Source organism: Patagioenas fasciata, chromosome 2 (assembly GCF_037038585.1).
Source record: "Patagioenas fasciata isolate bPatFas1 chromosome 2, bPatFas1.hap1, whole genome shotgun sequence".
Lineage (NCBI taxonomy): Eukaryota > Metazoa > Chordata > Aves > Columbiformes > Columbidae > Patagioenas > Patagioenas fasciata.
Window position 1 is genome coordinate 89,197,066 of NC_092521.1, and position 576,716 is coordinate 89,773,781.

Here is a 576,716-nt window from a genome sequence, read left to right on the forward strand (position 1 = left end):
ACATCCTGTCCAGACAGCAAATACAATGGGAAAACAAGACCACTATAAAAGACGCAGAGGCTCAGAAATACCAAAGTCTAATGTGTCCATGAACAAACACAGCTGACCTGTACTGGCCTGACAAGAAAGTGTTGTTATATATATAGCTCTCTCTGCTCCAGGGTCCACCAGTGATTATCATTCAGTCTGATCTATGATTGTTTACAATACAAGTGAACCTGCTTATTTGGGTGGCTGACCTTGGAAGGCATCCAGCCATGACAGCTAGAGAAGCAGATTTAGGAGGTCATTAAAACCCTTTACACCTTCGCCAATTTGACGAATGAGCCCTCGCAGATGCCCCCATGAATAAAACTTGACATATCCTGTCTAGAAATAATACCCACCGTGTTTGTTTACCAAAAACTGATGGACATCCTTGTCAGATTCAAGACTAAACAATTTCATATGTGTCAGTTCCAGTAATTAACTTCACAGTCTCTTGTCTATTTTATTTAATTTAACATTTCTAAAATAATATAGGTAATCAAAGTTGCTGGTTTTAGACCTGGGCAGATTTAAAATAAAGAATAATATATTCAAATGTGGGGTTTTTTTTCCCTCTAGGTTGCCTTAGCATTTCAATGGCAACTGACTTCCCACCTCAAGATAGCCCCAGTAGTTATACCTAAATTCCATAAGTAAAAATGCAGTGATTTAGATTCACTGAAAGTAAGAGTCATATGAAAAAAAAATACATCTTTAAACCCCACTATATTTCATCTAGAACCACAGGTATGCTAATGCATCAGTTACTCCAAAAAGTCAAAGAAAGATTAAGTCAAAGTTGTTTGTGACCCATATCTGTGCATGCTTGTATTGTGAAGTTTGGATTTCTTGGAACCAGGAAACTTCTTCCTGGGTTTTGGCAGTTAAATGCAAAAAACCTTGTGGTCTCACAAAGAAAGGTTTGTGGTGGAATATGCACATCTCAATATATATTTCTTCTTCAAAGTACTGAGCTAAAAATTTGTTGTACAGCAGACAAGTAGGGAAGCAAACTGTACAGCAACAGTCCAAGCTTAGGGTTTTTAATGTCTTTCTTTGGATGAAAGAATATTCCCAGGCAATCTTCTTTCCTTTGAAAATGGTCAGGGATTCCCTTTCAACTGGGGCAGAAATACCCAGAGCTTTGCAAAGCATTAAAAAATAGTTGATGAAGCTGAGCTTAAAATGGGCATCAGGGCTAAGTCCGAAGGACATTTCTGGTTAAGAAATGTGTATTTCCAGGGAGCTGCCTGGTTCAGAAGAAAAAGTGCTAGGAAATGAATTTGGATTGACAGCATTACTGATTTATCTTCATTTTCTAGTACAATAAATAAAAGTTTGGAATCAGTCTTGCCATGATAAACTTATCTGCATGAACATTGCTAACCAGTATTTTACTAATACAGCTGGAGGACTATCGAATAAAACACAATATTTTGCCTTTAAGATATTTTTCATCCTGGAGCACTTTAAAACTCATATGCTATTAATATTTCTACAGCCTCCCTGCTCTTGGGCACGCTCAGCAGATTGAACCGCCATCACCCAGTAGGGATGCAGAGTTACACACACTTCATACGTACCAGAAGACCTACGGACAACAACAGAGGCAAGGAAAGTCTTGCTTGGTGAGAAGTTCAAACACTCTTATGTTACTGATCTCTTTAATGCTCATCCAGGTTAGAGATTTTTGGTGGGACAATTGGACTGCTTGTATTGGGTCACTAAAATGCTGATGTCCAAACAGTTACTAAAGGCAGCAAGGATATGAAAGAACAATTCACATCACTATTGCACCAGAACAAAACTATTACTTCAGCGAGAAGAAGCCATACTATCTCAGCATAGACAGTGGTGAGCTGATCTCCCTTTTTGTGTAAAAGTGAGAACAAGAGGATAAGTCCATGTGAGTCTGACATCATATCTGCATGAGCATTGTCACCAAAGGCATTTGCATTTAGACAAGAAGCACTGGAGCCTGTGAATCCCTGAGCAATCCCTGCAGGGCACACGTGTCTTCAGTTCCTACATCTGACAGTAGGAAGCAAGGATGGATGGATGTCACATACTGCTTGTGGTATTTATTCAGACCATTAAAAACCACACCAGAATTGTGGATGAGATGGGAGCAGAGCAGCCTTCTTGTTCCTTCCAATGAGTCAGTGCTGTTCAAGGGGAAACAGCATGGTTAGAACATGGGCATCATGAATTTCAAAGCACCTTAGGAAAGCCCACACATAGTGAATTGTTAACAGCATAACCTGGTCAAAACATGGATCTTCACAATCCTAGCAGAGTTGAACCTGGCATTTAGGGCAGCCACAAGGTAAAGGAGATGGGGAGGTATGCAGGAGCCCTGGCAGAGGGTGTGAACCACACTTGTGATACGGAGGTCTCCTTCTCACTCTCTTCCCTGTAAAAACTTCAGTTCCTGTTTTGGGACAGGCTATGAAAAACACTGAGCTGCCCAAACCTGCTGGCTGAATATCCCACAGGAGAGAAACAGGGACATACTTGTGAAAATCCCATTCAATGGTCTTTTGTGCATTTAGATGCTTAAATTTCTTTACAGAGCTGGCTCTCAGGTGATTAAGCCACCTTCTACAGGCAGTTAAATATTCAAAATGAAACAGTTTATTAGGCATCAGCACTGTGCTCTGAACATGTTCATTAACCAAAGCGTCGCTGGTTTCACACAACCAGCTATTAAGGGCTATGGAAATGTACTTCTTGGCTGGGAGCGGAGCGTCATAGTCCAAAGGTTCGGCCATAAGTCTGGGACTAAGCTGTGGGTTTGGTCTCTGGTTTGGCTCTGGCTGCAGTGCAAATCTGGGCAAGTCATTTCATCCCCATGTGCTTCCTTGTTGGAATCCATAGTTCCTAATGTAACACAAATAATAGTAGAGAACCAGTTATAGTAGTTACTTTTAAATTATAGACAAGTTATTAAGAGATTTTTTAAACCATGCTTCTGTTTTTCTTCTCATATTTCTAAAAATAATTTGTAATAGCGTAAGAGTTACAAAAATGAAGAAATAAAAGAATTAAAATATTTGAAGTGCTTTGAGGTAAAATACTCATTTAAAGAGTATCTCAGTATTTTTACTGGCTTTTGGACCAGAAGTGAAGAAAATCAAAACACACAAGAATTACTGTATGCAAAAAATAAGAACAGTACATAGGAAGGTGTGTGGGAGATATCCTGCATATGTAACGATTACTTGGCAAAATGAATTTCTGCTGAGCTGAGTTTCTTAGTAAAAATTACTCATTGTCTTGCAGCTGGGATAACTACCACTATTATGAACATGCAAGCATATAGAACAGATGATTCTGAGGTAACTGAAGCAAAAAATTTCTGTGGGGCATTGCAGTCTTAATAGGCCATATTTACATTCAATGTGTCTACTTGCAAGAGAAAACAAAGTCACCGGGGTCAATTAAGTGGTCAATTAAGTAAATAAGATTGCTTGGAGTCAGCATTCTGCCACTCTTCCTCAGGCAATGTGTGTTACTAAGACTTGTAAATGGTCCTTAGGAACAAATGAGAGCCACCATGGAATCATGAAGTAGGAAACATGGGAGATTCTGACTGTCACTGAATAATAATAAACAAATAAATTCCCCAAATTATATTGTTTACCTTACTCACACTGAGTGGCAAGCAGGATTTTCAGATTTTGAGAAAATGAGCCAAGGGGTGATTTGTCTTATTTCAAAGACATTGTCAGTTCTGCATCATCAAAACACAATGATTACATGAAAGTTGCTCCACTCACAACAGCAAGGCACCCATAAGTTATTTTGCAAGTGTCAGAAAAGAACAAATATGTCATTATGAGGATGTGCATTTTCCCATATTATGCCTTTACTGGGGCAGTTACTTCAATGTGTGTGAATGTGTAGAACCTTTGATGGAAAATCTAATAGGAATTTCAATCTGAAAAGGGAAAGAAAAAAAAAGAAAAGCAAAACATATAGAAAAATAGGAAAAAAACAGAAACAGAGTAAGGAAACAAAACAGGAAAAGAAACACAAAAAGAGCAAAAAAAAGGAACAGAAAAAGAGAAAATGTTTAAAATATGAAAAAAAACATAAAAATGAGAAAAATTGAGAAAAAGAGGAAAAAATACACTTTCTTAGATGAGACCAGTAGGTGGGAGTGTTGACTTTATCACACAGTGCACTCACAAACCTTAATATGAACTTTTCTGTGAAAGGGTAATTCCCAAGAAATGAGCAAATTCATCTTATCTGTGTTTTGCTACTTTTAAAGATATTGTCCTTTGTGTCACATACCAAAGCGAGCCCTCTTTCAGAAGTGCTGCATTGTCCATATATTGCTTTTGGCACAATGTCTTGTTTGGGAGATAAAAGGAAAATCTCTGATTTGCTAGGGTTTTGTAAAGCCAACTTAGATACTCACCATTCCCATAAGTGATGGGGAAACTACTGTTCACCCTGGCAAATATCCTTTCTTTACAAGCAATCAAAATGCTGTCAGAAAGGGGAAAAACATAAAAACACCTGTATTTACACAGAGGAAGCAGGGGAGGAAAAAATGAGAGCTTTAATAGTATGTTCATATTGGTTTTGAGGTTTAGGTATATTCTTGGAAGCTTAGGTCCATTTCAAATGGGGTAATAGAACAAATGTGAGGAAGAAACTTGCAAAGGACAGCTATTTGTATGCCAGAATGGGAAAGTGAGGCTGAGAAATCTGTAATGTCAGTATCTCTAGCTTACCTTTCTTTTGGTCAAGAAGACATCTAGCATCAAGGTTTGCCACGGTGGCCATTAGTTTGGTGTACCTCTGCATTTGGGATGGCCAGGTTTAGGCAGCTGTGAGCTGCAGTACGTTTGCGTGGAAGTTGAACCATGCCCACTGTGACTCTGAAAGTTGTCATTTAGCCATTACCCCACAGTTGCAAAGCACAGCATCCCTGACCATATCCCAATTCTGTCCCCTGGCCAGGGCAACAACAAGCCTTAAAAGCTTCAGTGGGGACCTACACCTACATCTCTGTCTATGGCACAGGAGCCCCATTTCTGCTCAGGCCTGTCTGAACAGCATCACGGGCTTGCCAGGCTCCAGTCCTACCTCTCAATGTCTACTGGCTGGACCTTGGACCTTTGCTGTAGGAACTTGTCTTCTGAATGGACGTCTCAAATCCATGTTGTAGAGTGTTTCCAGCCCCGTGTCTGGCCCTGCCTACTACTGCTTCTGACTGGAACCCCTGCATGGACCCAGGATCTCATTCATCACCTTGCTTTGTCTGGGACTGTTGATGGACCCTGTTTTCAACAGACACCTCTGCTGATCAAATTCAGATGCTGCGCCTAATGAAAAAGGACCCACATGTTGCTGGCGTCAGCAATGAGGGCCTGGAGCAGTATCAGAGATTAAGCTCCTAGCAGTACTGTGCCCAGGCCAGGCATGAAACTGGCCAAAGCCCGCTGAGGCAGTGTGCCCACCTGCAGCTATTACCTCTTTGGGTGCCATATACTCTGCTCCAAGGATGAGTCTCACATGGCTGGCTGGTGAAAAACTGAGGGTATAGTCCCTTCTTTAACTGCTGAATTCCTGCTTGTCTACAAATTTTAGCACTGGCCAAGCTCCTGTCCACCCAAAATTAGATTGTATTGCAAGACTGATCTGTTTTCTGGGAAGGCAAGGGGCAGAAATATGTCTAGCTTGCCATGAAGGACTGCGAGGAAGGTATGTGGGAAAGTATGCAGGATCAAACTTGTATTCGGATGGCACGAGATGAAAGGATATAGGCAATGAGATCAAATAATTCCAACAGTATGCAAAACATAGAAAGGATATACAATCTGAAACTCGAAATATCACCTCAAACAAAGTCACAGTAGAGGTTTGGCTGTGTTTTTTGCTTAAACATATATTTTTTGTGGTTGCTCAGCAGTACAGAGGAGACCTATTCAAGATACTAGTGCCACAAACAACAAGAACTGAAACAAAATGTAAGATGGTAATTTACACTTCTGAGAGAGAGTAGAATTCTAACACAACTCTTTCTATAGAGGTCTTCTCTTAGGCACTAGCTAAATTCCCATTATATCCAGATCTGCACAAATCTATCACATGCTGTGGCATACCTTGAAGCTCAACAACAAAAGGATGTTTCCCTCTGGAAGATGGGAAGAACTTCTTTTAATACCTACAAAAAGCATGTCCCACCAACCCAGCATCTCTGGGCCAAGAGGGATACAGGTGTCACACCAAAGTATGAGGAGAGAGAACCCTTCTTCCTGCCACAAAAAGAGTTCAGATGTTAACTCTGCGTTGGGTCTGCTTCTGAGAGTGCAGAACCTACAGTTTGCCACGATGGCAGTAATGAACCTGTGAATCTTTTTGTCTCCTGTTTGCTGAGTGGGACAAGTTCTTCCTTGGCAACTGTGCTTTGCAGTCTTGTCTTTCTCTGGAGTGGCTGATGGATACGGTACCTGTCAGAAGCAGAGAATAAGCAGAACTCCTGAAGAGCAGAAAGAGGCATATCCTGGCTACTTTGCAATTTCAGTCTCATGTCTAATGTCGCTCTGCCAGAAATCTTGAAATAACAAGATTTGGAGCATAACATTTCCATTTGCACTAAATGCATAAAAAGAAATAAATACCAAGATTTGCAGAGCAGGAAGAGGACAAGAGTAGCATGCTGACGTGAGAAGTTCTGTGAGCAATGAACCATGGTGGCACTTCCGTACAATAAACAACAGGAGTCTTCAAAGGACTACCTTCTTCCTCTGGAAGCCTCCCACTAGTAAGGGAAATCCAGCTTCTTTTTGAAATCTAACCCCTCTACCCCTTCAAAGAAGCAGACTTCAGCATTTCCACTTGCATTCACTGGTGCCAGGATTCCTGAAGAGCCTGTGCATTGAATGCCCATCGCCTACTGCAATTCCAAGGAAGCTGGGGGCTGGTAACACCTCTGCACACCATCAAAGAGCTAAGCTTCATTCCTTCAAGCCTTGGCAAGGGAGTTACAGGAGCAGAAATCAACCCATATCCTCTGTATTGAACAGTTTAGACCTTTGCTACAAATCACTTGAGAGAAAACATTGCTTATTCCATGGTCAGCCTTTTAGATAAAACATAAAGTAACGACATTTCAGTATGTAGGAAAGACTATTGTTTTGAAAAGGAAATGGAGCTGGTACTTCTTCTTGCCTATCTTTCCTTAAGCATTTGTGTAGGCCCAAGTCTATTTATTTCTTGAATGTGTGGGGTACTTTTAAACTGTATCTAAGTTATGTCCATCTTCAAAAGTCATTTAGGACTCCAAGACCAGTAGCCTTGCAGCTGCTGGCCACACAGGGAGCTATTTTAGTGAAGAATCACAGAATTTTATATTGAACATATGCTCCGAATTAATTTATGCCATTCAGAAAATGCTTATACAAAATCTGTCTGTCTAGCTTTATGCTACACTGATCATCACAACATCTCTGTACTTCCCAGCTAACCTGCTTCACAGAAAAACGACTGCTGGAGGCTTCAGATGGAGATCACCTATTCAATCCAGCTGGACCATCTGTTTTTCCCTAGTCTTCTTTCCAGAGCAGTTTACTTTGACTCATAAAAAAAATTATTAATCCAAAATTTCATGGCTGCATCTGCAATATTATCATTTCATTTTGCCATACCATTCACTATAATGTTTTTCAAACTGTATGTAGATGAAAAATTGGAGAATCGTAAGAGCTAGAAAATGTTTCTTAATAGGCAATGCATATTGTGAGACAAAAAAAAATCTACTTATGAAGGTTTTAAGTTTGACACATTGTTTTGTAATGAAATTCTGAGTCAAACAGAATATATTGTCTCAGTAATACTCACAAGCGTGAATAGAAAGGGTTATGCACAGCAACATGTGGTTTTTAAATTAAGGATAAATTATGTTTCTGCACATATATCAAGAGTTATTTTGTAGCATATATAGAAGCTGCTACATATTTCTTCCAAATGTAATGGATACTAGACTACTAATGGCTAACTACACTGTGAGTTTGATTTTTAACAGAAGTCTTTATTTTTGCTTTTTTTTTCAGTCTCAGCTGTAATCTTGAAAATCGAGTCTCTGTCTTATTCTCTGAGCACTCTTAAAAATGAAATCACTAGTCAGACATTATTTACCCATATTGCAAACTACAGATATGTAATTTCTCATAGATCAGCAACCCACAACCCTCAGTGATCCTCTGAGGCTCCACAGCAGCTTGACCAAATAGCTACTAAACTGATATTCTTTAAATATTTAATGTGTTCTCCGTTAGCTTTGAAGACTGGGCATTCTTGGCAGTTCCTTGTAATTAAAGACAAGTCTTGCTTTTGGAGCAAAAGTGTAATTATAGTTGTGTCAAATATCTGTCAAAATTACTCGTAAAGATTGGTAGCCTAGCACAGAAGACTCACTAATAAAAAAACTACCATTGGAGAGTAGTTTTCAGTGGTTGACTGCCAAAAGTACTGAGTGGGTTTTCACAGGGATCATGACTGATAGATAGTCCTAATTCCCTATCCCAATAGTGAACAGGCTACAGAACAAGGTAGGTGCCTCATTTGTTTCATGGGAGGAAGAGTGTGGGCATGAGGACAAATCAGTTGCTTGCATAGAAGGAGATATCAGTCCAAGAAGGAAGGGAAGATAGTCTGGAGATGAAAATCAGGGAATGGAAGAATATTACCTACTTGTTACTATTCAGTGTTAGCAGTGAAGGAGATAAATACCTGGATTGCATCCAGCTTTACACCCAGCTAATTAACCAACTGGTATGCTGCTGTCAGGATGCAAACATGTACCCAGCCTATCAACTTTCACAAGTGACAGAAATTTCTAAGTTTCCAAACCCTTAGCTTTGCTACACCACGGCTTCCAGCTCTTCTCCTATATGACTTTATAATACTACTCAGAACACTGAAGTGTTAGCATTCTCTCAGTGCTTAAAATTCCAGCTGCCTTGCAGCTATGTTTTCAAATTGCTCTTTGTTTCCACATGGAAAAAAGCAAAGAGTAAATGTAGGATATTCTGTTTGAATCACAAGCCTCAGTCCTGAAGGAACCGGTGATAATTCCAGGGGGTTTATGTAAAATATGACCTAATACTGATTTTAGAATTAAGTCCACACTGAAGGAAGCACTAGGTGTTGCTTATGGCATCCTCAATCTGCTATGGTAGCAGTTTTAACAGAGAAGTTTTCAGAGAAGCATATTCAGTAGAGGACATGTATCGGCATGAGCAGTGCAGAACAAGTCTTTAAACATTTTGTTCACTTGCTTGTTGCTAAGTAGGTGGAACTGTCATGAATGAATGGCTCCATGAATAAAGTATCCCATTAACTTCTGAGCAGGCTTTGCATCAGGCATATTTTGCCTTACAGCCAAGTTAGATGTTTAATGATTGTCACGTAGCAAGTCTGTCTCAGTTTCTGAGCAAGGTAACTGGAAATATGATTTCGAGAGCTGACTGGACCCAGGTAAGAGGCTGAATTCTGATGGCTACTTAAAAAGCCAAATTCATTATTGCCATATTTCTGCTGTGTCAGTTTGACTGGAAGCTACATTTGGAACTAATACAGTGTGTATTTCAATATCTGCTTTGATCTGTTTTCGTGTTCTTCTCTGTGGGGATCTACTCAAAATGCCTCTCAGGTCTCACTCCTGAGTCAGCATACAAGCAATTAAGCCAGCACAGTGGTGTCTGGCAAAAGTTACTTGAAAATAATTAGTAACTTTCTTGACTGGAAGTATTGAGTCAGACTAATATCCCAAATAATTTTTTGATTCATCCTGCATGCTTCGTATGTACTGTGCTCTTTGGTTAGTGCGTGGCCTTGCAGACCCTGCCCACAAAGCCAGGAGCTCTGCAAGCTGAATCCCAGTTTTTATGTGTTTCAGCAGAAGGAAGGATAAGAAGTGGAAACTAATTCTGGGCCAATTCGTATTTGAACTGGATATCCAGCCATCTCAAAAATTAAGCCAAATATAATGCAGAAGGGCAGTCTTTTACCCAACAAAAATACAGCCAGCCAGCCAGCCACACCTACATGTGGCTGAAGCTAGATAGGCCCCTCCAGTCTCACTAATGTTCTAATTAAAAAAAAAAAAAAAAATGCAGTGCTTAAATTCCATTTAGGTTTGTAGAATTGGAGGCCAAAAGGGACTAGATCATATGGTGTAACCTGTAAGTCACAGGTTGTTAAATTTTACTCAGTTGCCCTGTTGAGCTCAATAACTTTTATTTGACTAAAACACAGTTTATGTTTTGGCTTCCAGTAAGGCAAGCAATCTTTATTTGAATGATAGAGCTGCAGAAAACTACTATTTTTGTTTATGTGATTAAATGCATATGTTGGTACATGTATGTTCTATTTTTAGCATCTGAGAATTAGGTTTTAGTGTGGAGGATATGGTCCCACAAGAGAGCAAGAATGTAACCTGTCATCCAGCTGGCAAGACTCACAACATAATCCGTATCTTGCTGAGGAGATGAGTACGGGAAAGCAGAGGGAGAGGAATGCACACAAACACACACCAATCCTCGTTCAAATCTGTCTCATGCATGCAATCTCCTTTCAAGGTTTCCATGAAAAGAAAAAAAAAAATAAATAAACCAGGTCTTGTCATTAATTCCCTAATTTGCACAAATACCTCAGATGTGTAATGTTTTCCAAACCACAGTTTAAAGGCTCACAAAATTAACACAGCAATATAAACCATTTCTATTATAACTGAAAAGAAGACGTGACTGGTGTTAAAATGAGATTCAAAACCATCAGATTGAAAGAGTGAATCACACACATTGTGTAAGTTGGTTTGAATGCTTTGTCTTCTATTAACACAATAAATTAATTATGTTATTTAATAAATTAGTTAAAAATAAATTATACGTGCTGATATCCAGATTCAAAAGTACAAACAACATTTTTTTGACAAGTCAATTGAGTGCTCTTAAAAAAGGAAAAACAAAGACTCTCCTTTTAAAAGAAGTGGGATGGCTTATGCCTCATATCTTATGCTTTAAATCTGTTTAGAATTCCAGCTATAATTTGGTATGTTACCAATACCCCACCTAGGATAACTTTCATAGTATTTTCAGAAAACACCACAAACCATGCAGAACCTCCACGCACAGAGTTGTGAATCAATGCAGCTGAACAGCCACTGGAGAGCAGTCTTCAAGCTACAGTTAAATATGCTGAAGTATTTCAGCCATATATCAACCAGATTTTAACTCGCACTGTATTGCAGTTGCTCATATTTATGTATCTTCTGTTGGTCTGGCCAGGTATTGTTTTCTAGCTTCCCTACAGCTTGGATAGACAAAAAATATACTCCAGAACTTCTGGAGGAAATATTTTAGAGGTCTATCCAGTAAAGGCTTGATAGAAAGCCATTTAGCTTAATTAATGTCTTTCTATTGACTGGAATAGTTTGCTTTTCACCTCATGGTCCACAGGCTTCCTATTTAAATTACTAGACTGAATTTTAGGCTGATGAAATGAGGTGACTATATTTATTCCCTTTTATTCAGCCTGCCGAGCAGTGTTTTGGTTACTGTAGTTTTGTTGATCATTTCTCTGATGAACTTGAGACAGGATCTGATTCAAAGCCCATGGAGTTCAGAAAGTGATAAATCTAGACCACTGTGTTTGCTACACCAGGTGTGATGTGGAGTCCAGGCTTGCAACTCTTTCCTGATCATGTACAGCCACCAAAACCCAAAGAGCAAGCCTGACTGTGCCAGCTGCATTGAGGACTGAGACACCTGGAGAATGAATCTGAAGGAAGGTCCCTTGCTCTCTTATAATGAAAAAGATGATGCACATAACCTCATTACTTATAGTCAATAATATAATTTGCAGTTTTTAAATGAGGTCTCTGTTTCCATGGGTGGAATTTGCACCTGTCAGAAATTTGCCAAAATAAAACATGGTAAAAATGTGGGTGTAAAATCCTTTTTGGAAACATGGAGATGCTCAAAATATCTAAATATCCTTTTTCTGTAGGGATTCTATCCTCTGCACTGTGCATTGCTGGCCATCCCATCCTAGTACCTGTTAAGTTTGTTTGGATATCAGGATAAAGCCTTTACTAGAAAAATAATGTAGGCTAATAGTAGAAGTCAAACAGCTTAGAAATATAATAACAATTTGGTTTAAAGTTCCAGGAGTCTCCTACGGGCTTTGTCAGACCTCTGTGGTTTCTGTTTAAAATTACAGTAGATTTTTTCCAATGGAGCTTAGCAGCCGAATGTGCTAGCCCTGCGTGCAGAGTGGGAGGTTTCTCACATTTCCACCTTGCAGTCAAAAAGTTTTCTGGCGGCAAGAAGTGCTAATTTAACAAATTTCTTTCCAGTGCTGTTTTGCCAGCAGGCAACCAGAAACATCCCCAGGTATTCAAAGCAGAGGTGATGTTGCAAATGGAAAAATGCAAACTTTATCCCAAGCAGCTTAAGGCCAGTCCAGAGACTCTATCCTGGGAGCCCCTGCCTGATTCTGCACAAAGCTAGCATCTGACCTGATATAGGTTTGCATTTAAATGAATGTTGGCTCAGTTGCTATCAGGGAGAATAAAGCTTATGTACCATTTTGAATGAGGTCCCTGCATGTGTGACACAGAAAATCCACCTTGATTAATCAGATTTCTCCTGTATATCTGCTTTGTTTCCCTTCTTTCTGTCCCACAGTTCTTATTCTTCCTGATGGCCAAAAGAGTGCTCATCCCTAAGTGGTGACAGGAACTTTCTGTGAGTCTGATGAAATATCTTCCCCTGTTTGACTCGGTGAGTTTAATATCCTGGTGTGAAAGGTCAAGCATGATTACAAAAGCATGCCCGTCTACCTAAGCCATAGGGATTTCCGTACAACTGCTGTTTGCCTTGCGAAAGAAACAGCTCTTCAGAAACATCCTCAAGAGAAAGGAAAATAGGCTGGATGGTGAGCAGGGTGGGATTCAAATAGATTAACCACTAGAATTAAGCAGATGCTTCTGCTAACAATCTGGCTTAGCCACCCCAATGGCTAATTTGATCCAGAAAGCAGAGACACTACCTCATAAGTCTCTAACCCATGAGTCAGTGAAAGCATCTGACAAAGATGATCAAGTAATTATAGTCTCCAAAATTGTCAGACTTGTTGGTAGGGTCAGTGGTGGGACAGGCTTAGCTGATGCTCTCACTTCCTTCTACACAGGGGCCAATTGTGTCACCAAGGCCACAGTCAAACACTTCAGCATGATGGCTCAAGCACTGCCAAACAAACCTTTCATCACAGTTAACCAAGAAAAAATGTTGGTTTCCATAGTCACGTAGAGACTCTAAAACACAAATAAGAATCCTGAACATTTTGGACCAGATTCTCTGCTGGTCCTCTGCTTTTGGAGAGCTTAATGGGGGCAAGCAGCTCCACTAATGAAAAGTGGTAACAATCTCAGTTACACTCAGGGAGGTTACAGGCATAGCACTGAAGTCTACAATACAGAAAATGTGTTGTAAAGAGAGTTGTGGTGAGCAGATCTGGTCTCTGGAGCCTACAAAAGCCAGAAATGAGGGTATCAGAAATGTCACTGTTAATCTGCCCTTCAACACAAACAAACAAACAAACAAACAAACAAAAACCCCAATACATCCTCATGCCTTGTGGCAATAGCCTTGAGAGTAAGAGCTGGTTAAAACCAGTCACTGACCTTAAAAATAGGTATTTGGGAATTTTTTTCCCTGAGGCTGCAGCTTACCAGTGGCCTTTGTTACATCAGCACATGGTTGGCCTTTAAAATGCAATGTGGGTCATTCTGAGGGAGTGCTGGAGAATTTGCTCTTTTGGCACTGTTTCAAGTGAGCAACAGATACTTTTATCTGGATTGTAAAGGCATTGCTCTCCCCAGCGGTTTGCCAGCTGGTGCTTGAGGCTAACTCAGATCTGGTGCTGCTGGAGGACCTTGGATCACTGCTGGGGGAAGTGATGGGTGAGAAAAAGCTGTGGGAAGCAGGGTCCTGGCTTCCTTCACTTAGAAGCTCTGTTAAGGCTGAGGTACTTACTCTTGGTCCCTGCTCCTGGTTATAAGCCTCATTGGTCTGGATACTGGCTCTGCCTTGCAGGCTTGACTTCCTGGCTTGACCTCTCCTCTGCCTCACCATGACAGACTTGTCTGGTGAACTAGACCTTGGTTACTGCCACAGGACCTGCTCTGTTTTCTGGTTTTTTGGGTGCTGTAGTACTGCACCCTTTGGCAGTGAGGCTGCTGCCTGGTCAGCCTGGCTCTCACCCAGAGCTCCCAGCCTCACCCCTGCTGCTTCCTGAAACTGGGGTTGTCACCACTGTTTGTTCAGCCGTCAATTTCGTTGCTGAAAAAACAGTGTGGTGTCACGCAACAGCAAAGTGGCAAAATGGGTGAGGCAAGAATAATCTATGGGACTCAGTCTCCTACTCTCTCATTGTAGTTCTGCTACCTATATGTAATCCCATCCTCCCAAAATAAACACAGTGCTCTAAGAGCAGAATAAAACTTTGGTTTCAGTAGGATTAACTACTGCCATTTCTGAGAGTTTGTCTGGCACTCGAAGTCAGTGGGATTCCTTGGTATTGACTCTGGGAGGTGACCTGCTTAGTGGATGAGGGAAAGGCTGTGGATGGTATGTACTTAGACTTCAGTAAAGCCTTTGACACTGTTTCCCACAGCATTCCCCTGGAGAAGCTGGCATCTCATGGCCTGGATGGGTGTACTCTTTCTGGGTGAAGAACTGGCTGGATGGCCGGGCCTGAAATGTTGTGGGGAATGAGGTGAAATCCAGCTGGCAGCCAGTCATGAGTGGTGTTCCCCAGGGCTCAGCACTGGGGCCAGTTCTGTTTAATCTCTTTATCACTGATCAGGATGAGGGGATTGAGTACACCCTCACTAAGTTTGCAGATGGTGCCAAATGGGGTGGGAGCGTTGATCTGCTGGAGGGCAGCAAGGCCATACAGAGGGATCTGGATGGGCTGGATCATTGGGCTGAGGCCAATTGTATGAGGTTTAACAAGGCCAAGTGCTGGGTCCTGCACTTCGATCACAACAACCCCAGGCAGCGCTACAGGCTCAGGGAAGAGTGGCTGGAAAGCTGCCTGGTGGAAGAGGACTTGGTGGTGTTGATTGACAGCTGGCTGAACATGAGCCAGCAACGTGCTCAGGTGGCCAAGAAGGCCAACAGCATCCTGGCTTGTATCAGGAGCAGTGTGGTCGGTAGGACTAGGGAAGTGATCGTCCCACTGTACTCAGCACTGGGGAGGCCTCATCTCGAATCCTGTGTTCAGTTTTGGGCCCCTCACTACAAGAAAGACACTGAGGTGCTGGAGAGAGTTCAGAGGAGAGCAATGAGGCTGATGAGGGGCCTGGAATACAAGTCTGATCAGGAGCGGCTGAGAGAACTGGGGCTGTTTAGCCTGGAGAAAAGGAGGTTGAGGGGAGACCTTCTTGCTCTCTACAACTATCTGAAAGGAGGTTGTAGCATGGAGGGTCTCTTCTCTCGAGTAACAAGTGATAGGATGAGAGGAAAAGGCTTCAAGTTGCAATAGGGGACATTCAGATTGGACATTAGGAAAAAATTCTTCACGAAAGGGAGTGTCAGGCATTGGAACAGTCTGCCTAGGGAAGTGGTGGAGTCACCATTCCTGGAGGTGTTTAAAAGATGTGTAGATGAAGGCTCTTATGGACATGGTTTAGTGCTAGATTTAGGTTATGATTGGACTTGATCTTCGGGGTCTCTTCCAGCCAAAAGGATTCTATGATTATATGGTTCTAAGATCCCACTCCTATCAAAATACTATAGGGTTGGAGGCAACCTTGAAGCACCAAGTAGAATGCCACTCATCCAGAGTAGAGTCAACAGAGCAGGACATTTCTGATGAGTATTCATATAGTCTATTATGACCTAAGTAAATGATGGAGCTGCCACAAACTGCTTATGCAAATCCGTTCCAGTGCTGTAGATACTTAACACTAAAAATATTCTTCCTGTGTTTAAATCTACTATATCTTGCCCTATCCATAAGGAGCACAGACAATAGATTGTTCCCAAACTCTTTGTAGCAGCCTTTTATGTATTTGGAGACTGTCCTGCCTCTTCCTTTCTGGACATTATCATCTCTTATGCTAAAGGACCCTGCTTTTTTCCCCTCTCTTTCCTTCCATGTCATATTTTCTAGAATTCTGGTAATTTCCATGGCTCTCCTCCAGCCTCTCAATGGCCAGCACCAAACACAGTGCCCCAGTTGAGATCCTAACACTAAATAATACATTCATGTACTTGTGGATTATACACCTATCACTGCTTACTACAGGGCAACAATAAACGGTGGCAGATGTCTTCTGTTAAGCCCTCACCCAGCCCTCGCCACCAAGGAAAGGCAATAGGAGGAAAAGGGAGAGAGACTTGCAAGTTGGGAAAAGTTAAAAATGCTTTACTAATGCTACTAATAAAGAGAGAAAATAATACAAAATATACAAAACCAATCTTGAATTTCCCGGGACAGCGCAGCGGTGGCTGTGGCAGAGATGGCGCTGCTCCAGCAGCTGCAGGGCAGGCACCCGGAAGTCCTGGGCTGGATTCCGCAGCAAACAGAAACTGGATTCAGGGATGCAGAGTCTGGAACCAGGCCTCAGATCGTAGACATGACAAGCAGGATCCTCTTCAGATGCCAGCCATGGTCGAAGAGAGAGAGACCCTTGTGATATCCCACTTTTATAGGGTGTATGATGTGTATGGGATGGAATACTTAGTTTGTCAATTTTACTCACCTGCTCTGTTTGCCCCTCCTTCCAAATACGCCCCTCTCACTTACCGTTATCAGCTCTGGAGCGAAATGTGTCTGAAAAACATGCAGCCAAAATCAGAAAAGTGCAGTTACTTAGAAGAACTTAGATGAAAGGAAAATTCACTAAAAGAGAAACTGGTCTTGTTTTTAACAAAACCAGGACAACATCTGTGTCTGTGTTGCATTTGCCCTTTCCAGCAACAATACCCTGTTGTTATTCCTGTTATTCCATTCTAAGTTTTATACTTTCTACATCAGTGTTCCCTATCCTGTATTTTTGAAATCGATGAGTCTCCCACAAATGCAGTATTTGCATTCGTCCCTGTTTAATTAATCTGATTTTTCCTGCAGATCATTTATTTATTTTATCAAGACCATAATTTGAGGTAAGTTTCATTTCTCATACATCTTACTTGCATTCCCCCTCAGCTTCACAGATTGCACATTCTAGACTGTTAAAGATAACACCACCTCATACAGACCTTACCATGGTCCCTGGGTATTTGACAATATTTGTCCTTCCATTTTGACAGAGAATGAATGCTATCTGTAGCAGTATGGTTTTTAAATTTATTTCACACCCATTTTATATTAGACTCATTCAGACCTGTTTTCTTTGATTTGCTTATTTCAGAGTCAATGTTGACAGCCTTGAGAACATTCAGCTTATAGACACAGTACTCAACAGTAGATGAGCTAGTAGCTAGTCAAAGAACGTAACACGACAGTTACTGGTTTTCCTTCAATCCACAGGTCCATTCAGTTGCCAAATAAAGAAATTAAATCAGATCTTGACAAATCCCAAGATTTAGTCAAAAATCCATGTGCATTCTTTTTCTCCCCTTTTGATGCTTGTCACACATTATCACTTCTGACTATGCGGTCCTAAACTCCATGTAACTGAGTTAAACTGGGTAGTCAATTATTCTTTGGTCTTTTCTTCCTCCTTTTCAGCGTATGTCATGTTTGCCTTCATCTGCTTTTGAGCACCAACGCATAAGCCACGTGTCCCCTTAGACCACCATAAAGAGCTATGAGAGTAAAATAGTCACTTCTTGAAGTGTTCTAGTGTGAAACTGAGTTCTTCAGATTCAACCAATCTGAAAACACAAAGCAAATCAAATGCCTGTCTAACCTGTTCTTCCTCTGCTTGGGGCCAGATTTTCTTCCTTTGCTATTGATCTTAATTGTGTGCATCACTTTTTAGCAAATACTGCTATGTTGTCTTTCAATGTCATCTGTAAATAGACCTACGCTTCCACTGATGAGTTTACTAACCCTGTTTTTCCTCTTACTAATGCACTGACATTTCACTAGCAAGGGTTGCTAGGAATAGCATCTCATTACTGCCTTGGCCTTTCTGATGTTGCTCCTGTGTGCTGTTGAAAATTCGTCCTTAGAATTCTGACACAGTTTCTACATCCTCTATCATTTTGTTCTGTGTTTGGGATCAATGGAATCTAACTGAATTGATTGCTTACTCTGCTTCCTGACCATCTTCTGCACCTGTAAAGTTTGCAGTTGCACCTTTAATATAACTTCTTTAACACTACATAATTTCTTTTTGAATTTTCTCTTTTCCTTGGATCAGTCTTCCAGGAAATCTTACCTAACAACCCCTTGGACAACTGAAATCTGTCCTCCTGAAATCCTGTTTGCTTTTACTGTGGTGTTCCCTCTTTCCAGTCCTAAGTAAATGTGAATTCTGTCATTTGCCCATCACTGGCACCCAAATTTCACTTTGACCACCTCCACTATGTTCCTCTCTTTGTTGGTTTGAAGCCAGCACTCCTTTGTGACAAACCAAAAGAAGGGCCACGGGGCCTGACTGTCAGCACCTAGTAAACAGTTAATGCAGGCAATAGGGGCAATAAAGAAGTAATTTTATGTACCACTCTTCCAAGTTTGTCACAATTCATGACAGAATGCTTTATGCCAGGTACACAAGACTGTGTAACAGCTTTTACCCACCTGAAATACACGTTAAAAATAACATCATTAATTCTTACCTTACCACTTAGCCACAAATCAAGTGCAAAAGACTATGTAAAGTGTGCGAATAGTATATATCTAGCCAACCACAAAAAACACAGTTCCAGCAATGTTAAAAGTCCCCTCTGGTCCATATATTGGGTTTCTCTTATGTTCCACTACTGATTTGTTCTATGACTGTAGAGACAACTTGGAAAAGCAAGCACTGATATTTTGACCCACCTTGTAAGAGAATAATCCAGACTAGGGGACAGTGATATTTTTTTTATTTCTCCGCTAAAATTTTTTACAACCTAATTCTTTCACTGCTCTCTGCTATAGCCCTGAGTTCAGTGACAAGGTACAGACATTCCCTTACTGCTTCTTTTCAGTTAATTCTTCGAATAGCTGATTCTTGCTTCATGTGAACTCTCTTAACAGACACCATATCACACTGTAATTGCATTCTTTTCCCAAGCTGGCCTTTTTTATAGTGTGAGAAATGCAGGGGCAGTGTTTTATTTGTCCTCTCCTCTCCTCTCCTCTCCTCTCCTCTCCTCTCCTCTCCTCTCCTCTCCTCTCCTCTCCTCTCCTCTCCTCTCCTCTCCTCTCCTCTCCTCTCCTCTCCCATCAAAGTCTTTTGGACAAGATTTACATAAAGGTTTGGGTGTGTATCAGACTATATTTGTGTAAGGCCAGAAGAAAGAGCAGAACCCTTGTACTATCTTTTGATGGCTTTCCAGAGAAACAGTCTTTGATGTCCTCATTAGTGTCAGTGAGTGGACTAAATTGTTTCAACAGGGGTACAAACTCTACTTTTTTCAAATTTACTCCCCATAAAGAAAATGTCAGCAATAAAGAGATGAGTCTTGGCATACATCAGGGCTGCAGATGGAGATATAAAAGTGCAACTGTGTATGTGCAGTGTAAGCAGCAGCATTTGTGAAAAAGCTGGCCTTCCAGTAGTTAATAGTTTCTCTTTCTTTAGGTAGACTTTCAAAGCTTATCACATCACAACTTCTAGTTCATTCTCTGATACTCTCTCCAGGGAAAATGAAGCCAAATCCAGCCAGCCACAATTTTATGTTTAGGTTCCTCACTCCAGTCAGGCTCAGTGATTTCTTGGTATTTTTTTTTTTCCAAACATATTAATTATTTTGACAGCATTTATTCTTTAAGGCACGTATTGCTGCGACCCTGCTGAAAGCACAGGATATGATGACTCTCATAGGGAGAGTAACATTTGGGATTCAGATTCACTGTTCAGGACTTCTCTAAAATACCCAGAGATGCTTGTCAGCTGTAGAAAAATTAGGCTTTTATAGTTTTTGAAACTTCAGCCACTGGACTTCTTCTCAAATAGCTGCCAACATCTCCCCTAAAGGTCTCATGATTCCTTGTACATACTGAAACAATAATGTTGGCTAAAAATGTTTCTAATCCGTCGTGCACAGAGATTTCTCCTTCTCCTTCCAGTTAGGAACCTGTTTCTTCTCTCAGGTGTTTTAATTCCATTGGCTCCAGTCCAGTTAACACCAGCTTGCAAAGCTGTAAGGGACAATCATCATGTACCCAAACACATGGCTGGGCCTGATGCTTTGTGTACTCATGGCTCTTTATGCCCTTCTGGGAATGAAAAGGGACATTTATTTGGTGTTTCTTACAGAAACAATGCCCATAACTAGGTACCTCTAGTTCTGGCTGAGATACAAAGGAGCAATTGTTAATTGTTTCCGTGTGCTTGAGGAACACATTGCACGGAGGGCTGGCTTGCTTGCAGACCACAAGCAGCGAGGTACGAGACTGTCACTGCCATGCTCTTTTTTAACAAACAATATTTCTTCTTTGACTTAAGGCTTGGCTTGGATCCCTGGCTGCTCTGCCCAAGCCCCAAGGGTACCCACAGGCCTGGCTGTTCCTGCCTGCCCCTGGGCTCCCCCTACTCTCCTGACAGCCTAGGACCCCATGTCAGCCCCCACCAGGGCCAAGAGCCCCTGCTCCAGTGATGCTGCAAAAGGGCTGGCCTCCAGCTCCCCACAGCCCTGACCAGGTGCCTGAGGCTGTCGAATGTGGCCCATGGCTGCTGCAAGGAACCTCTTGACCACACAGAAAATGCCATCCAGGCTGAGAGGAGGAGGCCTGTCCCAGACTTCCCTTGCGAAACACTGAACATGGGCAGGCTTCTTCCCTTCTGCTAGGCTGGAGAGCAGCCTTATTAGTGGTCCAGAAGCCTGCACAAACCTCTGACAACATCCCCAAATTTTTGTGCTAATGCTGTTCTTGTACCAAGCACAGGAGGGATAGAGATCTGTGTGCCTGGTTATGGTCCTATTCCAGTCCTGAATAGAACTTCCAGGTGCAAACCTTTAGGATGAAAACAAATGGTGGCACAATGCTTAGCTTGGATGCTGCTTTTCCATCAGTTTTACTGGAGGGTAGTATCATTTCACTGTAGTGTTAGAGACACATGTGAGACAGGAATGTGGCATGGGCACTGCCTTTGCCTTCGAAACACCATGCTGTGCAGGCAGCTGTAGAAATCACATTGTGACAGCACCAAGAGGAACTGGACCTGTGCCTTTCAAAGGATGCATCTTTGCCAAGAAGTTAGCAGATCTGGCCAATCTTACCCATCCCTTCAAAAGTTAGCAGGCGAGCATTTGCAAAGAGGAAAAGGAGGCTGCAAGTACTTTGTGGGTTGGGCACAGGCCATGAATGCTGAGCACAAAGAGCTCCAGCTGGGAACCAGTACTGCCAGGAATTTCCCCCCCACCCCCCGCTTTGTAATGCTGAGTTGCAGCACTGTCTCAGCTTCTCAGCCTTTGCCACTAGAAGCTCTTATTGGGAAGAAGCATGACAGCCTATGGGAAGGTATCCAAAATGCAACATTTTTTACAAGCGTAAGCACCACCTGAGAGGCAAGGGATGCCAAAATGCTGCTTATCGCCAGGCCCTGGCCTTGAGGCTCACTGTCCAGAACTATCCCCTGAATCATCCTGTTTCTACTCCACCTGCCCATCATCATGGCTGTGGGTCACTCCACATGCCCTCAAATATTCAAGCCAACAGTCAGAAAAACAATTACGAGACTTGCCCCCCATTTACCATCCTGTCTCTGCCCACTCTCCACTTCTCTTTATTTCCCCATGAGATCCAGTGCTCTTTCCCACGTGACTGCTTACTCTCACCCCAACATCTGTGCCCTCTTTCACATTGTGATGGATCTCCCCTGGACTCGCCATTCCCTCCTTGGATACATCCCTCTCCACAGCTCCTTAGCTCTGTGAAGTCAACGAACACAATCATTTTCTGCCATTACTTTAAAACAATGAAGTAGGAAAAGAGAAATAAACTCTTTCTGTAGTATCTTCTAGGCCTACCACAGTCCCCTCTTTCCTGCCTGTATAAACTATAACCTCCTCAGCAAGGAAAGTGTGCTCAGATGCACTATTTGTCTTCCTCTGGCTCCCCTTCTGCAGCCTCCAAACCAGCCCTCGTGGGGTTTAGAACACTCCCTAGATGCCATTGTGGACGTCACAGCCAGGGACAGGATCAAAGGTATTTGGTAGCTGAAGGTAAGCAAAGAGCAACATATTCTGGACAGAGTTCTTCTTTGATCACTGGACACTGCGTTGATGGAGTTCACAGCAGCCTGATGCAGAAGTTGCTTAAACTATTGGATGTGGATCATTCACAAGAGCCTCAGACAGACACAAATGATCAGTTTTTCCCTTTGTTGCACTGAGTGATGCAGAGAAAGAGGGCTCAGCTCACTCCAGTGATAACTTGTAACCCCTGTACAGAACAGGATATACTGGTATCACATCAACTTTTCCTGCAGCAAAATATATCAAAGTAATGTGGAAAAAGTATTTCTAGCATGGGTGACACTGTTAATGAAATAATACCAGGGATGTCATTGTCCCACAGTGAAAAACGTAAGTGTTTCCAATCAGTAATTTATACTTCTGAAGTTACTGCTTCTGTCTCTCTCTCATTATTGCTGTTGTTACTGTTTGCTCATATTTCTTCACTGTTCTGTTATACTGGTCGTATCCCCACCCACAGGTTTTGCCTTTGTTTTCTGATTCTCCTCCCCATCCCACCAGGGGTGGGGGAGAGGTAAAGTGAGGGAGCAGCAGGTGGCTTTAGCTGCTGTTGGGAGTGGCTGGGGCTAAACTACGGTATCCCTTAACATTTAAGATGGTGTTTTTTGTAATCTAACACAATTTAGTTTTTTCCTGGTATTACTCCTTTCCTCCTTACTCTCAGCAACATTTATTTTCTCTTTAATTTTCCCTCTGTGCTTCCTCCTTGTCATTTTCATTATTTCCCAATTTGACCAGTTTGAATTCAATCAGCTGTGCTCTCTATCCTCCTTTCCCTGCGATACATATTTTTATCCACTACCACCGAAAGAATTTCTGCATGTCTCTCCTATCTCTTTCTCCCTAGTTCTTGGGGTGGCAGCTTTCCAGTTAATGCCACACATGCTGTTCTTTTTATCTCCTCAGAGGCTGTCAGCCTGTTTATTTGCTGGGCATAAAACTTTTTACTGGACACCCATGCTCACACAAGCATCTCCTCTTACAGGGATTCCAGGGGGCTGGAGGTGCAGATGTGCATCAGTCTGCTGTCTCCTCTTCACATGAGGGCCCTGCCAGTTTTAGAGGCCAGAGCCAGGTCCAAACAGACATGTGAAAAAGTGACTATGTTATGGGCAGACATAGCTGTATGTCAGGCAGCACATGCAATGGTACAGGTGCTGGAGGCAGCATGAAGACACCAGTGCAGGTTGACACTCACAGTGAATATTAATCCTGGGGTCCCTGGGGGCTGCTGGTCCAGTTTTCAGCTGTAGTCTGTCATAAATTGCTGTCGACAGCAGAGCAACATAGCTAAAATCTAGTACCTGTGCCACAACTGAGCCTTCAGTCTCTCCCATAAATGTACCTTGGAAGACTTCAGTGACAGAATGGTCTTTGTGCATTAAATCTGGAATGTGCCTCAGTGCATGCCAGGAGCAGACCTCGCAGGATTATGGTAGCTGGCTAGTGGTGTCTGCAGCTACCACTGCCAGACTTAAAAATGGAACAGAAATTTAAACAGCTTAAATGCTTGCTTTTTTTTTTTTTTTTCCCTTCAGTCAGCTGGAACCTGAACTGGGCTACATCCTGTCTGGCTTCATCTGCCTGTTTCTAGTATTAGTATTGACCAAAAATACAAGTATGAACCCTGCTAAAGTGTTCTCAGCACAGTCTGACTGAGATGCTCCCCTTGCAAAAGCAACACAGATTGCAGAGTCTTTTTGTTCTGGATCACTCGGGAGTGCACATGCTGAGTAGGAAGGAAAGCTATTGCTCTGAACAGGGGACAAGCCCAAGGTGCCTCTCACCTGAGAGTACAACCACAGGACAAGGTGGTCATTCAACTGATGTACTTAGTTAATCAGGCAAGTTATGAAAGGTGTGAACTGGCTTTCCCTGTCAGCTTTTGGCAATAACAGTCAAGGAAAATGCTACATTTGAAAAATAGTTCTTGTGGGATATTGGACAACTGGGGTAGGAAAAATCCTGTTTGGAGAAAGTGGCCAGAAAAAGCCTCTTAGCTGCACGTGGTGGCCACAGTGATGAGGGCTCTTCTTCTAGCCCAGCTTCAGGACTTCTATTGTCAGCCCTGTTCACTGCTTTCTAGAGCAGAACACATAAAGAGACTAGCTTTACCTTGGAGTACATTCAATGGACTGCCAGCAAAAGCTAGAAATGACAAGCTTATCTGGCCACATAAAGGACAATTTTAAATGTTGTAACTCATGCATTGCTTTATGCAGCTCTGATCTAGCAGGAGAGGGAACGATCTATATAAAAAAGCAAGCAAAGAAAACTTGCTCCTAACTCTCTCTAATCTCAAATCCTAAATTCTTAAATTAAAAAAAAAAAAAAAGAAAACTTTTGTGCCTTATTTCTGGTGTACAGAGTCCTGAAACTGCCAGAATTTTATGAGCTTTTTGTCTCCAGTGTAATTTTAAAACTATGAGAGCAGCATTCATATTAATTCTGGCATCCCTTCTCTTCTGAATCTCAGATTATACACTCATACAGCAATCACTAGTGGAGCAAAATCAGTTTGCAGTAGTAGTAGTCAACATTGCCAGCCTTATAAAACTGCATGTGCCCAGGAAAAGGCTTCAGAAACAAGATGCAGAAATAGTATGACTGGTATGAATCTTGCAACAGAGTAATAGTGATATAATGCAGTTTATTCATTCCATCACAATGTGGCTGCAATAAGGAGATTTAAACTGTGAGCATGGGGAAGAGTGAGCAAAGAGTCATTCAGAATTTCAGACAATTCCACTTGAAAGGCAGTATGCTCCCAACACTCCACATTCTGTTTGTTTAAATTAATTATGGGCTTTCAATGACACCAGGTAATGTTTGACCACATGCCATGACAAGCCATAATAACAGTAAAATTATAGTCATACAATTATCTGCCTGTGCAGAGGTCCCACCATCCAAGCACACAATGAGGAAACTCCAGTGTGAGGGCCTTCAGGGATTAACAGTAAAATATGGGCAGGACCCTTCTTCCTTGCAAATTGTGGCCTTTCAGTACTTGAAAGGGGCCTATAAGAAAGATGGAGGCACACATTTCAGCAGGTCCTGTTGCGATAGGACAGAGGGTGATGGCTTTAAACTAAAAGAGGGGAGATTCAGGTTAGATATGAGGAAGCAATTTTTTTTTTTTTTTTTACAGTGAGAGTGGTAAAGCACTGGCCCAGGTTGCCCAGAGAGGTGGTAAATGCCCCATCCCTGGAGACATCCCAGGTCGGGCTGGACAGGGCTCTGAGCAACCTCATCTAGTTGAAGATGTCTCTGCTCATTGCAGGGGCGTTGGACTGATGACCTTTGAAGGTCCCTTCCAACCCAAACCATTCTATGATTCCATGACAGAATGACATGCTGTCTCAGCAAGAGGGTGTTGATCCAGTGCTTCACCAGAAGATTGGATATTTCCGGAAGCCTTTGGGTCGTTTACAAACAAGCCTTTCCACAAGTAGGGAAGCTCAGGAGGACCAGCTTGGTGCAGCTTTGTCTCCCCCATGGCTGGAGGTTCCCGTGCCTCACAAGCAGCGTGTTTTGACCCGGAGCTGCCTCCCACAGCTGGGGCACTCCCGAGGTTGCTTTCTGATGTCCCGCACAGCCGGTAAGGTAGTGATGGGCCTAGGGGCTACGGGGGTCCACGGACCCCACCAGCTGTCGGCGCGTTAATTCCCGCTACTCGGTGCTTCCAGCGCCCCCGCCCACTCCTCCACGCCACAGGGGGCGCTGAGCCCTCCGCGCCGCCCGGTGAGGGGAGGGTCCGTGGCCCGCTCTGCTCTTCTCGCGTGGCGCCGCGGCTGCCGCATCCGCCTCCCCGACACGCGGTTCGGAAGTCGGCGTCTCCGCTGCTCCGCGGCGGCGGCATCCTCCGCGCAGGCCACGCCCCGCCGCTGCCCGCCCTCAGCCAACCACCACGCCCACCTTCGGCCCCGGCGCGCCGGCGCTTCCAGGCGGAGAGCCGCGTCGCCTGTACCTTTAAGACAGTGCCGGGGCTTCTGATTGGCTGCGGAGCCGAGGAGGGCGGGGCGAGGCGAGGGGAGGGCTGCCTGAAGCGGAGCGCGAACCGGGACTCCTTGGCGCGTGTGCGCCTGCGCGGGGCTGGGCCGGAGGCGGCCGTGGCAGCGCGGCGGGACTGCACCTGTGGCCGCCGCGGGGCGGGGCGGGATCGCCCTCGGGCAGCGAGCGCGGAAATGCCGCGGCGGCCAAAGCAACAGAGGTAGCGCTCGGGGCGGCAGGCGTGCTCCTCTCTGTGCCCGCCCCCAGCGCCGTGCGCCTGCCCCCGGCGGCCGCGCCTCCACCTCGGGCTGTTTCCGCACCTGGGCCGCGCCCGCCGCCGGCAGGATGGCACAAGAGGGGGCGTGTGCCTGCACCGCTGCAGCGGGAGACGGCGGCGACGGGATGGACGGCAGGAAGGTGGCTCTCATCACCGGCATCACCGGGCAGGTACGGGTGGGGCTCCCTTCTGTCCTGGGCTTTCCGCGCGTGGGGAGCCGCGTATCGTGGGGCTCTCGGAGGGGGCGGGCACCCGCCGTGTGGCACCCGTGGGCAGCTGTGACCGAGGCCGTGCGTGGGAGCAGTGGCGGCGGAGGGCTTGGTGTGGGGCTGCCGGGCGCGTTCGCCGGCAGCGGCGACCCCTCCCGGGCCACCGGTGCCACATCCTCTCCGGTACGTTTCCAGCCTCTGAAGCACCTTGTACCGGGGCGGCTGCCCGTGTCCCCTTGTGGTCCGTGCTGCCGGCTGCGCGGTGTGGGGCGGCTCCGTCTGACAGCCCCTGGCTTGTTCAGGGACAGACAGACCCTCCCGAGGTAGAAGGCTTCTCTGGCCTCCCCCACGCGTGGGTAGGGCTGGGGATTAGAGGTGTATGTGTAGGAGGGGGGCGCATCCCTCTTTCTTCTCAGCTTTGGACTCTTTTGTAGTAACTGTTACCAGGAATTCCTAAGAAGTCATTGTAACCTGTACTGAGATGAGGTGTGAAGTAAGCATCAGTGACAAAGGAACCATGCCTGTAAAGAGCAGAACAACGAGCCAGTGTTGGGACTTTTCATCCTGATGGTCTGAAGTGGTGAAGGCAGTAATGCAGTGATACCACTGCAGGTGTGAGGCAACCTGCAGTTGGGTTTTGTCTGAGCAGGCTTGTCACTCAGAGGAGTTCTTTGTCACCTGTCTCCTTGGCATACCGGGCAGTCACGCATTTACAATCAGTACCTGCTTTATACCCCAATCTGAATGGATAAGAAAAGCATCTCCCCAGGCCACTTGTTTTGTATTCATGTGCATTCATTGCAGTCTCATATTTTTTGGCTATGTTGCTTGTAGGGATAATGATGCTCTCAGAGTCCTGATGCTTTGATCAGAAGGTGCAGGAGAAAGGTTTCATGGAAAGAAAATTCAGTTTCCCTTGGAACAACTTCCATACTGTGAAAAAGGATGTGCCAGTGGTGAGTTTTAACCTGGTGAGACCTGCAGCAGTGCTGATGTATGCAGTTTGTAGCTTTTGCTGATATGGTCCCAACAGGTGGTTTGAATATTTGGCTGGATTGTTTGTCCATGCAGAGATCTGCATTGTTGTGTCTTTGCTGGTGAGCAGGTGCTGAATGAAAGCTGCCATGGATATACGTACTCGTATTTCAGGAATACTTTACTTTGCAATGTAGATGTTGCCCACTACTTGGAAAAAGGCTGCTCTGCTCGTGCATTGCCTACCTGTTGGAAGGTGCTGAATGACTTTTGCTTGGAGGGTGTATTTTCTGTGATTGGTATAACCTCTTAAGTAGGTAAAATTGCACAGTAAGCATTCATGCTTAGAATCCCAGTTGAACAGCTTTTTTCCTTTATGGCTTGCATTTAATCAGTGGCATCTTCATGCATGGAAGAACTTCTTCCCTTTCAACTGTGACTTGTCCTGCTAGGCTTGCAGATCCACTTGTGAGGTGCTGGTGTGGATTGTTTAAAAATCTATGAGGACTGTGGAAAAGTACGTGTTGAAACAAACAGGTTGTTCTTTTCCCCCAAGATAATGTTAGTCAATGTTTGGTTTTGTGTATTTTGTTTTGTTTTAGTAGAAGAGCTACCTGAGCTTTTGTGAGAGAGTAAATCCAGGGACAATATAGTGTTATAGCAGCTTTCATCCATTATCCAAGAGAACCTGGATTATGCTTTGAATGCTCACCTGCTGTTTGTGTTTTACCTTTTTATGTCTGTTCTCGGGTGTTCTTACAAGACACTTTGGCGCCCTCATTTCTGAGGGTTTAGCAACAGTCTGCCAATAGTGTGTTAAGGAAACCCTTCTGAGTGGCTGTTTGACAAGGACATATAACTATGTCTGAGAAGAGGAAAATCTAATAATTTGTGTGTACTAACATTTCTGCTTGATGTTTATTTGTAGCAAGAGCACAGTCAGAGCTTTCCCAAAGACTACTTTGGTGCTGTGTGAACAGTCTTCCAGTTTGTTGACAGAAGCACGTTTTTCTTCATCAGGGATAGTAAGTTAGAGGCCTGTGACTACAACACCATGATTCCGTCAGTATTATGTTCTCTATGTTATTTTTCTCTGTTTTCAAAGCAGCTATTCTGTCTTAATTTAACCTTTGTCAGGCATTAGTGTTGGAACATGTGGAGAACCAGAACTAGTGAAGACCTGGGATACCTGAAAGTCAGGCAGTGAGGCTGGGTGCCTTAGTGACAAGACTGTATAAACTCTTGATTTAGGATGGAAGTTTTATGTTGAGGGTGGCCTCTTTTGGTATCCTGTAGTCCTCCATCATTTTGAGATCTGCCACTAGGAATACTCATCTCACTTTTCTTAGATGAACTTAGACAGTGTCACCATAGTACTTGTTCCTTGCCCCTCTTTCACTCCCTTACTTTATTTCAATATAATAGCTTTCATTTTATTTGGAAAGGCCTCATCCAGAAATGGGAGACCTGGATTCTGTTTCTTATCTGAGAACAGGCACACTCGCATGTCCCACCTCCTGAGTGAAAGTCCTATTACTATGTGTCTTTAAATTTAATTACCATGTGTAAAATGTACACGTATGAGGAAGTGGAAGCTGGAGCTCAGACTTCTTCTTTCTCAGGTAGTTACTTTAATTACTGGCCCAAAGAGAGTTTGTCTATTTCACATTCTTCCTCGCAACTGGTGCTCTTTTGAGGTGGGAGATAAAGGCTTGGATCCCTTCAGAACAGAATCAGGTGGTAAAATACCCTTATTTAAACTGGGCCCCTTCTGCCACAGCAATTTTCTTTTAAAAGCAAGTTGGCACAGTTGCGTTGTATAAGGAACATACTTTTGTTTGTGTGTGGCCAGTGTACTCTGAGAGTATTTGCTGAACTAGGGCACTGTGGTTCCTGGTTCCTGGAACAAGGGTAGATGGGAGATTATTGAGCTAACTGGGCCATGACAATCCTAGGCAAATGTAGAGTTGTGCTTTTGTCTTTGGAATATTCTTGGGCCAAACAGGTTGCTGCTTGAACTGTACCAGTCCTTCCTGAGTTGAAACGATGCCACAGCAAGTGTGCTTAATCCTAGTGTTGAAACTAGACAACTCATTTTATTTTTCAGAACTTCTGTATAGCTGTGAACATCTTGATTGTCCATCTTTTCACCTGACAAAAGATGGGATTTTGTTTCTGCTATGATGGAGAAAGTTGAGTTCAGGTAGGGCTATATTTCACCAATGGGGCAATTGACTGACAATGCAATTTTCAAATTAAATATACCATGGATAGACATGGCACAGCTGTAACTTCTGATTTATGGACTTCCAATGGGATTCATAAGACTTTACTGGATGGCACAAGAGGATGGGCTGTCTGCACAAGTTCTTCTCTATAATGAGTGACTGGAGGCTTGTGCCATGTGCCACCTTACTGCACCAGTTAAAACCAGTTCACATGGCTTGCTTATCTTCTAGATATGATATGTTAAAATAACAGGTATCTGTGCAGGTGGATGTGTTACTGATAGGAAGGTGGTTTTGTGATCTTTGGCCAAATAACAGAAGTTTGCGATGCGCCTGTTGAAGCCACAAAGGAAAACCAATTCTGTAATTGTATGATCATGACTCGGGTGACATTCTGGCTGCAAGTGCTGGACCTTAGTTTCTATGAAATCAAAGCAGGTAAATGAAACTCTACAAATTCTGCATTTATGTGTGGGGTTAGAGGGAAATCAATGTTGTTCTACCACTTGCATTACTGATAAGAGACTCCAAGCATGTAGCCAATGGTGTTTGTATGTTTCTTCTGCAGTACTGAGGTTTCCCTTATCTCCCTTCTCACACCACAGCAGTGGGATGAACCACACTTCACTGTTTTGCTGAAGTGAGTTCCAGAGTGAGGCAATTGATGTGACTGGGTGGATAAAACATTTCTGAAGTGTCATGTAGGTATTGGTTTGCTGGTAGGGTACTTGTGAGTAATGCATAGCACTTTTTTTCTTCATTTAAGGAAAAGTATTTCAAATGAAACAGGTCTGTTTTGTATGTTAAAATGAAAATATCTTTTTTACAAAACCTTGACTCTTACTGGGAGAGTGTTTTGACAATGCAAAACAGATGTTCTGGACCTTTCAAACTTTACCTTGAAGAATTACCCTGTAAAAAGGGGAATTTTGAATCAGATACCTGTATAACTAACAAATTTATTTTTAGCTATACAGATATGTCTTGTCTCTTATTTGGGGAAGATACTAAAGCAGTGCTTTGACAGCATTGTTTTCTAGGCATTGTGACTAAATGTCAGTTTAAGTTCCATTTGAAAGTCTGTCTACACTTCAGTCAATCTGATTGTCTTTTTGTATGCGGATGCCTGTAAGAGTATTTAGGTGCTTGACTTCTTGGAGAAATACCAAGAAGTATGCTGAGTAACTACGAGGTTATATGTTGATGTTTCTACTTTTCCCCCCTCAGTCACTGAATTACCAGCAGTGAATAATGTTTGTTTTGTGTCTGGTGCTGTCCTGCTTTACTTGGAGAAAAAGCAAGGTAAGAGTTTGTAGACCAACATCATTCAACAAGCTCTTATAAAGCTCTGTTTTAAATTAAATGATGCACTAGAACTCAAGTGTCAATACATGGCCAGAGGCTATTGAGAACTGTAGATGAAGAAAGCAGTTGTGTTTCTGCCTTGTGAGAGCTCTTACTGCAGCAATACAAGAACCAGCTTCTGCTTTCTTACCTGCAGTTCTGTCAAATTCAGCTGCTATTTGGGAAAACTTAAGGTAGCAGCCTCAGGAATTCAACCAAACCCTAAGGTCATTTAAATAATGATGACAGGTGAGTGTGCTTGCAGAAATGCAAAAACATTCTTTTTGATGTAGGTAGAATATGAGGCCTGCCTCTGTGTTCCTTGTATCGGAAGTTCAATCAGTTGCTTATGGCCTTTGCTATTCCTGTAACCCACCAGACCCCTACACATGTGTAGTGTAAGTTTTATGCAGGTGTTACAGGTCATAGTTTGAGAAAGACTAACTGTCTTGAGAAGGGGGGTGAAAGATACTGAGAAAACAAGATTTACTGTTGAGAATGAAACCAGGCAAGACAGACCTTGTGGGGCAAAGTACCAGTAAGGAGAACATGACTCATTGTTTAACATAACAAAAAAAAAAAAAAAAAGCTGGTATGGAGTGTGACTATGAAACTATCTGATACTCTGTGGCTAAAAGAACTTTGTTTCTTGGAGAAGAGTTGAAAGAGAATTTTTTCTAAAAAATTGTTTAACTGTTTCCTTTACAAGTATTGTGACCAAGTGTTGAGGTGGGAACCTTTGTAACTGAGGAGTGGGTGTATACCTGGAAGGCAGATGTAGAGAAACATTTGTAGCCTGTTGTACCAGAGAGAGGACATCAGTTTGCCAGGTGAAGGATAAAATCCAAAGGATTGCTTTTCTGCATAGGAATAGGAGGATATTTTTTGCTGAAACTGGCTAAACTAACTATTAGCATTGCTGTCTTTTCATTAAAACAAATGTTGTCTTGGTTTCTGGCTAAAGCTAAATATTAGTATTGCTGCCTTTTCATTTAAACAAATATTGGTTGAAACCAGATACTCTATTTTAATTGCTGTCTGTGAATAAACAAGAGTTGTATTGAGTGAGAATTTCAGATGCATTGAACATCCCTATCTCAGTTTGAGGATGCAGAGGACTAATTAGGAACAGTAATGTTCCTGCATACTAGTTCTAGGAACTAATTAGGGACACTGCTTTGGGCACAAATTGAAACTTTGTTTAAACTTGAGAGGGTGTGTGTTGGTTGTTGTGTAGTGGGTTTGTTTGTTTGGGTGGTTATGTTTTAAATGATGAGGGTGGTCAAGCACTGGAACAGCCTGGCTGGAGAAGTTGTGGAGTGTCTGTCCCTGAAGGTATTCAGAACCAAACTGGACATGGCACTGAGTATCCTGCTCTAGTTGACTCTGGCTTGAGCAGGTCTCTTGGACTGGGTGATCCACAGAGGTCCCTTCCATCATAAACTTGTATGATTCTGTGAGTCCTCCACAGTATCAGAAGGTGAACACCTGCAATTTGTGACAAGATGGTATAAACAGCTTGTTGAAAACTCTGCAGCAAATGAATAGTGGCTGTGGCATGAAACTCAAGCTTCCCTAAAATATAATTCCAGGTCTTTCCATTTACAGGTTATATATAAGTGTTGCCATCAAGTTTCATCCAAAACTCTTGAGAAAAAGGTATTTTACTGAAACGTAGTATAACAAATACTGAAACGGGTGACTAGAATATTTTCTAAAAAGAGGTCATACTTTCATAAAGATGCCTGAATTTTGGTGGTCTTGACTCCAGCTTTGATGGGAGGAGGGTTACCAGATAGTCTTATTTAGCTAGTGTATTGACCTCTTACCAAAGAAATCTGTAATTACATGGTCTAATGCTTTACTCTTTCATCTGTATTTCACACTATACAATGATACATGCAGACTGGCAGGGCTGTTGTCTTCTCCAAGAACTGGGAGTCCAGGATATTGCCTACTCTCTGTTCCTGCCTGGAGGAACCCAGCTGTATTCCAATGTCTTTATTGCCAGAATAGTGCAGTTAGTGGTGGTATTCAAGCATAAGTGAGCTAGGAGACATTAATGGTAAAAAGTATGGCTGATGCACAATTAATTAATATGTGCTTTGGTGTATTAACTTCTCTTTTTTCTTTGTCTTTGCACAGCTTTGCTCAGTGTTTCTGACTGCCAGTGAAGTCTATTCTCTAGTTGCTCACTAGAGAAGGAAGTTCTGGTAGCCTTGCTCAGCTAGCAGGTATTAATTAACTCAAGGACCAGTGCAGGCAATCTGATTCCTTGTGTTTGAACAGGATATGTACAGGATGTGGATCAAAAAACATTGTAAAGATCAAGTGCGTTCTAAGGTACTGTATACTGTGATGTGTACTTGCTGCAAAAGTCAATAAAATACTGACAGTGTTCTGGGAAACATAAAACAATGAAGTTCACGTTAATGGTGCTAAGATATGAAACAGATAGAAGTATGGTGCTTAGTTTGGGTTTGCGAAACTGATTTCCTCCACGCAACATTTATCATGAAAATTTCTGATGCTGTGGGGGGCTATTGCTGCAGCTGCCCTGGCTGACAAGGAGAGAAGAGTATCCTATTGCCAGCAGCATGCCACTTGCATAGTCTTTGTGGTGTGCTTTTTTTTTTTTTTCTCTTAATTGGTGACTGTCAGTGTAGACAGAACCTGTATTTCTCTGTTTCCTAAGTTTTGAAAGAGTTGAAGCATCCTCTTCTCTATGTACCTACAGCAAATCCAAACTGAAGAGAGAGCTCCTATGAAAAGCTTTTTCTTGTGACTTCATCCTCTCCCAGTAAGTCTTGCTCTTTTTTTTTGTCCTCTGATTGTCTCTTTCAGGTTCTTTTGGCTGTTGAGCTTTCCACACCAGCAAGTGAGTTTCTTAGAAAATAGATAGCTATGCAGAAGGACAAGGAAAATGGAGTACTTAAACCTGCTGATGACCTGTGTGAAGAACACATCAAAGCTTACCACTCTGATCGCTGTAATGCAAGGAAGCTGAATAAAATGTTTTTCAGTGCAGTTATGATATTGGTATTCATCCTAGTGGTGCTTTCTGTTGCTCACACCTTATTTCTCTGAAGGGTGCTGGGACTGATTTTCTTTGCGCTTACCTATGCTTTCATTTAGTCTGGGAGGCAGGAAGGACTTTGACAATTTCTAGCAACTTTATCCCAGCTTTTTCAGACTTAGCACAACTCAGGCTTATTTTGGAAAGTATGGTTTCCTTGAAGCACTAGGTGAACAATGACACAAAAGCAGCATGGTAGATGTGGTAGATGTATAATTTCCCTTCTCGCCAGTGTGTGCTCTCGTATTCTAAATCTCTTCTTGCTACTTTTCTTTTTTAGGTAAATGAGCAAAATAAAATATTTTTTTTTAATATACTTGTCACTCCTTGCTTCTTTCATATGAATTCACTGTTGTTGTGTTGGTTTTTTTTTTCCCTGAACCTTAGCTAAGAAGTTCCTTTGGGTCATACATATATGAACCAGGGGATGTAGTTATGTCCAAAATTTTAAGTTAGGCAAACTATAGGAGGTGGGGTGAAAGAGTGGAATTCTCTCCAGATTCCTCTAACTGTTACTGGAAAGCCTATTTAGCTTGTTATATTTCTAGGGTGTGCACAGGCTTTACAATCTAAATGTATAATGAAGCTTTTGTAAAGCCCGCCAAACAAGTTGATGTAAACTAGTTTATCTGTTATCACCTATGCTTTTTATATGTGTCATTAGGCAACTGAACTTCCCCATATGCCGTGTAAATGTTGCAACAATTCTTCTTTTCATGTATTCACAAATACTCACAAAGTAGTTTACCTAAGGCAGGCTTCCTTCTTCAGATGTATTTCCTGTTAAAGGTGTATTTCCTGTTAAAGTGTTGTGTTTTTTTTTTTAATGTGGGAGACATGAATTTTGCTTTGTAACTCAAATCTCATCTGACAGCAAGCAAATGAAGTTTAAGGAAATATCTGTTGATTTTATGATCTAGTTGCAGTTAATTCAGCAGTAAGTAACGTTGAGCAGCATTTGATACTGTGCCCTGAGACAACTCTATTGCATTGAATAATGGTACAGCTTCAATTGTGCCGTCAAATCAGACAGTTAGAAGTTGACAATACCGCAACATGTTTGTAGTGATGTTTAGTTAAGTACAGTGATCCAACAGGTATGACAGCCACAAAATTGTACTTGCCTTGTATGTGAGATGCCACAAAATTGTACTTGCCTTGTATGTGAGATGCCACTAGCTTGTGCTGCATTCGCTGTGTTTGAACACCTTTGAAGTAATAGGAAGAAAATATTCCTCTGGAAAAAGTCTGACTATCAAATATAGTAAGATACAGTTGAATTTTATGAAGGGTTTCTGTAGGGCTTTGCTTTAGTTGTTGTTTGACCCATTTATTACTGCTTGGGAATTCTCCTCAAAGGAGAATTCCTACAGCCTGTGGTGAAATTTAATGCAGACGGAAAAAAAAATGCCATGTTGAATGTTTAGTTGGGTGCTTTTCCTGTAACGAGAATTTACCTTGTCTCTGCATATCTGACACCTGCATAGCGATTAAATATGTGCCTCTTGGCTTTTTCCATTCTTCTAGGCTTCTGAGGAGATAATATTCTTTATCTATATTGCATACAAATCTCTAAAGCTCTGCCTTTAAGGATAGTGCTGAAGCTTGTGGCTAAGATATGCTGTCAGATCTACTGTTACTGGTCCTGTGTATTCATAGGCACTTCGAGGTACGATGTCACCGCACTGCAATGGAAGCCTTAAATCAATCCTGCCCCATCATGTAGCAACTTGAAAAGAGTAGAAAATTCTCTTATTAGTATCCTATAATGTCTGAACCCATGCCAGAAGTAGCTTGAACATATTTACCATTATATGAATGGAAGTAAGCTTTTTCCAAGGTGTGTAGAATGTTGTATATGTTTAGAAGGCAAAACAATCTGAAGCCAGGCAGGAAATACTCCTGACTGTTTTTGTGCATACTGTGTTTCTGATTTTCATGCTTCTAGTTTGCTATGCTGCAATCCATTCTGGCTGCTACTATAGTCTCTAACTACCTTTCTGCTGGTACTGTTTGGGAACTGGGATACAACACCTGACTGTTTAGGCTGCTGCTTGTGAAACTGCAGGCATGCAGTTATGGATGATGGTTTTGGTTGCTTGCTTGCTTTTTTTTTTTTTTTTTTTTTTTGTAGTCCTAACATTTTTTTCATGCATGCAGATCTCTTTAGATGCATTAGCAATGGCTGGCTTCTCCAGTGATACTGGTGGCATACCCCTAGCTTTCTCTTGATTGTGATTTCTCTTTTTAGAAAGATAAAGAACAGCCACCCTATCTTTGGCTGCTGGTTGGTGTTCTTGTCGCCTTTAGCACTGATGTCGCTCTCTAACAGCATAAGCATTACTATGGAGCAGGTTTGGTTTTGAAATGCTGAAATTTCTGGCTATGCTTTCTGGACTTCATACAACTGAATAATTGTGGTTTCCATGTCAGTGCAACTTTTCCCATGATTACACAGTAGTAGTCTGTCAGTGTATCCCTGCCAAAGTTAGCATGCTGTTTGCCTCTGAAATTAAAATGCCATTAAAATCCTACAAGATCTATAATATAAAAGGGACAGAGGTTTTCAGACCTGCATACAAAATATTATATTTTTTCATGCTTTAGGAGGTTTGTCCATGCCAGTGGCTTTGTGAGGTGTCTGTGTTTCATGAGAATGCTTCAGACAAAACTCAGAAGCAGCATTCTTGGTGCTGAATTGGCTGTTACTGGTCAAGTGGTGCTTTCCTGAAGCCCAAGCCTGGTCTGTACTGGCAGTACTTTATAGAATCTTTGTTTACAACTTGTGGGTTCCTCCCCCAAAATGCTTGCAGTGATGCTGGGCAGGGCAAGAGCCTTTTCAGAATCTGTCTGGCCTTGGAACAGCAGCAGTGTAGGTTGTAGGTCTGCAGGCTCAGTGGCATACATCCTTTTATTTTTGAAAGTGAAACAAAGTTGGAGAATTATTCTTGAAGATGTGAAAGCAACGAAGTCATATAGACTAAGAATTAAACTTCAATTTATGCCCTTGCCAGCCTGTTTTAGGGAAATAGTTGTACCTTCAACTGACCTGAGACTGAAAATACGTAACTGTGTGTTTTTGCTTCATGTATTTGATTTCTTAAAATTTTGAAGGTCACCTGATTTGTGTTAAATGTTCTTATATTCTTATTACAGCTCTTTCTAGTTGAATATATAGTGCAACTGTTTCAGTCCTTTTTTTGCATTATACAATTAGAAGATATTTTTGCTAATTTGTGTTCTTCATTATTTAAGAAGAAAACAGGAATCCTAATACTGACCAAAATGATACTTGTTGCATTTCTGTTCCTAACAGTTGGTAGTTTCCTTGAACTTCATACTCCCACAGTTATTGTGCATCGTTATTTAGTTGTGTTATAAAAAAACACCTTTGTGGTAGTGTATTACTATGCTGCAATTTTTTTTTTTATTTGTGAAGTATAGATAGAATTTACATTATCTGTTGCTTTTCTTGTTTAACCAGAATGAGAGATCGGACTTGTTTCAAATGGTAACATAACTTGGATGTGGAAACACTGACTGCTAATTCTTTTTCCAGTACAATTTAGCTCTGTCACACACAAGCTGCAAGTTTCAATCATATGCTAGGATCTCACATGTATCTATTTTCTTGTTTGATTGAAGGGAAGTATAGCACAGACTTGTCTTAAAGGCTGTGGCTCTTCTCAATTTGCCTACTAATGTTCCCTAGGTAATAATGCTATATTGATTTTGATAAACTGAATGAACTGTAAAGTAATGGTTTAAGTTTTTGCTGGTACATGTTTTTAGTTAACGTGAAGGTATGCAAAGCGGGAAGTATGAGAGAGCACACATGCATTTGGATTTTACAACTTCCCCATAATTTAATGTTGTAACTAGTACTTGCAGTGGTGGACACAGCTTACTCTTGACACTGAGTAGGTTGAGTTTCTCTTGCAAATACTTGCTGTGACTTCAAAATGTGATGGTGAACTTTCACTAATTAATTGAAGTCCTTTCACTTCCTTTGTGTGAGCCCATGTTACTGTGGATGCCTTCTGTTATCTCAGGTGGGAACCTTCTTGCTTAACTGTGTCTACACCTGGGAGGTTGTCTAGGCAGCTGTTTAGGTGAGTGAGAACCCTCTCCCTGATGAAGAAATTGCAGGCCAACTTGAAAAACTGCAGGTGCCTGCCTTAGGATAAGAAGGCTGGTCTTATGAGTTGCACGGCTATACAGACGTCTGCTCTGCTGACTGTGAAAGGTCCTTAGGGTGGCTATCTGATGGTTGTGGTTGTGTTGTCCTGAGTAGCACTTCATCTTGCAATGAGGAAACATTTATCTGGAGCACTCTAGGATAAGCAAAGGTGACAGGATTAGATTACTGGTGTTGTTTTTTCTTCCTAGTAAGAAGAGCTTATTGTATGGTAAATATATGTATCTGCAATTAAAAAGACTGAGTGCTTTTACAGGTCTTGCTGCTGTGAGACTGCTGCTTTGGAGCTGATCTGAAGAGGAACGGTGCTCCCATATCACTACCTGCCTCCTGAGCACCCTCCAAGCACCACTGCAGTGGCCTTGTCACCTCTGTCTCAATCCCCAACCCTCTGGTCTTTCTGTTTGAGGGACCAGTTGGTGTGTTTGATTTCTGCCTTGCTTGGCCTCAGTGATGTCTTACATTGCTCTAGATCACATGTGTACTGTGACTTTGGTGTTAAACTGTGCTTCCAGCCAAAAATGTGATGGGTTTACTTCTGAAACTCTCCAGAGAGTTCAGGTATTTTTGTCTATTGGTTCACTGAAACTGTGGCATTTCAGTGTAAGCTTAAGATATTCATGATCCCCTCGTAAAACTTCCTATAATTGCTTACAAATGTTGGCACCTACTGTATGGCTTGTGTGTTGAATGACAGGATGGGGCCAGTTTATAGCCATGGATGGTAGGAAAAGGGAAAGGGTGGCCAAAAATCAATTAAAGAGAGATTCTTTTGAAGGAAGCACAAGCCCACACTCCTAATGAAGGTCTAAAATCTTGTGAGTAATTTGGTGTTCACCAGTTTGATCCTGAGTAGTTCTTGAGTTTCAGTGGGGGTGGTTTTTATATATATATATTTTTTTTAACTGCTTTCTCTGAGAGAATTTCAACATATGAGAATGGCTTTGGTTTCCTTGCTTAAAGAATCTGAAATGGCGCCTTTTCGAACATAAATCTCTTAAAGCCATTCTGTGTTTAAGCAAAGGGTGGCCAAGTTGCAAAGATCTGTAGCTGTGAAATGCATATTAGCATGCAGTTTCTTTCGTATACCTCTAATTTTTAAAGAATGTATGCCAAAACAGAAAAATCTCACACTCTTATTTCTCAGTTTCTAGCACTCTACCAAGTTTCTATCCTGGGGTGTTTACCAAACTGTCTTTTAAGCTGTGCTCCTATTTGACAATGATTATATACAAAAACAACTTGCAAATTCTGGATCTTACTATTTGGAGATTATGTATTAAAATATAGTTGACTCTTGCGTTTTACCCCGTGAAAACAAACCGTGCTCCCTATGGATACAGGCGCGACATGCTTGCTTCTGCTGAAGGCCGTTTTTACAGCTGGGTGTTAAAGTCATGAAAATCAAACTGCTGACACAGCCTTAACCATAGTGCCACAAGTAGTGCTTCTTTGGTTTTGTGTGACAGTTTCATTGGTACTATTAATAGCTGGCTCCTTACAGGTGTTCATGTATAATAACTCTTTTAAGACAACACTTGGTAAGTTTTCAAATGAATCACGTTAATTCCAGGACTAATTTTTGCTGAGAGACCTTTTGACTCTCTTTCCTTTTGAGGTTTTTTGTCATAAAAATCCATATGTTGAAAATGTTCATTGCTTTGAATTCTTCAAGTGCAGCTTTGTGCTGGGGAGGAAAGCAGATAGACTGGCTTGCCTGTGGTAGTGGGCAGCCTTACTTGACCTGGTATTTCTGTAGTAAGTCTCCTTGGAAAAAAAAATACCAATATCTTTCTGTTTTGCTGGTCTTCCATTGCTGCTTTCCTGGCAGGACAGCACAGGAGGTGTAGCTGCAGCATTACCTTCTTCAAGGGAACAGCAGACATGTCAGAACTGTGAAGAAAAACCTGTGTGCTTCTGTTTCAGACCCCGGCAAGGAGAACTGAATATAGCAGTAAAGGCTTTCCTCAGCTGCTGCTGAGTGTGTATGTGGACATGCTTTTAGCAGAGCAGATGACAGAAGGCAGCTTTCCTCTTGTAGGGCTTTTTGTTGTTCCCCCTTGGGTCTGGTGTATGTGGTGGGGTTAGGCAGGACAAAGGAATCACTGTATAGAAAATGAATCTGGAACAGTTTAGGTGGCTATAGTCACTCCTCAGACAGCTTGGTGAAACACTCTCTATGGAATGAACTGTAAAAGCTTTTTTTTTTTTTTTCTTGTATGGTTATTGTGGAGCCCCTTTTTAAAGCAGCTGAGCATTGGCACATTGCCCCTACCAGGTAGTGCCGGTTAATGCAATAATACACCAGGACATAATTATCTCGACCTCTGGAGAAACTGAACTGAGAGTAACTTGTTTCAAAAGTGAGCAATTTTCTGTGTGTGGCTCCTGGCATCTATAAAGCAAACAAGTCTTTGTTCAACTCCAGTTACAACTGTTGAAACATGGCTAGCAGACATGGTATGGTACAAATCCTTCTATGCTTATCTTCCTCCCTGGTCTGTACCTGAGCTTATTGACATCTGAAAAATGCATGTGAGGCTTATTTGCAGATGATAATGCTTTAATATAGATTTTAAAGATGCATCAGATACTGTAGCATGCACGTGTATAATTGCACTTTAAAAGAGTTTAGGTAATGAAGTATTTGATCCAGATTTAGCTGAAGGCTGTTATTAGGTTTTAAAGATATTTTGTAGGAGGAATGGCTTAATTAGCACGGAGACCAGCCTTGCAGAACTAACACTTCTAGCATACTGCTATCTTTGTTAATACATTTAGCCACACTTAGTTCATTAATTACACGGTAAAAAGGCTGAGTAATCCAATGGAAAATGTTGTTGGGGAGGTGGGGGGAAACCAGAGAATGAGAAGGGGAGAAATCCTAAAGGTATAGTTTCTGGTTCTATCTTCTGGTTCAGGTTGTTCCAGGTTGTTGCTGTCAAGCTGAGCAAAGCCAAAATCCTCTGCTACTGAGAGACAGATGTCACAGAAGCACCCCAAAAGTCAATTTAGGCAGACAAATAGCTCCAAATAGACTTTATTCTAGCCAGAAAAGTATAGCAAATAAACTGACTAGAAACAGGGTTTATACAAATTATTTAGCATTCTGACAGCTCAAAACACAGATTCTGATACCAGTTGAGGAGACTGAGGTACATCCACATCAGAATAATGAGGATCCACAGTGTGCGTGCGTTCACTCACAAGAAACAAAACCAGAGGGTACCCAGAAGAAATAATGGCTTGCCTGGATTAGGCAAGGGTTCTCACTCCAGGATACATCCAGCAGAAAAAAACAACTACACAGGAGGCAAGGTGCTCTCAATCATAGGAAATCTCCTTAGACAGTGTCTCAGTCTAAGGGGAGGGAGCTGTAGTTCACAATACCACTTCTCTGAGAAGACCACTCAAAGAGGGTCTTTGGTGGGGATCCCATTTTAAAGCCTGGTCAGATCTGGCTGTAGGCATTACAACATGGTCCAGAAGCTTCTCTGGGTACCTCCTTTGTTGAGGATCCTGTCAATCGACTGAGGGTCCCACCTCTCCTGCCCCCCAGCCTAGTGGAGGTGAAGTCACCCTGCCCACAAGTGTGGGGAGAACATGACTGTCAGCACCACCCTAGGTGTGTATGTGGGGACAGGGACAGTGGGACACAAAAGGTGTTAAAGAGCCATTAGATGCCCTATTGAAGGCTCCGGATCTCATCTGGGGTGTGCGACTGCCACAACAGAATATGCAAGAGGGTGTCTAGAGACAGGGAGAGGAAGATCACGTTTAATGCTGGAGGTTGCTATTAAATGAAGAGCTAGGAAAAGATGAGGACTACTGAAAATTGATTGAGCTGAAAACCTACTTTGAGGGTTTTTTGGTTGGTGTTAGATGTGGATGACCTGGCTGGCCACACAGGTACTAGTGCTGGGGAAAATAGTAGAAATATATAGCTGGCAATGGCAATGGAGATTAAAGGTGAGATGGTGCCCTTCAGTGGAAGCAGGCATGAGTGAAACTGCATCTGTTCATGAACAGGAAGTATTTTTCAAGGAAGCTTGCTTATGGGTCGTGTTTTGCTTCTTAGGAAGACCGTTGCCAGAATCACTGTCATTGAGCAGCTGTAGCTGCCACAGTTTCCTCCCTCCCTGTCCAACCTTTCAGGAAAAACTGATGGTTAACTTTAGAGCTGATGTCAACCCCTCAGCTTCCCAGTAAGAGTAGGAAGGGAGAAAACCTCCTCAACGAGCAGTCTTCTCTCCAGATATAGAGTTATGAAGTATGTGTCTTTCTAAACAGAATTTTACTGTGTCACAGCTGCTGTGCTATGTGGTGATGTAGTACTGGGTAATGAGCGAAGTAATTGATGATACTTCTATCCATCCTACTCTGGGACTTGAAATTGCCAGTTTATTCCCAGACTTGAGTTTTTTGCATACTTGAAAAAAGCCACATTGTTGGCCAACAGTTTTGTTCTTTTCTATTATGATTTAGTGTTTTCCAGATATTCAGAGATTTACTTACTACTTCCATGCATGTTCCATGCATGAGGAACTGTGGAACCGTTGCATCAAAGGTTAGTTTCAGGAGCTGATAAGGTTTCTATTCAAGCAGAAAATTTATCTTGAAATAATATATCAAATCATTCACTGAATGTTACCTTTTGAAAATTTTGTATGTATCTCATTCATCTGGACAAAAAATAGGTTGTTGCAGAAGGAATGTATTGCTTTGGTGTCGTGGCAGCAAGTTTTAAATATCTTGGACCCTGATGAAGAATAGAAGTATGTGTTTATTTTTTGGCAAAAAATATATTCGCTTTGGTTCTTCTGGAAAATACATGTTCTAGCTATGTTGTCTTGACAAAGAGACAAAACTTAGTTTCCTTTATTCTTACATATGCCTGGAGTATTTTCAGTTTTCTTATGTGTTTGATTTCTTCAAGTTTTGCAGTGCTGGTATATGGACTTTCAGACTCATCAGACGAACAGAGCTGTTTTTCTGGTGAGCCTCATTGAGAAGAGTTTGCTTATGGTTAACTGGTGTGACAACTGAGGATAAGAAAATAAAATACTTCATAATATGGCAGATCTAGAGATGTGTGATATTTGTTAAAACTTATGGGTTAAAGTTAGTTATTGCTACCACAAATGATATTAATTTCTTATCATCTTTCATTAAATCTTCAACTGCTGACATCTGAATTTATTATTCAGGGAGGAAAGCTGTGGGTGAGTTTAATGCCAGTTATCTTTGACCACACAACATAGTGTTGATGCAGAGTATCAAGGATCTTCTGTAGGGTTCTGCCACTGCTCCCGTGGGTGAGCTTGGCAGCACTATTTGCTACGCTTCCAGAAACTGCCTGTTGTAAGACTGTTCTGCCATCATGCCACCATGCTAGGCTTTTACAGTTGATTCTAGAATTTCTTATACTGTCTGTCTGCTCCATACCGTTTCAGTCCAGATGAGCCAACTATAAGAGAAAAGCAAGTGTGAGGGGGGAGAGATTATGTTTTATGGTGTTGTGTAATCTTCACACTACTTTGAGGTGGGGTGAGTGGTTTGGAGCATGGTCTCAAGATCTTTTTTGGGATAAGGGATTTTGTCTGGGCTATACTCATAAACTTGCAAAAAAAAAAAAAAAAAAATCTGTTCTTGGAGTCAAATAGGGACTTCATGGTGTTGCCTTGTAGCCACATGCCTTCTTGTATGGGATGGAGAGAGCATAGGGCAGCCCTTTGTGTTGGAAGCGTGGCTTCACACTGAGGGTTTTGAACCTCTCACCAGAGGTTAATGGTTTCTTTGTGGGCTTTTCAAAGATGTTTGGTACATGAAGACCAAAGTTTCTTTAGCTTTGACGTCTTCAGAACATGTTGTAGTTGAGGTCCCTGGTGGTCTTGCCTTTTGCCCTTGGAAAATGAGGAATGCATCATTAACAACATATCTCAGTCTCACATGTGATTTGCACAGTATAGGAAGTTGGTGGCAGAGACGGGGACTGTTTGTTGGAGAAGGATACCTTTATGCATTTCACACCCAAGTCTTATGTAGCTATTGCTTTTTTTCAGAGTTTGCACTTTCCTGTATGGAAAAACACAGTTAAGAAAAGTTACAGTCATTTTTATTCCAACACTAATTTATTTTAAAGCAACTTGTCCTTTAGCACAAGCTTTTTTTTCTACGAAACTTACATAGAAGTAATTGTTTTCTTTCTCATTCTTTTTGAGTATTTTTACAGTGTGCCAGATAAATTTGTTGCCCCATGCTAAAAAGTGGTAGAGATGATACTTTTACTCCATTTAAATGCACATTTTGCTGCTTCTTGTGACCTGAGGTATTAGAGCATGAGGTGTCATAACAGCTGTGGCTGTTGGTGAGGCAAGTGTGGCAGCACTTTTTTTCTTAGGAACTGAATGTGGTGGATTGACCCTGGCTGGACACCAGATGCCCACCAAATTTGCTCTATTGCTCCCCCTCCTCATCTGAAGAGGGGAGAGAAAATATAGTGACAGGCTTATGGGTCAAGATAAGGACAGAGAGATCACTCAGCAATTATGATCACAGGAAAAACAGACTGGACTTGGGGAAATTAGTTTATTACCAATCAAATCAGAGTAAAGTAATAAAAACTGAATCTTAAAACACCTTCCCCCTCGCCTCTCCTTTCTTCCTGGGCTCAGCTTCACTCCTGATTTTTGTCTACCTCCTTCCCCTTCCTGCCCCCAAGTGGCACAGGGGGGATGCGGAATGGGGGTTGCTGTCAGTTCATTACATGTCTCTGCTGCTCCTTCCTCCTCAGGGGGTGGACTCCTCACACTCTTCCCCAGCTTCAGTTTGGGGTCCCCACAGATGGGAGACAGTCCCCTGTGAACTTCTCCAATGCAAGTCCTTCCTAAGGGCTGCAGTTTTACAGGAACTGCTCCAGTGTAGATCCCTTTCACAGGGTGCAGTTCTTCGGGAATGTACTGTTCCAGCATGGGTCCCTTGTGGGGTCACAAGTCTTACCAGAAAACCTGCTCCAGTGTGGGCTCCTTTCTCCACAGGTCCTGCCACGACCCTGATCTAGTGTGGGCTTTCCATGAGGGTCATAGCTTCCTTTGGGCATATGCCTGCTCTGGCACAGGGTCCTCCATGGGCTGCAGGTCGATCTCTGCTCCACTGCGGACCTCCATGGGCTGCATGGGGACAACTGGCCTTACCATGGTCTGTACCATGGGCTGCAGGGGAACCTTTGCTCCAGCACCTGGGGTGATTCCTTCCCGCCTGCTTCAATGACCTTGCTGTCTACAGAGCTGTTCTGCTCACATATTCTCACTCCTCTATTTCCTGCTGTTGTTCTGAAGCAATTTTCCCCCACCCCTAGTCTTAAATATGTTATCATGGAGGCTCTACCACTGTTGTTGCTTGGCCTGGCCTTGGCCAGCAGCAGCAGGCCCTTCTTGGAGCTGGCTTGCATTTGCTCTATTGGACACAGGGGAAGCTTCTAACAGCTTCTTACACAAGCCAGTCCTGAAGCCCCCCTGCTACTGAAACCTTGCCATGCAAGCACAATACACTGGGGTTAAACAGGAAACTTAAGCAATGGGTTGTATGGAATATTTGGAATACAGAAGGATTCCAGGCATGTTTTCACATGCTGGTTTGCCAAGGTTTCTTAGTTTTTACTTGCAGTGTGTCCTATAGTCTGGATTTCTCGTGGATAAATAATTCAGTTCTAAGAGCTTTGCCATTGCTACTGATGTGCAGCAAAGCGCAAGAAGTGGTTTTGTGATTACTGTTGTTTTTTCACAACCTTAGCTTCATTGCAGAGAACTTTCTTCAAGGAATTAAAGAAGCTCTTGACCATGGAGAAATGCTGGCTTCCTTACTATTCAGGAAACTGATGAAGGTACAAGTATAATTGTATTTGGCTTTGTTTTTCTGCATGTGAAGAAGATGAAATTTTGGTCTTCTAGAGGAGATTACCCTGCAGAATGCTAATTCTGATGTTGAAAGAGTGGAGTTTTATGCTAGGAGTTAGTGTTTTGTTGCCATTTGAATTTGACAGTATGAGAACATTTTGTTTGTTATTAATTTCAAAAACAAACCCCTCAAATTCTGTATGGCTTGTCACTGTGGAGTCATATATGTCTCTATCATGTGGATAGCCTATATGTTTAAATTCATAGTTTAAAAAAACATTTTGATTTGACATGACTGACTGAAGCTATCTAATGCTCTGTTTTGACTGAAGTTTAAAATGGAGCAGAAGTCTTTCCATCAGAAATCTGTCTGAGGTTGTGACAATTTTTTTTTCTTGCTAAGCAATGACTCACTGCTATTTTTAAAGGACTCAGAAAATGAAACAGACATTGTCACAATTCAAATACAGAGGGTCTGTGAGCACCATATGTGCTACAGTGGTACCTTCCTTCTCTTATGTGTGGGTGTATTATGGCAAATACAGTCTTTGTGCTGTAGTACAGTGACTGTCATCTTGTGTATTGGGGTTCTTAGTAGTAACCTTTTGAGTTTTGAACATAAGTATGTTGGAAATGTTGTATTTTTCCCAAGCGTTTTAAATGTGGGCTACTGTTGTTAAGGAACTTCATATTTTTGAGACTGCAAGATTACTCATTCTTAAATATCAGAAACATGGAGAACAGCAAGTCTTCAGTTTTGATGTTATTAAGCCTGAAAGTTACTCTCTAAAATGTTTGTTTCAATAGAAACCCTGAGCATGTTCAATAAATATTTCAAAGCTGCTGGTATGTAATTATTGAAAGAACAAAAATCCTGTACAAAATAATATATGTATATACTATGTTGTGGTCAGTAGAAGAGCAGAAAAGCACTGAAATTCTTTATCTGTTTCTAGAAGTTGAGGACCCTCTTTTCTGACATCTTCCAGCTGAGGTGAAAAAGAAAGGGAGAGAAAGAGCAAGGATTTCTTCCTCAGTAAGGTGGATATTGTATCTAGCTAAGGATCTTCCTCTCAGCTTGCATATTCATTTATTTTTCTCATCTTCTCAGCAATGAGGCAGGCATTAAATGTATCTTGATGCACACTTTCATTTCACTCATTTTCTGTGAAAAGAAATCATAGCCTCTGTCAAACCCCTCTTTAAGGTATCTGGAGAGCCCTGTTCAGGGAGACAGTCATGGTTTGTGGGAGTGATCTGAGGGGTCTTTCTCCCTTACATGTTATCTCCTGGTAACTGTTTCTCAGGATGCTGTAGCCCATGCTGTTATTGGGTTGAAAATACAATATTTTGTGCCAGAGCACTATGATAGGACAAGTGCCCATTGCAAAAGTTTGTCTGAAACTTTTCCTGCCAAAAGTGGATGGAGCTGTGCTGCTCTATTTTGGCTACTGGCCTAATGCAAACTGGGAGGCTGGAGGGAGCCCACAGGGATCTGCCTCGACTTAAGCATGAGGCATGGACTTGGACATACTTGTAGGTGATGCCAACTTCCAGTTGAAGTGTTGAGCTGTCAGCTTAGTAACAAAATAAAATCTTACACCAAATTTAACCTAGAAAAGTATGTGGTGGCCATTGGTTATTTCGCTGTAACTGTGTGCAGATGAAGGCAGGGATTTGAACCCCTCCTGCCAATTGCTGAAAGTTGATAAATGTGAACTAGAAAACTCATACACTAATCAAAAAGGTGTCAGTCAAAACTGTTTTGTTTTAAATGAGCACAGATTTTAGCCACACAAATATTTGAGGGCCCTGAACTGCTACAGGCATTTCTACCCTAAATGAAATGAGGTGTGTGCACAGGTGTTGAATCAGTTTTGATACTGTTCAGAAATTTCTTTTAGATTTATAATGTTGAATCAAGTGACTGCAGTGTGTTGAATGTGTGTAAGACTTTGTTTAACCACAGAAAATGCCCTTGCTCTAAATCTTGATTCTCAGTTTGACTGAGATTGAAAACTCCCCACTAAACTAATAAACTTGAGCAGCTTTTTCATAGGAAATGATCTCAGTGCTTTAATTGTAATTAAGATGACATCTTAAATACCAAAATGTGTGTGTATATATATATATATATGAAGATTACTGATTTTTTTTTTTCTTTCAGTAGGAATCAAAATTCTAGATATTTAGACTTAGAGCAAACTTTTTTTTTCTGTGGGGAGGGAGCTTCACATAAAGGCTTTCATAAATTAGATCTTAAGTGATTCTAACACATACGGTGTACAAACTGAGCTGTATGTTAGTGCTGCCTCAACAATGTTTTTTACCTTATGAATGTCATAGGAGTCTTCTCAAAAGCCAATAAATTGAGTCTGCCTTATGAACCATGTGAAAACATGGTTAAGAACTAAAAAGGCATAAGAAGAATATAACAGGTTAAGTAATCTGCTGACATCAGGTAATATCTTTAGGGTAATGGAAAACTGGCTATTTTCAGTTTTGTTCTCATTTGAAAGGTTAGTGATTTTCAAAATCAGTTAAATGTGTGAGCATGGTAACTCGCACCAGATACGTGGTGCTCCAAGTACAAGGACTCTAGCAGAAGAGCTGCATGATCAATAAGTTAACGAAGAGAGAAACGGGAGGATTTTTTTTGCTTTGACAGAGAAACAACTCTGGTTTTATTAAAAACAACCCCAAAACTTTTAACCATCTCTGGTGGATGTTTCTGCCAGCTGTTACTGAAGCTGGTGTGCCCCTGACTCATTAGGCTGTGCAGCTGAGGCTGCTGTGCTTGCCGGAAAGCAGGGCATTTACGATCGAGTTCCTGTTATTGACTGGCTCTGGAGAAAATGCCAAATTCCACCAAACATAATACAGTAGGTTCACTGTGGGAGACTTCTGTGAACACTGTTTCTACATTTTTAGGCTGGGATTTTTATTTTCTATTTCTAGGGTTATGTTCTTGACATTATTTTTCCAGACTCTTTAGCAAGTTTTGTAAGTAATCAAGAAAATTACCAACCTTGACAAAATGTCTTAATGGGCCTGGGTAGTGTGGAACAAGAAAAGCATTTGCAAGTCTTTTTGTAGTTGCATTATGAGATATGTGAGCTCTTTTTTTTCTTTCTTTTTTTTTTTTTTTTTTGGTTTTTAAAATACACTGAAGATGTGTGTGTCAGCCAACTGGCTTATTTGGGCTTGGTTTTGGTAATACTGGTGTAATTTTAAAAAGATGATCTGCAGTATAATCAAAACACAGTAGAAGAGCAAATTACATTTGCTGCAGCTTTGTAACATTAATTTACCACAGTTCATAAGAATAATTTAAACATGAATTCATGGATGAGCAAAACCACACTTATTTTAATTTTAAAGATAAAACCTGTGGCTTTTTAGAAAGTGGTGATGGCTTCCTTCATTTGAATACTTTCCCACAGTATGGCATTAATATGAATTTACTGTAGTTTTTTTTTTTTTTTTTCCTGTATTGGGTGCTTTGTAGCTCAATCACCAGAAGATGTTTAGTTTAATTTTTCTTTGAGTACTACTTTGAAATCCCTTAGAGCTGGAATTTTTCCTGAGTGATCTAATTATGTGTTTCATTCAAAGCCTTTCCATATGAGAACAGTTGATAGTTGTAATGAGCTAGGGGTCCTGTTATGGGCAAAGGTGGCTCTGTTTATGGACATACTTTCTTCCAAATACAAATGCCAACATGTCCTTCTGTTCTGCCCGTACCTTACTTTTTCCTTATCCACACAGTGGATATTTGGGAGGTAAACTGGAATATCTGTTCCTTAAAACTGGGCTGTATATTGACCTGAATCACAGTTGCAGTCGTGCAGTTAGGGGCCTTGGGTATTAAGTTGTATGCTTAATCTTCTTGGGTTTTGTTGTTATTTCGGTATTCGTCGGTCCTCTACAAAATTAGTTAATTTTCCAACTTGCACATCATGAAAAATGCTGGCTATTAAATATGGGTTGTAGACTACCTTTGGTATTACTTTTCCTAGCCAGGAGAATGTTGTTATTCTTTTTTAAGAGTGTTAATATATATATGAGTTTTTTTGGTTGTGGTGTTATTTTTTTTAGTATTATGAATTAATACTTGTTTGCATGTTTACTGCATGATAATATTTTCCTGTACCTGGGGCCAACCAGGACTCAGTTAAAATAAACTAAGCACTAACAGTTGGAAACCTTTTTGCTTAGGTTGAACTCTCCTGAGGGAGAAGAATTAAGATATGATTTCCAGCTCTGGAGCTGGGCTACAACCAAAAACAACAGAAAAGAAAGGTACCAGCTCTTGGGCAATCACCAGTGGTTTTAAGTGTGATGGGCAGGGGCTTCTTCCATGTCTTGCTTCCTTCTCTGCTACTTTTAAAGGTGTTCAGAGTGGAAATCTTCCTGCCATCAAGTGAAAGATCTCTTTAGTCATGTTTTAGAGACTAGAAAACTTGTTTTACTTCCAGATTTTCTATTTAAAGTTGCTCTTAGCTTTGAAAGAACTTGTTATTCAATTTAACAAGTTTAATAATATTTTCTTCACTTGAATTTAAATGTGCACCTGCTGAAGAAGCTGTTGTTATGAGAGATTTCAATAGTGTCATCCTGGATGTATGGCCAGCAGCTTCCTCCAGTTTGGGGATTTCCTAGTCTTTCAAAGATATAGCAATCATGTACTGCTTTAATTTTTGCAAACTTTAGTCTATGGTAGTGCAAGTAAATTTTAAGGGCTTTAATTATGTAGAAACACTTCAGTACATATGTTTAAGTTGTGTTAAAATCCAGGTTAAAAAACCCCTACAAATGTATCTGCCTTGGATAAAATGTGAAATCTAGAACATGGGTTTTTTAATTCTTCAGATTTTTTTTTTTTTATTAGCTATAAGGTATGTGCACTTCGGGGGTGGGGGTAGGGTGCGAAATTAAGGCAGTAAATGGTTAGCTTTATCCTCTGTTGTACAGGTCAGTTACTCCACCTTAAGCAGCCTCTGCATTTTGTTTTCCTGCTGTCCATGGCTTGCACTCTAATGAGAGGTGTGTCCTACAGCCAGCAGCCTGCAAGAATTAAAGCAAATTAGTTACTCTAGCAGGGTCATCTTTGAAGCTGAATCCCCACACCAGAGCTGTTACGAATATCTCTACATACACTAAACAACATTGTCTCCTGACTTTTTCCTGCCATGTTGTTTTGTTTTGTTTTCCTCAGAAATAGTCAATGCTCACCCCTCCCTCAAGTAAGAGGCAAACAAAACTTAGTGTAGAAAATGTCACCTTGAGCTGTTTAAGCTTGGCTAGCTTATCTGTAATTAAAGAGAAGTCTCTTAATGGCAGGTGTCTGGTACTCTCAATGATAGTCTTGTTCACAGTCTGCTGTATATATTTGGAAAACATTAAAGTGAAACAAATTAGGGGTTCAACCACCTGTTCAGTCCTATGGGAGGAAGGCTGTAGGTCCAGGTGGCTGGGTAACACTTTCCTCAAAAAAAAAAAAGAGAGATTAAGTCATTATAATTAAATATTTATGATGATAGTAGGTATTTTAGGGTAAAAGTTTTAGTATAAATGTACACATCTTTAAGAAAATATTTGTAGTGTCTTTTTGCTTTTTTCAGAACGCTTTTATTAAATAAAAATTCTTTGATTTGAGGAAGTAGCTCTGCGAAGATGTTGACTAAATGACTTAGATTACTGAGACTGGGGATGTACAACACCTGAAGCAGACAGTATACAGATCAGTGTACTAGAGTTATGAAATCATTAGAAACATAATAGCAGAACTACCAAAATATTAGTTACTTAATTCCCCTGGGAAAAAATGATGGAATTCCAGGTTGTCATTTAATCCAATGACCTTGGAAATGGTAACGGTTTTCTTAATCTTGCAATTTTGATAAAGCAGAGGAACTTCCTATGGACAATTTGTAAAACATCCTAGAGAATGTCATCAGTGCTAGAAAGCTGTTTTAAAAAGTTCATAAAAACTAATTTCGAGTTTGACTCTTAATCAGAAGCTGGAGTTTTAACAGTTGCAAAGGTGTACATTTCATTTAAATAATTCTTAGTTTAGAAACATACTTGTGTAAACTTTTCTGTTGTCTGAAAGGAATTCCAGACCCATTTAAAAAAAGAGACCTTCCAATTTTACTTGAATGTGTTGCGTTCCTCATAAAAGATTGGTGCAACAGAACAAGGGAATACTGATAAATACAGAAAAATATTGTTGTGTAAAGCTTGTGACAGGACTGTAATAGTAATTTTGTTTCCTGCAGTGAGGTTTCTTGCTTTGCATGACAGAACCTTTTCCAAAATTTGATTTGGGTCACAATTGTTCGTCAAACCAACTCATAACCTTTAATCTAGAGCTTGGAAAGAAAGAATTGAGGGCTTTGTCCTTATCTCTTGTTATTTGCTTTGACAATAAGACTTCTGAATAGTTTTAGTAAGACAAAACATAAAATGGTAATAAAATAGCAGAATGCGTTTAACTTGTTTGGTATATTATAAAGACTTGTAAATTAAAGCTAGGTGGCTCCAACTTTAAAAAGGGATTTGTTTTCTCTGGAAGTGCTATTATAGGTGTCTAGACAGATTTTCTGTTGAGTTGTTAGCAGAACCATGAACTATAACAGTGAAATAAGTAGATGCCAGCATGGTACAAGGAATATGATTTCACTCAAAACTTCTGTACAGAAACAGATGGGAGCATATAGGCAGGTGTTAATAGAAAAACTTTTAATTAACTTCTAGGTGCAAACTCAAGAATATAACATGGTGGATTTTTACAGTATGATCAAGCATCAAGTGAACAATCTGTTCATTGCCTTGCTATTAACTGTTACTTTTTCAGCCTTACCTGGGAATGAATGTCCCTGCTATGCTGGTTACTGTTCGCTGCCTGGTTTCCATTATTTTTGCTCTCAGTAGTGACAGGATAGTGCAATACAATGCAGACTGTTGTCAATAGATTTATTTAATCTAGAAGTCTTGCAGAATTCTAAATTACAAACTCTTAATTAGCAAAGCATGGGACAGGATCCTAATGAGGTAGTATAGGTAATACTTAAACTGATTCAAATAATGTATCTTTAATTATTTTTCCTGATTTAAATTTGATCCTATAAGTCAAGAATTCAACTGACCTTGGTTACTGCTTTGAGGAGTCATACAATATAAAAACTTGAACCTCATTGCATAGGTTGAACTAAGTTTTGTATTTATTTCAATAATACCAAACTACTGTCACTGTCTTGTGTTGAAATAATGTCTTGAAGGGAGTTACTGACAACACTTAACAAAATACAGCATTGGAGGATGAAGAGTTTTGAAAAGCAGAGGGTAGTTTTCAAGAGAAGGCTCACTTAAGTGTGTTAAAAGGAAAGCAACTTGCAGGATGAAATACGAAATAGACTTCTACAATTTTACGTTTTCTTGCAGGTTTTTTTTTGTATCAAGAAAAGATCTCTTTTGTGCTTGTCCCTTAAGGTTTTTAAAAAGTTGTGTATTTTCAATATAACGGGATGAGAAATTGAGTGATGTGGCATTATTCAGATCCCCACATCTTTTTTCATTTTACTTTGTCCCAGAGGTCCATTTTCAGCTTGGAAACACTTTGTACTGAATTTAAAACAGAGTGAAGGTACTATTTTCGGTTTCACAGACACTGAAAGACTCCAGTTATGCCAAAAAATTGGTGGGGGATGGAGGCTACCTTCAGAAGTCCTAGAGCATAAGAAGTCTTTAATTGTGTGTTTTTCTTTTCTCTTGCGTGTGTCTGTATGCAGGGGACTTATGGAAAGAGAGCTCTGTCCCTTACTAGTGAGTGTGAGTCCTAAAAGGATCTAAACTACCAAGAGCAGTGATCACCATGAACTACTCTATAGCCTTATTCACAACTCTTCTTTACTTTGACAATTGTACCGCTATGCATCATCACTTTGGTTCGTGAATGTACACGTAATATACTGGACTCCGGAATTTTGTCACAGTTAAAGTACAGGTAATGTGAAGCTTTTATTAGTAAAGACCCATCACAAAACAGTTTAACCTTTCTCTTTTACTGCCTCAAGGAGAAATTAACCATTCTGAACATCTTCAAGTTCATCCTGCTGAACTCAGTAATTTGTTTTGCTGCTCTATGAGGGAACGCACTTTCTGCCTCAGACTTCCACAAAAGTGGGAGATCTCCTTGGCTCTAAACATGTTTTGACTTGTTAGGAGTTATTTTCTCCTGGTAACTGAGCATTTACCAGTTTTTGAGGTAACAGATACTCTGTAATTAAAACAGCTAAAGTGGTATTTTCTTTTTCAAGTGTTTGGAGAGACATGCGGTCTTTGAATGAAAGCACTTAGAATAAATTAATCATAATGAAATATTCTCTGTGCTGAGAAGGAAAACCTGATGTGATTACAAAAAGAACCCCTTTTTTTCTTAACCCTTCTAAAATAGATCTTGATCCTCAGTACTCTTACAGTTACCTTTCATATGCTTACAGTTACAGGCCTTTAAATAAAAAACATAGCTTCTGAATTTGAGCTCAGTGGTGGATATGAAGATCTTTATGGTTGTTACAAATACTGTTCCTGTTATGTTTAAAATGTATACTCAGCACCCATTACTTGGTTTTGTAGCATGTCCATTTTAGTATGCCTCTTCCTACATGCCTGAGAAATTCCTGTGAACTATGGGAATTTAGAGCCTGCTAGAACACGGAACGTCCAGCAAATTGAATTGGCTGAATGTCATTAGGAAGGATGGGACATTTGCAATCCACACAGTCTGCAAGGTCAATTTACTCACAGATCTATACAGACTGACGTTACAATTACATATTACAGAGGATCTACACAGAAGGAATGCATCATTATATATTGAGGAGATGCAGCACTGTGGTAAGATTTTTTTTTTTTTTTGGTGGTAGTCTAAAAAGATGAGCTCGTAGGCATGCTTGAGACTAGTTTTTCCATTTAGCCTTTAAATGCTATTGTAGTGTGTTCATCTCTAAGTTATTCCAAGAAGTGCCCGCTTTAAATCACAGAAACATCTATTACAGCATCTCATTAGTCTGTGGTTACAATGCACTAGGACTTGGGTTAAAACTGGAGAGCTTTTAAATGTGAATCAAACTTGATTAAACCACAAAGAATGGTATGGGTGGTAGCATCAGCTGTATTTTTATGCTGAAATGTTTTTACTTGTGTTGTGATATAGCTTGTATGAAGTCTGCGAACTGGAATTTGGTGGTTCCCATCTGATGAAGTGGAGGCATCTTTGTAGGCATCTAAAATTGTAAGATACAGCTAGCCATTTACTTCTTGTCTGCTCAATGAAACTTGCAATTTGATCCTTGTCTCTGACCAAAGTACCTCTGAAACAAGTATTCACATGATCATCAAAGTTATTTTGCTTGTATTAGTTGCTCTGATTAAACAAGTAAATATTGTGTTTCGTGGTTGTCTATAAAGGCCATACACAAAAGTGTTGATATAGCCATAGTGGGTTGTATAGCTTTGAAACTTAGTCCTTCAATGGAAAGTTTATTGGAGAGAGTTATTCATTATTAAACTTCTTTAGGAGTAAACTAAACTTATGCTATTTGTATATTCTGAGACAGGGAAAAATCATCTTGCTGCCCTCTGATTAGGGTACCCACCTGAGCTGTTATGGGTGATAGTTTGTATTCTTACTTCAGATCATTTATGTACACTTCAATAATTCCATCTCTTGTATAGCAGCTGTGATGCTCCATCCAGACTAGCAGGTACTTGTGGCTTTGGTTGTCACTTAGTAAGGGTCAGACTTTCAGTCTTTGAAAGCTGCTTTGATTTGTTAGACTGTTATCTGTCAGACTTGGGATGTTGCCCTTTATGAAATGCAAGACCAAAGATTTGGGGGGTGAGTGGACACCCAAAACAAACCGATGTGCTCAACAAAGCAACAGTATTTTTTCCCAGTGGAAGTTCTCTCTAGTATGTTCCCATGTAAAGTTTGATTTAGCTGGAGTTTTCCTTGTAAAAACCCCTCTGCTTTATCAGAAAACCCCTAGTTAGCTCAAGAGTAGAGCTGTTTCTAGGCCAAGTAATAATCCCTGTAGTATTAGAGAGACACCGTGATAGATACTGCTTTTTCATAGAAGTAGTCAAAATTATCTCCCTCTTCTAAAATCTCAGAGGTTTTTCTCCCTGAATACCATAACTGCTTAAACTAAATTACCGTCCCAAGGCCTGAAGCTTTGGACAACTTCAGTTAAGAGAACTTTTTTCCTATGCAGTTCTCTGCCAGTAAGTGCTCCATATTCTTACCTTATATGGCTCCTATTAAATACAGGAAGAGACAAGACAGCCTTTTGAACTGAATTTTCTAAACCGTTTAGTTTCAAGTTGTGGTTTTTTGTTTGTTTGTTTGGTTTTTTGTTTTTTGTTTTCAGTTAAAAGCTTCTGAAGTTGGACTGTAAAAATGTCTGTATTTTGAAAAATATGATACATGAGCAAGAATGCAAACTCTGGCAAGTACGGGGATAAAACAGAATAATTATAATATGCATTCTGTATTGGGAGGCGTGATGGCTGTGAGGGTGCATTTTGTCTTTTGTATTTTCTCGTCTTTCTTTTTAGCTGGTTTAGCAGCAAAGAATACCTTAGACCTTATGCAATTCTGTCAATCAGATACATATCTGTGGCCAGAATTACATTAGTCTGAGTGGTATTTTTCATTCTTACCATTAAGATCCTCTTAAATTGCTATTTTTAACAATCCAGGAGCTGTTAGCAGGTTAGTTGTGCTGCATCTTGAAGATACTCATCTGGTAAACATATTGTTTAAGTGCTTTAGCAGTGTAACAGATACTACAGAATGTTGAACTCAAGCATGGTCTTAAATAGTAAAAGGACTAGTTTAAATGCCATATATAGTTTCAAAAACAGTTAAGGTGCTTTAATAGGAATTACGTATTTGACAGGTCCCTTGTGGGCAGATTGCTAAAATGTTTCCTACCATTCATATTTATAAGACATCTTGTCTCTATTTCGAGCTTTGTTTTATCAGATTTATTACAGCAGTTTCATCTTCATAAAAATCTTTTGTATATAAATGTGCTTGATGAGCTGCTCTTAAATGCACTGACTTGGGGCTATACCTCAGCTCCCTTGCTCAGCACTTACACATTGGTTGTATTTGGATAATCTGCAAAAAGGAAAACTTGTTTCTAGATTGCTGTATTCCTTACTTTAGAATAAAACTACTTTTCAGTGTTAATACACTTAATTGAAAATAAATATGTATGCCAGCCCAACTGGCTTCTCTCAAATTGTACTTGTAAAGTAGAAATTAAAAAATTCTTTTTTTTTTCCTTTAACTTCACATGAATTCAGTAGATATGTTAAAACAAAAAATAACAGTGAGATATTAAAATATTAAAGGTGCTGGTCGAAGCCACGACAATAAAGTTTCCTCTGGAAGTTGATCTGTGGTCATTTCACCATCTAGCACTGTTAGATTATTTTCTAGTTGATGGAGAAATCTGTACATTGCTTTTGTCCAATTATTTATGTTACTTTTCTGAAGCATGCATGTGAAGAAATGATGCTGCTATGTCATTCTTCCTTCTGTGCTTTTAAAAGAAAAAACAAAAACAAACCAACAAAAACCCAACCAACCAAAACAATACTAAATATACAAACACAGCTTCCCCCTGCTTCCCTGAGTTTAATGATTTGGTTGATCATAATGTTGGTCGGATTGCTTAATTTAGTGAATGCCGTTATCAACTAGTTTTTCGTTGTCATGTGAATATGCAGTTCAGGACAGTTTCAGACTATAGGTTTCCTGTTTTGTTCATTTCTGGGGGGAAAAAAAAAAAAGAAAAAATCTAAAATCTTCTGATAAGGTCAATAGGTTTTATTTGTTAACCTCATGTTGTTCATGCCCCTCCGCAGCAACAGCAGAGCCAGGATTAAAAAAGTACGGCCATATGAGTTGTTGGGTTTCAGGTAGTCCCTTTGCAGTGCATACTTTTTTCTGTATTTAACTCTTCAATGCTGAGTGTTTGTGTTTCTCAACCCAAGTGCAAATGCAAACCAATATTAACACTTCAGCCTCGAAGAACCCCTGACAGAGGGTTCATATCCAGAATTGTTGTTGTATGCAAGTAGTGTTGCAAAGAATTGTCCATCTTGAAATTGTCTTTGTAAAATTATAATTTTCCACCAAATGGGTTTAAGAAAACCTTAGTTGTGGAACAAAAGTAATAGCTTTAAGTAATGTGTACAAAAAAGTTAACACCACACAATAAATTAAGCAGGGTAAATATTTATGTAACCATGAACAGCAAAAGCCTACAGTATAGGATTATGTGTCATTTTTACATGAAACAGGTCATTAAATTTACTATGCTGTTGCAGTTAAGGGGGAGATAAATAGTTCGTTTGTATTTACAGGTTTGGTTTCATGAATAAAACTACTGTATGAGTTTAAAAAATGTTAGATAAAAGAAGTTTCTGACATGTGCTTTAATTGAGATTGAAAAAGCATTGCTCTCTTTTTAAATTGGATGTCTAGACAGGGGGGATGCATTTCCTTTTACTGAGGAGACCTGAATATTCTCTAAATCTAGATTAGAGACTTTACAGGCAGATGAGATGCGAATCAGCTGTTTTAGGAAAGCTAACAGGCATTCTTGTGTTGCCTGATTGCTTCTGTGCAGAGGCCCTGTGTGTATGAGCCCTTTCCTTCCTGAGCAATAGTATTATTTGAGTTACAGATTTAAAAACTACTTTCTTGCTTTGCCTGAAAGCACCCTTCACACTGCCTGCCTGTGGCTTTATTATGTGAGGCATGGATATGTTTTTCAAGAAGCTGTTTAAACCTAATCCTGGTTTTGGGTGATGGTTATGTAGATGGATGAGTATATTATGTTAATTAAATCTTGTTTTGAGATTCAGAAGCTGGCTGCTGAAAGGTTTTTACTTGAGGGCAGTCTACCAACATATCAGGATATTTTTTTTCTCTATTGTTATTGAATATTCCTCACTCCTTTTGACACAAACCCTATTCAATGCATTTCATACCATTGTTTCAATAGTTAACTGAAAAGATGGGGGAGTGCTTTGAAAAATAGTCTAATGTTCTAATGCTTTAATTTTTCTAAACATACCTTCTATCAATGTTCATTGTTTTTTTTTTTTTTTTTATTATTATTATTTTAGGAGCAAGACCAGTGCAGAATGCCATGCTAATATATTGTAGTGTTTACTTAAATTAACATGCATTGCCATTTTTGAAACGTTCTTGGGTTGTTTAGATTTAGTATTGAGTATCAGCACAAAGCTCTTAAAGCTTTCTGCTTGCATGAGAAATCAGCAGATTCAGGTTTAACTTAAACATTAAAATCCAAGTTTACTAATTCTTGTAATGCTATTTGCAATTTGCGAAACTTGGATCTGTAGAAACATCTCTACTTGTTCACTGCTTAAATTGTATGTGATCCTGTTTGTACAAATCTTTGATCGATGGTACCATGGCTATTTAAATTTATTAAATGTGAAATGACTATGTTAGTATTGACTGTAGTCTTTACTCTCAAATCTTTATAAGCAGGTAGAGCTGTTTCATGAAAATGCAGCAGATGGATACCTGCCTTGAAGATTTGTTATTGTTGTGATTAATTCTTCTTCTTTGCATCTTTAGAATATAGAGTGTCTCATCACTACGCAAATTATTTTGCTTTATTGCTTTGTCTCTCATACTATGTAAATCCAAGAAGCCAAAGAAAGGTGGGCTCTTTTTTTTTGCCCTTTAGCTAGTTTGCATTTTACCAAGTTCCCACAGGGTGTCCTGTCTTCCAAGCCAAGTGATTCTGGAGATGTAAAATGTCTGTGACTCCAGAACTCTTGAGGGAAGATAACTGCAAAGTTGATATTAAGAAAACTATAGTTTGTGGGTGTGTTTTGTTTTTGTTTTTGGTTTTTGGGTTTTTGGGTTTTTTTTTGGTTTGTTTGTTTGTTTGTTTTTTAATTTGTAGTTGTGTGGATGTTGCTGTGGATGATTAGCATGAAGAAATGGTGCATCAGTTAGTGAATGTGTCAATGGCAATGATCATGGTGCATATATTTAAAACAGCAATGATTCAGAATGCTGATGATAACTGTCATGATACAGATTGAAAATGTAGAAGCACATGTTTTCTAGCCTTAGAAAAAGCAATTCTGTAATAATTTTGTAGTTAAAGCCTTAATTCACAAACACACTACAGATGGTTTCCTCCTATTGAAACAGGGCATAAAGTGATTAAATAGCTTGGTGTATTTTGTCCTGAGTAGTTTAATCCCAGATCTAGATATCTGTATCGTGGGATTATATGAATAGTCCAAATTGGCTGTTTTAAGTGAGGTTATGTTGCAAATAGAGACATTTTGAATAATTCCATGGCTGTAAATTGAGCTTATGTGAAAAGCTTTTGGAAGCTCTGGTGTTGGGGCTGGATGAGATTTTTCAACTGAAGATGGCTGGGACTGCCCTCAAGTGCACTCAAAGACCTTCCCTGTTTTGTTTTGTGTGTGGTTGGTTTGTTTTTGTGTGTGTGGTGGTGTTGTTTGTTTGTGGTTTTTTTTTTTTTTTAAACTGCTGTTCACTTAACAGCTTTCAAACCACCATTTGAGAAAATCTTTTTTAGATTGAGTTGGTTATTCTGTTTTCTTCATTTGTATGCTTTAAGCTAATGTGTATTGCAGCTTCCAATTATGTATCTTCTTGCCAGGACCAACCCTACTTCATTTTTACTGCAAAAGTGGGGAAGCCTGAAACTTTAAAGGTTGTAGGAAGTTTTTTGGTAACGGAGGGAAGGAAGTAGGTTAAATGAAGATGGTGGTAGGAAATGAGTGGAAGCCTCTATATTTGTCCTGTGGTTATCTACATTCCACCTTTCTCAAGACTATTAAGGAACCAGAATCAAGATTAGGACTTGTGGTTTCATGACTTCAGTATAGGATAGAGTGAGAAACAATTAAGGCAGTAAATAAATCTTGTTTTTACTTTCCATCAGCCGTATGGGTGTTCTAGTGAAGTATCTGGTGTGCCTTATCCCAACAATACTACTTATTAGTACTTTCCTAATGCCTGTGAAAAGACTATAAAGCTGGTTAAGGCTTTGTAAATCTCCACTACTTTGAAACCTTTGTGGCAAATGGAAAGAACATGACTTATTGATACTGTGTTGACATTGTCTATATTATTTGTTTGTCCAGATGTGGTGTGTGCTGCATCCTGCCAGGATCTTGTCTGATGGGTTTTGCTGTGTTTTGAGGCTCAGAACTAATTTTAAAGTGCTTGTAGTTAACATATTGGTATTTCTTTATACCTTATATGTAATTATGTTACAGAAGAAATTGTTGAACAGTGTGGGTGCTATATAGTGGTAAACAAGGATCTAAAATGTCTTCAAGTGTGAGACGTGTTTGGTTTCTTATGCTTTACTAACTCTTAGAATAGCTGGCTCTCCAAGGTGTCAGAAGGGGCAACAATGAAAAACTATAATTATTTCGAAAAGGATCTCTTCAAGTAATGGTCATAGTGGAGTAGTGAGAAGATTACATTGCCACTGTTCACACAATGCTTGCTTTATATAGAAACCAGCTTCGTGTTTTGGTACTGTCTTAGAGTTTAGGAGTGGAAATAAATCACTGTAGAATAAAATAGGTTGTTACATGAGGGCTGACCCACAGTAGCTAATGCTGTGCCTGCCCTGCCAATAACTGTTAGTTATCCCCTGTGTGCAGACTTTAGAGAGCTGGTAAGCATGTATTCTATGGATTCACTAGTGCCTAGGGATCCTCTGCAGTAGCAATGCTTTCCTTTTAATCTGAGGCCTTAGAAGACCCATATTTATTATATTCTGGCTGTGCTTCACTTTTTGTTAAATTGCATTCACCTAACTATTTAACAGCAAACCTAGGATTATAGGACTTTATTTTGAAGGTAGTGCATGAAAGTGTATGAAAACTATTGCAAGTAAAAATATTTTACAGTGAGTCTTCAGAAAATGCAAGAATGTTTCTTCTTGAACTTATTTTGAGGAAGAATTTATTGATCTTGCTGAATTTTTTTTCCATCTGATAGCATGACCACAACTGTCTCATCCATAAGGAGTTTTATATGCACAGCCTGAACGTGGTTTTTAAGAACTTGCATAGCAGGTTGCTTTGTGAGAAGCTATTGATTTGAATAACCAAGTGCTTAAAAAAATGTAATTGACATTAGCATTTGGCTGATCTTATGTAGCTTAACTTCCAGAATTCATGGTTTCCTTGCTTCATGAGCATGATGTATTTGAAGTTATGTGCTTTCTGTTTGCTTGCCTGAATTTGAACAGACTCAGCAAATCACAGCCCCATTAGCCTCTAGCATGTAGCTCTGTAATGCAACAAATGTGCCACGAGGTGGCTCACCAATATAGTGCCTCAGGCAGTTCTAAAAATTTTTTGGTTGACTTCACACCACAGTATTTCACGATAGTTTAACACTAATGTGAAAACACTTGTTATGCATAGTGCTGCAACCTGCTATCAGGTTTCGAGGAATACTTCACTGCGTCACTGTGTGCCCTGTGTTGCATAAGCATAGAGACACCAAGGTGTTCTCTACATGTTCTGTGTGCTATTACAGCAGATTTGTGTTTCAGTCACACTTTTTTGGAATTGATTCATCTGAAGTCAATTTGTCACTTACTTTTGAAGTTTTAATTGAAACTTTGTTCTTAAGACCTTCAAAGTAGGGGTTGGTTTAATGTTTGTAGGGAGAGAAAATGGAAATAGTACTTTAATGAAATGTGAACCTCTTTCCAAAATGTTGAAGTACAAATGACCATGCAGCTGCAGAAAGAAACATGATACTTGGGATCCTAATCTTCTTAATATGCCTGGGATGAAAAACTAGCTATAAAAGTGTCACCTTGTTTGAAATAAAAATGGGAAATTCTCAGAGAACAAGATGATCTTTCAGCCCACACAATTTCCAGTTTGACCAAGTGAAACTTATTTTTCCTTCTGGCTTGGATACCAATAGGAATGCTAGAACAAAAATTGCAATGGTGCCTGAGTTAGAATGGATGCAAGTTTATATCCTGTTGATAGCAGCTAATGCTTCCTAATGATGCTGGCATGGGGAGGTAGGTTTGCCACTGAGATAAGGAAGAGAGAATGCTGCAGATTCAGGAAAAACTGGATGTTTCCAGTATTAAGATGCATGTCTTATGGGTCTTCTGAAAATACAGAGTTGGCTGAGGAGTCCTGGGTTCTGTTACCTCACTCACTTCTCCATGTTGTCATGTCATCCTGTCAACACATAAGTAGTAACTATATCTGACTGTCAACCAACTGCTGATCTTTCTGGGACTGGGAATGCTGGCCAGAACAAGTCTGGCTGAAAGATACAGGTGTCATACAATTACCCCCTAATTCTTGAACTATTCTAGTTTGTTGTTTAGGCTTCAGAGCTGGTAGAAAATGAAACTAATGTTCTTCCTGTAGCTGTGGCAAATGACCAGTGTAATGAAGTGATTATATCTTATACTGACTGCCATATTAGGGGCTAAAACCTGTGCGATTAAAATCAGGAAGAAAAAAGGAACAGCAAAGGTATCTTAGATACTGAAAGTGCTGTGCTGTGATTCTAATATAACACGATGATGGACATGTTTCAGCAATCACATTGACATGACATGCTTTGAAGTAGTCAGAAACAAGTGCTTACTAATCTGTTTTAACTTCTGGAGTTTATCCAGCAGTAGTGAGAACTATTTTTGAACAGAAGTCTTTCTGCTGTAGTCAGAACTTAAGTAAGATGAAGATCACCCAATTCTTCTAGTTTAATTTTGCATCTGGAAATAAATAATTTTCAAACTATGGAAAGATTTAAAAGTTCTGGGAGATGCACAGCAGGTGGCAGAGCTCATGTAGCCCTGTACTAGCTTGCTGGCAGGTAGCTGCAGGACATTTAGCCCAGCAGCCCAGGGTTGTTCAGGACAGCCCTCCCTTGCAGAGCATGCTATGGTAGTCCTTCCTCCCACCAGTAAGGTTTTCTCCAGGGCAGTGCCTGTTTTTAAAGAATGGTTGTAGTGCCTCAGCCAAATGCAGGCTCTTACAAATTGCTCTGGCACTCTTGCTATTTGAATGCCCAAGAAACAGTGATTGGCCTGGGAACTGGAAGCTGACAGTAGTTTTATAGAACTGCAGCCCTTGGGGTAGAACTTGTTTGGTTAAATGTGGATGCTTGTCTGCCCTTCTAATGGGCTGTTAACACTGATCTCAAATAGCAGGTCCAGGATGCTTAGTGCTCCCTCTCTAAGCAGAGACAAAACCTGAATAAAGGAAATTTGATGAATACCAAATTGTACTACAACTGCTTGCTCATAGCTTTCTTCTGACATCTTCCTTTCTAAAATAGCAGTGTGTTCAGATTTGTTTGTTTTTTCTTTTGTGTTTGTGTTTTCTTTCACAGCCCTGTGCTCTTGAATCTCCTTTGCGTAGCATACCAACTGAAGGATCTTTGCTGGAAGCAGGACTGTTGTAAAGGAGAGGGGAAATGCTGTGTCTAGACTAAACCACAGCTCTTCCTCCTCTGACGTGGCCAGTTCTACCCAACCCAAGCCTTTAATGGAGGGTCTTGCAAGATGGTTAAAGGCTTAGGCTATTTTAGATGCTAACTCAGGATGCAGGCAAGGAAAGTCAGGTATTGTACTTGCCGTGATGTAACCCTATTTGTCCCACAGATGGGTGGGTCTTGTGTTACTTGCCCAGGATAGAGCAAAGTACAGGCTCTAATGGGGTTAAAGGGAAGCAGCCTCATGAACATAAATTTTCAAGCTTGGCCAGAAGATTCAGCTGAAACATATGAAAGGAAAATGGTTTTATATTTAAGTCTGATATGGTAGAAAGTGTTTCCTTCCCCACCCCTCCGATGTGAAATCTGTTCAGCTGAAAGTTGCTTGGCAATAATAATGGTTACACATCTGACAAGCCACAAATTGCTGTTTCTTCCTATTACAATACATAACAGTGAATTTTAGTACAGCTTTGCTGTATGTAATTGAAACTTAAAAGTCATTCTTCTCTTTTATACCCTTCCCTCCATTTTTCTTGTCTTGGTTAGCAGCCACTATGGCCCCTGCGCATACAGTCCTTGAACAGACCCCTGCTAGTCAGGTTACTTGAAATTCATCACAGGGCTGGATGAAAATGTTAATGATCTTAATGTACCTGTTTAATTCATCGATTTGCAGTGTATCAATATACTCCTTAATCACTGCTTGAAGACTTTAGGATTCAGAACAGATTTGGTCTTTGATACCAATAAGGAGACCAATTTTTTTTTAAGTGAACCAGTTTTTTTGAGAAAAAGTGTCAGAAACAAAACCTAAAATTTCAAATAACAAATAGTTTCAAGATATCTGACATATAAGCATACCAGAATATTCTGCTGAAGGCCACTGCTATCTCCAGGCAAAAGGCAATGTTGTTGTGGTGGCATTTTATATTGTACCTGCACCCTTTCCCTTACCAGGTAATATGCAAGCATCTACAGTGTTGCAGATTGAATGACCCAAAATTGGAGGCAGATACAACCCCTTATTAACTTGTTACTGGGGTAGACAGAAAATAATATTCCAATGACAAATTATGACTGAAAATATTTGTGCCATTTCAGGAGAAAGGCCCTGGATCAGTGAGAACAGAGTGTCTGTCTACTCTGGTGCCTTCATTCATTGTGCTTTAATTGCACGTGAAAACATGCTTTTATTGTCACATTTAAGCAAGATCTCTATCTATTTTTAGGATTTTTTTCTATATGTATGTCTGTAAAAGTTTGGGCATCTGCATACGTGCACTCTTTAGCTGTTTTTCTTCTGTGAAGGAAAAGCTTGAATGTATAGGGGCCAGGTGGTGGTAGGGTTTATATGGTGTGCCTAGTTTGTACACTAGTTCCTGGAATGAGAAAGGAAATGCTTGAAGTCTTCTGGCAATGTTATTTTAAAATTACTTCAGCTTTTTGCTTAACCTCAGAGCCTCATACTTGTGTTCTGTGTTATAACAGAAAAATTGCCTTGTTTTCTATTTTTTTAAGAGAAAATAGAAAATTCATCTCCTTTACAGATGCTGCTTAATCATGCTTTCCTCCTTGTTATGGAAACTCGAAATCTTTCACCTCTGGTGAAATCCCTTTTTTCTTTTTTCTTAGATTGAAGACCAAGAAAGGTGTCAGGACTGGCTAGAATCTGCTTTCTTCTAAAACTGAAACTTGTCCTATTTGGGTTTTAGTCTACTCTGTTAGATTTGACTTTTTTGTTGATCCTAATTAGCTTTCATATGTTCAAAGTCATGTAAGTGTGGTAAGTATATTCTGTTGCAGCTTCTACTCTGTCAGCTACAGGAGAACAAGACTTTTGGAAAAAAAAGGAAAAAAAAAAAAAAAGAGAGAGAAAGGAAAAACCGGTGTTGAAATGAGCCAGTATTAAAATGATGAGACTTGAAGCTGCGGAAAAAGCTGGAGTGAGGGAGAGAACAGGGATTCCCCTTCCCCTCCTACAAGGAAACATTCACTGTTTATTTAGTACTGAAGTTGTTTCTGATTTTGGGTAAGCAAGCTAACTGTAGTGTCCTGGTAGGAAAACCTAGCTGACTCTCATGTGTTCCTATTGTTTTGTATAACATTAACCTGTATCACCACTTCCATCACTGCTAAAAGTAGCAGATGTTTTTAGTTGTCGTGTGTTCCTGGGAGAGGTGGGGAGAAGAATCTAAAAGATGAGGCATATCACCTGGAGTACAAAGTCTCCTTATAAAGTAGTTTGTTTCCGTGTTCCCTGAGAAGTACTTATCACTGTATAAATATTTATGATGTATGATCTGAAATAACAGAGAGTTATATTGTGTTATAGCATCTTTTTCTGGCTAAAATGGTAGTCCACTGAAATAGTGCTCTTCTGCTTGTATGCATTGAAAAAGAAAATACAGAAGAGTGTTTGTGTCTGAAGGATCAGGTGGTTCTGCCTGGTCTCTAAAGACCTTGCTTCAAAATAATGATGCTATAGACATGAAGCAGTTAATCTTACAGGCAAAAAATGTTTTGCTTTACTGTTCCTCATTTTAAGGTACCCCAAAATATTAAAATATATGTGAAGTACAGATTCCTGTGCCAAGAACTAGAAGTTTTGGCCAGGGTGGGTTAGTTGTTTTTGTCTTGGTGGTGTTTTATTTTATTTTATTTTAAGGAAATGTTTAACATCGGATAACTTTTACTCCTTTTTCTTGTATGGAAAACCAATAGCCTGTAGTTATCTATTTCATTAAGTTTTGAGTCAGGCTCTGGGCAATAGCTGATGCCCTTACACATCTTGCATGTGACATTCCATTCACAAGTACTGTGGATCTTGGAGATTCTTTGTGCTATTACATTCTAGGATGAGAGGGTAAACAGTCTAACCTGGTTTTGGAGTAAATGATGAAAAATGATATAATTTTCTTCGACAGTTTACCTTTAAACCTGTAATCCTACTTGACTGAGTTTGAGTGAAAAAAACCCAAATCCTACTGATATCAGAGGATTGGCAGTTTACAACTTCTTCTTTTGATGTCAATGTGGACTTTTTGCTAGGATGGCTTTTTTTGTGTGCTTGAGACACGAAACAATATCAGATGGTCATTAATTTTGATGCGTCTACCTGAACTATTCCACTACAAAGAATTCTCATATATACCTAGAAAAGATGTGGCATCAAAAGGGCTTTAACAGGGATTGTGGCTGGTTCTCTAATTATTATATTTGTTTTATCAGAAGGCTGGTTAATACAACCAAATAGGATAGCTGTAGCTCATGCTGGAGTTTAAATCTCACTTTCTAAATTATACTTGAACATAAGTTATTATCTTTGGTCTGCCTTCTTGAAGGGCAGAGGAAGAGAAGAATGATCCTTTGTATACCTATATAGGTAATTATATATAAATGTCTTAAAATGCTGACAAAATGTTTTATAAGAACATCAGCTATCTGCCTGTAGTTTAATGGCTGGCTCTTCATCTCTTTTTAGTTTATGTTAGGAAAATTGAAGTGCTGAATGGTTCTGTAAAAGCAAGTATACTGTTTCTGTTGAAGGAGACAAGAAAAAACAAATCCTCTAATGCAATAATTAAGATGATATAACATGCAAATTATGTTGATAATAATATTGTGGCTAATAGGAAAGAAAAAGGAAGAACAGATATTATGATTTTTGCCTACTTAAAAAAGCACAAATCTTCATGTATACTAGATAAAAGTAACATGAAAAGGTAAATTTGATAGATGGTATTTGTATGGCCAACAAAGCAATCCCTGCAAACTTCTTTAACATTGTGGATTTTTTTTGTTGTGAAAAATTGATAACTTTATCAATTTAAAAAAAAAAAAGGGCAATTTCAAATTAATCTGTTAATAAGAGTAATTATGCTAAATAATGGTTGTGGCTTATATTTGATCCCTGTAACATTTTAGTTAGCAGGGTAATGATTAATTTGTTATAAGTCAGAAATACACTGTTCTGACCTGTGTGGGCCAGCCTGCTGATCAAGAGAATGATTCTAGTGCAAACATCAGAGGAGTACAGGCTTATTGTATACCACCAGTAAAAAACAAGGGCTTGAACTGTAGTAGAGTATTTTTTTTCCTGCCTGATATCGCTTTGGCATCCATGTTCGTCAGGCAGTAGCACATGCCGTTAGCACTTTGCACACTCCTTCGCATACTCTGTGTGATGCATGTACTCATGCATGGAGGAAATCACGGAAGGTCTGTCCTCACATGTGGCTGGTAAGGATGGGAAGTGGCTGCCACCATCTCTCTCCGAGAGCAGAAATGGGGGCTTGTTGCCTCTGGTGCCTGTGCACGGTTTGGCACCATGTGAGGAAGCTACTGTTGCGGCTGCAGCTCAAAGCAGTTCCTGAGCTGCAATAGCAGTACCTGAGGAAGCCAACATGAGGACCACCTGGGCTGCTGAGCAGAGGGATTTGTCAGCTGGGTGTTTGCAGGGAGGGCTTGGATTTCAGGTTTGCGAGAATAAGGAAAGTAACGGTGGCAACTGTGACAGCAGTGGAGGAGATCAAAAGGCTGATCCTGCAAACAAGTGGATGTACTTTCTCCTACCACAGTCTCCTGATGCACTTGGATGTCCCTAAAGAGCTCAAAGAAAATTAAGACCCCAAGCTGGGAAATGCTGCTGAAAATAGTGATGTTCAGACAGGATTTGATCTAAAATTAGCAGTTGCCTATGCTTGGTAAACTTGAAGAGCGAGAGGTCACATCTTGACCCTGGTAGTAGGCTGTAGTCCTGGGAACACCAAAGGTTCTTTGGGAGTAATCAGTGTGAAAAGGGCAGCCAGACTCAGGAGTAAGAATGGGTGAGAGTTGATTGATGGACCGTAATTTGAGAAAGAGATGGAGAGAACAGGCAAATTAATTTTAAACCCAAAGGAATTATGAAGCAGAAGACTGTAGACTGGAAGTGGTAGTCCTGGAAAAGATTGGTCTGGAATACTTATGAACTATTAAAAAAAGTTCTTGCTTACCAGAAACAAAGACAAATTGATGTAGACTTAGAGTAATTAGAATCCTAGAGACTTTCCATAAGGTTCAGGGGTGTTGAAGGCTAGAATAAAAGGGTCAAGATTGTTGTGCCTAATAGACAAGTTTTAAACTTGGAAACCAGAGTACAGTTTGGGGATGATACTCAACTGCACATTGGGCTGCTCAGGTGTAGTCCTCATCAGTAATCTTTCTCAAGGCAGTCCTTCAGTCCTGGAATGTCTTCTGGTGGTCACACACTGTAAAGCCTGTTAACCCAAATTTCTGAGACATGACCTTATCTTCAAAATGTTGCATAATCTTCACCTCCTCACAATTCATGCCTTAGCATGGCATGCAATGTTTGAATAAATTCAGATTCAACTGAAAGTACGTACTTAAGTTCTTTGAAGAAAGTTTTCAAAAAATGGCAAAAAGATTATAAAGAGTTCTGGGATGTGTTACTGATCTAGCTATAATTTTAAATATCCCACATTCATGAAACACATTCTGACTAGGGAAGGGTAGGAGTTAGAGGTTTGAGTGACTATAAAGTTCTCACAGGAACACTTGGTGGACATTCATGAGGACTGGAGAAGTTCTGTAATGACCTTCCGTAGGAATGAGAAGTAGTTATCTACTTTTCCTTAGCTGAAGCTACAGGGAAAGGATTTATTTTCTAATGCAGTACTAGAGAATGGTGTAATGTTGGGTGAGGTTTTCTGCTGCTGTTGATGAAACTTGTGGGGACCTGACTGAAGCTGTGAACAAGGTATAAGAGTTACATGGATGCTTTGGAAATAAGGATATTTTCCATGCAATTGGGTAGACAGACACCATAGCAGATTTTTTTTTTTTTTTCCAAAATATATTTTGTTTGATCTGTATTCTCCAAAATAAGCTGGGAAGTGATTCATTCAACATTGCCTGACACAGGGCCACAGCAATGTCCCTTCCAGACTTGTTCATCATGCAACGGCCTGCTATTTGAGGCAAGTTCAATCTCTGACCCATGTGGCTTCTTTCATTCCTTTCATGCAGCAACATGACTTCAGCTTCTTTAGAGTAGTCCTCTTTAATTTAGAAACAGAAATTCAAGGCGGCTTTCCCTAACATTCAGGTTTTCTAAGGACAGTCCTCTCCCAGAATTTCTTTAAAATTGCAGCCCATCTTCTGCTGATTTCTAAATTTCTAGCCAAGATTAGCCAGCCTCTGCTTTTTTGCTTTTTTTTTTTTTTTCCTTCTCTCTCTTTCTTTTTTGAGAAGTGGGTCAGATCCCCTGGTGCTCCTCTGGGTGTCTTGACTGTGTGCATTAATAGGTAGTGCTGATTTGAGTTTTATGTTGCTGGACTTCAGCCCATTCCTTTTTGAAGGGCCAACTCTTGAGCTGTGTGTGTATGTGTTGTAATTTTTCCTCCAGCCTGGGAGAGAAACTCCACTTGCATTATGACTTACAGGAAAGGGTCAACAGCATAGGATAAACTTATCTGCTTCCATCCCTCCCAAGTACCCATTCAGACTTTAAGGTGACTGTGTTTACCATGATGTCTGTCTTTGCCCATTGGTGCTGGATGAGAATTAGCAACTTCTTTCATAGTATCTTGAGTAGACCTGTTGCTGGGGCAGAAGTTTCTTGTTTCCTAATTTACATTCACAAACATGTCTGATTACTGAATGAGGTGGGGTGGGAGGGAAGGAAAACCAAAATACTTGCTTGTGGTCATAAACTCAAACAACCCTGCTTTATGTCTCTGTTTGCTGGTGTGTTTGGGCAGTGGTTCTCTCCTCCCTTCCTCCTGAACTGAGTCATTCCTAAGGCTTGTCACCTCACTGTGTGCCACACTGGAAACTGCCTCCTGAAAGGATGAGATGGAAAGTGTAACCTGCAGTAGAATTAAATGCTGTCAAGTAGCAAAGCTAGTTGTGTTTTTTCTAGAGTGTAATTACTGTAAACCTACTAAGTAAAGTTGAGAACGGTCCAGATTATTTTAGGAAGTCTCTTTACCTGTCAATTTTTTGTAAGGATTTGCTGTCTTATTTTCCTGAAGTCTCTACTGAACTACAAAATCTGATACTAACAGCTATGAGTCACTGAACAGTTGGTTGTTTCTGTTTTGGAGCATATGTGTAGGTTCTTAAACTCTGGTCACTTAAAAAAAGTGTGAAGTGTTTCATCCTTTGTATTTGGTATAGTAGACTTCTACAAATAAATGCTTTTAAGATGTTACTCACCTGCTGATGTAGTTGGGAATAGTAGTTCAGAAAATACTGTTCCCTGAAGACTCTTGTTACTGAATATGAATCTTTGTTTTGGTTGACTAGATGGGTGTTTCCTTATCTCCAACACCTCCAACTTAGTGAAAATTTAACTAATAATATTTATATTAGTCTTTTATCAAAATGTGGGATCAGCTTCAGAAACAATCCCTCTCTTTGCAAAACACGTTCTTTTATGTAGAGATAAAAAAAATTAATTTGGTACACATGTTTCTTTAGTAAGACTTAAGTTTCCTTATTAAATCTAACTTTTGGCCTTGTAAGGCATAGATACATTTAAATTTGCATGTAAAGCTGTGTCTACAATCTTCACTTACTCTTCTGGGAGCTATTTTCTGGAAGCTGACAATTATATATATATATTTTTAGTGTTCTTAGCAAACACCTTCAAAGCAGTCTGATAGTTTAGTTTAAATTTAATCATGATAAACGAGTAGTTCAGCAGATTAAGAGTTATGCCAGTGCTGGCTTCCTCTTCTGGTAGTCAAACAATGGCTACTGTGTGGGTTGTAGGTTTCTTTCTCCTCTCTTTTTATTGAAATTCCATTGGGGAGATACAGTTTATGCCATTCATAGAATAGTTAGAATGCTTGCTTAGGATCAGCAATGTGGAAGTAATTTGGAAGTTTATGTTCTCAAGGAGTTCAATAGTAAACTCATTGGAAGAAAAACTTTCTCCCTTCACCTTCCTCTTTACAGGATAGCCTGGCTTATTTCAACTAGTGAATGTTTTAATATTTAATACATCTCCATTAACTTCTAAGTGCAGAAAGCTTTACTCTGAAAATAACATTTTGAAACTGGCTGCAAAGCAAGCTTTAAGAAAAATAATCACTTTTGTGAAACCTTTTGAGTGGAAGTGGGCGTAAATTTATAGGAAGCCTCCTACCTGGATATAAACAGGTACTGTTCGTTGCTAATAAATAATTATGATAAGAAATTAATAAACTAATCAACTTTTCTGAACTCTGAAGTTTTTCAAGACATACCAAGCTTTGTCTGAAGGGAAGAAAAATCTAGAGGAAAAAGATTGGATAGTGTAAACACCTCCAGTATGTGAACCTTGGTGTTTTAAGGAGTCCCAGGAAAAAAAAAAAGGTAGGGAGGAATCAACTTTCTCCATAGTGAAACCTGAAGTTCCTTTGTAATGTCATTTGGTGCATGCGCGTTAGATAAATCAGTGCAATAGCCTGATATTCAGCTTCTGAAATAATTTATGGCAGGCCCTGTACAGTGTCTGAAACCAAAGAAAAAGTGGCAACTCTTCGCCACTGAAGCCTCAGAAGTTAAAATTGAAGGATAAAAATGTATTTTTGATTTAGCAGTCATTTGACCAGTTCAGGCTATTCACTCTTCCAACAATTAGCAAATGCCTTTCATTCTCTGTTTTGTTCTCAGGAGAATTTTTTGAGCACCCCTTCACTGGAAAACCATTTCCTTCTAGTATTTGTTTCTGCTGCAGTGCCTTTACATTTAAGCATAACTGTATCCTTCCCATCTAGTCCAGTAAGAAAGCCGAAATCTAGTAAAGTTTTAGCTTCCTCCCAGCTGTTGCTAGCTTTTCTTATTTTTACCCTCTGTTTTTCTTACTTGTCTTAACTTACCAAGTATCAGACTTGACATTGCCTTCCTATTTTTGTAACTTTCAAGTGCAGAGGAGGATCAGAGAACTGGTGTTTTCATGTTTGGCCTCACAGAGGACATGGAAGAAGGAGACTGAACTTATTCTGTGGTGCATGGTGTAAAAAAAGTACATATCTTTTTTCCCTCGCTATCCTGAGGACTTGATTTTGCATAGTCCCTGCATACACATACAATCTCAATTCCTCTTTCAGGATCTTCATTAGAATCTTTAGGACACATTGGCATACTTTATTTAGGACATCTGAACTCCAGTTTGTATGGTAACAATTTTTTCTCAGCAGTGAGTTCCTGTCATTTTTTCTTATTCCTTCCTTAGGATAGAAGGCAGGTTCTTTTTTTAGATTAGAAGCTGTCAAGCTCATATGATTATATGACCTAATATCATGGCAACTAATGACCAGAGAAAATAAAAGATACATTATTCTGTGGGTTATTGAGGGCTTTGGGCAATATCTTTTGTTGGTTGATTTTAAGATGCTTGGAGAAGATAGTCACTAATGTGAATTTGATGTTTACTTGCAACATACTTGAAAAAAATCCTATGCCATAAAATGTAGGTTCTGAATAATATATTTAGGGGACGAGTTACATCCCACCAAGATTGTCTAGGAAATCCATCTGTTGACTTCAGTGTTTATGGAACAGGACCCAATCTGACATAGGTTTTTTGATATCAAAATGAGCCTTTGTTTCAGCAAAGTAAGTCATAAAAGCAAAGTAGTAACTTAAGGCATGCTGTGTCTGAATCTCACTCATCAAGTAAAGTAAGTACCTTCCAACAATTTGGAAAATGAGAATCTTGACTGTATGTCTTGACTCACTTATATTTGCATTCAGAGGGGTATTAGAAAAACCTGTTTTAAGAAGGGGTAGGGGAAAATAAATGGTGGCTCAATTTCAGGTAGAACCAACCCCAAGTCAGTTGATCAAATTTTGAGTATTCCTATATTAGTGTTTTAACTTGTTCAGCCTGGAACTTATTAAGAATAAGAAAATCAACCATTTCTATTAATTTAATGTTCCTTAAATCTTCAGACTTTCATTCTGTAGTGAACTGCTTTCAGAACTCAGTATTTTTCTTCAGTTCTTTGCTATATCTTGTTCTCTAGGCTGCTATTAATGATGGCCAAGGGCAGATTTGTAAATGATGTTAACTTCCAAAGGACTTGTTTGATACCATAGGAATAATTGCTGCATCAGGGTATTATGCATGCTACACTGGCATGTGGCTAAGTCATAGAGCAAGTGATTCAATCACTTTTTTGAAAACACTGCACAAAGAAAGCAACTCTTGCCTAACAGGTAAACCTTATAGCATATGTTTCTAATAAAACCATTAACTTTTTTGCTCGCAACAAAACAATTGCTTTCATAGGTCCTTTTTATAAGAATCCTTTGCTTCCTAATAAGATATCAAACACTAAACAGGATTAGTTTGACATGTTTGTTGGAAAGCTTTTCTTAGGCTTTGTTTGAATTGTATTTTTCTGTTGTCTCCCTGTCTTTCTATTTGTCTCTACTCTGCCCTCGTGAGGCCACATCTGGAGTACTGCATCCATTTCTGGGATCCCCAGTTTAAGAAGTATAAGGAATTACTGGAAGGAGTCCAGCACAGGGCTACAAAGGTGATAAGAGGTCTGGAGTCTCTTCTTGTGAGGAGAAACTGCGAGAACTGGGTCTCTTCAGCCTGGAGAAGAGAAGGCTGAGAGGGGGCTCTTATTAATGCTTAGAAATATCTGAAGGTTGGATGTCAAGAAGGTGGGACCAGACTCCTTTCAGTGGTGCCCAATGATAGGATGAGGGACAACAGGCACAGACTGTAGCACAGGAGGTTCCATCTAAACATGAGGAGAAACTTTATTCTGAGGGTGCCAGAGCACTGGAACAGGCTGCCCAGAACGGGTGTGGAGTCTCCTTCTCTGGAGACATTCAAGGCCCACCTGGACACATTCCTGTGTGATCTGCTCTGGGTGAACCTGCTTTAGCAGGTGGGTTGGAATAGATGATCTCCAGGGGTCCCTTCCAACTCTAACCATTCTGTGATTCTGTGACTTTATTTAGGGTTAGGGGCCAAAAAAAGAGTCTGCAATGCAAATCTAATGATCAATAAACAGAATGTTGGTGGTTTGTGTTTGTTTGGTTTAGCATTGTAAAAATGACAGCTGAGTCAAACTGCTTATTTACTAGAGCTCAAAATAATTTTGCTCTGTTAAGCTTGAAGAGAGCAATTGGTATGATATGTACTCCATTAAAACCTCATTTTTCTTAAGGACAGATTGTCCAGTAAGTGGTATGTTAAATGAAAAACCACTGGTATTCCATAGGGTTTTCTTAATTGAAAACAAAAAAACTCAACAAAACCCCACCCAGTTACTACAACACCATCTCAACACCAGCCACCCATGACCACCACAACACCACCACCACCACTGCGACCACCACCAGCACACCAACAATGCCACAACATAACAACAATGAAAAAAAAACCCAAAATAAAAACAAAACCCCAACATGACCACTACAGACCAACACAACAGCAAAAAACACTAACCACCAAACCCAAACACCACAACAACACAACCCAACAACATGACAACACAGTAACAACAGACATGGTAACACAACAACACAGCACCACAACACAACATCACAATAATGCAAACCACCACCAACAAAATAACACAAAAACCCAACATCACAACAGTACAACAACAACAAAAAAAATACAAAGCCAACAAAACAACACAACAAAAAAACCACCACCATCACAAACCCACCAGAAAACAACAAAACACCACCACAGTAAAACAACGAAAGAACAACAAAGCACCACCAACAAAACAGCAATGTAACACTACTACCACAACAAAAAAAACCACAAAACACCACAATAACACAAACCCAACAGAACAACAATAAACAGCAACAAGCCATCAAGATAAAAACAGAACAACAATAAGACGACAACAACAAATAATAAACCACTAACAAAACCCCAAACAATAACAAAGCTTACCTTTTCCCGTGAGACACTAATCTATGCTGTCGGTCCGGGTTCAGGTAGGTTGAATTACAGTCAGTCTTCTGTTGGAACTGAGAAAATATGATTGAGTTGTTTACCAGGAACATGCAGAAGGAGTTGTGGACTCCTTGTTGCAAGCTGTCCACCCAACTTTTAATTACTGTCAGGGACAAGCTGAAGTTAATCTGTCCTTGGAACTGATCCAGCATTATCATTTCCTTTTTTGCCAAGTTAGCAAAGAGGTTTTGCACCAGGTTAGACCTCCCTCACTCCCTCAGTTTTCCTGTCTTGTACCATAATTGGAGCAGAATGGTATAGAGGTTTTCAGATCTCTTTTGTTGAACAAGTTTGATTTCTTTGTATTGATATACAAGCCAGCAGAGCTGAGCATTTAGGAAAGATATAAGCTTGCAGCAATGATAGTAAGTTTTCCTGTAGAAAATATTTCAGTTGGGGTGGGGGATGATGGAGTTAGTCCTCTTTCTCCAACAGCAGTTGCATTTTTTTATATTTGCAGGTATGAGAAGATGTCTACAAAAGAGTAGCTTAGCTAATGTAGTTTTTTAAAATTATTTTTATTTAAGTGTTAATTTACCGTTAAACCTTGACTTGCACATTGTTTTTCTGTAATTTCTAACTGAATGAATTATATTGTGCCAAAACCAAAGGCGTTACATCAAGTTCTAAGTGAACATTTTCAGTTTTAAGGACACATTAGTGAAGAATTGCTCTTTCTTATTGTCTAGTGATACATTTTCCAGCCCAGGCTCTGCCACTGGTGAAGGAAAGATGCTTAAAAAAAAAAAAAACAACAACCAAAAAAACAAAACAACAACAACAAAAACCCAAAAAACCAAAAAAAAAAAAAAAAAACAACAAACCCAACCAAACAAAAAAAACACAACAGCAAAACAAATGCCATTCACATGAAATAAGATATAGCTGCTCAATTAGCTGTAGATGAATCATCATTTTGGTGCGTTATTCCATTAATACCGAGTATAAAGATAGGAACTAACTGTAGCACAGTATGGGGGTGACTGGTTAAATTGGGATCTTGAAGAAAGTTTCTCTGCTTTCAAAATGGAGTGATGTGGCCTTCATATGCATCTTTTAAATGAGAACACCTACTTTTTAATGCAGTGGATTATCTGGGAAGCATTTTGGGGGTCTGTGATCTGACATTGGTTCTGAAGTCTGTCATGCTCTCCATGGCATGAGAGATAATCTTGTGTCAAGTCTATTCAAGTTTTAAAATAGAGTAAGGACTTCATATGCCTAGATGAAAGCCTGGCAGGAAGGTACCTGCAGCCTCTGCTATAGACGTGTTAAACTGTGCTGTGCTCTGCGTTTCCATCCCTGGATCTTGGTGATGTCCAGGTTAACCAAGGTTGTGTGCTCTGCCGTTCAGCTGCAAGTTGCAAGAAGTGGTGCTGGTATTTTAATTTTAGACTTTTTCAGAGGTGGAACCCTAGGTCTGTAGAAATAATTCAGCTTACCATAATACTGAAGAATCCAGTGTTATCCTAGAATTGCATTATATTTTGAAACATGAAGTTGATTGCTTTGTTCTGATTGGAGTATTGACATTCTGGGACTAAGTTTTGAAGTCTTTGGTCTGCCTGTTTAAGGCTAGGGGAAGAAGGAAGTAATGTCTTCAGGCTAACTAATATTGCTGGTGAGCATTGAAAAATTACTGGTTTTCAGACTGAAGGATTGTACTTGCGCTACACTTCATGGTTCTTAACTAGTTTGTGTGGCTTGGGGGTAAAAGCCTTTCTGTATGCTATTAAAAAACAAAACACAGGTTCCTATAACTTTTTCGTTCCACTGGTCTCTTTTCAGGTTGTGCTTTTCATAAGTATGAAGACATGTAACATTCAGAGACCCTACTGATTTATACCCTTCTGGAATACTGCAGTGTTTTAACTGTTTTTATTTGTTTAACAGCAACTGGGAAGGACAAAATACTTTTCTCGCACTTACATTCAGTTTGAAATGAAATGATAATTCAAAGACTAATAGTAACATACAAGCCCCTTCCTTCAAGCAACTAGGAGTATTCTTGATTAAACATTGCAGTAAATATTGAAAATGTGTTTAGCAGAGTTATATCGTGTATAGAATTTTCTGTAATAGTGATTGTGTTTGTGCATTTGTAGTTCATAGACTGGTAAAAACTTGGTTGTGGTTCTAGAGTTTGCGAGGCATAACTGAATTTAAAGCAGCTTGGATCATTTTCTTTCCCAAAACAGGAAATGTGTGGCTGGGCTTATATAGCCTTTTTCTTATTAAAGCCCTGCAAAGCATTTCCACGGGTCTGAAATTTTAAGGGGAGTTCAGGATAGTTATGTAAAAGATAATACATTCTAAACTTTCTCCCTCTATATTCTATTTTTCTTGTAAATTATGCAATGTAGTGAAAGTAAAATGGAACTCAATAGTTCGTACCATAACATTTTTTCCCCATAATTCACTAAAAAGTATTACATAACACTCTTTCTCTGTGAACACAAAATATGACACTACAAAGCTTGGTGAATGAGAACGATTCTAAGAATATGGCATCCCTGTTCTGCATCTAGCATACTCAAATTCTCTATTCCCAGTCCCGTTTTGGTAATAACATGTAGCATTTTTATGTGTGATATACTAGGCCCTTAACAAGTTTTACTGGCATAAGAAGTGTAGCATACAATGGCATATACAGCAGTAGAGCTATATAAATTCTTGCATGTTTATTTTAACCAAGTATTCCCAAGTCATGGATATTGACAATTTGCTCATAAGAGAGTTCAAAAAAAAGCTGCTTCTCTTAAGAAAGGGTGATGAAAACCCTCCAGAAATGTTGCAATAATCCTGTACAGGCTTGAACTACAGATGGAGAAAAGAGGTGGGAGGATTCGTTTAGACAGCAAGCTAAGTTTTTTAGCCCAGTTATTGTGTGTCTGATGATATCAAGAGGAAATAATTTCATGAAGGTGAAGGCCAGAGAAAGAAGTGATGAGATGCAATAGAAAGTCTTGCCAGCTGTTCTACAATGTACTCAAGGGTTGCTGACAGGGAAGCTGAAGGTTTCTTTCCGAGCCTTTTGGCTGATTTAGTACTGCTCCCTGACTCGGTTACCCCATAGGTCTGTCTTTGTTTCCACGCTCTATCTATAAAATATTATTAGTGTCAGTAAAATCATCTGTTAAAATTGAATTAATCAAAAATGCTCACACAAAACACTGTCAAGGGTCAGTTAGCTGAATAATCCTTGAATGAGCCATGGAGGGTGAATCCAATAGAGGCTGATAAGGTTTATATTACCTTAATAGCCTTTTCATTTTTTAGTGAAGCTTTTCTTCTGGATTTCAGCAAATCTATTAAATTCAAAATATATTGGTGCAGCCACTATACTGTTTTTAGCAATCTTAACATAGTGTGTTCCTTCTGATTTTCTGATTCTGTAAGAACATATCTGAATGTACCACTTATTATTATTTCTGCATTTAAAAAAACCAAAACAAAACAAAAAACCCAAACTTTCCTTCTTTCCCACTTCTAACAAAATTTCCCTAAGAGCTTCTGCTGGGACATGTGCTTGTATACATGTGCTAATCAGTCTTCATTCCTGAAACCTGTTTTCAGGAATGTTTGCATATACTGCTATAATATTTGAGCGTGTTTTATAAGCAAAGTTATGCATAATTTTTAATCTTATGCTTATGGCAAAAAGGAAGGCTTAAAACCAAATTTAAGTTGCTTGGGTAAGATCAAACACAGATCATGCCAGAGGCAAAAGTTGAGGCCCCATAGGGCTGTTCTTTGTGTGTTTTAAACTCAATGAACAGTGTAACTAAATCTTTACCTCTTTTTACAACATCTTCAGAGGTTTAGGTCTCTTCTGGAGAATGACACAAAAATTATGGAAATGACTTTACAATTTGGACTTTATCTGCATGGCATCAGCAAGAGTAATTTGTTATACTCAGCCTTGCTATGCATTAGAAATGGAAGAAAGAGGATTCCTTTTGGTATCTTGCACTACTAGTCTAGCCAGTTACATTGCAGATGCATTTTTATTAGGATTTCCCTCAAGCTGATAAATAAACATAGGCCAAAAGAGGTAAAGAACTGTCTTACAACAATGTTATTTACCTTGTTATTAACTTGTAAGACTTAAGGAAAGCATGATTACTTGTAGATTGTAAAACAGAGTGCACAAGTTACTAGTATACTGTTCATTTTTCGTTTAGACAGCTGAGACTGCCAGTCCCTGTGCTCCATCTTGGTTCCTGACCACCTTCCACAAAATGTCATTAGGACCAATGAGTTTCATCATGGTGAATTTCTGCCTATTTGATGTCAACTTAAATATAAAGGAAGTGACCATTTACAAATTACTAGCATTCAAGAAAGGGGGAAGGAAGCAGCATGACACTAATGCAGTCATTGGGATTCTGCATCAATGAACCATAAAATAACTAAGCTGTCAAGTGATATATTCCAGTGAGGAATATATCCATGTGTTTTTGTGTGTCTTTGAATGAAAACTGAATTGTTATAAATCAGAAGTGCATTTGACCCCATGCATGAAGTGTTTGTGCACAAATGATCCCTGATGCTGTTCAAGAGCTATTGCTCTGCCCAGCTATTGCGTTTATGTAAACAAACTACTAAGAAAACTTCTTATGCAAGATAACGTGAAATGCTTTTTACTGACTACATGCAAGCTTATTACATGTACCATGTGTCTATAAGCATCAGTGCACGGAAAAAAACACAGCTTGGCATCCTTGTAGAATGCAATGCAGTAAGAATGAGTAAATAGATATCTGCTACCAGTGTTTTTGGGGAAATACTTTCAATTTTTAGAAAAGTAGCAGAATAAAATTAAAATATGACAATAGTTGTGGGAAAACATAACATTCACTGTCTGAATAGAGCTGCACAACTCCTCTCACTGCAACTGGCTATTTTACCTTTCCTACATGTCAGCAGGAGAGTAGCAAGCTCAACCTTTGCTGGTCCCATCCCAGTAATTCTGGAGAAATTCTTCTGTTGTACTTCAGCAGGATGAGCATCCCTCCTTGCCCACCTGTCCTTGTAGTTGTACATTCCTGTGCTGGTTTGACTGAAAATGGGTTAATTTTCTTCATGGAATTAGAAACCTTTATTTTTCACATTATTGGACTTAGTTTGAGAACAAGAGATAACACTCCAGCACAGAGTTAATGTTTTTAATTGCTCTGGTCTGAGAGCCAAGGACACTCTGAGCACTCTGCCCACAGGTGTGAGGTAGTGAGGAAGTGGGGCATAGATGGGGCAGAGCTTGATTGACATCCAGACTAATCAATGAGAGTATTCCATCCCGTTAGCATCATGCTTCAGATTTAAGAGTGGGAGCTTCCGGTTTGCTCTTCCGTTATTTTTTTCGCTCTTTTTTGTTGGAGCTGGGGCAGTTTTTGGTGCGGGACATTTAGTCCAACTTTTGCCATTTTGCAGAGGCCTCTGAGCCTTTCTGCCTTTTTCCTCTTTTTTCACTGTTGGGGACCGGGTGCTGCTTTCCTGGGACTGACTTCTCAGTGTGTTCATGGGGAATTGCTTTCAGTATATTTTATTTCTATTTTATATATATATATATATACACACACACACTAGCAGTGTATTAGTATTTTGTTATCTTATTAAACTGTGTTTATCTTAGCTCAAGTTTCTCCCTTCCCTTTTGATTTTCTCCCCTGTTGGTGGGAATGGGGGAGGGAGTGAGTGAGCACCTATCATGGTTGTATTGCTAGCTTGGGTTAAACCACAACAACCCCTTCCCTGGGATCCCTGCTTTTTACCTTCTGATGCAATCTGTAGTCACAGAAGTATGCGTGTAATACCTGGAAATATTTTCTTTCAAGTTTGTACATCCCTTCATGTAATCCAATGTATTGAATAAAATAGAAATGTCTGGGAAAAAAAAGCAGAATATTCTCCCTGTGGAACTAGAACTATTATCTTCTTTAGAAACAAGCAAACTTTCTAAAAGATCTAGAAAAGTTCATATTGCCATCACAGGTCATCCAGACACGCACAGAGTGCTTGAATTGCAACATGTGGCTGACTGCTGTGTAGACATCCAGCCAAAAGGGGCAGTTTTGCACTTGCTTGCATCCTTCTAGCCTGTCAGTTTGCCAAGGTGTTTTTGGAGAAACAAAGCAATATTGACAAACAAGATGTGCAAACCTGAAGCCACAATTTTTAATTGGAATTCTGCTATGGAAGCAGCATGTGTGTAGCTGGAGGACTGCCTGCATCTACAGATGGTCTGTACACAGCAAATGGCATAGATGACTGTAGTACCAATCACAACCCTGAGTGAATGAGATGTAGTGCTGTGCCTCAGGCAGCACGACTGGCCTCTGAGATGGAGGGAAGGGGTGTAACTGTGACGCCTTGGATCCTGAAGGTGGAGTTTTAGCATCATCTCACAGCAATTTGTTGTAGGCTTCTTTCTGGGTTGCAATAAATCAAATAACTTCCTTCAAAATGCCTGTTGGTGCATTTAAGCAGAGTTCTCTGTGAGGTTAGAGTAGAATAGTTAAGCTAACTGTCTGGTGGCATACACCTACTGGTTGTCAGCATGTTCACCAGTACAAAAAACATTGACTAAAACCCTTGAGACATTGTTCAGTGTATTTCCAGATGCTCTAAACAAATGCAATCAGCCCCTGAAGACTGAGGATGCTTATCTAAAGGGTACCGTATATTATAATTTGATCAGGGCACAGGTCATATAATCAGGTTCCTAAGTAACAGTCCTATTATGATGCCTCTTCAAGCTTTCTAAATAATGGATAACCCTCAAAGGGAATAATGAGAGGAAAATGTGTGATGCCCCTTCTCTTGTAATGAGGCAAAAGGAAATGACAAATGGCTTGCCAGGTAGCTTAGTTGATACAGCGATAAAGAACTCTTTGAGGGCTGCTCAAATTCATTTTCCATGTGTGATGTAGCTCAGTATGGAAACTTCCTTCTTCTGTCTATGTCGAGCATATTGTAGTGATTCAATGCATAAATAAGGTTTGTAAGGTATATGGTGCAAGTTCTTGACTTATATCTGTTGTACTTATATGCTAGAGGTGTTGGCTTAGCCCACGCAAAAGCCAGATGACAGGTGAACCTGCAAATATGAAGCATGAAGACTATTCCGAATAGTCAGCTGCATGGTGAAGTTAATCTGTGATTCTTAATAGCGTTAAAAGGAGGACCCATGTACTTCATTTTAGGAACTGCTTTTTGTATACGCATATCTGATAATCCTCTCCTTGGGGGCTTAGTGTATTGCTCAAAGAAAACGGCTGTTTTGAATCCCCATGTTTCTGAAAATGAAATTGCTGTTATATTTACATTTGATGTTTAACAAAACCAAGAGTTCTCTTCCTGTGCCTGCTATGGAAGTTTGAAGTGTTTCTTAAAAAAGATAGGATGTTGTAATTTTTAAGTGGTAGTGATGTTTGTAATAAAAACTAGATACTATTTTCTTCAAATTTGCCTTTTTGCAAAAACTGCTGTTTGTTCAGTTGAAAGAGTACCCTCACGTCCCTTGGCAATTAAAGATTTTATAAATTTGAAATGACTAGGATTGTGAGACTGTGGTGTTTGGCTTTGGTAGGCTGTTATTAAGGTAACCAGGAATAAATGTAACAGAACAGTTTGCAAAGTGAGAGAGACAGGGAGGTTTCCATAGTATTTCCTGCGGTTCCAAGGGCACAAATCGATTCAAACGAACTGCAAAGAAACCTTGAGATTAGAGGAAATTACTATTAATACAGACAAAAATGACTAGAATGTGTCCTATGTACTCAGTTTCACCACAGCTTGTAAAGTTGGTTAAATTTAACTGGCTTCAGGTTTTATGCAACAGCAAATGAAAGAAGTTAAAGTAAGAAATGTTTGTGACAAGCTCTTTAAAGTAATTTGTTTTGATGTTTTTAAAGGCTTCTTTGTGAAAGTTTTAAATAGTTCTTCTGTTTTCAGAGATCAATGCAAAACTGCATAATTCATTGGAACAGAACTGATGTGGAAATATTTAAGCTATATGGTTGCTTTACCTTGATCTGTCTCTGTCCTAATCTTAATTAGGAAGCTGTTTATGAAAGCTAGCTAGCTGAAAGAATTCTTTTGATAACTGCGCTTGAGGGTAATACAAGGGGTTATTGCTAACTCAAACTGCAGGTGATTATTAATACTGTATGAATTGAAGGAATGGGTATTTTTCTGTCGGTTTTGTAGTAGTCGTCTATTCCAAATCCTGTTCCTGACAGATAGGATAAGCAAATGTGATTACTTGCCTTCCCTTTCTAGTTACCCTTAGACAAGAACCTTGGCAATCGATGAAACCGGGTGGATTTTTTTTTTCCCCTTTCAAAGCTGACGAGGGAAAGCTGTGAAGTTTGGTACACAAGGCATTGTACGGTATCTGTAAATATAAGGATGACCTTCTGCAACCTTCTCTGAAAAAACATTGCATCCTTTTGCTATCACCTAGATAATCCTTATCCTGCTTGGCTTCTTGCCACCAGGAAGCTCAGTCCATGTGGCATTGGAGCACTTGATTAGCAAGAGCAGCCACGTGGAACAGAGGTATTTGGTCCAATATCCGATTTCAGTCGATATATACTTAAATGTTTTGAACATGAGTGCATTTATTATGTACTTAAGCATCTTCACTAACAGTTGGTTTTGCTTACAGAGGAAGGTAGACACTGTCTGAATTAATAGTTCTGTTAATTCAATCAGGTTTTACCAAAGAGTCCATGCATTTAATTTATTTACAGTTATACTATAGAACATACATTGTGTATTTAAAAAAATAAATCCCAGATTGTAAAAAAAACCCATCCAAAAAAACCCACAAAACCCCCGCACTTTTGAAGCATATTTACTCTCGCTTAAAAATATGCAACAAAATGTAAAGCTGTTTCTTGGCATAAGAAAAACGTATTGCAAAACGTGGATTTCTGGCAAGAGTTATCTTTGGAAAAGTTTGGTAAAAGCATTGTATTAAAATCTTTGTAGACTGTGTGTCTTTGACTTTGCTAGCTGTTCCTCTAGATTTTTTTTTTTTTTTTGTGAGGACAGTGTTTTAGAAGGCATAGGAAGAACTCATCTGAAGTTTCCTATCATTTTGCTCTTTTTCAGCAAATTGACTTGTAGCTTTATGCATTTAGGACTCTAAAAACATAACATGCTTCTGTTACATGTGTGTAGATTGGGCATTAGGGAACAACTCTGAAGAGCTGTCCTGTTGTATTTCTCTCCTGTTACTCTTCTGTTAGTTTCTCCCAAACAAAAGATGATATAAATAGCCAAGTAAAGACAGTCATTTAAAATGTAACATTTTTGTCCAAGTATTGATATTCTTTCACAAGAGTTTAGCTTTGGGATTTCTGTGGGGGTTTTCTTACTTATTTTGAAACTTCAATTGGATATTTCCTTTCATATTTCATCGCAAAGTATCAGGAAGCTTATTGCTGTGATAGGGTTTTGGTGTTGTGGTTTGTGGGTTTTTCTGTTTGCTTCCTTTTTTTATAATTGGATCCCTGAAAAATCTATTTGTGCTTCAGTAAATGCCAGACCAGTAGAAACTGGGCTCCCACCATGCTGTCTGGGAGAGGCAATACCTGAGAGTAGTGATCTAGATCTTCAAAAATCTGTGAAATAAAGTGGTTTCTCTTATGGCTTGCAGACAATATCATTACAGGATAAGTGCTTTTCTTCCACCCAGGCAAATATTGCAAGACTGAGAGCTGATAAAGCTTTGATATACCAATCAAGCATTCTTGACTGCATTTTCAAATTTCTAACCATGCAAACATTTTTAAAAATAAAAGTTGTCTTACCGCATGTTGCTTCTCAACTCCAGTTGGAACAGCTTGCTTTCTGGTTGTGTGTTTCTTTGTAAACAAATAGTATTTCGGACTAAATTGCTACGTCAGTATGTAAATTTGAGTACAAAAGAATTAATTAAAAACCTTTTTCCCTGTCTACACTCATTTACCTCCCCTTCATTAGACTTTAGTCTCATGCAAGCAAGATAGCAAGTGTGATGTTTATTTTGCTTTCTCTCAAGTAACTGACTTTACACCCTGTTAGGAAACAACATCTTGGGCTAAACCTAAAGTAACAAACTTAGACAGTGCATAGCAGGGTAGGAAGTGCTGAACATGAGTGTGAGTGGCTGGCACTACAATGATTGAAAGCAGCTTTAACCTCATCAGCAGTTCTATATGGAAGTGAGGTGGGTCCATTATTTCTGGTAGGATGTGTGTTGAGCTATGGTCATAAGTTCAGCTGGCCACCCCAGTTACAGTACTGGTCATCTTACTGCTTTTGTTTTGGGTTTCCTCTGTAGGATGTTAAAGGTAAAGATGGCATGCTAAGATTTCATATTTTCTTCCTGGTGTCACTTTACACAATTACTAATATGTCTTACACATAACAGGCACTGTATTTTTCCAAAACCATTTCTGGGCTTTAAGGTTTTTTACTGTGACAACTCTGAACTTTCAAATTTTGAGGTCAAAATTGCTCTTTCGCGAGAGTGTCCTGCAGCTTAGTCCTCTGCAACCAGGTTCTGAATGTTTGAGTTTGCACTGCCTAGTATTTGGGGTTAGTTTGCATTTGTTGCAGATTGAGGGGTTTCCCCCTGAGTGAGTTGCAGTGGTGTTAGTTCGTTGATGTGTTGGTCTGAGTACTCAAGGATGGGCATGTCTAAAATGCTCACAGATGCTGATGATTGGAGCTGCTGTTATTATTTTGGAAAGGTGAAAGGACGCCTGATACCAATAGCTTTTTGAAAGCAGGAGGAAACAGGGATGGGCAAAACAATCATCTTGTGGGTTTTAAAACTGTTATGGATTTCCCATTACAAACACTGTAAGTAGAGGTTTTAGTTTTCTTGTGGACTGTTGTCCATAGCATTTCCATTTCCTTGTTTATAGAGACATTCCTCTGACCCCTGTGGTTTCATCAGTAAAAAAGAAAAATATAGCTAAGTCTCTCTCAAATTCAGAGTTCACAACTGGTTTGTTTTATATTAGTATACTTCAGACATTCATATTTGAAGAAAAAAGTCATGTATTATAGGTTACAACATCAATTCAGAAAAAGATTGTTCTTTAAAATCTTCAAAAACTCTCTACTGATACATTTCCTCCTTACAAAAACAGTTCTTTGGACACATCTGAAAACCAGTAGTTATTTTGAGTGTCCGAATGTTTGAGCACAAATCCTGAGAGTTTAAGGGCATTATTTTTTTTTTTTTTTTTTCTGTAAAATCGAGCACCTGATTGTCATCACTGGGAAATTTGTGGTAAGCATAGTTGGAATTAACACAGTAAGTGTCACAGGTTCCTGCAATCAGGAAAAACCCTTAGTAAACTCAGTTTGATGATGTCACTTGTTTTTCCCAAGCTGAGATTTTTTTTTTTTTTTGGGGGGGGGGGCAGGGATAGAGGGGGTGTTGTGTGTGTAATAGACACAAGCTGTTTTATTATTTTAGAATATCATGTGTTTTAGGCTTAAGATTTTTCTAATTTTAAGTATCAACACTAAAAAAATCAGCAGCATTGCATGGACATACCTTGCTGTTTTTGACTAAAATTAAGCAAAAGCTCCTAACTGGTTGCCTCTCCTAATGGTAAGGAGCAAATTTGAATTATGCGCGTTTATTCTATTTCTGTTGGTTTAGAGATTTGTCCTTTAGCTGAAGTGTCTGTGCTGATGTTCACAGAATAGCTTTAAATATTGATGATGAGAATTATGTTGTTTTGGGAGAACATAACTGGAGGAAGAAAAACTTGTTGCTCTTGTCCATAACTGCAGTTGCAGCTCTTAATATAACTTAATAGTTTACCACTGGAATAGTGTGCGAGGTCAGATGGAGCACAGATTAGGAAATAACAGGGTGATTCACTTTTCCAAAGCAACTGCTCTTTTACTTTTAAAAAAGCTCTTAATTGCAAAAAAGAACTGTGTAATGTAATTAGAAAGTTGTTGTTGTTGCTAATGATAACTTTTCCTCCTGATTGTTTTCTGTTGTACTACAGTTAAAGCATTACAAAACCCCTTCAAATAAGTGGGTAATGTTTTAAAACAAAGAAAGATATATATATTATTTTTTTACGTTTATTGCCTTTTGACTTTTGACTGCAGGAACAAAAGGACACTTGTTTTCCTATTCTAACTTGGCCAGAATACAAATCAAAATAGCAAAATAACCAGTGCATTTGGAGGGTGGCAGCTTTAATAAATCAGTAAAATACTTCAGAGTTCATAATTCTTCCTTTTCTCAGTATGGAGAATTTTTTATGGACAATTTAATGCTTTACCTCAAGTATTGCCTTGAAGACTTGAGACAAAGTGCAGCACTGTTCTGTTTATAGTAGCTGCAAAAAATTACTGATTTCCTCTGTAAATCACTGGAAATGATTAGAAGTATGCATTTTTCAGCAAAAATAACATTACACTGTATTATTCTCTTGAATTTTTTTTTTTTGAAGGAAGGAAGGTTATTTTGCAGTGCTACAAACAAATGAATAGTTGTTATTATTAATTGTTATTAAAATCAGAGTGGCATGTGTACCCAGCTCCAAAGGATCTGTCACCGTACTCCAGCTTAGTGTGTTACTGAAATAGCGTTAGCTTGTAGCTATGCAAAAGCTTAATATTTGATGAATCAACAGCTTATTGTGCAAGGCTACTAGTGGCACTAGTTCTGCTTATTTTAACAGTATTTTAATGGATGTATAGATTATTCATTCAAGCAAGGCTAAAGGAAAATAGTGATAATGTGCTGTTGGTGATGTTAATGCAGAAAGATCCCTTTAGAAATGAAAAACATGTCCGATGGCTGAATGTGTTCCTCTTCTCTCCACACACCATCCCCCAAACAGGTTAGTTGTACCGATCGAAATTTAACTTCAGCAGAGTGCACAGCTATAGTTTGTAGTTCAAAAGGAATTCAGAACTGCTGTGAATTACCTTGATAATTGACACCATCTATAAACTTCCGTGAACTCATATTTGTGGTATTGTTCCTAAGGACATGGCACTAGCTTTACTTGATTTTGAATGTTCTAAGTATAATCAGCTTTGGTCTTCCATGTAATATTTGGAGAATTATGGCACTTTTTTCCAAAGGAATAGTGAAGTCTGAAAACTTGGTATTTGTGACACACAAGAATACAGAGCAGAACTATTAGCATGTAGCAAATGGACAGACATTTCATCATACACACCAATCATAAAAATATAGAAAACCAACGCCTCCCTCAAACAGGGTATCTGATGGTGGATGTTTTGCATTTTTATGTTCTCAGGTTTTATTGCTAACCCATTTCTGAATGGGCAGGTAGGAGGAGTATGGGACATGGCACAGTAGTCAGACCATCTCTGCTGCTTTGTTATTTGATGAAGTGGTGGCTTTTGAGGGACCGTGTTTCTTGTGGCTAGGAGTCAGCTTTGGCATTCTGATTGATATTAGCAGCTCCATTGTTTCAGAAATTAGAGAGCTGGGCTGTTGGTGGACAGTTTCTTTAGTGATCTTGCAACAGAATTTCTCACCGTCCTTTGCAAGGCTTTGGGATTTCCTGACATTGCGTGTTTATAGGGAATTTCATTTTTACCACCATGCTTTGGGGTAGTTTCTTCTGAAATGTTTGTTTTCCCCTGTAATGGAAGCACTTTCTGCTCTGTGTTAGTCTTCATACAATCACATCACTTGTGTTAGGTCTACAATTACGTTCCGTCTCCTGGAGTTCTAGAAATAGTAGTAAAAAGAACCCTATTCCTTCTCCGCTTGGTCTCTTTTTCCCTTGTTTTTTCATCCAGTACTTTCTTCTACTCCTCTTTATTAACAGAAAGAAGCTGTGGCGAGGAGGGAGTCCTTTAGATTATGAATGCTCAGGTGGGACATAATCTAGTTCTTGAATCTAGGACCTCTGTGGAAGGATGTTGGAACTGGCCGTATCATAGGAAGAGGATGAAGACGTCCTGCATTTGTGGTTGCTTTTATAGCCTTCTCTGCATGTGTCAATATAAATCCAAAACTAGTCCATTGCAAATGGAATTTCCTTGTGTAGAACAGTTCAAAATAAATGAGATTTGGATTATTAGACAGTCTATTTCACTGGTTTTGGTTTTCTGTGTAAATCATCTGATTCTTTGTTTATGGATCAAGTCAAACTTGATTTTTTCTTTTTGTTCTAGGTGTTTGTGGCAATGTACTGACTAGCTCTTGCTTGTGTCTCAATTTCACTCTGTTGGAAAAGGTTTTCTTTGATAGTGTGTCAGAGCTTATTTAAGTTCTTGACATTAACTACTATATTAAATATAAAATATTGCATCCTAAAGTTGTCTCACTCTAGTTTATGAGGTTGTTTTCTTTTGTCTGGGAATTTTACAGACATATTGTAAGGCAGCTGCAGTTGGAAACCTGCTGCTGTGTCTTGGAAGCCAGCTGAAGTATCATTCTTCCTATGTGCTTTCAGAGTACTTTTTGGCTGAAGATAGCATGGTGATTCTTCAAGTCTGATATATCAGCATGTGCTGATGAGGAACTGTTTTAACTGAGGTGGCTTATTTAATCATTCTTGTTAAACTTTTTACTGTTGAAGCTGATCTGACATATCTATGCAGAGCCAGGTCTCATTGCAATCCTACTTAAAGGCAGTTTATAGGCTATTTTCTTTCAATACTAGTGTTTTGGCCACAGACAAAGGGACCTACTTCTGTCTTGTGAGGTTTTGTTGATTTGTTATAACCTGAATAGCAGCATCTGGGTGCTGTACCCTAGCTAAAATAAGGTCTCAAATGTGACAGCTCTTCTAAAGTAGCATATTTCACAGTGGAGGGAACACAGTAACCAAGCACTCTAATCTTTATAGACTGTGGTTTTTCAGCTTGCTTTTGTGGTTGACTTTGGGGAGTAGGGCACCTGTAACTACCTCAATGATCAGACTGGGCTCTGGGCATAGTAATGCCTACCTGGTCGCATGTGCTCACCACCACCTAAGCTAGTATTGGTTGTTTTTCAGTATTAAGGAGAACATGATTTAGACTGATAGTCTTCGAGTACAGCACTCAGTGAAATGGGATCGAGGTGACTCTAAACATTTCTTATGAAAGGGGAGACCCTGCCTCCCAATCTCCAGTTTTGTGGATGGGACCAACTCATGCACTTCGTGCTGGTCCATTCCTACTCAGATGCAAACCAAGAATGATTTGGATATGGTTGGCAGCAAAATCTACTAACCCTAACAAAAACTGAGATTTGTTGCTAATCACCCAGTTCCTCTAATATTCCTTTCCTGATTCAATGATTCCTGAATCGTGAAAGCTCTGTTTATAGCATAAATGGAAATCAATAGCTTTGATAATAGAATTTATATTCGTAATGCAATCTCCTATGGATAAATGTTTAAATCACATAATAGCACTTAATATTCTTTACTACTTGACCTAATTAGATAGAGATGGAAACTGTACTATCCTTGCAAGCTGCAAACTCTTTGACACTCTGATTGCTGTTCTGATTGCTGTTTGCATTGACAGCTGCTGCACTGAAAAGGAAGGGAAACGTGAAACCTGGAGGCCGTTTGTGATACAGTATCACAGTGCAGGACAGCATGAATCTGCATTGTGTGTGATTACCAGACAGTAAATCAGCTATGCTGTGTTAGAGCCAGAAACCAGTAGCTTTTGCACTTGCTGCCTGTTTCCCACTCATTGTAAAGCCCTGCCCTATCACTTGATAGACCTGGAAAGGAAGTGCAGAGGAAGCGAGTGCCACTGCTGGTTTGAAATGTTCCAGGGCGACTGGAAAGTTTGAGCAAAGGCCTGGGTGAGAAGAACAAGACCTTATTGACAGGGTTCAATCCCAGTCAAGTCTGTTTCGCATCAACTTCATAAGTAACCACAGCCTTTCTTTTTTTCATCTCCTTTACACTCTGTGGGTCTCCCATATTTATTTATTTATTGATTTTTGTGGACTGAGCAACCAGGGACAATTGGGAAGTTTTCTTTCCTCTGATCCATCTCTGCTAAATCCTGGAGGAATTACAAATGAAAATGATGACCACTACCTTAAAGGTAGTTGTCATCCTCGGCTTTGCCCCCATGTTTCTCCAGAGCTTACATTGCATATTCTTTGAATTTCTGCTTTTGATAGTCTTGTTCTTTTCATTTGACGTGAAGAAATACATACCGTTCCAGTGATCCCATAGCACACGTGGTTTGTCGTGTTCCACATCATCTGGTGTCATGGACCGATGGCTGTTGCATTATGGCACTGTAAAGTTATGTGAAAACACACTTATACATGTAGTGGGAGAAGTATGTAAGCTAAGACTTTCTTTCTTGGTTTCAAGCTCTTCTAGGCTGTGTAAGACTTTATGAAATATCCATACCCTGAAGTCATGAATTTTTTTTCTAATGCTGCAGTTTTAAACATCCAGCAACATGTCCCTCGTACGCTCACACCGTGTCATTTTGCACAGACTTGCGCATGATTTTGCCATCAATGCAGTAAGTGGTCTCCACTGGCAGTCCTGCTGCTCTAGGGCCTCCTAGTGCGTTCTGATTTTTTTCTCCTTAGGCTGTCTGAGACAAGAAAAGCTCATTTGATCTGAGTTGAGAGAGGTTTTTCTTTGGAGAAACATTCTTTTAAAAACAGGACCGAAGAGACGTCTGTTTAGTTTTGCACTTATGTGTTCTCTGGCCATGATCACAGCAGAGGAGAACCACATAACAGAGGTGTCATCTCATATTTTTATGGTCTTTCTGTAGCAAGTCAATTGACTCTGGTAAAGTACTCTGCCATATTAAAGGAACAACCAGTTCAAAAATATCAGTTAAAATATGCAGACTCTTTGGGCATTGATAATATTCACTGAATTCATAACTGAGCATAATTCTGGAGGGGTAAATTTTGTTCTGTTTGTGATTGTGTGTACACACTTATAAGGATAATATAACTTATTGTATTTGATAATCCTGTCAATAGTGATGCTTGGAAAATCATCTAACTTCAGAAAAACATGTACTAGTCTGTATTTTGAAGTATTGGCTTTTTGAGAGCTTAATCATTGAAGTTTTATTAGGGTTGAAAAGGAAGGAAGGAAAAAAACACCACACACACACACAAACAAGCAAACAAAAAAAATTAAACTCTCAATCCTCAAGGATATATAACATGTAAAAATGGCTCATATTTTGTAGTATAAATATAGGGATGTTTTTGAAAACTCAATTGGTCAGGCAGGCAGAATTACTGCTGGCTTCGGAAGGCTAGTGGAAGGACTGCACGTGCAAGGGAGATGTGAGTGTGACACAGTGCTACAGAGGCACATTGGTTTGCAGAGTATGCCAAGCTTGCACCAGTTTTTCTAGAATGTTTTTCCTTCCCTGTCTCCAAAATAGTTCAGATTCAATAACTGTGGTTAGGATATTTTGGAATGAGGTCCCGAGGCACTTTATAATGGAACTTGGGAAGAAATTCAAGAGACGATAGTTCTCAACCAGAATTTGTAAGCAAGTTATATTAAAATATACTGCTTCTCAATCTAAAATCAACTAAAAAGCATCTATAGTATTTTTAGGTCAGTGTACAAATCTGGAGAAATCAAAGTATATGCTTGTTACCTGGTAAGCTCACTGCAAATTTTTCTTCTTCCCTTTTTGAGACCTTAACCAGTTCAAATCTCCCAGGCCCCTTCACTGTGTTTCTAACACATTTTCCTATATCTTACTCTTCCCAGGATGGATCGTACTTGGCTGAGTTCCTGCTGGAAAAAGGCTATGAGGTGAGTGACTTGGTGACTGGCTGCAGGCTGATGGAGCCATTTGGATGCTGCAGCTCCGGCTTCCTCTGCTTCTGTCCTTCTCTGTGTATGTTTTCCACTCCAGCCCTAGATAACAAATCAAAACTTCAGAGAGGAATGTGCAACATGGCCTGTAATCGTGCCAGCTTATTGTACTATTTATCATCTAACGTCCACTGGTGGATTCCCTCTTCTCCTCAGGGTATAGCTCCGTTGCATGTTTCCCGCCAACTCAGATAAGCAGTGACCTGTGTGAGCCAAAACTGTAAGGAATTAGGGAATAATTTATGATGCAATGTACCACATAGAGGAATAAGATTCTCTTGTTTGTTCTCTTTCCCCTTCTCTCTCTCCACACTAAAGGCTCCTTTATTTTGGCAGTTATACTTCAGCAATGAAAACCTTGCATTTTGCTTTCTCTGTTTGAAAAAACAAAACAAAACAAAAACAAAAAACAAACAAACAGAAGGGCCCAACACAAAACCTCAAACCCCAAAATATACCCCTTCTCTTGGATTAATTATATTCTTTTCATTTACCTTTTCATTAAAATAAAGGGAGTCTGATTCCTTACTTCTTGCTGCATAATTTTCCCTGGCATTTTCATGTTTTTGCGGCCCGGCAAAACAACAATCACATTATTATGGTATGATTTGGTGGTTTTGAACTGTTTTGGGCATATATGTGAAAATGTTTGCCTTCTCAGTCATGAAAGATGCTTCCAAAATGTGTGATAATGGAAGGAAAGGGGCGGTCAAATTAATCTTCCCACACTGTAGTATTTTCTGGGTTTTTAGTGAAAGCTAATGCTTGTTCTAATATTGGATTTTATCACTTCTGTTGTAATACTGCTTCATAGGTTAGTGAGAAGTCTTTTCTCAGCCAGTCTGTGCTTTCCATGCTTTTGCACATGGTTAATCTTGTCTTGCTTATTCCATCCTTTCTCCTGCTTTGTTGATTGATCTACTTATTGGTGTTGTTTTCTGAGTGTTGTAAATGGATTATTTTTACTATTTCTCCATTCCATTTGGGGAAGAGAGATATCATTGTGTTAGCTTCTGCTACTATTAAGGCAAAAACACATGCTCTCTCCCAGTCCACAATGAAAGTGGGAACTGCTAACCGCATTTAAAATGAAATATAGCCATTTCCACAATAGAAAGGTTGCAATAATTGGGTAGAGGGTTTTTTATTCTGTTCCTCAACTCTCCACCTATTAGTTGAAATTCTTTCCTATGTTCCCAGTTAGAAACCTGTCTCTGAATAACTGAACACAGGGCTACACAAGATAACTCATTGCCTTCCTAACTAAGGTGTTTCATTGTACTTTTTAAAAAAAATTTCAATCTATTTAAAGATCAAGCCCTATTGTGAAAAATCCACTGATCTTACATTCTTAACTAGATTAACCAGTCTGCACACATTTTGGCTTGTCACAAAGTTTGCATTTCACCTGTCCCCTGCAGACAAAGGTACCTTTCATCAAGTTTTTTATGGTAACATTGCTGTCATGGATTAAGCATTTGGCAGGTTTTCTTTCTCTTGTGTGTGCACACCAGAAAAAAAGAGTGGGAGAAAGAAAAGGAAAAAAAATAAATAAATAAAAAGAAGCTGGGTTTGCATGTTTTGTTGTTATTGCTGGATGCTGGATTTGTTTGTTTGCTGAAACTTTTTGAAGGCCTGGGGTGAGTGCATTTATCACACCTCATTAGTCAAATGGTATCACAGCCATTCAGCTGACACAAAGGTCTTGCAAGCACCATCTTTCATCAAGCTTCAAGCTGGCAAGATTCAACTTATTGGTCAATCATTTGTGTGAACTTGAATTTCAGCATGACTTCATTCAGAGATAGATAATTGAGAGCTCAAGAAGTCTCTCATCAGGATGCTAAGCTAAAATATCTAATTATGCTAGAAGAGTTGCAGAGCACTTCAGTTAGCTTCCTTAGGATAATCTGATGCTTTAAAACTGCAAAAACTAATTTTTCCTCTGCAAAACAGATGTTCATTTGAGTACTCAAAAATATTTCCAGCATCTTTTCAAAAGTGGTTATGGAAGTCTCTTTTTGTGAAGTGTTTCTCTGTAAACCTTATGCCCGTTTCATTTATCCTCACATTCTCTAAGTAATTATTTTTACAGGGCTTTTAATGCATAACTTTGAGAATTTATCTTCATAAAATCATTATTTGATGGAAATTTCTTTTGGAAGGCAATGTTTCTCAGTTCCCCATTGATCCTCAAAATGCAAATATTTTATTCAGCTTTGGAGAGTTTAGCCTTTGGATTTTCAAACAAAGTACATGGTAAGCCTGTTGTGTGACTGGGATGGAGGGAAATTATTGTCATAAATTTGACTTGGAAGTTGGGAAGATGAAGCTATTCAACTATTATTAGAGATCTTGCCACCAAATTTTCATTCTTAAAGCAGCAAACTGGTCTCACTGTGGTTGTCCATACCTTTTTACTCAGTTAAGTTTCAGACTTAAGATGGAACTAGAAGTGATTTCTGTGTCAATATCTATAGCTTGTGATATGTGTAAATGAAAAATCCCCAAACAAAACCAAACCAAAACAGAACCCCAAACCCTCTCTTTTCCTGCTGATATATTCTTGCAGGTAGCAGTGAACATGAAGTGAGAGTGAAGGGATGGCCCAACCCAAGCAAGTGTAGAACGCATTAAAGTGTAAAGCATCACTTCCAGATATAAAGGGCAGGGAGAAGTAGAGGACAGTCAAGTGCTGAAGCTTGGTTTCACTTGTGCAATCACAACTTCTGTATCTGGCAACCTAAGCTAACGTGAATTTTGGCAGAATGCATGGGGATATCTTACATGAGGAGGAAACGGGATCAGTGTTGGAACAATTTCTCTAATGTACTAGACACAAATAGACTTTTCTTTAACGTTAGTCAGAACTAGTGGGGTTTTTTTCAACACCTTTTTTATTGCGGCTGGTTAAAGGAAATTCTCAACCTGTGTTTCAGCCTTAGGTTTGCTTGCGTGTCTCATAACTCACCAGAGAACACTGACTCATGAAGTCCACAAAACAGCACTGACTGTTCTGGCTGTTCTTCCAACACTCCAAAAAGTGAATAACAGCTGTTTTCTAAAATATCTTTGGGCTTTGCAGCTCCTACCGCTCCTTTCCCCATCTTGTCTTTTCCTTCCCATCTCTCCTCTCACTCTTTCCTTTCTCTAGCCCAGTCTCCTGCTGCTGCTTTTTCCATGCCCATCATTTCTGGCTCCGGAAAGACTTATCTGCAACCAGGGAGAAGGGGTTATCTTGGGATTTACATATTACTTCTCCAACTCCAGTAATACTGGCAAGTCTCACTCACTAGGAGATGATGCTCTAGGGCAATTCAGTGTTTTCTGTGTTGTATGTGATACTTGGACTCCTAGTGGTGTCAACAAGGGAGAAGGTGAAACCACTCGAGGGTACTAAAATAAATAAGACAACATCAGAGCTCATCTCCAAGGTATTCTGTTACGATTTGGATAAATGTCTTCTTTTAGGAACAGAGACAAGCTCTAATCTGACATAAGGGTTAGGCCCATGTATCTGAAAACAGTGACAATGATAATGAACGCTTTCCTCTTAACGTTTACCACTTTCATCTTGTGTTTTTCCTTGTTCAATCTCCAGGTGCATGGCATTGTTCGTCGGTCTAGTTCTTTTAATACAGGCCGGATTGAACATCTCTATAAGAACCCACAGGCTCACATTGAAGGAAGTAAGACTTTTCTTCTATATTTATCTTTTTTTTTTCCTTTAGTTTGTGGTATATGTTTGGTGGAGAAAGGTCACCAGGACCAAAAAGCCAATCTCAGTTTCCTCAACCTAAATGTTGTTAATATGTAGTTATTTTTAAGCTCTGCTTGACTTAGGGTTAGTTATTTAAAACCAACAAACAAAAAACCTTGATAGATAACCTTGCCTTTTTTTCTGCTTGTGTTAGCTAGCTGCTCTGTCTCATAAAGAAAAGTGATAATTTTTCTCTGAAAATGTGACGCAAAGTATAGATACTCTTGTGTGTGAGTGAGTTACCAAGAGGGGAAAATATGGAAGGGGTCCAGGAAGGTGCTTTCTGTTGTGTAGAAATGCTGACACAGTTTACATGTAGCTAGGCAGTAGCCATTAGAAAGTGGCTGGACCTGTAAAAAGCTCTGTGAGGCTGAAAACACTGAGATATCAGAATAGTGAAGTGTGGGGTTTTTTTTGAGGCAGTTATCTTAAGCACTCCACTTCTGTTTCCTTATGAGCTTCTTAGTGCCTGATGGAGGTGAAGGTTTGAGGACAGCCTGTATGACAGCACGAATTAGACATGATCAGTTCTTACTGATGACAGAATGAATGTTTGGATCTTCTGAATTTCTGGACCCAAGGAAACTACCACCTGTTTTTCCTGAAGGAAAGGCATTGCTCTTGGAAATTTGCGGTGTTCTCTGTTATTGATGATAATTTGGAAAGCTGAAATTATTACCTTTAGTGTACACCTTGCAAAAATTGTTGGAGTATTTTGCCTTAAAGAAGGTTAACTAGTCACTTAATGAGAAGTTCCAGTTCAGCAGAAGGACTGAATGTTTTGACAACCATATAGTTTTCTATACTATGCGTATTGTGTGAAGTTGTACAAACTGACGCTGTCCTAAATAGTCTGATTTAAGGTATTGTTAACACTAAATAACTCCATGCCTTAAATAAATTTCATGTTTTTCGAAGTCTGCTTGCCACTATTGTTAAACAGAGCCTAATTTTATCCAATTGTAGTGTATAATGCAACTTTTAGATCTCATTTGATCTTTGCCTGTAATTAAAAAAAAAAATTCTGACATGACTTCAGTGGTATTTGATGTGAGTAGTTGCTGCTTTCTGTACATTGCTCCTTAAAATATCTGGTTGAGAGAGGGGTTAAATTGAATAAAATATCTTCATGAAGAATATTGAAACCTGTGCTTCTGTCAAGGACAATATAAGAACTGTGATTTCCTTGAGTTACGTTCATGGCTCACAAGGTGAAATGAAGCAAAAGAATTCAAACAGGAAACTATGTGTTGTGAGGACCACCTTGTGAATATGAAAAATTATATGAGAAGACAATGTAGATTGCAATAAATATGTGTATGAACATATAAGGAAAGGAATGGAAGATAGGAACAAGAAAACAGACCTGAAATATTTTCCCCACTTGTAATCTCATTTTCCTTTAACTGAGGAATGCAACCATATGAATGGGAGGAGAAGGAAGAATTGGACCAGGAATCTCAGGAAAGGCTGCTCCATGGAAACTGTTTGGAAACAATGAGTTTCCAGGCAGTACTGAAGGAAGCAAAGAAGCAATAGTGGTCGATGTGAGCAAACCTTAATTTTCTCTTTGCCCTGTGTGTTCTTCCCATGAGTAAGTGATTACATGTTGCAAGATGATGATCTTCATAGACAGTGAACCTTTTTTAAAAAAAAGTGTAGTGAGAACAAGAAAGAAAACAAGGTGTTTCCTGAAGAAAGCCTTCCATCTATTGCTTGCTAATGAGGTTTTTAGTTTGCATGATATTACTAAAGCACAAAGATTTTCATGTTTAATCTCTGTTTATAAAACTTTGCACCAAACAAGCCCCATTTCTAGTGACCATTTCTATTACTCTTGAAAGACCTTTTCTTCATGGGTCATCAAATGGACAACACTTCATGCCCTTCTCATGTTCAAAAAAATTATTTGGGCAAGAAGCTTTGAAGTCTTGATGGTAGACCAAAATGGCATTCCCTTTTGGGAGCTTTAAACTTAAGATACTCATGGGAGGGTATCTCTGCCCAGCTCAGCCCAGCCCACCTTCCCCTGGGAAGCTCTGAGCCTGATGTCTTGGCTTGGGGATAGTGGCAGAACTGAATGTCTTTGGTGTAGAAAGAAGGATCCTGGCTATGGCACCTCTTTCCTGCTCATCTGCTTCTTAGGCTGGAGAGGAACCAGCTGCTCTTTCAGACCCTACAACCCCTACAGAGTTGCTGCCACCTGGTCCTACTCTTGTAACAGTGTCCTCTGCTCCATCCTCTCTGAAAGGCTGGCTCAGCTGGCAGGGAGATTTTGTTTAACTCACAGCCAAGGTAAGCAGAGGAAGAAGAGGGCCTCCTGTTTCCCTGGAGAAGCATTCTTTTCCAGTACAGAAATACCCTTTGAGTTCTTTCCCACTCCCACCAGCCCACAGAGTTGTCCTGAAAAAGGTGGTAAATGCCATCAAAGAAACTGGTTATATGGTGCTTGCTTGTGGTCTCTATTTAGTGTTGCAAGGAAAAGGCAGCAGTTTTGAGGGTGGTCTGGACATCAGCAGTTTCGAGGATTGCAGCTTAACACCAATATCTAAATATTTTTATCCTATAGCTGTTTGGGATCTTGTACTTGCTGTGGCCCACACTAGTTGCATGAACTGCGTTTCATTTGGGAAGCAGGACGGTTGCATTCCCCACAAGTGAAAATGTGGTGGTGTTCTGACACAGCCTGTATAGAACTGGTGGCAGGAATTAAGGCAGCCCGCACCATGGATACTTGATGTATATGCACAAAAAGTGTGATAACCTGCTTGCCATAGCTCACATTAAATTGCAGTTTTCTTTTGGAAAAAAAAAAAACAAAAACAAACAAAACCCACATCAATTACGATTCCCTTATCTGTTAGCCACAGCTTCAACTGGGTCTCTTCAGAGCTGTCCTTTTCAAGCACTGTGGATGTAAAAGCACATTTCAAGAAGATACTGTGACCTGCGGGGCTATACCACTTTATCACCCTGAAGAGCTTCAAGTACCTGTTGAATAGGAATGTGAAAGTTGAACACCTGAGAACTGTGTGATCATCTGTTGCTTCCATGCTGCCCTAAACTGTTCAAACAAACAAACAAATACAGAGCAACTCAAACAAAAACAAAGTCCAGATATCTCTACAGTGTTTAAAAAAATGTGGTGTGTATTCATATGGTAGTCTCTTGTAATAAACCTTGTATTTCTTGGCTTCAGAATTCGAAAAAAGGAAAAGCTATTTGGTTTTATCTGTAGATAATACAGCCCTCCCCCAAAGTGGTAACCATTGTCAAATGGGAAGACTGCTAAACTCTACTGAAATAGGAATTTCTTCTTTTCCTGGAGATAGGACAATATAAACATAAATTTATTAAGGTCAAAATCATCAAATTAGAGTCTATATAGATATGGCAAGTAAATGTAAACAGCTATTTCATCAATAATTATAACAAGATTATTCTTTTTATTGAATAGATATGTAAATAGCAGTGTGTTGGTGTGACTTTTTTTTTTTTTTAAGTAAGGGGAAAATGAAACCTGTTTTATCACAATTAATTTCACTTCTGGCATGACTTCTTGACAAGTCAGGGTCTGAAACCAAAGACAAGTTGATAAGCTATTGCAGCCTGCTCTTTTAATTTTGACAGGAGCTCATCTCATGCTCTTACCTAGATTTTCATGCGGAAATTAGAAAGTAAATCAGTCAGGAAAAGACAAGTAACAGCTGCGTGTCTGATGTATCTAACCACATCTGAGATTTTGGTGTGTAACTGTCAATGAAGCATGCTTCATTGTCAGTTACAGTGTTCTCTGAAATTCCTTTCCAGTGTGTATCTATATATTTCAAATGAAAAACATTACAGTACAATAGACTGCATGTATTAATAATGTTACCTAAATGTTCATCTTGTAGATACCTTAGGGATTTTTGTTGTGTTGTGAAATTACTCTGAGGAGCTTAAACATGGAACATTTTGGGAAGGAGGAGAAAGCTATCAATGTATGCTGAAGAAGTTATTAGAAACCTTTGTGTGTGAAAGATTGGAAGCCTAAACTAAAATAAAACAATTTTTGTGGCTGAAATTCTGATGTTGATCTAATTTATACAATGTGGGTTACTGAAATGCAAACTATCAAACAAATTACATAAATGTTTCTAAGTAGATCAGGTTATTGATAAGAGAATCAGAAATTCTCCTGCAGGGAAATATATTTTGTGCTTAAAGCAAGGTGGGGAGAGGTGGGGAGGAAGAAAAGAAAAACAACAAAACCCAACAACAACACACAAGCAAAACCTTGTTCAACCAGTGATGTCTTAACTTTTTCCAATAAATATTAACTTAGATTTTAAGCTTGGAATAGGATTCGGACCAGGAATGCCACATTGTTCTGGAACTAAAATATATTAACTCTGTGTTCTTCAACTCTGAAGACATGAAGCTGCACTATGGTGATCTCACGGACAGCACCTGCCTGGTGAAGATCATTAATGAAGTCAAACCCACTGAGATATACAACCTGGGAGCACAGAGCCATGTCAAGGTGAGTAGCTTCTAGCACAGAGAATTGTGAATGTGCATTGGTGGTGGTCTTCTGCTTGGATTGTTTCAGACTGCAGCAGTTATAGCTGTTTTAAGAACTGCTAATTTTGACAGGTAAACACCGCCTTAAATCAAGATAGTTGTATTTGCTGTGGTGCAGAATTACTGCATGAGTCTTGCTACTGAATATTTACTCAGATGTCAGAATAATGAGGTTAAATTGTCATTATCAACAGAACTTGCTGGTTTAGAAATCTGCTTTTTCTACCATGTGAAACAACTTTTGCTGCACTTTGCTGCTGATCAGTCCTATTGGCAGAGTTATACAGTGTTGTTGAGCCAAATGGTGCTTAAACCCACATTACCCTGTTTGCATTATAACCAGTATACGTATTTAAGAGCATCACTTCCAGAAAGGCTTCACCTATACCAGTTTTCATGCAGGTGATATTCTTTGAAGGATTGACTTAAAAATAGAGAAAACAGCTTTGCTACTACCTACAGTATTGTAACATTTCTGGAGTTTTTGGTTGGAAAAATCGTTGTAGAAACTGAAACAAAAAGGACTTGTTGAAGATGAGTAGCTTCACCCTGGCAAGTACTGCTGCATCATAAGCAAAGAATATAGATAGCAGAGCAAATAACTTTAATTCATGTTTTACATTTTTTATGTTATATTGCTCTACAATGGAAAAGCTTGTTTTGCTAACAGGTGAGCTCTATTTGCTTGTAAAAACTTCATTCATACTTCATTTTGTGATTATAAACTGAAACTGATGGCCAAGTAGCAAATTGTCATTGAAAGAAATTGTTTGTCAGCCGTATGCTTTGCCCTTTTTTTGTAGAATGTGAAAGTATTCTTAAGTGGTAATATTCTTTGGGCTCTCTTGAAGAGAGAACGGAAGGAGCATTTAAGTCTCGTGAAAGTCAGCCTTTCTGCAAAAAGCAATGTGTTGCTCCCATCAACCCTTAAGCCTTAGCAAGAGGAAATAATGTAGAAAGACTGCAGTTATTGCCAAGAAAACCAGCAGAATATAGAGATGAAAGGAGAATAATCTTTCCTTTAAATTGGTTTTGTGATTGAATTATCCAGTTTGCTCTGTGCTAACCGTGGGGCTGGTTGGGTTTATTAGCTCAGGTACAGCAGTATAGGAACAAGGCTACATGAGTCCAAGGGCAGCTTAAGTGATGGTGTGCAGAGTGAAACCTGAGCCAGCAAACCTTGCTGAGTATTTACAGTCCACAGTTAGATATTCTAGCATTGCATTTGTTGGACTAGTGCCTTGGATAACAATCTCCAGTGAAATTACTTGTGTCCCTTGGGTGGTGTTAGCATGGTACTAACAGAGTAGTCCCAAACTATCCCCTTGTGGCTGCTGTAGCTGCCAACAGCTCAAGTTACAGTGCTGGGAAGGTGTGAAAGGGGACAATGGTGATGCTGCTATAGGATCTTACATGACGCTGCCATGGGCTCTGGGAAAGCTCAAGTATCTTGCTGCATGAACATTTTGAGCCAATTCAGATCTGGACCCAAGTCTTGGCCTTTGGATATCTAATGTGTTGCAGCACAATTAGGAGACATCAAAATGGCTCTTAAATGCCAGGCTGAATGCAGCAGGCCAATATTTAGGCAATGTTAAGAAATCCTACTAGAAGTCTAGATGGACTTCTGCTTATTATGCTTCCTAGCATCTCCAGTAATACTTCTGTTGTTGTAGTTGAGGAGAGAACTTAGGCACCCCAAGTCTGTTGACTGAGGTGTTCGGGGGACTTGACTGCAGGATTTATAGGACTTAAAAGCTGTCCAACAGTGCTTGCCATTTTAAAACAGTTCCCAGTGTTAGAAGAGGGAGTAGAACTAGGCCACCTGTTAGGGGTGAATGTCTTTACCAGACACCTGAACAACTCTTACCATTAAACTCTAGTTATATAAACTTACTGGTTTTGCCTGTGTGCCTCATGTTTGGGGAAGGAGGGAGAAAGACTTCTAATCTTAGCTTGCTTCACATTCTGGTGACTTTGAACAAGTTACATCTTTGGTATTTTTTGGTGGTGTTTGTATTGGCTTGTGTTTGTGCAGAAGAAAGTTTTCTATCACTCTTGCTTCCAGTTAGTTTATGTGAGCTGTGCTGAAATGAAGGAAAATAAAATAATAGGAAGTTGGTCTGGTTTCCTGTAGGAAACCAATGGAGATGAAATTGGTTCTTGGAATGAACCCACAGTAGTCTGGGAAATACTGTCAGAGAAGACGTTTTTCTGAATCATAAATAGTGAGGGCTATGACTCATAAAGTAGGTCACTGAGAGGCTGATCTGATCTTGTACATGGGAGAAAGTGAGAGAAGACTGAAACTTGCTCCTTATTAAAAACAGTACACTTAACAGAATTATATCATCGGTAGGAACAAATTATCCAGTGTGCGTTCCTGTCTGTTTTGGTGAGAAATGGGGATTAGCTTTCAGCACTGTAGCTTCTCCATTGAATGTTCAGAAAATAGTAGCACATTCACTTCATAGTTACTAAGTAAACAGTTTAGCCTCATGTTTTCTAACCAGTCTTTAAACGACCTGCTTTGGCTTTTGATGCTTTAGGAATCTGATGTGATGACCATGATTTGTTTTTGTTTAATTAGGTTTCATGGGAGTGATTATTTACAATATATTGATTCTAAATAGTAATAATCTATTGTGTACAGGTAGCATGCAGATGGATTAATCTGAATTATGTTAACCATAGCTATATACTTATATCCCTCTGTCTGTTGGATGTCTTGAAAATCAGTTATCCAAATAGTAAGTTGACCAAAATTCTATAAATGTCTCTTCTTTCACAGTGTTTCAGCAGATGCGCACACAAAGATATGAACCTGGAACTATTTTTTTTCTGAAGTGATCTCATCAGTATTTGATGGTGCTGTAAGATTTTTTGTTGTTGTTGTTTGAGTTGTATTGAACTGAGTTGAATTTTTTTTTTTTAGATTTCTGAAGCAAAAAGGCAGTGTAACCTTAGTAAACTTGCTTACAGCACTTGAAACTTCTGTTGCGCTAAGCAGTTAAATGTAGGACTGAAAAAATGGCTCCAGTTTTATGGCTATTGTCGTGTTATTAAATGGCCAAGTCAAATTTGGCCATGGTGCAGATAGCCACAGTTGCTCAGTTTACTACTTTAAATTGTATTGGGTAGTAGAAGGTTATTTTGTCTACTTACTATTGGCATTTGTTGTCAGAAATTTTATAGCAAATGTGTTTTATGAGATACAAAAATAATGGGTTGACTTTTCTGTGTTCCTTTCATATGTAACATGGATGTATTATTGTACAGTAAGATCTTACTTGCATGTAACTACATTTTAAAAAGCCAGTAAATGCTTGCTATCTTTTTTCACCTTGCCAGATGTGTACAGGTTTGGTGTGTGATGGGGGTTTTTGTTTGTTTATTTGGGTTTGTTTGTTTGTTCTTTAGTTTAGGGGATATTAAGGTTCTATTTAGTTTCAGTTCCTTGCAGACATATGGGTACTTGGAGTCATGCAAGAATTCATTTTAAGAAGCAAGCACTACACTCTTAGCTGAAAGGTGAAATGTAAAAATCAGCATATAAACCCTCACCTGAGTAAGGATCTCTTTACACTTGTCTATTGAATTCAGCTTTATCTCTAGATCCTCCCTTTTACCTTCTTTTTGTGCTCTCCAACGAGAAGGCCTCAGTCTTGCAAGGCCTTTAGTCTCCTCTTTCCCCATGCTGGCAAAATTAAATAACTTACTCATTTCTGATTATTCTGTGTCTTTATCTGTATCAAATACTTACTCCTAATGGTTGTGAACCAAACATGTGGTGAACTACTAATTGATTTCAACCACATGCCTGTTGATGTGATTGTGTTTTCATGCTGCATGGAGGGTGAAGTGGCAGCAGGGACGATTTAAAAAAAAAAAAAAAAAAGATAGTGACAGGGTCTTCAGAGCCCAGAGAAAAAAATTACAACTTATTTAAAAACCTGTGCTCACCTGTATCTCTGCTGCACCCTGAAGTAGTTATAGCTTGCATACTGGGTGGTGAGAAAGTGGTATTGTTGTGGGGAGGGGAAACTTGAAAAAGTTTACATCGTATAATTTTATAGAGCCACAGAATGGCTGAAGGTTGGAAGGGACCTCTGGAGACTGTCTAGTTCAACCCCCTTACTCAAAGTAGAGTCAGGTAGAGCAGGTTGCAAAGGACCATGTCCAGTCAAGTTTTGAGTAGGATGGAAACTCCACAAACTCTCTGAGCACCCTTTTCCCTCACCTGTGCAGTTCCATCACTATCGCAGTAAAAAGCGAACACCCACCACCACTAAACTTTTGTATTTTTAACTGCCATTTCCTGTATTTCAATTTGTGCCCATTGTCTCACCTCCTATCACTCAATACCACTAAGAGTCTGTCTCAATCACCTTTACTCTTCCAGCCACCCGTCAGCTATTTTTATACACATCAGTCAGATCCCCCTCTGAGTGTTCTTTCAGGCTAAGCAAATCCAGCTCTCTAAGCCTCTCCTCATATGAGAGATGTTCCAGTCTTTCAGCTCTTTGTGGCCCTTTGAGTATAGGATTGGTTCCCTTGACCTTCTGGTGACACATTATAATGCAGCTAAAGATGATCTTGGCTTTCTTAGCTGGCTCATGGTTAACTTGGTGTCTAACAGGACACCCAGGCCTTTTTCTGCCAAGGCTCCTTCCCAGCTCATCAGCCCCCAGCATGTCTTGGTGTATGGGGTCATTCATTTGGAGCTCTATGATTTCATACTTCTATTTGTTGAACTTGTACCTGTGGTTACTGTGGGGGGAGATGGTGCTGTGCAACTTAAAGGTGAGGAAGGCAGTGTTTGGGACATGGGCATGCAAGCTGGTATCCTTCTGTTTAGGACATGAGTGAATCAAATAACTAAAAGTATCTATTGCTGACTTTCTCCTGTTACAGGGGCAGTGCCCTTCCCTCATCCCATTTCTATCCATGCAGTTAGTATAGCAGAAAGTCTTCTATGAGAAAGTCTGTGTAGGCAAGAGTAGTGTCAGTATGAGGTGGTCTCATATGAAGAAAATGCTTCCAGTGCATGTATCCAGTAAGTACTTGACTATGAGGAAAGTCAAGGCACAAGCTTAAATAACTTGTCTCAGAAGTAAGTCAGAACTGAGAACTGAAATCTCCTGATAGTTGAGTTCCAGGTTCCTTTCAAGGTCCATCATCATGGTATTCAATAACCAGGTTGGGATGCACCCTCCTTACAGAACAGCTCTCTCTCAGGATCCTTACCTTGAAAAACTTTAATTTGGTTTGGCTTATCTTTGACCACCTCAATAACATTGAAGTAAATAGCTTCTAGTGATTGTTGCCATTGCCTGTTGGGTAGATTAGTTCTGAAAATAGTTATTTTGTGCTGGAGACATGTTTTGGTGTTGTAGTTCATGTGTTAGACAGGAAGGTTCCCCACTAGTTTGTAGAGCGGATTTTTTTACCACACATAAATACCAATCAGTAATCTTAATGATGCTACTTATATGCTTTTGTGCTAGCTGCGTACTTACCCATTTTGGTTCTGATCCTGCCATGCTTCCTCATGGCAAAAATAGTTTTTTCTTAATTTGATACAATCTTGCTTATATGAAACTGCAGGCTAAATAATTCAAGGAATTAATTAAGAAGTTTTCCCACTGTTTCATTAGTGACAACGCTTAGAATTGTGCATTAGAGCTTGCATAATATATATTATGTACTGTACCTTGTGGTTCTTGTAATTCCATATGCATTGTGGTGCTGTTATATTATGGCACAGGTTTTAAGCTTGTTATGAATGGAACAAAACCTCACAACTGAGAAAATTAATGGATTTTTTTGTGTGTGTGTTTAAAACAAGCAGTTTGACTGTTCAGTGTAAGAAGATCTAGTTTAATTAATTGTAAAGAATATTAGCAGCACTGTTGTAGAGATGTAGTAAGACGTATTCACAGGCAAAAATAAGCCTAACAGACCTTAATTTTATGGAGTTAAAGAATTTTATAATTATGTTTTATAGAATATTTTATTGTCTCAAGATTATATCAAACTACTTCTAATTTAGCATGCATGGTAGTTCCTTTTATTACCCAAAAAGTGATTTTTCCATAACTGATTTGTGCTAGAGTAAGACTATAAATATAGAACCTACTGCTCCGAGGTACCTCTGGTTAGTGTGGAATCCCTGCATGGGCCTGTGGTACCATTTACTGTGGTGTGCTTGGGTACCTGTCTGTCTCCTGTCATCAGTTTACTGGTGGTGGAAGCTTGTAACACCAGCCTCATGAACATACTTTCAGTAGAAAACTGTCATGCAATCCAGCAAATTATGTATTTACTCAGTGTTTTACACAATGGGGTCTTGGTCCTTAGTGCCCAGGGCAATTAGGGTCTCTGTTGTAATTACAAAGGAGTAAAAAATTAACTGGGCTACTTTCTGTCCTTCAGAATGCTTTACTGCTTTTGCTCATGCTGTTATCATCCAGAGTATGATCCTGTAAGGTACTGAACAGTCTTAATGTAACTTGGCAGACCCTTTAGCTGCTTTAACTTCAGACTTTTGGAGTTGCTCGGATGCTTTCCTGGGTTTTGTGCAGGATGCTGTGTCCTTGTGGGATGGAGTGCACCAGAGGGCAGAATAAGCCTCTCAAGTATTTCTTTCAAATGCTTGTATGTGTTGTTCTGCTGTGTGTGGCTTAAACTCTTTAAGTAAACTACCGAAAGCCCAATTGCTTAAAAGGAATTAGTGAATTATTCTTGGCATTATTCTGGGCATTTTTTTTTTTAACATAATTAAACAGTTTTTGTGTGTGGCTTAGAAAGAAAGGTAATTCCAGTAATAGCTAGCAATTGGAATTTCATATGTCTCTTCACTTGGTCCACTAAATATTTATGGCAACTTTACACGATCTATGTAATTGCAGCTTGTATTGTCAGACTAAATAGATTTAAAACCAAGTGTTACTAAGGAAGTGCAACTATTAATTTTATTAAGCAGATTAACTTTAATAGCTAAATATATGTACTATGGCTGCCATGTTATGAATACATAAAAAGAACAATGCAATAATGCACTCAGCGGTACAAGTATGTATTAGCAAATACAGGCTTTAACAAATTGCTGCCCAAACCAAGTACTATTTATGTCAATACCAATGAGAAAATGAAAGTATTATGTTTATGGGTGTGTTCTAACAGCAAAGAAGATCTCTCATGACTTCTGCTGCAGGCTGGTATTGCCTCTGTGCCCTCCTATTCCACCTGTCTCAATTTCTTTTTACCTGCTGCCTCCCTCTCTCAACAAAGCCTCTTCTTTTCTCCATACCCTTATTCTGAAGTAGGGTATTTTTTCTCCCTCTGTAGAAAAATACGCAAGAGTTTGTATGCTTTTTGGTATTTATAGTTTGTGTGAAAGACTTGCTATATATTTGCTTTTTTAAATATTTCCTTTTGTTGTTGTTTTTTGTTTGTGGTTTTGTTTGGTTTTGTCATGGATCATTTTCAGGGTAAATGCTGAAGCACATTTCTACTACTATTTTACATTAAGCATAGCAACAGAGTTAAAAAAAAAAAAAAAAAATGAAGTATTTGAGTACTTAATCGGGGATGTGAAAAGGACCAGACTGAGCCCTGAAATAGGACTTTTCCATATGGCTTGGTAATTAAAGAGCAGAATGTACACTGTTGTGAATCTGTAACAGAAGATTATAGATTCCTTTTTGAGTTTTTTGCAGCTTTGGTGGGTGTCTCGTGCATGATGTTTTACAAATGCAAGTTAGGGTCTTTTCTTAGCTGCTGTTCCTGTGTTGTCTGGTTGCATACAGAGCAGGCTGAATGCTGTGATGAATGAAGTGGTGTTTATCTTTGTGACCCTGATGACGGATAAAGTACCACCTCCTTCATCTCATGCTTTGTGTGTGGTTTCTGCTTTAAGGCTCTGTAATTTGACTTCCTAACTGACTTCTGAATCTTAGGTCTGGTGTAGTGAAGAGGGACGGCTGGTGAATCTGTGTTTGTTGAGTGCCATGGCCCCAGTTAGGTCTGGATAGCTGCTGAAATCAAGCCCTCAATGAGCTCTACTACATAATTAAATTACAAATTTTTATATACCTGCTTTAAAGAAAAATTTAGAACTGGCCTCTTGTTTGAGGTTATAAATGAAAGAAAGTTGTTAAATTGGAGTCCCATTTAAGAGGAGAGAGTAGTTTGTCATGTATTTTCTTTTTATTTTCAACAACCAAATCTCTGCTGTAATTGTAGCTATACATACTATAGGTATATATGTGTAGCTATACATAAGTGTAGCTATATATAAGCTACATATAGTGTAGCTATATATAAGTGAAAATGTAATTACTGAAGTGATTTCTGCCTCTGAGTGTGAATGGGGAGGAATAATCAAAAACTTCTACGATAGTGTGGCTTTCTTTTTTTTCCTAACAGCTGCTGCAGGGGAAGAGAAAGCTGGGGGAAAGGGAAGGCAAAACCAGTTGTGGCATTCACGGTGTTGTGTTTTTTCTGTCAAATAGATGGCAGCAGAGTGTTGTACACAATGGAGCAGCTCCATCCTGTAGTGGGAATGAGTGGGGAATGACACTTCAAGCTGACTTGTATCAGCTGCAGCCTTGAACAACTTGTTGTTCGGCATAAAATAGGAAAGAAAGCTACTATTGATAATGTGGGCGCATAGAGGATGAAGAAGGGTATGAGATGCTGTAAAGTACTGAATTTCTGGAATAGTCCCAGGTGGCAAAACTTAATCTTCTAAGGTATGTCATCCACTCATGCAACATGATTGAAATCAGCTAACATAATATGCATGTCAAAATAAAGAGACAGAAAGAAAAAGAAAGTATTCACAAGTTTCAACTGAAAGTGATATACAGCTGCCTTGGGGTACTGTAGGAGTCGGCCAGATTGTCTATTTTTCAGTTAAGTGAGTTAGAGAAAGGAAATGTCAGTCTTCAGTCAGGCAAGCATTCTTTGGTAAGGTTTGCTCAAATGTCAACGTTTTTAGAAAAAGACCTGCAGTCTGTTCTGCTCTTATCCCCAGGTTTAGATTTGCTATTAAAGTGAGTCAAGCTGCAAATCTGTCTCTAGAAGTGTTTGATTAATAAAAGTAGCACAGCATTTGACTTAGTATTTATTAAGTACAAAATTAATGACTGCAAAATAGCTTCAGTCATCTAGGCATTAACATATTTTGTTGTATGCTCATCTGCATCTAAAATTTTGTAGTAGGACTATCCCAAAATAAAAGGTAGAATTGAAGGCTTTGATGTCCATGATTGCTCAAGCCCTGGGATTTTAAGATATCACAGTAGGAGGATATAAAAGAAGTTAAGAAATTATTATGGAGTGACTAGAGTAGTCTAGAAATTATGTCAAGGCAGAAAAAGTCAATACGGGGTGCTGTCTTAAAGTTACAAAACATTCCGATTACAGCTCTGAATGCAACCAACCTGGCTGAACATTAGCTTTCCTGTTTATATTTCTGATGGACCTCATTAGGGTTTTACTTTCCATAAAGAAATGTTTTTTAACCCAGTTGCCCAAAGAATTGTTACAACAGTGTGGTGATACCTGGCAGGTTTCTATTTTGATAACAATTTGTTTCTCAAATAATGTTTCTTTCTCTCAAATTTGATATTTTAGTAATATTTTAGTTATTGACCCTGTTCAGCAGGCTAGTAAGAAAACCAAACCGCTATGTAACTTTTTTCTTACAGGTTTAAGTAAAAGTGTATTTGATTCACTTTGAAGTGTTGCAACTGGTGCTAGCTGCTACAATTTACTGAGCTCAGAGAGTAATGCAGGTCTGTGGGAGTGTAGGTATTTTTCAGCAGCAGTTATCTTACACTATAGAAAGTGCTAATATAATAGCTCTGAGTTCTGAAGCTTTTTCGTTGTGGTTAAATTGCTGTTCATGTTGCTGGATGAGTGGTTCTACACGTGTTTTGGTATGTTTTTTATTATTTTTTAGTGTCTTAAAATAAAAGTGACAATCTTAAGAAAAATATTGATATAACAATTATATGCAATTTTTGCTGTTTGAACACTGGTAAGATATTGCTGTTAAGTGAAGGAAATGCCTGTGATTTGTTGGATGAGTAATAATATGAAGCTATCTTAATCCATTTTTTATGTTGCTAAGTATTAAATTCATTTGCTATATCATGTTTTAAGATTTTTCTTGTGCCTCTGAAGATGCTTCCAGGGAATTAAATTATTGGAAGAAATAACATGGTTGTGTTTTTATATTTTTAGAAACCATTTACTAAGTTGCTGTTTGAAACACTAGAAATGGAATCTATGAAAAAAAAAATCTCTGAATACACAGTAATACATGCATTGCATTAATTATTGCGATAATTAAGTTGGCAGAACAAATGCTAACTTTAAAATAAGCAGTTCCGAAACTCTCTCTGTAATTCTTCTTGAGGCCAAGTGCTACAGACTCCTATTTAAGCCAAACCTCACCGAAATAAATATTTGCAAGGGGGTTGGTGGGAAGGGATAGTTGTTGTTGTCTCTTGCTTCTTTTTCATTGAGGTAAGGATGTTAGCTTGAATGACATCATTTAATTTTCTCAGTTTTGAAATGGTGTATTTGCATAACAAAGCAGTATTTTTTTCCCCCTTTAGGATTATTAGGACTGTTGGGTTGTATGTGTGTGTGCATGTTTCTAGTCTTCTTGCTGAGTAATGCTAGATTTGTTCTTTGTTCTGTGTAAGTTTGGCTTTGTGGTTTATGCAGCTTTAAAAATGTATGTGTATCCTCTTGACTTCCCTCATCTGTGGAAGAAATGCACTGTGCTTCTTAAAGTTACTTGGTATGTTTTACAGGCATGCAAAACAAGAGAAAATATTTTCTACCATAAAAATGGTTTTGCTTATTTTCTTAGAGTGTAAAACAGTATAGAGATAACTTAAAGCACACAAAACATTTCCGCCAAAGAACTGTTACAGTGAGACGTGCACAATTAAGCTCACAGAACCTATGATTTAGAATGGCTGTGTGGTCAGGAGTGAGAGAACACATTTGTATCAGCAGGGATTAATTCCACTGTTAAAATAGTCCGTGGACACAAGTTTCTATTTTTCCCTGAACACTTAGAAATTGAAGGTGAAACAATTTGAGTTGCAGAACTGTAATGAGTTTTGGTTTGGTTTGGTTTGGTCTTTTTGCTACTGTTTAGCAAGTATAAAAAAACATTTGTGGATGTTAGGAATAGACATAGTTGTTCAATTTAGCTGTGTTGAAGAAGGTCTTGGTTAGATATAAGTTGTCATTTTGGGATGTTTAGAATCACTTGATGTTGTGTTCATTTTTCTGTTTATAACAGTGGTCTTGAGGTAATGTGTATAAAATATTGCGTCTTAACCTAGTATCTCCTGTGAATGAGATGAGTGTTTACTTTGTAAACAATGTACATCTGTTATTTATTGATATTCTATCTGAATTAGTAATCAGATCGGTTTAAATAGTGTTACCAAAGTTCAATCTTGTTGTGATGCTGCTGTACTATATTTTAGCAGGCAGAAAACAGTTGTTCAGGAAATTTCTCCGTTCTCTTCAGAGATGATGAAGAGCTGTAACTTAGAGAGAGAACATCTCTATCGATGTTTGTGTCTCAACATGCAACTGGTTTTGCAGAGAAGTTAGGTATGTTTTACATAAGAGCAGATTGTTGGTTTTTTTCTCCGCTCTCCCCCCCCCCCCCTTTTTTTTTTTTTTAATTCAGTACAGTCTGTCATTGCATGAGGAACTCCTCAACTTCTATTTCTTTTTTTCATTGCTCTTTTTTGGAGCAGAGCTGTATCAAACATCTTTGGCAATAGGCTCAAACCCCCAAAGTGTAGTTACAGCAACAGGAGGATCAGACTGCTGGTTTACCTTCCTATACAGCTATTCATACTAGCTTTCAATTGCCTTATTTTTTCATTAAGTATTTACTGATTATATTGGCTTGCATAATCACATTGTGAATGCCTGAACTGCATTTTTCCTGTAACTATGTAATGCTGAGAAATACCATTTTAATTTTAGCCAGACATTATTGCATAATGTTGCTTCACAGTGATGCAATTTCACTGGCATAGCATCAGAACAAAGGATACAGCATCACACAAGGATGTAAAAACAAATTAAAGGATGCTAGAAGTTTGAAGCGTTACTTTTAATATGCTTAATGTTCTTGAATTTTTTTAACATTTGTGTGCATGTTTGTGTAACAAGCTGTGAGTTCTGTGGAGCTTTCTTAATTTTATATTGGTGTAATATTTTTCCTTTGACTTATTTCTAAAACTGCACTGTGGCAAAGAACATCCTCCAGAAATGATGTATTTTAATTACAAGGCATATGCAACCTATGTATTTAGTTAGCTGGGCAGTAAAATTAAATTGCAAAGCTCTAAAAAATGCTCCTGAAAACATTGTATATATTCAGCACACCTAAGTCTATGGGACTAGTAAAAGATTCAGTTAGTTTACTAAAACTACGTTATCTAAAATGCCAATTCCACTGAAAAAATAGAGACTAAAAATTGTGTTGAGTAAAGGATAATGTAAGATGCAAATTATTTATGATACTGATCTATTCTATACTGTAAACACTTTCATGTATAAACTTCATAGAAACAGTCCTTCCACATTTTATCTGAAATAAAATGGCATATAATTCTTCCTGCAGATTTCAAAACGTATGACTTAGTTGAAACAACATGGTATGTAAATAGCTGATAAATGAGAATTCTTTTCAATCGTGCTACATAAGAAATTCTGTAAAATCTTTCAGGTTTTTCTTTTCACATACTTGATTTTCCTGAAGCTGGTTGCAATAATTTTAATGAAAGAAAATGGGACTGATTGACTTGTCATGAAGCCTAATCTGAATGCCACTCAGGTTGCTGGAAGGGATTCTCTACAGAGCTTGGGAGTACTTAAGGCTCACAGGTTTTTGTAAGTGTTCTGTGTCTAATACTTAATCTTTGTTCATATATCAGCATTTTGAGGTGTTGTGCGTTTTTTCTCTTGTCACATTTAGATGTATCAGAGTATCATTACTGAATGTTGCAAATTCCAGTGAGTGATTGCATTTAATAGTGTTACTTTGTTACTGGGTTATTTTTATTAAATAGCTTACAGTGATGAGAAATATGTATTAGAAAGTTGGACTGTAAACGTGGGATGCTAGCTAAGATTTAAAAGAATGCCATACAAGTCAGACCAAAACTTTGAGTAGTTTTTGGAGAATTGCGTACTGTTAACCTTGTTTAAATTGTATAAGTAGTTTATTACTTGTAATTTGTTACCTTACATTTGTGGTTAAGGTACTGAACTAGAATTCCTCTATAAATATTAGTGTAGGGTATTCTTTATTTATACTAAGTAAATCAAAGCAAATGACTTGAACTTTCTCTCGAGTGCTTCAACTTAAAATAAATAATTGGAAATCTGATGATTAGCATCAAGTCATATTGAAGTCAAAATTTCACAATAATGACATGCAGCTGATCAATAGGAGTAATTTATGATAGTGTCAGTGTAGATTTAGTAATCTAAGAACAGTAATATTGTTGCAATTTAATGGTTGAAAAATACATGTAACACTATCTAGCATGAAAACCTGTTCTCATTCACAGGGCAATTTTTCCATTGATTCTGTGGTTTCCTTAATAAAGCTGAAATATTTTTAATCCAAGAATGGTTTGCTTTAAAGCAAAACAAAAGAGTAAGGGAGCGGGGAAGCAAAATACAGTTTAATATAGTGAGACCCATGGACAAAACAGAATTGCCTGCGATATATTATCCTTTCTGTCAGCAAGTATAGATTAAAGTTGACTTTGCTTCTGTAAGCAAATGTTAACATTTTTACAGGAGGAGTATCTTTCTTAATGACATGTTACATACGCATATTTACTGTTAGATGTTAACATGTTCACGAACTGCACTGTTAACAAAGTGAAACGTGGCTTTCTAATACTGTAAATAATTTGAAGATTTGAAGGTCACAAGAAAAATATATTGAACACATAATTATGTTTCAAGGCAAGGAAGCAATCGAACCTTAATTAAACGTAGCTTAAATTTTAATTTATGGTTGGATTTTTTTAAGTAGACAGGCACTTTTGGTTTTATGTGGGGTGTGGAAGGATGAACATTTTGTCTTTAATATTTGAAGAAGAATTCTTTCCATAATGTAATTAAATTTTGTTATGAGTAAAAACTTCACAAGTAATTTTTAAACTTTTTGAAGTGGCTTTCATTCACTATGCTGACAAGCTTGTAAAGATCCTAAGGTGCACATGGGTGTGTGGAAACCTGGCCGTCACTAGACCTTTGCTTAGCTGCCATTGGATTTATTTGTGTATTGATCTCCATCTGTTATATTGAATATACTTTCAAATACCTCCAGAACTGAGACAGCTACTTTAGCTATCTTCTAGGTGGGCTCTTCTGTGGTTATAAAGTCTCTTCTGGATGACAGTATCATACTGTAATGTTAGAACATAATTTAAATGAAGCAGTTAAGTGGAAATATATCTTTGTTTCACTCCTACTCATACACTGTTAGAGACCCCACTTCAGACTAAGCTTTCTAATGTGTTTTCCTCTTGGCTTTAATTGGACTGCTGTTTGCCTAACCTTTGTGGTGTCTGTAGATTCTTGATCTTTATGAATTAGTGTGTTTTTTTTTTCCTTAGCTTTCAGTCTATATAAAGCAACCTGTACAACCTGATTAGACTTGCTTAAAATCAGACACTGTATGCTTGCAAAATAAAATCTGCTCATTTAAGATGTCATTTTTGTCAGTATGTTATAAAATTGTAGTTTAAAATGTTTGCTCTTAATGCAAGTGGATGCATCTTAAAAATGAAGCACAGATGTGCTTATTTGTAAGCATAACCTATGAATAAGGAGAAACTTAAGTGTATAAATTCTTTTTTTTTTTTTTTTCCCTAACAGTCTGTAGTGGCCTGCCCACACTTTGTTTCCTTTACTGAAATGGTTATTAGTACATATATTACTGTATTTGCCCATTCTGTCATGTAACACTTAGAACTAGTTTTAAAAAACTGTACTTTGGAAATTGTGATTGAAAATTAGAGGGCAATGGGAAGATAGTTACTTTGTCAATGACTGTGATTTAAAGCATCTTTGTAAAATGATAGTTTCCACAGGGTTCTAATTACTGTATTTCTTAACATAGAAGCATATTGTAATTATTTTTAAAATACTGTGTTTAAAGTGAGAAATTGCTTGCCTGACAGGCAATGAAATCTGGAGGCTGTACTGTCTGCACTGTTTTTTTTAACTATTTATGAGATGTATTTTATCTCCTAACTTTCGTGTTCTTTTCCCTGGTTTGTTTCTTTATAGCACTACATGGGAAACTTATACAAAAGACATATGAAATGATGGAGATAAGATAGCAGAAAAGAGTGCTCTGTTAAACATTTATTAAATTTTTATTCTTAGATACCACATTTTATGCATGTTGAATTGCATTGTTATAACAGTTAGTTGCATTGTGTGGCACAGATGCATTACCTGGAGTGTCATCAAAGCTATTTTCCATATATTAATAATGCTAAAGATTTCAAGTATTTGTCATGTCATGTGCTAGATGTAGTGATAATGGTATAAGTGTAGCAGGTTGAATGTTCCATTACTTATCAAAAGTTATGAAATTAAAGTATAAAAGCCAGACTGAATAAATTAGTCTGTTTCATCTTTTTTTCCTTTTCTGTCACTTTTTGATTTAAGGTTTCTTTTTTTTTCCAATCTTTCTTTTTTTTTTTTTTTTCGAAGGGCTGGTAAGCATTGGGAGTATGTGAAAATATTACACAATATTACTACTGTGGAACTGATTAAAAAGGTTTTGACTAGAACCATCTGCTCCCATCTCCTAATCTTCAAGTTGCTTTTGAAAAATAGGCCAAACCTTATCCCAGGGGGGGCTAGTGGATACAACTATCTGCAAGAATAATAAGATGTAAAAACACAAAATATACAGATACTGAAAGCTCGGTAATCTGTAGCAGCCTACTATTGCTTCTGGGTAGTCTAGCAGGTCTCACTTCCTTAGTGGGAATGGTACACATGGGAGGGAAGCTACCTATTAGTTTGCATGTTCAACAGTATATGGTGAAATTTGGAAAAGAACATAATCATCTGCCACGTGGACGTGTTTCCACTTCGAGAGAGAAACTGGTTTTCCACACAGTCCCTCCCCTCAGACCAAGTTAAGAAAATGTTCCATCATGTCACATTTAGAAGTAAAAGTGGGTGTCTGGTTCTCAACTTTTTTTTTTTTTCTTTTTAATGATGAATAAACAAATACCCTGCAAACATCAAAATAAATCTCAGTGTAGGGCTGATGCTTTTTGCATGGTGGTTTCATGCTCAGCAGCATCCTGCTATACCTTTTCCTTGATATGGCTGATCACTAAATAATTCTGTTACCAACAAGGTGATATGAAAGGTAAAAGGAAACTCCTCAGGGCTAATGCCTTGTGTCTTTTCAAATCCAAAACTCTATTTTAACTGCTGCATATATGTAGTGTTCTCCAAAGTTTCAATTTCTGTCTTTGCTGTTTGGCATCCTTCTAAATTAGTTGTGGGGGCCAGTGAGAAATACTGGTCCTTATATATGTATAGGGAAAAAAAAAAAAAAAAAACACCCAACACAAAAAACCACAAAAAAACCCAAACAAACCAACAAACCAAACCACCAAAACCAAACAAACCAATAACCAAACAAAACAGACAAATATAAATAGCACTATCCTGAAGCTTTATCTGTCTAGGCCAAATCGGCATCCAAATAAAGACTGTTGGTAGAAGTAGGATGGCTAGAAGATGATGGAGGATGGAGAATACTTTTTCAGGGTATTTGTCCTCTGTCAGACTGTTTAAAAAAAAAAAAGAAAAAAGTGTCAGAAAATTCTGCAGCATTTTACAGGCACAGGCTTTGGCATGCTGATTTCTGACCATAGCTCGTAATAACTACACAACAACAGAGTATGCAAAAGGCAAAACTGGCATAATTTTCACCAATAAGGATGGCTGTACTAAGCTTGTCTTCACCTTGAGCTAGATCTTCCTTTTTGTACCAAGTCAACTCAGAGAATATTTCTCTTTTTACTAATGGCATATCTGGGCTTCATCCCTGATGCTGGAGGCATGGACCTCACCTTGAAGAAGCTCCACAGCAGCTGTGTGTCTGTAAACCATCAGTGCAGAGGTACAGTTCTTACCAGGAGTCAGATCCTAGGCTATGGTATTTGTTCTTGGAAGACAAACATTTTCCAGGCAACTTTAAGAACCAAAATTTTAATTAAATTAAATTTTTTAAATAAATTTGTACATCTCTGTTAAACCTAAATAAAAGGTAGCTGTAGGCTAGTGTAGTCCCCTGGACAGGAAAGTCCAATTGTTTGCATGTAGGTGTTCACATGGAAGGAAAGCCAGAAAGCTGCTGATAGTGATGCATTAAGTAAAATCATAGAATCATAGAGTGGTTTGGGTTGCAAGGAACCTTTGAAAGTTATCAAATTCAACTCCAGATTTTTTTTATACTATAGTTACCACAGAGGAATATTGTTTTTAGCACATATTGTTAGTGTTATAGAAGATGATGGAATTATTTTTCTGTATGTTTCTTGAGTGATGTTCAGAAAAGAAAGATCAGAAGCAGGCAAAAACTTGTGTGTAACACATCTGGTGTTGGTACCAAAGTCAACTGTTGTTTCAGTGCCTTCTACAGCTTGTAACACAGCCTGTTTACTGTAATACTGCTCCTCTTGATTTTGGCTTTATATTTAATACAAACTGTAACAACCAAGAGTAGGACAAGGGATAACAGGTTCAAACTGGAACATAAGAGGTTCCACTTGAATTTGAGAAGAAACTTCTCAGTGAGAGTGCCAGAACACTGGAACAGGCTGCCCAGGGGGGTTGTGGAGTCTCCTACTCTGGAGACATTCAAAACCCGCCTGGACACATTCCTGTGTAACCTCATCTAGGTGTTCCTGCTCAGGCAGAGGAATTGGACTAGATGATCTTCCGAGGTCCCTTCCAATCCCTAACATTCTATGATTCTGTGAAATCAAAAAAGAAACAGCAGCCTCCTGTGGAGTGGTACAGGATTACTGTTTTTATCTTGTTGTGTGGTGGTGGCATTGTTAGGGTTTTGTTGTTGTTGTTCTGTATTTCTTTTTAAGAAGAATTTACGTGTAAAGTTTTATATATTTCTCAGTTTTGCTTTTTGTTTTTAAATAATTTTAAAATTTGTAAGTGGGAAGGTCTACTGCAGAGGTGTAAAACTCTTTTTTACTGGGGGCTGCTTCAGTCTCGCAGTTGCCTTCAAAGGGCCAAGTGTAATGTAGGAGTAGTTACACTTACATGTACAGTCCTGAAATTACATTCGGCCCCTTCAAGGCAACCGCGAGGCTGTTGCAACCCCTGGTGAAAATGAGTTTGACACCCATGGTCTGCTGCATAATTCCTGGCTAAATACCGCTGGATTTAGAGTAGCTTTGCCCCATAGTGCAGAATTCTTCATTCTCTAGCTATGAAAATAATTTATTAAAAAAAAAAAAATTAAAAATTGCAATATGTGTCTCAGACAGCTGAAAACAAAGTTGGGTGTAAATTGTTTATTTGCTCTTAGGCTGTTTTACCACCTACAAACCACCATCCTGCTTCACCTGTGAAGATCTTCACTGAGCAGCTGACAGTGGATACAAAGTGACTTTCTACCCTTTACCCATAAATCAGGAGTGCCTTCATGCATAAAAATCATTAAAAGCAGAACCTTCTAATCTACTTTTTTCAAATTCCAAAATTCCAATTCCAATTTTCAAAATTCAAAATCCAAAAAACTTTTTTCAAGCCCTTCCTTCACAGACCCATGCCTTTGAGGCATGTTCCAGCACATCTGTAGCTAAGATGTTGCTGTTCTGTGAGCAAGCTCATTTTGAAGCAAACTTCTGCAGTAAAGGGTATCCATCTGCATTTTAAGAAATGGCTTTTTTTTTCCATAGTGAAAAGCAGCAGTTTAACTGCATCAAGAAGGCAGGATGGGGTGCTGGTTGTAACTTTGAACTGTGCTGCTAATATGGGTATGAAGGTCCATGTAGCAAGGACTGTAGATCCTCCGTGCTGCTGCCTTTCTTGTAAGATCTGTCTTTGTGGCATCCTGCTTGTATTTTGTAAGAACCTTTCATTTTGTACATGAAGTGAAGAAAACAACAACTTGCATTTATGGTTTCCTACCTCAAAGCATGAGCTGCAGTGCAGAGGTTTAAAGATGGGCTGATCTCAGAAGTGCGTATGCTTCCCCACCAGAATGTATGTGTGTATTTAGTCATAGTATGTATTGCGTGGGTCACTTTATAAATTATACTTGCATATTCTAATGACAAGGTTATGTTTATAAAACTGGTCTGGAAAAATAAATGCTTTAGGATTTTTCAAGTGTTGTGTTCTGTGGGAATAATTCAGACTTTGCAATGTGAAAACTGTTTTTACTGTGTCAGGCACCATTATTAGCACGGTCCAGTCATTACAGGGTTGTACCCCAAGCTCATGGAGATCGCTGTTTTTTTGGGTTTGTTTTTTTTGTGTGTGTGTTTTTTGTTTGGTTGTTTTTTTGTTTGTTGGTTTGTTGTGTTTTGTTTTTTTTTTTTTGGTGGTTGGTTGGTTGGTTTGCTTTGTGTGTGTGTGTGGTTTTTGTTGTTCTTTCTTTTTTTTTTTTTTTAAAGTTTCACCTTTTATGTTCACTTTTTCATTTTTGCCTAGGATAAGCATGTACTTCTCCATTGGTGTTACAAATGCATCTGGTATTCTGTGATATAGCATTTGATGTACCTGACTAGATCAAGTGCTCTGCTTGGTGTGTTCTGATCATAGCCAGAGCCTCATCCCTTGATAGGAGGAGAGAAGGATGGTTTCTCACCCCTTCTCCCACCCCAGTGTCAGTAGGAGAACTATTCTATTCTTTAGACTAGAAAATAAGACATTAGTTGTTTTATCAGGCAGTGACATTGTTTTGTTTAGCGTACCAATAGTAATTGTTAATTCAGGCAGTTGAGATGACAGGGACTCTTCTCAGAAGCACAGACATAAAAAATAACACTTTCAGCTGTGAACATCCCCAATGCAGAGGAGGGACGAGCTTGTGTAAGGCCTCTGGGCTGAGGCCTGATATTTCTATTGCTCCTCGGAGTAATGGACTAACTTATACGCTCTTTAGAAAGAGCTATGGGTTCGTGTTTTAATTATTGCTTCTCTGTGGATCATACTTATCAAAACCACAAATTACTACTGCTAAAGCTTTGTTGGTCATTGTTTTTTTGTAGCGTTGATATTGTAGATTTCAGGAGCTTATACGTTGCACTCTAGTTGGTCTAATTAACTGTTTTAGGAAGTGGGAAGCCTCTGTAACACAGTTTATCATAATTAAACTCAGATTTTTTTTAACATATTTTTATTTCAAATTTGATATAAGTGACAGTAGAGAATTTTAAAACTAAACTGTTATTTTGATATAACTTTATTTTAATAACTAAAAAAAAAAATCCTAACTTGTGCTTCATGATATCCGGTTAGATAAACTGTCCATTTTCAGAAGGGAACATTGTGCTGTAATTATACATTGTTGTAATGTAGCTAAGGCTGCAATGTTGTTATTCAAAAATGAAATTAAAATGTGCATTCTGAACTATGTGACACTGCCCCTTCTTAAGTGAACAAAGCATTTGACATCTATAAAAACATAAATGCCAAGTTTTGACTGTGGAAATGAAGCAATTCTAATAAATGTTAAAGTATTTTTAAATATTAGGCATAAAAATTAGGTGTAAAAGTATGGTATTTGGGACCTCCTGTGACCCTGTTGACTTCCTACAGTTAAATAACAGTAGATATATTAGATGCCCTAGGTAATTTCATCAGTATGCATTAAAAGTAGATAGTAACTACTAAACATTTTCTTGGTCTTCTGTACAATAAAACAGGAAACAATTTGGTTGGCGACATAGAGGTGGAATGCAGTACAAAAATGAAATAAGATAAAACTCCCTGTGGAGAAGCAGTCTGCATGTTACACCCTGAAGGGATGAATGCTGATACTGTGCACGAAAGGCTTCTTTAGAGAGTCTTGGAATTTCTAAATATTTATTATGGCAATATATAATGGCTGAATTACATAATGTGTTGCTGTTTCCTGCTTTCTATATCCTGAAAATACTTGATAATTCGACCTTAAGTTTAAATACTATTTGTAGTTTCATTAGAGTTTTGCAGATAGGAACCTTGGAGCAATCAACACTATTGAAAAAAATACTTAGAAGCAAAAAAGAGATTAGTAGGGAACATATTCTGATAGCTAAAATATCAGGCTAAAAGTAGCTGCCCTGATTTTTAACTCTTTCCTCACCATTGAGTGTTGGAAAATGAGAGCAAGCTAAGATTCTAATACTCAGGATGATGGAATGCTCACTTGCTAAAACCTTTGCAGTTCATGGTATAAAGTCTTTTATGATTTATTTAGCTGATTTCTGGTGTATACAAATAGACTGAAAATTATTTTCTTTGGTTCTTGTGTTTGAAATATGCAAGCAATTGTTATTCATCTGCAAAAGCTTATTCACACTCTATGTTTTTTCTCTTAAATTGTCTTGGAGAATTGTCTTGGAGTGTTCCTTGTTATTCATCAGTAACAATGGCATAGTACCATACAGATACTGAGCTGTTAACAAAATTCCAAATCAAGTGCTCACTTGAACAACGTGTAGGCAGCTCTTGGGTTATGAGAACCTGATGTGTTATGCTGGTCTTACCTAAATCTTAAGATGTTTACTTAAAGCTTAAAATGCATTAGAGACGGTTGAATCATCAGCAAAGAAAAGAGAAGGGAAAAAAAACCAACCAAAAAACCCCAGGGTTTTCATGTATCAATGGGAGATCTTCTTTTAGTTTAGGAAAAAAAAAAACAAAAAACAACCAACCAACCAACCAAACAAAAACATAAAAAAACCCACAAAACAAAAGAACAAACAACTGACAATTGTTCCCAGAGTTGAAAAAACTGATATTTACCAAAGATATGGACTTGAAAATAAATATTTTGGATGTATTGTGTGTATATGTCTAAGAGCAGCTACTTCGTACTCCAAAATTCAAGTTCTAAAAAGGCTGCTTTTTTTCCAATCTCAAGAGTCCAGTCTGTGCTGTACTGAGGTGTAAGCAGTGGTTCTGAAGTTCCTGGAGACTTTCACCATCTTATTCCAGATGGACGTGGGAAGATACACTTGAGGCAGAAGCTCTGCCAGGACTTCCCAACCTCTGCACTCACTACTGATCTGGCAAAGAACAAATGGAACTTTAACAAGACCTGACTTGGTTTCCTGGTGTGCCACTGCCACCAAAACACCCTTTGTCATCCTAATGAAAGCTCTACAACCGCTAGAGCAGAAACTGTGTTAGAAACCTTCTCTCTCAGCCCATCTAGCCTAGTATTTTTCTAAGTAGGTGGTGTCTGCTGCTGCTGCTTTGGGATGCAGAAGCAGAGAATGGTGTGACTGCAGCCAGGGGTCGGGAATAGGTGGCTGCCCAATGCCATGACCGAATTCAACAAATGAACACAAGAAGAGATGCATAAATCCTGCAAGAGGACTGACCAAGCAGGGTAAGGGACTCTGGTTTCCATTTTCCTAAGCTGTGGAAGAGTTGGTGTGGCATCAAGATTTCACAGATGAATCCACGCATTTTTATTAATTTTTGGGAAGAGCGGTAGCTAGTTGGAAAGTCTGGGGCTAGAAATACATTTGAATATACTTCTTGGTGGTAGGATTCATGTCCTTATTTTGGCTAGTAACAAGACTCTTATTGCTCAAAGGATCAGTAGAACAGTTTGGCACTTGGTAGCTCATTGCCTGGAGCTCTCAGGAAGAAATTTCAAACTGTTCTTAAATCTGAAGACATTTTAGTTAAGCAATAGGGAGCTAAATTGCAGTCCTGAAGAGTTATAGTACTGTTTGGATGGTGCTTTGGGATTGTGGGTTTGGTTTCTTTTGGTGGGGGGGGAGATAGGGGGAGAAGTGGTTTTTAGTTTGTTTGGTTTGTAATTCTTCTTTGGTGGTTTTTTCTGGGGGGGTTTGTTAGTTTGTTTTGGTTTGGGTTTGTTTTGGATTTGTTTTGTTTGTTTGTTTGCTTGCTTGTTTTCTGTTTGGTTTGTATTGTTGTTTGTTTGTTTGCTTGCTCATTTTTTTTAAGCAGCAAAACACAGCTTAAAAAATACTGCAAAAAGTCAGAGCTCCTGATTTACTCAATTTTCCCCTGTTCTAGTTATTCTTAGGAAAGTGGACTGCCTGTTCACTGTTCTGGTGACAATTCTGTCCTTTTTAAGGACTTCTAGAACAAAGTAGTTGTTTTCGTCTATCTCCATGAATGAGGAGGAGTTTATTGCAGACTTTTTCCCTGGCTTGACACTAAGGTAAAGGTCTATGAACATAGCAGGCAAAACATTCTTTTAGTAACTTACCTGAGATGGTTTCAATAAAATAGATTTTTTCAGTTGCTGGAAAGCTAAAAAAAGGAGAGAGGGTTTGTTATGACTGGACATTATCAGTCTCTTGAGATTTTTTTTTTTTTTTGCAGTAACCAATAATGAGCATCACAACTTTTCTTGCATACCTGACTTGTTACTGAGTCATGTGTTTTACTGGACCTGAAGAGACTTTGACAGTATCCGGCCATTAGTTGATGTACAAGAAACCATCATGTGTTGCTATTACTAAGGTGGTCTGGAAAATCTAGCCCTGGATGTCTGATATAAAACCCAATCATTTCTTAAAATTGCAGTGACATCAGTCTACTAGGTGAAAACTTTACTGTGGTACCCTTTGGCATCATACTGGGACAATGGTTCCCACGGTTTCTGTACCAACAGGCCACTGTTTACCCTTTGACTTTTTCATGGAAGACTATGCATTTCCGCTGAGGTTTTAATTAAAAACATTTAAATGAGATATGGTCCTGTAGACCATCAGCTTTGAGCTTGTAATCAGCAGAGACTTATAAGCCAGGGTGTGGAAAGCAGTGTGCTGAGGAATTAATTTAATATATCTGAGAGGCTCTATTTGATAAGCAGCAGCAGCAACTACTTTGTCCCTTAGCCTCATTTCTTGAAGATGTAGTTAAGACCTTTTTGCACTGCACTGCTGATCCCTCCTTTAACTGTAACACACAGATGTTGCAGAGTTATCTGAAACGATAAAGCGTTAAAATGTTTTTCACCAGCAATTGTGAAAGCTTCATTTAGAAATTTGTAAATATTTTCCTTTGTCTTTAATCAAATGTAGTGACCTGTTATAATGTCTTAAGAAGATGTAAATTAGAGTACCAATTAATTATTATTATATTAATTAAAACTGAAGTTCCTCTCCTAAGCTTTCTATATTGGTAGAAGCTATTGGTACAGTTCACTCAGCTGAAAAATCAAAACAAAACAGTGGTTACAATTCAAGAAGCAAGCTGGTATGAAGAAAACACTTCTATGGGAGTAGAGGAGTGCATACACCTTCCTTTCATTAGAAAAATGCATCTTATGGTCTTCTGATAGTGGTCAGATTACGTCAGGTTACATAGTTTTTTCTCTTGAAGTAAGCAGTAAGCTTGTAATACTACTAATGATCCACACCGCAATTTACTTAAATGTTTGGCTCTTTGAGTAAAACCACAACAGATGCATGGAAAAAGTAAAAACCAATGAGCCAATCAAGCCCCAACCCCCAAACAAACACTCACCTCCCTCTCCTCCTGTATTATATATATGGGAAGAGGGAGTAGAGAGCACCTCTGTGTATGTAAAGAGACATGTAGGAAATTTAAAACAACTTTGTACTTGTGATTTAAAAACAAAACATCACTTTGAAATGTACTGATGAGTTCATTCATGAAAAATACTGCCAAGAGAATTAGGAGGGTGTCTGGCAGGTATTTTGCATGATGGCAGATGAACAAGAACATATAAGCTTCTTAACAGGACAAAATGATATTGAGGCATCAGCCAAAACTGTTGTGTTTAAACAAGTATGATTTTACTACTAATACACCAGATGGAATGCTGCATTAAAACTGCCTTTATTTAGTGTGCAAAGTAAAAGTTATAGATGTTCAAAGATACCATAGAGAGATTTCCATTTTAGCATCTGCAAAAGAGTAAATTTGCCATATCGCAAAGTGTGTTTCTTGATGCTGCTTGGAAGCACCTTTCATTCTGTATCAGTCATACCAGCACAATTAACATTCATCAGATTAGGTAAATACAAGTGTTCTACCAGATATTATCTGTTCACTGTATGGATGAGTGAGTTTTGCATTCCCTTGCATTTCTTTGCTTTTCCCTTAAACAGTAACTTTTGTTAGCAATAGTTTTCTTCCTTTTCCATTCCTTTTGTTTCAGGGGCAGGTGGTGTGGAAAAGGGGAAAGGGCTGTCACTAAAGTTCACGCATCACTGAGATAAAATGGGAACATTAGGATGCATATTTAGCTGGTGGTAAAATGTGTGGGACAAGGTGGATTTTACACTGTGGGATCCATAGGCTCTTCCCTCTAAGATGGGTAAAAGGCAGCAATACCACATCTGCAGAACAGATGCAGCCAAGAGGTAGCTCATGCCTCTCTTGAGGCAGTGTGCACAGCACTGCTCTTCTGCAAACTATCATAGATAAAACCCTTATTTTTGTCAAATTGAGGTGATATTCTACTCACTGTAACGTTAGAAGGAACTAATGTTTTACAAAGATCTGCTAAACTCTTAACAGATGCTATGTGCACAGTCTAACTCAATCCTCTACTACTGGAACACCTTTTTTCCATATATCATAGCTTCTTTAAAAAGGATTATCTATGTTCACAGGTATATGAGAAATGTTTTATTTGTTGCCAAAAATTCTAATAATTAAATTTTAATCTGTTGAAGTATGTTTTTCCTCAGTCTTCTGTACAAAAACACCAGTTGAGTTTCCCCTGATTCTCACAAGCAGCTGAGACCACTCAGGAAAAGGTGTGTCCTTGACAGATTTTGAAAGCTTTTATTGAGATGAAAAAATTAACTGTGATCACAGGTCTGCTCCTAATTAAACTTTATAAAGCAACTTGTATTACAAGTAAAATATATATATTTTTTTTTTTAATGAATGTTCATTTGACTGGTTTAGCATATCATACATTTCTGCTGACTTCCATTAGTTTGCTGGGGTTGTTATTTGTGTTTTCTGGTTATACATTTAGTCCTACAAGTGTACTGTAAGATATCATACAGTCTTAGAATCCTGACAAAGGATTCTAGACCGAGAAACAATGGAGATAGACATGTGCTTCTTTTGACAGTTACAGCTGGTAAGTAATGAAATTCTTTAACAAAAGTAGATTTCTTGAGATCTTCAGTTTTAGAATAGGTCCATGACTGAAAAATATGTTGCCTATTTTTAAATTTCTTTTCAAGGATGAAAGTGATAGAATTGAATAGAAAACTGTACTAAAACCTGTGACATGGACTGATCAGCTGCTTCTGTTTTCTGATCACTTACATAAGTTAGCCTTTAAAAATTGTTATGATATGGACAGTCACATGCAGTTCAGTGTTATGAATCTGATTAAAAGAGGGCAAACTCTGAAAATCACAACAGTACAAATTTGCGGGGATGGGGGAAATCATAACTATAACTGATTAAAACTTTATAGGCTTTTATTAGAAACATATTTCTAATTAGTTTTGAGGATCTGTCCACCATGAGCTGGAATTTTAAGAAAATTTTAAGAGAAGGCGTAAAACCTGGAGTATCTGATAGTATGTAACTCTTCCTGGAAATAAACATAATGGTGTTCTTAAACCAGGTAAGAGCAGTCTCAGCAGTACATATGTATAATATGTGTATTCTGTAATGATTTTGTCATTTGATTATTTCTTTGAGGACATACATGTTTGGGTTTTTTTATTTATTTTTTTTTTTTTTACTAGAGACAGTGCAAAATTTCTGTGTGGTGTAGGCTGAAATTAATTTTGTCACCACACATGGGTATGGGAGATGGCTGCATCTTCTCCTGGAGCCAGGAAAAGCTGCTGCCTCATCCAGACCTCTCACTTTGGGCCTGTAGCAGCCCACTTGGCTCTGCAACCAGCTGACATAACGTGACCTATGGGCATGAATACCCTCACGTGGGGTTTTTCTGCTGTTTTCCAGCAATCTGCAACTCTAGACTACTACCGCCTGTGCTTAAAGCTAGCCCCGACTCTACCCCACTGGGATACCACAGAGACAGAATGTAGCTGGAGATGTTTGGAGAGAGGCCTCCCAGGAGCCCAGGGGTGCGGCAGAGATGTTCTTGTGAATCCCGCACTCACGTGCCATGTGTGTAAATTAACAGCAGTGGCTGTAGATGGGAGTTGTGTTCATTTTCTCTGTGCACTGAAAGCCTAATATAAACGTTGCAGTATAAAACCACAACTGTCAGCTATATGTTGCAAGATCAGGAAGCTTCTGATAGTAAACAGAAAGAGAGCAAATAAAATTTTGGGAAGGCTCGTATAAAAGGTGACCAATGTACTGTTCAGTTTTTCACCTAGCTGAGGTAGTTGAGTGTTCCCTTGCCAGCTTCTTTCCTTGTCTTTTGGAAGATCTGTGTGAAATGAGGGGAAGTTGATTCAACTTGGTAGTCAGAGAGGAGCAAAGTGAAAATTTTGTTCATCTACTTTTTTTTTTTTTTCCAGATATTTCAATCTGTTTTCATTTGCAAAACCCTGATGGAATGATCTTGAAAGAGTTATGCCTGTTTTTCTTGGCATTTTGTGATCTTACTCCATGCAGTGTGAAGGACCTGCTGCTTATCCCAAAAATTATGAAATTGAATGCAGATTGATCTTGGATGTGCTCCAGTGTCATTCCTTAAACTTTACATTTTATGAGCTCTCGCCTTTCTCTTCTGATTTCCCTCCCCTCTCTCTCACCATGCTCCTTTGCAATGACCTTTGTAGGGCCAGGGATTTCACTTTCTCACATGTTTTTACATGCAGTGAATATATAGCTCCATTTAGAACTAGAAAGACTAACATGTTTCGAAATAGCAGTTCCAAAGTACTTTTTGCACTGTGTTACCAACTAGTCTGCCTCCTGACCCAGCTAGGGTATCAGTATATTATTCCTGGTTTTTTTAAGAAGTGTGGCTTCCTGTGATGACCACAACACTGTTTGATTTAGGATCCTTCTAATTAACAAGCATGTGCTTACATAAGAGAGTGTATGCAAATAAACATGTGACAGTTTATTAAAAAAATATGTATTTTTAATGCAATTTAATTGTGTCTTACCATGGGAATTTCTTCTGATTTGAAGTATGAATTCCAGAGCAGCTGAACTTTCATTCTGGCTGAGACCACCATGAGATAAGTTTAATTCCACAAAGGCTACCTTGCCTTGGACAAGAATTACTTTTTTTTTTAATCAGTCTGTCGAGATCTTCTAAATCTTCAGAGTTTTCTTTTCAAATGGAGTAAATGCTATGAGATAGTTGATGATCTCATCTATTCCGAATACCTTTAATCTAGTTTAGTGATATGAGTTGCCTATTGATCTTAAAAATAATAATAACAATACAATAAAACAACCATAAATGTAGCTCCTATGCAGCAATTATAAGATCAAAGAACTTTGGCTTTGTGTTAATTCGTATAGAACATTTTATCTTATTTAAGTAGGTGAAAACATCTTGATGGCTGTGACTGGTTGTAGCTGTCCTCTTGACTTCTCCATGATGCCTTTTCACAGGAGATAAAGTCATGAGATCAGGTATTTGATGCTCAGTTTTCCCCAGAAGTATTTCTTTGGTTGCCGGTGTTCTTAAAATATTCTAGGCAAAACATCCAGCTAAAAAGGTGAAAGGACTTATTTTGTTACTGAGCACAATTATTGAATCCATGCTTTCTTGCATAATATTCTGTAGTATATTATGAACCATGCATCCAAGTGTAGCTGCTTTAAGAACTTGCCAAAGCTGTGCCCAATTATTTTGCAAGGTATGAAGATTTTTTTTTCATCTGTTAAAATGACATTTTTTTGAGGATTGCATTGTCTTATTTACAGGATTCCGTCTTTGTAACTACTTTTTTTTTTTTTTTTTAATCTTTAACACTTTAAAGAGCCTATTTGAGGTAATATTAAATATTATTTCTGGTCTGTTTAAATCTCAGTTTTCTGTTGAATGAAGTCAGTACTCCACAGTTAATTTAAGTATTTTTGTATTTTTTTTTATTTCCACAAATAAAAATATTATATTTTTCTGTGAGTCTCGCACTCTGAATCTTGATCCCATTATAGAAAACCACTCGAAAGTGATTCAAACAGCAGTGGGAAATACTACCTAAAATTGTTGGAGTAAGTAACCTTTTAGAGAGGGAAGTCAATCTAAGAATTACAGTAGACAACTGGAAAGGTTACGGATTTGATCACACGAGTTAGCATGTTTACGAAGCTGCTTAATGCTTACAGGTCTTGCAGAGCAGGATTCTGGATTATGTTTCCATGATAAATTTACAGAATTAGTAAACCAGATTAAGGAAATTTTAAGGTAGCTATTTCAAAGACAAGGAAGGTTTTTCTTATAACTTAAGCTGCTCTGCAAACCTGCTTACATTGCACATTTTTAGAGCCTTACATGCAGCAGGACCTCTGTAGCTGTGTGCGTGGCTTCTCTGCTGCGTCTTTCAGAGGCTTCTTGGACAGGGATAATCCTCCCCACTCCTTTGACAGGGGGCTTCAGGCTCAACTGAAGCTGAAAACTCCCTGGGGCTCTTCTGGAAACTTATGGCTGAGGTAAAGGAGACAGAGCAACCACAGGATTCTTCATGATTCAAGGATAACCGAAGTGTAGTAAATTTTTGGTAACTTAAAATACTTTATTGTAATTCTAAAAATTCTTTTGTATTCTGCTGTGGTTAATTTTCTTCCGTATTGTAAACTAATGCAATGAATTTGGGACAGGGGCTGCTTTTGTTTTCTAATTAGGAATGACCGTCATCATTAAATATTGCTTGTCTCCCATGATGAGACTTAAAATTCTCAGGTGAAAGATCCTTTGCCATCCAGGGACAGAATGGTGAAGTATTGCCATCTCTCTTTCCATTTACATTTTCCAACTCTGATTTTTCTTGTCCCCTGAATCAAGTAGTCTGACAGCCTATGCTCTGGAAAAAAAGTAATTATTATCATTGCTAGAGACTAATAAACCAAGAGTTTTAAAACCAGTGACAGACTGCCAGCACCTCATCTTGTATTGAGACAAAAGTGATCTGTTATGTCACTGTCCAAGTTCAATGTTTGTGTTTAAAATAAATGAAACAGATTATTAAAAGGAAAAAAAAGATCATTTTCTTTTGTGAAGTTATATAAGGTGATCAAAAGCAACACTAAATCACGTAGTCCATCCTCTTTCTGCCCTGCCCCTCTTCTCTGATCATAGGAGAAATATATCAACACACAAAAAAATCCTAGAGAAATGGAAAATTAGGTATTAACATACAGACATTTATCTTTGGATCCCATTTGTAAATTGCAGATCATTTTTTAAGTTGCAGGGTATGTTCCACCTGGTGTTATCTTCCATGCATCAATGATGTCTAAATTTGTTCATTATGTGCGTTTGTAACTATATTTGTAACATCTGGCTGACCAAAATGCTATTTTTGAACCTACAGACAAAGGTGGTGAGCATGATAGTTATTTATCAGTTGCCTTTTTAAACCTCTCAGAACTGTCTGTACTTCTCCAAAAGCTTTTCTATTATTTTTTTTTTTCCCTTTTGCTCAGAGCACATTTGACACACAAACAAAAGTGACTTTTGTCTTGCAATGGAAACAGGCCAAGCTGTTTGACATTCTGACAGGTGGGATATTATTTAGTGCTGCTGAAATTTGGGTTGTATGGGGTGCTTTGTTCCTCCTAGATTGTGTTTTGACTTGCTTGTTTCTGACAGCCCTTGTAGCATTAACCTTCTTTATCGGACTTGGAACATGCCTGGAAGAACTAGCCTTATAAATGGCATTGAGGGCTTTTTCCTACATGACCAACTTGTTTCTGAATCTGATTGTACAACAGGAGTTAAAAAGTTTTCCTTTTGTATTTTTTTTTCCCATAGTAAACTACCCGTTATATTTAGGAGTACATGCTTTTGTTTTTGTTTTTTGTTTTGTGGAATATACCATCATAAATAAAATACTTGAATTCTGTTTTCTTCAGCAACATTCTTCAGCCTCTAAAACTACAGTCTGACAGTGAGGAAAGGAGTCTAAATTATACAACTTCAGAATCTGTTTACTAAGTATTTGGAGTTTTCTTTTGTTGGGGTCAGACAGTTGATTTTGGGTTTGGTACTGTCAGAGAGCACATTTGTTATCTCTGAGCAGGAGTATCCAAGCAGGAAACAAACTATGATGTCACCTTTTTAACAGTATGAGTATTGTTGGCCACCAGGAGCTTGAGCAAGTATTGTCATTATTTTTATTCATTGTGTGGTTCTTTAGACTGCTGGTCTTGCTGTACTGAATTCTCTGTTGTGTACTATGATTGAAAAGACATTTCAGAGGAGAAGTCTTCTGTGAGTCAGGAATTCCAAAAGGAAGAGACCAGGTTACTTAGTTTTCCCTGAGCACTGAGGCAGCTGCTTCTCCATTGGACCCCAGTACAGCCAAAAATCCTGCTTCTGTGAGATCACCGATTGAGGTACCTTTAAGCTTGCCCAGGGGTCTGGCATGTTGTACAGATTGCAACCCCTGCCTGCATGTCATGTGGCAACAGCAAGTCTGTCTAGAAGTGCTCTAGGAGCTTCTGGTGAACCTCGATTTCATGTGAATTCAAATTTATACATCCATACTAGGGCTGGGCTCTTGCCTTCCTTTTTTTGACATTGCATTAAGCACCATCCCCATTTTTTTTAATAGCTTCAAGTTTTCAGGCAGGTAAAACACATGGCATAAAGTGATGGATTACCTGGATAATTTTGGTATTTTGGAACCTGCAAAGTAATATGGGGTAGAAAGGGATAAAAATTAAGATCTAGTTTTCTGTTAAAATTAACAAACCATGAAGTTTTAGTTCAGTGCTGTAGTGAGGTGTTAATGATCTACTCAGGATGCTTTGTGTTCAGGTTATGTTAGGCTATGTTGTAATGTTATAAACATGAGAAGTAGGTTTAAAGAAAAAAAAGTGCTCAAATAAAGTAGCATAATGGGCAGTGAGGGACCATCTGAGGAGCTGGGTGGATATTGAACTCCTAGGCTATAGAAGACTTCTGGGAAATGTTAGCTGCTTCTGTTTCTTAACTTATGAACAGAAAGAAGGTAAAGCTTAAAATGTGACAGCAAGAACCCAGTTATCAGTGAGTTAAGTACAAGTCCTGAGTAGGTAAGGCAAACCAGAAACTTACTGGTTTGCAATATGGGAAGCAGACACTAATATAGAAACAGGAAACCTGGTCTCTCCTGAATCTATGAATGTCAAGACCGAATACTGTTTTGATAATGTTGATACTGTGGATTTAATTCAAGGTTTGTAATTAATTGGTGTATCTGCAACATGAAATAAATTAATACATTGTTGAGTTAGTAAGGAATTGGAAAGAGGTCCCGGGCCAGGCAGGTCACTGAGTTCAAAAGAAATTAGCAGTGATTGGATGGTTGATTTCTTAAACCTAACATGGTGTCCAGACTCTTTATTTGAATTGCCATTGACAAATTTAGCTTCTGTGAAATTGCCTGTTCCTTTTATAATCTATTTTTACTGTTGTTTCACATAGCTGTTGCATAGCTGGTTTTCAACAATTGCAGCCTAGGATGTGTCTCACATCACTTTTCTGATACTTTGTTTTAGGATGGTCACTCTGTAAACCATTTAATAAATCCTGTTTATCTGTGATTTCAGACTAAATGTAGATAGGTATATTAGTTATGGAATTTCTGTTGATACGTTCCTGAATATCTTCCAATATATGGGCCTTAGCAATGTGTATGTGTTGATATTATCTTCTCAAGGTAAATTTAAAAAGTATTGACAAAGATTAACACCCAGAAGTTGACTACGAAGTTTCTCAGAACTGTGTAGCTTTGTGACTTGTTCAAAGTAATTTCTGTAATCTGTTAAAAGTAACTCCAGCTTTTAAATTTAATGGTATTGCAATGCCTGAAAAGTACTTCACCTAGATTTGAAATCTAACTTAATGTTTAAAACATGGGATTTGTTTTGCTGCTCCTCTGCTGAACACTCATGTGCTCTTAACACTCTGCTGTTAGCACTTGCTGTTGTTAAAGTCCACAAAACAGGAGGTGGTCCTCTCTTCATTATCTTCACCTTCACATATGTTCTTTTGTATCTCCTCCTTACAAAGATGGAAGCAGATGAATGATGAATTACCATGTAATAAGCCAGTGCTTGAACTTAAAATGCATTTCTTAACTGCTGTGTACTGCCCTTTTATGATTTTAAAGTGCTTAAACTGGCAGGACATGGAATGAGCTGGAAATAAGTAACTGGTGACCTGCAAAAACATGATGTAGCAGAAGTTTGAACCTAGTTTATGCCATTTTTAACTTGCCTTTTTGTTTGTTTATGTGCTGTGTAAACTGGACAAAGATCTCAACATATTGCTGCTGCATCAATTGGCACAGAAATCTTTTCTGGCTTTCATTGAAATAGATTAAATACAAGAAACAACTGCTTTTAATCTGCAGTGAAAAATAGAATCAAGTGGGGAAAAATTGACCACTGAAAGTGAATTTGAAACAAAATTGTTACACTTTAAGTATTGTAATGAAGCAGCTGGGATGTCTGGTTGCTCTTCCATGCAATTTATACTAAGGGTATAGTACATATGCTATACAGTTATATATGTGGTATGTATGTTAGCAATTAAAAGAACATTTGAAGTTACCATACTAATATGATGATCACTGAGAGGAAAGACAAACATACAAGATGATCACATAAATCTGAAAAAAATAAATTATTTCCCTATGTCTGCAAATGTGTCTAAATGATTCAGCACAATGTGTATAATGCTGATAAATAAGAAGCCGGAATTAAAAAGCATGAGAAATAGAAATTTAGGTTTCATATTTACAAACACGCAAAAGTTCACAGTTCTGTTGAATGCAGGAAAAGACGCTGACTTAAAGCTGGAGTAGCATATTAAAACCAGATTAGAAAGCTTTCCGTAAAAACAATTAGGATATGTCCTCTAACATTTGTTTTACAAATTATTTCAATGAGAACTATGTACATATTTAATTTATGGCAGCATATTTTGGGCATGAAAGTTGACTTGGAAACATCATCATAACAACGGACTGGGTGAAGATACCTGTCGAGAAGAAACTTTTTTTTTGTATGTTAGTTTAACAGTTGTATTGAAAAGAAGAAAATTACAAGTAATCAAAATGTAATAAACTGCAAACACTATGAAATACTATTATGAGGTAAGAGAACAATGAAAAATGTAGCATCTTAGTCCGTCATGCCCCCGTGGCAAGTTTCCTGTTAATTTTATACTGGTGAATTTCTCCAAGGTGAGATCCCAGATATTGTTTACTGTGCATGTAACACTTCTTAAATGTAACCGGATTCTCTTCTCAGCGGAGGACTTTCTAAAGAATATGTAACATTGTCTCTGTACTTCCCAAAAATATCAATGCAAGGATGAGAGTGACCCTGTTATTTTCATGACATTTTCATAAGACAACTATGGAAAAAGTCTGACGTTTCAAAACTTTTTGTCAACATTGTAGAAGCAGAGGTATTCAGCCATACAGACATTTACAATATTGACTAAGACCACTGTGTGACTTAACAAAATAATTACAATTCTAAATCCTGGACAATAGAATAGCTAGAATTGAATCAGAATCTGTATTATGGCCTTTCTGATTTAAGTAGTCTGAAATGAACTTCAGCAGTGATAACATCAAGCAGTTAGCGCTGGATAATAACTTCTTGAAATATCGAGTCTGAAATATCTTTGGGCATTTGAAGTGAAATGTTCCCACTTGTATAGATTTCAGTAAAAAAACTGGAATCCCACTCAATTAGTTAAATAGAATAGCTCTAGTAGGGTGATGATTACTTTCAAAATTAGCCCTAAATCTTTCAGATGCTTAAATTCTTTAGAAAACTCATCGTAAGTGTATTTCCTTGCAGTTCCATTGCAACGGTTGCGTGATAATTTTATGGAGTGGGGAGTAGCCCTCTTCTTTTGTTCTGATCTTCTAACTTGAGAGTGCATCAGAAGATGCATGTCAGGTACCTAAGCTCCATACATATTCAATGAAGAAGGTAAAATACTTGCTAGGGAATTAGAGGGAATTTGGGTTGTTCAAATTTAGAAGACTGAGGTGGTGCCATCTAGATGGCAGAACTGCCATCTTACTGGAGAACTTCAGTCTACCCCTGCTGATGTCCTTCCCCTAATTTTTGTCTGAGAGCATGTGAACCATTTCTTGGTATGCAGCATGGTTTTGACTACATTTGGCTGTGGGTTTTACTTTCTTTGGAGCTGTTGATTTATTTCTGTTTATCAAGTAAACGGATCAATTTCCAAAAGAAGATGTAACTTTGGAAAGCTTAATTATGAATATCCTAATACTAATGAGGAATAGGAAAGGATTGAGAAAACACCAACTTTTCGATCAACTTGATCTTTTTCCTTGACACTTGCCTGAAAATGCAGTTGTCACATTTTATTGCCTACCTTTGTTTCCCTTGTTTGTGAATAACAAATGACAATATAGTGTGATAAAGTACAGTAATCTTCATGGTAAATCCCCTGACTTGTTCTGTTCAAGCAAAGGTCAAAAAGAGAGGTATGCTTTCAAAACCTTGGAATTTCAGACTCAAATATTTTTATGTTAGAAATCAATACTCGTAATTAATTAGAATTTGTTTGTTTGTTTTGTGTGTGTTTTGTCTTGTTCTCTTTTTTTTTTTTTGCATTAGGCTTTTTCACTCTGGAACAGTCCAGTTATTCATAGAGAGAGGCAACTACTTACTACCATCCATGGTTTGCAGTCCATAGGGCTTTAGGACAAAATACAGGAATCACTTTGAGTGCTTGATTCTTTCTTTATCACTGGTTTTAATGAAATCTTTTGAAAGAAGTTGACTTGATCCTCAAAATGACCTCATTAATTATTCCTATTAAGTAAGAATCTCTATGAAAAGCAGCGATTTACTCACAATTTGAAAAATAGATGAGATTATTATTTTCCTTCTCTATTAGTCTAGTAATACTAGTCCACTAGTAATGTACTAATCTAGTCTACCCTGCCACTTCTTCAGCAGGATTTTGGACAAATGTGAATCCAGACCTTGAACTTTCTCATGAAAAGTTCTTAGGTTTTGCAGCATGGTTTTTGGCAAGATTCTTACCTGCTTGAAGATCCTGGTTTCTGTTGCTGTTGGATAAAAGAATATATATCCTTTGATAATAGCAGCTTAAAAAAGGAATTTTGTTTCATACCAAACCCCTGAAATGTTAGCTATTTCTCTATATTTTTCTTAGAATGTTTCTTTTTCCTTGGGTGGTTTGCCTTGTCATTAAATTGTGGAGCTTAAACCAATGGAGAAACAAAGTCTGAATAGAAAACAAACCAATCAGGAAAAGTTAAAACCACGTGGTGGCCTATTGCTTCTGAGCATAAAATATACCTTTCAAACTATTCCCAATAGAATTTGAGGAAAACATTTTAGAAATGATGACTAGAAACGCATTTTAATGTAATATTTTAAGTGACTGACTTTTTACCGAGTCTGCCCCTGTAAATGTGATAGATCAGTTCTGAAACACCTGCACTGAAGTGAACGAGCAATACCTTTCAACACCTTAAACCACTGGCCAGGTTCTACATCTCAGGCAGTGAATGTAAGTAAAGGTCGTGATGTCATCACTCTGCTGTGAGGATGCCTGGATTAAAATGTCCTGCCATCCAGGGAGGGGGAAACAAGGAAAGAGGAAGATGGGGGGGGGAATCTGTCATCCCTGAGGTAAGATTTTGAACAGTGCAAATACGGTCGTCATAGCCAGACATGACAACATGCAGCAAGATTGTTAAATGAAATCAGACTTACAATGCACAGTGGACCAAGTGACAATAAAGTAATTGTTGTACACCGGGAGACTAAGAAATGGATTTCTAATGCTTAATACCTACAAAAATTCCCTGTGAGAGAGGCGTGCATAAAGGCAACATTATGTACTAGATTTTGTTTGCCAGTGTGCCAGAATGGAGGTTGTTTTGCTCTCTGCATCCTTTTTGGCTTTGTGTATCAATTGAATTTCCCTGATAGCCCTTTGGTAACCTTCTTCCCAAATCCTGACTAGGGCAAATTTTTAGTTTTGCAGTTACTGACTAAGAATTGAATGTCTTTCTCTGGTACTACATGCAACAAGGATTTGCTTTTCCTGTATATGTCTGTAGGTGGAGGCTTGCATAGGTTGAGGTCACAGAAAGTCTTGACCTTTAAAGGAGGCAGATTGGGAAGGGCAAGAAGTTGTTGTCAGGTAATTACTGAATTTTAAAGTTGTTCTTAATATGCAGAGAAAACAGAGAACAAGGTTTCATTGATTTGTTTGTTTTCTCCAAATTATATGACACTTGGGTTTATGTTTTTGTAATGTAGGTACTATGGTTATACTATGTAATACATAATAACAACAAAGACTTTCTGTTGGTTGCCCTAGAAGTATTTGTTTTACCTAGTTAGATTCTAAACCATTTAAGTCATGTTTATGAACTGTGTAACAAACTCGATATTTGGTGATATGGAGGTACATGTGTGCACACTAGGTAATCATGCATATATTCTGAAAATCAAAATATACTTTGTTTGAAACTTGTTAAATAGTATAATTAGATTAGTTATTAATTTAATTCATACTGGTACTACTGAAGTCATAACTTTAAAAATTATTTTCCATTCCTCATTACACAAACTAGTTAAGCCTTTGGCATCCCATACTGAAAATGCGGAATGCAATAAATTAAATAAGGGAATAAACACTGAAGGATTAGATATAAACTAAAATTTAATACCCGTTTAATAATTGCATTAAGATATTTTATATTTAAAATGAGTCTTTGCTCAGTAGTTATGGCCTTCCTATCATTGTATAATGTCACTTGGGTTAGGTAGCAAAGATCATGAATGGCTTGAGAGAACACATTTTGTTGGTTTTACTAAGTCTATGTGTCATTCTTGTGCATAGGGTCACTTTCTGATTTCACCTACTTCAGCATAATTCCAGAGTGATCAAATTAAATTAATTTTGCTGGACAAGCAGAAAGAAATGCTGGAAATGATGCTTGTGTCTTTCAAGCCTGGCATTGGGCATCCACACATTTGAAACTCTGGGCCTTTATGGAAGTTTACATTTCCCGAGGAAGCTTACAAAAATATATTTTTATTTCTCCAAGGAATCCCTCAGTAAGCAATTTTTTTACTTTCCACTAAGAATCATGGTTCCCTTTAGTATCACTTTTGGAAAGACTAAAAATTTTTGGATGATGCCTTTAATATGCAGTATGTTTCTCAAGTTGTTTTGCTTTCTTCTGTGGAAATGCCTAATTCTTTCACCATATCACACAGTAATTTTTAAAACAGTAGTCAGATACACAGGCTACTCTGAATTAATTGTTATTGACTATACCCACGACTGTTCACAGCAAAGAAATTCCCTATTCTATAAAACAATTCACATAAACTGAAATGCAATAGGCAAATTTGAATCATTGATTTAATGTTGTTGGTAGTTATATTTTTAATGTATCTAAAACAATAGGGATGTATTTAAAACAACAGGGCTGATATTTTGCATAACCCTTCCTTGACTGTCGGAAAAAAGAGACTGGCAGATAGTAAAAAATCTCATGCATTTATACCAGCATAAGCTTTATATTTCAGTTTTGGTAATAACTCTCTGACTCAAAGAAAATAAGTGAATAAATGTAAAGACTGAATGCTCTACTTACTGCTCTGCATTTGATTAGAAAGGTTTGTTAGTTTACACTTGTAAAAAAAAAAAAATTCCATATTTTAAAAGTAAGTGTGCTTTTAAAACCTGAATGCATAAATGCATAAATAGCTGCCAGACTGCTGGTATTGCTTTTTTGCAAATTTTCCATTAAAAAAAAAATCTATATGTATTCCTCTCCCTATCTTTTAAATTCATATTTTATAACCATTTCACTACTCCTATGGTAGATATGTAAGTCACTACATGTCTTTTGGGGTGTGAAAAAAGGAGGATGGCTTTGAAAATATGCTATTACTGAGCTTCTGCAGAGTTATTCTCACCCTGATATGACAATGTTTCTCTGGCTATAAGAATTAAAACACAGATTTCAAATTGAACAGAGCAAACTGTAGAGCAGAGAGCCAGGAGATGTATGTTTTTATATGGATTCTGGCCAATATCAATTAAATAGGGGCAGTGATCTGAGGTGTGACTTTGGTATCAGCTTTGTTACACATTCGAACTTCTTCTGAATTTCTTTTTTTTTTTTTTTTTTACATCCTTGGAATTTTTCCAAATGTAACAAACACAAGCCATTCATACTCTCTGTGGCATGCCTTGCCAGTAACGGAGGCATGTATCAGAATTAAAAGGCTGGTATAAGGCTGATTTCTTCCCCCTCCTGCTTTAAACAGGATTCTGTCTGGATTTCTCTTGGAAAGGGAGGAGAACTGTCTTTCATGCTTTGGATGTAATAGTGGTAATCCATGTTAGTGTTTGCTGGAAAAGCATCTCCTTGCAGTGAAGTAAAGTAAGTTTTAAACTGCACAGGAATTAGAGGTCACTGTAAAGTGGCAGCATAGTACCGTTGTATTGGGCAAATATTTTCTTTTCTTGACTGAAAATGATGATTTCAGGGCTGTGACTCATTTATTTGCATGTATTTTTCCAACGGGAAATTCTGCTATCTTAACTGAGATAATGACTCATCTTTTCATTGAAATTACAGGATTCCAGTTTTTTACAGGAATTTAATAAAAATTGCAGGATTTTAATTGCTGTAGAAGACCAACGGTAGTAGAATGTAGACAGGGATATTCTTTTTTCACTCATTTTAAGTTTTGTGAAAGATGTTCTATTCTTTTCCACGCTGCTACTTCCTATCTAGTAGTAATTGTTTGGGGAAGTTTAAATCAAGTACTGTATGGATGATAAAAGGACAAGGCAAAAGAACCTTTGTATTGTGGTGGCATGTTACAAAACCTTGGGAAGAACAGACCCAGATTTGTAAAAATAATCATATTTCCATGGAAGTTAGGTGTGTGAGTACCCTGGAGAATCTAGAATCTAGACTTGAATAATGAAGTAGGTAATTATGATAGGCTTTAACATCATTAATACTCTTCAGTCTTTTTTTCTGATGAGTAATAAAAGTTAGTAAGTTTGAGGGGTTTTTTTCCCTTGCTACTTGGCACCCGTTATTCCTGTGGAAACTGGCTTAAAACAATTGCTTTGGTAGCATTTTCAGGTCAGATTGAATTGAATGAGTTGGACATAATGTTGATGAGACTCAGAGTCCTGAAGTTTCAAAGAAATTTCCGACAGGTGCATGTTGTCAGAGGACCAAAAGTGCTGATATTCCTCAGGCTGCAGAGGCAATATTCATTATCTTAGAACTGACCTGGCATCATTGCAAGTAGTGTTTCTTTTATGTTTTATAGGTACTTATTTCTCCTTTTCTTTGTAGCTTACTTTGCATATTTCTCCGGTTCTTGCAAAGACATGAAATAAAATTTATCTCAATTACAGAGATACTCTGTCTTTAAAGATATTCAGAACATAGCTGGACAAAGCTGTGGTTGCCCCAACAGAAATTGGTCCTGCTTTCACAGTATTACAGGTCTTTTCCAACTTGTGTTATTCTGCAATGTAAAATTACGGATGCAGTGGAATTTTAATACATGAACGTGAACATACCCTTTGTTCTACATGAAGGATTAAGAGTGTATAAAGACCTTAATCATTAATTACTTAAGAAGTAGCAAGAGTGTGGGCAGTGGGTTTACTTTATATAGGGTATGCAAATGAATCAAATATACTTGAAGTGAAAGCGCAGAGCCACGAAGGTGATTAAGGGAGTGGAACGTCTCCCGTATGAGGAAAGGCTGAGAGAGCTGGGTCTTTTTAGTTTGGAGAAGAGGAGACTGAGGGGTGACCTTATTCATGTTTACAAATACATAAAGGGTGAGTGTCACGAGGATAGAGTCAGGCTCTCCTCGGTGACAACCAACAGTAGGACAAGGGGTAATGGGTTCAAACTGGAACACAAGAGGTTCCGCTTAAATTTGAGAAGAAACTTCTTCTCAGTAAGGATGACAGAACATGAATAGGCTGCCCAGGGAGGTTGTGGAGTCTCCTTCTCTGCAGACATTTGAAACCTGCCTGGACACATTCCTGTGTAGCATCATCTAAGTGTTCCTGCTCCAGCAGGGGGATTGGACTAGGTGATCTTTTGAGGTCCCTCCCAATCCCTAACATACTGTGATTCTGTCAGGTGAGGTCATGGTTCTGCTGATATCCTATTTTTTTCTAATTTGGCCAAAAAATAGAAAAAAATTGTATGACATTTGGTGCATAAAATGGAACTTAAAGTAGGTCAAAATTGGAAACAAAGTTTGAAGTCAGGAAGTTATGCATAATAATGATATCTTGACAGAGAATGCTACGTATGCAGTTCATTTAGTGATAGAATGAGTACATTCAGTTTATTTTTTGTCTGTTTGGTGAATTGAATGAGCTTTCTGTTGCTCCTTTTGCATTGCAGGCTACCTTTTCTGTAAGATCAGGAAGAGACACCTAGAAGAGATCATTTTTTCAAAGTGAGATTTACAGATGTTTCATTTTACGGATATTTTAATTATATGTACTCATATCTTTGAGACTGCATCTTTCACACAGTCTGGTTGATTCTATGTGTTCATTAAGAGCATACAATATTTTTTCTTGAAGTCTTAATTCCGTAAATCCCTGTGGGCATCCTAACAGTTATGTCACAATGCTGACACATAATTTGCTAAGTGTCTCTGGGTAGGTCTTTATAGCTTTTACACAATCTCTGCACGCTGTTCTTAAAACAAATGGTTTCTAATTCCATCTGAATATGTGTAAAGGTGGAACATAGTTTCATGTCATAAAGGTGTTGTGAGAAAATGGACTGAAATCCTTCTTCTATCAAGTTTGGACTTTGTTTACTACCTATTTCTTCTGTAATCATTGCAATCATTCTTGTCTGAATAAACAGGTAAATAGCTTGTCTTTGGCTGTTGGAAAAGAAAGATGGGATTGGTGGTAGGGAGGCTTGTTTTGCAAGATGATGTGTAGAGGGCAGGTTTCACATCCAAGCATAGTATTGTCACTAATGAAAACTTGTAACTTAAAAACTGGCAGCTGAAAGATATGCACTCCACTAACATAATGGAAAACCTGCTTCATAACATGCCTTACTCTTTTTTTTTTGGGTAACATAATATAGGCTGAGAACTATCAAAATAGATTTTTGCTTAAATATTTTGCCTCTTTGAGAGATGAAATTTTGCATGCTACATAGGTTTATCCCTCAAAATTTATTAAATACTGAGACAAGACAATATTGAGAGATTAAATTTCTGCTTAACTTTTTTCCGTGCAGTCTTTGTGTTAGTAGGAGTTTCTTTGAGAAGAGGACACACATTGCTGTTGTGTAGGTTGTGGGGTTTTCATGTGGTTTTGTTTGTTTGTTTTTAATCTCCTCCGCTGGCATAGCAATTGGAGAATTATTTGCAGTCCTCTAGTCTGAGCTATTCTCTATTTTTTTAAATAATAATCTGAGTATTTGTATTTTCTGTTTAAGGAAGAGTAGGCATATGTTGGGTAACTTTCCTGCAGCACACTCAACTCCCGGACACTGAATCAGTTTGATAGCAAAATGACCAGCTGTCCAAGAAAAAAAAAAAATCTCACAAGAGAGCTGTCCAATAGGAAAAATCACATAAAGCTGGTCAAGTGCATTGCTGGTCATCTGACTAGTACTCTGTGTTGTGGGACTACCTTTTAAATTTGTGAGTAGCCTCTACTTTGTTCTACTGTTTGTGTTCCCAGGCTGTATTTTTCACAGAATATAATCCTTAAAGATACAAATACATGCCTAGTGTGCTTCCTTTAAAGGGCCTGGACAACTCTCTGCCGTTGATTTGCAAGTTACATACCAAAATATTCCCCCAAACCATAATGTGCTGTGACTAATCAAATGCTAAGTCAAATCCAATGTCTTGCTGAAAATAGGCCTTTAAACTGTGACCTCCTGAAGGGAGATTTCATTTGGGACTACTAGCACTGGTTTAGGTATTATCACGTTTGCATTTGTAAGAAGAAATGGAAATTGTCTTCTGGTTTGGTCCTGCAATAACTATGATATTTTATGTTAAAAGCTGAAATTTTCATGATCAAAAATGGTTTGGTGTGAGTGCTTCAGGAGACTACAGGCATAACCAGCCCACAGGGCCTAGAGAACACAGTTCGTACAGAAAAGTTTGGTTTTAACATCAGTAGGTATCTCTGCCCTCCCTTTGTGTCTCTACAAGTGAACACCAGGCTGGGCTAGGACCTTAATGTCCATTCTCCTGCTCAGTCTTCACTCTAGCTCAGGTACACAAGTGCTTGCTGCATGACAGCAGTAATTTTCTTCCCTGAGTAAGAGAGTTTGGTGGTTGTCCTTCCCATCTGGTCATCCCACTTCAGCAGTTCTAAGAACAGCACAGCATCCTGCCTGCTAATATGGGCTTGTCCTATAAGCAGCTGAAGAGGCTCTTCAGTATTTGCTATACAGTAAGGTATAAAATATCTTGTTGGACCTTGTTCCCAGTTTGCCAAACACATCTATGCCTGATCTAGAATTTAAAATCTAATTTAAAACAAGTAACAGGTGACAGTTGACAAGAAGTTAGAGAGTACGGCATAGAGGCTTGAAGCGTAAGTCTGAACCAGAGCTTTTCATTCAAGCATAATACAACCTCATAAAGTACCTACAGAAAAATATACTTTTATGTGGGTAAGTTGTGTCACTGCAATGAAAGAAACCAATTACTTGTCTGTCTCATTCCTACTGCAAACTCTGGGATGGCTGCACTGAATTTGTCCACTGCTCTGACCTATTCCTTATTATGGGTAAAGATAGTGGTTGTGATTTTTATTTCTTTGTCTTATGAAAAAAAAAAAAAAATAGGACTAGCTGGAGGAGGGTTAGAGAATTCACTCTGGCAAATTTTGTTGTGAAGTCTGAGTCATGCCCAAGCATTGGGGATCGTCATGTCATTGGGTTTGTGATGGGCCAGTGTGCTGGGGGCAGGTCTGCAGCAACTACAGCTTTCAGGATACCTTTGCTGCAAAACAGAGATGGTGCTGCTTTCTTAAAGCTGACGGAATGAACACAAGCACAGGAAACAGCAGAAATGTGATATCATGGACTTCTGCTTTGTGCTACCAAGCTTTCTGTCTATCAAAGTCTGCTATCAAGGTTCTTTGTCCAAGGATTTTTGATGCAAATGTTAATTTATAACTTCAGTGCATTTTTGGTTTTTTTCAATCCATACCAGCTCAATTTGAGCTTGTGTATCCAGGCTACAGCAATATTTCAGTTTTCCTCTGACAACGTGCTTTCAGAGCTTATCTAAGCTTGTTTCTAAATGGGAAGTTTCTCTAGACCCTGAAGCCCTTAGAAACCAGAAGGACATGTGTCTCAGATTTGTGTTGTAGCCCTATAAACACATACCACTTTTTCACTGTGTATTTCTGAAACAGATCACATTCTTCCAAAACAAGATAGTGTAGTCGAAAAATTGGACTTCACTGAGTGTTGCAAATGCTATACCTATAGCATATATACTCTAGTAGGTACATTCTATGTAAAAACAGCTTCTAAAAGGCTAAATCAATGAAATGGACACCAACACTAGCTTTTCAGCAGCCATGTGGGCCACATCTATGTGTGGGTAACACAGAAGAAAGTTCACCAGAAGTTCCTCAGCCTTTTTTTATCCCTATCCCTTTTCCTCTAGGAGACCTCCTGCTTCTGCTGGCTAAAGGCAAAGTTTCAAGTCCTTAATTTAAACCATGGGCATTTACAGTGAATTATTTAATGTATTGGTGAATAAGAGTTTTGAGTGAGATTCTGAAAATGGTGTTATTTATTTCTTGTTTCAATTTGGTTTGAGGGTTGTTTTTTGTCCTAGTAGACCTTAATATTCTTCTTATCCTTTGCATGGGACTGTAGTTTCTTCTTGATGTCCTTAGCCAAATTGTCTTTTTGCCCTCTGTAGATAACAGGAGCATTTAGAACCTTGTGGTAATGCAGGCTGTACAGTGAGACCTCTTGTTACTTTGCAATATAACATGGATTCTATTAATTGTCTGGCTTTAATAATAATAATAATCCATTTAATGGGGATTTGATTTGCCTAAAAAAACAGTTTCAGGTTAGGCCTGTACACAACCCTGTCCCTTCAATTTCCATTCTGTTGCAAAAGAGACCATTTTCTGGTTTTGCCACACTGTGTTTTTAATGAAGACAGTTAAGAAAATTTGAAATGTAAAATGATTGGCCGTTTTCTTGGTAAGAACAGAATAAAACAAAACCAGTAATTGTTCTGAATGTTAGAACAATATGCTTGTAATTAAACTATAGGGAGGACTATTACTCTTCATTTACACATTTACTTAGCTTTCCTGAAAAATTAACATGCTTTATACTAAACCAGTTCTGGTTAGCTACTTATTGTGAAGAGGTTACTTAGAAGGATTTTTCTTTTAAAGAGTTCCTAATTGACTTTTCAGAATTCTACCTGTATTGTTGTATTCCCCATCTAGTAATCTTCTGACCTGTTTGCAAATGTGCTAAGTGTAGATATTTAGAAATTATTTGTTTCTTTGTTGAATTAAATGCAGAGAGAAATATGACTTTTGATCACTTTGATTAAGCAGTGGTATGGCAAAATGCTAAGAAAAAATAAATAACTTTTTAAAAGTATTTCTCATAAACTTGTATCTGCAGAGTTATTAAATTTTCTGAAATAGTTCCTCCTGATTTTGCATTAATGTTATCTCTGTAGAATACTCAGTCTTAGCACCAGAAAATCTAGTGTTAAGTTGTAAGGCTTTGTAGGAGCATACATTTGGAGAAGCTTTTATATTTTTGTCTTGGAATATGTCTTATTCCACATGTAGGTCAGCACGCATGTTGATTCAAAGCCAGCTGAATAACTAAGTTACAGCAGTAGCATGGTTCCTTTGGGGTCAAGCAACAATTGCTAGGTAATTTATTTCTCCAGTTTTCAAAGGGGTTGGGTGCTAGAACTATAGAGACACCAAGACCAGAAAACTGTAAGGACAATATTCAGGGTGTGCCAGTGTATATCTCCAGTACAGCAAACTTTCAGCCTTGTTATGTAGGTAATCATTTATTTGGGAGAGTTTGGAATATGCTTACTTCCAATTGAAATGGAATTTTACATTATTGTATTGGATGGATAGAACCCTTATATAAATTTGTGTGTGTAAGAACTGTTTAAACAATTCAAGTGACATGCTAAGAGAAAAATATATCTTTATTAGCAGGATTTTTTTTATAAAAGTACAGCTTGTGGACCTTTCTAATGTAAGATTTGTGAAAAGAGGAGTAGGTTTTTTGTATGTCTGCACAACATCTGTATTTAATTATAAATTGTATTTCCAAAAGTGATTAGCTGAAATTTGGGAAATTAATCCCTCAAAAAACCACTTTTTAAATTTGAATTAGTTTTTGTTAATTAAAAAAAAATAAAATAAGCCCATGTGTTTCTTCCTTGTGCTTAGTCCAGACATGCTTGTTCCAATACAGACCTTTTAATGCTACCACTGGTAATGTTTTCAATTGCAGAAAACACTTTTATAAAATGTTCCAGTAAGACATACTTTTTAGCAGAGTTTTCTGGTTTTATTTCCCATATGTACAGGATATTGCTTTGACATATCAAAGAATTGGTTCTGCTGCAAGCAGAAAGAAGGAACACGTAGTAAAAGTAACGGGGAACAGGTGGGTAAAAAACAACAACGGGAGGAGGCTGTGCAAGATATTCAGGTTGCTTCCACCAAACAAGTCTTACATTCATTCCTGAAAGTCTCAGCCCTGGCTCTTTTGCTAGCTTTTACCAATATGGCCTGCTTATCAAAGCACTTTATCAGTGGGGAAGGGATGTGGGTTAACCACTTCACTCAGCTCAAACTTCCCAGCGAGCAGTCTGTCACCCAACAGCTGTTTTTCAATACATACACTATGTGCTGCAGCGCTGATTCAGAGCTCATGACAAGAACGGCATTGTATTATGGGGCTTGTTTGAGTTTTGGGTTAGTTTCCTATAAGCTTTAAGGGAAAAGAACCCAAATGCAGCTGCAAGGTTCTGCTTTTTTTTTTAAAAAAAAAAAAAAAAGCAAAAAAAGAAAAAAAATATTTTCCCCATCACAGTTAAGTGTATGAGCATGTGTATATGTTTAAAATATGCAACAGCCAAAATGTGGATTTCAGAGCACCGGTATGGGGATTTTTGCTTGCTGGTAAACCCCTAGCCCTTGCCATCTCCCCCTTCTGGAAAGTGTCATTGCATCTGTTTCAAGTGCCAGTATAGGAGACCAGATCAATCACTAACTCTGTGAGTGATATATCTCTAATAAAGATACAGAGTGTGAATGTGTGTGCCTATATTTCTATTTATTTCCATTCTATTTTTCCTCTGTGTGTATACAGAAAATAAAAATAGGTTCAAAGGCAGACTGAGTTTGAACAGTTTTTGAAGGGCAGGTTCAGGGCACATTTAGAGTGGGGAAACTAATTTGCTGGTTCCTTCAGTGTTTGCTTTCTAACTTATATATCTAGCCTTCATGGGCATGAATCTAGCCCTTTGTAAATGCATAGATTTAGTGCAGTTTTGGGAGAAGCAGTGGAGAGAAGGTTTAATACCACACCTGCTCTTCAGAATCCAAGTGCGACAGTAGAACTGCTGAGCTTCCTGTAAGCTGCTCCTGGGCCTGGAGACCCCAGAAAACAGAGGCGGGGATCAGCAGAGCAAACCCAAACCCAAGCAGCTGTGAACCTCTGAGGTGGCAGGGTAGACTAACAGACCACCCAGCAGTTAAGAGGATCTAGGGTGAATTAAAAAACACAGGAGTGGCAAGGGTTTTTTTCAGTTCTTTGCTAGATGGAGGTGTGTGGAATGGAACTGGGCATTGGATATTTATTAATCACCTCTTGTATTAGACACAGGTTAATACAGAAGGATGGATTATTTCCAAGCAAAGTTCGTGTAACTTGCTGAAAATACTTTCTTCGTTCTCAGTGAGTGCCCGCCGTGCCTGGAGTCTTCACTAGAGTAAGGACTGAGGTGTTGCCTTGGCCCCTGCTGCTCCGCTCCCCTTTCCTCCCCGTTCTTACCTTGTACACTCACTTCAGGCTCATAGATGTGCTGTAAAATTTTCAAGCTGCACCAGTCCTCTGGAGATTATTAATTGCAGAAGGATTGTGGCAGGAGGGGAATGCTGTTCTGCCAGGACAAATCCCACCAGAGCAATGATGAGGCCAGGCTTGGCTCCAGCGTCTCTCTGAAGCTCCTTAGGCTTTTATGTCTCTCAGCCAGGTGAAATACGCTGACAAACTGCTGATTTTTGGCAGGCTACAGCATAAGGCTTCACCTTGCAGACCACAGGCATCCCAAGAGGAGATTATCCGTGCATGACTGTGAGCGTTTTGAATCTCACGATGCTGCAGTCTTCTGAATGCCTTCTGTTCAGTCGTCTTGATGGCAAAGCTAAATCTCAGGTTGTGGTTCACAGTTCATCCTGGAACAGTTTTATGATGACTTTCCAAAACTACCTTTCTATGTGAGGATTGTTTGTCATCAGAAGGCTTTTCCTGGGGATAGAGTAAGGGGAGGGAGTGTTAAATATTCAATTTGCCTAGAATGTCAGCATTTGCATGGGATACAAGTGAAGTCTAGAAACAATTTACTTTGGTTACTTTGACAGAAATGTGAAAAATCCTAATAATGAGTTATTTATCAGTTTTTCCACTTGTGCAAATGAGTTCTGTGTTTTCATTCCTTCCCTTAAAGAGTGTAAATTAATAAGAAATGTGGAAGAGTGGAGAACTTTAATTGTAGTATGGATTATTTTCCTTATAGGTGTAACAAGTAACATTCTTTGAATATCTTGGAGGCAGAAGACTTTCAAAAAACCTTCGAAAATACTTATCATACATTCATCCAAGGAATTTATCAGAACTATTTGATGTGATTCTTTATAAACCTTGTATTCTATGAAATGTGGAAGAATGTGCAAATATGCTTGAAACAGTGATTGAGGCTATTGGTGACTAAATCTGGACAGGTTGTATTTACACAGCTACAGTGGAAATATTTTGCTACAGTTTTACCCAGGATGCAGTGCTCTAAAACCCGTACCCGGAAAAGGGCCCAGACATCTCTAACTATTGTAATACCACTTACCAGAAAGATGTCACTTCTGCTGGCAAAATGCTGCTTAGCGACTTCCTAAAACATTGCTTCAGTACAGATTATTTTACTCAGTGTGACTTCTCAAAGTGTTTGTGGAATACATGCTCCCAACATCGCCCACCCAGCAACTGGTGAGGCATAACTACTGCAGTAGAAATGATTAAACAACCTTTGCAAGGAAATGGTCTAAGAAGTAGTAATATTCGATGAGTTTGTCTGATGCACATGTAACTAACTCTAGCTACTGATTTTAATAAAAACTTAGTTTAAGCTAGATATACATATAATACAATTAAAATCGACACGTATCCTGAACTTTGAACCATAAAGGAAAATATCCCAGTTGGTCACTAGATGAGGAGTCTGGGTGGCCCAGATGGGATTAAGACAGGATCATCTTCAGGTGAGTGACCAGAGTCTGTCCTCCTTACAGTGAGTCCCAGGCAGGAAATTGGAAGCAAGTGGGGCAATGAAGAAAGATGATAAACCAGGATTCACCACAGGAGCCAAACTTGGTTTTTAAGTTAGTTGTTTGACTCAAAACTCTTGTTTGATAATATGAAGAAACAGTGGGTGACTGGCATTGATGGAGATTGAGCAGGATTTTTTCTTCTGAGGGTCAGGCTGGCATAACCCCATCAGAAATTTCAGAGGAATAGAGACTGTCAAATATGCAAATGTGCTTTTAAATAACTATACCTTAAATAATGAGGGCAAGTCCCAGTGATCAGGTGACTTGAGTATTTAGATGGCCATGTGACAGCCTTGGGAAATAAGTGTTGTGATAGCAGGTTGGTGTGCCTTGAGCCATGGCGACTGCAAAACAATTCAGCAATGCAACTTGGTGAACCCTGATTTTTAGCTAAGTGACCTTTGGATCCAGAAAATAATCTCTTCTGCCTCCCTGTCCTGATTGTAAATAGAGGATTTGATTATGGGGTATAGATGTAACTCATTTATGTCTGATAATGGGTACATATTAAACATGAACAAACCATAGTCTTCCATGTTTTAGTGGTGTGTTAAGCTGTCATGTCATCCTTTATGATGATGGAGAGATATGCTTGGACATTGCATCAAGACTCCTGGGGTTTTGTTAACACCTTATTAACTTAGGAGCTGTCCAGAAAAGGTTGATACATTTTTCAGAAAGGAAATGTTATAATTTAATTTTGCCCTGCTGATTTTTGCTATTGGCTGATTGTGGGAGATGGAGGTTGAACTGAACCTTTTTATACCCCAGAACATGCCATTAAATCAAAACATAGCACTTTCATCTTGAGTTTTGCAGGACAAATACATAAAGTGGTATATTTCCTAATGCATAACCACTTGTAATTTATTATAAAACAGGAATTATTTTAGCTGGAAAAACATTGCCCTCCAGTGTAAAGAAAGTGTTAATTTTTTTTTTTTTCTTTTTAAATTCAGATAGAGACAAAATTTGCTTTCATATTCTGTCAAATGTCAAAGGTGAGATTTTAATGTTGCTGAAGGAAGTTGAGATTGGATGTAGAATTTCCTTTGTATGTGGAGCAATGATCAAGCAATGATTTGTCCAGGCCTATTGTTTCAAGATTTATTGTTAACTTAAGAAACAAAGTGTTACGAAGTGCCCTTTGGAGAATCTCATCCATTTTATCATTCCTGCAGATATGAAAGAAATTCTTTATTCAGCAAGATCCTCTTTGAAAGGATAATGATACAAGTTTTGCCACCTTCCCTTTAGGAAGTGGTCTCCAAACAGTCAAAGAAAAACAGAAGAAGATTTTTGCTGCTGTGACTAAATGCAGGTCTTGTTTCAAGTATTTGGCTTGCTTCGATATCTATCCTCTCCTCACCCAAACTGTAAAGGTTTACCTGGACTGCAGGACAAAAATAACACCTAATTCCTTGCCAACCACTGCAGCTTTCTTTTAGGTGCTTGCTGCCAGTTAAAGATAGAGCTCTTCTGGAAGTGGACACTCTGAGGCTTGATCACCTCTGCTCCTTTCACATTGTCTTCAACCACAGCACCTTTCCCTGCTACAGTCCATCTTTTGGTCGTTGCTGCTATTTTGGTTCTTATTAAATATAGTTGTTGGTTGATTCTTCCTGTTATTCTCAAAGCCATTGTTTTCTAACTTGGTTAATTTTAGTTTTGATTTACCAAGAATGTCATGACTAGACTGTGTTGTGCTTCTGTGAGCTAAAGATGTGTTGCATGTTCTTTCATTCTTGTCATCAGATACTACCAAATGCAGAGTGTAAAATAAACAGAACCACCTCTGCATTTAAAATACCCCCAGAAAATATATGTTCAAGGTAAAGGTGAGCCATTAGAGTACTTCTTGATCTTGGTTTTGGTGTTTCATAATACTTGAGCTCTCTATTTGTGCTTGTTGTCCAACCATGTCCCACAATTTCTGAGGCTTCTGAGAGAGGCAAAGGTTTCTCTGCACTCTACAGAATCTCAAATTCTGAAATGCAGGACGTCTTGTTTCGCTCCTATTTTATTTTTTTTCTTGTCTGTGCTCCTTTCAACTTTCCTTTCCTCCTTTGCCTTTTGTCTTTGCCACCAGCTTCTTCCCTTTCAGGTTTTGTTGTTGTTCCTTCCTTCTTGGTGCAGTCTGCACCATCCTTGTGTGTTATCTCCCTTTCCCAAGCTCTGGGATCACTGTTCAACATTTCCCAACACCATTAGGCTAATTCTCACACTTTTGATCAGTGCTTCCCTCCTTGCTTTTCTCACATGCTTTGGTCAAAGCTGGAAGGAAAGTGTGAGGAGATCAGACAGTCCAGAGACAACAAGCATGATGTGAGAGCAGCGTCCTGGGACATGGTCAGGAAAATGGCTTAATAACAGGATGTCCCATGAAATGCAGACCACTCGAGAAGTATGACAGCTTTTAGAAGATCGTAACATCTATAGTTGCTTCTTATATGCACACAGTTTCAATAGCTTTTACTTTAATTGTCTGAATATGGGTTTGATATTTGACAGGTATTTCAGACAGCTGTTTGCAAATATGTTAAGAAAGGGGGAAAATCTCTGTCATCTCTACTAACTTATTTTGGTTTTAGCTACTGTAAGTTCCTTTTTTTTTTTTGCTCATCGATTTCCAATAAGCTTCTAAATGTGTACAATATCTAGAGGCATCTTTATTCATTGTTCATTTGCTGGTATTTGCATTATTTGCATTATTTGTTTAATTAAATATGTATTTTGCTTCTGTAAGTGCATTATTTATCTGATAAATCCTGTTGGTTTATTTGGAACCTTTACAGCCTTAAGGGCAAACACGTATTTTGGCATGGCAATAGTTTAGAAAATATGTATTATTTACCCATCAGAAAGTAATGGACCCTGAGGAGCCATTATGGTCCAGCTTGTAAATCCTTCTCAGTTTGCATATTATTGACCCAATAGACAGCAACAACTCCTGGGACCTGTTGTGGTCTATCCATATTCATTTGGTTGCCATAAATGTATGTAAAGTCTGCTTGCTGAAAATCCTTACAAATGCTTGATTGAAAAAGATATATACAAAGTTATATTTATAAATGAAATTGCTGGGTCAGTTTTAATTTCCCTCTTTCCTCCTCTCCCATAAATACCTACAGACACTTTTAAGGAAAATTGTTTGGTTTGGAATTACACAAACACCCAGAAGAGCTTTATCCTAGTAATTATTTCTTTAAAAGCCTCACTTATGTAATATAATATGCTGTCTGACTTTCAATGAATTTTTCAAAAATGTTTTATGCCAAGTTTTGGGCTAACAGCAGATTTTTGCAGCTGAATAATAAACATTAAACACATGAGTGTGATGATGATGGAAACATTGACACCTTCAAGGCTAGTTGAACAAATAATTTTCATGTAATGAGACTTTTGCTTTTTAGAGGTAGATGGTTTGAAGTTTTATTCAGACCATTTCTTTAAAACCAAAATGTCTTCATATATCATGAGAGTATCACATGTGATCCAAAAAAGCTGTTACCTTCACCAGAACTATCAGCCTCTGGCACCCAAGAAAAAGCTAGCAGTAGTCCCATGTGTTATTACCTGGTGTGCGTCTGTGTCTATGTCTATGAGTTTTTTACACTTGTTTCTGCAACATGGTGGAAGAGGATAAATAAGGATTATGGCCCTTCTGGTGTGCAGTTGTTCCTAACTCTGTGCCACAACAGTTTTCCTGTGCAGCTTATTACTGTTTGGAAGACTGGCTAGGGAATTTGTCTTAAAAGTGTAACAAACGCAACCAATAAAAACGAAAAAGGCTCTGTTTTTTTTGAGATGCATGGAGTGTGAGCCTTGTTCTGGCCAATTATGAAGAGATGAATTTCTGCTTTAACTAGGTCCATTGATGTTCATCTTGGAAACAGTGTGTACCATTTGTTAAGGAGCTTACTTAGCTCTGAGCTTGGATATGCTGAGTACCTTGGAGAAAATAAAGTAGTGAGCACCAGCAAGAATAGGGCCCAGCTGGACAGGATGGTCCAAGTGGCAGTGAACGAACACGCCTGCTTCTCTCAAACAGTTGTAAGCCAGTTCTGAGCAATGTCTGCTCAAAGTTTTAAGCCAGCCAGAATTTGTGGTCTTCTTAAAGACTCAGGGGGAGGATGGTGTGGAAGTCATCCTTTGAAACCCTAAGTGTTTTATGAAGTAATAATAATAATAAAGTATGGAAACACTGAATCCAGGAATTGTTAAACACCAACGGGAAACTTGATTGTGTGCATTAACTGGGATTTTTTTTTTTTTTTTAAGGCAATGAGCTGCTTTTGAGCTTACCCTTGTACCCAAATTTGAATGTGCATATAAATAGATTTACATATTTATTTAAAGAACGTGTGTGTTTATGTGTGTGTGCATGCATATTTTAAACTAATTATGTCATTATTAAAGATTTCTGTACATTGTTACTTATGTGCCTCTTGCAGTTTTAAAGCAATTTGTCTGGAACTGTATCATGATATGCATTCTCCTGAGCTTCAGTGGTCAAATAATATGTACTCACAGAGGAGTGAAATGGGAGTACAGCAAAACAGTCTATATGTTCTATTTTAATTTAAAATTTGTGGTCAGATATTCAATCCTTGCTGCAAAGCAGAATCTGGTTTTATTGCGTGTTTAAACAAATGACATATTTTTTAATGGAAAATAATAATCGCTTTGTGATGGTTTATTAAGCTTAAAGAGAGAAATTTGCAAATCCTTAGAAGACCTGAAGTCTGGCTAGTCTCTCTAGTTGTGAAGTCTGGCTTGAAGAAGAAAATGTCAGTTATTAGAACCAGTCATTTTTCTTCCCTCAAACCACTGCTATCATCTCTGGCCAACACATTAAATTGTCGGTCAGTAATTATATCTCTTGCTGCAGAGTATAATAATCAATGTTTGTTAATCCCTGTTACACATACATAAATCAGTTTTTAAAAAGGGTAGAGGACACTTATTTGCAGTCTGTTTATTTTAAAGTTCTTAACAGGTAATCCACAAGAAGACGACTCCTGCCAAAGCTGAAGAAGTCTATTGCTTTTTCTGTAGACTTTGCTTATCATTAATAGAAAGCAGCATGTGTAAATCCTGCAAACTCATTTCCTTATTTAAAGTGGGCATCCTTCCTTTACTGAGATATGCTTCCTCTTTTAATACAGGAGTGAGGATGAAGCCTTTGTAAGTCCTTAAAGGCACATCCCTTCCAAATGACCTTTTGTCCTGTGCTAGTAAGTTGCATTGTTTAGTCGACTCCCTGTGCAGTGCAGCTACATGAGGTGTCTTTGGAAACGCAGAAAAAAATTAGTCTTTGCTAATTAAATTTGGAAACATGTCATATTTTCTGATTATAAAGCATAAATGAAAGCTCAGTAGAGTGTGTTATGCCTTTTGGTAGTCTGTTGGGGAGCTGAATTCCAGGGAGTAACTGAACAGGGTTTAGTCATGCAGTTCTCGAAGGGCAGTCACTGTATTTGGGCACAACTTTGCCCCATAGATTTCCAAGTCCTTCATAAAAATAAAATACTATATTTAATTGCCTTTTATCCATATGACCAAGAATTGTTCAAATATAATTAACTAAATACAAAATTATAGATCTATACCTTTTCTGTATATAAGCTCCAACATATAGTCAGGTAATAGTGCCGCGTTTCTTTGGAAAGTTCAAATGTAGCTTCCAGTACCTATTTGCATAGGTTTACTTTTTGTTTATTGCTTTTTATTGGATTTGAGTTTAACAGAAAATTGTTCTTTCTATGAACTGTTTGTGCTTGATTTTCCTGACAGTGTCACAAATCAGTTGCTGTAGAAGAGGTATTAATCTCACAGACACTGGATTTATAGCATTATTAAATTAATTGGACAGAAATTAGGTTGTGGGCAGTTTCTCTTCAATGACAGATACAGTATTTCACTAATCAGAAATGAAGGGAAAATGAAATATGAAGAAATCCATGAACCATTGCCAAAATCTTAAAGCAAATTTTTGCTGTTACATACTTTGTAAATTATAACAAGAGGCTATGTTAATCGATCCCTCATGGTTTTATTGTGACATCAAGCAACTAAAAAGGTAATGGTATTTTCTTTACTGGCTATTCATTATACTCTATAATTTTCAAAAGCCTTTCTTTGTTGTTTCCTCCCTCTCTGTCTCCCATTTCCCCTCCCAGGGAACAGCCAGGATTACACTGTGGTCATCTACGGTCCTTCCTTGTCTTCTCTCCCTTTAATAACTGTGTGCTTAATGGAAAGCCTGGTGTTTTAGCTGGAGAATCCCACACTCCCCCAGTTCCACATCAGCAAGTTTGTTAGCTCCATTTGGCCATTTTCCACAAATTTGCCAGACTGTTACTGGTGGTTTTGGTTGTCAATTTGTTGTGGTTTGGTGTGGGGGAGTTTGTTTGGTTTCGATTTTCATATTTTGTTTGTTTGGTTTTTTAGGTTTTCACCCTCTCTTTATCCTGCAGAGCATATCTGTAGGCAATTGGTAAATGCTTTTTTAAAAAAGCTTTTAAAAGGGTCTCTCCTAAACTGAGCCAGCCAACATTGCTGTCTATACTCATGCCAGGTCATGTGGAGTTGACTGGGACTCCCAGAGCTGTGCGATGATGATCCTTTCTGTCCCAGATTTGTTGGGATGCATGCATATGCTTATCATGAGTGATACCATCAGTTTCTAGTGGGACTGTTCACACCTGTGAAACATTGGAGGGGTGGTAATGCGAATTGGTAAATACTTTACCCCCTCCTGACTTGAGCCCAGGGAGGGGTTCTCAATAGGTATCTTGTGAGTTACTGCAGAGAGGGACCTTGCTGTAGATGCTTAAACAGAGGAAGAGCTTAACCACCTCCTTCTGCTGCTTATTTTAGTGACTATATAGTTTTAACATTTAACAACCTGGCTGAAATATTCTACTTTTCTGTTTAAAGCCTGGCGCTTAAGCTACTTGCCCCAGAAATGCAAAACCTGCATGCTAAAGCTTCCTTCAAACCCCCACATTGCCCATCCTTCACAGGAAATACTCTACCTGTGGGGGTACACCAGGATGGCATCTGCTCTCCAGTGTATGGTATCTAGCAGCCAAGCATTCAGGATGTTTTTCACAGAGATAAAGGCACTACAGGTGAGATGTGTGAGGTATAAAAAAGAAAAAAATGAAATACAAGATGGTTTCAACTTGCAGTGGAAAGAGAAGCTGGAAGAAAATAATTTTCTCATATTCTTTGGGGAATATTGAGGACCCAGTGTGACTGGTGATGAGATGTTATACCAACTGCAATCACCTGGAATGGTGTCATTAAATGCAAAACACTTGATCTGTTGCTTTTAGTGACTTCCCTAAAATTGCAGTGGAAGTCCATGGCACAGTTGAGTCCTGATGCTGACCTTCCAGGACTATGCTGAAAAACTTAATTATGAAAATGGAAAAACGCATGGATGACTCCATGGAATTTGTGCAAGTTTTTCTGAGCCCTAGTGAAAGAGGATGCAGTTTTGAAATAGGACTTGCTATAGCATCAATACAGCAAAGTGTTTGCTGGACTGGTTTTGTGGCCAACCTGTATGTGATAAAATATGTGTCAACCTTCTTGGATGACAATGGTGGACCTTTTAGAACAGCCATCTTATGCATGCATGATTTGGAAGGGTGTTCGGTGTGATAAAGTTGTGAGCGAGATCTTGATTGCAGGTAGTGCAAATTTGCTGTTTGCAGAAGCAAGGAAGTTTCTTTAACAAGTTTGAGTGTTTGTTCTGGAGTTATTAACATGATAGCAGCAGAGGAAATTCATGTGCCTTCTGTCCTTTCTTCGCCCCTAAGAAAGATGTTGAGACAGCTATCTTATTAGATCCTGTCTGACTAATGAATGTACCTGTACAAGGCAAAGCCCAACTGGCTAATGACCTTAACACTTTTGATGTCTTTGCTCTAGTGGAAAAGGAGAAAAGGAAAAAAGGGGAGGGGAAGATTTTTTTGTTGTTGTTCTCATTTCTTAGGATTATGATATGGGGTCCTTAAGGAAAATGTTCTTTAGCATTCCTTTAAGAGGAACTTGTGTCTTCTGTGTTTCAGGGGATTTTTAAAATATATTTTAATATATTTTAATCAAACAAGTTGCTATGATTTCTGAAACTGTATTGCAATAATTTTAACTTTTAGATTTAAAGTAGAAAATATTTTTAGTTTTCCTTTCTGATTACAGAAGCAAAAAGCCAACTCAGACTAGCTGCTAGCTTGCATGACTTAGGACTGTAGTATTATGACTTAGTGCTTTACTCACTGTAGGCAGTTTGTTCAGTATGCAACAAACTAAGACATGAACTGATACTGTATTTGGATGTTATGTTGTCTATATGTGTAAAAGTAATATCAGTTTGTGCAACTATTCAACATTACCATATGCACTTATCTGTAAGCACACAAAGGTTTTGAAGGGACTACCCACAAACTTAAAGAAAATTCATAAGTATTTTCAGAATATATATCCTTAAAAATGTTATTTGAGCTTGTGCAGTTAAGACTGCTGGTGGTTGCAGCATAAACTTCAGTTTTTAGAGGCTTGTTCTATGATTGGAAGAAGTGTTGCTTGGCTCTTGGTATGATTTACTTCAGTGAATCAGAAAACAATAAAGCTTTTCCATTCAAATCAGGACAGGAGTGAGTAGTTGTTCTTGCTGATGATTAAAGAATATGATCCCTGCTGTAGAGTGTATACAGAATTGCACCCATACACTGGACTTGAACTTGACCTAGAACTACAAAAATCAGTACTTTTTGTTTTAAGTGATTTTAAATCATTTTGGAGTTCTTGTGAACTGAATTAGCATAATGCTCTGGGATGCAAAAGTGCAGCCAACCGACTGTCTTAGCTCATAGAGGCCATGCAGTCTACTGGCAAAACAGATTTATAAAAAATGATGCAGTTATGTAATAATGTATTTATTTTCTAAATGCATTGTGATGTCTCTGGAGAATACATTCCCTTTGATATGTGACAGTAAATATTGTAATGATTCATTTAATCATGTACAGGCTTGGAGAGGTGGTTTTTTTTTTTTTTTGTGAAGAAATACATACTTGTACTGATGGTTAAGTTATACATTTGTTTAAAAAATATGAACCAAAAAAAGCCCACCAAACCTCTTCTAATACATCTTTTAGGACAGGAAAGAAACCTTTAATAAAAACGCAGTTTGAAATAATAAGACTGATAATACATTTTAATTGTACTTTGTTTTGTCATGTTAAAAAGAAGGTAAGGTAGCACCAGCTTCCCAAATCTTTTATTGTGCTTCAGCCTTCTTAGAAATGCTAAGGCCATTGCTTCCTCCCTCCTGTTCTTGAGGCCCTACCCCAAACCTGAAAGTCAAACCCCTGCATTCTCACCTCACCTACACCCTTGGAATTAAGAAGTCACGGGTGTTTTTTTCTGTTTATACTTGGAGCTTCAGAATGCCCAAAAAAACCCCTTATCCTGTGAAGAACATCAGGCACATTTTGAAAGTGACTGGAGATGTAATTTGTAATTAAGCTCGGTTTTGATATGCACAACAGGACAAGAGTAATTCCTGGGACTGAGAGCTTAATGTAAAATGTAGCCTGGATATTGTTTATCTATCATTTGACTGAAATCAGTTGTAGGCTTTGAAATAAGGGTATGTTACACTTGGAATAAGAGAAAAATACCAAAATTAGCTACCTACTTTATGTAATGAAAATGTAGCATGAACATCTGAGCTTAAATCAGGAGTAAATAAAATTAATCTGCTATTCTATTTCTGACCAGCCGTATATTTGAGCTGAATAAATGTGATTATTTTCAATGGAAGTGAATGGTTGTTTTGCTCGCACTTAATTGGGGGGGGGGAGGGGAGATGATGGGGGAGAGGCAAGGAGTGGTGTGGAACTTGTTATTTTGAAATTATGTAGCTCTCAGTTTCTTTGAAGTTGACTTTTTAAACTTTACGTACAAGTGGCCTGCAGTGGGGTTTGATGAAATAGCTTTTTTTATTTCATTATTGATTGAAGACTGGCAGCACTAGACAACCAACGTTCCTTTTAATAGTTGTTCCTTAAACAAAAGAGGACAGTGGTTGGAAGTATCATGTACAGGTTATCTTTCTCGTGTAGCAATTTGTGTTAAGGTTCTCATGGCTCCTAAAGACTGTTTTCTGCAATTCTGAATTATCAGTAAGTTGTGAATGAAGCACTGGAAGAAGATTTTTCCATACTTTCTTTGTCCCTGCATGTGAAATAGTGAGGACCAGACACAATTAATGTATTGAAAGTTATTTGAGCTTCTCTTTGAAAGACTGCACCGTGCTGCTTTCCTCTTCACCCCATGACATACTTTGAGCCTTTCTAAACATGAAAGACTCAACTGAGAGAGCTAGGCAGGAGCTAGAAAACCTTCCAGCTTTTATGCTGGTCATCATTTTCTCTCTATTGCAGCTGCTTTTCATCAAAAGAGGGCTACAGATAAGAGGTTGTAATCCAAGTTTTCTTCCAAGGGTTTCTGGGTTAGTAGGTGTGGGCCACTCAGCAACAGCAGACAAATCTACTTCTTGGGAGCTGGCTTCCTGTGAGCTGTTGTTGGTTTGTTGAAGGATACCTGTAGCCCTTTTGTCTGGTTTTGATTGTAAAGAATTGCATTTCATGGTTGAGGTGCTGTTTGCAAACATAAGAGCTAGTCTTCCACATGACAGATGATGGTCTGAATCCTAAATTGTAAAACATATGATTTATGATAAAACTGGGCAGCAGATTGTAACTAGAAGTAGATCAGAACTGGAAATAAAGTACACTATAGTTGACTTCTAATGCTCTGGTATTTTGAGTAACATGTAAAATAGATGTTTCCAGCAACTTCTTGCTTTGTAGTGAACCCAAACAACTATCAGAGTCAAACTTGGATATATGTAGTTTCTATACTTCCCTTAATGAATGTGAGTCCTCCCTAAGGAGAAAGGGTTTTGTTGTGTTTTGTTGTTGTTGTTGATTGATTGTTTTTGTTTTTGGTTTTTTTTTAATAAGTAATAAGGGTAATTTTGAAAGTTTATTCCTTAATCTAATATACTTCTGATCTGGTCAGCATCTTATATTTTTAAAGTGAGAGAATGCAAAGCAGAAAGAAAGGAAGAGGAAATCCTGTTTATGGGTAGGGTGGAGTTTCAATCCTTCTTTGGCTGGCTTCTGTCAAGTTAAATAAGGAGGAAAAATAGAAGTGAAAAGGAGTAGTAGTAAACTATTTATCCCTTTGTCATTCCTGTTATTTTCAGTGCCGAAGGAAGGAAAATGTTATATACTTTCAGCTAGAGAAGCAATTATCCTGCCTTCGACAGAAAAAAAAAAAATTAATGGCTCTTGCGCTATCCTTAACTGTATCAACTGATTTGATAACTATCCTCAAAAGTTAAATGTTTAGACTTACAGGTTTGCTACTGCTAATAGCATGAGAAAGCAGGCTATGCTCAGTTATGACTGCAAAATCTTTATAAAAAAAGGAGTGAAATGAAAGAATAGAGAGCATGACTTTTTGAAAATATTTGACAAAAAAAAAGAGGAAGTGAGGTTTACAAGGTTGATAGTAGGAATAGATTGAATTGCTTAAATGTTTGAACTAAGATTATTTAGAAGGGATATTAAAGAGAAGATCTTAAATGTCAAAGGTACAGCTTCTAAATCACATTTCTGTATGTTTTTATTAGCATGTTGCCCATTACAGATGCCTCGGTCTTTTTGTCACTGTTGCTTTGTGCCATTGCTTTAACCGGATGGTTATTTCTGTGTGCTAAAGGAGAAGAAACTACATTCTGCTGAAACTCTTTAGAGCAGTGGTTATAAATAGACTTGGAAATAGTAACAAGCTGGGTCCACTGCCTCTGTAATGGCCCTTTCCAAATACTTTGAAACAAATGATTCATCAAATAAGGAACGCTAAAAGAAATCTGCCAATTTGTAGAATTTGACTCCTCCTAATCAGAGCAAGGCAACAGGATGTTGAGTTCCTGCCCTGCACCTGATTAAAGCCAAATGCACTAGGAACAGCTGGGAATAAGAGGAAGCGCCAAGCTCTTCTCAGTTGGGGGTAGGACAGCAAAAGAATTTTTTTAAATCCCTTCCACCTTTGTTGTTCTGTTTTCCTGACTCCTTGACAGATAAGCACTTATTTCCTCTGGTATTTGGACCCCTTAGAAATGACATACGATGTACAGAACATAGGAAAAAGCTACATGTGTATGTGCCTGGCCTAAGCGGAGTCAATTTTGGTCATGATGTTATTCGACATTCCTCATCACCATAATACAGCCAAATTGCTAACTTTACAGACTCTGGTCACACAGGTGCCAAATTCTCCAAGTTCTGCCCACCCACCTTCAGCAAGTCATAAGCTGCAGGAGCAGCGTGGAGACTGAGATGCATTTTCCATCTGGCTTGCCATGGTAGCTTTCACTGCTGCATGCTCATGCAGAGCCCCTCAATGAACATGCTTCCCTTTCTTTTTTTTTTACGGAAACACAGAAAAAAATGTGAAACCTTTGCTGATGCTTTCTTCCTGTGTTCTAGAAACCATAAAAACCATAGTTTTTTTAAAGCTTTGGAGTACACACATGCCCTCAAATAAGTGTTAAGCGGTTATTTGTCCCCATGCAGTTGTAGAATGTGTAGTAGATTACAGCCAAGCCTACAAAAATAAGTGTCTTGTAGCATATGCTGTAGATACAGTAACCGTTATACAGTGTTTTATTGCTTAAAATACAAGAATTACTTCAGCATCAGAACCCTTCCAAGAATCTTAAGACAAAGCTCCTTCTTTAACATTTCTCGAAGTAAGCTGTTACGTGATTATCCCCGTGATACCAGCTTCTTGCATTCAGATCACAAAGCTGCTCTGTGCATGCATGGTTTCCTTTCTGTGTACCTCATGTCAATAGCACAGGCTGTTTGCTCATTGTAGTCCCTGGGTCTGATCCAACAAGTGACGAGGTGGGGAGAAGACTGCTCTTGGTTTTCCGAAACTTTATATCAGGTCTCCTGCCACTAGCACTGGGTATGATGGCATCCACCACTTGGCTCCTTTCTCTCTCAGCGTCAGTGCTGCCAGGGATCAGAGTAACAGCCATCACTTTAATGCTTCAGAAAAGCAGGCAATTCATAAAAAAAAAAAATTTGAAAGAAAATCTATTTCTTTTTAAAGATGTCCCCAAAATTGTTTTCTCACATCTTGAAATAAAGGACAATGTGGCTAAGGAAGTCTTAGTCTGCATCCACTTTTCCTCTCTCCTCTCTTTACTGAAGCTAGCTATGCTCTCTGGTTTTTTATCTTCAAATTTCCAAGTTAATGTTGGTACCATTTTCTGAGAATTGATGTTAACCATGTGACTAACACATGAGTATTGGGGCTGTCACCGGCTTACTGTGGCACTGTGAGAAGAGCCACAGCCAAATTTTATGACTTCCAGGGCTGTATATTTAAGATCTTAATATGTCAACCCAAACAGTGTGTCTTTACACCAAGTAAAGAAAAGTGATACTTATATAAACAGTTGGAAAGCCGAGAGGCTCTCTGGATCTTGAGAGAACAAAAGGATTCTTCCATAAGCTTGCACTATAAAATAGAAACCTGGGGTACTTTATGTTCCTCTTTTGTCTTTTCTGGGGGATGCAGGATTTTGGCTGGTGCTAGGATTACTTTCATACAGTGGTTCAAGGGAAGAACAGTGAGCAGGTGTCTGTCCTGGACCTCTGCATTGCCTTCTCATCTGAGCAACCGGAGGGCTTGGCCCCTTGGGAGAGGTGAGGTGGCGTCTTTGAGCAAACAGGCATTGCTTGAGGAAAACGGGTATGCTTCAGTGTTTAGCAGGTATCACTCTGTTGTTTGTCGCTTTAAGCACATATTAGAAAGCGACAAATTAGTCTGTTTTTCCTTTGATTGTGTATGGTGTAGCTTGCCTATTAATTAGTAATGTACTTTCCGAATATAGCTTAGGAAACTCTTTATAAAATATTGTTCACACTATATACAACAATGCAATGAGTTGTATTTATACAGGCTAAGTTAAAACACTGGAGCAATTGAACTCCTACTCATCACATAATGTGTTTTTCCTGTCTTGTAGTGCTCAAAAGTATCGAGAGATGCACTTATTTTCTCTGAGCTAATGGAACTTGCCTGCTGCAATTTTGGAACACAGAATCATTATGTATTCTTAGATGTATCTATATTTAAAGTCCAAAGCAGATGTTGGATGTTGAGACCACTGTGGAAACTTGTATGTCAAGTCTGATTTCTACCCCTTCACCCCTCTTCTGTTCATTTGTGGAAAGAGAGCTCTTTCAGAAGACAATGCTCTAATAGTTAAAAGTTAATTGTTCTTCATTGAACTTGTATTTATGAAGAATGATGTGCAAAATGAGTGAATAGGTTTATTAAAATTTTCCATTATATGATGTAATTTAAATAGTTCAGTAGATATTCTATGTTTTTCAATGTATATTATGGTTTGAAAACAGTACTGTTATCAACAAATTTGTTTTCTTGTTTAACTTGGGAAAAATGGACGGATGATACTATTTAAAAATCCTCAAAATAATTATTAGATTCAGATAAGTTCTTTGACTTATGCAGCTCTCAGAACATGACAAATGGATGTGTTTGACAGATGCTAGTATGTGTATATTCAAATATAAGTTTTTGTGTGTGTCTGCACATTCTCCTTGGAGTTTATTCTACCATGTACCCCAAAGGTGTTGTGCTGTTGCTTTCAGTAAATTAGAATCAAGACCCTCTATGTATAACCATATTTACAGAACAATAACTTTAATGGGTTTTGGCCACATTATAGACATTAAAAAATGTACTTACTTTGTGTTCTCCAGATCTTTTCATGCCAAAGACATAAAGCCAACGAGGAGAAAACAATTTTTTTATTATTTCACTCCTACAATGCTTGATCCCAAAATGAGCCAAAGGAGTGGTTTTTGTGACTTATTTTCCTTTTTTCCAACAAACCCAGATGGCTGTCTCTGTTATTGGGGGTCTTTTAACTTCCATTAACTCAGAAAATAAGTGTATATTGTGATACTTTCAAACTTTTTTTTACTTTTTTTTTCTTTTTTTTTTTTACCTTTTGAGGGGCTTGTAAGTTACTAAACTGTTATAATGAAGTTTATCAAAAGTGTGTCCTGAGATATGGTTGCAATTAAGCTAATACAAATGAAAGGAGGAACTGATCAGCACAAGTATAAGGTGTCTTGTGCTTGGGAAAACCTTTAATTTGATTTCAAATTACTGTTAACTCTCTGATTAAGTGGTTTCATGTTGTGAAAAAGACATTTCCAGTGTGTTGCTCTCTTCAGATGGAATTGGAACAGACACAGCAGAATTGACCTGAACTCTAGTAAAACTTTACTTAAGCAGGATTTGGAGCAGATTTGCTGAACATTTTGGTCTTATAAGGCATTGTGACAAATTTAATGAATTTCGGGAGCTCCACTTCTGTTCATCTACTTTTTCTTCCTGCCCTTAGACAGAGGGCTTTTATGATGCCACTCAGGAGATAAATGCAGGACCATAACTTTGCAACACAAACCTGGGAGGCAGGCTCATTTTATCTGCTTATTCTAGGAGATTTTTCCTCCCACACACACTTTCACTTTGGATCAATCCAAGTGAGGTCCCTAATTTGATAAAGATGCTGACACAGGTGAACTGTCTTCATCATTGCAGCTTAATCTGGCAAATCAGCTCCAGAGGTTTGAAAGCACATCCGCTTGTGAGGGGGTGATTAGTTGGTGCCAGCAGAGCCAGAAAGAGAGGTTAGCCTGATGCAGCTGTCTATGCTGGCATCTTATTCCTGTCCACTTGGCCTTTTTTGGGAGGCACAGCAGGGTCTTAGCTGTGTCTCACAGCTTTTGTGTGACACGGCAGCCAGGAAAGCTCCAGTGCCTACTATAATGTGCCTTTGACTTCTACCCAAGGTCTACTCCATGCGAGGGGTCACATCCACTTGGAAATTGGACTTCCCAACTGCAGCTGTGTACATCACTGCTGCTGTGTTGTATATTCTTAGGGTCCTGAGCTCAAGGTCCTTTTTCTGAGATTTTCCAAGTACCAGTATAACCCCCTGTTTTTAATGCAGGGTCACAGTGCAGGAACTGCATTTTAAATGGATCTGCTCTGTACACAAATCTAAAAGACAAAGAAGTTTCCCAACACAACATCTAATTTAAAAAACACAAGAAAACACTACTTCCAGTTAGCTAGTGTCCCTTATGGAAACCCAAGAGGAACAACACTAGTAGTTTCTTTAACCAGACCTTCCAATTCCCCATACCCACAACCAGAAAGCCTTTTTGTTTGGGTTGTTTTTTTTTTTTAACTGGAGAAGTGAGTGCTGAGGAATCATTAGCTATCTATCAGATGGTTTTCTGATGTCATCAGAACTACTACTTATTAGAAATAAGGCAGAATTCTAACCTAATACTGTGACTTTTCATATTTCTTCTCACATATTATGTTTTTATCTCTTTCTTTATAATCTTGTTATCAGACTTCCAGATAGGTTTGCCGCTCATAAATCTGGTGTTTTGTTCATTAGTAACTTGCTATAATCTTTTAGTCGCTTTACAGTTTGCAAATAGAAGTGATTGCAGTTTCTAAGTTTTAAGAAAAAAAGTTTTAATCAAGTTACTTTAACACCTCTTTTAACTGTATTTCACCTTGGGTTGATAAAGGTAAGTATGCTGGTGTAAGATACAGTGTCTAGTCTAGGAAAAGGCACTGGGGCACTCTGATGTGATATGAGGCATACAGGGCAACGCAAATACAGAGATCCCCAAGGGAAGTGATCAGTTCTACAGAGCCTGATGAGCATCTGCTCTGGGTGCCTGAGAAGCTTAGTTGTCCTGTGGAATACAGTCTGCGTTGCTTCTGTGATGCGGTACTTGCTTGCCCATCCTCCTGGTGTGCTGAGGAGTGCTGTGCAATGACTCAGCCACCTCCTCTTCTCCTCCTCCTCCTCCCACCAGTACACCCACCACCACTGCCAAAAACCTCACCAGCTGTATGCAGCCTGGCGACGCTGGTAGGTCCAACACCACTGTGGCATACAGCAGGGTTCTGCTGCTCTGTCCAAGATGGTGAGTATGGTTGGACTTTGTCTCAGGCTTGGCAATGCCCAGTGACCCTGGTTTTGGGAGTATAAAGTAGGCATACCCTAGGGTGGCTCTGTGAGGAGCCGGTTAGGGTCAAAGTGATGTGATAGCCAGGCTACATCCTCTGCAGAAATGGTCATTTCTGTCTCTGAAAGCAGCATGATCACATAAAGGGGAGGGCAAAGTTTTGTATGCTGGACAGCAGAAACTGGGGAAGGATTTACAGGTTGCAGTAGGTGCTGAACAATACATGTGACATGACAGAAAGACAGTGAAGGTGGTACAGTGACAGGAGACTAATGAGTAGAAATAAGGACTCAGTAATATTGCCTATATAAACAATAGAAGAACACCTCAAGTCTTCCACATTTCAGAATATATTGAGAATAGGAAACGACTCAGAGAAAAAAGTGATTTTTAGGACTGGAAAACAACCTTCCCAGTAAATGACATTAGGAGACCACTAGAGTTACCTCATTAAAGTGAATCTGAAGGAGCTATTTGATCCTGTTCCACACAGGGAATAAAATGTTTGGTATTACAGGGTGTTTAACCTTGCAGGCAATTATGCAGAGATCCAGTGCTGAAAACTGAAGTTAAACAAATTCAAACTAGAGAAGAGGTGCAAATTTTTGAAAGTGAGGACAATTAGCATTTGAGCGGCTTACCAAAGGATGTGGAAGATTCTCCATTACTTGCAGTCCTTAAATCAAGATTGGATGCTTGCCTAAGAGATATAAATAACTACTCGCTATTTATACAGCTTGATTTAAGAATCACTGAGTGAAGTCATATGGCTTTTGTTATGCACGACTGGAAAAAGGAGAATTGTATGTAGTATTAGCTATATGTGTGTACTTGTTACTAATGAAGACAGTAATTACAACAACAAAAAAATGTTCCTTCTCCTTTAGTAACCATGTTTTCACTGAATTGATGTATATATCAGTCAGAATAGCTGATGCTTCTTTCAGTGTTCTCACTTGCAGACTCAAATAATAACAGCTATGTTTTTTCATGTCTTATTCTATATTAAATTAAGCAGTTATTGATGTTTCTGGTTTTACTTCCAGATTCTTACACTAGCATGCTACATACTAAAGCATTTCAATTATGTTTAACAAAAGAATACTGCCTTATTTTGAAATTAAAATAAAAATATCTCCAAATTTCATATGGCAAATCAAAACATAAACCTGACCCTGTATTTCTGTAGATTATCTAGAAAGCTTGAATTAACTGTGCTGTGTATATTGTAGTGTCTTAACCTACAAGTTTCACATGCGTACATCTACATAAAGAGAAAAAACACATCTTAAGATGTTTCAACTGAAAGGACAAGGTAGAGAACACCTGTTTGTTTGTTGTTTGGTTTGTTGTTTGTTTTTTTTTCCCAAGCAATGATGACAGAAACCAAATTCTTCAGAAACTGTAAAAACAGAAAACCTACAGATGTCTTACTGATTTTAAAACCCCATTCTAATAATCCCAGAATTACAAGAAGAACTTCAAAAGAAAAGAGCTAGCCTTGCATTTTAGTTATAGACAAAGTAAATCCATTTGAAATTTATTAAAAACTAGTTTATTTAAAAAAAAAACAACAAACCTAACTTATTTAAAGACAGGCTTTCCAAAAGTACTTTGCCAAGCCTTAGTTGCCTTCAGCCATCTGTAGTGGGTGCAGTGTACATCCTCTTGCTGTATTTCAGCAGCAGGTTGGTGGGAAAACCTTGGTGACAATGACACTAATGCAATCAGTGCAATTGTTTTTTCCCTTTCAACTTATTTTGGCAATCTTGCAAGAGGAGGAGAGCAGATCTAAATCAGCTACTGTAGCAGTGAGTGTGCTGAATGCGCTTGAATATCCTCTCTATGTTATGTCTTCTGTAAGGTAATAATCAGGCAGATAATAAAAAGATTATTAGGATCATGCCCAGCTTTTGATGTGCTTTGTTTTTTTTCCAAAAGGACTCCATTAGGAGTGGTGGACATAATGAAAGTTCGCAGAAACTACAGACGGGCAGTGGAACTCCAGAAGGGAGGAGAAGACACTCGCTTTGGCACCCGCCTGTTGTTTACAGGGTCTGTAAGGCAGGCAGTGCTGCTGGACAGATGATTTGAACCAGTGCCTGTTCAACTCACCACCAAACACTTCAGCTAATTCATCACAGGGCTCTTGAGCGCTTCAGTTGTACTAACTTGAAAGGTTAAGGCAGTAAATAGTTTATTGCCACTGAGGCCTGTTGAACATTGATCACTGTTGAATTCCCTGTGTTTAGATGTAACTTCTTTTGAAATATGCTCTGTAGGTTTAGTCTGAGGGAAGGATAGTTGCCGTGAGGGTTTAAAATTTGAAAGCAGACACTTCTACAGCCAGAATGCAATAGGCTGCCATGATGGACTAGTGTGAAGCAGTACAGTGTTATTTTTTTTAATTCTCAGGACTTGAATGAAGCTAAAGGAAAGACTGCTTTGTGAGGTGTGGATGGGTAAAGTCATGTGGAATGTGCTGCTTTCATGCCTATTAATAAAAGCCTTGCTATAGTTCTGTTTCCAACCTCTCTGATGTTTATGCTGCAATTTTGAGCAGCTGATGGTTCTTCTTAGCCTAGTGTTGAGGAGTTACTTAATCAACATGGAAATAAGGTTTTTTTCAGTGTATGCATTGATATGGTGAGGTTATGCGCATTCCAGAAAGTACTCCAGCTCTCATGTAGCTGTATGTGTTTTCCATAGCACACTTATTTACGTACTGGATTCTTACCACTGTGACGCTCTGTGTTTCTGAAACATGGTTGGCAGTATCCCGTCAATGCATAGTGCTGGTTGTGTGCCCAACCAGCTCTGTGAACACCCAGGTCTGCCAAAACATGATCTAATGGCTCCAGGCTCTGGATCCAGATTTACTAATTTCTCTAACTGGGGAGAGAATAATGGGTTTGTGAGGGCAGATTGCAGTAGTAGTTTAGAAGTTATGGAACCACCCCAAATCTGTGTGTTTATGCTTTTTTGATCATATGTGATAGTATGATACCATATGTGAACATACTACGTTTTTGGTGATCATGTTCCTTGTCCTTAAAAAGGTGAAGTCTGACAAATGTAGAGCCTGACCCAACCAGCAGCTCCATCAGGATGAAAACCTGTGTCTATAGGGAACTTCTCAACTTTGCTGAATCTGTGTCTACACAATAGCTCTGATTAAGCTGAAGTTATTTATATTTACATCATTTATTATTTTTATTTCAGTAAAAGCCTGCTGATACAAACACAAAGAATAAGACACACGAGAAACTTCAGAGGAATTTGAGCCCGATGATTTATTGTTCTGTAGCATATTATATATGAATGTAAACTTTTAAAGAGAACTTACAGTCTGGGCAGCATGGTGAATAGGTCTGGAGCTAGTTATCAGAGATAATATCTGCAGTCTTGTTGCAAAAATAAAAATGATACTTCAGAATGCAAAGGGAGCGGAAATGTATTTTTATACATCATAAACGGATTTTTTTAATAAGTTCCGATAACTACTTTTGTCAAAATATACTGAAATGTCATAAATAAATGCCAAACTCCAATTTTAAATAGATGCATATTTTTATAACAGTTTTGAAGGAAAAATAAATAAAAAAAAAAAAAGAAAAAGTAGTAATCAAATCACAAAAATCAAATTCCTGTACTTACAGGTTTCTATTAAGTGCAAGACCAAAGCAGTAAAGTGAGAGGGAAAGGAACCTGGTGAGCAGTCATTCAGTTTCTCTGTATGTGGCCTTACTCTTTACTGAGAAAACAGTACCTCAGACTTGCCAGCTGTGAGATTTTTAGTTCATCTCTTCCACAGAGTACATCACATTTTTTCCTCTTTTAGACAGAGCTGTGAAGAGATGATGGATGAACTGTAGACTCATTGTGTTAGAAATACCTATTTCATTTTACAAGCTCAGCCCCTCTTTGACAAGGCTGTCATCCCATCTTACAACAATAGAAGTAACATCATAGAGTCATAGTTCAGCTCCAGTGAAAGACTTCATTCAAGGATTTGATGAATATCAAAAAGAAGTGTGAGAAAAACAGTGTGACAGCTAAAAACTTTGTTATCCTCTCTTCCACTGTCTTGAACTGTAAATTTTCCTTTATGTTTAAGGTTAGGTGAGAATTCCCAGTGCAGGCAGCATAATTTTCAGCTGAGAGAGATTTCGAGGACGAATGTGCAAATTTTGAAGAGACAAGGCATTAATCTGAACTCAAGCTGGTACTGTGTAAGATGTGTGTTTTAGAGCAAGTGTTGCATCTCATCTGTTCTTAAAATAGCTTCAGTTTTACCATTTCCAGTGGGTTTGAAGAAAATAATAAATATTTGTAACAGGCTTCTGAGATGCAGTGCGTGTTTCTCTATTGTATTCTGGGAAGTCTTTCCATACAATTTTATGAGCATACTACTTTTTTGGATACTGAATATCATACAAATACATTAATGAATGGATTTTGTATTTAGAATTTTGTGGAAAGCTATCATTTCAAAGTGTTAGTGGTAGTTAAATATTGATGGGAACTAAAGTCTTGGGGATATACAAGACTGCTAGGATCAGATAGCTATATACTTTTGACGTAATATCTAATTAGATCTCATACCTGCGTATGATAAGTTCCTGTAATAAGATGATGCAGTGTTACTGTCTACTGGCAGAGAGTGAATATTATCAGTGCAGTAAAGTGAATCAAGTATCTATGTGTTCTTTCACTGGAGGAAGAAAATGCATTATTTATTTCCTCATTCTACAGGGTAAAATTCCCCTGTAAATATGTTGTTAGGCTGATACATCACTATACTTTACAAATGTAATAGCTCTTTTCTCCATATATTTGGCAAGCTTATAGCATGAAAAAATGTGTCTGCATCTGCATTTCCATACAATGAAGATGTAAGTAGATACCAATTAGTTTGAATTAGATACATGTTAGCTGAGTCTCTTTAACTCAAACTAAGGATTATTTGTATAGCCAGTAAAGCTTGAGAATTATAAATGGTTTGATTCTTAATCTTTTTAATAAAACACTTCCTAGCATTATCCACTTAATTTTTAGGAAGAGTTCAGCCTTTTACAAGAGAATGCAGAGAATATAAAACTTTTGTACTCTTTAATGATATCTTTTAACACTACAAGCAGAAAAAAATAGTGTAGTTACTGTATGCAGGTAGTATTATCAAACAGCGTTGGAGGTCTAAGGATAACACAGTTTATCTGAATTTTCTGAGTAACACCCTTTGCAGAATGAGGTTTAATAGCATTTTGTTTGTTTCATTTATTAATCCTGTGACTATATTAACTGAAAGCTACTGACAAGTTTGATTTATGTACATATTTGGCCTTTTTTGACTTTCATATTTAATGGCTTTTCTCTATCTGTGTTTTTGTTTGTCTATCATACTGATCTGAGATGTGATGTTTTTTTGCTCATGCTCTTAATTAGGAAAAAATAAGAACTCTTAACAGTTTGAACTTAAGCTATTCCCTATTGTAAACTATCAGTCTTCTGTTTTTCATAATCAGAAATATACCTCTTTCCCTTTCCTTTTCCTCCCACTCAACAAAGAGCAAAATAGACAGTACTCAAGGGTGTGGTATCATAAGATAATTGCAGCCCTGAGGGATCTGAGACACTTGGGTGCATTTCATACCTTATAGCTGTCCAAGGATGAGATTTTCACACGAAGGCTCCACCCCACCATATTTTATTTCTTATTACATAAATCAGTCTGTGTGCTTAGGGATAATTTATCATTTCCCTAATATTCACCAGGGTACAAGCAGTACTATTCTAATTCCATTCAACCTCCTTATTTCTCCCTCCCTCTGCTGTTCAAATGATAATAATAATAATAAAAAAGTTGGCAAGATGCTAAAATTATATAATGGCAGTTCTGTATTTAATGCAGAAATCGTACGTTATCCTAAAAACCCTTCACCCTTGAGTACTCTTTGTACTTCTGAGAACATGATATATGGCTGAATAGTGCACTTAACAACCATGACTTCATTTAAATCTTCCAGTTTCTGACAAAGGGATTACTGCCTAGAATCTAACTGGTATTAAAAATACATATTTTCAGATGCAACGGCAGTTAACATCAGCTTAAATTTTTGTGTGGAGAGAGCACTCCTGCAACATGAGAGGTGTGAAAATCTACAGAAATGGAAACATTTGCTGAGGTTTTGCTTTCATGCCAAAACTTTTTTATTTTTCACAAATTATAGAATTCTTCATCAACATTGACTACTTACATTTCTCAACCTTCCCAGCACAGGTACTTCAGAATATACTAGTGATGCAGAATCAAAAATTCACAAATGTTTCCAAACTCCCATATGACACTTCAGCAATTTCCTCTACTTCTCTGGCTAACAGGCAGCACCAGAATGCTTCTCCCCATGTTTTTGTGGTTCCTTGACAGAATTTCATGTATTCCAGGTGATGATGCTCAGAGCCCCAAAGCAGCTTGGGGTCAGCACTCTGGAAATTAACTAAAAGTCCTACTGCAGCCACAAGACATAGCGTTCTTAGCTTATGTCAGTGTTGTGTGCAATCACATATCTTAACTTGCGGTGTTTTTTCACCCAGCCGTACTTCACAGCTATTCAACACATCTCCCTCATGGACAATCACTGCTCATAATGACCTGTGCAGCAGGACTCTCTCAGTGGTGTGTAGAAGTTCTAAAGATTACCCTTTTTCATACTCACATTTGCAGGCAAGTTAGTATTGTGACCTCTTCTTCGGCTTAATACAATGTGATAAAACTTGTGGGCAGAACTTGATTTTTTTTTTTCTTTTTTGGTGCCTGATGGACAAGCTCTGGAAACACAATTTCCTTAGTTTCAGTCAAATTCTTGTGAATACAGCTTGTTTGGAAGGACATGGAAACTGAGTATGCTGCGTTACAGAAGTTTGCAGACGTGTAAAGAAAATGTGTTTGGAAGGAAAGACAGTTTGAAAAAATCCTGAGATAGACTTACATGCCTTCTTCAATCTGTGAGATAAATGCACCCTGTTGGCATGTGCTTATGATCCTGCCATTTCTTGACTGAGATATCTGTGAGTCATTCAGAAAAGAAAAAGCGTGATTGAAAAGTGCTAATTGAAGTAAAATATTTGCATACAATAGAGACTTGGCGTTTGCCTGAGCTATATATCTTTTAAAAATAACATGCAGCCATACACAGTTTTACAGACTTCACCTTATTTGTGAAATTTGATGTTCCCACTGATTGTGTCCAATGATTTGTTCAATGCGTTTTGGCAACTTGGTCTTGTCTTCCAAGTTGCTTTTCCAACGTGGCTTATCCTGAGGCTGCAAAATTCACTTTGAAAGCTGATGGAGCTTTTTATATACCAGTCAAGTCTTACTCAAATCTGTTCAGAGGTGGGGTTTACTGGCACACTGAATGCCACACTCTGGTATAGACGAAGAGGAGCACTGTCTTGTAGGTGTCAATATGGTCTCTTGTCCCTTCTAGCACTGCAAGAGACAAGAATTTCAATGCTGTGTTAGGCTACAGTCAGCTGGCCGGAACTAATATAGTATTTCTTCATGGGGGCAACAGAGGAAACTCCCAGACTTGTTGGTTTTGTGTGACTGTTTGACTACCATGTCCCTATTTCCTGAATGGTTTATCTTAATTTTCAAGTGAAAAGCAGCTATTATACCTAGCCCTTTTCTCTGTGTCCAAACACAAGAGATAGGGGAAAAACAAGGATGAGGTTAGTGTTGTGGGTTACAGTAGGCAAATCAATTGTAATGTTCTGCTTTGATTTATGATCACCATGCCTCATGAGTGCCAAACATGCCTTTTAAAATTAATGCCTATGCATTGTTTTCTAAGAACTGTAGTCAAGAGGCTTTAGTAGTTAATAATAAATACAAGAATAAAGACAAAGGGGGTGCCAGGAGAAAATCTAGCAGGCTGATTTATTTCCTCTGCTAGTTCAGAAAGGGAAAATATAATAAAATAGCTTAACCAGTGGGTCTCATCCCTTTAAACTCTCTGCCCCTTGGCCTTTTCCCCCTTAGCCCCACATACCTGTCAAGACACATGTTTTTTTCTAATTCATCCCACAGGTTTCTTTCTAGCTAGCCACCCACATGTCTCTGAGGCAGTTGAGTTGATTAAGTAGGACATTTTATGTGGGGGATCACCTTGGAATTCAGAGTACCCACTGTCACAGAAAACAGCAGTGTTCTCTCTGAAAGGATGCAACTGGAGAAGACGTAAGGTTCATGCTTTCTGAAGTATTATAACCACATTAAAATCTGAGTGCTAGCAATGGTGAAAATCGTGCATTCCACTCCTGCAGCTTCCTACACAGGATGAAGAATTATGACAGTCCACTTCGAGGTATACGATTCTTGCTGTCCCCAACTTGCCTGAAATAGAATGTTAAAATTAGGTGTTACTACCGTGAGTTTACTGAAAGCTTTTTGTCGGTTTATTACATCATTCCCAACAAAGCCATCATCAGCTACCATATTTGTGAGTGCTATTAATACTCTGATTTTAAAATTAATCATATGTAGTGTTTGTACATGCACTACAGGTAAGGGTATTAGTGTTCGTCTACTAGGGTTCACCTACTTTGGCATTTCAAGGTGGGGTGGGGTTTTTTTGGTGTGTTGGTTGTAATTTTAATAAATATAAAGGATTCAGTGGTTTTCTTTCAGGGCAAGTACAAACCTCAGCCTATTTTATTTAAAGAATCTTATTAGATGTCAGCTGTTCTCAAGAACAAGTAAAAGGGAAAGAATGCTGCTAGTTTTGTGGAGGAAAAAGAAAAAAAAAACCAAAACAGAGATTTATTTTGGAATTGTCGTTGTTATAAGATTTTGGAGTGAAATTTCACAGAAGATGACCTTATGCAGTGTAAGAAAAGAAAATTATTTGTGCTGTTTGAAAAAACTGAAAAAGACCCCAAACCTGGTGACTTATTTCTTAATGTGCTATTGAATGTTTATTCATTTTCTCAGTCATTCCTGCTAGAGTACTGGAGCAGGAACTGGGAAGGTGGTGACTGTGGGAGTCTTTTGTCAGTACACACACATCCACTCGAACTTGCCCCATGCAATTAGCCATCCCAATTTAATTCTTAACGCACACACAGTAAAAATGAACAAAGGCCTCAGAAATTAATTATGTAGTCTGAGGTATGCTGTAAACATTCTAGCTAAAGAGAAACTGATGTAGATTGTGGTTGCTTTATGACAAACCCGAAAATAGAATTAGGTCTGTGGAGGTGTAACATTGTACTAATCACTTTTAGTACCTGTGGCGAATGAGGGGAGAATTTGGACTTACAAAGAAGAGTGAGCGGACCAGGAGTAGTTCTGAAGGGATGGCATTTGCTTAAAAGATGGCAGCTTTTATAGTACTTTCCTCTAAGGAAAGTACTTTCCTCTTTGTGAAGAAAGTGACTTTAGTATTTTAAGAATAAACTGAGTGCATGAATGGGGCCAGATGTTTGCCTGCTGAGGTAGAATACTTTCATCTCCTTTGCTACACTGGTGCAAGTGTTGGACTCGGAGCTCTGCACCTCCCTGGGTACTTCAGGGCAGAGGCTGTTCCCTAGACAGTTGTGCCCAAGACAATAAGTCATGATTTTTTCTTTGTGTGTGCATACACATGCTTATTTATTTCCTTAAATCTTCATGTTCTCATTTGTCTCTCTGAAGTTCTATCTGATGTGAAATCTCAGCCACAACTGAAGCACCACACTTTAACAAGCTGCAATGTGTGGTCAGAGCTGAGATGCCTGTCCACTCTAAGGCTGTGATGAGTGAAGTGCTTTGATTTTAGAGTAGCTGACAGCAAAAGAGAGCTAAGATAAATTGCTTTATCTTGCATTTACTGTGGTTTAAGAGTGCTGCCAGATAGAGTTACCTCAGCTCCACAGAGAAATATTAACCTGCTTTCTTGCAGTGACTTGGCTGTGTCTGTACCTTTAGTTTTCAAATTGAGTGGCCGAGTCAGGCATATTTATGGGCAGTCTGTCTAATTGAGTTTATGGTCTCATTAATAAGTGATACATTCACTTTATTTTTTTTTTTTTTCCTTGTAATATCCCTGTGAAGTTTAGAAACTCTTTCAGCCACCAGTTAGCTGCGAGGAAGGGCATAGCAATTAATTCTTGTTGTTGGGAGGAGGGGAAATCGCTTTTAATTTTAGACTATGAAAAATTAGAGATTTCCATACAGTGAGAGGTAAAAGCTTTTGTTAAACACTAAAGAAAATGTTTGTTTGTTTGTTTGTTTGTTTTATGAAGCATGTGTGATATCTCTACAGATGCTTCATTCAGAGTGTGCCCAGCTTGGTTTCAATGACTTACAGGACTTCCTCAGCAGTCACCGTTTTTTCTCATCTATTTATCATGATAGCTGTGCTACATCAGTTACTGTGTTAATATAGCACAGAAAGCCAAACCCAAAATAATGGAAATATAACTTGGAGAACTGGTCATACAATTATCAGTAGCTAATGTGCAGGGAGGGGAAGGTAAAGTAACAAAACAAATATTTTTCATTAAAAAATTTACAATTTAATAGTAAGTTTTAAATTTCTACTTTAATTTGAAAAATTTGAGAAATTATTTTACAGATGTTCTGCATTTGTTCAGTGCATCTTATTTCCAGCCTAAATTCCCTTATAAGGAAAAAAGATCCGTATTCAAATCTGCCAGAAATCCTTATATGAAGTATTACTGAAAGTTTATTTCCTCACAGAGGGAGGAGCATTTTTGGTACTTCAGAGGTACCAGAGAAACAGGTGTTTGAACTGCTTCTAAGCTTTCTAAAACAATGTCATTTGGCATGAGGAATTGCAGTCTGGAATGTAATCTTAAGTGATAAATAATAAATGATGAAAATATATGATTTTGCTCTGATTGAAAAAGTAAGACTTCTGGCAGGGCACATAAACCTAGGGAGTTTTTACCTTGTGCATCAGTAGGAGTTACAAGAGTCAGACAAGGTAGTAATTTGCAAAGCACTGGAGTAATTCTAGCTTCTAGGCAACATAAGAGTTGTATCAACATTTGGGAGGGTCCGTTGTGCTAAGTCGTGTTTTGCAGTCTTGTTGGATAGGAAGAAAAAGAGAGTAGATACTATTTGTTGTCAGTAAAGCTGTGCAACAGTAGATTATTGCTTTAATTCAATATATGTCTTGTCATCCATTGAAAGTCTATCAAAATCATGAGGTGTTGAAAATATGGGGGTTTTGTCAGTTTTGTTTATTTTTTCTTTCTTTTTGCTTGTGATGAGATTTTTATCACTTCTGTGCAAATCATCTTTCTACATGTTCTGAAAGAATCAAGGAAGCAAGGGTGAAACTTTTTAAAAAGGCATTGGAAGTAAAAAAAAAATATATACATATATAGTAACATAGTTGTCACGTTAGAATTTTAAATAACCTCTATGTGTTAAATTAATTTCTTCCGATGCAAAAGTGAATAAAAATGCTGCTATTTTTTCCAAAGTGACTGCATTCCCTGCATGCATTTTATTCATAGCTCTCTATTCCCCTGGTGCACATAAAGCAAAATGAATTGGCTATCTTTTTACATCTCCTTTTGAATGTTCTCTACTGACTCTGCAAGTTGCCCCTTTTTGTCTTTCTACTAAATAGCTTTTAAAGCTTCTGGCACAGCTGGACTTCAGTGTGTAAGAGACTTTTAAGGTATTATGGTGTCACTAGCCACTGAAGCTACAAAATTTGAAACATCGTAGCCCATCCTGACTTTGCTGCCTGCGCCTTGGGCTTAAAAAGTTGGGTAAAGATGTATATTGTTGAAACTATCCCTCAACAAAATTGCACTGAAAAGGAATAAAGAATTAGTGCTCCTTTCCTAAAAGCTTCTTTTCTAATCTCTGTAATTTGAAACTAAAGACTTTGAACAGTGGGATGGAGATTGTTCTGCAAGATAAATCCCTTGCATCATATAACCCTGACAACTCCCTAGTTCCATCAAATTAATAACAAATGGATGAGAAGATAAGCAAAACTAATGGTGAGGTTACATTTTTGTGACAAAGGTTTATGGCCATACTGAGTCTCACGTTCTGTGATATCCCTTCGGCTTTTCCTCCTCCACTTTGGTATTTTTTTTTACTCTCAGATCTGAGCATTCCTCTATCTCAAGCTCTTTTGTGGAGGAGATATGATGAATAACAAGTTAGCCTATGTGCCTCCAAAAAGTTGCCGTGAACAACTCTCTACTCCCCCAGTAAAAAACACTGATTTTCTATGCGATCAGGCCTCATTCTTGCACACTATACATCCACTTTCTGCTCATTGGATGGTGCTATGTGTCCAAATACAGAAACACACTGCTGTAATCCCATCTCCCTGTCTTTTTAAAATTGTGCAATAATTTAGTTTGGGAGTAATCTCTGAATGTCATCTGGACCAACTCTTTCCATAAAACAGAGCCAACTTACAGCAGGCGACTCAGGGCTATGTCTGGTTGAGTTTTGACTATCTCCAAGGGTGGAGATGGCACAGCGTCTCTGCACAACCTGTTTCATTTTTAGACTACCCATGTTGTGAACCTTTTTTCCTAATATAAAAGTGTGGTTTTACACATTTCAACTTGTGTCCATTGCCTTTTGACCTGTCTCTGGGCAAATCTCTTTTAAGCAATTGTGTTAAAGAATAAACAATTTATAAAACATCTTTATTCAGAGATCTATTCCAAAACAGACCTTTCAACCGATAGTCAGTAACCAAGACAATTATATGGGATGTAGGAGACTTTGTTTTATTCAAATGGACTCAAAGGGAATGGATATTACAATTTAAGGATTGTGGTATCAAAATTTAAAAAAATAATGGTGGTTCTTCTATACCTTGTAACTGGTCAAGCATCTACCAGTGGGCTGCTCTGACGGCAAAGGTGAACGTGATGACCTTGTGAGCTGGATTTATAACTGCAGTTTGCCAGGGAATTCTGAGGAGCTGCATGTTAAAGAAACTGAATAATGAATCCAGCTATCAATCCCTACTAGTCTGATAAATATAAAACGTTAACTACTGAGCGAGTATTTCTCCATGCTTATTTTCTACTTCGTGTTGAATTTTATCTTTCTCTTTTTTCCCCAGCAAAAATCAAGTGCTACTAGTAGTTTTTACTTATAAAATGGAAAAAAAGAAACCTGTTTGAATAATGCCAAGCTATTTCTCTTTAAATATTAGTTCAGAGAGTTTGCATTGAGAATTTGAAATTAATTAAGAGGAGAGTTACAAGGAAAACTTACTCAAGCCAAACCATCAAAAGCTACCATAAGGATATACATTGTGGAATATGTTAGGAGCTGCTTGCCCCTAATCCTTGAGTATTCCAGCTACTCAAAGAGAGCTGCTGCCACTAAGAAAGACTCTGCTGCAGAGTAGTTCAGCTTCAAGATGGCTGGGGACTTCAGGCAGTCTAGCAGCACTCCTGTTGCATCTCAACTACTTCCATGGGCAGCCTGTTCAATGTCTGACAACCCTTTCTGTGAAGAAGTTTTTTCAAAACATCCAATCTAAATCTCTCCTGATGCAAATTGAGGCTATCTCCTCTCATCCAATAATTTGCTACTTGAGAGAAGAGACCAAAATCCTCCACACTACAACGTCTTTTCAGATAGCTGTAGAGAACAAGGTCTCCCTTCAGCCTCCTTTTCTCCAGGCTAAGCAGCCCAGGTTCCCTCAACCTCTCCTCATAACACTTGTGCTCTAGACCCTTCGCCAGATTTGCTGCATGTTTTTGCTCTTCTTGTTATCCTGAGTATTTTTTTTTTCAAACTTGTAATTATACATTTTTTGTGAGACTTCTGCTTCATCCCACCCATTTTTTTCCCACACGCTTTTCCCAGAGTTTCATATACTTGAAGAAATTAACAATGGGGAGCCATGAATAAAGCCAACTCTGCTTCAGCTCTCATTTGTGCTCATTTTGAGGGTGCAAAGGCATGTGTATGTGTTTGAGGCAGTGAGCAATCTTACATTCAAGCTCTTCTTTTTTCTGTGTAATGAAAAGCACTTTGGAGTTACTTGTATAAGACTGAACTGGTCCCTGAAGCAGAGTCTGTTGTGGTTAATGGCAGGTCATAGAACATGGATATCATGAAGGATCGTTTAAAGTCGCTAAACAGCCAATAGCTTATTTTTGCACTTTGGTTTGGATCTTCTTGCTCAATGGTGAAGGTGAAATACTGGTCCACTGATGTCAAAACCAAATTTCTAACCCCTTCAAGAAGTCTCTCTGGTCACTCAGCCTGCAGTCCAGAGTGTGATAGAGCTGAAGTGGAATTCAAGCACTGGGACCTCTCCATAAGCACTGGCAGAGAAACGGGTCTTTTATCAGCTGCACTACTTATTCCTTTGCATCACAACTAACTTGAAAATCCAAGTTATACAAGCTCTCTTGCTACAGCAGTATTATGAATGTCTTGGGTTAACATGAATTGTAGGAAAAAGTGTTGACTTCTGCTTCCACTTACAAAACCTTTTCTTGCTAACTCTCTACTTGTAATTATGTTGTCAAATTACTCTAATTTTATACAGGTTACTTTATTTTTTCTGTATTATTGAGAGAACAGGAAGATAAATAGAAAAGAAGATAAATCTACAAAAAGCATGTTCCTTTTTTTCCAAAATTCCAGTTGTTATTTTTTCACTCAATTTCTGTTCAGCTAAAAATCTGAATAGGGCTTTAGGATATCAAGAGTGTTGCTTAATAATAAACAGTTCAGAGGTATTGCATTGATTATTTTTCTATACAACAAAAAAAAATTTAGTTGTTTGGGGGATTTTGGTATTTTTCAGCTACTTCTTTTATTGGGTGAGAGGGCAATGAGTTAATCGTTTGTTGCAAGTTAAGGAATTGAGGGGAAAAGGAATCATCTTATTATCCTAGAAGGTTACCTGACTTTTTTGTAGATATTTAGGTTCTTATCTGTCCCCTTGATAACTCGCCACACCTCTAAATTCCTTGTATTTGCTAAAATCTCTAGGATTTTTCCCCCAGTGTGTTAGGACTTTATAGGAATGCTTGGCCCATAGTCTGTATTAGATTTAGCAACTGGAATGTTATGCTTTAAATGCCTGTTCCTAGGGGTTGAGTAGTTTGTTTACTGAGATAAGTGATCCCAGTGGTTTTTATTGGCAGATGAAGGCACATTGAATATTCAAAGCAAACAGAATTGATTTTAAAGAATACAAAAAGCAACCGCTGTGAAACTTGTGAGGTGTGAAACATTTCTGAGCAGATTTTCCACTTGATTTTATTCTTACGTGTAAACCTTTCTCAATACGTAGAGACCTGATACATATCTTGTACTCTGATAAATCTAAAGAATCTATTGTAGCTTTTTTCAGTAGAGCAAAGATGCTTATTTAGATATTATAGTTAGGTTAGCCACCTTTGCTTTTACAGAGAAAGAATAACAATTTTCTTTTATATTATCCTATTTCCTCCTGGGGCTTCACGTAAGCTTCACTCGTATAACATCAACCTTCCAGAAATCCCATCTTCTGAAACTGAGAAGGCTGTAAGAAGGAGATGAAATTTCAAATCATTATTTATATTCCTCCAGTAGAGCGTTGAAGCATATTCTGCCAGCACGTTATTTTTGATTGAAACGTAATAGTTAATGTGATTGCAGTCCATCTATTGGATTGTTCTAAATTATGAAACAGAGAAGTATCTCACAAAGCCAAACCTATGTGTGTGCTAAATTGATATGTATTTCCAGAATATCACCACTGTTGACAATGCATTGGTCAGAAACAAGTACTTTTAAGTCAGTAAGCTTGTATATAGTACTCACAGACATGATAGGAATGTGTTCTTGTGGAGGGTAAGACCCATATGTTTTCATTTAGATAGTTTTCAGTAAGCTTTTAAATCTTGTTAAAGACCTTGCTAAGCTTGGTTTTGAATGATCAGTTAGGAAACATCATATTTAAAACATTGCTTTGTTAAATTCAAATCTCTTGTAGAGATTGAATCTGGCAACTATAAAGAAAGAAAGAAATAGGGAGGTAAGAGTTCAAATTCAAAAAGTAGAAATCACTTCACAAAACTTGTTGTCGTTCTTGGAACCACGTGAAAGAATAGACATAACATATTTCAGTATTTTCATGTTGTAACATTCCTGGAATTGTAGGACACAACTAGTAAAATCATGCTTTTGTCAAGAAAGTTTTATCATCTTTTGGGTAAACCTTGCTGTGGAAATATATACTTGCCCAAGAATATATTTGCAATATACTATATTGGGGATGAATCCAGCCATAAATATTTTCAGCATATAAAAGTCCCATGGACCTAAGGATTCGTTTTTAATATTCTTTAAGGCAATTCTGCAAGGTCTTCAGGGATGAAAACCTGGAACTTAAGTACATTTAACCAAGGATTCATGTGTCTCCATGTTATTCTGTCCACTGCTAACAATACACTACTGTCATTACTTATTGAATTGAATAAATAGACACATGTTAAACATGTGCATTCACAGTATCTCCAGAGATCAACTATGTCAACTCCAAAAGCATGCTGTCCCCATTGTACATGGGAAGGGAGTGCCAGGGCGCTCAGAATAACATATTCCAAGTACACAATGTCTGCTTTGTTGGTATGTCGTGCTTTCCCTTTGTCACAAAGTCTGTCCAAAAGAGTAAAGAAGTATTGGGTCCATGCCTTCAATACGCTTTGAGAAAACTTTCAGGTTTAAAGTTTCTACCAGGCAAAGAAGCTTCTTTTCCCTACTCCAGTCATTACAAAAACTCCTGGTGTTGTCTTCAAAAAAAGTTGTTAGTTGTGTATCTTGCTTTATGCAGTTGACAGTAACTGATAGTTTGGAATTTTTGAGGTTAGAACAGAGCATCTATCTTAGGTAACTAAGTTAAAAAACTGATGTATATAGTTTCTACAAAGCACAATCAAGGCCATCACCTCTAAGCTTTCTGTTCTTACCACTGTCTTTATTGGTGTACAGGGATATGAGCTTCCTAATTCACTCATTTAAGATAGTTGTCCTAAATTAGGCTGTTTGAAAGCTCTCATATGTTGATATTACCTAAGCTCTTTTTTTCCACTGGGTAAATGTTTAATCATTCAGAAAGTGTGGCGTGTTTTCAGCCTTCCTACACCTGCCTTTATGATCATTTCCATGAAATTTTTACCCACTCAAGTAGTCCCACTGGGACTAGCATTTATTGAATCTGATTTGATAGTTGGTTTTTATAACTCAGATCCTGGTCTCTTTTGTGTTCTGCAGGCATGTCAGTTCTCTCCTGCACATCCCACTTAATGATGTCTGTGCATTTTTTTTTTTTTTTGTTTCAGTCTTCGTGCCAATCTTGCACAAAATCCCATGTATAAGGAGAGGGAAATAATGTGGTAAGGGATAACTCGGCAGCTTTTCCTACTCTGTCCTGCTTCATTTGTAACTACTTAATCAATCCAGTATTTTATTAAACTCCTTTATGTTGTTAACTTTGAAGTAGAATCAAATTAAAATCCAGTGTGCTTTTATCTGTATTTGACATGTTACTGTCCCTACACTGGACAGATTGTCTTAACAGTCCTGTGTTTTTGGTGTTGAAGGTTTTAGTGGATAAAATAATTTTTTTGTTTTTGTGAAGGCCATGCTAGTCTAACATACACTCAAAAATGAAGTGAATTTAACGGTCTGAGTCCTGTCCCTGGTGAGCAATAGTCCGCATTACAAAACCACCAAACAGGCGCAAAGCTGGCAGTTTCTGCTCAGGGACACTCGGACCCAGCCAGCATGGAGGCAGAATTACCTCACACCCCAGGGAGTGATTTTTCTAGGTGAAGATTGAGGTCATTTGTAAGGCAATAGGGAAAAGCATAACTTGTGAAACTGGTCATCACATCAGCAAAGGAGAGCAAACACCAGCACTGCTGCCACAGGCTTATTGCTCACTCTCCTTAAGAGGTTTCATAATATGGGATCACTGATTTGAGACCACCTCAGTTACATGTGCCATTTGCCCTTGTAGTAGAACATGTAAGCAAAGATTTGCAATTTGGGCTGATGTTTTTAACAAGTTATATGTTAGAAAAAATACTTTAATACAGGTAAATTCCTTGTTCTGCTACAATTAGTAAGTGTTTTCCCTTTATTTAGAGAGCTAGGATGTTACTGTGAATATGTGAAGATGGTAGCCATATGGCAATTCTACTAATTTATGTCCATTAGTGCATTATTGACTGTATCACCTATTCATTAAGATGGTTTCCCAAGAGTTACTCTGACAGAAAAGCTGAGAGACCTTAAGTGGCTGTCATCTTTGTGTCAAATGGATTAAAACAAAAAAAAATGCTCAGCACTTCTCGGTAGATCAGTGCTCAATTTCAGCTGGGTCATACCAGGTTAACAAGCCAAAGTATCTGGTTTCTTTTTTTTTTTTTTCATTTTGGTTAAAAAAAACCCTAAAAAGTGAAGTTTGTTTTTGTTCATACCATTAGCTATTTCAGATCAAAACTATGTGAGAACATTTTTCTTTTGGAGCACAGTAACACAATTTAGATTATTTCATACCTGTTTTGAATTAACCACAAGTGCAAATTCAAATTAATCTAATTATTTTTATTTCATCTGCTGTGTAAATAAGCCTTAAACCTCTAGTGATTACTGCATAGGGAAGGTGGCTTAACAGGAGAAATGAATACAGGGCTATCTGTCTGAATCTGCAGAGAGCCTGAAAAAACACCTGGTGACAGGTTTCCCACTGATTTTGCTGTGACAACTCAGCTTATCCAGCTATGGTCATTTACTCTCCAATCTGTTACTAGTCACCCTGTCACTGAATATTAATGAAGGGGGGTTCATAGATTTGTACTATCTGACTTCCGTAGCATCTCACTCACCTCAAGCCTAGATTGTATAGAAAGACTGTAACATTGCCATCACTCTAGTGCTTGTTCCTGAAAGTCAATCGTCAGTCAGAGGGAACACTGGTAGAGTAATTCTTCCTTGCCTCGGGGTGATGAAGGAAGATGCTCTAAAGATCCATTCTAATTTCCTTTTTGAGGATGTTGACAGGATATTTTTTTTAAAAAAAACTGGCATACAGAAACAAAACCCTGGGTTGAAGAAAGCACAGAGAAGAATGGAAGACAGCAAGCAAGATTGTCTCTGTGATGGGGATTGGTGGGAGAAAGTTCTTCATACTCCAGGACCTCTGTTGATACATCTAAACAACCAGTCCATATCCATCAAGCAAGCAGAGTGAACTCTTTTCTGGGCACTTCATTTCCTCCTAACAGATTGGGGTGGTCACAACACATCTCTTACCTCCAGTTTACTTTTCACAGTTTTTATTTTTCTTCTGCAACTGCAAGGAATAGAATTAATTTATTTTTTTTTATACACTCTGAAAGCTTATACTCAAGCATGTCTTGTGGCCTATGCCACAATCAAGTTCATCATAAAGATAACTGAGAACTACTGGACCAGGGAGAGAAAAAGGAGTCTTGGCCCATCAGCACCAATGACTTTATCTTCATACTTTGACAGATATGTCAGTTGTAGACATGTCAGATGGCTGGTTTATTTTAGATACCTCCACCCTTTGGTCTCCCACTTCATCATCTTCCTAACCTCTGTGCAGAAGCCACATCTCTGATGCACCTTAGTCAGGTGGGGTTGGGAGTCTCATTTGAGAGCAGGTCATTCTAATCTTCTCTCTGCTTCGATGTATGTTTAAATGCAAAACTTTGGACTGTGTTTAAAGTCTGTGAGTTTTTTTAAGAAATTTTAATGTACTCATGCTGTCCTTCTAACCTATTTTTTAAAATATATTTTGGATAACTTTAACCAAATTCAAGTGTGTTAAAGATATTAAGCCGAAGAGATTATTGTGAAAACTGGCAACTGTGGAGATGAGAGAGACCCTGATACTGCTCCTGCTGTGGGGAGGCGTACCCCTTACTTCACATGGGAAAATAATCCTGAGAGATCAGTGAACAACCAGTCTTTTGGTTCTGCTATTTATGGAACAACTTCTTTATTCTTAGAAATCTCTGGAGGGTACTTTTGTAAACTAAGCATCTATGCTGTGTGGAAGTGTCTAGCTAGTCTGTGACAAGTGATGTATTACTTTGGTTGTACATGATTGCGGCATTTTCTGATTGTCCTAGTAAAACTGATGTTGTTTTATTACTTTCTCTCCCCAAGATTTCTTTTGACCTAGCAGAATATACTGCTGATGTTGATGGGGTTGGCACTTTACGCCTCCTAGATGCTATTAAGACCTGTGGCCTTATCAACTCTGTGAAGTTCTACCAAGCCTCCACCAGTGAACTTTTTGGAAAAGTGCAAGAAATCCCACAAAAGGAGACCACCCCTTTTTACCCAAGATCGCCTTATGGTGAGAATTGCTGATGTGTGTGCATAGTGTCTGTTCTCCATGATCATGTCTCAGGGCTGAAGTCATTTGGGTGTGAGATTAGAATGACGATAGAGCTAAAGTGACTAGACATGTCGAGAGACATACCTTTATGAATTACTATATAAAAAAGTATTTGCTGCCATTGCCCCAGGGGTTGGAAATTAGCATCTCACTGCTCAAGATGGTGCTCATTCAGCTCAAAGGTAAAGAGCTCTTGTAGAGAGAGGAGAGGAATGGTGGCTCTTCCTTCACAAAGGGATGTGAGATACCACTGAAGTGATAAGGTTTCATATTTTTTCTTGCCTAAATGAAAAAGTCCCAAGAGCTCACTTCTTCCTTCATGAACTCACATGAAATTTGAAACACTTATTAAAGCAATGTGCATGGAGGACTTTGGTGATAAAGTTTCAAATCAATTTGAGTGCTAAGGCACTAGATTTTCACTTATATTCCTCCAAAGTGTTTTTTTGTTTTTTGTTTTTTGGGTTTTTTTATTAGCAAAGGTCACTACAGTGGCATATTTCACACACTCTGACTGTGTTAATTATATTGTAAAAGAAAAAGTGTTATGCTTGAGTACCCATAAGATAACAAGTGGGAAGGTGTCCTAATATTTCCTGGTCAGTTAGGAGGCTGCAGAGAAAAGGAGAATTTTACCATTCAGCTGCTTTTTATTGAGCTGGTTATTTTTTCCATATGAAATGTGACACATATAAGGGTATGAATAAAATGCACTCCACTGTTGAAATGTGGACTTCACCTTGTGTACGTGAGACATGTTTATGTGTGTCTGTCTGAGCTATGTATGAGCAGAGGAGATATACATAATGCTTTAAAATTGTTTTTGTAGGAGCAGCAAAACTGTATGCCTACTGGATTGTGGTGAACTTCAGAGAGGCCTACAATCTCTTTGCAGTGAACGGCATCCTCTTCAATCACGAAAGCCCCAGGAGAGGTTAGGAAATCCATGTGAAACTTCCCAAATTTGTGTACACGTGACCAAAAAAATGAAACAATGCATCCACAGGTTCATTTAAACTTGCCAAAATTGTGTAGGGAGAATGTAATGACTTGTAGCCTGCTCACGGCATTTATTGCAGCCTTTCTGGCAGCCTCAGAGTCCTCAAAACAGCGGCTTTCCCTTTCAAGCATCATGTTCCATTTTGTAGCCACCTGATGCTAAAGGGAGGCTTGTGTATCTGATTTTGTGTACCAGTTCTCACAAGAGACTGCAATAACATCGCAACATACCTTAGTTTTCTTTCCCTCTTGACAATAAGTAAGTTAAGGCTAACATGGTAAAAAAAACCAAACAACAACAAACCAACCAACCAACCAACCAAAAAAACAACACAGAACCAAAAAAGGCAGATTCTCTAAACATTTAGTTGGGCAACTGCATAGCAGATGCAATTTCAGGTGTGACTTTTATGCAAGATTTCTATTTGCGTATAATGTCACATTAAGAGGCAGAAATAATAGACTGTCTAAATTCATGAGACTAATGAGTGGTATAGCCTGGTATATTTTGAAAAATTTGTAGATTATGGCACATACCTTCTGACAAGATGGCTTTTAACGTATGGCTTTAAAATACCTCTCCATGTAATCCTTAATATCAGTGCAGCTTAAATTCCACTTAATCATCCCTTTTCCTCTTCCAGTACTTTTTGAAGAATTAGTACTGGTATTTAATTCGAGTAAGAGTCCATGGTTGACTAAAAGTAGTCTCTTATACAATCACACTTTTCCTCTGCCCTTAAATTACTGTCACTGTAAAAAACACTCTAAAATTAAACTTTAAATTAACACAGAAAACTGGATTCTTAGTGCAGAAGCCTTTTACTGTGATCTGTTTCTAAATGAAAAAGAAATTCCAGTTTTACAGGGATGCAGTTGTATAAATTATAGCCTGACAAAAAAAAAATAGTAATTTTAATCATACTTACAAATATAAAATAGGCCATAATTGCAACTCAGCTTAAAAAAAAATAAAAAGGAGGAAAAGAGGAGTCAGTGTTAATGGGATTTAAATATTGATTTTAGTCTTCAGGAGTCACAGCTGAAAACCCTCATAGTGCAGTGGGCAGGCAGCATTTACAGTAATTGATGCATCAAATACTTGGTGGAAAAAGTCGGTGCATTGCTTCACTGAAGCAGATGGCAGTGCAAGTTCAAAATTAAAATAAATCAGATTCAGTAGATTTTTTTTTTTTTTGGAAGACCTAGTACTTCGCTTTCTTTTAAACAGTTCACCATGATATACTCTTGTTGTATTGATGTCCAAATTGCTTTCAGTTATCGTTATGCAATTAAAACATTCTGACCAACATAAAGAATGGGGGAAATATTCAATGACAAATATTAGCTTGACATGATTTGTAGTAACACTAAGGAGCAACAAGATTAGATGAAAATTATAGGAAAACATTTACCATTTGTGCTGCTTCTCAATAGGCTTGTGCTCTTTTGAAGGGGCAAAACTTCAGTGTTTGTTGCTGTTTTGATCCCTCTGGCATTTATTCCACCATGGACACTGCTGCAATGGAGCTTCCAGTCTGAAGTCTCTTCAACACACTCAGTGTTCCTGTAGATAACCCAAACCTGTGCTTTGAAAGTCTCAGGCTGTACTTTTGGTTGTGTGTATGTGCTGGGTGCAGTTTAACCTCCTTATGCTATGAACAGGAATCTAGTCTTAGAAGTGGTTTTGGTTGTCTCCATTCACCTTAGTGAGACTACATGCTGTGAGAGCAACTGTAACTTCAGCCCAGTGCATAGTTCTTTTATGGGAGAAAGTGTGACAATTTATATGACAAGACAATGGAAGAAAAGTAGTTTTGAGGTTGTTTCTTAATAGTAATTCATTACTTTCCTAGTATTTCTGAAGAGTGCAAAAGTGCTTTGGGAGGAAAAGAGGAATTCTATTTCCTATGCAGAGATGATAACATACATGGAAGTTTTAAAATGCATTATGGTTTGATTCAGAGATTGTGAATACCTGAATGAACTAGTACATATTTTATTCCTTTGCATACTGAGCCCTCAGTATAGGAAAGACATGGTCCTGTTGGGGCAGGTCCAGAGGAGGCCACAAAAATTATCAGAGGGCTGGAGCACCTCTGCTATGAGGACAGGCTGAGACAGTTGGGGTTGTTCAGCCTGGAGAAGAGAAGGCTCTGAGGAGACCTTACTGTGACCTTTCAGTACTTAAAAGGGGCCTATAAGAAATATGGGGACAGACTTTTTAGCAAGGCCTGTTGTGACAGTACAAAGCATAATGATTTTAAACTAAAAGAGGGGAGAGTCAGTTTAGGCATGAGGAAGAATTTTTTCATTATGAGGATAGTAAAACACTGGCCCAGGTTGCCCAGAGAAGTGGTAGATGCCCCATCTCTGGAGACATTCAAGGACAGGCTGGGATGGGGCTCTGAGCAACCTGATCTAATTGAAGATGTCCCTGCTCACTGCAGGGGTGTTGGACTAGATGACCTTTGAAGGTCCATTCCAACCCAAACTATTATGTGATTATATAGTTATTCCAATTTGTTTAGTGTTATGCTGAATTGGTCAAATACAACATCCCATTGATGATGATACTAAGTGCATCTTGTCCATACAAAACATAATGTCCCAGAATCGGTGCAGAGCAAATGGCTGTGGCAGTGCTACTTACTGAGATGCAGAGTGGATCTGTCCAGACAGACAGTGCATGTTTTTTCCCTGTATCTGAAGTGTTAATCATACTTCTGAAAATTTCTGTAAGCTTCCTACAGTGAATGTATTTCTAGAGAAAGGCTGTGAAGAGACAAATGCTAGTATTTCTTGTAAGCAGGGATGCATGAGATATGTTGCACTGTAAGGCAATGCTAAGGATGAACAGAATGCATTTCTGGTACCTGGCAGTCTGTGTTGTGGACTGATCAAATACAGAAGTATTTGTATTTGGACTACCAGTACTCATGGTGAAGGATGATGAACTGCAGTTGTCTGCCAAGTGGCTGTTAGCAGCTGGTCACCAAGGCTGAATTGAACAGACAGTTGTAAACAGTTTGCTTCGTGATCTTTCTTCATACAGTGTTCAGATATTATACTGCTAGGGAAGTGATACATGAGTCTAGTGAAAACAAGAACTGCCTAATCTCAAAAGCTAGTTCACTGAGAAGGGAATTTGGTAATATACACCTCTTATTTCAGAATACCAATTCATCTCCTTAGCCTTCCTGGTTTTAACTCAGAAAAGAGCCCCAGTAGTTAATCTCATGTAACCTGTATAATAATAGGGAAGTCTACACAGAGTTCATAAGGGTAAAGAGTGCTTAAGTCTAATATGAGAGGTTTCCTATTTCTCAAAACTACCAAGGGCTGAGAGAAGTGCTGGCTTTGAGAAACTCATTTGACTTTCTACTTTTGTCTTGCTCTGTAAGAGAAAGACTGTAACTGGAGTAATTCTTGAGATGTGACACTGTACTGTAAATCTGAACACTTAAGTTTGCTGTGTGGGCTTGCTTTTAAGTCTGATGTTTCATGTTCTTACAGCCATAGTGACATACGGAAAAAAAAAAACAACACTGATAAATTCCAGGTTGGTTGAATCCACTGTCTGAGACTTATATCTTAATTTGGCAGTAGTACAGCATTATTAAATTGCACAAATACTCAGGTGGATACTCAAGAGATATGTGTATGTAAGAGAGAATATTATCTAAAATCTCATATGAGTGGTTATGTTTGACTAATCTTAATAAAATATACATCTACTTTGAGCCTTTCTATAGTGCTTTCTACTTTTTTCTTTATATTATACCTAATACTTTTCATTTCTTAGTCACTTTTATAGTTTTATAAGAAGGAATAGCCACTTTTTAACCAGTACATACTTTGCAGCTCACATAAATCAACACAGCTGCAGTGGAGTGAATAGGGTCACTTTGATTTATGCCAGCTGAGGCTCTGACGTACTACTTCTAGTAATAGTCTGGTAATGTATGATAAGCATAATTTGCTTGTTTTGGGGAAAATATCTATATTAGCAGTATACCTTGCTAAAGCTGGTTTCTTCAGTTACTTTCATCACTTTTTATCCAGGTATAGTTCAAGTGTTCCCTGATTTATATAAAAGCCAAAGGAGAATGTGATCTTGCAGTTCTGAAGTTTATTGTCTAAATATGACACTATCTGAAAAGCAAAATGCTCTCTACAGTGGAAGTAAGCTACAAGGTGGCCTCTGCTTCCAAAAAATAACAAACAAATGAAAAACCTAAAAAAAACTTTCCCAGAATTGCTGCTGCTTCTTTTTTCTTTCTTTTTTTCTCTCTTCTTTTTTCTTTCTTCTTTTTTCTTTATTTTCTTTTTCTTTTCTTTTTCTTTTTCTTTTTCTTTTTCTTTTTCTTTTTCTTTTTCTTTTTCTTTTTCTTTTTCTTTTTCTTTTTCTTTTTCTTTTTCTTTTTCTTTTTCTTTTTCTTTTTCTTTTCTCTTTTTCTTTTTCTTTTCTTTCTCTTTTTCTTTTTCTTTTTCTTCCTTTTTCTTTTTCTTTTCTTGTCAACATTATGGGAGGTGGTGGCCAGAAGTAAGTTTCTGGTGGTGGTTAAATGTGGCTCCCAGTATTACCAGTGTGGAAATGTTTGGCCTATAGCAATATTGGAAAAGTATTTCAGTTCAGTAAGAGAAGCGTTTTGACAGGGGAAGAGTGAGGCAATTAGTAAGTCTGGTTTTCAGGAGAGCTGGGGCTTGATCTAAGGCTTTTTTTACACCTTTGGAAAGATTCCTGTTCTTTTGTTGGGCTCTGGATTTCACTGATACCTTCTTTTCTTAGTGAGAGAGCAAACTACTAGTTGACAGTGTCATTTGTTTCTTCTCAGACAAGCCCTTGCTTTTTTTTTCTTCTCAGTTCTGTGTAAGTTTTCTCAGGTTTACAAGATGTGTCTTTGGATGTCTGAAATAACTTTCTGATTTGGTTAACCACTTCATTGCTTGCCTCATCTGATCTTTATCTGCCAAGATGTACAAACATGTACAGCATGTTTCCTGACACAATGCAACAGAAGTTTTGTTTTTGCTTTTGTTGGTGGTTGTTTTTTTTTGTTCGGTTTTGTTGTTTACTTTTTGTTGGTGGTTGGTTGGTTGGTTGGGTTTTTTTGTTTGTTTTTGTTTTGTTTTGTTTTGTGGTGGTGTTTTTATTTTTCTTCCCCCTAAGTAATAAATACTTTGCCTCCATATGACATCATTGTGTAGATCATTCAGTAGAGAATTTTTGTTTCTCTGATACCAGCCCTGGTAAAGCAGTTGTCATCAGGCCATTGCTGTGTAGCCAGAGGGAAAGGATACAACTGCTCATTTCTATGATCTCTTTCAGCTGGGGAGGAAATGGCTAGGTGTTAGATTGCAGGCTGAAGGTTGTCAAAGTACATGTAATAAGATTAAAATGAAAAGACATCATGATTTAAAGAGAATGGGGAGTGTTCTTTGCTTTAATTGTGCTTCTGGATCACAGTTTTGCCAGGAGGGAGAGGGTAAGGGGATCTCCCACTCACTGTAAATAAGCTTGGGTATCTTTTGAGTTTGTTTTTTGTTGTTACCTTTTTTTTTTTTCTTTTTCAACAAGCTTTCAGTCTTTTGCCTCTATTTCGTAGAAAGAGCAGAAGCAGATGGTGACATCTGCTACCGACTTTCACAAGAAATCCCTACAATCCCTACTGTAACAGCTGCTCTTATGCATCTCCCATAAAGAGATGTAACCAACATCTGCCAGATTTCCCTTTCTAATTTTTTTGGTTGAGGAGACTAATTGCTAGTCTCCTTACACATGTTCTGTGCAAGAAGAGCTTGGTCAACCTAATACCATTACTAAGAGCTTTTGCTAATGCTCGTACTATAAGTTTAGGCCTGTGAAAGACATGAATGTGTAAAGTTTTCAGTGCAGAGCTATATCCCTTTCACTTAATACGAAATTTCCCAGCCTAGGAGTACATTTGAATAGCAGAAGGCAGCAGAGTGTTGTTTGTGTTTTGCTGACTCCTTGCTGGATGAGAAGAACAGGGGCTGGCTAGTATCATCAGGGATCATCTGCCTAGCATATTGAAAACTTGATGGCAAGGTACCATGGCCAATGTAAAGGACTCAGACAGTTGTGTCCTATACAGCAGCCAAGATCATTTCATGCTTTTTAGTTTGCATGTTTCAACAGAGAAAGCATGCAGTGTCCTGAAGACATGCATTCTTACTGGCTTTTTCTCCCTGCTGTGAGACTCATCCTGCTAAGTGATCCATGCAGGTGTTTTCTTATCTACACTTGCAAATGTCAGTGGGGATAAATGTGGGCTTTAGAGTCTACTTGTACAGATAGATTTGCGGTAATATTGACTGTAATAACAGAGAATTGCTGGGTAATACCTCTTTGCTATTTTACCTGAGTACACATTTTCCTATGAAAAAGGCCTGACCTTAAAAAATAAGTGAATTAAGTTAATTCTACTGATGTTGAACCTGACTAGATAGTACTGATCAAAGCACATCACAATATACAGAGATTTTTGTCAGATTTTTATGCTGCTAACAAGTTATCTTAATCTTGAGTTCTGGTGTCACTTTCCTAGTACTAGCCAATAATACTGATAGATGAGGGTCGTGCCATCACACCAAAATAAGAGTGGGCTTGTGTTTTAGAAGCAGTGCTAGACTTCTGAAATAAGAACTGAAGGCTGAGAACATTCCTACATGCCCTTAGCTGTGGGCATCCAAGCACTCCGGGAACCATGGAACTTGTCACATATGGGAACGAAACAATCATATTCATAAACATCATTATATAGATATTTTTCTCAAGTGAGTCACTGACGAATGAAGATGCTGTGTTGAACACTCTAATTACTCAAATATTTTTGACTCAATCTTTGCAACAATAGTTTGCGGGAATCCTTACCGTCTCTTAGTATTATTTTTTTTTTCAATCTCAAAGGGAGGCCCAATTCTATACTTTTCTATCTGATGCACTTTTCTGGGGTCTATCACCAGTTTATTTAAATCGTTATGGATAGAGCTCGTACAAAAAACTAAGTAATTTCTTGCCTATGGGCTTAGATTTTTGGAACAGCTGCATTTGCAAACCAAATCTCTCCTTGAGCGAATTATTATCTTATCAGATGTATCTTCTTGTCATTAAATCATGTGCTCCTTGGTGGCTTATACCATTTTGAGAAGAAAGTAGGTTACAGTTTTTGCTATTTTCCATGATCAATTTCAACTTTTTAATTAAAAAAAAAAAAAAGAAAAAAAAGAAAAGCAGAACATCCACATGATTTACAAAATGTCAAAACTACTAAATTTAGAAGTTTTATTAGTTATATTATTATAATTTCTCAAGTTATACTAGCAGATATCAGTGTTAGTTTTTTAAACAAAGAATTTGCAGACTTTTTTTCTCTAATGAAGTATCGGCCCAACACTTTGAAATAAAATGTTATGGAAGATATGGAAGTCAGCACTGGGAAATTGAGTGATCAGAGCATGTATTTTACCTGTAGTGTTCTTGTGACTTGGTTAATGCACAAATTTGTAGTAAGTTTTTTAGTAATAGTGTGGTTTAAGTGCCTATTTCCCTATTTTTTCCCTTTGTTACATTTATTTATCCCTGGTCAAAACACAGTGGAAAATTTGACCGTTCTGCTTTTTTGTATTAATATAAATGACAACAGGGAATGAAATACAGGTAAGAATGGGGAGGTTTATATCTTGCGTTTTACAAACTCGCTTAAAGTGAATGTGGAGTTTGCAGAAGATCAGAAGAATACAACTGCCATAGTCATTTCAGCCAGAAGTCCATTTAACCCAAGTATTCCATGGCCTTGCTGGATCATCAGAGGAGAGTATAGGAGATGGTATACATACAGAGTAGTCATCTCAGATCCCAGGAGCTGATATATAAGAGACCATGCAGAGCTGGGGAAGACCATGCAGAGCTGGGGAAGAACACCACCTTTGACTGCATGATGAAGTTATAGCCCAGGTGTACCCAGAGTCTAAGACATACTGCAGGACACAATTTCACCAGATGTGGAGAGTCAACCACAGTCAACTGCTTCTGTAACTTTTTATTTTGTTACTAGAGGCTTTTTTCTTGCAGTTACATCTACATGAGTATTTCATTCTATTGTGATTCACTCAAATTTCCTCCTGCATTTTTTCCTCAAATTTAAATGATGTCATTGTCTTTATGAAAAAAAATCACACAAAGGTCACATCGTTATTTCAAGAGGTAAGTTGCATAAACAAATCTATCTTACATTGTTAATAATTGATAAGTAGTGGATGTTTAGTATTTTACTAACTGTTATTCTGCTAATTATTTCCTAAACTTCTGTAGACGTATTTCTTACTATCATTGTTCACGTAAAGTCTCTCAAATATATAGGTTTCTCATGGGATATACTATTGTAATTCTGCTTTGTCTGCTTCCTAATATGTAACCAGCGTTAGTGATGCCAGTGTTCCCCTGGGAGTATGAAGTAACAACCATTATAAATTGCTTATGGCTCATCTTAAGAGTGCTGGGTGTCACTGCAGAGCTGTTACTAAGCACATGAGACTCTGTAGACCTTATTCTGCAACTTTTAAATTTTGTGCAGCACTTTCTGCCGGGTGGAGAGACTTGAAAGCAGGTTCATACACACAACTTGGATGAATACTACACTTGTGCATTGCTGATAGACACAGCACTTACCAGGAACAAGCATGCTGCAACGGTGCAGTGACTGCCACACTTACCAGGCCCACCTTAGTATCTGAAACATTTTCTCAGCAGTGTGCATCCTGTTTTTCTTAGAATAGCTCTTACAAAGGGTGACAATTCCCTCTCATTGGAACTCTTCTTAATTTTTCTCGCATATTTAAAAAAAATATTTTTAAGGCAGATCCATTAAAAGTGCATGTTGCTCAGAGAAAGTAATTTGAAATTAACCCATTCAATCATTTAAGATATGAGGAACTGAACAAGAGGGGCTCTAATTCACCATAAAGCTGTTCCACCATTAGTGACTTAAAAAATATTGCAGAAGAAGATGTCCGTTTATTATTCCTTAATAAAGTCTTTTGGGCTCATTGAAAGCAGATAAATGTGATGTAATCAGATGTCACCTCTTATAGGATTCATTAGGATTTATAGTGGTGTCAGAGGAAGGTAGGTTACTTTATCCGAGGTCAGAGAGAAGGTTAGGACCAGAGCGTTTGGTCAGAGCTTGATTTGAACTTATGAACAATTACTTTTTTCTGCCTTGATTGCACTAAGTCCTTACTGAAAGTTCCAAGAAAGATGTGTCCAGAATATGAAGCAAAAGTGCACTGACAAACACTGCACATATAGTTATTTTTACTTTAGACCATTAAATGCATTATGTGCCTTTTGAGGGTGCATTAAAGCCCTATATGTGTAAACATAACTCGTGTCACTTTGAAATAGCTGCAAATCCCAATAGTGGGACAGACTGCTGATTACTGTCAGTCTTGTTCATCTAACTGCAAGTATTTTTTGAGCAGATTTTGACCTCTATTATGAAGACGTACAGTTGTATAAAATGTCAGTTACATGTTTCTCACACTGTTAATGAAATGAGTGCACACCTTGCCAACCATGATAAAATATTTCCTTTTCAAGGATTTACCTTTCATAGACACTTAAAATATAATTATATGTTCTACTTAATTGCTAGGCACCAATTGGCAAGTGGAAGCTATGTCCAAAAGCATGAGTATTGTCAGTTTATAAGTATTTATGGTAATTAAACCTGATGTCACATGCTATTTAGATGTTGCAATATCAGCTGCATATTTTGATCTGCATTGTATCTTATCCCCATAGAATGATAGTTGTTAAAACAAAGTTGTCACAGTTAGCAGGTTTCCCACGAAACCCCTCAGGCTTACTCTTCGGTATGGGAAAACAAATTAAACGGAAGCCAACAGACAGAATACAATATCATGTTTTCTCTATCTTAATTTTTGCCCTAGGACATGTGAGTTTGAGAGCCACTGCTAGAGAAATGCTGCAGGAATGTTGATTTTTTTTTTTTATTTTTGATGGTGAGTGTTTGATTTCATGACATGTGAATAGATTTAGAAGTAGTGAAATAATTATCCAGCAAAGAAACTCAGATTTCCAGTTGGCATACTTCTAAATAAATCATTTATATATATATTAAACAAACAAACAAACAAACAAACAAAAAAGAAAACAAAAAAAACCGAACCAAAACAAACAAACAAAAAAACCAAACCAACCAACCAAAAAAAACCCCACCAACATTAAAAGAGATTGAAAATGTTTATTTGTTGCTTAATTATATATTAATAGATGGACTGAGAATATTTGCCAGAAACTTTAAATCCTGTAGTAATCCCAGCTCTAGGCAGAATGACTCTGGAAAATTCAAAGCTCATTTTGGACTTAAAAGAAATCTAGATGACATGAGAAAAGCATCAGTAACACAGAGGAACATTTGACTTTACATTTGTTTAAATTTTTTTTTAAACTATTGCTTTTAAGTTCTAAGTCTTCTTTGTGCATGCTGTTTTGACACCTTTTTCTTCTCAGCCCATATTCTGAGTTACTGGTTGACATGTGCATCTATTTAGGGATGCTTCAGTTGCCCAGTGTGCTTTTTATTCTCATACTGAGTTTCTATTTGCTGCAGACTATAAAAAAGAAGACAAGATTTTTTCTTACCTTTATTGTACTTTGAGACATTGTGCACCTTCAAAGATCAGAAATGGTCCTTAGACTTCCCAAATTTTATATAATTCTTGAAAACTGAGTAAATTGAAAGTAAGCCCTGGTCTTAAGCACTTTGTTGGTTAGGGATAGTACCAATGATATACTTCATTTTAAGCTTTTGTGCTGAAGTGCCATCAAATCTTGGGCAAAGCCAATCCTGTGATCTTACCAAGCATTTGAGTTTGCAAATACTCCTTCTTTCCACACTGTTTGCTTGCATAAATATTCCATGCATCTGTCATTGAAAACCAGGCTAGTAATTGTTAATTTTAAAACATTTTTCAGCAGGAGTGTGACTTCCTTTTCTCAAATTCTTGCATTAATTTTAGATGTCTGCTAGGTATATTGTAGGAAAAGTAAGGGATGGCAGAATTCTTCTGTCTCTTCTTTAGTAGGGGAATGGGGCAGACTAGTGCTAGTAGTGTGATTTGCTGTCATGCTCTTTTGGGGTAGTCATTGAGGTATTATGGACAAACCTATGCTTTCTGTAAGACTGAACACTAGGCAATGTATGAACTTCTTCTTTTCTATAGTAGCAGAATAGTGTACCACTCTCTGTCCTGGGACATAACCTGTCCAGATATGCTGTGATTTCCAGGTAGTGATTTGAATCATCTAACTTCTGGTGAAAAATTGTATGTGTTTATCATGCAACTGGGATAGGAGGTGGCTCCACAGGTCTCCTTTACATTTGATATGTCCTCACTAAAATGCTGGTGTTCCTACATAGAATCACAAAATAATTTTGGTTGGAAGAGACTCTCAGGATCGTTGAGTCCAACCATACGCTAACTGTAGCACTAAACCATGTTCCTAAGAGCCTCATCTACACGTCTCTTAAACACCTCCAGGGATGATGACTCCTCATCAACCTCGTTGTCCTCCTCTGAACTCTCTCCAGCACATCAATATTTTCTTGTAGTGAGAGGCCCAAAACTGAACACAGTATTTGAGGTGGAGCCTCACGAGCACTGAGTACAGTGTCATGATCACTTCTCTAGTCTTGCTGGCCAAACTGTTCCTGATACAAGCCAGGATGCTGTTGGCCTTTTTGGCCACCTGGGCACACTACTGGTTCATATTCACACAGCTGTCAATCAACTTCCCCCTCTTGCCCACGGCCTCTGGGTCCTTTTCCACCAGGCAGCTTTCCAGCCACTCCTCCATGAGCCTGTAGCACTGGCTGGCGTTGTTGTGACCCAAGTGCAATACCCAGCACTTGGCCTTGTTAAACCTCATAGAATTGGCCTCAGATCAATGATCCAGCTGGTCCAGACCCCTCTGTATGGCCTTCCTACCCTTCAGCAGATCAACACTCCCACCCAATTTGGTGTCATCTACAAACTTACTAAGGCTGCAATCAATCCCCTCATCCAGATCATTGATAAAGAAGTTAAAAAGAACTGGCTCCAATACTGAGCCCTGGTGAACAGCACTTGTGACCGTCCATCAACTGGGTTTGGCTCCATTCACCACAACTCTTTGGGTTCTTTATCCATTGCAGAGTTCATCCATCCAGGCCATGAGCTGCAGCTTCTCCAGAAGAATGCTGTGGGATACAGTGTCAAAGGCTTTACTGAAGTCTAAGCACATTTAGTAGAGTGTCTCTGCCTTCACACAGTCTTTATGACATTAGCTTCATGGTTTCTATTTGCAGTCTTCCTCAAGTTTCAGATACTCTGTTTTCTAAGGCATTTTAACATTCTCATAGTCTCAAATCTGTTTCTTTAAATCATACACAATGGACATCATGTCTTCAGGTGAGGATGCTGCTGTGAATGAGTCCATTAACTAGTAAAATGAGCATGTGGTACAAATAATAGGAATTTTTCTTTAAATCTGTTTGAGTTTCACACACACACCAAAAAAAAAAAAAAGTTTCACACATATACAACTCTTAATTTTTTTGCGTATCTGATGATCCCTACAGACCATGCAAGAAGGTCATTTAAGGAAAACAGAACAAGATTGGTGTAACAGTAACCAGGCTGGGAATTTGAAAGCTTGATTTGATGTGACAACAGTAGGCAAATACTACCTTTGCTGCCTAGTTCTGAAAGTGCTGGTGTTACTAAAGAATTGGAAACAGTTTCTGTTGTGCTGGTGAATCCAAGAGCTATTGCCAAATAGTGTCAGAAAACTAACTGTTAAGTAACAGGTCATGGTTAAATTTTTACTTGTGTTCTCATAATGATACTTTTCTTGAGAAAAGTATCATAATCTTAAACTGCACTTCAAGGAAAAATAAGCTCTTTGTTTTGAAATCATGGGTTGAAGCAATTCTGGGTTTGAGTTCATTAGTGGGCTGCAGTTATTGCACAACTTTGGTCTACTTGTGACTAAGTTAAGTGTCTGCTGTCACTTTGGTTCTACAGGTTTCTTGTGGGTTTGGTGGTGTGGTGACATCACCTGGTTTACCGTCACATTTATAGACAGTGATAACCAGGCATCAACACCCATGAAGAAAGCGACAGAGTCATCAGGGAATGTTCATTCATTTTTTCCAAAATTATGCATGTGTATGAGTACCTGGATAATACTTGAAAATGTCTGCCCGTACATGAAAGTCTGATGAAATAACTAGTATATTCAGAAAAAAATTGCTTTAAAAGCAGAATTTGTCCAAATTGATCATGCATATGAGGAGTCATTCAAACTTAATGTTGTTTCTACAGATTAAAATCAGGTAGCTTAATATTTAATACAAAAGGCTTAGTATTGAATTAAAAAAAAACCTCTAAAATGTAACACATTTGAAAATATGCTTTTCCTCTGGAGTACTAAGAAAGGAAAAGTTAAAGTATTAATCCTCAATGGATTAAGGGAAATACCTCATATTATTCTGTAGCCTATCATCTGGAAAGAAAGGCTTATGCAGCCACACGATGCACAGCAAGCTCTTTTTGAGTGTTATTGCCGTGATCCTACAAATACATACAGAGTCATCTTGATGCTTACAGGCTCTGACTCTGTTTGGTTCTACTGATTTTAAAAAGGAAGTTATTACTGGTAAGTGAATAATAGCTCAGTTGCCTTGACCAGATTTTCAAACCTGCTGTTAAATGACATGAGCATTCAGATTTGTCAAAGTACTGAGACACTGATGTATTGAAAGGCTGGGTGCTCTACAGAAGTGTTTTAAGATAGAAGCATAGTGTTAAGAAATAGTTCTGAGACGACATGATAATTCCCTACTTCTAAAAGCAGAACTAGCCAACTCTGTAATGATGTAGGCAGCAGCTACCTGAAAATGTTTGTTTAGCCTCATTAGTTTTTTAGTCTAAAATAATGTTTCACAGTATCACGGTATCACAGTGTGTTTGGGATTGGAAGGGATCTCGAAAAATCATCTAGTCCAATCCCCCTGCTGGAGCAAGAATGCCTAGGTGAGGTCACACAGGGATGTGTCCAGGCGGGCTTTGAATGTCTCCAGGGAAGGAGACTCCACAACCTCCCTGGGCAGCCTGGTCCAGTGCTCTGTCACCCTCACTGAGAAGAAGTTCTTTCTCAAATTTAAGTGGAACCTCTTGTGTTCCAGCTTGATCCCATTACCCCTTGTCCTATCATTGTTTGCCACTGAGAAGAGCCTGGCTCCATCCTCGTGGAATCACCCTTCATATATTTATAAACATTAAAAAGGTCATCCCTCAGTCTCCTCTTCTCCAAACTAAAGAGCCCCAGCTCCCTCAGCCTTTCTTCATAAGGGAGGTGCTCCACTCCCTTAATCATCTTTGTTGCCCTACGCTGGACCCTCTCCAGCAGTTCCCTGTCCTTCTGGAACTGAGGGGCCCAGAACTGGACACAATATTCCAGATGGGGTCTCACCAGGGCGGAGTAGAGGGGAAGGAGGACCTCTCTCCATCTACTGACCACCTCCCTTGTAATACACCCGGGGATGCCATTAGCCTTCCTGGCCACAAGGGCACAGTGCTGGCTCATGGTCATCCTTCTGAATTTAATATAATTCATTTTAAAATGGAAGAAAAAATATTTTCTGTAGTACAACAACATGGTCTTGTGATGCTTGACAAATAACAATAGTTGAATAAACAAGTAAAACATCATGAAGAACCAGTAAATGGTTTGGTTCAGATCTGTTTTTTCTTTGACCCTGACTCAGGTCAGTTCAGTTTGATCAGATCAATAGTTATTTATCTGCCTTGGTATTTCTGAGTCAGTTCAAACTGAAAAATATGAAATTTTGAAATGTAAAGTTAAAAGTGAACTTCCTGTGGGAAATTCTCTGTTGAGCAATTATTCTCATCCAATAATCAGGTATTTTCTTCTTGATTCAGTTCTGGATCAGGTTCATGTCATCTCCAGACAGCAACTATGTACCACACAGCTGCTGGCTCACTCCCCCTTTCCCTCCCCCCAGTGCAGCAGGAAAAAGAATCGGGGGAAAAAAAGGTAAAACACATGGGCTGTCAGAAAAGAATATACAATTCAGTTGTTCACCACCCGGAAAACTGATGCCCAGCCTACTCCCAAGCATTAATATCCTCCCCTGGCCAGCTCCCCCAGTTTCTATACAGAGAATGATGTCATATGCTATCGAATATCCATTTGACTAGTTTGAGTTAGTTGTCCTGGCTCTGTCCGCTCCCATCTTCCTGTGAAACTTAACTGTATCCCAGCCAAACCAAGGACAGTTCAACAAAGACTTCAGTTCAGGTAACAGTTGTGGTTCAGTTCCCATTTTCAAAAGCAAAACAAGATTAGTTAAAACAATTTCCAGTTCATTTTGACTCTGGGAAAAGTGAAATTTAAAAAGTAACAGCTTTTTCGTAATTCAATGGTGCTTAGTTAAATTGTTCACTTCACTCTGGGTAAGCTGCCTTATTTGGTTGCAATATACCTCCTGACGGACATGTGCACGTACAGTGCTGCAGTGTTTGACTAATAGGTAGTGCCAAGGAATATAAGGGATAAGGGTTCAATAAGAAAGATTTTACTGGGATTAAAATTAATTGTGGGAATAAATGGTATTGATTTGGTATTGGGCTGAAGCAATTTGGAGAGAGCTCGTGTTTGTGTCTACATCCAGTAAAGATCGAGGAGATGTGGATATTTAAAAAAAAAAAAAAAAAAAATAAAAAATGGAAGGGAAGGAACAGGGTCAATATAAAATCTCAGTTTTGAACCTGCATTTTTGTAACCTTGCCATCGTATAAAATGGATAAAGAGAGTACTTTGTCATGAATAAAATACCGTTTACTGGGTTCCATTGAAACTCTTGAGAATAACTTCAGAATTTAACTTCATTTTAGTAAGTCAATATACGTATAGTGTTAGCTACTTTTAAATCTCTCAGCAAATATTTTAGTCACATTTAAGCTTATTGATGCTGCATAGATACTCAGAATGTGATTGTTTTTTCTTTTTCAGCAACTTGTTTTGGGGTTGTTTTTTTTTAGTTTTGCTTGTTTGTTTGGTTTGGTTTGTTTTAATTGGTGGGTGAGATATTAGGGGACACAAGTGGTTTCTTTAGCAGCCTGTTCTGGCTTATGCAGAAACCTGATTAAGAAGCTTGCACTTTTTTTTTTTTTTCTGCTATGCTATATTATAACTATTTTAAAATAAACACATGGGTTGAGGGTTTAAAGATTTAATATCATTTTATCCATGTGTACTTACAAAGCATGGATGGATATTGACTGGTGTTAACTGATGTGTCACACTTCAGTTTCATTAGGCATCTGCACTGCTATGACAGCAGCTCAAAAGATGAAGTTGCAGAGAGTTGTCAAAGTTCCATTTTGCAGAGCAGTACCATGACCACTGGTAGTGCTGTGCATGGCCATATGAAGAACAAAAACAGAGTGGGCTGAGTCGTGCCACAGGGACTACAAAAGAACACAACAGTCCCTTCAGTTTGAAACTTTTCTTTGACCGCCCCCCCATGAAAGATACCAGTCCTCCATGTAAATTCATATCCCTGTCCTTCGGGCTCAATTCTGCCCATTTCTGACTCTGTGGGCTTTAACACGTCTGTCTCTGAGGAGGAAAGCCTCTGTTTCCTCAGGAGAGGAAAACTTCACAAGGTCAGTTACTCTCAGCTCATTGTTCCTTTAGGTTTCCTCCATAGAAGACCAGGTTAAATCTACTCCTATTTACCTATCACATGATATGAGGCAACTCTGCAGCTGCTTAAATTTGAACTGGAATAGTTGTGGAAAAGATGAGGACTCTTTCTCAGATGAAATAACATGTGTGTTAAAGAAAATCATAAATAAGCTGATTTTTTTTTTTTTTTTTTAGTAGATCCATCTTGTATCATAACAATTGCCAAAGTGTTTACTCACAGGCGCAAAATACTTAGAGAGTCTCCTTAATCTCCAATTATTGTTGCCCTCTTGTCTTAACCTCTCTTGAAGTGTTTTATAAACAATTCAAAGAATAAATGAAGTATTAGAAACAGTTATTATAGAGCAGGCAAAGTTATTTGCTTTCCTTGAGTGAAGGGATATAATTTATAAAGGACTGATTACACTCATCTGTTTTCTGGGTAGCCTGTAAGTTTACTTTACCATGGCAAGGCAGAATAACAGAGAAATTGTGTCATGGGAGCCAAGTAAGATATTGTCGCAGTAGGAAATCCAATTGCCTTGTTTTACAGCCATTTGTCTTGTCCGTTGTTTCTGTCAGATGATCATTTGAGTCAAAAGCATTTAAAGAGATTTTCTTCCTTTACAGTAATGAGAACAACAGAGACTTTTATGCTGCAGGACGTTCCTACTAGGTCTTTCCTCCTCTAACATGGCTACCTGCCAGTCCTTGTTATTATTAAAAGTTGCTTCACTTAGTACATTTTATGAAGTGGCTCTGCCTGGCTTTGTGGCTGTCATTGAGGTTATGAGTCAAGAAGGAGAGCAGGAGTTGGGAGCTCTGATTCAGTGGAGCTCAGCAGCAGAGAGAAGTTTAAACTGAGAATGTTAATGGTTAACTTTTAACTTCAAACCTACTTTTCGAGCTATGAATTTGCATCGAAAGAAAAATAACTTGGAAATCACGATTGATCTCTTTGCCTTACTGATTTTAACACCTTGATCCTGCCTTGCCTTTTGTTTTCAAAGCTCAGCACTGGCAAAACTCCCTTGCCAACCACGAGAGTTACCTGAGTGCAGGGGTTGGGATCAAGATTATTTGACTCCAGCTGTCAGAGAGAAGGGCCATTTCTAGGAGGGAGTATCTTAAGGATTTCAGAAGCTGCCTCTGTACATGTAGACAGTTCCCACCTCTGCTGTGCATTTTGGTTAAGCAGGGATGAAATGAGACGTAAGGGTCCTGGAATCATCAAAATAATGGAGCCTGTTGGCTCCAGCCCAGCTGGAGCTGGGAAAGAGATGCCTTTTCCTCCTCTCTTACATGGCTTTTTGTCTCTCTTTTCCGATCTCCCTGTGAGGCAGATGGAGTGTAGGCAATAGAGCAGCAGGGAAGAAGAGAGGGTGACAGCGGCTGTCTATTCCAAGTCAGAGGACAATTTCATAGCGTTCCTTTGCAATTAGAAGAACATTTGTCAACCATGACATCTGCCAACCTCAGTTCTGCAGCCCCTGGAGAAGCTTATCTTACTGAAGTGCCTTTGTTTTCCCAAGCAGATACAAGGGAAGGCACTGTCACTTGCAAGATCAGTGTTTGAGTGAAGAAATAGGGCAGGATGTTGTTCTAGACACATAGATAATTACATCTTGATTTCTGGTACTTCTGGCAGAAGCAAAGAGGATGGGGGAGATATGTTAATAACATGCAGTTGGTGTCAGCATGATGTGATTCCAACTCCTACAGTAACTCTGTTACCTACAGTAATTTTCTTGCAGGTCTAACACCCTTTTGGAAATATCTCTTAGCAGTTCAAAGACACTTCTGAAGTATTCCTTAGCTTTTTCAATCATAATTTTCAAAGAGTCAGTAAAATCTGCGGGTAAACATTGGTACTTTATCACTGAAAGGGTTGTGGCCCTTACTCGAACAGTGTGGTTAGAGGAGATCTGAGTTTGAGAGCTGATTCTTCACCTGCTGCATTCAGAGCCCATGGGGGTGCTCTGAGGAACAAATGTAGATTTGGCTCCAGCTCAAGGGAGATCTGTTGTCATGAGATGACATATGAGGGTTATGCATACAAGTACCAAACCCTCGCACTCCCATACTGTGCAGCATTTCACAGCCGGGAGATAAACAGACTATAGCTGTTTTAAAATAACAGCTATGTTTTTTTGTGTTTATCTCTCTTTGCTGGGCTATTAAGTCCCTTTTGTTTATTCCTGCCTTGACTTATCATACAGGCACATGTGTCCTATAAATCAGGTAATATACTTTCTGCCAGATATCACTTGTACCTGAAACATTGGGCACTGTAAACTTTCTTTTAAAACTCTCATGAATAATTGCCAAAAGGTGGTAGCCACAGTATCCCCAACAAAAGCATATTATGAATGGTCCTCTTTTTAAGCCTAGAATTCCTTTAAACATGCCTGTTGGGTTTTGAGTACCTGCAGTTAAATGGTGTTGCTTTTGGCAGGGCTTGGTGAGCAAATGAGGCATAATCTCTCTGATCTCAGTAGTCTGGTCAGCCAGCCATGACATTCTCAGTGTCTTTTCTTTCTACACCCTGTCTGAACAGAGCCATAGCCCAGGCAGCTCTCAGTGGGGTTGCCAAAGATTACCATGTGCAGTGAAGCAGCAGATGGCAGGATAGTGGAAAATATGCAGTCCCAGTCCCTGGGTTCACGTGGGGTTCAGGGTTAAATTTCAGTGATTTCCCTCCCTGCTCCTCAAGCCTCTCGATAAACTGCCCTTTGAGAGACAAACTCTTCAGTGTACATTCGGAAGCTATTTAAAATTCATTTTTTTCCAGTTTTGAAAGTGGGTTCTAGACTGCAGCAGGAAATTTAAGAAGGCTTTGTTCTGTGGCCACAGAAGTTACAGTCTTCCTCATCATCCAAGGATATTAGTGTGGGCCTAAGACATGAAGTAAATATGAATACATAGTGAAAACGGTGAAGTCGAGGGAGGAATACTGCAAACTTGGTTAGCTCAAAAATTGTGTAATGATTGGTAGAAGGGTGCCTCCACAAACTTAGGTCAAACTTGTGCCTACGTGTTCTGATATAATTGTTGTTTGCACTTGTGTATTTTCCCTCCACAGGCTCACCATTCTTTATTTTCCTTTTAGAGGATGAAGAGTTCTCATCCGAATGACTAGATGTTCAGTCTCTGGGGTCAGAGGGCAAGAAAGGAGTGCTTTGACAGCAGACTTGTTTTGACCCCCTTTCAAGGCCACTCTTCAAGCTTCCACTGAGAATGATTTAATCCCTTTCTGACTTTTCCAGGACACTTCTCTCTCATTTTTTCACAAATATCAAAATACTTAACATTATAAAATTCCTGTAAAACTTTGGCATTTTATCCCCATTTTGAGGTGAAAAACTAAGGCATGAAAAATATAAGTTTGCATCACTTGATTGATTGGTTGATGTTCAGAATAAAATTCCAATCTGTTTGAATTTGGGTGCTTGATAGTCAAGCACACAAGGAAATACACAGCAGTGACTAAATCTCACAAGACAGAAGTCTCTGCTCTCAGAGTGAGTCTATCCTCTGCAAAGGTGGCAACAGAAGTCTCTGCTCTCAGAGTGAGTCTATCCTCTGCAAAGGTGGCAATCCTATTACAAAAAAAAAAAAACAACTATATGTATTTAATCTAGAGGTATTTCATGAATCTGTATCTTTGTGCATTCAAAAACAACACTGGCACACATAATCCAGTCTTTAAATGCTAGGATTTACAGCTTTCTTCCTGAACATGTACAGAGTGTATTTGCATGTGTTTCTGAAAGCATACACAGCTACCCATGGAAGTATTAAAGTTATGTGAAAAGTCCCACTGAAAACACAAAGACAGGAAATTCAGAATTGGGTTAACTTTCTGTCCTGGTTTCACCCCATTGTGCTCAAGTATCATAGGCATCTCAGAACAGCAGGTGATCTGACTGCCTCTTCTGTTCCTAGAGGAAGTGTAAACTAACTTAAATGGCAAATACCACAAAAATCGAGTAACAATGAATTTCAGGAGTTCAAAAAGGAAGAAGTGTTCTTAAAATACTGATATTAAAAACCAGTAGTGAATATGATAAGTTGAATGGTGGTAAATGGACATTTTATCTGAATGCTCTTGTTTTTGCCATTTAATCACTTTCTAAATGTTTTGTTTCACATTTTCTTTTGCAAAATTTTTGTGGCAATTGGATGTGTTAATGCTTGAATGTTTAAGTTTGGACTGTTCTTTATAAACTTAAGTAATCTGACTTCAGTGAAACTGCACCAATTTATCTTGCCAGAAAACTGAGTTCTCTGGGTTTATAGCTGCATATTTATTTTTATTTAGTTTAAGTATTAATTACACTAGAGAAACATTATTCCCACATGGAAAGAATGCAAAAGTGGGATTCAGTTTCAGTGGCAATGTTAGAAAAAGGGAATATTCATTGAAATGTATGTACATTTCAAAAAGCTGCTATAATTTTACTGTTTTCCTGTGTTCAAGAGATTTTCTCAGTAAATAGAGTGTCCATTTCTTTGCTTGGTGCTTTTTTCATTTTAAAGTGAAATTAGTACCGTGCCCAATGTTTGTCCTAGAGGGGGGTTCACTCTCAGCAGTGACTTTTATGCAATCTCCTGATGTATCATTTCTGCCTGTGGGAGAGCTGCCGCTCTGCCTGATGGCATTTCCAGTTCAGGCTTTGGGTGTGGAAGCTGTAGCACCCTTGCTTAACTTCAGGGTCCCCTGAGAGCAATCACAGCCTGCTCTGAAATAAGGACATAACTTTTTATGGGAAGTTTAAGCAACCAGCAGTAACTACAGCTAGGTGAAATAATGTTTTTATTGGCTCTGAGAATAAAATAGGTCAACACAGCTAGGCCAAACGTGTCCAAGTCTTTCAGGAGCAGAGGGACGTGCTGTCTTTGTTGGCTTGTGCTCTTCCTGGTGTATTGTCAGCTTGTCTCTTTCCCTCCTACTCTCTTCTTAAACTGTTAGGGCTGGGAGTTTACTTTAGGGTTGGGTTCCCCCCACCCCAGCCCTCGGCTCTGGGCATAGTTACTTTGAAGCTTGTTTAAAGGGGGTTTGTTGTTCAAATACTACATTGGAGGGGTGTTGCTTTGGTTTTATCCAAGATAATGACTTCCTGTGATGTCCTGTTCTGTCCCCAGCAGCCCCACTTGTCCCAGTGCAGAAACAGAGCTGTGGAACTGGGGACAGCTGGGGCAGGCAGAGTGTGCTGAGCACCATGAACTGATCTCACACACTGGCTTGACTGGACACCGCAGAACATACTGTGAAGATTTTTTTTTTTACTCTTCTGTCATAGCCATGTGCTTACTCGATTAATCTGTTATGAGTCTGAAGGGATATCTGTAGCTGGAACAATTCATCCTTATACTGGCGATTGCAGACTTGCAATCGATGATTTGTACACTGAATTGTTGGGATCATCGCTGGTATTGGACATATACTTCTCACCACATCCTAGCTGAGAATCTAATTAGTCTTAGCACAGAAGATGGAAGGAAGTGTAGCACCTTGCATTTTATGTGCCCTGCTCAAGTACTAGAAAAACCTGTGCTTCCTGTATTTGCAGAAGCAGAGAATTCTTTTCATCCTTCCCTCCTTGCTCTCATATTCCCCATGTTGTTATTTCTCAATGAGGTCTTTGCCCATGGTTCTTTCCAGCTCCCTGGAAATAAAGTTCAGCTGTGTTTCAGGACCTCCTCTTGGTGGCTTCTGTAGCAAAGGGTGGTTTATGAAAACTGAAATACATTTACCAAATGATGTATTGAGGGCTTTCTAAAGGGTGCCTTGAGGACTACCACTGTCACAAAACTAACTGGAAGAAAGTCCTAAGAGAAAAATAGTTGAGCAACACAACTCAAAAGGTAGATACATGGATTTGGAAACATCTTGAGTTACACTGTGTAAGTGTCAAACTCATCTAGAACTGCTTATTAGTTTGTGTGGGAGGCGAATTTTCAAATTTGGCTATAGCTAGACTATTTTTCTCTCTCCAAGAAAATACATCAGCACTGACTCAGCAAAGTTGTATGCCACTCTGATTGGTTTTAAGGCTAGCTTTTTTTTCACAGTCTCTTTTGCCTTCAGCAGAAGTAAATAAAAATTCATTTTACCACTGACTCGAAGTGAAATGACACATTTTATACTCAGAAATTTGCACATGAAAAGTTAGCACAGAAAGATGTGGAAGACCTGTGCAAAACTTTGATTATACAGTGACTCACCACAAGCTGATGTCCCAGCCACCTGGAGAGGCTAAGAAACCGACAAGACTTAGTCCCTCAGAGGTCAGAAGGTCCCAGAAACTGTATTAGTCAGTCATGTGTCACCAGGTAAGATTAAAAGCCTTGCCCGCTTCATCTCAAGGGAGTGCTAGGGTAACAGCTCAATGTCTCAGCTTGAACCATCAAACAGCACCTCTTTTTTGATGTGCTACTGGTTGCTGAGAGGATGGAGGAGGGGAAAGACAGGGAGAAAGGAAAGAGGTGTTAAATTTAAGGGCACAGATATCTGAACTTTGATAGTTACTTGACAAGGTAAGTTAAAATCTGGGTTTTGTGCAAGTTTCTTTAGACGACATTATATTTCCATTTTGTACAAGTTCTGGATTTTCCTTTTGGTTGCATACATTTCTAGCTATTGTAGCACCAGTTCAGCAAACCGTGTACTTCACCCCAATTGTTTACACATGCTTAAACAATATGAAGAGTCTGTGCTGATGAGCAAACACACTCATACTTACCCATAGCTCCTACATGCAAGGGCTTGTCTGATTCTGTGACAGCTCAAATGAGAGGTTTAATTCAATAACATTAGTTGTACTATTTAAAAAACACAGCTTAAATGAGTGTTAACAAATCAGAGTGGCTAAAGACATTTACCTTTGTTTTAAAATTTAGTGTATATGAACTGTGATTAAGAAATCAAAGCGAATACTTTAGAGCAAAAGGTTAAGTTTTCTGTAAGCGAAACACTGCTCTGTTTATGGAAGTGCCAATAACAGCATAAACTTGGGAACAGGAATAACACTTTTACATATTGTTTTCAGTATTAATGTTTGGTTTTTCCTTTATAAGAATCTTTGATGCCTCACCTTTTCCTGTTCAGTGTACAGTTCCTGAGGGGAAAATATTTTAATTTAAGAAAAATTATGCAGAGGAAATATACTAAAATAGCACGTTTTGCCCAGCAGTTATTGCTGATGTGTCACCCTATACTTTTAACAAGCCCATATGATAGATCTTATGTGCATAATTAGTCCTGAATAAGGGGATTTAGAATGTGAATTCTAATAACTTTGTGTTACACATTACACATGCAGATTATCTGCTGATTAAAAGTAATTTTTTCACAGTCACTTTGGAGAACTGCTGCTGTGTAGTCATAGAAATCATCCTGTCATTGTTCTTTGGGAGCTGGAAACCTGTATCTGTTTGTATGCAAAACATTTGTGAAGAGTTTAAAGCCGTGATGACAGATCCTGGTGGAGGATTAGCTCCACTGAATCACAGGGGAGCACGGCTCACCGTCCTGTGACAACGTTACCCCTCATTCTCATCTTCTGGTGGTGGCTGGTACGTCTGTCACCCTACTTCCATGCATATCTTCTATGGGGCTTATTAGTTGTCCCTCCTTGTAGGCTTTGTGCTATCTTTCCAACCACCAAGAAAAATAAAATTCTCCATACTTTGTGTGTTGCCTCCCAACTTCTGCACCCTGTTGTTCCTCAAAATATTCTCTCACTCTTATTTTCCCCTCAGATTATAAAGATCATTAATTTCTGTTCCCTCCATGACTAGTTCATGTGACCTCCTGCTGCCCTCAGCTCTCCAAATGTTCTCAGTGTGCAAGTCGATGTGGGGGGCAGAGGTATTCTTGGGTTGAAGAGCATCAGTTTCCTCCAGTGTGCTGCCCTGCTACTGCTGATGCTTCCTACCTCTACACACCTTCACCTTTCTGCCTCAATCTCCTTATTTTTAAAATACAAGTAGTGGCATATTTTCCATTACCAAAGAAATTCCATCAAAAAGTGTGATGCAAATGGAAAATGAGTGCAAGCAGACTTAGCACATTTTACTTTGGGGATTGGAAAGTTGAAAATGTGTGTCAGTATATTATAAAAAGAAGTAATTCAATTGATATGCCTATTAATGACTTTGTTAATAATATATTTAAAGGAATTAGTATCACTCCATTTTATTGAGATCACATATTTTAAAGTAATACCAGATGATGAACACTTTATAAAGAAGGACAATTTTATCCTCATGTTATTGGACCATTGCTTTCAGTCTGTGATCTGTGGAGTTTACAGTTATGTGATTGTTTCCCAGGCGCTGATGAAGAATAACCTTTAGAAACAACCCTATTATCAGTAGCTTTATCTTTCCCGTTTAGACTTCTCACAGGTGTGTTGGAAAATCGTTTGGGGTATGTAAATTGAAAATGTTTGAAAAACATTGCAAATGTATTAAAAATCTGAAAAGCCCATTACCTTAAGGTACTTTTACCATTTCAAAGGACAGAGAAAGAGATTGGAAATATGATGAAGCAAAGTATTTCCAGCTATGCTATACAGGATTAAGATGTAAGGATTAAAGTGCTATATCTCATGTTTCAGGAAATAAAATGTTTTATTGCTTAGGTAAGGAAGATGTTTCCCATGCAGTGAATGACTTTAAAATGAGTGGCTCAGGAATAGTATTTATTTTGCAAAAATCTGATTGTGGACTTTCTGGCAAGTTCATCCAAATGTATCTGTACTTGCTGTGTAAAATTTGCAGGGTATTATTAAGAGCTGCGAAGGAAAAAATCATTTTTAATAGTGAAGTTTCTATTTTGTATATTTTTTGTTGTAAGAAGAATGATTTCTTATTCTAAATTGAATGTGGATTCACAATTAAAATACATGAGTGTTTAACATATGATAAGTAGCTGCTTTACTAGTTTTACCAAAACGCAGTATTGTATCAGTTATTTTGATCAAGATACACTTTAAAATTCCATTTAAACCCAAACTATGGAAGGTTAATTTCAAGACCTGTAACTTGATTTTTCATGTGGTTTACACTGACATAACTCCACTGACTTCAGAATAATTGTTATTGATTTTCATCAGTATAAGCTAAAGGAGACATTGGACTTTTTTTTGTAGAAAAACTGGATGTTGCTTTGTTTTTTCCTTTAGTTTCAGCTTGTTACAAAAATGTAAAGCTTCTCACAGAATGGAAATTAAGAGCAGTGTGGATTTTCAGGCAATCAAAACATTTTAAGTATCTCATTAAATGTAACATTTACAACACATAGATGTTAAAAGAAATATGTTCCTTTGGGTTAGTAGAAGCACTGGGTACACAAAGTGTTTGACCATGCTAGACTTCCACTAGAATCTATGCCAGAACTGTAGAAACTTGGAGAAAAGAAAAAAAATTAAAAAATAAAAACAAAGTCCACACACCAAAAAAAAAAACAAAAAAACCCAAAAAAACCAAAGCAAACAAACAACAACAAAAAAACCCAACAAACCAAAAACCAAAACAAACAAACAAACAAATGCACCGAAACCACACATAACAACAAATGCTTTTTCTTGGCCACCATGATTAGAAACAGAAACCTTTTTATTGTATTTTATTCAAAACACAGAAAAATGTGTTAGGGCAACTTGATAGACTGTGCTAGGACTGCATCTCAGCTGATAGATAAGTATTGCTGTTAAATACTATTCAGATTGACTGTTATTCTATGATGTTACTAGGATTAATTATGGATTTTGTTATGCATGAAACAATTAGTGATATATAGGGATAACAGTATTCCTAACACCTCAATTTTGTCATGTGTTGAGTTTTGTATGTAGCCTTGAGAGCTTGGACAATGAGGGTTCTTCAAAATAAATAGTTACTATAACAATGGCTCTTAAAGCTACTTCATCTGTTTCTCTGCCTCTTATAAACCACAGATTCTAGAGAAAAACACCTACTTCAAACGGCCAGCTTCCTGATGAGACACCAAGAGTGAAACCACAGTGCTCATAAAAGGCATGGGGTACTGAGACAGAGACACAGATCCTTTTTTTTTTTATTGTCAGCATATCCAGCTTTGGAAATTTTGGTGCATTTAGACCCTGCTTCCTAAAGCAATAGTTTTAAATATGCGTTAATCAGAGATGTATCCAGCTTTCAAAACTATATCTTTGCCAGAAGTAGGCAGCATACTTCTCCGAGGGATGAGCTGTGTGAGCTGTTTTCCACTCTCAGCCAGGCAGTGCAGCAAGCAACAGCCTTGGGCTAGAGAACTGAAGCTGTTGCATTATATCTGTCCTATTTCTTTTTATTGTAGTATTGTTCCTGTAGTGGTTTGCTGACAAGTCATATGTTTTACACATCAGGTCTGCTGGAAGAGGAATCCTTGCTTAAAATCATATCTAGGATAAATTGGGTTTGTAAATCAGACCTTATGGTTCTTGTTGGAATGCTAATGATCTCAGAGGGAGTGCTTGGGTTTTGAAAACAAACCTAAGCTAATGCCCAGGATTCCTGAATCAGCTGTTAATATCATGAAAACTCATGTTTAAGGCACGTTTTAAAATGCAAAAACTTGTCGGGCACTTCTCAACCAAGGCTGTTTGAAACTGCTGAAATGTGCAGCCTCATCAAAGCATGCTTTGCAATATCTGTCCAGATCGTTACAATTGCAGTACAGCAACTCCAGTACTGTCAGTAGCAATGCAAACCAGAGCATCATGTGGCCCATCATGGTTTGGTTGTATTTGCTGCACAGGTAACTGCAAGGCAGTTAGCCCAGCATGTTTGTCCCTACCAAAGGAGCAAGAATGACTCTCCTCTTGGTTACTGTAGGATAGTAATCTCCCAGAACAGTGCCACCCTTGCACATTTTGAATAAATATTGAAATAAGGAATCCATATATAGTGTTTTGAACACTCCACATTGGTCCTAGGTGTGAGAAGGGTGGTATGATTTACAAAACCTCTCTGAACTGAGGAAGCAGTACAAAGACAGGAGACAAATGTGGAGCTCTGACCTCTCTCCCTCCAACCTAAGCTAGTTTCTTTTGCTAACACCAACACATTGCCATGTGAGTTAGTAATGTTAGTAGCATAATAATGTAGGCTTTATTCAGCTGTGATAGATGGTGGTATTTTGGCTGCTGCATCATCTTGATCCAATGAAAATCAACATAAAGGGTGAAGTGATTAACACACCAGCAGCTCTGTTGATGCTCCTCCTGGTACCAACTGACCATTCTGCGGAGGAAAACGCTCATGTAGATTCAACATTGTTGTGTCTTCAATATCTCCTGAAGAAGGAAGCTAACCATATCAATGTCTCAAAAGGTACTTTGTATTCAGTAATATGAAGATATCTGTAGCACTCCACACAGACCCTTAGATAGAATAATTCCTGAGGAAAGAGACATTACGTCTGCCGAGTTTCAGGCCAAAGTAAGATTTTATAGCCCAATTGCAAACCCCTAGGACAAGCTTTTATAATGGAAATGCTGACATAGCCTTAACTATTTTGTATGACTCCAGTGGGCATCAGCTTAATTCTAGTTATGATGTACGTTTAATGGCATGGGGTCAAACACACAGTGTAATGGGATATTTTAAGATACTGTATGTTTGAAGAGAATCAGTATTTAAATAGTATTTATGAACCGTATCATTTAAATGCCTTTGAAATGTGCCATTAAGTCCTTGGTTGCACAAAAAAAAAATCCTAATCACATTTCTTAGAGTGAACAGTAGCATAGTTTTCTTTCACAGCTTTACTGCAGAGGTACTTCCAACAAGGTGGTTGGTATTATATTGCTGAACCCTTACTGGAATATTGCTGGGAAATCAAGGTTTTTATTTTCATTGTAGTACTCTTTAATTCTTAATTTCTGCCTTTTGAGGTATGTTCTGATTTTGCTTGGAGAAGATCTTTGAAGATAGTTTCTCTCATGTTACCAGTGACTCTGCAAAAGACTGCAGTTACTAATATTTTCTGTGTTGTGCTAGATGAACCAGTTTTTTCCTGTGCAGTATCTTCCATGCATTTCAGGTTAAGTTGATAGCATAGAAGTTCCCTCTTTCTTTGCCCCCCTCCTTCCCTCTCTCTCTCTTTCTAATATATGCTGAGGAAGCAGTTACTCAAAAATGGAAGCTGACGTTCATTAGTCATATAGATTGATGGTAAAACTTGCTTTAATGCAGATGATGACTAGAACTCTCATTGCTTTCACTGCAAATGGGAATACAGCATTGAAAGCAGCCAGTTTTGCTTATTGGTCAGTTGCAGTTTGGTACATAAAGCTGAGGGAAAAGCTCCACCTTCAACTGTTATGTACTGAATAATAATGCTAATTGAAATTATTTCAGTGCAGAAGGTTAGGAAGTTTCAGAGCTACTCGTAATCAGTTAGTGTAATAGTCTGAATATTTTTCTGGTTAATTAGTAATAATCTGTGTGAAGATCTCAAAGCACTTTGATAGCATAAAAAATGGAAACAATCTTTGGAGAAGTACCCATCCGACTAAGCCCAAGACATTGTCACTGTTTTCTGTTAAGGCGAAATTCCACTCTCACTGCAAGCCTGTCCAGCCAGGAAAAGGGAACCACAGGACTTTGCTTTCAGAAATTGCAATAGCAGCATCACAGTATCAGTCTTGTAATGTGCGCTGGTTTATCTTTGGGATAATAATATTTATCCTGTTGAGTACACAAGGTGCAGTCTGGAGTAGGGCCTGGGCTTCCAGCTGGCAATTGACTCATTTGTCCAATTTTTTATTAATATTTCCATTAAAAATACCTTGCAGTATTTTTTCATTACTGAAATTTTGCAAATCACACTGTTTTGTAAGTTTTCTTTATATATGAACACTTTTTCAGGGAATACAGAAATTATACAGTTTACATCCTTTGAAAAACAAGTGCAAACTTATATTCTAAATGGCTAATAATTGGAATTGAAATTGGTTGACAGAAAATTTAAATACTATCTAATCCTGTGATAAGATCTGAATTATTGCATTGCTTCATTCTGTATGGTTCTTATAGGTAAAATTAGTAGACTGGAAAGGACACTTCATATTATTTAATAATTTTGCAGCAGCCTATCATTTGTTTGACAGGAAGCAGAAAATATTGAGATGCATATCTCAAGAGTGGAGTTCCATAATGAAAATGCTACCTACTACTGTACATTGAATGTACAGGCTGCGCTACTTAGGACGCCTGAAATCTGCTAAGGGTATTTTACAAGTGCAGTCCTTTCCACTAACTTTCCTGCTTTCCATTTTGATAAGGTATCATCTGTCACCAATCTATCATACTTATTTAGCTATTAAAAAGGCATGTAATTTAAATTTTTGTGGCCCATTAGTCTGCAAATGTCATTAGGCTTGTTTAGCCTGAGCTCATGGTCTAAATAAAAATCTTCATGCTTTTGAGGAGACTATTGACCATGTTTTAGAAACACAGCCTTAATAAGCTAAAAATCAAGGTAGGAAAATAACTAGAAACAAATATTATTTAAAACAACTCTACAGGGAGCAGAAGTGGGTACACAAATGTTATAAATCAATACGGTGAAAAAACCACAGAACTATGATGAAATAATGTACAGCGTACAACTGGTAAAGTTTAAATCACAATTTCATGATCTCATTGAACTTGGGGGACAAAGAATCCCCAAAATCTAGAAAAGAAGAATGCATTTAACCATTACAATATTTGGATAGTTTCAAGATATTTTTATTTATAAATGAATTTATTTAGATGTATGCATTCCTAAAAAGAAAAAAAAAAAAAAAGAAAAAGGCAACAAAAAGTTCAGGGTGGTCCAAGATGTCTGTCTTCTTTATGTAACCCTTTGCATTTTGTGTTTAAGAACTGACATTCCAAATTATTTTCTTTGGCTTTATGCCTGGACTGAATACTGAGGCAGCAAATTAGGAATGCTTAAGAAGTCCCACAAAGAAAGATGTTTGCTGTGAAAGTGCAGCTAACGTGACACTTGCACAGGAACCTTCTTAGTCTCTTTAAATGTTAAAAGATGGAGTGGTTCTAGGTGGTGTGGGGGAAATGAATAAAAACTGAAAATACCATGTACTGAGCTACACAAAGTGTTTCTTGTGACCAGTTATCTGCCACTGTGACTATGCTGATACTACCTTTTCTTTCTGTTCCAGGAGCTAACTTTGTTACTCGAAAAATTAGCCGATCGGTAGCAAAGATTCACCTCGGACAGCTGGATTGTTTCAGCCTGGGCAATCTGGATGCTAAGAGAGACTGGGGACATGCCAGGGACTACGTTGAGGTAAGCTATAGACCATGTTCCTTTTTTAAATTCGTCTTCATGGTGGGGAAAAATGCTTATTGCTGTAACTTCAGGTCAGGGTCCACGGAGAGCCATCTCAGGATGTTTTTGCCTATTGAGGCCTGTTAATTTTATCTTGCTCTTGATTTCAGACTAGGGAATTTAGTAACATAGCAGTCTACACCAGGCATGACCTGAACAGAAAAATAAATCTTTGGGTTTACATTCCTTGACTAAATTCCTTGGGGGAGGGGGCTGAATATAAAGTGGATCTGTTTTTGAGTATTTCTCCTATTGTTTTGATAAATTTTATGACCAATACTAAGATTGAAGCAAGATGCAATATGACATGAAGTCAAAGATCCTGCTGGAGGTTGGTGGCCTTTATTAAAATGGGTCAAGAATTATGTATATGTTAATGATCCAAAGGTCTATCTGATTATACGTTGGAAAGAAGCATCACAACATAGTTGTGATGGTAGGTATTCCAAAGAATGTGTCTTCATCTAGTGTTCGAAATCTTTTTGTAGTCAGGATTTGTTTCTAATTTTATTCTATGAATCTACTTAAGCAGACAAACAAACAATACCCCTGTATTGTATTACAAGGAGACATGAATGACCATGTAGGAAATATTGTCTTTTCCCCAGGAGACTTTTGTCCCCATTTTGGTGCTTAAAGATTTCCTGTGGTCATTGGACTATTTCTGTCTTTTAATAATTCCTTGCTGGGAAACCGGATTTGGCTCCACATTCATTGATGCAGTTTAAAAAGATGATGACTGTTTGTTTTGGTTTTCTATATTACAAAGTAAGAAGTATTTCAGTAGGAAAAAGTCTGATTTGAGATTTTTATTGTAAGTTGGGATTTAAAAGGTAAAATAGAAGCTGAACTCTCAAATCTTGTTTACAGTTAAAAAGAAACAGCAAGAAAACAAAATCATAACACTGCAATATAAACTTCTGTTCTGGATGATAAAAAGTAAAAAAGTAAACAGCTATATCGCATTAGCATTGAAAGCATTACAGCAAGTAAGCAAAGGAGGTGATTTCTCATAGCTGGCTATAAGTAAAGTTGACTTTTGGTTCTGTGGTGCATTTGCATGTAAGGTGGTAAGGGCACCATGGATGTCATGACTATGCCTGTATGACCATTGTTTTATATTTGTGGCTACGACGTTAGTGGAAACACTTAAGCCAGTAAACCATCCCAATCATCTTTTTTAATGGATGAAACTATAGTCAAGAGTGTTGATAAAGTCAGTTACCCAGTCTCAACTGAAAGGAAGTAAAAGATAAGCCAAACGGAATGATCAGTTACATGAATGTAATGAGCATAATTGGCTAACATGCATTGGATATTCCATAAATACTTCAGCTATCTTGTTCCGAGACAACTTGCACGAGATCATAAATAATGGGATGAATTCTGATGTCTTTTTCCAGAAGTTAAATCCAGAATAACCTTCTTGTGCCTGGTGGGTCAGACCCTTATCCAGTGTTCAAACCTTTAAAAACAAAAAGGAAATGAGAACAGATCTTTCCAGAAGAATGACTGGATTTCAAGGCCTTTGGCCTCCAGAAGGAATGTAGTTGTCCAAGGTCTACAGCACAAACACATGTTTGTTGTGTAAGTAGCATTCCAGACCTTTCAGTTTTGGGCCTGTCCCAAATCTTCTGGAAAGAATTCTTCACTAAAATATAGTTCGTCTTGAGTATTTCTCATCCTTGAGAGGTACCCTGTCACATAATGAGAGAGTCATTATCAATTCCCTAATTCCCTGAATATCATGGAACTGTGGTTACAGGCAGCCTTCTAATGGCTAAAAAATAGAGTAAGTTTAAACTGGAAATAAACAATTATTTGAGGCTTTAATGGGCTGGAAAGTAGGGCTTAGAGATTTAACAGTGTTCAAATAAATACATAGTACGTTAGAAAGCATGATCGTATTTACAAGCATTTGGGGAGCTTCCTTAAGCATATGGCTGAACACATAAGGATATGTCTTATCCTCTCCATATGTACTTTTAAATCCCATCGATGTTAATACAAGTAACACATGTGCATATAGACTACACCGTGTACTGTGTTTTCTTTCTCCTTATTTCCTTATTAGGGATAATAATAAAACCATAAATACGTTTCTTTCTGTTGTTTTATAAAACATTATGGTCAATTCCTGATCTCTTACAAGTTGGTGACCAAACTCCCATTGACTTTGTGGAGAGATCATATCTCGTGCATATTGAGTGGAGGATGTTTGGTGGTTACAAAGTACAAGCAGAAGTCAGGACTGTTGAGCTTTGATCACATGTGTTCATCCAACTGCCACAATGATTTTGGGAAAATGCTTCTGTACACAGTAAAACATGGAAATGCATGCACACTGAAGGACGTAGGTGCCCACCAAGTGATGGGTTGCCATCGTGCTCAGTGTTAGCTGTGTGTTGAGACCAGCTTTAGTAGCAGATGATTCAGAAGTTTGATGTTTGAACATAGGTTCATATCAGAGGAGAGCAGTTGGAGTATGTGTTTGATTAAGTTTTTGAGCTCAGACTTGAACTGCCACCTTCAGGAAGTGAAAATTTGGTACAGCGGCATTATGCTGGGGAATGAAAACTGGGAAGTCTAACTCACTAGAAAGAAAGGTTTCCATTCAGCGTTTGCAGAGAACAAAAGAGAAATACTTAGGCTGTGAACATTTTTTGGGCGGAGGATTATTACTTTTATCCTAAAATTATATTAGTAACTTTTAACATTTTTTCAGAATTTGCTGCTGCCTCTTACTCCCCCTTTCTTCGTTTTTGCTGCACTATTATCTAGCACAAGCCTTATGAGATGGTATTAGAGGTGACTGTAAATGCCACTGAGTTGGAAGAGGAAAAACAATATATCAACGCTATTGATATATGAATCTTCTGTGTGCTATTTTGTTTTGTGATGGTACTATATGCCTTTTATTTGTTGCAGGAAGTTCTAGTAAACCATCTGCTAGGTATTTGCAAATATTAGTACAATATCAGGCCTTAACAGTCTGACTCATTTCTATGCCATTTATAAAACATCATACATCATACAAATTTCCTCAGACACTCATGCGAGAGTCTTATTTCAAGTAAGTGTAAAGTCTCAGAAACATTTAACTTGAACAATTAAAAAGATGTGCATTAATCCATCACTAGTGTTTTGTACTTTTTTGTTTGGTTGGTTGGGATTTTTTGTCTTTGTTTGTTTGTTGTTGTTGTTGTTTGGTTTTTGTCTTTGTTTTTTCATCTTTGTTTTTTCATTTCCTGCATGTTAAATATTGCAAATAAAGTCACGAAGGTACACATGCAACTGAAACCTTCAAGTAGTGCTCTTGAGGAAGTAATTGACACATTTATTTGTAAAATTATAAGGAAATAGCTAACAAATAGGACATAGTCATGTTGAAAAGTGGCTCTGGCTAGAGAGCAAGTTTGCTTTTATTAAGGTTCATCAGCTAAGGCTTTTTCCTCCTTTCCTTCAGTCTCCTTTTTACCACCCACTGGTGCTCAGGTTGCCTCTGCAATTGCACTGCCCGCACCTCAGTGTTGTGTAGAGAGCAGAAATATGAGGAAGGGAACTGCTGCTCCACTGAAGTTTTAACTGTGTCTGCTCAACAAATCACCAGTGTATTGGCATAATATATCCTTGTTAATTCTTGTGAAACACCATAGATGCAGCACTGAAGAATGCTGTGAAAAAGCCTGTCAATGTATACCTTACGAAAGAAAAGTCCAAAGTAACAGTTTTAACAGCCTTTAAGAGTCCATACAGATCAGAAATATTTTCTTTTGCCTACAACAGAAATCCAGTTAATTCAAGCAATAGTTACAGAGGACACATGATTGGTTCAAATTCAATTAATTCATGAATTCATGGTGAAATCAGGAACCATTTGATATTCTACATGTATGGCAATTCGCTTCCATTAATTTATATTTAATTTTTTTTTTTTAGAAGAGAACAGTTTATAAATAATAGAGTAAGTTATTGTACAGTCCAACCAAACACATTAAGAAACTGTTTAAAGAGATGTTCCATCTTTTTTTTTTTTTTTAACGGTACTGATGCTGATTCGTACTTTGTGAAAAAAAAATGCACAAGAAAATACACAGTCATTTTTATTGTCTTAAAACATTTTACACATGTTTAAATTGAGACAATAAAATCTAATCTACAGTAATATCTTCTGCATTTAAATCTCCAGTCAGCATCACCTGGTCTTTTATTCCTGATTCTTCTATTTACCACTTTTATAGGTAGCACCTGACCCTCAGAGACAGCTGCTACCATTTCTGTTGTGAGAAATCCCTTCTTCTATGTTGGTGTATATGTTTAACTATGAAAACTCCTGCCGGACAGAAATATTTAAAATTATACTTTACTCTTGTGCATAAGAAAAGTATTCAGCCAGCAAGACTGTTCGTCAAGAAATCTCTAGTTTTGCTTTGTTGTTTTCTTGACGTGTGAAGGATGTCTCATATTTTGAAATATATTTTACCTTAGTCTGATGAGACTTGAATTTTTTTCTGACACATCCTTTTATCAGCCCAGTGGAATACTTGCTTTTGAGAGTCTTGCTTTGTTTGAGGATTGTTGCTTATAAAAGGAAGGTCAGTTATATCTGTATGTGTAACTATCAATACCTTATATCAGTTCTGAGATGGACTCATGAACTTAAAGGCATGCTTTTAAATGAGGATTACCCTTTTGTTATGGACTGAAGAGAAGAATGTTTTTTTCCTTCTTACTGCTTATTTTCACTTAGTGTAATTTCTAACAGAAGTTAAGAAATAATTTTAACCTCTCAGTACTGGACTTTGAGAATTAAGTTCAAGTTTTCTGAGCCATTCAGGTGCTCAAGAGTATTTTATGTATTTCAAAATGACAACCTTTTTATTCCATCAGGTTGCTTGAGCTGCCATAATTATTTGCTCCATTAAGCCAAATTGATTTTAAAATTATATCCAACCTGCTCTGATACGGCGATCAACTGAACTGATTATCCCATTGCTTAGACTTCTTGAGTATTAGAAATAGTTGCAATTCATACCAGAGTAATGCACGGTCATCTTAATTTCACTTAGATAATGTCTGCATTAAAAAGAAGCAAAATGAAGTTCTTTGTGGCTTTTGGTTATAAATCTCCTGTAATGCTCAAGTTTGTTAATAATGTGACTCTAACCAACTTCAGCATAAGTGGGAAAATTCAAGCATGCTTTAAACACATGCACTCACACACTCCCGACCTGTGTATATGTGTGTGTGTGAATGTATATATGTTTCTGTAGATGTATGGATTGTTTTGTGGAAAATAGTTTTGATTTCAAGTATTTTAAGAGGTGTACTATGTACTATTTTTTCTCCAAATTTGGCATGATTGCTAGTAAGAGATTGAAAAAGAAACAACATGTTACAGTAGACATAAATGTTCTCCATATTTAAAACATAAAAATTCAGAAAGAAAAGGTTTTAATTACAATGTGTAGGTGTTTTGTCTAATGCACATCATATGATACGGATTTCCAGCAGCAGTACCTACTTTAAATGTTGCTGTCAGAACTTTTCCTTTCAGAAAACTATCCTGATCTATTTCAGAACTACAGCACCATTTCTTCCTTTTAATTTTCTTGCAGACATTTTTTTGTGAGTGGAATATAACTGTAAAAAAGATTTTTTGTCTTATTTACATAAATTTTCCTTTAGCTTTTTTTTTTTCACCACCTTTGTGTTTGACCTATCAGTGTTTTTAGTCTTTACAAAGCCAAAAAAGTGCTTCCCTCAGCAAAACCATCTGGTTTAGTTTCCTGTGCCTCAACAATGATATGTCTATTATTATCAAGGCCACCCCAGTGGTTTTCTAAGTAGTCGTGTTACAGTGGTGGTCTTACAATTCAATTGGAGTGATGGAAAGGTTAGAATAAGGCTTCTTTGAAGTATAAGGTTTCCAGATTGATAAATTATGTATTGTTGTTTTACTTTTGAGACTGATCTATTATGCCATTGAAGCTTGAATACAGTATCTATTCAAATGACACAACTACAAGAGTCCTCCTGACAAATTCTTCTTTAGCAGTGTGTTCTTCTCATGGAATACCAAATTCAGACACTTTTCAGAAGTAACTTTAAATGCATGCTGTTTTCTTATTGTTTTGGTTTTCCACTCTGTCATGGTGTAGAAGAACAAGTAAAATTGTGACAGAATCCATGTATTGGAGCTATACATATACTTGTGATGGGATCAAAAGTAAACATATGGGTGCCAACAGAGAGACTATAAAACGCAGTATATATACTGTCATTGCAGTATCATGTCAGTGCATGCTGCAGGACAATGTTTACTCATTAGCAAGTGGCAAAATAACACCAGGGTGAAAACAAACCAGACTTTAAAAAAAAAAAAAATTATCTGTTCCACCTTCCAGTCAGTCTTGTGGTGGTTTTGACTCGGGGCAGTTGCAGATGAGACTGTGGGAAAGAGATGAATCTCACGAGGGAGATGGGATTGCCTGGACCCAGGTAGCAAGGACACCAGACAGCCCGCTTAAGGCTGCAGCTGCACCTGGAGGGAAACCACTGCCACATCATGGGAGGGAGCGTGTTCACCGTAAATCATCACCAAATTTAACAGAAAGGTTTCACAAGTCTCTCTTGAGTTTATGTAAACCATGATTTTTTTTTTTTTTTTTCCCATTTTAGCCCACACAAAGCTTATGAATTGGGCAAGTTCAGGGCAAATCTGATGGAAATGTTCACATAAACATTCTCTGGCCCTCTGAATGCAAAATTTCAAATACTCACTGTACAACAAGGAAACCGTTGAGTAGATGGAAAAAAATACTGAGGTTCATGGTGGAATTAATACATATGAAATGTATTATTTAATCAGCTGAATAATTTCAACTGACATTTTTCCTTCCTTTCTTTGCTCTTTTCCCCATCACAAGTATCATGAGTAGAGAAAAAAAATACATGAAACAACAACAAAAACATAAATAAACAATCAAACAAAACCACAACAGGTGTGTCTACCTTTGAACTCAGAAATTTTTTTATTCAGTCAGATGATATTTGGCAACGTTTTAAAGAACAGCAAGCAGCGTCTTTTATTGGTAAACGTTAGGCAACATTAATAACAGGTACTGCTACAAGCCCCAGCTGTAATAACCCAGATAGTTTCTCTTTATTAAATAATCTATGATGTACAGATTTATTTGAATCTTGGAGTAATGCACCACATTCTGAGAAAGCTGCATAACATAATTGGTTTTAATTTTAATAAGGGGAAAAATCCCTTAAAATAGATCATTAAAATTTAATGAGGACATTTTTAAAACCCATAATCATTCAATTTACACTGGAAGTCAAAAACAGTTAAGGGTGTTGTTATGTCTGTGTGGTAACATCCTCACTATACAGTAATTGTTTTCATTTGAAATGAAGCCAGTAAAACATTGTAGGCAGTGCATTCCCAGAACCAAAGATTATAGCCCTCCAACAATTTCAGGTCATTCCACTGAAAGAAGAGATATTTCAGAAGATAAATTAAAATGTCAAGGCTCATTTTTATTGTACTCTAACTGTTAATATTCTGTGTATTATTAAGAAGACTGGTTATCAGCAGAGTGACTGTTCTTTCCTGATCAAGGTATGGAAAAAAGCACTGGTTTTTGATTGTTTGAGTGGGAAACATTCCCCAAACCCACAGGGTGCACTTAATATGCCACTTTTAGTTGTAGAAGAAATACTTGAATTTTAGCTGTAGGTGTTTTTGGATGAAGCCTTGACCTAACAACCAACATAAATGGTCCAAAGATAGAGCAGCTGAACTTTCCAGTTGGCCGCCTTTGGCCGACATTAAGCTTTCCCTTGGGATGGTTGACTTGGTTACCAGGTTAAGTATGTAAAGAAAGATTATTGCTGTCATGTGCTCAACTCCTCTTTCTCTTCCCCTCAAAATCCATGTGATTTCTGCAAAAAGAGCAATTGTTTTCTCAGGAGTATGAGGAGCATTACATTTGCAAGGTAGGTGAGCAATGTTGGTGTTTTCTTATCCCCCATCCGCAGTCAGCTCAGCTGAGGGTGGATCTGCCTGCAGCTATGGAAGAGGCGAATGGAGTGAACAATGGATCCCTGCCATCATCCTGTGCCTGCAGCTTACATGAGGGCTGTGCAAAACAGCTGGTGGTTCCCTCAGACCCCTCCAGTGCCACCTCCTCTGTGCAGGCCAAGAGTGAGTGCTGCAGGGGAGCCCAGCAGCTGTCCTTACCCACAGGCTCTGCTGATGCATAGGGCAACTCCTTATGCTAGAAAGCTTGGTGGTCATTTTATTGTTGCTACTGAAGTAAGGATTTTGGTGGAGTTTAAGTGAGTGGGCCCATGTATCTGCTTTCTACATTTTCTGTTGTGCAGTGGGATTAAAGAATGTCTGCTATTGGATTTGAGGAAGCAAAATCAGGGGATCGCTAACTATTCATATGAAATGTTGCCTGTATGCAAGGACAAATTGCTAGGTTTTTTTCTTTTTGTAGAGTTGAATGCCGTTTACGCACATTTTTGCTTAGTCTAGCCTCTCCTGTTCAACAACATGAGAATAACAGGGCAAAGTCAACCTTTTGACACCTTAAAGAGCCGTGACCTCCAGCTAGGAGCCCCTGCTGTGAGCCGTTCCCCAAACTACTGGGTCCTGAGGAGTGCTGGGAATGTTGAGCCAACTTCTCATTGCACCAATGGTACTTACATTTGGGTTGTTCTTCTATTAAAAGAATAGGCACTATTATGAAAATATTTATTCTCTAACTTTGCTCTTAATAACAAGCTTTGTACTTTTTAGAAGCTGTTATTTCTAGTGCCAGTTGTGTGCTATCATTTCTTGATCTGCAAATTTTTTGTTGTTGTTGTTGTTGTGTTTTGTTTGTTTGATTGTTTGTTTGTTTTTTAAATATCAGAAGAGGGTTTTTTTTCTTCCAAGTGTACTTTACAGATTTTGTGAAGCAGCGGCAAATTGCATTGTTAGAGCATTAACAAGTGAGATGTTGCTCTATACTATAACTGTTTATCAAGGCAACCCTGATGCTATAATACCAGACACAGGTTTCTTTTGACATAATGAAAACTTGGTACAAATCCTACAATCTTGCTGCAGTCTGCCTTATTTTACAAGAAAAAGTAATGATTTGTGTTACTAATGGAGTATTTTTTTCCTTATGCAATACAGACATTTTCCCCATCACCATTAATTTATTATGCTGCATTTATTTCCAGACAAACCTTCCTTTTTCATGTCTGGTGGGAATTTCTCTCTTCCTCTGAGGTGTTTTAAATTCATCAAGCATCAGGTTTTGAATATATCATATTCATTTTAAAGGAGAAATAATTGACAAGGGAAAAATATTTTAAGTATACCCTTTCCATTTTATTGCCAGTATTATTACTGATGTCCAAGGTAGATATATATTAAAAATACTACCATTGTAGAACTGTTCATCTTCCAAATTAAAAGAGGATTTCAGATTATTGGAAAGGTATCAGAAGGCATGAGATGGGATGGTCTGTAGGCTATGTGACAGATGTACCTTTCCTCCTGTATTTGGCACTGGTTGGGCCGCACTTCAAATCCTATGTTCAGTTTTGGGCCCCTCATCATAAAATAGGCATTGAGGTGCTGTAGAGAGTGCAGAGGAGGGCAACAAAGCTGGTGAGGGGTCTGGAGCACAAGGCTGATGAGGAGCGGCTGAGGGAACTGGGACTGTTTAGCCTGGAGAAAAGGAGGTTGATGGGAGACCTTTTAGCACTCTACAACTATCTGATAGGAGATTGTAGCATGGACGGTGTTGGTCTCTTCTCCCGAGTAGGAAGTGATAGGACAAGAGGAAATGTCCTCACGTTGCACCAGGAGAGGTTCAGATTGGATATTAGGAAAAACTTCACCGAAAGGATTGTCAGGCACTGGAACAGGCTGCCCAGGAAAGTGGTTGAATCACTATCCCTGGAGGTGTTTAAAAGCCATGTAGATGAGGTTGTTAGTATCATGTTTTAGTGACAGTGTTAGGTTGATGGTTGGATTCAATGATCTTGAGGGTCTCTTCCAACCAAAATTATTCTATGATTCTAAGATGTGGTAGGTCTGTCTCCTAACAAGGGAAAGCCCGAGAGGTGCTTGGCTGCTGCTGAGCACTGTACCTCTCACAACCATCACCTCCTGGTTGTCAGCAGCCTTGCTTTCAGATGCCAGTGCCAAGAGGAGGTTGTGTTTTAAGCACCACATTCAAGCTGCACCCAAGGAAGTCACCATTGCTCCTATTTGTACATGTTCCATGTATATGTTTATTGGATGTCTTATTTCAGCCCATAATACCTTGTAAACTACTTCCAGTGACTTCCATGCCATAACTGTGGCATGCATTGCTGGAATGTGGCTTTTTGAATGAGTTGTACTGGCAGCAGAAATGATACTGCTTTGAAAGGAAGAACCTGCCTTGGGGCAGGACCCAGCTGTGCTCTGCTTTCCAGGGATGCCAAGGTGGAACACAAAGGAGCTTGTCTTCTGAGGAGCCTTTCCAGGATAGCTGTGCTATCTGGTGCATCATCTCTAGGAGATTTTGTTTTTCTTTCTAAAGTATTTGAAGACCAGGTGAGTAACAATTTAGAACTGATGTTGTTTAGAGGGTTGTGCAAATTCTTATGGTCTGAGCACACTTAATGTAAAACTTCATATAATGTATAGCATTTTAATGGAATCTTACAAATATGGGTGCTAAGAAGACATTTTTTAAAATACTCTATTTGACCAGATAGCAATGAATGCTGAGAGCACATGCATGAAGTGCACAAGCCCCCAGGGGGCTGTTCTTTCCCTCCTTGCCCTCCTGGGAAGTCTGAGGGTGGACCATGCTGCTGGAATTTATCTGGAGTTAAACCTTGTTCTAATAATATGATTATTGACTTTGGTGGGACTTGACTTCACCCATTGCATCTTACATTTATGCATGGAGAGGTGGAGGGTGGCAGAAGAGAAAGAGGCTCTGTGCCCACATAGAGTTACTCAGTACACCTGTGATAGGGACAGCCAAAATTTGACTCTAAAAATGACCTCAGGAGACATTAAAATTGCATTTAATGTGTTACCAATATAAACAGGAAGTGTAATAAAGAGTTTTCACCTAGCCCGCTCTGTGTCAGTTTTCAGCCTCAAGTATGAGAAAATGATGAAATTGGTGCACAACTGCCCACTCCTTCTAATTAAGTAAATTGGACTTTTTTTAGAGAAGGTTTTTTTGTTGCTGATTTTCACAAGGTCACATCTAAATAAGGTCAGTGTAAAACCAGCAGGCACGTGTGTAAAAGTGTAGTTGGAAGAAGAACAAGCTTGAGTAAAAAGTTCACCCAAAATGAAAGTAAATTAATCATCATTGTTACTACATTCATTTAGGGGTGATTACAGAAAATAATGTTAAATAATAGCAGAATTATGCATATTTGACATTTGCCTTTAAAATGCACTATGTGGTAAAGAGAAACAAGCCTCAGTTCCCTTGGTTTAATTTATTCATATGAGGTTTGTTAACAAATTGTGTAATTAAATTGCATGCTGATGGTAGGCACATAGTTGCACTGATTTATAGCAGCCTGATCCTTTAAATACGATGTATCACAAATATTTCAAGTAATGGAGAAACTTCCAAATTCTGAAAACACTATCTTAACAATGTCTTAAATAGTCTTTTATGTTCTGGAGTTGTTTGTAAAACAGTTGACTCCTAACTAAGGTGATAGTTTTATTAGTTGTATCATAAAGTTATCCTTTTTGCCTAGATAAAAGGTTTCACTGGGATGCTGGTTCATACAAAGTTTCTTTCACTGAAACAGCCTACTTATTTATCACTGCAAATTCTGGTTGGGTTGGTATTAGAAAGTTCTGCGGATGCATACAGTGTTATCCCACTTTCCTTGGAAGGAAAAAAATCACACAAACTTTTATATTTCGTGAAGGCAGATAAAGACTAGAAAATAAAACTGCCTGTAAACAAGAGTAAAATGGTGGTGTTCAGGCTCAGGATAAAAGCTAGCATCTGGAATCCCACCCACAATCAACTCTGTAGCAGCTAGAAGCAGCACCGTGTGGCAGAGAAAAAACAAATTTATACACAAGAGGAGCACAGCTGATGGTGATATGCTGCATCCTCATATGGGGAGATTGTGGGGGCAATACAGGATGAGGATTAAGACCCTGGTTGATAAGTGTATGCTATGTTCTCATCCTTTGCTTAATTCTGTCTGTGAAAGAAGCCTGAAATTCTCCAACCTGAGTGATGCACTAAAAAAACAAACAAACAAACAAACAAAACACAGCAAAAAACCCCAAAAAACAGCAACAACAAAAACATAGAAAATAGCAAATATTTGTGTTAGATTTTGATGATTTGTTTTCTTACAGAGTGAAGAGAGGTGAGGGAAAGATGTGTTTAGTAGAAAACTTTGACTTGAGAATTGTCCTTAACACTAGTTTGACTTCTATTCCTGAAACTAAGAGGGACAGATTTCCTAGGATCTCATCTATTGGCCTTTGAATATTCTGCATTTCTGCAGAATTAGTGATTTTGTATTGTGCACAGGAAGCCAGCTCAACCTGCCCACCCAAATAGGGAACAATATAGGATCCCTGTATAGCCTACCGGCACAAATAGGCCTACCACTGCTAAAATAAATGCAACTTTTTTCCTGATGATAAAGCTAGTCAACGTGATATGGATTATACTGAGAACACCCAGGTAATTTCTTCTCAATTAGAAGAAAATCCAAGTCATTTTAAGTCAGATGGTGATTTCAATCCTACTGCCTTGCCTGCATGTGCACATATGGCTTATCCTTCTGTCTTATGTTACAGGGAATAACAGGAGGGCAAAGATTTGTCATCCCAAGGCTTTGTGTGGGGACTATCGAGGTAGCATCTGAGGTGTTACTGAAGTGGTAATAGCAGTGGGTGTCAACTCTTCTACAAAAACATCCTTTCTGCTCGAGGTTCGATAGGCAGTGGAGCCTGATAGGTGTCAACAAATAAAAACTGCCAGTTTGTTTAGACTAAAAATTTTTTGCTTCTCAGTTGCTGAGCTTCACTCTTCTCCTTTGATAGAGTCATAAATCCTCTAGTTCCTATAGTTAGAATGGGGGGGGAAAAAACCAACAAAATCTGAAAAGAAAGTACAAGGGAAGGAGAAATCAGGGTTTTTGATTTTTTTTTTTTTTCTACAAAAGCTGTTAAAGGAAAATGATAAAAGTACTTGTTTTCATTAGGATTTTTAAGATATTGAGTTTCTTTGCATGTTCACGCAATAGGAATTAATTGGAAGTAGCTACAGTAGTATTGAGAATAAACTTGCCAAGTCATATGTCCAACAGAATTTGAATTAAAACAGAACCTAAGAGAGTAAGCCTGCCCACAGAAACAATAAAGCTTTATACCTTCAGCAGATTGGATTTGTTATGCAGTGGCTTCTATTATTGTGATGTTTGTTGCTTTATTTAGATTAACAGTTTGGCTCCGGTTATCTTTGTTCTCACTGTCCAGAAGACTTGGCACGCAGTATGCTGTGCACAGTACAGTTAGAGAGGGAGACCTGCAAAAGGACATCCACCCAAGGCAAGTTGGCAGACAATAGCAGAACATCCTTTTCATTGAAAGCAGCTCATCAGGAAAGCATTGGTCCTGCTTCTCTGTATTTAGCTGAATGCAGATGAGAGGCATGATTAACACTAATGAGTGACCAGGGATTTATTGTTTACTTAGAGATAAGGCATAAGCTTCCTTTGTTGGCACTTTCTGCCAAATAGTTTGATCCTAGTTCACTAAGCCTTTTATTATTTGTTGTTTTTTTGGGTGTTTCTTTTTTTTTTGGTAGTGGCAGTTGTTGTTGCTTTAAGTGATTTCTTTCACCAAAATCTTATCATCACTTGGGCTTTTTTTGTTTTAATTTTATTGCAAATGGTCTGAGCTGTTTGTCATTTGGGCCACAGTACTCTGGAGGTCCTTTACGTGCATCACTTGCTCTGCATCCAACAGTGCTTTTTCTGTTCAGCGCTTGCCCTCCTCCCCAAAGCTGAAATAAATCAAAGTAGGTCGAGACTCAGTCGCAATAAATCAAGATCTGTCCAAAACTGGAGCCTGCCCAGTCAAAATGTCATAGCTCGGCTTTCACTGAGGATTAATTAAAGGCCTGATATAAAGCCCAGATGTGCTTCAGGAGAGTAGCAAACTGCCTGGTGGTGGCTATACTAAAAACCAAGTCTCCACATGAATCTGCCCACCCAAGAACATGGAGGAGGAGAAGGCTGAGGAAAAGAGAAGAAGGGAGGGGAGGACAGGGGAGGGGAGGAAAGAAGTAAACTGAATCAAGCACGATTTTATAGCATCTATGGTGGCAGAAAACAAGACAAGCTCTATGCTAAAGCACCTCTGAAAAAAATACAAAGCAGGCGTGTGTGTATTTCTAACAGCAGCAGAGAACGTAATTGTTAAAATGTTCAACATTAATCGGGAACGGAATAAAACTAACATAGAGAGTGAACTTTTGCACTTTTTATGGTCAAAAAATATATATATATGTGGTATGCCCAGTGACTGAGTTTTCTCAGTGCCTGTTTTACATTAAATTCCTGAAAGTCATCTTGACTAAAATAGTTTAGCTGAAGATTCCTGAGGCTCTGATAGGGACAGATATGGAAACACACATGTGTCTAAATTCAGAATATTTGAATATAAATACGTAAAAACAATTAAATTGCATGCTTCCTGCGTTATGTATGTCCTTTGTAAAAATCCAATTTCAGTTCCAGAGATACAGTGATTTAATTGAACAGTGTGCATAGAAAACATTTTAAATTTTCGGTGTCCTTTAAAGAAGTGATGGGCACTGAAAGAGTGTTGCAGTTCAGTTGTGGGACGTGGTATATGGCTACGATGACTCTCTTTTGTGGGTGTGGAAGTACAATTGAAATTAAATAATTTGCCTGAATAAGGTTAATCCAAAATTTACTGTCATAATTGGTTTCAGTTTCTTTGAATTTGTCATGTGTAAGTAATGAGTATGCATATATGCTCTGATGAGATGCGGTGTTAAAATTTCATAGACCAGGATGAGTGGTTCTGGGATGGCAGGCTCTTCAGTCTGTTATGGTGACAGATGTGTGGTGAATCACTACATATATTGCAGTCAGTTGTGATACTCTGAATATTCCTAGCCATGGGATGCCTCTGCTCAGAATAAATGAGGGCCACCTTGCAAAGCAGGCAGAAAAGGAGAAAATAAGGAGCTGGACAAGAGAGATAGACTAATGTCTTATTTCTGCAAAATGTGAGCCATGAGCATAACAGTTCTTCTGCTGAGGCCCCAAGAAGGTCTGCTGAAAGCTGGGGTTTGAGGGAGGTTTAGTGGCAGACTTCACAGTTCTGCTGCTTCTGTGCCTTGTCCTTGTTGCACATGGTAGGTGTGTGTTTGCGTCACCTTGGAAAAGTGCAACCGTGACAAGCCCTGGCTGTAGCACGGATGTCAGATGGCTAGCAAGTAATAAATTTTGCTCTTCAGCAGTCCGTCCTTCTGAGCAGTGAGGAGAAACCCAGTGATCATGATGCCTTTCCTCTGCAGATTCACTGTGCCTCAAGGAAACTTGCAACACTGGTTGTGTTAAGTCGTCTCGTGCATGGTCCTGTCTCTGAAGGAATCTTTCAACATTATTCTAGTCACCTTCAAGCTCTCTGGTAATATCTCAAGTCTTTTGGCACAGCCTCTTTGTGTTTTCTGCACAGTCTTGACAGTCTTTTCTGCACAGTCTTCCTCATCAGACTTTACCTACACTGTCCTCCCTCATGCCCTGCTTCTTCCAATAGCAGTTCCTTCTTTTTATTTCTTTTTTCTCCCTTGGCCCCAGATGAATGTTGCTTCATATCTTTGATGTGTTCTCCATACCTGTTTTAGATGGCAAATTCTTCATGATTTCACTGCTGTTGCTGCTATTATTGCTACTAGTTACAGGTGCTAAAAGAATAAACACAACAGGACTTTTTTAACTAGTGACTTCTCTGATGCCAGAGAGAGCTGAAGAGAAAGTCCCTGTCATGTTGCAGTGGCTGTTGGTGTCAGGGAGCAGCAGGAACAGGGCTGCATCAGGATTGGGACAGGCTGTGTGCTGACAGTGACCCCAGCACAGGTGGTACCCTCACCAACCAAGGCACAGTCCTGCAGCATCTGAGCTGGATGGGCAGAGCTGGGTGTGGGTGACAAGGTCCCATCAAGAGCTCCACCCAAAGTGAGGTGATGAATCGGGTCTGGAGTCCATCCAGGTGGTCCAGTCAGGAGCAAAAGAAGGGGTTGGAGATGATTCAGGTGAACCAATGAGTGAGCCAGGACAGCAGGGGACAGGGTGGGACCAAAGGATGCCTACAGCACAGGTCAGGCAAGAGAATTGGGTGTCTGGGCCTGGATTGAAATAAAGCCCCTGTACGCATGTGTAGAGTGAACCCTCTGTACAAGAAGGGAGGAGACTTCTTGTGGAGCACTAGTGCAGTGAAAGAAAAGAGCCACCATCAAAGCACATTTATTTTAGCTAAACAATAATAAAAAGTAACTGGAGGTAGAATGGGAAAAGTCTGGAATTTCATTTTAATCAAAATGGGGGGCTTACCCCCTCAGAATATTGGAAGATGGAGAGCAAGACCTGTGCAAGCGTTTCCTCTGGAAGCATGGAGTCAGCGTGCCTTGCATGTCTGCAGGGCTGCCCGCTTCTGGGAACAATAGGTGACTTTCAGGTGTCCAGCGTGGCCCTGCACTCCAGCTCCTCTCTCCTTTCTGGGTCTGTTGTGGAGTCACATTTGGGAATTCAGGGAAAAGCCTGGACCAGAGACTACCCAAAGAAAGATACTTACTGGTTGCACAGGAAGGTAGGTGTTGTGATACTACTACTGCAGAACTTTGCAAGAGAGAAACACATATTAAGAAGCTCCACTGTGGTCTTTCTTTATGGCTGTATCATTTTCAGTCTGTAACTTCCTATTAAAATTTCACCGAGTTTAAATTTAGCAAAGCCCATCGAAGTCTGAGAACCTCTTAATATTTTTGTTTGTAACAAATTTTAAAAAGTTCAGCCTTTGAACCAGGATTAGAAAGCACTGAGAAGGCTGTGCTAAATTTAAAAATCTGCTTTAGTTTTAAATGCCTTTGCAAGCTGTTACTTCTGAACATGAACTATGCCTTTGCTCTGCGTGTGTGTAAAGGAAAGGAAAAAAAAAAAAAAAATTTAAAAGGCCAAGTGGTTAAAATTTAACAATTAGCTACTGTACATGCTCTGGAGCTTACCCAGCTTTCCCCATTACCCGTGTTTTCTCTGTCTCCTGGGTGGTCCCTAGCATCCCTATCTGTTCTCCTAAGACCCCATCCCCCTTCTCCCCCTGTCTGTCCTCCCTGTAAAGGGGGCCCTCTCATCCCAGTCACCGTCCTTCCTGCTGGGAAGGCTCAGACCACTTTGGGAGCCAGCCAGGGATGTTCTTTATTTCATACTTGCAAAACTAAAGAGAGCTGAGTAGTACAGAAGACAAGATGACAGATTTCTAGTGTGAGAAATAATGCTGGATCTTGAACCTTCCAGAACTGGGTCCAGACAAACTGCACAAGGAGTGTGTCCTGGCTTTCAGGGATGTGATGTGTCCTTAGCACTTTTGGAAACAAATCTTTCCTTCCTTCCTTGGAGCACTGGTTATTCAACTGATGGAAGTCAGTGGATCCAATTCAGGACAACGGTATTATGCTAATTTAGGATGGCCACATAGCTCTCTAGGGTAAGGTGGACACAGAACCATTAACCTATGGGTGGACTTTTCTCAATATCCTTTTTGGATGGTAGAAAGTTTGTTAGCCTGGACAGTGTGTCTCTGTGAGACAGAAAGACAAGCAAGTTGTGTGTACTGTGCAGCAGGTTTGTCTTCATGGCGTGTCTCTGAAAACGAGTGGAGCTTTAGGTCAAGCTGCATCTACTGTAGAGATCTGCCTCACTTAAATCAGCATAATTATAGTAGTACAGTACTTCTTCCCCTCTTCCCCACAGCCTAGAGGCAGATAGGTCTGTACAAAGGTATGGTAGCAGATCTTGTCCTGGATATACACAGAACAGACTTCTTGGGAGACACATTATTGACGTTGGTCTATTTTTGTAGCCACCGAGGAAGTATTATGCAGTGCTGGAAGCAGAAAAAAAATTCTCCTCAGTCTCTCTTTAGGGTCTTGATAACATTGTACCCGATAGTTCCTGTTGACTTGAAAACCCACGGAAAGGCATTGCCTGAGTTTTCTTGTCAGTAAGTATAATAATAATAATGATGTGATTTTTGGAAAGCATAAGTAATGCCTAGAGTATGGCAATTGCTTGGTGTAGTAACTCATATTGATCTTGAAACAAGTCTCAGTCAGTTCAGTAACAGTTTTTGAAGACTATTTTTTTGTCTTAGATTCAGAAATTTATTGTGTAAAATTCATCAACTCACAAGCGTCATCAATATAGGCACAATGGGACCTTAATTTGAAAATGAATGTATTAAAAAATGTATCTAAGGTGAAAATATCTCAGAATACTATTTCCCCATTTCCTTCCTATAGAACACAACAATGTTGGTGTAAAATGCTTGTAACTGTAGTAATTAAGGAATTAACGGCTTACAGGACTCAGCATATTGTGATCAGTCACTTAGCCTATGATGTCTCTGGACTTTTCACTAGGTAAGATATTATACTGTATTTGCTTAATGCAATTATAGAATAATCCTTGGTCCAGTTCCCTGGAACAATACAAACAACCTTTTCTTCTCTCCATGTGTTCCTGGTTTACAGCCTAACTTGGAAAGGAGCTCTTTTTGTGAACTTTTGTTTCCCTTCACACTGAGGTCCAATTCCAACATATTTCTTCTTTTTATTTTGTTTTGAAAATGTTCCTGCTCCATTTGCCCAATGTACATTTTGTTGAAATCCCATCTTAGAGTTTTATCTAACTGGATAAAGATAGGAAGAAATATTAATTTCATTACATAAAGGTGTTGATAGTGTCGTGTTTGTTTTCCCCATTTTGCTTTTAATCTCTTCATGCAGGTAGAAGATTTCATTTTATCTTCAGTTTCAAGTTACTTACCTTTTTGTTGGAATTTGGACAAAACCAAACCCCTGCATCTGACCAGCTCTGTCTTCAGATAAGATCAGGCTGGATCAGTTCTTTGCATTTAGTTCCTATCTTCTGCTTAAGAAGATGGGATAAATTTTTAGTTAACATGTTAGGATATAACTCTGAGTCTAGCACCTCATGATTTTCTCTTCCTTTGTAGTCTATTAAACTGTGGAAGAAAGGGAGAAGGGGATTGTCTGAAGCTATTTTTTGAACTTAAATTTGAACTTGAATATATTTTCAAATTTTTATATTTAAAAAGTATTACTCCTATGAAGCACAAGGATTCTGCTAATATTTTTATGGGCTGGATGTATTTTGAAAAAGCAAAGTAATTGGAAAATGTTGGATGTGCTGTAACCACCATCTGCCCCTGCCTTAAAAAATGTGCATGGTTCCATACACACATTTTAAATGATCCATCATATATCATCACTTACTACAGTACTTCATTCATGTAGGTGTTAGTTTTTGTGTGCAAAAGGTCAAATTTTTTCAAACTTAATTCTGAACGCCTGTGTTTTATAACAGCTTTGCTTTTCTTTGAAGTTGGAAGATATATTTTTAATATAATAATTCACCATTAGCTAGAGGGAAGAAATAAAAAAAACCCAACACGTTCCTGCTTCAAATCAAGTTGACTGAAGTCTTTTGGTCGATTATTCATATTTCTAACATCAGAATTCCATAGTATTGATGATATGTGTTAAAAGCCATAGAAATTAGGTTACTCCACAGCCCTTGAATTTTTTTGTCCTAAAGAAAAGAGAGAGTGTTTTAAACATGAAAGTTGGGAAGGGAGGAAAAAAGTAGTTAGCGAATTATTTGTCCTATATGTCATATTTTAAAAAATTAATATGAGCTTCAAGTTAGCTCTTGGCACTGCTTGAGCTAATTCTTTATAAATGTCTTTAAAATGCACACTAGACCCGGAACATTTTTTTAGAGCCAAAGAGAATCAGTGTAAAATTAGAAAAACAATATACTTTAGTTTGTTTTCTGGGCTTCTGGGAGCTGAGTGGGTGGTGAGGAGTCCCTTCCTTGTAATAATGTTTTCACAAATAAAAATTTTGTAACAATTTAAAAGAGGTAACTCGGATGGAAAAAAAAATAAAAAAAGAAAATAAGAACATGTCAGTGCATTTCATTCAATTGTAATGTGTTTTATAAAAAAAAAACAAGTCCCTGTCAGAACAGAGAATATGTGATGAAAATTATCATGGGTGTGAAATAATGAAACATACAGGGATTAGAAAAATATACAAGTAGATCTGTTAACTTTGTTTAGATTTAGTAACTTGGCTTTTTAAATGTGTTCAGAAATTTTACACAGTGTTGCCTGTTCGTGTCATTATAATTAGGGGTCCCTTGGTATTTCCATTACCAGAGTGTGTTTTCTTGTCTTTTTAACCTAACACTGAAAAGAGAAATTAAAAACAAACAAACAAAAAACAAACAAAAATAAACCAAACAAAAAACAAAACAAAACAAACAAAACCTCAAACTGGTTCATTTTTTGACAAGCAATGTCTGAGCCCAGGTGTAAAGTTTTATACTGAATTTAGGTTTAGTTCATATTCTGTTCGTAAAGTGTAATGTAATTTTTCAGCACGTAAGTTTTTATTATGACTAGATAGCATTCAATATACAGTCAGGATCCTTGGCTGTGCCCAGAATTTGCTTAGTTTCGTTATAAAGAAGGGGCAATGGCATCTTTCTATTTGCAGCAGTACTGTCAGGCTGGCTATGGACTGCACCACCATCAAGCTGCTTGTGGCCCTTGGACTCATTCTGGTAGCAAGGTGATATGGGGTATCAAGTATGTCTCACTTCTTCATCCTGCCCACCCTGAAGGCACTGTGCCTTTTCAAAAGCTGGGGAGGACAATGATACTGCTCAGAGGTCTCTGTGCTGCCAGGAGACTCCTCTTTCTCTATTTTCAGGTCTGTTCAGCAGTTTTTCTGTCTGTTTTGCAGTGCTGTGGAAGTTGACTCCCTGGATGCTTGTTGTGTAGTGATTTTTTTTTTTTCTTAGTAAACTGATGAAACTAGTTTGAATTAAATACCAGTTTACTGTTGGCACAGAATACCTGGCAGTCAGCTCAGTCAATAAGAGACCAGATAGGGGTTCCTTGCTAGATAAAGTCTATTCTGTCTTGCAAAGTAGTGGAGCCCTTCCTAAAAATCAGAGAGGCAGCCCAGACTGAACATTTCTGCACTGTTTTTTGGGCCATGCATGGCACACATGCTGGTGGCACACGTCGAGGGTACTGCATGTGGTGGTTACAGCTTTGGACAAATTTGCATTTGGCTCAGGTTATTATGAATTTAATTTCTTTTTAACTGGAATTTACTCAGGGGAAGAAAATTTGAAATTCGCAACACAAAAACCCAGAGAAACTTCAGAAGTGGTTATTGCAATCTCCCAATGTGAATTTATACAGCCCTGCAATAGAGCTCAGCTGATTTCAGTCCCACAGTCTCCACAGTACATGATCTCCACTGAAAGGCTGTTTGAAAGAAATATGCAGTGGGTCTATTTGGGCTTTTTGCATTGTGGTGCATTTAAACTGACTAGAGGTTCACTTAGTATACCAGCCACAAATTCGAGAGAATCACACAGAGCTGGACTGGTCACAGGCTTTGTTCTCTGCTACCTCCTTCTCACCTCAGAATAGGGTTCTGTAGCCTTCAGGTTGCAACATACATTGCCTGATACCTTACCTTCTTCCTAAACATATCGAATTGGGTACCTGATACAGAAGAGTTTAAATTGAGGGATCACAGAATCACAGAATGTTAGGGATTGGAAGTGACCTCAAAAGATTATCTAGTCCAATCCCCCTGCCAGAGCAGAAACACCTAGATGAGGTTACAAAGCATCTCTAGAGAAAGAGACTCCACAACCCCATGGGCAGCCTGTTCCAGCATTCTGTCACCCTCACTGATCCTCAAATACACTAAAGCCTGCCTGGAATGCTCCTTTGTTCTAAGAAATTAGTATGAAAACTTCAAAACTGCATTTGAGGCAGGGAAAGGGGTAAGGTTTAGAAGCATTTGTTGCCTGCTGCACCTGGGTAACCAGTGGCCACAGGAGCTAATCAATACGGTAAATATAAGTTGCCGTGAAACCCCTTAGAAACCATATTCTTTTTCCTGCTGTCCACTGTTAAAACCCAAGCAATAACTTAATGCACAAAGGAAACATTTCCACTGAGAAACAAAATAAAATGAAGACATATTAAGTTTCACCCATTCTCACTTGCAATGTGTTTACCATGTGCAGTATCACCCAGTTTATTTGATTAAATTATGATTCCAGACTTCAACTTGCAGTTATATCTATAGAGCATCCATTCTTTACTTCAAGTGTTTTAGGACCTGATGTGACCACAACGTGCTTGGAGTCTGTCAGGCTGCTGATATGGCTCGTAGTGCCCACAATTCATTTAGTCACTGTGCCCCGAGCACTGGTATAGCAGGAAAGATGTCACTATGCAGACACAAACATTATATTTTTATTTCCAGATATACAGTAGGTACCTCTATTGTGACTGACTTCAGAGGAACTCTCTCCTGTGGCAAGAATTTGGGCTGGTAGGATGATGAATAATACCAAGGTCAAGATTACAGTGGAGTGATGGAAAATCTGATTTCTTCCATCATCGAGTTCATAATATTATGACTCATAGTTAGAAGAAGGTGGAGGGGGAAGGTGGCACCTCTTGGCAAGAAAAGAGGAGAAACAGGCAAACCATCACTCCACCTTAGAAAGCTCTCATTCTTGGGAAAAAAATGACACAAAATCCTGGTGTCTCAGGAAGTTTTCCTCAACAAATGTGACTATGAACATCTGATTGCTGAGCATATTCTTCAGGAGAGTTTTTTTCTCTGTTTTTAAGATACCATGGCCAGGGAGTGCTGCAGATAAGGTATCAGAAATGTCCAAGCAAGATTTCCTTCAGTCTTCATTCTCAGTTTTTACATCTGTAAAATGAAGACAGTTTGGATGCCTCACAGAGACAGTCGTGAAGCCAAGCTCACTAAGAATGGTAGTTAAGTGGTAAATTGTCACGTCAGTAGGTAGTATTATAGGTAATTACAGATACTATTATTCTGGAGGTACATGTATGAATTTGCAGGATTTCGGAAGAAGTACTAGACCTTGTAATGGATATAAATGTTAGATGTAATATGGGTTACAATTCAAAGGGAAACCTTGTAACAGCCAGGTGGCTTTTATGATGGATTTAACTGTATCAGTGAAGTGGCTCCAGCTTTTCAGGAATATTCAGTTTGACTATTTCGTTGTGCTAGAGGAAAAAACCAAACAAATAAATAAACCAAAATCAAGCAAAATCCAAAACAACAAACAAAAACCAAAACAAAATAAACAAAACAAAAAAACACCCAGAACACAACACCAGAACAAATCCTCTCAAATAAATTTTGGCTTCCAGTTCTGAAATGAGCCACTTTATACTCATATAGCATTTCTTTCATTTAAAGGGGTCCTAGATTCGATTAGAGAGCGTGAGTAAAATATTATTCTAGCTAATTATTATATTAATATTTGTAACGTTAGTCAATGATCTTTCCAAAACAGGGTTTTCTGCAATTTCTTTTTATTTTAGTTAAGAGAATTTTAACAACAAGGATGAAAAGGCATGTTTATTTTTTCTCTAGGTGTCTGCCGATTAAATGTTTTCATCAGTGACAATGACCTCTGTATTTGGGCTACCTATTGTTTTACACTGGATTTCCCATAGCAGTGACTTCGTGCTGCATTGGCTTCAGGTTACAGAAATAAAGTCTGTCCCATCCATTGAAAACGTGGTTTCTTATCGGTGCGAGTAGTGGTGTACATCCTCTGAAATCTGTAGCTTTGGCAGGGAAATGAAACTGAGCTGAGCCAGTCCTGCTAGCCCAAGGTTCCTGCTTTGTTATAAGGTTCATAGCAGGTCAGGTATTTTTCAGTATATTTTTAAAAGCCTAGTTCAGCTAATTTAATTTCTGTTCATTAATTCTTCCCCCCACGCCCCCCTCCAGAATAAACGGCCCTTCACACGAATCCAATTTAGCTTCAATATACCTTATTCACACTGCCTTTTATTGCAAGCCACAGTTCAGCCAGCTGTAAGATTGCCCAGCTGCCTCAGGTTTCCCAATTTAGCCCTGGAAATGATTTCAGCATGGCTAAAACTTTTCACTGACCAATTTGGAAACAGGATTCAACTTGTGAAAAATGTCCTAAAAATGGCCACTGAAAGAAAAATAAAACCAAAAAACACACACACAAAAAGGTGGGGCATGAGGAGGTCTGACTGGGGATTTTTTTTTTCCTAGGGCAAAAGGATGTGTATGGGCTACATCGCAGAAGTTGAAAATCAATTCTTAGCCTTGCACTTCTGCTACCCTCTGAGGGACTTCTCTTCTTGGCCTGGGCTTAATTGCAGCACTGATATAAACAAGGGGCTTAGTGTGAAACTCTGTACAGGCAGCTGGAGGTGAACTGGCAGTGAAGACCAGGATTGAGTTTAGTATTTGAGGCAAAATAGCTTGGTTTTATCTGGGAGTAATAGTAGGAAGAAAAAAAAAAAAAAGGTTTGCAGCTGTGTGGTGAGAATGCATGTCTAATCAAAGAAGTCCAAAGCATCAAGTGTTCGTACTTACACAGCTAAGAGTAAAAAATAGTAACACTTCTATGTCTTAAACACCATTGAACTTGAAGCTATGAACAGAGGTCCTGCCATTAGATCTGAGTTGTATTTTACAGTGTCCATGTGTGTGCAGCTCAACAAAGAGTTGATTAAGCATGGATTTATTGTTGCGCTTTTATAGAAAACCTTAGCATGTCTTGCAGCTTATAGAGACAGACATGTTAATGAAAGTCCTTTGGCAAACCTAGAATTCCAAAATAGGCAACACTCAGAAAGCCTGGTCTTGCAGCTAAGAAGAAAAGAATGCATATACACTGTGATTATGTAAATACTTTTTGGTCCTATATATAGATCACAATAATTAGGGAGCAGAGCAGAAGACTTATTTGCCCACATAACACTTCGTCCAATAAGACCATATTTGTATTTAAGAAAAAGGGATTATTTCCTGTTTTTTGCAGTGGAATCCTTTAAAAAAATCACAGCCTTTCAAAATTTGTTATTAGTTGTAGGTAACTAATTTACAGCCTAGTGAAGGTAAGGAGAGGCATGTATCTTTTGAGGCTAAGGGAAGTCACAAAGATACCTTCAGTAGAGAGAGGAAGAAAAGCAGTTTTTTGTATGAGCATCCTCAGCTACATTCATATGTTTTTGTGTGAGTGGGTGGAATTTTCTTCCCCAACACCTTGCATATATTCGTAGGATTAGAATGCACATCTGAAAGGAAAATCTGGTCCATTGGATAATTTTAGTTAGAAAGTGTTATTTGACTTCCAGAGGAAGGGAAAGAGAATTCTTGATGCCTGCTACTGACAATTTAACTAATACCTTCGAATGTGTGCCTGTGTGCATCATTACCTTCACTGCATGCACTTTTTTGTCCTTCTTTGCCTTCTAAAGCTCTTATTGCCTCTAAAATCTTGGTCACCACCATCTCAGAAGGTGTCGGCTGCAAAAACTGAAGTTCAGGGTCATGACAACTACATCTGAATGTCTGTATCATGAGTCAGAAAAGGAATTAAGAGATATAACCATCTAGTAGTGTTAAGTAGATGAGCATTCCAATGTACTGGATTTATGCCTCTGCCTAATGGTACGTACTTGCTTAAGTTTTACCTCATGGTAAAAATGATAATGATAACTTTCATTGCTATCTCTAAAATAAAGCAGGATTAAAAATAAAATTCCTTGTCCCCTGCTTAGTTTTGAAAAAATTAACTAGGAACATAGGATATGCTAAAATAAGAGAACCTTAAATATTTATGTAGGTTTATTTCTTTAGATTTTTATATTGAACTATTATGTAGGTAAACAGTGTTTATTTTGGTTATTGCACTTCGGGAGAAGACACTGGCTATTGTGCACCCTTTATAGTGTAAAGGATGTTGGTAACTCTCCACATCAGTGAAGAAATGTAGTTTTGCAAAAATGTCTAGTGTGATGATCTCCAAGTTTTTTCCATGTAATCCCAATTATATGGACATCTAGCACATTGCTGCAAAAGTGCTGGGGCAATTGACACTTTGGAACAGCTGACTCATACTGGTTGTTAACTTCAGTGTCATCTTTGGGAAGCTGACCCACACAACTGCACTGTGGGAATCAGTGTCTTTAAAATTATTTGCAGATAGTCTGCACTTTTTCAGGGAGGGAAAAGCACTGAGGACAGGTTTTCAAAAGTGCTCATCATCCAATTATGTCCTCAGATGTTGTAAAGATCTCCTTGTCACTCAACAAGCTCTCAGTACGAGCTGCCTACTACAGAGTTGTTTTTGAAGTATGATTATTGATTGTGCAAACATTTTAGATCATTGAATAGATTGTTTAATTTATGTATTGCCCATTCTCTTGGGACCCAGAACTAGATCAGAGCCCCAGTTCTGCAGGAACTCCTCGAGTAGATCATGGCAAGTCCTTTCTTGAATGAATTTACACTTTTATGCAGCCAGACTGAGCAGCATGAACATCATGAGACATTTAAAAAGACATGAGAAATGGGAGGGAGTACAAAGAAAATTGGGTAAGAAAATAATACATGAAAAAGTAGAATATTGCAGACACATGGAACAGGGCTGCTGTGTAGAGACAGAGGGAGGAGTGGGAGGCAACCTCTGGAAACAGCTATTTGTCATAGGGAAAAAATGTGAGAGCTGGTTAAAAAAAAAAAAAAAGTTGGACACTGATGACGAAATTGTTGTCCCAAGGTCCCTCTTTCAGCTGCTTGTCATGGATCTTGCCAGCTCAGTTTTTGGCTTCTTTCTTTCAGCAGTTTTTCCTCCTCATGTTCACATTGCCGAAGGAAAGCAAGAGGCTGCTTCACCTCTGGTGCTTCTGAAATGGAATCTCCAATGAACTTCTCTCAGTAGAAGATGGACTGTGTAATGTTTCATTGAATACTAGGGATGTTTCAATCCAGAAACAACAAAGCAGCAATAAAAAATAGTCAAACATTGTTTGCTCTTTAATTAAGGATAGGTAGTTGCACACTGCGAAACATTATTCTGAAAGAAGCAGTGCAAGAATAGGATAAAATGATGCTAAATTACAAACTCACTTCATTTTAAAATCTCGGTGCAAGAAGATTCTTAACATTTTTTTTCTGAAAACCTTGTTTACAGCAAAGGTGTAGCTATATATTTTATTTAAGAATTTTGAGTCATGGCTTTATGTACTCTGCCACGGCCTTATTTGCTTTTGAATGCTCTTTTAGTTTTGTTAATAAGTCATTATTCATGTTTTTGCCATCGAATACCTTGTACTTTCTATCACAAATACCTTAAATTGCTGTGACACAAAGTGCTTACAATAAAAGTATTTCAGAAATTCTATACAGAATATTTCTTAGAAATTGGGGATTTTGTTTTGGTTGGTTTGTGGTTAGGTGGGTTTTTTAGTTGGTTGGTTGGTTTTCTGTTTTGTTTTTTAAGATCTGCATCTTGAAATTGCATACAACTCCAGACTCTGTTTCTATAAGCACACCAAAATGAAAGAGAATTTGATTTTCCTATGGAGTTAATGTCTGTTTTCCCAATTGTCTTCTTTCTTGGAATTTAACATTTTGCTCTGGCTGTGATATGTGACAGCAAAATGGGGAAAATGGAAACGCGAGTGTCATTGAATTCTGTGGGCAAATACCCTTTCCTGTCTTCCTTAAAGAATTTCAAAACACTGGCATTGAAACACTGCTATACTTTTTCTCTCTCTACTGAGGCACACATACCCTCTTTTCTTATCTACGAAATATGGTTTAGTTATTCTAGAAATGTTTTGAATAGTGTCTTCAAGCCAAAAAGAAATGAGAAAAGCAATTTACAAGACTGTATACGAAATGTATGTGATCATTTGATTTAATACCTTATGCATTAAGCAAAGTTTCTTAAAAATAATTGCGAACATAGATTAGGAAGATCGTCACAACTAAGTTTACATAGACTATTGAGGCATTCAGATCTCTCAGGCAGAGTTACCTTTTCCATGAGAATGTTATTTTCAGCTTTTTAGTGAATGTGTTGATATCGTATTAAAATAATTCCTAGGAATTTGAGGGGAGAGGGAGGAAGAAGAGAAAGGAAGTAGTAACTCTGGAGTAAGTACTTCTGGAGTAAATTGAGTAAAACGGTAAGTGTTTAACAAAATTGAAGTATTTTTCTCCCATTAACGCAAATGAACTATTGACCTAATCTGAGAACTCTTAGATTTTTTTCTAAAATTCTAGTTTTACAACAATCTCTGGTTTTCTTTTTATTAAGACATTATTTATTAGGTGTGAATGTGTACCAAGCTCATTTTTTAAAAAAATCTTTTAAAATGCCTCTTGAAATATCTAGACTTCATGTTGCAAATCAAAAGTTATTGTTTCATCTGCATAGCACTATCTGACTGAACTACCAAATATAGATTAATCCAGGTCTTGGCTGGCATTCCCAGCTTATTTGGAAATTCAATTGAAATTAGTTGAATTGCTGCTTGCAGGCAAGTATGGGAGCAGTAATTTCAGGGCATCTTTCACAATTGAGTTTTTTCACTGAGCATCACATTCACTTGATTTTTTTTTTTTTTTTTTTTTTTTTTAGAGAGAGTTGCACGTGAATGATATACTTACAGAGAGAGCAGGGAAGTGCATCTTTTTCTGACGTATAGAAGCAAAATAGGTCAGCCATGAAGAGTTCTGTTCACCTAGCAGATATCCAGACCCATCTGTATTTCTTTTTAATAAAGTCACTGGATGTCCACAGAAGCTGTGAAAATCCCTTTCTTGAGCTTGGAATGAGATACGTCTTGGAAATGCGGATGCTGACTTTCAGTCGTCCTGTGAAAGGGCAGATGGAATATGCTTAGTTACCTTTCTTCAGAACATAAATCTAACAATCTTCAACATTTTATTTTTATTTTTCAAAGAGATTAGTGCTTTAGATCTTGAATGTTTTCGTTTTGGTGTGCAGACTCAGTCTGCGTGTTGAAAAGGTGAGGACCTTTCAATTCAGGAAATGGAGTCCCTTTTCGATATGTGACATTGAGCCTTCAGAAGCTGAAGTGCCCAAAATAATGGGCTGCTTTTGAAAATGCAGAGACACTTGAAAATGCAGAAATGGTTGCTTTGTTACCTTACTGATTAAAAATTAAATAAGAAGGAAAAAAAAAAACAAAAATTCCAGGCAGACACTGCTTTTCTGACATGGAGTGGAATGTCTTAGAAGAGGCTGATGTGTCTGATGACTTCGTTGTTGGCTTCAGGATTTTCAGTTTTCCTTGGTTCTGATACCCTGGGGAATGGCATAATAAGTAGTTGGGTCTATCAGTATGGCACATGGCTGGAAAAAAAATGAGCTTTGCCTGTTTCTGAGGACATTTTGTGCTGGGCCTAGAAAGTGTGCACTTGTACCTCTTTCGGATAGGGAGATCTGCCTGACCTGTTAGGCTTTGGAGGGAGCACTGACTCAGGAAATGTAGACAACTACGGACATATTTTTAACTTTGGCGTCTTCAAATGTGGTTCGGCTAAGGTGCTCTGCCATGGGCTGGGCTGTAATGCCCTCCCTCTGGTTAATGTTCCCCTAGGCCACATTATGGGAGGAAGAGCCCAGGCTGTGCAGATGTTGTTTCTTCAGAGTTCAGCGTCTTTCATTTTTACTTGCATTTTGCCTTTGCCTGCATCACTGGTCAACCTTGATAAGAAACGAATGAAGTCAGCTGCAAAGAGTATTATGGGAATAATTTGATGGTCTCTGGGGTATAGCTTCAGGATCCAGTCCAGCAAAGTGCTGGAGTCCTTCTGCAGCTGCTCACTCTCCATAAAAATACAGTGTTTAGAAGGCACAACAGGTTTTCTGTAAGATCACTGTAATTTTTTAAATTCTTTCATTGGGGCCAATATTATTCAATATATTCATTAACAATTTGGATGAGGGAACTGAGTGTACTATCAGCAAGTTTGCTGATGACACTAAGCTGGGAGGAGTGGCTGACACGCCAGAAGGCTGTGCTGCCATCCAGCGGGACCTGGACAGGCTGGAGAGTTGGGCGGGGAATAACCCGATGAAATTTAACAAGGGAAAGTGTCAAGTCCTGCATCTGGGCAGGAACAACCCCAGGTTCCAGTATAGGTTGGGAAATTACATATTAGAGAGCAGTGTAGGGGAAAGGGACCTGGGGGTCCTGGTGGACAGCAGGATGACCATGAGCCAGCACTGTGCCCTTGTGGCCAGGAAGGCCAATGGCATCCTTGGGTGTATTACAAGGCGGGTGGTCAGTAGATCGAGAGAGGTCCTCCTTCCCCTCTACTCCGCCTTGGTGAGACCCCATCTGGAATATTGTGTCCAGTTCTGGGCCCCTCAGTTCCAGAAGGACAGGGAACTGCTGGAGAGGGTCCAGCGTAGGGCAACAAAGATGATTAAGGGAGTGGAGCTGGGTCTCTTTAGTTTGGAGAAGAGGAGACTGAGGGATGACCTTATTAATGTTTATAAATATATAAAGGGTGAGTGCCATGAGAATGGAGCCAGGCTCTTCTCAGTGGCAAACAATGATAGGACAAGGAGTAATGGGATCAAGCTGGAACACAAGAGGTTCCACTTAAATTTGAGAAAGAACTTCTTCTCAGTGAGGGTGACAGAGCACTGGAACAGGCTGCCCAGGGAGGTTGTGGAGTCTCCTTCCCTGGAGACATTCAAAGCCCGCCTGGACACATTCCTGTGCGACCTCACCTAGGCGTTCCTGCTCCAGCAGGGGGATTGGACTAGATGATCTTTCGAGATCCCTTCCAATCCCAAACATACTGTGATACTGCGATACCCTGATGACAACAACAGAATCTGTTGAAAACCAGGTTTGGAGTCTTAGATTATGTGGGGTTTTTTACTGCTTATCTTCCTGTTTCTTTCATCTGTTTGAATGCAGGTTTAAATTAAAAGTTGCAGTTCTTTGCTGGGATGTGTGGACACATTAGGCTGATATATGTGCTAGTTAAAGCTGTAGTTAACAGTGTAGGAGGACTTCATTTTTTCCAGGGCAACTTTTCTTATTTCTCTTTAAAATGAGAAGTAATTGCATTTATCTCTGTAGCATAAAGCTTATCTCCACCATAATTTAATTTTTGTCTTGTGTATTCTAATAGATTATAGACCCTTATTATTTTTCCAACACAGATGCCCATTATGACATTTCTAGGTCAGATGACTGCAGATTTCAGACTGTTCCTTAAAAATTATTATGCTGTTCTATTTTATCCATTAAGTATTCAAAGCATCCTTTTAACTTATCAGAGGAGAGGTGCCAAGTTATTTAAGTATTTAATGTTTTGTTATACACTTACGTTAATTTTTCAGTGACTTCGGCAAAGCTTCCCCACACTACTCAGTTAAACCAGTATTTTGAAAGTTAACATTTGGCGGAGAGTTTATGGACAAATGGTACAACCTTGTAGCCTGTAAAGATAAATCTTGAGTAGCTGCCAGTAGGTAAATGACTAACTTCAATTCAAGCAATTTAACAGCGATCAGTTTGAGGTCAAGTAACTCTGGACTGTGTAGTCTAATGTATCTCTTTTTTTTCCCTTCCTTTCTCTATAAGTAAACCACCGCTGACTTTTGCTCTCGTCATTTAACTTTTTTTTAGTACATTTCCTGTAGATTGTTCCCTTCAGAAGTCAAGTAAGGTACTGCCAGGATTTGAAGGGGACTGGGAACATCAACAAATGGAAACAACACTAATGTGAACCAATGGATTATTTGCATTCCAGTGCTTAAGTTATCACTTAATAGTTATAGGCTCTGGTGGCAAGACTGGACTGTGTTATGTTAGACTCAGGAACAAATGCTAATATCTTCAATGTTTTCAAATTCCCAACCATATTTGGTAAATTGTGCTAGTGTCGACCCTTAAAGGCTGCCAAGAGTCTTGCTGGCAAAAATGCCACTTTGGTGAAGAAATAACTTCTACCACAGCTTTATTTGAAGGCCGTCCTCATTTAAAGGGACATCATCTCACTTCTTCGTGACTCAGGTTTTGTCTTGTTTGTTTTTTTTTTTTTTTTTAATTAAATGTCTTCATCTCCTTAATAACAGGTTTAGTGTAAATTACCCTCATGTATTACATGCTTTTCTCTGCTTTGAATGTTTTAATCTTTACATAATCCTTTCAGCAGGGAAGAATCTAGTTAATCTGCTCTGCAAACTGTTGTAGATTGTGGTACAAATCCTTCTGACCTGCATGTGTGTGCTCACGTTCTTTAAAAACAGAGCAAAACTGAATGTTTCTTGACATTGCTGAGTACAGCAGATCTGACCCAGACTTTTGAAGGGACAAATTCTCATACATTTAAATATAGGATTTTCTCAGTCCAGTGTCTCTAATGGCTGCTAGCTCGCTGTGCTTACTGAGAAATGATGAGAAACTTGGAGTGGACAGTTGTGGATTAAATGTATTGGGGAGAAATTTCTTTCTGTCTTTTAAGGTTTCATTTATGCCCTGAAGTACAAACGGTCCAACCCAAGCTTTTGTGGAGGAGTTTGTGGGGTTTTTTAATTGTGTGTTTTTAAATACACCTAATGCTGATCGGGCATTATAAGGGAAATTGACTGTTCTGTGGTGACCCATTTAGCATATATAGGTCTGGGTTTGAGTAGTGTTGATGTGATAGAGCTAAATAACCTACATCTCTGTTTCTTTAGAAAGTATACGGAATTAGATTTTATCTGTACAAGCAGTATTGGAAATCCAGTATTTAAGACGATCTGAGAATGTAGTCCCTTATCACTGCATTTTAAGTTGAAAATTGCCATTCTTGGGGTTATTCCATGTTGACTCAGAGTTTTGGCTAAATGTTTGCAAATCTTCAGGATTGGAAACCCAATCAAAATTATGTGAGAGATGTCCTGAAATCTCCTAGGACCCTGATGTCATAGAATCCTCAACACCAAAGAAAAGACATTGCTTTGAAATCACCCATTTCCTTTTTTACTTTCTTAAGAATTGAATCCCCACACAAATGGTGTCTTAGACTCCTTGCTGCTACTGCAAAGATCTTGCACAAGTGTCACAACTCTCAGCACCTAAAAGATGATGTGTGCCCTTGTTGGAGCCATTTGTTGGATCACTGCACAGGAGTACCATAATATTCATAATGAGACCAAAAAGACTACCATTAACCTTCAAAGGGCCAATGCAACATCAGCATAAATGTGTTGAAGGGAACAGGGATGTTGTCTTATAAGCAGAATGAATTCGGTGATTGTTGGGCAAATGGAAATCTTTCAGGTTTCTGTTTTCAAGTAGTACAGCTCAGCAGCTGAAAATGCTTTCTTCTGTTTTGGGAGGGGGTGGTGTTTGCCACATTTATGTTCTCCACTTATAAATGGACCCCCTTACTTTAAAAAGTAAGTAAAGGTATGAAAATCTGTTTGAAAGAAAACTGAATAACTTGGGAATTAGCCCAGTAATTGTGTGGTTGAGAGAGCAGGTGTGTTTACAGTGTGCTCGGAAACTGTATAGTTGCCTTCTATTTTTTTGTAAAGCAGTTCTTCCATATAACGAGGATCCAAAGAATCCTGCAGTGTTCAAGGACTTACACTTTCTGTGACAAGAGCTTTCTACAATTACTGTTAATTGACACTGATTTGATTTTACTCTCTTACATGTTCTTCCATGTATAGAGCTGGAATATGCTTTGCCTACTTTTGTGTGTACGCACATACACACTCATAGACATAAACCCTGCAGATTGTTTTATTAAAAAAGCAAGCAGGAAAACAAACAGGCAAAACAAAATTTGCTGGTTTCATTCTGTCTCCATTCCCACTAGAGTGCTCACTGTGCCACACAAGCTGCTGATTAGTTTTTCAAATCTTGAATGATGACTCTTGCCTTATCCCTGCTGTGCTTGAGATGAAGGCAGATGCTCTTGATCATATGGTGTAATCTGAATCCTCAGATTTCAGTTTGACCTGGCAGGATTTCTTAGGAAGACAGTCCCTTCTGTACACTGAGCTGCTGAAGAAGAAAATAGGTAACAACACAGTATATAGGGTTGTATTAGATTATTAGGTTTCTGTCAGTGATTTCTGTGTGTTTTGACTTCAAGCAGTCATTGTTCTAAGTAGGATGCTTCACCTCAGTAAACCTTGTCTGCATGCTGAAGCAGGGAACATTCAAACCATTCAAAACCGATGGAGTTTTCTTCAGAGACTTTTTGCAGTTTTCTCTACAAGCTTGTCTGCAACACCCATTTGAACACCAGATCACTGTGTGCAACATTTCGTTTTAGCAATGACTTCTTGTAAGCAGGGTGTCCTTCTGACAACGGACAGCTGCATTCAGCAAGACTTGTCACAGATGAGATGCAGATCCTGCCCTGCCTGGGCCAATAAAGAGAGGAAATAAACTCCTATGCAGCCACTCTGCATTTCACTACTGTAGTTTAGTAGCCTGACTGGTTTCTGCACAACACAGAGGTAGCCAAATTAAAGGTTTTTGTGGCTGACTCTCCTGGAGTGTTTGGAAGCAGTGCCATATCTGATGGGAGAGAAAAAGGAACATGGCTCTATGATGCATCTAGCTAGAAGCTAGCCAAGCCGTTCAAATGTGGGCCAACTGGCTAATGAGAGGCCTTGTTTGGTCTAAATGCTGTCTCTGTTGACCAGAGGGGCTACTATTTTGCCCTTTCAGTTTCCTGGATTGCCATCCATCATGTCAGTGCAGGAGAATCACTTCTCACACAGTACTGAGGATTGTCAGGTTCTCAGGATGCATCCATAATAGTATGAATTTGCCCAGATACTGTCCTTAACATAATCTAACAATGCTTTCTATATAGCTTTTGTTGTCTCTTTGCCCTGATCTTCAAGGTATGCATGTTCTATATGCATATAACATCTTGCTATGACAAATATGCAGTGGACATACCAGTCTGGTAATTTGAGACAGGCAGGTCAAGAAACACAGCAGTGTGAAAGGGAGATCAGTGGGCATTCGATAGAGACATTGCACTTCAGGAACATGTGGAGTGAAAAATATCCAGAGGGTTACTGAAAGATGAAGACTCAATTTAATCAGAATAGTGTATCTGGGAAGGAACAAACAGATACAGATGTGTGAGATGCTGCTAACAGTCAGGACTGTCCATTTTTTAGAACATACTTGAGGGGAAACGGGATAAAGGAAGAAATTTACTTTAAAAAAATTCTTGATCAGAGGGAAAGAAATGGTAACATATAAGTGATGCAAATCTAATTGCATTCAAATGCGAATGGCTAGTTTTGATAGGATGGAGAGAAGCAATAGAAGTATCTGGTTTGTGAAGCGCTTCTTCTTTGCTCCACTTCAAAGGCGGAAGATGTAGGTGCTTGGGCCATGAGGAATAGCCCACTGACTACAGCCAGTGATTCTCCTTAGAGGACCACTGGCAAGACAAGACACATTAATCATGGGGAGGAGACCTTAGTATGTTCTTGTTCATGTATTAACTGGGAAATGTGACCTTATAATATCCTGACTGGTGGTTTGCAATCACAAAAGCTCATTTCAGAAGATTAAGACTCCACTAGACTTATGGCACAATTTTGTATGTTTCCAATTGTTTTCCGTTGCTAACTGTAAATCCTACAGCTGGAGATATCATCACTGTAAACTTGCTCCCTGTACCCTGGCTAAAAGGCTTCAGCCGTAATCTTATTTTGTGACAGGTTTTAATCCATGCACTAAATCTTGGTTCAGAGGATAAGGCTTGGTTACAGTTGCTAATAAATCACCAAGAACACAATCAAATACCTTCAAAATAGAAGAGGCAAAATATAAAGCACAAACTAAGCACGGAGTGATTGTCCATGTATAATATCATCCCTTCCACCTGGCCATTGCCATCTACAATTCCCCCCAAATTCTCTCACTTTTCTATACATGCTTGCTACCTTCTGCTTTTAAAGTGTGAACATCTCAAAAGCTCAGAGGTAAGTTTTGCTCACCTCAGAAATGCACTTTACATGCGATAGTCAAAGTCGTTGCTCTTTGTCAGAAAATAGGAAAGCCTGAAGGATTTCTTCCCTAGTGCTTAGCATTCTAATAATATTTTGACTGTTGCTGAATAGGGACCATTATATTATTAGTCCTTTTCTCCACAGATTAGAAAAGGGTTGCAAAAGAAGGCTGTTTGTTTTCCTTGATGACTAGGAGATCAGACATTGGGGAAAAGCAGTCATGATGCTTCAAGAGAAGGTATTTAAAAATATGACTAAATTTTGTGTCTCACTGGAAATTGTTATCCCGATGAAAAGTACATGTGAGGACTATGAGGTTACCCACGATATTATGATTTGTTACATTCACCATGGATTCCTCCCCTGTGTTTAAGTAAATAAATAAATAAGTGGGAAGTGAAGTAGACCTTCAAAATGAGGAAATTTTTAAAAAATCTCACAATTTATTTAACCTAAAAAGAGTAGTGTTGATTTATTTGCCTTTTGGTTTTCTGAGCTTTCAGGGAATACTTAAGTTTTGCTTTTAAATTTTCTCTTGGAACTAGAGAAGCTTTAATATTTTTTTGCTGTTTTATTTTTATTTATTTTAAAAAGAAAGCTGAGAGGCCTCTGCAATCTCATTACTCTGTGAGGAAGAGCTCTAAGGAAAGCACCAAAGATCCTGAGACTGGCAACAGAAATCACAAATCTGGTCATGTGCTGCAGCACATGAAATCTGTATTCTGCCACTTGTGGTTTTTGTCAAACAGTTGAACTGATAACCCATCCGTTTTAATAGTGCCACTTCAAGAAAAACTCTCTTACCTCTTTTCTACTTAGCCATTCCTCTGCCTATTGCAAACTGGAGCCTTTCCCCCCAGCCCCAACCTGGCTTGTCTAGAAATACCTTTCCCTCAGAGTATAGCAGTTTTTATGAGTTAGAACAGCAGAATAAGTAATACCTGGATATCCAGAATTTGATAAGTTATTACATTAATAAAGTGATCTTCAGTACAGTATTAGGTAGTTCTACCTTGTAACTTCTGAAGAGCTCAGCAGCATGGCATAAATGCATGGGAAGAAAAGCAAACCTTGACAAAGATGAAGTGATACCAGAAGAAAAAAAAAAATAAAAAAGACAAGCTGCCAGAAAGTTGATGAAATGTCAGGTAGTTAAGGACTGCAGTGAACACTGGCAAAAAAAAATCCACCTCATATTATTTGGAGATTGTTATATTATTATATGAAGATTTAAATATGTTGCTTTTTGTTTTTTTTTTTTCCCCCAAGTAACTGGGAAGTACTTATAAAGTACTTTCAAAAAATGCATTCTTGTACAACAGCTTTCATAAAGGTATTCCTGTCATCCAAACTCCACACCTTAAAATAATTCTTAACTTTTACTTCCCACATTTTAAAGCAGTCTCGATATGCAAATTCAGGCTCGGAAATCGAAACCTTTTCTGATAGATGAACATTTAATTACATTTTTAGACTTGCATTGTCCCTGATAAAAACTTAATTGATTTTTATACTGAAGATGATTTAAACATTTTACATGGTGTACCAAATTAAGCGTTTGCATTGAAAGTCTGATATGTCAAAAGCACAAGTTAAATCTCATTGATGATGTCAGTGTGCAATTAAAGGCAGAGGTTAACACTCCTCTGTGCAGGTACTTTCCCCTCAAGCTGTCTAGCATAACAGAGTTGCTATAATACAGCTGTGGCTGCTGAGGAATGCTAAAGCACAGTCAATGACTCGTTGCATTTTAAAAAGGAATGTGTGTGGCAGAGAGAGGTTTAATTGCTCCTGCTACATGTCTTATACTGTGGGGGAGCCTTTGCTTGGATGGCTTTGAGTGACTGCTTTTGAATGTGGGTCTGACATCTGCTTTTTTTACCCTCTCCTCCTGAAATAGTAGTCACGTCTTGTTGTGGCAGCACGTTGTATTTTCTCAGTGTCACCCATTCATTCCAATTGATTAATTTTTGTCTTTCATCAGGCATAGCTATGTCATGCTTTCATAGCTACAAGTACAACCTTTAGGGTAATGGTGGCTTCAAGCTCTATTTTTCCCCTCTTCTCTTTGACCTTTGTTTTATTGTCTGACTTTTCTGCAAAGTAATGATTTAATTATCCCCTCCTTGAGTTCCCTCTTTCACCTCTCCTTACCTTCCCACTCTCCAACACAGAGTATCTTCTTTTCTCAATGGGATGCAAAGAAGAAAATGCAAAATAGCTACTAATTGTTGTCATTCAGTACAGAAAGCCAGCAACTAGACTTTAGAAGCTGATCTGAGCTCTAAAGCTTGGATCTTTCCCAGATCCTGAGTAAATTTGAAGTTATAATCTTTGGTTTCACAGAATGGTTGAGGTTGGAATGTCTGGAGGTCATCTTGTTCAAATGTCCTAAAAACATTCTTGTTTGATTCACTGTAAAGAATAATCATTGCAAAGAGCAATCCCAGCTAACTGGACCTCGATATCCATGAGGTTCAGTCTGTTCCAGTTGTGAGCTAGAAATAGCTGTATGTGCAACCAGCAAATTTTACCTGCGGTATCTCTCCTAGTTAACAGTCATATAACTCTCTGCATTTCTTGTAGTCCTGAGGATTTACTCACAGAGTGGCCTTGAACAGCACTTGCTCTGTTGCAAAGGAGCACAAGCGTCTCCCTCGATTTCCAGTGACAAGCAACTGGCAGGAGAGAAACACAAACTGCAAACATGTAAACAGATGTGGGGGGAAGGGGAGGAAGCTTCAAGTAACAGAATGGACTGCCAAATTCATCGCTGCCATGTGTGCTGTGTAATGCTTGTCATCTCAAGTGAGTCATTAAGAGGTTCCCCCCCAATGGTACTTTGAAGTGCTGTGACAGCTTGAGAGCATCTATAAATTGCCACAAACAGCCCTCATACTGTGTTAGCTAATTGCTTGCTCTTTGACTTATTAGGAGTCACTGAGTTAAATAATTTGTCACATGTGTGGCTCATAATAAATAATGTGACTAGCCAGTTTGTGAGCTGTTTTGGTGATATATAGTGCCCTTTTTGAATGTTGTCACAAGCAGCTAACATGACCCCACGATTGTCAGATCTTTGTGAAAATAATAAGGCCTAACAGGGCAGCACATAAACAAAACAAAAATGACATCACAAAACTTACCTCCTGAGGCATAACAAACATTGCATTAATGTGTTCTTCAGGTTTTTAATAAAAGATTATTATCATTTTATTTCTGAGAAGCCAATTAAAAATGAGCACAATTTTATAGCAGAGTATCTTTATTTGAATTTACATAGGAATAGTTGTGCAAGAAAAAGAGAGAAAACTGTTTCTGAGTTACTGAAAATATTCTGCATCCTCTGTTGAAGTCTGAAGTGAGTATCTTCTCTGCAAACTATAAGCAGTTTCAGAAATAAGGTTGTGGGGTTTTTTAAAATAAATCAGATTGTTTTCTCTACAGCTTATCTAGACATGTAGGGCATATTTTTTCTGAGCCTCAGTTTTGGTTCTGGTTGCACGCTTTAGGTGGCACATTTCTGTATCCATGTCTGTCGAAAGCTGGTCTACTCAATTTGCAAGCACAAATATGGTACTGTTGTAAGTGGTTGTGCACATGTAACGTTAGAAATGCCTTTAGAAAGAATGTGGTAGAACGGTGACGTGTATATATATTAATACGTTCTTGGCATCTTCTGTTAAATAGGAGTCTTGTCTGATTTCTACGTGGGAGGAGAGTCCCCAGCATTTTGCCAAAGAAGCAAATGTGGTTTCTCTCACAGCTAAAGGGTGATTTCTTCCCAAGGGACAGGACCTGTCTTGCACATTTGACTGCTGTTGTAGACTGGATCATTGTGCTATAAAATCTTCTTTTCCCACAATTGTGCTAAATGAAGAGTGATGAGTGGTGTTTAATAAACCTTACTAGTCCCTCACAAGCCTGTTCCTGCAGTGACCCTTGCTATTGCATTCCTCTTATTTGAACTTTGAGGTGCTCATGCTGTTAAACTGGTTTCCAACTTGGCAGTCACTTAGTTTTCCATCATGTGAATTCAGCAGAGGCCACTGCAGTTGCTTCATATGAGAGAATATTCCTCCTGTGGCTGTCTCCAACACCTCAGTGGTCCCCATGGCTCTTTCTTAAAGGCATTGTTGTTTTCCCCAAAGCTGATCAGCAAAAGACTTCCAAGCTAGGGGCTTGCTTACAGCTCTTTGTCCTCTTTCCTCTCCCAGTGTGTAGGTATTTGCTGGATGGCTGGGTTGGAGAAGTTGCTCTGATGTGTTGTTTCGTCATCAAGGGAAATCTGTTGATGGATTGTGCATATCAGTTTTGATAAGGAAAAGAATTATGGTCGATATACAAAGAGGACAATGATTACCAGCCTTGGGCTTAATTAATGAGCTGATGTTTGTACTACTTGCTGCAGATCCCAGGGAGAAAGGTTCAGCCCTCTAGTCTCAGGAAATGCTGCAGGGACTTGCACCACTGTCTTCAGCATTCCCAGGGAGGCTGCTGAGCCCGTTGGGCTGCTAACTATTTTGCTGTACCTTTTATCTCTTTCCCGCGGAAAACTGGGAAAGGTGTTTTGTTTGCTTTGGTGCGCAAGGGCTTGGGGAATTAATCTGAAAGTCTTTTGTGGAAACCTTTGGCTAGGCTGGGATTTTATCTAATTTTCGAGGGCTTTTGGAGCTTAGTGTTATTTTGAGATAAGGCTCCAGGCAGCCCTGATGACAACTAATGAGTACTTTTCAGTGTCTGTCTTACTCGTGTTATTACCTTGGGCCTTAGTGTGTTTGAATGAGAGATACACAACTTCTTCTGATTGAAGATACTTCCCATCAACAAAGAGACTGAGGCTGCATTTCTGATTTTACATTGAGCAGAATAATGAAAATAGCTTTCTCCTCATTGTTAATAGACTCATTATACAGCAGTGAAATGCTGGGACCTGTGAAGCCACTGCGATCAAAACTTCTTCCCATGTGGCCTGGGTTTATTTAAGGCTTTGCTTTTATTCTATCTACCTTTTAGTTTGGCAAAAAGCCCACTTTCAGGCATTCCAGAATTGCTTATGTTTATGAAAGAATTTTCCATAATTTCATTAGTTGAGCAAGTAGAAAAATATAACTGTGGTGAATATTCTAGCTGATTCACATTTGCAAAGCAATGTGTCCAGATCCTTTAATTTTGACCAAAATCTGGTCTATCATTCTTTTGTTGGCTTTTTAGATCTATAGTAACATCTGACTCTAACTGAGAGAGAAGTATTTAACCAAACACTGGCATTTCCATCTTTGTTTCATTTTTCTCTTTACTTAGGATAGTGTGTGCACTTTTGCTTTTTCTTAAAACCTCAGCACTGGAGTCAAGTGATTTTGTGAAAATCCCAGTTGCCTTTTGAAAAAAAAAAAAAAAAAAGAGGGGAGGATTATGGCACTCAAAGTTATAGACCAAAAGCTGAAAGCACAAAAAAACAGAAGCAAAGAACTTCAGAATGTATATTCATTTTTTCAAATGAGCAAGGTGGGGCAGGGAAGCTTAGAGCGCTGATTTTTGAATGCTTGCTCTTACAAATATTAAACTTCCCTTTAGGCTTTCCATCTGAGTGTGATCTTAACAGTTTATTTGCTAACTTCTGAACTTCTGAAAATCTTTCGCTTGTTAGAAAATGAGTGATGTTTATCAGTTACTGCAAGTCTGCTGCTTTCTATGTGGCCCCAATTTTCCCCCCTCTCTATTTAATATATCTGCATGCTTACATATTATCACTGGGATAACAGGCAATAAAAATGCCAGAAAGTCTAAAGGAGTGAAACAGAGAAGTTACAAACAGCTCCCAGCTGCTATGGGTTGGACTTGTTCATGTGTTTGGAGTGTTTTGGGTTTTCTTGTTTGTGATTTGTTTGGTTGGGTTTTTTTTGTTTTGGTTTTTGGTTTGTTTGGGTTTTTTCCCCTTGCAGTTTTACCTCACTACAGTTTTGATCGCTGCAGTAATTAAATGCCTTTTCAAATTGCCTCTCTTGTGTGAAGAGTGATTTCTCTGTTTAAACCTCAGGATTTTGCTTAATTCAGTGTTGCTGACTGCAGATGAGGCACAATAGGAGGCATTTGCCCAGGGTGGAGGAGTATACCTATTAATCCAGAGATCTCTATATACTTTAATGTTTTCTGTCATATCTGTTAGCTTAACACAACTAGGTAAGTCCTTTCCTGCCCTCTCTGACCTGGAAAACAGTACCAAGTGCATTCATGGGGAATTTGCCATGTAGCTGATTTCAGCATCCTTTTGTGCTATGCCTTGTTGTGTTCCTTTTATAATTAAATTTTGGTAGTTTGACAGGTAGAGACATTTTTATGGTATTCAATTAATTAATAACACTATGTTTCGGTTCTGGAGTACATATTCTACAAGTGGATTTTTGCATTTACATGAGGCTTATAAATTTAGCAATGACCGGCTGTGAGTCACATATCCTACCTTAAGATACATATATGTAGATTTCATCTACATGCCTTTAAAAATACTTAACAATTTAATCTGTTGTGGTGCTAAAAGTAAAATCTCTTTGAGACAGAAGTAAAATTAGAGATATTCTTCAATAAGACAGCTCAAATTTGGCGTCCAAGTACATCCAAGAGTCAAGACCTTTGGAGATCTTTTAATGTGTTTTTCCTATTTACAGCTGCATCTAATGTGCACAGCCAGTACTATGATGTGATCTAGTGACAAGCCCACTAGAATTCATTCTTTCTTTGGGCTTTATATTTTCACAATCCTTTTACTACCACAGGGAGATGGGGGGAGTAAAAAAAACCAACCAAACAAAAACAAACAAACAAAAGACCCCAAACAACAGCACCATCAAAACACCACCAAAACCCACCACTAATTCCATGCAAATTAATTGTATTGAACATGATTTTTGTTACAGGGGTAATACAGGTTAACAATATGCATCATTGAAGGATAATAATAGTACTTCAGTTTTGCCCTTTAGTTAAAAGAGACCATACAACAAGTTTTGTTTTTGCTAAAATAAACAAAATATCTTGCTATTCTAAGTGAACACATAGTATGCTATTCCTTTACAGTTCTGTTTTCTGCAAAGATACATATTGCTGTTTGACCAGAATGATATTTAAATAGCTGGATTATTCTAGTCTGTGTACTTTAACCAAGACATTGGGTTAACTTTGAAGTTGTTCTGCTTTGAGCAGGGTGCTGGACCAAATGGCCTCAAGAGTTCCTTTCTATTGTAGTCTGTGATTCTGTGCATTAAAACTTTTATTTGAGACTTGGATCTGCAACACCTTTTCTTTGGTTACTGATGTTCTGTGCCATTCTAGCAGTGTTGTGAAAGCCGAGAGTGGGTCAGGACTATTATGATATGCAATTTCTTTCTGTTTGTCTCCCTTTCTAAAGGCCACTGCATTGTTGTTGAAGTGATGGAAGGAGGTTTGTCATTTCCAAAATTCGGAACATCAAGTAATTCTGCTGTTTCGATTTCAGTTTGTAATTTTGTGGCTTTGATGTAATTATTTTTATTCCTATATTTATTTTTATGGCCCTGAGAAGGACCACTATACTCAGCTCTGCACATACTGCTGCAAACATGTATGTAAAGGGTATGCCATTGCAGTTTGGGGTGCATTGTCTTAAAACTGAGTTATTTAACATGCTATCTGGAAAGCAGTAGACAAAGCAAGGTGTATACTGCTTCTGTGAGAGACACTGCGTTCAGCACCAGCAGTAATAGCCAAAAATAATTTGAAAAACAAGCTTGGAAGATCTTTGTTGCAAGTGAATTGTCCTGACCCTTTCCCGTTCTGCCAGCTGGTGAGTGGGCTGAGAGCACTTTGTTGGAGATTGCTCTTCATCCCATGCAGAGCTAGACCTGCTCACCATCCAGGTGTATGTAGCTTTCTGCCATTACTAAATAGGATCAAGGTCAAGGTCATGCAGTGAGTAGCAGCATTAAAAAAAAAAAAAAAAAAGCAGAACTCTGGCTGAACTCTCCTCCCTAAAAGAGACTGGGTGCATTACCAATGCAAAATAGAGTCAAGCACAAAGCCATGGGTTAAACAGGCTGATGATTAAGTCCACTGAAGTATATTATTTCAGCCTTGCATAAAAACAATTGATTTAACCTTAAGAACATCATTAGATGCTGTTCTGATTTGGAGCTACAAATAATAAAACCACCTAAAATATATTACCAGGGTGTGTTCCTTAGCACCAGTTTAGTTCCAGTATAACAAGCATACTATTTTACAGGCTTTGTAGGTTTGAGTACAATAATATCCCAAACAATACAATTAAAAAATATTTTACTAGTCAGGTGCTTCTGATTGTGAGTCTATGAACTTTATAAGAAGGAGAGTTAATTGAATTGTATTTGATTACTTCATAAATTGAAATTATAGAATTAGCGTAATTGGTGTTAATTCAGCAGACAGCCATGATTCAGCTATTCCCATGGCCCTTTTGACTGTAAAGATGTTGCTTCCAATCTCCGCAATGCACTCCATAGTGAGTTTATAGACAGGAAAACAGATCTTTCAAAAAAGAGCCTTATGAGAGGTTCGTGTAGAGCTTCTTTTACAATATAACAGGATATGAGTGCAGTATCTCCATTCCCCTATGGATGTATGTAAACTGGACATTTTTTAAGGAAAAAGCTGTCTCAGTCGTTGTGTGTTATAGGTACATATAATTTCTGTGTGTGTATATGTATTAATATTTTTGTGTGTAGCTATATATATATATATGTATTAATATTTTTGTGTGTAGCTATATATATATAAGTATATATTTATATAATCTATGTATGTACCCATATAAAAATAAAATATTGTGTAGCACTTCAGCCTAATATATATTAGTATAGATTCAGCAAGTCTAAATCATGCAAACATCATCACATATGCCTATTATTGAACTTGCTGCAGAAAAGCAATGAACCGTAGCTGTCTTTGCAAACAGCCATAATTATGAGCCATGTGACTAAATAGTGACCTGTCTCTAAATTGTCTTCAATAATTCTTCCGACTAACCTACTGTTAGCATCTTTTTACAAATGTGTGCAATGTAATTTATAGCACCACCTAAATGTGACATTGCTTAGTTTTTTTTTTTTAAATTGTGCATTTCAGTACCCTTAAGTAGCCCAATACAGTAAAATCTTTGTTCCCTACAGAATGCATGCATGTGTACAGTATATATTTATCTGGTCTGGAATAAGCATTAATCTTTAATTACTGAATAAACATATTAAACAGGTGTGGAATAACTGAACTTTCAACTGTGCAATGTTTATCTACTAGCGCAGTGGATGCCTTGCCTCTGCAATTTGAAAGGTTTCACCTTGCCGTGCCCAGGGTTGAGTGAAGGAGGGAAGGTTGGGAGGGCGGGCACACAAATGCCCCTAATCCCACATAAATCAGAAATTTCCAGTTATAAATTATGCACCATCATAATATCCCATTAACGCAGTTGGTGAGCCAGGGCTGGAGCATGGGGTAGTTTATAGCGGAAAAATAGCTTTTCAGTGGATAGCACACCCTCGGCCTCCTTCTCCTCTTAGGCTCTGTGTGCCGGGCCTGTGGTGTGAGGAGATATAAAGCAGCATTTTTCTAGCTGCCTGCTGGAACAATGAGGGCTCTGTTAGCAGGAGCCCAAACTTCTGTAGCCCCTGCCTCACAAGGTTGGAATGACTGCTTAAACCCAGGTTCAAAGCCCTTGGCCTCCAAGTGCTTTAATTTAGCACTATTTTTGCTGCGCTAGCCTCTGTTTTTTCTGCTTAAACCATCTAAGGTCTCCTTGTTATGCAGGGAACTAAGCAGCTCCTTTTTATAATTAGATTAAAGATAATCAAATGAAGACTTGGATATTTTTTAATGTCATTTAATCTTTTTTTCTTTTTCTTTTTTTAACTTTTGCAAAATTGCTTTTTATCACCATTGCCTAGCTTCTTGTAAATTTACACCTCTTTTTAGCTTTGCTGTATTTCAAGCTTCTGGTTTTCTGGTTAAAAAAAAAAAAAAATCGTTTGACAGGTATTTTTCAGCATTTTTATTTGATGCCATAAAATAAACCTTTACCAGTTGTTTTTAGGTATGATTCACAACACTTTCATTCTTTCACTCTCAGTTTTCCCAAAGCTGGCTGGTGTGAAAGTAAAAGAGAAAGCAAAAAGAAGCCCACAATAAAGTGTAAAAAGGATACGAAGATAGTGGAAAAAATCACAGATATGGAGGAAGGGCTAGAGGAGCAGAACAAAGCTGCAGCTAAAAGAGGGCTGTGTGTTAAGTAACAAGTATGTGTTGACACAATTTGCTTCTAGTTTTAAAACATAAAAATATGATCCCAAACATAGGTGTTATTCAGATAATAATCACTCAAAAGTTTGTTAAAACCACTGGTTAGTATTAAAACTGTGAAAAAATGTGTAACAGATGCTATCAAGTTTCTAAAAGAAAAATTGTTCCAAACTTAGCTTTCCCATTCCTCTGTAATGCACAAACATTTGAAATAGGAGCAAAACAAAGTTAAATCACAGTTATGTTAGAAAGCAAAGAAATTGTACATGAACAACCACATTTTTAAAAAGGGGGAGGGAGTACGAAAGAATCAGCTGAATTTACAGTGTATAGAATATCACTGTGCTCATTGTCTAGTCAAAAAACATCGTGCTGAAAATACAACAGGAGATTCACTATCTGGGTCTTGACCGGAATCTTTTTCACAGATTTAGAGTGGAGCCTAAGGTAGAGATCAAATTTCCAGTTTGTTAAATTAGTGGGTATTGGTGGAGGTAATGGCTGATAAGTCTTTTTCTCATTTTGAAGGTGGTGCTAAAAGTCCTAAGGTTTGCCCTTCTCTCTTTTTTTTTTTTTTTTTTGGTAATAAGATCATTAACAGTTTTTTGTTCTGTTTCTTGGCTTTCATTTGTTTGACTAAATGTTGTATTATTATGGTTGTGTAATGTGTTGTGAAGTTCAGTTGGTTTGGATTTTTTTTTCTCTCCTTACACTGATCTCATGTGTTATAAAAAGTTTGAAATAATAGAACCATAGAATATCTCAAGTTGAAAGGGATCCGTAAGGATCATCGAGTCCAACTCGTGTGAGATTTTAGAAGCAGACACCTTCTGGCTTGCGATGTACTAGATGTTGTAAAAATAGGATACTAAAGAGTTTAAGTGTCTGTAATTCTGTGCTCAAGAACTGACCTTGTAACTTCAGTGGGATTATGTGTGAAAATACCTGGTGGAGATTTGCAGGGCCAGATTCTGGAAATTTGTATGTTTTATTCTGGGTGCATCACTGAATATTGAGTTTATTGCTCATAATACATTGGATACGTTTTCCTTTTTTTGCTTTCAAGTCATCTTAATTTTTCTTACACAAGGCACCTAGTACCAAGTTTCACCTCATATTGGCGTGTACAGTGTCTGTTAACCATGGCCATGATTTTGTGAGGCTCTCTGTAGTGCAGAATATAGCTTTTCAAAAAGACATATATATTATTCCCAACCACAATTAAGTTTGCTACAATCAGTCTTTAATTTTTTTAAATCTCTGAAAAAAATGTTCTGAATATGGGTTATCATCATCAACATTTACTAATTCCTAAATTGTTTTCGAATAGTAATTTGGAATTAATGTACCTTTAAAATGCATAAGGACAAAGCTTGCTTAGTGTGGACTTTTTAAATCGGTATTGTTTTAAGAGCTCTGATAGACATATTTTTTTCCTTTTTAAGATTCATCAGAATGTTGGACTCCTCCAAATATGACTTAATTCAGAAATAATAGAACCATAGAATATCTCACGTTGAAAGGGATCCGTAAGGATCATCGAGTCCAACTCGTGTGAGATTTTAGAAGCAGACAGCATTACTGACTAGCATATTCTTGTGACAAAAAAAATGGAAGAGACATGGCAATATTTGGTTTGCGATTTAAAACCTAAATATATGTCCTTAAAAACACAATGCCTGCAATGATCATTTGAAATAATTGAGTACAAAACCATTTATCACAATCTGCTTCTTTGAGATTTAGAAAAGATTAACTGTATTTTGACCAGTAATTTCACAAAGAAAGCATCAAATTGAAGACATGAACAGATGTTGAAGGTGTTTGCCCATCACAGTAGTAATTCACATGACTGGAGGTTGCAATCACAGTTCTTACTGCAAAGGAGCCCATCAGATTTTAATACTGGATGAATGCACTTAAGAGGGTACTGTGTTTTATATTAATAAATATACCAAATAATGGAAGTGAGAAATTAGAAATTCTTAGGATTAGAAAAAAAAAAAAGAGAGATTATTTCCCTGAATTACTCTTGGAGAGATATGGTAGAAATGGCTGGATGCTGGAAATGGGTTTCTAGCCCAGAAAGCTAATGTGTGTTTTTGAAAATCAAAATAACGGCAATTCAGACATATCTTAACATATTCTAAAATTCCAGAAAACTTATACAACTGTGACTCGAGGGAAAAATCAAGTGAATGTTATCTTAAAAGCTGGGTTAAGTATTCCTGATTTCTGAGATCACAAGAAATCTCTAGCCAGCTGGAGCCTTCAGGTTATTCAACGATTCTAAGTAGGAATATAGATGACTAATGGAATAAATAGTTGTCTTCCTCTTAATTTTTCATTTATAAGGCCAACAGTTCTTACATTTCCTGAGGCACTCTGCATATATTATTGAGGTAGTATGTTAAAATGATCTCGCCTCATTTATCCTCCTCCACAAAATAGTTGAGATGTTGCTTTCCAAAGAAAACATCTGAAACATTTAATTTTACCTGTCACTTTTTTTCATTTTCCCTGTTAAGAGTAAAACATTGGACTGTACATTTCTAACGAAGGGTTTTTATGTGAAGGTTAGAATAAACAAAAGTATGATTTAACATTCAAAGACCAGAAAATGACTAATGGGCAACTCTGATTCATTTTCCAGGTCCTAGGTACACATAGTTGAAAGCCATAAAGGTAACAAAGGTTATCAAGACCTAGAGATAAGAATTGGAAGTTGTTAAGTTTAGTGTCTAAAATCAGAGTTTCCTCATTTTTCTTTCTATTATGTGAAGTAGTAATTCCTTGGATTTACAGTATTCACACTGTCAAGTTAATACTATATTGTGATTTATCTTATGCAAGGAATAGATATTTATTTTAATTAACTTTGTTCCTGTAGGAGTATTTTGTATTGTTATCCATCTAGATACTGTGCATGCATTCTTGCGTTATTTTGCAGAACTGCGTTTGAATATCTTCTCTATCATCTTGATGAATTTTAGAGTTTGGCGTAGGCAGTATTTGTAGATTGTATTGGTTTAAATGTTTTGTATTAGTCTCTCTAGTAAAGTCTTTTCTGCTCAGAAGCTAATCATATAGTAAGTTACTTTTACTGAGTCCCAGGAGAAACTGGAGTACACATTTTAAAATAAAAGCTTTTGTAACTAACTATCTGTAGAAAAAAATGTTCTTGGATCAAGATTTTGGAACAGATAACTGCTAAATACATGCAACTGCACATACGATACCTCTTTACAAATATTGAAAAAGAATGATGGTGGTATATTTTTCTTATGATTCCTTGTAACTAGGTTCAAACTGAATGATTCAATGTTTGTCAAACTGATTTCACAGATAAAATGGACTAAGCTTTGAAAAGCATTATAGAGGTGTTAAATCTATCCTGAAATTGTTTTGCATATCTCTTTCCATTACTTTTTGCTCATGATTATTGTATATAGTGAAGGACCCACTGAACTAAGAATTTCTTCTTTCTCTCTCTGGCAGTTATAGCAATACTGTAGAAGCTGGAGCTAGTGTAATGAACGGATGTACTTTCACTGTCAGATGGAACACTTTTCACAAATAAAGAATTATTATTCTGTAGAACTGCCACTCTTTATCTTGTCATCACTATCTTCCTCCTCATCAGTTACTTTGTGAAGTCCTGATCCAGTCTGTACTGAGTTGGAAAACATCTGCTATGTATGGAAAATTTTCTGCTGCGTCCTGTCTAAGATCAAATTGGTTTAATATTTCCAAATGTAACTACATTTTTATCCTCTGTAGAGAAATCCTACCTCTAGGAACAGGTAGGCTGAGGAAGATAGTTTGGAAAATTACCTTGTGCTTCACTGTGCTCATGAATGTGTATTAACACATGGCAGAAGGAGCCTGCCTCATGCCTGGCTGACTGCAGGGAACACATCTTCAGCAAAATAGGCCTCTTATACTAAAGACTTAGTGGGTACATTCCTGCTCTCTGTCCCCATTTATCTATCTTAGGTTGGATTTGGGGGTTACTTTTATTGTGGAGGTGGCAGGATCCATCCACCCCAGAACTGCACAGTCCTTGTCAAGATCATTTTTATCGTTCTGGCTGGCAGTGGCATACAGGGGTGGCCTAACATCAGGCAGACAGGAGAGCAATAGGAGTCACACCAAAACCAGCCTGAACTGTTCGTTACTGCTGATTATATTCAGTACTAACGAAGTGAGACTCTTTGCTCGTTATGCATTGGAAAATGGAAAAAATGGCCACTGCTTTCTAAAGGGCTTTTTAACTTTCTCCTGCACAATGCTTTTCACACTCTGCCTGAATAAGCTGGGAGATAGCCAGTGAAATTCCCAAATTATAACAAGTTGCAACATGCAAGAGCTATTTACAACATGTAAGAAATTTCCATAAATGATTTTTTTTTTTTTTTTTTTTTTTTTTTTTTTATTAGCTACTGCTTGAGCATGTTACAGAGCTCTCATATGTTTGTGTGCCTGCACAGTAGCCCTCAGCAGGGATTTCACTGGCCAGGTAGTATTACCCTTAGTGTTTAAATTTTGCTCAATATCTTCTGATCCAAATTTGATTTTTGATCATTGCAAAGTCCCAACAGCTGCAAAAGACATGATGTTTTTTATCTGAGGAAGAGTTTGTGTCATCAAACTAAATTAATTATTTTTGGCTTTGCAAAATTTATAGGCTAGATTGATTGTTTGGCCTTCTTACAGATCTCTTTTACACTCAAGATTGATATCCTTCCTCCACACATCATACAGGTACTTTCACATCTATGTACGATACAGTAATGGTATAATGTTAGAAGCACTGCCGTAACATTATCCTTAGAGGGAACTGTGAGTCTTCAGCTTTAACTTTTGCCTGAACCTGGGCTCCATAAGCTTCCATCTCACTGACCTGAATGCCTGCTTGCAGATTCAGATTTGCAGTGATAGATGTAGTTCAGTTATAGGTAGGGCCTGATTGAGTATGTGCCTCCTCTCATTTTTTTATTATTGACTTCTAGTTTGAGACAGTGATAGTTTGTGTCACTTTTGTGCATTGATTGGGGATTTTTGTTTTATTTCATGGAAATGATGACTAGAGTTTGGGATAGCCATAATCTTTCCTTCTGAGAGATGCTTTAAATCTAATTTAATGTGCTGGTTTCTGTGTTTTTAGCTTTCCAAATGTGCAATTATCCCATTAGAACTCCACCAGAGTCAAGGCTAGTCAGAGAGCAACAATTTCATTTTAAGGGAGGGGAGAGGAGCTTTGGGACTTGTGTTCATTTTGATGCTGAACTCTTTCTCACACCCACTAGAAATTCCATCCTGAATATTTTCACTGAAACAGATACATTTCAATGAAATATTGCTCTTTGAAAGAAAAGGTATTCTAAAGCAAATAAGTTTCCTTTATCTGTAGACTTTTATTAAGCAAAGACTATAGGCTGAAAATGGTTTCTGGACTGCATGAATACATTCTTGTATGACTACAGCGCTGAACAGTGTGAGAGTGGGAATGAGGGAGTCCATTTCCAGTGATGTTGATGCAGCTGAAACCCAGAACAAAGGAAGATGATCAGTACTCCCAAAAGCTATTCACAGTAATACCTGAGGTCTGTGGTGTGTTTGTTGCTATGCAAGCCTTGCTAACCTTAAAAATAAATAAATACTAAATATTATGCAGAACCTGTCATGGGAAGCTTACAATGTAAAGAAACAACACACTGATCTTTGCGGTTTGCATTACTAGCAGCTCTGAGCTAAACTATTTATTCACTATTAACGTAATGTAAATTTTACCTTCTTTATTTACCTGTAAATTACTAATCAAGTCAGTGTGGATCTGGGAAGCATCCCCTGTGCACTAGTGCCCCTTGGCTCACTTGATTGAAAGCCTGATTCCACCTCAACCCTTGGCCTGACAAACAGCTCTCAGCACTGAACTTTATGGTAGCTGTTCATATTACTTGTTTTCACATGGGCAAACTTGGAATAGCTGTACCTTTTTTTGCCATCCTTTATTTTACCATCCCTTAATTTCCTCTGATGTCATTGTGCAACACTGTTTACTTAGTGACAGGATGACCTGTTGTGACTTAATGTCGCCCAGCTCCTTCACTTCTCTGCCAAAAGCACGCTGTCCAATGGGACGGGACAGCTGATGGATGTCATACATGAAATCCAGGGAGTCACTTTTGAAACAAATATGTATATGTTATGTGAAGATTTTTATAGGCTTCTAATCCAATCAAATTAAAGCACTAATAGTATATTTAACTTGCTGACTTTTTTTTTTTTTTTAATCTGGTTTTAATCAGGGTTCTTCTTGAATAAGACAGCTGTCTCTTTACAGTGAACATGGCTATAGTATAATGTCACAAAATAAAGTGTTCTATGCTTTAACTGAAGTACAGAAGTTGACCATTGATCTAGAAAGCATCTCTTTTAAACCTAGTTAGAACATGGTTTGCTATATTTATTGTGCTTTAGATGTGTCTTGAGAGCTTTGGAAATGCATTATATGAATTTTGAGCAAAAAAATAAATAGCAAAAATAATCATATTTTGTTAGTGGCCAAAAGTAATACAGATTTTCAAACCATAGTGGGAACAGCATTTTCCCTTTGCTGCACTGTTGATAGCAGTTATCTTGCTAATTTGTATATAGTCTGCAGTTTTACTGAAGAGTCTGGGTTTTTTTTAACAACAGTTCAGCCTGACACACACTTTCCTTATTGCTCTGTTTCCATGGATATACTATTTATTATCCAGTTTGAAATCCATTTTTAAGTAAGTATTTCATTGGTGGCCATATATCCTAGCTGAGACTTCAGAAGAAGCCATTTCTGCCAGTGAAGCTTAAATAGCCTTAAAGAGTTTGTGATGTTAAGTTTGGTGATGCAGTATTGATATCCACTTGCGATTTCCTAGGTGAGGTCTGTGTCTAGATGTCAGAATGGATCATGTGAAACTATGTCAGTCAATTAATCACTGCCAATGAGCCATGGCATGCCAAAGCTCCATTTCATAACAGCCTCCTTGTTAAGTTCACAAAATTCAAATCCGCAAGCCAGACCTCCTCTTTTAAGACCTCCAATATAGGCTACAGAAACATATGCAGGAAAATACATTTACCTCAAGAGATAAACGTTGCAGGCTTGTAGGGTTGATTGGGGGGGGGGGGGGGGCAGAAATTTGGAGCTTAGCTTGATAATTAGTTCAACGGAATTATGCTGAAGAGTTGTAAAGAAAGGCTTCTGATGAGAATATTAAATAAATCTGTATTAAGCAGCACATATAGCATAACTCAAAATTAGCTGGAATCTGACCTTTGTATTTCATAGCAATGACTGCCATAATGGGAGAAATTGTCATTCACATTTAATACTCTGTCTGCCTTATCTGCTCCTTCATCCTGATATTACCAGATGCAAAAATGTAGGGTAAGAGAGGTAGGGAAAGTCTAAAGTGAATAGTAGCCTGACATATTACCAAAATAAATTAAATTTCTGTGACAAGTAAGTCATTGTTAGGGGGGGAGAGTGTGAAGGGGGAAGGGAGAGCGTCTTTTACTTCACTAGCCCATTTAGGAAGTTTGGTCACTGGTATGAAGCCATACAGCTGCACACAATATAAAGTAAGTTTAACAGCATATTTGGTGAGTTTATAACTTCCCCAGGGCATTTTAACATTAAAAATAGTGATTGTTAACCTGGTCCATCTGAACTTAAATATGAGCTTGCTTTGCAAGAAATGAGGGGTAACGTCTCAAGTACTTTTCTTTGTGTTGTATTATTGCTTAAGGGCTTACATTGCTTTATAGCTGCATTTTGTCTGTTTTTGCATTTTGTACTCAACAGGGATATTCAAATCCATGGTCTGAGTAAGGATGGCAATCCCAGCACTGGATTAGAAATACATCCTTTCATAGTTATGCACCGATATTAAAAAATAAACAGTGCATGATAAAATGGCAGTTGTGTATGACTTTGACATTAGCAATAAGTACATTACCTGTAAGTTATCTCTCTGGTGACTAAAGATTTTCACAAGCGGCACAGAACTCTTTAGAACATTAGTATCTCAGAATTGCATCCAAAATAGCACAGAAAAACATTTAAAGGCATCCTAGAAATTCTTGTGTGCTGAAAAGAACTACCATTGCCTTATAGGCTGAAGGTCTATTAAGATAGGCCTATAAGATATTAAAAGAGGACACTAAAATTAAAAATTAAAATAGGATATTAAAATAAGGTCTGATTTAGAGAACTGTATTTCTGTATGTCGGACTGTTTTTAATGGCAAAATTCTGTTTTCAGATGAATGTGTGACTGGAAACACCCAAATTTTCAAAGCCAGGAGTCAGAATAAAAATACAAAAATCATTATACTACCTTAAAGATAAGAATATTTTAAAAATAATATTACTCAGGGTTGTCTTCTTGCTGATTTGTAAGCCTTCATGGTTCATAGTGTCAGATATTTTTCTGCAAATACAAAGCCTTAAAGATTATGGTCTACAGCTTCCTCACAAGGGAAGGAGGAAGGGTAGAAGCTCATCTCTTCTCTTTGGTGATCCATGACATAACCCAAGGGAATGGCAGGAAGATGTGCCAGGGGAGGTTTAGGTTGGACATTAGGAAAAGGTTCTTCCCCCAGAGGGTGGTGGAGCACTGGAACAGGCTCCCCAGGGAGGTGTCATGGCCCCAAGCCTGACAGTGTTCAAGAAGAGACTGGACAACGCCCTCAGACACATGGTGTGAACTGTGGGGTTGTCATGTGCAGGGACAGGAGCTAGACTCCATGATCCTTGTGGGTCCCTTCCAACTCAGGACATTCTATGATTCTGTGATTATGTACTTCTCTTTGAAAACTGAGATTCTTGTGTACTTGCAACTATTGCTAGAAATTGGCAGCATTGTAGAGGTGAAGGAACCATTTTGACTCTTGTCTTACATTGAATGCTTCTGTATTTCATTGAATGCTTGTGATGTTTCTCCAGCAGTGCTCCTCCCCTGAAATGGTCCCTGTTAATATTGACGAGCAATGGGTGTGTCCTGGTGCTCGCTGTCAGCAGGTGCTTTTTCTGTAGTGCAGTTGCTGTTCTGATTTTAGTTTCCATGCTCTACTATTTCACCACGTTAAGGAGTAAGTTATTATTTAAAAAAATCTTTTTGGACTCTGAATGAATTATTTCTTCTTGCTTTATAAGTTTTCTTTGCCCCTCTATTAGACGGAAATGAAATCACACTGGGGTGCCTTGGTGATGGGTTTGGGGGACATTTAAACCTAAAAGGCTTCCAGAGCCACTGCTTGCTGTCTACAAGCTCTGTCTCCTGGTGTTCTCTACAGTAGCCATATTGTGGAGCCCACCATGTCATGACTTCCTATGTTTAGTGATTCTAAGGGGACCTCCATCTATAGACCATGGTGGCTCCTGGAAAGCCAGTGCTTTTTTTACTGGATTAGCATACCTTAGATATGCAAGCACTGAAGGTGGAACTTGCATCCCTGTGTAAAGCCTAATGAAATTAGTTTTGCCAAAGGCACCAGTATGGGGCCAGAAGCGACCAGAACTTCCACTTGGAGGCATTGCTCAGGCCATGTCACAGCTGTTTCCACCACCCCACAAGGCCTGCAGCACCCTTTGCTAAAATTTTCCTCACCAGTTTGTCCTAAATTAGTCATGAATTCCCTGGCTGGTTTTCTGCTACTGCTACAACTGTCTTCAAGAGCATCTTCTCACCCTGCTCCCCCAGTGGGAAACCATTGACTGTTTTCTCAGCTTCCCACCCACTCTTTAGGTGGGAAGGATACGGTGCCTTGTTAGACCATGTGGCCCTAACATCCATGGGGACCTAACGTGTAATTCTGACTGCTAAGCACTTACATGGTGCAATAGTAGTAGACAACCCATCCATGACCCTGTCTTGAAACTTGGTTGCAGTCCATCCTCAGTCTATCAAAACCCAGTAACAATGATATTCCACACCTGCTACATGAAAATCCTAGTCCCCAGATTTTATAAAGGCCTCAGAATACCAATTAAGAATTTTATAACATATGTGTGCATGTGTATATATATACATACACACACATTACTGTGTGTAATTTATTTTTCCAATTCAGAACTACTTTGAATGAATAGTATGTAATTTATCAAAGTAACAGTTCTTGGCTTTGTTTTTGACTGGCTGCTACACAGAGCTAGGGGTTGGGATGTCATTCCCTGAAGCTGCCCACTTAAAAAGAATATTCTATTCCATGTTCTATTCCGTGTGGACGGTAAGAAAATTTAAAAAAACTCCAACAATGGCATATGCACATCGGCATCTTGACCCCGTACCAGTAAAGACAACTGTAGTCCTAGACCAGTTAAAGTAGGATCAAGTTTTGGATGAGACTGTGTGGCTCATAGCTTCTTTCCAGAGAAAGCTCTTGTAATGTCATAGGCCTTTCATGTCTTATATTCACCATATCTGTCATATCTCCACTATCAACAAATAATAATTCATGTAAAAAAATGTTGCAAAGTTGCAGGTGTATGATAAGAATTATCACCTAACTAATTCCATTTGGTATAAACAAATTACTTATTAACTATTTTTTATTGTTCCAATTATATCGAATATTGAAGCAATTTGAGTTGAACTGTGTTTTGATTTTTATCATTGTTTTCCTAATCTCTGGTAGCTGAGATGAACTCTGCGAAAACCTTGTACTTTGTTGTCTCAACATATTTTGCCTAAACTGTGTAGAAGCTTAGATGCACAGTGGTCTTAAATCTTGTGAGTAGTTCTGTTGGAATAACTGGGACCACCTTTCTCTTTTTATTTTTGAAATCTCAAAATGCAACAGAATCCTGTTTAGTAAATAAACAGCTTAACCAGTGCATCTGGGGGAAACTTCTGGCCCAGACAGAAAAGGAATAGGAATGCACTGAGCATTCAGATCAGCAACAGCCAGAGGAGTTTGTCCAACTGCACCCTCTGGCATATGTCCAAAGTTTGCAGTATATGGGTGTATCTTGGTGAATATAATTTGTTCTTAATGTACAGACAGGGGGGTGAGTAGAGACTAAATTCATGTGATGCTTTTCAGTGGTCAGATAAAAGAAAAAGATACATGTGTATACAAACACAAATGGCAGTGAACAGAATGGACTGGGAACTCATCCATAATAAATTAGTGTCCCCACATGAAGGAGGAAACTGCTACTTTGCCAAGAAAATATATGTCAATGTCAAGCCTTTATCATGCCAAACTACTTGGACCTGTCACAGGGCTTTTTGAAGCAATGATGTTGTGAAGGTTTATGTGAAGAAGACAGATCAGACTACAGTCTTCTCCCTGGCAGTGAGGAAAAAGAAATCCAGTCTTTAAATGAGCTCATAGGAAGCTTTCAGGCCAAAGATGTGGACAAATTGGGATGCATCAGGATAAGTCTACATTTTGCTGAGTCTCTGTGCATCCTTTCTTTAAGAGATGCTCATTTCTGTTCATCTGCTTGCACATTCAGGCTGTCATAATTTCATGTCTTAAGTGGGGCCACATCCTTTTCTGTGGGTTTGGTGAATGTGATGTGCCAAATTGCATATATCCACTCTGAACATTTCTGGGAAGACCATTTCCCTCTGTTGCTGCTTTCAGTATGTCACAGATCTTTGCTGGCTACTTTTCCTCTATCACATCAGTCCAGTGTTACTTCACAGCCTTTCATGTCCTGTATTCACCCTGTCTGTCATCTCTCCTTCACTATCAACTGGCCGACTCCTGCCTGCAGCCAGCTTCTGACACCCACATTCAGCACCCACTTCTTAAATTTTCAGACAAGCACCTTTCTCCTTCCCATGTGACTGGTCAAGCCTGGGAGGAGCCCACTGCGAACACTCTCAAAGCTCTTTCATCACTTCTGTGCTTCAAATCTCAGACTGTGGTGCCAACACGAATTGTCACAGTGGTTAGAGAGCTGATGTACGGCAATCATTGCCTGTCTTGATAGTTAAGCTTGTTTTCTACATCCTTCTTCCAGCACTGCCACTTGAAGAAAACTCTGTATCAGTTTCATCTGTCTGAGACCTTTTGTTTCATACATGTTTGACTACTGTGTGAACTATTATGGCAAGGGTTGTAGCCTACCCAGGTCAGGTCCTGCCACAGTAATAGAAATAAGTAACTCTGTGGTTGTGTCAGGGAGTTCAGCCTCAATCTCAGGAAGTGCTACCAGCCAGATGATCTGTTGGTAAATGTGCCTGTTGCCCCATGCCACCAGCCCAAAGGTTCCTTGTGAAACTCTCTGCATGTCAGTGATGCCTGTAGGAGTCTCAGGGTTAAAAAAACCTCACATATTTGTCCCTGGTTTGGATAGAACAAATAGGGGAGACACACACTCAAGTGTGAAACTGTTACTTGTGTAATCAGTGACTTGTGGGACAATGAGGATGAAGACTTACGCATGATTCACAACATGCAGCCTAAGTGGCAAAATGCACCGGTTGATCTCCCTATTCTCCCTCCCTGGTTGAAGGAGAGACAGAGATCTTAATCTACAAAGTGATTTTAAAATACTAAATCAGGCACCTGGTGTGACTGTAAAGGAGAGATGAACTAAGGTGTTTAAAATTGGGCGATACAAATAACCTTTTCTCCTCATTACTGAGTGTGATATTTCCAAGTCAAGAGCATACATTAATGAGGGAGTAGACATGCCATGATGGCTCAAGTACTTGTGCACTAACTAATCCTCCACCTTGCAGTGCATGACTGGAAAGCATATGGAGAAAGGTAAAGGGAGAATGAGAAAGCTGTGTTCATGAACCAAAGATCCCCAGCTTGGATTTGGCATGACTGTCTGTTATCTGGGTCAGGATGGTAAAGTCCCAGTCTCACCAGTGTCTTTCAGGGTGGAGTCAGAGGATCAGTCAGACTGAAAGGAATCTCAGGCGGTCTTAATACAACCTGCAGCTTAGGGCAGGGTCAACACTGACTTCAGCTCCAGTTGCTCATGGCTTTGGCCAATTGGGTCTTGAAAGAGACTGAAACCATCTTGTGTATTCTATTTTACTGCTTGTCTCACCTCATCGCAGAAATTTTTCCTAGCTCCAGCTGACCATCTTGGCAGCACTCCGTTGGATGCAATACAGTTTTTCAACATCTTTCTTGTGCTGTTGGACCCCAGACATAGCATTCCAGGTGCAGTATGACAAGTGCTGAGTAAAGGGGAATTATCACTTCCTTTGATCTACTGGCTATAGGACTTTTAATATAGCCGTGGATGCTATTAGCCTCCAACACTGCCAGGGCACAGTGCTGGGTCATGTTCAGCCTGCTGGCCATCAGGACCTGGGGTTGTTTTCAGCAAAACTGCTAGCTAGCCATACCATATTTCAACAGTTGATTATCTGTCCCATTTGCATCTGACCTTGTTGAATTTTCAATTTTCCTGTTGGCCCATTCCTCCAGTTGTTGAGATTCCTGTCAATGGCAAAAAATATCAACTGTTTCCTCCAGGTTGGTGTCATCTGCAAATTTGATGAGTGAGCACCCCATCTCTTCCTCCAGGTCACTGATAAAGGTACTAGCCCAGGATTTCAGTGTCAAGAATTTCATGCAGTGTTGGTTCATTTCCATAACCCTGTTTCTAAATTTTTAAAAGGTCCCATAAATGTTGCATTTTCAAAAGCCAGATAATGGAAGGCAAAAAGTGAAATTGTATTGTAGGACTCCTATGATCAAGTAAGGTCGTATTGCCATAAACTGTCCTAGGCATGGATATGACCTGACAATTTTCGAGTCACACTGTATATCTGACTGTTAGAGAGGAAACAGAGTTTGACTTTAAGCTGAGACCATCCTTCATCCTTAATTATGGTCACATCGTAGCTACCCATTATATGTATACATATATATATATAGAGAGAGAGAGAGAGAGTGAGAGAGATACGCAGACATACATGCACGTAGTCAGGTTTTCCTGAAAAAATATATCTTATGGTGGGAACGCTCTGCACCAAGTTTCTGAACAGAGTGGGCTTTTTCTAGGAGAGTTACTGATCTCTGAAACAGGGTTTCTATCATGGTAATGCTGACATAACTTTTAACTGTAGAGCCACAAACAGCTTTGTTATATTACATGTTCCTAGCTTATGTCTTTGCTCTGGAAACAGTGCTGGCATTGTCTGCTGTTAATTGTGTTAAGAGGTCGGGGAGAGTTGGCATTGATATCAGAAGGGAAAAATAATTTAAAATTAAAAATTCACCTTATGTGAGTCATACAAACTCAGAGGGTTTTGAAATTAATGGCTTTTGTTTGGACCTACGTATACCATACTCTGATTTTTTTGTACATTACAGATATATCAGAGATAGTTAATATTCTTTATCAATCTAATGTATTTTTAGTATTTTAAATCCACTTACATTTATAAATCTGACTGATTGATCTAATCACCTTTTTTATGTGCTAGTTTTCCTCAGTACTTTATGTAAAGAGAAACCCAAGCCTCACAGTGTTTCCAGTGTGGGTCTTTCAATATCTAGTGTTTTCTTAAAGCTCCAACTCCTGGAACTGAATGATTACCTCAAAATCTTAGTTCTTCTACTTTGCAGCCTTTGAGATCTCTAAGACAAGGCTGAACATCTGAATGCCAAAAGATCAAAAGTAACAATGAAACAAATAAACAAACAAATCTAGAAACTGCAATTATGAATTTTTTGATGGCTTTTGCAGGGGCCGTTTAAAGGTTTGTAGTGGCAGTGCTTCCAATAAAATCAATTCTGATAGAACTGCTTGGATTGCAAATTGCTATCAGCACTACAATTATTACTGCTATCACCTAGAGGTGTGCGAAGCAAAGTCCTATGACTCATTGTTTCTGACTTTTACATTCAGAGACAGATATGAATCCTGCTTTGGGATTTATCTTTTCTAGATTGTCCCAACCTAAAATCCCAGATCAGAACTCTCTTGAAAGTTCATAGTGGGACAAACTTTGTGTTTTGTTAAGCTGTTACCAAAACACTTATGGGTAATCTATAACATTTTATAGCAGAGCAAAATGACCAAAAAGTTGGGGGGAGGTTTAATATGTTCTTCTAAGCATTACAAAGAGCCCTTGGTCTTCCACTAGAGATAAAGTAGCCTAGTGGCCAACACCATTATTAGCCTTGCAATCAGTTCTGCAAATGAACACAGAATCTGAAAGATATGTAACACTTTCATGCTTAAGGCTTCTGTTGAGTAGCCTGTTACTACTGTTTTCTTTCCAGAGGTGCTAATTTCCAGAGATAAAGAACTGATTGCTCCCAGTGAGAAATCCAAAGGAGCTTGCAAAAGCTATTAAGTGTGGGAAATTAACAAACATGGGAAGCAAATGGCTGAATATACGAGTTTCAGTCAATTAACTTTCTAACAAACTAAACCTTCAGCGGTTCCTCACTAGTCCAGCTGCTCTGTGTTTGGTGTCAAGCTAAGTGTTACTTAGTTTTGGCTCAGCGAGGACAGGAGGAACTTTGTAAGTTTTGCAGCAGTTACCTTTTCATGGCTGATTAGCCTTTCCTTTTCTATCAGCATAAGAACATTCTTGACAGAACCAAGTGGAAAGTATGAGTTAAAACAGGCATCTAATGGAAGGACCTCACCATGCTATGAAATCTCATTGGAGTGCCATCTAAGCTATAGAGTGCAGAAGCAGTGTAATCTGTAAGCACAGCACAATATGCAGCATTGTCTTCCTCCATGATGCAGTGATGGGTTATGATCTTAAGTTGGTTGAGTACCATCCACCTTCACAGACTGCCCAAACACAAAACAAGAGCTGCAGTGGCTTGTGGTTCATTTCATCTTAGAGTCCCTCCCCGGATAACCCGAAGGGCCTGTTGTCTCTTTGGGATGAGAAGACAGGTAGTTAGAAGTAGTCTTTAACGTGTGACCTTACCAGGTTTCTAAGGACAGAAGAAAGTCCCACTAAGCAAAGGCTTGTTTGTTCTGTGTGCTTCACAGTCCTTACATTTTCTGTCTGCACTATATAGATTTAATGTATTTGGAATCTTACATAACTTGATCACTGGATCTTAAGGATACAACAGCCAACTACCATCGTAAAAGTGCTCCTTATTGTTCTTGCTTACTAAATGCATTAATCATAATTCAGCAGAAAGAAAAAGCCAATCTGTTACCGTAAAACCATCTGCCCTTCATTTCTTTTTTTCAAAGAAAAAGACATAAAATTGAAGTTCCTTTAAAATTTTCCATGATAAGTGTTTATCTGCTTTCTTTTTCAGGTTTCTGTAATTTGTATGAAGGAGACTTTGATTGATTGTAATGCTCTAGTAAATCTCTAAGTCCTTAACCACTTACTGCTTGCTTGATATAGCATTTGCTGTTGTTTATAGTCTGCTATCCATGGGATTGGTTTTCGGTGTAATAAAGTACTAAAAATCTCATAGAGTTGGATCAACCTGGGTGTTCTGCGGTTAGCATGGTGGTTGTTATGCCTAATTCCCACAGCAGAGAGGGGGAACTAGGGGGAGCATCATAAAGAACAAAAGTTAGTGGATTGCCAGCTGAGTAAAGCCTTCACTGTGAACAGGTTTGGGTAACAGCAATATTTCTAAAGGGGAGGGTAATGACACTTAAGTGAGGTTGGTCTTAGTAAGCAGTTGCAGGTCTGGATCCAATAATGTATCATTTACTGCGTCTGGAATAGATCGCTTGAATAAATTAAGTGAACTCTTACCCTGCTGTGAGCTTTCTTGCTGTGTGCTCTGTGCTTATTAGCCTCCTAGCCCCTAGTTTGACCCTGTTCCTTTCTTAAATTAATGCATCTCCAATTCCCTAATCTAGCTCTTTTTTTTTTTTTTTATTAATCTCATGTTTCTTTGTTTCCACACAACTTGAGGAAATAGCTGAGGAGTTTTCAACTGTTTACCCAGAGGCAAAATTAACAGGTGCATTCGGGGTTATTGTGAGGCTCATCAGATGCACTGAGGGCTTGGCTCGGCTCCCACTCGGATAAACAAAACAATATTGTAAATTAATTGAAAACTGACCAAGATGAAAGTATCACTTAACACATAGGTATAGTTTTGAAATTTTATTTTGTTATTTTTATAGTGACAGAGGGACATTTTAAAAAGGGCATTTCACCATGTCAGGATCTTAGTTTCTGTGGAGAAGACAGAAAACACTAATGATCCAGATTTGGCAAGGGTGCAGTACCCCGCACACAACTTTTTAGTGAGTCATAATATTTTGAGCCATTATCACCCAATCTGACAATATGACACTCAGAGTGGACTTTTCAACATTAGAGAGGTTCCTGCTTTATTTAAAATGGAGAACAATTTTAAGACAGAAATATCCTTACCACTGTAAGTACTGATTTTTGACAGACATTCTTCATTTACAATACGGTCAAAAGTGCATGAAAGTGCATTTGCTGTCACTTGCCTGATTTGATCTGGAAGAATTTAACAACCACAGCGCAGAGGGTGGAAAGGTTAAGAAGAAATGCATTATGATATGTGTTAAGTCTTCATCCAGGGATCACTTACAGGAGATCCTAGCCAGTTCCACTTTATATTCAAAGGCTTTTCAGTAGGGACAAAAGCTCCTTAAGATTCAGCTTCCTCATTGTGAAAAACTAAACCCCATATTTTTCAGAGAACACCATCTCCCTCCAAGCACTTCTAGTACTAAAGACAAAAGACCTTGAAAAGTTCTTTGTTGAAAGCAGTTTTGCAATCGTTCATGTGTCACAATATGTGAAGGCAGTATAGTTTATAAAATACCAGGAAGTTCAAGACAGGCTGTTTAGTGACCTTGTAATAATCTGTCATTGCAGTCAGATTTTGTGGCATCAGAACCTTTTAATGGTCATTTAGAAAACTGAATTCAATAAGACCGGAAAATAATTACTGTTCTGTTTGGCAGATAAGGATATGCTGGAAGATGCAAGAATTCTTTGGGTATTTCCTTATGATGTCTTGAAGACAACAGATTTTGCAATAGATTATAATATGGTCAGTATGTAGCAGAGGCATAAATTCCAAAAACTATTTCTGTGTGTTCTGCTTGCGAATGTTTGTTGACTGGCTTGTTGTTTTGGGGGAAAATGGGTAGGGCTGCCCCCTGGTATCTAAAACTCTGCAGTTGTTTCAGTCTGGAGAATGGAATACAACACTATTCAACTTTTCACCACAAAGGTAGTACACTGCATTTAGTATGCAGCCTTGATCTCCACACCTGTACTCTGCCTGATAACCTCTTCCAAAATGTGGTAAGCTGTTCCAGGTGACAGAATAAGTTTGTAAAACTAATCATTAGAAGTTGTGGTTGTAGATATTGTCCCCTGAGCCTTTCTAGCTTTGATACATCAGGTGACTTTGGAGGCTAGAAAGAGAGAACCCGCATTTCAGCTTTGTTGGCTCATATACAATGTCAGTAGTGGTGACAACCACAAGACAAACTGTGCTCTGGAGCAGCTGAGGACACCATCTTCTCTTCCCAGTTTCTCTGTCAATGCTGATCAGTGCAGGTTTGAAATTATTTTGATATCTGTTTTTCCCTGGAGGATCCTGTGGCAGTATAGGTTGCACTGAAAGTTGTGGGAGAACAAACTAGTTTAGGTTGGTTGAAGACAAATGGGACATTTCCTCACTCGTGATTTCTCCACTCTTTATACCCACATTGACGGTTGCTCATATGATGTTACTTTTTCTGTTACTTTATTAAGTTTTTCATCTTTAAAACTGCTGTTAGTTTAACTCCTATTAAGACTGTTCCAGAGATTATTTCAGCATCCTACAGTATTCTTAACAAAATAAAAAAAGAGAAAGGATACACAAAGGGTTACCTTAGTTCTGATTTTGTATCTCAGGTGATCGGCATGATCAGAGAACAGCAGATGCTTGATTGGATTTGGTGAGCTAGTTAGGGTATACAAGGAATGGCTGAGTGATTCAGGTGTACTTACAAAAGCCAGGACAGTAGTTTTCATTACCTATTAAATTAGACTGGAGGTAGGGAAAGATGAGGTGTGCATCCAACTGCACTGATATTTTTGTAGTGCCAGAATGAGAGTCTGCTTCTGAGCTACCCATTCTGCAGTTTTCGCAACACTGCTGCATGTTCCCACCAGCTTCACAGAGCTTGGTTTGCCATTAATGGTTCTGTTCTTAATGAAGTTTGAGTAGATCTGCATGTTTCTCTTGGCATCCCTGCATCACTCAAGACATTGTGTGATTGCTTTAATGTTGGATTCATCTTTGCTTTAAGTAAAAATGCAAAGTAAAAATTGCCAATCTCCTTACTGTTAGAATGAAATGCTATTCAAAGTGTATTGCTGTTGGAGACCCCATGCTTTCTTTCATGCTTTTGATCATCATGAAGTAATTAATTTAGATGTCAGAAAGATTAATTAATATATCACTGAAATTAACATGGACACTGTTCATTTCAGAGCTATTGATCTGTGTACTATCCAGAGTCGAGCATTGGTATAATGTTTACTTTTTGCTCTTTGTCAAGAATTTCTTCCAGCTGTAAAAAAAACAAAACATGTTATGGTTTACATTTTTATAATTGAAGATTGAACATACAGCTATATGTATGTGGAATCAGGAACAATATTATGGGAGTTTATGAACAAACTGATCTGTATTTGAGTGACTATTTTTTATTATCTTAACTCATCTAATCACTTCCCTCTGGATCATTACTTACATTACACCTATTCATGCATTCTCTTACTGTAGAAATGCAAAATACTTTGCAGAACTGGTGAATTTTACGTGTGTTTTAAGCAAGGCTAAGGTGAACCAATCCAAGTCGTAGTTGATAGCAGTTTCTGCTGCCTTTGGTTAGAGACCTGATTTTGTGTGCGTTCTCAGTAGTGGGTCACTTAGACATTGCAAACACTATGCGGTTCATTAGGGGATTTTTTTCTTGAAATTGATGCTTAAGTCTCATGCAGAACAATACTGGGATGGAGACTATTGACTGAACAGCTAAGTTATCTCAGAATGCCTGTGCTGTAGCATATTGAGAGCCACCATAGTCTTGGAAGTCATATATTCTGGGAGCTAACCTCGTGCAAGTTGGTTGCCAATAATTCATTCTACAGTAATAAATAAAACTGTGCCCACATTGGTGGGGAAGAGAGAAACATTGGAACATGGTTTTGACTATGAGTAGTTCCATAAATAAATTTATATTAAAAAATCCCAAAATTGCAGAAAAAAAACAGAGCATACATTGTCAGAAGATATATTCCTATATTTCTGTGTCTGAAGCATCTCTTAGACTTCCAGAAAAGCATCAGCACATTGTAAATTATCCTGATAAGTGTGAAATGCAAGCCAGAAGATTCACGTAGCATAGATGGTTTCAACAGAAATCAGAAGCACAGAGGATGTCAGGAAGAATGTCTGAATAGCCAATATGACTAGATCAGTTTGGATTAGATAAACTTCAGAGGTCTGTTACAATCTGAATTATTCTGTAATTCTCTAATCATTATGTAAGTTGGATGCTACTCCTTTCTTAAAATTATGTATGTGCCACGTATCAGATATTTTAGGACTAAACTTCTCTCAGTGTTATATCTCTGAAAAGGGCAGTTCTATTAAAAAATAAATATTTTTATTAGAGTTTTCTTCTTTAATTTCCATAACACTGGAAGCTCATTTTAGGTATAGTAGTGTGTTATGTGTTCACTTTGGGTTTACTACTTACTTCTCCCTTCTCCTCTCCTACTTAGGTAATAATCTCATAGGTATGGTTGCCCACCAATAATTTTGGAAGCCGTTGATGAAAGATTGAATTCCTTTTGTCTTTTTTTTTTTTTTTTAATGCTTTATAGTTTGTGCTCATAAACATGCATGGGATTGACATACAACATATGAATTAGAGTTGTTTTTTATTTCAAGAGAAGAGTCTTTATTTCTGGCTAAAATTGGAGAAGTCTAAAAGGAATAATGTAATTATTTTTACTTTTACTTTAGTTTTTCTCATAGATATGAAAAGTGTCATTCATATGATGCAATTATAATTGTGTGAAGTGAACTAAAGTTTTAGGGATTTTTTAAAGTTCTGAAGTGCACAGTGCAATTATAGTTATAATGAACATTGTTTTACAGTGGAGTTCCTCTGTGGATAGGAGAGAGAGTCATGCAGCATTTGAGCCATGCTGCACTACTCTAGCAGGATGCCATATTTGTTGTGGGTTTTTTTCCATGCATTTCATTTGTCCAACTACTGTTGAGATGAGTGCAAAATTTGTTTGGGAAATACAGTATTTTTTTCTAGGATTTTCATGGGCTTTTCAGGTCCTCCATGCTATGACTTCTTGCTCTCAGAGGAAGGCTTATGAGAGCATTTGCAGGAAGTATGATTCAACTGAAGGTTTTGATCATATAAATACTAGCAGTTTCTTAACTATATATATGAAACAAACGTCCTTTTCTACTTCCCAAAGCAGTAAATGATAGTTACAGGATCATATCACAGAGCAACACCTTAAAATACCTATGTAAAGGCATGTGTACAGCATACATTTTATTAGTACAGAGTCCTAATATTTATGTTGTGTGTTAAAACCCTGATATTAAATACAACAAAGTTCCTTGAAGCCATATATATTAAGAAAGGAAAGTAATATTAAATCAGTAGAGTAAGAGTCATCCTGTTCTACAGCTTTTTAAACCTTATTGTGGACTTTGGAAATAGCTGAAGGGAGGAATGGATATTCACTCTCAACAGACAATATCTGAGTTTGAATTCTCTGGTATGTTCCAGTGATGCTGAATAAACATTTTTGTCTTCGTTTGCGTGTGGGGTATATGTGTGTGTTTGAGAACCATGCGGCATTTCATTTACCTATTATAAGCAAGCTTTATGTATTTATTTATGAAAGAAAAGAAAAATTATACCAATTGCTTTTAATTTAAAGGTAATACATACAAGTAATATGCATCTAGACTATCATGCTTTTTAAAGAAACATTGTATAATGTGCAAATTACCTGCAAATTAAACACTTTTGGAAGTAAGATAACTACATGGAAATGAATATTTAATTTGCAAACTTCTTAATACATGTTTTGTGCAATGGCTTGGTCTTTGGAGGAAAAGCAACGGGCTTAGGTTGAGGAGTCTTGAGCCAGGTTGCTGATTAACCATGTTAAAGGAATATTCTCAAGCTAATACGTCTGTGGAACACTGCTTATAAATCAGCTTGTGTGTGTCAGTGTCTCTACCCTACAGAGACTTGCATGTCTGCTTAATCCTGCACCATGTGAGCATTCCCCTTGAGGTGACAACTCATGCTGAGTAAAATCAAGGGTAACTGTAAACCTTTTCAGCCTCAGATCCTGTTTGTGAAGTTATGTATGTGCACGTACATATGCAAACACTGTAAACTGCCATGTGTTACACTTTAAAAATGCCTCTTTACAGCTGGGCAGTATTTTCCTGTGCTGTTGGCCAGGTTCTTTAGATTTAGACTGGCCTATAGCAGCACTAGCAGCAGAGAGGGCAGTTAAACTAGGCTGGCTGCTTCTGCAAAGGAAATCTTTAGATTATCTACCCTTCTCCCCCCAAATAAGACATACCTGAAGGAATCCCTAGCATGATTTTTCAGGATGCTCAAAATGTAAGCCCTACTCCAAAAATAAACCCTAATTACAGTTCATTTAAAAAGTCAATTTAAATAGTGTCCAGGTAGCTATACATGTAAAAAAGTAATAAGTTTTGAAGCAAAAATTAATATAAGACTTTGTGTTATTTTGGGGGAAACAGGGTAGTAACCTGCTATCCCTGTTTTCTAAAGTGAGGATCATGTTGTACTAACTCTCAAAAGCCTTTTGGGGGAAGCACAGCATACTCAGGCCATTGCCCAGCATTTTACTTGTCTGAACTCTCTTTTGAGCTCTGCACAGAACCAAGAAGCTGCAGTGGTCAGGGAAAGGCCATAGGTATCTGCTTCAAACCCTGCCCCAAAACCTGGAGTCTTTGCAGGCTGACTTCACCTCTGGGAGAGTGAATGTAACCCTTTAGCCCCTGCATGAGTGGCTTTTCTAGGGCCATCAGCTGCCTCTTTCCCATCTGCTACAGAGAAGCATCTGGAGGAGTTTTTGCAACTTGGAGAAGCATTAGGTCTGAACAGTTATTTGTGTTGTTTGAAGTGTGGCTACTCCCTGGTACTGTCATCTTCTCACCCATGGGAACTTGACCTCATGCAAAAGCTTTTGTGGGCTTGGTGTCATCATTTAAGCATGTCAGAGAATTGTTGTTCTTCACCCCTCACTCCACTCTTGTTACTGAAGAGGAACAGTGAGCCCATAATCGGTAACAGAAATCTTGTTTGATGCTCCTGTTAATAAACATTGCACACAGCTGAGTTTATTGTCCCTCTGATGCAAGTTATCCTCTAACACAGTAAAAGTGCAGTTAGCAGATGCTGACTGCACCACACAATTCAGTACAACAGTATTTTTTTATTATTTTTCAGAGTGGAAATTAAACATTCCCCTTCTGTTGTGAGGGAGAAGATGTATCTGATTTAGAATGACTGGAATAGTAAGTCAGGGGCAGAATGATGGATCTGAGATATACTTGAAGGGATAATTGTACACAACCAGTAAAGCTGGTAAATATTTAAGGGTCATGGGTTAAATGTCAAAGCCACAGTACTTGAGCTCAACTCCATAAAGTATCAAGAATGACTGGTAATTAAATCCAGGGTATATTTCACCAAAGGGAAATAAATTTGACAGCTAACAACCAATACTGGATTACCACCTCTCAGAGGTTAGGGATCATGCTAGTAATTGTAGGTGGTTTACAGTTGTTAACATAATAGTAATAGGTAGAATGATTGCTTACTCATAGACATCACAATACCAAGCAAAACCAAATCTTCTGTAAGTTAAAAAGAAGCTCACTAATCATTACAGTGACTTCATTTTACTTCACTCAGCATTTCACTATTTAAAATAAACATCCTTAGGCTGTTCCTGATTCAATCTTAAAAGTGAATGTAGTCATGATACAATGTCCTCAACTCTTCCCTGAAGTTCAATGTAAGGAAAACTTAAAGCTGTAATAGAAAAGTAGCTCTGTAATATCTTTTTCTGAGTTGTTTTACATTTAGAAAGCAACATGAATAGATATGTCTGCATTTTAATGGTTGTGACAAATTCATTTATTTCTGTGCCCCACTCCCAAGCAGATTTTTACCACTGCATAATCCTCTCTTGAATGAGATCTCTTCGGTAATTTGCTAAGGCCTTGCATTTGTGGAACATTTTAGCCAAAACTTCCAAGATACGCTTAAAAACATGGTGGATAATTAATGTTTTTTCACATACTGGAAACTACTACTCAGTGCATCTGATGCAGGTTTAATTAATTGCGGAGTCTCCTGTGGTGTGTTTTAGGTAATCACCTAAATGAGATACCAGTTTCTTCTCAGCAGGACTCGCTGCTCCGTAGTTCTTGTGTTTGTCTGAAGAAGAAGGTGCCTAGCACAAGGTCTGCTCGGAGAAAAGATTCATTTGCAAGATTTGAGGGCAGAGGTGAGAACATTATTTAGTATTGGAACAGAGCAAAGAGCTTCCAAAATGTTTAGTCAAGTGGTGTGGTAGACCCCAAAACTGTCTCACATCCCATCTTCAAAGCAAGTAATTTCTGCAGCTAAGACCACATTATTTTGAGAAGCTTGAAAGTAAAACTTCTCTGCTCCTGTCTGCTGTCCCATTGACTCCAGTCCATTTTTAGATCACCAAAGGTTCGTTGTAATCATATTCGATTTACAGAGGATGATGTATCTGGGTGGAAAGGCAAATGAGTCTACACATGTACGAGAAGTGTAATTTTTCACATGTGCTCCAGACAGGATTTAGTAATCTTTGAGTTTGAGAGGAAGAAGGCAAACTAAGCCAAATTTGTGTTATTGTAACAGATTGTAATATATTTAAAAAAAAAAAAAAAGTGCCAGCTGAAGGGTTATATCTAGTGTTAAAAAAACTTTCTGACCCTTTATAAAAAGTCTCAAATATACTTCTTTATAGGCAGGTTGACGAGCAATGGCAGAGATAGGGGAGTGACTTGGAACCCAGACTGACGCTTGTAATGGAGCAGGATGCTGCTGGTCTTTGCTGCTAATTCAGTTCCTTCTGGCAGTTTGTGCTGCATCATGGGTTGACAGCTCTAACTTGGACTAAGTTAACTGGTGTGGTAGTCATCTAAGCGGCAGTGAAGACAGAGCAACTTACTGTCAGCATGAATAAATTTAAGGAAATCCCTGGTGCTTGCAGGTCTCCCTACTGTTCTTGGCAGAAACTTCCTACTTACAGTCATAAAGAGGACACAGGTTGTATTTTCTTGCCCTCAGAGGTGAAGCTTTTTGAGAACAACAACTTCGACTGAAGTGTGCGATGTGAGGTGATTTTTAACAAACTTGACAAATTCTAATTATTATTTTAGGGGATTTTTGTTTGTTTTGAGGTTTCCTAGTTCTTTTGATCCTTTCCTGTACCAGCAAGCTTCCTGCTGGGACAGAAAGTTTCTCCAAGTTCCTCGGGGGACGAGCGACCTGTCGTTGACATCAGCCCTAACGTTGCTCTCTTGTTGCCTTCTTCTCTTCCTCTTCCTTGCTGTTCCTCTCTCTTTCCCTGCTCTCCCCCTTCCCTTTTTCTCCTCTACAGCCATTCAGCTGTGGGCAGTTGTAATCCATGGCACAGCCCCTGGTTTGTCTTTCAGGTCCTCCTGTTTCCTCCTTGTGAGGCCCAGAGTTTTCCAGTGCCTGCAGTCGTTTCAGGTCTTCCTTTCAGAAAGGCAAAAGCCGATGTGGAGATCCTGTCCAGACGTGTGGGAAAGTGCAGCCCAGCAATAGCTATTAATACTGTTCCTTTCCCACTCCTTCTGAAAGGAACTCCCAACAGGAAGGTTTCAGACGTCTGCACAGCTTCGTGGCTTCACTTTAACTGTTTGGCTCCTACATCATTAAGCTGCCTCAACAAAGCTGCCTCAGCTTTTTTTTGCCAAATGTTCATTGTCTCTTGAAATAATTGCTAGCAGAGGTTTACCATTAAGAGTCTTTACAACAACATTTTTCCCCACTCCTCCCCGAGGAGATGTTAGTGCTTGATTCAGAGATTATTGATGTTGACTTCAATATTTGGAAATATGTCTGACTGTCATCAAGGTTAATAAAAACACTTTAAAGGATAATATTAACAGGTTAGTTTGGCTTACCAGTAAATGGTCGCAACGTGTGAAGGGGTTTGCATGCTACGCTTTTTGGAGTGTAGTTTGCTTGGTTCCTCGGGGGTCTGCTCTCCCTCAGCCTACATATTTAACTCTAATGAGATACCACACATGCTCTACAAGGGAAGAATGTAGCTTCTCATTGCTCTGTGGTAATCGCTATCAGCCTGCATTGGTTTTGGCATGTAGGATAGTTATGTGCCTCTTCTGGCCCCTTGAAATCAAAAATTACAAAAAAAAAAAGAAAAAAAGAAAGAGAAACTGATGTATGTTTATGCTTCCAACATGTGGTAAGCAACTTGAAGACATGATTAATTCTGCATATATTTTGAAGTACCAACTATTCATGATATAGTCACTGAAATAATAACACTGCAAGTTCTCTCTAGGGGAATTTTTACAGTTTTTGCTGGCTTTCCCCTCTTGGAAACAAACATAATTTATTCGGTTTCACTTTTGTTTCTAGTCTGATTCTGATCAAGGTCATCCTAGGTTTTGTGGCCAGGCACCATATTACCACATTTGCACCTTAACATGAAAAGAAAGTATAACTGTGAATTGTACTATGCTTTTTGTAATTCCGATGGAGTTCTTTTCTTACTCCATTCTTCCACAATCCTTTCCTTTAAAACTCCCATTAAAATTAGGAAAGCAGCCTAAAAACATGTACCTAAAAAGCACATCTTAAAATGGTAGTTCTCTTTTTATTAAAATAGAACAAAAGGCACATATATATGTTCTTTGTGGAAAACTAAATTATGTAAGAAAATAAAGGCTACTTAAGAGGAAATGTAACAGATGAAGTATAAAGAGTTTTACTTCCTGTATTTTGATTTTTAACCTTTCCCAAACTTTCTCTATTGTAAAGTTAAAACAAGGTCTTATCAGCAAGTGCCATATAGCAGCAGCTGGATAGCATTAGAGCTCTCTGTATGAGCTATTCTTCTTCATTACCTTTTTCATGACAGCTCTTACTTTGCACAGAAAATGTTACTTTGTATTACAGATTTATGTGACTCAGGTGTCTTCCATTCTGAATTAAGGCATGGCTGTGGTGGAAATGAGGGTTTTACAAGTAGAGTCAATAGAAATTTATGGGAGGAAAAAAAGATGAAATTTACAAAGTTCAGTGAAAAACCATGAGTTTATACAAGGACTTTAATGACTCCCCTTTCTACAGCCCCACCTTGGAATAATCCCTCCTCCTGTCATTTCATGTCAACGAAAAAGCATCATTATTTTGGTTGGTTCAGAGAAGGAGTTTGGCAAAACTGTTTCTGGCTTCTGTGTGCATTTGAACTAAATAATCTGATGGGTGTGTTCCTGTTAAGGCAAAAATGGCACATGCTCTTGTTCATTACCTCGTAAACTGATGTGGTTAATCTCTAACTTCTCATGTTTATTCTAAATTTCCCTAATTTATTTAAATAGTAATTTAAATTTGGAGCCAGCAAATTGATTGGCTACTAGTACAGCACTCAACCCTGGAGGAATGAAATTACGTCTTGGACTTCTTCCTCTAACTCTGTCCCAGGGATCATGGAAGTGCCAGAGAAGTGTTACCTTTACCCTCTGGAGTGGGAAGGTATTGGTTTGTGTTACAATTTCCAATTACTAGATTGGTTTGGGATTTTTCTGATTAAATACTTTATCACAGAAAAAAGAAAAAAGTTGTTTTGTCTAAATCGGATGTTTGCAGGAACATACCAATGTCAGTGACAGTCAAAACCAAAACAAAACAGGTTTAAGACATCATTACCTCTACCAGCACTGCCAGTTTTAGACCAGCGACCTACAAGTTCAATCCCACATTACAGTAGTACATTTTACCATAACACTGGATATTCGAAAATTGGTTTTTACAGATCTATTCCTTGGTAATCATTTTTCAGGCAATTACTTGATCCTGGTCTCCCACATGCTACCTGAAACTTCCAATCTGTGGTCTATGGAGCCGTATGCTCTTTGGTCCAAAAATAGGAAAATATTTCTACAAAAGTATCACAGCTTCAACAAAAAAATATGCATGAGAACAACCTGAGAATAACCACTAAAATGTTTAAAGGACATGTCTGAAGGGCTAAGCTTCAAGCCCCTGGTGTATTTTCTGTGGACTCTGAATTTAGGAGATGGGCAAGGGCTTTCTACACATTAATCAACAGTTGGTTCTCGGATGGGTCTCTCCTGAGGCCACTGTTTTGTTTTGCTTTCCCTCTCTCAACTTCAAAAGGCTTAGTTTCATATTGGTGTAAAGGGGGAAAGTTTTAACATTGCAAAAAGGTTTTAGGAACAAGATAGTGATTTCTTCCAGTTACCCTTCCAGCTGTTTTCAGAGCACATTGTCTTCTTGTAAGTATGCTCTAAGCAAGACCTTTTTGCAGCATGTAGCAGTACTGATATTAGTCAAAGAGGCCGAGAACAGTAGTTCCCCATCTAGGTGAAAACCTTCCATGGAAATTAACTTCTTTATACTCCCCTCTGTTTCCCTGTAGGTATTAATATTTACTGATTAAAGGACCAGACCAGAGGAAGCCTACAGTTGGTGTTTCTCATTTGAATGTGTGTTTAGGCTGGTTTCCTAAGGAAACAAGGCTTAGGCAATCATACTGTTTTTCCGTGCCTTCCTCCTCTCTGGGGACCTTTGAACCTGCTAGACAATTTCAAATGAGAGTCTCACAGGTAATTAATTTTCTTTAAGTCTGAAAAATCAGTGGCTGGGGAAGGGAGAGGAACTTAAATTAATGCCCCAGTGAGGGAATGGTAAGTACAGTTTTGCTGTTGTCCATTCTGTTTAACAGGAGTTGCCTGGTCAGAAGGCACACATGTGTGCTCTCACCTGTCTCCTGCCTGGGGAGGTGCTATAGGGAAGATAGGTAGAGCAGGAGCTGTTGGAGGAATGAGGAAGCAGCTGGGATGGAGAACATAATTAAAAATTATAAATCTGTGAGAAGACAGACTGTTGTTCACAGGACAAATTGTTGCAAGGGTGGACTTCACAGGGAGAGTTGCTAGTCTTCATACTTCGTGGAAATTCTCCTGTCATGCCTTTCTAGGCTGCGACAGCTCAGCCCATACATGACACTTGCCTAGCAATTTCTGACTATAACCTGATAGCTTTACATAGGAATCCTACAATACCAGGCAAAGTAGTTGCATTTCCTGTGATTAAATCCTTTTGAGGATGGCAAATTTATGTTTTTTTTAAGATGTTTCCTAGAGCTTTGGATTCTTGTGTATCTACTCTCCGGTCTACACCTGTGGTTTTCAGTTCTGGTTGTTGCATCATTTTTGTTGCATCATCTCTAGGGTACTTCTCTAGTTGAGGCAAGATGACTGGCAGCTGTCTGTATCTGCAAATGCTGTCACTTGTTACTCCAGAGATCCAGACCCTCCAGTGCTGTGCACCTGCAAACAATAAACTGTCACCATCATAGTGTAATTACTTTTATTTTCTAGCATGTTTTAAAATATGTAATAGTATTTGTATGGCTCGTAAACTTAAAATACATAATACTGTCATCATGCAGGGGCCAGATGATCAGTATTGCATTAGCTTTGCTTTGTTTCCACACTACCATTTTACATCTATTAATTTGAAAACTTTACTCAACAGATGTAGTATGTGTTATGGTCTGATGGTTGCCAAACTCCAGCTGCAAACTACTTGAGGCCAAGACCCTCTTCTGAAACTCTTTGTCATTTCAAACTCAGACTTTGAGGATAGATCTCCAGCCTTTAAAGGTCTTCAGAGACAAAGTCCAGAATGTTAGGAAGGAGCAATCACACCCAAAGAGAGATTCTGAAGTCTGAAAATGTTCCAGTGCATCTCTGTCTTGGTCCTATTTTTAGAAGAATTAAGTAATTTTAGAATTGCTTGTTCCCTTCTGTCAGGATGACAATCCTGCAATCCATCCCACTTCAATCACTTGGTTTGTATTTTCTCCATTTTGTTAAAATTCCTATTTATCTCAGGCTTTCCTTGCACTCTGCTCTTCTTTGTTGTTGTAGGGTGCTTAATTCCTGTTTAGAGGAAGAAGAAGACTGTCAGATGAGTCTGGGTCCTTACAGTTGCTGGGAACAGGTTTTGGACTTAGGGACAGCAGGTGTCCTAAATCACCCAAAGCAGCTTTCTTTTTCTAGGGGAGTTCAGCTGGAACCCATAAATCTTTATTCATCAAGGAGGTTTCTGTGCTTAGCCCCACTAAGTCGTTTTGGTCCTGGCACCACAGCAAGTGACAGCTTGAAAAGGTTGGAATGTCCTTACTAAAAACATTAAGTGGAAACAGGAAGGAAACACAAAAAGTCTGAGAGAGAGTTTGTTTTCTGCTAGGAGGTACAAGCAAGACTCACTGCAGTTAAAGAAAGTCATTTGGCTTCCACAGCTGCCTTCTGAAAACCTGCTTGAACCAAGACCAGCAGAGTAAGAGACGTGAAGTGCCAATGCTTTCCTACCCAGAGGGAAAATACAGAGAGGTGAATAAAAACAGTCAGCAAAAGTTTTGTGTGCAAGTCAGTTGATATAAATGCTAAAGAAACATCAGACCAAGGATATATCAGGTTAAGACTCCAGCTGGTCTACAGATGGAGTGAGAAGGATTGGAGAAATGTGCCATCAGAGAGGATTACAAGGAAATCTTGAGAGTAGCTAGTATGAAAATACTGAACTTTCAACAGTATATTAACTATTCATAGGAACTGCTGTGCTGGCTCAAACCAGAACTTCATCTTGCTAACACCCTCCTACTGTCAGTGACCAATAATGAAAGTCTGGGAAAAGAGCACAGGAACAAGGCAAGCCTTATAAGTGATCCTTCCCAATCTCCACAGTGAGAAAGGTTTTCAATGCCTGTGATTTTTTCAAGGCCTGACTTTGTTTCAGCACTTACATACAGAATTATTTTTCTAAATCTCTGAGATTACCTGAAAAAAATTGACATAATTGTTTGTAGCCAAGATGTTGGAAGGTTATCTAAGTGGGGAAAACAGATGCAGGAGTGTCTTGTGTAAAATAAGATATTCTATTTATCTGAGTGACATGGCCATGAAGCCAAAAGTAGGTATAGTACATATCTTGGGGAAATACAGCATGCATGCAATGAATGCTGAATATGAGATAATTTTTTTTTTAACCATAATGAACACTGTAGAGCACCCTAAGCAGCTCAGGGAAGTACAGAATGGTATAATTTAGTTCTACCTCTCAGCAGTCCTACATAGCCCTAAAAGCAGTATTCTCTCATCAGCAAAACATTCCTGCTTTTACTAGAGTGTTCAAAGTGAGATCTCATCACATTTTAGCTTTAGGTTTTTAAGTGGGTGTCAGGGAGTTATATCTGGCTTCACATTAAACTTCTGTTACGTTTGGGCAAGACAGAGAATCATTCGAAATTTGGAATTGCTTGAACAGCAGAAATGAGAAATAATACTGAATTTGTTGCTGGAGGAGTGAACATGTTCAGGTCACAGGAAAAGCTTTTTTCCTTCTCTGGTTCTTCTGTTTTTCTGTGAAAATTTAATGCTTTAATTATGTAATTTGTCATCTTGTGATGATTTCCTTCAATTTTTAGCTGTCATTATATGACAATTCCTGAATGAATAGAATGTGTATGTGAAATATTAATGTGTTATTATTGGCTCATCACGTCTTGTCAAGCAGATGTATTTCTTCCTTCACCTACTAAATTTTGAGTAATCCTATCAGAGGTCTTACCATTATTAGTACCTTCCAAAAAATTACTCAGACAAGAAATGCTAATTAACATATATTTGTAAAGAGTTAATATATCAGCACAGTTGTACTTTAATATTTATAAAACTTAATAACTGCTTTTTCTCAGAAGTGTATATTTACCAAGGGTTTGCTCTTGACGTTTTTTTCTCCGAGGAGATGTGGAGGAGATGCCACTATGTTTGTTTCATTCCATCTTTTTCGCTCTCTTACTTAAAGGTGGCCATTCATGTGTAGCAGCTTCCAGCATACTTTTCCTGCTTAAGTCTTTTGAATTACTTTTTAAATAGAACAGGTCAACAAAAATGCACATGAGTGGGTGTAGGTACTTTTGCAAAGCAGGTGTGTCAGGAACATAATCGTTTCTGCTTTCATTTCAAGAAATTTACAGTTTAATTACAACACACTCAGCTGTCTCAGGAGAAGAAAAGTAAAAAAAAAAAAAAACAGAGAGAGAGAAAAGACAAAAAAGGCTTTGTAATCCTGTGCTGCATTCAAGGTTTAGATCTCACCTTGTAAAAGTTTTTATTGCAGCCTCCTCCTCCACTTGTGCCATGAAACAGTGAATCACTCCTTCATGTCTGTAAGTACAACTGCAGCTCTAATGTTTTATCCTGACACCTCCTAGATGAGCTTTCCATACCAGGGAAAGGGAGGACATTTGATGCTTCTAATATTGTTCTGATGGCTCCCCTTCTCAAAGGAGTCAACCTTGCTGGCTGTCTTGGCTGTGAATCCCAGCGTGAAACCACATTCAGGGTGATTAATGTACGCAGGGGCTCAAACCACCCCTTGGCTTCTTCCAGGGCATTCGTTCTCATGGCACAACATTTTGTGTGTTCAGCTGTAGGATGACCTGTGCGGGGGCCCAGTGGCGCTGATAATTTTCCATCCTTTGTACGAGTATCGAGAGAAACTGGTCGAAAGCAAATGACAGCGGCCCCCCTCATTGCTGTTAATGATCTTCAGTAGCTGGAGACTTCCTTCCTTGTGTGGCCCTCACACCTTACTGCGTGAATGGGTGATCTGTATTGTGCCTGTGGAGACAGAAAATGTTCATTTTTTTTTGTCTTAGAAGGTGATAACTATCTCCTCTTCTGTTTTGTGGTTTTGTTTGTTTGTGTTTTGGTTTTGTTTTGTTGGGTTTTTTGTTTGTTTGTTGTATTTGGTTTTGGGTTTTTTTGTGTGTGTGTGTGTGGTTTGGTTTTTTTTGGTTTTTTCGTTTTTTTTTTTTTTTGGCGGGGGAGCACACGTAATGTTTTTCCAGAACGTTTTTTTCTCAAGGAGCTGATCAAATAGTGCTATTAGAGAAGGTGTTCAACGGGGTTTACATTAGCTTTCCCTTTGGTGCTCCAATGTGTTTCACTTTGCTTAAATACAAAACACCCAATTTAGCAAACTCTTTTTTTTTTTCCTTCTTCCTTTTAGTATTAATATGAGTGCCAAAACACTCTCTTTTAATAACCTGCTTGTTTTAAGAAAAAATACTGAATTTAATTCGAACAAGAACATTTCTGTAATAACATAATAGTCAGCTTGCATAATGTGGACACAATTGCACTCATAGGATGAGACATACAACTGAGAGATATCCCCTGTTACTTTGCACGTGGCTGTTTCAAATTACCTTAATAACAGGGCAATGCACACAATGAGGAATGCACAATAAGAAGGTATCTTATCCAAAACAAATAATGGCTGCATACTCTTCAGTAGCTGAAAAAGAGGCAATATATAATGAAATCCAGGACAAAACATGAGGGAATGTCTTGTTAGCTAAAACTTAAGCTTAGACAAGGTCTGTGTGTATGGGTAAGTTCTTCTGAGGCAGCCTAGTATATTTGGAAGCAGAAGCGAAGGTTTTGGTCTTGTTTTAAGGTTTCTTCTTCGCTGTTCTGTGGAAAAAATTGTTTTCACAAATGGTAATTAAGGCTTGCATATCCAGCTACCTGATTTGTGTCATCTAGAAGAAGAGATGATCCTGAAAATCTCTGTAAAGGTCATGGTTAGTCTTAGAAACTCACTGGTGTAGCATACTTCTCAAGACAGATGAACAGCAGGGTGTACAACCAGAAAGCACCTGAGAGCCAGCTCCATGAATTTAAGCTGATGAAACCCATCGTGTTGTTTTGGCTGTGCAACTGCAGTGCCTGGGTTGTGCAGGAGGACGCATTGCCCTCTCTGAGCAGCCGTGGAGTGCTCTGGGTGCCCACAGCTGTATCTGGTCCCATTCCCAGAGAGCAATTTCAGTCCCTGGAGAAAACTAGTAAAGGTCTTGAGATGACCCGAAGTGATGAGATCAATGGAAGAAACGGGCAAGACTTAGCCCAGTTGGAGATAGATATATAAACTGAGACTGTGTTGGAAAATGGGTTGTACATCACTCATGTACACAAACTCATTCCAAAATGTGAAAGAGTGCATTTGGTTTCCTGGTTTTCTGTCTGTGCTACGCCCTGTTTTCATCTCAATAAAGATGGACTCTTCTTTTCTTAAAAGCAGCTCTAAAGGTCTCTGATGGTATACATAATACTTTTTTTCAGGATTCTTTCTGAGCTAGACCCAGGTGTAGAAAGTACAAATAAAGTTCACCTCTTGTTTGAAATTCATATTGATTGCAAAATTGAAAGATGTTGCTATATTTCTGTATTCGCATGTAGTTTAACTCAGTACAGTACAGAATTCCTCAGTCTCTCAACTTTCATAGGCTTATCTCCAATAAATCCAGGGACATAGTGAACATTCCCATGAAAGTAAAAAGCTGCCTGTATATCTGTTTCCCAAGGAGAAGCTCCCATCAGCTAAAATCTGTGGCCCAGAGAGCCCATGGGAAAACTCTACATGAAAGCCTTTCATGTAGAGCCAGATGCTTTAAGGTCTTAAGCAAGTGGCCCTTGATTTTACTAGGAATATTGTGACTTTATGTGATCACCTCCAGCGAGTATAACTTGTATCTAAGAAATGGAGGGAGGTGCACCATAAAATTCTCATCACAAAAAGATTTTTGCAGAAAATTAAACTATAGTTTATTATCGGGAAATGGAGGGAAAAATAGCAGAAATGCAATATCGTATGTAGGATCCTTACCTCTGATACCAATAAACTTTTCTCAGTCCAGTCTATCAGAATAGATGTGAAGCTTTAGTATGTGTGTGTCATGTGTGTCTTTTTTTTTAAATTATCTTGTCAAGGATGAGGACAGTAACGTAGATATCGTATCACATCTGTAGACTAGATTTAAATATCCATAAAGTAGAGTAAAAGATTTAATAATACAAAAATGTAGCATATACATTTTGAAAAGACAGGAAATATAGGTGTTAACTTCTTGCCTATTAAGCTTTCTTTGTCTTTAAAAGACAGAGTTCCTGCAAATTTTGAAGGACTGTAGGAAAGTTCATAGAAATTTTTTGTGTGTGGGACAAGTCTGTTCTTGGAACAACAAAAGTAGTCAAATTTGTGCAAGTAATGCAAAAACAAAGGCAATCAAAGACCTGGTAATAAGCATATAATCTTCAAAAAGACCCATTTTCTGCTCAACTAACTTTGCTTTGGTTCTGCATCTATAGCTGATTAAATAGAAAACATGCACTAAACTCAAGGTAGCCCATTAAAAACTGATAATGCATCAAGCTAGCTTTTTTTTCTAATTTTGTCATTTTGGTGCTAAGCTAGCAACTTAGTTCTAAAATTACTGCTTATTCAGAAACTAATACTTCATTCCACAGTGCCTTATGAGAACCTATCAGTTTTTAAGTGTTAAAAAATTAGCTAGTCTTTAGTAAAAGAAGCGAGATTTCTGTGGATAAAAGAGAATCCACAGCAAAGAAACTGTGTTGGTCACAGGCTGCTTTGTACAGTGTGGCTGAAACAAAAGACACTTCCAGTAATTTATTTCCCAGAGCCAATGCAATAACGTTTTGATTTTTCTCATGGTGTAAGTCTGATACCTTGGGCCTTTGTGACCACCAATATTAACAAAATTCAAGCCAATTTAAAGGCAATAGCTTTAAGATGGTATATCCTAGGGAATAAAGTTTTTGTCTCCTAATTCACAGATATTCCAACCAGTAAATATTTACGGTAGCTTTTTACTGTTATACTCTGTGTATTGATACACCAAACTTACAAACATTTACACATGTACAGTAGTTCCCACTGGAGTTCTTGGGATTATTCATAGTTACAAAAGTATGCATGGAACATTATTTTCAGGATCAGGGCCTTCATTGACTTTTTTTTTTTTTTTTTCCCTGGGCTCTTTTAGTTCTATTATATGTTCTTATCCTCACATCTTTGTCTTTATAAACCTTTAAAATGAACATTTCAAGTGTTTCCATTGTAGGAACCTCACTTAGAGAGTGTGTATAAGCAAAATGTGTGAAGGTTATTTTTCCTTCATGTTTTCTTTACTTTCTGAGAGAGGGAGATCCTCTTTCAAAACTGAACCTGCTATTCTGAGGTCAGTAAAGGTAGAACCAATGATCTATGACAGGTAGAATTTTAGTGTGATTTTTTTTTTCACCTTTATGTAATTAAAATATTTTTAATTAAAAGCTTTCATAAAAGGACACAGTGTTACCAGTATTTAATTTAGTAAATATTTCCATATAAAGAAGTTTCCTTTAATTAAGTGCTTTAAGAATAAATTAGCTGCTGTTTTTCTTCTGAAAATAGACATAAAAATGTTCTTGTGTATATGAACTGTGTTACAGTAGATACAAGTGATGGATAGTTAAAGGTGCAAGTGACTAAAAGACAAAGCCCTAAACCTTTCCAGAAACATGTGCAATTTTATATCATTGTCAGAAATCTAAAAGATATTTTTCTAAATTCTGTTAGGAGCTAAAATTTTTCAGTTTGTTTTAGTTTCACTAGACAAAATTTTTTTTTTGCATCTGTCTTACTGTAGGGATTTCGAGTGCCTTGGTGAGTTTTAAACTCTTGCGATGAATGAAATATGGAATCAGAGTGTTCAGTTTTTTAGAAGGTTTTGGAACTGTTGGTTTTATAGTAGTTCACACAGCTGAACAGAAATTTGAGAACAAGGCTTGAAGGAAAACAAAGAGCTTTACAGTTGCTTTTTTTCTTCTTCTTTTTTTTTTTTTTTTTTCTTTTCAGGAAAACACACAGAAGCTAATTTTAGCTTCTTGATCAAATTGACCCAGTCTTTAACCCTGGCAAACATTACCACAACACACTTCCAATAGACAATAGTTTGCATACCAGCATCGCACTGGAAACAGATGTGCGTGCAGGACTGGCTTTTTTGGGAGAGCCTCTGAGAATTCCACTAGAGTGAAAGCCTGAAAGTGCTTTCTTCCTAATTGGGTTATAAATTGGGTCTTCTTTCAAACCCAGACTGGGATGTTTTCAGAGTCACTTGCGCTCTTTAAAAACTTGTTATGTCACAACTATGTTTTGACCAGACTTTCAAAATATCATTCACTTGGAGAAAAGTTGCTTGGCATGAAGCTTGATTATTATCTTGGGAAAGGAAGAAAGAAAAAAAAAAAAAAAGGAAAAGATTGTTAACAGCTGAGCTATTCATGGGCAATGGTTGCACAGTTTATATATCACAATGTTTGGAATGTGAACAGTTACCTCTTTTACTTTCTCACAAAGTCTCTTATAGTCTATAAAGTCTGACCCTTGTTTTTTTTATCAAAAAATATGTAGTTATTTTCCTCCTGCATCTTCTCCATATCTTCCCTCTCTCCTCCTTGCTACCCCACCTCTTTTCCTAGCCTGATTATCAAGTTCCCACAACTACTACCTACAACTGTTACCAACATCATCACCATCATCTCTGAGCCACTGTGTTTGGCTCTATCACAAACATTGTAATATTGGTCATCTTCTTGGACATGCATTTTGAAAAAAACAGGACTGTACTTCAAAAGGGCCCTTCCATTCCCATTTTTTATTTTTCAAAAATTGTAAAATTTTTAACTTTCTAAGCATTCGTATGGATTTCTCCTGCATAACCTGGAAAATCTCTTAAGTTTCTGAGAGAACAATTTAAGAGTCATATTTTGCGGAGGGTAGAGAAATAATTTACAGTAAAGAATGGTAAAATATCCTACCTCATTTTGCATTACATCTGATGGGCCACATCCTGGACATGGAGATAACTTTGTTCAGTTCACTATTCTACTTAGCCTAATTTATTATTTGTTTTGCAGTTGTATTGGGAGGCCACTTCTGGACCAAATTCCATTGTTTGCACTGTTAAACTCAATACAAAAGAATAAACACAGTCCAGAAAGTTTACAAACAAGGAATAGGAACACAGGTAGATACAGACAAACAGTAAATGAAGAAGACAAGGACAGAATAGCAGCTACAGGACAATCACCAAAAGTATTTGTAACATGTCTGCAAAGAATAGTAATGAGAGCTTTCTACATGATCACAAAAATCTCTCTTCATCCACTGAGACCAAAGGGGAAGAATAAGATAAGTTCTTGTGCAGTTTGATCTGAACATACTTCATTCTTCCATTACTTGTTGCTAAGACAGAGATCAAGAGTCTTGCATTTTTATTTGTACTGCCTCTGTGCAAATCTGTGCCCCAGCTCAAGCAGACAATTTACATTTTTAAATTGCAGGTACTTGTTCTTCCTGGCACTGTTGCATTTTGTGTAGAACATTTACATGCTAGCATATATGCATGAAGTATTGATTTTTAAGGTTGTTATTATCTACTACAAGTGTTAATGGACCATATGACATGAGAGCATTAAGCCTGAGCTCTGGAGCCTAAAGGGAGGCTCTTCTCCTCCGCCTTAAGTTTTTTTTATATCAACAGAACAGAAAATATATTTTAAATTTAGCTGTTCATTCAACATGGACCTAGTTTGCAGATGGTTTTGAAGGCAATAAAATTGCATGTAGGTGTAATGAATGGGATATTTGCTCTAACTTGGGTATTGATGGTGCAGGTCATAGCCAGTAAGGCTGCATAGGATACAATACCTTGACTGGACATAGATGAAGGGGTACCATGGTACTATAGCTATTTATTTAAAGATACTTTTTAATGTGGATCCTTTATTAGGGATAATTCTAAGCCTGAATTTTGGGAAAAGCAAGACAACTTGAATTAATTTGATATTCAGTTGATTGTATATTCTGTTGCTAACTTTCATCTGTTAATTTGGCCTGCTAGCCACCTATGAAGTCATGTTCTTGTCTATATTTGGTAGTTAGTCTGCCTTAGAAGACAAGAAAATAACATTGAATATAACTAGTATTAAACACATAAAAATTGATCTAGCAATGCACTGATTAAAACCCAGAAATGTGTACAAATTTCAGAGGATGTCACATTCAAAAAAAGCTGTGTTGAACAATCATTAAATTTAGGAAAACCCTGGGAACTGGCAACATTCAAATACTACATCTAGACAAGCAAATTATATTATTTCCAAACACATCTTCGTTTCTCTCCTAGGTAAAAAGTAGCTGCAGCTGATCATTAAATTTGCTCAAAAGTTCATTTCTATTGGCAGGTCATTTTTAGCTTTAAGGAAAAGAATGCTAGATAGGTATTTACTCGTTCCCTGTCCTCCCAGCATTTCTTAAAAGATCGGTTGGGCTTGCATCACAGAATTGGCATGTTAGTACTGTCTTACATCTGGAATGCATGATACCAACATTTTTATTCAGCCTATTAAGTTTATGTTGGTTAACATGAAGGTAGATTCTGCCTCAGAGACAAACACCCTGAGAAATGGGAAGCATTTGGCGCGCTGCCTTTCTTTCAGCTTAACCACAATCATGACTTTAAAGGTCCTTGCTTGTGCCTCCTCCAGAATCTGGTGTATGTTCACACTATTGTTTGTTAGTATCACTGTAAATAACTTCCAGCGTGTCTGTCTCATACAACTGTCTAGTTATTGGTCAGTGCCAGACTTGACCCTATGGCCTGCTGTAAAGGTTTGTAAGCATCCACTGGACAGTAACATAATCCCTTTCAGGCTAAAAGCTGATGGCACAGCTGAGTATTAGGACTGATTAGGCATGCCTGCTGGGGCTGCTGCTGAATGTTGGCTTATAAGAACATTATCCAAAAATGAGCAGAAGCTATGCAGTTAGACTGAAAATAAAATGTTTGTAATGAGTTTTCGTTTGTAATTATTATGGGGTTTGGATATTTTTTCAATTGTCAGTGTCAGAATAAACCATAACTTTGCCCTGAAGCACATTGCCTCTTGCAGGATCTTCAGCCTGTAATTAAGGATCAACTGTGCTTCTTTTGTATTGCATTTAGAAGTATGTATCTCTTGAAATACTTAATTTAAGTTCTGAAAAGACATGAGAAAAATCACAGAATCATGAAATGATTGTTTCAAGATTGTTTCTCATCCCTGGCAGTCCTTCTTGCAGTTTGGCTCAGGGAATTTGAATAACAAGTCATTATCCTAGGCAGGGGAGTCTTCCTTTTGTCAAGATGTGTTGTACATTTTGTGGTGAAAGAGAAGAAAACAAATCCTTAAGGAAAGCTGTTTTGGTTCAAGGTATTAGACATTGCAAAGCTGATTTTTTTCAACCCCTCTCTATTTGAAAGAGTCCAGACCTATTTGAGCTAAGCAGTGAGGTGTGTTCCAGATGACTGGTTTAGGAGACTGCTTTGGATCCTGTAACTAAGTTAATTATAACTATTTTCATTACTGCTTGTCAAGGAGATATTAAAAAGAATGCACGGCTAATGAACGTGTATCTTTGTTACAGGTAACAGCATAATTGTGCCAGGAACAGAATAACCCTTGCAAAGAATGGCTGCTGTATAGTAGTTTTGACTAGACATAACATGTGGTTTCTGTAGCATGGGCTGTCCTTCTGACTGCATCACTAAACCTTGAAGCTTTCTTATGATGGTCTGCTGGCCAACTTGGTCATCTGATTTATGGAGACTTGGCTGGCTTAGAGGCCCAAGTGGCCAGCTTCTGTATTTGCAATGGTGCTGACTGGTGAAAATGCAAGTGAAGGGAGTCTATGTGCTTCTAATTTTGAGTAATGTGGAGTTTACTTGTTTCTCATGGGGTACCCTACCCCTTTCCTATTTACAACACCTGTGCTTGTACTTAAATGAATGTTTGAAGACTTACTTGAATTGTAGCCAGGGCAGATCATGCTGGAATGGTTTTCTCACATGAACAATACTGTTTCTCACTACCACTCTGAAATTTACAGTATCACTTGTAGTAGTAAGGGTCTGGAAATAACACTGAATATTTATGTATTAGAGAAGACACCTATCGGCAGACTAATTCTTTAGAAGGAAGTATCAGCTACACCTACTGTGAGTTTAAATAGGGTAAGATCTATTCCAGCTTGTCAAATAAGTGACAGAAAATAAAAAATAAATAAATAAAGGTGGTTACAAGCGTGCATAGTTCTGATTTTCCGGTATGTTATATCATGAATGTATTTAACTCTTTCCACTAGAACACCAAAATAACTTATAAGTTAAATGTGTGCTTGAATTAATTTGAAAAATTGCTTTTGTGTTAATATGTGAAATTGAGTTGAGTTTTGTGCTGCTAAAGAAAAGCAATCAAATTTGTTCTTTGTGAAGACTTCTTATCCATATAAAAAAGGGGAAAATTTTCCAAGTACAAGGTAAATTTTTCTAGTTATGACTTAACCCATCAAATATAAAAAACTTCAGTATTTCTAGCCATCTTACCTCATGAAAAAGTCAAGCAGGCAGTGCATTCTTTTATTTCTTTCTTTGAGAGGAAAACATAGCAACTGTTGAACTTGAGGATACTTCTGGGCTCTGATCCTTCAGACAGTGAATTCAAAGGATACTATGACTCATGTGACATTATTCCCGAACATAAAATTACTCACATATGAAAGTAATGGAATGTGTTTGAAGTTTTGGGCCAGCATTTTGGTCACTCAGCAGGTGGTTTACTTGTAACCTGGAAAAACTTTGTTGGTGGTGGATGTTTTGAGGAGAATAATTATTAAATATAGTAGAACAGCATGCACATCTGATGAATTGGACAGTGATTTACCAGTGGTGGGCATGGGGAGGGGAGGCATGCTGTGAATAATGAAACAGTACAAGATAATTTAGGGCAAGAAGTGAGACAAGTTTCTTGTCCTGCAGCATGCCTTGCTCGGCAAGCAGCCCCGTGAACTTACTGGGACCATTTGCCAGGTTTAAGTCCTGCTTACATGAATAAGAACCTGGCGTATTATGCACGTTTTATGTCTCTTTTGTAAATCTCACCACCACAAGGGAGTTATGAGGTGATTTCTGCTCATTCTGAGTGAACAAGTCTTGTTGGGGATGAAATCATTCGCATCAATTTCAGCTGGAAGCATAAGCAAGTCCATCATTTGGCAATGAATATGGATCTTTCTGGCCTGAATTCTCTGCTATGCTTCAGTGGCAGGAGGGGATGATAGTGGCACCTTCCTCCCATGCTCTCTGGCTTCCCGTCTCACCTTCTAATGAAATCAGAGGAGCAGAAGCAGCCTGAGCTTGTGCCACCGATGTCTGTGTCAGAGCTCTCGCTAGTGCAGATTCATACGTAAAAGAGTGCTGATGCAGCACATCTCATCAAGCATGTGCTTCCCTCCTCTGGTCCATGCACCAGCTGTTTCATTTTGGTCCTTGCTTTAGGCGTGTGGTGAATGAACTAATATTTTAGAAACAATTTAAGTAGAAGAAGATTTGGGCATAAATCTTATCTTGATATATTTGCTTTAATATCAGCCCAATTTCTGTCGAGTGATAAATATTAGAGTTCTACTAAATGTACATGCAAACAGCTTGAGTACAAGTGTAGACATTCCCACGTCTCCGTTTCAAGCTGTGGGGAAGTATCTCCAAAGCAGCCATGCTCATTTGTTATTCTAAGATTTCATTCCATAACACACCTTTTAGGAATTTGGATTCTAGGAGTTTGGCCTAGCTGCTTCTGCGTCTCTTTCCATTCAGCAAGATTTTCTGCCAAAGCATTTTCAAAGAAAGAAGACTGGGCAAAAAAATAGCAGTCTGACAGCAGTGTAAGGTGTAGTGTGAATAGTGACCAATTAAGCACGTATAACTGTAACCCTTAAGATTAGTTGCTCTTCTTCTGCCTTCCCTATGACTTTTCATGCTGGTAGGGATGACTGAGAGTCCATCTAAAGTAATGCCAGCAGGCAAGGTATGCTTACACCCATGCAGCCCTTGGAGGATCATGTCAGTGCTGAGCTGGTGCTGCTCCAGCTGGAAAGCAAAGCATTTAAGCATAGGAATAGTCTGCTGAGTTCAAAGAGAACATATATGAGACCTTTAAAGAAAAGGGCAAGCAGAAATGCTTTGCTGAGTCTGGTCCTAAATGGGTGGAGAGGGAAAATGTTGCCAAACAGGTTTAAAGCTGCTCAACTCACACGGACACCATGGTCTTATTTAAAATACTATAAGACCTAGTAAAAATGCAGAAAAAGGCTCCTTGAGTCAGTCACCAGAGCTTCCTGCCCTCAGCAGAGACAGCTGCATTTGACTGATGGATGCGCCCCCCTTCCCCTCACACCCTGTATGCCTGGTGAGGGTGTGAGTTTTCTCCAGTTATTCTTGCTCTTATGTTGAAGCAGATGTGTGCTGCCTTGCTTCCTTCAAAGAGAAAAATGTCCATTTATTTGGTCTGAAAAAATTCAATTGCTGGGACAACAGGTCCTCTAATTTCTTCTGCAATTTATCATCTGTCTGTTCCTCTGGCTGTATGGCCTGTGGCCCACAGAGGGAAAGTGATGACAAGGCCAGCTGGCCGTGAGCACTCCTTGCAGTTTAGCCCAGGTGGCCACGGTGCTTAATGGACAACTCTGTTTGTGAAATGCATTGCTTGTGGTGAGGACTTCTGATTTCATTTTTGCCTGCTCAGTCATTTGTGGAATTCAGCTAATTGTCTGGTTCTTGCAATTTTCTGCTCCATCGTAAGACCTTTTGCCAGAAAGCGACTTAACGTGAAAAAGAGGAAACGTGGAGCGCCTCCAGAAAGACAAAGCTGTTGACTCCTTGTAGGAAACTGTGACAAGCAGATATCAGCTGAAGTTGGATACAGTTCCCTCCCTGCTGAACAGCAGATTAGGCCATGAATATGAGGAATCATGCAGGGAAGCATCCTTCTCAATAGGACACACGTGTCTCAGAGACTCTTGCTTCAGTCTTCACACAGTTGCACGAGCCCTATTTTCCAGGCTGCTACCAGATGTCTTCTGATAGCTAGAGGAAATGTGAATCCCAAGTGGATTTTCTTTTTTCCCTGATTTGCTTCTCTCTCCTGAGAAATCCAAAAGCTAAAGTTTTGAAAGTAGAAGAAAAAGTAAAAGGGAAACTGATGTTAATTGATTTGCTTTACTTCAGATTTTGCTCTACTACAAAAAAATTGCAAACAGAAAAATACGGGGTGTTTCAAAAAGATGGATCCAATTTGAAATCACTGTATCTTTGAAATTTGGTCCATCTTTTTCTAGTTCTTCAATGAAGATAAAATCCTGCTCTTGGTCTTCCTCAAGCTCAAATAAGAGTTTGTTTTGATGAACTGATTGGTGGACCAAATTCTGCATTCAGTGCTTCTGGCCTTTATCTTGCAACTGCTCCCACGCAGGCTGATCCAAGGACCCTCTGGGACTCCTGTTGTGAGGATTCCTCCCTTCCAGGTGTCAAGAGAAGGTGGTCATTGCTGCTTTTTAAAATAAAATAGAAGCATCTCCAAGAAATACTAATCATCGTTCACCTTGAAATTACAATAACCAGCTTTTCCCTGTTAAGAGAAAAATCACATTTTCAAAAATTTCTCTTCATTTAAGACAATCTCAGCACTTTCAAACCAGTTCTAATGTGCAAATATTCCAGTGTGTTTCTAAACCTAAATATCATGCTGTGTAATTGGAGATGGAGGATCTGTTGTCTGAAACAGGGTGTTCTAGATATCTCATCCTTAGAATCTTGGTTGTAATCCTCTGCACAAGAGCTTTCTCAAATGGACAATCACATATGAAAAAGTTACAATGCGTAGGGAAAGAAATTGCATGTTGACAGTAAATACAGATCATTCAATAGAAGAGAGGACAGAATCATTCTGGAGAATAAAATTAGCATCTTCTTCTCACTGGACCCTATCTCTTTTACCATAAAACTAGTGTTTCCCTGTACACAGGGACTAACTTCATCCGCAGACAGCTGAATCTTCAGAAGAAAGTTTTAAGCAGTGGTGTCTAGACCAGTGAAATGACTCATGAATGCACAACCTATAACCAATTCCACACTCTTCCTGACTCTGCAAACTGCCTGAAGCTATAGCTCAGAAAGACATATGTATGTATGTGTGTGTGTGTTTCATTTGGGATTTGCTATGCAACTGTTGATTTTGTAATCAACTCTTATTTATTGTATTACCAATTATTTCAGATGGTGGAAGATGGTTAATGAAAGGGTAGGCTATGAGGAAAGTAAAGGAAGGAGCAGAAAGATAATAAGGTGGAAAAACCTCAAGTGAAACAAAAGGGAAGGTGGAGAAACATAAGAGGGAAGAAAGATCTTAGGAGCTGTCATGAAAGCAGATTGAGGGTGGCACATCCTTAGGTCCTCCTAATTAAAAAAAAAAAAAAAACAAAAACAAAAACAAAAACAAAAAAAAAAAAAAAAACCACAAAAAAAAAGGGGGATTCAGGGATTCTGTTGACAGAAAGACTTCTGTTCTGGACCATTCCCTAACATTAAAAAAAAAAAAATTCTGAAAATACTTGATGAAGAAATAATAGTTAAGTGCTTAGCAGACTGATCAACAAGCTAGCAATCCTCCAAAGGAATAATGGGACTGAGCTAAGCAGAGCAATAAAAGGGCACCAAGCATTTGAGGTTACGTCAGAGTGCAATGTGGATTCTGCCATAGCTGGAGAGAAAAGGAAAGAGCTAATAGAAACAACATGCATTTGCATACAAGGGAAACGAAGCCACCAAAATGACTGGTGGAGCAGCCAGGCCATTCTCCCAAGGGAACAGCAGCTTAACCAACAGATGTCTGCTCAAATAGCAAACATGTGGAATCTTCCGGTGATGGATTTATTCAAATCCAGGTGGCCAGGAGCCAGGAATATGAAAAAGAAACAGAGCAAAAATTATATTTATAGCTCTTTACTGGCCCAGCAGATTACACTTTTCATGAATGAGAGAGATGTCATTTAGCAAGCTCCACAAGGTCCTGATTTTTTGAGGTCTCAGAGTGACAGAACCCAGTTCATTATGACATGAAAAATATGTTAACCAACTAGGAGGTTGCAAAATTCTTCCCTCGGAAATGTCTTTATTGCTGCCCTTGACTCAGTTGAGATTCGTGGCAAATGTGTAAGCACAGGAAACGTCCCAGCTCACACCAGATATTCTTCCAGTTTGGTTTTTTTTTTTTCTTAGGATGAATCTATCATGTGTTCCTCATGAGCTCCTTTGTCAGATATCTTGGGCTTTCTAAACTTCCTTAGATAACCTTTGTAGCTCACAGGGAATTCAAATGCTTGTATGTCTGCTTTTAGGTGACAGAAAGCCAATGTAGTTCCCCTATCACATACATATGGAGAAGAATGGCAGTTGATATTTCACTGAACTTGTTTATAAACTGTTGTCTTTTCCTTTTTATGTTGAGGCAGTACTTTGGGACCTATCTCCTAATGCTGAGTCTCTGGTCTATAGTCACAACATGTACAACGAAAGGATAGTTTGTTCTCAGAAGATTAGATTTAAGAGACAACAGATTAAAACAATCGCCAACATAGTAAAAGTAAGTGCTGAAACTGAACTGCTCAAATGGAAAAAGACTGGCCATATCCCATTTTCAGTTTTGGGGTTCCACTACACAAATTTATATGCAATAAAACTCTCCTGAGAAGGGAGCTCATTTATTCTACCATAAAGTTGGTTTATTTTCATTTAAAGAGGATAGAAAAATGACCAGTGGTGGAGAGTTTTGAGACTTTTAATGGGGGCCTTTGGAATTAGGAAAAAGCCATATTTTGCAAAGCAAACCAGAGTCTGCTTTTCAGACAGACCAGCTGGAGCTGTGAGTTAACTGGTATTTTTCGTGTGTTTGATGTATCTCTCTGTTGTTTCTTGCCTGAGATTGCAGGGTCCCAGAGGAAGAAGCTGCATTTTTAGTTGTGTATTTGCACAGTGCTAAAAGCAGATTGGGATTCCTTTGTGTTAGGCACTAGACAAATCTGTAGGCAGAGTAGACTCTGCCCCAAAGGTCTGTCAATCTGTTATAGACAGGCAAGATAAAGGATGAAAGAGGGAATGGTTAGAAAGGTACCAAAGGTCAAATCATGGCAGGGCTACACAGAGGATAACATCTCCTGACATTCAGCCTGATATTCTGGCACTAGCCTACCCTGTTGCTGCGATTGCACTGGGACCACTTTTCCTGTGCCATGTTAATTTATCAGAGGGAAACATTTGGTGTTGCGCGACATTTTCCCCCTATTTAATAAAGGAGGAGAGTGCATGAGAAAGTGCATTTGTTTGAAGGCTTTTAGATGAGGCGTAGTTTGTAAGGAGGAGGTAGAACCATTTATTGGACTAACTGAAGTAAATCAAGACCTGAAAAAAAGACTTCTATGTGTAAAAACACTTGGGATTTTTTTCAGGTTTTATCATTTGGCTTCGTAAAATCTATAGCTTCTCCATAAAAACTTTATCTTGCTTTATTCTTATATCAGTACAGCTGTCATGATGTTAGTTGATGGAGGCTTTTGTCATGGATGAGGCTGTCAAAAATATCAGTTTTCTACCGTGGTTTTTGTCCAAAAGGATCAGCACATTTCTTAGTGGAGATACTGTCCCAGCAGTGAAATGTATATACTGAGATGCTCAGGTACACATTTATTGCATAGCAGTGGTTAGAAAGAATTGCATGGGGAATCAAATTTTATTGCTCCACTGGGGATGTGGGGCCATTTTTACAGGAGATGCCAGCTTTGGCCCTTGCAAAGAGGTCTTTGATACTGCATGCAAAACCTCTTTTTTGAAGGTCTCTGTGAGAAACATGGGAGACGACATAGTTGTTGCTCTAGCAAGCCTTGCATTTCATTAAGTCAATTTAGTAAGAACCAAATACACCCACGTCAGCACTTCACGCTGCAAGTGACTTGAGTGCCTCAGCTGCTGAGGTGAAATCTTATTCTTGTTGAACCTCATGGATGTGCCACTGTTGTCTTTGACCTCCATTAAAATGTGAAAGAATGATCACAGGTTCAGGATTTCATCCTGGGAACTGAGGCAATTCTAGCCTGTGGAAAGCAGCCAGAGTTTCACAAGGTTTCAAAAATTGCCCTGCAGTATCCTCTGAATGTTAGTGTCCCTCAATGAGACTGAGATATGCTGTGAAGGAAAAGCTTCTCTACCTAATTTCCTAATGCTAAAAACGAAATACTGTGATGAGTCCTGCAAGCCTTTTTGCGCAGTTTAAAAGTATTTTGTCATATATTGATTACATATGTGAATGTGTAATAAAAAAGAAAAAAAAAACAAACCCAAACATTGTAATGGGTGTCTTTTACAAAAATAATAATAATAAAGCTCCTTTATTTAAAAAGAAATAAGAAAATCCTTTAATTTTCTGAGAACACTGTGAAACATTTATCTTCCCTATGGTCCAGTAAAATTATTGTAGAGCTGCCAAAACTTGAAAACTAAATAGAAAATCCTGCATCTTTGGCTCATCTGAATTAGATGGCTGTTGCACAATGCATCTCCAGGTTTAATTAGTCTTACTTTGGACATTAAAATTACTTGAAATGGATTTGATTTTAAGATTTTTATATACTACCAGGCACGGTTAACTTATCTGTCTTCAGTGGAGTGGTCTGTTAGTGTTTTTCTATCAGTATAAACCTCTTTTTGCTGTAGTTAATCCTTATCTGTCTATCTTAATGATTTCAGTATTGTTTTACGTAGCCCCACACTTTGCCCAAGCTCTTAATTTACACATTTGGCTTGGCTGGGTCCCTTTCACCCTGCCTACAAATTTATTCCATGTCATCTCCTCATAGCAATTTATAACCTCTGTAAAATGTCATGTAGAGTCACTTTTTATGTTTCTGAGTAATGGTTAGAAAGAATTGCATGGGGAATCAAAAATCTAATGAGTTGTACATTATTTTACTATTCATAACCAGAAAGAAGTCATTGACAATATTTGGCAATTTTACAGCTAAGAGCCCGGACTATTGTGCTTTTGAATGTAATTTATTAAGCAAATAGAACTCTTACTGGTAGTGGGTCCTGTTAAACCTGTGGCACCACATGAGCTCCAGGCCCATACAGCTGTGGAAGTTTCATAGTACCTGCATACATCTTGCATGTCTGGACACTAATATTTTACACTTACTTCATAGTTGTATTTATTCAATTGCTTTTATGCTCTTCATTGGGCTGTAACCAGCCATTTATAGTAGAAACCTTGGGTGAACAAGAAGGGGGGAGTGTGAGAAATAACATGCATTTATTCTGGGAAGATTTAAATCTCTCTTTTTATGGGGCATGGTATTTAGTCAGTCCAGGCAGTGGAGAAAATGGCTGAAATATTAGTGGCTTACACTGGTGTAAAAAGAATCTCAGAATATGGCATTGAGGGTAAAAACAAAGAAAAAAAGAAAAAAAGTTACTAATGCAAAACCACCCTTCTATAAGCAAAACTGAATTTAGTGCTGTTCCTGAACTGATTGTGGAGGTTTAATTTCTTTGCTTCCCTGACTAAATTCTCCTGATAAAGTTGTTTGACTCACTGGGAGGAAATCTTGTAACACTGTAGGGAATTAATACAATCTCATTACATGAGTTCATAGTTGTGTGTGTAGGTAAATAAGTCTGGCTTTATTTCTTCCACAGTGATTTGTATCTAGCAGGAAAAGCTTTTCTGTTGGTTATTTTATTTTAATGCTTAAATGATTGTGGTTCTTGTTGCCCTCCTGACTCATATGGATATAAATTAGTATTATTTCCCTTTCAATTAGTGAGATTATACCAATATAAAACAAGCATAACCAAGGCCCACCTGTGTCTGTGTAAGACCAAAGGCTGCTCAGTTATTCATGTGGCTAACATGTTTGTCATTGATTAGATCTTGCTATTTGCATAATACCTTAAAACGCATTAAAAGAACAAGGTGTTGTGCTACTTGCATAAACATCTGCACTGGGAAATAAAAGCAGTTATTAAAAACCTTATCTTTTCAACATCCAACTTAATCGGTGGTAATTTAACAGAAGTCAGGAGACAACAAGATAAGTGGATATTGAAACTGGGAGGTATGTGTTTGTATGTGTTAAAATAGTTCGCACTGGTGTGTACTACTCACTTTTCTTTGCATAAATTGCTTTTCCATTCTGAAGAGACCAGTTCTGTGAGAAATAGCGGAGGTGCTAGAAGATTGTTTACTATTTCTGTGGCTTGTTTTTGTGGGTGTTTTTTGTCATCTGCAATTGCAGATTGTTTGGAAGCTTCTCTACGTTCTGCAACCAGATTTTTGGAATATTTTCTGTCATCATGGCTGTTGTTATTTCTTTTAGTAGCATTTACTTCAAAACATAGTTCTGCCCAGAAGTGGTGCGAGCTACTAGAGGTACTAGAGAGAGTGCAGAGAAAGGCAATGAGGCTGGTGAGGGGCCTGGAGCACAAGTCTGATGTGAAGTGGCTGAGGGAGTTGGGGCTGTTTAGCCTGGGGAAAAGGAGGCTGAGGGGAGACCTGATCACTGTCTACAACTCCCTGAAAGGAGGTTGTAGTGTGGGGGGATGTTGGTCTCCTTTCCCAAGTAGCAAGTGACAGAATAAGAGGAAATGGCCTCAGATTGTGCCAGGGGAGGTTTAGATTGGATATTAGGAAAAACTTCTTCACAGAAAGGGTTGCCAGGCACTGGAACACGCTGCCCAGGGAAGTGGTGGAGTCACCATCCTTGGCGGTGTTTAAAAGGCATTTAGATGAGGTTCTTAGGGACATGGTTTAATGCTAGAGTTAGGTCGTGGTTGAAGTCAATGATCCTGAGGGCCTCTTCCAACCAAAATGATTCTGTTTTATGATTCTATTCTACAGGAGCATGGCTCTTTGGAAACATGCGGCACTTGGGGTATGGCTCCTTGATGTCACCCAATGTGGCATCTGCTGTCATGGAGCATGCATTTGCAGTGTCTTGCTGCCTCATCCTGTGGCAGATAATGCTTTTAAAATAATTTCTGCCTTTTTTTTTTTTATTTCTTTTTTTCCCAGAGAAGAAAAGGAAAGTGTGCCTTAGGCTGGTTCAGAAGGCACCAGTGGGTTGAAAAGTCTGTGAGAATGAGCAAGCCTTCTTCCCGCATTAGTATTAACCAGGATATCCTGTTCCTTGATCGTTGCCTCAAGGATGAGGGACTTTTTGTATACAGTATACCTTGGTTTGTGGCTGAGAAAAGAAGAGACTTTATCCATTTTAGGAATCTTGAAAGGGGGTGGCCATGGCAGGGGGGAGGAAAAGTTAATAGGAAACACATTTAGAAAAATATTGTATCTATCCTTCTGGGTGAATAAATCAGCAACTGAAACAGCTTGATAGCTGTAACCATAACCTACTACACTGCACAGAAATAAATATTCCCTTTAGGTCACTGTCTACATACCGTATCGTATCTGTGTGCTTGGTAATAAGTTCCTGCCATGCGCAGTAAACAATTGTGAGAGAAAAGACAGGGCACAGTAGAGTTGGGTGTTTAACAGGAAATATTTAGGAAAATATCATTCCTGGATATTGGTAGTACATCACTTAGATTTCATTACACCATGTTTATGTGCTGTGTACCTGGGATAAAGCTTGATTGCCTATGCAGACCCTACCTCAAAGATCAGGTAGCTATGCTCTCCTCGATAGCATGAGTAAGTTCATACTGAACCAGATCTTTTCTCAGCTGCATTTGTTTCACAGTGCTTGTACCAGTATAAACAGCAGGAGAAACTAGCTGTTTCGATGTCTGCCATGTTGTTAGATTGAATTGAATATGGTTTTCTACGTCCAAAGTCATTCTCACATCTCAGGGAAATGCTTTCAAATTCACTTGAAAATGAAGCTGGCAAAGGTCTGCAGATTTTTTTTTATTTCAATTACTAGTTCCTGCTTGCTTTCAATACTGCCCTATAAACCAAAATATCCATGCTCTGCATTTCATACCTAACAACCTGCTTTTCTTCATTAACTTCCTCTCTTGCCCTCACCACCCCCATGTATCTAGGCTGCTGCAGCAACTGCAGGACTGAACAACTTTGTCAACTTCAAGTTCTCCTTCAGATTTAGTGACGCAAGTGTGTTAGAGGGGGGGAGTGTTGGCCACCGTCTTTGCAGTGTTCCTCTAATTATTGAACTAGTACCTCTAGGGTCCAGTAAAGCTTTGCACTGTTAGTTTGTAATAAAGTAACTGAACTACTTTTTCTTTTTTCTTTTTTTTTTTTTCTTTTGAATTCTTTGGTACCTTCTGGCCTTCCTAAAGGGAGCCCCCACCTACTGCAGTAAATTGTAGCTGTAGCACTGATAATACAGTACTTGGACAATAAGGTCTCAAGGGGTGCTTACTGAAAGAGATTAAACTGTAATTAAACTGCCCTGTGAGTAAGAAAGAAAAGGGGGAAAAAAAAAGATTTGTGGTTTTCATAAAGCAGAAAAAATACATTCACTGGTGTTTACAACCCAGAGTCTTTTTTTTTTTTTTTCCATCTTGACTACAAAACAATCTTATTTTTAGCTGGAAAGGGTTTTGCGGTAGTGCCATATCAATCCCACAATCCTGTTCTTTGAAATAATTGCACCAAGTTAGTCCCCAGTCAGCACTAACTGACAGAAAAGCAGGAAAGAAACATTTAACACACATACATAGAAGTGGATGAAATTTACCATAAAAGTATGAATTTATGTAAGCAGTCTGCAGTTCTATGTATTTACATTTTAAATGCACCCTAAACTGAACATGCAGCTATATAGTATCCTTTTGTTTAGGTTCAAAATTATTGGGGGGAGGGGAAGGCGTAAGCTTTTTTGTTGTTGAGGTGTTTTGGGGCTTTTTTTTGTTAACCACTCCTCTTATCAGCTCAGCTATTAAATATTGTGGCTCTGCAGCTATCAGTCTCTGATCAGCACAGTTAGTGCATTTTACCTTCCAAGGAAGTGCACTTTGAGCCAGCTGGAGCACGAAAAATGTAGGAGCTGGAGAAAGTCATAATTGAAACAGGCGACTGCTCCAGTACAGACAGGAAATAAAAGGAAGACAGGGCCCTTCAATGGATTAAATTAGATGTTTCAAATTCAGACAGTATCAGGAAAAAAGAAGACTTATGTTAGAAAAAAAAAGGTAACAGTAAGTTCATTCAGCTGAACACTCAGCCCTCCCTTCTTCTCCCCTTAACATGTGTTTTTGCTGGAATCTTACTCTGATACATTGAAGGGTAGAAACTATACAGGCTCCTCTGCTTGCCAAACAACAGAGTAGTAGGTCCCTGTACTAATGTTATACTATCTAAATTTTCTGCCTCTTCAGACAGTCTTTCGATATTCTCTTTCTGTAAATTAACCATGAAATTACGTTGGACTGAGGAAACAAGATTTCAGCTGCCTAGTAGTTAGAAAGAAAAGTATGTTGTACCTAAAGCAAAAACTTAAATTGTATGCATTTCCTGCATATTAGTTTGAGATATACTTATTACACCTCTCTCTATATAGTATATGTTTATGTACATAAATTATACATACAATTCTTCCATTCAGACTACTTCCTTCTTGCTGTAGAGCCACCACCTAGTTTTGCTGACTTGCACAGTTTTATCATGCCTGCAGAGTTTTCTCCTTAGTTGTTTGTGCATGAATATGTATCGTACATGATGACAAAGTATGAAGATTTTTCTTAGCTCGGAGTTTAAAATGGTCAAATTTTTTATAAGTAACTATACATGAGCTCTTAGGGGTCATTCCAAGATGGTGCCACTGAAACCCCTATGTTATGCTACACCATCAGGCAGTCAGTGAATCTGTATGCAACTGGTATATATGCAACTGTTTCTGTATGTTTGTTTGATTTTAATAGTGCATTACTGGATCTATTATTTGTATTCTTCCATCTTTGCTAAAAGATATACCAAGTTTTAGAAGCATCTAAAAAGACCCAAGGAAATGACTTAATTTTAGAGCTGGTAAAGATTTTTTAAATTCAAAATGTAATTTTCATTTTGATGAAAAACATTTTTCAGGCTGTAATCAAAAAGATTGTTGGGATTTTTTCAAACAGCTGTAATCTCTGCAATTTAAAATATTAAGTAAAGCAAACATCAAGGTGGGCCAGAATTTATTAAAGCCTGACCATTTGGATGCATCTTACTGTAAGCCTTGAAGCCTACTAAACTTGGCACTTGAGGAAAAATGAAATCTTTGACTCAGAACAATTAGGGCTTACAAAGCGTATAAATTACAGTAAGAATGCCTCTAATCACTCATTTACCTTCTAAAATGCCTCAAGGGTTTTGGATTAGAAGAGAACCATTGCAAAGAGTAAGAAGTATCGTAGAGGCAAATGGATATAGAGAAATGTATTTTTTTTATGTTGGTCTTTTTTTCATGCTGTAAGAAAAACAGGTTTTGGGCACATGGTTTGTAAACAAAATGGTATTTATTGGAACAACGTGAGTTTTAAAAAGTGAAACTGGCACATGGAAACCTGATAAGGAAACTGGAGGAGTAGAAGAGGAAAAAACTAGATGAATCATGAGATGAAGAAAATTTCTTAGCTATGTTGTGGTTCTGTGCAGATTTTTGTTCTCTCCAAAATTCTAGAGCTGTTCAAAAGTAAATAATTGGTTTTACATAACATCTTCTTTTGAGCTATATAGGTTCTTCCCTCTTTTAAAAATAAGATCGTTCCTTCTTTCTGTCTTTTGTCAGCTTATGTGGACACTACCTTTTTATATCTATACAAGGGCTAGTTAGATCCTAGAAGAATCAGATGACAAGGAGGTAAAACTTGATAGAACCATTTTTTACATCCTTCCATCTGGTCAGATGAGGAGGTGCTGGAGGTCTCTTTGGCTAGAAATTATTCAAAATGAGGGTTCAGTTGTTTAAACAGAGGTATATCTGTACTCAGTGTGCAAATTTATGTGTCTTCTGGATTCCTAGATTGTTGTTATTCTTTCTGTTTGTTGTTCAGTTTTTCAGTGTTTGTAGTGACAGCACTGCAGCAACATTTTTGTGAAGGAATCTCTCACTGCAATTGCGTTTGTAGTTTGTGCAAATGTCAACAGAGAGGAAACAGACGAGTAGCACAAAGGAATGCAACCTAGATAGGACTAAAAGTTGTCTGTTGAGCTTAGAAGTTCTGGAAAGTTGCCCAGACATGGGAGAAAACCAAAATGTTTGATTGAATTCTTACCGCTGAGCCATGGGGACAAAAAGTACTACAAGGGAGGTTCTTCTTGGTGATATCCAGCCCCAGGATTTTGGGAGATTGGCTTCAGGGGGTTTGGGTTTTTTAGTTGTGGGTTTGGGGAGGGGGAGTGTCATATTTATCAAACAGATGAGAAACAAAAAAGACATTTTTTTCCTGTAGCTTAATTTTGCCCAGGTATGGTTCAATATACATGTGAGGTTGTAGATCTATATAATGCAAGAGACTTCTGTGGTATGCAGCTCCCTATCTGGCCACTCCTTTTTTGTCTTAAAAAATAAAGGACGTCACACCACCTGCTTTTGCTGTTGAAATTAATCTCAGGAACCATCCCTAAAGTTGGGCTTGAAAACATATGACTCTGTTAAAGGATACCCCATATTATGAAGATGCCTTTTATAACCTTTGTTTACATTGTTTGAACAGTAGTCATCCAGTGGAAGTATTTTTAAGTAGGCATTTTGGAAAACATTTCCAGTCATTCAGTTCACAACTGACTCTTTGCAAGAAAGAAGTATTGTATTGTGCTATGGTAAAATATGCTCCTGGGAAATTATTATTGCCAAATCTGTGAAAAAATTACATGTTTTCGCTTGATATTGTGAGCAAAATACTACTGTGGAGTGAGAGCTGTGCTCATGTGCTTTGAAACATAGTGGTCATATTTAAGGCTCTGTTTGAGCACAGAAAAGTGAAGATTTGTTTCTTCAGGCCCCAGCTTGGGTGTCTGCAAAGTGGATGCTCCATTTTAATGGCAGCCTTCTCAAGAACTTTCGTACAAAGTCAAGCCAAAGCCAGGATTCCCAAAGACTTAGGGAGTGATTGTAGCTTTGTGTGGGCGTAACTAAGCTGGCTTTTTTGTAGGCCTTTGAGGAAGTGAAATGTGCCTCTGAGGCAGCACAGGTTTCAGGCACAGAGCATTTCCTTGAAGAGAGAGACCTTCAGTAGCTATAGCCACAAAAACTTGTGTGGGTGTGAGAGCCCAGAATCGATACAAAATTTTTCACTTTGGATTTGTTAATTGTGCTGTGGGATAGCAGCATTTAGGTTTTCTGCCAAAGAGGCTATTTGCATGTGTTGATGCAACATACATTGCAGCCAGGGCAGTCTCCAAGTCGTGCTACCAGTAGTAGGTCTAAATCATGGTGCTGTGGCATTCCAGAAGCGAGGAGCTGATGGTGTGACAACGGGAATGCAAGGAAAATGGTCTGTTCAAAGCAGCACTCAGTGGCTTGCTTTCATTTGGGACTGGAGATCGTTCATTTGAAGAAATCCTCAGACTCATCACTTACTGACAGATGAGAGGTGCGACCTTCTGTGTTGTTGACAGATGACTGACTGCAGTGGGATGATAAGACCTTGTAATCAACGTGAGTGCTTTGATGAGATGTGCAGCCCCAGTCCACCAACAACGAAAGGAACTGTGTATAGGTCCCCAAGATGTTGAACTGAAAGCCTTTGAGGATTTGCAACATTGTCTGTTTGTCCAATATTCCTGTGCTACATTTGAAAAAGTTAGTTTCAGTCTTGCTTCAGTGTTAGCTTCCCTAAAAGTAATCTTCCGAAAAAGTAATCTTCCCTAAAAGTAATCTTCCCTAAGAGTAATCTGAGCTCAGTGAACTGAGAATGTTGTTGGAAGCATGCTTTTTTCCCCATTGTTTCACATTACTTTACATTCAGGATTCTGAACTTTAGAAAATAGTGAAGAACTGGTAGTTCTGTTTGTTTGTTTGTTTTTGTGTTTTTGGTTTGGTTTGGTTTTTTGTGTTGTGGTTTGTTTGTTTGTTTGTTTGTTTTTTCTGTCAATGTAATGTAAGGCATGTTTGCACCTCACAGGTTTACATCACTTTAAATAATTTATTTCTGTCATAGTCAGCATAAAAGGTTTCTGCCAGATTAATAGAAACCAGAATCTGGGCCCACAGCTTGCACAGACATTTGTGCAATTCCGTAACAGTTTCTTATACGCCTACAGCAGAAGAATGAATCAAGGATTAATTAGCACATCAGGAGATTCTCACCCCAGCTTCCTGTCTTTCTTTTGTATTTCATTATTATCCTTGCCTTCCAAATTGATGTTACTAGGCATGTAACAATATGTAGCTCTAGCCTGCAGAGGTTGATAGGAAATATTCCTTTGCTGTTCCTGTCTTGCATTTTGAGTTCAACTTGTGAGTTTGGTGCCAAACTGCCAGCAATTGTCTGGCTTTGGGAAGAAACAATAACCATGAATTTTTCTCGTGGCTTTCACCTGAAGTCATAATTTGGGCTAAGTCTGCAGAAAGATATATAGATCTTTGCAAACCTTTTGGCAAACTTGGCTTGAAATTTGTATTTGTAATGAAGCCGAAATCCAGAGGGTATTTGGGAGCTCACTGCAAAAGTTTTTCATGTTTCTGTGGGCATATTGGCTGCAGCAGGTGCCAGCTGGATTGCCTGTTCTTCAGCCTCCTTTTCACAAGCACTCACAGAGCCAGTTTGGGGAGGTGTTCAACAGCACATGTAGGAGCAAGGTGCTGGTAGTCAGTGGAAACCAGGCACCTGCTTGCCCTTTTACCTTAGAAAACTTCCCTCATAAATTTTGAGTCATGGTGAAGTCTTCTAAGCAAAAGCTATTAAGTTGAGTGAGCTTGGGTGGAAAAAAGGCACAAAGCACCCCTGACTGATTAGAGCGAAAGCACATTCTCCTGTCTGAGCTTGCTGACACAAGGAAAAACTGTTTGGGGAAAACACCATTCTCAGATATATAATGCATTACCAGAAGATACTCACAGCATTGCAGCTGCTCTGTGGTAAATGCCTCCATGTAGGGGTTTTTTCTGCGATAAATGCAATGTAGCGTTTTCTGTGCAGTTTTGCATGTATGTGCTGTTACCAGGGTACCAATGGTGTGCTATGGAGATATACCCTCATTTGTGCTGGGGTGATTTGTTCCAGCATCTGTCTCCCTATGTACTCTTAAGGACTTTGCCAATCTGAGCTAATCTCCATTCAGCTCTCATGCTCAGCTGTGGTCAGTTCTGTCCTTCAAGAAGCATGTACTGCAGAACCTGAGTTGTGCTTTTAGTTTCAGGGCATCTTTCATAGCACCTGATCTTCTGGCACTGAGTTCTTCTTGATCAGAACACCAGCTCTGGCTCAGGGGAACGATGTTCCTAGAGTTGCCTATTTTTTTCTGTAATGTGTAAATAACATTTTTTTGACTGCTCACAATCTGATCACTTTTTGTAAAATGTTAAGCCAGTTTCATAGCTGCAGCTGTACATTTGTATGATCTCCCATGCTTTACATTCTTCTTTCTGGTCTTCCCCATACCTCTGAAAGGTCCCCTTATTTCTCTCTTCTGGCCATAATGTTGTGTCTGACATCACTTCACCCTCTTATACCTAGCTGTGCCCACTTAAGGTGCAGTTGCATTTCAGCAGTGGTTTGTGTGTTCCCCACATCCTCCATCATATATTCTCATCTACAAATCCTTCCTGGGATGAAAATTCTCAGTATTTCAATGTGTCAGACTGTTAATGACATTGATAGTTGATCTGCAAAATGAAGAGAGAAAAGGGACTGTGGCAGACTTTTCTTTCCCAAGTGTAAAGTAAGTAAAAGGCACTGAGGACCTGCAAGCTGATGATGAATGGTTTGAAAGCCTTCTGAAAGTTAATTTCCTTTCATAGCTACTTCATAGGGGAAGTAAAACATCTTATTTAAAAATAATTTATTCAAAAGGCTACATAAAGGAATAGAATTCTCCCCTACTTAAAATTATTACTCCTCTCGTCATGATCGACAGCGATTGTTTGGGGTCTGGTTACAGTCTGCTTAAACTCAGCAGTGCTTAAGTCAAAGTGATATTTAGATTGTATGAGCCAGAGTCTCCTTTCAGGCTGATAAATATCTAAAGTAACCATAGATTTACACCTAGGTAAACCTATGACTTCTAGGGGGCTATTTTGGACTTACACCACTCTAAGCGTGAAAAGAATGTGGCAGTAAATGATGACAATAAAAATGCTTTATTAAGCTGTTGTGAATGCACTAAAGTAATAATAAGCACATCTATTTACATTAGCATCCATTAAAATGTAACACATACATTAGCTAATAAAAAATAAGGTTTAATGCGGATGCCAGGCTGTGACACTGTTGAACTCTTGAATTTTATCAGCTCTGTGAGATAGGTCCCATTTAACAGAGCTCTGCCTCTCATATTTTGGGTGGTAAGCAGGAACTAACAAGTTCTCTGTCCTCATTTTCCAGTTCTAAGCAGTGCTCAGTACGTGCAAAGGTCACAATAGTGAGACCCACAGTCTCGCTATGATGTATTGGCACAGGAGACCAAATGGTGCCTGTCGTATTGACACAAGTCAGCCTCGTAATTTCTCATCTTCTTTATTTATTATGGCATGAACACACTGTCAGTGCTTGAATAATCATGATGAAACTACATGAATGAGTAAGGTGATTGGGATTTGGAATTTCTATGTTGCCACAGATGGTTTGACTTCAGACATGCAGTACCAAACCTGAATTTACCATTCCGTTTCCAGTATATGAATTTTACCAAAATTCTCACTTGGTATAATCACAATTTTATATCATTGCACAGTAATAACTGTCTAATATACTGTAAGTTATTGTAGGTCTCTTCCTCTAATTTGTTTGCTGAGAGGAAACAGACCGTTTTTATGGGAGAGAAATGAAGCAGCGTTTCTCAGAAAGCAAAGCGTGCAGATGACCATCTTATTATTAGAAAAGAGGAAACATCAAAAGATGTAGAGCCATTTGTATAATCATCCCAAGCTACTGTGGTCACCCTTTCAGTGAGCCTCCTTCAGTTTTCCCACCCCTTCCCCACATGTGTCCACACCAGGCCACTGCGTGGTCTGCAGTTGCTCACTGTGCAGACCCTGGAAAAAATGCAAAAAGAATATCATGCCTGACTAATCAACCAGCTTCTGCATGGTTTATTTTGCCCCATTCCTGTTCTGTTGATGTGCATATCAGCCACATAGTGCCAGGTCTGGACAGCAATTTGCCATGTGGATCTTCCAGTCCACCTCCTCCTCCTTGTACGGGGAAATACTTGTTTCTAAGGCAGAACCTACCAGCACTTGAGGCTGCAGTAGGAGTTATGGAACAGCTGCACAGACTGCCCAGAAAGTAAGTATTTTGCCTATGTTAAATTACTGGAAAGGGATGAATGTCTAGTGCCCTCAGCATTTTGCAAAGGATTGGACCCTTAGTTCAAGTGCACAAGAGTTATTTAATAAAAAGCAGGACAACTGAAATACAGGGGAAAAAAAGAGAATGGGGGAAGGAGCAAGAGGAGAAGATGTCAGAGATATTAAACTTTTAATCTCATTCTTCTTCTTCCTGAGTGAATTTTCGTTTTTTTTTTTTCTTTCTTTTCCTCCTCCTTGTTCTAAAAAAGTGCCATCCCTGCATTAAAGCATTGAAAAAATTGCTGTACAGTCAAGCCTGAGGATTATCACCATAGCACATATAGGGTTACATAAAATCAGATGGGTTTTTTTCCTTAAATCTGGAGATTGTTCATTCACAGAGCTCACATATTATAATCAAATGTGAACACAGGAAAATGGTCCATGGGATCTATTCAGCCCTCAGTAGAGCTGTGGCTTCCAGAGAGGTGGGTGGAAATCAGGATTGTACCGTGGCAGGAGAATAGAAGCCCTTCTGTTCCAAGATGGACTTATCACATGGTTAGCAGCTGGAATTTATGTGAAGTCTTATTAAATAAAACAGCAGTAACCAGTCATCTACTGCTGCAATATACTTGGAGGTACAGTACCTGAATTTTTTCAGAAGCACTTGACCTCTCTGCTACTTCTGCATCTTTGTATTTTCTCTTGGTCGTAGTTGACAGTTTTGACCTTCCAGTAAACTTTTATTCTTGTTTATATTACAACTTAGGATCATGACAGTTTAAGGGTTTGAATTACATGATTGCAGGTTTGTAAAAAGAAGATTAAGACATGCCCAGAGAATGTCTATTAAATATGAAAACATTTAATATTTGGTTTTATTTTCTGAAGTTGATTTTTATGCACATATGTGTTTATACACATACATATTTAAATATGCATGCGTGTGTACATACATTTTTTTGCCTAAAGAACGTATTGAGATCGTGGGTAGAACATCTGGAATAATTGTGTAGAACAGAAGTGTGAATGGAAACAATACTGTACTTGCATAATAACACAGGATATTTCATTAAAACAATTCCAGCATATTTATAGTTGGCAAATTACAACACTTCAAGAACAGATCTCCATATGGGAGCACTTAGTCCTTTGAAATATTATATTATTTTTAATTGTGTCTCATTCAGTGAAAGGATTATAATCTTGAAAGCAGTGGGGTCACAGCACACCAAGCCACTACACAACCAGCAGTGAAATCCCCAGATTATTGATGTATCCCTTGGTAATGGTAATTTTTGTATTTTATAGAGTTTATTAGTCTCATACAGGAGGTGCAAAGACTGGACTGTTTGTTGAAGAAGGGAGAAGAACTCTACAGAGTGACTGTTCTCACTCCCTGTACCTTGCCCTGAAGTAGCACCTCTTGCTGCAGGACCTCCAGGGCCTTTAGAGCTGAACTTCTCTGACAGAAAAGGTGACATGGTTTTGGTTTAATGCCAGCAGAACTAGAGACCTCCCAGCCCACCCCTCCTTCCAGAATTTCAACCCAGGAGTTTTATCTTTTTCTGAGATACATTATAGAGGTGTCAGTGGTGGAGAGAGGTAGGCTTCTCAAAACCTGGAGACTGCTCCAGAGGGATGCCTCCAACCTCAGCTAGAAGGGAAACTGATATTTAAAGCTACCAACCTCGTTTGGATCGTGATATGGAAAAGAAAAAAAAAAATAAATAAATGGGCATATCAGATAGTCCATATATCATCATTTGCTTGCACCGAGCTTGTCTGTGACATTTTCTGTGGCTCATGGCAGATGGAGGTGCTGGTGGCAGGACAGCCTGCCACTGTCTCACTGCTGCCTGCCATTCCTGCCAGACACAGGCAGGGAAGGCAGGTCCTCTAAGGCAGGTGAGTGACCAGATTAGCATTTTTTCATGTGCATATAAATACAGAGAAACTGAAAAAAAGCTGATTCACCTGCCTTAAGCATGTCTTGAACTTACAGTGATATGTGTTAAGTCAGCGGGGGAGGATAAGTTACAGGTGAGTGAATGGCAAGCAATGAAAGAGCAGAGTGGTGCTAAATATGAGTTTCTTGCTCCCAAATTCTACTGGGTTTCTCTCTGTGCATGCTATTAAGTGAATGAAAAGTCCATCCAAAGAGTATGTCACACCATGGTAAAAGACTGGTTAAATTCCTGGGCAGGATGCCCAGCCCATGGCTAGGGTTTTTTCTGGAAGAACCAGTTGACACTCTCATACTGTTACTCTCATTCTCTCTCACTTTTAGTATAAATGGGCCAAGTGTCTCCCAGCTAGGCTGAGGAAAGCTAAAGAAAAACTCAGAAATTAATTTGTGTTTTACTTTTTGTTGTCGGATTTCAAGGCAGTAAAGTTGGTAAAAGCGTATTGTTTGTAACCTGGACTCAGCTCACAGCAGGCAGCTCCGATAAGCTATGCCTGGCCTGAAGAGAATGTTATCTAAACAGAAAGTGGTTTATTTCTCTGTAAACACGGAAAGGGATTGATACAGACCTGTTGAAGTAAATGACTATTGTTAAATGTTTTTCTCCTTACGGGAAAAACTGGACATCCATTTTCTGGTATGGCAGATTAAACTGCGTGAAGTATAAGTTAGTATGTCGCTGCCTATCAGTGGGTCTGCTCCCCTTTGGCATGCCTGGGTCATTAAAATTGTATACAGTATGGCTGGGGAACCCGTGTCTTTTCTCTTAAAGTTTCCTATCCATTGCAGATATTTCAATAGAGACCACATACTATCCACATCTCAGATGTTACAATCTCTTATTTATTTCAGAAACTATTTAAATATAATGTTTTGAAAAAGAAAGAAGAAAAGAACCCTAATATTTTCTCAGTAAAAACTTAAGCCCATTTTTCAGAAGACTTTTCTACTGCTGTCACTGTCTCCTTCATTGTTAATTCATTTTTTCCATGTCCTACATTTCCTCAACATTTGTGTCGCACATCCAAGCAGGAGTAGGTCACCAGTTATTTCAGGTTTTTTTTTAATCTCTGTGCCTATTAATCTCACAGAGAACAGCAGGAAAGATGACTTCATTGTAATCTGTGTAATAAAACTTGAAAGTCTGAAGCACTCGTTTAACCTGCTAATTAATGTTTTTCCTTGCAAGCCTCCCTTTAATCAGAGGGTTTAGCTATGGTTGTTAATTTTAGTTCTTCATCTGAAATGTGATGTTACATGCTTCTTCCTTCTTCTCCCAGTTACCATAACCTCCAAACCCGTAAAATGACATAAAACAACAGAAAACTTGGTTTCAGGTGTTCAATTCAAGCTTATTCTCCTGATTTCTCCAAAACATGGCAAGGCAAACCCTCCTTTCACCATTACACTTGTCCATCCTGTCTTCTGGGGTCACAGGAGGCAGGCTGGGAAGAAGCTGAGGAGTTATGTGAGTGTGGTGTGTATGGTTTTAAGGATCAGAATGAGAAGGGAAAGTTATCATGTCACATGAGCCTGGGGCCAGTACTGATGCCAAATATTAAGCTGCGGTGCCAAAGCTAAATTAGGATGCTGTTCAGGATATCTCTCTTTATTCACAGATCTGGTTTTGGTACGGTGGAGCTTCAGAGGGCTGTCGGGGTTCATGTGCTGTTTATGGTGGTGTTGACTGAGAATTCTCATGGTTGACTGCAGCCTGCAGTTGTCTTTTTGGTTTCACGTAAGGAGTGTGAGTGTGTCTCCAAGACTCATTTGAGTCAGGCATGCATCTTTTCTCTGTCATTTTATCACGGTTATGTTAGTTGTTCAGTGTAACAACATATGAACAGTTCACAGAGAAAAAGGGGAAAAACAGAGAGGACTAGCAGCCTGTCTACAAACAATCTGAACACAGTTTGACTTCAGTCCTTTTTAATTTTTAATAAATACAGCATGTTTTTTTTTAGGAATCTACTTTCAAGTTTGCTTTTAATCACACAGGCTGTGAAGCTTCAGTTATGTCTTCAGTAACATTATTGCTGCTTGCAAAGTTGTTCTTTCCAGGAGAAAAAAAAAATCAGTGACAAAAGCCACAGAAAACAAAACAAAACCAATGTTTTTCAAAGATCTTTTCCCATCTTCCTGTACATATATCTCATCAGCTCTTCACAACTTGTTCTAGGTTCCTTCCAGGAAGTACTCTCTAAATTACTGTAAAGTCCTTTTCGATATCTCAGCTTTAGCATCCCAGAATGTTTGCATTCAGTGAAATGTAAATAAGAAGAGGAAGTTATTAAAAAACAGAACACTTCTGACACCATGACAATTAGTATAACAATGGACCCCAACTGTATTAAAATCATTATTGGGAATGAATTTTCCCAGTCCGCTCCCTAAGGAAAAAGCCGCTTTTACCTTTCCATCATTCCGCAAAGTCTTCTCCAAAACTACACTAAGCAATTGTCTTTTACAGCATACTGAGCAAACCCTCAAAAATTAGGCTATTTCAGTTGATGTCTAGTGAGTGAAGTCCTCATGAGTGTTCTTCAGAACTTTGCCAGCTTACAGAGTAGATTTATCAACTTCTTTGCTAATAAAAATGCGTTTATTTTGATTTATTCCCATCTTTCAAGATGGGATAACATTAGGAATTTGTTTCTGTTATGCAGAACATCTCCTCTTTCTTCCTGCTGGCTTTTCAGCACTTGGTCTGTTACTGCAAATGTGTTTGCTACCAATCTCTTCTGAAGATACTCATTTGAGTTGGATTTTGTATACAACACATCATGTTCTTCTTTCATTCTTAATTAAATGGCAGATATTCTTCCCATTTAAAACAGTCAAGGATTAATTTGCTTCCTTACCGATCCATGCTTCCATATGCTAGGTTTCTAGTTCACTGTCACTCCAGATTTTCTTTCCTTTACTCTGCAGGTTTGTTTGTTTTGTTTTTTTCCACACAATCTATTGAATCTCTTTGAAGACACCTTCAGGTTGTTTTGGTTTTTTTTTTTTTTTTTTTCTGATAGAATGATTAAAGCTTTAGTCATTTGGACTTAATGAGATTTCCTCCTGTGGAAGGGATATTTTGGACATGTCTTGAGAATGTGAGCTTGCTCAGATTGATGAGGCTTCTTCTGTGCAGGGAGGCTGACATTAGGCGGTGGCTTCTTTGCAACATCTGTACTATGCAGAGGAACGATCAAGCCAGGAATCAACAACACCAGTCCAAATGCCAAACCTCAGGGGCAGCTCCTGTGGCCCCAGGTCCTTGTGCCGAGGCCCTCAGCATAAGTGGCATCTCTCTTAAGTTACACAAATAGTAAGCAAGGTGTAAGGAGGTAGAATCTAACATTCCCAAAAAACAAAGTGTGGAACCAGGTGTTACATTTGTCCCTGAGAGATCCAGCCAAGTCTATGGTTTTACAAGCTTCCTCCATATCCCGCTTCTCCAGGACAATGGCCTTTTTAGAACAGGCTGGTAGGTGGGATGGCTGTTTTAAAGGGAGCTATACCAAATCAGAGCACTGCCAACTCCCTCATCCTTTGCAAAATCACTGCTGGTCACTTTTGGGGTTAAGGTATTTGTCTCTCTGTTGCAAGAAAGTTCAGTTCATAATTTTTTGAGGTGTGCTAATGAATCCGTTGCTCTCACACCTGCTTTTCTATTCATTCAACAGCAGCATTTCTTTCAAGTGATATATGTAATTGTAACTGTCACTTTCCATATCTTACCTGGTGGATGTTACACAGTAGTCATGCACAGAACTGCTCTTGAAAGCTTGCTTATATTGTACAAGCAACCTCAGAACAAGAATGCCCTTCAGGACTTTGAAAGAATGAAACTGCATGGTGCTTTCCAGAGGGCTCTGCAATGTTTTACAATAGCAATCAGTTCCTGTAATTCGGACCCATGTTTAACAGTTAGCACAGCTTAAGCAAATTTGAAATATTCAGTGTGGCTCATCACAACCGGTTTTAGGAACAACCTTTGCTTAAGGATGCTTTGTCAGGACAGCCCAAGTGGCAATGTGGGTCCCTCATACATGGATAGGGGAGATGAGGGAGTCCTGCATTGAACTTCTGAGCCTCCATGAAACTTGCACTGGATCTCTGTGATAGAAACCTTTGTGTATGTGTCTCAGAGTACCAGCACCCAAATGTAGGACAAAGAAAACATACGTTTGCACGAGAACTGAAAACATCATGGGATTTATTCATTTAAGTGTGTGGCTTTTTCTGTAAGCTCAGCTTGTAGAAGTTTTTTGTTTTGGTTTGGTTTTTCCTGCTCTGAAAAGTTTTAAATAATAAAAACAGAGAGGTAGCATATCTGCAAGAAGATAAATAGCTTTGAGAATAAAATCAGAGACATTCCTAATATGTGGAACGCTTGAGAGGTATGTTCCCTGCAGGAGCTAAATGCGGTTGAAAAGAAAACACGTCATATTGGAAATAAGAGCTAATTTATCCCCACACTGGAAGAGATCCCAATAATCTTTTAAATACTGAAGACTTCAAGGAGTTTCAGAAGTCTCTCATCATTGCTGGATTGACTGTTGTCATACAGGAAAATCATGAGGGGTTTGGCAGCTAAAGGAAAAGGATGCTTTCTCTTTCTCTCTGACAGCCTGCACACAGTGATTCATCTTGTCTGAGGGAAAGGAAAACCAAAGCAGTAGGGTTCTAGTCAGAAATTAGTCACTGTGAGACAGTGTGCGATCAGTGGCCCAGGGCTGGGATTTTTTTGTTTTGTTTTCTTACCCAAAGTCATATGACTTACTCCCCATCCTTGTTGTTCCTACTAGTGTCCTTCTAGTGGGACACTTAGGCTCTTAAGTCGATTAGTTTTAATCCTTTACTTTGCAGATAAGGGAGTTTCATTGTGGATTTGAAACTCCTGGTCATCATCAAATATGCTCTTCCTGTAGCCGACAGATTTCAGAAGAGGTAGTGGTGTTCCCATCAAAGAAATAAAGTTCCTCTTATGGTCTTGATCATTCATGTTTTCCCAGCTTACATGATGAGTACAAATGAACTGGAACAGTGTGATATGTTAGTTGGATGGAAACAGGGGGTGAGAGTGGAAATGAGTTTACTACTGCATTTATATTTATTGTAGCTTGAATTTTTTACAGAGGTAGATTTGTGCTAAAACATGAGATTATGATTTTGGGAGACTAACATTCAGGTAGCTACTATGGGAAAAGTGGTATCTGGCAGATGGGGACAGTAATGATCTACACTGTTGCAGCCAAACTGGGTGACAGCCCCAAGCAGTATACTCAGCAGTTTAGCAGCTTGCTGTATTCTAACATATTCTATTGACAGTGTTATGGAGATCCAGACAAATTATTTCTGCTTTTCCCAAGATCCATGTTCACACAGAGGCTATGGAGAAAGTGCAGTCAAGGCTCTCATGTGCTGCTAAAGAAGAAAATTGAGAGATGCTCACATTGAGATGTGAGTTTATTACAGAAGGTTCCCTGAGTCCTTTTCATCTCACTTGAGTGGTATTTCTTCTAAATAACACTTTTTGCTGTGCCATGCTTTTGACCCATGAGTATTCATGTTGAGAGCAGCTTAACAGTGCTCTGTTGTTCATGGGGATGAGATTCTTATTGCTCTTCCATCTGATGCTACAGGAAAATGGGCTTACAAATGATCTGGAAATACGTTTTGCACATCAGAGGAGGCTTTTTAGGTGTCTGGACACTAACTGTCTACTTACTTCAGTACACTTCCATGGAAGACAGGTTCCAAGCATATTGCTTCTCAAAACACTGCCCATGGTGATGTGCCTTCAGACAGCAGAGTGACTGACCTCTTGTTGGACTGTAAACCTAAAGAAGGGTCAGTTGTGCTTTCCCCTTGAAAATGCCTTTTCCCTACCCAAACCATATGTTGTGTAAAGAGAGGGAAAGAAGGGTCTTTCCCCTTTTCCTGAGCTCAAGAAATAGGAAGAAAACCAAGGTGATGAAGGAGCATTTAAGAATCACACCACCAAAAAGCAATGCAGAGTAAGGTAACCAGGCTAACCACATGCACACAAGTTTCAAAAGATTTTATGGGCAAAATTCAGTTCTTTAAAAATCCTGTGAACCACAGTTCCCCTCTGCAGTAGCAACCCAAATAGTGTTTTCTCTTTGCTTGGATTTGGAAACATGAATGTCAAAGCTGGTTTTCTTCATTTGTGTAGCAATGGAAGAAAGTTCACTCAGGAGACAGAAGAAAGAACGAGTCTGGGACATGAGGCACAGACAAGGGCTATAATGGAAATTAATTGGGTAGCATGTTAAATAATATTACTCTAATCCTGCAGCTTTAGGCAGTTGAGCTGAATTTCTGGTTTATGGCATATTTTACAAACTAAAATATTTTAGGACTTGGAAACTGCTTGGCTTCAGTAGTTCAGCTCAGGAAATATGCTTCCCTGCTATCAAATGCAGCAGTCTGTACTCTGTATTATTAGCCATGGTACATGCAGACAGTTCTCCTTGTTTGCTATCTCTGCTGAACCTTTCACATCAGCTCATTTATCTTTCAGGTGTTATAATAATTGACCCTCAATCAGTATTCCATTATCCTAAGCAGGCAATTATCCACATTGTCACTTTTGCATTTGCTCTTTTGACCCAGAGGTCACAGAAGCCTAGTGTAACTGAATCCAATGAAATTATTCCCTTACCTGTCATATAAATAGTCATCCTAGCAAAATGAGACCCATGGGGGCTTTTGCTGAGGTGTTGAGAAGGCCAGTCTAACTCGATCCTTTATTCTGCTCTTTAAGGAATGCAGTACTGTTTTGGCACTCTATCAAAATAAAACAAAGTTCCATTTTTTTAGCCCCGTTTTTTTTTTTTTTTTTTTTTTTTTTTTTTTTAAGTGAGCACCCCTGCACTAACAAATGTTTCTTTGTGGCCCACTTTATTGAAATTTCCATTCAGGTCTTCCATCTGTTAGCTGTGTTTACCGCTATTCCTGGGGAAAAAATTCTGTGTTTCACCTTCATTTGGGGGTGTAAGGTCATAAAACTGTCTGGATTATTTCAGCTATATTTATACCTAAGTTAATATTACTTCTTTAACAGGTTTAAAGCTTTTAATTCCCCAGTTCATTATTCATGGTGAGTGAACTGAAGTGAACGAAGTTTTTGTTTTATAAAGAGGAAAGCTTTTGGTATTCAAAAAGTGTTCTGCAAATGTGAATTGTAACCCTCTTCACCCCCGCACCCCAATTCCGATTAGGTTCATGTTTCACACCCTCCCTCCCTTCACTGCTCACAGCCACCAAATGCCGTGTTTTATTTAACTGGCTTCTGTGAACAGTTTGCATGGATACGCAGTAAGATTATTTTTACAAATATGCTTGTTGTGCCCTTCTCCTAAAAGCTGGCAGAGCGGCAGGGTCCACTGACATGAAGTGCACTCACACAGGCACAAATTATAAAGCCCACCTCATTTACATGGCATTGAAGTATTAGTATCAGGACATCATGGAGCCTTTGGTATATAACTATCCCAGAAAGAGTGGATTATTCCAGTCACATTGGAGGGAGACTATATGTGAGAGAGGTGGAGGGATTCTGCTGAGGTTGCACGTGGCAAAGGAGGGAAGGAAACCTTGTTTTTCCCAGCTGTCTCCAAACATGGAGCAATGCATGAACCAAATGTGTCATGTTTCCCTCCTAGCTGCTGTGTTTAGATGTATGTATTCTGAAATACAAGGGACTCAAAGTGGGGAGGATAAGCCTTGCTCTGATGTGGGACTTAAATATGTTTGCATCAAGCTGCCGAGTTCCAGCCTAGCTCCCTGTCCCATCTGTTCTGTTTTGCTAGAAAGAGATAGTCAGCACCTTGAAACACTGACCTGGCACCACTCCAGCGAGAAACTGGGAGCTGAAGTGAGAACACAAATGCAATTTATTTTTCTTTGTTGAAATGTGCGTATTTTCCCAGTGGCAGCACGACTCAATAGTTTGAAATAATGTTATTGAGAGACGAGAGTGGAGTCCCAGTGTGAATACTCTGTGCACAGGCCCTAAAGTTTAAGCCAGCAAATGTCTGGACAATATTTGACTTGTTATTTCTTTTCTTAAAAAAAAAAAAAAAAACACAAAAAAAAACCCAACACTAAACGAAACAAAACAAAAAGACACCACTGGTCAGGATAGTTTGAACCTTTCTCTGCCTACTTGTTTATGAGAACAATTGCTCTTGCATCTATTATTGTATTGCTTTATAGCAACACACATTTTCCACTCAGTCATTTGGGCTTGTACTTTCTTTGTCATCTTTGTAACATCCTTTCCTGATACCTTCAGTGGAGGTAGTGCTGTATTTTCCTTTAGGTGCAAAAGTCTGATCTGCAAATAAGAGGACAGAATTGGCCTACCCACGGCAGTCTGTGCAGACCAAAAGAAGGTGTAAGTGGTGGAGGTGTTATAAGTGTTGTAGGAAAAATTATTACTTCTCTATTGTTAAAAAAAAAAAAAAAATCCTTCAGACCCAAGACAGCTGTGTAAGTCTGCATCATACCTGCTGCATATCAAACTCCCTCTTTGTCCTAAGAAGCAGCTATCTTTAATTTTAACTGTGCTTAGTTCTCAGATAAGTGGCAGCAACTTAAAACCATTAAAAAAGGATTTTGGCCAAGAAAACTTATTTAAAAGAAAAAAAAAAAAAAAACAAAACACAAACAACTTGACATAACAAATAATGACCAGGAGAGTATTTCAGAGGCAAAACTGTTTCAAGGTAAAAATCAAACTGAATTATCAGAAGGCTTAGCCAAAAATCCCTAAGCAATTAAGCAACTTGCAAAGAAATATACCATTTTTGCCATGTTCTTCTGAAACAGGCAGTGTTAGAATGATGTTGCTGGCTTTTGGGAAACAGCCACACTGAGTTTATAGTGGCACTTGGTGGCAATCATACTCAGTTTGCTGAGTCCCAAACAAGGAAGCCACCTTGAGGGGAAAAATTGGCCCCAGCTTTTCCTCTCCATCTGCTCTCACTGGCAGCAGGAAGCTGAGGGGAAATTCAGCTGGCCCTTGAGTGGCTAGTTTTACGCCAGAAATTGCATTTGCTGGATATACAGGGAGTATTTTAAGCTTCAGCAAGACCCTTGCAATGACAGCTGGCGCTCAGCTCTGTGCTGTCGTTTCTGGACACATCGCTGTCTGGAGAGCAGGCAAACCCTGGAGATTTTGGTTGGAGTCTCACAGCATGTAAGGCTCGTGCTCGTCAGCCAGAGAGCTTTGGCCTGTTCCCTGTCTTTTTTGTATTAACACGGATTAGACTTTATTCTGACCTTCTTGTTTTCTAAGTTTTGGGATAGTAAGTCTTCCAGAAGTGTCCTCAACACATGAGTAAAGACTCAATCATTTGGTACCTGTCCACTTCTACCTGAGAGGAAGGGGTCTCGTCACCTACAACTATTCTGGGTGACAGAAATCATGTAGCAGATAGTGCTGGGCTGGATCTCTGATAACTTGATAACAGAAGTTAATCCTTAAAAAAAAAAAAAAGCTAATCTTTGTGCATACACCAGCAAACATTAGTGTAATTTTTCCTTTCTTTGTAAAACAGATTTTGTAGAATTAGCAGACTTTTGCATGACTATATTGCCTTGGGAACAGACTGGTATACTGGGGTGTACAAACCATGAAGTTTCACTCTGGCCTCAGCCCTGACTTATAGACTGACTTTAAACGAGTCCTCTCATTTTCCTTTCTCTTACTTTCCCCATCAACAAAATAGTAACAGATATCAATTTTCAAGATGTACTGGGGAAAAGCATTACAGATATAGAGGGCATTTTTGTATCTCTTCTTACCGCTAGATTTGCATATAAACTTGTTTTGATACCAAATTGATAAATGAATAAATACACAATACCCATGATCGTCTATCTCTAGCTTAAATACTTTACCTGTCATAATATCTTTCAGTCTGGGCTTTAAAAAAATGAAACATATGCTACCAAGATGTAGTCTCTTCTTGCACAGGGGTATGCTCTGCATATGCTAGCCTAATGGAGGGAGAGAGATGGGCTTAATTTTTTAAAATTTTTTGTATCTGCATTTTATATGTGAAAGGTCATCTCCATTCATGCAAATGTATAGCAGGAACAAAAAAACCTACATATGCACCTCATGCAGAGTAGAAAAATTTTGCAACTCCATATGCACCCTTACTGAGGATTCTCATATGCTCACTCTCCACTTTAATAGCACAGAAAATGATTTTTGTGGTCGCTCATCTTACAAAACTCAAAACCTTCCAGCACCTCTGAAGTCATGGCCTGCATAATTTATGCAACCTCTCTCCCACCCTTCCACTCTCTTTCTTTGACTTAGTTGATCTTTTTTATACTTTGCATCAACTTGCTCTATGTCCTTTAGGCGTATGGAAGAGCAGCAGGGTAGCGTGTGCTGAAACAAAGAGATAGGGCAAGGAATGCAGGTTATGCTCCATAATATGCAAGTAGCAAAGCCAGAAATTGAGTTAAAACCACGTATCTCTTTGTTATAAATGCAGAGTAGCATGCAGATAATAAAATTTAAAATTAAAAAATAAATAAAATACCCCAACACAACAAATCAAAACACTGCACACGCAGGCACATACACACAGAGCTCTTCCCTTGGGGAGAGGATGAGAGGGAGAATGGAGAAACCACAAATGAGAGAGGTTAGTCATGTTGCTTAATGAACTACTGGAAGCTTTTCAGATATTCTGGTGATGAGGGAAATGTACATAGAACAGTATAATGTTTCTCAGCTGATATTATCTAGGAGTTCAAAAGAAGCAGCAGCACAGTAAAGCAGCTCTCTGGTACGTTATTAAAAGGCATCTCAAGCTTTCCTGCTTGACAGATATTTCTTGTTTTAAGTTACACTTCTGCTTCCATTATTTAGACCCAAGACAAGAAAGTAGTAATTGAGCTACTGACTAGTTAACAAAATGCGCTCATGCAAACCAATTATTTTGCAGTAGAGACAGCTTGTTAATGTTATACCTCTGGCAATTAAAGTCCTCAAAAATGACAGAATTCTGTATTTATCTAATCTCTATTTTTTTATTTTATTTTTGTAATTTCTCACTGGTTTGTACAATGAACAATCAGCCACCTCATTTTGCAAGTGCACAGCTGGAAAGAAAATCTGCATTGTTACTTTTAGGCACTAAGAAAGAAGATTATAATATTTACTCTTCTTGATCTCAGTGTAATGTATGTTTTTGTGTTTTGCATTATGCTGACTCAACTAATGGAAATAATCTGTGTCATCTCAGAAGTTGTTCTAATCTGCTATTTTGTACAGTCTCTTGTTGGTTAGATTGCCTGTAAGAGTTCTTGAGCAACATCAGCCCTGTGAAACCTGGATGAAACCTCATTTGTATCTAAATTTAGTGTGTCTCTGTGGGGTGTTTTGTTATGTAAAAAGAAGTATGAAATTCTGATCAAAGTTCTCCTTGCAGAGGACAACCATTCACTAATGCTGGTAGCTGGATATCAATACTGGACACATGGTCTCCTTGAAGAGCCCATTGAGTGTTACTGGAAAACCATGGCATGAAATCGTTTCTTCTATAAAACCACTGTGAATTTTTGGAAAAGTTTTGATGCCCAGGCTTTGCTATTGCAACAGCTTAGTGGTTTACATTTGATACATGTCATTAAAGATATGTATGAATCACATTTCCTGTTATGAAAAAATGTGAAAACTAGATGAGGTGTGAGCTGAATTTTAAGTCATGACAGTAGTATTACACAAGACTATCAATAGAGAATGAAATATATGCAATGCAGTCAGAACTGCAAGGAAGATGGGGATCATTGTGGCTGCAGGAGTGGATGACATAGCAGGGAGCTACACACACTGGATCCTGTGTGCTCTGATGCCTGAGGTATCCAACTCAGATGCTTCAGAACCCCTTGGTGCCTGGTCACTAAAATCAGCAGAGGTTCTTCAAAAGTTTAGTCTCTTATTTTGAAGAGTGCATTAGTGAACTTATGGAAGATCATCAGCTATTTTATGGAGCTAAGTTTGAGGGTAACCCAGGAGGCAAGAATTTCTCTTTGTACGATCTGCCTTTATTTGTGATACATCTCTGTCTATGCACTCCCACATTCCCTATGCCATTTTGCCAATTTTTCAACCCAGGTGCTACTTGACTTCTTGACTACTTGATACCTCTTTTCTCATGAAAAGTGTGGTGGCATCTCTGATGACCTCCCATAGTCAGGGGCTGAGATCTAGGTCTCTTCCAGAACAGTGCATTTTTGATGACACACATCTTCAAGTCTGCCAAACTGCAGGAACCCTCCCTCAAACAGTGGCATAGCAGAAATCTGGCAAAGACTGCTATGCCCGATAAACTGTTTGTTATCACTAAAGCCTTTCTTTGTATTTTCCTACCTTTCCTGTACCTTGGATTTAGCAGTTACACACGTGAATTGTATTATGTGTGTTACATTATATTAGCTTAATGTATGTTTTAGAGGTGAGGTTGAGTGTAATGTCAGCAATTAATTTTAAGCAGGCATTGTCTCTTACAAAGGAAGGAAGAAATTTGGTTTGGGTGATTTTTCTTTTTTTTTCTTTTTTTTTTCTTTCTTTCTTTTTTTTTTTTTTTATTCTTTAACCCACCTCTGGCTTCTTTTCCTGGAGAAAAAGCAATGTGTGTGATCCTTTTCCCCCTTCATTCTCCTGCTCAGAAATATATCCCAATTTAAACATTAGCAAAATCAAACATTAACATGGGAGTTAATGTTTTAAAATAATGACCTCCTGCCGGAAGCCTGTTGATCCTGACATGCTGCCAACTACAAAATCTAAATGAAGTTAGAAGCCAGAAGAAAATAAACTTACTCTATTTTCATTCTCCACTAACATCTTTTGCACTATCTGCAAACTTGATCACTACATTTTATGGTACTGAGTTCTTCTTTCAGTAATGGATTGCAGGTGCCATTTTTTTGCTAAACAATATTGAGGCTACTTAGTTCTATTGTTTGGTTTAATTTCTTGAGTGAGTGATTTTGCCAGGTGATCAAAGTTTCTAATTCCTATTCTTGCAAATAACAGTGAAGGGAATTGAGACTACTGAATATGAACTTTGGAGAGATGGTAGGTATTAGAATTCCATGTAAAATAAAAGCACCAAATCATTTAAAATATATGTATGTGTCCATGAAGACACTGTCCAGAAACACCACAACAAGTAATTGCAGTGATAACTTTCTTGGAATTGTATAGAATATAATGTCTAAAAGTGAATTAGAAGGTTTGTGATAAAACAAGCCTGGGAATTAGCAGCAGATAATTCCAAGGCACACGATATCCCAGAGTCCGACCACCACATAGACATTAATGATGACCCTGAGCACAATTTTTAAAACTGAGTGGGTGATTTTCGGCCTTCGAAGCAGAACTTGGACAGCCTATAGTGTATTAGTGGTATACATAGCACAGCAGTGGGTTGTTTTATTCTGGAGAACACTTCATAATGATGTAAGAGGTAATAAGCAGGATTATGAATGCAACTGGGAAACATTACTGTGAATTTTAATTTTGGGTTTACTTGGCTTTGGAACATGATTTCATTTCCCATAGACAATCCAAACTTACTGTGAAAACTACCATGGGACCTGGATGCATTCACTAATGTAGGGTGTGGCAATTTCCTGTCTGTCTGATTTCAAATTGTGATTAGTATCTACTTCTCTTATGGAGGTTGCTTTACTGATCATTATTTAGAATGTATTTTTAAAATAAAATTGTTACAAAGGCTTAATATGGTATGTACTTAGAAAACTTACCACCAAACCACTAAAAATATGTGCATGTGTCCATAAAGACATTGTCCTGAAATGCCACAAGTAATTGCGTAAGAAGCATACAATTATTTTATCTATAACAGCCTTTCTGTCTGTTCTCCTAGGACTAATTCACAGGAAAAGAGTTTGCTTTTTGTAGTTTGAAATGCTATTTATGAGACTTGATATAAGTGTGAGATTTTTTACAATGGAGTTGGATAATACAAAATAAAGTAAAACCATTTACTATCTTTATGGGTGATGATGTCAATCTTAAATAGCTAAAGCATACAGAGCATGTAAAAATGTGAAGTGTTATTTCATTCTTAGTTTTCATTCAGTGCTTTCCCTTTCAAAGCATGCTACTTCACAGGTCTCAATTCAGGGAAGAACTTCAGTCTGGACATAAATCTAATTAAAGTCAACAGATTTAAACGCCTTCAAGCAACAAACATGTACTTAAGTTTTTTGCTTAATTGTGGTGGAGTAAGAGTATGTTTAAAATTAAGAACATACACATCTATTTTGAAGAACTGGAGATTTATCTTGGAGCATCAAACCTACTACGGAAAATTCATAAAGTAAGGATTGCCTCCTAATTATTATGCTCATTTTAGCAAGTGCTGTAATCATAGGAACAAATTTACATAGTATTTACCAAGAGGTAAGAACATCTGTCTGATTTTAATGGCATGGAGCTGTAAACTGAACACACACAAACAACATCAGAAGAAAAATGCTTATGATCCTACTTGTGAAATGATTATGGAAAGATGATGGCTTAATGCTTTTCATAGGACTAATATAGCATAGTGTTCTAAACAGCTATAAAAACTTTCTGTTCACATTGTTGATGTATGGTAAAATGTTATATAGAATCTAACTGTAAACATTTTCAAAGGGATTTTGGTAGATACCACAATGTGATATAAAATAGAAGATCTGCCAGCTTTCTGTTAGCCCAAAGATGGGATATACTCTTCAATGTTTCTCTGTCTGTGCCTGCCCAATAGCCCACAATAATCTGGCTGCACTAGCAAGTGTCTGTGCTGTGCTGCATCCTTCTTCTTCCTCACCGTCATTCCGGGGTCTGAGTTATAACTGGAGATGTATTTAGAAAGGAGCACAAGGAAAAAATGGCTTCCTTTAGAGACCTGCATGTATGGACATTTTTACATCAATTAAGAGATGAAATGTCTTGGCGTATGTACAAAGAAATTTGTGTTCCAGTTGAGCAGCAATACCTGCTGGTAAGTAAGATTATGGCCTTACCTAAGACAAGTGCCTTGATGACAGCTTGTTTGGGACTTTAGCAGATAGTTATTCTCCTCTTGTGGCTGAAGAATGCCATAGGCTCCTGTTGTCCAGACAAGCTCTGCAGCAAAAGCCATGGGTACAACCTGTAGCACTCTTGTCACCAAGACCTTTTCTGTACACCCGGGCTGAGATGGGGAGCACAAGGCTAATAGTCTCTCTGAACCATTTTCATCAGAGAGTGCTAGGAAATGAAAAACGGTCTGAACGGGCTACATTTTGGCGTTCACATTTTATCTTCTCCTTGATCAGCCTAACTTGTATAAGTCAATTTGCTTGGAAAAGCAGAGAGCTGGGTGTCTACCTGGTGTCATATTTGGGGCTACACCACTGATGCGCAGCCCTGCTTTGACTTAGGGCAAGCAAGTAGATGCTGTCAGCAGACCTGGGCATGAACTGCAATAAGATGGGAGGGCAACAAAGCTGGTGAGGGATCTGCAGAACAAGCCTTCTGAGGAGTGGCTAAGGGAACTGGGGCTGTTTAGCCTGGAGAAAAGGAGGCTGAGGGGAGATCTTATCACTCTCTAGAACTATCTGAAAGGAGGTTGTAGCATGGAGGGTGTTGGTCTTTTCAGTAACAAGTGATAGGATGAGAGGAGCTGGCCTCAAGTTGTGCCAGGGAAGGTTCAGATTGGACATTAGGAAACATTTCTTCACAGAAAGGGTTGTCTGGCATTGGAACAGACTGCCCAGGAATGTGATTGAGTCACCATTCCTGGGGGTGTTTAAAAGACATATAGATGAGGTTCTTAGGGACATGTTTTAGTGCCAGCATTAGGTTATGATTGGACTCAATGATCTTAAGGGTCTCTTCCAACCACAGTGGTTCTGTGATTCTGTGCTTCCTGGTTTAACCCTTGTTCCTGGCAAGAAGCAATTTACTGTTGTTGTGGCCCTCCAGACCAGCCCTCAGCTTCTTACCAGGCTGATCTGCTGTTTGGGACACTGGTGCTGTAGTATCCATCTGATTGGAAGGGCAAAGAATTTCCCTGCCAGCATCCCATGCACTTGCCTTGGTAAGGATAGGAGCAGCTGATGGGGAAACTCACGTAATATTTCATATTGCTGCTCAGGTATGTAGAGCAAACCTCAGCCTGCCCATTTGCAATTATTATGTGTTAGTTATGTTATGCAACAGCATTTAAAATGAAACAAAAAATCAAAGACTGTGTTCCTGCACAGTAAATATCTCTCCAAAACTGGCAAATCTGAACTTAAATTTTGAAGATCTAATTCTCTAAGCAAGCCATTTGTTTTATAACACATGCTTAGGTCTCTAGCACCTAATAAGTGGCAACCTCTATTTGAAGTTTCTAATGTATTCCGAGCTCTTGTAATATAGCTCCTTCCTCTGTGCCTTCCCTGGTACCTGGTAGGAGTTACATTCAGGTCTGGCCGTTCCCTCAGTGGTCTGACAGGGTATGTCTCCCCTTGACAACTCCTGTTTTAGCAAGACCTGCAGTCATTTAATATTTTGGGTACAACTGTCTCTTTGTCAAATTTCAGTTGAAACAAGCTGGTAGGAATTCAGGAGTTATTTGACATGCAGCCATGTACATGTAAAGTGCAAAAATCTTGTTTCATCAGTAAACAATACTAAAAATCTAATGATGTGTCTATTTTACACTAAATACGTAACAGGAGAGGAAAGGTTTTCTATGGTGAACTTGGTGGAGTGTACAGTAGATGTGACTGGGGGAAATTGCAGTTTGAAGTTTTTTTACTCTTGCTTTCAAAACTGCAATGTTTAAAAGTGACAGCAGGTAAAGCCTTAAATCTGACCTTGATGATAAACAAACACTTTACTTTTACCACATATTAAAGAATGAGTTTTTCATTACAACATACGGTCTTAAGTGTGACTTGTGATCTGGTTGATTTTTAGTGGTTACTATTTTGATTTTCATATCGGTACTATTGGGATGCTGTTAGCCCTTGTAAATTTACAAATTAACAACAGGAGTTTTACGTGGCACATATCCAGTTGCTGAGCTCTGCACTTTTGTAGATATCATTTAACAGGATAACTTTAAAATTCTTGGCTTATACAACTGATAGACAGAGGTACCCTTTGGAAGCTGAATGATGTATGCCTGTAATGTACGGTCGCATCATTATCATTATCATTATCATTATTATTATTGTTACTACTACTCGTACTACTATTAGGAATTTTCTGATCAGTCTATATTTTCATTTTACTGATTAAATCATTCATTCGGTGGTTTACTAAGACTTTCGCACAGTTATAGTGACCGCTATCCATCATTTTTGCCAAGTCTTGGGAAACGGGAGAGGTGCCCGAGGATTGGAGGAAAGCAAATGTCACTCCAGTCTTTAAAAAGGGCAAGAAGGAGGACCCGGGTAATTATAGACCGGTCAGCCTCACCTCTGTCCCTGGGAAAGTAATGGAACAGCTTATCCTTGGTGCCATCTCAAGGCACATCAGGGATAAGAGGGTCATTAGGAGCAGTCAGCATGGCTTTACCAAGGGTAAGTCATGCTTGACCAACCTCATAGCCTTTTATGAGAATGTAACAAGGTGGATGGATGATGGCAGAGCGGTGGATGTGGTCTACCTTGACTTCAGTAAAGCCTTTGACACAGTCCCTCACAGCATCCTCACAGCTAAATTGAGGAGGTGTGGTCTCGACAATAGAGTAGTGAGGTGGGTTGCAAACTGGCTTAAAGAGAGAAGCCAGAGAGTGGTGGTCAATGGTGCCGAGTCCAGTTGGAGGCCAGTATCTAGTGGAGTGCCTCAGGGGTCAGTACTGGGGCCAATATTATTCAATATATTCATTAATGATTTAGACGAGGGAATTGAGTGTACTATCAGCAAGTTTGCTGATGACACTAAGCTGGGAGGAGTGGCTGACACGCCAGAAGGCTGTGCCGCCATCCAGCGGGACCTGGACAGGCTGGAGAGTTGGGCGGGGGATAACCTGATGGAATTTAACAAGGGAAAGTGTAGAGTCCTGCATCTGGGCAGGAACAATCCCAAGTTCCAGTATAGGTTGGGGCATGACCTATTAGAGAGCAGTGTAGGGGAAAGGGACCTGGGGGTCCTGGTGGACAACAGGATGACCATGAGCCAGCACTGTGCCCTTGTGGCCAGGAAGGCTAATGGCATCCTTGGGTGTATTACAAGGGGGGTGGTCAGTAGATCGAGAGAGGTCCTCCTTCCCCTCTACTCCGCCCTGGTGAGACCCCATCTGGAATATTGTGTCCAGTTCTGGGCCCCTCAGTTCAAGAAGGACAGGGAACTGCTGGAGAGGGTCCAGCGTAGGGCAACAAAGATGATTAAGGGAGTGGAGCATCTCCCTTATGAAGAAAGGCTGAGGGAGCTGGGGCTCTTTAGTTTGGAAAAGAGGAGACTGAGGGGTGACCTTATTAATGTTTATAAATATATAAAGGGTGAGTGCCATGAGGATGGAGTCAGGCTCTTCTCAGTGGCAAACAATGATAGGACAAGGGGCAATGGGATCAAGCTGGAACACAAGAGGTTCCACTTAAATTTGAGAAAGAACTTCTTCTCAGTGAGGGTAACAGAGCACTGGAACAGGCTACCCAGGGAGGTTGTGGAGTCTCCTTCCCTGGAGACATTCAAAGCCCGCCTGGACACATTCCTGTGCGACCTCACCTAGGCGTTCCTGCTCCAGCAGGGGGATTGGACTAGATGATCTTTTGAGGTCCCTTCCAATCCCAAACATACTGTGATACTGTGATACTGTGATAGTGTTTCGTTGTCACTGATAGAAATAATGGGCTTGGCTCTGCTTTTTGTTACAGTAGTGCAAATCTTCAATGATTGAACTGCCAGTGTAACAGTGCCAATGGAACAGCAAATTTAGGTCCAATGCATGTTTGCTATTGTCCTTAAGAATTAGTTTACTCTCTTTTAAGAACTTTCATTCATAAATGATGTGTCATTTTAGCAACTGTAATTGCCTTCTGAAACAATGTCTTCTGTTGTTTTTCTAGGGATTTCCCAAAGTTGGAGGAGTGTTTTGGTTTTGTTTGAGAAAATGAAACATAGTTTTAAACCTGGGTCAGATGCCAGAAAGTGTTCACCTTCTCTCCTCCCCCTCCCTATTCTTCTGCCTTTTGCTTTGAGCACCAGAGCCTGAACAACTTCTTTAAAGATCTGAGTTTGATCAAGCTTCTGAGTAGAGCCCCGTTTGGTGTACACCCTGCATTTTGAAGTATTCGCAAAACCAGGGCCTCTGATTGACTGTCCTAGATTTTCAGCTGAAACAAAACAAAAAAAAGCAAAACAAAAACAACAACAACAAAAAAACTCCACCAAACACACACACACAAAACAAAAACCAAACAAACAAAACAACACAAAAAAAAAACCCCAACCAACCAACCAATCAACCAACCAAACAACAACAACAAATCCCACCAACACCATGGGCTTCACAACAGGAGAAACAAAAAATAAACCCTTAACTGACCATCTGTCATGATTCAGTACCATGTGGTATCTCTGTATGTTGTTGGTACAAGAGTATGTATTTCCCCCACCTATATGTGCATGAGACCTCATTGATGCCTAAAGTTAAATGTATTAAAGTACTCAGAATCAGGATGTCAGCTGTGTTCTGGTTTCACTGATATTCTCACACTTTCAATCTCAAAAAAATAAAAATTCCACTCACCATCTCCGTTTATTTTGCTTGCTATTCTTTTAATAACTTCATTTTCTCAAAGGTAGAGGAAATGAGTTGTTGCTCAACTCCATTGTGAAAACTGGCTACAAGACTTCCAAAGGTACCTTTAAAACTAGAATTATAGAAGTCAGCATTTTGCTTTTGCGTGTTATTTTTCTTCACATATGGGACAAAAGTTTTTTTCACATCTGCCAAGTTTAAATTTTTTTAGAAGTCTAATTATTTTTTAGAAGTTTAAATTCAGAGAGCAAGAACACCAGTATGCTGAAAGACAAAGTGTTTGAGAAGGTTGAAATAATACATAAATCATATCTTAAAATTATGCCTTGCTTACTCAATACAATAGTTATATTGTTTTGATTTTGTATGGATAACTGTAAACTTTAACTTGGCAACTTCTTTATGCAGTCTAATAACAAGCTGACTCATCAGATTTCTGAAAGTCCTCTCTTGCTCTTCCATTTGTATACTTTAGGGGTAGAGGATGTGAAAAAAGAGAGAGAAAACTGGCTTAAAGGCTTCTTCCAGCATTAGGTACTACCATCCATCCACAGTGCTCCTCCTGCTGAGCTGGCAGCTGCTTCCATAAGTTCAGAGAGGTCACCATGGTTTCTTTCCTGTTGCTCTTCCAGACATTGAATTACTGGAGGAGTTGCGAAAAAAAGTATCTTCCTTTCTTGCACTGCCACATAAAGACAAAATTCTTCCTCTCTATCTAGGTCGGTTCTGTTAAGGTACATACAAGCTCAGATATTATTAAAATGTTTTAGATTTCTATGCTGCCTTTACCCAGAAATAACTGAAAGCAGCTTAAAGAATAATTGACATAATAAGATATGCATATGATATATGAGGGTGGATACACAGTGTGCATGCATGCATGTCCTTCTGTGCATGCATATTTGAAAATGGAAGGATTTTTTTCACCATTGACTTGCTGCTTTCTCAGGAGACAAAACAGATTATCTGGTAAATACTTCAAAATACCATTGCTGATAATTTACGGCAGTGCAGGCTATATGTATCCATTTAAAACTTGTGAAGGAGAAAGTAGAAGAACAGAAGGAAGAGAGGAAGCAGAACACAAGCTGAGCTGTCTTCAGATCTAAATACAAGCAAAAAAAATCAGTGTTTATAGTAAGAACTCCAAGAGTTATCACTCACCATGCACATTGCTCCTCACAGTGCAGTACACTGATGGGTCAACCTGGATGACATTGTAAAGTGGATCAGTTCAGTTGCATCAAATCCCAATGTGGGCTTGTCTTCAGGACTGACATGTTCTGAATTTAGGTAGATAAAAGGGAGGACTCTCATTCTGACAATGGATGCATTTAATGTAGTTATAAGTAGATTTGTTGAGATCACACCTTTAGTTTGTTTGGATTAATTTTCCTATTTGCACCTTTCCAGGAAGCCCTACAATAAAGACAAAAGCCTATAGCTATAAATTTAGGTCTCCTTCCTTGTGGTTATCATTCAAATATTTGAAGTTAGTTTGATTATTTTTTGGATGAAAATATTAATTGTTATCTCTTGTTCTGGCATTAAAAAGGGGTAAGACTCTTATTTAACAATCTTTCTCTGCCAGTTTATCATATATTTCACATGCATTTTTTTTTCCTAATTATTCACTTACCAGACTACAACAGCTCTGAACTGTTTATATATAAAGTCTGGGGTTTGAAAGAATGTAACTTATATTTAAATTTTCCCTCTGTTTTTTTAAGTACATAAACTTTTTAAAGTACATAAACTCACATGGAGTGCCAAATGTGCCCTTCCAGTATATAATAACAGGGATCTAATTGCACCAGTTACCTGAGGCGCACAAAAGTAGAAAAGCAGAGCCTGTGTGTAAAACACCCTTTTTTTCACCTTTGGCCATGATAGGCTCTTACATTTGGAATGAAATTCCATCCTCACAGAATTCTATAGCAAAGATTTGACTGACTCCACGAGGCAGGGTTTGGGCCCACATGCCTGATTTCAGCATATGATTTTGCTGGTGAAATAAACATTAGGGGGGAAGAAGTACTCGCTGTGGAAGGAAAAGTTAATTTCCATGCATTTTCTCCAGTCTGTCTCCCATGCTGTAACTTTCTCTTCTGGTGTATCTCTTCATCTTTGACTAGAAAAAACACCTACTAAACAGACACTCATTTCTTCTGGAAAAGCTCCACAGGAAAATTTGCTTTGATTTTTAACTGTGCATGTACAAACTCAGTGGAACCCATGGAAAAGCAGTGGTCATTCTGTGAAAAGGAGACAGTTATGACAAGAGCAAGAAGCCTAGTTTTGCTTATTTGTGCCCCAAGATCTGTCAACTGGAAGTCATGTTTTCCAGCAGATTGTTGCTCTCAGTGTGTAGCTAAGAGGCCATGCTAATATTTCCTTCCTAAATGGAGAGAGCATGTTGGGTTGTCCTTAATGTGAACTGCATGAACTTTTGTACCTTATCCTTTTCTTCTCGTCTTCTCAGAAGTATTTGTCCCAATATATCCAAAATATGCTGTTATACAAGACTGGCTTATAAACAGCATTTAATAAAGATTTCACTTTCTGCTTTCAGGTTTGTAAGGATAATATGGTTTTAATTCATATTGCACTAAGTTAGGTGGTCTCAGTTTCTTACTACCAATATATTTAATAATACTTTGAAGTGTGAATTCCTGGGTCTCACCAACTCAGTTTTTCCGATAGACCAAGCTCAGGCGATGAGGTTTTTTTGGGTGCATTTTATTTCATCTCCTATTTCCCTAGAGTCAGCTATTATAACCTCAGCCTGAGTGAAAAAGTTCTAATTCACTCCCCATCCTATTTGTATACAGAGAATCAAATCCTTGTTTTGGAGGTTTTTGGTGTGGTGTTGGCTATGATTCTCTCTCAGTGCTGGAAAATGAGGTGGGATATAGCTGGGTGTGTTGAGCTACCTTTGTGTCTTACCCTGCCCTTGAGTTGCATAGGAAACATGTTATTGCAGAAATGTGTGCAGATGTTGGTGTTCCCTCTCTCTAAGCTGTATTTTTCTTTTTACCTCCTGAGGTAGATTTTTTTTTCCTTCATTCACTGAGGAAACCTAAACAAAACTTTGTGTACACAAGTCTTTAAAAAAAATTGCAAGTCTGGGACTTGGTTATATTTGCTTTGCTAGTGAATGCTAAGCCTACACACGTATACGTATGAATTATAATACTGTTGCATTTTAAAGAGTTCATGTTTCCCGATTAAAAAGCTCGTATAAAGAGAGAAGCACATCAGTGTTTATCTTTTGCCATTTGCTCAGCACCCTACGTAGTCTCACACAAACAGGCAATAAAGCTACTGATCAAACCTTTTAGAGCCGCCAAACCCACTTTTTGTCTTTCTTATGAAACTAAGATTTGGTCAACTAAGGTCAAGTTGTGCACTTAACACAGCTTCCATTATAGTCAGTGAACTCTGTGACAGAGAGTAAAGTCAAAATATAAACAGAGAACATTTCTGCAGCAGCTCTGGGCTGGGATTAACTTGGATCACCTAGTCTTCTGCTTTTAATGAAATTCTCTCCCTTGTATTTTCTTGTTTGGAAGACAGTCCAAAGTTATCTCATGGTAATTTAGTTAGGCAGTGCCCTCCAGGGATGTCACAGGCCTCCGTGACCTCTCCAGAGAGACTCAGCAAAGGGATGAGGAGAATTAAACATTCCTGAGAAATTGCAAAGCAGCGGCCCCCAGAGATTTCGCATAGAAACGAGCTCCAGAGTAGCTGCCAGAGACCCAAGTCACCTTTTCAGCACTTCCTTGACATGTCTCCACCAGTCCCATCTGGCTTGATTCAGGGGGTCAGCATGGGGACTGAGGAGAGGTGGCAGCTAGAGAGAGCAGGATTCAAGGGAGGTCTGACCGCCACGGTCTCAAGCTTTAGATGTTTCTCTAGGATGTGCAGCTAGATGGTTTTATTTCCTTCCCTTCCCACACGGTCTCACTGTTCAGTCTTTTTCTTTGTGCTGGAAAGGGGAAGAATATTACAGGAGGAGTTTTAATAAGTTAAGTGGCTTCACCATTGATGCAACACTTTGTTTCTCACCTGGGTTTACAGCCACCTCTTGGTTCTGATGCAGAAAATGCTGCAGTATCAGAGAGCTACTTACACTACCGTAAACTACACAACCCACTTTCTTTTACATTGGCAGGGTGTAGAAATTCATTAAATTTAATCTAATCTGAAGTCAGAATTGGGCACGGTTTGCAGGAGGAAGCTCATTTGTATGGAGAAAGATTCAAAGAGTTTATTTCCAGGTTTCCCTCAATTATTGTGCAAAAGGGGAAAAAATTACATTTGATGAAGGTTAGACAAGAGAGAAAAAGACACCAAGAAACAACTGTAGCTTTCTTATTAGTATCTTGATCACCTGAGTAGTTATTACTTAACTCTTGCATCACAATGGAAATGTGCTGTATTTCAATAAATATCCATTTCATTGAGTTTTGGAATGTGTAATCTCATAATCATTCCTGTGCACTCTCATCCTTGGGTTTCCTTGTTCCTTTAATTTGTTTTCTGATTAGTCCAGAGCTAGGTAGTGTTAAGGAAAAATGCTTGCATTCCCAACCTGTTAGTGGGAAAAATATTTTTTTTTTTTTCACTATAAAAATGCAGGCAAAGGCATCTAATTCTATAACAAATAATGCACTTCAACTTGAAAGGTCTGTGTTACCCTTAACATTCTTACAGCATAAATATTATCACTCCAGTTTCACAGACAGCAACATTTAGGAGATATGATTAATAGTCAAGGCCACAAAGACAGTAATTTTCACTGCTGAGATTGGGACACTGGAGATGGTGTCTGCTCATCATTTGCTTTGACCAAACTGAAACAAATAAACAGGCTGGACCTAAATCTGGACCTATGCAATTAGAATATGTTTTATGGTATAGCTAGTAAAAAAAATATGCAGAGCAGAAATTGTGTTCTTTTTCTGTCCCAGCCTGTTTCAGCAGTTGAGTGATAAATCTCTGAGAAGAAAGAAAAAAAAAAAAAAAGAAAAGGGACTTGCACATGGAAACCAGCACATAAGGGATGATAATGTCATTGTGGTGATAAATCCATTGCATTCTGCAATGACTCATGCCTATGCCACTGCTATTTGCCTGAGAACAGACCTCTGGCCCCCGCCAAGTAATGTTTGTGGGAACGTTGTTCCCGGTGTCTGGCCTGCGGGAGTTATTCCAGTTTTAATGGCAGAATACCTAGTGTGTATAGAGTCTCGTTCATGTCCATTGGGGAAAGAGGGCCCTTACTTTGTCTGGATGTGATATGAGCGATGACTTTTGACACGCATGTAGCAGTGATTTATTGCAAGCAAAAGCTGAAGTGTGATAATGCTACTGGGGTATTCTGTAATAATATGGTAAAACACTTGTCAGCACTTCATCTCAGGCAGTGAAAGTCAATTGTATATGCTACACAGAGACAGATAAAAAACATAAGTATACTTAAAACTTCATATGGTTTGCATTTTTTGTAACAGCTCTCCTGACTCTAATATAAGACAGGTTTTAATTTTGTTTTGGGTAAGTGGATGTGCTTACAGTCTCACACCCACAATTCCATGGCTTTAAATAGAATCGCTCCCAGGGTGCATAAAAGAACACATGCTGTTATGTGAAGGATTTATCCAGGATGCCAGGACTGTATTTATTGCTGGGAACAAACTGAATAAAATTTTCTACTCCATTTTGACACTAGCCCACGGAGAGCAGCCGTACTTACAGTTTTAATGCAGACCCTTTCCTTTCCCTGACTTAGGATTCGGTGCAAGTAACTGCTGTTGCAGAAGTAGTAATTGCTAGTGATGGTGTAATCAGAATGACCAGAACAAGCCAAGGGAAGGTCAGTGCAAAGTGCCCTCCAAGTGTATTTTTGAGCATGCTCATATAAATCTCCCTGTTGCCTTTTCACATCTGGGCTGCACAGCCAGATTTCTAAAATACATCCCTTTGTTTCTGGGATTATTTTACCATTGACTTTTTCTAGCTGAAATTCCCATGGCCTGATCTGGGATGGCATAGACCATGAGCTGGTATCCGACCCTGAGCATGAAGGAACATGGTCAGAGCAACAGTAACTTTAACGCTGTAGCAGCAAATCTGTGAGGTGGATTCCTCTGTCCTAGGGCTGGAGTTAAAACCACCAGACTCTTTACATAAGCTGCTGTAGCACATGGTGGTGGTTTTGGGTACTGTTGGCCTAAAATTGAACTTGTGACATGAGGTAAAAATAAAATAGAAAATAAATCCCTCTGTATTGCATTACCATATCCTCAAGGCATCAAGTTGTGCTCTTGTCTCTGTCTGTACTCAACCAAAATAATTTAGCATCAAATTCCAAAATTTTGTCACCCGAAATGTTGTGGTAAAGGAAAAGAAAAATTCCACAGAACCAGGAATAAGATTACTTTAACATCTTGATAGTTTTTCAGGTGATACTTTGCTTTTCATAGTTAGTAAAACCATGTTTGATATGTACTTTTACAACTGTCTCATGAGTAATGATGACTTATAGGTGAATATCTTTTTTACCTCCATCTCCAGTGGAATGAAAAATGGAATAAAATCAGGAGGTGAAGTTTCAGTTATATGTTAAAGGTAGCATGGTCTTATTTACACAGATTATTCAGACAAGGGTAATTCTAATTTTGTAAGAACACAATGAATAGTAAATGTTTTCCTCAGGATGAGTTAACATTTCAAGTTAATTGCTTTAGATTATTATTCAGGACCATAATATTCTTTGGGAACTGGTAGCAGTCTGGGGAGAAAATGCGTTAGTGTTCAAAAGCAAGAAACAAGAATACTGGAATTTGAGAATTGGGAAGGTAAGGATGTAATTTGTAAAATAGAAATCAGGTTATTTTTATGTTATTAACTCACTCTACATCCCGATTTTTCTTAAAAAAAAAAAAAAAAATCATTAATTTTATCTCGGTACTCTTGCCTTGTTACTTTCACTATCTTAAAGGCTTGCTCTTTTTCTTCTCCAATTATACCCTCAAATGTGTATAAACGTTATGAAGTAATGATTTATTTTCTCTGAGCCTATTTGCCTGTGCTCTGATAGTTCTCTGCCGCTCTTGGCATTTTTTTACAGTACTACTAATGGTTTAACCTGACTCAGGGACCTTTTCTGGGTAGACACTGGGCAGGTCCCTGCAAACCTACAAACCTGGAGTGGAGGGTCTAGCAACCTGAGGAGGCAGTGCAATGGCATAACCCAAGGGAATGGCAGGAAGATGTGCCAGGGGAGGTTTAGATTGGACATGAGGAAAGGTTCCTCACCCAGAGGGTGGTGGAGCACTGGAACAGGCTCCCCAGGGAGGTGTCACGGCCCCAAACCTGACAGTGTTCAAGAAGAGACTGGACAATGACCTCAGACACATGGTGTGAACTGTGGGGTTGTCATATTCAGGGACAGAAGCTGAACTCAATGATCCTTGTGGGTCCCTTCCAACTCAGCACATTTTATGATTCTGTGAAAGGAAATTAAGATTTAGAGAGAGAAAGCAACTGCCTGAATCATGGTAAAGATAACAGAATTTTTGATCATGTGGAAATCGGTAGTACTTTGATCCATAGGTCATGCTGCTCCTGTGACTTCTGTCAAAGGGAGCACAACAGCTTGTGCTCAGCTGCTAGTGTCTCAGCAATCCAGGGAAGAAATAGGAGGCAAACAGGTGTCAGAAGAATGAACAAGGATCTTTTCATAGTCAAATATTGCACTGTAAACATTCTGTGATCAATATCTACACTGTGATCATTATTTGGGGGCTGATCATTTTGCTCCAGTAAACATGCCAGTACTCGACTTGAAAACCTAGTCTGTTTTCTTGTGGTTAGATCATGGCCCCAACCCGTCAGTCCTTCCTGGCATGGATTCCTAAGCCTTCTCTGCCCTCACCGCAACCTGGGTACAACCCTTTACTTTAGCGGTGAGTAATCCTGTCAAATGGGAGTCTGCTTCTTTGTGAAAAGGTATTTTGTCTTTCACTCGTATAAAAATAGCAGGGAAAATTAATTCTGGAAGGAAGAAAAAAGGGAGGGGAAACCGGGTCATATATCTTTCAGAATTGTCTGCTAGGTGGAGCCTGGGAAACGTATTTTTTCTATAGTCTTCTCTGTAAGTACGTGTGCTTAAAACTCACATGTACTTTCTGTAATTCAAACTTCTCTCATTTTTGTCTGTTTAACTTTGAGTTTCTTTCCTTTTTTTCTTAAACAGAATTTAAGGCACCCCTTTGTTAGCAATTGTGACAATATCCTCCAAAATTAAAGAGAAAGAAACAGAGCATGTATGCATCCCTTTCTGTATCTTTTCATTTAAATTACTTTGTGTCACACATGTCACTTCCAATTTAACCATTTGAAGAATAAACAAGCCATTGTGGACCAAAAAATTTGTTCAGATTTTTTTGGCAGGAAAAAAGGACCATATTAATTTTCATTGTTGGTGAGGTTTCCCAATAAGCAGCTTTGCTGTTTCTTTCTTGCCTCTAGCTAGCAACTAAAGATCAGTTATAAAACTGTATACAAATACTTCTATGTATTGAAAGAACAATATTTTGACACTCAGTGGCACAAGGAAGGGGAAAAAAAGGAAGCAGTGATCTAGTTTTTGCTAACACAATGAGAACTTTGTGTTCAACTGAGGTGCATGTGAGAAACATCGTGTTGCGTTAACAGGGAAGATTGACCTTTAAGGTTTATCTGGATTATAATTCTTGTGGTTTTTATTAATAAAACTGCCTACTAAAGTTTCATGAGTCCTCACTGAGATCTGTAAAACAATTGGCCTATCTGCTTACAAGAGAAAAGCTAGACAGTATTTCCTACAGATGTGAGGGCTTTTGTTTCAGAAGACATTGATATTGTTTTCATTCAAGATGCTCCACAAAGATTATCAGGTATTTTATTATCTCAGTAACTTTATAATTGTTGGATTATTATCTTTAAATATATCAACTATACCCTTTTAACTTGAAAGAAAAAAACTCATGGATCTGAACACAGTTCAACTCAGAACAAGCTCACATCTAAAGCCAAACCATAGGATTTGGCTAAATCAGCAAGCATACTTCAAATTGCTGTGGCAATTTACCAACTGCAACTTTGAAAATCTGTGAGAAAGTTTATAAAATGAGTCGCAAGATACTATCTCTGTAACTATAGCCTAGGAGACTTCTAATATGTATATCAGTAAAAGTGATTTTTGTGGTTTGTTTACCTTCTTGGGATTCTTAATGTGAATTTTCCATTTTTTTTTATCAAATTATGTGTTTTTCCTCTCAGAGGAAAATTTTTTATCTTGGATCTCTTCTCATTTAATACCTTTTCTGTTGGTGCTGTAAGTGCCTATGGTTTGCAAACATCGCTCTTCTGAATGGAAGCAGCTGCCATGCCGTAAGTAGTGAATGTCTCCTCTACATGAGCAGAAGCGACAACACTAATGCAAAAGCTTTGTACACAGACAGCGGGTTCCTTATGTTCAACATTACACTGTTAAGGAAGAAACATATAAAATTATATTTAAACTGATGAGATCTGATAGATACTTAAATAGTGTTCAGAAGGGTTTTTCATGAAGGGAGGTTTCTTAGCAACAGATCTTGCACTGATGCTGTGATTTTTGGTGATCTGAGAAAACAAGATGATGACCCTTCAGGGGAAAGGAAAAACCATGTGTCCTGTATTTCTTGGGTAGTACCTCTTTTTCTGTAAGATTATGAAAAATGTCACTCTTGTTGCAATGATAGACAGTGACCTCAGTCATGAACTTCAGTTTGCCTTCCAAATGCAAACTCTAACAGCATAGTAAGGTTCTTGCTCATTGGGTGTGCACCCTTACTTTTTGATTAACTGAAGAGGGATTGTATTTCAGGAAAAAAAAAAAAAGCATAGGACTACATTGATTATGCATACTCCCATATTCCTGCTGTCATTGGCTTCTTGGGAGTATCAGCATGCCTGGCAGCACATCCCTGTGGTTTTCTTTGGCAAGAGTCTCCCTGCCGTGCTTGCCTTGCCTTAGAACATCGTCAGAAACAAGTACTAAAGCAACAGTCTTTACTTAGACTGAACTCCTGTTGTGGCAGGGAGCATGGGATTACACTCAAGACTTTTGTGTTGGCTTTCAGGCAGAGCTGGCTTATACTTTACTCTGATCGCATGACTTTTTCTGCTGCCCTTGAGCTTCATTAGTGTTTTCCAGCCATGTGTACTGTGCCTCTATTGTGTGCAGAACATGCATAAGGAGATTTTTTTCCTCCTCTGTTGTGTATTATATGTATGTATTGCTGTCTCGTTATATAATCTCCTTATATAACGCACTGTCATGCGTACCGGGTACACCCAGTACACACCTATGCTTTTAAGAGTCGCAGAAGTCAATCTGATGTGGGTGACTCAGCCATTGTAGCATCTCGTTTTCCTTCCTTGCCCCTACAAAAGTAAATAAATAGATAAACTAGAAGTCAGTTTGGGTTCAGAGCTCCAAGTCAATGTCCCCAGTCCACTTTTCTAAGGCACAGTCATCAATTGTGATCATTTCTGTAGCAGCTTGAGAAACCACAGCCAGTCAGCTGGGTTGTGTCAGCAGAAGCTGGGTGATGGCATCTGGAACTGCTTCACATCCAAGCAGGCAGGAAGTGTGTGGGCATGACATCTCCCCACGTCGCACAGCACAGAGGATGCCGAGCAGCTTCTTTCCATGCCAGTGCAATTGAGTTTGGGACAATGCAGAGAAGGAGGTGTTACAATAGCCCTGTCTTCTGTGGCACAAAGGAAACAGTCCCTCATGATGCATGCAGGAACAGCAGTCATGCCAGGTCTTTGTGCTCACCATATGGGGAGAAGGTTCTCCTTTGCTGCCACATCTCTGTAAAGGCTCATCATGCTTTGGCCCAAAATGCTCAATTCTCCTTCTCAGTGGTGACCCCAGCAGGATAGCTAGGTTTCAAGTCACTAGACAGTACCGTGTCCAACCCACTGAATTCTTCTTCCCACTTCTAGACAGTAGAGTATGGAATACTATAAAGACAGAATTTCTATACATGGTGATAACGTACTCTTGAGTGTCTCTGGGTGGTAGTGCTTTCTGACTTAGTCAGAAATTGCTCCCTGATTGTTGACAGCCCTGAGGTAACCCATGCCCTCTGCCATTGATAAGTAAGTAGAGCTAGACATTCACCAGCCTCTGCTTCTTTGTCTCTGAAACACATGGACAACACACCCTGCATCAGGCTGCAACAGTCTGTTCTGTCTCCTAAAGTAAACATAACTAGTTTGGTTTGATTTTTTTTTTTTTTTAAATTCTGTGCATAATACCTAGAAATATGTATCAAAGATTTTTTTGACAGTATAGGGCTTGGGAAAATATGCTGTGTAGCAGTGCAAGTCAATAGTAATTAGTAGCAACAGGAATATTTTTCATATATCACATTGTGTGTCTATTCAGTCATATCTGGTGTGGGTCTTGCATCACATGAGACGTAAGAAAAGGCATTACTCATGCTCTTGAAAAATGTTTTTATTATTTCTAGAGCAGAAACCATTGGTTGTACTTTCAAGTCTCAGAAAATTGGATTTGCATTTCTTTTTTCTCTTAAACAGGCAGATACCTGATTCTGAGCCTGTTTTAACAATATACAGTGCTAGAGCAGACAGTGAAAGAAGAGTATCAAATACAGAGAGTTAAACAACCTCAACTACTAAGACTTTGTTATCCATGGATAACAGCACAGTTAATAAATGTTTTCGCACTGGGATGCTGGACTGGAAGTTAATGGTGAAACATATCTACAACATACTCCAGATGCTCAAGATAAGGAAACACATCACAACTATAATGGTAGTGGCATGCACAGAATGTTCCTATAGGGGAATTGTGTTAGTCCAGCTTGGGTTTTCCCCTGAACTAGCCCAGGTGCAAATACTATGTAAGCAAAGACATTTGGGCAAGGAGAAGACTGGTTCATGTTTTGAATATGTTGCTTGAAAGTGGTGCTGACTTCTGGCAAGGGTTTATACACAGAAGAAGGAAGAGGGGAAAGATGAAAGAGGAAAGATTTTGGCAGAGGCTGTGGTTCAGGCATGCAGAACAGATATCCTAGTCCACATAATCATAAAAGTGTGTCCGCTTGCTAGACTTGCTATGTATCTTTCTCTGGTTAGGTTTCTGTCTCTGAATGTAGATGACAAAGTATTGCCCTTAGTCTTTGTGATTCACTAGACCAGAGCCAAAAAGAGTTCAAATATGAAAAATATGTTTTGTTACATTTGCCGTTAAAGAAATAGTCTTACTCCAAGAGAGCTGAAGCCTGAATTGTTTCCAAAGTAGTTTTCTCCTCCTTTTTAACGTTTGTCCGCATTTTGTTAACTGGATTAAGCAAAAAATTAAGGAGAGGGTGGCAGAACTGAAAAAAGCAATTACTTGCTGTCAGCTCATCCAAATAAAGCCTTTACAAAGAAATACAGGGAAATCCATTATTCTCCATTTCTGCACCACAAAAATTCCTAAAATATATGACCTTGCGATGGTTAAAAGATAGCCAAGAGCCAAAGCTGGGCAATGATTTTATCCCAGTTCAGCCATGTCATGGGTCATGTGGTTCAGCATGTGAACAGGAAGGTGAGAATGGGTGAACTTTTGCCTCAGTTGTGCAGTCCATCAGAGAATAAATGGAGCAAATCACTCCACAGCTGTATCGGGAGGTGAATGGCTGAATACCTCTCACACAGAGGCCTTTGTGTTCTGGACATGATCTAGCATTATGATGGGACGCACTAGGCTGAGGCTTTGTAGCAATTACTAACCCATTATCATGCTAGAACATGAGATCATTTATCTTCTAATTCAGAGTGTCACCTGTTCTTCATTTGCCAGTCAATAACCATTAATTACTTTCAGTGGAAATTTAAACAAAGCTTTTCCCCTCTGTTAAAACCAGTAAGCCATTCAGTAATGACAAATAAACCTGGAGCTGTATCTCCCCCTTTCCTCTCATTCTCAGCCCGGAGTCTGGTACAATATGAACTCTTAAAGGAAATGCCTAGAAATTGATAGGTCAAGGGCCTTTATTAGTCTGATGTGGGGGGAAGCACATTCCTGGTGCTTGCTGTAGGGAAAGCATATAGCTACTGCTCATACACAGATTTCTCATTGGTTTCACGAGCTGTACTTGTGGAAATAAAGACTTGAATGTGGAGCTTGTTCAAGGATTTTTCTATCCTGTGGCTTGCCTTTGCATTTTATTATGGGTTGTTCATACAGACCCATGCAAAGCAACAGCATTTGGTCGCCTTCCTCAAAGCAAAACAGAACTATTGCTTACTTTGTTTGCAATTTTTAGCATGTTCCTATTTTTCATACCTGATTTGATTGAGGTAATTGCAAGTGCCAACAATTGTGAATGCCAGAAAAAATGAAAGAACCAGCAGTGATAGATTCTCGAGTAATAATTAATCTAAACATTCTTTCCTGGTAGGAGCTGAGGCAAAACTTGCTTTTAGCAACTCTGTCTTCGTTGTTTGATAATTGCTAAGTTGACTCGTTAGAAACTTACTGCGGTTTAAGTTGTATTTCTAAAACAGTGATTGCTTGCTCTTTGAAATGGTAGGCAAGAGGTGATACATCCAAATGCATAAAACCCAGTGGGACCAATTGTCAAAGGCTGGAATTTTGTTAGTATTTTGTATCCATCCCTTCAGTGCAGTGCATGTTTTAGAGTAAAGAGAAACTTCTGACACTATTTCATATTAATACACAAAATTAATGTGTAAATATTTAAAATACTCACTGGATGTTGAATGTCTCAGCATAACCACCCACAATCTAAGATTGTGTCCAATGAATTACAATATCGAGGTGTTTAAAAGTGGAAGGACAGTTTAAAAAATTGTAATTCTGATCCTCCTTTTATGTAGACAGATTAATTTTACTTTACAAAAGTGCATTGTAAACAGAAGGTCCTTATGCTGATATTACATATTCAGTCAACCTGTGTGGCATTTGCAGATGGGAGGTGATTTTTACCAATAAGTGACGTTTGATTATTACATCTATATCAGTTGTCCTGTGTACATTTCAAACAAAGGCAGGTGAGACCTTGATTTTGTTAAGTACAGCAAACATCCACTAAAGTCAAGAGGGGAACTGCTATAAATTTTTACTCTGACTGACTGTCTAACCTTGGAAATCTTTTTTCACTCAAATAATGCCTTTTCATATGAGGAAGTTTCTTGTTTTCAGCTGGGTTGCTTAATGAAAGCAGAAGGTCTGTGAAATCAGGGATTAGGTTAGAAGTACCAGAACTATGATTTACTTTATAGCAGATATGCTTTTTACCTTTTTGTGAAGCTGTTACTACTGTGAATCCTGCAAGCTTCTCCAGTCATGAATAAACAGGAGTTGGTGATTTATGGCAACCTCTCAAATCAGCAGGGAAACCCCAGTGTTCCAAGAAAGCCCATATGAGAGATACGAGTTAAGACATCTCCTCCCCACAAGAGGAGTTTCATCAGCCAGTCGGGTATTTCTGCGTCATTGTCTAGGATGTTCAACCCTGGAAAGGAAAAATAAATTTGCTGCCATTGTCCTGCCCAGCAGGTCATATCCCTACAGCACAATTAATGTCAAGGACTTACACAGCAGTTGCCCAAAACCCAGCCTTCCATGCACGTTCAAGAAGCAGAAAGGTTCAGAAGGAACGTGTTAATAAAATCTTGTCAAAACTTTGGAAGATGCATAAAATAATAACTGGAAAGAAAAATGACTTGCAGATAGAAACATTTAAGTGGAATGTATCACCTTGCTATGCTGGACACTGATTTATTAAGAATAAGGGGAGGAAATTGAATATTTCAGGTGGTATTTACCAAGAGAAAGCGAGCTGTCCCAAAGCTTTTATTAATCTGATTTGCAGAGTATCCACTACCATCAAGGGACCTACTAAAGTTGTTTTCTTTAAAGCTGATGTGAAGAGGTCAATGCAAATAGCGTTGTGGATTACACTGTGAGAAGATGACAGTCCTTTTTACCATATGGAGACAAACCTGAATTATTTTGTTTTGCTTTTCTGGTTATTTATTAAATGAGGTTCATGTCATACAGGTATTCCCTTTTCCTCTCCAAAGGAAATGAAGTGTTTACATCATCTTGATTGATCTAAAGTAATAATTATTCTGTCTGCCTACAGCTTCCAGGCAGTTGAATAGTCCAGTTACTAGTGCAGCAGCTTGCACATCAGAAAACTAGAATGTACCTGCCGTGATACCTCGGACAAGTTACACGTGTCTTTGCCTGCCACTTTTTCCATCTGCTTTCTTGCTTTCATGCTGGCTTAGCTGGCCAGCCCTCAGAGATGGTGCTCATCCGTCATTACTTGTTTGTGGGAGGGGACTTTGGGAAAGACATTGCTGTGGGAAGCAAATCTGCTCCCGTGAAATGCAAATGTGTTGACAATCCCATGAACTTTTACTTTAAAATCTACTGCATTTTTGCCACTGTGCAAACGGTTCTCTGAAACAGATGTTAATGGTTGTCTCACTTTTCTAGAAGTGTTTTCTGTGTTCCTGCATAAAAAGTTTCTGCTGCAGTGCTTTAATATGTAACATTCAGCACATATTCAGCAGGAAAAACAGATTAATTTGGTTAAATACACTGTTGGCTATTCTTAGCTACCTTTTTAATTACTTACTCTTAATTAAAATCTCAACCAAAACAAACATGACAGAAGAAAGAGCTAAAATGATGCATGTTTTCATGATTCAATCTGTTTGATATTGTTTTATAACAGACAGGCAACAGCACTTTGGACTGAAATATTATGAAATTTTGTTCTTTTCCCCATATCTGTGTCAATTCATGCAGTGCTTTAATCAAGCGAATCCATGCTCTTGAGCAGTAAACCAAGTCTCAGTGTTCAAAAGTAAACATATTAAAGTCTCCCCTGCAGAAATCCCTGCTGTGAAACAAATTGAAAATCAAATACAGCATCTTTTTCTATAATAAGAAATAATTCAACTCTTTTCAGAGTTGCACTGAACTGGTTAACAGCCACCATGTTAGGAAAGTGCTAATTTTCCCAGCTTGTGTGTCTGGGTATGTGTAGTTATCTCCAAATCAAAAATGCAGTAACATAATATCATGTACATGTGTACTGAATCTGACTTTGTTTGTCTTTCTGCAGGCCATGTGGCTGATGCTGCAAACAGATGAGCCCGAGGACTTTGTCATAGCCACTGGGGAGGTCCATAGTGTCCGTGAATTTGTGGAGAAGTCATTTAAGCACATTGGGAAAACCATTGTGTAAGTATGAACATGAGATAGCAGCCATGGGTTGAACGTTTCTAGCTTGTTCTGTTTGCTGTGTTACAGAGCATTGTTTCTCTACGTTCTTCTTTTTTCCCCCTCAGTTTCTAATTTTGTAACACACGATCCTCTGGGCATGAATGACTGCCACAAAGGATAAGTCTAGTGTTGCCCTTTATATCATTAAAAAAAAAAGAAAAAAGTTAGCGGGTACATCTTGATTTTGTATTCCAAGTCTTCATTCTCTGTTCTCCCTTTCACTCCTTACCTTGGGGGACAGAAGCCACTCCAGTGATGTTAGTACCAGGGTGCTGTTCATCACTTTGCCGAAAAAGGGTTTTTTCTGCCCAACTCTCTATTTTGCACCCCTGGATCTGTAATATCCCCACAGTCCTGCTCCCACCCTCTGTGATCTCAAGAGGTGACACCTGCCAACCCTGTTCTTTCTGTGTGGCAGCACATCAGCCACACTGCAAGGATTATGTAGCAGCTTGCTCTACATTCCTGTTAGCTCTTCTCCTACCAAGCCATAAAAATGTTGAGCAGTCGGTGCAGAATCTTTACAATGCATATTCCACATAGTTTGATTGAAAATACAAAATTCCTTCTCAAGGCCATATAATAAAACCAGGATGGCTTGGTGAGCGCTTTCCGTAATTTATATTTTTATTGTTTATTATTTTTTCAATTTCCCTCCTTCTGTATCTTCTCTGGGCCCCATGCATCAACATACCGATCTCAGCTGGAAAAGGGAGAGGAAAGCCACAGGCTCTTCCATGACGCTAGCGCCAGGGCTGTTCCTCAGGCCATCAAAGTCACTTGTGCAGCTGGTGAACTTTTGACAGGGCCAATAAGTTTTACTTGGGAACAAAAACTTGACAAATTCAATAAATATGCAGAAGTGCACAGATATATACCGTATTATTTGAACAGCCAGTGGGTGGCTGGGGAGGTAATAACATTTTCTCCTCAATGAGTTTTTAGTCTGGTTTCAATTTTTGGCATCAACTTCCAGAAAAAAGTCTGTTGGGGGAGAGAGAGACTCTGTAAATAGAATTTCTAACCCAAAACCTCAGTTTTAGGAATAAGTTTCTCTCCATATTTTTAGCATCTCTTTATAGTGAGATGTCCTTGTATGATCACACATTGTCCCATATGCCTTAACAGTAGTGAGGTTTGATAGGGTAAAGGGGAGGTAGTAGGATCTCTACTAATTGTTTTGTCTTTCGTTTTCCCCCCCTCTTTTTCTATACTTTTATTTCTTGTATTTATAAGCTAATTCTCCCTAGTGAGTATTGATACAAATATGCTGTGGATTCAGTTGCTCTATTTAAGTAAGAATTCTTGTGATTTTGGGAACTGCTTTGTCCCTGTCTAGTGCTGTTTGCAAAAGCAAGAATGAATGTTTGGTGTTTGGTGAACTTTTTTTTTTAATTTATTTTAATAAACTAAAATCAAAAAATGAAACATATAGGTCAGTACGTAGCTGAATGTCTTTATTTACAGATGTTTTCAACATCGCAGATTCTTTTGATGTCACTAGAGTTATCCATTAGTTTAAAATTAAATTCCCTGCTTTGGTGTGGCCTAAGAAGTCTCAGCATTTCCCAAGACTGACAAACCAGCATATATTTTTCAGAAAACAAATTAAGCCTAAAGAAAAGAACAATTACACAAATAAAAGTCAAAGTACTTTCATGAACAGCTTCTGTTATAGAGAGAATATGAAAGGCTTACTTTGGATTTAGTTGGTCCTAACACAAAATTTTGTGTCCCATTTTTCAAATTTTTGCTCATATATCACTCCACGTGGTGGACTTCATATCATTCAAATTGGTGATTACTGCAGTCAGTGTTTGGATTGAATCAGTCACAAGTTTCTCCCTCAGAGAAACTCAACAATATCACTCCAAGTGATGAGGTAGGACAGGTATTTTGTGTGTACAAGTCCATAGTTGTGGGTTTTTTTACTAATCAATAAAAATAATTCTCAAAAATTGTATCTGAGTCCACATGACATCCAATGACATGGATTTTTAGGAACGTAAATTGCTTTACAAATGGAACTTTGCCTGCTAATCCCTGTGGCCCTTCTGAAATTTTTCTTCATAGTGAATAAGTTATTAACCCCTTAAGCCATTTAGAGGTGATACATAAATAGTTGTACATACAGGGAATGAAGGGACACTTTAGGTGTTAATGATAATTTTCCTTCTGATCATTTTGGTGGTGATGAAACTCTGATCTATTTTTAGATAGAGTTTAGCCAAATAAATCAGCCATTCATTCCCCCTACTCCCAGGGTGAGAGTAGCGTCACAACAGACCCACTACTCGTCCCGTAGCCGTCATTCATCTTTCAAATTGCCCTTGATGTAAAATTTAAAGTTTTCTTAAGAACCTCCATAATTTTTCTAGGTGTCGGCCCGGCCCATGCTTTTACAGCACACACATGATCTCCTTACCCTCACTGGCTCCTTGACCAGGCTGGTGGTAACCTCTCACATTCTTTGAAACCCTCAAGGGCTTTCTACTCCCACCTCCTCCAGTTTCAATATTTCTTCTTCAGGGAGTAGCCCAGAAGAAAAATCCTCCCTTTTAACTTTGTGGGACACCACTGGTGAGTCCCATTGATCTGTTTCTTCACAATTTATGAGGCACCTAAGAACCAACACACCAGAGTGCAATTGCTAAATGAGTTCCTGTCAGGACAGCTACTTTCTTCCTATCTCCCTTCCTTAAAGTTTAGTTGAGTTGTTTGGGAGTTTTTTTGCATGGTTGCAAATTATGAAATTTTGCGATCTCAAAAACTTACCTGGGAAATTTCCAGCAGCCCTTTCCACTGCTGTACAATGTCCAGCATTGCTGTACAATGCACCTTTCAAAATTGATGGAATGGAGTAAATGACCAGGAGAGATGTCATGGCAAGAAGCTGGCACACCTCATAGTGCATCTGAGAACACAGATTGCATGAGCAAGGGTTCTTAACCATCCCTACTTTGTGCTTTGGCAGGAAAAGTTGCAAATGTAAGGAAATCTTAGCTGTCACATCTTGATATTGTAGTAGAGAATAGGAAGAAAAACAATTCTGGCCACCCCATCAACCAACTAATGAAATTTTTTTGTTTTAGTTTTTAATCTTCCTAAGAATTCACATTAACTTATACAGCTGAAAATCCAGGATAGCCTAAAAAGTCTTTCCAAAAAGATAACATAATCCTCTGTCATCTTCAGTCATTAGCACATGTTAGGACTGTGTCTTCTAGCCAAAATAAGAGCAAAACTTTATTACATGTATGTACTTAATGAAATGTACAGCTGCAATAAGAATGATTCTCTGAAATTGACTGTGTACACAGAGTTTTTTCTACCTTGTGTGGTTTTTTTTCTTGTAACATTTCTTTTTCAAGGAAGAAATTTCGGATTATATTTATATAGTCCCTTGAATCATTTGAATTCAGTCCTTTGTACAAACAGGAAAGCCTCAGAGCTACAAATATTTTTCCCCCATAAGGATTACCCTTTTTTTTCTTTTACTTTCCCTTCTACTTATTACTAATTAAGTACTACTTGGGGGAAACACTTCACTCCTATAAGTAGAACTACAGCAGGGTAAATGAAACAGGCAAATGCTTGTCTTGACTAATTTTCTGTCATTAATCTTATTAAATTAGAACAGGATTGCAAAGATAGCCTGAAACCACGACAAGCCCTGAGAGTTATTTGCAGAGTGCTACAAAGACTGCTGTCTGCAAATGTGGAAAGGAAAGGAAAGGAAAGGAAAGGAAAGGAAAGGAAAGGAAAGGAAAGGAAAGGAAAGGAAAGGAAAGGAAAGGAAAGGAAAGGAAAGGAAAGGAAAGGAAAGGAAAGGAAAGGAAAGGAAAGGAAAGGAAAGGAAAGGAAAGGAAAGGAAAGGAAACTTTTCAAGCAGTGGAAAAATGTATTGTGTTTTTTATTCATATAAAAATACATGCACATTTGTTACAGAAATATTATTCATTTCTTCCAGGATCAGAATTAATTCAGTAAAAATGAATATTTTGCTCTAATACTTTGGGTCTACATACAAATTTTATTTTAACTAATATTCCAGTTGGTCTTATAAAAGATCACCCTAAAAAGAGGAAGTTTGCAGGTAAGCTATAAGGTCTAATGAGGTGAACTACTAGCAGAAGTGGAACAGTGGCCTCTTCAGTGACAGTGAATGTTGAACTGAGATTGAATTGAGAGAGGGGGGTTCTGTGGCTTGTTTTTTTTTTTTATTTTACCTTATAATGAAAGGCTGGGTTACATAAAACACGACATTTGAAGGATTGCTGTAAGAATGTAGAGCCAACAATATAGTGCTGTGAGGACGTGGAAGAGGAGCCATCGAAAGTCATCATCAAAACAGCTGCTGTTTCCAGGTCTGGTTTTTGCTCACCAAAAATTGCTGGCTGGCTGGTGCTATTTGTTGCATTTAACAGCTCAGAAAATCAGAAGCTTTCAGATGAAGGGAACCAAATATCACATAGAAATTGGAGGCATTTTGAACAATGATGGTTGAAAGGAACTCAGCCAGTTCAGTGAAGAACGCTGGCCTGGGTGAGCCCTCACAAGCACGAATGCTCACTTAGGACTGCAACAACATTATCACCACTCTTACTGTAGAATATGTGTTTTAGGGGGACATTTAACTCACCTCAGCTGGAGAATTAACTCTTCCAGTTGAGCAGGCTTTTATTACTTCCTTACTGATACAAGGTTTTATCTGCAGGTAGACCTAATAACTGTTTCAGAACTCAATTAAGGCTTGAAGACTCTAACAATTTAATTATCTAATTTCATACATCATAAGGAGGTATGAGAGTTTCTCCTATAGGAAAACTGGGTGAGAATTAAATGTGGTGTTTCATGGTAAATTCCTCATTTCGCACCCTTCCACCCCCCACCCCCAAATGAAATGAAAAATTGAATGAAAATAGTTCTCACAAATGCAATTTGGAAAAATATCTTGTTTCAGGTCAGCTAGACTGCTTTGTTTCTCTTCTGTCCTCCTTTTAAAGAAATAATAACTTCAACAGAATTTTTAAAGCCAGTCTGAAAGAAAAAGAAATAAAATAAAAAATTTCCATTCTGGAAATGTCAAAACATCTTTGTTAGGTATTGTTAACATAGTCTTGTTTCAGGTTGACAGTAATGGAACTTACTTGAAACTAAAAGTATGATTTCCAAAATGTTTTGATTTTCACAGAAGCATTGATATTCTTTGAGAACACATTTTCTTCTCAACACCAACTTTTGCAATTTGAAGTAAAGGTATAGAGCTTCAAAAGATTTTAAATAAACTGGAAAAAAATAGGGAGCCTAGCATATATTCTTTTTTAAGGTCTCATAATGTGGGGCATCACAGTTTAGATTTTTGAAACTTGAGCTTGACAATGCTGGGAATATAATAACAACAATAGCAATGTTCTAATTATGTTCTTTTACTGAACAAACCCTCAAGAGCTGATTCATCAGAGCATTTGAAAAAATTTCTAAGTACATCCCTCTATGGTAGCATATTTGTTCTTTAGATTTAAGCCTGAGATCGTGATTGAGCAATGCCTATATTCTTGATTGCTTTGATGCATCAGAGCTGCTGCCAAGGTTGGTGGTTGAGTTGGTGACAGAGGCACATATGAAGAGTTATATTTAAAGTTTCCCTGCAAAAGATGACTTGCAAAAGACATTAATGGTCTGTTATATGGTGTCAGTTTTACTGTTTATAAAGTGCTAGGGCAGAATGAAGTGCTTTGGCTTAATTGTGTGTTTAGCCACAAGTCCCAGAAGTCTCCACAAATGGTATCGTGTATTAGCTGTGGAAGAAGAGCAAAATTTTCCTAAAATTTTATTTTGCAATAATTGTTCATTTTCAAATGTGAAAATATTTTCTATTGGCATATATTTGATTCAAAAAGGATATGTGATAAATTTATTTTCTGTAAAGAGACTGAGCAGCTGTAGCTACTAGTGGTTTTTAATATTTTTTGAAATGCTATCTGTTCTGTTTCTGTGTAAAGATCAGGCAAGAAGATGAAATGCATATACTTGTTCGGTTTATCTGAACTTTTATGAAAGGTTTCATTTTTAGTTGATTTCTTCACCACCTCAAAAATAGATGTACTTTGCCTTGTTTGCTTCTCAGTTACAGCCATTTGGACCATTTGGTCCATCGCAGTGCTATTCCCACTCCTCCCACTCGATTATCCTGGCTTTCCTGTGTCCTTCCCTGCTCACCTCACACCCCACCAGGTGGGGACCTTACAGCTTGAAGCTGCTTGCTGTCTTACTCAATACTTACAAGAAATGAAAAATAATTGGAATCTCCAGAATTGTTGAGGAAAAGAAGCATTCATCACTGCTGAAAATAAGTATTATAACAGTTAGTTCTCTGCAGATATGGAATTAGCCTTAAATTAACTGCAATCAAATCATCTGTAAATCCAGAATGTAAAAGCCATTGAGGTGAAGAACCTTTTAAACAAGTAAATTTGCACATGCATTTGAAATGCGATTAATTTAGTTTTAAGGACATTTCTGAGGTCAGTAATAATAATAATATCCAGCAGAGCTGACAATGACTGTTGTCCTAAGCAATCTCAAAGCCCCCATCTCCAACAGTGAGGCACTTGACATGGAAGCATCAAACCCCTTTGCCAGAAGCAGACGCATAGTCTCATGCATCCTTCTCTGGGTGCATTCCGGCATATAGCTGATGCTGTCAGCCATGAGAGCAAATCCATCCTTTGCTTCAGTGAGAGGATGAAGCTCCCCAGTGTCGGGCAAGCAATGGTCTCACTGTAGAGTAGGGGTGTCAAACTGATGTTCACCAGGGCCACATCAACCTCACAGTTGCCTTCAAAGGGCTGAATGTAATTTTAGGAGTATGTACATTTATGCAGTCCAAAAATTACATTCAGCCCTTTGAAGGCAACCACGAGGCTGATGTGGCTGGCAGTGAAAATGAATGTGCCACCCCTGCTGTAGAGGTTCATTGTCTGCAGGCTCTAGGACCAGCGTTTTATGAAAAGTCTACACTAAGTCAACAGGTGCCTGCCTGGAAGTGCTGGGCTTTGGCACCAGCCGGGAGTCAGGGGGATCCATTGCCTATCCTTTGTACATGTAGCCCAACCCTGATTAGCCAAACTGTCTTTAGCCTTGGATCCTTTGTATTTCTCCCAAATTACACAGTGCTATTTTCTTGCCTACTTGGGCATCTTCCCTAAGGAGCAGAAACCTGGGCAGTCCTGCTGGTTGGAGCTATCTAGAACCACAGCAACCTGAGGCTTCCCTATGCCTCTTCCACCACACTTCTGTTTCAGGATAATCTGGCATTACATTTGCCAGTAAACAATTCTGACTGCAATTTTACTGCAAATTAAGGAGGGTTTTGGTGTTGTGTGTGTGTGTTGAGTTTTTTTCCTTGTAGTTAGAGGAGGGGAGGAGGAGTTGGCTGGCAAAATGGATGTCTTGCTCCTGGTGTCAGGCTGGCCCCCACGCAATCCCTTTTATCAGCACCGTGGTGTCCCCAGCTGTGAGCACTAGGTGCCAGGAGTAATTAAAAATGCAGCTATCAAATGCTACTTTGTTCCCAATGAGAAGTACTCTTTTTTTTCCTTGTGAACTTTTCACATTACTGTGCTGAACAAAACGGGTGGAGATTTCTTCTTAAGTGATTTCTATTGTTATATAACTTCGATAGCAACATTAAGTGAGTCTTTACTGGTTCGGCCAAGCCTTCTGGAGCCTGTTGGGTGTTAAATGGGGTTCTCTGCTCAGTGACCTCCAACAGCAACTGACGTCTCCTGATCTAAACGCTTCCTGTTGTTTTACTGGTGACGGTTAGTTTTCTATTAAGCTCATTTGAGTCCTGCACATTTTTACCCTCTGCCCTTTAAAGGGAGGGACTAATGTTAGTTTTGGCTTCTGAATGGAAACTTTGCAGTTCAGGCTTCAAACAGAGCAGCTGTAAAAAAGAAAGAAAGAAAATTTAAATTATAAATCACCTTTAGCATCATAGCATGACTATTAACAACTGACTTCACTGTGACTATTATCTGTTGGAAATTATTTCAGTGTTAAGTGTTCCCAGTATCAAGCATCCTACAGGCTTGAGTTATGAGTTATTCTTAAAAAGTCGTGGGATTTAAGACCTCGTAATAATGCATATTTGGTATTTCCTTCTGCCTTTCGGTGTTTTAACCTTCATGAGTACACAGAGGTCACATTTTCAGACTTTCTTCCTTAGCCCTCAGGGCCAGAAACTCAAAAATGAAGGCTGAGGTTGTCAAAGAATTAAATTCTTTGAGGGACTTAATCGGGGGTGAAGAGGTGGGGGAGAGGAAGAAGAAATCAAATCTGTGACAAAATCCCAAAAGGTGGCAGTACAATTAGTAAGTGGGAGGCAAAGGGTGCTTCTCTTTCGTTGCTGGTGACTAAGGCTAAATAGTCTAAACCACAGTGCTGATTTAAATATATGTATTTTATTCAAATACAAAAAAGTATTTCATCACTACACTTTTATGCCAAGTGGGTTCAGGGCCCCATGGTACATACTTTGAGGCAGAGAATTGGAAAGCATCAAGTTTCAATCATAACTTTAGATTTTGTACATTCAATGGATTAAGTTTGATGCACCAATGTACATTCCTACATATGTCACCTGAAACATTTGTTTTGAGAAGAAGCATCATCTTGAGGCTTCCAGGCTGCAGGCTGGCTTCTCCAAAGGCAGAATTCGTCATCCACCAAACTGTACCTCTTCTGTTGCTCCCAAAAATTTCAGACCAGGACAATTGCTAACAAAATGGTTCATGGCACAACCAGATCATATAAGTTAGAGCAAATTGCAAGCTGTTCAACACATATGAAATGAATTTGGACAAAGTAATTGGCTTTCAGCTCACAGATAGTAAGTACTGTTTACAGTACATGCATGTGAAGTACCACATCAAGCTAGGACTGAAAACTCAAGAAATGGTTTTGTTTTGCTTTTCCTAGTTAAGTACAAATTAAATTATGCAGCTTAATGCTATTCAAACAGAGCTTCACATCCATAAAACTAACAGATTAAAGAGTTCCTAAAACTATTGGCCAAAATACAAGAATTAAAAGTATTTAAAAAAAAAAAAAAAAACTTTGAATCAATCCACAATTGAAAAGCCTCACTGTCATATTTATTTGCAGATACATGAGACATTCTGAAATGAGGACATTTTCTTTTCCCTTAGCATTATGTGTTTAATTTGGAAGTCCTGTGTTTTAGACCTTTCACTGAATCAAAAACCAAGACAAAGAGACTTCAAAAGCCATTGTTGCTCTGTTCAAGTCTGAACTCTGCCTTTGTTCCTATAGCTAATGAGTTTATACTGTCCTGCAGGGAGAATTGACACCAGCCTCAAGTAAATGAAAGCAGGCCAAATGTTGGTAAGATCAGAGCACTAAAGTAATTATGGGTTGATTAAATGTTTATCTTCTTTACAGGTGGGAAGGGAAGAATGAAAATGAAGTAGGACGCTGCAAAGAGACTGGCAAGATTCATGTGACAGTCAATCACAAGTACTACAGGCCAACTGAAGTGGTAAGAAAATGCTCTCTCTTGGCTTTGCAAATGAATAATCCAATCATTCAGCCAATAAATTGCTGCATTTGGCCAGCAGTCTGTGAAAACGGCTTAATTGTGCTCCTGCTGGCAGCTTTTAGAGCTCAAATTAGCCTGTTTGTTGGCCCTTTAACAGCCAGCTACCTGGGAACAGACAGCACTGCCCAGGAGGAGTGGGTTTGTCTTGTCACAGAGACACTTCTCTGCTTCAGCCACCCCCTCTGATTGAGAGAAGGGATGCTTCAGGGGGTGAGACATCACCTTATGGGAAACAAAACAAGTTGTAAATCAGCTGGTCCCAAAGGGGTATGTGGTCACCTCTCCTCCAGCTGCATGAAGGGAGGGCAGAGGAAGGTGGGTGCTAATAGGCTTGATTTCTAAAGTGCCTCTTTCTGTGTCTCCATAACAGTGTTTCAACTCCATCCAGCAAGTATCTCCTGTTCAGCTTAGATCTTTGCAACTGTGTGTACCACAAAATGCCAGTTTTAGGAGTGCGTGTGTGCTTTGTTTTCTTAGATGCTTTGCAGAGTCCCACTCAGTAAATGATCACTTGCAGAACACATCTCTACTCTCAGGAATGCCTCAGTGAAGTCTACTGGGGGTGTTCAACTGGCACACACTTTTAGTATCTTTGTGGTTCGGCAGGACCGAACCACTAACCCCTGTGCTCAAATACCCTAATGAGCATTCTAGAAAACAAAAAGGAATAAAACAAAAAAAAAAAAAAAAACCCAAACAAAAACCACAACAACAACAAACAGAACAAAACAAACCACAATATTATCAAGTCAGGCAGGATAGTGACAATGCTCAGAGAAGGTACAGGACTGAACCTGGTTTCTGGACACAGGGAACAATAGCCCCAATTGTGCGATGTGGGAGTGGGTGTGCCCAGGAGAGGATGTTTTCCTCTCCTGGGGAGGGTGATACCAGCCCCGCCAGCTGCTGATGCAGCATCGACTGTCAGTCTGTCCATTCAGAAGTGCTGTCTTCAGCTGCTTGATTCAAGCAAGCTGTGATGAGAGCTCATTTGTCTTGACACGGATTGCAGAGTGGGAGTGGGGAGCTGCACATGTGGAAGTGGACATGGCTTCTAAAGTGGAAATTCAGAGGTGAATAGAGACTTTCGTGTTATGCAAAAGAAGGGCTGGGTGTGCGTATCAGAATCAAATGCTAGGAAGTCATTAAGAGCTGTCTGTCATTCTGTGCTTTGGTAAGGTGTCAGGATGATAAGGACAACACAGAGACAAAAGGACTTGCCAAACAGGAAAAGGACACTTGACCCAACAAGTCTGTGCTTTGTGAGACCCACTTTCCTGCTCTGTCATAGCTCTTAATAACAAGTACATATTCACTCCTCAAAATTCACGGGTAGTACATAGCTATTCTGAAGCCCTTGCTGTAGTTCCACCTTATTCGTGTGCTCAGACTTTTTTCTGCAGAAAGAGCAGTGCCCATGGTCTCCTCTTTGTCCTTACTGGTCTCCTTTTGGGAACACAATTTCTGGATTTTAAATTCAGCTTCCTATATGCTTCTCCATTTTGGGGCAGTGCATAAGCACAAGTTTCTCAGGAATGCTCATGCAATTGCTAGTGGGTCCATACATATGCATAGAGATATGTTCACATACAGAGTAGAATGTGGCCTTGAAATAGTGCTGTGTATAAACTCAGTAGACATCTGATGTTTATCGGAAATTATCTGGTCTGTCGTGGGCTACCTTCTCTTGCGTTCCATCTCTCTCTTCAACTTCTCCCATCTTGCCTTGCATTTAACACAGTCCCTACTTGGTTTCTGTGGAACCCAGGAAAGCTGTGAAGCATCAAGCATGATGTAGGTAGAAGTACAAAATTAGTTTTGAAGTACCTTTGTTTTAAGAAATATGCAGATGAACAGTGAGCAAAATCCTCTATGAGGAGTCGTGGCACCCGCTTCCTGCAATCAAAGTTTCCTTCCTAGAGCATCTCAGAATCACTTTCATTTTTTTAAATTCTGATTTTATTTCTGTTTCTTATCAAAGGCAGGCAAACTTCAGTCTGTTTCAGTCAGAGAATCACATGTGTGCAATTCCAAAATGCCAGACTAAAATCCAATCCATCATGAGAAAGCCAGGAAGAGCAATGAGAGAATTGAAATGGACTGACAACACGTGTCCCCTCCTGCCACCATCATTAAGACTGCTGAAGGCAAGAAAGCCTCAGGTTGACATTTTGGAAGGAGGCTTAGCCAGATCAGTTAACAGGAATTCTGCTGTTGAATCCCAGCTGACACAGAAAATCTGATGCTCAGATTCTCATGTCTTATTTGGAAACGTCTCTGTCTGTCTGTCTCTCTAAAATTTAACATGGTATTCGGGAAAGTGAAAATAAATATCATTTAATCTTGTGTACAGTCAGTTCTGACAGTGCCAACACATTCATTTGAAAACACATTTGTTTTCTTCAGTTAGTGATCCCTGGGGTCAAGGCCTCCCATTGAAAAGCTTAGCTGTACTGAAGAAGAAACCTTGAAATGTGAGACTGTCTTCTGGTGAAACTAAGTAGACCCTTTGAATGCCTTGACTCTAAATCTCTTCACTCTGCTTTTGACTGCTTTGGGGCCCCTTGATATTTACTGGCCTTAGGAATTGTTCCTGCTAATGCTTCTAATGTCTATTTCTTCTCTTCCCTCCTTGCATCTTAACAGCTACAAACCTATTGATATAATTTCTTTTGGCTTGTGTCGAATTCCTATCAGTATTTCTTCTGACCCTTTTAAAATTGTGTTTGGAGACTCTAACCTGCTGCAAGAATTGGGGAAAAATCTTCCTCTGCCTTTCTTAAAATCAGCAGTTTTCACAGGACCTTCATGACAAGTTTGCTTTTTATACTGAAATTGATACGCTATGAAAGATGTTTTCACACATTTTGCAGGCTTTTTTAGCATATGGCTGATAAGGTCATATTTTATACTTGCTGCCCTAGGCACATAAAGTTACTGCTACAGTTTACTCTCCTGTAAAATTTATACTTCAGAAATGATCTCACTAGTCTTTTCTACTTTTGTCACAATCAGAATGTTCATATTACAGGCAAACAACTTATTCTATATTTGGATTTAAATAATCTATTTGGTGTTCACAAAAATAATATTAAAATTAATTTTAAATTTATTTTAAACGTTAAAACTGAAATTCAATGAGCCACCTCAGTCAGTTGGAAACAGGCCGCCCTGCAGCATGGGATGTCAGAAGCATCAGGTCTCTCAGCTCCTGAAGCTGCATAATTTTTAGAGAATTAGGGCCCATCTTTTATTTTCTTATCTTTCAGCAATATAATTACTATTAATTTGTATGCAGAAATTTCCCTCCAAGAATTGCACAATTGCTTCTAATCAAATTATGCCCATTAAGGTGTTTGAGTAAAACTGCCTCTATTATTTTTGCATGGCAGATATTAAGCTAGCAGTTCTATAGGATCTTGCTTCATTTCATTGCCCTTTTCTGCAACAATGAACACTAACTCCAGGTCTCACTGGTCTGTCCTTGAGTCACAGAACTTAAAATGTTTATATGTCTCAGGAGTTTGTGTTGCTTTTTAAAGGAAACAAACAAACAAACAATCTTTCAACCGTAATGTAAATGTTGTTTTTTTCTCTGAATCTAGTGCTTTGCATGTATTACAGGGAATCCTTCCCCTTCCCTCTCACCTGTTTCTGCAGTTGTCCTACAGCTTGCCTAGGATAGGAACTGCATGTTGTATTTGTGCATCACATCTGCTATGAGCTGGCATGGCTGTAACTCTGTACAAACATCAATGCAAATTTTCTTACTTTAAGCAAGCGCTGGAAACTCTGTCACAACGTGATGCTAATATTTAAGCAGTCATCTGGCCTCTTATTATTCTTCTTCAAAGAAAAAAGGGCATGCTAACTTGCCAGCATCTTCCTTTTGTTATATGCCTTAAGCAACTAAGGATTTTTCTCCGAGTCCTTTCTAGCACTGATATAAATTAAACTCCATGTAATGCTTAGGAGAAAAAAAAAATCGTGGCAGTGTCAAAAGATACTTAATCGTCCTGGAATTTTTTCTTTAAAATTGCTCTTTATAACTCTAAAAATGTTCTGTATCCCTCCTGATTAGCTTGTTTACTTTCCAAAGGATTGTTTGTTCTATCTAAATATCTATAGATATATGTTTGTATATATATATATATAAATATATATATAGATATATAAAAAAGAGAAATATCTGAAGTCTTCTATTTGTTGCTTACAGTAAACTGTACATCTTTACTTAACTGTATTTGGCCTCAGTTGCCCTTTTTCCTACTTGGAATTAAGCAGGATGGCTTTAAGTTTCAGTCTCTTCAGATGTTTTCTAAAAATTCAGCTCTATGTTTCCCATGTTTCATAGGATTCCAGTAAAAATTCCTTGGGGCATATCACATTCTCCCAAAGTCAGCTTTCTTAAAGTCAAAAACATTTCTGAACTCCTCTAAGGGTTCCTGCCCTGAAGAGCATTTAAAGTCTAATGAAACCATGATCACAAAACCCTAAATGTCCCACACTTCCACTTTAGTTTTTCTACAGGCTTCATTTCCTACTCTTCAGTTCAGAGCCGCCTGTGACTGTGAACTGTTCAGATGTCTGCATGAGGAAACACGTGCTTCCCTTCCTCAAGGATCTTTTTGCTCGTCAGTGTCAATATGTGGCCTGTATTAATACTCATGAAAATTAAATGGGAGCATTCAAGGAAGAATAATCTTCAGATGATTTTCCTGTCTATTTTCCTCACTAGCAGTCAGGTAAAGACAGTCAGGTAAAGCAGTCAGGCTAGTTGTCATAACTCTGACAGTCTTCTCTTTTTTTTTCCTCCTTGTTCTGAAAATGTATGTCAACATCTGAAAACTAGTGCCTTGGTGAATGATTACCTCTGTTATCCTTAATTCTCCTTCAAGATGACTTAGCTGCTGTGTCAGATGAACTGTTTATATCTTTTGTTATTTCAGACTCGACATTATCTCTGCATTGCTTTGCCACCCTCTTCCTTTTATTTGTCCCTCATGCTAATAAAACCTGCAGTAGATATTTTTTTTTAATTGGCTTGTTTTAGTTAAGGCCTTACATACCAGGCATTTTGGAGGCATCTCTGAAAACATACATGTCCAATTCAGCTAAGTAAAATAATGATTAGTAGGAACTTCTCTCTGTATAACATCTGCAAGGCACTGAGCACTTAACATATCTTCAATGTTTCTCAACAAGCATGTGAAAAAGGTTTAAAAAAATAGTATCACTGTGTTTCTGCTTTTGAAAAATATGTATGTCAGAGCAGACAAACAGACTGAGATCATGAGGCAGCGGCAAAGTTAGGAGGAGAGCCTGATGACCTTGTGCTCTGCTGCAGTTCCCAGTGGACACAACCATCTCTCCACAGATGGCTTTTTACTTTTTTATCTCACTCTGATTTTGTTCATCTTAGTTGTTCCTTAGAAGATAGGAAGATAATTTTTGCTATCAGGTTTTCGGCTCAATATGTCACCAAACCTTAGAAGCTTCAGCAGGCTTGTATACAGTCTTGCTCACTGTCTTGTTTCATCCTCCTAACAGACTCTTAGTAGGAGCCCTCACTTACCTCCTTTCTTGTGGGAGCAGATACCTAATATGTACACCTCCAACACTCCCACACACATTTCTCATTTTTTGCTTCATAACTAGCTCATTACATCAGTATTAGACAGGCGCATCCAGTAAAGGAATCCCTCTGGACACCACTGTTTGCAGTCCTCATACGCTGTGCTTCACTCAGTTGCTTCTCTTTGCGTCATCTTGCTCCTCCTCTGCTGTGCCTCCAACAAAATATTTCTCTGGCAACTTCTACAGTTGGCTCTGTTCCCCCTCCTCCTTCGCCACCTCTTTCCCTGCTGTCATTCCTGAGGTTTTGAAATCAGCCATGTGTCATCTGTGACCTTCACATCTTCATTGATCTTCCTGAGAACATCAGCCTGTCTCTTTGAGTCTGCTTTCTGATCCCCTAATACCACAACTATCCAACAAGACTAGCCAGAGGAAGAGGGTGTCTTTACCTCCTGGGGTCTAAGTTGGAGTGCTTTTGTACTCTGGGTGTTGCACCATTTGTTCATTTACAAGATCAGTAGTTTTTCTTTAGAAATGTTTGGACTAGCTGAAGAAATCTCTGACTGACTTTGGGCAAGGCGATTTTCCACTCTGGCTGAGTAAAGAGATTGCAAGCCTATTGAAAAGCTAGTGTGTAAAGATAAAGCTGTCATCCAAGCAGAAAGGTTGGTGGTTTTAATTCATTGCTCATTTTTCTAAACGCTGTTGACACATAGCAATTAGTGACAATCTTGGATGTGACAGATCCAGGCTCAACTCCTGAAAACAGATTTTTAAATTAAATTTAGGTGACTGGAGGATTAAGGCTGAGGGAGAGGTGAGTGAGGACAGAAGGCTGTTTACCTCCTTAATTAGGCCCTGATTCAGCCAAGCATCCAAGCAAGTGCTTCACTTCAAGGGCAAGAATAGTTAATAGGGACAGTTTCCGTACTCAGAGGTAAGAGTGTGCTTACGTGCATTGCTGCATCTTAATATGAAGGAGAGCAATTCATCGGTGATGGGAAATGAAATGGCCAGCCCAAATGTTTGTGAGAACTCAAGAGGTGCCAGCTGATTATTCTTGTTTGCCTGCCTTATTGTACGTGAGCCCAGTACTTGGGCACAGAGATGCTGAAATAGCTCAAGACAGTTTTTTTAGCCAGGTTCTCTTAGGGTGGCTTCACAGGCAAGATGGAATTAGACCAAGTTCATGCAATTTGTAGTTTTGATCAACTGCTCCTGCAGTGATGTTTCCTGCCCGTAATTCTTCTCTGCTTTCCTGACAGCTGGGGGGTCTTATGACCACCTCTACGCTTATTCATGTTTATTCATGCACAGAACGTCTCTCTCTCACTTCTTACACCTTTGCCTCCTCCTTCTTTTGGCCTGCCATTTGGCCTCCTCCATTTGGACCATCCCTTGTTTTCTTATCAGTGCCTGTCCTATGCCTGTTCCACACAAACACTCCCTGTACTCCAGCAGATGTGGTGGGAAATGCAAAGCCTCTGGAGGGAAGTCACAGGGGCGGGGAAAAGCCTGGAGCAGGCAAAAGCCATGACAGAAGTCCAGGCTCAGGGATCAACAAAGACACATTCGTCACATCTACCAAGTATTCCCCCCTGCCAACGATCTCCACCACCTACTGCCTATTCCCTGTTTCCTACATTAGATCAGACATTTGAAAGAGCTGAACTGTGTTTCAGACTGCATTTTGTAGGGCTCAGTGAGGCTGGAATGCCAGCAGAGCAGCTAGCACAAAACTCTTCCCACCAGGGCTTTCTAGAGACCTTGGTGTCAGAGGTGGTTGAGGTCACTTACAGGCCTGATTGCTGGTTCACATTCAAAAGTGGGAGCATGTCTGAAGATCTGTCTCCCTTTCAGAAGCTGTTTATTTTATTTTACAATGGGATTTTAAAAGTCAAGCAATACGTTAACAATACTGTTCACATTTTAACTGTGTTTCCCACCACGTTGTAACCTTTTCTTTTAAGTGTGCTGTGCCAACTCAACTCTTGCAATGGTTTTAGAATGGCAGCACAGAACTGTAAATGACATGATTTATGTGAAAATAAAAATGGCTTTTGAATACAGAGGATATGAGACAGAGGTGAGGTTTCCTTCAGCAAATCTGGAATCAAGAGCTAGACTCCTGTCTAACTTCTTCAGCCTTTGCAGGCACTTGCGTGCCTTCATCTGTTTGTATTTTATTTTATGGGTGAGTGGGTGCACAAAGGAAGATGACAGCCACAGAGCATTCATGTGTTTCATCTTTGAAGCCATGAGATGGTTTTGGTCAGCATCAGCCTTTTCAGCATGAAGTCTTCCAGTCAGTCATTTGCTGGAGTCATAGCTCTCTCGAGACTGGGTATGTTATGGCACCTAATATTTTTCCTGCTTGAAAGATGGTTCTCAAAGCCAGTGATTCTCAAAATTCTATGCTGCCTCCTGGAAAAGATGTATCACTTTAATGTTGCTGAAGGCGTTATTAGAGCGGGTGCAGTTGTTCCTCTGAGGGACACCCCAGGGCAGTGTGAAAGGGCCACATAGACCAGGTTAGGAGAACTGCATAAAGTGGTAGCAAGGTCCAAGGAAGAAGGAGAGTTTGAGGATTTGTCTCCAAAACCTTTCATTTCAGATCTTTCAAGTGTTTCACTGTCCAAAAGTGACAGTAAGTTTCTTTCACTTTCTTCTTTTATTTCTTTAGTTATTTGAAGTTTATTCCCCTAGAAAATGTGGAATGTTTTAACTTTACCTATGGGGAAAAAAGCCAAAAAGTGTTCTGCTCAAAAGAAAAGAGATCAAAACTGGCTTTTCAGTTTTTCTGTGGAAAGCCTAATTTGGGAGGCAGGAGAGTACTTTTCTGGGGTAGTCAAGCTTTCTTTTAGATTGATCCTAAAGGTTTTCTGTCTCCTCAAAAAATTCACAAGAAGTCTTTGTTCAGGCTTATATGTGTCCTTCACCATTTACAGTTTCTCTCAAAGGGCCAAATGGTTGAAAGTGGTTTGGAAGTGGTTGTTTAAAAAATAAATAAGCCTTCACCTTTCCCCTCTATCACCCTTAGAGTAATCATTTGTAAATTAACAACTTCATGATGGAGGCATAAAGAGCTTGGACCTTTGCTATTGTTGCTGCCCTGTGATGATGATGTTGATGGGTACTTAATCATCTTCCATATCTTCATGTCTCATCCTTGTATTCCACTAAAAACCTGTAGCAATGATTCTGACCTTATCAGAACTTAGAAACCTTTTACATTGTTAATTATTTTTTAGTATCCTTAATACTTCCCTGGTGTTCAAGGAGAGCTTGTATGGTTGAGTTGCAGGGGAAATTGAGCCTTGTAGATCTAAACAACTTTTAAAAGGTTGTTGTTGTTGTTGCTTAATAAAACCCTAGAAAATTATCTCTGTGGCATAAACATTACAGTACTTGTCGTGAACCAGGAAATAGATCTTCATGCCTGTCTTGGATGCTCCCCAAGTTGTCTGATGTCCCAGCTGGATGAGTGAAGGAGGAGACAGTAATTATCTGCAGGGCAGGGGAGACTTAAACATTAAAGAGCTTTATGCCTAGGATCAGCTGGAATTTTTGCTCATTCCTCACATATAGTGTCTGAGCTCACCAAAGCAGACAATATGAAAAATATTAACAGGATTCAAGACGACATTAGTAATAGATTAAGAGTGCATGCCTCCCTAGCAGCACTTTTGTTTTCTTGATTTTTTTTTTCCTTTCAGCTAGAGAAGTCTGAAGGTGAGTAGGTGAAGTCAATTTTAATAATTCACAGACGATAATACATCTATTTCTTACTTGACATAGCTAGTGTTTAAACTATTAGCATTGTCTGGCATAACATAAAACAGGATCAGTCACTCATCCCTTTCAAACATCTAACCAGGCCTCATTTAAATTTCTTTCTTCCAGCTTTGCCAGCACATTTTAATAGTCTTGGTAGAGCTCTCAGCTGACTTGTGACTTCAGACTTTATCTACTGGGTTGTGATTGGGAATGGAGTAAGACAGCACCATTCCTTGTCAGCTTTTTCTGTATGCAATGACACAGAAACCTCAGTACTACAGATAGCCATTGAAATTCAAAACAGATCACTTGACTGCTGAACAGAAAGGAGTTTTTAAATCAAATTTTCTCTTTGGAACACTGTTCTGTAATTTTTGAAAACACTCTTTTTTTTTTTTCCTTCCTCCAGATTGCTCAAATGGTACTACTTTGCAGTCGTGCTTTGTATTGTATAGCTGCAAGGGCAAAGGAAGATTAACAATAATGAAAAGAGAAAAATGTGTTTTAAAATAGGATTCCTGCCTGTTCTTTTACAGTAATCTGTGACAAGTTCATGTTTATAATTCACTACATCTGTTACCAAGTTAGAGATTTGCAGACCTTAGTTTTACAAATTTCCAGATTCGGTGACTAGGCGTTGAATTGCTTTTGTTTTTATTTTTTTTTTCTGTTTGACCCATAAAATACTACACTTCCAGCTTCTACTTTAGAAAGCAAAAACATATATTAAAGCTTCTTTACAATAACAAAGATTTCTGACTAAAGCAATTGGCTCCCACTATAGTTTTCACTTAGATAACAGTTGTAAATTTCCAAACCACTAATCTTTGGCAGCATTTCCCTCTTGATCCTGGTTTCTGTTTCCATGTGTTGGGGGAGATTAAAAAGTGGGTTATGAAGGTGAAATTGGAAACAGAGAAAATGTGAGGTTTTAGGAAAAGCTCAGGTGAATGATAGGGCCAAGTTTGCTCTGTGCACTGTTTTCTTAGCAATGAAACAAAACCTACCGGGGCCTCTTCCTATACTGCAGTGTTGCTACTGATCACATTGTGACATTCACTCCTTGCTCTAAACAATTCTTCTGTAGTGCTAATCCTATAAGATTACAGCAGTCTTTTGTCTTGCACATAGCTGGCTGAAAGGGCTTGGAGATGAGTATCCAAGGTAATATTTAGGTGTTTTTCCTGACCTTTCTTTCTCCGTCTCTTCCCTAAGGTGCCTATTGGTATTATTTCTGCATTTCTCGTATCTGTTAGATGCCTTCTGAATGGCTTCTAGACTTTTAAAATAAAGACCAAAATTAATCCTGACTGATGAAGTAAATCCTAAAAGAATCGGACACCTCAGTCACTGTAAACACAAAGCTGACATTATTAGAATGTGACTAGCCCTAAAGGTAAGCCACCCACCTCTATAATAATTCAGTAACTGTGTGGCATAATGAATGCAAGGGGAAGGTGGACATGGGAGTGAAATCACAGACACAAGAAGGTGCATTATTCACAGCTGTAGAGATTCACAACAGTGAAGACTCATATGCACTTGAAGAACAGCCAAAGGGAGTGATGGATGACAGGCAGTTTGTGTGCTGGAAAGCTCACAAGAAATATTCTTATTTTTGTCTTCCAGTATTAGTGACCACAATTAGTTCTACTTTGGCTTAGCTGCTGGATGAAGTTTAAAAAAAATAAAAAAGACATTATTGACTTAAGTTCTTAAATATGGCTTTGTGAAGGATTTCCTACTCCAGACTAATGCCTGGATTGATACCCTTGATAGCATAGCTTGCTGTGATTGAGAGTACCCTGGATGCAAACATCTGTATCCAACAGCTACTTCAGCTAGTGATTCACTTTCAGAGGAAGCAGTTGTCAGGGCCATGGCTGCTGGGTGGAAACTTCTGGGAGAAACCATCCACGTGCAGGGGTACATGGCAATTAATGTATTTGCTATGGTTTTTGTGAGGATCAGCGTTATATGCTGGAGTTAATCAAGTGGGCATTTTGTACATTGACATGCAGACAAATGACTGGAAAGTTTAGCTGCAGCACTGGGACAACACAGGCAGCTGCTATTCATGTACCTGGGTTTGACTTACCAGGACTTTGAGCTGGGAGGGACCATAAAGAAATGTGACAAAGCAGCTGGAGTCACTGTTGCTTTTGTCTGGGACTACCAAGGATTGTCCCATTTCTGGTGGCAAGAGGAAGAGTTCTGCTGAAGGAATATACACAGTGCTAAGAGGAACATAGTCAATGACTTGTTTTCTGAACACCAATGGATGCCGGTGACTGCTAGAGACAAGAAGACCTAAATGTGTTCATTTGCGTGTCAACATTCACCTCATTACCAACTACTTTTTCTTCTGTAAAGCTTGAATAAGTTGTGTTGTCCCTCAGCTCTTCCAGTGCCTTTTTTAACTGCCAATAACACAGCTTGACACTGTTTGCAGTTGCCAGTGAGCAAAACTTCACAAGACATGGTATATTCAGAATGCCCTCAAACACTGGGTGATGTGAGGGCTTTCTCAGGGATCCTGTGTGAACTGTCAAAGACAGTTCAGGAGATTGGCACACTCAGCAGATGTTTCATGCCTGTGTCTCTCTTCCAAAAGCCACGAGTAGGTTGTTGAGGCAGAGGAAGGAGATTGTTAGCAAGTTTCTTCACAGGAAAATGTTCATTTGGATCAGGATTCAAAGTGAACAAATATCCAGTTAGAATTTTTTGGGTTTCCCTTGCATTCATTGCTATCAACTGGCCAAATTTTGACCTTCTTACAGTCAGTACCATCTAAACATTTACAGTGATCTCAGTAGAGACGCACTTTGAAGAAAGGCATTCTGTTGATATAAATTATTTTAATATGGGCTTTAAATATTAGGGAGATTCATGGATAAGGAAAGGGAGGGTTAGACTTTTCTGTAAGGATACCAACTTAAACTGTAATGAAAATGAGATGACTTGACAGTACACTGGTGGAGGTAAACAGACTCATTTCTGTGGAAAGGGTGTTGACAAGCAGTGACTTTTGGGAAGCCTCCAGACAGAGTCCAGACACTGACTTTAGGGATTTAGGCAACATAAAAATGATTATTAAAAAAAAAAAAATCACAAACATCAGCTGTGCCTGCAGTTTTTTCTTTTTTTTTTTTTTTTCACATACTTTTGTTCTATTAAACACTTCCAGAAACACTTGTACAGTAAAGCCTAGCACTAAGAAAAGGACTAATATACAGTTTAGGCTTCTTAAAAAAAAAAAAAAAAAAGAAGAAGAATAATACATCAGGCTTTGAGCCTGATAGACCTCATGTGGACCTGAACTAAAATGAATACATTGACTATCATGTTGGCAAACACTGTTGTATATTCACATGGCTTTAGGCATGGATATATAAATGGCTCCCTCCAAAACTAAGTTCCAAGCATTCCGACAAAATAATTTGATCATGTCCCAAATATTGTTTTGTTTTCATTTGTTCTCATCCCCCAAATTCGTTTTTATTTTACCTAATAAGGTAATGCTTTGGGGAGGGGGAGCTTACAAGCATTTTGTTGCTTCTTTATTGCCCCCTCTGCAAAGCATCCCATTGATGGCTGGTGCAAAGAAAGCAAACATATTCTTCTTTTTGTACCCTCAGATACCTCCTGAAAACTCTTTTTTTGCCCTCCAAAATCACTATACTAGTGATGTACTATGATTTCTTGTCCATCCTGATGACCACTGTTGTTGTTTCCTTGCAGTCTCCTGTATCTCTATTTGTACTCCGTTTCATGTACTGAGGGCATATGCATGCAACTTGACCTAATGAGTTAGGTTGAGTAAAGGAAACAATCTAGTTGCAGGAGTGTGAAATGCTTCAGTGCAGCAGAAGCAGGGTAAATTAGCTCATATAAAACCCTGCGTTTGTCATGGTAGAAGTATGGCTTCATGTTGTTAGTTAGTTCAGTAATATGCAGCATGGCCTTGGATTACGAACATTTTGTGGAGGAGAATTTCTTTTTGTCCCGTTCTGCAGCACAACTAGAGCAAGGAAGATCCTTGATGATGGCAGAGTTTTCAGACACAAGCTGTAATAATCACCATTATAACTTTACTAAGATTTTAGAGAAACATATGTGGGAACCTATTTATTACATCTGTTAAGATTCTGACTCATAAATGCAGAATTCCACCTGCATGCAAAGGCTGAAGCAAGCATACCAAACCTAGTTAACTGGCTGGATAACAAGACAAATTTTCAGTGCCCTGAGACTCAAGCTGCTCATCCTCTTACTGGAAACTTATTGGATAACATCTTTAAATGTTTTACATTTTTTTATTTGTACTTTCCACACTTTGGTGGATCAATGGGAGCCTGTTCTGAAATTTTAGACCCTTCTTTCTTTGCATCACAGTTACAAATTAGTGGTCTGCAACTGTAAACTCATGTATTTGTATCAACACATTTTTAAAATATAAAGCACTCATGTGCCTGCAATTAAAGGAAAATCCAAATAAAATGAGAATATCTGGCATATAGCTATCATCTCCACTATCAGCTCATTAGCCAACTTTACAAATTTAGACTTCATGTGGAAAAAAGTTTATGATTTAGTGGCTTGTTGGCTATATCATACACATGTTATACTGGTAACTGTGTTGCTAATACCTTTCAAACCGGTGCACATGTTCAGCAGTTGCAAGGTATCTTCACAAACATTCCTGGTGGCATACTTTTAAAATATGTATATTTTATTCAAAATGACTATAACATTGTAGGAGGTAAATGTGGTTTCATCTACCCCTTATATGGATTGTATGGTACCTTTTTCTTCTTTCAAAACGATGCAGTTGGTATCTAATAGATCCAAATAGAACTATCCTGTAGTTTTTGTACTAAAAACGGGAAACTCAGGAATAGGGTTCAGGGGGTTTAATGTCAGTGATTTGCTTTGTCCTCTTGAGTGAGTTATATACACTTTCTGCCACTAAAAGCTGAGAATGTTTTGTGTAGAGAGATTGAGAACTCATTTTCATTTGTACTGTGACCTTCTTATACTTCTTCTACATTAAAATGGGATTTACAGGGGAAGTGTATTATTATTAAACTACTTGAGCAAAGGCTCAGGTATCAGCTTAATTCTGCTGCTGGCACATGTCATATGGAGAGGGTACAGTATTTTTGCAGGGCTGAGGCTTGTCTCCTGTCCTGTTTCTTCTCGCCATGTCCTTGTGCACAGAGAGGCTATACCTCTCTATGGAGATAAAATGTCTTCATATTTTATTATTCTTCCTAGCCTTCCACTCAACTTTCTGCATGGTGATCATCTAACCACCCATCTTCCTATATCCTCTTTAGTCATTCCAGTATTTTCCTTCCTCTTTCCCCACAATTGTCACCAATCAGTTCTGCCTTTTCAAATGTATTTAGACATTGCATTTTTACTCAGTTACATCTCTTCAGAGTGAAAATACTTCTGTTTTATTTTTTTTCCCAAAAGAAATATAAGTCTCTTGCCCCAGAACACAAATTCCCCACTGCCATTACTCCCCAGTGCCTACTGCTGCTTTTTGATTTTGCTGCCCAGCTAGCTGAACATGCAAGTGTCTTCTTCATCCTTCTGCAAAAACAGAACCTTAGGGTTTATTCTAGGAGATCCTTTTAAAAAGATCTCCAACAATCCCAAGTTGTGCTTACCCAACAACAACAACAGCAACAAAGAGAAAGTTCAACTTCCTCCCGTCCCTGTCCCCCACCACCAGATATTGATAAGTAAGTGAAACAGAACTTGATTTTATGTTCATTCTTGATGAGATGCATGTGCCATGCACATACATGTGCTTTTTCTCTCTTCTCTGTTTAAATCCCATTTAAACAGTGCTTGGTGGCTGCTGGGAGTTGTAATCCATGTGCAGCTCTGTCATGAGGCAAACACCAGCTGGAAGGACAGCTCTACAAAGTGGTCTGCAACCAGCTTAGTTGCTGAGGAGTCATAAAACAGGGAAAAAGGGGTTCACGAAAGCTGAGCCAGTGCCTTTTGGAAAGTGTTTCTTACACTCTCTTAAGAGCTACAAAATCTCTATCTTGTACAATTTCTTATGCTTAGCCAGGGACAAGATTACAAAACAGAAAATGACAGAACTTCACAGCCAAATTGATACTTTCTCAGATTTGTTTGACAAGGTTTTTCACACAGCTTCAGAGTAGACTGAAAGCACCTATAAAAAGCTGCTGTTTACTACATAGAAAGTAAAACAAAATCTTTTGCTTTTTACTGAAGAAAACTTTTTCCCCTCTGGAAGAATCACCAGCAATGTGAATATTTCTACCTGGTTCTCTGCTTCTGATGTGTATTTCTGTTATCCATTTCTAAAATCCCTATCTGCATGTATTTGCAGAATGTTATATGAAGAAGCACAGATGTTTGGAAGTTTACTGTTCTTTTAATTAAATAATGTGTTAGGGTATATTTATAGCCTTGCTGATTCAGGTTAACAACTCCTGTACTCCACTACTATTGAGTCATTGCCCAGAGCACTATCCTAACACTTCTGTAAAACAGAGAGCTAGGGACTGTTAGCGTAGAAAACTGTAGGATTTTATAAGGGACTTTTAATAGGGAGCACTATTAAAAATAAATACCTCTCTTTATAGGTATGGGCTAACGAGTGGAATGCTAAAAAAAGATGCTAAGCAGTGACAGCTTCAGCAACAGAAAATGTTAAAGGCAACAGATAATTGTGAGTGGTTATTATTACTACATTTTCCTGCCTGGTTTCCTTAGTGTTATGCTCAAAAATAACAAAGTAATTGATATCTGTGTTTTAGTAGAGCAGATCTAGGGAATATTTGATGGTGCTATGAGCTATAACCCAGCTACAAGGATTTTTGGATTTTGGTATCTTCAAATTAAATATATCCCATTATTTACCCTTCCTGCTTCTAATCTCTTGCCAATGTAGCATGCTAAAATATTAGTGAAATGACAACCTTGGTAACTGTTATTAGAGGAGAATGGGAAGGTAGCCTTTCAAATGGTGTACGTCCTCATAGGAAAATACATTGAATTTATATGGTTGTAGGTTGTGGGCTGTGAAACAAATCCCTTAACACTTGACATAAACTGTAAATGGAGCCATTAGTTCTTGAAGTGGAATTGATTTTAATGTACTATGGTGCTGGCACCTGTCATAGAGCACCTTGCAGCATACAGAGGCCAAAGAGGTAAAGTACGGAAGTGATCACAGTCAGGTGGAGGCTGAAATCCTTGCAGCAGACTTCAGTAGAGCCTAGGTTTCATTTGCATAGTGTATTTTTACAAAAGGGATCCCAATGCCTGGAGAGTTCACGCTCTCAAAAAAAGTGCTTTTATGACCCTCAGTGAGGGTTTTCAGTGGGGTGACTGCAAGGCGAGGGAGTGGGAATCCCACCCCACCTCTGGGCAGGGTAAGAAAGGGAATTGCAGTTGCAATGTGTTTTATTTTCTTAAGCTAATTTGAAGAAGATCTTACACATACACACACTGTCCTGTCCTGTTCGTTTGTAAACCTTTGCCTCTTTCCCTATTTTTTTCTGATTAAATGCTGCACTTAGAAGGCTTATGAGTATTACTGTACAGCTGCTCTGAAGTGTTGGTTCTAAGAATGAGTTTATACAGCTGTCCCCTTCTGTGTGACTACAAGAGTGCTATAGCTCCATTGCCATTCAGATGCTTTCACTTACTTGGTGTGACCAATCAAAAGTCAGCTTTAAAGCAAAAAAGCAAGTGACACCATGCTTAGTTCAATCCCAAACTCGGTCCCACCTTGATAGCTGACAGTAATCATCCTAATATTAGAGTAGAGGCTTAGAGGGATGCTGGACCTGCAGACATATCCCTGGGATCTTGAGTCCTGCTTCAGGGTGGAATTTGTGAGCAAGGCCTCCCCTCCAGGGTTACTCACAGAGGAAGGAAGGGGTGGCTGGTGTCTTGGCCCTTAGGCTTAAAATGCTTGCCAGAAAAGCTAGAGCACTATGAAAAGCCCTGCAGTTCAGCAGGGTTGTGGTATAAATACTCCCCCACAGCCAGGATCAGTGGGAAGACAGAGACACTGAGCAAAGGCTTACTTTAGCTGTAAATTTTCATCCTTCGGAAAACAAGTATTTTATTTCACCAGTCTTACACTATTCAATGTCAGAAGTTACCTTGCTTTTCCAAATCAGCTAGTACTGACTGCCAGACACTGTTGACAGGATAAAGGAAAGCAGTATGTTTACTGCAAGTAACCTTGCCTAAGCATGACTTTCTTCAGTAGTGATGAAGGTGGCAAATAAATGGTGTTTTCTGTTGACTGTATGATTCAGTTTTCTTCTGATTAAATGCTGGTGTTTTATTTGGGAGTGTTATGAGCCGAGAATAACCAGTTCTACTTAGGTGACACAGAATAGTACAAGTACAAAACCATTATTTTATTCAGTAACAATTCTGACCTTGGGATGGAGAAATGTGACATCTGTGCAGACAAGCGGAAGAGTCATTGTACACTTTCAGAGTTAAATTGGTTGAAGTTTTTCAGTGTCCAATTTACTCGTATTTTGAAGTGAAAGGCATAATATTTCTCCAAAATAAAAATGTTCTTTGGGAAGGAAAAACAATAATTATTGCTTCAGCAAAATTTTTAATTTAAGAAGGTTTTTGTGACTTTAAAGCCCTCTGTTTATTCAGTCCTAAACTCTTGATCTAGGATCAGTGTAACATAACACATGCTTGGCTTCTTAAACAAGTTTTTATTAAGTTACTGTGGTCTTTGCAACCTTGGAAACATTTTAATTCTTACCTTACACTTGTGAGTTCACAGCTATCTCCATGTGCGATGCAAACATTGGATGTAAAATGAGCAAGTAAAACGCCTCCCTACAATTAGGAAAGGAGGTGATTTCCTCAGTGGAAATAATCTGCATTGGCCATAGCAAGGGCCTACGATTCAATTCAAGCATCTCATTTAACACTTCAGATTGTCTTTGCATATGTGGGCTTGAGTCCAACAGCATTAGGAAATCCTTGGTGGATAGTAATCTGGAACACAAAAAGCAGCAGTCATACTTCAACACAATTGATAGCCTCTGCTTACCAGCAGTCTTCAGGCTAAATTATCACAGCAATGCAATTAACTGTCTTTTACTGAGAGTGTGGGTCGTTCCAGATCTAGGAGAAGAGGTCACAAGTGGGGCAGTGTGGCTATGTGGTTAAGCATAATTTGACTTGCTCAGAAAGAGGTCCAGACTCTGGGCTCTTAGCCTCAACACATGCAAAGTCAGACAGTAAGAAATGCCATATACCACCAGCCCACCACATCTGCCACCAGACCCATCCAGACTGCAAATTCAGACTTTTTTTTCTTTCTTCCTGTGTTTTCTGTCAAACAAGTAAATGCGACTTGCATCTCTGACTTGACCTGAGGAAAAGGACACAATCAAGTGAGCAGTCTTTAGTCTTGTTGACTCTGTGAAGGGGAAATAGATTATGATCTTTGCTCCAGGTATTTGTTGTATTGAATTCCCTCTATGGGCTCCCGAGTATTTTATTATGCATTTAATGGAGCTCTCAAGCTAAAACCTCCAAAGTGAATGGGAACTTTCATTATCAAAGCTGTGATTTGTGCCATGTCCAAAATGTGAAATAATCAAGTTAATAATTTGTTTACTTGTCTGGGACAAAGAAAATAAAGAGTGTCATTTTTTGTTGAAAAAAACACACTTTCTTGGCAGAGCTTAACATGGATGTTTCCAGCAGAATCTTTTCTCTTTTGAGTTTGTCTAGTGTAGGAAGAGTAGTGTTGGCTTCTCAGTTCAGTTTGATATTTGACAATGCCCAAGGGGAAGGATGCGTCAGTTTGAAGGAATCCCCCACACCCTACAAAACTTGGAAATTTTACATTCATAACATCATGTCTGCCTTGAGGAGGCAAAATGTTGTTATCAGGATTAACCTTTAGCTAGTTTTTTTATATTATTTTCAGATGGGCATGTTTGACTTAAAAGTCACTCTGGCTACTGCTCTGTACCAATTCTCAATGTTATATGGACAGCAGCATTTAAGTATCACCTTAAATATGAAAAAGCAATGTGTAATCAAGTTTTGAAGAGATCTGAGGATCTTTAGCTGGCATTAATTGCTATGCCTTCTTTAATTTGTTTTTAAGTGCTGTTTTAAAGGCATGCATAAGGATTTGAGATAGATTTGTTAACACAGCCCATTCAGAGCTTCTCTTCCTGGAAAATATCCACAGGCTGAGCAAACTTTGTGAACCTTGTCATTAAATGCATTATGCCTCCTCTCAGTTGTGCAAATGTTAGAGTGTCACTTGGTTGTATTGGATGGTCTCTTCCTGAAAGTGTTTAGACGTCAACTTCTTCCATATTTATTACATTTTTGTTTCCTTATTGTACAATACGGAGGGATCAGATTAGTGTACTTAGGATCCAAAGCAGCCATGGGATGATAGATTGCCACAGCTACAGAGACTCAGCCATTTGCTTTTGACACTTCTTGAAGTGGGTTCTGAGCACAGAAATGAGAGCTCATTCTGTCCCTCAGTTATTCAGTATGTTGTATCACATACATCTCATCCTTCCTTTCATGTGAGTACTTGTGTTGAAGTCCTAGCCTGCAGAGATGCATGCTGAGCTGCCCCCTCCTGCTACATGTTCTAATTTCTCCCTAGGGTGAGGCAACCCCAGGGTAGTGACAGTCAAAGCAGTGACAGAAAGTCCCAAGCAGGACTCACATGGAGTCTCACTGAAGTTGCAGTGCTCCTGTTCTGCAGAGACAACATTTTTCCCATGCTGGATTGAGCACCAAGAAGAACTAGCAAAGAGGGAAGATTGTTATTGGCCTCAAGAGAGGAAAGAGAAATAAGGTTTGTGCAGGGATGTATTAATGGAAGAGCTGGAATAGCTTTAACTCCACTCCTGTCCTTCAAAAGCTATTGGAAACGGAATGGTACAAGCACTGTAGACTTGCAGAGGTTAAAAGTGTTTTTGAGGGCAAGAAAGAGAGCAATATTGCTATTATTTGATTCTGGAGGAACATATTCTCAGCATCCCTAGATGTAGAAAATTCCTTGAAAAATCCCAGCAGATTAATATTTTCCTGTCTGGTGAATCTGGCACAAAAAATAAGATCTGGGAATTGGGATAAGTTTTAAAATTTTAACAGATCATGAGAAATCAAACCATAGGAATGTCACTAATTCATTTCATGAGGTGTTCACCTCTGTACTGCCAGGAGAATAACCGCTGTATTTAACTGAGCAACAGCTCTTCAGCCAAAACCGGCGGATAGCCCTAACCCATTAGTTAGCTAATCTATATTTCTCACTCCCACTCCCTTCCATCATATCTCTGATGATGCAAAGCCCATTGTAAAATTGAAAGTTCCCTTACATATGTCTAGGCTGCACCAAAGAAGAAGCATTAAATGCCTTTTACACATTCCACTTTTGTCACTAAGATTTATTTACAGGACAGACAATTTCCATCCCTGCTGGCCCTTACTGCTTTAATCCAATTATTTCTCTAAATGTGCTAATATTTTCAGGTTTCCAGTTTTCATAATTAAATAAATTAAGTCATCAATGTAAAATTACAGTGTTTGAGGCATATCCGTCTGCATTTTCAGCCCAGAATGAAGTGCTGTTCAAGGGGCAACACGAATCTTAAGAATGAAAGTTAAGGCTAACCTTTACTTGAATTACAGTGTGCTGATAAATTCAGATCTGACTGAGGCAAACTGTGAGGACTGGCTGTGTTTAATACACCTCCAGCCTCCGGAAGGTGCAACCAAATCTGTCTGCTTCTGAGTTCCATGCTTGCCCCACAGTTTCCATGTATGTAAGCCAGACATCTTTCCCATATCTTTGCTGGGATTTTCGCTTCAATGTGGCCTTTCTCCTTGGCAGCTTCACTTTATCACTTTAAGAATCAGAACCTTAAGGAAACCCTGTGAAAAGCTGTGTAAAGAGATGACATCATAGGCTAACTTGGCAGTACTTCTCTACACGAGCAGGCTTGCTGCGTTCAAAGTAGGTTGTGAGCATCCCAAAGGATTGAAGAGCTGTAGGGCTTGTAAGAGACAAGGTTGATTAGAACTGAGACTTACAGCTAAAGGTCCCTTTTCCCAGTGCTGTGGCTGGCTTGAGGTGCTAACATGAACAAACTGAAAAGTTTTGAGTAGAAAAGTTTTGTCATAGTTTTTCACCTTTGCAGACTAATGGACAAAATCTGTTGTACTACGAAGTGGAAGAAAACAGATCCAACCAGTGGGTGGGTGGAAGGCTTCTCTGCTGGTACTCTTCACAGAAAGACATATTAGCCAAGGAGCTGCTCAGGTTACACCCTCAGAAAGTCTGTTCCCAAATGTCCTGAGGAAGTAGAATCATTGAAGTTGGAAAAGACCCTTAAGATCATTGAGTACAACCATTAATCTAACACTACGAAGTCCACAACTGAACCATGTCCCTAAGTGCCACATCTACACGTCTCTTAAATAGTTCCTGGGATGGTGACTCAACCACTTCCCTGAGCAGCCTGTTTCAGTGCTTGACAATCCTTTCAGTGGAGAAAAGTAATCTACATTAGGCCAAATTTCAGTTTCAGAGCCTCACAGAAAACAAGCTCATAGACATCTAAATTCTCTTGAAAATATGAGTGGGCAGGAGTTTTTCGAATCAGGAATTTTCATGAGTGGTGAAACACAGGTTTCCTTCCTAGGTGTTTTCCCAGCAGCAGGTTTTGGTCTGTGCTTAAGCCAACAGATATCCATTGAAGTAAACATACTGTTGCCAGGATTAAATGGTTGTTTGAGTAGAATGATGCTTCACTTAGTGGCCAAGCTCAGGGAAACGTCTAAAGAAAATGGGAGCACAATCACCATTTCAAGAGACTGATAGGCTTAGGCTTGCCCGTAAAACAGGGCATGATCAAACTCCGCCTGCTTTCATCTGACTTTTCTGACTCACTGGTATATATTTATACCTGAGTTTTCAGTAGATTTAAAATAACAGCTTTTATTTATGGACATCACATCCTTCCCTTTTTCTGTGCCAAAATGATGCAATAGTAAGAATTGGCAGTTTTAGCATTTCCTTTGTATGAAAGTTCCTGGTTTGTTTGTATCTTCTAAGCACTAGTGTATATGCATTGTACAGATCCATTTAGTTTTCATGGAAAATTAATTTTCTCTAGTAATGAACAGGTGTCACATAAATCCGAAGCACAAACCCTTCATTACTGGCAACTATATGTGCACAGGCATATGTACTTATATTTTTGTATTCCTAATGAGTTATCATTTGCTAGCAGAGGTTTTTATTCTTTTTTTTCAGGACCATTATTATTGCTTTACCCTGGAGTAAGTGAGAGCTGATTGTGTCCCACTAAATCTTCTACTGGTCACAGACCACAATAATTATTTGCTTATGATCCACAAAATTTGGATCACTTTCTCTTGTCTTTTCCCTTGCTAAATTTGTCTGCCTAGGATAGTTTAAATTTAAAGAGGATCACTAAGTGAACCATACTTACCAGTATGACTGGCCCCATGGGGAAATTTGGTGAATGTTGCAATGCCTCAAGAAACTATGAACAAACTAGTCAACAAGCAACATCTTCAGGATCTGTCCTGCATACTTCAGGCCCAGTTGCTCAGTGATCCCACAAAAATGTGGTCTGTTGCTTTGGTTGCCTTCGATCTCCAAGTCTTTTGGACTCTAGGACATCCTCGGCACAGTTTGTATGAGGTGAAGCAATGAGCAGTATTGACAAGAGTGGCCAGAATGGGCCAGGTGGGAGCCACAGCTCTGCAGCAGGAGCAGAGCCCAGCATTCCCTGCAGGAAGAAGCCAGAGATCTTTGAGACTGGTTGTGTCCATCAAGCTGCAGAAGAGCAAGGGGCAGCTGCTGAAGTCAAATTTCATATCTGCTTGGACTCAAATTTACTAGTGTTTTCCCACCCAGGGACTATTTCCTCTCTGCAAAAGATTTCTTACATATCATATTTACAAACGTGTATAAACACAATATGTGTATCAGTAGAGGGAGAAAGAGATATAAATATATACATATGTGTTTGTGCGCCTATATATGTAAATATATGTATGTATAATACACACAAAACTTAAGTATACATTAACCAAGATAAGCTGTGTTTGCCAGTGCTTTAATCTCAGTGGGAGACTGTTATTGCTGGAGTCAGATGCTTGAGCACCAGCTGAGGATAGGAAACGAGATTCTGGCATGCAGGGTGTGGGAGGAATATCTCTTTGTCTACCCCCTCTTATTTTGTTTCAGAATACATACACAAATAACATTCACATGTGGCCATGACTGATGTAATGCAACTGACTCCGAAAGAAGCTCTTCTTGCAAACGTTGCCCCTTCAGAGCATATATTACTTATACCACTATTAAAGAATATGTTGTTACACCACAAGGTAATATGAATGATTTCAAAATGAAGGGTTTTTTTCTGTGAGAAGCTGAAAACCTATTTGTATTTATACCATCCCTATTTGTTTATATACAGAAGAGGATATGGTTGTATAAATCTGTATATGGCTATATATGTGCACACAGACAGAGGAGCATGAGACAAATTTCTTCTGGCTTGCCAGATTTCTGTATTTTAATCTGTTTTCCTTGCCTCTGCCTTTCGCTTAGAATACCAGGAGTCTTGTGGCACATAGATGCTGCTGTCTGTAGTTTGATCATCGGGTTAATGCTGTGATTTCCTGTCTCAGGAGCCTGTGGCCGGAGGGCACCCAAAGCACTGTAAAGCCTATTTTCTTGGAAACATGTTTGTGCTCCAGCACAATCCACACACTACAGACACATTTCCAATTGTTTAAATTAAATACTACAAAGGCAAATTTGCCTAAATTACCAATGCACTGGGTGGGAAGTGGAATAATAAAAAAATAGCAAATTTCTTCAGGCCCCAGAGGAAATATGAAGCTGGTGTTTGGAAAGTAATCACAAAACTGCAGCATCTATTATTTTAAAACAATATTTAAAAATAAAGTCATATGAAGATTGTTCACATTAGCCCAAGAAACAATGGTTCACATTTTCCCTCTGGCTCCTGGAGGGTCACTGGGAGAAGGCCCTGTATGAAGTGCAACTGTATTGAAGAAAACAGTTACATCAGTGTGAAACAGCGTATGTGAAATCAGACTCGGAGCCAGCATGAAAACCTTCTTAGCAAGGGCTGTTTTAGCACACATGGAAGGTATTAGCACAGTACCTCTCCAGATAGCACAGATAGTGTCAAAAAAAAACTGGCTTTCCTGGATCAAGTATAGATTGCCAGGGCTTAAATCACATGATAATGAGCCTGTATTACTGCTATTTATTTTAAGTACCGGCAATGTATTTGGCACCAAACAAGGCAAGAGTAAAGAATGTCTTCACCCTAAAGAACTTATGCTATGAATGCAGACAAAGGTAACATGACAAATGAAGGGACATATAGGAAGTATTGTAGTCAGATGTAAATTATATTCACACTCTATGTGAATAAATTCTCTATGGCCACAAATAGGGCTCACCTCCCAATAATCTAATCCTATAATACAATCTAACTGGTTTGAAAATATAAATGCAATAATTTAACGCACACACACACACAAAAAGACTTGAAAGGGACTGGATGTTGGAAGCAACCTTAAGAGACTGCCTTAGACTGATCAGCCTACAGAAAAAAAAAAAAACACACAACATCCAACCCATTATTTTAATTTATTTTCTACAATTTTCAGCAACTCAAATAACAACTCTCAAATCTCTTTAATTTCCAGTTAACTAAATCATTATAAAAAGTACTGGAAACCAGAAGACCCCAAGGATCCTTGTGACTTATACAGTTTGCTGCTAGAAAGCAGCTTGTGCTTGGATTTTGCTCTTTCCCTTGCAATGTACCCTTTCTAATTACTGCAGATCGAGTTCAAGCTGATCTTTAACACACAACCAGCTGTCTTCTTTCCATTTCAATTGCAATTTAAACATGAAAGCTAGCTTTACAGGGCTCTGTGAATTTCTCTGTCAGGTGAGTGGGAACCCTGTCATTATCTGAAATGGACACAGGAAGAGATCTACCATGCTCAACATGTTACTTTTGTGTGTGTGTGTGTGTGTGTGTGTGTGTGTATGTGTCTCAAGGCTGCATGTGTATACCTGTTATGAGAGCAAAGTAAGACAGTTGTTTGAAAGGAAGTGATGGTGGCAAGAGAGGATCTGTGAAGCATTACCTGTTTGTAGACTGCTCTGGAAGACAAAGTGTATGAAAGGTGTTTGTACCTCCTTGGGCTTGGCTGGGAGCCAAATCCAGTGGGCCGTTCCTGAGAATCACACCCTGGTGTCAATTGTCTGTATATAAATGATAGTTGTGGGCAAGAGCGGGGCTTTTGTACTGTTTTGTTGACTTAGCTTTCTACCCTGCATAGGAATGTTCTCCATCAAGAAAAAATAAATCCTGTCTCTTTTTTTGCCAGAATCTGTTTTTTGGTTGACTAAGCGGCATCCTGAGTCATTTGTGATTAGGGGAGGGTGTAGGCTGGAACAGGGTTTACTGCAGAAGTTGTATTATCTTAAAGTAGATCTATACAAGAAATATTTAAGCAATACTCTGCTTTTGTATAGACTTTCAATCTGCAAACAAGTTTCAAATGGGGTTTTACAAAAGTCTCTTCAGTATATTCAGAGTGATGGCATAGGTGGCGTATTTGTTGAATTGGAAAAGCGTTAGATGGGATTAGCTTAACATTCAAGGCCAAAAAGCCACTTGACACCAATTTATAAGGAAGGGCTCAGAGTTCAAAATTATCTTGACTATTGGAGAAATGGTCTGACATGAAAAGGGTATGATACAATGAGAATGCATGGAGAATACTGTGCATAAATCAATGTCAATATCAAATCTGCCACTATAGGACGAAAAACAAGACTCAAAAAGCCATTTTTCAGAAAAGAGTTTAGGGACATCATAGGGGATTGCCATCTGAAACTATCAGTGTTGTCATGGTATTGTGGAAAAGCAGACATCCTACTAGAACTCATGAACAGGAACATTGTGTCTATAATGTGAAGTGATCCTTTGGGCTACAAACATGATGAGGGGCCTAGATCACCTTTCTTACAAAGAGAAACTGAGAGAGCTGGGACTGTTCAGCCTGGAGAAGAGAAGGCTGAGAGGGGATCTCGTTAATGTTTATAAATATCTCAAAGATGGATGTCAAGAGGATGGGACCAGATCCCTTTCAGTGGTGCCCAACAATAGGATGAGTGGCAGCAGGCACAGGCTGAAGCACAGGATTTTCCAGCTGAATATGAGGAGAAACTTTTTTACTTTGAGGGTGCCAGAGCACTGGAACAGGCTGCCCAGAGATGTTGTGGACTTTCCTTCTCTGGAAACATTCAAGACCCATCTGGACATGTTCCTGTGCTAACTGCTCTGGGTGAACCTGCTTTAGCAGGTGGGTTGGACTAGATGATCTCCAGAGGTCCCTTCCAACCCCAGCCATTCTGTGGTTCTGTGATCCTTCTACTCAGTGCTGGCAAGGTGCAGGATCGTTTCCGGTTTTGCAACAACAGGAGGGTGTCTGATTTTGCACACTACATTGCAGAGGACATAGGTTGATTGATGCAATGAAAAGTAACAAAAATGACTGAAAGTTTAGAAAATGTAATCTTTAAAGAAAGGCGGGGGTACTGATTAGTTTAGTACAGAAAGGAAACATAGTAGGTCTTGCACTAGCTGGAAGGATGCTCTAAAGTTGAAGGGACTCAATCTCTGGATTGACTGAATGGGACAAAAAATCATGGCCTAAATTGCAGCAAAAATGGTTCAAATTAGATAAGAAAAATGTTACCCACTGCAAGATTGCCTGGGAAGTTAAGGGTACTGAACCCTGATTTCCCATGTCTTTTGAAATGCATTGTAACTGCTCAGCTTTTACAATCTGAGTATCATCTCTTGTGGTCACAGCAACTGCTATCTGCTGGTTTCCAGTTGGTCAGCGCATGCCCACAGTACATATAAGCCACAGGGCATGAAGGTCCTTATATTTAGGCACTTACCTATCTTAAGATGGCATTTCGCTGCAAACTGGACATATTCCAGCCCACAGAAGTGCAACTGCGCTCATACACACTCATGTTGGCCTGGATGAATTTAGGACACTGGAAAATAGACATCCTGAATCACTGCTTGAGGTATTATTGCCTATAATAAACAATCTGAATATTGTCTTCAATGGAGGCAGCAAAGTACCCCAACAGTAAGGTAATCATAAAGCCATACTGTTGCTTAATAATATTATGCTTCTGAATTGCCTGGGAGAGGTAATCAGAAACAGAGATACTAATAATAATGCAGTGGTACTGCAAGACAAAATCATAAGTAATAACGTATTTGTGCACAAGCTGTTAACTTTGCACTTCTTTTCACATATGGGGAAGATTTTGATCAACAGCTCTTGTTTCTTGAAGTCCTTGGTGTTACCATAGTATGTTATTTTTTTCATAACATAATCCAGATATATATTAAGTAACTTAGCGAGTTATCACTAGAACTTTAGGGTAAATACATTTATAGCTAAAACAAGAACAAGTAATCTAGTTTGGAAAACTAAAATTTGTTCCCCATAATGACAAACTGCGAGCCAGTTAAGGTGAACTGTTTCCACTCATCCTCCCAATGTTTGTTGTTTTTTTTTTTTTTCCCTAAGAGTGATAGAATATGAATTAAGAAGCACAAAGCTCTTAGGCACTTTAGATTAAAGCTAAAACGTAGTAATGATACCCTGATGATTGAATGACGTCTGCCAAACTTCCTCAGGGACTTCAATAATTTGAGGGTAATAGATCATTAGAAGTGTTGAACACTGTGTCTGACATGTTTAAATTTATGTATCACATTCCTCTAAAACAATAACTAGTAAAAGGTTAAAAGCTTTGGAGGGATGTGGGATGTACATGCAAAACCACAGAATAGGTGAAAGTTTGAACTAGTGATACCAGTTAAGTAGCTCAAAATTACCTACTAGTGTATTTTAAATACGCTAAAAGGGAACTTAATTATAACAACTTTAACCACGTTTCCTTCCAAACTCCTTTTCAGAATGTGAATTTGGTTTAGGTGAATGTTTTTTAGTTAGCTACTGGTGTGGGCTAGGATCCTCTACTGGGAACCACTGCTCAGCTCAGTGGATGGCTACTTTAAATCCATCGTTTTGGATCATGTCTTTAGATCTGTACAGTCAAAAATTATATAATAATTTGGTTAGTTTATGTCAGCTAAAAGAAAATCAATAGTTTGGGCATTGGATGCTAAGGATGTTACAATTCATCATCTGATTAAGTTCTTTGAAGGAAAAGACACCTCAAAGGAAAATGCAGTTTCCAATAAGATGACCACCTTGCCTTTAGGCGCAGTCGGTCTCTGCAGAAGCAGTGCCAGCAGCTCTTGGGGAATCCTGAGTTAAACAGGAGCGTCTCTTGTTCAAAACATGGAAGGGCAGTTCTTGCAGTTTCACCTAATTAAACTGGCAAAGTCACAGATGAAGTTATGAGAAGCTTGTGGAGCAAGGATTAAAATAACCCAAATAACAGAGGTCTTGTAAAATAACCCAGTTGACATATATGTCATACTTTGTGGAAAGGTACATAAAAGAACATCTGTGCTGGACTGTTGATGTTTTTGATGAACTGTTTTAAAATGTAGTTCATGCTTGACACACACAGCAGCTGAAAGACTCAGAATATGAGCACTACAGTCAAAAAAAGTAACATAAACACAGTAATTCAGATTAAGGTGAGGCCAGTCAGGTGCACTGTGTTGTTCATGTCTTTGCATGGTGTGGTTATGTGCTGATAATGTTGTAAAAATGGTCAATGGCTACACAGTATCATGGTGTTGATCCAAGGATCTAGCTGTATTTTTGGTGGGTTAATGACAGGTGGACCCTGACCTGTTTTGCCCAGAAGAAGCCCTTTCCTCTCCTCCCCAAACTTACCCAGTCCCCTCTTTCCTTCTTGTGACAGGCCTTCCCACTTCTCTCTCTCTGTGTTACCATCAATGGCTAGTGCATGGGATACCTCAGCTACAGTCATGGCAAAGGAAGGGAATGGCATCAGGCCTGACTGCCTGTCCTGTGTTGTATTTCCTGGAAATGCCATTTGCTTTGGACTCTTGGCTCACTAGCAAAACTCAAGAGCGTTTGGGAATACTAGGATTTCTATTCTTCATGGAGTGGAAGGGTGGATATTACCTAGACTTGTGCTCATGTTTCATGTGAGGTATGTGGTATGAATCCTCCTCAGGTTACTTTTTGGCCATGGAATCAGGCAGTAATAATAGATATAAAGCTGTACATTGCTTTAACAAATGTATCAAAACTTTGAGTTTTGTTTCCGTCAGACTGCTTTCATGGTGCAGTATCATGTAACTTCTCTTCATTTAACATCTAAAGACTATAAAGTACATGTGGCTTAGCTTTTTTTTTAGTGTAACTTTGATCAGTAACAGCATAGTCATTATACTGAAAAATAATACTGAGAGAAACTGAACAGAAAGAGAAATAATGATGGCTTTGGAAAAGCAAGGATTTTGGGAATACTACATAGTTGCTACTACTCTTACTGAAAATATGGTCATTATCTTCAATGTGACCAGGACTGGGACCCTGAGATTAACTAGAACTGTTCTTATTTATGCAAATGTCTGTTAGGAGGCTCACTGTTTATTTGAATGGGGTTTTTATTTAAAGGGGACTCTAAGACATGTCTGCTCCTATTAAAGTCCTCCCTTTTTTTCTTTTTTCCTTTTCCTTTTTTCTTTTTCCTTTTCTTTTTCCTCTTTTTCTTTTTCTTTTTTCCTTTTTCTTTTTTCTTTTTCCTTTTTTCTTTTCTTTTTTCCCTTTTCTTCTTCTTTGCTCTTCTTTTTCCTTTTTCTTCTTTTTCTTCTTTGTTTTCTTCTTCTTTTCTTTTCTTCTTCTTTTTCTTCCTCTTTTCCTTTTCTTTTTTCCATATGAATTTATGACATAACTAAGTGATGGACTGTTTCTCCTTCCTCGTCCTCTCATTGATCTCTACACTCTGGAAGGTGAGCACACCCTTGGCTGTAGCCAGCCACCTGACTACATCACTGCAGCTCTGGAGCAGGGAGCGGCGGGCAGCTGCATACCACGGGGTAGCTCTCTGGCAGGAGGCCTCCTTCTGCTTCACTCAGACATGTCAGGACAGCAGCTTGAAATGCTTTGTGAAAATACAAAGTGAAATTAAAAGCTTCTCCCATGGCTTTCCAAATGCTGCAGTAGGGATGTCTCCAAAAGGTGGTACCAGGAATTACCCCAATGTTTTTCAGGTTCACAAGTGCAAGGGTTGCAGATGCTCTCCCTTGGCAGTTGTGTGGAAATCCCAGAGCTTCACATCCTAAAAAGCTGAAAAAATAATATTTCAGTAGGTATTCTACCTGACTGAAAGTCAACAGTGCAGTTAGGAATGCCAGGTAGAAGAAGTGAGAGGGATTTTCTTGTTCCTGAATGTTTTGTCAAAGATACTATGCCATATGGTAGCAGTAGAAAGCTTATTGTAAAGGTGAATAAAAGCCTGTATGTACCAAAAGCAGGGGAACAAGGAGTCATGGGGTAATGCTGTTAACATAATCACTGTCAGAACAATGATTGTCTGAGTTACCCATGACATAAGTTAAACCTCTTCATAGGTTTACTTCCTTCTCATAAGGAGGTCACCAAAGTCAACAGTACTTCATTGCATAAGCAAAAAGAGCAGAATTTAGCCTCTGTTATGGAAACACAAATCTGAAAATATGCGTCCCATACTGTTGAATAGCAGTGGCTTTCTTGTTCAGGCGTGAAGTTCTTATTTTATTCCCTTTTAAAATCTAGTTTTATCTAATAAATGCTATCAATTAATTGCCAGGAACCACATTCTCTTTTTCCTTCCTTTAAATTGAAAATTAAACTATTATATATTTCCATTGTATTTCCTCTTTCATTCCCTCTCATCTGGTAGTTACAAAGTCAGTCCCATCTTTGGGTTCAGAAGCAATGTGTAGCATCATCTCAGACTCTGAAATCACTGGATGGAAGAGCCAGTGTTTATGTTCTTAAATGACAGGAGAGACTTTTCAATAATAATTAATGCAGCCCTGATTAAAATTATTGAGATTATGTTCAATGTTTATTAAATGAGAGTAGAGTTATTTTAAAGTGTAATTCTTTTGCAAATCTCTGTTACAGGGCATATCTGCTGATTAAAAGGCATCCTGATTAATGTTTGCACTTGTAAATCTCATATGAATTTGAGGCATACCTAGCAGGATGTCAGGTCAATGAAATTTTTAGCTTGTCTTGGTAGCTGGCAAGAGACAGAATTCTATCTGCATATTTCAGGACTAATGAGAAGTTCTGTGAGCATTTTCTTTCAGGCAGCTCTCTGAAAAGTCCATGAATAAGAAAAGCTTTACATCACCTAAAACAAATAGTGCTGTAGAAAAATTGAGGTGGCATCCTATTTTGGAGGCAATACACAAGATAATAAATAAAATAAAATGAAAAGGGTAATTCAAAAGGGGGAAAGAGGTGCAGCATATATGAAGGAAAGCTCTGAAACAATAGAAATAGTATTGCAAGGGTTAGATGTTTTCTCCAGAAGGAAGACAAGTAATGCATTTTTTGCTTCATTTATGTGTCCTTCATATGCCACAAAATATTTTAATCATGTCTGCTTTCTTTTGAGGTTTTGAGGTATTAAGTAATGACAGCAGTTGTGGCTTGCTTGTGAATCTTGCTGAGAATCTACTGTCTGGTTTACCTCTGTGTCTGATTAACCACAGGACAAGACATCGTAGCATAATCTTGTGGGTCAATTTTGGTGAAGTATTTGCAGTCTGAGGAGAGCTTACTGTATTCCCATTGTAGTGGTTTAGGGATCTGTTCAATGTTGTCAGGCCTGAAAAAATCACAGAGGAATATCAAACACGGTCATACAGGGAGCTCTTCACACATGCATACCTAGTTTGGAGAAACCATATTTGTAGGTCTTCTCTGTGTAAATGTAAATGTATGTTCTTCTAGACCAGTTTCCAGCTCTGAGACACATCATCAAAGTGCCTGTTTTCATCTCCTGTATAGCTTTGTGAGTACTCTCTTACTTACTGACTCCAAAGTGATTGTTTCAGGAGGTTGGATCCAGAGAACTCTCTTTCTCTTATTTCCTCTACTCTGGCTTTTTTATGTGTCAAAGACAGAAGCTGATAAACACTGTGCACTTGAATATACATATGTAGAGATAGGAGGAACATCTCCTTCTGACTACTTAAATGCCACTTACACTTTTGAAATTGCTACCACTCAAAAAAGTTCTGGACTGGCCACCACTTCAAGGATGAATTTAATCAATAGAGATCTCTAACAGTTCAGGAGTTAAAAGCTGTGCTTTCCCAGAGAGTAGAATTTCCTCCTCTCTCATGTCTAATTGAAGGGTACCTATCTACAATCTACTTTAAACAGATTTTGTATTTGCTGCACCCAATGTAATATGTCAGATTAAAGCCTAATTGATATTAATTGTCAGTTTGACAGGTATTTACGCAATACACCTGTGATTTGTCCATGCTGCAACATCAAAGAACAATGTAGTCCATTGTCAGTCTTGCATTTTTTTTTCCATCTGGAAGACCAATTCATTGTTCGAGAGTAAATGTGGAGTATCTTTCAGGAGGTTTGCACTGGCATGTTTCCTGCCCAATTGCGATCTGACTAACAACGGAACCAACCTATGCTGATTTTGTAATGGCAATTCCAAAACGATCAGGAATCACTTTGAAGCACGTGCTTTCTGATAAGCAAGTTCCAAATTCTCATAATCCTGCTATGAAACGGGCCTTTTACATTTTGTAGCATGTGAGATCTGACTCATCTTTGCATTATGCTATTCGGTTTTATCTTGATGTAACCCCTATCAACTTAATTACACTGGCATAAAGATGGAATGGGGAAATGGTGAATCATGCCCACTAACAAGTCCATTGTGAAAATATGGGAGTTGTTCTTTTGTCTGCAAGGAGATTTCTCGGATGGACTAGTCAACAGAATGGGGTGATTCTGCCAGATAGAGTCATATATTCTTTACTATTTTTAGCAACTTACAAGAAAACAGAGGTGTATTCACCAAACCATCTCTCAGTACAAAACCAGATATGCATCAGAAGTCAATAACCAGGAATGGGAAATTACAAAGTAGGAACTTGATGTCATTGATAAGGCAGGGTATGGTGCTCCAATCAAAGACAGTATTGAATATAACTCTGACGTTATATTTCTTTTCGACCAGCTTGCAGCATATGCAGTGTACAGTTACCTATAGAAGAGATGAGGAAGGGAGAAAGTAATTATGAATGGTAACTTAGGGCAACACTGAAATACAATGGAGGAACCATAAAAACTAATACATTTAAACCATCAAAGTGCTAGGAGAAACTACAGCCCCTGTACTGCAGGGAACACAAGATCCTGAGACATCAGAAAAACCTGGGATCATGGTGTTCTTGAAGCAGGGGCTGCAGCATGAATTCAGAAGAAGAGTGCAGCAGAGAATATGATTTACCCTTGCCAGCCATGCAATCTCTGAGGGAAGTTCGAAGGCCTGAGTTTTCTCTGAGACATGTAACATGATTCTCCATACCCTAAATTATGTCTAACAGGCAGGATTTAACCTTTAATTGGCACAATTTCAGTTATATCGAGAAAAGATCTCAGTCTTCTGCCGCAAACAAACAACTCTAAATTAACTGGTCTGAATAATTGAACAGGGGTTTGTTTGTTTGTTTATTTCAATTACTGTTTGTGGTAGTGGTGGGTGGAAATGAAATCTTGCCACTGCTTTCTGCCTTCTATCAGATTTATAGCTTTGTTCCTCTCTGAACCTTTGTGTTGCATGCCATTCTTCATCATATTTATCCATTGCTTCTTAAATTTCTCTTTATTTTTCATTCCCTAGGATCTAGTGTATCACATTGGGCACTGTAGTACTCTTGATCCATTAATACTGTTGGCCTTTTCAGATCTTCTGTGAGAATGTTATTTTTTTCTCTAGTCTTTATTAGTTAATTCTTTTTCTTATGTTTTTGAGTCTTTTTCTCTGAATTATTTTTTTCAGGAAAAATCTTCTCTGGTTTTCATCGTATTCCAACATCCTGACTTCTGTAACATTATTGGCATGTCAGATGTGCCAATTTTTGTTGTTCTCAATATGTCCTTTGTTTACATGTCCTCTGGCTCTCAAAGTGCTACTTTTATATGTACTATTGTGACTATAGCTATCTGTAATTTTAAATGCTGTTGTCACCATGCAAAAATTATTATACTAAACATCATATGAGCCTGTCTCTTCTTCAGTTTATCTTGCCATGTATGTGTTTACTGTTTACTCCCATAGCACTGGCATCAGATATTTGTTCTTTTGCTTTGTCCTCTCACTTTACATAAGTTAATGATTTCTTTGCTATGTATTTTTAATTACTGCAACATTTTTGTGAGCACCCCAACCTACAAGATTGCCCTCTGCTCCCTGCTCCTGTACATGTTTTACCCTGGAAGGTCAATATGCTGTTCCCAGTTCTGCTTGTTGTTGCACTGGTGGACACGTAGTCCTTCCACCTTCTTCCTCATTCCGAAGTAATGATTGCAGCCCTAGTTTGCATAGGTAACAACTGAGCTTTGAGCCTCTGTTCCACTTTCCATTCTTAATTTGGTTTCTGTGGCCTAGTATTCGTCCCATGCCCAGCCATCACCCCTAGGCTCTGGAGCTGAACAGCAGGTCATGGTCCAGCTTGTCTCTCAGGAGTTTTTCCAGTGTTCAGTATTTCTGCCAAGGTTTTATTTTGAGTGGTATTTAATTGGTTCAGTGTAGAAGTCTGCAAGAACTGGAAGTGTTCCTGCAGCTACCCAAAGCCATGAAGGAGTTAGGCAGCCAAGCCAGCGGCCTCTAAAACAGCCGGCCAGTGGATGCCTATGGTAGAGAGGTGCTGCCTGACCCTGCCTGATTCAAGTCTGTTGCTGTATATTTAACAATTCATTCTGCACGTGTGCGTGTCTGAGAAGGCAAAACCAGACTGTTATAAGACTGTTTCATCAACTCTTGTTGGATGAAAGTGTGAATAAACCTTGTTTAAGATGGGTGTCCAAGCTGTTTACATTGGCTTTTGAACTACAGCCAAATTAAATTTCTGAGAAGGTTGCTATTGCTTTCTAGAGATGTGACCCCCTATCTTTGTTCATCAGCTCAAAGGTATTTACTAATCATTGTCTGGGTTTGGCAGAAGAACATCAAGTAAAATAGGTGCTTTGTATTTTACACAGTCTTGGTAAATATATGTATTAAAATACAACATCCTTTTATTTGAACAATATTCATAAGAGAGAATATTAATTATTAATAATGTTAGAATATTACTGGTTTGCTTTATGCCTTAGGAGATGACAGTCTCTGCGGTAGCATTAATTAATAGGTAGCTTGGCTGTGTCGGCAGAAAGCAAACAAACTCCTAGCAGATTATTCAACATTAGCATATAGTCTTCCATCTCGTACTTTCAAAGTGATTCTCATCCACTGTGTACTGCAACCTTGCACTAACCTTATGTTAACAAATTTATAACTTGGAAATTATTCTGCTGACATCAATGGTATTACACCATGCAAAACCTGTTTAAAATTAGATCCAAGGTATTTCATTTTTTAAATTTTAAAATGTGTTCTAAATACTATTCACATGCTTCAGTAATTGACGGTTTGTGAATCCTTTTCTTTTTCTGGTTCAAAAATGAAGGCTTTTTGAAGGCCTTTAGACTGGTTTTCACTTTTCTTCTTTTTATACTTGAGGTTGTTCCCTTAGGCAAAATCACTGATTTCCTATCTTCCCCTTGCAGTCCAGTTATATTATGAACCAACAAACTGAATTGGCTGCCAGTTCATTCTTGAATATGGATTCTTTTAAATGCAAGCAGAGCGTGCGGAAATCTTTTGCTTTACAAAACAGAAACTGCCTATCTATCTATATACACAGAGTATTATACACTAGGAAAATCAGAAATTAAAAAAATAGAAACCACACATGAGTTAAAGGAAATTTATTAAGGTACAAAGACAAATATTTTGAAGCTAGATAATGCAAGCATTTCAGGATCTTAATTTGGCTCTCTTCTTTGTATGTTGAGAGAGGGGTTACCTGCTTGATTTGTCTAACCAATGTGAGATGTTTCAGGGAGGTTGGACTGTCCAGAAATGTAAACTGCTCAGCCCTATCAGATCTTTCCTGGGCACATGCAACCTGCCACACACTTCTGTTTTTTCAAAGGCACAGGAGTTGACCAAGCTGGGGTGAGCTTTCACCAGGACAGCTGAACAGATATCCCTGGCAAAGCTACCAAAATCCTGCTTTTTTGGAGTCCCGGCTATAAAATACAGGACAGCTAGATCTTTCTAAAGAGTCCACAGTTCCATTTGGCAACAGCCAAAGCGTTATGGAGAAATAGTGCCCCAAGGGAGGCACCCAGGAGCTGGGGATGGAGCCATCAGGTCTTGTTCTTTATCCATGCCACCTGGACTGGTACAAAAAGGGGCCAGGGGACAAAAGGGACCTTTCTGATACACGAGGTGTCAGGATGCTGCTTTTGACCCAGTGTCCTGCAAGGAAGAGAAAAAGGAGACATGGTTGGGCATGTGTCTCCGGAGCTGCTGGGACACCACTGTGGCCTTTGCTAGAGGCTGGCTGAGGCCCCAGCAGCCCTGTGGTGGGAGAACGCTGAGCTGAAACAAGCAAGTGCTTTTCCTGTAAGGAGCTTTCTTGCTAATCTGCTGAGTGACATGGGGCTTACTACCGTCCTTATGGGCCTCCTGCCAACTACTGCTTCTTACAAGGAAGGTCGTGTCAGATACTTCAGGTGAGTTGATAGCCTGAAGTCATCTCAGGGCTATGTATTCATTGGGTGGAGAGCCTTCCGGAAAGGAGAGAGCTTGTCTAAAATTTCCGCGGGCCTTACAGCAGTGCTGTGACAGCCCAGCAGCTGAGCCCACCAGCCTTGGGAGCCCAGGAGCGAGGAAGAAGTGGATAGGGGATCGAGGTAGCAGGGGGAAGCTCAGGTGGTAACTGCTCATGAAATCCAACCTACAAGGGTCATGCACATCGCCAGTGTGAAGATACATTTTTTTTTAATTGTTTAAGTTGCACCAGAGGCAGTAGTGCGACCTGTGGATGACTTCTCCATTTGGAACTATGGAATGCAGAATAAAGGCAGGGGGGGAGGAAAAAAGCCATGAAAGAGACACATCTATGACTACTTCAGCTGTTCTGTAGAGAAACTTCCATTCCTTACAATTAAAGGTGAAATGACCCTATTTGGCCTATTTTTAGGAAGTTATTTCCAAGTTTGACATGGTATTGATTCCTCCTTATCCGGATTTCAGATTGTTCTGAACATTCAAGTATGCTGAGCTTTTACTGTAAATACTTCAAGAAGAGTTTTTCTTTTTTGTTGTTTTTACTGCTCATTTTGCAGCTTCCAGAACAACAGACCTTGAGTCTATGATAGCTAGTAACTTGCCTGTTGTTTCTGATGTCACCAGTAACAATAGTCCTCTCTCTTCAGTTTCTGTATGTTACTTCTGTTTTATAGCTGTAAAGAATCACAATTGCACTGGGATTTGTTTTTACCAAGAACTAACTTTAATGTGTCCTTTTTCACTTACATCAAATAATGGGATGACCAATGTGGTGTCCTGACTGTTTTCCAAAGCCAAGCAGAATCTGGTGATGCTAAGTTTAAACTCTTCAACTACTTCTCTTATAAGCTCACACATTTCTTTGCAGTCACTTTTGGTGAAAGATAGCCACATGGCAAGTCTTAAGAGTCATGTCCGTATTTTACCCAGTGTGATTATAGATCACGCCTTCATTGAAAAAAAAAATATTTTTCAGTTTTTATTAACACAGAAAAATCAAAACAATCCCAAAGTCAAGTTGGAGGGACCATAGCATCATTCTGCTCATAAGCTATGATTTTTGAAGGTTTGGGTTTGACAGCTGGCCAAGCCTTTGTATATAGCCTGCAAAGGTCCATTCTGATTTTTGGGGATTTTCATGCACTGCAAGGAAGGCAGCCTGCAGTTGTCCCACCCATTGGGGAATCCTGCATTAGCATACTGCAGTATCCTTTTTGATTTAAAGGGATAAATTTGATCAAGACCTAATGAATCTCCTGACATAGTAACCCCTGAAGAAGGCAGGAAAGTCCCTAAAATAAGAAGATAGTGATAGGTTTGCAACATTACACTTAGAAAAATTATTTTCATTGGTAGTAGAAGCATGAATGGGAGAAATATTTTTGTCTTCATTCTACTAGGATTTCTGTGCCTCCATGACATCAACAGCAGAACCCCTGCCTGGAGAAGAAAATAAGAAACACAGAGTACTTGCATTTTTCCAGCGAAAATACTTTCTCCCCCAAAAGACCACTTTGGTCTTCCTTATTATGAAAAGTAAATACTTCTCTATAGTTTGAGTATAACCACACTTTAAACGGCTGCTCCCTGTCACCTGTGTTGTAGCTCTATTTCTGCAATGAATGAAGCCCTCTTTCACAGACTGCACATCAATTGCAATTTTTTAAGTGCTTTGGGTTCCTGTGGGTTGAAATGTATGGTATAAATTTAAGATATTAAATCATTAAGAAGAATAAGAGCATTACCAGATGCTGATGCTCATGTTATAGCCATGCTGTTAACAGCAAGTTGGAAGACGCCTACATTTAATCGCTGGTGCAGGTATTACATTTGTAAACCCTTTTCATTTATTGCACATTAAAAGTCATGAGGATGTTTAGCCCCAGCTAATCCCACTGTAGAGCAGTCCAGAACCTTCCTGATCTTATAGTTAGGAATTTTCTTCTAACCTCCCACTGTGATGGCATTTTTGGCAAACTCTATCTGCTCTTATACCGCTGGCCTTCACTTAAATAGTTCTTTCCTTTGGTGATGCAATAACATCTTCTCCCAAGTGACTGTAAAGCACGCAGTTATATCACCTCCCAAGTTTTAATATGGTTGACTAAACAAACAAAATTAATCCTTGTGTTCTTAGAAGATGTTTCTGCACCCTTTGACCCTTCTTGTAAGTTTTGTCTGTATATGCTCCAATTCCAGTTTGTTTTCATTTAACAACACTATCAAGAGTAATATTTAAATACTACACAGTATTTGAAGTAAAAGACATAAAAATCAGTATCTCTTATACTAGCAGTAATACACCTGTACTTTGTCTGGAAACGCCTCATAATATGCATACTAAGATTGTGTTTCTCTTCATGGTTCCATCACACTTCTGATTTACAGTCACCTGTGATGAACAGGTACTTCTAGGTTCTTCCTTATGCCACTTATTTCAAAATACAGTGAGCCTTTTGTTTCCAGTCTCTAAGTGAATTATCTCAAGTTTTTCCTCTTGACTCTCAACTCCTTTCTATGATGGCAGCCTTCATGCTGAGCCAGTTGTTTCATTCTAACCTGAGCTTCCTCTGTACTGATGTTTCTCAAATTTAAGCCATCACAAACTTTCTTCAGCTTGTCTGTAATATTTTTGACATTATAGAAAGTGCCTGTAATGATAATTAAGACTGATAGTGACAAACCCCATCAGTTACTTCATACCAGCCTGAGACTTCCCCTTTAGTGACCTGTTGCCACCCCCCTTTATATGTTTTACTATTGCTCTGCTGAACCTTATCTTCTCCAGCTTAGCTGTTTCTGGAAGGATAAATTATCCTATATTGTGCCCTATTGTGTCACAGCTAGAACACTCTTAATAGCAAATGTAGGGTGAAAGCTACTCAGATGCTTCTATATTGTGCCGTAAGCTATGAGACAGAAATATCTTTTGTAGTGACAGCATGGCTCAGTAAATCGATGTTTGCAAGAAAGAGTTGATAATTCTTCCATTTTTTCTTCTTTCTGGATAGAGTCAATGTCACTGGTTTATTCTGTCACATCTGATCCCCAAAAGAGAGAAACAGAGATGCTTTCTGCAAGGCAAGCAATTTATGCAAGTCTTCTTTTAACACTGGGTTTACTTTTTGTAATTTAAGTGTGTACTTTACTTATTTGCACCAAAAGACCCTGCTTTAATTTGAATCACAAAAGAACTCAGCATCAAGTTCTAGATTACTTTCTTTCTCTGTATTATATAAAGTTATACACCTTTTTTACTTACTTGCATTTTCTTCCCTCAGTGGAATACTGGCGTTTGTTTAATTTAACAAGTCAGATGCTGTTGCTGCTGCTAAGAGTAACTGAGGGTAAATTAATACTTGAAAAAACTTCTCCATAATTATTTAAGTTGTAGTAGTAGTTGTTGGTTGGATTGGGATTGTATGTTTGTTTTGAGGATTTTTTGGGTTTTACATGCATATTCTTACTTTTTTAGAAATCAAAACAGTAAAATAAGCTAGTAACATTGTGTTGGGTTTTTATTTGCTTCATTTTTCAGTGCTTTGAGTCATGTTCTACATGAATATCCATGAGCATGAAATAATTGCATTTTGCTTAATGCTCTTCCTCTTTGCACTTCTAGCAGCAGTTCCACTGACTGGTTTGTTACATTAATTTAACCAACAGACAGCACAAAGCTTCTGTTTTAAAATTAGTGCCAGTCTTGGATATTTATTTAATTTTTTCTTGTTTTCTAATTCTCAATCTGAGGTTCAGTCTTGCAGGTCATTGATTGCTTCTGCACTTCTGCTGAAATTAGCAGGAATACTCCTGTGCTCAACTTCACTTTTCTGTATCAGGGCCAGAGCACTTGCAACCTGGAGAGATGAAGATCCACATTCTGCAGGTTGATCTCTCATTGTTTTACCAATATTTGCAGTACCAAACCACTGCTATATCATTCCATAGCCAGCAATACAGCTGACTTTAGTGTGATGTTACTTTCATTCTTCTACTTACCTTTATAAACATATCCTCCTTTATTCAGCTAAGCTAAGCTTTGTTGGCCATATGCTGCACCATATGCTATAGCTCATGTGCTGCTCCACAGAAACTTTTGATAGGATTAACAGAATTATCCTCAATGTGAAATAGACCAAGCTTTATTAAAAATAAATCTGAAATGGCAGGGTAAAGATGCACAATGTTTTATATGAGAACTCAGGCGAGTGAGATATCTGAAAGGGTTTTGAGTAATGGAGTGTGGGGGGGAAGTTCTTTTTAATTGTCGGTGAATTCAGTTTGTGAGATTTTTCCTAATACTCTAAATCTCAGTATTCAGGAACAACTGCGTGAAACAAACACAAATCTGTTGTATTTTTTAAACTATTTTCATCCTGTTTCCAGCTCCTCTTGTGCTGACATTCTACAAACTGGTTTTCTAAAAGGACTGTCACCATCAATTTTGCTTTTTTAAAGGACTTTAATTCTTTCAGCATGTTCATATGGTTTTATAAAGCCCCAGATACATGGCAAATCCCCTTGGTGTTGTAAGACAAGATTGCTGTTAAAAAATGTTTAGGCTTAGTCAGCTTCTTCTCACTACTGAAGTCATGAGGGACTCTGGGAAATGGTGTTTATACTAAGCTTAAATTGATAGGGCAAGTTTAATGCAATCAGGTCAAAGGTACAACTGCTTAGCTAGTCTCATCAACCACTCAGGTTTCAGCATCAGTTTATAAGAAAAGGCCTGTAATGATAACATCTGGCTGCGAGCGCATGGGCTGCATTCTCCGTGCAGTGATTGAATGTAATTTAATGGTGGGGAGGAGCAAACTGAAGGGCAGCTTCATTCCTGAATTATGGTCCCTGATAGATAAGATATGACTGCCAGACTTTGATCAACCCTGTTATGAATTCATTTGATGGAGAGCCTTTCTCCAGCATAACCTGGACAGAGATGTCTTCCTTGAAGGAAGGAGTGCAGTCCATTGCAAGGGCTTGGAGGGGATGTCAGATCCAGGACAAAGTTTCATGGTTTCCTAGTGCAGACGTGTGCAGCTGATCACTGGGCAGGCATTACTTTCAGCAAGTGCCGAGTGACCCAGGACAACGCTGAGGAAATGGGCTAGACAGAATAACGAATGGGACTGCTCTACTAATGTGGGAAAGCATAATGTTCAATTATGTATTTCCTGTCTCCTACTACCTAGTTGGTGTGTGGCAACCTAAATATTCAAGATTACTGCCAGGCAGGCCCCAAAATATATACTTTTTAGGAGAACGTAGGTACCAAAGACATCCTGAGGGATTTTAATCATAGGCAAGTCTAGCCTGCTGATCTTCATTCAGACCCAAAGGAGTGCTTTTGCATATAGAATATGTCTGGTTTTGCCAGCCAAATAAGTTTGTCAACAAAAAACATATTACTTTCTTTGCCTTATTTGTACTATAACAAATTTCCTATATCATAGCATTTTTATTTCTTTTCTGAGAAAGTTTCTAGACTTGAATCCACACTGGATAAAATTTTCTGTGTTAAATGTCTGGCACAAACTGAAGAATTTGGGAAATTTCTGCCAAAATAATTTCCAATAATGATTACTGGAAAAAAGGTGAAACGGATTGTTGCCAATGGACATCTGTAACACCCTGCTTTGAGGTGGAGACTTGAAATGTGGCAATGCTGTGGCATGTCATTGACATACATTCTTTTTCCTGTGAAAATCACTGCGTGTTATGAGATTTACAAAGAAATCGCAGTTTACACACACTTAGCAGAAAGTTTTTAACTTTTCCAGTAAAATCTCAGAATATTCAATTCCTATTCAACATATTAAGGCTTCTGATGGTGCTAAATGAGATGTGTTGTTTCTGGGGATCATCAAGCATGCTCCCTCCACCCTGCCAACACCATCAAGTTGAATTGAATGAATCTGAGCCAACACACGGCATTCTCTGTTGATTAGAGGAACCACTTGGTACAGAAAATCAACATTGTCTCTGTTCCAAAGTATATTTCTTACATTAAGGCAGTATAGACTTAAAGCCTACCAGATTAGTGATTATCTGACCTAACTGTTTTCAACAAAGGCCCCATGAAATTTTCTTTGGCTGCACACAAAACTAGGAAGCAGATTCTCAGTTGCATCTGTCACCCAAAAAAGGAGTATACTCATCTTTGTCTCAAAGAGCATGTGTGGGTGGGTCGTCTGTGAATGACAACATTAAGAAGATCCATAACAGCCAATGTGGGACCCAAATATTGAATACACTCAGAGTACTTTGTCTAATTTCAGCCTACAAGTCCTTATAATCACATATGGCACAAGCTTTACTCTGGGCAAGCAGTTTTATCATTTTCTCTGTGCATGCGTGTGAACCTTTTTCATGTTTGTGTAAGGATGGTCTTTATGATGTGTTTACATTGGCTTTACTGATATTCAATTTGTATTCTGTGGAGACACCTTTCATTCATGTCAAACAAAAATAATTATTGGCAGCCAGCAAATCTTTGTGGTTTTGAGACATTCATAAAGTGAGAAACTTCAACATACAGGTTTGGTTGATAAGGTTTTTTACTCCTTTTGAGGAATCAGAACCCAGGGAGACCAGGCAACTTATTCACACATCAATGGCAGAACAGACCTGCTCTCTAATCATGGGGTAGCATAGTCCTGCTCCTGGTCCAAGGCACACCCTGTTACAGGATCAGCTCTTGTACATGGTAACAGGTAACATTTTACATTCTTTTGTATACATATTCTGTTGGATACATATATTTCACTATGCATAATTATAAATCAGGTAGTAAACCACTTTCTCATAGCACAGAAAACATTCAGCCAAAGCTTGGCTCACAGTTCTTCCACAGCTTTGAATTGTCTCGGTAGTGTTCAGTGCTTAGCTTAGCACGTGTAGTGTGTCTCCTCATACAGATGGGATGAGACCCTACTTAAAGCAGTAATGATTATATACATCATACTTCTAAATGTATAAACTTCTTTTGAACATACTGGAAAAGCTAAAATACCATCTGTTAAACCAAAGAATCATACGTTGTAAGGGAGTGTTTTTATATATAATATATAAAATCCAACTGTATATGTGTAGGGAGGGTGAATATTTACACATCGCATGTGTAAGACATAAATGATCCTGATGAACATGACTGAAGTAAATTATGTTAATGCTTCAGTTAGAACTATTTCTACATTAGTTTCAAAATGTTTTTGTTATACTGTAGATTCAGCGACAGGAAGATGAAGGAATCTGGGCTTTTAACTGCTATGTCCACACTGCAGTGTGACTCTATGGGGATGTTCACAATTAAACATTTGGTTTAAGCATTAAACACTAAAGTTTTCTTTTTAATTCCTAGGCCTGTATAAAAACAAATTGGGAAATGGTTTACAATACTTCCTACTGGGGGCTTCCACAGTGACAGTGTCAGAAATTACATCACTTTTCTGCTATTTGTTTTTTATTGATTTCAAGAAGAAGTATTTAAATAGCAAGCATGTAATTTTCCTGATGGTAAGTGATAACCTCTGAAACAGGCCTATTATTTCTTTCAAGAGAAGGATGCTTCTGTCCTGCCTCCAAGCTAGTTGACTTTATCAAAGGAAGCCAACATGCATCCCCAAGTCTTGCCAGCCCTGAAAGATATGGAGGGATTCATCACTAGAGGGAGTCATTGTGTTCTCAGTTACCCTTCTTTGTAGCCAGAGCTTGTGGTGGATGGTCTTGCAACTGGTCCCGTGGTGAATGGTCCCATGCAGCTATCTGCAGGAAGGATGCTGTCAGCTCCAAGTAAGGAGAACCTGTTGACCCTTTTCTTATTTTATGCTCCAAGTGTCTCTTCCTAGGTGAAGGACCAAGGAGAGAAGGCAGCCTTCATACTCCCTCTGCCTCCACTGCGATTAGGCCCCATATTGAAGGCTTTGTATTTGGGAGAGGGAGTAGCTAGCATACAGTCTTGCTATGCAACGGTGATGGGACAAAAACAGGGTGAGAGAAGAAGTCCCAGTGGATAAGAATATATCAAGAATAGTGTGGCCATCAGGACCAGGGAAGCGATCGTCCCCCTGTACTTGGCACTGGTGAGGCCTCACCTTGAATCCTGTGTTCGGTTTTGGGGCCCTCAGTACAGGAAAGACATTGAGGTGCTGGAGAGAGTTCGGAGGTGGGTGATGAGACTGATGAGGGGTCTGGAGCACAAGTCTGTTGAGAAACGGCTGAAGGAACTGGGGCTGTTTAGCCTGGAGAAAAGGAGGCTGAGGGGAGACCTTCTTGCTCTCTATAACTCCCTGAAAGGAGGTTGTAGCATGGAGGGTGTTGGTCTTTTCTCTCAAGTAGCAAGTGATAGGATGAGAGGAAATGGTCTCAAGTTGCACTAGGGAAGGTTCAGATTGCATATTAGGAAACATTTCTTCACAGAAAGGCTTGTCAGGCATTGGAACAAGCTGCCCAGGGAAGTGGTGGAGTCACCATCCCTGGAGGTGTTTAAAAGATGTAGAGATGAGGTTCTTAGGGACATAGTTTAGTGCCAGAGTTAGGTTAATGGTGTGACTCGATGATCTTGAGGGTCTCTTCCAACCAAATGTTTCCATGATTCTATAAGGGAGAGTGAAAAAACCCTTCAGAGAAATGGGAAAGGCAAGAAATGGCGAGAGCCTGAAAGTCCCAGTAGGGTGAATGGAACAGATGGTAAAAGAAAGGCATATGAGGGAGAGGGGTAGATAAATGGAGGTGATTTAGAGAGGAATATTGCAAGTGGAAAAGAGATATACAACAAAGGAAACAAAAACAGACAAGGGAAGATTAGGAAAGAACATGACTTCTTTAAAGGGAAGATACATAAAGATCTGAGAGAGAGGAACAGGAACATTTTTAACAGTATTTGTGGCACTGAAGTAAGAAGTTACATTAATCGAAAAATCTTCACTGTCCACCACTGATAGCTGAAGTGCCATGCTTACACTAACTTTATATAGCAATAATTGAGGACAAAATGGAGTTTGGAGGGCCGGTTTGAACGTGTGGTGGACGAAGAAGATGATAAGAGAAATAACCTGTTTAGGCTTCATATCATGCTTACAACAGATTCTGCCTTCCAGTGGATAGAGTAACCAGTATCTCCAGCTGTGGCTAGATAGGTAACAAAATCTACAAGAGCAGGTTAATCCAGCTCTATGTTCCCCTCAGTCCATGCTGGGCATGTTGACTAAGACTGCTCTAACACACAGGTCTTTCCTCTCCAAAGTGGCATGAGTTGTGCAACAGGTTCATGGTTGCTCTTTCTCCTTGGGCCAGATCCCTGCGACATGCCTGTCTGTGGTCTTCAGGCTCTTGGAAAGGTACCTTCACTCTAGGACACTCCTCTCATTTTCAGCTACTTGAGTCTACTGCAGCCTGTACTCCTGAATAGTCTACTGTAGTGTTTCTGTTCATTAAAATTATATGGGAAATATACAAAAGCATGTGGATTTTGTACAGGCCTATTCATATCTTTAAACAGAATGTAATTTGCTATTGCCAAATTAATCTCATTTATCCTGGTTTCATTTGTTTAAACCATGTGGGTAGTGTTATTCATGTGCAAAGGAGTTGGCAAATGCTGCCAAATCCGCTAATACATCTGGCTGTTGAACATAGCATTTGGAAATTGAGTTGTTTGCCATACGCATTTTGTAGTATGCTAATTTCCATGACAACCCACTGTGATATTACAGAAACTTATGGCTTTTCCTGGAGAATAAGCAAAAAGAAGTTATTAACCTTCCAGTATCACACAGGGACTACCAGAAAACTGTAGTAAGCAAGACAGATTTGCAGGACTGGACCCTTTTGTTAGTGGTGGAAGTGGTCCCACTAGCCTGTTACACCACATAGTTAAAATGCAATTCCAGGTCTTTGCACTCATCTTTTCATTTCAGCTTTCAGTTAGGAGAAGTATTGACATCGCTCCAGCTCTTTTATGTGCATGTGGCTACAATAAATATATAAATCTTAATCACACTTAAGAATTCTAGATTAGGGCATCCCACGTGCTACAGTTGATTCTAAGGTAGCTGCAGCATTTTGACTGATTTCTGTAGAATATCACAGTAGTATTATCTTCATAAAAGAGCTGTGGGCTGCCCTCGTGGCTTGCCAGAAGCCCAAGGGCTGTATCATATTTACATGAAATGGAGCATATTGCCACCCTTGGCATTAACAGAAAGGTGTGTCCCAAAGACCAGGCAGGTCTCAACATGCAATGAACCATCTTAATCCAAGCAGACAGGCCGGAAACTGTATGTTTTCTACAGCAAATGTATTTGTCCGTTTACCAGGGTGACAGCAAACTTAATTTCAGCTACACTATTTGTATGCTAAGCAAGCAGTTAAAAAAAAAAAAAAAAAAAAAAAAAACCAAAACCAAGAAACAGTGCAGCCAGTATAATTATCTTTTATCTCACATGAGTTCAAAAGGAGGGCTTTCCCACTGCCATTCTGTTTTCATAGCCGTCTGCTTCAAAACCATTTTGGCTGTCGGTGTTTTATGTGGAAAATTAAAAGGGGGATGACTGTCATAGCTTCCTAATGACATCTTAGGACTATTTTATATGCTAAGTCATTCATTCATATCTTTTACAATGTAAAATCATGCTGATGTCATACAAATAATAGTCATACAGGACTGCCAGCATGTTTGCAAATAAATACTGGAGTTCACAGCAATCTTTTTTTCTCATGCCAAAGACAATTAAATAATTTAGGTCCGTTTTCTTCAAGCACTTTCTCTGTAAATAGAATGCCTCCTTCTATATCTGTTAATTGCTAATAGGTGAGAGTCCACAGACAGCTGTACGTTGCACACTTTTATTCATTGTTTATTTACAAATGAAAACTGAAGAATCATAAAAATAATTATTATGGGAAATTATTTTCTATCAACTCTAAATACTTTTGTAAATATAACTAAAATTTCAACTCTGCGTAGGACACCCTTGTAAAGAAAAATATTGACCTGTTACTACTTCAGGTAAATAACGTCTTTTCTTGGTACCGCTTACTGTGTAAGTACTACCTAGTAACTTTTCTGTCATGATACTATGGCTTTTTGACTTGTTGATACTCTTAAGAAGTATGTGTAGCTAATGAAGACTGAAGCCAAGCAATGTGTTTCATTATATATACAGCTGATGTTTAGTAAACCTGACAAGTGAAACAGAAATATGCTAAAACATGCTTGCATCATTTTACTACTTTGATTATATCTCTGTGCATGCCTGTATCCTCGTGTGACTCTGATACAGAGTGCATTTCTTCTTTCACTCATGTTAATGTATGTGTAGTCTGCTAAATGGAAGACCTATCAGTTTGTGGTTTGGTTTTTGGTTTTTTTTTTAAACCTAACAAGAAATTATACCAATTTAAATCACTTTAAGGACTTCAAAAAGCCAACCCATACCATGAAGTATCTTTACATACGATTTTGAATCAGTTTTCAGGAAGGAAGTTGGTGCATCAATTAACTGATGAAGCTCCTGAAATAGCAGATCATGTAAGATCAGTTTATAATGTATCTGAAATAGCTGAAAACCTGACAAACTTTGTATTTGAAATCAAACCAGCATCCAGACCTATTGCAGTCATGGTGTTCAGCTCTGGTTCTGTAGCACATGATATCAGATGTGCCTGACTGTGCAAAGGCATTAAAGCAAAATCCACCAGTCCTGTAGGTGTTTGGACAAAGATGTCAGCCTGCATCTCTTGGAAGCAAGTCATGTCAGCAAATTAAAGTTAGCTCATCACATTCTTAAAAGCCTGATTTAAAAATCACACTTAAACAGACATCTCAGCATTTAGTTTTATTAGGTGTACTTTTGGTGTTTGATGAAACATTTATTCCCTGTCCATGACTGGTTGTGTCACGTATTGCTGTATCAGATAACGATGCTATTCACAGCTATTCATGCTCTGTGCCTTTCCAAGTGTTTAGCAGTGAACACCCACAATGAAGCAGCGGTTTACCTTCCAATTGATATGCAGTATTCCTCTTGCAGAGTAGGTGTTCTCGGTAATGATTTTGGCAAACATAAGGTGCGGTCAGGGTTTTCTTTGCAGAAGAATGAGGAATGCAATCCTCAGTTGCTAACAGTTGAAATATGGCTCTCTTAATCAAAGTGATCCACTGCACACCTATTTCAAATCTGACATGTTATTTAAACTTGTGTGTCTGCTGTTTCTGATTACAGTGCCATTCAGAGTGTCTGGGTTTCAACGTAGTAAGATGGCTGCAGTTGAAAGAGAAGCATTTCTTTTCCACTTGCCGTGAAGCTGTGGTCCAATGGATGTGCTTCAGCCTCCTAGAAAACAGGGCCTATTTATCTGAAACAGCTCAAGATAAAATAGAGCCAGTTGGCATGACATGTCACATCTTTTCAAGCACAATATATTTTAAAGAGAATGGGCCAAGTTCCTTCCCAGCATAGCTCTGTAGAAACCTGCTGGTTTGATTCGGCAGATAGCCAAATATAAACACTGTTATAGAAAAGATTCATTTGGAATCAAACATGGAAAACTTTTGAGTTAGGCTGATATCTGAAAATATTTGCTCAGTGCAATTAAGACATTTGAAATACTTGGCTAGATTCACCTTACGGTTTATACTAATACTAGTATAAACTTTGTGGTGGATCAGAGCCACAAGACCATGCAAGTGACACAGGGTAAAAGTGACCAAAGTCTACTTTGCTTCAGGGAGTTTTCTGTAGTGGTCTGCAGATGACCCCAAAGCAGGACATGTTCAATGGGAAGATGAAGTGACTGTTAGGTGAGAAATCTCCCAACACATTGCCTTTCCTTCAGGAGATGCCACCTTTTTGAACATACATGGAACTCAAGAGGGAATTAAAGCTGCAGAAATCAAAGTCCTTTCTCCACCAGTTTCCTTCTACTAATAATCACAGAACCACAGAATCACAGAATGGTTGGGGTTGGAAGGGACCTCTGGCGATGATCTGATCCAACCCACCTGTTAAAGCAGGTTCACCAGAGCAGATCACACAGTTTCTTTAAAGATCTGGAGTTTCTTTTTTTCCAATTTATATTTGAATGATACAATGGCAGGAGACACCCTAGGGTGTTACCACACTTCAAAAGGTGACTTCAAGGCCAGCAACACTCCCTGCATGCAACATTATCTTGCAGTATTGTCTCTTGCCATTGTTCTCTGTTGCTTAAATATTTGGAGGGATCTGTCATGTTTTGTCATTGGACTTCAGCCTTTGGGACAGTATGGAAGGTAAATCTCTAGTGCTGAGTGGAATAGCTCAGCACTTGACAGAGACCTGAAATTCTTCACCTATGATTTATCCAGACCAAGGCATTTAGCAGGATGTGCCAAATACCTCTCACACCTTCAGCAAATTATTCATTGGTACCCCCATAATGTACGATTTATTTGGATTCATTGCTGCTTCCAACTGCATTTTAGGAAGAAGAACAAGACTGAACTCATGGAAACAGATCCTAATTTTTAGACCAGTATAAACCACTAGGAGCTCTGTTAAAGGCAGAACTGTCAAAAGTCAAGACCAGGTCACTATGGTTCTTGGCACAGGGGAAGATACTTGAGTTTGGTTCCCATTAGTTATTTAGCACTTTCAGTATTTTTGTTCCTTCTGTTGCTTCATTCATCTAATTGCCAGGATCTTTAAGAATTTTATTCCATGGAGACAAATGCTGTAGTCTTTTTTCCAAGCACTGTTAAATCAGCAGGAGTTACTTGTATAAAATGTTTTAATAGCAGTTGAAGTAATATGATATTATGTGTTTATGCCTCAGTTAAAAATATGTCAGTGGCCAAACTATGTCAAAATGATACTGTGATTCTTCAGTTGCTAATGAAAAAGTAATTATAAGCTCCAAATTGTTTGAACGTTGTTCCTCCCACACACACCCCCCCACTCACAGGTCCTGCTTATTAAATGCTGCCTTCTTTTTGGCTGCCAGTAATGAAAAGTCGTGTCCATTTTAAACACTTACTTGGCATAAGTCTTCCCCATCTCTGTTTGCAGGCATTTGTAAACACTACCCATCATAGTGCACAAGGACAGCAATGATCTCTGTGATAGCCAAAGCACACTTCCAGGTCTAGGCCTTGACAAAATTGTAGTAAATTGTAAAAATGTGAACTGACCTTTCAGTATCAAGAATAAGGGCAAGTAAGCTGTGTGGCAGAGAGGAGCAGCCATTACATTTGTTACCTTTGACGTCAGGCTGCTTGGCAGAGATGTGACAAGTGTCTCATTCAGCTCTTCACTACTGTGAAAACATCTGTGCTAAAATGTAAATTTCCGTTATATAAAACTTTAACAGAAAACAGCATTCTCTTAAAGCAGGGATGAAATCTCTGAGATCTGGCATAGGTATGGACTTTTCTCTAAGGTTCAGAGTAACCCATAAGTCACGTGGCAGACGGATCCAGTTAGCCTTAATTAAAATATGAGAACATTAGGCTAGTTTGGTAGAGAGATACTGCTGTAGAGGTGGGAAGAGGGCCTTCAAGGAGAAAGTGTCATAGTAAACCCTCATGCAGAATCTCAAAATACTGAAATGTAGGCCATGTTATTGAAATTAACTATCATGAAGGAGAGATTTTTAATGTTATACTAAAAGAAAGGTGCAGGGCCCTCCCCAGCTGCATGCAGTATCAGGCGATATCCTGATTAATAAAATATCCAAATTTATTTCCATTTTCTCGGCGCTGATCAGAGAGGATTCAAGCTTGTATTGGATCAACAATTAAAGACATAAGCAGATAAATGGAGGCTAGCTCCTTAACAACCATGAAATCCCAGTTTGATTCTCTGGCAAAAAGATTTTCTGTTTATAAAATAGAGGAGCTTCTGCCTTCCTACACCTGAGGACACTATGTACATACTATAGAGAACTATTGGAATACAAAAATTAATAACCATACTAAAGAAAAGGGAAGGTGGCTAATTTTATCTTTTTTTTAATTTCTGATAGCTGGCACTCACAGTAACAGAAGCATCTAAAAGCATGTGCTTCCAATGTATTTATTGATTTTGTAAATATAGGCCTATTTTTCAATGGTTAACTTGCAGAGATATATGAATTTTTAAATAGAAATATTTCTTAATTTGAAATAGCAATGCTTCATCTGCAGAATGAAATAATAGTCCTGTTAGATAAGCTGAAGATCATAGAAACACAGTAGCAACACTTGCACACATCTTACTTACCTTCTGTGGATACAGGTAAGACATTAATTGCATTTTTTTATACTTCCCATTTCTACTCACATCCCTTAGTTTAAATACTGTAATTTTAATCAGAAACGGAGGAGGAAAGATGTATTGCTGACTGTCTATTTTTTGTTCCACAATTCAGGCTCTACCTCACGCCCCTGGTGTATGTTTCCATCCAATAACTACTTTATTACATGTATTTTGATCTACCTCTTGATGGGGCATTGTTTACACACAACCAGGCAAGTGTTAAAGTTCCTTTCATCATCTTAATGAGATATAAGCACGTCTAGGACCTTCAGTGAGAACTCGCAACAGACATCCCATTTATTTTGTAAATGCAGTCGGTATTCCTGTGCATTTTGTCCTTATGGATCCAGAGCACAGCACTTTTCTCCGTTATTTAATTTTTGTTTCTCTTCCTCCATGCTGTTCCCCTATATTTGTAGGATATGATACCAAGGAAAAAGGTGGGCTCAGTCCCTTCATTTCTGTCTCTAGCTACTCAGCACAAGTAGCTCAGTGATTCAGCAGACACATGGGCACAGTTGGCTTTGGGGACAAATACCTGCCTCTTAGAGTCCCCTTAGGAAATGGTTATATCTCTACTGGAACTATTGCAAAAGAAAAATGCGGTTGTGTAACTGAGCAAAACACAGTGGGAGTCTGGTGCTCAGTCCAGGGTGTGTGATTCCACCAGTCTGGTGGAGGGACAGCCTGGATTTCCCATCACCTGGGGCAGAAATAAGATTCTAGATGCAAATTCAACGGCCCTGTGTTGCCACTTGGAGGAAGGGTGAGATTTGAGGTGAAGGGTGGGTCAGACCATCATAAGTGCAGTGGAGGAGATTGGATTTTACAATAAGAGACTTTAAGGGTCTGTACTCATGGTGTATTAAGGTGGGAGCTTGATAGAGCCTGTTGAATTTGAGCTGGCAAAATATGTCCTTTTACAATTCCCCTACTCCAGGCTGGTGCACTCATAATTTTCTGAAACAACTGTTGTTTACACTAAAGTTTTCCATACTTGGTCTTTCTTCAAAGGCAAATTTCATTGTCAGGTTTTAGCAGAAACCCTGCTGCTGCTGCTGCTGCTGCTTGTGTGGGCACATGCAGGGAAGAATCTTTTTAAAACATCTGAATTTTATCATGCAGACAGGAAAAAAAAAAAAAAGGGGTGAAGTCTGATACTTGGAACAAATTAAAATCTTCACTAATACCAAACACAGATGAGCTTTTGCAGGGCAATATGAAGTGTATATTGCTTTAACTCAGTTGGTTAAGGTCAAGAATGAAGTGACACAGTGTCCTGGCTGGTTACAGAAATGCTGTTCCTCCATGCAGAACTGATTTGAATATTGAGCTATGGTTCAGTGTCGTTGATTTCAACATGTGATGGATCAACCCCAAAATTTAACAGCAACCTCAATTGTCCAGAGAACTTGCAAGCCCTCCTGGCAGAGTTGTGCAAGACCAGAGGGTTAGTTTGTTTTGTTTTGTGTAATGGGGTTGTAACCTTGCCAAGCAAAGAGGCAGACTTCACATCAGTAAGGACAACTTTTTTCCAATTTTAGTACTCTGCTGAGATCACAAGAATCTTCAGGAGCAGATCTACAAGTCTTTTCTAAAATTGCTTTTGGTAACATGTACCTTTGGGGTGTTGAATTACAACACAGCTCGTATTTCCACAATACACTCTTAAGATAAACCAGAAATTTTACCTGACTCTTGCTCTCTAACCTTGGAAAAGTAGTTTCATCTTTTTGTCTACCTCTAAGAGGTTAAGAGTTAGAAATGACCTGACAACAAATACTGTGTAAAGATAAGAAATCACTGTTGTTATTATAGATAAATGGAATTTTGTGTGGTACTACAAATACTTATTTTATTGCTATCATTAATATTATTGAATTAGTAGTTGTGGGAAAAATCTGTAATGTTAGAGAAAATAGAGGACAGAAAGGAATAGTTTTGTTTGACTGAGAAGGAAGACAAAGGTGTTAGGCAATTAAAAATCCTCTTTATGGTCCAGTCCAAGAAAAATATTCTATAAAGTTATATTGGTGATAATATAGTGATCTTCCTGGTAGCAAAACTGGAGGTAATTTTGCTATCATTTTTTATTATTCTTATTATCTACTACCATATAAGTAGGAATCCAGGAGTGCCTTGAGTCAGTTTGTACCCAAAGCAAACATCAGCATTCTTCTTGAAAGCATTCCAGATGTAAGCAGGGTCATAAAACAAAACAGAAAGTTGACGGTTTTATTGTGATGCACGTTACAATCAAGTAGTTATCTGATGGATCATCTGCTTTTTATGATCCTTGATGAAAAATATAGCTGTCATATGAGGAATAGATTTCTCATCATAAAACTTACCTCTGTAATTTCAGCACCTGAATAAGTGCTGCCTCAGGTGCTGATTGTGCTAGTAAACACTGTCTGAAGAATGATTTCCCCATCTGTTTCTCCTCCTTCCATTTAAATGCCGTTTGGCAACAAAGAGAGTTTCTGCAGTTCCCTTGCTTTCAGCAGCTGCTACTATTAAAGTTCTCATACGAGGAGGTTCCTGTTGGATAGCTGGTGACGCGGGAGTTCACCTGGGGAAAGAAAAGCCTTTGCAAGGTATGTAGGTCAGTGTTTCTGTAGATAGCTAGTGAAGCAATTTCTCACAGGGAAGTTAAATCACTCCAAGTCACTGCTGCCATTGGGAGGGGCTGAATTCATTTAACTCAGGTTTCCAGTGTAATTAGTGAGAGAAAAGCTCCTCGTTAATGTAGATTTTTGTATCTCTGCGTGGGTTAGGCTCTTAATTTGGCATCTGGGTTACATGTCTGAAATTACAGCTTTCAAACCCCTAGTGCAGTATTTCTGTACAGCGTTTTCTTGATGGGAGAAAACAAGAGACAGGTTGAGGGCATAGATCGAAACATTAGGTCCCCAGAAAGCTGCAATAATTTCACCACTATCTGTAAGACTTCTGGTATAAATTGCATGGATGTTAAAAGCGAGGAAACCTCTTTGTCTAACGTGATGATTGAACCACAGGAACAAATTTCCCTCTCGGATTTGTGCTGCGGACGCCCTGTGCAAGGGAGAGGTTATACGTTTCAGTGTGCTGACAGGCACTATTACATACTGTACTTTATTCACCCATTTCATTGGCCTCCAATAGCCCTGTGCACCTCTGAATCCCTCTGCCTTTGGCACTTCTGCTGGTGAGACTCCCAGCTGGGGGTGTGGTTTAGCTAAAATGGGTGCTTTTCACCAAAAGAATAAATTATTCCTATACTACTGTCTGAAAAGGGTGGATCTGGAGCCAATTTAGTGAGCATAAGTTACAATTGACTTTGGAAGTAATAACTTATGCTTCGAGCTTCCTTAGATGTGTAGCCAGGGAGCTGTCTGACTGCATGTGTTTTTACACATCTTTCAGCTAAATTAGAAATCCAAGTGCAAAACTTAATGTGCAGAGATATCTTGAAGATTTGTGACCTTCCCAGAAAGACTTTGGGTCCATAAACCAGCCAGATGATCTCCTGGTTTCATATACTTTACTTTTTAAAATTTTTTGTCAGATATGGCACATGAGTAAATAGTAAATGGAGTTTATTATATCTTCATTGATGAATCTGAGTATAATTTGCCCTAGTCCTACCAGTACTAGCAAGAAAACCCTGCTGGAAAGCTGATTATTGGAGAAAGACAGCTTAACTGAACACCCTTCCCAGAGATGTGAGCAGAGACTGAAGTATATATATTCATATATGTGAAAGGCAGAAAAGCCTTGGGAAAGCAGAAGATGTGGATTGCACCAGACTGGGGAACAGGAAGACAAGGGGTGGAGCCTGTAAGGAGATGGAGAGGAAAGTAATGGTGAAAATGGGAAAAAAAAAAAAAAAAAAAAAAAAAGTAGTAAAAAAGTATCAAAGGTAATATAAAAAGAATCAGGAATTGGAGATACTGAGAACAACTGCGGATGTTTAGTCCAAGGAGGAACCAAGCTGGGTACATCTACTATGTTATCTGTTGATGTCAAGATAAAAGAGCTTAAACTGAACCCTGAAGTCAAGGAGAGAGTCTGCTGTTGAATTTAGTGGGTTTTGTGTCAAGCTAGTGGAAAGAGGACTGAATAAAGGACATATATAAAGAGCAAGAACAATGACAGATACAGTTCATTTCATCCTACTGTCAAATTTGTGAGTTCGGCCTGGTGGGATGCTACCAGCAGTGATGATGAACATTACAAAGATTGTGTGTATTTAGCCCACTCAGCCACTGCTTGGTCAGGTTCCTGTTGATTTCAGTTGGAGTTTGCAAGTGAACATGCAAGTCCATCCTCCCCAGAAATGGAAATTCCCCACCAAAGTGTTCTGTTAGATAGCTTGAGCACGTGTATTGAATTGCTGGCATACTTTTAGTACACTAGTTAGGATCTATGATGTGGTAAGCTAAATAATTTTAATCTTGAATACAGAAAGTGAAACACTTAGATTTGTGGGAAGAAGAGCTTTATTTCAGAAGCGTGTTGAAGTTTGTATGAAAATACATAACTTAAGGCACACACTTGAGCAAAAATTACCTAATGAGAACAAGAACCATCTCTAAATGTGCTTTTAATATGTGGATTTGAATGTGTTAAACATTATGTATGTGGCTGCACTTATTTTTCTTCTAATGTAGAAAGGCACAAGTCTTCACTACATTGTATTCAGCCTAATTCATACCCACACAAAACACAGACCAAGTAGGAGGAAAAGGAATTTGTTGCACCTTTTGGTAGATACGTGAATAATTATTTTGAATATAAAGCAGCTGAAAATTATGCTCTTTTTACCTAATATTTGCATGTCTGCTAACATGAAGGATCACACATTTCACACAGCTCCTACACAATAATGATTGTGGATGGCAAATGTCCCGTTACTCATGTAGCTGGTCATTTTTGTATGTAATTACCAGAATTGCATGCTCAGTTCCAGTAACCGTGTGCACAAAAATAGGCTGCAACAACCTGCTTAGGATTGTTAATAATATGGTCCAAAGTCTGAATCTTTATTGCTGTGTTGTTTTATGCTGGTTTTGTAACTGAGCTAGGAATTATTTTGGTTGTTGATTAGCAAAAGGAGGTATATGTCTCCAGGTACTACTGGGGCTGCATAACTGCAGAATGTCTGCACTGATCTGCATATGGTTTAAATACTGAACTTTGTATCCTGAACTCATGGGCCAGAAGAGAGATACTGCACCCAGTGACCAGCTGTGGTATACGGTTCAAGTAAGGAACAAGCAGCTTCTGAAATTCTGCATTTAAAATACACACGTCTTGCACTAGCAGTGTCGTAGTGAGGCATAAGCTTTTGCCATAAGCAATTCAAAACCAGGCTGCAGTAGTTCAGAAAATACTTAATTGGTATTTCTCTTTTTTGCATATCGCTGTTCTCATCTGTTCTAATACATGTTTTTTTTCCCGCCTCGACAAACTTCTTTGCCTTAAAGGACTCATGAAGGAAATAATTAAAAAGTACACAGAGGAAAACTGTCTAGCAGAAGGGGCAGAAATCCAAGGTGGTTTAGGGAGGTGCCCAAAACACTCTTTGGGATGATTATTAATTTTTTTCTTACTATTATTTTATGACGCTGTTTATGCTTAATTACTCATGTTTTCCTAACCTGTGTGACAGGCATAATTTGAAAAGCAATAGTAATGATCAAGCTGTGGAAGTGCCAGCTGCTGCCTACGTGCTCAAGCAAGCATAGAGCAGGCAGTGTCAGGAGACAGTGCTGTCTCTTGATTAGATCTGAATTTCTTTTTCATGTTGAAGAAAATGATCCTGACTGTTATTATTTAAATATAAATAGTGCCAAAAGGTGCTATGAAAAGTCAGAGCTCTCTCAGTTCACTGCCTGTATGGAATAGTAAGTTAATGGGACTTTACTGCAATATATGCTATTAAAATATAGACTGGTTTAATTTTAAAAGATACAGTTGGTTTATCCAACTGGGTTTTTTTTAGTGTAAACTGCCAGACAGCCCAACTAGGTTAATATGATCCTTTTTATATATACCAGTGAACAATTTCAGTCTTTATATTTTCAAATCAAACCGCAAGACCACAGTAATTAGCAGTTCTGCCATATACTGTGTGCTAGTGTATTGTAAAACTCATTTAGAAGTTGTAGTATCATTTTGGTTTGAGTTTTTCTGGTTACTAAAGCTTTTGGTTGTTCCATGCTTCAGTTGTGTGCTACTGCAGTGAGATGTTGTGGGTAGCATTGTTGAACAGGTAGTAGTACGTCATCAAAACATGAAATGTTTTCTGATACTTTTTAATCGTAAGTGGAGATTTAGTTATTAATTTGTGGATACCTTGGCAAAAGATTATAAAGCATGGAGCAGCTTTTGTGACACATTTGAATGCTTTTATATTTATTCTTTTTAAAACGCACAGGAAACTCTGAAATGCACTCTGAAAAGTTTTGATAAAGTCTGATGTCTTTTGGAGTGAAAATGAAATCAAGGAAAGGGAAAACATTCTACTTTAGCCTACTGAATCAATGCACTGCAGTGTCCTTCCTTGCAAAGAACAGAGTGAATTCCTGCCTGAAAGACAATGAAGTGAAATAAATTTGTTTGTTCTGTGTTGCCAATCTTTGCAAAAAAAAAAAAATCAAAAACACACCTTGGTTTTTTGTTAGTTTTCATAAACCAGAAAGTTATGGGATACTATGATTACACAAATCTCAAATTTTTGACATGTGAAGTTTTTGCTCTGACTTTGTATATGTAGAGATAATATTTGAAAATATGAAAATTAAGTCTTTAGAGCACAGAATACAAATAAACTCATTAATTCTGTTACTTCCAAGTCAATAATAGGGGCCTGGAGGGGAAAAGTTGAGCAAGTGATAATTTTTTTTAATACAGAATGTTTCAAAAACATGGACCAAATTTCATGATGGCAACATGTTACAATTACACAAAAATTTACAAATGGTTTAATGACTTATCAAGTTTTAGTAATTTTTTTATAAATGCTCTATGTTCCCTCCACCTCTTTTATGGAAAACATCGAGACGATAGTTGAGTTCATCCCAGATGCCTCTCGGTTGGGTCCATCTTTTTGAAATACCCTGTATTACCAGAGTGAGTATTTGATTTTTAAGTGAATAAAGCTATAAAAGAAAATCCAAGGGCAGAAATAGAAGCTAAGCTTTAGATAAACAGTAATTTTGTGGTTATATAAGTCACCTGCTGCATCAGGATGTTCTATGTCCACTCATACTTGGAGTAGTTTGCTGCTGGGGGGCTGCTCACTACAAATCAACTGCGAGGATTTACTCAGGGCAAATGATGCCAGATGCACTGTGATGTGAATGTTTCAGCTGTTTTATCTGTAGTAAACTATATGTCAGAAGGAAGTGGTGGGATGCAGCCTGGGTTCTCTTCTTGCTTCTTCCTCTCATTCCAAGGGGTTGGTCAAGTCCCCAAATCATTCTGCCTCCCAGCTTTGTAAAATTGGGATGACAGTGCTTTCTTGCCATTGTAATGTCATTACTATTGCTTAATTATATAAAATCGGTATCTTTGTTCTCTGGAGGTCCTTCATAGTCGTTGAAGTGCTGCTGTGAAACAGCTCTATTTTGTCTAGTGGTATTATTTTTAGTTGAAGTCTTGCTCAGGTTACAAGTGGAATGAAGCTGCCAAGATGTTTATCTAGCTTTCTTCAGCTGCTCTTTAGATTCGCAGCAGATACATGATAATTCCATCATTCATGGCTTTATGTGTTCATACACATTGCCCATTATGTTGGAATACATCAAGTGAAATAAGGTTTATAGGTGACTTGCACTGGAAAAGAGATGTGAGCTGTAGATGAATTCTAACAGAATATTGCAGGAGGTGGTATTTGACTTTGGCAGATTTTGAGATAAAGGACTGCCATTTCTGTGTTTGTGCAATGTATAATGGGATCCTTACCTGGTGTCTCTGTGCTGCCAAAATGTGAATGAAAAATAGGATTGCTTGCCTGAGGAAGAGCTCTGTCTTTCATATAAAAACTTGGCAATAAACTATTCCTGTGTGAATGGGCTCAAGAGACACTTTCCTTGTAAAGGAATCAAGTGATGGATGAGGCATCTCGCATTTTAAACATTATACAGGTGAAAGCATTGGAGTATTCTGAGCCCATGCCTATTGCTGTGTATGTCTGAGTAGTTTGCTTGCTTTTTAACTGCGGAATAAAGAAGGTTTGGGAAGTAGGGCAGGACTATTAGAAAATGCTGTTTTCGTTCTAGAATGCTTTTTCATATTGTACTGCTGCAGGGTGAAATAATAAATAATTTTTTGGGAACAGATCAAAAATTCCTTTCTTGTTTAATTGAAAGTGTTTAAGCAAAGAAGGTCATTGAGAGGACAGATTTCAAGAAGTAGTATTTGCATTTGGTGATGGTTTGGAAAGAAACAGAGCATATTATGTATGCTTTTAAAGTATATATGGTGAATGCACTGCCAAATCTGTGGAATTTTATAGGCAACTACTGTGAACTGCAATAGCAGTAAAAGAATCCGCTTTTTACCTCTACTGAAACTGGCACTGTAAGATTTAGGAGATCTCTTTGCTTTTTTAAAACTTATTTCAGCATAGTTTCAGCCCTGTCAGCAAACCTCTGCTGTGTTAGTAGTAATATAAATTGTCTCCCAAATCCTGCAATATTCTACACAAAACTCACAACCTGAGTGAAGAGAAAGCTGGTTCTGGTATGTGATGGAGAACCACTGGAAAGAGGAACAAGTTTGTGGGGATGCACAGAAAACACCTGGGGAAAAAATGGAAAAACATTCAAGTGAGAAGGTCATCATAGCAGAAATGAGGAGAAGATAACAAAATCTCAGCATGAGGTGACATATTTTGAGGGTGAAGGAGAGATGGGGAAGTACGGCCAAGTTTAAGAGGATGTTTGTGAGGAACAGGAGAATGATGCTCAAAAGATAAATGGGAAGATCTTGAGTGAAAGAGAGGAACTGGGAGATACATCAATAGGAAAGAAAAATGTCTTACGTTAAAAGAGAGAAATGAGATTTTACAGGAAAATTAATTAGGCCAAAAAATGTGGAATATTTAAACAGCAAGGAAAATGAGATAAATTAAATAGCCAAGGAAAGGGAAGGATGAAAGAGAACAGAATATGGATTTTTTTAAAATAAAATATTTCATTAATATTTTATTAGTTGTATTGATATCTTGAAAGATTTTGTGGTGGGTTGGATGTCTGCTCTGAGAGAAAGTGAAAGATAGAATAGGAAAACTATTTTTTTTCCCAGGCTTTCCTGTGCAGGAAATGTAATAGGAAGTTATTTTTATTAACCAAGATCAGAGAACATGCAACAACAAACTACCAAGAATGGTGTGGAAAATCCGGTTATTTTTCCAGTCAGACCAGAAGAACCTGTGGCCATTGACCAGCAGGAGCCTAAGGGTCAGATTATTCAGCAGCAGGATCAGTGAAATGAATGGCTATTGGAATCTGTGCGTCTTTTAATATGCAACAACCAACTTACATTGCAGGCAAAAAAAAAAAAAAATCTTGAATGGTATTAGTAGCCATTCACTAATTGCTTTATGGTCTGTTTTGTATATCAAATCAACTTGTTTGATTTATATTTGCAAACGTGAAACCAATTGATTTTATGGAGATACATTGCTTGCTGACCAGTACTTTCCCATCAAGACAGTCAGGTTACACTTGCCACCAAAAAATAACAACGCAGAAGAACCAGAACAGTGACAGCCTTGGACAGACAGAGAGGAGTATCTTTTGCAAAGTGCTTTGGAGGTTGTCAGGTGGAATGCACCCTTTGCTTCAGAAAAGCTGTGATGCTGAGTGTGCTGAGAGGGCTTTATCGTGTCCATATATAGAGTTCCAGTTTAATGGAGTTCAATTTTTTCCCATTATCTCTTAACATAATAATGTGATAGCAGCCCTCCAACTAGCCTTGATGATAAATATTTGCACCCCAACTATCTTTTGTCCCGACTGGAAACAGCAGTATGCACAACATCTAATACAGATAGACAAAAGCTTCAGATATTCTCCAGTGAAAATGAAGTGGATATGCTTAACAGTTCATCCTTAGGAACATTTCTCAGGATTTCATAAAATGAACTTAAAAGGCAGGAGGAGGAGAAGTAAATCTACCACTCTACCAGATTTATGCTTCTGAAATTCAGGTTGTCAGAGGCTGCTGTGGCTTGCAGAGCACTCTTTCAAAAGCCATAAGCTGCCGTGGCAATACTCAAACCACCTCCCTAAAGCCTTTTCAAGGGACTGTGAGACAAGTGAGTGGGGAACACAGTGCCCGTATTTGCAGCAATAGCATATTTTTTATCTGTAAAGGAAATATTTGGCTGGCTACCTTGCCTGGACTTACCAGTCACCGGTGTTGTGTCTTAGCAGCCTTGGTTGAACACATATGCAGAGTAGGAACATGTTTGTTCATGGACAGGAAATGCACAAGCCCTTTAATGGATAAAGTATGAGTTTGAAGCATTAAATGTGACCTGCTTTGTTGTATGCCAGTACCTGCAAAGGGTTATTCTTTGTAGTGTCCTACTTGGACTCAAGCACTAAAGCTTTCATCAAAGTAAATCTGATTATTTTGCACATGGTTTTCCTGAAAGGATGTTATGATTTTCTAGATGTTTGGTGGCTGGTGATAAATTAGGCTTTTATGATGTCATGTGAAAGGCCACTGCTTGGACTTCCTTCACTATCAAGCACACTGGAGAATACATTTGGGATGTACTCAGAATCAGAAATTATCCTACCTTGTTTTTATTTTAACCCTTGTGTGGGCCATTGCTTGCTTTGTAACTAGAGGTGTTCGGACGAGGATAGTTTGCAGCAGGATGCCCTGGTGCGGAGCTACACCGATCCCCATGTGGGATGGCTTCTGATGAGCGAGCTCAGCTCCAGATCCAAAGCGAGTGGAATTCAGCACTGGCTTCAGGGATATCGGGCTGTAATTTGGGAGGAATTTTATCTCGCTCAAGGGACAGCGCTGGCCAAGATGTTTTCTTAGGCTTCACTTGGCAAGTTAATACATCTGAGTAAGGCTCAGCCCAGCGAGGGGCTCTTGTGCCTGCAGCTCCACTGGTGCTTGCACACTGGCTGAGATCTGCACATGCTCTCCTCCCAGGGACATCTCAATGCACCAGGACACCGCCTCCATCAAAGTGATTAGGGCCCGGCAACAAGGCTTCAGAGACACCAGAGACCAGCTCCCCCTGCTTCGCCATTTTATCTGGGGTGTCAGTGGGGCTGCCAGGGCTGGCACTGAGTGAGCCCGTTTCCCTGGAGTGGAGCATTGTTCCCGGCCTCCGGCCGCCGCGTGGCCCCACTGGTGGACAATACCACTCGTCCCCGACTTCCTGAGCAGACCAGACAGCTTGCTGTTTTCTTCACATCCCTTATCACCCCCTGTCACTGAAAGAGAGGTCTGGCTTCAGCTTCGGTTTGCACTGATAGGCAGCAGTGAACTGGTAAAGGCTCAGGCGAAGGAGGGGAAGAGGAGGAGGAGAGAGAGGAGTTCCATTACTGTTTTTATCACTCTAATGTTTATTGCTGCTTTGAGTTCATTTGCCTTAACCCTTTGGAAGCAGCTCAAATTAAAGATTATCAAAGCGATAAGATAAAGGCGCTGTTCTAATGCCCCTGGTTCCTAGCAGAAAAGCGAAGGCTGCGCTCAGGTTTTATTGACTGTGTGGCTTGTGTTGACACCTTACTGCTGAAGTACAGTGGAATCCTGAGATAAAACTTTACCCTAAAGGTGCCCAGGAAATTGCAGATTGCTAAGGTCCATTCAATGAGCAGGGGCTCAGCACCACGCAGAATCAGCCCTTTCCTCAAGTCCTGCTTCAACATGGTTTTAGTAAAAATTGAGCTTTCTGAATAGGGAGGGGATTTGCATAGGAAAACACACTAGGGGAAAAAAACATTCTGCCTCTTATTTTAAATGGCATTTTGTTATACGTGAGTTTCAGCCTGTCGGTTGCTTTTGCCTTTTCCTGTGGTTCTTTGCAAACAATACTGTCTTTCTGCAAAAGACTGCTGACCCAAGAGTGGAAAGCAGTCTGTTCATGCTGCATTAAAACAAATTTAGATCAGGAACCAAATTCACTGGCATTCCTCTATTCCCTTGGTACCCTAAATGCTCAACAACTTTGCTTTTCTAAGAACAGTGGAAAGAAAAAAATAAAAACTGAGCAACATGTTACAGCTCTTCTTAAATTCCTGAAGATGTTTACTGTATTCCTTGTTAGGCTTAGGCTTTGCTCATTGACATGTTTTATCCTCAATCTCGTCATATTTACTGTGGAGATAGGAGTCTCCTGCTTTATAATTATACTGGAGGTTTTTTCCCCTGTTACTATAGATATTATAACAAACACTACCCTTTGCAAATAAATGCAGCCAGTGCTCTCTGTCTTTTGGATCTCCATAAGCACTTCCAAAGCAGCGTACAGCAGATGCAGTGATTATTCCTGTGACTTCTGGGGTTTGATCTGAGCTTAGCTGAACCATGCACTGAATTTTGGAAAAGCAAGGTGCATGTTTACAGGCTCTACAGCTCTGATTTAATCTCACAACTTTTCTTAACAGAGCGCACAAGGAACAGCTCAGCTGAAGTCACAAAACTGGTCTCCACTGTTGCATCTGGATTAAGACAGGACATCCTAGGGCCTGGTGGCAAGTACAGGAGAACACTAGGGAGTGGGGGATAACGGATAGTAGAAGGACTGCCTTGTGAGCAGTGCATGCAGTCTCCTGACTATTTGCAGCAAACACTTCAACAAGGCTGTTTTCCAAACAATGAGCTGCAGTAGGTATCAAGATATACTGTGGGCCTGACATTACTGAGGTGTGCTATGTGAACCCTTACTAAAAACTGCTGTGAAAAATTCTCCAAAAAGAGCACAAAAGGGGAGACTGTTTCATAAGATAAATTTTGATATACACATTACTGAGATATAATGGTGGGAATGCAAAACTGCAAGCTAATGTTGTCTAATTAAGTAGCTATGTTTATTGTTCTTTCTTTTAATGGGATGAATTAAAGCTAAAAGGCGACAGTCTGAAGAGGGAAGTAAGGAAAATAAAACACAGGCAAGGAAACTTTGGCCCCTAGACTCTTGAAATCCTTCCTGATAAAACTTCTCAGGCAAAAGAGTGCAAGACTTAACACGCAAGCCAGAGCCTCCACTGAGCTGGGTCTGTGTTCTTTGCTTATGGGAGCTCTGATGTAACAAATCATCTTCTGAGGGGTCGTGCTGGTTGTGAATGTAACCCTGGATGCTTTTCAGATGCAGTAAAACTGTTGTGTGCTTAGATCAAATCTGTTTATTTTTAGAGGTAAAGCCTTGTCTCTGCTGCAGCAAGTGGAGCTGGGCGCAATTCCATCGCAGGTGTTTTACTGAGGATTTGATCTCTGTTTTATTCTGGTGCAAGAGAGAGCAAAAGCTGGCGCTCGGTGCTGGCGTCGGTGAAGGCACATTTTAAAGGGAATCAGCTGAGCTGTAAGACTAAAGGAAGCCTTGGCCTTCTTTCAGGCCATGCTATCTCCATTTTCTCACATTGTCTTGAGGCTTTAAATTTGAGTTAAAGTTAATTGAACGAGACAGTGATACGCTGCACAGTGAAACCAAATCAATTACTGCATGAGTCAAAATAGGAGTCATGATGACACTCTGAACAAGAGCTTGGGAAATGTGATATTTACATTAAAATATTTCACATTTTTGTCTCATGGTTTTAAAAGCAAATTTGAAAATGCCTTACCACGTTACACAAAAAAAAAATCTCTCTGCTTATCTATGTGTATTTCTGTCTGTGCATTCAGACAATAAAACCAAATCATCATAAAATCAGGGTTAGTAATAATGGGGAAATTTTTATGCAGTTATGCACCCTTAGTTACAGAAAAGGTAAAACAGAAAAGCTCGCATTGGATGAAAACATTCTTTTCTCTGAGAGACAGTCTTATGACAGTAAGGTGCATATAAAGCCATAGGAGAGTTTACTCTCATATTAAGTGGCAACAGAGAATTTGACTGTTGTCTGTCTTCCTGCCCTTTAAATATTTACCTGAATGTTGTTTCCAACCTGGCTTGCCAGTAAAACTTGTCATTACGATTCACTGATGTCAACTGTATTTGCATAGAGAATAGGGGCTTGTTCCTCCCAAAGTGGATAACTAGAAGCAAAGATTTAATTTTACGTTTATGATCTGAATACTGTGAAAAAAACAGAAAGCCTTAATCAATGTTTGCAGGTTTGCGAACTCTTGGCTCACTGTCTAAATCCTCAGGGTTTTCATGGAGTCAAAGGGCTTTGGTTTCCTGTCAGTATGTAAAGCACAATGCCACAGAAAAAGTTATCCTGCAGGAATACAAAACCTGAAGTGGTGCCATTTCATCAGGTACCTTTCCATCAGTAATAAAGATACTGGGCAATGCACACTCAGCAGCAGCAGCTGTTTTTCAAGAACAATGTCCCATCCCACCCCATACATATCCTAAAAGAATTCAGGTTTTCTCCAGTGGAACTTTACCTCTGGTTTCTTTGCTTTCTGATCTGATTGTACCTCCAGAAAGTGAAGCCCTGACACTGAAAAATCAATATACTTTCATGATCGGCATGTCAGAGTATTTTTGGGGTTGTGGGGGTTTTGTGGATTTTTTTCTTTTGGAAGCCTGACAGATGCATCTCTGGTTTCAGTAAAAGACTTGAATAATATAAACAAGCAGTCATTCCATTCCAAGAGGAGCTTTTTTTAATATTCTTATTTTATTGTAATTACCTTATTGTTTTCATATTATGAGCTACTTGTAGAAAAATACAGGAAACATGACTGCAATACAGTCCTTTAATCAGGAATAGCTTTGTTCCAGTCATCATTTCCATTCAGTGTTGAAATTTTGACTAATAAGAATACAATGAAACTTTGAATTTCAATGTAATATAATGTTAATATTATGGTTTCATTTGATCTCTGTAGCTAGTAACTTCTATAAGACACTGGTAACTTCTATGGGGCACTTTTTAACTAAGTGACATTTTGTCCATGATGTTGTTTTCAAGTAAATCCAGCTAAAAGGCAAGTTTTTCAGAAGCACATAAACTTCTTCATGACAGCCATTTAAAATCTTTTAACCTAAGTCAGATGGGGAATTTGTATTACCATATATATTAAATCTTCTCTCTTATTTTGCTCACAGGTTATGTCGTAATACCTTTTCTGCATCATTAATAAAGCATGTGAACTTTTAAAGAAAAAAATACCTTTTTTAATACTTAAATTGATTTAATACCATCGTTACTTGTGTTATCTCTATGTGTAATCTAGCACTGCAAGTAACTTCACTTTTACTGATTTGCAACCCTCCCCACTCAACCTTATTTTGGCCTATTCAGCAGCTGAGTGTTTATATTTTCGAATGAAGGGCTGGAATTAGGTAAAGTATTTTTTTAGATAAACTGTTTTAACAAAAAGCATTTGTCCTATAAAGTTAAAAGACTGCTCCCAAGCTGTTCAAAAGCAGAATGCAGCTACATACAGCAGGCGATGGCAACTCATTTTGGTCTTCCTGGTCCTTTTGTTGTTTTTCTTCTAATGGAAAGCCGGTATCCTAGATAGGCTCAATTTTAAATGATGTTTATGATATAAGGATTGTGAACATTAAATTATTATTTATACAGCATTTATAAAAATGAAACTCTGAGTTTTATTATATGGCTTTTATGACGTAAAACTAGGTGGTACTAAACACTTCTAGCTAGCAGCTTGAATTAGAACTGAATAAAAGGCAATTGTTTTTATACTGAAATTATTATTTTAAGAAGGATTTCCTGGTTTCCAGGCACATATATACACACATGTATAACGTAAATTTAACCAAACTCCAGATAAAAAGCATACCTCCATGAGCACATTAGGGTCTGATCCAAATTTTATCAAAGCTAGTGGGAGTATTTCCCATTTCAAACCAGATTTTGCAATCCATATTCACACGACCCTCCAGGGGATCCCTCAGGCTGATGCGGTTTTGCATGACTTGGCCTCAAATGTCTGCTGCAGCTTCTAAAAACCCCATTATAGGGCTGCAGTAGGAAATAATTTAGTGTAATTTAAGGAAATCATGGCATTTTTTATTTTCATATCATTTTGTTCTGATCCATCTGTTTACTCTTTTCTGAAGGCAGGCTGAAATGTTTTTAGCCTGAAGACTGAACTAGTAAAACTGCTGCCTGGAATAGTCTCAGCAGACGTGTTTGTTCCACATCCCCTTCTTCAGTGCAATATTTCCTTTGGTGGGTTTCCTCTGCTCCTGGAAGCAAGCAGTCTAGCTTTCTGGAGCACAATTATGAAGGAGAATTTCTTACATTTTACTGCACAGGATGAGGTGATTTTGGAGGTTAATATGACCTGAACCACACATGCACAAAAGACAGCATCTGAAAAAATGTAGTGTGCCGTCAGTATGGATAAAAAAACTACAGCCAGAAAATGCTCCTTAGCTCCACCGCTGGTCACAGCTGGGGGGAGGGAGAAGACAGACAGTCCATGCATTTTTCTGAAAAGCCTGCTGTTACCACCATAAAGTCAAATGCAAGAGCAGAATTCAGCCTTAGCCTTGTTGTTCTTTAACAGAGTTGGTTTTGTTTGGTTTTCTTTAAACCTAGACAGATATAATTTTAGTATTTACTGCTACAGAGAAACGAAGCTTGTGAGGAGAGGTGATGTATTTTGTTAAATCAACACATACAGTTGGAAAAAGTGAAATATTTAAACACTATTCAAATTTTAAAAGATGCAGTCAAGTTTTTTCACTCAATTAGAAATACAGCCAAAGGAGGTTTTTCTTTCTTTAATTTTGTTACATTATTTTTGACGACTGGTTGTGGGATTGTTTCAGTGTGGCAGCACTTTTAAGAATACTTGAACAGTAAAGTGAATATGACCAAAGTCTTGGTTTCTGTAATGTTTTCAAAATAATTTATTTTAGTTTGTGAGATATTAAGATTTTTATTTCCATGTAGATGCTCAAAATACTCTAGAAAAAAGATGTAGGCGTTCAAAAGCTGAATGTTTACTACTGCTGCATGTGGTTACCCGTACTCATAACAGTCACTCAGCATCATCTGTCTGTGATCACGTTTTTATTTGAAAGAGAATAGTTGTCATGTTTGCTCTGTGATTTACATTATTTAAACAAATGGGGGGGAGAAGAATTTGAAATAGCTCATTCAATAGCATGACTAAGACATATGACAACTTCTTGCAAAATGTTCACCATTATAGAGCTGTAACACTGGAGTTCAAACCCCCTGCACACAAGAAAACAAAGAATAACTCTTTCAGCCTGAAATAGCCTGATGAAAGGATGCTGCCTCCTGGTGATTTACAGGCATACGAGCTTCCACTAAAATCACATCTTAAAGATAAATATTTTGTCCTTGGAAGAGTCCAATGGTGGCTCCGACCGTGCTTCGCTCACAGGGAAGACTGAGCAACAGGGAAGACACCAGGTTAGGGAAGGTGGATGCTTCTCACAGGGGCTCTCTCTTCTTTTCCACAGGATTTTCTGCAAGGAGACTGTACCAAAGCCAGACAAAAGCTGAACTGGAAGCCAAGAGTCACGTTTGATGTGAGTGGCCTTTCTAGCATGCTTTGTACCTGTGTCCCCTAAAAGCAATTCACAGGGAGGGGAAGAAAGGAGGGGGACCTTTGCATGGAGTGACTTGGACACACCAAGAAATCTTATTTTCAGTAACCTCCTGGGCTGCTGCTCCTGCAGCTGCTGTGACAGCACAAGACATCCCTGGTGACTCTGCCAGCCCTCCCTGGAAAAGGGCCTGACAGGTATCAGCATTTTGGAAAAGAGTGGGCACTTGTGCAGGGGTGCCAGCTGGGAGACATAGTCTGTGACTTGAACAAGCCAGTTTCCAGTGAGTCCTGATGCTCCAGAGCCTGGGCCGCTGCAGGAAGAGCCCAGCAAAGCCCTGTCTCCTCCTTGTCTTGGTGTGGGGGCGTCAAGGGGACTTGTCGTGCTCCAGGGTGCTGCCTGTTCATCCCCTGCACTGAGGCCCTCATCTGTCACTCTCCTTCCTTGCAGGAGCTGGTGAGGGAGATGGTGGACGCTGACGTGGAGCTCATGAAGAACAACCCCAATGCGTGAGCCCTGGCTGGGCTCAGCAGTCACCCTTCCTGTGGTGGTTTTATTGCTGCCCTGCCTGTGCGTGAAAGCTTGATTTTATGCACCACTCCACCCTCCACACCCTCCCGGTGCCTCTCACCCCACACATCATCCCATGATCAGCCCTGCCTGGACTAACTCCTGCCATTAACTGAGGAGGGGTCACCCCCCTTTCCCCAGAAACATACCTGAAGTACTGATGGGCCAGCAAGCCCCCTGATTTCCTTTTTTGAATTAAAACTCATCTTTCTATTACCTAGTACTTCCAGCACATTTTTAGTACTTTCTCCCATTTGAAAAACAAAAGTGTCACCAGTCCCCTGCCTGCCCTCTCCTCCAGCAACAAAAGCAGCAAACTTCTGGCACTAACATGGGCTTGCCACCTCTCTAACCCTTGCTACATGGCTTCCCCTCTTCTGCCTTTCCTGAACACTCCTTTTCTTTCCTGCAGCCTTACCTCCACCCCAGCGGCCCATTTCCACCACTTGAACTCTGTAAAAGTTTGGATAACTTGATATAACTTGCAGTGAAATCGCCTTTTGACCATGCCAAATTAATTCCTAATTGCTGGAATCACTTTCAAACCAGTCAGAGGGGGCTTGTAAGCATTTTTCAGATCTTCATTTCAGAGTGTGCATGAGTCACAAAAGGCCTTTTTGTCCAGCACCTTCCCAGTCTGGCGGCTTAGGGTGTTTTGATTTTTGCCCCCCAAGAATCAACCCATTCCCCTTCCATCCTCTTCCTGCTTACTATAATTAGACCTCGGACAGGAGCTTGAACCATCTCAAAAGATGATTTAAGAAATAAAAACTAAATAAATAAAAAGCTAAAAAAAAATAGAAGCTTCAAGGTGAGTAAATATTTTTGCACTTTTCGTGCCAAGGTACCCGGGTTATCCAGAGGTTGTCGAGCCCATACATTTCCCGTTGGTTTAGGATCTTCCACCCACCAATTATTCCCATATTTTATCTTTATGCCTCGAAATGAGCAAAGGGAAGAAATACTTTCTCCGAGTGCACTTCTTGCTTTTTAGTTTGTATCGGGGAGACAACGCTGTTAAAAGGGGAGCGATAGGGCGGGGAGGCTAAGCGCAGAGCTGGGGACAGCAGCTCTGGCTGCGTCCAGGAGCGGTTCCGTGATGGAAGTGGTGCGGGGGGGACGGGTCTCGGGAGCAGCCTGCGAGGAGCCGAGCTGCCGAAGAGAGAGGGCTCTTTGTGCTCCTGGCGCGACAGGGCAGGCATTTGCCAGAGGTGAAGTGGAAAATGTGCGAGGTACTGGTGGCCGCAGCCCTGGGTTTCTGAGGGGCGCGGAGCGGTGCGCGCCCGGGCAGCCGGAGCCAGCCGCTTCCTCCGGGTCTGTCCCCGCGGGAGCGAGGAGCGCGGCCACCCCAGCACACGGGGAAAGAGAAACGCGGGAGACCAGCAGCTGTTTGGGATCTCTTCCTACAGGTGCGCGGGGTGTACGCCCTCCCAGGGTGGAGAGGAAGGGGAGCAGCGGAGAGGGAGAGATGTCCCTGTCGCACTCGCTCCAAGCAGCGCCCCACTCGTGTGAGGCTCTCCAGCCCCTACGCACAGTCTTCGCGACACGTCCGGCACAAACCAACGCCAAGCGGGGCGCGAACGCCCCGTCCGTGGGGAGATTTGGAGCTCCCCGTCCCGCCCTGCGGCGCGGGATGTGCGCGGAGTCATGCACACATTGCCATCCAGCCCCGCGTGTGCACCTCCACGCGTGGGTGTACTTATATAAAGCCTCCTGGGGTGTTTTTCCTCTTGAACCGGTACGACTCCTCGGGCTGTCGCCGCCGCCGCACACCCCCACGGCCAAGAGGCTCCCCCCCGTGCCCAGCGGTGCTCCCTCACCCTCAGAACCGCGGCGGGTAGTAGACGGGAAGGGATGAGCTCCATCTGCCCAGCCGCACCGAGGGCTGTCCCTGCTGCAGCGCCTCGGACAAGCGGTCACAGGCTGCTGGTGGTGGATCTTTGGTGAGGCACGAAATAAAAAAAAGAATAAATACATTTTTAAAAGCGCTTTTATGAGAAGATATTTTTATATCGCTGGGAACTATTTTTTGCTTACAGTGATTCACTGGGAGGCTTGCTGGTACATCTGAATATTAGTTCACACATCTTTGCAAAAGGGCTGGGAACCTTTACATAAGCTGCCAGTTTTCCTTCGACCTCAGGGGTTTTTTCTTTGGCATCTCTAACTGTGGCGCACTCAAGAGAAGCATTTTCAATCTCCGTTTTCGGTCTCTGTATTGAGAGCCAAGCAGGAAAAGGGATGCGAAGGAAAAGAATTATTCTAGACCAAGCAGTCCCTCCGCGGTGGCCTTGTGCTGGATGTCTTTTTACTGCTTTGGAAAAAAAGAAGGGAAAAAAAAAAAAAAAGAAAAAAAAGCACTACTGGTCGTGACAGGACAAAACGTATGTCTCAGTCCTGCCCCTCTGCTTTTTATAATTTGGCAAAGATCTGAACTGCTTCTCGGTTTCCTCACCACCACCTTTCTGTCCAATTTTAAATTCCTGTAAGTACCGCTCTTTGCAATGACCACGAGATCACTTTATTGAAAACGAATCAAAACAAACAAACAAACACAAACAACACGGCTATAAAGGAGATATCTATATATGTACATAAGAAACCAGTTGCAGCCGAGCGTCCTATACGTCGTTTTAATGTGTAGGTCAAGCGTTTTGTGCGTGCAGGTACGGAAAGACACATCTCCCCTCTCTCCATCTCATGTCTCATTTATGGGTCATTACAACTTCGTGAATTTAGAAGGACAGCTCCAGAAATAAATAACGGAGCATGCCCTCAGTCTCCCGTGCCTTTCATAAGCGTCCCAGCAGCAGCAGCAGCGAACAAAGCAGCCGGCAAGGTGGGTTTTGCTTGGGCTCCCCGGCATGCCCAAGAACCGCTGAGCCCGAATCTGCCAACTGCGGAGCGGCAGCGCTGCCGGGGGAAGGCCGGTTGCCCGCCGGGGCCAGGGAGCGGCTGCCCCGCCGGGCAGGGGCCGGGGGAGGGAGGGCGAACCCGGGACAAACCCGGGAGCCTACTGAGAGGGGGGCACCGCCCGGACAGCCTGTCCCACCACGTCGTAGGAAGCGGAGAGGGCTACCCCTGCACTACTGCTATGGGGAGAAGCGGAATGGTAACGGCAGCGCTGGGTGGTGGGGCTGCCCGGCTGTGCGCCCTGTCGGGAGGAGGGGTTTTCAGACGTGCAGGGAGCGGAGAGAGGGTCCAGCTCGGGCCCAGATGGTTGCGGAGGGCTGGGGCCCACTCGGGAGAGCCGGCCTGGCCCTGCTTGCGGCTCCTCGCTCCGCAGCGCCGGGAGTTACGAGCAGCTAAGGCAGAGCGCGCTCCCCTTCGCCTGTCGCCTGTCAGCGCCGCCGCCCCATATCCCGCAGCCGTAACTCAGCCCCTCGCCTCCGCCGTGAGGGCCGCTGCCTCCCCCTCACCCCCCGGAGCCTGTCTTGCCAAAGGTGAAACTGCCACGAAACCCTTTTTTTTTTTCCCCACAATTGTTTTTCCCTCATCTGAAACCTTCCAGGGGCGCTTGGAACCACCGGCCACCCGTGGGCTGCAAAATCCCCGCAGGGTGCAAGGAGCACGGCGGAGGCCTGTGATGTGGTCGCCCACCAGCGCACAAGCCCCTGCCACTTCTGCAAGAGAGCCAGGACGGGGGTCAGCCCTGCCCCAGGGCCCGCCGGCGGTGCAGCCGGCCTACCCGCCGCCCTCTTCCCCGGCCCGGCGCGGAAGGCCGGCGAGACAAAGCGACGGGGGTTTCCTCGGGGTCGTGGAGCAAAACCGCCAGCGCCATCTAAAAATACATCTCCTGCTCGCAGCATCAACCTGAAGGGTAAAAGGGTAAAAGAAAGGGGGGCTGCGGTGGAAGGAACAGACCCGCTACTCCTGTACGCACACGCGGGGGTGGGTATGTGATGGGAAATAGCCCCGCGGCCAGCTCTGATCGCACATGGAAGACTGATCGATTTCTGGAAGTGTATTTAAAAAAAAAAAATTTAAATGTAACTTGGGGGAACTGAGGAGTCCAGCGCCTTCCCCCCAGCCCGTTGCACATCAAGCTGCCGCGTCCCCCCGGACGGACATGAGGGTCACATCCACTTCCCTTCCCTCGGCCGGAACGGAGCTGCCCCGGGGCAGCACGGAGAGAGGAACACCGGCCTCGCCGGCCGGGGATCACAGCTCCGGGCCCGCCCCCCACCTCGTTTCTGGGAGGCAGGTTTGCAGCGGGTAGGAGGCTCCCAGCCGCCTCGCAGGGCCGCGCTCTTGCCTCCCCGCGTGACCCTCCTTCACCTCTGGTACTTCGCTGGCGGAGCATTGTCTCCAGACACAACAATCCCAGAAAGGAGCGCTCGAGCAGGCAGACCTCCAACGTTTTGACGGGTGGAAGAGAAACATCAACAGATACTTTGCAATTATTTGGTGATGGGGGCTAGGGGAGGCGAGCGGGGGAGAGGTCGGTTCGCAGCAGCAGACTCTAATTGCAACCTTTGCTTTGCTAATGAGCTCTCACCGGTTCATTCCGCGCTCCGTCCCCTCCGTCCGTCCCCCCCCCCCCGCTTCGTCCCCCCGGAGGAGCGCTTGGGGGGCGGAGAATGGCGTCGGGATAAAGCAGTAATTTTTCTGCAATTCGCTATTCGGTTTTAAAGCCATCCCATCTTTGAGAGGCGAGGTTTGAAGCTCTGGCCGCGAGTACTTTCATAAATCCTCACTAAAGGAAAGAGGCGAGTAGTTTTCTCGCCCTGCTCCTGCCCGCTGTCTGCGCCGTGCGCCCCGTCGTGCAGCCCGCAACGGCAGCCGGGAACCCCCGTCCCGGGGAGACGTGGCTTGGCACGGTGACTTGCCCCTCCGCTAGCTTCCAGCTGCAGACCAACTGAACACAATCAGAGCGGGGAAATACATACCTACACACACACATATATACAGAAAAAAAAAAGGAGTTCCAGTAGAAACTCGCATAAAAAAGGCAGAGCGAATGTATTTATACTGGGCAATCTTGCAAGCACCGACATTGTTTAAACAATTCTCTTCTTATTTGAATGATATTATCAGTACTTTAACATTATCTTTCAATGGAAAACTTTCTTCTTTTTCCTTATTTCAAATATTTATTAAAAAAATAATAAACTCGGCTGCTTAAATGTTCTGGCAAGTAAATAAATTCCAGGAACGATGGGGGGAAACGGCTGTGGCGTTCCTTCTAAACCGAGAGCTTGCCTTCCGAGGGACGAACGGCTGTAGCGATATGACCTGTTTATTCATCGATTCATATAATATATAAATATTCTGAACTCATGAGTGTAATAATTTGCGTTTTTTCTACCGAAGGAAATTCGGCTATTTTAAGAGTTAATGGTTCTAAATGGGTTGGTTTTCCTGCATTCTCCCCAGAGGTGATGGGGACTGGAAAGAAGGGGGGATTCCAGTTTGGGGGTTTCATTGTTGTTAATTCTGCCGAACGCAGCCTAAAGCAGCTGACCTGAATTTGGGGTAATACACTGCACAACCAAGCCCCCTGACACCTAAAGGTCGGGTGAAAGTCTGCAGCAGGTACGTCTCAGGCCGGCTGCCTGCCCAGCTCACTTGCTCTCTGGCTCACAAATTGTTCCCTTCTGCCCACCCAAGTCGTTTCAAGCTGTGTTTATTTAGGGGGCAAAAAAATCGCCGACCACCCAATTCCCATTTAGCCGGAGAGCTTGTGAGCTCTCAACGGTAGCCCGGGCCTCCTTCCCCACCATCCTAGTGCTTTTTAATAGTTATTTTGCGGCACACACATACCAAGCAAGACACAAGCTGTGGGCCTAGAAGGTCGCAGAGGTACGCACAACAGACGTGTTTGCTTGGGGCCCCAGGGAGAAACCCTCCCTCAAACACCCTGACTGCTCATCGGAGGGAGGGAGAGTTTGCCGGCTGCCTCCCGGGCCCGCGGAGCACAAAACACCGGCGGGCTGGGGAAGGACGAAAATGAGCCCCTCGGACCGCAGGAGCTTCCCTGTGGGGCTGTGCTACCGTCTCCTCCCTGCACACCCCAGCCCCCCGGCGGCCCTGCTCCACTAACCCCCCACTGCCCGCCGGGCTTTCAGCAAATAGCAGCTCCGCAGCCGGTTCCCAAATCTTGGGACGCCAGCAGCTTTCCCACCAATCTAAATCCAAGGGGAGAGGCGTTAGATGTAAATCACACTGAGGGTCCCTGCTCCCGCCGGAGTGACCCTCGAGAGCTGGGGCTTGCTTTTCCGGCTCTCCAAGCAGGCCTTTTAGAGCGCCTTCTTGCAAAATGAGGGAGTCCTGCCATTCTTCTCTAAGCACCCGGCCCTTTACTAACGCTGTCTGCGCTGCCAGACCCCGGACTGGGGCACGGATGACCTGCCCGTTGCCGCAGGTGCGTGTGTAAAGTTTTAACGCGGGGGGACAGCACAGGAATGCTGAGAGGGGGTCCCGGTACCCGCCGGGATGCGGGACTACAGGCTGGCCCCGCAGAGACTCCCCCGCGCAAGGAACCGGCCCTCCCCCGCCGATGCGGCTATTGTTTCGTTCAATTAGGCTCCGCTTGATAAAAAACAATCACTCGTTAACCCTCGCCCTCCTCCCTCCCGGCTGGTGTATTGTGAACGGCGACATCGTCTCCCTTGAAGCCCGTCTCCTTTTCTGTCTTTCTGTCCCCTGAAAAATGATTCCGCGAGCTCTGATTGAATTTTATTCCTTCCTGACCTGGCCCGTTTTTATTGCATGGACACCATCAATCTTGACCTAACGCGACATTTGTTTATTACTTTGGAAAGAAGCGAATGGCTTTATGAGCCTCAGCGTAATTAAACCAGGAGGGCTACGTTCACCGTGGCACCGCACCACCTTTGGGGCGTATTCACAGCGCAGACAAGCCGACGGGGAGGCGAAGCAGAAGGGGAAGAAAAAAAAATTTGAACAAACAAACAAACAAAACCAACAAAACAAAACAAAACGAAAGAACAGCAACAACAACAACAAAAACCCCAAACAAACAAGCAAACAAAACACCAAAAAGTAACAACAAAACACCACACGGGAAGAGTAAGCCCAGCCCGTGAGTTTGTGTGCGAGATTCTGTCTGACCGAAACCCATGCACGTCCCAGGGGAGCACCGAGCAGCTCCTTTACGCCACACTTTAGGCCCGCTACGTCGACGCGGAGAACCAGCTTGCCGTGTAAACCTGTGCTCTCCCTCCGCACTGGCCCGACTGCGCGCATGGGTGTGCCACTTGCGGCCCGCTCAGCGACAGCTCGGCCTCGGGCATCCCGGGGCCTCAAGAACTCCAAAACCCACGCCCTTCACCCCTCCAAAACGCGTGCATCGTAAAAAGAACGAAGCATTTAGCCAACATGCCCGTCCGACACAAGGAACCTGGGAAAATAGACTGACCACGGCGAGGGGTTTAGATTGCTTTACAGGCGAAATTCATTGAAAGCTAATGTTCAATTAGCGGTTACCGCTGAAATGGATGACGGTTGGGAAGAGGATGGAGGAGCGTTTGCACGCTCTTTACCGCAGTGCTCCTGTACCTGCCTGTGCGCAGTGGAGCCATGTGCGCACCTCGGCCCTGCACGCTTTTGCCTACGCAATCAATACAACGTAATAGAGCATTGTTACCTCACGTTCATCTTCACGTGGGCGCCGAGACGTGCTCAGCGCCCGACCGTGCGCGACCGCTCCTTTCTGCGGGGTGGCACCACGCTGCCTCCCTTAAAACCCATGCCAGTTTGCGACTCCCCCGCAATACGCAAGAAAAGCTTCCAGAGCCCAGAGCGAAACTTTAAGCCTGCCCCGCTCTAATCAGCTTATTTTTGGGGAGGCGAAAGCGGAGGACAGCCCGAGTACAGGCGGAGTACACTACGACGCAACACCAGGGGTTACCAAAAACGTTATGAAGTTAAACATTATGAAGTTAAATACCCCCGTGCTGACTTCGAAGAGCCTTTCCTGAACTTGGCGGCTTTCAGAAAGGGCCCCAGATATCGTAAAATGCCCGTTTGGAAACACTCCCTTAACGTCGCCATCCACAACACAGTCGCACCATATTCTCTCTCTGACCTGGCCTGTAGAGGTAGGGGAGGGGTTTTAATCCATGTCCTCTCAACTATTTGCATGCACTTATCTGCTATTTTTGGTTATGACCTTTGCAGAACATAATTTGAACTGTCACTCGCTTTAAGAAATCCCGAGAAGAAAACTTAGAAGGGAGAATATTCCTTTTCTCTGCGTTTTCTTTAGCTTAAGTAAGTGACTGATGAGCAAATACAAGAAACAACAGAAACAGCTAAACAGAAAGGTTCTTCAAATTAATTAAAAAATTTAAAGGGTGTTTTCCCTAGACGAAGAGCAAAGCAATGGGGTTTTTTGGGGAAAAAAATCAGCTTGAGCTAAAAATACAACACAAAGTGCCGTGCTAACCTGTCACCTAATGGACCGCTCTGCAGGCAAGGCTGGGGCCGAGTGTCCCCGTTCGCTGTACGGACTGCCACCAAAGATGCAGAGGCCTTGGGGAGGCACCTTCCAGCTGCTGCCTGGGCGCACGTCCTGTGCCCACCTCCGCGCAGGGTCGGACCGCATCTCTTTGGCGTTCAGGGCAGGCCCAGTTCTGCTGGGAGACAATCACAGGTCAGAAAGGATACTCGGGTTTGCCTCCTGCTCGCAAGGGAAGCGCAATAGGGACGGAGGCCCCGTGCTGGCCCCGCTGCCCGCAGTTCGTGCCTTGCAGGCAGAAGGGCTGCCCGCAGGCGGACGCCCGGATCAGTGCCCGCCCCGCTGCTCTGCTCCAGCCTGGGAAGGTTTCTAGCAATCCCACGGGGCCTTTTCCTCCCAGCACTAGCAGCAGCAATATGTCACGCCGGAGACCCCGGCCCGGCGGAACGCGGCGCGGCCAACCCACCTCCCCTCAGCGCCGCGCAGGGACCCTGTGTCACCGGCCGGAGCACCGGGCGGGCCTTTTCCCGCTGCCAAGCCCGCAAGATTCACTGCCTACCGTGAGGACTCTCAGCACTGCCCATGTTGTTTTTGTTGTGAACAATTTATCTGCCGAGCGCGAGGGAAATAATATTATATTATATTATATTATTAATATTAAAACAATAATTTTTAAAACACATCTGAAGCACGCGTGTGCGGTGAGACAGCCCGTCGCACTGAGAACCGGGAGGTGACCTCCGCCGCCACCACGCACGTCACTTCAGGAAAGGGATCCCCTCTGGGAAGAGAGGATCCCACCACTACCTACCTGGCTGCCGAGCGTGACGTTTCGTTTCGCCCCCTCCCTGACTGCGAGCTATCCCACGGCCAGATGAGCCCACTCCACCCTCCTCTTTTGTAGCCAGGGCCGTGGAGAGCGCAAGTTGCGCGGCCGCCCCGCGGCGCCGGGGCCGAGGAGGGCAGCGGGCCGCCCCGGGGCGGCCGGAGCATTAACAGTAATTATACACAGCACATGTTCAAGCTCCGCACAGTCCTCCCCAGGTCCCCTAACCAAGCAGCACCACTGACAATGCAACGCGTGATTAAACAAGCCGAGATAGCAACTGCTTTCCCTTCGATTTATTTTCGCCACAAACGCCCTGCCGCTGGGGACGGCGGAGAAAACCCAAAATACAGGAAAGCCGGCGCCTGGCTGCAACAAAAATAACAGGCAAAAAGCACATGCAATCGACTCTCTACCCTCTCCCTTCTTTAATTTTTAGTTTTATTTTACATACCGTTTGGGAGTGAGGAGGGAATGGCGTTACCGTGCAGCCACCCCGCTGGTAAACCCAGCTGCCGGGGGCAGAGGGAGCTATCGCCACCGGGGCTCCCCTTTACAAGGAGGGGGAGCGGAGGAGGGAGGCGGTGAAAGCCCCGCCGTGTCCCTGGCCCGGCAACCCCGGTCACAAGCAGAGAGGAGACAGGAGCTGCCAGCTCAACTGACCCCCGCTCTGTGCCGGGTCAGGGTCGCTGGGGAGCAGAAGATGAGCCCGACCGGGAACAGGTAACATTTGATTTCCCTTTACTGGTGAAAAATGGGGAGCTGCGATTAAAACGTGCCCCCAGAGAGAAGGCGTTCAGTTTCGCTCTTCCTTCACTTCAACTTAACCATAACCGGACGACGGTTTTGAGTTTCTCTCATCCAACTTAGCAAACAAATAAATATCAATAAGGCTGTAATCTCTTCAGAGGTACTAGCACAAAAAAAAAAAAAAAAAAAAAAAGACTAAGCAATACTTAAACAAACAGATTTTAAGCCGACGTTACAAAATGACAGCCCCCCGGTTCATTCGATCTGCTGAAGGTGTTTTCTGAATATTAGAGTATTGCTTTGGAGGGGAAGCGCCTCTCGAAAGCGAGGTAATAAGGTTTAACTGTAACTACCTCTGTATTTATTTACAGTGTAATCCTTAACAATGCAATAGCAATTACTGCTAAGTGTTGCCTTTAGATAAGAGATACTGATAACAAACTGTATTATCTTGAAAGCAAACTTTAGGCCTTAAATATCTGTAATCAAATAATCTTCTTCCCAAGTCTGACTGACAAGGCAGATTCCTTCAAGTTAATGAATTTATTGCATTTTGGTCGTTATTTACAAAGGGGGAAGATAATGCCCATTGCCCGTAGCTTCTTAATTGCAAATTGTCCAGAAGGTGAGATTCTTGATCTGACAAGACGTCAGCCTGTGCAGCACTCAGCTACTAGCCTGGTGTGGTTTTTTTTTTGTTGTTTGTTTTTTTGTTTGGTTGGGTTTTTTTCCGATTTAAGGAAAAAGGAGGGAAGCAAGGAGAGAAGGAAAAAAAAAAGGCAGGAAAACCCCCCCACAACTATATAAGAAAAACAAAAATTCTCCAACACAAACTATTTCTAAAAAATTACAGCTCGAGCTATTAGGACACTACCAACAGACCAGTAGTGTCCCTAAAGGACAGGAGAAACGTAGAGCTATAAAGGTGTCAGGTTAGACTTTACAAGCACCCTTTAATCCAACTACCTTTTTTTTTTTCTTTTTTTCTGAAATAAAATAGCATTTTGAAAATGTATTACGTAAGTGGCTTCATGGAGGTGATTGCGTGCATTGCTATCAATTCTATGAAGCAGTGATTTATATATGCTTACATTATATTTAAGAATATACGTACTACAGAATATCTGGCATCTCTTGTACACTCTGGAGTTTAGAAACATATGCAATGTGTATATGAAGCTATAAATAAATACGTAATCCTTTTTTAGATACATATGTAAATCCTATATATAAATACATTTAAAATACACACACACAGATCGATAGCTCGATATATACACAGTTAAACAAGGGCAGGAATCCAGTGCATGTACTTCTACCTACGAGTTATCGCTTAATATATCCTTACATAGGCATATTATTTAAAAAGCCATAATGTTGTCTTACTACTGTGTATGGTCAAATGTTTCCAGGTCTTGCCCATTAATTGCTAAGAAAACGTGTTTGTTTATTTGCCAACTCAGAGCTGCCATGGGAAAGTATTTTTTTCCTAGCGGATAAGGCGAGCTGACTAAGTGGAACATATTGCAGAAGAGACTGAAAAGGGATTTTTCGACCTGGCACTTCCTAAATGGTCTTCGGAATTTGTGCGGAGGGGAACGAGCTGTTCCAGCGACAAAGTTAGTTATGAAATCCTTTTTCCCTTTCTTTCTCTCGCTCTCTAAATGAAAGTATTAAAATATACAGACGTGTAAAGGATCATTCCAACTGAATGGTAATTTATTAATAAACAAACAATGAAATACCTTCAGAATATTTTCAAAAAAAAAAAAAGAAAATATTGATAGAATAAGATTAATACAGTTTCCCTTTTTATATATAGTGAAAAAATCAGCGTATCAGTCAACTTTAACGTCACTTTTCAGGGAAGGGGGAAACACTTTCAGGCGTTTGGTCCGCAACATACAACTACAAATTAAAAATAAATTACTATGTCGCAATTTACATTTTAAAACAAGTCCTTGTAAAAGTAGAGGGGGGGATGAGAAGCTGGTACTCTACGCTGGACTTTCCGCCCCCTTTTAAACACGGGGCATGGCAATACCTTAAGGGACGGGGAAGAGGAGGGGAAGCATTTCTCAAAGCAATTAAAAAAAAAACTTACGTGTTATTGGAGTAACACTGTCCTTTAACAAACCAAGACATGCTTTGGGGCTGCCTCTGTACAAAACCTTTTCGCGTGCGCTCCCTTCGCTCCGCGGGCGCGGCAGGGGCCGCCGGCGCGGTGCTGCGCGGTGTCCCCGCGGTCCCCCCGCGGCGAGGGGCGCTCAGAACTTGCCGCAGTCGTAGACGAAGGCTCCGGAGGTGCGGTAGAGCGGCTGGCTGCCGGGGAAGGCCATCTGACAGCTGCCGCCGCCCCCCGCCCCGCCGCCGCCTCCCCCTGCCCCGCCGCCACCGCCGCCGCCACCTCCCGGCGAGGCGCTGAGGCCCAGCCGGGGCGCCTCGAAGACCTCCCGCGGGGCGGCAGCGAAGCCCTGCTGCGGCCCCGCGTAGCCCGCCGCGCCCGCCAGCGGACCCAGCTCCCCCGCTGCCGCCGCCGCTGCCGCCGCCGCCGCCGCAGCCTGGTTGAGGTACCAGGAGGCCAGGCGGCCCTGGTGCGGGTGCGGGTGGTGCCCCTCCTGGTGGCCGCCCGCCGCGCCGCTCAGCCCGCCGTGTCCCAGCGCCCCGCCGCCACCGCCCCCCGCCCCGCCGCCGCTGCCGCCGCCGCCCGTGGGCATGGCGTAGTCGGGCAGTGGGTCCTCGGCGGGGCTGGCGGCGGCGGCGGGCAGGTGGCCGGGGCGGTCGGCGCCGCCCGCCGCCGCGTAGAGGCTCATGGCCTGCATGTTGCAGTGGTAGGTGCCTGCGGCGGCTCCGGCAGCCGCCTGGCTGCAGGGCGAGCCGTAGACGGAACTGTGGCCCGGCGAGTAGCCGCCGAGGGAGAGGGCGGGCGGGATGCCGGTGCGCGGGGCAGCGGCGGCAGGGGCCAGGAGGCCAGCGCCCAACTCGGCGGCGGCCTGCGGGGAGCCCCGCAGCGAGGTCATGATGTTGTCCACGCTGAAGCCCGGGCCGTGGTGGTGGGACGGCGGTGGGGGAGGCGGTGGGGGTGGCGGCGGCGGCTCAGGGGCCTCCAGGCTGAGGGAGCGGCTGGACGGTAGGGTACTGCGGGGGCTGCCGCCACTGGAGAGGCTGCTGCTGCTGTCGGGGCTCTCGATCTTGGGCACGGCGCCGAGCGGCGGCGCGGCGCCGGGGGGGGACACGGCCTGTGGCGGTGAGACCGTGCCGTTCTCCGTCTTGATGTCCTGAATACGGACGGGCGGCGGCGGCGGCGCGGCGCTGCCCCCGGCGGGGCCGCCCTCGGGCTCGGCGGCGGCGGGCGGCGGCGGGCGCGGCGGGGCATGGTCCTTGAGGTGCAGGCGGTCCTTTTCCTCCTTGTCCTTGACGGCGTCCTTCTTCTTGAAGCGGCGGCGGCGGCGGAGGAAGCTGCCGTTCTCGAACATGTTGTAGGAGTCGGGGTCGAGGGTCCAGTAGCTGCCCTTGCCGGGCTTCTTGTCGTCGCGGGGCACCTTGACGAAGCACTCGTTGAGGGAGAGGTTGTGGCGGATGCTGTTCTGCCAGCCCTGCTTGTTGTCCCGGTAGAAAGGGAACCGCTCCATGATGAACTGGTAGATCCCGTTCAAGGTGATCTTCTTATCAGGCGCGTTCTGGATGGCCATGGTGATGAGGGCGATATAGCTATAGGGCGGCTTCACCATATCCTTGGGCTGTGGCGGCGGCGTGTAGGGCCCGTAGGCTCGGGCCATGCCGGCCGGGTACTGCTCGTGGGCCGGGTGGGAGTACATGCTCATCGGGGCCGGCATGGCCGTGTAGCCCCCGCCGGCCGCTGCCGCGGCGGCGCGGTAGTAGCTCTGCTCTCCGCCGAGGTACGGCACCACTCCCAGGGAGTTGGGACTGGACACGGAGTAGCGAGCCTGCATGTCCTCCCGTCAGCTTTCCCCCACCCTCCCCGCCGGACCAAACAGCGCGTCCCTTCCCCCTCCACCCCTCCGCCGCTCCGCGGACCGAGCTGGACCGGGCGGCCGGGCAACCCCCACCCCCCCACCCCCCCGGCGGAGCGCGGAAAAAGGGAGGAAGGATAACGACGGCAGCGCCGAAAGTCTCCTCTTCCTCGCCCAGGAAAACCCACTGGCAAGTTCCCGCACTTCACACGGAGGAAAAAAAAAAAGTCAAAAAAGGGGGAAAAAAGGAGGGGGGGGTGTCAAAAAAAGAGTAAAAATTACTTTAAAAAGAAAACGGGGGAGAAAAAAAGTAATCGCAGTGGAGAAAGCAACTTCCAAACGAAGAAAGAGTATTAAGAAAATAAAACCTTTGCAAAGAGGCTCCCACGCTCCCAGTTCCTTGTTCCACGGGGATCTGCAACAAGTTGTCTGCAAAGGAGGGACAAAAGTACAGGGATATGTTTTGTTGGCTTTTTTTAAGCGAGCAGCAGAAGAAAAAATCCACCTTCCAGATCTCCCAGTGCAAAGTCTCCCTCTCTCTCTCCCTCTCGCTTTTTTTCAGTCTCTTTTTCAGTCGCGGGCTGCTTTGGGAAGCATCGGAAAAACTCCTGAACTTTTGAGCATCCGTCACCACGGCGAGAACTTTTTTACGCACTTACAGTTTTCTCCTTTTTTTTTTCTTCCCTCTCCGCACTCGGTCTCCTTTTTTTTTTTTTTTTCTCTCTTTTTTTTCTTTTCCTCCTTTTGCAGGCAGTTCAGCTCCGCCCCTCCGAGCCAGAGCGGCCAATGAGAGCCGAGAGACAGTCGGGGCTCTGAATGAGGAGGGGAAAAAAAAAAAAAAAAAAAGGAGCGAGCGAGAAAAAAAAAAAAAAAGGGTAAAAAGCAGGGGAAAAAAATCTCCGCAGCAGCCTTGGGAGCTGCAGCTCTCGGGGACCGGCCACACACGCTTGCCGGCACACGCGGGCCCCTTGAGTGCCGCGGAGCCCCTGGCTCGCTCGAGCCGCTGCGCACCCGCGGGGACTTGCCCGCACCCGCGCATTTTGCGCGCCGACCTGCGCAAGTCCTGCCGTCCCCTGCCCGCCCACCCACCCGCGTCCTTGTGCGCGCGCGATCACCCTCGCACACGCACGACGTGCAGTCCTACGCCAATGTACATGTGTATATATATATATATGTGTGTGTCTGTGTGTGTGTATATGCTCCCACGGAACTCTTGCCACCCACGCGGGCTCCCCGTGCTCCACCACGCGTGTTTCTCCCACACTCTAACTTTTTATCAATTTTTTTTTATTCCTTCGTTGGTCTGTTTTCGTCGCAGGCTGCCGTCCGTCTCTCCCCTCCCCTGCCCTCCCCGGCCAGGAGTCTCTGCCTCACCCCGGCTGCCTTCCACCCCTCATGCCCGCGGGAACGGAGGGGAAAGTGTGTGTGTGTGTGGTGTGGGGAGGGGGTTGTATGTGTGTGTGCGTGCGGGGTGGGATGCCCCTGCCCCGGCAGTATAACCCTGCCTGCAGCCAGCTGCCCGCCTGCCTGACCAAACGCTTCTGAAGAGATCGCATTCCTCCGGTTGACCAGGTTTTGACGAGTCCTCCAAAGCTCCATTTTATTAAGCAGCCATCAAGGGCTTTCCTCTCTCCGTCTGCAAAGCGAGCGCCCGCTGCCTCGGTTGTTTATAAACACGGGCGCATTTTTTTGTACGGGGCTCTTTAGCACGACCGTTCAGGTAATCTTTACAGACCTTACGGGGTGTATTACGAAAAGCGGGTCCTTGGTTTACTTATTTATTTATTTAAGACGGAGAGGGCATACTTTTTAGTTCCTAATCTGCTTCAGAGTGGACTCCGTGGCATGTCAGGTGTGTCAGAAGAAAAAAGAAAAAACAAAAAAGAATACAATAAAATGTTCCTTAAATCATTTGGCCCTTTCTGTTGTGAAGATTTTATTTGCGTTGCTGTTGCCGTTGTCTAAATATCTGAAAGAATATTTGAGCTCTAATCAGGATAACATTTTAACGGGCGCTCAAAGGGAGCAGAGAACGAGGACATGGTTATTCATTTTTAAAATTTTCCTTTTAATTTCCTGTTATATTTTAAAATGGATATTTTTTTATACTTGGAGCACGAGGAGATTCGTATACATATCTGCATAGTAGTATTGGAAATGCAACCCAGCGCTCTTCATTCATTTTGCAGCCTATACCTCTGAAACTTTATTAGCGTTAATAATAGATCAGTTGAAAGGAACAAGCTGAAATCTATTTTAAGGTGTGGAATTTGTACGGGAAAGACATATGTGTGTTTGTGAGATGAATTACCTACCCTGATCTTGTGACACTACAAATACATCAAAAGACCGTTCTCGATTCACTGATTTAAAACCCCCTTTCCTCACTTCTTACTGTGATCGATTACTTTGGGAATCGTGTCTTTGGAGCGTGTTAAAGGCGCATCGTTTTCTTGGTGGTATTTTAGCAGGTATGGCTTTTCCTCTGAAACACCAATCCGTTGGTTAAAAAAAAAAAAAGTGTTTTAAATGAGATGCAATTAATGTGAAGGAGTTAATTTATATAGCCTAATATCTGCTCCTTTTCATATTCAAACATAACAGGTCTCCTTTTAGTAGTAAATGTCAGTCCTTTAATGGTGAATACATTATCCCGTTTAGCCTGTTGAATTTCATCGTCTGGAATCTTTCACCTGCTCCTGCCTAATTACACGTTTTTCCCTTTCCTCCCACTACGGCAGAATTAATAAATGTGCAAGCACTGGATTAGACAGTAGATGTCAATTCCAACACTTTATATTTTAAAAAACTCTTTCTTGCTTTACTGAAAAAAAAAAAAAAAAGTCCATTTTAGCACGTTTCCATGCAGCCCAGGTCATCCGGTTTTCCCACGGTGTTACCTGCCGTTAAAAACAATTTCCATGGGCTTCCCGCTCGCTCCCATGAGCGGCCATAACGCACCGCGCCGGGAGCCGGACCCTTTACTGACTAATTCATTTTATCTGGGCAACGTTTACGGTAGCGAAGTTGTTTCTCAGGCAGAGGCTGGAGTAACAACGAGAAGTTTCAGCACAGGGAAGGGGGGCCATTAATCCGCTGTGTTTTGCATCTAATATATTTTGCAATAGCCACTCTGATGCTATAATTGCGACCTGACGCAATTACTAACGTGTGTTAAGTTACATACCTCAAACCAGCAGGACTCTGGTTTCTCTAGTCGAGGCACAAAAGTCACTATTGTGAAGGTTCACAGAGTGATTTGGGGTTTGCATGTGTGCGTGTTGAGGAGAAACAACGGGTTTAGGTGAGGCAGAAAGATCATTTTTTCCGCCCGATGTGTTTGGATACCACCCAGAAAGACACTTGGCGCTTGGGCTACTCTCACCCGGCCACACTACAGAGCTGCCTTTCCCCACCGCCGTGTGCTTTTGCCGTGTGGCCTCCGGATGGGAGAGCCGCTTCGTCCGAGTCTGCCGCCGAAACGAAGCAGGACGGCAACAGCCGTGGCCACTGTCAACCCCCCAATCCGTGCGGACACCGGGCAGCGGGCACGGCCGCTGCCGCCTGCTGCCCGAAGCCGGGCGAGGTGCAACGGCAGCAGGACAGAAGCCCCGACGGGCAGCGCCAGGCCAGGGGGAGCCGCGCTTTTCTTGAAACCCGCCGAAGTTTCGCGTGTGTGGTCATTTGCAACCTTATTTACGGAGATGTCAGAAAGAAAGATGACATCGGAGCAGTAGGCGGAGGGGCTACCATTTGACCTGGGCAAAGCCCAAGGTGGACCCAAACAATTCGCTGTGGGTTGTCCTCTTCTCTCAAAGACCTGGAGGTGAACCGCTTTCCAGCCCCGGGCTGTTTATGTTTAGACGTAGTCAAAGCTTCGCTTCTCTATCTTTCTTTTGGCTCCAACATCACAGCAGTACCCCTGTAACTCTGAAACCAGCCACCCAGCCCGGCTCTTTGCATCTCAGGATGCAGCTTTCCACGTTCCTTAAACAGCGGTCGACACCACAGGAGAAAACTGCTGACATCCTTTCGAGGTGCAGGGAGGGAAGTGATCGTATCAAATCTGTGCTTCACCAGTAGAAAAATCTATTGTGCCGAAAGCCCCCTCTCTGTTCATAGCCGCTGGACGTCGGTGGCAGCTATCCTTCCCTGTCTCTCCCTCGTTTTCCCATCCAGCACCTCTGCAATTTCAGCCTGTGCAATTAAACTGAGCTCTAAATGCAAAGTCTGTTTGCGTGGCACTCAATTAAGCAAACAGATGTGATTGTTATTTTATTTACGTGGGCTGACAATTCCATAAATAAGCCGAGGTAGTTTTCCAATCCAGGGCGCCTTTTATCTTAAGACATAAAGAACACAATACGAAAATGAGCGCTCGGTTCCCTCTGTCTTCTTTTAGGCTCTCGTTCTTGAATGAGAAATAAACTATCCTTTGCTGTAAATGCCGCAGTGGTCATTGGCTTCGTGTAATTCACAAGAAAAATACCTTAATTTCACATTTGGTATCTACAAAATAGTTCTGTATTTAATTTACAAGGGAGAAACGCGACCATAAAAAGGTCGGAGCCCGCGCGTTTCATCTTCCCACGACAATTACCGCAGTCATACATATAATTCGTCTCTGTGACCTAGGTTGCGTCTCAGAGATGTCGCGGCACTAGGAACACAAACAAAAACCAGGCTGTGGGAAACTACTTGCGTTGTTTCTGTTATTCAGGTAGCGTACTATCACACACATACATACACATACGCAGAAACGAAAAATAATTAAAAAAAAACCCGCAAGCGCATAAGAAACCTTTAATTTGCTTTAGCATCTCGCAGTAAAATACTAACAGCTGGGCAACTGGGGGTGTTAAAAACTCTCTCCTAAAACGACAAGAAGATAGCCAGACGTGGATTTTTTTTTTTTCTTTTACTTTCCAAGGTCCCTTGTCCCTTTTGTGTTCCTTTTCCTCCCTTATTTCCTTCCTTCCTTTCTCTGGGAGGGGTAGCGAGGGCGGAGGGGAGCCGAATCTATTGGATTCTCTGAAATCATATAGATGAAAACACACACAGAGCAACAAAACTGGGAGCATGAACCTTTGCAGTCCTGTCCTGCTCCATCTCCACCTATTGCCTTAGCAGACGGGAGGAGAGAGAGACTTATTTGTATAAAGCGTTTATTTACATTAGAATGAAGCGACAGTTCCTAGTCTGGGAAGTGATAAGTACTTGGCAAGTCATTAGGTAGCAGATAGAGATCAGCCCCTGGATACATTATTCCCTGCCTTTTGAACACTCGTTTTTAAGGGCTGTGAGGTTTTTCGGGAGGGGGCGAGGCATCAGTGGGGGTGAGGAGAGGGGTTAGGGTGGTAAGGGCGCGCAGCCCTGCTGTGAGCCGCGCCCGAGCGCTGTCCCACTGCAGGCGGCCCTTGGCGGGGGGAAGTCGAAAGCCCCCCGCCCACCGCGGAGAGCTGCGCGGAGGGAGGCCGCCCCTCCCGGCCCTCAGGCCGCCGGTGCCTGAGCGGGACTGCGCACAAGCAAGGGACACCGCAAAGCCGCTTCATCCCCCGGCGAAGCTGCGGCGTTGCCGCCGCGCACCGCACCGCACCACACCGCACCGCACCCGCGGCCGGCAGCCACCTGCGCGGCGTTCAGGCGCTCTGCGAGCCTCGGGCGCCCCCTCCCGGGCCGCCCGTGACACTGCCGCCGGCTCCGCGCCTCTCCGCGCCGCTCCGCGGGTCTCGCCGCCCGCAGCCTCCTGCTGCCGCCGGGCACATCACCTGTCGGTGCACTGCCCGGGCAGAGCGGCTCCTCCGCGGAGAGAGCGCCCGCGCTCTCTCCTTTGCGCACTCCAAGGGGGAAGAGGGATTTAAAAACCCACCCAAACCCTTCCCGCCGCCTTTTCGCCGCCGTTGAGTTGCTGGAAGTGCGGCCACGCGGTGCCGGTTTCTCGGGACACGTCTTTCTGTCGGAGGTGAGCGCTAGAACAATGCCAGCTCCACCGAGGCCACTATTTTCTTCCCCTCTGCCAAAGAATGTCTTTACTGGTTGCCAGGCTTGCCAATAAAACTTGCGAATGAAAAAGTGTTGGTTTCCAGGAAAAGTACTTCTGCTTTTTAACCTCCCCCTTGCTGTCTAATTACTGATGTGTTCAACCTCCGAAGAATAGCTTCATAAAACTGGTAAAACCAGAGGCAGACGCTTTTTCACAGTTGTACGGCTATAGAGATGTGTAAATACACACACACGCGCTAATATATATGCATAGCTAGATGCATGCATGGTTTTCAGAGTTTTACAAGGCATTTATGCGTATTAAGTACAATCGCACCAAAGAACTAGTCTCCTTTCAGACTCCTAGGAGCTATGGCAATACAAGTAGTAAAACTTGGATATCTGCATACACATTTTTATGAAGCCACAAATGCTTTCTTTGCACAGTTATTTGCGCACTGCTGGAAATAACATATTATAGTTGTTTGCATACAGAAAACAATGTATCTCTGCAAAAAGTGAAGTATAATCAAAAGAGGTGAAATAATAGTTTAAAAAGTAGAGCTCTCAAGATGTATCTGTTATTTTGCATGAACACAGGGAATGCATATAAAAGACGGATTTTTAAATGTACCCTGTGCAACAAACACGTGTAACTTGCAGGAGTCCCACGGGCTGTGACCCTAGACAAACCCCTCTTTCTAGTCGGGCTCTGTCCTCAAAACCAACCAGTGTACCGTTTAAAGGTAAAGAGGTCAGAATTCGGTTCCCAAGTGATCTCTGCAGTTTCCTATTCTTTCCCCCTCTCTCCTGCCTCCACAAGGCCATGTGTAGTACCATTTTTCTGAAAATCTCTAAAAAGGCTGGTAGGCATAATTTGAAACAGAAAATTAGCGCTGAAGTAGAAAAGAGTTCTGGCAGTAGGTGTTTCAATGTTCCTTCAAACAGACTTCTTTGTTCTCGAAAACCAAATCAAAGCAAAGTTTTCGATCTTTATTTTTCACTCAGATGGCATTAGCTCCCTTTACTCAACCACTGTGTGCCTGATGCGTGGGTCTGGCACACCACCTGCCCCACTGCACCTCACATGCCCCAGTTCTTGTCCCAGCAAAACTGGCTGGCCAACTGTGATGGCAACATGACTAATGATTGTGTGTGAGGACGGCACTAGCTAAGCCAAACAAGGTCAATTTCTCTGTTTTGCAAAGCAGAAGAAATTGTAAACTTATATCCAGTGCTAAACAATCAATTTAGAGGTGTTTCAGTTGATAAATACAAATACAGGTCTTCTAAAATGGTGTAGCATGAAGGAAAAGACACTTGAGGGATTATTTACAAAAAATAAACTTTCTATTTAACTTGATAGCTCCTAAGGAGAACCAGAGATTCTCAGCTGAGACTCATATTTAAAAATAACTGCATGTGTACAACTGAGGGGTACAAGTGTGGTTGGTTGGGTGGATAGAAAGATATACAGATTTCTTTTAATACACATTTTTGCTCTCAGAGTTGTGTATACTGCAAACATTGAAACAGTAAGTTACAAACAGAACACTCACGGTAGGACACTTTCATTGGTGGCTTCCCCCCAGTTTAAACAGGCGGACAGGTAGCAGAAAACAGCATTTCCCTATTCACTGAAGCCTTCTGGGCACTCTGGGCATGACAGAGAGGCCCACAGAGGTAGCAGGAGGGTTTGCATGGGATGGAGACTGAAGCTACCGTAACCATCCCTGTGGCAAGAACACCCACAAAAACAGGTAATTTGCCCCTCCCACACCAACTAACAGCCAGAAGCAAAAAATGTTAAAGTAACTTACATCATCGTTTGCCTGTATCATTACTAAGGAGGAACTGAAAGCTGTTTTATGAGGAGCAGACAGACAAGACTAGCTTCAGCTTGAGACATAAAAAACCCAAACCACTAAGATACCTGAAGGCATCCCAATTAAGTGATATTACCATCCTGATCAAGATGCAGTCATTGTTAGTAAGCATCCCTGATTTTTAACAGAGATATTCCAATTAGGTAGATTTTCTGATTAGGTGCACTTAAATTAAATGGAGAGAACAGTGTGGAGGAAACGTGGATGGATTTTATAAGGGCCAACTTCAGGGGAGGGACTTCTTCACTTGCAACAGGGCATAAGTGGGGTTCAGACCACATAGCCCAGAATCACAGCAATATCTCTTTCACCCCATGCTGAGCAGCTATCTAACTTTGAAGGCATCTGGCCTTGGTGGGTGCCTCCGTCTTTAACGTGCGTGTTCCCAAGGCACCGGTAGCTCTGCTGCTGGGCATGCCCACAACTGTCTGAGTCAGAGCATCTTGGCACCTGCTTTCAGCCTAAATCCCAATTAGATCCAAAAAGTAGGCAGAGTGGCGTCTAAGTAGCCGCAGGGCCTGATACAATAGATAATGTCTTGGGCTTTGGGATAAATTTGAAAGGAAGGTCCTTATCAGCTCTGCACTACATACTTCTGTATTTTACGGGTCTCAGCTCTGGCCAGAGTCTCATTCATGGTTTTTGGATGGAGTGACTTGAGGTGACAGGTTTTGGCAGTAGTCACATAGCTTTTAAAGCCATTGGCTCTCTCTTTGTTACTCAGGTCTTGAGCCTGAAGTTCTGAAGCACAGGTTCTGGAGGAAAAAAAATGCAGACAGCAAGACTTCCAAACACTGGTCCTTTTGAAAACCCTGAGCTGAACCTGTCAAGTGTGCTGAATGAAGGAAAGAGGATTGTTAGGCTTACATCTCACTGTGCTATTCTTAATATTCACCATGGGCACAGCCATAACAGAAACAACTCTTCTGGTTAGGAGAGAGTTCTGTGAAAAGAGGCTGCAGTGGACAGGGGTGGCCTCCCTGGGCCATGAGAAGATCTCCGTGTCTCTTCATGTATCTATTTCCCTCCAGAGGCTGGGCTTGTCTTGCATCTACACACTGAATGAAGGAAGGAATGCGAGCTCTCCACCACACCTCTAGCTTTCAACATTTGCTGAGCCTGTTTGTCTATTATTTCCCCCCGCTATGACTTTTAAGATTGTAATCTCAGCAGGGTAGGGACTGCCTTCTGTTTTACATTTGTACACTGTCTAGCTCCTGACTGTGTCCGGGATCTTGAGCTGATGTGCTTTGCGGATTCATCTGAAACTTATCTGACCAAGGATTAAATAGACCATTCCCTTTGGAAGAGAAGGGCTTACAGTAACCACTCAGTTAAAACAATGGCTCTCTGCACAGGTGAATACAAGTGTTGCATTCAGTGGTGTTCATCATAGATTTACATAGACTGAATAAGTACATAGTGTCGCTTGTTCTTCTAAATTTAGGGGAATGGCAGCAGCAGTCTAAACCTCTTTGAAGAAAAAGATGACACGGAGTTTTCTTGCTGACCTGCAGCAAGGGTGTGCTCTTGAGGTGTGCCTACTTTTCAATATGTGTACCCATAGAAATTCCAAATGTAGTAGTTTCATGCAGTTATTTCATCTCAGAGGTCTCCTGCGTGTGTGTCATCCTGACCTTGCACAGCTGTGTAGCATGCAGTAAATCAGTCCAGAAATTCATGTTTGAATTAATGTTAGAAATTCATATTTGATTTTTTTTTTTTTTTCATATTCTGCTTTCCCTTTCAAATGAGGCCAGATCCTCAAGCCATTTTGCTGAATTGCATCAGCTGCGACTCTGGCTCGGAGAAATTAAAGGCAAACACCTGTGCCAACTCAGCACCACCATGGTGAATGAACTCAAAGAAGTTGTTGGAGAGTGAGCAAGACTAGAGCTTGGATGATGCTGTTAGATTTCATGTATATATACCATGTGCTAGGTAGCACCATGGGGTGCTGGTAGGAAAAGCTTCTGCTTTGGGTGGCTCCAGCATAAAGATTGGTTTCTTACTCTGTTCAGGTTGAAAACTGTTCATCAGAAAGTGCAGTGTGCAATGGTGGCAGAGTTTTGTTTTGTTTTTTCAGAGTTAAGTATGCTCATTAACTCTTCAAAATAATGTTATCTCTTCCAGTGTGTTTTCCATTTAAATGAATGGAAATGTTCCCATTGACTTTAAAGCACAATTTCCTCCATCTCCTCCTTCTTGAAAGACTTAATCAAGCATGTTTAGTAGAAACCTATGAGAGCTGTCTAATGACTGGCTCACTTTGCCCAGGGAAAAATGTAACTATAAACTGAAACACGATGCTGAAAACCAAGTTTAGTAGAAAGTGTTTAGTCTAGTGCTAGATGAATGATGGAAGCTTGTATTTGTGAATAATTTATTTGACAATTGGTGGGGAAAAAAAATGACCGAATAAGTTCTTTGCTCATTTTTCTTTGCCTGTCTACGAAACTGGCTGAACAATGCGCAAACAAATTGCTAATATTTATGCAGGAGCAAAGAGGTCAGCTTTTGTCAAAAGTGTTTTTAGCAGTGAGTTGGGCTAGCACCAGATTAGCTTAATTTTCTTGTATCCTCTACGTAGTAAACAAAGGAAATTGTTCTATTAGTTACTGAATTAACTGGAAATTTGCATCTCACCAGCAACACTGCTATTGCAAATCCTGTGTTGTAAAAACTCTGCAAATACTGGAACTTGGCTTTCATGCCTGCAGCCGGCCTCTCAGGACTTTAGAAACCTCAGTGATTTCCACTTCATAGCCCACCTTCAGTCCCTTCTGAGCATAGTTGTGTGCAGCAGTGTAGATGGCAGCTACGTACTGGGCTGAATGAGCAGAAGCTCCACTGCTAAAGAGAAGGTGTGTTTCACAATCAGGAAGGCTGCCGTCTCCATCTATGATGATGCAAATAGTTGCTGATTGCCAGACAGAAGTTGCTTATTAATTATTTTTCCTCTTGGTGAGAGAGGAAATACAGACGGCTGAGTCTCTAAAGAGCTGTCTTTATTAGCTTGACCTGACAGCAGTACAGAGGTGTTTTGCTTGGGGACAAAATCCACATTTTGCCTTGCAATTTAGTGAGCTTGTCTGCATCACCTCCTACACTTCCTCCTACAATATTTCCCTTCCCCTGTGACACACCCAGGCTTTTTTTTTTTTTTTTTTCTAGTTCTCCATCCTTGGCTACCTTCTCTCATGTCACCAAATGAAATTAAAAGTGTTATAAAATGAATATATATTTTTAATGCTTTTCTGTCCTCCTCACCCCTTCAGAAAGACTACAGACAAATCTTTCTACACAGAACACTGAGGCTACAAGAGCATGCCACAAATGATCTCCTTGATCCCAAATTCAGTGCTGTTGCTGTTGGTAGGTTTAAAATTAGACAAGTACTTCTGTGGGGCTGGAGCTAGATAGTGGATACGTACCATGGATTCCCAGAGAGGTGTCAGGCCCCTGCAAGCCTCATAGGATTCAGGGGAAGCTGTAGGTACTTGGATACCTTTTGAACTGGGTACTGTCAGCCTGGTCCCTGTCTACGTCTCCTCCATATGCTGTCAGCTGCAGCTGTTTCCTGTGGTTATGCCCATTCTCTTTGAGAGGTTTTCAGGTGTTTGCTTCACTTCGATATTTTCTATTTTGGTAGGAACTGTCCACCCTCTCTGTGGCTTCACCTCTTCAGGGTTGCCTGTGTGTGTGAGTGCAGAAATAGGAGGCAAGGTGAGTAACCTGCTCTTGTAGGAGTTGTGTTCCCCAGGCTTTCTTAGTTCCCATCTATTCCCAAAAACTGCCTGATAGTGTGAAGGAGATGGGTCATAGAATCATTTCTTCTTGGACTGTGGGGTCTGCTTGCCCTCTTATGCAGAGAGGTTCAAAACTCATCAGGGTTGTTGCAGGATGAGGGAGGGATGAGACATGGAAACAGCAAGTCATATGGTTTCTTTTCAGCCTTAGCTCAGGTAAACTCCCAATACATGCAGAGAAGCACTCCCTGTCTAAATGCTGTAGCCCTTGGCTGTACATGCTGTGTCACGGAGTCCAGAGGTGCACAGGAATACACTTCACTCTGTGTCACAAACTGAAATGGTCACTCATGGGTTTGTCCTCGGACATGACCCAAATTCAGCACAGCCTTGTTTGTGCTTGGCTACCTAGAGCCAGCTAGGTGCCAGCCCAGCTCCTGGCATAATTTGGGGCAGCAGCAAGGCAGTAATGAACTATATGCTGTTCTCAAAACCTTCTTCTTCCACTTGTTGCTGAGAATAATGAAGAATGGACTAAACCCAGTGGTTTTTACCCCAGCTACTCCTCCTGGCCATGTGAGCTAAGTGATGGCAATGCCAAACCCTTCAGAGGAATTGTGCAGTGTATAGAGAAACCACATTCAGGCTCACCCTTTTTTGCAGTGCTGGAAGATCAGAAGATGTCCTTAATAGAAAGAAGAGCCCAAACCCCTGGATGCCTCAGCCTCATTCAAAAAGAGCTCTGTCCTAAAGCCCCAGGTGTGAGCTGAGTAAAACAGAAGTGCAGACTTGGGGATTTGGTGTTTGTGGGACTACTCAGATGTTGTTTGTCTGAGCTGAATTCTTGGGTGAGCATGTTTCCTTCTGCGTGTTACTTGTAGGATCAAGCCCTGGTAAGCTGCTGAGAGTCACTGCTGCTCCTCGTGGAGCCAGAGGCAGCTCAGGGTAATCAGCACATATAGGAATAAGCTCTGACAGTGGAAGCCTGGTAAGAGCATGGTTTAATTTCACTGTGGTATGCAGCACTCCAAGAAAACTCCCAGACTCGGTCCTTTTCCTTCAAGCACAACCCCTTATCAAGGTTCTTGGCAGCAATTCACTTAACAGAAAGGAGCAGCTGTCATGGTATTCCCACATACAAATATGGAAAAACAACCCCTCCCTACCTTCAGTGCAGCAATGTTATGTAGTAAGAATAATTACAATATTTAACACTTGTATCTGTGTTTTTAATCTTCAAAGCACTTGATGAGCACTGGTTGCAGGTAATTGTAGCTGCAGAGTGATGTGTCCATTTGCAAAAAGAGGAGAATCATGCGCATGACTGTTCCAGTGGTCCTGTGCAAGGTGGTCACAGTGTAAGTAGGTCTATAAAGGCTCAATGACATGGGCTATTTTGGCTGCCAGGGTTGATTTTTTCTTATCACTGGCTGCTGCCCTCCTGTCGGAGGTTACGGACTCCTCTGGTCTGTTGGTGGAATTGCTCACCTTACGGTTTCCCAACCCATTTCACTCCTAGTGAGCCAGGTTAGGAAAGACCTATATAGTAAGCCACTTTAGCTGACCTGGCTTGTTTTGACTGGAATGGATCAGGGAGTGCTCAGATGAGCAGCTCAGCTGACAGACTCAGCAAAACAGTAACTGCTGGCAGGTGGGCAGAAAAGAAGGTGACTATGGAGAGGCTTGTAGGATGCTGGCAACTGTGGCAGCTGGCACAGGAGATATATGTCTGACAAAAAGTGATAAGCCCATGCTGGTTCTTCCTCCTTTGCTTTGTCTCTCAGTCCTGTGGCACTTGTTATGGAAAAACTCAGTGTAAAAGATATTATTAGTTGCCTCAGCCTTCTGGTCCTATCTATGTGGCTCTTGTCTCAGGCTGGAAGAATAGAAGAGGTAGTAGAGAAATTTGGACTACTTTTAATGATTTTGTTTTCAGATGCTTTTTGTGAGGAGGAAGGATATAAGACAGCTGTTCAGTCCTACCATTTTTACGGCCATCCATTATCTGAAAAACTGGCCATTTGCTCTTGCAACATCACTCCTGAATTCTCTCTTATTTTGCTTTCTTACCAAACGGGTTTGCTTATCCAAAAGTACTCAGGTAAAGCCTCTGTTCTTGCTTAGAGTAGGCAACTGAGAGTAGTGGATGTGAAATACATCATCAGAGTATATAGCTTGACATGGTACCAGCTGCCTGCCCCTGGGAAGGTAAAGCATCCTGAACATCCAGCTCAGCTCCTTGCCTTCACAGGTAAAAGAACTTCGTATTAATTAATGTAAAGTGATCACACAGGCAAACAAAGGCTGTGTTGGTCTGAGCTCTCGCAGTTCCAAAGACTCTGTGAGTCTGTGTACTGACTGTACCGTTTAGATAAGTCTGAGGCCCACATATCTTGTGATTTGATTTTAAACAAAGCAAATCCAAACCTAATTGCTGGAACCCTTCTTATCTGTGCAGTACGAATATCTGTCCTTCCTGCTGCCTAAGAGGAAAATTAAGGTAATACATATTGTAAGGTAACAACAATACATTAACAGGAATTGGTTTATTCAAAGGGGTTAGCTTGGGTTTTGCTTTTATTTTAACTGTTCATGCACATTATAATTTTCCCCTTGAGGACTGTTTTGAGGGGAAAGATTGTGAAACTGAGCTAGCTCTTGTGCTGCAGCTTCATTATTATGTGCATAACTCCAGAAAATGAAGTCTCTCTTTAGTGAAAACATGCCGCATAACAGTGTTGTCTCTGACACTTTGGTTGGTGAGGTTTAGTCATATAACTCTTCCAGATTTCGTTATTATGAATTGGATAACCATTTTCTTTTAAGGACTCCATTCCTGAAATGAATTGATGAGATGTGAATCTTACCATTTTCTTAAAAAAAAAACCAAAAAAACAAAAAAAAACAAAACTAAAAAGTTTCTAGACCTTATAGTTACGGAGGAAAACATCCTATGAATGTGAGCACACCTTATAAGTGAAGAAAAACAGCTCTGGAAAGAAATACGTGCACAAGCCAACCTCTGAAGTTTAACCTTGTGACTCCTCCTTTTTCCTCCTCCTTTTTAAGGCCTCAATATTGCTATTGGAAGTGCTGTGGATGGGGTCAGCTCTCAAAGCCAGCTCCTTCCAGGCAAGCCATATCTTGGGAGAAGGAGCAAACCTAAGCTTTGAGCTCAGTAACATAGTCTCTTGCTTGTGCAGCTCTGTGGCTGGACTGTCTGCAAGACCAGGGGAAAAAAAAACAAAAAACAACAAAAAAACAACCCGAAATCCTCTCCCTTGTTTGCACAGTTCCAATTAAGTGCAATCAATTTCTCAATCAATCTTTTGCTCTTAATAAAGTCAGTTATCTTTTTCCTTCTAATTCCCCTCCAGGTTTTTTAACAATTGTTCAGACAGACACAACAAGCAGCTTTTGTGAAGGAAGAGTGTAGGCGTTTCCTTTGGCTGTTTTCACTTTCTGCCTATGATGATGTTATGCTCCGCACCCTCCCGAAATCCTAATCATATACAATGAGTGTGCTAGGAGCCCATTTTTTTTTCTTCCAGCTGGCATGGATTGAGTACCCTAATTTGACAGCAAAATCATGCCAAAATATTGGGGGGGATGGGGTAGGAGAATAGACATTTTGTCATCTTTGTGTTGCTGATGAGTCAGACCATTTAAACTAAGGAAAGGTTTAAAAAACGGGAAAGGAAATGCTATCCAGCCTTATCTACTCCAACATTAATTTAAGCAGAAGGTAGGAGTGGAGGAAGTCTGAGTAAATGTGTTCCTTGTTCAAGTTGCCTTCAGAGGGTTACAGTCATCTGCAAGCTGAAAGAAGATGCATTAAATTGTTGCCTACCATTAAGTGACTGTGACGGAGAGGGAGAGGCCCTACGTATGCTCGCCTCAGTTTTGTGTGTGTGCAGAAGCCATGCATTCTTGATGTATGTAAAACAGTTCAGTGCTGGCTTCATTTGTATTGCTTTAACTCCTCTGCAATGCCATGTGGGAGGGAGGCTATGTTGTATCCATAGGAAGAATATTTACACCTGAATAAACCTGTCCCTGATAGGTTTAGGTCTTCTGGCTTAAAAACAAACAAACAAACAAACCAACTGTCCTTAGTTGACAGGGTCATGCAACTGCAAAGATTATCCTTGGGTCAGGCCATGTCTGGAAGCAGAACTGGTTGATCCTATTCAAAGTGGATGAGAAGATTAGATTGAGCAAGTATTAAATAACTTAAGCAAAAGGAGGAGAGAAAAAAAACAGGTGTAGTTAGGAGAGATGTGAGTGACCTGAATGGGAAGAGGCAAGAGGGTGTGGTAGTGTGGAAAGTGCCAGCAGCACAGTCCTTACTTAAACTTGCCTGCATGTTGATTTTAGCATAGGGACAGTCAAGTCAGGCCTATATATGTAAAGGAAAAGAGAAGGTGAATGTCAAGAACGTGGTGTTACCTCACTGTGAAATAATAACAAACTGAATGAGGGTGAAGCTGGGTGTCCTAGGGGAACTGGTGGAAATCATTTGCACTGCAACAACTCCCACTCCTGTCAACAAACTCAAGCCAGCCTCGCACTTCTCGTGGACCTGGTGGCACTGACTTTTTGTACACAGGGCTGTCTTCTCTAGCAGGTTTTGCAGCCCATAGCAAGCCCTGTGATCCTGTGTTTACATTGCTATCGGCCCCTAAGTAAGGTGATTTGAAGCTAGCTCAGCTGGGCCTATCCTGCATGCAATTCCTGTGGTATAGACATGTCCCGGAATGTTTAAAAGTGGGTAAAACCCAGATGAATATGCTAAAGGTAGTAACAAGATGAGAGGGAAGTGCTACCCTACATGATGGGCCATTTTCAACTCTATTTTTGAAGTTAACCCTGCCAGAAGGTGAAGAGATGAGGAAAAAGTTTGTTCATTTTATTATCTTTCTGCTTCTGTTTCAGTCACAATCCCCAATTAGCTCAGCTGAAGGTAAATCCTCCAGCGTAGCTCAGAGGAAGTCTGATCCAAGTGACTCCAAATTACAGTGGCATGGAGGCATTAGTATGGCAGCAGAGACCCGTTGGATACTAAGTTTCCTCATGAATGCCCTTTTGCTTGGGTTGAGGGATGGAGGAGCTGTGTAGGAGTTGCTGTGCTGGTTGTAAGCCGGGAGGCTGAGACCTTGCACTGAGGCGATCCTCCCTCGTTTGCGTCTTCCGGCCTCAGGGCTGTTTGCATTGTGAGGATGGCACAAAGCAGCCTTACTTCAGGGAAGGATTGGGGCCTGGGCCTTATCTCACTTTGATTGTATTAAATAATCTATCTGTCTGCTATGTTATTTACATAACTCTTATTTAAATAGTTTTACATCAGACACACTGAATCATGAGACTGAAAGTCTAGACGATTCTTGCTAGGCTCAGCCTGCCTTTAACCCTCCTGTGTTGCCATTTTTCTTGTCTCTCCCTTCAGGAGTACCCTGCTCTGCATTTGGTCTGCACGTATGAAACACCTGGTGGTCCCAGGCTTAAGAGTGAGCAAACTTAAATTGTTGAGGGGAGAGAGCAAGAGCACAGAGGGCACAAACAGGAGAGGGGGAGAAGGAGGCAGGGAGGAGGGAGATGGCTGCGAGTTGTTTGTCTGGTTTTACTAGGTCAGCTCTGAGTGAGGCTGCAGGGCAAATGGCTTTGGACAGACAAACGTAGGACCCCAAGCTTGCTTTCTGACAGGTGCTACCCTGGAAAGCTGCTCTAGGAGTTAATTCATTTCAGGAAGAGCAGAAGAAGGAGGTATAGAGTTACCTTGTGCTAAGTGGGCTAATAGGCAGAGGCTGGAACCTGGGAATTGGAAGAGAGCAAACGGAATAAAAAAGACATTTGTCATTTTAGAGAAAAGCCAAGAAAGCCCATTCATTTTCCTGGGTTCTCCCCACTCCTCTAAAAGTGCATTATAAATTACTAATAATTCATAAAAAGCTTGTGTTATGGCATGCTTGGCAAATTCATCTGTCTCTCCTTCTGAAGGCACATTCCAGGTTTTATGCCTTGCTGTCACAAGCTTTGTTGTTATGATTCCATTATATTAATATATTGATTTTGATATATGTTTCCCACAATACTGTGTGCACTGGAACCGAAGTTCAGCTTCGGAAAAAAAGGGGACCGAGGCTTCTGGTTTCTCATCTTTCTCTCCCCATGAAAAAAAGTTTGTCAAGGGCTGCCCTAGCCCTGGCTGCCGCTTTCAGAGCGCTTCGGGCTGGCCAGGCTGAGATGGAGCAGCACTTCCACCTAGTGGTCTGCAAAAAATAAGGCACGTTCTTCAACCTGGGGGCTTCTAAGTCACGGAACATAAGCGGGAAGCGAATTTCTGGAACTGCGTGTCTTGCCCTAACATGTAGCAAATGATTATTCTTACCCCAGAAATAATAATAAAATAATCCGTTGTGGGATTTTTTTGTGTGTGGTTTTTTGTTTGTTTGTTTTTCTGTTTTCAAGTAAATTCTCAAGTTTAGTTCAGTGGGCATAAATGCAATTTGCTAGACCACGAGTCCAGGGATCCCATGACAGCAAGGTGAAGCAGAGAACAAAATCATGAGTTCCTAAATTCAAAAGCAATGCAATGCAGCACTGTGTTACATAGGCAAAGTGCTCTGCACCTGTGTATGCATCCCCAAGTATTTTACACAGATTTGTATTTTCACCCTTAATTTACAGATGGAGAAAATAAGGTATGAGGGAGTATGGCAGACACTTTCTTAAATAGTATCTCGTTTGAACTCTAATTTTTGGGTGCTGCATGTAGATATTGTTCTCCTGAGAAGCTGAGCAGTTAACTGAAGTTGGTAAGGATTTAGAGTGCATATGGATCCAGCACGGCAGGATCCTGATCTGTGGGATGCTGTTCCATTGCAGATAAATAACCACCACAGCAACAGTGCCGTATAATGTAATAGCAGAGGAACCTTAGACCCTCTGAAAACCAGACGTAGTGTCTCAAGCCAAGCTCTCAAAGAACTGACACCTTTGAGATCAGCAGATACTTCTGAAGAAGTTAGAGGGGCCAAGCTGAGAATAGCTCAGTGGAGTTAAATCACATCGGTGTGCCTGTTGGCAGCAAAAGACCAATAAACTTCTAAGGTTTGCTGTCTCTTACTGCCATTGCCAAGCTGTGCTGCCTCCTTTCAGCAACTAGCTGTTGGGAAAGATGAACTTGCTGTTCTGTAAGGGTTGTTTCCCAACAAGGAGGCTCAAAGGGTGCAATTGTTATTGTGGAGACTGAGAAATTACACACACACACACGCATAAGCACACACATAAATATACACATATACCCACACGCCCCTCTGATTTCTGTGAAGGGAAGTTATAAGTTCAAAAGTGAGGATCAGAGCAACCGAGTTGACTCTGCTGTGAATGGTAGTATGTGATTGACATCTCTGGGCTGATTCAACATCCAGGCATGACACGAGGTGTGTTTAAGTTATTTTAAGATGCTGTGGCTTGCCTTAGGGTATCCTGAGATTCTGACACTCTGCCAAATAGATTTGACTCCCTGGGGGGCGGGGTGATCTTCTGATAGCCACACCCTTCTGATTGGCTGCCCAAATGCAATTATATTTTCAAAAAATCTTTATTGACAGAGAAAAATGAATATTTTGTACAGGAGAAACACACAGGTCATTGTTCCTCTTCTGTCAAGTGACTCATCTGAACCAAGCTGTCTGTTTATTGTATCTACTAATGCAAGAACTTGGAAAAGCCAGCCCATAAGTGTTTCTTTTGTTTCCTAAAAAACAATCGTTGGGTGCCTTTTGATACTTTCAATTTTTTTTTTTTTTTTTTTTTTTTTTAAGCCTACCATGTTTTGAATGAGAAAAGCACAGGCACTTTCTTGGCAAATCTTCCATAACCTTTAATGTTCCACCCTTAGACAGTACCTTCTTTTACTTGGCTTGCAACAGAAGCGCTTTACACCTCTGAAGAGAAAAAACCTTAACATGCCTGTGAGGCAGGCGAGTCTGAAGGCTAGCATAATGTTATGCCTTATTGTGACACCAGGTCCCAAATACGTTCCTGAGGTCTGGACCCAAAGAGTGACCTCTTTGACTGGATCCATCAGCACTCAGTAGCCATCTTCCTGGGACAGGAACGTGAGCCTTTACTCTGGGCACTCCCTTTCCTCACAGGAGAAATGTAACGTTTGCACTCACAGCCCCTGCTGCTATTGATGTGGCTGCGGCGTCAGGGTAGGAGTCGCGTGGATGCAGATCCACCCCAGGGGCTCTTTTCTGCCCATTGCACAAGTCAGCAGCAGGGAGTTTGCAAGAGCCTCCCTCCTTGTCCAGCTGCCCGAGTCCTGCCCCTTTGGCACAGCAGAATTGCCCCATGTGCAATGCAGCTGGAGAGGGCTCTGCCTGCGGAGGAAGCACGACATTCATCCCTAAATGCAGGAACAGTTCTGAGAGGTTTTTTTCCCTTGTGTATGCTTTTTTTCATTTGTTTGTTTGTTTTGTTTGTTTGTTTTTGTTTATGGTGGCTGACTGTTAGCTCCTAAGTTCTTTCAGATGAGGTATTAATCAGAAGTAGGCTAACATGCAAATAAATACATTATCCCAAATTAAAAGAAAAGGACTTCAGAGAATGCACTTATCTCCATACTGCTGGGGTAGTTGAAGCAGCTGCAAGAAAGCTAATAGCAGGGTTGAAACCAGACTTGCCAGCAATTTCATTCTTGGCCAGACAGTCAATTTTTTCATGCTTTTGTCTGGCTGTCTCTCTGTAGGGCTGCACAAGGAGAGCAGTTTTACTTTCTTTCATTATTATACGTATATTTTTCTGCTGAATTCATCTATGACTGCCATAATAACTCAGGGGCACTCTGTTTCCAAGGAAGCTTGAGTGACTGAATAATGAAGATGAATCAGGATTCAGAAAAAAAAAAAAAAGAAAATTATTATTTTCCGTGCAGCCCAAACTCAATAATCTACTTTTGCCAACCTGTCCCTATGAAATAAAAAAGAAGCATTCATTTGTACCGCCTCATTTTCCTTTGCATATAGTGAAAGGATTTTTTGTTGCGATCTGTCACCCTCATGTGCACTCTCTAGACAGCCTGTGTCCCCTTCTACTCCAGGCAGTACGGAGAGCAGTTATTTTTAATAGGAACTCATTAACATACCTATATGTTGGTTTGCAGCAGAGGTCACACTCTCTGGACTTCATTTCAGCTGGGGTCCTCCTCTGGACAAAGGTGATGTGTCTTAGAGCGTCTTTGGCTTGGCAGAAACGTTTATTAAAATACCACAAGTTCAGACAATGCTGGTTACGAGGAGTGCACAGTGTATTACATGTGGGAGGACTGGTGCAGAGTTTCCAGTAAAAATGAAGTGACTTAGAAAACTCTTCTTCACCCTGGCACATCCCAGGGAGCGTATTCTGTGTCTGTCTGTCTCATGTAACCTGCTTGCACTCAGTGCACTATGTGTGCTTGTACATGTCTCACAGAAAATCTTGGGAATCGTTTAGCTCCTCACTTGCACACAGCACGGCTTTCAAAGTGTCCCAAAGAGTATTATTTTGTGTCCAATGAAAGCCTGTCTCAGATTTTAAGCATGAGCAGGGGCCAGAATTTCAGCTGCTGCAAATCAATGGAGTCCCAGGGAAGCTGATGAGGGTCCACCAACTTATGCCAGGTGAAAGTTTGGCCTTTGACTGTCCCCAATACTCTGCCCTGAAGACGTAGGCAGCACAGGTGAGAGGCAGCACCCTGCATATTGGCAGCCCGCGGAATCATAGCACAATACCCACCATGAGCCACCGAGCTAATGCAATGCAGTTTCATCATCCATCCAGGCAACATGAGGACACAGATATTGCAAGACAATTTCAGTTTGTTGCCACAAGCTGTTTTGCACCTCTTAGAGACTTCAGCTGTCACAGGAGTGGTGATCTCTTCTCAGCCTTCCCTGCTGGTGGTGAAAAGGGAGGCTATTTCTTATTCTATTTCTGTGCTCTTTCTGTGCCCTTTCTGCATTTTGCAGGATGGGAAAGGTTTTGCTTAGATTTCTAGATTTTTTTTTCCTTTTTTTTTTTTTTTTTCTCTCTCTCAGTGCTACTGTGAGCTCTAGTTAAGCCCAGGAACTTTTTGTGACCCTAACATTAGGTGCCTAACAGTCCACGAGGTGCTCGAAGAAGACCTTCCTCAGAAGGTGGAAGCTGATGGATTCAGAGGATTGAAGGCCCTTTGCACCAGCTGACCCTCTAGTCCTGTCTTTTTCCATAATCCCATGGGACTTGATTTCATGGCTGAAACTCTGGCTTTTGCCCTGTCTCTGTCATCTTTGAATTCACTGTTCAACTGACAGTTCCGAGTATATGTCAATTTGAGCTAAAAATAATGCAGGTTAGAGAAAAGTATTTCCAGTTTAATTCTATAAAATGTTTTTAACTTCATAGCCACTTGTAGGTTATCCTCCAACAGGGTAATGCCTACTGATAATATACCTAGTGAAATGTTAATGTAGTTAGACTCACTTGTACCTGCTGACCAAGTGGCTTGCCATCTTTTTCCTTCTGTGTTTGACCAATAAAACCTTAAGTTGGGATCTAGCAGTGTGAGAGAGCACACCTGACTTGTCAAGGCAGTTTTGCTGCTGATAGTACTCAGTGTGCAAAGTTACAGTACTCTGGTTTTCACTTGCACAGCTGCTTTGTCCTGCATCCTAGGTGAAAAAAGAGTCCAGAGAAGACTGAAGTCAGGAGACCAATGCTGAAGATTTAAGCAGATCCAGCTCTGCCAGAGAGAGCTGTGACTTCAGCTTAAATTGGGTCTTTGCCTGTGCTCCAGTGTCCACCTTTTAATTATACCTCCCTGTCTCTTGATACTGGTGTAAGGACAAAATATAGCCACATTTGTGAGTTCCTCAGAAGTCAGGGTGACCAGTCTCTTGTTACGAATTATTGCTGACTCTTGATTGTGTCTTAAGGCTCTGGGTGACTTTTTCCCTTGGTTAAATGTCTACGGGACAGGACACAAACGTGTGAGTCTGAGAACTTGGACTTTCTGTCCCCACCTGCTATTGAAGCCAAACAAAACTCTGAGTGAGGCTGTGGGTATAAGTGTTCTTTTCATCTGGGATGTGCATTCTTTAAGTATTTTGAAAATCCCATTCTGTGCCTGAGTCAGCAATGCAGCATTTGGCTTGTAGTGTGGTACCTACTCACCGATTCTTTTGCCAGCAGCAAGCAGACAAATCCAAACCTTTCAGTCTGGTCTGTGACTTCACTGTGTCATGTTAGTCTGAAATACAGATGAATAGGACTCGGTTTCAGATACCAAGTTGTCTTCCGCCTCCTCAAAAAGTACATTCATCTTCAACAGGATGGCAGGATTTCAGTGGCTAGGAGTACAGCGGGATTCCCCTTTATCCATTTATGCCAGTTATATTGGCAATAGTGCTGGACAGAAGCAAGTAAACAGGGTCCTGGCACCACGTTTACTGTTTTCCTGAGCTTGTAAGCTAGGTAAGTGATGGAGATATTCTGAGCTGTAAATGGTGTCATAGTGACAAATGGTAGATCAGCATGTGGGTAGACTGTAAGGGGAGAGAAGTGGCAGACCCCCACATGTAGCATGGGCACTTCTGTTCACACTTACATCAGCCACTTCCCCCTCTGAGGGGTGACTTTAGCTCAAGGAAAATATTTTGAAATGATGTGGGAAGAGAGAAGGCAGATCTATAAGATGCTCCCTTGGGGTCTCAGGCTTGCTCATCTTTCCTTTTTCTCTTTCTTTGTGCCTCTTAAAAGAGGTTATGTTCCTTGACTGCATTACCATGACCTCTGGGTGCCTCACTTTCCCTACTGGGCTGAACCATCGCTGGGGCTTCTGTGAGTAAAGTCTGAGTTGGCAGGTAGAAACTGTCAGTCCTTGAGTGCATTCCCCTTTCTCCTGCCTGCCTTAAACCCTTTTATTCAGCCATTACAACCACCTGAGCCATTACTAGAATCAGGGGAATGAGCAGATCATGGATGTGTTATTTGTGCTGCCAAGTGTTATCAGTGCTGTGGCAGGAAAGGAGGGGAAGGCTGAGCCCTACTTATCCGGGGTCTGCTCTTGTCCTTCCCACATCCCCCCCCCAGGCTCAGCTCACCTTGGGAGCAGCTGCAATGGCCTGAGGAAGCTCAGGTAGTGGGAGGGAAAGTAAGCAGCATCTCAAAAAAGCCAGAGGAGGCTCAGAAGAGTAGCAAAAGGTATGTGAGGGAGCAACAGGGTTCAGGTGTGCCCTCCTGCTCTGCACCTCCTCTTCTCACAGTCTCCACCCCAAGTGGTAGGAAGGTGCAGGAGGTGGTCCTCCAGGCAAGCTGTCTTCTGTCTGGGGAGGGCAGATCCTCAAAGCTGGGCTGAGAAGGACTTAGTGAGAGAAGGACATTTGCCTAGAGACATTAGTTACGCAATAAGGCTCTGAGTAGTTGGATCTGATTTTGAAGTAACTTCTGCCTTGAACATGGACTTGGACCAGAAATCTCCAGAGATCCCTTCTAGGTGAAGTTGTTCAGTAACTTGTCTTCTTTTCCACTTAATCTTTGCCTGTGAAAATCAAATGCTGAGGTTAAATCAGAGTCTGTGTTTGGACGTCCCAAGTAATCATACACTCCTTTTTTAAAAAAAATTCCCTGAAGCTATAGCCAGAGGGAATGCACCTAATACAGTCAGCTTTGTCTTTTAATGTCTGCATTTGACACAAGGCTCACACATTTTATCCCAGCTTATCATCTGTTCCAAAGCTATTGCTCTGTGTTTGTAACTAAGGTGCTCTACAAAGAGCTGCATCCATGGGAGATGTTGCCGTTTTCAACTCCAGATTGCTATCTACCTTCTGAAGGTCCCTTTCCATCTCCTGAAAGACAGAAAAGCTCCCTGAATCATTTCAGTCAAAATGGATTGGTTTAGGTAAGCCCTGTGGTTCAAACCATTTGAAGTACTCAGGCACAATGTAGGAAGGATGGCTGATGACTCCCTTGAGCTGACAGTGACATGTAGATAAGGGGACTGGAGATTGCACCCTTTGTGGAGGGCACAGCTGGAGCTGGATGAGGCCAGAAGATGGTCAGAACTGGCTGTAAAGTCAGATACATTTATGGCCCTACTGCTCCTCTTGTGATACTAGTTTAATGCTAGCAGACAACTCTGATGTTGAAAGAATCACTCCTGAAATACAATGAAGTGAAGAGGATGAGGGCAATCATTATTATTCGCCATCACAGTATCACAGTATCACAGTATGTTTGGGATTGGAAGGGACCTCAAAAGATCATCTAGTCCAATCCCCCTGCTGGAGCAGGAACGCCTAGGTGAGGTCGCACAGGAATGTGTCCAGGCGGGCTTTGAATGTCTCCAGGGAAGGAGACTCCACAACCTCCCTGGGTAGCCTGTTCCAGTGCTCTGTTACCCTCACTGAGAAGAAGTTCTTTCTCAAATTTAAGTGGAACCTCTTGTGTTCCAGCTTGATCCCATTGCCCCTTGTCCTATCATTGTTTGCCACTGAGAAGAGCCTGACTCCATCCTCGTGGCACTCACCCTTTATATATTTATAAACATTAATAAGGTCACCCCTCAGTCTCCTCTTCTCCAAACTAAAGAGCCCCAGCTCCCTCAGCCTTTCTTCATAAGGGAGGTGCTCCACTCCCTTAATCATCTTTGTTGCCCTGCGCTGGACCCTCTCCAGCAGTTCCCTGTCCTTCTTGAACTGAGGGGCCCAGAACTGGACACAATATTCCAGATGGGGTCTCACCAGGGCGGAGTAGAGGGGAAGGAGGACCTCTCTCGATCTACTGACCACCCCCCTTGTAATACAGCCAAGGATGCCATTGGCCTTCCTGGCCACAAGGGCACAGTGCTGGCTCATGGTCATCCTGTTGTCCACCAGGACCCCCAGGTCCCTTTCCCCTACACTGCTCTCTAATAGGTCATTCCCCAACCTATACTGGAACTTGGGATTGTTCCTGCCCAGATGCAGGACTCTACACTTTCCCTTGTTAAATTCCATCAGATTATCCCCCGCCCAACTCTCCAGCCTGTCCAGGTCCCGCTGGATGGCAGCACAGCCTTCTGGCGTGTCAGCCACTCCTCCCAGCTTAGTGTCATCAGCAAACTTGCTGATAGTACACTCAATTCCCTCGTCTAAATCGTTAATGAATATATTGAATAATATTGGCTCCAGTACTGACCCCTGAGGCACTCCACTAGATACTGGCCTCCAACTGGACTCCGCACCAGTGACCACCACTCTCTGGCTTCTCTCTTTAAGCCAGTTTGCAACCCACCTCACTACTCTATTGTCTAGACTACACCTCCTCAATTTAGCTGTGAGGATGCCATGTATTTTGTTTTGTGTGTAACTCTGCAGGCCTCAAAAGGAATCTTTTTGTCTTTAAAGTATATACCTAAAGCAACATTCGGATGCTTTTAAGCTTCGACGTGGATTGAAAAGCAAACTCTGAATGCCATTTACTAAAACACGCTATTAAAAACAACATGTTTACATTGAGAACAATCCGTGTGTGAAGCAGTCTTGAAGAATCTGAGCAAACATCAGAAGTAATATTAAGACTGACTAAATTGCACTGTCTCAGGCAGCTTGGATAAAGGCAAATATGCTGATCAGTCTCAGCTCACCTTGGGGAGATCGAGTGGGAATGAAATATTCAGCATGGACCTTTCCACCTTCCACACAGAGGATTCAATCTCAACCTTTTTAGCTTCATGTTTGCCATATTCTGGGATGTCATTGTATTATTAGTCACATGGGGAAAAGACAGGTGCTGAGACTGAGTCTATGTCAGTAAATCCAAGCTCTCCTGACAGCCTTCCTGAGTCCTGAAAGATGACTGTCTATGCTAGTGAATTAGCAGCACATTCTGTGGCATGAACATGGCCCATTGCAACTGGTGCTCTCTCTGACCAATTTTTTGGCCTAATCTAGCAGCTAGAGTGTGCCAAGGACCATACGCAGTAGCTAGTTTGCTTGCTGCGACCTTGTTTAGGAGACTAGTTCACTAGCACACTGTTGTCTGCCAGCTGGCCTGGATATTTGGTCCTAATGTGATAATGGTCTAGTTTACTGATATGGATATAGCCTGACTATAACCCAGCATGGAGCGTGTTAGCTATTTAACGACCTAAGCAGATATGTCAGTAAACCTCCTGGACTTTCATGCTTTGTTACCTTGGAGGAGAGAGAGGTGGGACACTGGGGGCAGATTCTGTCATGGTGACACTTAGGAACACACTAACAGGGGGAGTGTAGAGATGCCCAAAGCCCAAGTGTGTTCAGATTGTCTTTACCAAGACAGGATCTTTGCAAATGAGCACAAATCCTGCCTGATTCACAGAATTATGAGAAGGAAAAAATCATAAAGGGAGTGAGTTTTCCATGGTGCTATCACATTCCTAGAGGTGTTCCTATAGGCAAGGGCAGAGCTGGGATACTTTGCCCATGACACCAAGTTGGAAGCCTGGCTGTGCCATCCCTTCTTGAGCACCTCAGGAAGGTTTCTGAGAATATCCACCTAATGAGGCTAGGCTCAAGACTTCTGTCCAAAATGTGCTGAGGCTCTTGTATCATGCCTTGACCCTCATGACTGTGTTCTTAAGTTTTGACATATTTTTTGTACTTTCATCATCTTAACATCTCCAGAGTTGTATTGCTATATTTACCGTAGAGAGTATCTTAGGAGCTGGAACATAAATAACCTGTCATATTCAGAGATGTGTTGGTATCCAGCTAGTGCTTAGTCAAGGGTGAAATGAGTATCTGGGACAAGGATCTGAGCATATTTTGGAGGAAAGGAGGCACCATCATTACTTTTGTCTTGCAGATGCAGAGAGCAGAAAGGCAAAGACCAGGATCTGCTCAGGGGTTTTGCTAGAGGCAGGGAGCCTGTGTGAGGCTGGAGGGAGAGGCAAAGGGAGTGAGTGTGGGACAGGAGCCACTGCAGTATTGTCACTGGAAACAGAGGACTGGGAAGCCAAGCTATATATGAGAAAGGGAGTATGAGCTGGTGGTGGGGAGCCAGAGACAAATAATAGGATGCAGCCAGAGTAAGGAAGTTTTGTAGGCAATTTATGGGTCAGGCATTAATTTAATGTCTGTCTGGTGGCCTTCAAGCTGGGTACGGGACAGGGTCCATTTCCTGTGCACACCAGCCGTGATGTGCTGGATTCTCCTCAGCTAGGCAGTGTCTCACAATACTCACTGTGTCTCACCCCACATCTGCATGTCTCTGGGACCTTGCAGTAGCTGATAGTGCAAGATCTCACAGTGCTGAGGAAAGCTCTTTCAGCAGGGAGGCTTAATTCTGCATCCAGTGCCTACACAGCCCAGCCTGCAACGCACAAAGACCCTGTCATGAATTGATACTCCTGAGCTATAATATCTTGTCACGCACGACAGCTGCTTTTGTCTAGCTTTGTCTTCTTCCTTTGCACATGCAAATAAATGTCGGGTTGCAGTAAACTGTGTTTTATACCTAACGTAGTAACCCATAGTTTATGTACACAATAAAGCAGCACAGAACATTACAGATGATTTGTGGTCATTAAATAGTTGAACTTACTACTTCTCATTAAGCTGAAGGGGCAAACTGCACATGCAATAGTGGTTTCAGTATTTCTGTCATCTGTGTTGTTTTCTTGTTCAGATGTAAGTACTTTTTTCCTTCTGTGATCTCCAAATCTCTATGAATTTCTATAACATTAAAAATACTGTATAAAGAACGGACAATCCATTTTCTGGGTGCAAGATATTACCATTATCCTTTTGTGCCAAGTATCTTCCAAGGTAGCATTAGGTTATCCATACATGATAAGAAGCCGGTCTGCTTGCTGACATAAAGTAGTTGTAAATTGGCATCATTTAGATCATGCTTGTCTAATTCTCAAGTCCTTGTAAATTGATTTCCATTTTCCCTATAAACTTATTGTTTTCCCTCTTCTCCCCCAGTCTTGATGTCAACTGTTAATATAATTAATGTTTTCTTCTACTTCTACTTCCAGATAACTGCTGAAAATGTTAAACAAACCAGAGCTCTGGCAGGACTCTGCCAGACGCTTCATCCAAACATATCATCTTACAAGTCTGATAAAAGGATCTGTTGGATTTTCTTTCAGATGAGATAGTACATTTATATTCATTGCAACCAATGTTAATGTGAGTAGAAAGCACTGAGATCTAAATTAGGTAGATAAGTTGTTACGATGAGGTTATTTTCAAAAAAGAGCAGCATGAAAAATGGAGAGCTATGTACAACTTGTATTGAGTGTGGACTTTATTTCATGTTGGGTGGTGTTAACACAGTGTGTGTTTGCAAGTTATTGAGTAACAGTCAGTATGAACTGTTGGACTGTGAATATTCTTGTATTGCCCTATGTATTGTTAGAGGGCTGGAGAGAATTGCTCTGAGACATCTCTTTCTGGGCAGACTGGTCCATGCAGAAGAAAAAGGGGAATAAGAAGAACAATACCCTTTTGCTCCCTCATGAAATTTGGATGCAAGCTTTTATTTGGGTTTCTTTTTGACTCTCCCAAACATCTTCAGTTGGTATATTTTCCATTGCCATTTAAAAACAATGCTTTGTAATAACAAGGTTCATAAAAAGCATAAACAAGACAATAAAAAAATATATTGAACAAATAAATCTGATGGGTTTAAAAAAAGTGAGGCAGTTGCCACACACTGTCTTCACCTCGGCAGCTCAAAGCTACGGCTGAGTACTTCAGCACGCTGCTCGAGTGGAAGTCACGAAGATCACAGATTGCTTGGCAGAGCACCCACTGTACAGAGGCTCGTCTCTCAAAGAACTGCAAGTCTGGCTGTCAAATACAGCTTTCTACTTGTAGGACTCCCTGAGTTTTGTCTGCTGGCAGGCAAGCTGCCTTTCGTTGGTGCCTCCACTCCTGTCTAATTGTGTCCCTTGCTTTGGGCCTGATCCAAGGCCAATGGGGAGACTTTCGCTGGCTCCAGTCAGCTTTTGGAGCAGCCTCTTTGAAGGGAAAGGCTGGCAAAAGGGCCATGTGGAGAACTATGAAGTGCTCGTGCATGTTCTCTTTGAGCTTAATGGTCCTCTGTGCTCTGAAGTGTTCACGCATGAGTACAGGATAAAAAAGGAAGGAAAAAAAAAAAAAGAAAAAAGTGCTAAGCCAGGAGAAAGAGGGCAGGGGAACCTGATCCTGCATGAACTGGAGTGCAGCTGCATAGCCTTGAGCGTTATTGTGCATAGTAGCAAAAGTGAGGCCCAAAAGGGGAACGCTTAACTAAGTGCCTCACCAGCACTACAAGATGCTTACACTCATGTCTCTTCAGACATGCCTGCTGTGAGGCTGGGTGGGAGTATGAAGGGATCTCAAGATTTAATGCTTTATGGTGAAAAGGGCCAAAAATGAGCGTTTGACTTGCACCTGCATGTGAGTCCCTGCTAGGACTGGCAAGAATACATTCTTACCATGTGTGATGCTGCGTGGCCGTGGTTTTTCACGGGCCAGTGAATGTTCTGTAGGCTAGAAAACTCAGTGTTTCTTGAGTAGTGAGGGTGATGAGCAATCTGAATCACATTAAAGGAAAAATGCACTCCAAAAGCAGCTGAACAGAGAACAGGGCATGTAGTCAAGTAACATGCTAGAAAGTCAAGTAAAGTAACATCCTAGAAAAATACTTCTGTACCATCAGCAGTGATGGAAAGAACCAAGAGCCTGAATGTTACCAGATAGTAAATATTACTGAACTGACAATTTGAATGGAGCCAAAATATTTCAATAACATGACAAGCAGGAACATTTTTTCTCAATGAAATTTATTCGGGAAATTGGACTGCTGTTCAGGGATGCTATCTAACATTTTGCTCTTTTTCAAAGCAGGAGTGGCAGTTCCATACAGATGCAGAAACTGAAGGGTAAAACACGCCAGTAAATAAGATCCCTGCATCAAACTTATGGTGTATCTGGGTGTGCCAGGGCTGAGCACAGGGTACGTCTCTATTTGTTGCTACCCCTCAGCAAAGAGTACTTCTCTGCAAATATTAAACAGGACCCCAGTAATGGACCCAGGACAGAAATTTTGAAGAGCATCTTGTATCTGAGAGGTGAAAGAAATTTACTCATGGATTGAACCTAAACTGGAGTTTTCCCATTCTGGGTTCAAGAAATCCAGCTGGGATGCTTGAAGGCAGCTGTCATGGACGGCAGGAAGAGTGAACTTCCTTTCCCCAGACCCGGGGCTCACATGGTCCTTAGCCCAAGGGTATAATGAAAGCTGGAGGAACTGCACTGACAAACGTGATGATGTGGAAGGTTTCCCTGACTAAGAAACATTTGACTGTGAATGAGCTCCATGGGGAGCCCAGAGTCAGGCTCCACAGAAAATGAGAGGAAAGGCAAGCATATATGGAAAGGAGAGGTAAAGAAATAGCCCAAGATAGTATCAAAAAGAGGGAGGAAAAAATACAAGTATTATGTTGAGGGGAAGAAAAATGAATAAAGACCTGGAAAGGAAAGAATGTAGAATTAATGGTTACTCTCAGGTGCTGTCATTTTATTTCATTTTCAGTCATTTTTAGTCAATTTACTTAATGCTGAACTGGCTGTCTACCGAAAATGTATAGCTTTTGAGGACTTTTTTTTAATATTAAGCAATGTTTGAAATCGAAATTAAGAGACTGACATGTTTTGTTGGCTCTGTTATTTGGATGCTTATATTTGACACATTCCTTCAGGCGTTGTTTTGTCAGTGATCATTAGGGTAAAGTTTTCATGGGATTTGTGTGTGTGTGTGTGTGTGTGTGTGTGTATGTGAGACAGGCGGGATGAAGAGGAGAAAGTGCAGCTTTTCCCAAATGCGGGTCATGACCCACAAGCTTAGTAGGTCAGAGTTGAGGATTAAAAAAAAAAAAAAAAAAATTAATTTCCTTTCTTCTGTGCAACGAAGACTGAATGAGAGTGCAACAGCCACACAATCTGTTTGCTGCCCTCAACTTTCCTAGCTTCAGGAGGTGTTTTTGTTTGTTTTGTTTTGTTATTATTTGGTTTTGTGGGGTTTTGTTTTTTGTTTGTTTGGTTTTTTGTTTGTTTTAAATGTTGTTTGAGGTTTTTTATTTGTTGTTTTTTTGGGTTTTTTTACCATCTATGCTGAAATGAAAAATGCAAATGCTGGTAGCTCGTTACAGTTCAGGAAATGACATAAGGATATTTTTCCCAATGCCAAGAGCTTTTACAGGGCAAACAGGTTCCTCCTTGACACATACTTCTAGGCTGTTGCTGTGTTGCTCAGTAGGTCAGTGCTGGGAACTTCATCATGTCTTTGCTGTGCAGCACAGATGCCTTGGTTATTAACTGCACTGTGCTGGCACAGGAAGGACAACTGTACAAGGGCTTCTGCTTTAAAACCAGATAAAGTCCCCACAGCTTGAGCAGAGGAGGAACCTCTTAGAGCTCTGGTGGTGACAAGGGCAGTAGAGGCTTCATGAAACCAGAGAAAAACACACAAACATGTGCAAGCCCATCTGGCAGCCAGAGGGCACTTGCCATACATGCCCCAGCCACTACCTTCCGCATGCTACTTGCTCCTGAAAATTCCGGTGGTTTTAACAAATGCAGATTTCATAATTTTTGAACTGAGGATTGAATCAAAGATCTGGGGGCTGCACATTAAAAATATTGTTGTTTGGATTGCCTGAATAAGATTTCGGTTGCTTATTTCCGGCACACTACTAAGCTTGCTGGAGAAAGCTAGCACAATCTCTGAGCCTGGAAGAAGTGTTGTGGTGGTTGTTTGTTTGTTCAGAAGTATGTATGCGGCTTCCAAGAAAGCCAGCAGTGCTGCACATGTGTGTTTGCGGGGAAGAATTCCCATCTCCCATGTAAAACACATCCTTCTTATTATACATTCACTGGAGAGGGAAACCGCTGTTCCCTATCCAACAAAACATTTTGTGCTAAGCCAATGTGAAATGGTCTGATGAATGGCAGGTGATTTCAAACTTTTTAAATATCAGTTGAAAACTGATGGCTATTCCAACCAGCCAGCAGTCTACATCAGATGATGATGAGGGACATAAGTGTACAACCCCTCTAATTAATATAAAAGGGCTGGGCACTATGATGGACGTGATGTGCGAGCCCACAGAGAGACTGCAGCTTGTTGGTCACACCTCACACCAGCCTCGGCAGCTAGGCATTGGGTCCCACAATGAAGCCAAGGCTGCTGGTCTGAAAAGCGTTTTTCTGGGCTGACCAGTGGATAATGTGGAAAAGGGGTGCAGTCAGAACATTTTGGTGCTTCACATACGTATTGAGGAAATTCACACCTCCTTGTGCAAATAGATGCCTGCATTAGACATACTTGACAGTGGCTGAGTCCTGCATTGTTGCAGGGAGCTGCAAAAGTTTTGCCTGATTTATTTACACACACACACACTTTGGATTTATTTGAGTGATGCAAACCTCAATGACACCTCGAGTGAGCTTTAAGTGATTGTGCCTTACTTTGCATTGCAATGGCCTGGAAGCACCACATTGCTGTGACTCAGCAGAAGACAGCAGACCTTTTCCCTGGAGAGGCAGTAACCTCTACCTGTGGTGTGGTACATTTTTAATCTGCTCTTGACAGTTCTCTTACAATCAGTGAAATATATTCTTTCAGTTTGGGTAGATGGTTTAAATGGATTTTCTTGTTCAAGCTAATTTATGCTAATCTGAAGTAGCCATATTTCAACCCAAAAGAGCAGCTAACAACTTTTCCATACATTTAATAAAAGTTCTTTAGAAATTAGGCTCTAAGTTAAATTTAAAAGCCCTGGCAATACATATGCACAAACCTGTCAATAATTTTGTGCAAACAGTACTTTGTTGCCTTTCATAATGTAATAAAAACATACTCAGGTTTAAAGAAGTACAACAAAATTGAAGACTTCAGGATATAGTGGGTTGAAAAACAACCCGTGATGCCTCTGAGAGGAAATATTTTTATTTCTTTAAATAAAAAGGAGAATGAAAAATGCCATACAGCCTTGAAATTATGAATAGAAATTGCAGAAAATTACGATGTGAGTATATGCATTTGTTGGTGTTGACTCAGAGAGGTCTTTTGGCTCTTCAGTGTCTCACAGCTGGAAAACGTTTAGAGATAGGGAGCCTTGTTAGCCTGTTATTAGTCTCTCCTATCATGTCTCCTGGGTAACATCAAAAATACAATATGGCTTTATTCCCCTTTGTCACTCCATTAGATTTCCATTTCAACTTCCATCCTACCATGAGCTCTTAAACAGAGCCTTGATTTGCATATTCTCCTGTACTACAGCAAAAGCTGTAAGAAACGTAACAAAAATACAAACATAGATTTGAATTATGACCATTTTTAGATGATTCAATTAGCTGCTAATAGGTGTTCACAGTGGTATGTTGTAATGGGAAGTCAGGTTGTAGTTAATGGTTACCATAAGTTAGAACGGTGTTAAAAACAGCCGTCCTGTTTGGCTCAGCCATACAATCAGAGCTCTGTCTTTAGATGTTAGCATGGTATTCTGAATAGGCAGGAACCTGGGCTTTTGCTGGTAATTTTATTGCTTTCCCTCAAGTGCTCAGTCGATATGAATAGGCTCTGCAGAACTGTGCAAAGAAGAGCCCTATTAACCTCCGACGATCCTCTGGAGGAATTTTGCATCCCTGTAGGGTGCTTGTTACTGCAATTATGTTTTCCATTATGAATTTTCTTTGGAATGTGCAACCCACATGCAAAAATCAGATAGCCGTAATTATGACTTAGTTCATCACGAACATGAAGAATGAACCTGTTGATGGTTTAGAATTTTAAAACACAGGTAGCCACAGTAGTAAGTTAAGAGAAATGGAAAAGAGACTTGTCATCTGATCTTTCCATCTGTGCTACATTTCACTCTTCTACTGTGTTACAGAATGTTCTGTCTTAGTCAGGATATTAAGTGACTTACGATTATGAAAGGATATTGCATGAAAAACATACAGTGTGCAGACAAGCCAAATATACGGTGGTATTAACCATTGCAGGCACATTCACATATCAGCACGTATAAATATAGCGGGGGCGTGTCTTGCAATATGTCTGGTATGTGAATCTGCTGATCCTACTAATTAATATTTATTTTTTGTATTACAACAGCATCTAGAGATATTAATTAAGGCTCCACTGAACTTATTGCTGTACACATGTAGCAAAAGGCAGGCATTACCCCATGGAGCTTCCAGTCTAACCAGATGGCATAAATGAAGCAGGGATGGAGACAGGAGCAAATGTTAAAACTCTGCCAAGGATTTGCTGAGCTTGAAGTGGGATTCTCAGCTCTGAGTGAGGCAGTTTTGATTCATACGTGATGTACATAAAGAACAAGGCATTTAAGACAAGGAATGGCAGCAGCAAACATATTAAGCACTATGCCAGCTAGCTGGTAAAAAACACGGAAGGTTTATTTGTCAGACTCTCCCCTTTTCCCAGTCAGGATTCAAAGCCCAGGGGCCTTTACTGGACCCAAATACCACATGCCCTACCACTGCTTGGGGACCTCTGAAGTTGCATTTCTCAAACGAGCACCCAGTGGTGAGAGAGCATCCTCAAGACCTGAGAAGAGATGACATTGTCTCTCAGCCCAGCTAGTACATTTCACCTGGGACTGCATAATGGGAAAGTCTTGGAGAGTGGACAGAGAGAAGACTGGAAGCTCCAGCTTCCCAACCCAAGACAACTGTGCTCATCCTCCCTCACTCCAGGCATCCTTCCTCCCACTATCCCATTACTGAAGCAGGGTCCTTAGGGCAGCCTAGTGAAAATCAGTGGAGGGCCTTACAAACTGGAAAACATGAATACTGAAATAAAAGGTTAGTGAGTGAATCTGCCAGAGGCAGAGGGGGAAGACTGAGCAATGTGCCTGAAAGGCAATTTAACAGGGAGGGGCTGGGCCTAATTAATCCCTGGGATGAGGAGGTGGGTCAAGCAGCAAGTGTACTACTGAGCATGCCTCAGGCTGAGCCCCTCTTTCAACACCTTCTTTATTAACACTCTGAGAGCAGTGGTACTGTGTATGGAGAAAGACAGAGTTTGGGGTGTGGTGGTGTTTCTCTTCCCCTCTTCCTTCCTTAACCAAAGGCAGCCCATGCAGGCAGACCAGGGTAGCTCTTCTGCTTAAGAGGCAACCACAGGTTGGGGGTTTAGTTGCACAATCAATAGGTTATGAAGTTGCTTGTAGAGACCGATTGAGTTAGATGAGAGTGCTGTTGTAATGCAGGGGGGATAAAAGAGGAAAAACTCTTAAGCTCTGGACCAGAGTCATGATGTTCAAAGCAGAAAGATGGATTATATTGCTAGTTGTAAGTCAATGGTGCTCTGACAAGGAATAAGCTGAGATAGGATTGTTTCCTTCCACTGGAAAACACAGGTTTGACATGCATGCTTTCAGAAAGGTGCTGGTCCTTCTGTAATGTGCTATTACAAGGATATTGCAGCTGCAAATTTAGATGCTATTCCTAGGACCTGTCAGTTCTGCTGGCTCTGTTAGGCAGGGTCAGTGTTGTGGGCATGAACAAGCTATGTGTGGGCAGACTTGATTGCTTTTTGATTAAAAAGGAAAGCTGTTCTGGAATATGTTGTCTCTTCTCAGGCCATTTGAGTGGCAGATAGAAAGAAATGAGCTAAAACTCTGAAACAACAGCAAAGCTCCAATGAGCTGGCTGCTATGAGCTTGAATTAGCAAACAGTCACTGTGAAGGCTCTTGCCGACATAGAGAAACCATGGGAGCAGATGACAGATCATCCTGCTGTGAGACTGCTTCTCTCCAAGTTCTTATGTGGGGATTCAAGTGCTTGTTGCTTTATCTTAATGTCCCTTAACATGGCTTTGGTCTTAAAGATTTGGAAATGCTGTTGTAACTTCTACGGCTCGTCAAAAATGCGTGGCAGCCTGGAAGGACCTTGTGAATGCATTTGGAAATTTTTGGAACAAAATCTAAGGAGGTAGTTTAGCTCTGTGAATGTTGAGAGAACCACTTACAGTTCACTAAACTCCACAGTTGGTTTCAAGGGAGGTATTAAAAATTTGAGAAGGTTTAGAGGAAAGTTACATAGGCAACTGAAAGAGTGAAAAGAAACCAAAAAAACCCTAATGACAGCAAAAGATTTGAGGGGTGTTCTACTTATTTAACTTTCAAACAAGTCACTTATCACGGGCTAAAGATAACTCAGTAGGATCAGCAATGCAATGATGGGTGCTGCAGTTCGGTAGACATGGGTATAACAAAGATATGTGTTGGCCAGGAGTAGAAGCTAAGAAGCTTCAGCCTGAAAACCAGGTGCACATTTTTAACAGTGAGGGTAATTAACCATTGGAATAACTTGCTGAGGATTGTGGTAGATTTTCCATGATTGCATGTTTATTGTGGTTGTTGTACAACCACAGCTATTGAACTTCAGGTATGAATTACTTAGCATAATCTTATAGACCATGTTGATCTAGATGTCAGACAAAAGGATCTTAATAATTCACTCTGGCCCTAACATCCAAGCATTTGTGTAGTATGGGGAAGTCTATTTCTGCATCCTAGCACAACAGCTGCAGTCACTGACGTGCCTGCTGATGGTATTATGGAGAGGAAAGGCTTGTAATGGTTTGAGCCTCCAAGCACACCAGCTCAAATCCAAACAGGCTAACCAGATCTGAGAGGGACCGTACTGTGGTGTTGAAATGTAGGCAGGCTGCATTTAGTCAACATATTCCTGAATGGGTGTGCTACCTGCAAACTGGAGCTGGGCAACCCAGATCTCAGAAGAGACTCTTTGGAGAACAGGTTGAATCTGGAAGATAGTTAAGAAAAGGAGTGAGGTCTTCACAAATGAAGTTGGCTTCGCACTGTTTGTGCTCTGTTTCACACAGCTAGTGATGCTGAAATGAAGCTACTCAGCTGCTGACAGGCAGCTGAAGACACTGAAGACTTTGATCGTAAAACAATTTCATGGTCGGGTCCTACCTCTTTGAACTTCATAGCAGAGCAAGAAACACCCCTGAAAAGTCCTAGGCAGCACATTTCTACGTAGCTTGTCTTTCTGAACCAGAATCTCATTTACTGATTTTTAAAGAGAGCTCTTTGAGCTTCTGACAGCCTTTGGGAACACCAGAGGGTGACTTGAGACTGTGGCCCTCCTGTTACCATCTTGTTTTACGTGTGCACACATCATCAGAAGGGTGACATTTGAAAGGAAAAAACGGTACAAAGTCTTTGAAAGAGAAGCTGCGGGAAAATGATATCTTACGGCTCAAATCTGCCTTTAGAGACAGAAAATTCCAGTCCTCTATGGCACTGTGCACACAGCATCTGATATTTTCCTTCAGTGGGCCACAGTTAGAAGAGGCAAAAGGTTGTGCCCAAATGAACATTGCCTGTAAGATTATATTCATACCAGCCCACCTGCAACAATGACAGCAGATACATGCTCCTATGAAGTCTTGAGCTGTCTGGTTCCCCTGCATTTTAACACAAGTTGTTCTTTTTGGTGGCAGCCTCGACATGCTGTAGGGCTGCAGTAACAAAGTGGAGGTCAGTGAACTAAAGCAAACAAGCCCACACACGTCCATACTCGGCAAACTGCCTGCCAGGGCTTGAGGTAGGGACCAGCAGCTGGCCGGTGTGCTGATAGTTCCCTGCTTTATTCTGCTGTGTTACATAGAGCCAGAGTGGAAGTGTCAAGAGAGTGAGTGGTTTGTCTCTACAACAGTAGTGTCTACAGGTGAATTCTGAAGGATTTCTCTGTCTTGGGGTTTGTGTCAAGAAATGGGACAGCTGGAAAAGGAATTGGAGCAAAAATGTACTAATCAAAATAGTTGTGCTCCTGAGGATGTTAAATCTTCTTATAATAATTTATGAAATCAAAGACTGACTTCCTCCATAAGTGGAAAGTTGCTTCCACCAGATGGGGGTGGGAAACAGGGGACCGAAGCTGTTTAAGAAAAGATCATCATTGAATGTCGTTGCCCAGGAGAGAGACCTGCTGAAATGAAAGAGATTTATATGTGAGACTTAAAGTGTCCATGGTGCGGGAAGACTACACCAGAAGGAAAGTTTGTTTGATAATTGCACTGGGAATACAGGAAGGAAAGCCTAATTCCTGTGCTGTAAGGGAGGCATGGGTTGACAAGGAGAAGTGCAGGAATCCACATCCAATTATTTATTAAGGAGTTCCATCTAGGTGTGTATGGCTGCGCACAGTACAGCACAAGAGAAACATGTGGAGATGTAGAGCACAAATTCCTCGTGTCTACAGGGAGGTAGAGAGGAAAGACGGATCATGTGCGATTAGACACCGAATGCTGGCTCTCAGGAAACGAAGGGTCAGTTCCTGCCTCGGCTGCAGACTTCCTAGGGCTAGACATTTAATATCTTTGGTCCTGGTTTCCCATCTGTAAAATGGGAATAACATTTTTTTTGGCATTATTTGTTTATGTTGTAAGGTTGAGAAGACAGGCCTGTCTTCCACTGTGTGCATATGCAGTGACTGGCACAATGTGGGCCCCAACTCTCCTAGCTGCTAGGTGTTATGCTGACACCGGTGTGAAAAAGGGGAGGGACTGTTAAGGAAGCTAGGTTATCGGGAACGTCTTTGCCATCGGTGTGGCAGAAACCTGTGTATGGAAGAAGATGAAAGTTGAAGACAGGGAGAAGATAAAAGGATGGGCTGGGGAAGTGGCCGAAGTTGAAGGCTGGATCTTCTGAGCTCATTGGAGGGTTGTTTTGAGGGAGATTATGAGACTGTGAAGTCAGCACTTCCAGATAAACTTTGTGAATAGCTGTGTTGGCAGAATTCTCATGCAGCCCGAGTCACTTAATATTAGCAATAACAGGGCTGGAATCACAAATGATGGGAAGCAAGGAGAGTGCAGGCAGTGCTCTCTACTAGGAACGGGTTTGGGCCTAGGTTCAGTGTGGCTGTCCTGCCATGACTCTTCATCTTGCCATGACGCTTGTTGTCACAGAAGTATTTCAAGGCACAAGAATGCTTCGGAAGAGCAAAAGGCAGAAGGTGCCTGGGACGAGAGACTCTTCCTATCCATATGCAGACCAGAGAGGACTTGTCTTGATCTGGTGCCTCACACTGTTCCCAGATTAGGTTTGATCTATGTCACTGCGGAGTTGGCAGCTTTGATGGGGAGTTACGTGATACTCTTGTGTAGAAAGATTGGCAAGAGAGGGATGGAAAGGAAGAGAGTTAACAATAGAGTTGCTCCCGGCATGTCTGGACCGCTGTTCTCAACAGCGTGGGCTTCTCGCAATGCTTGTGGAGGGACCAGGGTGTCTGAGAATCTCACATCAGAGGCACAGTCCCAAAAAGTGAACAGTCTGCTTCAGTCTATATTCTAAACTGTAAGCCTGAAAATGGCCTGCCTCACGGGACTCTGTTGATGCCAAGGGTTTTGTCTGACACCAGAGACAGACCCCTCTCCATTAAGGGATTGTTGGTGATTGTTGTTTCTAATTTGTCTGAAAACATGCCTAACAACATCTCATACAGATCTCAGTTTGGAAGTGACATGCACCTTCCACTTGGAGGGAAAAAAAAAAAGAGAGTGAGAAAAAATTTATTGCTTGGATATTCCAGGAGTTGCTTTTCCCCCTTCCTTTTCCCTCTCTCTCTCTCTCTCTGAAAGACCTGCCTAGTTATGAGTTTGAGAGTCTCAAGACTTGTCTACACAAGGAAATTTATCGGCCTAATTATACCACTATAATTAGGCTGATAAATTTGCCTGTGTATACAAGCCTTAATTTTAAAAGCTCCATTGTCTCTGAGTACAAGCCTAGTGAGCAGTTGTATTTTAGGCCCCTGAACTGTGCTTGCCAGCTGTGGGCTGACTGCCTAAGTCTTTGACCGAGTTTCCTCATTTCAAAGCAGTGGGGTTCTTTGGATACTTAAAGTCTGTATTAAATTAAACAGGAAGGTATCAAAGGAGTCATATTTTGCTGAAGCGACTTGCAGTTCCTTGTGAAATGTATTGACAAGGGTATATAGATCACCACTGCCTCCTGCTTGTTAGAATGTCAGACCTGCTCCCATCTGCATTTCCCTCTGGTCTGTGGTTTATCCATGCAACTGGGACCATGATTCCCCTTTAGGTAAAGGATGGAAAATGAGTGGATTTGGAGGTGAATACCCAGAGATCAGTTCTTCCTACGGCATAGGTGTACAGTAGAGGCGATTCTTAGAATCATGGAGATGCATGCAGCAGACGACTTCTGTTCTGTAAGGTATACTTTTCTTTCTGTGCAATCACAGAAAGCACTAGCACAGAGGTAGAAGAAAGCTCTCTGGGCAGTTTTTAAGAAGAAAAGCATGTCTATAATTGTGTAGTTGATTAGTTCTTTCTCACTGTGATTGTATACAATGATGGTCTGCATGTACAATTAGCTAGACAGCTGTGAAGCTGGGTGTATTTACAAAGTGACCACACAGTATGGTCTTGTGGCTCAGGCACAATTGTTTCTCCACAGCTATTTTTAAAAAGTGAAAACTCAAAAGAGTTATACCTCATTAAAAAATTGGCTGACTGAAATAATAGCCTTCACCTTCCCCAAAACAGGTATTGTCCACAATAAAGGGCTGAGCTGGCTTCGATGTGCAGAGGAGTTTTGCTACTGAATCATTTGTGGAAATTCACATTTCTCTGACAGAGGAAAAGGAGAGAGCTCCTCAGGAGCATGGACAGAAGAAACAAGGTCCTAGAAAGTGAAAAGCATTTAAAATAGTCCTGAGAAAAGTGAGGAGGAAGAGCCACTGAACAAAGGTCTGACCTGAAACAGGCCTGAATTTGTGAGCGGTGATCCACATACTTGTGTTTGATTTCTAGCGTGGGAGACGCTTGGGTGTATTGACATGAACACAGAATCACAAGATGTCACCAGGAGATTTGTACATTGATGCCTTGGCCCATGTGATATTTGCTACGTATCCTGTTTTCAGATAACTTTGTTTGTTGAATGTCTGCTCTGTTTTCTTCTTGTTGGAGATATCTCCTGAATTCCTGGATAAAGGAGAAAGCTTGGGGACCTGGTCATGATGTAGAGAGAGCAGGATTTAGGGAGGAGCAATCTGAACTTGGAGTCCTGCTGGGCTAAGTGGGGCAGCAGTGCAAGTCAGGCCACATGCAGGTGGGAAGAGGAAGGGGTGCACGTCTTAGTGTCACCCTGGGGCTCCTCCAAATCCTACCAACAGGCGTGTATTGACTCCCTTTTTGCAGAAGTAGATATCTTCTTGTTTTCTGGTGCTGAACAATGTAGTGTACCTCTGGAAATGGAAAGTGTGAGCCTGACCTTGCTGTTCATGCACCCATAGCAGGAAAAGCACAGTGCAGATGCCCCACCACTCACGCATGGACAGGTTTAATCTTTGAATCAAGTATCTCCATGAGTTGCAGACCCAGTAAAACCTGGTTTCCTGCAGATTGGTGTCTGCAGGGTGTACTCTGGTCTCTGAGAGCAGAGTCAAGCCTGCTGCTTTTCCTACAGTTGTGTTGTCAATTCCATCTATTTGGATATCTGTTTTCATGGAGCTCATGGGAACTTTTTGCCCCTCTGTCAAACTTGGTTGAAATTGGAAAACAGGTTGAAAAATTACTACGGAGACACAGGCATTCATGCCTTAAACACACAGCCTCTGCGCATGATTCATCCAATTAATTTTTATAGATGGTGCTGAAAGATCTCATTGAGGTGCAGATCCAAATAGTTCACAAATGTCCCAGCGAGTGCAACAGGACAAGTGGAAGATGAGAAACAACACGTTGCTGTAGCAGACAGGCGTAGGAGGGGTACAAAGTAGCGGTGGGATGATAGGAATGGCCAACAACATGATTCTCTCAACAGGAAGTACGACCTCTGTACCCAGGAATTTGAAAGCTGTGGGATGCCTGCTTTTGGAAAAAAAAAAAAGTTTTGCTACTGACAGGAGAGGGTGCGTGCTTTTTGGAGTCCCATTCATCTTCCCAGCACAAGAAACCATTTTGTAAGGAAAGAGATTACCTAATTGCACTTTGGAGTTTTCCTTTGTCCGCTTATCTTACATTTCCTAGCCATTGATGGATAGGTAAAATCTTCCAGTCGTGACGGTATGAAGTCCTACGTACATGGGTTGGTATGCAGAGCTGATACAACATGAACTTGGGCAATGTTAATGCGTGTTAATGACAGAAGGGTCCAACAGCAGCACAGCCTTTTTCACATGTGAAGGTGCTGAATGGAAATTTTAAGATTTTTTCACCACCATTTAGAAGATTTTGCTTCTCATCTGTTGCATACTGATAGTTAAATAAGGTCTGTTAACGATCTTTGGTTAAAAACCCTTTTCATGGTCAGTTGTTCCAGTCTTCTTTGTTGTCTCTATTTTATTTTTTTTTTCCTGTAAAACCATGTCTGTGACTGTAATCTGTGAAAATTTGTATAAAATAAGAAACCTGTGAAGACTGAAGGTTATTTTGTTTGCCAACTTCCTATATAGCTAATATAAAACATTTAGCTTTTAAAAAAATATATCTATATTTCATTAATAGCAGATCTGTGGGGGGAAAAAAAGGAAAAACCTGAAAACATGAGACAGAAGAATATTAAATACGCAGCTTTGCCATAAAACTTCACAGTGAAATAGAATCACCTGTCAAGGCACTTAGTTTATTTTTGCTATTCATCATTCATATTCCTATACCAGCCAGGTGCCCCACACAAATCAGAGTTCTTTTGTGCTACAGATGATATAAACATGCAGCGAGAGGGAGCTCCCAGCCCAAACCCATTACAACATAAATATCCTGGCAATAATTGGACATCAGTTCTCTGTAAGCTTAAAAGCACCTCATCTTTTGCTCTTATGGTAGGTTCAGTGATGGTCCTTCCCCAGATAATTCTAAAAGTAAAACTACGGTATTGGTGTTCTGGTTTTTAATGGAGAAATGTTTCAAAACTGTAAGTTAAAAAGCATCCCGGAAGTATTTCTATCTTCTATTAAGTCGGTATGATGGAGAGGTTTTTCTTTCTTCTAGATGGAATAGCATCTAAGTGTGTTTGCTCTTTGAAAAGTATGGACAAAAATGTGAGTTTTGACATTTGGGCTATGTAGGGTTCAAGGCTGTGTTTTCACTGTGTTTGGCTGAGAAATTAATTTTGTGAATCTTTTACGCATGGTAACATATAAACTAAGACCTCCTTTTTCAACAGTATTTTTGCAATGAATCAGTATGAAAAACCATAACACATCCTGGGGATTTTACTAAACTTTCTCAAACATTATGTCTCATGAAAAGTTTAATGGATTGTGTGATCACATATTTGATAGCATGCCCTGGGACATTTTTTAAGCTCTCTACAGCAGTCTAATAATTTTAACCCCATTTCAATAATGTTATATATTTACTTTTCCAAGCAAATTTGCTGTTCCCTATAAAGTGTCTGTAACAATTCACATCTGTTAATTTGAACTAGTTTAAAGTTACAGTTTTAACTTGACTAGATTATTTTCTAATAATGTGATTATTCCTTGATAATTTGTATTTTAAAAAAGGTTTGAAACAGTTAGAACACCGCTCCTAGTGATTTTCTGGAAAAAAAAGTAGGTATAATGAAAAATGGTACGTGTACTTTATTGCCTTACAACCTTGCTATATTTTTGGTGTTTTTCCACTAGTTTGTAGCTAACACTATTGCTCACTAAACATTCTCACCCTGCTTTCTCCTTGTGGATGTAAATTTTTTTCTTTTTCTTTAACATCTGTAGCATTTCCCCTTCATCTGCACAGCTTTTCACTGCAGCCAATGTGTCACATAACTTCTCTTATGAGTCTCCCAAAGTCCTGGGGGTCAGGCTGAAAAGTGAAAAATGCAGAGATCTAGGAATGGCTCAGCCAGCTGAAAGTTACGGGAAGGGAAAGGCTCCAGTTTCAGTGAAGGAAAAAAAAAAAAAAAAGAAGAAGAAGAATGGCTCCTTTCAATGCAGACGGAGGCAATCTGGCTGAGAGTCAGTGAGGTTTAAAAATCTGAGGTCCAATAACTGAAAATCTGTATAAATTCAAAGCAATATTTTAAATACCGCACAAGTGCAGATAAAAAAAAATAGTGTGTGATGGTTTTTCCATCCTCCTGGTGTATATAGCCAACCACGTTTCAAAACCAGGCTGTATTTCTTTCCCCCAAATCCTGAGCACATGTGGCTAAGTCCAGTCTGTCTTGTCAAAGGATGTGGGTGAAGAGCTCCTGTTGAAGTAACTCTCTGTGTGATTCTTTGGTAATTTTTCAGTAGGATGGGGATGATGGCCAGTTGTTTCCAAGCAAAAACTCCTAAAGTGTTATTCTTCTTCTTTTGTTAAAATATAAGCATAGCCGTTGTTATGAAACGATGCTGAGCTAGGGATCCTGCAGGGATGCAGCCATTAACATCTCCAGCAGAGATATTTCTGCTGACAAGGCTTTAGCTTGTGATTTCATGACAAATAAAACAATATAAAAACCCAGGGCTACAGAGTCTGGAGCACCTGATTGTGGGTTTGCACCAAGCAGCTGTCTTTCCTCCTTCTTTCTCTCCATCCCTCTCCTGCTCTTTGGGTCTCTTTCTCTGCCTTGCTTCTTTTCTCTCTTTCTCATTCTCTATCATTCCAGGTTCTTCCCATGGTCCCAAACAGACTCTGAAGCCTTGTACGAAAATGTAGGGAGAGGGCAAAAGATCAGTGAATAAAGCACTGAGTACTTACCTCTTAGAGCCTGTTATACTGTCAGCTCAAAGTTAAAGTGCAATAAATCTGGTGGTCTCATGTTGGTCCCCGGTGTGCTGCAGTCCACCTCATAAAACTACTACATAATTAAGTACAGTGCAGTACAATTGGCAGTCTCTGCTCAGCCCAGGCCCAGCAGTGAGCTTATAAACCCGCTCCTGGTCCCTGAAGGTGGAGGCTGGAGGTGACGGGGAGGAGGGGGGACAACTTCAGCTGCCAGTGCAGCCCTCCTGCTTTCCTGTGAGGATGGAGGAGCCTGGCATTCCTGGTGCTGATATCCCTCTGGGAGTGTAAATATGTAAAGAAAGAGAAGATGAGCCTTGGCAGTGCAGGTGATGCCTGTGGAAGGACGGTAGCAGCCTGACAAAGGTGGCTTGGCTGGGGATGTGTGGTGACAAACAGGGGTTGCTTCACACTGGCTGGGCTGAACCTGAAGTGGTGAGCAGCCACCTTGAACAGAGGACAGCAGCTCAGGAGGTCCCTGCGGAGAGCCGAAGGGTGCCAGCACAGGACTTTCTGGGGTGGTCGGTCCTGCTTCTTGTGTGCAGATATGGTGGGACATCCAGTGCTGTTGATGCCCCAAAGCAGGGGGGGAGCCCTGAGTCCTGAGGGTGTCAGGGCAGCACCTACTGCAGATGCTGATGTATCTTCCAGGAGCAGAGAGGGAAAAATAGGGTGACCAGCTAACAGCTCCATCTTGCATCTTCTTTTTTTTTCCTTCCTTGGTTGCCTTTCGTGACACCAACTTCTGAATACTATGAACTTCAACTTCTGTGAAATAAGCAGTTTTCCTACTTTGGAGGGATGCTGTACCGCCTGGGCTGTCTGAAGTCCCCCTCATGCTCTGTGCCTAGAGTATCATATGCTGCTCTACAGAGCAGTGAAGAGTCGCAAAATCTCTCTGTTAAGAATTTTGCACCCAGCTTTTCTCTTTAAGAAAAGGACCCTTGTGATTGTGCAGGACAGAGGCATGTTTTGCTTTCTGGGAGTGAGTTAAATCTCCTTTTTTTTTTTTTTCTTTTTAAAGGGAAAAAAAAAAAAGTGTTTAATTCCTGTTTAGGGCTGGCTCCAGCAGCAGCAGGACTGGCCCTATCCTGCTGGTGCCCTCTAGTGCTTTGCTCCTTGGCTGCAGCCACCAGGCTCGGTGCTGCAGGGTTTCACCCAAGTGTTGCCTGTAAGGGAGAAAATTATTTTTGAGCTGTATCTGCAGACTTTGGGGCAGAAGAGGCAATGAAGGGTGATGGGTCCATGAATACCAACAATCCTCAGTTTTCGTTTGTATTCGTGATGCTGCTGTTTTTTCTGTCTGTTATTTTGCAGCCTGAGGTATGCAGATGTGTAGTTTGCCCATGTGTGTGTTCATGCAGTGATTTGGCTGTTTTGGGTCGGATGGGTTTTATTTTGCACACTTGCACTGATCCTACTCTACCCCATGCCCTAGGCAAATTTTATTTTCCAGGCTATAATGGCTATCCAATATCTCCAAGGATGGAGACTCCACAGCCTTGTTGTTTTGGTACTCAGTCACCCTCACAGTAAGAAAGTGTTTTGTGATGTTCAGAGGGAACCTTTTGTGTTTCAGTTTGTGTCCATTGCCTCTAGCCCTGTCCCTGAACACCGCTGAGAAGAACCTGGTTCCATCCTCTTTGCACCCTCCCTTCAGGTATTTATATACATTGATGAGGTTTCCCCAGGCCTGCTTTTCTCCAGGCTGAACATAATTAACCCTGTTTTTTTAATGAAAGAAGAGTATGGAAAGAATCACTGACAGAAGTCAGGTACCTAAAACACTTTGGAGGGGCTTGATCTATAAATTCTCAGTCCTGTGATATGAAACAAATGGCCCAAACAACATTATACTGCTGGATTGACCTGATCCACCCATGACTCCAGATCTGCATGCAGCCTTCATTGATGATCTTAATTTTGCTATAGATGGGACTGACTAAATGATGAGATGTTCTTGAGCTGCACTGAGAGCTGCACATGAGCTGCTCCAAAACGTATACCAAAATATCACATTGAGGGCAGGACATCTGCCTTCCAATTCTTTCAAGAAGTTTTTATCCTCAGTTTTTAAAGAAGGAAACCAAAGTTGATGAGACGCATTTTTCCAGAAAGCAAACTTTTTAGTTAAAATCAGTTTTGGTACCTAGAGAAAAATATTTCTAATGGTCGAACAGTGGATTTTAGCTGTAAAGGTCACTAAAGTCTTCTTTGGTCAGTTTGTCTCACAGAAGACAAATTGTCATGGTTGTGCTTTGGCCAGATTCAGCCAACGGTCTGTTTATTTGTAAAACTCATATCTGTTTTCATTATTGCAGTGAGTTTTCATTGGAGTGTCCTTGTCTTGTAAGCCTTTTTTGTGAGCTGAAGCACAACTTCAAGCTCTGGTCTGAGTGAATGGTGGGAGCAGCAAGGGTTGTATAGTGTGTACATGGACATTGTACACAGTGACTCCAACTTACACCAGCAGCCCCTGCTTCTTTACAGAACTTTTTGTCAGCACCCTGCCCCTCTTCCCCCTGCCAGAAGTCCTGCATTTTGACACAGACATGGTGGGCAGCAGCATCATAGCTGCTCCTTGCCATAGGGCTGTTCTGGTGCGGACGGCAGCCTGATGGTCTCAGTGTGAAACAGCTTCTTGTTTGGATGAGCCCTGAAGCTGCACCTGGGTGGAATGACTTGTGGGAGGTACCTGAATTGGCTTTGGGTAGGTTTAGACAGTTGAGTACACAGAGATTCAAGAGCCAGAATTAGGAGGGCAAGTCCCATTAGCACTGTGTTTTGCTGGAGCTTATTCACCTTCTGAAGGTGCTCTGGATGAGCAGTTTGTGTGGCACCTCACGGGGATGAAATGTCGGGTATAGCTGTGAGTGCATGTCTGATGAGGGAGCTGGGCATGCTGTAGACATGTGTGACAGGTGTGAACTCCTTACCATGTAGAGCTCCCAGGTCAGGAGAGGACAGTCAAGAGACAGATATAAAATGACTGGCAGTGGGGCTAATTTTGTCTAGGAGGAGATGCCAGAATGGAGATACTTATAGCCAGAATCCCGGATTTGTTTTGCTGAAAGCAAGTGCTAGTGAATAAATCTGAGCTTTTCCAGATTGCCCTGGGACATCATTAAACCTGATTATAGCAAACAAGATCAAGTCACAGCATCAGTGCAAAGTGTTTCCTTATCACACTACAATGACCTTATGCTGCTCTTGGGTGAGATATTCAAACTTGGGCTGCTGAAGCAAATCTACTTGATCACAGAATCACAGAATGGTTAGGGTTGGAAGGGACCTCTGGAGATCATCTATTCCAAACCACCTGCTAAAGCAGGTTCAACTAGAGCAGATCACACAGGAATGTGTCCAGGCAAGTCTTCAATGTCTCCAGAGAAGGAGACTCCACAACCCCTCTGGGCAGCCTGTTTCAGTGTTCTGGCACCTTCGAAGTAAAGAAGGTTCTCCTCATATTCAGATGGAACCTCCTATGCTTCAGGCTGTGCCTGTTGCCCCTCATCCTATCGCTGGGCACCACTGAAAGGAGTCTGGTCCCATCCTCTTGACATCCACCCTTGAGATGTTTATAAACATCTATAAGATCCCCTCTCAGCCTTCTCTTCTCCAGGCTGAACAGATCCAGCTCTCTCAGTCTCTTTTCATAAGAAATGTGCTCTAGGCCCCTAATGGTCTTTGTAGCCTGCCAGTAAATCCTGGACTCCCTCCAGTAAATCCTTATCCTTCTTAAACTGGGGAGCCCAGAACTGATGTCAAACCACAGCATTATTGCAGTCTGGGGCTGGATCTAAGGCCTCTTTTAGTGGCTCAGGACCTTTTGGTAGCATAGAGGAACTTTAGTCCATATCAGAAAGTCAAAAGACTCTTTGCTCTGTAGAGGTGCCTGCTTCGGGGGTTTCTTGCTGCCCCTTTCTGCTATGTTGCACAGGACCTTGCTGTGGGAAAGAACTTATGGTAAAGGGTGCCCCAGAAAGCCAGAGGCCAGGTACCCCTTGACCCCAATAAACCCTCCCTGGTCTGAGCAATAGGCAGCTCTGGTTTATGTCAGAAGACTTCCCTGGCAGCTAGAATAAAATTGTGTGTACCTCTGTCCTGTGAGGATGAAAAGAGGCTGGACTGAGCAATCCATCAGGATTTTGAATTCATCTACATTATAGATTAATGTAGAGATGTTAGGCTAGAGTGCAACATCTGGTAACTTTACATGTGAGCACTTTAATTTCGGGAGAAGGTTCCTTGTTCTGGTGAGCATAATCCACTCTCAGAGGGGATTCCTGAGTAATTCCTCCTGAACGAAACCCTGTAGAGAAATGCCCATGAGATATCAGTTTCTGCCCTCCTCTGTGGGACTGGGAATCAGTTATGGATACATGGAGCTGACACTACTAGCCCATAATCACCAGGATTAATTTCATGTTAGGCCAAAGTAAAAGAATAATCCCTTCAACAGGTCTAAAACGTTACTGTGAGGGTGTCTGAGTCTCCCTGTGATCCAGAACTTTTAAAGTTTGACTGTACACAAAACCTCAGTTATCTGTTCACTTACGCTGTAGCCATTTAATTCCAACTTTTCCTGATAATTCTGGGCTTTTCCTGGAAAATACCTCTGAAATGGTAGTTCCCACTGAGACAAACAGGACCCATTCATTGGTGGGAGACATAGGCAAGACAGACAGGCAATTTTAAAAACTGGTTTAAAGACCTTCCATATTTCCCTTCTTGTTTGATAGATACCCATCTGGCTACTGAATGCATCGTAACCTTTTTGGTCAGTTGCTCTAAGAAGTCAGTCTAGCTGTCCTGGAGGCGGAGGTGAGGAGCCAGTGTTGGTAGGATGGTTACCTGCCTCCCACACATGGGTGGTGGAGCCCGACACCTCTGCCGCCTTAAAATCCAGACTTCTTAACCCACAGCCAAGGATTAAAAACTCCAGCAGCCAGGCAGAGGGGAACTCACCATCTTAATGTTGCCATGATGGGTACTGGAGTTTAATGGTTACCTCTGAATTTCCTATCTTGTTTTGGGTTTTTTTGCACTTTCTGGTTTGGTTTGGTTTGGTTTTTGTTTTTTTTTTTTTTTTTTTTTTTTGTGGGGCTGTCTTGTGACATTAACATTCTTGTAATACGGCTTTTGTGTGTGAATAATGCCACGCTGTCAGCTCGACACGAAAATGCCATAAATCTGGTGGTCTCGTGCCTGTCCCCCGTGTGCTGCAGTCCACCTCATAAAACTACTACTTAATGAAGTAGAGCACACTACAATTGGCAGTCTCTGCTTCGTAGTGAAGGCTAAGCACATAAATGCACGCCTGCCAGGCTTGTGCCAGGAGGTATGGCCAGGGACCTTCTGCTGCTGAAGTGAGGAGAATTTTTGAAGTAGAGGTGACTGTGAAATCTCTTTAAAACTGTAGAAGAACATTTTATAAATTGTTAAAAACCTGCCTCTCTAGTCACAGGCCAGCATTTCTGGACCTGCTGGGGAGAGGACACCTTTCTTTAAATAAAGTCTGTGTATACTCAGAAAAGTTTAAGAATTAATTACAATGGATTTGGGAAATGAAAATGGAAGAATGTTAATAAATTGTTAGTGTGCAATGAAAGCAATAGCTTAAGGTTACCCAGAGGCCTTGCTTCCATCTATCTCACTCACAATAAGCAAGAGATCATTAAAATTTATGTTTTAATTTACTGTAGAGCCAATATCTGAAGGAACTTTACAAGCATTAGTGTATTGTTTCTCCTACTGCTCTTAATTCTTTCTTTTTTTCTTTTTAAGTATGAGAGCTGAGTGTTGCAGAAGTTAAATGTTTGTAGGTTACATTGGAAATAATGGGTAGAGCTTCAGTCTCTTGACTCCTACTGATGTTCTGAACTAGTAAAATACCTTTATTGTTGACCTAGATATTATAAATATTTTAATTAGAGCATTCCCCCTTGCCTCCCTTCAGCACATTTTGCCTTCCATCCCAGCAGCATGACCATTGCTGTGATACCAGTATTTTCTCTTACATCAGCTTGTAATAAATCTCTACAGTCTCTTTTCTACAAGGGGAAAGTTACACTTGTTTCCCTCATACTCTCACCACAAGTCAGTCTGAATCCATCCACACACCATCTAGGAAAGGCAGGCAGCCTTTGTGCAAGCTCAGAGCAGCTTGGGTTGGAGCTGACAAAAGCTGGCTGGCTTGAAGAAGAGCTGGAGAGGGTATGAGTCTTTGCAAGGGGCCTTCACAACTGGTTTTGTGAACTGGAAAGCACAGGCATCCAGACTTATTCTGGATATTTAGAAACCCTGTGTTTGGAGGCCAAATTTAGAGCTGTGGCTCTAAATGGCACAACCATTTTTGGGGTAAAAATGTGGCTTTTATTAGAATAACATAGTCTGAATAGCTGTGAAATTGACTTTTTCTTTGCTTTTTAGTGATGTATAATGACTGAATAACAGCTGACGTGATGCTCACCATGAGCTTTCCTTCAGACCCTAATGTCTTGCATGCACTCAGTCATGAGCACTGTGGTACCAACATCTGTGCCATGCTCATCCTTGTAGGCTGTAGTCATTTGTGAAAATCAAGAGCAAACAGCCAGGAAAGCCTAGTGTCATCAGGCTGGAGAAAACATTGGTTGAACCTCCAGGCCATGGATCAGCGAAAACAGAAGCAATGTAGGAATTGTGTCCTGCTGTCATCTAAGCTTTTTTTTCCAGGCCCTTTTCCATTCACATGAAAGTCCTTGGGAGTCAATGGAGATTTTGCTGTAACAATAACGACATGGTAATTCCCAAAGTTGCTGGCATGAGAATTTTATTTAGTTACAGCTTTATTCTTTGTGAGGTCTCCAATGAAGGCAATTGTTTTTTTCTGTCTGATGTTGGAGGTGGAGGTCTAGGAACAGGTCACGGATTTCCTCTGCCTTCTGGTCTTGATGGCTGAAGGAGAGATCAAGGCCATTGCTTTCCTTTCACTCTAGTTTCAGTTCAAATGCATCCAGAGCTTACTGAGTAAATAAAGTGCTTTCATTTCAGTGCTTGTTCAAATGGCTGCTTTTCAGAACAAACCACACCAGTGGAAGCAAAAAACACCTGGTATGGGTACAGTTATAGACAACTGTAAAACTGAAGGGAAAAGAATAAATCCTTTAATTCACAGAATGTGGTTTTGCACATTATCTGAAAGCTATTGCAATTTCCTCATTACATATACACACTAAATCTACAGTGGGAAGAGAAGCTCAAGGCCAGTGAGGTATTTACCATAAAGTTAGACTGCACGACATGTCAAAGCAGTTGCTCGGAGCAATTCATGTTCCCATTGTGTTGCACTGCAAGTGGTGCAAAGACAGTGAATCTCAAAAGGGAGAGGACTTTCCTTCAGATTTTGAAGGATTTGGGAGGAATGAGGACCAACTAGCACATCTGCCAGCAGTGAAATTGTAAACTGATGCCAGAACTCAACCGTTCTGTAAAATAACGCTTGCTAATATAGTCCTATGTTACAGAGACTGAAAATCAGATGAAGGTAGTTAAGTGGTGTCCCCCAGGGGTCAGTGTTGGGTCCAGTCCTGTTTAACATCTTTATTGATGATTTAGATGAGGGGATTGAGACCACCATCAGCAAATTTGCTGATGACACCAAGTTGGGGGGCAGTGTTGACCTGCTGGAAGGCAGGAGGGCTCTGCAAAGAGATCTGGATAGACTGGAAAAATGGGCTGATTCCAATGGGATGAAGTTCAACAAGGCCAAGTGCCGGGTCCTGCACTTTGGCCACAACAACCCCCTTCAGCGCTACAGGCTGGGCACAGAGTGGCTGGAGAGCAGCCAGACAGAAAGGGACCTGGGGGTACTGATTGACAGCAAGCTCAACATGAGCCAACAGTGTGCCCAGGTGGCCAAGAAGGCCAATGGTATCCTGGCCTGTATCAAAAATAGTGTGGTCAGCAGGACAAGGGAAGTGATCCTTCCCCTGTACTCTGCATTGGTGAGGCCACACCTGGAGTATTGTGTTCAGTTCTGGGCCCCTCAGTTCAGGAGGGATATTGAGGTGCTGGAGCGGGTCCAGAGAAGAGCAACAAGACTGGTGAAGGGACTTGAGCACATGACCTATGGTGAGAGGCTGAGGGAGCTGGGGTTGTTCAGCCTGGAGAGGAGGAGGCTTAGAGGTGACCTCATTGCTCTCTATAACTACCTGAAGGGAAGTTATAGTCAGGTGGGAACTGGTCTCTTCTCCCAGGCAGTTAGCAATAGGACAAGGGGACATGGGCTTAAACTCTGCCAGGGGAAGTTTAGGCTGGATATTAGGAAGAAGTTCTTTACGGAAAGAGTGATCAGGCATTGGAATGGCCTGCCTAGGGAGGTGGTGGACTCACCGTCCCTGGAGGTTTTTAAACTGAGATTGGACATGGCTCTTAGTGCCATGATCTAGTAAATGGGCTGAAGTTGGACCAAGGGTTGGACTTGATGATCTCTGAGGTCTTTTCCAACCTAGCCAATTCTGTGATTCTGTGATTCTGTGAAGAGTAGTCAGGCAGTGTAGCTGTGTGTGCAAATGGTTTAGTAAAAAACAATAGGGAAAATGTGGTTCTGAGGATTTGACTAGCCTTTCCATCAGAAAGAAAAAATGAAACTACAGGTGGTTTTCTCCTGTGTTCTCACGTGGGTGCAGGAAATGACCCAGCTGATGAGGCCAGATGACCAGGATAAAAGACAGAATGCAGGTACCGTGAAGCACTTTCCTGGGATGATGACTGCTGCAACACTGCGTTTTGCCACCAAATATGCATCCTTCTCAGCTAGAGCCCAGGCACATCACTCTAGTAACCATGTTGCTGATGAGCTACCAGCACCCCACACAAGCCAAAATTTGTGGTGCAGACACGGTTGCGATGGTTCCTGGTGCAAGGGCACCCTGTCAGCTATGGGAGTGAGACGTAGAGAGTCTGCCAGCCAGAGCTGGGATGTGGGATGTCACACAGTGGAATGTCCATGCTACCTCCTGTGGGCACTGGCTGAAGTTTGGCTGGATTTTGGTGACCAGGTGCTGACACCCGCTGGAAACTGTGCTCCTCAATGTGAACTGTTCCCCTAAATGTTATCCTGGCTTAGGGTTTCTGCTGCTCCAGAAACACTGTTTCTGCCACAAAAATGCCTAGCAGATGCTTCATAAGTAGCCCAGATGACAGAATCATCATCATCATTTTCTTTCCACGCAGTATCAGGTTCCATCATGGGAGGAACTCTGCCAGCATAGAGACAGGCAGCATCCTTGCCTCACAATTTGGTTACGAAAATGTAGTATCTAATCATCTGGGCCCAGTGTGGCCTGTCAGTCTTCATTCTGGCAGGGCTCCCGGTGGATTCCTGCCCTTTGTTTGCCGCTCCCACGCTCCTGTTGAGTGGGCGTGTAAATGACTCAGATAAAATTTGACTGAATGGTAGAAATCTGGCGTAGGAGTAATTCAAGACAGGGACTTTGGGGAGCCTCTTTTGTTATTGAACATCAGCAGATGTGGCAGACAGCTTCATGAGGATGCTCTTTCACCAACTTGCTAATACCCTGGCTAGAATTCAGTATTCACTGACCTCATAGTTTGTTATTTAAGATTAATCTTGACTTTGGAAAAAGTTGGTGAAAAAAAAAAAGGTAACCCTTCTTTCTACTGCTGTTCAAGAAAAAAATAATTTAACCACAGGAGGTAGATATTCCACTGGCAAAAGTCAACATGAGTCCATTGTCTTAATTTATTGTAGTAGTCTGAATACATCTGAGATGTGGAAGAATTTTTTTTGTGTTAAATGGAAAATGCTGAAGTCAGTGGCAGCAGTCTTGTTAAAAACAATGAAAAAAAAAAAAAAACACAACAAAAAACCTAAAACACATGTTCCAATTTACAGATCAGTTGATATCCTCCCCTGAGGATGTCTTAATTTCTACTTTGGGCATGTCAATAAATCAATGCCACAAACCATCAGTGAGGCAGTATCCAGGCAAGCAGCTGCCATATGAACAACACACTCTCAATCCAAAAATGTGTAGCCAAAAATCTCTCAATACATTTTCTTATTTCATTAGTTTCTGCTTTACATAAAAATAGCTGTCATTTTTGCAATGAATAATCATGTCTGCCTTAGGACAGACATGTCTACATTATGTTTGTTAAATAAAGAAGAGGAAATAAGTTCCTGTATGGAACCTGTAACGTAATTCTGAATTATGGTATTTTTTTCTTGTTAATATATGTTTCATTCTTTAAGTACAGATTTTGTGCTTGTTACATGTAACTGCAGAGGCAATAGATAAAGCAGCATCATTACACCAAAAAAAAAAGGGGACAATTTTATGCTCATGCAGAACAGAAGAATGCTATCACTGTGATTAATTGAAGGTTGTGACACAAATAAGACTCCCTGGAGAATAGACTTACTGCCTCATGTTACATGCATTTTTCACTGCTATGCAGAATGGCTATAAAACGCCTTCTTATTGGATCCTTTAGGTTTGATTTTACTCGATTTTGTGCTGAATTCACTTGAGCAAGTGAATACAAATCACTACCATGCCTGGACCCCTGCCGTCCACTGAATCTGCAAAAGTGCAAAGGACTGTATGATTTGCCAGGCCCTGGGAGTCAAGCCTGTTTTGTGCTGGCAGGTGGGGACCTGTGAAAGGGAGATCCGCCCATGCACCCTGAAGTCTTCTTGCCCCAAGAAGGTGAAGACATCATGAAGACAGGCAGATGGATGACAAAGAAACATCAGAATTTCTTCAGCCTTTGAAGACTAACACAGTACCCTTTCTTATCTCTAAAAAGATCTGTAACCTTTGAAAACTGAAATGTCCAGCTTCAAAAAGGTATTATGGGGCACAGCCTGCATGGTATCTGTTATGCTGGATACTTCCTGCAGAGATTAAACTAAGCACGTAGTTCCCGGAGCAGAGGAACTAACACAACATGGTTTCCTGCCAACCTGTCTCACAAGGTGTCTTCTCTTCTGGATTCTCTGTCTCAGACAGAAAAAGCATATGATAAAACTTTTCTCTTAGGGAAGACATAAAGAACAACAAATGCTTTTCTCATCTTGGTCACCGAGGTACCAAAAAAGCTCAATGTACTGCAGACCGTGACCCCCACTGTCAAATCTGGTCAAGACGAATGATGAGAGTTTGGAGTGGGGAACAGAAACAGACAGACAGACACAGTGTGACTGCATAGATCTTGTTTCCTTAGGAAACTGATATCAAAACAAAGCACACAAGTCTAGTATATTTATAGCAAAAGAGGTGGGGGGCTTTCCTTTCCAGAGGAAGTGCACTGCCTTCCTGGGCTTGATCCTCACTTTATTGGAAGATACATCAGATCATGCTGCTTGCAGAACCTGTCCTGCTTTTCCAAACCTGAAAGCCTGTACAAGTTCTGGAAGAAGTTAGCAGTGCCTGCAGATACCTCAAGCACTCCAGGGGAACATTATTTCTGTATTAATGCTATGTATAAGATAGGTCTAAGACATTTATGATGTATAAAAGAGTCAGTCAACTGAGATCATAGAATCATAGAATAGTTTGGATTGGAAGGGACCTTTCCAAGTCCAACCCTTCTGCAATGAGCAGGATTATCTTCAACTGGATCAGGCTGCTTAGAGCCTTGCCCAGCCTGGCCTTGAATATTTCCAGGGATGGGGCATCTACCAATTCTCTGGGCAACCTGGACCAGTGCTTTACCACCATTTTACAATGAGTAAAAAATTTCTTTCTCCCATCTAGCTTGAATCTCCTCTCTTTTAGTTTGAAACCATTACCTCTTGTCCTGTTGTAACATGCCCTGCTAAAAAGTCTGTCCCCATCTTTCTTATCGGCTTATCTTAAGCACCGAAAAGAGATAAAAAACAGCAAAAGAGAAAGAACAATAGCAAGAACAAGCAGCTCCAGCTCTTTCCTATACTGCAACTTAGTGGACAGTACAAGTTACCAAGTACAAACTTGTACCTTTTGAATAGCTTGATGGTAGCTGCCTGTAAGAGTATGATGTTTTCCCTTGTAGATGGGAAATGAAGAAAGCAGGGGGCAAGGCTGAGGTAAAGTCAACCGAAAGTCCAGAGATCAGGCAAATTGTTTCTGCTCTTGGATTTGAAGATCCCTCCAAAGGGAGAGAAAAACTGAGCAAGCTAGAAGAGACAGTACCATTCAGCGAGCTAAAGCACTTGGAAATCTAGAATTTTTCTGCCCTGCCACAAATTTGGAAGCCTCTACTTGCTACAGATGCAGCCTAGCCCCTCAGGAAGTCAAGAGACATGTAGATTTTGGGATACTGAATACAAAAAGCACCTATTAAATATAGTCCCTGACAATGCAACATTTTTCTCAATTTGAAATTTGTTGAAGTTCTTTTGTATTTCAGGTTCTCATGTTTAGAATTGGCTGTGGAAAGGTTTTCTGTCTTATACTCAAAGTACCCAAACCAGGCTTAGGTTGCTAGTTAAACATTATTAAGTGTTTTTTAAAGACCTGTAAAATATAGAGTTACTTGTTACATAGCTAAGTTTTTATTATTTGGTCTTTCATCCAGAGTATTTGAAAAGCCAAGAATAAAATGTCTTTCCTCCTTGGTACACTGATCTTGTGTCTATTGATCACAAATGCAGATTAGAGTAAAACTCTCTACCTTAGCTGATCCTGTATGTTCCTTGGCAGCCCCCTGTAGCCCATACTACATAATTGCCTATAGGTTTTATTTTCAGGGTGTGATTTCCAGGAGTAGAGCAAGGCAAAACATTCAGAAATATTTCTAATCTGTCACCCTACCTGTTCTACTACTCTCCTATGGATACTTACAGCTGTACCTTTCTGGCCTTTCTGTGGAGCTGAATGTGAGATAATCTTGATTGATTATTTCATTTAATTCCAAGGTTATTCTGAAACAAACTTTACCATAAAACAAAGAAAAGATTTGTTTGAATTTCTCACAGTTTGGTCTTGCAGCAGCATGTGCAGTCCTGTTTCCATGGTTTAAGGTAGTCATAGTTTTTCAATGACTGTTTTATGCCCATGATCAATATACATCCTTAACCATAATTTATGAAAGATTTCACCATGCATCTTGTCCAACATTTACTGACTTGTACTGTCAACAGTACAAATGTATCATGCTGTTTAATGAATGTCTGAGGAGTTAACCTATTTTCTATGAATAGCAGCAGATTATAGCAGAGGAGCTCTTTGTGGTTTTGAGCAAAGTTAATAAAAGGTATATCTTCCTGACACAGTCTTTGTGTTGCCTTTCATTAAGATCTATTTAAGAATTAGCAGTCTGATTGCCTTTCTTCCTATAATGAGCCATCTTCCACTTGATGGCTCAGTTGGGAGGCATGCTGACTTTTGGCAGTGGAAGTGCTGACACGTTCTGTGAATGGTGTCATAGAGGTAATTGAACAACACGCTCTCTGTTGCACTGGGTTATTTTAAAGTCAGGTCTGAACAAACCTCTGTACAGCTCTGTAATGAAGATTAAAAGCAAGGCCGCATCATTCTCTTGTTATGTAAGTATAAGTGAATTTTAAGAGTTGGTGTTTTGAATTTTGCATAAAAGGTGTTCTTCATAGCCTGCAGTTTTCTTGACATGAACTGCATTCATGACTCAAGACATTCATGCTGGGCTGAATTCATGCTGTGTGCAGGTTTCATCCAGGTAGGATTTAATGCAAAACTTGTAAATGTTCACACGTGTATCCACTGACCTCTGCTGCATAACTGCCACTGGAGTCAGAAATAGGACATTAGCAACTCTGAATCGAGGTGTTATCTAAGGCTATTAGTGTTGGTAAGGCCAAATACAGAAGCCTTGAACAGCCACTTGTGTAACACGTAACTGGGAACATGCACCCCACAGCACATTCAGCCCTTCCTGTTAAATCCATGCCTGAGTGAGGATGTGATTGCTGCATAGTGCCAGGTTAATGCAGAAATGTGTGAATATCTGCACTCAGAATGGGAGTGAGAATAACAACATACAGACAATAACAATGGAGTTTCATTCACAGACAATAGAATTGGAGGCCTTAAATAAAACACAGCACTGTGGATAAAAGGGGTATTTAGGAAGTTTCTGTGTATATGATATTTGTGCTTTTGTCGCTGACTTACTTCCAATAAGACAAATAACAAGGAAATTACAGCATTTTTATAACTTGTACAGTGAAATAGTATTTAAAGACCCTTTTATTTCAACATCAAAGCATACATAAAAGAATAATTTGTTCCCAATGGAAAAACAAGACAAGACAGGACATTTTGCAGCCTTTTAAAGCAAGAGATTTTTTTACTGCCAAGAGGCTGGAGAAAATAGATCTGCTCAAAATGGCAAAGTGATGATTTTTGGCCTGTTAGCAAAATAATACCCTCAATATGAGGAAGAGTCAAATCTTTACTTCTAAAAAGAGAGAATAAAGTTTAATGAGGTAAATGACATGGAAAAGAACTAGAATACTATCAAACACATATTGTAATTATGTTTGTTGCCTTGAAATCTTAAAGGAATACCAACATTCAGTCAAAGAGGAAACCATGGCAATTTAAGAGCTGGGAATGATTTTGCGTCCTCATTAAATCAACTCCAAATCCCACTGCAATCAACACAGAGCCTTCCTTCCACTCCTCCTTTCTGCTTCCCCTCCACCACCTTCACTACATTGAAAGGGGAGCATTGGGATGTCTGTCTGAGCAACACGCCCTGTGTCTTGCCCCTGTGGTGTCTGGCTGTTGGTGGGAGCACATTCGTACAGGGTCCCTTTCCATCCAGGTTGTACCTGAAGAGGCTTTGGAGGAGGCTTGGTTGTAGGGGACTCAGATGAACCTGGTCCAAAGAGCTAATGGACACCATGTACCTGGGACAGAGGAGAAAGACCTCCCCACTGTGAGCTGCTCCCACCAGCATGCCTTGCAGCCAAGCCATACACTCAAAGAACCTTTCCTGCAGCAGCCAGCACGTGTCAAGCATCAGTCGCTGTGCTTCTGCCTGCATGTGTGGGCATCCACCACTGTCCCCAGCCCTTTGAACAGGCACTTTGTAGACGTGTAGGGAAGAGGTAAATTGAGTGCATGGTGGGGGGAAGGAGGGTGGGGAGGAAGGAAAAGAAATGTGAGAAAGCTTTAGATGTAGTCCAAGCATCCATCTGGTAGGTCCTTCTGATGTTCCCTCGCCGAAGCCCTCCCACTGAGCATGTCTCAGAAGGATCCCTCCTTTCCCCCTCTCCTGCCAAAAACTGAGTCAGAGGCTGGTTTTGTTAGAAAGGGGTCATGAAAGCTTTGTTCAGCCTGTCCCTGTAGGGTGCTCATTCCTTTAGAAGGATATTTAGACTGTCTGAGACCTGACTGCTCTTATTTGCACAAAGCTGAACAACCTCACCCTGGGAAACCAGCACCTCCAAAACTCAGCTAGAAGGTGCAATGCTAGAAAAAGCCCAGGGTTGCTTCAGCTTCTAAGTATACTGCTGAATCAAGAGTAGTTTTGGTTGGTGATTAGTGTTTCTAATCATGTTTCAGGTTCCTCATTTATCCTAACTTAGCAAGGGAGAAGGAGCAGGGGGAAATGTCTGCTGTGGGCACAACAGCTGGACTTTTGACCCACTGCTGCTTCAGGGGAAGAAAATGCCTTGTTGTGTGCCTGTTCTTTTCTCAACCGACCTGGTGAGGGAGGGGAGTTCAGGCTTCACCTGCACACCTATTTCTCCTGCTCTCTCAGGTCTTCCCAGAGCCCGGGTCCATGGCTGTACTGTTCCTGGTCACATAGGAGGCTTTTGCAAGAACTGGTGAGGGTATATTGTCTTCCCATTGCTCCCAAGTGCAGTGGAGCTCCCAGCTGCCACTGGGGCTGCTGCAGGAACAAGCTGTAATGCAACTGGGCTGCTTCTAAGTCACCAATTTGGAAAATGAGCTTTACTGTTTACTTGGCTGGATCTTAATTTTAAAATTCAAAGCTTTTTTTGGGGGGGAGGAGGGTAGTAGGGGAAAATTACATTTTACAGGGTTTCCTTTGATGGGGGAATTAATATTATATGCACTGCAAGTAAGAATACATAGCATAACAGAACTCTAAGGAGCCATAGAGAAAAAAAGATAAAATAAAGTGAAATATTGGAATGAAAGCAACTGACCGATTTCAGAAAGACTTTCATGAAAGTCGAGGGGATTGAATAGTTACATGAGGGAATAAGAAATAAAAGAGAATTTTGCTTTTTTACTTGCTTAAAAAAAAACCCCAAACACACACACACACGAAGTTGTATTTTTGTTTTTCCTTTTTTTTTTGGTTTGAAACCCACAGGTTCAAATTACATTTAAACAGACGATCAACTATTTATTTTCAAATGCTTGAAGAAAAAGCATGTCTGCATTTCCACTGATATGAAGTGACACACGAACACCAAAAAATGAAAACCATTGTATGATGAGCTATTTGTCTTGCTCGTTTAAGATAGGGAAACATTTAAATGAAAATGTAAACACACTGTTAAAACTGACTATAGGAGGATGCCAGAAAGGTTACTTCTGAAAACATGTGCTTGAAATCAGAAAACAGAAAATGAAAAATGAGGCACTGTGACTGTTAAGACCTCATCCTGGCTGGGAGGGAAAATACAAAGTGAGGATGGAGAGACAGCAGGATTTGAAGAATATTGCATCCAGTAGTTATTTTAAAGATTTAAAAATATATATATGGAATTTTATATTATTGAATTGCTGGTGGGAAGTTTCTTTGTTAATACAGTGCTGGGTTTGCTTCTTGGTGAGGGTCTGGGCCCAGAGTCTGTTCACAGAATAGAAATACACACTCTCTTTCCCGCTAACAATGGGAACAGAGGGGCAACTCCTCAGCACTTCTGTAAGTCAAAGCATCTCCATCAACCCCAGCTCATACAAGCTGAAGACTTGGCCTAGGGTTTCCAGCTGAGATTCTATGTTAAAATCCATTTTGGTTTGGTTTTTTCTGTGGGTTGTTCTTGTTTTTCCAGTGCTTAGCAGTGTGCTTGGGTAACCATGCGGGGCATTTCGGACACATGACCTCTGCCACAGCTCATTTCCTAAGTGGAGTGGGGCACAGCCACCACAAACCGAAAGGGGAATAGGAAGAGGATGCACAGGTGTGTGCAACCATGCACCCACCCAGTGCCCATGCAGCTAAGAGCATGGACTGCATCTAGTGGCAGAGACCAGGCAAGAAGCTTACATGTCCCATAAGCCTTCACCGGTAACTCTATTCCTGCTGTTTAAAAGGTCTTTCTCTTTTCTAAGTCTTTTTCTGCATATATGTGTATCTTTTCTTCACTTAACCCATTTCTGCACTGTATTTGAGCACTTCTAATCTTGAATTATTTCCTTGTCTCTCTTTTTACCCTAACATTCCTGCTTCCTTATTTTTCCTTCATTTTAAAGCAAGTAGGAATGTTTCTAAGTGGCTAAATGACAGTATTATTCAGTGGGAGCTTTCTCTTTCCACTTGCTTCTGGACTGCTGTAAATTGTGTTTTCTTTCCATCCCCAGTGCTCAAACAAGAATAGTCTCCTGCTATCCCCTCTGCCAACACCTGAAACGTTTCTCTGGTCATTTCTAGCTCCACTTATCACATGTCAGTCTCTGGGCTCAGCCCGTTTTGCTCCCAGTCCCTTGGCCTGTTCCAAATCTCTCTGGCAAGCTCACTACCTCGTACCATTCATTCCCTGAATTATTGGCTCTGCGTCTCTGTGCTGTCTTCATCTCTTCTTCAGAGGTGTTTGAACTCCTTAAGCCCTTGGCACTTCATACCTTGCCTAAAATAGTGGTTTTATTTCTGCTGCATTCTTTCCTGCCCTTGGTGATCTGCTGTGACTGTTCCTTTTGTCTGCTTTCCCCACTCCTGCCTCAGGGCCCCTTTCCATGCTGCCTTCTGATTAATGTGTGTCAGTGCCCTCCATTTCCTTCTCCAAATCACTTCTTGAAAGGCCACCTATTACATAAAATGCAACCATTTAAAAGTTACTCTTTGGGGCTGGCAAGGAGCAATTCCACCTTATTTGATGGCATGAAGCCAGTACAAAACCAGTACCACCATTGCTTTCATCCTTGGTATAGCCACCATTACCCCTTTTGCTGCAATACCAAGCTCTGTAGTGCTGATTTTTACCTGTGCCACAGTCATCCCTTAGGATGTTGAGAAGCAAGGGAAGGAAAATGGCTTGATGGCTTCTGCACTTCCCTATTTTCCTGGGCTTGCATGGGGAAGAGTGGCTGTGGCTGCATCACTGAAACTTTGCACCACACAAGCCATCACCCTAACTACCATAATCTATTGCCATCCTCCCTACTTCTCTTCCAGACATGCCAGTCACACTATGTGGTAGAAAAGTTTGAAGAGTTTGAATTCTTGCCACCTCAGAGGCCAAGCAGGCATTTCCCTCACATGGAAGAAGGCCCAAATGGTCCAAGGAGGAGACTGGGTCTTTGGACCAAAGCATAGCTTTTGATTTTGTGCTTAGTATTGTGTTTCTCTAAGAGCAGCAGGCAGAGTTTCGGTGGTTTATAAATATGATTAGCTCTAATAACTCAGTAATAATGATGCTTTTTGAATTATTTTATTTTTATGGGTGTAATTATGTTGCTTGTATTTAATAATTTTAATTTAAACACAGCTCTTCGCAACTTTCCCCAAATTAAGTTGTAATTATCCCTTTTCCTATGGAACGTAAGATGAGTATATATTGGATTTAGTTTTACATTTTTTTTCTTCTCTCTAATCCAGCCAACCCCTTATAAGCAGTATTTTACTTATATCAAGCTGTGTCCCATTGATATTATGGGCCCTTCAACCTGGCTGTGTTTGGAGGTATTTATTTTGGCTGTTGCATCATCACATGTTTAGGCGAGAGGAAATAGCTATGTGCCTTCTAAATTGCTAACACTAAGGGGAGCACTTAATCTTTAGAATATCTTAACTATAAATCCAACATCAACACGTGTCTAGAAAACACATGAATTCATTGTGCTGAAATATTCAAGGACGGTGGTTAATGCTTAATGCAAAACACACATTAGGTGTGTGGAAACAATGCCATTTGCTTTAGGTCCCATTAAAGAACTTCAAAATCTCTATTTAATTATATTCCTGAAAAACCCTTTGTGTGTCTCCTGAGCTATTTGTATTTCTTTACTGCTTGTAAAGGGATGACTGTGTACTGCTAAGTCTCCCAGTGTCAAACATTGTGCCTTTTATCCAGGTTTCAAGTCAGATTTGCCCTCAGGACAGGGAATGTGGGGATGGAGACAGGGGGAGCAAAAAGCAGAGGCTATGCCTTGTCTACAGCTCCCTGCTAGATGACTCAGCCAAGAGGACATAAGGGGATTTACACAAGTGGCAGGACAATGTGGCCCATTTCTCTGGTCATGTCCTTCTTCTGCGGGTAATGGCAAGACAAGGACTAATGGATCCCAGTTCTTCAGAATCTTCTTTCTGCTGCTCCCAAGGCTCCTTCAGAAAGGTGGTTCTTTGCTGGACACCATGTCCTTTGGCCTGTATAAGAACTCGGGTTGCACAGGCAGCCCTGTGGTGCTGCTGTGAGGTTGGCCTTGCCATTGCTTGGCGTGACCAACGTGTCCCCTCTGCCCCAGGACTAGTGCAATGATGGTGCTTGGCCTGTGGACTACAGGAGCAATTCTTATTTAAAAAGCTGAGCAGATTCAGCTCCAGATATACACCAGTGATCAGCAAAACCCCCCTTTGGAAGGCAAATCCTCCTTGACCCTCACCATTCTAAATGAAGGTGCTGAGAAACCTTGTGAAAGCTCAACTGCATGCCCCTGGTGATTCAGTGTGTGGTCATGGCCCCTGCCGTTCAGAGTTACCCGGTGACCTTGTTTTTTCTTGGGGAAAGACTTTTCTGTAAATGCTGCTTCAGCAGTTGTGAAAGCAATGACTTCTCGCATTCAGGGATATGATGGTGATTGTTCTTTGAACATGGGGGCATTCCTTAGATTTACTTGTGTTTTGCATCCCTGGTGTTTTATTTAAGTACAATGCACATATAGTATTCTCTCTAATGTACTGTGAACTGAAGGAGCAGTTTTAATCTTACTCCACAAATGTTTTGCTGGAGCTGTAAGACCTCGTAGAAGAAAGCTGTTTCAACAGTTCTACTTCACTTTCCCTAGATCTCTTGTTTATTAAGTAGAACAAAAGTTGTGCCTTCTCTATAATAGCAAGAGTTTGTGAGTGGTTGGAATCTTGTAACACATCTACTTTAAAACTGACCTTTTCCATATTATTATTTATTTTTTTTAGCATTGCAAGACAAAGTTCAGTATTACCAGTTAAATACCCAGAAAGTTTAATGATATGTGAGTTTAAAAGTCTTTGAAATCACAAGCAACATTCAAACACATTTTGGGTCTTCTGAGGAAAGCAGCATCTGTGAGAATCCTGCTGCCACTGATGCTGGAGCAGGTGCAGGGGTGTTTATTCTCTATGAAAACATTTTTGTTTTGTTTTGTTTTTGTTCCTGAGATAACTCTGGAATATCCTGTGAATAAATGAAATGGTTGATTATACAGCCATTTTTACTGTGGAAGATGTATCTGCCTTGACAGTATCATTCTGGCAGTGTGAACTGATATGCACATTGTATTAAAGACACACAGGCTGCAGCTTTATCTGTTGATGGGCTGGGAAAGGACTTAATTATGACACTGCACGTATTGTTATATACAGCAGTTCCACAGTTCTATTATCTCTGCAGTGATATTTTATAGTCCACTGCTCCTGGGAAGCAGCATTCTTAATTCCCTCTAAGTTGTGAAGATGGCACTCCTGAGCATTTTTGTGGGGATGCTACAGGCAGACCGAGAATAAAGAACGACAAGAAACTGGAAAATGCATTTATTTACTGGCCCTTCAATTCAGATCAGAAACTATGAACAACTTTTTTGGGATCAGAAGGAACAGTGCAGTGATTAAATGCAAGTATTATCCTACTGTAAGCTTAAAACTCTCCTGGGCTTTGTCTTGCTGTGCAGTATGCCAGTACTATCCACCATTTACAAACTTTGCAAAATCTTTCCTGACCTTGCAGGGAGACTGCAGGACTCTGTGTTATGGGATCCAGATGAGTATTCCAGATAATGAATTAAGAAAATCAGATCTAATTTGGGAAGGGAATGATGATCATCACTATCTATTAGGAAGTTCAGCTACCTCTTTTTCCTGATGCAGTCAAAGAAAGGTGATTGGTGTCTTGCTTCAGAGCACGTACCTTGGCAAAAGTGAGTTAATGCTTCAGCTTTCCTCCCAGTGGTAAATGACCACTGTCTACTTTCAGTAATTAATATACTGGAAACTAAGCTGAAGCACTTTGCTTAATTGTGTGGGTGTAACAGGTACGATTTAGTTTGTGATTGTGGTATGTGTGGTGAGCTTATTTTGGAACTTAACATCATGTTATGATTTACCCTATTACAATTGAGAAACACTGATAAGGGCAACTGTTCTTCTCTCGTGCCTCTCATATTTTTTTAGATCTACTTTCCTTTATTTCTATTCCACTTTATGTTACTTGAGTCTCCTGTTCTGTTTTCCTTTAAAAAGGAATCTTGCAACGGTTCAGCTCTACTCCTGACTGTTGCCAAGTGCATTGTTAGACACAGTGTGGACAGCATGACCAGAAATAATGCACAGAGCATTTAAACTTTTTGTCAGCCACAGGTACATAATGAAGAGTGACTTGGGTGAGAAGGTCCCACCTGGACTGCCATGCTGGCCTGGCTGCATGGTCCCACACCAGCATTCAGAGCAGTAGGAACCCAAGCTGCTGTGCAGAGACCTGGGAAAGCAGCAAATTCTGGCACCCACCATGAGTTTACTCTAGCCAACAAATCCAAAGCAGGTATTTTGGTAAATATTGGACTAAATAAAGACTGCTGGGATTTAATTTTACTTGAAAAATACAGGACAAAGCAAAGTATGAAGTAATGGCTTCCCATTCCTTCACTTTACCATGACTTTGTTTATGCGGCTTGGGTAGCGATGTCTCATTTTAGAGGAAAGACTGCATTGCTGATAACAGGTGTATGCCATTTGCATCTTTTGGCTGTGGTCCCCCAGTCCATGGTATGATGTTCCGTAGTCTTTCCTGCTTGTGTGGGATTGGACAGGTTTCAGTTCACTGTGATTCATACTGCATAGATTGTCAGTAGTTGCGTGCTTTTTTAAATAAGCAAGCATGTGTCTTACATCCCACTTACAGAGCCTTTCCTACTCCTGAGCCATACAGTCGCTGTATGAGAGCAGGGACCTGTGTAGTTCCTTATGACTCAATTTCCCTCTGTGCTCCTTTTGCAATGGCGCTTGGAATAAAGCTAATCAGAACAGTCTGGAAAGAAAGTAGACATTATTTCAAAACACAACAACTGAGTATTATGGGAGCATCACATCCATCCTAAATTATTAGAGGCAGTATTGACAATTATGCTTCATGACAGACTCTCGCTTGACCCAACAGAAGAGCTGCAGTGGGTAGACGGGCTGGATGGGCTGCTGTTCATTTGCTATTATCATTAAGCTGCATTAAGACTGACAAAAAATGCTTTACACATCTGGCAAAATTATTAGTTTTCCTACACCAAAATGTGCTGCTGTTGCAGATTTTGCCAGGTGGTATTGATAAATATAGGCTTTTGAGTTAATTTGTGTGTGAGGAAATGTTTGGTCTTAGGAAGAGATGCAGTGTGGTTAGCAGGTTTTGCTGTTCAGAATTACGTGAAGAAGCAGCATTCCAAAGCAGACAATGTAAGCAAAGGAGAGTTTGCTGCTTGCCTGGTTCTCTGATTAGAGGAAACCTTTGAGGCAGGAATTGGTTTTCTTTGACATGATTTACTTGCACATTCTCTGACCCTCTCTGTGCCAAGGCAGTCATAGATGGGTAGATAAAATAGTTGATGTTCTGAGACTAGCTAGGCTCAATATCACTGTGGGGTTTTTTCTGTTTGTTTCGGTTTGGTTTTTTTCTGCTCTGCAGGAAATCAAGTAGTGTTGCTATTCAGTGTCAGAATAGGGGTGCTGTGTGACAGATAGAGGTGTACTATCAATTGTGTCATTAATAGAGGTACGTTTGATGTGTAGTGCGTGTCTCCTGGGGCACAGTCTGGCTAGTATGCTAGTCTGATTTCTTTACTTCCATCTGATCGTGAGGTCTCAACATATTCATACCCCTTTTTTTTCAGTGGAGGCAGGAGTTGATATTCTAGCCCCATACAAACAAAGTTGCTCTCAGTGAACCACAGCGTGCCATATCACCATCTGGAGTGCATTTCTGGGAGAGCAATCAGTGTTGTTGTCTATCATGTCTCTCTAGCAGCAGCTGTTTCCTGCCAAGCTCGTTGCCTCCAGATCTCCACCGTTGTCTACTCAGTTGGGTCTTTCTAGGCTGTGAAAATCATGAGCAGCCAATCCAGGACAGCTATAAAGCACACAGACCACTCGCTATACAGAGTTTAGCAATGTGTCTGTTTCTGTCTTTGCCTGGTCTTCTATGACCTTGATTTGAAGCATTACTGAAAATGTACTGTTAATATTGCATTACCTAATTTCCTTTAGGAATTTTTTGGGGGGAGGAGAGGCGCACAGCAGGAATAAAAGAAAAAAAGGCACATTGATGAAAATCAGTGATTTGCTGGTGCACAGATGAGTAGGTATTGTCTGTTATAGCTTCTGTCTTCTTATGACATGCAGCACTGGTGTTGAAGAGCAGAGACTGGGATTGTATCAGTCACTGGTAATTTAAACCACCCCTTCCCTCAGAAAAAGATTCAGCAGTAGCATCCTGTTCAAAATCCTAAAAGTTTTAAAAATAACATCCCACCTGTTTCAGATAAAATACTAAGCTGTGTATTACCTGCTACACAGAAGTCTCCATTAAAAGTCATAGTAAAATGAATATTGAAAAGCTTAGTACTTATACATGACATGACCATAAGATGGAGATATTGGGCTACAAAAGAAATTATGTTCTTCATTCCCTCACCACTTTGGTTAGTGTGAGCTTATTTAAAGAAAAATGCTGATGATTAGCTAAAATTAGTATTGTGGTAGAGACCAGCCAAACTAGGATGGCAGAGTGCTAGAAATATGAAATCTTGGTTTTAAAGTACAGTATGAGGAGTAAAAATGTGAGCTGCTATTGTAGTAACTTCTACAGTGGGTTAGGGTGTACCTTTGTGCCACAAAAATACGTTGAAACAACATACTTCCAAATAGCAGAGGTACCCTCAGTTCTGATGAGTGGGAAATGATATATAGCTCTCAAAGGCAAGTAAAACAGCCTTTGGACAAAACAATATATACATGCTGTCCCTATCAGACAGTTATTATCTGATCTTTAGGCACATCACAGAGTCTAGTCAATGTTTCATTCTCTGCAAGAGGCTCCAGGTCTGCAACTGCTGAGCATGGGAAATTTTCCAGGGCACTGAAGGAGACAGAGGAAGGTTCTGCAGAGGAAACTGGGAAAGAGAGGATTTGGCCAGCCACCCTTGGAGTGCTTCTCAGACAGGTGACCTTTGCCAACCTCTGGATAGTCATTCTATTCAAGAGAGGATAACTTTACTTTGAAAAGAACCTTTAAAATAGTACCTTCTTACTCAGCTGATCAACTTTTCTCTTGCAAACTTTCAGGTCCAGCAGTCTGCAGTGCCCTTCTTAACTTGCCATAGGCTGAAAGAGCAAGTTGGCCCCAATTCTTGGTCATATGTCCACCAATTCCAGTTGATCGGTACCCAGCATGTACTGGTGCATGGGATTATTCCTTTCCACGTGCAGGACTTTGCACTTCCCTTTATTGAACTTCGTGAGGGTCTTGTTGGCTCATTTCTCCTGCCTGTCAAGGTCCTTCTGAATGGCAACACACCCACCTGGTGTATTGGTCACTACTCCCAGATTTATATAATCTCCAGACTTGATGAAGGTGCACTCTGTATCCCATTGTCAAGGTCATTAATGAAGATGTTTAGCAGTATTGGACCCAGCATTTACCCTGGAGCGCATCGCTAGTGAATAGTCTCCAGGTGGACTTTGTGCTGCTGATTACAACACTTTCAACCTGGCAGTTCAACCAGTTTTCACGCCATCTCACAGTCCACTTGTCTAATCCATACTTCATCAGTTTGTCAATGAGGATGTTACGGGAGACAGTGTCAAAAGCCCTGTTAAAGTCAAGATAAACAAAATCCACTGTTCTTCCCTCATCCATCAAGGTAATCACTTTGTTGTAGAAGGCCATCAGGTCAGTCAGGCATGATTTGCCCTTCATAAATCCATGCTGAATACTCTCAATCACTTTCTTGCCTTTAATGTGTTTGGAAATGATTTCCAGGATAATTTGCTTCATCATGTTCCCAGGGATTGAGGAGAGGCTGGCTAGCATGTAATTCCCCAAATCTTTATTGCCCCTCTTGAAGCTAGCAATGACACTTTTTTACAGTCTTTTCTAACTTCCCCCAGTTGCCATGGCCTTTAAAAGCTTACCAAGAGTGATCTCACAATGATATCTGCCATACCCCGCATCATTTGTGGGTACATCTTGTCAGGGCTCATGAACTTTTGTGGGTCCAATTGGCTTAAATATTGCCTAGTGGTATCCTCCTACACCAAAAGTAAATCTTCCCTACTCCAGACTTTTCCATCAGTCTTGGAGACCTGGGATTGCTGAAGGCCAGTCATACTGATAGAGACCAAGGCAAAGAAGGCACTCAGTACCTTTGTATTTTCTATGTCTTTTGCCACCAGGTCCCGTGGCCCACTCAGCAGTGGACCCACATTTTCCCTAGTCTTTCTTTTGCTGTTCATACACTTGTAGAAACCGTTGCTGTTTCACTTCATGTACCTCATCGGATTCAACTCCAGATGGGCTTTGGCTTTCCTAAAGCCATCCCTGCACACTAAAACTGTGTCTCTGTATTCTTTCTGGGCCACCTGCTCCCTCATCTACCTCTTTCACACTTACTTTTTATGTTTGCATTTATTCAGGATCTCCTTGTTCATCCATACAGGCCTCCTGCTGGTTTTGCTCGCTTCCTGACTTGTTGGGGCCACTCCTAAGTTTGGAGGAGGTGATCCTTGAAAATCAAACATCTCTTCTGGACTCCTTTGCTATCCAAGATCATTGTCTATGGGCTTCTTCCAAACAGATCCCTGAATATGCCTAAGTCAACTCTCCTGATGTGCAAGGTTGTAATGCTGTTTTTTGCCTTGTTCCGTTTTCTCAGGATCCTGAAATCCACCATCTCATGGTCACTGCAGCCAAGGCTGCCCCCAGCTTTCACATCCATGACCATTCTTCCTCATTTGCAAGTAACAGGTCCAGCAGAGCATCTCCCCACATTGACCCCTTGACCATCAGTGTCAGGTCCTTCCTGACCTTAAAGATTCGTGACTCCCTGAACATGACAACTCTAGTTTTCAGTGCTGGCCTGAATTCGCCATGATGGTAAGTGGTAGAGTTCACAGGGACTACCACAACAGTGAAACTCAGAGTTTTATTTTTCCATTCATTCTTCTGGATAAAACCACACTTTAGAAATTCTGTTTATCAAAGTAGAATTAAAATTTTCTTCCTGCTTTTATGTTAATAGCAGTAACTAACTTTGAGCCAAGGAATTAAATGCCTGTGACTCTGAATTTAAAGAGAAATTATCTTGAGAAAGATCATTGATTTATGACAGAGTGAAAGGATATTGAATTTAATAAGAGTAGAAGATATGTTTGGCAAGTGCATAAAAATGCTCTTACAAGATGATCAAAATGTTTAATATTTTTATGTGGTTGGTTCTATAAATGTGATCACACATCAACTAAACTGGGAATTATCTAAAATAATTTTGTTGGTTTTGATAGAACAGAAGAAGTGAGGGGGGAAAATAGAAGAATATATCACATACTTCGGAGTAAAGAAAATATTGGTCTATTTGGTGTGCCCTTTAGAATGTAGGTGAGGTACATGCATACAATAAATATTTTCATTGCCTAGGTAGAATAAGTGCTGAAGCTGGAAGCTGAGTGTACCTAGAGTGTGTGGAGCCAGTGGGAAGAGACAGGATTCCCCTTGGGGAAGCCAAGTTTGTTGTCTGCTCTGGAGAACTCAGTAGTGCCATCCAGTTTTCTCTATGTGTGTGTGATCACTCAGATTCAACACAAGGTGAGATTGGCCCTTAATACTCAATAATTCCTTCTCATGATCTGTTTTCCATAAGAAAGCAGCCAGGGCACGGAGCCCCTTTCCAGCAGATGACCAGCCTGGACTCTTGGGGCACTGGGAATGTGGGGTCCTGTGAGAACGTAAGGGTGGTTCTTGCTGTGAAATTCCTTCAAGAACACTCTCTCCTTACACTACCCCTCCAAAACTATGCAAGTTAGACAATACAAATATGCAAGCAGGTACAGTGCCATACGCTGACCCCATGGGAGCTTAGTTCTGCAAATCACAGTGCTAACTTCTGCCTGTCAATCTGGATTTGGATGTCTAGCTGCACTTTTTTTTTTTTTTTTTTTGCCTGTGCGAAGATAAACAGCAGTATTGACATTGGAAATTATACTTACCAAAGAGATTTTGAACTTTATGCAGCCAAGCTGGGGAGTATTGGTGTAAGCAACCCATCTTGAGTCATATGATAGGTGGGCAGCACAGCCAGGAAAAGCACCCGGGTGCCCTGACACTGGGCCCAAGCTGCCTCCCCTCTTCAGCCTCTGCTCTTCTTAAGGTATTTTATTGCTTATGTCTTTCAGGACATGTGAAAAAAGCTTCAAATACACAAGACAAATTATCTGACACGATTCTCTGGAAAATGTTGTGTATCTTAAATGCAGCCAAAGTGCAGAGTGTATGCCAGTTGTAACAGTAATCACTCATTTTCTGTTTTGACCTAGCTGAGAAATTACAGACTTGGAAAGGAGCAATTTGAATGTAAGAATCTTTGCCGTTTCAAAGGTTTTCTTTTGTTTTTTCCCTCTGGGAGTGGCATGTGCTGTGAGAGTTGTTTCTCTGCTTGTTCAGAGCACATCCTACTTCATCTGGCCCTGCTCCCCAGTGGTAGTTATCTATTGGAGACATGTATCTCACGTCCTGCCACTCAAGCTCTGTCTTGGGCATTCACCCAGAAGCTAGAAGTGGAAACGGTAAGGGTTAAATGTTAGAAGATCAGTAAATTGCAAAAGAATTTATCACTGTTTCCAGGTCAAGTATTCATAGGTTATTTTGTTTTGAGCTGTGGCTTCTAGACTAGGATCATGTCAACATACAGAGCAGGGCTGACACTGAAACATCCATTTAATAAATATTTACTTTTATATATGTGTGTGTGAGTGTGTGTATGCTTGCATGTGTATGTGTGTTCACTGTTCTTACATCTAATGTCCATCCTTAGCAGATGAATTCATCCCACTCTTTGACTTGCCCACAAAGCAAACCCAAGACACATATTTACTAGAAACAATACTCTGGAATGCATTTGTGGTTGTAGAGTGCATTTCATGGTATTCTGCTTTAAACTTGTATTAGTAGTACTATTTTTAACAGCAGCATCACTCCACTGTTTGCCCAATGAACTGAAATAGAAAAAAATGCTCTTTACATGACAGTTTCTCCACTCTTATGATGAGTTATGTTACAAATATTTCATCATATTTATTGTGTCCTTAGAAATTAAGTTAAAAAATTTAAAAGGTTTTCATCCTTCCACTAGTTTGTTTTGAAAACTTGTTGTTACGTGAGCTAAAAAAGGAAGCTGAGAATTTTTTATGGTGGGTTCAAAACCCATCAATATGTCAGTATGCAATGATCAAAATAACATGCAATGGTACAGGCAATAAAAGACTGATATTTTTAAGTGCACCTGAAAAATTCATAGTTAAGATGAGACTTAAATGCACATTTTGGAATAGTATATGTAGACCAATGCCAGTGTGCAATAGTATTTGTAATTCATGCTTCTTTGACACAAGCTTTTTTTCCGAAAATCCAAACCAATCACTTCAAAATTTCACAAGTTTTTGACATGGTTAAGGTATTTTCACATTGATTAATTTTTTTGGATCAGGCTGCAATTTTCTCTTACGTATTTGTTGCAGATTTAATCTACTGCTCTTCATATTTATAGGTATATTCTAACTTTGGGCTGTAGTGGTCAAATGTGTTTAGTGAAGCCAACAAGAGATCTTTCATGCTTTGCAATGACACAGTTCTTTCTAGCATGAATAATACAACTTCCTTTGAATATTTGTGTATGCAGCTCTTTATTATTAATATCTTCTACAGACCCCAGCTATCTTTGGATTAAGCCAGAAAAAGCATGGCTCATGTGTGACTAACTTCATACCTTAGGAAAAGCCCCCAGATACTGGTTTTATTTATTCTTCAGTGGTATAAGCCATTGTTCTTCTGTGCATGTTTGTCTGCCATGAATTGCCCTTCTCTGATTCTTGCCTTTTAATCAGAGCTATATTCCACCTCTGACAAGGTCCCATCCATGGTAGCCAGGCCGTGAGGTGTTTGCCAGCAGAAAGTCTATAGTAGCCTCAACACGCAGTTTTAACTTCACGGAATTAAATGAGGAAGGTTTCTCTTTTTGTATTAGGATCTCTCAGGCACCTGTTTTGTGCCACCCTCATAGCAAAGCTGATTGACTTCGATCCTCAGATTTATCATATAATTTGCCTAGCAGCCATTCACCACTTTATACATAACAAAACAACATGATTTTCATCTTGATTATGATCCTTTAATCTAAAACAACCAACCATCATCCAGAATGGCCACTAACATCTAAACCTATCCAAACCACAAAAAAATCACTCCTCAAACCACTGTTATTTAGAAAGTTATGAATTTGCTGCAATCATGTGCAACTGGCAGGATATTTAGAAAGACCAAATTTCACCTGAATTACTGGAGTTAAAATCTTTTCCTCCAGGGAAATGTGACCTAGAGAAATGTTTCACATTATACCAGGAAAAAGAGCCATGCTGAAAACATTAGAAACCCTCCCATGCACACATTCACACACATGCTTACATGCACGCACAGTCTCCCACCCCTAGTAGTACTGTGGGTAGCAGAAGGAGCAGTGCTCTTTTACAGACTCCTGCCTTGTGCTCAAAGGAAATGCAGCAGACATTTAAATATTTCCAAACCAAACAAGACATCCTGAAGGATTCTCCTCCTGTGGCCTCATTATCTGCTTACATTTGTGTTTTTAAAAATCAAAAGAAAGGCTGAAGCAGGCAGAGCCACCCTAGACAGGAGCAGAAAGGGGAAGTGGAAAAGAAAGGATAAAAATATTAATATCTTAACTCAGGCTATACTCACTTTCTGAGGAAACTGGGTTTAAAATATCTTGGTTCCTTCCAATCCCTAACATTCTGTGATTCTGTGGTCAGAAATTAGAATGATAATTAAAACAAAACACCTTTCTTTTCTAAGGTATCACATCTAAGTGTATAGCTTTTAAATGTATAGAAAGGTTGATCCTGTGAAGACAGTGGCAGGACCACTGCCTGATCACTCCTCTAGAGTTTAGGGACCAATTCTTCCCTAAAGCTTCACCTTTGCATTTGCTTTCCAATAGGAAGCTTTGGAGCACAACTCTTCTGCCTACATGACCCTGGGTGCCTGGCAGGGCCTAAGGCTGACGTGATTGGCAAATTGTTCACATCAGTAACAGGCTGATTCAGACCAGACCTTTTTCACTGAGTGCCAAAAATCATCTGAGACTTGTACAAGCCCAAGAACAACCTTCTAAAGGGTGTTCCCCACATTACCTACCTTCACAGTGTCTCCTCTTGTCTCTAGCCCTCCTTGGATCTTTCCTCTAGCTTGGGGTATCTTTACAGCAAATAAAAAACCATCATACCTCATGCTCCCTGATGTTCTTGTGCACCTACTAACATGAAAGGGTACTCAATGAAAAATTCTCAGTCATTTTCAGTGTGTGGGGAAAGAACCACAATAGTGACTAAGCACTGCAGCCTTACTGCCTGTAAACATTTAGCTTTTTTGAAAAAAAGAGTAATCAGCAAGGAATTTTACTTCAAAGTCAATGGCATGATGCTGTGTGGTCAGGCACATTCTCCAATGCAGGTTAAGTTGCCCCAGAGAGATTATGCTTTGCTAATGCAAAGTGTCCAGAAGGCACCTCCAGGTTAGTTGCTCCAAAGATGCCATTTGACCTATAAAACAGGTTGGCCACAGCCTGAGAGCTGGGCCAGCTGTGCTGGCAGAGCCAGCACCAGCATCAGTCCTGGGAAATGGCTGTGGGCTGTGATTGTGGACCATCCCCTCTGTTTGCCCCTTCCTGGTACTGCTGGGAAGCTGTGATGTTGGGATCAGGTATGGGACTTGTAGAGAGAGGGAACAGAGAGCAGGTATGAGGGAAGTGATTCACATTTAGCTGAGAGCGCAGTAGAGAGAGAAAGAGAAGAGGCCGGAAGCAAGAGAAATGAGAAAAGGAAGACAAGAATAGCATCCCAGTTCCTCACTACAGCCATGTTTAGCATCTCTCCTTCCACTGGATATGTGCCCTGTTTTTTCACCTTGAGAATGTGGTCATCCTGTTAATAACCTATTTTTTATTTTTAAACATAAACAGCATTTCTAACTATGACATGCCTGTAAGTATTTGCCTTAGTAAAACCATGAGCAGCTCTTAGTGCTATAATATCATGGCCTTCCTTGATAGGCATGTGTGTATGGGTCAGCCAAGGCTTTTTGGCAGTTACAACTGAATACAGTTCAGGCTCTGAGGACCAGCTTCAATGTTGCTTTATGTCATAAATCACCTCCTGTCTTGCATCTGAACCAACCTGCTGCAGAGGCGAAGGCCACTTCAGGCATACCAGGGAACAAGCTGAGGTGAGGGGAGAGCAGAGCTAAGGAGAAAAGCATGCAAGTGGCCATGGACGCAAGGACTCTACTTCTCTGGGCTGGAGGGAACACACGTGGAAAATGGTGGCCTGGCCAAATGAAAAACACACAAGGAGTCAGCCAAAGGGCAGAAACTGGCTCCTGGCTTCAAAACCTTGCTTGCTTTTGCCCTGCTGCTCCTCCTGTACCTCTGCTCCAAGCAGCCAAGTTGAGATCAAACCAGTCCTCTTCTCCAAACTGTGCGTCTTGAGATATTCTGGATCCCAAAAGCCCTGGGAGTGATGGGTGACAAACAACCTTCAATTTTAGGCAGCCAGCTTCTGACTCGAGTGACAGCTGATCATGCTGAAGTGGTGGTTCCCATAGGAAAGGTGTCGTGGGTCTTTCCAGATGAAAGCTGAGGTTCATCTTAGAGACAACATGCAGTGTCCCACTCTGACTGTTCATGCTGTTGATGGTTGTTGCTGTGATGCTAAATCCTGATGGGGATCTTCCTATGGCTTGGAGGCAGTTTCTAGGTACTAGCTGTCCAAAGGCTACAGATGAGCATTTTTACAGCCTCAAACTAAACACTCCGTCTTTCCTACTAGGAGAGTTGCCATCCCTGAAGTCCTGGATCTACTGGCTGCTGACATTTATATGAGAATTTATGGATGTAATAAATTATGTTTCATATTTTCCTTCTTTGGAATAATTTTGGAGTATCATTTCCCCACATTTTTATGGCAATGTAATAGACTACATTTTAAAGGACCGGGAAGATGTTAATGTTACGTTTACTGTGTAAAGAGCTTGGATACAAAACTTTCCAAGGAAGGATTTTTTGGACAATGCAATGTTATTTATTTACTTAAGCCATTTTATAATATTCTGCCAGTCTAGTCAAATGATGAGGTCCCAAGGAACTTTGACTTTTTAATTTTTTTTAGCCTCTGTGCACAGGATGTACTTATTTCACTGATAAGACAAAACCAAGGCTTTTCTGAAGGACAAAATCTATATTCTTTCTCAGTGACTTTATCTCTACAGACAGACTACAGGTATAAGGGAAACAGGACTACTGAGGTAGTTAGGACAGCTAAAGCTCATCTCTGAAAGAATCTGCAAATATTACCCATGTGTGAGCTAAATTCATTTCCATCTGATAGCTGAAAATGCTTTTCATCAGAGATATCATATATTGAGATCTCCATGTCCCCTCTGTGCAGAGAAACCATGTGAGCTTCAGTAAGGAGCTGATATGCTTGTAATAATAATTTCAGCTACCTAAAAATATTTTAGAGAGAGGGCAACAAAAAGCTTGAGGGGATAAACAGCAAATCACCTGTCCAGGATAACTGACAGATCATTTTCATCCCCATGTATATTTCTTTTTTCCCCATCCCCTGCAGCCTTTCCATTTCATGTATTTCTGCATTTCCTTTTCTGGATTGAGCTTTCAGGGATTGATGGCTGTTTCCCTCCCATAGTGTACCAAATAGGAAAGACTTCCCACCCCACAGGTCAGCCATCTTAGCTTCCTTCTTTCATTCAGAAAGGTCTTCCCAGCATCATCCTTTTATTCACCTCTTTCAGCCTTTCTGGCTTCCCTCTGTCCTAGACTGCCCTTTGCCTAACGCTTTCCTTGCTTCAGATTTCCCACTCTCTTTCCTTGTGAGAGTGACTCCAGCCACCTCTCTTTTGTCCTTTTTTATCTACTTCTTACGCAGCTGAATTCATATATGTTTCCCAACCCTGATCCTGGATGTACTTTTCCCATCCTATAGGTCAAAAGCCTTTCTTTGTTGGCTCACTTTTTGCAAAGTCACCCTCCTCCTTGCCTGCCCTGCACTCTCCAGCCTTTCAGACTGGGCCCACTCCTTTCGAACTGGATCCCTGGCTTCAAACCCCTGTGTCTCCCCATGACTCATTTTGCTGGGCTGGTTTGACTTGGATCTCAGCTGGAATGCCCGCCTCTCGAGAGCTCTGTAACCAGACAATGCGCTCAGCGACACCATTTGGTCTTTTCAAAACAGAACAAGATTTAAAAACCAACAGGAACACAGTGCTCCAATAACTTGGTTAAAATAACAAAAGAAGGCCCACACACCTGAATGTGACTTAAGCTTCATTCTTCCCTCGCGAATTTCAGGCAAGTTCCATGTAGACATGGCACCTTGGTGCTCAGGCTGGGAGAGGCAGGACATGGCTCTCTGTCCTTCTGTCAGAAACGGTGTTAGATGGGAGTGTCTGTCAGCTCTGGGTCTGGATGGGGCAGGTGACATACCAGCTCACTGGCCAAACAGGTCAGCACTGAGAGGACCAGCTGCTTCCCAGTCCCTTGGGTGTTGCTTACCATTTCTAGAGGCATCTTACAATCATCCTTATTTCATTTGCAGCATGTTTCTTCCTACCCACCTCCTTTACTTTGCTCTGTACAGGGGACTGGACTAGATGATCTTTCGAGGTCCCTTCCAATTCCTAACATTCTGTGATTCTGTGAGAGGCACAGCGACAGATCTCATACCAAATATGTTTTCTGTTTTCTACGAGCTCTTCTTATTGGTTGATTTTCTCTCTCACTCTCATCTCTTCTTACCTGGTTCTCCAGATCACTGTCAGGTTCAATTACTAAGAGATGTATTCAGTAACAAAATACTGATATCTGCAAGTATATAGTGTTTCCAGTACGCTGGACAAGGGGATTTTATAAATAAAATTGTTAGTGACAAACACAGCTTAGTATACTTACAATATAGTATCTGATCAGACAGTAAACGTCTCAAAACTTCTATAGTATTTTTTTCTTTCAGCTGTGCTAACTCTCCCCAAGTAATCAATCAAAACTAATAAAGCTTTTGCTTGTTTGCACTAGTGTAACTAAGATGAGAAGAAGTTTATTCATGAGCTTGAAATACGTTGCATGCACTCTGGGTACTAATCTTCCAATTACATCAAAATATTTCCAGCCTGACTTCTGTAACAAAAAAAAATAAAATAATAATAATCTGCACTTCAACATCCATCGTCCTTCTATTAAAGGTCTTTGAAAAGGTCTTGGTTAAGTGTTTGCTAAATAAAATAAGGCTGTCACATGATGAGGAGCCATGAACCAAAAACTGGCTATAAGAATAAATGGCTTTTTTTTTCCCTGAAAAAAGGTTGGTAGAGAAGTACCAAGGTCTGGTATTGTTTAACATAGATATTGGCAACCTGGAAAGGGGAATGGGAATAAGGAAGTGAAATGTCTAAATACCAGTGAAGTTATTTATGTTAGTCAAATCTTGGTACTTCAGTGAAGGAGGCATGTCGGTGGGACTTAGCCAAAGCAGGTGAAGGACCAATACAATGGCAGACAGAGCTAAATCGGTGGCACATGCAAAACTGGATGTACTGGAGGGGAAGGCAAAATGTCTGGGAGCATGTGAATTTAGCTCTGGAAAAAAGACTTGGGACTTATTGAAGGCAGCTTAATAGAAAATTCTGCTCCCTGTGCAGCTGTGCACTGCACATGCAGAGCAATGGGGACTATACAGCATCATGCTAAAAGCCAGCAGTGCAATCTTGTATATTATTTGTTGTTCAGGACCTCACATCATGAACAGGATTTGTCTCACCAAACTACAGAGCATATGTCTTCACCTGAGTCCATCACCTGAACTCTTTTACAACTAATTGAGAGAAATGTGCATGCTGAGGTTAAGGTTCAGGTTCTTCTAAAACAGTGATCTTCAAGAAGCCACATCACTTTTCCTCTGAGGCCTATTTTGACTACTTTTTGTGTAAAAACAATTTTGACAATGAGCTTTGATGTCTGTGCTATAGAAGACTGTAGCCTACTGCCTAAGCAGGTTTTACTTCTTGTGAGGTGGAAAATAAGAAGAATCACAATAAGATGCTAGGGGCCAGAAAGTCTGAAGATGGTTAACTGCCTCAGGATGGAGAAAGAGCAGTTATGGTAAAACCACTTAAAATTAATAAAAAACTAATTAAGATTAATCAGGATTAAAGTTAAAAGAAACACAGACAGAATTGACAGAAAAAAGCCAACCTTTTAAATACCACCTAAACAGCCTTTGGCACTCCCCTGCACAGGATGCCAGAGAGGCCAAGAGCTAAGTTCAAAGCTGAGTGCAATTTTCCCTGTCAGAGTGGTTGGTGTGGTTGCACGTTATCCCACACCTGACTGTTGCAAAATTTCTTGCACCTTCTGAAGCATCCGGTGCTGGTGAAATGGGCCGAACAGCTTGAAAAGTATCTTCTTGTCTGTGCAGCACTCACCTGTGGGCTTGGAAAAGAAATTCATGCTGAATTTGGTACGCAGTTCTTAGACTGTCAAGGGTTTTTTTGGGGAAATGGATGCCCTGGCAAATTAGATACAACGACTGATCTTTCTAAAACAATTAATGACATTCAGGATGTCAGCCACATTCTCCAGAGACACTTCACCATGAGCAAGCAGGGGATGCTAGACACCTTACCACTTTTTTTTTTAAGTCCTCCAATTCTCTATTCCCCTTTCAAACACAGGATTCTAGACCACATGGACTAATGAGGAGCTTGCTATACTTCCTTACTGACATGAGTCCAGCTGAAAGAACATGAAAGAATGTGGACTTTATGAGGCAGATGGCTTTTTCCTAGGCTTCTACCTACTGCCTGTGTCTGTATGGATGTGAAAGAGCTGTGTCAGTTTCTCTTTCTGGTATAAGAAATCGACCTTGTGAATGACATTTGAGCAGGCAAGAAAGGAATTTAGATCAGGCTATGTAAAACACATGCTATAAGTGGGGGTTTTCCCAGCTCTGGGGGGTCTTCTCTCTGCTCTCTCCATGCTCAAGTCCCTCCTGAAGTGCTGAGCTTGGGACTTTCATTAGCTGCATGTTTCTTCTTCTGTTTTTATTTTACTCTGCATTCAAAGGACTAAGTAGTGAGAAAGGGCTCTGGCTGTTTTAAGCAGCCTACAGGAAATGAATTACTGAATAGTGAGTTTGTCAGCACATGGATCTTTTTGGGCATATCTAAAGCATGTCTGGATTATGGTTTGCTTCATTTTTAGCCATTAGTAGCCAATTATCAAAGGCTTTCCACGCAGGACAACTACGGTTTGCTACGGTACATGCTCCTGACTAATAAATGTGTCCTGAGCTGCCTCTGGATGGGATGGTCCGTTTCATATGAGCATCTGTTTTCTGTTTTTCACCCTTGCAGTGTTGTTCCTCTCTGGGGACCCTGGTGGTACTTAGATCCAAAACCAACTATGGGCAGGTGGGAACTATTCAGATGTCTCATGCCCTTCTGTACTGCTCTTAGAGCCGTCCCTGGGGAGGCAGCCAGCTCCCCAATGATGGACAGTGGTGACTGAAAAGGTAGACCTGGGATGGACAAATGTCAGCTGTCTACTGCAGGTGCTTTTCTACTCTATGAGAGCATGGCCTTTTGATCACATTACCCTCTGAAGGATGGGGCCAAGAATGGTCTAATCAAACACAGTACTGGCTGACAGAAGAACTTGCCCACCTCTGCTGGGCTAAATACTAGGTTTGTCCTTCTTTTGCTCTTCCCTATTCCTCCTGATGGCCTGATCTGCTGAGTTGCTATGAGTCTACCCTCATCTTTTGTGGCCATCTTCTCTTTTGACTTCTTCCTTCAGGAACTGAGTTGGAGAGTTTTTGGTATTTTCTTTAGGGAAGGAGAACTCAGGAGGAGAAAATCAGCAGGCTACAGTAAAAGAAAAAGTCTCATGAATCCTAGTACTTCTTCTTGTATTTGGGAAAGAAACATATGTGGATGTCATTTCTTTTACTGAGGGATGGTTTTAAGCCCTGGTTCTATAGTAGGGCTGCAGGGCAAGCAATTAATCTGTAACAATAAAGAGAAAATCAGTGGGAAAAATGTAGCGGAAATGTCAAAGGTTTGCAGAAATCTATATATCTGGTGTTATAATATTAGAACAGAAGCAGCAATGTATGAATCATTCATGGCCATTTCTTGCCCTCATGTTTTTGGTAAAAAAGACCATTGTCTGGGAGCAAGGCTTGTGTCCAAAGATTGAAAGAAAACTTGCCTGGCAGGGGGAGGAATCTTCTTGGGTAATCAACAGGCATGTGAAGGTGAGAGGGGACAGTGAAAAAAGGTTGAAAAATATCAGAGGTCTAAAGCTAAAGCATTCTGGGGGAATACCGCTCTGCACTCAGTTGGCCAGATTAGACTCTTTCTGCTGTCATCACCTTCCTGCATATTCACATCACAAACACACTGACATCAGACATCAACTGCTCCAGCTGAGCTCCATTTCTGTGCTCATTATGCTCTTTCTGAGGGCAAGCACAGAGCTGTGGTCCTTTCCTCTCCTGAATGGAAGACCAGGCTTCACTGGCTGGAGGCTGCAGTGACATGCAGTGTACCAGCTGTACCTCCCCGGGGTGTCTGCAGCGCTGGGCATTTGTCATCTTTGGGGGATCCTGCAACTGGAAATAGCCAGGGATGAAGTAGCCTTCTGAAATCTAGACTGTTTGTTGATTTTCATGGAAGATATAATGCTTTTAGAAAGAAAATATATTTGAAAAACTACCAGATCTGCACTTGTCTCCATGTTTCCTACTGCTGGGACCTTGAGCAAGGCTAGGCTGCTTCACGCATGCCTGTGTCTCAGAGAGGTTTCCCTAAACAACTCCTACTGCTTTCTTCACAGAGCCTCTGAGTCTGCTGCGTAACTTGGCTGAATCCTGCATCCTGGTTGTGCTTGTTCAGACTACATTGGACACTTTCAACAGGGAGTCAAGCCAAATTCCTCCTGCCCCTTGCTCCTCTGTTGTCCTGGGACAAGCCTCTGTTTGTTTACTGAAGGTCACTTATCTTGAGCTATTATTTTTTTCCTGTCCACTTCTCATTGCTGCCTCACACTAAATGAAACAAATATATTAATGTTTTTAGGTGTCTCGGCTCCCAGATCAGCGTACAAGTGTTTGTGAATCACTGCAGTACAACCCTGTTTCTGCCTCAGAAGGGAAAATTGGGCACACTGCAATGAGGGGAACTTCTCATGTGTGAAAGTAGGGTTTAGTGCATGATATGAGAAGTGGAAGTCAATGCCTATTTTTAAGGGACTTAATTCTGCCTTTCATAGTTACATAGTGGAGCTTCCAATGATGGCTGCAGAAGTTACCCCTCTTCTTGCACCTCTTTCATCAATGATTACCCCAACTTGAGGACACTCACATAGCTCCCTGGTATCTGCATCCTCTCTGTTACATCTCTGCCTGTTAAGTCACCTGGGATTGAAGTACACTTCCTCCAGTGCTTTTCTGGTGTTCTTTGTCCTCTCTAATGAGCAACTCTGCTCACCATTAATGGCCAGGAGACCATCTAGCCTTACCAACGCTAAGAGACCATGTGCCAGAAGAGACGTGGCAGAGGCTGGAAACGTTTCTGTGTTTCAGCAGTTTTAAGGTTGAAAGCATTTTATTCCTTTTTTAAAAGAGTGAATCATACTGCTGACTCTAATCTTCCCTGCATTTTCCATCTCCCTTTTGTTCATTTTCTCTCCACCACAAAGGATGAGAAGCACTGTCCTGTAACCAAATACCTGCCCTAAGCCACCAGCAAATGCTCTAGAAGCCACCAGTGGTGAACAAATCTCTGTCAGGGAAATCCCTATATGAAAAAAAAACCCGACACGAATGCAAGAAGGCCCAAGATGTGATTCTGAAGCCTAGATTCCAGAAGTAAAATTGTCCAGGAGCTTCCAATATGTTCATGCTTTAGATCCAGGTTCTGTCATTGAGCTATCTCACAGGTAAAAGCTGCAGTCCTTTAACACAAAGATTGCTTAGCCACAGACACTGTCCTGTTTAGTTTAAATCAGCTTTGGGGAGTCGATACTACTTTAAAGCTGGTCATATTGGTGTAGCCTGCAGCTGTACATGTGTAAACGAGGGATTACAGTGATGGATCATCCATAAACATCAGTCGTGCAGTTTAAACTAAATCACACCTTTCATCGCACCAGAAAACTGCTGTGCATGAGATCCAGTCTCAGAGAGTGATTTTAAACTAATTTAAGATGATACAAAAAATAAAACCAAGAGATTTTTCATCTAGTAAAATGTGTTTAGTATATGTTAATCAGGACAGGTATAAACGAATCCAAAGAGGATCTCTGAAAATGAGATAAGATTGTGTACATAAAGGATTTCAGTAGCTCAGCTAAATCAGTTATAAAACTTCTAATTTAAACTAATGCTACCTATATTTGGACAGTAAGAATTAATGGCTTGCAACTCTACTGCAAGGAAAATGTTACCAGTGGGGATCTAGTCCAAGAAATCTGTCCTTATCAGTTCCTCAACAGCAGCTCAGTCTCTTTGAATTACCTTGAAAACATCAAATTACCTGTGAGCCGAACGGTTCTTTGCAAAACACTGCAATGTCATTTTGCAATGGTTAAAATAACCAATGTAACACAGTTAACATTTCTCCTTAATCTCCTAAATAAATCTAAATCCACTGTTAAAATACCTCTAATTCCAGATGCAGTTTGTAGTGGTGTCCCAAAAAATGTTAAAACCTCCTCCTCCTCTCAGCATATTTCTCTTTAGAAATGACCAATGGAGAAGCCAATAGATTTCTATAAATCACTGTTGGATGAAAACAAGCATAAAAAGGAGGCTTGAAGTTGTTTAATATTACAGATGGTTTGGAGCTCTATTCAGTAGTTGGCAAGTCATATGAAGCTGCTCTGAATTCTTTATAATCTAGACACAAATATCGTTGAACTCTGAGAGAACCTCTGGGCTTTTATTCAAAAATATGTTGGCTTCTATTTACCTCTTTCTTCATTTGTATCTATCATATGGCTCAATATATAAATAAAGCCCGGGTGTTCTTATTAGCTAAGGCAGTATTTCATGCAGATTAATGCCAGCAGGTTTTGTAAAATACATCTCTATTCAAGGCTGGAATATGTTTTGAATTAATTTTCATCCTGTATATGAATCAGGTATATTCTACTCCAGTTCCTATACAGGGCTCAGCTGCAGCATATAGGAGGAACGTGTAGTGTTTAATTCTAGTCCTGTCATCCTTCTTCAGCAAAGCACTTTTTACCTTAACCATCTGCGTAATCCCATTGACTTTAATGGGAGTGCTCACATGCTCAGGTATATTAAAATTGTAATTGAAAGCAGTACCTTGCTTTCTTGAGGCACAAGTGACATACCTAGCATTTTATCGAACAAGCTTATTTAAATATTACCTCATGCATATTTTACGAACAAGTCTTTCTGGTTCAATAAAATTAGGCTTGTTGTTACTGAGTAAAATCTTTGCCTCCAAAGCAGGTTGAAACTCTCACACTACACTGAAAACACTGTATTGGCTAAAAGTACTTTGCCAGCTGACCCAAAACAGAGTAAGATATTAATGTGATGTTTAGTAAAATAATGGGCAAGGGGATTTAGTGAGATAAACAAACTGACGGTTTTAAAGAATGCTTGGGTCAACTACCAGCTAGAAATTCAACATCCCACATAAGATACCTCTGTATTTGGCTAATTTTGCCAGTGTTAAATTGATTGTTCAAATGATCCCAGCTTTGGAGTGGTTGAGTGTTTTTTTTCTGTGTAACATAAACACCCTCACAAGCAAAATCCCTCCACTGAGGCAGTAAGACTGTGATGAAACCAGAGAATGGAGAAAATATATATATAAGATTATAGTGGATCACCGGCAAACTGTTTGAGGCACTCCAGTGTGATTTCATTCCCATCCTGCGGAAACTCTGTCTAGTGTGCTCTAATAATGGCAATGTTTGGATTAGTCTACGTTCAATCCATTTGCCTCCGTGCCTCACCAAATGTGAGCTACGCCATCAGTCTAGATGACTAAGTATTTGTAATGTAGTTGTAGCTTTCTTGTAGCTGTGGCAGTTGAGGTCATTAGCGAGGTGAGGTTTGTGGGAGACACATTAGTAATGCATTAGATCAACTGATCTGGTTGGGGAAAAAAAAAAAAGCAGCAGATTTTTGGACATGCAAGCTCTTCATCGGGTTAGACCAGAAGTGCACCTAGAAGCCATCTGCTCTCTTCCTCCTTTGTGCTCACCTGTAAGGACAGAGTGGTTGTACAGGCTGAAACTCTAAGCTGAGAGTCGGCGGTGACCATATTTTCAGACTCAGCAGAGGTGAGCAGTTTTTGTTGGGTGCTACTTTGATTAAAGTGCTGCTAAAGAAAAAAAAGGGGGTGCTTAGGCATCTTGCAGTCCACACATAGAAGACAAAGCAGTCAGGGACATGTTAGCAGGCAAGGAATGAAAAGATAACAAATGAAAGCAGAAGATAATAAAACCTCATCATAAAAAAGAGCAATAACTAAGAAAGCTGCAGAGAGATGGAGCTTCCTGTGTTTGATACCACCTGATGCTCATTTTTGCATAGCCACTACAGGTTGACTAGAAAATACACACTCAAATTCGGATATGCCTTACTGGGCTCTTACACAATGCTCAGACTAAATAGACATATGTAGATTTCTGGGGTTTTTTTAGCACAAGAAATTTCATCTTCATCTCATGTTGTAGGTCTCTGGGAGCCTCAGAGGCAAGTACTGCATCGCTGCTGCTATGATTAGAAGTCTCAGTGCGTGGGATGTCTAAGAAATAATTCATTTTTCCAAAATATGAAGTATTTGAGTGTGTCCAGTGACTATTAACAAATGTAAAAAGATGCAAATAACTTTTAACTGTATAGCTAAAACACAAGTATCTTGTCCTTACAGTGGCATAGCTCTTCATCTTTACTCTCACAGGCTCTGTGGCCACTGGACTTTAGACTAAACAAGAGCTGAATTCCTAGGGTAGAAGGTATTATAACTAAATCAAACATCAAAACAAAATCAGATCAAATTAACTTAAAAATCTGGCCACCTTTTTCCTCCCCATCATATGCTGGTCACCTCTAAATTAAGAAGAAAGAGGCTGGGGTCTTTTTTCTCAGAGTACCTGGAAACATAGCAATGTCTAAAGAGTACTGCTTCTGAAACGCCCTTTTTTAAGCTAGTTTTCACGGGGAAAAGGGAATCTTATTCTGTTAAACAAGAATAGTCCTAAATCATTGCAGGAGAACACAGAAGCCCCAAACTAAAGGATACCCTAGCAAATCCTTCCCCTTTCTTAGGAAAACAGCTAGTGCGAGTATTCCTCACGTTTTCTGGGATACAATGGCATTCAGACGGTGGAAAAAAAAATATATATACGTATAAATATATACATACATATATACACGTATAAATCGCAGTGCCAAGTAGCCCCGCAGCCGGTGGCTTGGGGGCGGCCATTGTCGGCCCTGTGCCGCTGGAGGGCACTGGCGGTCCGCGCCCGGCCACCGGGGAGGCCACAGGCAGTTTTTTTATCTTTGAGGTCCTGTCATTCCTGTATAAACAAGTTACGTTCAAGTGTTTAGGATATAAATTACGACCATGCAGGCTTGCCTCGGAAAGAATGTAAACACAGCACTGTGGTCGGAGCAAACTCTGAAACTGACTTTATAATTTATCACAGGCCCTGAGAAGCTCAGGGAAGAAAAGGGCATTTTTGAGCATAAATATATATTTTAAAAGATGAAGAGTTTTATCTCTCTATATATAATTACCTAGATATCATTTTCTACGTATGTGTGTATATATATGTACGCATGCATGTATATACGTATGTACACATTTACATACACCATTTCACTGAAACTCTCAGGCTTTTCAGCGTTTGGCCGCGGGGCCGGGGACAGCCGGGGAGACGTGGGGGGTACCCCGGCTTGCGAGGCGCATTGGGGTACCTGGGATGCCTCTGTCCCCTCCGGGGGACTGGTCGGGCTGCGCGGGGGGCGGTGGCGAGATGCCCCCGTCGGCGGGGCTGCGCAGGGCTGCGCCGGGGCCGTGCCCACCCCCGGCCGAGACGGCCCGTGCTGTGCAGGGTGGGTTTGTCGGGGATCCCCCAGCTCGGGAGACCCCGAGGACCGGGAGGGCGGCGCGGCCGGAGGCGTCGGCGAGCAGCTCCCGGCGCCCGGCTCCGACTCTCGGCCACTCAGCCCCCGCCGGGCAGGGTGGCATCTTGGGGACAAGGTTTGTTTTGCTTGGAGTGCTTTGGGGGCCTTTGCTATTTTATTATGTTTATTTTTTCTTTTTCTTTTTTTTCTATTTTCTTTTTTGATTTTAACTTCCCTGCCTCTACACTGGTCATGCCATTCTCGGTGCCTCTCCCCAAATACTTATCAAGCCACGGTTTTATTGTGGATCCTTCTCGTCCACCCCACCGTGATGTGCGCTACCAGGTGCAATCCCGTGTTGCATAGGGGCTCCTGACCGCGCACCTGCAAAACCCCATCGGGATACAGAGGGACTACGATGAGCTGCGTGGGCAGGCGGGACGGGGACGCGGGGGCACCTGGACATAGCCCTAAAACAGTGGGAAGGGGGTTTTGGACCCGGAGGAGCCCTCCAAGACAGAAGAAGGCAGTCTGGTTCCAGATGCCTTTGTGTCCACTCTCCCGGTTATTTCAGAGTCTATCCAGCAGCGGGGAAAAGCAGGATAGGAAGTGGGGGAGGGGGTGCAGCCCAGAGACGACGGCACTGGCCCCCTCTGGTCAACTGCTCTCTCCTCTGCCTCCAGCAGCTGAAGGATTTGGGGTTGCAGCTTGAACAATCTCGGATCCTAGGGTCGAAGAATTTTCCCACAAGGAACTGAGGGAAAATAAGTGCCTGTCCAATGCATGGTCATTTATATACATTTTATTGAAAAAAAAAAAAAAATTTGTACATCAAAATATTTTGGCAAACTGTAAAAAGTATACATAAGTGCAAATATATTCTCCTTTTAAAGCAATAGTGTGTGAGTATACACAAGATTCATTTAAAATATTTCTTTAAAAAATATTGTGGTAGAAAACAACTTTTGTAAAAATAAAAACCAAAACATTGTATTGCTGCAATACTGAAAAAAAAAAAACCAAAAACAAAAACAAAAACAAAAAGGAATGAACTCTTCTTAAAGTCTATACATGAAAGGGCTAAACCATATTGGTTTAATAATATCAGTTGGTCGGTGTTGAATTCCATACGAAGTGTCCTTGGTGGGGCTTAGGGAGAGGAAAAAGGAAAATAAAGAAAAAAGAGTAGTAAATTTCCCGCTAACATAGCAACGGAAGGGGGAGTCTTCGCAGGTGCTGAGCTGGGAGATTTAATTTTCCTATTCAAAACCACTTTCTCGTATAAAATACATGGAATTGTTCCCTTTCTCAAAGCTCGATTCCTTACAAAGAAGGTTTATTATTAAGGTGGTCAGACCTGACACAAGGACACTTACGTCCCGCCTAAGCCGACACATTACATAAGGTATTTTTCTTTTAGGAAGAGCTTTGGACGGTTCTATCGGCTGTACGTGTCCTTCAAGGGATGGAGGGGGACCGAAAACACTGCTTCCTTAGGTAATTTTGCTAAGTGACTCGTGTACTATCAATGCTATCAGAGTGCACATTATATTTAATCGGCGTGGGTCCGTCTATACCTCGACTCTGTTCTATGCCACCTGATTGTCTCTGTTGGGGCACTGACTTCACATCACGCAGGGCTTGATGTCTTGACAGACGCTTTGATGGTGGTGATGGTGATAGTAAGATCCACTAGCGGAAGGGTGAAACGAAGAAATGCCGTTAAAATTGAGGACAAAATCTTTCCTGTCACACACTGGAGAGGGGTGATGCTGGTAGCGAGGCAATCCCACTGCAAGAGAAGGAAATAACAAGAGATGCTTAGAAGTCTGGTAGCTCTGCCCGGGCGGAGCAGTCCGTTCTCTCTCACCCGCAGAGGAGAGGATGCCTGTAGCAGGACTGACACACGACTTATTTTCTTCCCGTCTGGGCTTCCTCCTGCAAGGTTTGGGAGCTCCTTTCTGGCTTTCCTGACAGTGGACTGGATGCTCCGACGGCGCATAGCCTGCCCCACTTGCAGGGCAGACAGAGCGGCGAGTCTCATCGATCCGAGCGAGAAGGGAAAGTGGATCCCCCGGCGTGCCCCATCGTCACCGTGTGAGCCCGGTGCCGTACCCGTGCTTGTACGAGCTCCCCGTGCCCGCTCTGCAAGGACGTTACAAACTACACAACCGTGTGGCAGACAGGCTGGGGAGAGGACAGCAGATGGAGGCGGATGCCCACGGACACACTCGTGGTCGCATCCCGAGCGCACGCATATCGCAGGACACCCCTCCCGTGTGGGCACACGCACACACTGCTGCCTGCCCCCCTGCCTGTTTGGCAGTGTGCGGGGTTAGGTCAACCTCTGTCGTGGGGTAGATGAAGAAGTGCCGGTGTGCGAGCAGAGGATGCGACTGGAGTGTTTTTTTGGATGCGCAGCAGCCATTTGAATCTGATTCCCATCTTTGCTCCCTCGTCTCTAGCGCTCCCCACCCCACCCATCCTCCCAACATCCCATCTCTGGAAGGTTTTTGCTTTTGACTTGAACGGCTGCAGGCTGAATTCTAACCAGGATCCAATTGTGTGCTGACTAGTGTATTTATTTATGTATGTGTACAAGTGTGCACGTCTATAGGCGGGTGTGCGTTCATAGACGTGAGATACAGACCGAGGACACCCTAGGGTTCATCAACAACAAAAAACGAAGTACATCCGCGGCACCGACATGTAAATGACCTCGCAAATTCCTGTTTTAATTTCCCACAGCCTAAGGCAGCTTTTAGGTCCAAGGGCCGCGTGAAAAAACCACCCTCCCCTCCAACCCGCGCCGGAGGGCCATGCTGGGATCTTCAGTCTGGCAGGGTTCCTACTGGATCCGCCGGGAAGGGGAGCCCGAACAAGGCCTGCAGGATAGAGCCAGAGAGGGATTTAATTTGATGTGTGGATGTCAAACTCGGCTAGCGGTATCCTGTCAAATCTGACTGAGATTCAATTAAAAAAAAAAAAAAAAAAAAAAAAACAGCAAAAGAAAGACAAGAAGAGTGAGGGGGCGGGGGGAAAAAATGAAAAAAAAAAACAAAAAGGAGGGAAAGGAGGGAAACGTCCCCGTTTTCCCCAGGGTAGCGGAGCCGACCCCTTCGGCTGTGGCCCGCGGGGCTGCGCAGGCGGCGCGCAGGGCCCGTGTCCTCCGGCGCTGTCCCCTCCTTCACCCCGCAGAGCTCACTTTATAAAAGTGATTATTTCGCTGGATTTCCTCGGCTTTCTAATAACCCTGCTGGTATGCTCGCCATAAACCGGGGCACTTTATTACAATCCTGATTCAATCATTTAGCAGGATTTAATAGTGTGCGAAAAAAATCTAGCTCCCCCCACTCCCCAGCTTCAAAATCCTTTTAGCACAACCGAGCCTCCTGTTTCCAATTTTTTCCTTTCTTTTTCTTGGGTCTGATGCAAATTCAAGGTTTTAAGTCCGCCCTGTCGCTGTCATGATTAGAGGATTATTGACCGATCAAAAGCGGTTGCCACCGAATTTGCTTTGCATTTAACTAAGAGAAAGGGAAAGGTCAAATTCACTTGCTACTCCTTTTGTGGGGCAAGGAGGAGAAAGATTATTGCTGGTAATAATTACGAATGAAGGAGCTCGAATTGGTTTTCCCTATATCCTTTCACTCTACTAAAGCGGTCGTGCCACAGAGATTTTACACGAATGAGAACTGGACCCATGCACAAAAATAAAAAGTTGTATTTTTTTTTTTTTTTTTTTTTAGTTAACCAAGGAATGGGAATGGCTTCCACTAAAGTCCTGGGCTCAGATCGTGAAGCTCTAAAAAACAAGTGGAGAAGCGTAGTTTTGCAAAATGGCATTAAATCTGAGCTGCTGGAAACAGACGCTTGGCCTCGGCATTAAGAAAGCGTCCATCTGTCTGTCTGGGTGTATATCCGTCCATTAACAGAAATAATTCGGGTTTAAGTGCCCTCATCCTCGGAAACCGTGGTGGAGGCTTCGGGTGGACCAGAACCCTTCCTCTCCTGCTTTTCGTTTTGAAGAGTTTTTCTCGGATTGCTTTAAAATGAAAATTTCTCTTCCAGGAATCGCCTTTCGCACTCGCGTTTCTGTCAGAAGAAGGGTGCAGCTGCCTCCCAGATACGCTGCCCGGACCAGCCCCACTCCCGCGCCACGTATGGCCCCGTGGGCCCCGAGCTGCAGGCCGCGGCGCCCTCAAGGAGTAAAGCAAACAGATAAAAACTCCAAAAGAAAGAAAAAGAAAACAAACAAGAAAAAAAACCCACCAAGTAACAACAGCAATAACAACAAAGTAAAGCAGAACTTCCTAACGGTAAAGGTACCTATTTCGGCGGGGGATGCCCTTTTAAACCCGTCGGCCTCTGTCTCCGGCCCGCAAAACCAAGTGGAAAGACTATCTGAATCTCCGAAAAGTAGCCCTAAGCAGGGTTATACTCCGTGGGCACGGAGCAGCCCTTGTGGGGACGCACCGCTTTTCCCCAGCGCTCTCTGCGCCCAAACGCCGACAAGGCAGCGACCCGCTCCGCAGCCACCACTTCTCAGCGGGCCGTCATTTCCCAGGCATCACACCAGGGCTATTTAGGTGGTGGGTCTTGGTTGTTTTTTGTTTTAAGGCAGGAAAATTTGCAAGCGCTTGTTCTTCCCTGACACCCCAAGTCCATTCTTCAGTGATGGCAAAGCGGCTTCCCCAGCGGCTGGGCTCCCAGATCGCCCTCCCCGCGGCGGCAGCAGGCTGTGGGGAGGCCGAGGACAGGCTGCGCGACTAGCAGAAGGACAGGGGAGTGATTGACAGGCGCCCAAGGAGGGGGCGGGAGAGCTGAGGGTCGCCTGTATTTGTTACTTGTTGAAATTCCCATAAAATTGAACAAGACCCCGCTCTCATAGGGGTTAAGTCAGGCTAAAATCCTCTTCGGTGTGGTCCAGCCCAGACTGTCTTTGTTTGCTTAACCTCCGGGACCCACGTTTAAAAGGGCTATTTGGAAAATTTCCCCGTAAGAGCCCAACATCTTTTACCCATTTTTGTGCTCGGATTTTTCTAAGCAGACATTGTCTGTAATCACCGGCCGGGAGGGGCGGGGGGGTGGAAGACAGAGACCACAAAATTTTTTCCTCCGGTTGCAGAAATACACTGGATCTGCTTTAATCTCTCACGCATTTTTCAAGATAAGAAGTTTCGTGGTTTTGTTTTTGTATTTTGTATTTTTTTTTTCCCGCAGAGCTTAGGGGATAATATTTAACACTTTTTTCTGATTACTCTCGCGACGCGTCTCTGCGGACCGCGGTTTACCGAGGCGGCGGCAATGCCTGGCGGCGCTCCCCGCTAAGCGAAGCCGCCGCCCGGTGCGGCGGGTCTTGCCCCCCGTCCCGCCACGGCGCACATGTCGCTGGCACAGGCAGGGACCTGCGAGTCGGGACGAAGCCGGGAAGGAGCCTATCTTTCCTCGGAGCGCTCCTTCTTGGTTCTGGGCAAGAAGGAGGGATGCTCACGGTCCTACTCACAGCCCTCCAAGACAAACTCCCTTGTCCCAAAACAGAATAGCTCCAACCCACGCGTATTTTTCTCCCTCTCGCAGACAATATCCCTCTTTTGTTCCTGCGTCGTGGAGGTCAGGGTTCCCCCGCGCGAAAACCTCGTCGCCGGAGAAAGCCCCGCCAGCGTCGCGCTCCCTGTCACCCCCCGGGGTCCCTACCTGAGAGGTCGTCGCGGGGGCTCTGGTGCAGGTAGCCCTGCTCCAAGGAGTAGGAGGGCACACTGGAGTGGAGGCCGGAGGAGGCGGCGTTGGCGGCTGGGAGGCCCTGCTGCTTTATGTAGGGCGAAGCCCCCGAGGCTGTCCAGTGGGCCGAAGGGCTCGTGTAGGGCGAGTGGCACTCGATGGCGCTCGCCATGGCCGGCGAGGAGGGCACGGGGCTGCTGCTGCTGTCGGGACCGTAGTCCCCATTGGCAGTCACCGGGCAGCTGGCCATGTAAGTCGAGCCTGGGTTGGGCGACATGTGCGGGACGTGGTGGCCGCCACTGAGTCCCTCGTAGCCGCTGGCCATGGCATTGGGCATCATGTCGAGGTTGTAGCCGTTGGAGTGGCAGGCGAGGGAGGCGGGGGGCGCCTGGAAGTCGAAACCCTGTGGGAGGATGGAGGCGCCGAAGCCCAGCCCGTTCATCATGCGGTACATGGGCTTCAGCGCCTGGCATTTCCTCCTGAAGCCGCGAGGTCGTCGTCGGAAGGAGCCCTCCTCGAACATGAACTCGCTGGCCGGGTCGATGGTCCAGTAGTGGCCCTTGCCCGGGCGGCCCAGGCCCTTGGGCAGCTTGATGAAGCATTCGTTGAGGGAGAGGTTGTGGCGCACGGAATTCTTCCAGCCCTGGTAAGAGCCGCGAAAGAAGGGGAAGCGGGCCTGCAGGAACTGGTAGATCTCACTGAGTGTCAGGCGCTTGGAGGGCGAGCTCTGGATGGCCATAACGATGAGGGCGATGTAGGAGTAGGGGGGTTTCTCTGGCCTCCGCAGCCCAGAACTGGCCTTCTTGCTCTTGGAGGACGCCGCCGCTACCGAGGAGGAGGAGGAGGTGGAAGTGGAGGAAGAGGAGGTGGAGGTCTCCAGGGCGGAGGAGGGCGGCCGGCTCATCTGGAGAGCTCCGGGAGCCGGGCTGCAGGAGCGGAGAGGGACGGGGGGCTCCAGCCGCTGCTGGCCGCTCTCGGTGGTCATCTGGCAGAGGGAGGGGAATGGGGTAGGGTGGGGTGAGGCTGGGAGGGAAGGGGGGGAGCCGGGCGGGGTGGGTACCGGGGCGGGGGGTGCCCCGCAGGGGGAGAGCGGGGGGGGCGGTGAGAGCTGCTGTCCTTCGGGCACCTCCTCAGTGCGGTGGACGGCGGCGGGGCGGCGGCAGCGCCCTGCGCATCCTTCTTCGCGGTCCCTTGCGCAATGGCTCCTCCGCTTTCCGTCGGAGCCAGGCACTGGGAGGGATGGACCGGCCCGGCCCCGGCCCGGCCCCCACCCGCGGAGGCTCCGCTCAGCGCCGCTCCGCTTCCTCCTCTGCCCCCCACCTGGGGAACATCCCGCTGCCTAATCCGGCAAGGGGAGGAAGCACAAGAGCCCCCCCTTCCAATCTCTTCCGCGCTGTTATTCTTTCATATACACTTTCTTCTTGCGCAAAGGCATACAGTGGCTGCCTATCGGTTCCTTGAATCTTGCTCTTTTTTTTTTTTTTTCTTTCCCCGCAGACCCCTCTGAATCCGGCAGAGAAATCAACAGAGATACAGAGAGTCAGAGGGGGAAGACAGAAAGACCACCCCCTTTCCAGCTGGGCTCTCTTCACCCGTCATCTGAGCAGGAGGCGCTCCTGCCGCTGCCGCCGCGCCATCCCCGGCTTGCTCTCGCCGCCGGACCCTCAGCACTCAGTGACACCGTTTGCCGCTTCCCCGGGGCTCTCCCGGCCCCGCAGGCACCGGTCTGCCCTCCGCTCCCCGGCACGGCCGAGGGGCGAGGGGAGAAGCTGCCAGCCCGGAACTCTTCCTCTAAGCCCCGGGGCACACGGGCACTAATGCCACCGGATGCCGGCGTGGGTGTGTGTGAGAGGGTGGCCCACACTGCGGAGCCCCAGGCAGCAGTGTCTGCTGCTCCTCAAGCCTACCAGACCTCCGGGTTTTAAAACTTCTCGCTATCCTTTGCCATCCCACACCCCCGTATAAAACGCAACTAATTTTATAGGACGACAGGGGTCGAGTCTGAGGACCAGGGATGCACCCCCCTTCCGTCCCGCCGGGGAGGTCTCCCGGTGTAGTGGGTGGATCACGCGTGTTGGCAAACGCCGTTTGCCGGAGGAAACGGGGCGCCGGAGGGGGCAGGGAGGAGATGGGCCGGCGGAGACACAGGCCTGCTCCCAGATGATGGAGGAGGCTCCAGGATCAAACTGGAGACGGAGGGAGGACGGTGGCAGGACGAGAGGCAGAGCAGACAGGGATGCTGGACCAAAGGCGGGGGGGGGGGGGGTGGGACGAACGCGAGCAGAGCTGGACGCCGTGTCAGTGTGCCTGCAGCGCTGTGTGTGTGTGTGTGTGTCTGCGTGTCCGTCTGTCTCCTGCGCAGCTCCGCGCTGAGAGCTTGCTGGTGGGTACGGGCAGGGAGGGGGTGGGGCTGGTCCCAGACAGTGACCTGCAGTTGAGTGGTAGCAGGCTTTTTCCATCAAACTCTGCCTGGATACCACACACAGAGCCCAAGTGTCAGTTTACTGCCCCGAGCCCGGCTCCTTTTCCCTAAGCTCCACAGTAATTAGACAAAGAAAACCTAAATTAACTGAACAGGCGTCGACAGCTTCCTCCAGATCACCGCTGCTACATACATGGGAATGTGTCCGAAAACGACTTGATTGTACCTGAGGATCAGCTAAGAAAAACAGTACCGAGCCCAGCAATGTTTACTACATATTTTTAATAGAATAGATGATCACCTAGTCGATAGGCAGTGTTTACCTTTCCTGAGGCATCGATTTATTTTTTCCCCATCCTAAAAAACAACAACAAAAAAAAACACAAAACAAAAAAGCCCCCCAAACTATATGTATCTATTTATCTCTCTCTCTCTCTCTTTTTTTTTTTTTTCCCCTGGAGGGACAGAGGGGCCCACGTGTCATTCCTGTTCTCCCTGCAACGACCTATTCGGAATATTTATAAAAAATATCCGTGGCTTTATATATAAACATCCTTCCCTGCTCTAGATCGGTGAGCCAGCGTCCTTTATCGTCTTCCGCCACGGAACATCTGTCTAAATGTCACCCTCGAGTGACATGCCCAACTCATTTCGGTGATCGTCAGGAGGCTAAATGTATTAAATGAAAGGGAGGCGGGAAGATGTCTGAAAACCACTCTAATCTAACTCCGTTTCAGATAACTCTTTTTGATCATTAGTATTAGTGGAGTGGGAAAAGGTATTTACTCCCAACACAGATATCACATTATACGAAGGTGTTGTTGCTTTCTCCGCGGTGCGATGCAAGACAGACAATGAAGCAAAACCGGGCATGGCAGCCCTACGGCAGAGAGCCGAATGCTGCTTCATTCGCAACTTGACACAACGAGAATCGGGGTAACACATTCAGTCAGCCGCCTTCTACCGGTTAGCAATGTCCCCTTCGCAGCAGACGCTTGTTTGAAACATGGCATTAAGAAGTCTCCAAGACATGGTACCGAGACTTTAAAAGATGGTTTGAAGTGCCCGTGATTAAACAGAAGTGCATTTGCTGTTTGGTGGAAATGTTTATTTTAATCGGTGTATCCATTTCTGAGCTGATCCCAGCTTTGGAGCACAACTGGTTTGTTTTGCCAGAGTATACGGAAATTAAACTTTTTGGCAGATTTGGTTACTCAGATGTTGTTCTATAATCATCGTTTTTATTCTAGGAAATCTCTTCATTATTGCGGTTTCAGTTTCATGTTCATAACAGACTCTTCTCTTCTTCATGGTCTAAATGAAATAAGTTAGACTAAATCAGTTGAGAAAATGGGAAACAAATATGAAAGATAAGTGTTTACGGTTATCTTGGAGTTTTGGTGTTTGTTTTGTTGTTTAATTTTTTTTTCTCTCCCCTTCCTTTTTGTTCTTTTTCTGTTCTTTTCCTCCCTTTTTTAACTGCGTGCTTCAGGCTCTTTCCTCTCCTCTGAGGTCCTGCAGATGAGAAGCGTTTTTTCAATTAAAGCCGAGACTGAAACTTAAACAAATCCCTCCAGTATTGTAAAAGTGCGTTTCCTTAAGCCCTGGAGGATTTTTCTCTGTCAGTTTCAGGGTGCCTGGATTTAGATCTCGATCTACAACGGCTGACAGAGATCCCTTTCCGCATGAGGGGTACGCGGGCATTTTAACGAGATGGAGGAGCCGAGCAGCCGCAGCGGAGCGCCCGGCAACCGGTCCCGATGGCCCTGAAGGCCCCGGCGGCCCGGGATGACCGCCCGGGGTTTGGGGGAGGTGCAGCTCCACCGCGGCGGAGGGAGCAGAAAGGCCGGGATGGGAAGGGACTCGGAGCGGTCCTGCCCCGTCCTTTGTGCTGCTCCCGGGACCTCTTGACTTCTCGGGACCTCTGGCAGTAGCCGTGTGATCCCGATGTTTGTTTGGAGTTTTTCCGCTTTTTTTTTCCGACTCCCCTCGGCCTTTTTTTTTTTTTTTCTTTTTTCCTTTGCTCGCACAGTGGGTAGCAGACGTGATTCTTTTTATAGAAGTCTCCCTGAAAGCTGCCATCAGGACCCTTCTTTCCAGCTCCTGTTAAAGAGTCAATCTCTTTCTCTCGAGGCAAAGGTGAAAGGATCGCGGCATCCGAGGGGTTGAGACACCTCCAATCCCAAGGGTAGACAAGGACATTGAGCACAAATGCAGAGGCCTACCTTTCCTTGTGGGGAAAAAAAGCAGCCCGACCCCAAAAGCACCACCAGACATGCTCCCTGTACAGAACGGGCACCTCTCTCATAGCATTTTGCGGGGAGTTACCTGAGGTATTGCCACATCGGTTTGGCTGGCTTCCCGTGAAGATATCTTGGGAAATTTTTCCACACTACCTAGGCGTGGGGGGAGCTAGGCCTGGGGCAAGACACCTCCATGACAGTAGCGATCATGAAATAGTTGGTCTGCACCTTTCCCTTTCCTCCTCAGGACACAACTCTCCTGTTCGGGGCAGCTTTGTTCAGTGCCCAGGGAAGGAGAGAAAGGCAAAAAACAAAGTGTGGACGAGAAGTCATCCGAGGATCAAAAGCTATTTTCCTTTTGGGAATAGTTTTTCAGGGAGAAATTTGCCTCAGCAGGTGGGAGAAGAGGCACCACCCAACCCTCCCACGCTGGACAAGCAGGACCTTGGCCCCAGGAGCCTCCCGCAGGGATCTGGGACCTCGCGGGCTCGAGGGGCCGGAGAATCCCACGGAACGGAAGCACGACCACTGAACACCGGGGGAGCTAAGATATTCCCTGCCCCCATTTCCCCGATTTGGACAGGTTCTTCTTTCCCAGGCGCTTGGTCTCTTCAGCGGGCTCGAAGGAGTTTCTCAGTTTTTAGACTTTCCGGGAGAGCACTTACAGGCTAAGATTTTGTTGCCGTATTGACGCACCTTCCCCCCCAGCTCCCCGAAGACTGCCTCTATCCCCTGCATCCTATCCCGTCCTTGTCACTGCACGGGAGCCATGTCGGAAAGAAACTCGGTCAGTCTGAGGTGCCCAGTCTCTGTCGAAGCTCGCCAAGCCCATGGTTTATCAAAGCCGACATCCACCCAGCTGCGGGGGTCTGTCGTGGGTGTCAAGGGTGGTCTGCCTGGGACACAGCGGGACTGCCCGTCCCATGCACCCCTCAATGCTTTCCACGCGGTCCCGGGTTGGGGGGACACAGAAGGAAAGGGATCCCCCGCTGTGGGGTAAATTAGGGACTGCGACTAATGAAGGAGACCTGGCTGCCATACAGATACCGTGGGTGTTTCAACAGCCCGACGGTGCTGCGCGGACATCGCGGCGATTTAACCTGCACAAAGACACGCTCCGCGTGTAATAATAGCGTCGGTTTTGTAAGTGTCACCCCCCCGAGTACTTCCACCAAGTGTTTGTGTGTGTAGACTTTGCTTTTCCTATGCCAGATGACAATGTTAAAGATTTTATCCCCTCCCAGCTCTGCACAGCTTCAACTGAACTTCCCGGAGCATCAAAATAAACCCCCTACAGCGGTCAGGATATAGGTCACCTCTCTAAAAGGAAACACAACCCTTCCAAAAATATAAAACATCTTTGACGTAAAAAAAAAAAAATACTCTTTTGTCTCCGAGCATCCTCTGTCGGTGTAAATAAAACGTGACAGACGCGGAGTAAAATAAGAAGCGGGATGTTTCGAGATCAGAGACGAGGCGAGGTACCCGCGCAGTGCGGGCGACCGGACACCGGCAGGGGAGCAGGACGCTCCGGGCAGGTGGAGGGTCCGCCACGCTCCCGGTAAGGAGTCTTGCTGCTGGTTTGTGCAGACCTCCGAGGGAACCCTGCAAAAGAGGTGGGTGTTGGATGCGATCTCCCCCACCACATCCCGGTGAAGGTCGCGCAAAAGCCAGCAGCGACAGTGTAAATATATTAGTGGCAGCCCTTGTCATGGGATTCATCATGTCTCTGCAATGCTGTAGGAAAAGCCACCCCCTAATCCTGCTCCGCATACCCCGCTGACAGCCGCCAAGAAGGGCAAATACGGCTTGGCCCGAGATCTGAACACGCGGTACCTTTTTGACGGGCTTTTCCCCCGCCCAAGTTTACATTCCGATCAAATGAGATTTCTGACTTTACACATTGTCAATAATTTTCATACATGCGCCGACCTTAATTACTTTCCATACCATTCACAGCAGACAGTTTCAACGGGGCGAGGGAGCCAGCGGTGCCCCTGGCTCTGGAGGAGTGCTGCGCTTTTCCCCTCGCTTCCCGCCACTCACCGAGACGCCCCCCCTACAGCGCCCCCCGGCCTCCGCCGTCCCGGGGCCCAGCCCCAAACGACCCCGGCGGGGCGGCATCCCCTTCCCTCAGAAACGCGCGCGAAAAACTCCGCGGGACGCCCCCGACGCCAGGCAGTGGGTCTCACCGGGTGGGCAGAGAGGATCGGAGGAGCTAGCTGGGATGATAGGCATAACTGAGGGTGTGGGGTTTGTTTTAGTTTCGGAGGGGAAGAAGGGCTCGGGGTGGTGCGCGGAGCCACCAGCCCGACCCCTCCAGGCGGCCCTGCGCGCCCCTCACCGCGTTGCGGCGATGCCCGCAGCCCCGGCTCTGCTGCCGAGGAAGGCACTAATCAGGAGCAGGTTTCCCTCCTCTCTCCTTTCCTCACCCCCGCCTTCCCTCCGTCCCAGCACTCCTTTCTCCTTTCGTGAGAGGTTTTCATTAATTTTTAAGTAAAGCCCATAAAACATAACGACCCACTCAAAGGTAGGGCCGAGTTACTGAGTGCCGGATTATTACATGATTTACGAACATAGTTTGGAAAAAAGTAATAATCCAAGCTCGCACCTCAGTAGTAAGCCTGCCAAAGCCGGGTACGACGGCTGCAGCCACGACCCCGCCACCTCCCTCCCGCCTCGGCGACACTCAGTAGGGCCGGTTCTAAGCGGCGGGGGCATGAAACCGTAAAGCCGAGTTTACATCTTTTGTGTGTGTTTGTGTTTTTACTGGCCGTATGTCCCCGTCTTCCCGCTTCCATACACACCTTTTTACACCGGTACTTCCAAAGCCCTGCGTCTGCTACGATGCCCCACCGGATCAAAGGGGAAGAGGGGGCGATGGTGCTTCTGGGATTCGTGTTCCCCCCTACTCCTAACACTTTTTCTCTCTTTTCCTCCTCCATCCGGGAGGCTTTTATTGATGAGCTGCCTCCGAGCCCACGCACTAAATGTCCCTGAAGAGTTTAGACAATTCATCAGCCATCACTTTCAGTATCTGCTTCCTCCCTTTCAAATACAATCCTCGCACACCACGCTAGAAGGGGAGGGGAGCATATTTAAGACCAGAACAGCTACATAATCAACGTCAAAATGATACCACTGACCTTTCGGAAATACGGAGTCCGGGCCAAAAAACCCTCCAAATGATTTACTTTCCTTTTTTTTTTTCTCCCTTAACTTTCACTGCCGCAGTATATACGCCATTATTGCTTGCTTTCCCAAATTCATTAGGGCATTGCGGTATGGCAGATCCATCTCTTCCACCACAACAGAGGCGGGGGGTAGCAAAGAAGAAAAACAAAACAAAACAAACCAACCAACCAACCAAAACCAAAATCAAACCAAAACAAACAAAAAAACCCACCCAAAGGTGAAGTACCAAAACGAAGCGCCTTGCCTTGCAGGCTGCTTTCCCCCAGGCAAATGTCTCCGAGTGCGAAGGGGACCGAAGGCCGCCTGGGCCTCCGGTCCGCCCCGGGGGAGACCACCGGTTCCCCGCGCCGGCCCGGCCTTTCCGCTGGGTGGCGCTGAGCTCCTGGGAATGGGGGCCCCGGCCCCGCCTCACCTGCCAGGGCAGGGCGCCCGGGGACCCTCCCCTGCCCCGTGAGCATACTGCCCCAGCTTCGTCCCCAGTGTGCACCTTTCTCCAACAGTTCCGGAGCCGGTCAACTTTAAAAATACATTTATAGCTTTCTTTTCTTTTTTTTTTTTTTTTTTTTTTTCCCCCTGCTCGGATGAATGATGCCACTGTACAGAGGGGAAGAGGCGGACCTCCTCCATCAACCCCGACGGTTTCAAAGGACCCCTTGTTTGCCTCTCGTGTCATCCCTGCAGATAAGACCAGTCATGTCTGTTTCTTGCCACGAAAATAAATTCTAAGGTTGACAGGCGGAGAGGGACAACGAGCTGCGGTACGTGGGCCCTGGGAAAGCCCGGCCCCGGCCCCCCGCCGCGGTCCCGGACCTCCCCTCTCCCAGTCTGGGTTTAAACATCCCCCATGGCTCCAGAAGCGAAAGCTCTCGCCTCGGATTTGTCCCAGGCAGGGTAATATCCTCTGCTTACGAGAACCTGCGATGTCTTCTAAACACGGGGCTGACATCACTCTTACGTTATGTGTTCGTCTTTATTAAAGCTTCGAGGAAAGGTTTTATTGTTTGGACCGAAGGGAGAGAAAGGGTGAGATTTGTTGAGGGGTTCGGGACACATAACCCGATGCTCTGGTGCTGAGCCATAAACGGGGTGTCTGTAAAACAAGGTGGCTTCTTCCGCTACGGCCAAATGAGGAGCCGGGGGTGCCAGCCACCCCGGCGCGGCGGGGCTCGTATCCCGGGGCAGTCCGTGCAGGTCTCTTCGCCCTCGAGGGGACGCCCGAGGTGTCCCCGGCGCAGCCTAGCACCGAGAGCGAAAACGCCTGCGGCTGCTAGGCTGAGAAAAACCATTTGAACGGCACAAGGGGAGAGGCAGAGGAATGCCCAAATCGACGCAGTCACTAAGGCGTTTTACTCCTCCTCTCCTGCAAAAGCAAACCACCTTTAAAGTTGTATGCTAGACGTAAAGCAACGGATCTCTTAGAGAGTCAGATATACCAGGTGTTTCAAAAACATGAACCTAACTTCTGGGAAAACTTGAGTTCAAATTAGGTCCATCTTTTTGAAACACCCTGTAGTTAAATCCCCTTCGGTTCCTTGCTTTTTTTCAGTCTCCAGAAAAACAAAAACGCAAATAAAATGGGAGAAAATGTCTTTGAGGAAGAATTTTTATTTTCCCTTTCCGTTTTGTTGTTATTGTTGTTATTGTTGTTATTGTTGTTATTGTTGTTGTAGTTTTGTTTTGTTTTGTTTTTCGTTTCCTTTGTCTTTGTTCTTTTCCATGAAAAAAGATGTCCATCTTCCTCCTGCTTGGAGAACACTGCCCTTTCTTTGCTATTGTGGGTGAAGATACGTGTCTCTCCTTGAGCCACTACACCCAACAGTGATGTATTAAACCACTGTAATAGCTCTTTATTGGTAGGTGAGCTGCCTTGAACACTCTCTTTCTGAGACCTATCCCTGCCCACCACTCGCAGCAAAGCTGGTGTAAGGAGAGTGGGCTGGATAAGTGGGCACTGTGATGGTACTGCCTGTGGGCTGTGTTTTTAGGCTGCTAGGCAAGAAAGGGGTCCACGAAGGATGAGTGGAGCCCTGTACCTGCAGGGCACAGTTTCTGGGATAGGGAGCAAAGCTATGTGAGTGCAACAGTGTGTGTGGAGCTGGGCTAAGCATGGGCTCCTCTCTGCATGTGTCTCCCTTTGTTACAGGTTGGGGTTTGCTAATTAAGACTGCAGGGATTGAAGACAGACCTTCCCAGAAGCAAAATAGGGTCTGCATCAGAAGAGGCTGCAGTGGAATCAGACCAGGGCAGCAAGGTGGGTACCCTTAGGCATGTTGGCTGAGGGAACACGTCAGGTTGAGTGACATGGAGAGGTGGCCAGAGGTGTGGACAGAAAGTCTGGCCAGAAGACTCCGGAGTCGGGGGATTGCTCTCAGGACTAGAATAAGCTCTACCTCTAGCTGTCACCCCAGAATTGGCTCTGAAATCCAGTACCATGCATGAAAGATGCTGAGATGGCAAACTAATGCTCTGGGAGCTTACAGTTCTCTGGATCTCATCCCAGCACTTCCCAAGTAATGTCTAAGGACACACACTCTATGATTTCTGCATAGAAGAATTCCTCTCCTTAGTGTATGTCCAGCCTCTGTGTAATGAGGCTAGGATGTGTAGCAGGAATCTACAAATGCTCTTGTAGTACAACAAATAATACGCAGTGGGGGACATTGTGTGGAGTCTCTGATTCAGTCTGCACATGAAAACATGCCTCTGTTCTGTCTGCCCTTTACCAGAGATTCTGCATGGGAACTATAGTGTGCACCTTCATGGGGTGGAGGTTTTGTTTCCTGCATTCTGGTAAGGCATTAGCTAATGTGTCAGAGTCCCATCTAATGGGTGACCTACAGCTCTTATGGCTAATCATGCATTTGATTATCCCAGCGGATCAGACATGGTGGTTTGGAAGCTCTGAAGACATCTGAGAGAGAGCAGAAAAAGAAATGAAACAACAGCCATGTAGTGGGTGAGAGACGGAGTTTTCCTGTGGGGAGGGCAGTATAGCTCTGCTGCTTTGCATGATATAGAGGATACAATGTCCTATGTGCAGTTATTCAAACCCTGCTGTTATGGAATTAGGCATTTCCCTCTCCTACTTTGGTTCTCACAAAAAAAAAAAAAAAAAAAGAAAAGGAAAAGGAAAAGGGAAAATGAAAGGGAAAGGGAAAGGAAAAGGAAAAATAAGAAGAAAAGGAAAAGGAAAGAAAAAAGAGAAGAGAGAAAAAGAAAAGAAAAGAAAAGAAAAGAAAAGAAAAGAAAAGAAAAGAAAAGAAAAGAAAAGAAAAGAAAAGAAAAGAAAAGAAAAGAAAAGAAAAGAAAAGAAAAGAAAAGAAAAGAAAAGAAAAGAAAAGAAAAGAAGGAGAAAAAGAAAAAGGTAGTTTAATGGAGGAGTATATCTGTTTAGTAGAAAACGTGACATCTTTTCCCCTCCAAATTGAGTCTTATTACAAACTCACTCTGAGAAATGCCAAACCCAAGAGGACATGTCCTTTCTTCGAAGATAGAAGAATGCTAGTGGAGCAACTGATTGGAAGACTAAGTTGCTGCCAAAGTTGTCTTGCCAGTAACTAATTTATTCTCCAAAGGATAACTTATTCCAACTCCTGAAATCTGCAGTGTGGATCCAAGGGGAAATTTGGCTCAGAGGAGGCAGCATGTTCAAGTCTCTGAGCTTCATGCAGAAATATGAATCTTGCTGGTGGTGGATACAAGTAATTGCCTTTAAAGTTTGAGCCCTTGTAGCACTCTGGCACATACATCTCACTGGGACATCTGGGTGTAAAAATAACTACCGGTGATATTTGTGCCCAACCAGATTATGCCTCGATGCTTCTCTATTTTCAACCTGTGTCTAGTTTTATTACAAACTTATTTCTTCTCAGAGACTGGATTTAGTCCTGCAAAGTGGCACATTCCCAGATGAAAGCTAGAAACAACAGGCTTGTTATCAATTACTTGGATCCTAAATCGAAAACCATAAAGTAGTATATATATTGATATAGATGTATAAGTTTGCACACACATGCAATGTCTACCTATGTATCTTCATATATTCATACATATAGCATATACGTAAAACATTTATATAAGCTCGCTAGCAAGTGCAGTCCAGGAACTAGTGCCATGTAGAATTACTTTTCATGCTCTGGTGTTTTTCTCACCCAAATCTTACTCAAATTCCAGCAGAATCCATAAAAGTTGTCTTTCCTTCAGTGGCAGTCTAGTTGCATTTGCAGCACCCTGTGGGCCACTGAGTGATGTTAGTGTGACCAACACAGGGGCGAAATCTCAGACAATTCATTTTGAAAATTATAGTTATACATGAGGTAGGTCTGATATAACTGCACATGTATTGCCAGACTGGATGCATTGATATCTGCTGTAGATGCAAAGGATGTGGCAGGGTAAATGTTTTCCATCTAGGCAAATGGGTGATGCCTTTGGTTTACAGGATTTGAGGGATGTGAGAGAAACTTGCCTGATTTGTGTAGTTGCTCACTTTCCCCACACATACTCTTTCTTTCCGAGAATTCTAACACTTTAGGTGATGGCACAGAGAAATTCTCAGATTTGAAGGACTTAGGTGATCTTGACATTTGACATCAGTTGTCATCTTAATGGATAACTAAGCATTCTTGGTTGCTGATAAGTAGTCTGCTGCCCTGGTTAGATCTGATGAGGAAGGAAGCCGAGCAGCAGAAGGATGGAGAAGAGATGAAAGACTGGAAGAAGAATGAATTCACTAAACTGGCTGTTCAGAGTAAGAAAGGTGTAAAACTAAAACACAGCTCTAAATCCAGAGCATTCTTGCTGGGCAGAATAATAGGGTTATTTCTTACCCCATTTGCCTCAATATTTCACTCACTTCCACTGCTATAAACAAGGAGTAATTCAGCTAAGTTAATGAAATTGTGTTAGTGCTAGTCTGGTATACAGAACTTATTGAAACCAATGGAAATTTTGCTGCGAACACGAATGAAAGCATGAAAAAGAAATCCTTAAAGCTTTCCCCCATTTTTCATGCTATTTATATAGCAGCATTAATCAGTAGTAATATCTCAGTGCTGTTGGAACAATGGAGACACATTGAAAAAAGTGGAAGTGGTGCAGTTGTTTTTGGGCTTGTGCCATTGGGTGCAGTCCATTTCTGTGGCTGTGAGCTGGTTCCCCATGAAACCACAATGAGAGGGTGTTCGATTGGCCTTGCTGTCAGGAGTTGGGGTGGAGTTTGAAGTAGCTGACAAGTGCATTAGAAAAAATAAATATAACTGGAATACTTGGGAAGTTAGCTCAGCCAGAGCTAGAAAATCATTTGGACTGCTTTGAGAAGGAATATTTGAAAAAGTGATTCAGTAGGAAAATGCTTGGATTGGCTAGCAATCCTGAGTGCTGAGCACATTTTTCTAGATTTCTGTAATTATATTAGTACCAGCTACTGTGGGACAGATGACAAACAACATGTGGTCACTAAACCTTTTCAGAGAAATGGAAAAATCACCATAGCAGCAATTAAAATGCTTAGAACAAAAGAATAAAACAACATGCAGCCATCGAGTGAAACAGAGTACACTCTGCAGTCAACAGGTTTTCTCACCTCCGATTTTAAATGTAGCAGTGGCAATCTTAGTTGTATGAACCAGATTAACTGCTTTGTGAAGGGGTTCCTCAGACTCCCCTGATCCATCAAACTCAGCAGCAGTTTTGCCTGAAATTTTAATTGAACCTTGATGAAGCTTCTTGTGTCCTCAGCTGTTGTTCTGATGAAAAGCAAACATTTCAATTAACGTTTCAGTATTTTTGAAAAAAACACCTTTACATTCAGAAAACTGAAAATACAGTTACTTGTTTCTATTTTTTTGTTCTTCACCGTCCCTCTTTTTTTTTTTTTTTTAAGTGGATAAAGAGGGAATGAAAAGAGGACAATGAAAATAATTTCCAGTTTGTCTTAGTTCTGAACACCTTATGCATCTGCTTAATTTATAGGTTTGCCCAGATAACTGTTGAATAAAAATAAGGACTCCACAGTTACTCCTGTACATATGTATAATTCTATACTGAACACATATGAAGAAACGTGGGTGGACGTTTACAACTCCAGACATACGATTTTTTTTGGTTTACATGGAACCGTTTAAAAGATTTGTTCAATAGCTGAGGTGCATACATCAGTAGAAAGATTACCTTTAAACCTTTGAAACTATATTTCAGCAACAATTTCCTTGTCTACAACTTTACAAGGCTGTAAATAGCCCCTGTGTGCATAATGAATTCTGACATCATAGGCCAAGGTTCTTATACACGGCAGGTTTTCCAGAACTTTTATTAGCAAGTTACACCTTGAGGCGAAACGAAACCCCCCAACTTTCTATTATAAATGTTACAATAAAATGTTTCTTTGAGTTTTCCTAGAGCTCAATGTTCCTTCTTTCTTCCTGTTCCAAGTAATTCTTTCTGCAGTGTATACAGATTTGATACAGTCAGATTACACAGAAAATGTGTTTTGCTGCAGACATATTGGATATTAGGTATTGTTACAAGGCATTTTTTTATGGCTAGGCTTGCAGGACCAATATAACAAGGTGATAAATAAAAAAAAATTCTTGCTCATACAATACTGTAATCATGGCTGCTGCTATTCCTATATGGTGCAAGTGTGCTGATTTGATTTTGCTTATCTAAGTGTTGGGTATAACAAAGCTCCACTATGTTACAATCCAGGACTGGGAGGAGAGGGAATCAAGTAATTTTTCAAAAGATTGAGGAGATACAGGCAGAGATAAGCTTGCATGAAACTATTCCTTGTAGCCTACCTGTGTTTCTTTTCAGTGTCCATTGTGGCTAGCCCATGTAACAGAGTTGTTCTAGGTTCTTACATACATGATAACACAAAGCTGATGCAGCTGTAATGGTCTTTCTCCTCTGAATTCCCACAATGTACTATACAGAAATCCCAGGCTTTGAGAACAAAAACATCTTGAGCTAGATAAAGTATTCTTTTACACGTGATTTCCTTCTGATCACTAGTGCTGTTCCTGGAAGTTAGAAGAGATCCTGATTGGAGAAAATGAAGAGTTATCTCTTCTGTCCTCTACATTGCCACTGCCCAAGTCACTTCCATATGGATTTCTAGACAGTAGACTAGCTAAGATGATGGGGATGCTTGAATCAGTCAAGAAATCACTTCAATGTACACTAGTCTCTAACCACAGGCTTTAAGGATTTTCTGAAGCAGGTTGCATGTCGAGGTGAAAAATGCAAATGGTAGTATGTACTCACTGTGTAACCTCTCCTCACAGGTCTTCCTGTACCGAAAGGATTTAGTGAGAGCATGACCAGCACCCCACTGTGTACTGGAATAAGAAACCTATGCAAGGTGAATGGGTTTGTTCCTGCTGTTTGCCTTCGAAGGTGTTTACATAGACAGCTGCTTACTAAACGCGTGGTGCTGCCAAGCAGTCATGCAAACAGTTGCAGCTCCTGTTTTTAACAGTATTTCCCCTTCATTTTCAGCTTCTGCACGTGCCTCCATGTTTCTGGATCACCCCTTGTCTGGATTACCATAGCCCACGCTGAGAGTAAGTACCTAAGGCAAAGGAGCTTGGTTTGCATTCCGTTCGTGCCTTTGGGATGAAAAGCTGTGGACAATGCAGAGACACTTTCTCTTCAGATTCCATTTCACCCAAGTCTGCAGGAAAGCAGAGTTCCCAGGTGAGAGGATTGAAGCAACACATGCAGCACCATGTATTGGTGCTAGTGACTGGGCTCCTATGGGGTAGCAAGATTCACTGCAAATCTCTTTCAGGAAACAGCTTTTCTAGCAAGCTGATAGCCTTCTCCTTTTACAGACTCATCAAGTGAACACCAAAAATGATGAGAGAGTTTTGCTTGGACCATTTCCTATGGCAGCAAAGCATCTTCCCAGACTTGCCCCTCCACCTCCCTAGCATACTGTAAGTTTCATTGTTGTTGAAGTAGGTTATCTAGAGGTCAGTAGGCTAACAGAGTGTTTGGATTTCCTAAAATTGTGCCTGTCCTTAAATGTGGCAAATTTGATTGTTTACACACTGCTCCATGAGCCTGGACCGTACACTAAAGGCTGCACACAATGCTGCTATTTCTGCTTCTGCGCACCCTTCCCCCTCCATGTGGGTATTTCAGCTTGGTGGGGGGGCTCATTAAGGTTCATAAGACACAGTAAAGAAGCTGGCTGGAGACGCTCATAATTCTACAGGTCCACCATGTGGGACAGGCAATAAAATTTAAAAAAAACCCAACATAGCTAGAAAGAGGTGTCCTCAGTAGAAAACTTAATTGAAAACAGCCCTGATGGTCAAAAAGGTATTGAGAGGAAGGAACTTCCGTGACACTCATGTTTGCATTTGTTTCCTCTGGCACTGATTTCCTGTATGGCTTTGAGCAAGACACTTGATTTCTGCAGAGCTCCATTCCCTGCCCATAAATTGGAGATAAGAAGATTGCCTTTCTTTTACTGTCTTTTACCATACCTGTTTGGACTGTGAGTCCTTCTGAACACAGCTAACATTGTCCATTTGGTTGATTATTTAAAGTACCACTGCTACAATGTCAGAAGCCGGGCAATATGTCTGGCCTTTTTTGCTACTCCAGGGCTCAAGAGGGTTTTATTATCAAATGCAGGAGTGGGTGTTACACTATGCTCTTCCTCCTGGACCCGCAACAGAACCCCTTTGCAAGAGTTCACTTCAGCCACTAAGGGCACTTTTAGGGTTCGATTAAGAACTCCTTGACTTCTATTTACCCCAGTGTACTTCCACTGAAATAATTTCACTGGTTTCACAGGGTTTTTTCCTTCTCTGTTTTCTCAGTAAAAACATACACATGAAAGACTGGCCCAATTCATGTTCTAAACTGGAAACTTTCCACTAATGTCGATGGCTTTGGACTGAGTACTAGAAACAAGAGAGAAACCACTCCAAAAATAATTTTTAACTTCTAAAGTAGTAATAAACATAAAAAAGGCTTAGTTGTAGGGAGTGACATTTCTATGGCTTTGTGCTCTTCTTAAACTCAATATTCTAACTCAATCTTAAGTTTGGCTCCTGTTCCATCTTGAAAATACAGTATAGCATGAACATGTAATACTCCTAATATGTTTTCTTGCCCATTTGTGCCATAAAGATAACATTAGAACTAGCACATTACAAGTTCACTTACAGATTGTGACTCAAACATATGTAAGAAATACTGTAGGTCCTTGGCAAAATTTTGGGGCAGAAAAGTCAGGAATTAGTTCTGGAGATGCTGAAAAATCACAGGTATTTTCAAAACTTCTATGTCTGCCTCAAGGAACTCTTACTGGAATATTGAGAGAGGTATAATAAATCGAACTTATGAGGTTAACTCTGATCTATCTTTGGGTCATGGCTTCATGTTCTTATTATTCTTCTTCCACGCATGCCTGGCACCCAGCCAGGAACCATCCAGGGTAACCAAGGTGAGCATCAAGTAGTGCAAGGAAGCCATCTGCATGCAGAAGCAGGAGACAATATGGCAAAGCAGAAGCTATTTCCTTGGCCTGAGCAGCACAGGTCTTTACAATATCCTGCTGATTGAAACAACCATAAAAATGAGTATGGGCCCTGTGGCTATGTTTAGGGCCTTTCTGTGGTTTGCAAATGAAGGGGTTGCTCTAGCACTTGTGTTTAGAGCAACTAGATGGCTGATGAATAGATGCTGTGTGAATTGAGCCTGTCCTATCTGAATAATTTGGGACACACAGAAGCAAAGCAGTTGTTATGTCTAGCAGAAAGTGGTCTGATGGATATCTGAACTTTGTTGCTGTTTGGCTTTTGTAGTACGTGTAATATGTTCTCATCGTCTTTGAAGTTAAATTTGAGTTATTCTTTATTAAAATGCTCTTAATTAAAAGTAGTTGATGCAGAGGGTGCGGGTAAGGTAAATTGTGATTTTTGTATATGAAACCATGAAGAACTTCTCTCAGAAGAAAAGGAGGAGGAGGTGCAATAAGTCCACTGTCTAAACTGATGAGAGAAGAGGGGTTGTTGGTGGCCAGAGAGTTTGTTAGTGATCAGCATCTGCCTTCTGAAAGGCATAGGAGTAGCCCTCAGAGTGCTTCCTCTGTTGTTCTGGGTAGTAGGACAGATGTTTAAACCACAATTGGAGGTATCATGGGAAGATGAGCTGTAATAGTGTTCTCTGACTTTTTCTCTGTGTCAGTTTGGAAGTACCACAGCCAGGTGTGATGCTGTCCAGACTGGGAAAAAAACTGGGGTTTGGGGGAGTCACAGCTCCCATCATTGTCCTAAGAGGAGAGCCAGATAGGGACATGTAGATGCCAGAGCGGAATGTTTAGCTGAGTAATGGGGTCTGATAGAGTTGCTTTGTAGTTGCCGATCATGAACTAGCGTTTCAAGAAAGAAAAAATGAAAGATGAAGTTGAATTAGCTAAGCAGGGGAAAACATTTCTAGACAGAAGAAGACTGAATTAGGTTTGAAGGGACAAGTAACAAGAGTCCACAGGTAAATGAGTATCCTGGCACCTGTGGAGAGGAGAACAGGAAGCTATATGATGGAAGTCAGCATGCAAGAGGTATCACTGAGACCTGACAGATGGATTCTATGACTATTATATCAGAATAACTTGCCTTGAGAGGGACACCA

General features: G+C 40.2%; 3 protein-coding genes and 1 long non-coding RNA gene across 5 annotated transcripts; 2 read left to right on the plus strand and 2 right to left on the minus strand.

Moving 5' to 3' along the window:
* Nucleotides 1-26,601: 26,601 nt before the first annotated feature.
* GMDS (GDP-mannose 4,6-dehydratase) lies at nucleotides 26,602-450,039 on the plus strand. Of its 2 annotated transcripts, none has more exons than XM_065831967.2 (11): nucleotides 26,602-26,855; nucleotides 94,942-94,986; nucleotides 98,651-98,738; nucleotides 103,225-103,334; nucleotides 190,878-191,070; nucleotides 191,942-192,046; nucleotides 223,120-223,247; nucleotides 368,501-368,619; nucleotides 378,130-378,226; nucleotides 448,563-448,631; nucleotides 449,100-450,039. In XM_065831967.2, exons 1-11 carry the CDS (start codon nucleotides 26,754-26,756, stop codon nucleotides 449,160-449,162), a joined length of 1,119 nt encoding a protein of 372 aa, XP_065688039.1. In that variant the 5' UTR covers nucleotides 26,602-26,753; the 3' UTR covers nucleotides 449,163-450,039. The 2 variants fall into 2 exon arrangements, with proteins under 2 accessions (XP_065688039.1, XP_065688040.2); XM_065831968.2 differs by lacking the exon at nucleotides 26,602-26,855 and adding an exon at nucleotides 28,769-28,894.
* Nucleotides 30,050-34,475, plus strand: LOC139827209 (uncharacterized). Its single transcript, XR_011737531.1, has 4 exons — nucleotides 30,050-30,072; nucleotides 30,666-33,100; nucleotides 33,587-33,784; nucleotides 34,286-34,475. It is a non-coding gene; the product is annotated as an uncharacterized lncRNA (long non-coding RNA).
* On the minus strand, nucleotides 449,252-463,220 carry FOXC1 (forkhead box C1). The gene is made up of 3 exons (XM_065831727.2): nucleotides 458,922-463,220; nucleotides 457,630-457,816; nucleotides 449,252-451,530 (listed from the first exon to the last, which is right to left on the minus strand). Exon 1 carries the CDS (start codon nucleotides 463,168-463,170, stop codon nucleotides 461,485-461,487), a length of 1,686 nt encoding a protein of 561 aa, XP_065687799.1. The 5' UTR covers nucleotides 463,171-463,220; the 3' UTR covers nucleotides 449,252-451,530; nucleotides 457,630-457,816; nucleotides 458,922-461,484.
* Nucleotides 463,221-553,349: 90,129 nt separating this feature from the next.
* Nucleotides 553,350-559,622, minus strand: FOXF2 (forkhead box F2). The gene is made up of 2 exons (XM_065832009.2): nucleotides 558,183-559,622; nucleotides 553,350-554,277 (listed from the first exon to the last, which is right to left on the minus strand). The coding sequence occupies exons 1-2, from the start codon at nucleotides 559,189-559,191 to the stop codon at nucleotides 554,111-554,113; spliced, it is 1,176 nt and encodes a 391-aa protein (XP_065688081.1). The 5' UTR covers nucleotides 559,192-559,622; the 3' UTR covers nucleotides 553,350-554,110.
* Between the last annotated feature and the right edge of the window lie 17,094 nt (nucleotides 559,623-576,716).

What these genes read in the sequence shown, in the direction of transcription:
- FOXF2 (XM_065832009.2), bottom strand. Translation starts at nt 559,191, where the DNA reads ATGACCACCGAGAGCGGCCAGCAGCGGCTGGAGCCCCCCGTCCCTCTC. An exon ending in CCCCCGCGACGACCTCTCAG is followed by an intron (nt 554,278 to 558,182) that starts GTAGGGACCCCG and finishes CTTCTCTTGCAG; the next exon opens with TGGGATTGCCTCGCTACCAG.
- GMDS (XM_065831968.2), top strand. Translation starts at nt 28,784, where the DNA reads ATGTTTATTTGTAGCAAGAGCACAGTCAGAGCTTTCCCAAAGACTACT. An exon ending in TTACCCAAGATCGCCTTATG is followed by an intron (nt 191,071 to 191,941) that starts GTGAGAATTGCT and finishes TTGTTTTTGTAG; the next exon opens with GAGCAGCAAAACTGTATGCC. An exon ending in TCACGAAAGCCCCAGGAGAG is followed by an intron (nt 192,047 to 223,119) that starts GTTAGGAAATCC and finishes TTTCTGTTCCAG; the next exon opens with GAGCTAACTTTGTTACTCGA.
- FOXC1 (XM_065831727.2), bottom strand. Translation starts at nt 463,170, where the DNA reads ATGCAGGCTCGCTACTCCGTGTCCAGTCCCAACTCCCTGGGAGTGGTG.